General features: G+C 39.5%; 5 protein-coding genes and 2 long non-coding RNA genes across 13 annotated transcripts; 6 read left to right on the forward strand and 1 right to left on the reverse strand.

Annotated features, from left to right (window-relative positions):
• The first annotated feature begins 33,572 nt into the window (after positions 1-33,572).
• Positions 33,573-314,888, forward strand: RTN1 (reticulon 1). 3 transcript variants are annotated; one of them, XM_033187862.1, is made up of 9 exons: positions 33,573-34,571; positions 159,712-160,485; positions 178,520-179,269; positions 303,086-303,293; positions 305,098-305,236; positions 306,708-306,777; positions 307,359-307,405; positions 307,494-307,552; positions 314,086-314,885. In XM_033187862.1, the coding sequence occupies exons 1-9, from the start codon at positions 34,331-34,333 to the stop codon at positions 314,126-314,128; spliced, it is 2,331 nt and encodes a 776-aa protein (XP_033043753.1). In that variant the 5' UTR covers positions 33,573-34,330; the 3' UTR covers positions 314,129-314,885. The 3 variants fall into 3 exon arrangements, with proteins under 3 accessions (XP_033043753.1, XP_033043754.1, XP_033043755.1); XM_033187863.1 differs by lacking the exons at positions 33,573-34,571; positions 159,712-160,485; positions 178,520-179,269 and adding an exon at positions 279,018-279,386 and having other exon boundaries at positions 314,086-314,888; XM_033187864.1 differs by lacking the exons at positions 33,573-34,571; positions 159,712-160,485; positions 178,520-179,269 and adding an exon at positions 300,588-300,703.
• LOC117069545 lies at positions 78,478-85,958 on the forward strand. Its single transcript, XR_004431587.1, has 3 exons — positions 78,478-78,489; positions 79,107-79,108; positions 85,850-85,958. It is a non-coding gene; the product is annotated as an uncharacterized LOC117069545 (long non-coding RNA).
• Positions 314,889-337,382: 22,494 nt separating the features above from the next.
• CCDC175 (coiled-coil domain containing 175) lies at positions 337,383-398,319 on the forward strand. The gene is made up of 20 exons (XM_033187865.1): positions 337,383-337,576; positions 339,170-339,255; positions 341,425-341,536; positions 345,923-346,058; positions 349,370-349,598; positions 350,888-351,010; positions 353,501-353,610; positions 357,430-357,511; positions 365,761-365,897; positions 367,658-367,768; positions 369,922-369,993; positions 371,826-371,961; positions 372,512-372,643; positions 376,813-376,951; positions 381,434-381,513; positions 383,181-383,333; positions 386,844-386,946; positions 390,858-390,901; positions 392,174-392,336; positions 397,608-398,319. Exons 1-20 carry the CDS (start codon positions 337,420-337,422, stop codon positions 397,652-397,654), a joined length of 2,352 nt encoding a protein of 783 aa, XP_033043756.1. The 5' UTR covers positions 337,383-337,419; the 3' UTR covers positions 397,655-398,319.
• On the reverse strand, positions 397,564-421,018 carry JKAMP (JNK1/MAPK8 associated membrane protein). 4 transcript variants are annotated; one of them, XM_033187871.1, is made up of 7 exons: positions 420,868-421,018; positions 418,537-418,660; positions 417,517-417,671; positions 409,501-409,707; positions 405,428-405,609; positions 401,659-401,735; positions 397,564-399,094 (listed from the first exon to the last, which is right to left on the reverse strand). In XM_033187871.1, the coding sequence occupies exons 3-7, from the start codon at positions 417,576-417,578 to the stop codon at positions 398,876-398,878; spliced, it is 747 nt and encodes a 248-aa protein (XP_033043762.1). In that variant the 5' UTR covers positions 417,579-417,671; positions 418,537-418,660; positions 420,868-421,018; the 3' UTR covers positions 397,564-398,875. The 4 variants fall into 4 exon arrangements, with proteins under 4 accessions (XP_033043762.1, XP_033043761.1, XP_033043760.1 ...); XM_033187870.1 differs by having other exon boundaries at positions 397,578-399,094; positions 418,537-418,610; XM_033187869.1 differs by having other exon boundaries at positions 397,578-399,094; positions 418,537-418,628.
• On the forward strand, positions 420,897-433,137 carry L3HYPDH (trans-L-3-hydroxyproline dehydratase). 2 transcript variants are annotated; one of them, XM_033187866.1, is made up of 5 exons: positions 420,897-421,653; positions 426,143-426,312; positions 429,598-429,720; positions 429,810-429,947; positions 432,670-433,137. In XM_033187866.1, the coding sequence occupies exons 1-5, from the start codon at positions 421,146-421,148 to the stop codon at positions 432,793-432,795; spliced, it is 1,065 nt and encodes a 354-aa protein (XP_033043757.1). In that variant the 5' UTR covers positions 420,897-421,145; the 3' UTR covers positions 432,796-433,137. The 2 variants fall into 2 exon arrangements, with proteins under 2 accessions (XP_033043757.1, XP_033043758.1); XM_033187867.1 differs by lacking the exon at positions 420,897-421,653 and adding an exon at positions 421,803-425,501.
• Positions 433,138-437,797: 4,660 nt separating this feature from the next.
• GPR135 (G protein-coupled receptor 135) lies at positions 437,798-450,443 on the forward strand. Its single transcript, XM_033187873.1, has 6 exons — positions 437,798-442,281; positions 444,939-445,140; positions 445,519-445,562; positions 447,119-447,267; positions 449,927-450,007; positions 450,371-450,443. Exon 1 carries the CDS (start codon positions 440,543-440,545, stop codon positions 442,040-442,042), a length of 1,500 nt encoding a protein of 499 aa, XP_033043764.1. The 5' UTR covers positions 437,798-440,542; the 3' UTR covers positions 442,043-442,281; positions 444,939-445,140; positions 445,519-445,562; positions 447,119-447,267; positions 449,927-450,007; positions 450,371-450,443.
• An 11,334-nt stretch (positions 450,444-461,777) lies between these two features.
• LOC117071164 lies at positions 461,778-467,119 on the forward strand. The gene is made up of 3 exons (XR_004432172.1): positions 461,778-461,858; positions 463,821-463,982; positions 467,078-467,119. It is a non-coding gene; the product is annotated as an uncharacterized LOC117071164 (long non-coding RNA).
• The last annotated feature ends 59,020 nt before the right edge of the window (positions 467,120-526,139 follow it).

Raw genomic sequence — 526,139 nt, forward strand, 5'->3', positions numbered from 1 at the left:
TGCACCAAAATCTCACAAATCACCACTAAAGAACTTATTCATGTAACAAAAAAACAAAAACAAAAACAAAAAAAACTCTGTAATAGGAATGTGCCAGAGCAGCAAGTTTTCAAGTCACAGGAGAGTAGGTCAGAGGAGAAATTGGAGGCCGGATCACATAGGTACTTATAGGCTGTCATATGGCTCTTATATGGATATTATCTTTTACTCTGAGGGCAACTGGGAGTTACTGGAAGATTTTTGAGAAGAGGAATGACTTTATCTGAGTTGACTTTCAAATGATTGCTCTGACTTGTGTGTAAAGGACAGTTAGAAGCAGGGCAATAGCAGAAGAAGAGTTATGAGTAGAGTGGTCATATAACGTCATTTAAGTGGGACATCTTTTAAAAGAAAGGAAAGCATTGGGTGGACACAGTGGCTCAAGCCTGTAGTCCCAGGACTTTGGGAGGCCGAGGCAGGCAGATCACCTGAGGTCAGGAGTTCGAGAGCAGCCTGGCTAACGTGGTGAAACCCTGTTTCTACTAAAAATACAAAAAATTAGGTGGGCGTGGTGGTACGCACCTATAATCCCTGCTACTCGGGAGGCTGAGGCAGGAGAATCAATTGAACCCGGGAGGCGAAGGTCGCAGTGAACCAAGATCATGCTATTGCAACAAGAGTGAAACTCTGTCTCAAAAAAAAAAAAAAAAGAAAAGAAAAGAAAAGTAAGGAAGAAAGGAAAGCACTAATCCAGGACAAAAAGCAAAAACATGGACTTGACAGGGCAACCAAGATATGTGGTCATCCTAGGTCATGAGGCTATTGTAATACTTGAGTTCTTGGTAGCTTGGATGAAGATGGTAACAGCAGAGGAGGTGAGAGGTGTTTGGATTCTACATCTATTTTGAAGATGCTGTCAGCAGGTTTTATGAGGCTTTTGTTGGGAGGTGTGAAAGAAAGAGGATTCTAAGGCTTTGGTCAGAGCAATTGGAAAAAGGAGTTGGCATTTTCCAAAATGGGAAAGCTGTAAAGGGAACAGGGTTTAGTAGGTGGGATGACAGTAGAGCTTGCTCTCAGATATGTTAGGTTTGAGATTCTATTTGGAATGCAAATGGAGATGTTAAGTAGGAAGTTGAACATACTAGTCTGGAGTTCATGGGTGAGTTCCAGGCTGGAAATATAAATTTGGGTCCATTAATATAAAGATTAATGAAACTGGATGAAATTGCCAAAAGAATGAGTGTGGGTAGAAAATAGAAGAAGTTGAAGACTGAATTTTGGGGAACTTGAATATTTAAAGGTCAGAGAGATGATAAGGAACCAGTGAAGACTGAGTCCTAGCCAGAAAGGTGAGATAAAATCCAGGAAAGTGTGGTGTTCTAGAAGCCAAATGAAGAAAATTGAGTGATAATAGGTCAAGGAAGATGAGAACTAAGAATTGAGGTCACTGGTGCTGCTGAAAAGAACAGTTTCTATAGAGGGGATTCAAGAAGAATGGAAGAAGATGAATTGGAGACCATGGGTATTAAAGGCAGCTCTTTCAGGGAGATTTGCTGTAAAGGAGAAAGAGAAATGGGGCAGATGCTAGAGAGGAGTAGGGTCATGGGGGTATTTTTTAATACAGAAGAATAAGAAGATGCTTTTATGCTAATGGTAGTGATCCAATAGGGAACAAAAATTATTCAGTATAGAGGGAGAGTTTTTGGAGCAATGTCCTTGAGAAATTGACAGAAGATGGGTGTGCACAGGACACAGGGTTAGCTTTATCTCAGAGCTTGGACAGGAAAGAGGACAGTCAATGGGCACAGAAGCAGATAGGTAGATATATGTGGTGGTGGTGGTGGTGGTGGTGGTGGTGTGTAGAAGCCCTCTTCTTGTGGCCTCAGTTTTCTCAGTGAAGTAGAAAGCAAGGTCATCTGAGAGTGAGAATGTTAAAGAAGGTGGAGGTTTGATGACAGAAGAAAAAGTGTAATTTAATGGCCCAGGAAAATGGGAGAATTAATGGACTAGGTCAACAGAATATGATTGCCTGGCTGCATTACTCTCTAGTGAGTTTAACGATCAGGAATGTAAGGTGAGACCAGTCAGTATGGTTATGATTTTTCTCCACCCACCTTTAACTGTGTGTATGATTAGTACAGAGGACTGGGAGAGTTAGATTTAACCAAGGATGGGATTTAACCAAATGTATGCAGCAAAGTATAAAAGGGGCAGAAGTGTTGAGGATGTAACCATGTGGAGGTCAATATGGCCTTGCAATTTAAGCTAGGAAGGAATGTGACTTCATGAGGAAAGTAAGAGAGTAACCTGGGTTGATCAGTGGATGATACATAACCAGTGAAGACAGTGTTTTGGTCTGTTTAGTGTTGCTGTAAAATAATACCTGAGGCTGGGTAATTTATAAATAAAAGAAGTTTATTTGGCTCATGGTTCTGCAGGCTGTCTGAGAAGCATGGTGCCTGCATCTACTTCTGGTGAGGGCCTCAGGCTGCTCATGGTGTAAGGCACAGTGGAGCTGGCATGTGTAGAGACCAAGTGGTGAGAGAGAAGCAAGAAGGAGCATGGAGGTTCTAGGCTCTTTTTTAACAATCAGTTCTCATGGGAACTAATAGAGGACTCGCTCACCTTCCCCCTCAGGGAAGGCATTAATCTATTCATGAAAGGTCTACCCCGTGACCCAAACACTTCACATTAGGCCCCACCTCCAACACTGGGGATCAAATTTTAACATGAGATTTGGAGGAGACAGACTATAGCAGGCACACAAGAAAACCCAAATTCTGAGCATTTCATAGGTCAAAGGCCTAATTACCTGTCTTACTTCCTCATCTCCCACATCCCACTTTGCAGAAATTCCTTCATTCACAGCAAACTTATAATTTTCAGAGCATTCCAAGGCTTTTCACCACACTACTCTTTCGTATCCACTAGTCCCTAGGCCTCAATGCTTTTCTTTTTCCCTTTCCCACCAGCTTATCTCTATATCTCCTTTTCAACTATCTCCTCTGTTTCAAAACTTTCTCTCAATAGACCCCTGCAGGGTGAGCCTTTTTCCCTTCCCAACTTGTCCACTCAGATCTTGACTCATGCTTCCATAGAGCCCATAGGGTCAGTCTCTTGAACCAGGCTGTGAGCTCTTTAGTGAGTCAGGGCCATATGTTATTCATACTTGCATTTCTGTGGCATTAGCAAAATAGAAACCTAAAAATAATGGCTTAATGAATAAGTGAGTGAATGGATACTATCAGGGTGCATTATCACCAGCTCAGTTTAGACCAATATTTTGCAAACCTATCTGATTATTTAATCACTTGCAACTTGTAGAAATTTAAGTTTCTAAGAATATAACCCAGAGAATATCATTAAGTAGATTTAGACAGAGGTTTATAAACTTATGTTTTAAAAAGTTCCTAGATGCGTTTAGTAATCAGTCCTATTTGCAATACCCTGGTTAATTATCAACCTTTAACTAGAAGCTGATTCAATGAGGAAGAAATTAGCCTCTTTATCCTTTAACTTGACTTAGAAAAATTCAAGTATCCTTGATGAAAATGTTCATTTTCCCACTGTTCTTTTTTCCCCCAAAGCTGGTAAATGACTTTACAGTAAGATATCCTAATTGACAATGTGTAACTTCTAGGAGTGCTCTTGTGGTACAATTTCCAGCTGTGTGACAAATTTGTGAAAGAGGGGTGTGTGTGTGTGTGTGTGTGTGAGAGAGAGAGAGAGAGAGAGAATTTATTAGTCTAGATTTTTTGAAGTTAAATGAAGAAAACCTAATTCAAAAAAGTTTAAGAAATTTTTAAAAAACCCATTGGCTTTCATAAGCAACAGGTTAATTTCAAGGAGTAGGATTGGCTTTGGATAAAACTGTAGATCCAGGATTTATTCAAGTGAAATATTAGGACTCAGAAGGTTTCCATCATTCTGATTTATTTTTTGGCTTTATTTTTGGAAAGGAACATCTCCAGGTAGTTCCAGGATTACATTCTGCCTTTCTTTAAACCCTAAAGGAAAGAGGATGCCCTTTTCCCAGTAGTTCTAGGATTCAGGCTGGTTGATCTAATGTGGATCAGATACTCAACAGAATGCTCTGATTGACCTGGGCTGAGGGGTGGGGTCAGTCCCATCAGAATCCCATGTACTGTAAGAGGAAGAGGGTGAATTTCATGAAGGAGAACTAAGGTGTTCTCACCACAAATGTGGAGTGCTAGGAAGGCAAAAACAGCAGATGTCCACTGTAGCCAGCCTTACTTAAACCACAATATGTAGGGAGGGTGTTACCCTACAGACCCCTAAACCAGTAGTACTGCTTTGACTTTGTACCATGGAGATTTATCCTCATTCTTTTTCTATCTGTAGCATTTTACTATAAAATATTTGAGAAATTAATAGAGCCAATGTGAGACTTCATTGGCCCACGTTTCTTGACTTGGAGAAGCTAATCTACTATAAGACTAAAAATACTGGGGATTTTCTTCTGTTTTCATCTGTTTGTGCCCCAGATGAGTAGTGGGAGGGAGCAATTTTGCCTAAGTGAATCTCCTGCACAAACCCAAACTTTCTCTCCTGTGGGCTGTTGCAAGTTCTAGTGGGAGTAAAGAATGTTAGTGAGCCCTTTTCTCTACAGATTTACAGTCATATTTTCCCAATGACTTTTTCAGTAATAAAGCTGATTTTAAAAAATCTCCATTTATCTGCCTCATGTCTTATTCCCAGTTGGTTTCAAGCTTGGAAGGAAAAAAGCAGGGGTCGGGGGGCTATTATTTGCTTTCTAAAGCCTGACTCTGTACTTGAGTTAACTGTATTTTTATATAATCCAAATATTGAAACTTGAAATGCATATTGACATTCAAAAAACCAGAATATTCCATTAGTCAAAATAATGAATTCCTTTTTCATTTGGAAAAAGTAAAAGTTTGCAATACTTTACTGCATACCCATTTCTTAGATGTATACAAAAATGTATCTGTAGAAATTAGAGCCAGCCTACATAGAAACACTTGCTTTACAAACCATGGCTCATTTGTATATCTGTGCACTTGACAAGAAGTCTTGGGAAAGAGATGCATCACTGTTACTAAACATAGAGAGCTTTGAAACAATTATTAGTGTGGCTAGCCCCATTTTGCTAGCCATACCAGAATGATCATTACATGAGCCAACATGGCCAAATCCTGCCATTGAGAAATAGAATTTAATTGTGCGAATACAAGATGAACTTAGCCAAGCAGACTACTAAATTCCAAATAACTTTAGATAACCTTCTTAAATCAGACCCATGACATCAAAAATAAGAACGCCATTAATGCCCTTGAAAATAATAGTAAATACAATAAAAGCTTATTTTATATATGTATAATAGAATATATCATATGTATTTGCATTTGTATATATGTATTTATATATACATATAAGAATTTTACTTAATATAGTAGATTTTGTATTAATTATCATAGTTTTAAAATTGTGTTTTGGGGACATTGTACACTAATTTAATTTTTATCTTAAAACAATTACACTTAAAATCATCCAAGATACACTTTCTTTGGAAGATATATTAACAATCTTCTATTCTCATTTTAAAAATACCTGCTGTCAGGACATTCACCCCATACCTAACCTAAATCTGGAATGCTATAGTGTTTGCCTTCTTTGTTCTTTTTGATCTTCAGTGAAGACAGCTACTGACTTGATATCTATATTAAAAAGTTTATATTCTAGATCAATGTTGTTCCATAGAAATAATTCTAGATGTTTTATTAGCCACATTAAAAGTAAAGATATATGAGGTTAGTTTTAACAAATATTTTAACCCAACAAAAGACAATATTATTTCAACATGTAATAAATATTAACAATTACTAATGAGCTATTTTAGTCTTTTTTTCATACTAAGCCTTCAAAATACAGTGTGTATTTTATACTTATAACACACCTAAATTCAGTCTAGCCACATTTGAAGTGCTAAAGACACATGTGGCTACCATATTCAAGTATGCAGTTCTAGGTAATTGTTTTTAATTTTTTCATTTAGAATTTAAATTAATATTTGGTTTTAATTTGGTGACAGAAAACCAGAAATAATCATGACTTTATAGAGATAGAAGTTTATTTATACCTTATACAAAGTTGGGAGGTAGTAGTCTGGGTTAGCAAGGTGTCAGGAACCCAGACTTAAAAAAAAAAATCTTGTTGCTTTGCTACGTGTGGCCTCTATTAGGAAGGTCACCTTATGGTTCAGCTCAAGTCATCACATCTGCATTTCAGCCAGCCAGCAAAGAGGGGTAAAGGAAAGGAGGAAATTTCATATATAAGCGTGTTCCATGAGCCAGAACTTAGTCACAAATCCACAGATAGCTGCAAGAGAGGCTGGAAATTTTAATGTTAATTTAAGGCAGCCCTATTTTCATTTTTAAAATGGGGGTTTTATTACTACAGAAGAAATGGAAATGGATAATGAGGGGGAAACTAGTAGTCCTCATTTCAGTAGGGTCTTTGAAAACTTGATCGATTTTTGAGGAGGTTGCCTTATATGTACCTGTCACTGTTTGAAGGTGAAATGAGACATCTCTAGGGTTATACCCACTTTAGAATTAACCCATGAATGTGTTAATTTGTGGGGAATCTGCTGATATTTAACATTTCCACAAGCTAGAGAATCCATGTGACCTTAGAACTATGATAATGAGGATGACTGGAGCTATGCTTGTGTAATATTCGAGGGATTTCTGCCACACAAGAAAGGTCCCCTCAATCTTGGTTTATAACCAGATCCTCTGACATGACATTTTTGTCTTCAGACATGCAAACATTTAAATGTTTACTTTAAAAATATGTGTTTCCATGTGTCCAAGAATGTTATCCTGTTGAATTGAGAGGTTTTCTAAATGTGGAGCTATCTTCTGGTGAAACAACTGGCTAAGTGGAGGGTAGACTCCATTTTCTTTCTTTCTTTTTCTTCTTCTTCTTCTTCTTTTTTTTTTTTTTGATGGATTGCTTTGTTTAACCATTTTGTTAGGTATCTTTTTTTCCTTTCTAAATATCTTCAAATGCCCAGAAGACAAAGGCCTGTATTTTATTACTTTCGTGTTTTCCAGACACAACTTTAGTAGAGCATTGGAATAAATAGATACTGAATATCTCTAATTAAATGTACTACTATGTTAAAGCTATGAAATCTAAGGCAAATATCCAAGGGTTACTATTAAAGATGGTACAAAAAACTCAAAGCTATACTCTTCCTGCTTTTCTTCAAAGCCAGTTTTTCTACACTCTCAAGATATATCTGTTAGGTTTTGAAGGGAAGGGGATGGTTAAAGAAAGCGAGAGAGAGTTGGAAGCTCTTTGATAATGCAGATATTTTTTCCAGCACAAGACCTGCAGAAGTGGGGGAAGCCAGTTTTTCTGTCTCCCAAGATACATCTGTTATGTTCTGAAGGAAAAGCAAGGGTTAAAGAAGGACAAAGAAAGAGTTGTTAGCTCTTCAGCAATACAATGTTATTTCCAGCACAAGACCTGTGGAGGTGGGGGACCCACTTCATGCCAGAGCTCACTGCTGCTTCCAGCCTGGGGTAGTTTATAGGTCTAGGGGAGGGGAACAGCGGTCTGGGTGGTATGGCTTTCTGCCCAGCAGGATATTGATAAGATGTTCTTATGATCAGGTGGTTTGGCCCTTTTTCTGGTGGGATGTGATGGGAAGTTCTTTGGACCTTTGCTCAGCGGGATATGATAGGGACGTTCCTTCAGTTGGGCCTTTGCCTGGCAGAGTAGGATAAGGATGTTCTTGTGTCTTGTGGTCATTTGGTCATGGCCCAAACCCCTGTGGAATGTTTCACTCTGACCAAGACTGCGAAATGGCAAGGGACTTACAAAATGGTGCAGTTCGGACTAACACTATCCTAACAGTTGAAATAAAAGTCCTCTCATTCTCCCTCCCTCTATCAATCTTCTTAATTTCTGGTCCAACAAAAATCATCACTGTCCTCAGAAAATTACTTAAATTGTGTGAAGACTTAAAGACTGGTGATAAGCAAATGAGTTTCCAGCTCAGGTTTTATGGCATCTCAGAGTGACTTCGATAAACTAAACAGGTGTAGTAAAATTTTCAAAATGAATTCTTTCTATTTGGTTTTAATTTAGTAAATGAACACATTAGTAGACCGTGGGCTTTTTGGTTTGTTTGAGAAAGGGAAGGCAGAGAAACCAACGAGGAAAAGTAAAATGGCATACAATTAAATCAATGGGAAAGATTCACTCTGTCATTCTGAGCCTCACCGTTATCTTCTCCGCTAGACTGGGCAGCTCCCAGTTGCAGGGCCCCTCTCTCAGTTTTCTCCGGGCCTCAGGTCTCAGGAGTGCTCCTTCCATGTAGTAGTTACTCAACAAGTGTGAGTTGTGAAATGACAGAACAGTTATGACTCTTATTCAGTATAGAGACCCTAGGAAATAGCCCCTGAAATGATGCCAATTTCCTTTTACTAATCAAAGCTGGTTGAGTTACAAAAGATACTTGAGCAAAAATGATTTTAAAGAAATCACTGTCGCCCTTCCCACACGAAACTCTTTCTCACAAGTTTAATCATGGTTACAATTGTCATTTAGAACTATTTCAGCAGCCCCTTGATGGAGTTCAAAGGTAAAGTAAACTTTAGAAGACTTTAGGCTTTTCTAAAGTTGCAGATCAGAGAATGGAGAGGAGAAAATAAACAAGATGATTGCACATGAGATCTTTGTGTTCTTCAGTTGTAGATGGTTCTCATTCCCCCAGGTGCACTTTATATCTTTAATTCCTCACTTATCATTTTTACTTATTCCTAATTCAACTGAATTGCTTATTTAATTCATCTGCAATCCTTGTTTTGAATGCCTCAGTTCTTCAGATTGTCATTTAGAATTTTCCGACTGGATGTTCCATTTAATGAAATAAAAGTTTATTTCTTCAAGACTTCCTAAACAGTCTTTATTTTGCTCACTAATTTTATTCCTGTTGGTGTTTCTACCTCTAATTTAAATGAGTTGCTAAGCATTAATAGTTTTGTTAGAGCCGCTAATACAGGGAGTCAAGTGTGAGCTACAATGTATCTTGATGAATAGCCATGAGTGACTGACAGGTGTTTCTCATCACAAGTTATTGGGTTTTTTGGTGATAATAATATCGAAGCATATTTAATGGTAGCTTTTAATTTAGAGTTTCACCACAAAGATCTTTTGATTAGAAACAGCTATTCGTAAACTTTCTGGTTTCCTTCGTACTCTTAAAAATTACTGAGGACCCCAAGAAGTTTTTATTTATGTGAGTTACAACAATTGATGTTAATCATATTAAAAATTAAAATTCAGAAATTTAAAACATTTATTAATTTTGAAATAATAATAGACTTATTACATGTTAACACAAAAACATGTTTTTATAAAGATACTCATATCTTATGAAACAAAACTGTAGTGAGGAACATGACATGGTTTTACATTTTTTTAAAAAAAAAACAATGTCTGACTTAAGGGAAATCATTTAGGATTCGCATACTGCTTTCGCAGTCAATCTGTTACAAAATCTCAGATCATGTAGCTTCTGGAAACCTCCACTATGCAGTTGTGAGCAATGAGAGTGAAAAAGCAAATAACATCAATATTATTGGAAAAGAGCTCACAAACCCTGAAAGTCACTAGCCACACACTGAGAACTACTTGTTTAGAACAATATTTGGCTCATGAGGGGAAATTGTATAATATTCATAATTGAGAGTGAATCAGTGTAGAATTATAGGGCTAGAAGCTGTCCTATTAGTTATTGGAACATAGTTTAAAAAACATATCTTAAAATAATTTACTGTTTAAATTGTAGTAGAAACTAGTTTAAAAATTCTAAAAAACATCACATATTTGACATTATTGAGTGGCAAAAATACAAGGATATATATACATTGAGCAGCACTTTAAAAAATAACAGTCTTTAGAAGTTACCATTTGTGTCCTTGCTACTTAAACTAGTTACTACCTGATCAAGTCATCATGGTACAGTCGAAAGAGCTCAAAAGTGTGAGTTCTAACTTCCAATTTGACTGGCTTTATGAATTTGGGCAAATTACTTCACTCCTCTAAGTTTCAGTGTCCTCATTTGTGAAATGGGTGTAAAAGTACCTACATTGCAGAATTGTAAGGTAGGGGAATGGGGGAGCCGTAAGTGTAAGGATTAAGCTCCCACCTCAATATTTAGCACAGATTTTGATGGACACCAATATTGAATTCCACCTAGAAACAGGTGGGGGCAGTGGTGAACTGCGTGAGTAGGGAGGCACTGACAAATCTTAGCTGCAAATAGCTGCAAAGACCCTAGTGAAAGAGTATCAGGCCCCTGGACGTGGTGGCTCATGCCCCTAATTCCATCACTTTGGAAGGCTGAAGCAGGAGGATCCCTGAAGTCCAGGAGTTCAAGATCAGCCTGGGCAACATAGTGAGACTCTGCCTCTGCAAAAAAAAAAAAAAAAAAAAAAGATTAACTGACATTGTGGCACGCACCTGTGGTTTCAGCTACTAGGTAGGCTAAGATGGGAGGATTGCTTGAGCCTGGAAGGTCAAGGCTGTAGTGAGCTGTGATGTACCACCACACCCTAGCCTGGATGACAGAGCAAGACCCTGTCTCAAATAAAATTACAATAAAATATCAGGCCAAATCCAAGCTTGATGCAGCAGTGGCATCAGAAGACCAGACAGATCAGAGTAACTATGAGGTAAAAAGATACAGAAGCCAGAAACCAGGGTGAGCACAGGAACCAAAGCCAAAGAGCAAGCTATCATGTCACAGAGGAGAGAGTCAGATCAAGGCCAGGAACCAGGAGTAGGTTAGGTCCAGGAGGGGGTACAAAGAATCCTGAGAGAGAAACCTCGGGCCCTGGGTGAACTTGATGAGGAGTGAAGCACTAGGAAATGGTAGCCTTGTCTAGTCACATAGGCCTAGGCTGATCCAAAGGACAATCAAGAAAGGGGCAGGTTGGGCCTCTTCCCACACTTCTACCCAGGCATCAGATAGATCTGGCCTGGGTGAAGTGAATACTCCCCCTGCTTCAGCCCCTCTCACCTCTTCATCTTGTAACAGAAGTGCTCTTTCCTGTGGAGAACTCATTCCAGACGAAAAAAGTAAGGCTGACTTCACCTAGGGTGACCAGACTTCCTGGTTTGCTTGGAACTGAGAGGTTTTCCTGGGACCTAGGACTTTCAGTTTTAAAACTGGATGAATCCCAGGCAAATGGGATGAGCTTGTCACCCTGCCTTGTACTATAACTGCCCCTACCCTAAATGAGTGCACATATGCCCCAAGTTGGGCTGATGGAGAGGCTCCCCAGGACATTTGTCTCAGAGCTGTCAGCAAAGATGGTTCTATTACTTCTGGGTGGACTAAGTCGGTGGGATAGATGTTATCCATCAAGTGTCATTTCATTGACTACAGGAAGAATGTCTGTCTGAGAGATGAATATAAATCCCTATCTCTGATGAGCATCTCAATCCTGCTGAACCTGAAGCAAGGACTGTCCAGGAAACTTTCAGCGACATGAGCTTATGAATTCTTTCTTCTGAAGTTTGGATTTGGTTTCTGGCCTGGCTTAATATAGTGGGTACTTTGAATAGAAGGCAGATATAAACCATGGTGTATACTTACAGGCATTTAGCTACCAGAAGACTCCCTCACTTCATGAGACATTATAGTTCACTGGGTTAAAAGCTATAATACAGGACTGCCTAAATGACAAACTCCTCTGCCTTGATCAATACCACACAATTGTCTATCTTATAGTGTTTTGATATGTGTGTCAATATGGCCTTCTTTTTCTGTGTTAGCTTGTTCTTTGAATTCTTCTGTTCCTTGAATTCAGTGCCTTCTTTCTGCCCTAAACTGTCCTTAGTGTCTCTTCATTCCTCTGTCTCACCTCTTCTAACACCATACCTTGCTCTAAATACCCAATCACATTTCCTCCAGCTGCTTGCTGGTATTAAATACTCCCAGCTCTGCCAGTCTTTCTGAGTTCCTAGCTACAAAGAGTTCTTTCTGCCCTATCTAACTATATATGGCAGCAGGAGGGACTTAGAACCAATGAGTGGATATTTGGCTTAGTCTTTGGGTTGGATGTTGCTCTCAGTTGCAAAAGCCTGTTGTTGTCATTATTGGAAACATGGTCCTCTTCCAAATAATGCTTTCAGGATTTGTGTTGCTTTAATGTTCAAGAACTTTCCATCACATATGACATAACTGACTGGGTAATTGAGTAGGGGTAGGGGATAGAGTGTGGAGAATTTGCAGAATGAATTTGTGAAAATGTTGAGTCAGAGCTGAGTTAGGAAGGATGCTGCCACAGCTATAGTTTTCAAATTTTACTGCATATAAAAATAACTTGAGGTGCTTATTTAAATTGCATGTTCCTGAGCCCATCTCCAGTGAATCTGATTCAGTAGCTCTGGAGTTGAGCCCAGGAGTAATCATGTTAAACAAGAACTTCAAGTGAATCTGATGTAATTTGGTCCCCAGATCATACTTTGAGAGACATTCCTCCACCCTGTGTTTAGGAACTATGCTTGGGGGAGGAAAGACCCTGAAAGTCAGGATGTGTTAGAATAAATGCAGGATAGATCATCTTTGAGTTTTGTTTTGTTTTGTTTTAATGCCTTTTGAGTGTTTTGGAATGCTGGGCTTGCTTTCCTTAAGCAGTTTGGTAAACTTGGAAGTCAGGATAGGGAAATATGGTGGAAACTATATATATGTTCCATGTCTATCCCATAATATTCCACACACCCCAAAAGTGTTAAGGACTGTTGGAACTCAGTGGCCTGCCCAATCACACATATCATGGAATGTCTTGAGCGGGGGTTATTCTGGATAATTGACCTTTACAGTCTTATATTTTAAATTATTCAACTCAGCAAAGAGCCAGCATTGCTAGCAGTAATTTCGGGTTATAAGGGAGAGCGGGTCAGGTGCCTGAAGTTGTGAGGCGATCATCTGGAATATGATGCATACTTCAAATCAATATGTATCAAAAGATCCATATCCTTAGTTGGAGCACTGTCATAGATTGATTGGAAGGAAGTCTCAGGGTGCCTGGATCTCTTATTCTGGGATGGATGGAAACATCCCATCAGAAATGCAGCTCTTAGCACCAGGATGATAGTGTCTATGGTACTACTAGTGTACTGGAAGTGTTGGTAATTCTCACATATCTCAGGAAGGCTTTGCTTGGCTGCTGGCTTCTGGGTAGAGTCTAGGAATCCCACAGGCCTTACTAGGTGAGCAAAATACTAGCTCTGGGACAGACTAAAATTTCTGAGACCTATAGGAAAATTGTGGGATATATGATACATTCGGTGTGACAGTCTTTTGCTGAAACTAAATATTTATCATAAGTGGTTTATTCTCAAGGTTGGTTACCAATGGTTTCAACACCAGTGGAGCAACAAAGGCTGCTGCTGTGTTTGATTCCTAAGGATATATACACATAGAGTGCAATGGGCATGGAGCATCAAGGAATATTTTTAATATGATAACATTGGGAGAAACATTGAGTAAAAATATATATGATCATTGGTTATCAGCCTAGGTTTATAGTTCTTGAGGCTGCTGAGGTTGGTAAAATCTGTTAGGGGAACTGTAGGGCGATAGATACAGGTGCTAGTGGCTCAAGGATGAGACAGACTTTGCTAAGGACCTCAAAATTGACCAAAGCTGATTTTTTTCTGCTCCCTCTCTCCACTTGGGGCTTGTAAATGGCATAGTGACTGGCTGTCCAAATGTAAAGAGGAAGAGAAAACTGGAGTCTGGCCAGCCTAAGCATATCAATTTAAGTTGGTCCCTAAGGAGACCATCAACTCCAAGAATAATTATGTAGACACCTAAGCTGGCATTTAATGGGTGTTGAATCAGCTTCAAACAATGGGTGTTGAATCAGCTTCAATCAGTAGGCACAGTGATCTGGATAGAATCTTAATTATCGCCACTTAGGTGGCCCAAATGGACTGACTGTTCAGAACTTCCCGAAACTCATTATCTAGGTGGCTTTCTTCCATTCCAAACTTAGTGCACTACATTAAATAAGCAATCTAGGCCAAGACTAAGATATGGCTCTACTATCACCACTGAAGCTTTCAGACCCAGCCATCGCCCCGGGCATCCTTCAAAATCAACCCCAGTTTAGTTGTGGAGGATTCTCCATAGCAGTCAAGCAGGAGACTGTATTTATTATCACTGGAGTTTTAAAATTCTGTATCTCTCTTTCACAGTGGTTTTTGAGGAAGCCCAAACTTCAAGCCACCTGAGGTGAAGTGATTTGAAATGTAGGCCAAAGATTTTAGCTAAAGCTACAGTCATGCCAAGAGGTTGGACAAAGTCTTTTGTTTCTTTCAAATATCTTTGGAAGGATGAAGGGGAATATTATAAGAGGATCAAGAGAAGAATGCGATAGACCTCAGTTTTCAAAATACTTGAGTGCTGTGACCTTCATCCTGCATGACCTTGGGCTGGGGGCTGTTTTCCTCTGTGCATATTGGTGTTAATGAGTAGAGATGGCATGGACTGACAGTCTGAGAGGTTAATCTCAGAGCCTGCAGGTGCCACAGCTGCACAAGGGTCTCTATCCTGCGTGTAATGGCCATAGGGAGCAGAAAGCTCAGGAGTGGAGAGTTAGTGACTCAGACTTATCGGGGAAGCAGGGGAGAATACTTGCAGGTGAAAAGAGGTTGATGAGGCAAGGCCAAGTCATCAGGGTTGAAGCCGTATCTAAGGAAGAAACCAGGAAAGATGGATAAGGAGCCAAAGTCTAAGCCACACCGTCTCCAGAAGGTCAAAGGACCCAGAATATCACAAGACCTAGAGGTGCCTGCTGGAAACCCTGGGCTGATATCCCAGGGCTCATAAGGAGGAGCAGTGTCCCTTGGAGGAGTTAGGCTAAGGGTTCTGTGATCCTGCTTAGTCTAAAGGATCCCCATTGTGTCTTGTTCTTATGAAATTCTTCATACTTCATTCATTTATTCAGTCATCATATATTAAGTATCTACTATATGCCAGTTACCTCTATAAATATGCATGCAAATTAGTGAGATAAAAGGACATCTGAGAACTCAATGATACCCTGTTTAACACAACATACAGGAAGAAGTTCATTTGTACAAGACCAGAATAACTCTTAATCAACATGTATCAGTCTTCACAATGCTCTTTCACAATAGTGCTCCTGGCAGCATGCCCAGCAGGTCTGCCCAGCACTGCTTTTTCTTGGCATTTTGTAGCCAAGCTGCACATCATTGCCTTTGGCTGTGTATCCATTGATTTTATGCAGTTTCTTCAGCCTGCAATTACTTCAATTTTTTTTTGTTGTTCATGTCAGAGTAGCTACTTAAAATCTTGCAACCGTTTGTGCTTTATGTGTGTTCTGCTCAGGTGCTGTAAGATAATTTAGTTCTCAGGAGCCCAGCTTGCTGCAAATATATAAAGATGCCTTTCGTTAATGGTGTTTGAAATACTGGCATTGTCAAACAGGCTTGATCGTCAAATATTTAATACTGGATCAAAATCATCTTGAAGAGACACTAAAAACTTTATTTTTAGAAAAATTTAGAACTGTTAATTGAGAGTGCTGTGTCAGGCATTGTGCTGAATACTTTACATAATAATAATATATAGTATTTATTAAACCCTATATATCAGACACTACATTAAGTGCTTTCCATTATTTCACTCAACCTTCACCACAGTCCTGTGAAGCACATGCTACTATTCTGATCTTGCAGATGAGAAAACTGAGGTATAGAGAGTAGTTTACCTAAGGTCTCACAGCTAGACAGTGGTAGAGCTAGTATTAAAACCCAAGCAGTTTGTTTGCAGAGCTCATGCTCATAACCCTATGTTATGGTTTATTTATGCTACGGCTCATTTTATGTGACCTTCACAACAGTACTGTAAGGTCTACATTGTGACTACTCTTTAACCAGCTATATTATTATTATAGATTTTATCAGAAACTGAGGCTTTGGGGAGTAATTTACCTAAATTGAGTAGGTTGAATAGTCTCAGTCTGAACCCAGGAAGCTGGTTGTCACAATTCTCTTCTGCTAAACTGTTCTCTAGCAAGTGGTGCAACAGGTTTTCAAATCTTGCCTGACTTCAGAATTGCTAGCCAATCCAATACTAGTCCATCTGGAAAGTCAATCTCACATGGTTTTCTTTGTCAGTTTGTTTTGGTTAATGATTTTTACTAAGATCTAGAAGTAGTGGGATTGCTACTGTGGCCATTTAAACATTAGACTCCACTGGTGTCACTGAGAACTTTTAGAAATAGAATATCTTAAAATGCTTTGTGTATGTTCAAGTTGATTATTCATTTCATTATTATTTTCTTCTATAGAGAACACATTAGAATGCTTTGGATAAAGAGCATTCAGAAAGCTCTTTAATCATATTGGAATTCTCCATTTGAAGATTTAGAATCTAAAAGATCTGAGTAAGAATGTACTGTAAAGTTATAATGGAGGTCAATTGGAAAAAGCAGTACAAATTACACACATGCAACCTTTCTTCTTCTCCTGAAACCCTATCCTTGCCGGCTTCATGCTTTGCAGATGACTCTACCTTTTGAAAATCATAAGCCATAGGACACAAACCTCCCTCATCTCCAGCTTGAACTTTTTCTCAGTCTTCATCTGTCTTGTGTTTTTTTTCCATCTATGGAAAAGAATTAAATTTTCTACATCCAAAATTTAATCCTTACCCTCAAATGCTTGTACCAGGTGTGAGGTCCCACAGTGAGACTAGATGGGGTAGGGCATTTTCCTAGCTAAGATGGGAGCTGCCAAATTTCAAAGGGTTACTGTGAGGTGTGGACCAAGAGGGAGATCAAAGTCATCACTGGAGACAAGAATCAAGCATCTATTGCACAGAGAGCTTTCAAAGCTACGGGGAAGGAGTCAGAATCTAGGATCTAAGAAAGGCAGAAACATATCAGAATGTGTTCATTCACATGAAATGGCTTAGGATCTAGGCAAGGACAAAGGGAATGAGTTGGTACCTGCTTCTTTTTGGTGGTGGGTATGTGAGATGAGGAAAATCATGTGCTTGTTCCATTCTTATCCACTGGCTTCATCGATTATCTCCTCTCTTTCTTGAATCTACAGTTTTTCCCTTTCCATTGTATTCTCACCCTCACTGCTTTAGGCTATACACTTTCCTCTCCCTTTCCAAAAACCCACTTTACCCCTTTAGATCTTCAAGCAGGTGTCATCTTTTCCCCACTCCACACTCCCCAACCCCTAAAGGCTACAGTCAATGATTTTGATCAATCATGATACTCATGAGGCTCTTTGTGGCATTAAACATTATTGAACATGCCCACTTTTAAAACTCCTCCCCTCGTTGTGCCTTCCTCCTGCTTCTTTGGGTGTCTTTTCTTTCTTCTTTTTCTTTGGGTTTTTAAATATGTATTTTTATAAGGATATGTTATTGGTCTGCTTCTCAGCTCTATCTGTACTGTCTTTTCTCTGGCAGACTCATCTAATTTTATGATTTGGATTCTTCTCTCTACCCAGGTGACTCCTAAATCTGAATTACCAGCTTTGACAGCTTTGACATTGATCTCCCTTTTCTCCCTTTCACATTTCTAGTGGCCAGCTAGCTACTTGCACCTAAGCATCTCATCTGCATTAAGTTCTACATGGATAAGCATACACTCATTATTTTTCTACAACCATTTTCTCTTCATGTTTTTTATTCATGTTAATAATATTTATGAACTCCTAGTCTTCTAAATTCTAGACCTTTGGGTCAAGATTTACTCTTCCTGAATTCAGTTGGGTACAAAGTTCTGTTGATGGAAATATTCCTAATATTTATCTCTCCTTTTGATTACTATTTCTTCTTTCCCAATGAACTTCATCAAAAATAACTTCAAGTAGCCTGCTAGCTGACCTCCTTACCATTAGTTTTCTTTTCCTCCAATCCATTTTAATTAATTGATTCTATCAATTTCCAAATAATATCTGTTACATCTCTCATTTAAACTCTTCTCCACAAACAAGTCAAACACCCTAATCTAGCATCCTAGGTTCTTCACATTTGACCCAACAGATTTTTCTATTTTTATTTCCCACTTTGCATACCCTTTGCTGTAGAAAAAAATAGACTGACTTACTCTTCTCTGTAAATGCCCCAGAATTTCTCTCTCCCATGCCTTTGCTGTTCCTTTAGACCAGAGTGAGCTCTATTCATCAACTCCTTATGTACAAATCCTACATCATTCAAAACCTAATCTAATACGTCTCATCCCATGAAGGTTTTCTTGATGTCTTTAGGTGGCAGTAATCTCTATAGTTTCTGACCTGCCATTACACTTTTTCTCTGAGTTTTTCCTAATTCTTATAACTTTCTAATTTGCATTTCAATTATTTACAGACACATTTTATCTCCATGGTTTCACTGTAAACATCTTGAAAAATGGTTCAGACTCTGATTCATTTTTGTATTCCCAAAGTGTCTTGTGTAAATATTTGAACAAAGTTGATAAGACTCACCAAATATTACACAAACTTACTTAATTCCCCAGCATTCCTTGCTGTTCAATTCAGGGCACGTGATTAGTCTTGGTGAGTAGTTTATAAAAGTTAGTGTAACACTTCCAGTTTGAGGTATTTTGGAACAGAGGAGAATTATCCACTCTTTCATCCCTCTTCCCCTTCTACAACACTGTGTGTTCCAGATGGCCTGTCTACAAGTTGGTGGAGTTTCTACAAGCCTGAGTCCCTGATTGCCCCTGTGGATCAGAGCTCCCCCTGAACTTTACTAGATGTGAGTCTAAGTGAAAAATTCCATTATGTTAAGCCACCAAAATCTCAGTGTTAATATGTTACTGTAGCATAGGCTATCCTAAGCTGACTAACAGAGGAGATATCCAATAAATTTATGAATATGATAAAATGGCAATTGTGTTGCTGGAACTGTTCAAAAAACTCGATCTACAGTTGTTAGGAAGTTACAGTTTCATAGCTGAACATCCCAAAAGAACAATATCATCAGATTATAAGTAGTCTACCATTTGATTACAAATCTTACAAACCTGTTGCCTTAAAAAATTTATTTGGTAATCTATTACGCATGTAGTTTCATGTTTTGTTTTCAAGTAGTGGAATTTAAATTTAGGCACTAGAGCTGCATTTCTCATTAAAAGGTATAAATGGGGTTTTCTTGACGTAGTCAAATGCATAATCTTTATTGTCATTGGCTTACTGACAGACAGCAGTGTTCCTTTCATGAATTGATTCTTGATGTGTAAGATGACCTTACAGGTATAATTTATAAGCAAAATGTATTCATATTTAAAGAATGCTGGCTGATTGAGACATCTTTAGTGTAATTTATTTTTTCTTCAGGAATTCAAGAAAGAAGGAAAAGTTTAAATAAACTTATTCACAACCTAGAGATAACTTCTGTTACCCTATTACAGTCTTCAAGGATTATTGAGCATGTTTACAGTTTGTCAAAATGTATTCAGCCCTGAGGAAGTTGAAACATTTTCCTCTGGCTCTCAAGGGCTTATGATTGCAGTTTCCCAGACTGTTTTCCTTGCAGAGTGTGAAGTGCTTTGGATGTAGCCTTCTCCCCTTACCAAAATCTAAACACAGCTTAGTACAGCTGCCTGATAATTTACTATGAGATATTAATACTATGAATGCTGAGTTACCTTTCCTGAGCAGCCTGCCATTTATAACAGTACCAATCTACCAAATCTATAAAGTCAAAATGTTAATTTCCATGACAAATGACAGGCTAGAGTAGGGGCAACATTTGGCACAGAGATCCTTCTAAAGTCCCCAACATTAAGTTGCACAGGAAGCCATGACTGTTTAAAAACAATATGATTCCAGAGGGTCATCTAGATGTTCCTGCAGATCAGTTGTTTCCATACATAGCTGGCCTAGCACTTTCGAAACAGAAAGCTAGCCTCTGGACTGAGGTTCTAATATGCTGTGCCCATTTCAAGGAGACAAAGTTCAAGGTTCTCTTTCCTTTTTATTTCTTCAAATTAAATGAAACAGACCCAAAGTGTTTCTGCTTATTACTGACTATGCTATGTCTCCTGGACTATCTTCATGCTAAAGACTTTTGTTTGGAACTTTTTGCTACCATCAGGACTTTCACAGAGGCTGTTTTCCCACTTGTGATAGGCTTATCCTGATTTATCACTGTCTTATACCTGTAACCAGATAGGGCCACTGTGGGACAGATGACCAACTATTCAGTACAACTCATAAGGGCATACAAGCACAGAGTTTGAGTGGTCCTATCTGCTCTGTGATACCAGTGGCCAAATTATAATATATTCCATATGTATTATGGTACATATGGAATTATAAATACATCTTGACTCTGCCCTTTTATATCAGTATTTACCCCAGCTTTCATTGGCACTCTAAACTTAAGCTTCAACCAAGTATTGTTTCAGGTCCCCATTTACAGTCCAGTCTCTAAATGTGGATGGAAAGGCAGCTTTATGGATAAAGGGATCCAAGAAAGAGGAGAAAGAAAACAATTACACTTTATACTGGCCTAACCCCAAAGAAGCTTTGGGACCTAGGAGTTTCTATCATATTTGTTAGGCCCAAATATGAGGGAGGCCATGTCACTTGACAAAGACTATGAACTCTTAGACGATGGTATGGCATTGTCCCCTGGAGAGGCTGGAGCCGTATAAATAAGGTCAGAGCCCTTTACATTGGAATTAACCCCATAAAGTATGAGATTCTAACCACCAGTCTGAGGTTTCAACTACTGCAGTTTAAAGTTAGATGAAAACTGTTTTTTTCTCCCATGTTAACTCAGAACTGCCCAGGATTCTGCCTGCCACACAGGACATCGGTATCGTTTCTATCCCTGGTCTTGATGCTGGTGTTTTGCTTTAAATTCTGCATACTTTGGATATGGCCTGTGATCACAAATCTTGACTATCTTTGTAGTTTATTGTGAGCTTTGCTAAGGTAGGCTCTTGTTAATGGCATACTGCATAAAAACTGAAAAAGTGATTACAATAGTTCAAGATTTTTAAATTGGGGATCATCAGACATAGCCAGAAGACTTAGACTTTAGTAACAGGTATATTAAGCATGTGACTTTGGAGAAGTCTCTGAATTTTTCTGATAAGAATCTAGCTTTTCTTATCCCTGAGCAATAAAATATGAAAAATATTTGCAACATAAATGTCAATATTCAATACAAAGAACCTTTAAAAATATAAGAGGAAAATAATACTTGATTGGGACAGTAAGCATACAACACAAAAGGCAACTCACAAAGTAAGAAAGACAAATTACCCACATGATATACATGAATTAATTAAAAATAGATCAAAGGCCTAAATGTAGACCTAAAACTACAAAACTCTTAGAAGAAAACGTTGGTGTAAATCCTAAACGTTGGTGAGATTAGGCAATTTTTTAAAGATATGACACCAAGCCTATAAGCAACAAAAGAGAAAATAGGTAAGTGAGACTTCATAAAAAATTAAACACTCTTGTGCTCCAAAGGACACCATCAAGAAAATGAAAAGACAGTCCACAGAATGAGAAAGAAATTGCAAATCATGTATCTGCTAAGGAATTTATATCCAGAATATATATTTAAAAAACCTTTTATAACTCAATAATACAAAGACAAGTCAATTTAAAAATAGGCAAAGTACCTTTGGAGAATAGACATTTCTCCAGAGAAAATATACAAATGGCGAAAAAGAACATGAAAAGATACTCAAATCATTAGTAGTCAGGGAAATGCAAATCAAAACCACAATAGATAGTACTTCACACCCACTAAGTTATCTTTAAAAAGACAGGAAATAACAAGTGTTGGCAAGGAGGTGGAATAATTAGAACCTTCATACACTAACAGTGGGATTTTTAAATGGTACAATTGATTTGGAAAACAGTCTGGAAGTTCCTCCAATGGTTAAACACGAGGTCTCCATAAAACACAGCAATTCTTATCCTAGATTTATGCCCAAGAGAAAACATGCCCACAAAAAACTCATGTATACATAGCAGCCTTGTTTGTAATATCCAAAAAGTGGAAAAACCTAAATGTCCATCAATTCATGAGTGAATAAACAAATTATGGTGTAATCATACAATGGAGTATTATTCATCAATAAAAAGAAAGGGAACACTGATATATGTTACAACATGGATGAACCTTGAAAACATCGTGATAAGTGAAAAAATAAATTGTCTGATCCCATTTATGTGAAATGTCCACAGTAGGCACATCTATGGAGACAAAGAGTAGATTAGTGATTGCCTAGGACTGGACTTGGGGTTGTAGGTTGGAGAATGACTCCTAATGGGTATGAGTTTCTTTTTGGAGTGATGAAAATGTTTTAAAATTAATGGTGGTGATGATTGTATAACTCTAAGAATATACTAAAAATCATTAAATTTAAAGTATAAGCTTTAAATTATATAATATATAAGTTCTCTCAATAATACTGTTATTAAAAATACACATTAACAAGAAACTCATGAAAAAGCTTCCAATTCATTGGTCATTAAATAAATAAAAATTAAAATTAGCATGAGACACCATATGTCTCATCAAATTATGAATGAAAAGTGCATGTGTTAAATGCAATATATATGTGTATATACTCTGTAAACTGCAAAGGAGTATTTATAAGCAATTTACTTCTATCATATCTATTTTGGTTCTGCTTCTCAAGCTCAGAATATCTTAGACATTTTTATTGTGAGCCCAAAGCATGGATAATTCAAATTACAGATTTCCTAATTAATGTTTTTTTTTTGCCCAAAGAAATAAAAAATATTTACAGTTTTACAGAAATGTACAAATAAGTAAAGAAAGAGGAAACTGGGTTCAATGAAAAGTGGCCAGCTTTCTTCTTCCCACCCCCTACTGGAGGACATTAGAAGCATCTATGCTTTATCCCCTCAGATGGCAGATTAAATAACAGCAGCCACTCTCCATACACAGAAGGAGCCTGGTGTGTTCCAAATGTGTTGTGTGGCATTTATGAGTGCTGCAGTGATGTCCTGGAGAAAACACAGCTGTCTCATGCACCAGCCTGTAGCCTCTATAAATTAGTGTCAATCTAAATATTCTATCCTTGCATTGGGAAATGGAGAACTCTTTTCTGTATCAAATTCAAGAGCTTCCACACACTTTAGAAAGTGAAAACTACGTTACAAAATGATTTGGATGCTACATAGACAAATTAAGCCCTAAACGAACTCCACATAGATTGATTTCAGAGAAATGTGAGGCACCAGAATGAGTTTCATCTTAAGTCAAACATCTATCTTGCTAAGTCATGGGAGTGATTCCACCATTGCATTCTCTCTCAAAAGGTTCCAAAGTAGGCCCTTAGCTTGGATGCTGATAAACTTAAATATAAGCCAGAGAAGGAAAATATTTGGCATGTGTTGTTGCTTGACTCCTTCACTTACCTGAATGTAGCTATAACTTATCATTCTAGACACATCTATGGAATCTGAATATGGCCCAAGATTCTTTCTTAACACAGCTCTCTCAGCATTCATTACTAATTAGTCAATGAACCCTGTTTGCCTTTCCTGTTATAGGTTATTCAAAGTTGAAATGTATGTGTATATATTTTCGACCCAACTACTTAAAATAACTTTAAAAGTATATTTGTCTTTATATAAGGTTTACCTTTTGGAATATAGGAATTGTAAGTAGAAACAGTCCAGTGGTTACTCAATATAGGGTAACATTCCTCATCTAATTTGCTTTAAGTGCCTGAAGTGGTTACCATTGACTCTTTGGTCTGTAACAAATGTAAATACCCAAGTAGAACTTTTAGCATTATAAGCCATTTCCTAGAAATGATTTGGCATGTGCTATTATCATCTTAATTAATAATATGCTTTACATATGTCAACCCATTTAGTACTCTCCTAAAGCCCCTGCAGAATATACTGTTAAAATCTCCAGGGAGAGGCTGGGGGCGGTGGCTCATGCCTGTAATCCTAGCACTTTGGGGGCCCGAGGCAGGTGGATCACTTGAAGTCAGGAGTTCGAGACCAGCCTGGCCAACATGGTGAAATCCCACCTCTACCAAAAATACAAAAATTAGCCAGGTGTGGTGGCACATGCTTATAATCCCAGCTGCTCAGGAGGCTGAGGTAGGAGAATCGTCTGAACCTGGGAGGCGGAGGTTGCAGTGCAATTCTGCCACTGCACTCTAGCCTTGGCAACAGAGCGAGACTCCATCTCAAAATAAACAAACAAACAAACAAATAAATAAATAAATAAATAAAATCTCCAGGGAGAAAAGGCAGAGCAAGATGGCTGCATAGAAGCCTCCAGCGATTGTTGCACCTCCCACAAGAACACCACGTTGAACAACTATCCACATAAAAAAGCAACTTTATAAGAACCAAAAATCAGATGAGTGACCACAGTACCTGCCTTTAACATGATATTAGGGAAAGAGGCTCTGAAGAGGGCAGGAATGACAGTCTCGAATTGCCTACACCAACTCTCCCCAATTCCCTTGGAGTGGCCACATGGTGTAGAGAGAGAATCTTTGCATTTAGGAGAGACAGCACAGTGATTGTGGAACTTTGCATTGGAACTCACTGCTGCCCTGTCACAGCAGAAAGCAACATGAGGCAGAATTTAGCCAGGGCCCATGGAGGAAGTATTTAGGCCAGCCCTAGCCAGAGACGAATCGTCCATCCCAGTGCTCAGAACCTGAGGTCTAGGAAGCCGTGCCGCCATGCACTAAAGAACTCTGGGACCCTGAATAAATTTGAAAGGCAGCCTAGGCCACAAGGACTTGTAGTTCCTGGGCAAGTCCTAGTGCTGTGCAGGGCTCAGATGCATGTGACCCAGTGAGACACAAGCCGGGGTGGCCAAGGGATGGCTTACATCACCCTTTCTCCAATCCTAGGCAGCATGGTTTGCAGCTCTAGGAGAGACTCCTTGCCTCTGCTTGAAGAGAAAATGGAGAGTAAAGAGGACTTTGTCTTGCAACTTGGATACCAGCTCAGCAACAGTAGAATAAGGTATCAGGTAGAGTCCTGAGGCCCCAGTTCCAGGTCCTAACTCCTGGACAACATTTCTAGACACACCTTGGGCCAGAAGGGAACTCACTACCTTGAAGGGAAGAACCCAATCCTGGCAGGATTTATCATTTGCTGACTAAAAAGCCTTTGGTCCTGAATAGTCATCAGTGGTATCCAGGTAGTAGTCACTATGGGCCTTGGGTGAAACTCAGAGCTATGCTGGCTTCAGGTGTGATCCAGCATATTCCAAGCTGCTGTGGCCATAGGGAGAGACTGCTTCTGCATGAGGAAAGAAGAGGGAAGAGTAAAGGGGATTTTGTCTTGCAGCTTTGGTACCAACTTGGGTACCAGCTTGACCACGATGGGGTAGAGCACCAAATATCTCCTGGGGTTCCTGCCTCTAGGCCTTGTTTTCTGTATGGTACTTTGGGACATACCCTAAGCCACAGGAGCACCCACTTCCCTGAAGGGATAGACTCAGTACTGGCAGCATTCACCTCAGACTGAACGAAGAGCCCTTGGGCCTTCAGTGAACACAGGTGGTAGCCAGGCAGTACTTGCCATGGGCCACTGGTGGTGATGGCCATGGAGATAGTCTCCTCTGCTTGAGGAAAGGGTAAGGAAGAGTGGAAAGGGCTTTTTCTTGCAGCTTGGGAGCCACCTTACGTGCAGCAAAATAGAGCACTGGATAGATTCCTAAGGATCCCAACTCCAGGCCGTGGCTCCCAGATGACATCTCTGGACCTTCCCAGGACTTGGGGAACTCACTGCCCTGAAGGAAAGGACACAAGCGTGGCTGGATTTGCCACCTGCTGATTGTAGAACCGTTGGTCCTTGAGTGAACCAACGTTGGTGGTAGCCAAGTGGTGGTCACTGCAGGCCTTAGGCAAGAGACAGTGTTGTGCTGACTTCAAGTCTGATCCAGTACAATCCCAGTGGTGATGACCACAAGGTGCTTGTATCACCCCTCTCCCAGCTCCAGGCATCTCATCACAGAGAGAGAGACTCTGTAAAGTAAGGGAAGACAATAAGAGTATCTCCTTGGTAATCCAGGGACTTCTCTCAGATCTTACCCAATTCAGCAAGGCAGTATATCTATGAGTCTGCAAGAGCCATAGCATTACTGGGTTTGGGGTGCCTCCTAATGCAGATATGGCTGCAGTGACCAAAGACTTAGATTACAATGCCTAAGTCCCTCTGAATACCTGGAAAGTCTTCCCAAGAAGGATGGGTACAAACAAGCCCAGACTGTGAATATAAATATTTAACTCTTCAGTTTCAAAACAACATACATCCACAAGCATCAGGACAATCCATGAGCTCATGAGATGAACTAAATAAGTCACCAGTGACCAAGCGTGGAGAGACAGAGATGTGCGGCCTTTCAGAGAATTTAGAATAGCTGTTTTGAGGAAACTCAACAAAATTCAAAGTAACACAGAGAAAGAATTCAGAATTCTTTTTTTTTTTTTTTTTTTTTGAGACAGAGTCTCGCTCTGTCGTCTGGGCTGGAGTGCAGTGACCGGATCTCAGCTCACTGCAAGCTCTGCCTCCCAGGTTTACACCATTCTCCTGCCTCAGCCTCCCAAGTAGCTGGGACTACAGGTGCCCGCCACCTCGCCCGGCTAGTTTTTTGTATTTTTTAGTAGAGACGGGGTTTCACCGTGTTAGCCAGGATGGTCTCGATCTCCTGACCTCGTGATCCCCCCGTCTCGGCCTCCCAAAGTGCTGGGATTACAGGATTGAGCCACCGCGCCCGGCCAAGAATTCAGAATTCTATCAGACAAGTTTAACAAAGTCATTGAAACAAACTTTAAAAAGTAGAAATTCTGGAGCAGAAAACATAATTGACATACTGAAGAGTACATCAGAGTCTCTCAACAACAGAACTGTTCAAGTAGAAGAAACAATTAGTGAGTTTGAAGATGGGCTGTTTGAAAATACACAGTCAGAGAAGACAAAAGGAGAAATAATAAAAAGAATGAAATATGCCTACAAGATCTAGAAAATAGCCTCAAAAGGACAAACCTAAGAGTTATTGGCCTTAAGGAGGAGATAGAGAGAGAGATAGGGGTAGAAAATTTATTCAAAGAGATAATAACAGAGAACTTCCCAAATTTAGAGAAAGATATCAATATTCAAGTACAAGAAGATTATAGAACACCAAGCAGATTTGACCCAAATAAGACTGCCTCAAGACATTTACTAACCAAACTCCCAAAGGTCAAGGATATAGGATTGTAAGAGCAGCAAGAGAAAAAAAAAAATAACATGCAAAAGAGTTTCAATACATCTGGCATTAGACTTCTCAGTGAAAATCTTACAGGCTAGGAGAGAGTGGCAAGACGTATTTAAAGTGCTGAAGGTAAAACAGCTTTTATCCTAGAATAGTATATCCAGCAAAAATATCCTTCAGACATAAAGGAGAAATACAAATGTTCCCGGAAAAAACAAAAGCTGAAGTATTTAATCAACACCAGACCTGTCCTAGAAGAAATGCTAAAGGGAGTTCTTTAATTTGAAAAAAGTCATCTGAAGGTACAATACTCACTGGTAGTAGTAAGTACACAGAAAAACACAGAATATTGTAACCCTATAATTGTGGTGTATAAACTACTCATATCTTGAGTACAGATACTAAAAGATAAACCAATAAAAAAAATTACAATAATTTTTCAAGACCTAGTCAGTACAATAAGATATAAATAGAAACAACAAAAAGTTAAAAAGCAGGGGATGAAGTTAAAGTATAGTTTCTGTTAGTTTTCTCCTTGCTTGTTTGTTTACACAATCAGTGTTAGATTTTCATTGGTTAAAAATAATGGGTTATAAGATAGTATTCACAAGCTTCATAGTAACCTCAAATCTAAAAACACATGACACACACAAACAAAAGCAAGAATTTAAGGCATACTACCTGAGAAAGCTACCTTCACTAAATAGAAGACAGGAAGAAAGGAAAGAAGGAAGAAAAGACCACAAAACAAGCAGAAAACAAATAAAATGCAGGAGTAAGTTCTTACTTATCACTAATAACACTGAATGTAAATGAACTAAACTTTCCAACCAAAACCACTTCAATACAGTGGTTGAATGGATTAAAAACCAATACCCAATAATCTGTTGCCTACAAGAAACACTTCACCTATAAAGAACTACATAGACTGAAAATGAAGGGACAGAAAGGTATCTTATGTGAATGGAAACAAACAAACAAAAAAGCAGAAGCTATATTTATACCAGATAAAATAGATTTAAACACAATAACTATAAAAAGAGACAAAGAAGATCATTATATAATGATAAAGGAGTTAATTTGGCAAGGGGATATAACAATTATAAATATATTTGCACCCAGCACTGCACTCAAATATATATAGCAAATATTAATTGAGCTAAAGAGAGAGACAAACTGCAATACAAGAATAGCTCTAGATATGAACACCCCACTTTCAGCATTGGACAGAACATATAGATAGATAATCACAAAAGAAATACCAGACTTTATCTGCACTATAGACCTAATAGATATTTACAGAATATTTAACAAATGGCTGTAAAATATACATTCCTCTCCTTAGCATATAGATCATTCTCAAGAATAGACCACACATTAAGCCACAAAACAAGTCTCTAAAATTTCAAAAAAATTGAAATCATGTCAATGATTTCTTCTAATTTCTTTATTGAAATTCAGAAGGAAAAAAATGTCTTAGACTACATGAAAATGGAAACACAATATACCAAAACCTATGGAATACACTGAAAGCAGTATTAAGAGGAAAGTTTATGCAATAAGCCGTGCATCAAAAAACTAGGAAAACTTCAAATGAGCAACATAATAATGCGTCTTAAAGAATTAGAAAACCAAGAGCATATCAAACCCAAAGTTAGTAGAAGAAATAACAAATATCAGAGCAGAAATAAGTGAAATGGAAACAAACAAAAATAAATGAAATGAAAAGTTGAGTTTTTTTGCAAAGATAAATTGACAAAGCTTTAGGCAGACTAATAAAAAAGAGAGAAGACCAAATAAATCAGAGATGCAAAAGGAAACATTATAACTGATACCTCAGAAATGCAAAGGAACATTAGAGACTACTATGAGCAACTATATGCCAATTAATTAGAAAATCTAAAAGAAATGGATAAATTCATAGACATATACAACCTACCAAGACTGAACCATAAAGAAATCTAAACATAAATAAGCTAATAACAAGTAACGAGATCAAAGTTGTAATAAAAGTCTCCAAGCAAGAAAAGCCTGATGCATTCATTGCTGAATTTTACCAAACATTTAAAGAAGAACTAATACTAAACCTCATACTTTTACAAAAAATAGAAGAGGAGGGAATACTTCCGAACTCATTCTGCCTGGCTAGTATTACCTTGATATCCGAACCAAACAAAGACATATCAAATTAAGAAAACTACAGGCCAATATCCCTGATGAACATTGATGTAAAAATCATAAACAAAATACTAGCAAACTGAATTCAACAACATGTTAAAAAGATCATTAATTGTGACCAAGTGGGATTTATCTCACAGATGCAAGAATGGTTCAACATATGCAAATCAATCAATGCAGCACATTATATCAACAGAATGAAGGGCAAATATCATATGATCATTTCAGTTGATACTGACAAAGCATTTGGTAAAATTCAACAATTCAACATCCCTTTGTGGTAAAAACCCTCAAGAAACTGGATATTGAAGGAACATACCTCAACACAATAAAAGCCATATATGACAGACCCAAAGCTAATATCATACTGAATTGGGTGAAAACTGAGAGCCTTTTCCCCAAGATCTGAAACATTACAATGATGCCCACTTTCACCACTGTTATTCAACATAGTGCTGGAAGTCTTTGCTGGAGCAATCAGATAAGAGAAAGAAATAAAGGGCATCCAAACTGGAACAGAAGAAGTCAAATCATCCCTGTTTTGCAGATGATATGATCTTATATTTGAAAAAATGTAAATTCTCCACCAGAAAACTCTTAGAATTGATAAACAAATTCAGTAAAGTTGCAGGATACAATATCAACATACAAAATCAGTAGCATTTCCTTTTTTTTTTTTTGAGATGGAGTCTCACTCTGTCCCCCAGGCTGGAGTGCTGTGGCGCAACCTCGACTCACTGAAAGCTCTGCCTCCCAGGTTCACGCCATTCTCCTGCCTCAGCCTCCTGAGTAGCTGGGACTACAGGCGCCCACCACCACGCCCGGCTAATTTTTTGTATTCTTAGTAGAGACGGGGTTTCACCGTGTTAGCTAGGGTGGTCTCGATATGACCTTGTGAGCTGCCCGCCTCAGCCTCCCAAAGTGCTGGGATTACAGGCGTGAGCCACTGCCACTTGTCCATTTTTGCTTTGGTTGCCTGTGCTTATGGATTATTAATCCAGAAATCTTTGCCCAGACCAATATCCTGGAGAGTTTCCCCAGTGCTTCAATGGTTTCCTGTTTTTGTTTGTTTGTTGGGTATATACCCCAAAGAAAGCAAAAGTATATTGAAGAGCTATCTGCACTCCAGTGTTTATCACAGCACTATATTAGTCACACTAGTCAAGATTTGCAAGCAACCCATGTGTTCATCAAGAGACAAATGGATAAAGAAAATGTGATACATATACACAATGGACTTATTATTCATATGTGGACAAATGGGATCACATCAAGTTAAAAATCTTCTGCACAGCAAAAGAAACAACAAAGTGAAGAGACAACACACAGAATAAAAGAAAAAAATTGCACATTATCTATGTGACAAGGGATTAATAACCATAATATATAAGGAGCTCAAATAACTCTATAAGAAAAAATATAAAAATGGGCAAAATATCTAAATAGACATTACTCAAAAGAAGACATACAAATAAATACCAAACAGACATATGAAAAGGTGCTCAATATCATTGAAAAGGTGCTCAATATCATTTTTATGATCTCATTCATAAAAAAGAATGAGATCTTATCATTTGCACAACATGGATGGAACTGGAGGACATTTGTTAAGTGATATAAGCCAGGCACAGAAAGACAAACTTCTTATGTTCTCACTTATTTGTGGTAAATTAAAATTAAAACCATTGAATTCATGGAGATAGAGAGTAGAAGGATGTTTCTCAGAGGCCAGGCAGTATAGTGCTGGGAGGTTGGTGGGGGCCTGAGGGGCACGGAGGTGAGACAGTTAATGGTAGATATAAAAATATAGTTAGATACGAGTGAATAAGATCTAGTATTCATTAATACAACAGGGTGCCTACAGTCAACAATAATTTATTTTATATTTCAAAACAACAAAAAGATTATAATTGGATTGTTTGTAACACAAAGAAAGGTTAAATGTTTGAGGTGATGGATACCCCATTTACCATGATGTGATTATTATCCATTGTATGCCTGTATTAAAATATCTCATATACCCCGTAAATATATACACCTACTATGTACCCACCCACAGAAACTAAAAAATAATCTCCAGGTTACAGCTGGGATGTAGATATGTTAAGTAACTTTAATAGTGAGGCTGGAAAGAATTTCATCTTGGTTAAAGTTTGTTACTTGCGGCGCTCTTCCTGCGTGTCCCCACACCCTGTTTCCCCATGATACATGGTTTGGACTAAGTTAAGAAGCTAGTGCTAAATAAATGCTCCTCATTCCTTCTTTTCAAATGATGAACAAAACTTCTTTTCCTGAAAACAAAAGCTGAAGACAAAACCTGACAGTTCTTTTGTCTCAACTCTTCTTACTCAAAAGCATTTTAGAGTAATTCATAACTTAGAGCAACGTGTAAGCCCCAGAATCCCATTGCCGACTATGTGTTTTGCCCATAAATCTTCAAATTAGTCAGGCTTTGTCAGTTCAGAGGGGTGCAAGTCATTTCAAGTCATAGCATAAACCTGAAAATTTCTTCCCCCAAATAGATAATTTGTATACATCCAAAGGTGGAGTCTAATAAGGAAAGTTAGTAATGAAAATTGCTAACACTGAAGTCTTGTGTCATCTCTTTTCAGCAGTGTAAAATAGAATACTTTATGAAAATGGAGCTGTCAATAATGGTCAATTTCCTTTAACAACTACACTCTAAATAGATTTAATTGGCTATTTCCTTCACATGTTCTCAATGAGAGTATTGAGCAGTATGAAAGAAATATGACAAATAATTAGAATCATATCCCCAAACTTCCTATCTATTTAATCATAAGGAAAAAAGAGGCTTGCTTAAGCCTCCTAGTTTTTTAATGATGACTTTCATTTATGTTTCTCAGAGAAACAAAAGAATATACTTCCTATTATTTTGTATGTAACTCCTTTGCATAGCAATTCTCAAATATTAGTATTCATCAATAACCACTTTAAGATTATATCATTAGAATTGTCTATCTTCTTGTCTTGTTATTAGTAATAAAACCATGATAAATTCCCATCTAGTATTTCTAAAGCTTTAGGGAATACTAAGTAATAGATTTGAAAAAAGCTTACAAGTGCCCTCTAATTACAAGACAGGATTAAACTCCACGGAAAGACAGCAGTGGAATAAGCTTTTCAACTTAACGGTTTCTTAAATACGCTCTTGTTTTCCCATGGAAGGATATTTAAAAATCATTATGATTCATGGTAACCAATTATTTCATTGTTTTTGGATGAGATTATTTTTATAGCTTTATTGAGGTATAACTGACAACACATTAAATTGTTCATATTTACAGTAAACAGTAAGTTTTGACATATGTATGCACCTGTGAAGCTGTAACCACAATCTAGATAGTGAACATTTCCATCATGAGAGATAATTTTGAGTATGTCAAAAATGTAAAATTTTGGTGACCATCAGATTTCCAGGGACATCTGGCTTTAGGAGATTTTTTTAAACAATATTTATTGTTTAGTGAATGATTTTTCTCTAATTTATTGTCATCTTTTGAACGTTAGTGCACTAGCAGAACAAAAGATTAGGCAGACTCTGGGCTTTTTCATTTTAGCATTATTAAGGAGCGCCTGAATGGTCCTGAAGTTGGCCTTTGAATATACCCATGGACAGGTATGAAATCCTCAAGATAAGCATGGTGGCCTAGAGTCCCACAGTCTCACAGTGTGCTGTACCATCTGCGCCCTCCTTTTCTAGAGAAGAAACAGTGGATAAACCTATTCCTTCACCGTGTGTGTTGTGGTGAATCTTAGTTTTTAAAGACACATTATTTTATTATTATGTAAACAACTGGGGAACCAATAAAACACAAGACATTTGAAAAGATGGGTCTTCATATGGGCATAATACATGATAAGGCAAGTCACTTTCCTCCTCTGAGTTTGGGTTTATTTGCTGTCTTCCATTTTATCGCAGTGAACTGTAAAGAAAAAGATGCAAGCTCATGGAATGTCCAACTTCTGAAATACAACAGACTGACTGCACAGACAGCGTATGATTAGGATGGCCTTGGCTCAGTGTTTCTGAAAGGAAATGTACAGCTTTTGTCCTGCCTATTGATATCCTGTTTGGACTCAGGGCTGGTCAGGGTGAGATGTGTTAAGCTTTTTTTGGAGGCTGTCCTGATAACTCATTTCTTTACTCCACTACTTTCAGGCCCATTCTGGAAACGCAGGATTTAACCTCGGGGTTGCAGCTTCCCTGGTCTCCATCTGCCATCAGAACCCATCTCCACCCCTTCCCCGCTCAGACCTGTGTCCCCTCCACAACTCATACTGCTCACTCTCAGAACTGTGGCCCTGAGTTCTCTAGTTTTCCCTCTTTGCCTCGGGACCCAGGACACCAGTCGGGGCTTAACTTTCTGAGTTGGGAAGGCGACGCTGCTGGTGGCTGCTTCTACCTGCTGGTTCTTCCTTTTTATTCCTCCCCAAACGAGAGGAAGATTCGAGGGGATCTGGCACATCCCCTAAGCGGGGCCTGCCATTTGCAGGTTGGGGGCTGACGTGCCCAGGAGGACCCGGACCAAGCAGGCCATTTTCACCTGCGTAATAACAGGCTTGGGAGTAGCGAAGCAGCGGCGGCAGCAGCGACTGGAGTAGGAGGAGGAGCGCAAGCAGCGGCCGCGGCGGGGCCGGAGGAAGAGGAGGGGGGAGAAGGAGGAGCTGAAGCGGGAAGAACGGCAGGCAGCGGCTCGGCGGAGTTGCAGCAGAGGCGGCGGTGGCGCTGAGACACCGCAGCTTCCCCGAGCGCCGAGTCCCTCCGGGGACAGCAGCAGGGAGCGCCCGCGCAGCCACCGAGCCTCGGCCTAACCAAGCCGCCGTCGCCGCGCCGGGGGACCGCCAGCCATGGCCGCGCCGCCGGATCCGCAGGACCAGCTGCTACCGCTGGCCGGCCCCGGGTCCCAGTGGCTCAGGGACCCGGGGGAGGGGGAGGACGAAGCGGTGACGCTGAAAGGGGCCACGCTAGCGCCGCAGGCTGGGGAGCCCAGCCCGGGGTTGGGCGCCAGGGCCCGGGAAGCGGCGCCGCGGGAACCCGACTCGGGCCCCGCCCGGCAGTCGCCCGTTGCCATGGAAACTGCATCCACAGGTAAGGCGGGCGCCGCTGTCCCTCAAATGGCGTTGGGGACCCGGGCCCCCTATTCAGTCCCCTTCTGCGCGGCTCTCCTGGGCACCTGCCTCGCGCTTTCTGCCTTGAGCGCCAACCCCACCCCCGCGTCGCCACGGGCGACTGGGAATATTCGCGGGCTGGTAGAAAACAACAATTTTATTTTTCCCAAAGGCTCAGAAGAAGTCAAGCTGCTTTTGATCCTTTTATTTCATTATCATGATTATTTCCGGTTTAAAAATTGTTCTCATCGACAAACCGCAGCATTCTGACTGCTGGCGAGTCTGGGTACAAGTTTCTCCCTCCTGCCAGGGGGCTCCGAGCTGTAGGGCCCGTTTGACAGGTTGTGGGGATTTTGGGGGGCGTGTTTGCGCGCGGTGTGCGCGCCGGCTACAGGAGATGCTGGCAACCCAGCGGCAGGCAGGCCCGCGGCCCCTGGACCCGGCTCTGTCCAGGGCAGAGATGTGGCTGTAACTGCCCCTTACCCTTGCCCTCCACGAATCGCCCCCATACCCTACTCCCCCCACCTCCCTTCACCTTTCCCCCCGCAGAAAACAAATCCCAGGAGTTTGTCCCTAATTCGGAAGGCACAGCTTTGCTAGGGTGCTGTGGCTGCCCCCGCCCAAAACCTGTATTTCGTCGCTGCCCGGATGGCCCCACCTTGCAGGGAGCATTGAAACTTGGAAGTCCGAAATGCGGCGGACTTGGCTGTGGGTTGTAGGGCTTGGGTGGTGGTGAGTGGAAGTAGCACAGTTTACCAGCAGTCTGACCCGCCCGCCCCGCCCCGCCCCCCACCCCCAAGGAAATTGCCCAGGGTTTGGCCTTTCTTCGCCTGACGCCCTATTCGAAGTTTGAGCGCGCCAGTGTCCAACGGGAGCCCAGGCCCCTGGCGCATCCTGGTAAAAGGATCCAGGAAGCGCGCTTTGAGGCTGCCGGCCTGGTTAACGCTGTTTCCGGGGAGAGGAAAGGGAATGCTGTGTGGTGCTCTTTCCTGAGAAAGCTTTGCTATGGTGGAGTGGGAGTTGTGTAGTTTTGGCAATGTAGAGCTAGAAGGCCTGGGGTGGTGGGTGCTCCCAGAAGAGGGGAAGGGGAGTGTGACTGGTGTGTGTGCTCTTGGTGGTTGATTTAAAGAAACCCCTTTTCGTAAGCTTCTCTTAAGGGTATGTGGAATGCCTAAGGTAATCGTAATTAACTGCCCTGGTACAGAAGATCTGAGCTGGGGAAAAGAGGTTTGGAGAATGCCTTGAATAAAATTTGTCAATATCCTGAAGGGAAGAGAAAAAGTGGAGACCCTATATAAGAAAAAAGAAAAAGAAAGAAAGAAAAGTACTCAAAAGCCCCAACGCCAAACGCCAGTGGTTGTATATTAATTATTATATCCCTGGGGGTGGGGGAGGATTTAAGTCTAAGAATGGCTGCGCAGTCTCTCCTTCAACTTCTGCATCCAAATGGAAACAAAACTCTTTATAATTACAAAAGAAGATGGCAAATGATAAAAGACAAAGGAAGGTAGTTTTTGTCTTTACCATTCTTTGCTGAGGCTAGACTGCTCGTAGTTCAGAATCTTTATCCACTGTAATCAAAGTTAATTGTTTCTTTATGAAACATTACCCACCTCCTATTAATGCCACCAAGATTATGTGAACTAGAAAAGGGAAGCTAAGTGCCCCATGTTCACTAACATATCCACAAAAGTTATTATATAGGAAATGCTTAGAATATATATTGGTGGGGTACAGTGTGATGTTTTGATATATGTCTGCATTGTCAAATGATTAGCTAATTAACAAATCCATCATCTCATGTACTTATTTTTTGTGGTAAAATCATTTAAAATTTACTCTTTTAGCAATTTCAAAATGTACAGTGCATTGTTACAGAAAGGTGGCTGTAACAACAATGCATTTGGCATTTTTAGTATTATTATTGTAGAAATACCTTGCTTTATTGAATGTGTTTGGGGTTTTCTATCCTAGGCAACAAATATAGTAATAAAATCAAACATGATACTACGTTTGGATAGGAGAAGAATGAAGAAAGATGGAAGGAACACATTTTGCATATTTATATAGACAATTTTTAGTTTATGATTGTGGCGTGAAGGAATTTCTGATATAGTTGTTGATTGGTTAATGTCTTAAATCTCTATGTTTCTTATTAAGTAGACTGGATGTGCTGCTATAAGAGACTCAAATGCCAGAAATGATATATAAATAAGTAGCTAGATCTTAAAATTCCAGAGAAATCTTGTCCAGCTTCCTGGTCTGTTATTTTGGCAGTTTTATTGCTATAAGCAAAGTTAGCAGGTCAGCCCTCAATTGTATCAGAGACGCCTATTAAGCACACTACTTTACACTGTGTTTCTTAATTTACTTTTTTTTTGGCTTATACACAGAAATTTATTTTCTCACAGTACTAGAAGCTGAGAAATCTAAGATCAAGGTAGAAATGGTGTGTAGTGAAGGTCTGCTTCCTGGTCCATACACAGCTGTCTTTTCACTGTGTCCTCACATGGCAGAAGAATGCTTTTTTTTTTTTTTTTTTTTTTTTTTAAAGAGTGGTGCTTTTTGGGACTCAGCTCAAACTAAGAAGTAACTTAGACTTTGAGTGTGATGCACTGTAAACAGAGTTTGTTTCTTTTTCAGATGGAAATTTAAGACAGATATTGATGTTTTAAAAACTGTTTTTCTGTAAAACATCACCAATCATGCCATCTGGACAGATATTCTGTTATTTATTTTTATACATTGATGGTAATTAAAATTCTTCCAGGAACATTTGCAAAAATATTTCTCAGCAGTGTCCTGGAATGAATATATGTTTAAACATCATTAAAACTGCACCATAAAACTCCATCCGTCCTCTATTTTCAGGTATTCTCATTGCTTCTGTCCCTTTTGTGGCATGGAAATAGTCTCAACAAAATAACACTGTTTTCTAAAATTACAACTTCATTTCTAAATTGATAATGGACATGTGAAATTATGTCTGTTGACAAGGGAACATTAATACACCGTGGTAGCTACAACAAGTTAGTGTTGTTAATCATACAAGTACCATCATCTAATAACTTTATACAAAGAATGTTAAGAGCAACTGTTTTGTTTTTTCATGATCAGTTATTTTATTCCTGGAAACTATTCAAAAGGAGCATACAATAACAAAAGGAGAAAAGAATGGTCCTTTGTTTAAAGAAAGACTTTTAAACAGAACATTTGAACAAAATGAAATAGAAGTTAACTCATTGTCTGCTTTGGAAATTAACTCATTGACTGCTTAATATATGGAAAGCAAAATCAAGAACATGATGGAGAATGGTCAGGAAAAATCAGTCCAATATGATTTGCTGCAGTGATATCAATTTATAGATAATTTGACTTAAATTTCAAGATAATTAAAAAAGCATTTTCCAATTTACTTTCCCATGGACCATATTGTTTATATGTCTGCATTTTTCAAATGCTAAATGTGATGCTGTATTGGAAAAACTATTCTCAGTCTATCATGATTTAAATAACTTTCAGAAAGTTTCATATACCCTGTGTTTATTCTATTTAATATAACAAATCTAAAAAACTATAACACGTTACCAGTCATCTTCTAAATTCCATTTGGAGGCTAGATTAACTGTCTTCACTTTTGGATGTGTTTGACAGATGTGTGGACATTTTTTATTTGGAGTCATTTCCAGGTAATCCCCTTCAGAAGGTATAAATTTCAATCTTCTTTCTTTTGAGAAAGTTACAGTTCTATTGAAATGGTAAGGAACATTACACTTCGCTATTACTATTTTAAAGAAACATATAAGATGAATAAAAGAGTTTGGAAAACGAATGCAATTTATTTCTCTGGATACAGTCAATATCTCTGGATACAGTCAGTTCTCTGGATACAGGCATATCCTCTGGATACAGTCAATAACATTTCTGTAAGTAAGTACAATATATATTCTTTAATATAGGGAATTCAAATTAGGTTAAATTAAAATTTAGAGATGCTTACATACTTTAAAAATACATTGATAAATATTATAAAGGCTTTCAGCTTAACTTTCCCTTCATGAACTTACTGTTCCAACAAAACCACCCTGCTCATTGCCTTGCTCATAGGCTCTCCTCTCTCCATCTCTTTTTTACTTCCGATTCTGAGGGTTGAGCGAAGCATTGTTGGTTATCTTGCCCATTTTATTGTCTATCCCTGGGAGCATGGATTACAGGGATTACAGAAAGCTTTTATTATCTTTTGTAAAGTGAGAAACCATTGCGGTTCAATTCAACTTAGTAGACATATTAAATGCCTCCTTTGTGTAAGGATCTGTGCTAAACACAGGTTGGTCATGGCTTCCTAAAACATGTGCACCTTTCTGATTCACAGTATTTACTTTAGCCAAATAGTTCCTTTCGTGTTATTTTTCATTTTCTTCATTCCTAAGTTATTGCTGGAAGCTTGACTAGAAGGGAATTATAATAATCTAACCCCATGGGCACAAGGGTATGAGTTAGTGTTCTGAGATCAACACAGGATAAGTAAATATGAGCACAGCTTGCTTAGACTGTGAAAGACAAAATCTGTCTTTTTGTCTAGCTGTGAAAAAGAAAATCTTTCTCTCCCTTTAATTCTATCATCTATCTCATTCTCTGCATCTTCAAAGAAATAACTGGCTAAATGTTACATCAAGATCTTTGGATTAGTTAGTTGTGATTTTATTCAACAATTAGATTATTTCAGTGGTGACTAAGGGAGTTTTGAAAATGATGCTGGAAAATTTAGAGAGCAGTGAAAATAAAAGACATTTCAAGAGACTAATATATCTATATAGGAATGCTGTGCACTAAAGTCATTATAAAGAACATGGTCCAAAAATGAAAGACAACCAGTTTTGTTTGGTTAAATAACATTTGAGGGCAAGGAAAACGGTGAGAAGAGTGTGAGCCAGAGAGGCCCACTGTTTGTGGAAGATGCTGTAGTATTAGGATATGAGAAAAGGGAGGGAAGAGCTTCTCAATTCTTATTTGAGCTCCCTAATTTAAAATGGACAGTGATTGTTAAGTTGGAAAATTGAAACATACAGAAAGAGATACCTGGATTCCAGGATAAGTAAACAGAAGATAAAATATTGTGTTACTACTTTGATGAGATCAGTCCTTCACATCCAACTACTTTACATCTCATGGAATTGAATGAGTGTGCTGAGCAGCTTTAAATTCATTCCCAGTATCTTTGGAGAATAAGACTAAGGCTAGAAAAGCTGAATTTGATACGTGATTTTCCAAAAGGGGAAAATGGTGGATTCTTAAAACTTATAAACCAGTATGTTTGACACTGATTGCTGGTAGAATCTAAGAATGTGTTATTATGCTAAATATTCATAGACCGTTAGAAAAGAATGAATATGTTGTTCAGAAATTCCCTCTGGTTCACTAAAACATAATGCCTGTACAACATTATTTCCCTCTTTTTCAGATTTTGAATTACCAACATGCATGTAGCACTTCCTGTTTCTAGGAACTTACAAAATGCTCAACTTACATAAAGATATAGAAAGCATGCTCTTTAATTTATAAACTGCACAAAATTTCAAAGGATGGCTGATATGCTACAGGGCAGCATTGCTATGAAAAAGAATCTTGATTTTAATGTTTATTCAAAAGCAACAAGATAAATCTGCTTATTAAAATTATTTTTGCCCCAATTTAAAAATGGGGGGGGTAGAAAATACATACACATGGTATTAAAATCTAGAAGCTACAAAAGGGTAAGCAGAGAAAAGGAAGTCTTCACACCTTACCTTTCAACAGTCCATTGCTCCTCTCCAGAGGTAACCATTGTAATTAGTTTCAGCAAGAGAGCATTACTTATGATTATACTACTATTTATTGAACTCTTGCTGTATGTCAGGCATTGTCTAAGCACTGAGGATTATAGTACAGAAAAGGACAGATAAAAGCCTTTCATCCATAAAGTATACTTTTTTTCTTGGTGGGGGCAAGGAGAGAGTAAGGAAGGGCAACAGAGACCAGAACATCTATATCAAGGGATGATAAGTATTATGAAAAAGGTCAAAACAGAGTAATGGGAATGAGAGGGTTAGTCAGAGAAGACCTCTTTGATAAGATATCTTTAAAGCAGAGACTTGAAGAAAGTGACAGAACAGTCATGCAGATGTCTGATAGAAGAACATTTTGGGCAGAGGGAATATCTGTTGCAAAGGTCCTGGGTGGGAGTGTGCCTAGCACATTCAAGGAACCACAGGAAGAGCCATGAGGTGCAGTAAGCAAGGGGAGAATGATAGAGGATGAGCCAAGGGTCAGAGGTAGAGTGGAATGGATAGATTAGGTCCTGTAGGCCCTTGTAACAGCTTTGAATATTACTCTGAGTGTGATGAGAGCCACAGGAATGGGAGAGGTGTTAAATAGAGAAGGAACATATTTAGAGTTCAGTTTTAAGTTTAATGACTCACTCTAGTCACTGTATTGAGAATCTAACATGGGGGTGGTGGTGGTTGGTGTGGAGCAAGAATGACCTACTAGTAGGCCATTGCAGTAATCTGAGAAAGAAATCATGGTGGCTTGCACCAGAGTAACAGCATTGGAAGAGGTGAAAAGTGGTTGGATTTTAGATATATTCTGAATGTATATAATGTGTTAGAAAGAACACAAGAGACGTGCCATGATTTTTGGCCTGAGTAAACGTAAGAATGGACTTGTTATTAGCTGGGGTTGGGAAGACTTTAGGAAGAGCAAGTTTTAGGGAAAAACCAGGAGTTCGGTTTTACAAATGTTAATTTTTGAATGTCTGTTTGATGTCCAAGTGGAGATGTCAAGTAAGCAGTGTAGAGTGGGGCTGGGGAGTGATCCAACCTGCATATATACATTGGGAGTTGTTGGTATAGAGATGAGATCACCAAGGGAGTGAGTGTTGACAGTGATGAGGTCAAGGAGTCCTGGGTCACTCAAATATTCAGAGGTCTTTCAAAGAAAACTAAGTAAAAGTGGGCAATGAAGTAGGAAAACTGAAAGAGACTTCAGAAGAAAAGATCGTTGGAGAGTCCAGAAGAAAAGTGAAAATAGGAGTGAAACAGTCACCTGTGTGATTACTGACATCACAATGAACCATGACAGATCCTGGGAGTTACAGTAAACCAGACGCTAATGGATATCTTTGGGAAGGGACGTAATGGCCTAGGATTCTGCCTAGGGGCTTTTAGAGGGAAACAGTGGCCTGTAACATTATAGATGTAAAATCTTGACTATAAGTTCTGAAATTTCTATTTAATTCAGGAGGAGATGCAACTTAAAATAGTTCATGGTGGGGGTTGGGAATTTTGAGGATTGTAATTAGCTAAATATGAGCTAGTGGTATGGTGAAATTACTAAAATATCTTACGTAATTTCAGGTAGTATTAATAGAAAGTCTCAGGTGCACATTATACGAAGTAATAGCTCCCCTATATTCTGTTCTAGGCAGGCCAAATTTGGAGTCTCATTCTAAAGGGTAGGTGCCACGCTTTGAGAGACATTGACGAGCTATAATACAGTGAGAGCAGAGTAATTGGGAGGCTTTTGGAAAACATGACATTTGAGAGATAGTTAAAGAAATTAAGAATTTTTATCCAAAAGGAAAGAATGGAGATCTGAATGTTAAATACTAGAAGAACTTTCACAAAACAAAGGAAGAAGACTTGACCCGGCTGATTTCACAGAGCAAAATTAGGACTAGTGATTTGGAGAACTAGATTTCTTCTGAATGAAAGAAAATGTTCTTTTTTTTTTTTTTTTTTTTTGAGACGGAGTCTCACTCTGTCGCCCAGGCTGGAGTGCAGTGGCCGGATCTCAGCTCACTGCAAGCCCCGCCTCCCGGGTTTACGCCATTCTCTCGCCTCAGCCTCCCGAGTAGCTGGGACTACAGTCGCCCGCCATCTCGCCCGGCTAATTTTTTGTATTTTTTTAGTAGAGACGGGGTTTCACAGTGTTAGCCAGGGTGGTCTCGATCTCCTGACCTCGTGATCCGCCCGTCTCGGCCTCCCAAAGTGCTGGGATTACAGGCTTGAGCCACCACGCCCGGCCGAAAATGTTCTAAGAATTAGAACTTATCAGAAAAGAGAGATTCTCTCCCAGTTAATGATATTCAAGCAAAAGCCAAGTTGCTGTTTTAATGGGGGAAATGCAGAAAAAAAGTCATTGCTTACACTACGATGTTTATATCTTCCTAAAAGACAATAGTGCCCCTAACTTGACATTGTTATTGTTACATTATTACTTGTATTAGTCCATTTTCACACTGCTGATAAAGAGATACCCGAGACTGGGCAATTTACAAAGAAAAAGGTTCAGTGGACTTACAGTTCCATATGGTTGGAGAGGCCTCACCATCATGGCAGAAGGCAAGGAGGAGCAAGTCATGTCTTACATGGATGACAGTAGGCAAAGAGAGAGATTGGGCAGGGAAAATCCACCTTATAATACCATCAGATCTTGTGAGACTTATTCACTATCATGAGAACAGCACGGGAAAGACCTGCGCCATGATTCAATTACATCCCGCCAGGTTCCTCCCACAGGAGGATTCACAGATGAATTCCCAGGTTCATCTTGAACATGGGAATTCAAGATGAGATTTGGGTGCGGACACAGCCAAGCCATATCATTCTGCACCTGGCCCTTCCCAAATCTCATGTCCTTACATTTCAAAACCAATCATGCCTTCCTAACAGTCCCTCAAAGTCTTAACTCCTTTCAGTATTAACTCAAAATTTTATAGTCCAATGTCTCATCTGAGACAAGGCAAGTCTCTTCTGCCTATAAGCCTGTAAAATCAAAAACAACTTAGTTACTTCCTAGATACAATGGGATTACAGGCATTGGGTAAATATAGCCATTTTAAATGGGAGAAATTGGCCAAAACAAAGGGGCTACAGTCCCCATGCATGTCTGAAATCCAGCAGGGCAGTCAAATCTTAAAGCTTCAAAATGATCTCCTTTGACTCCGTGTCTCACTGATGCAGGAAGTGGGTTCCCATGGTCTTGGGCATCCAGGTCACACTGGTGCAGGAGGTGGGTTCCCATGGTCTTGGGAAGCTCTGCCCCTGTGGCTTTTCAAGGTACAGCCTCCCTCCTGGCTCCTTTCATAGTTTGGCATTGAGTGCCTGTGGCTTTTCCAGGCACATGGTGCAAGCTGTCAGTGGATCTGCTATTCTGGGGTCTGGAGGACAGTGGCCCTCTTCTCACAGTTCTACTATGTGGTACCCCAGTAGGGAGCCTGTGTGGGGCTCTGACCCTACATTTCTCTTTTGCACTTCCCTAGTAGAGGTTCTCCCTGAGAGCCCCACCCCTGCAGCAAACTTCTGCCTGGACATCTGGGTACTTGCATACATCCTCTGAAATCTAGGCAGAGGTTCCCAAACCTCAGTTCTTGATTTCTGTGAACTTGAAGGCTCAGTACCACATGGAAGCTGCCAAGGCTTGGGGCTTGCACCCTCTGAAGCCACAGCTTCAGCTTGTTGGCCCCTTTCAGCCATGGCTGGAGTGGCTAAGAAGCAGGGCACCAAGTCCCTAGGCTGCACACAGCATGGGACCCTGGACTCACCTGGGAAATCATTTTCTCCTAGGCCTTGGGGCCTGTGATGGGAGGGGCTGCTGTGAAGACCTCTGACATGCCCTGGAGACATTTTCCCCATTGTCTTGGGGATTTGCATTTGGCTCCTCGTTACTTATGCAAATCTCTGCTTTTTTGGAGTTTTCTATCGCATTGTTAGGCTGCAAATTTTCTGAACTTTTGTGCTCTATTTCCCTTATAAAACTGATTGCTTTTCATAGTACCCTGGTCACATCTTGAATGCTTTGCTGCTTAGAAATTTATTCTGCTAGATACCCTAAATCATCTCTCTCAAGTTCAAAGTTCCACAAATCTCTAGGGCAAGGGCAAAATGTTGCCAGTCTCTTTGCTAAAGCATAACAAGAGTTACCTTTGCTTCAGTTCCCAACAAGTTCCTCATTTCCATCTGAGACCACCTCATTCTGGACCTTATTGTCCATATTGCTATCAGGCTTTGGTCAAAGCCGTTTAACAAGTCTCCAAGAAGTTCCAAACTTTCCCACATTTTTCTTTCTTCTTCTGAGTCCTCCAAACTGTTCCATCCTCTGCCTGTTACCCACTTTCAAAGTTGCTTCCACATTTTCCAGTATCTTTTCAGCAGCACCCCACTCTATTGGTATCAGTTTACTCTATTAGTCAGTTTTCACACTGCTGATAAAGACATACCTGAAACTGGGCAATTTACAAAAGAAAGAGGTTTAATGGACTTACAGTTCCACATGGCTGGAGAGGCCTCATGATCATGGTGGAAGGCAAGGAGGAGCAAGTCATGTCTTACATGGATAGCAGTAGGCAAAGAGAGAGATTGGGCAGGGAAACTCCCCTTTATAATGCCATCAGATCTCATGAGACTTATTCGCTATCACAAGAACAGCACGGGAAAGACTTGCCCCATGATTCAGTTACCTCCCACTGGGTCCCTCCCACAACACATGGGAATTCAAGATGAGATTTGGGTGGGGACACAGCCAAGCCATATCATTGTTTTAAAATTATTACATATTTCTCAAAAATGAACCACATACTACTGAAACTGGAAACTGTGTCCATCACAAAAACCATAGTTACCCCAAATTGACTACTTAAAATGTGCTTTTCACAGAATTGTGACCTTTTAAAAATCCTCCTCTAGTTCTCCATTGTCAAGAAAACTCCATAATGTGACATATTTGCTTCTTAAGAACTACATAATTTTATCCAGTTTTGGATTATTAACATAAATATAAAATATGCTATCTGCAAGTATCTCTTTTATTCTTTTTGCTGAACTATCTTCTTCATTTTTTACTGAATCTAGTTTCATAAATATTCAACATATTCTAAAATGTTTTGGAAATTCATTAAATAATTTTGTAATGCTAAAAGCATCATAGGATCCTTTCCTTCTTTTTCTGCCTATCTATATATTTATGGCAGATTATTCATTGGAAAACCATGTTTCCTGGGTTGCTTAGTGAATTAAATTTTTAGCTGGAAGAATTTTCCATTCTAATTTCCACATCCAATCCCCAAATGCCTTTTCTAATTCATCTATTGCATAAGACTTTTTGTAAAATCAGTTATAGACCAAATTCTTGCTTTCTGAATTTCGAAAATTTATTGAATGTCACATTCTCCAAAATTCCTAGAATTTTGTTTTATGCATAGCAAATCTTTGGCTTTCTTTTTGTTTTTTGTTTTTTTGTTTTTTTAAACTACTCTTGAACAACAGAAAATTATGTGTATTTGAATGATTCCTGATCTAGTTGATAAGCAAAGGAATAGAAAACAATGTCATGTCTGCCTTTGGCATGAATTTTTCAACTCACTCTGAAAAAATCAGGGCTTCTCAAAATATGGTCTGTAAACTACCTGCTCCAATATCATGTGGGGTGACCACAGACCTCATCCTAGGGAAACAAGCCTACCAGGTGCATATTAAAGCTGTAAGAAACACTGATTTATTGGCTTTCCTGCTCATGCTTGGCATTTTATAGGAGATGTGGGGAATAGAGGAGCATGAGCCATGTCCCCTTTGCCCGTTTCCTCCTGGGCTTATTACCATCCAGTTGGGAGATATGGCAGACTCCCACAAAGCAAAGATGAATAACTCAGGTCAGCATGCAGCTTGTTGCTTGGATGGATGATAGAAACTATATGTGTGATAGGAATTTCGTGACTGTATGGGTTCCAATGTACCTGGTCTCTTGAAGGATGGATAGAATTGGAAGGGGGCAGAAGTGAGCAGAAAGGCAGTCTGAGTATGGGGATGATGACAAGGAAGTGAGCAATGATGAGCCCAGTTTCATAGCTCATCCAGATGAGGAGAAGGAAGATTCTGGGGGGCTTGAGGGCTGCACGGAACTAGTCTCCTTTTCTATGGATTCTGGGATCTTTGCAGGCTTATATGTAAGGGAAGTAATATCACAGAGCTATGTTAAGGAAGATTAGTCTGACAGTAGAACAGAAGATGAATTCAATGAGGATAATCCTAAAACCTGCGAGTTTTGCTGGAAGAAAGCCAACCCAGTAACATCAATTTCAGGGCCTTGAATAAGTAGCCATGGGAATAAAGTGGGAGGTACATGGGAAGAAAGATGAGAGGCTTCACAGGAACAGTCAACAGGACTTTGTGACTAACAGACATGATCTGGGGATGAGGGGAGGAATAAAACAAAAATGACTACAGTTTTGTGCCCTATGGCTGGGAGAATGTTATGCTATAGAGGGTGGGAGGGGGAACTGGCTAGAGGAGTGAGGATAATGAATTCACTTTTAGTCATATGAGGCTTGAAATGATGACAAGCCATTTGAATGGAAATTTCTACTTGGCAACTGTAGATAAAGAAATGGATTTTGTAGGTAAAAACAGGATTGTTGATATGGATTTAGAAAATTAGAAGAGAAGCCATAGTGATTATGTAGTATGGAAAGGACAGAGGGCCAGAGACAGAGGAAATGCTCCTTGCCCCTCATTTTAAAAAGCTTAAAGCTTTAGCTTTAAGCTCCCTGAGCCTCAGATTCTATAGTAGGTATATATGGTATTAGGTCCTGTGGAGTGCCTGGCAATCATATGGTAACTACAAGTACTCCTGTTATTATAGTATCACAAAAGCCAAGATGACATGGTACAGAATGAGCCCTGACTGAGAAATCAGATTTATCTAGCCTTGACTTTGGTACCTAATATCATGTCAATGTGGGCAAGTCATATGACTGCTTTATGTATCAGTTTCTTCATATATGACATGAACACAATACTGTTCTGGCTATCTTACAGGGTTATATGAAGATAAAATGAGATAACGTAAGAAGATGTATGGAAATGGCAAATAACTCTGTATCTGTAAGGTACGATTGATAGGAAGCCTGGTCAGCAGTGTCAGATGCTGAAGAGAATGAAGATTGAGAAAGAACCTCAGCCTTAGATGTTTTACTATAAAATACTTGCTGTGCCCAGCTGGACCTCAGCCAAATAGCAATGGGGAAGAACAGTAGAGCCAGGAAGGATGGGGGTGGAGATAAGTCAGTTTTGGTAATCCACATGGGAAGACATTTTGGAGGAGGGCAGTAGGAGTGGTGATCTGCTGCATTTCCCATGTCTTGATGAGTGATCTGTGAGTACAGGGCTGAGGTGTGCCCATGGGGACCAGCTGGAATGAGGGAGGACAGCAGATGGAATCTATTCTGATTCTCCTGTTCAGTGGAAGGGCAATAAGCCTAGGAAGCTGTCCCAGGTATGTGTGGGAGTTGGTCTGGAAGAGGCTGCTTCTCTTACTAGAGAAGGCAACACAGTGAAAGCTAGCTCCTGCTACCCCCAAGTACAGGGCTAAATCAACTGGCCCTGTGGGCTTGTGAGAATCTGCAGGCTAGTCTTATAACTCAGTAGATTAATGTCTTACATAAAAGCATGATTGCTCTAGAAAGATGGGGTCTGTATCCCTTCTGCTAAATACAGCTAAAAATCCTGGACATTTCATGTGAAATAAATAGAAAGGGTCTCTGAAAGGTGAATGAAGAGAAGAAGGCAGACTTACTAGAGACCATGGGACCTGTGGAAGGACACAGCAGAAAGTTCTCGGGGTTTTCTGTTTTCATCCTATATCTCAGGCTGGATACTGGAGAAGCCAGCAACAGAAAATGCCAGTGGGCACAGACAAAACACACACACACACAAAAGCCTGCTGTTTCTAGCCAGAGGACCAGAAAAGGGCAACCTAGCAGGATAGAAAACTTTTAGACAATAATCACTCTATCTAGCCAAACACCATGAAATAAACTGAGGTCCCACCTCCATGCCCACCGCAGAAGCTAAGGAGGGAGATTCACCTGCCAGCTAATGTGGTGTTAGAGGAAGCCTAGAGGAGAGTCAGGAGTTTCACCACTGCTCAATGAGACTGAGTGGAAAACGTGATCTTCTATTTAAGTCGGATACATAGTCTCAAGATATAATACCAAAAATGTCCAGGTTTTAATGGAAAATTACAAGAACCAGTAGGATATGAACTTGAATGACAAAAGACAATTGACACCAAATTAACACAGATGGTAGAATTATCTGAGAAGGATTTTAATGTAGCCATCACAAAAATTATTCAACAATTACAAACACACTTGAAATAAATAATAAAATAGAGAGTCCCCAGCAGAGAAATAGAAAGTCCCAGCAAAGAAATAGAAAGTCTCACCAAAGAAGTAAAAGCTATGAAGAACTAAATTGAAATTTTAGAACTAAGAAATGCAGTAATCGAGATAATTTTAATGAAAGCCTCAGTAGATGGGCTCAACAGCAGAGTGAAGAGGAAAGAAGAAAGTGTTAGTGAATTTGAAGAGAAACAATAGAAATGACCAATCTCAACACCAGAAAGAAAACAGAGAGAAAATAAAAGGGGATAAATAATAAAATCCCTGTTCTCTGCAGCACAGGAATGTTTATAGGACGTGTTCCCCTTTTCAAATGTTCATTGAGTATTCATATTAATAGGGTGCAGTGAAAACAGACTGACAGGTGTATTGCCTCATGTTTGCTAAATGCATAAAATCTAAGCTATATTGGTCTAGATGTGGGCTTCAGGGAAAATAACCATATAGTGCTACTTTTAGTTGTTGAGATGTTTTCCACATTTACAGTACTTACTGATTTCTGATCTGTACTTATATGCACACATAAGCTAAGTTACTTATGAAACGAGCATTTCTATAGGACTTACAATGTGTTCTGGGCTCTTTACATTTAATCCTATCCTTAATCTCAGTGAAGTCGGTATGGTTATTTACCCCATTTTACAAGGAAGCAAACTGAGATAGAGAGAGATTGAGTGATCTGCCTATGATCATATAACTAGTAAGTGACAGCACCCAGATTTGATGAACCTTGGCAGTCTGGATCTAGGGTTCATGCAGCATCTTTTTTTTTTTTTTGAGACAGAGTCTTGCTCTGTCACCCAGGCTGGAGTGCAGTGGCACAATCTTGGCTCATTGCAACCTCCACATACTGGGTTCAAGCGATTCTCATGCCTCAGCCTCCCGAGTAGCTGGGATTACAGGCAGGTGCCACCAAACCCAGCTATTTTTTGTATTTTTTGTAGAGATGGAGTTTCACCATGTTGCCTAGGATGGTCTTGATCTCCTGACCTTGTGATCTGCCCACCTTGACTTCCCGAAGTGCTAGGATTACAGGTGTGAGACACTGCGCCCAGCCGCAGCATCTATTTTATGATCTGTGCAGTAAAAGTTGCATATTAAATAAGGAATTAGCTTGCATGAAAATCTATCTGAACTACGGTGAGCATAAACCTGTATGGGAAAGATGGTGGTTAAAACTTGGGTTGACAGAACTTGAGAATCCTTAAGAACCTCAGCCAAAAGCAACAATTAATTGCATTTGAAAAGTAGAAGTTTTGCTGGGTGCTGTGGCTCACGCCTGTAATCCCAGCACTTTGGGAGGCCGAGGTGTGCGGATCACCTGAGGTCAGGAGTTCAAGACCAGCCAGTGTAGCGAAGCCTCATCTCTACTGAAAATACAAAAATTAGCCAGAGGTGGTAATTCATGCCTGTAGTCTGAAGCAGGAGAATGGCTTGAACCCAGGAGGTGAAGATTGCAGTGAGCCGAGATTGTGCCACTGCACTCCAGCCTGAGCAACAGAGCGAGACTCTGTCTCAAAAAAAAAAAAAGTAAAAGTTTAATAGGGATAATTGCAAAACCCTGCAATAGCATCCCCAAACTAACTGCATGGATAGACCGGGAGGGCCATGCATGGTGGAACTGCAACATAAATAGAGAGAAAACAGGGATTTTTAGTTAATTTTAAGTTCACTTTAAGTCAGTAGAGTGACGCAGCTGTCCCTGACATGATAACTGTTAGTCTCGTTAACTCTAGATGCCCAGAACAAGTAGGAGAGAGCTGCGAATACTTGTTTCAACCCTCAAGATGGGAGGGTTGGAACATGTGCAGGTCTGGGCAGAGTTCTGGGTGCACTGAATGATGGGGTAGAAGTCATGGTAGAAACCTTGACTATGGTTGAAAGAGCTGAGGATTTACAGACTGCTTGAAAGAAGATAGGATGGGTTATGACAGCTGTCTAAAAATACATGAAGGGTTGTCAAGTGGCATAGGGTCTGGGCATATTTATGTGACTCTGGCAGATGGAGCTGTGGTCAGTCAGAAGTTACAGGGAAAGAGTTAGAGCCCAGTATTCATCAAAGCTATGAAAATAGCCTAGACTCCCTCATATAGTAGTGAGCTTTTTGTTACTGGAGATGTGTAGCAGAGTTGGGTCGATCATGTCTGTGACAGAGGGGTTATAATAGAGAACATACATTAGATTAGTAATTTAAAAAATATTTTCATGATCACAGACCCCCACTGGAAAATCTGTACAAACACCCACAAATTCTGGAATTTTTCAGAGGCTTTTTATGGATAGGGCAATGAAATAACTTTCTAAATCTTAGAAATTAATGATTCCAGATACTCTCATAGAGATCACTGTTTACACAGGGGCAATAGTTTTATCGTTCAATAAAATCTCAATCATCCATTTTTTTATTCAACAAGTATTTATTGAGCATTTACTATATATATGTCCACAGACACAAAATGTGCAGTTGGATAGATGACACAAATACATAATAAGAATATATAGATAAATTCAGTAAAATAACAATATGGTCAGACTATGAGGAATAGCAGTCTAAATCAGGCAAAAGGTCTGCATTCCATAAATTTTGATGTATTAATTTCAAGAATATACTCTAGCAGAATTTGTGGCTCTCAGAGGATTACTATGGAGAACTGAGAGAGAGAGAGGATTTGGAGATTCCATATTGGATTCCAGTCATGGCTCTACAAGTAAACAGTAGCTAATCTCAGCCTCTGAGAAGGGCTTAATGATGGGTCTATGTGAATATTCATTGCCCAGGTAAGTGATGCATCATCATTTGTATATTCACTGAGTCTGTGTACACTTCAGTCACTGCCAAAGTTTTTGGAGCCAAATGTTGTTTTAAGTAGATTAGACAACAGTCTTTTAAACAGTCTTTTACCATTATTATTAGGAAATGTTTGGGGTGGGACTAGGAGAAGATGTTAATTCTCCCTCTAAAAACATCAGCCATCTAATGCCACCCTAAATAAATATGTATTCTTTAATGTGGACAATCATTTTTTCTCAATTTTATGTAAAGTATGCATATGATATTTTAAAAAATCTGCTCTACTTTTATTTATGTATGAACATACCATCAAAGTAAAATCAGAGTGCTTCTCATGCAAATGCAGCTTCAAAATAAGTCAACTGACTTCTCTAACTAGATTGTAGCCCCTATGTGCCATTATATGTAGAAAATTTGGAGTTGCCACTACTTACTATACTATCAATTTGTTTAGCAAACCTTTTATTATAGATAGTACAAGAGTAAATTGCAACCCATTATGTTTGAATTACCAGAACTGAACTTCTATGAGTTTCCTTTAAATTGAATCCATGGTGTTAGAGAACTGTTCCTGTTTTACCAAAAGTCTGGAAAGAGCAAATGCCTAATATGCTTTCTAGAAATTGTACAATATTTTAAAACTGAGCAGTTTCTGTTTACAGTTTGGATGTTTGCATATCAATTCTCAGAAATAAGAATTGGTTTATTCTTTTTTTTTTTCTGAGACAGAGTCTTGCTCTGTTGCCAGGCTGGAGTGCAGTGGCGTGATCTTGGCTCACTGCAATCTCTGCCTCCCAAGTTCAAGCGATTCCCTTGCCTCAGCATCCTGAATAGCTGGGACTACAGGCGCGTGCCACCACACCCAGCGAATTTTTGTATTTAGTAGAGGCGGGGCTTCACCGTGTTGGCCAGGATAGTCTCAATCTCTTGACCTTGTGATCCGCCCGCCTCGGCCTCCCAAAGTGCTGGGATTACAGGCATGAGCCACCGCACCCGGCCAAATTGGTTTATTCTTATAAATAACATTAAGGAACAACAACAACAAAATACCATATTTTAAAGAAGTACAGAAGTAATGTACTTTCTAGAGAAATAAGCCCCAGACAACCCCTGTTTTGAAAGTAAATGCGCTGTCAAGGCTCTTTGTGTTGCTTTTATTTTTTAAGTATACTAATCTGCTGTGTGCCTATTTAACCCCTGTGTGGTATAGTAACTCCCGGGAACATGGGTTTCTAAGCGGAGTCTTTAACAATCTGTTAAAATGACCTTCTCTGCCATTCTACCAGACAGGAGACATCAAAGTCAACCTTTAAGTGTATTATTTAGCACATAATGATTATGCTTCCTAACAGTAATGATTGTGTTTCCACTGTGATCATTTCTGTAACAATGTCACACAACGTTTATTGAAAGATATTGAATGATATGCTCCATGTATTATCACATCAAAATGAATCTTTTGAAGCATTATTTTCTGTTTAGAAAAGGGAAAGTTGGTACATAGGTTGATCACAACAGCCTAGAGTTTTTTGTTTTTATTTTTTCTATGAATGACCCTGCACTGCAGGGGGAAAACAATCAGTAGACAACTGTGTATAATAAAACTGAAAATTCAGTCAACTTTCTTAGTGAAATAGAAATGCCCAACTCCACAGCCTTGTTTTAAAATTGTAAAAACAGTGATAAAAGAAACTTTTGCAAGAGAAAAAAACCTACCCATGATCCCACCCGCTTTGCACATTCTCAGTGCCCATGTGATGGTTTGAGGATTCAGTGGGCTTCTTTGAAGTGCTTGGAACAGTGTTTGAGACATAGTAAGGACTATATAAATATTTGCTATTTTTATTGTTATGCTCTATCAGTTGTTGTTTATTTCCATAATAACCACTAACCTCTTTCAAGTGATTGGAACACTGACATCATTTATTGAGTGATCCCCATTTTATATTTGTAGATTCTGAGAGAGGGCAAAGCCACATCTCTGACTCCCAAGTCTCATGCTGTCTTTATTATACTCCCTGGCTTTCTGTCTTCGAAATGTATATGGTCCCCAATTTAAAATAGCTTAAGATTTCTAACTTTACAATGGTGCAAAAGCAATATACATCCAGTAGAAACTGTACTTCATGTACCCATGCAACCATTCTGTCTTTCACTTTCAGCACAGTACTTAATAAATTACATGAGGTCTTCCACACTTTATTATAAAATAGGCTTTGTGTTAGATTATTTTTCCCAACTGCAGACTAATGTAAATGTTCTGAGCATGTTTAAGATAGATGAGGCTAAGCTATAATGTTTGAGATACATTGTGTTTCCAACATATGATATTTTTAATTTTAATTTATCACTGGTTTATGAGGATGTAACCCCATTATAAGTTGAGGAGTGCCTGTATAACATAAGAAAAAATAGAACTGTCCTACAAGACAACAAAGCCAGGACATGGAATTCAGCTTTACTTTGCAAAGAGGGAAGAAAGTAATGAGTGTCAGCTGAAGAGACAGGAGAAGAGACACCAGAAGCGGAAGTGAGGGTGAAGAGAGGAGCAATGGGGCTGGGAAGAGGTGGCAGTGAAAGGAGAGGCTTGGCCCCTGGAATGGACACAAATAGACAAAAGGGAAGAGGAAGTGGAGGAATTCAGAAAAGAGGAAAAGAGAGTTAACAAAGAGCGAAGTTCACAGAGAGGGGGAAGCCCTTTGAGGAAGCAAAAGAAAAAAAAGGAATGGATTTGTAAAGAAGAGGAAAAGAGAAGTAGATAAGAAGACTTTCCTAAATTCTAGAACCTAGAGTAAGTGAGAGTGGGAGTTCTTGGCTTTACTTCCCTTAGAAATTGTAATTCATGTGTTTATGATTACTTAGATCCTTAAACCAGGAGAAACTTCTGTAAGTGGGGTGACTCCAGCAGGCCCCTGGGGCTCAGGGGTAGGAGCCATTCTTGGGGTTCTGTACAGGGCCACACAAAGCTTTCTCACCCCCAGCTGAATGAAATCAAGCAGTGGGCTGAGTCGGGCCTGTGGGCTGAAATGTTCCTTCCTCCGTCTGGGGATTTTCCAAAAGACTCACATTAACTTCATGTAAATGGAGAAGAATTTAGCTGAGGGTTTTCCCTCAGATATAAGGGTGTATTTATATACTTTTTCTCTTCTGCATGACTAGCCTGGAGATTTGCAAATGCAGTGTTTGGAAAGCAATATCAGGGAGTTAATTGGTTTTCCTTTTACCATGCACAAATATTAAAATGTACTCTATACTTTGGGGAAAAGAGAGTAGTTAAGGAAAAGAGAGGAAATAGATAAAAGTGAAAGAAGTTGACATGTATTTAGCACCTAGTGCTAGGCAGGCAGGCACTGTGATAAATACTTTATATACCTTATTAGATTAGGTTTATGATCTAATGGCCTATTGAATATATAGCAGAGTATTGAACTATGATTTGGTTAATCTAAGTAGGGGTGACAACTAATTTGTATAATTCTATTGTTTCCAACCAAGGCCATAAACTACATATAGAAAAGGAGTCTTCCAGCAAGGACCTGCTAAGTTGATCGGGGGATGAGATATTGGGGTTCAAGTTATAGCTGGTAACAAATGTGCATTTTCAGGAAAGTAAACCACATATTCTTCCTGGGGGGTGGGGACTATTGAAATAGATAGCTAAGGATTTGGAGTCCTTCCTATCCTTTCGTCAGTGATGATTTGTGTACATGGACTTCGTACTGTATCAAGTGAATTAATGTTTGATTTCCTTGTCTAGGCAGAAATTCCCTTGAGGTAGAGGTTATGTCTCCAATAGTCTCTGTAATTCCTTGCAGACAGCCAAGCATATAAGTACCAGAGTTTTATAATTTGGTGGTGTATTTTTTTCTTTGGTTACACAAAATAGCCTTAATACCATATTGGGATCATAGCACATTTTCAAAAGCTTTCAAAGTTCACAGAATCAATGACTATTCAAAGCCTTTAGAAGCAGGATTTGGATCTTTTATGTATGACTCATATGGCCAATCTTAAATCAATTACAGTGTAAATTCTTGCTCCTATTTATATGAGTTATAAGAATAATCAGCAAAAACCTTCATATGTTATATCACTTTGAATTTCTTTAAAAACTCTAGCATGCTAACTTAAAAAATAAAACAATTCTTGACAGTTATGATTAAAACTATGATGATAAATGAATTCTGTTAACATTTTAAAAATTAATTGGATGAATGTCCTTGATACAGCATTCAATTATCTTGAGAATTTATATAGTAAAATGCAGTAGTTTGTACTGAGATTAGTTTGACACAATTGCCATTAACAACTCCTCCTTCTTAGCACCTAGCAGTGCACCTGGATACTCAGTCCTCAAAAAGGCGATGCTGCATTCAGGTGGCGACCATTACGAGTTAGATCCTAATTTTCTGTTGATAAAAGGCATAATAATGGTGAATTGATGTTTCATTAGTTTGTGGAAAGGAAGACTTTATGGCCTCTTCAACTCTAGGCCTTCAAAATCTGAGGCGTTACTCAGATGAAAGATGAAAGTGGTTGCTAAGATGAAGGAGGCTCTAATGAAGTGGGGCTTAGAAGCAGGTTTGGGCCTGGTGAGAAAAATTATTTCAGGTCTCCAGCAGAGTGGCCTGGCTAAAAGTCTTCACGTGGGATTTGTAAACAAATTTGGGCCCTGGGCCCACTTCCTGACTGCTGGGCTGGGCAATCTGTGCCAGCTTCCTCTGCAGTCTCTTCATGTGCAGGAAAGGCTGTGGGTTCAGGTGTTAGAGCTATTCCAAAAAGCATGTAGCATGAAGCAGGACGTTCTCCATCACTGGAAGGGTCCAAGCAGAGACTCCATGACTACTTACTGGGGAGGTTTAGAAGGAGGCATATTTTTTTAAGTGGGAAGTCAGTCGAACTTGATCACTTCAAATGTTCTTTATATTCCTTTTGTCAGGATTCCATGATTTTATGATAGAAAGTAGGTAATTGTTTTGCACTAAGTCCTGTGAATGACTATAAAATGACGCACATTTTAAATATTGGGGTTTTACACCTTTAGCTAAAACTTGTATGAGCCCCCATGAGCAAACCAAAACAGCAACAATGTAAATTAACAAGTAATTTTAACACTTAAAAGGATTTTCCGTTTGTTATATTTATGGACATGCTCAGATAAAACATCTGATTAGTCAAATGGAAACATTGGTTAATCATTATGTACTTTAAAATACTCTTGGTAGATAAAAATATTGTATAATGTAGTGCTTATAGAGAACAATGCTGAAGAGATGGGGACTATTTTTCATTGTTATACACTTACCTGCCAGATATTATTATGCTATATTTGTGTGGATATAAAGGTTTAAGAAATTATTTCCTCAAGAAAGCTATAGTCTAATGAAGGAGATAAAGAAACAATGATATTTTATGTGAAGAAATATGATAGAAGTATGTACATGATCTACATCAAGCATCTAAGCAGAAGGGAAAGTCAGAAAAAGCTTTTTACTGGAAAAGGTTCTGGAAATGAGTTTTAAAGCATGAAAAATTAGCAAGATGAAGCATGAAGGCTATTCAGAGAGGACAGCACCACTTAAAACTGTTATTTCTCCCTTTTTGACTTCTTCAATGAGGAATTTTGTTTTTCCTCTCAGACACTCGGTTTCTGGAATGGTGAGGAAGGGGTACAGAGCTCTTCATTTGCATTTATCTTTAAGCCTCCAGGTTATTCCTAGTTCTCAAGCAAAATCAGTGTCATCAAAGTGACTGCTTCTCTGAGAGTGCATATGGCTGTCAGAGTTGGACAGACTGTGCATCTCAAACAGGTGTGCAGACACCTGGCTACACACCAAAGGGCACTTGGAGCCAGACTACACAAAGTCCCTTTTCTCCAGTAGTAAGCTATTCAAAACACTGTTTTATTACAAATAAATGTATGCATCAAGGAGTAGAAGCACACGTAGTTTTAAAATGTGAAGCTTTAAATAAACTCCCTGTGTCATGGGTGTAGGCTACATCCAAAGGCCCTTGGGATATACACTTACTCTTCTTTTCCATTATGCTTACTTGATAACCATTGAGAAACACTAAACAGAAAAGTGTTTTCTTTCAAAGTCCCTGGGTAGGGACTCTGAGGTGAATACTGAGACTGCAGGAACAAAGTGATAGATGAGTGTGGATGTGTGTGGTACACACGTGTGTGTACACACATGTGCATACACCAACTCTGATCCATGGGCTGTGGCTGCACAGATATGGGTGCTCGGATGAGAAGAGTGCTGTGGAAAGAATGCCTGGCTTAATGAGTGATGTCTGCTATAGGTGAGCAATGAGGAGGGACACAAGCAGCAGATGGACCAGGATTTATCATCTCAGTTCATTCTGTTTCTTCTTCCACAAAAAAGCACCACTGGGGTAAGGAAGAAGTCACAGCTCAGCTCTGGTACTGGTTCTTTTCTTGCATCATCCTCATTCTGTAACACTGTTGACCTTATCTTCAATTCCTACCTGATTGACATCCTGTAGTGACCCACCTACTCCTGGCTGACTGCTTATAGACATCAGGGTTGTTATTACTGTTTTTCTGTAATTGTTCCAAGCTCAGATTTTTAAATACAGAGACTTCATCAACTGTACGTTTAGAGTTCAAGCTTCTGCTGTTCCTCATCTACTATAGTGCAGATATGTATGATGCTGGAATTTAGGATATTTTTTTTTTCTCCTCTAGCATGTTCTATGTAGAATTGTCCATGGCAGCTGCCTGGCCTTTGAACGATGTCATATGCTGGAAAATTGTGGTGGGGGTTTGGGGGAGTCTTCTAGGGAAAGTGTTCAGTGGGTCCAAAGGAATAGACTTGTAAAGCTGGCATAATCAGGTATCGACAAGTACTAGTTCTATATGTGACTAGATCTTCCTGGGGAAGGGGTAGCTGAGAATGGAATGGCAGACAGGCCATAGTAGGAACTTTAGATTTTATTCTCTGTTAACAATAGAGAGTAATTTGGTATTTTTGGTGATATAAAAGGCCTCTCAGGTTTATGTTTATAAAGCACTCTAGCAATGTGAAAGGTTGTAGTAGAGTACGGTGAGGCATGGCAGGTTAAAGAGACTTCCACAGTTAGACACAGTGAGGCCGAAACTGTGGCAGTGGAGAGCAAGAGGGATTGGGAAATACAGTGGTTAGAACTTGGAGTGAAGAAGACTTAAGAATTATTTAAGTTTCCGGCTCAGACATGTGGGTGGATAGTGATGTTGTTAAGTGAGATGCGGATACAGGAAGAGAAAATCAATGTAAAAACACTTTCAAAGATAATAGCACTCCATTGCAAGTGTAATGTATTAATATTAAAATCATATTCACTGAACTTACATTTTAGTTTAATGGTTATAAAGAGTATTGATTAAACAGATACAGAGAAACCATTAGGAATCACAAAGCTAATGCTTTTGGAACACTGTACAAAAGATGCAAACTATGAACCCTTTAGATTTTAAATTTTTGATTGCTGCAGGAAATCTACAATGTCAAGTTCATTTATAAAGCAATTAAATTTTACTTTGATTATAGGTTTTACTTTATTAGCACTGTATGATGTGGAGAAACATTAACTAGTTCTACTGATTGGCTATAAGTTGATTGCACAGTTGCATTCTTATAATTTCATTATTTGTAATCCGTAAATATAGAGTGAAATTTTAAAGTCTTAACTAGAGCAGAAAATAAAGTTTGCCAAGAGCTAGTAAGATGTATTAGAAAGACCCCAATCATCGGTTAACTCATTTAATAATTTATTAAATAAAACAATGGAAGATTTATCTCTATGTTTTCCCTAAGTGGTTATCTTTTTTAAAAAATATTTTTAATTGTGGCAAAATGCACATAACGTAATATGTGCCATCTTAATCATTTTTTCAGTGTATAGTTTGTGGTGTTAACAACACACCTGCTATTGTGCAACTGTGGTGACCATCCATCTCTAGAACTCACTCTGTAACTATTAAACATTAACCCTGCATCTCTCCCTACCTTCCTGCGCCTGGCAACCAAACCACCATTCTACTTAAGGTCTTCATAAATTTGACTACTCTAGGACAACTCATTATTTAAGCAAAAGGGAATAATATAGGTTCTCTAGAACCTCTTGGTGGTTCTGTGTTGGCTTACATGTAGCTAACTATATTGTCAGAGTAACCTTTTAAAGGTTTTAAAACAGCAGAGTGCATTGGCAAGCGAGCTTTCAAGACAGCAAGAAAAAATTAGCCGAATTCATCCTTTTATCAGAAGCCCACTCCCCACTAACTAGCCCACACCTGTAATAAGGACATTCATTCGTTCATAAGGGCAATCACCTCTTTAAGGTTCCACTTCTTAATATAGTCACAATGACAGTTAAATTTCAACATGAGTTTGGGAGCGTACATTCAAACCATAGCACATTTATCCCCCTTCTATACCTGAGGCTGTGTTTATAAGGCCTGTGCCTCCAAGAAAAACCTTTTCTTGTTATTTTGCCAGAAAGGACTCACTCCTCCATTGCTAAACCAGCCTGTATTCTTGCAAAGAGGCAAGGAGCAAGGGAATCCCAAGAGAATGCCGAGATTCTCACAGCAGCCTTTCTCATGGAGCAAATTAAGGACGAATACAAATCATTTTGGGATTTTGACCTAAATCTTAACCCATTTATTTTCTTAATATAAATCTCTTTTTTCCGCTAGTGCCTTTAAAATGTTTATTAAAAAACACTATGCTACAATTGTTGCTTGCTAAATTGAAGGCTTCGAAAACAAATGACATTAGTGACAAAACTCCCAATGGCTGTATCATTTATGAACATTTTCTGAAGTTCATCAAGACATTTATAGGACACAGGCTTTATCAGTTCTATGTTTCTTCCAGTGTCTTACTTTAGATAAATTGTGCTCACATTTCTCCCACTCTTTCACAAATGCGCTTTTCAAATCACGTGTGCGTTCCTTTTTCAACTTTTTTTAGCTTGTCTTTCCAAGTGTGTGCAGTTACACGAGCTTAGCAGATGTTAATAACAGGTATATAAGTTGAATAACAGTAATAGCTATAATGTATTAAATATCATTTACCTGTCAGACTGATTCTGTGATTTAACTTAATTATACCATTTAATCTTTTTAAAAATACTGAGATGTAATTCACACCCAGAAAAGGAAACAAATCTCACTTGTACAGTTTGGTGGATATACACCTTGTAACCACCCAGATCAGGGCAGATCAAAAAAGAACATTTCTATCAGTAGGGAGCCTGGGAGCCTCATTCATACCGCTCCTCCTAGTCAATCTCCTATTCCCAGAGACAACCATTATTCTGGCTTCTGTCACCACAGAGTGGCTCTGCGTGTCTTTGGACAGCATAGAGAGTGAATAATTTTGTGTTTCTCTTCTTTTGCTCAATATAATGCTTTGCTAAACATTATTGTGTGTATTGAGAGTTTAAAAAATTACTGTGCAATATTCTACAATATAAATATATCACAATTTGTTTATCCATTCACTTGTCAATGGAAATTTGGGACTTTTTTTAAAGCTATTGTGAATACAACTGCTACGAACATTCTTGAACGTATTTTGTGAACCTGTGGAAACATTTCTCTTGAGTATGTACCTAGGAGTATAGCTTGAAGGCTATAGGGTAGGCTAATGTTTAGTTTTATTAGAAGCTCCTAAACAGTTTTCCAAAGTGCCTATACCATTTTGCATTCTTATTTATAGTATATGAAAGTTTTAGTTGTTTTCCATCCTCACCAGTACTGATCAGACTCTAATTTCAGACATTCTAGTGGATGTGCAGTGGAATCTCAATCCTCCCCACCAATGAGGTGTTCCAAGATGTAATTTACATTTAATAAAATGCACTCATTTTAAGTATATAGTTTGATGTGTTTGCAAAAGTGTTTAAAACCACGTAACTATTAATACCACCCCAAGCCATTTTTAGGTATAAATGTTCTATAAGTGCCAATTAGGTTAAGTTAATAGATAGTAGTTTTCATAGTTTCTCTATCAACCATTTGCAACTGGGCTCCTCAGATAATTAAGCCCCAGTGCCCTAAGACGTGCATTGTATGGATCTAGAATGGTGCTAGCTATGTCCATCTTTAGGGAAAATTGAAAAAAAAAGTCATTCAAATTATTTTCCAAGTGCTTAAATTTCTCCCACAAATCCAGTTCTCGAAGGCTGTTCTAGATTCTTGCTTTTTGTCTATTTATTTTGTCTATTATTGAGAGAGGGATTTCTAAATATCTAATTATGATTGTGCATTTTTCTATTTATTCCATTAGTTTTCTTAGGTTTCCTTCATAGAATTCAAGTTTTGTTATTAGATGCATACACATTTATGAATGTTCTTCCTGGTAAATTGACTCTTGCATGATTATAAAATTATGCTAACACTCCTTATTGTGACGTATACCTGCTCTACTTGCTGTCTTTTTTCTTTTCTTTTTTTAAATATTTTTCAAGATGGAGTCCTGCTCTCTCAACCAGGCTGGAGTGCAGTGGCCTGATCTCAGCTCACTGCAACCTCCACCTCCTGGGTTCAAGCGATTTTCTTGCCTCAGCTTCCTGAGTAGCTGGGACTACAGGCGCGCACCACCACGCCCAGCTAATTTTTGTATTTTTAGTAAAGATGGGGTTTCGCCATGTTGTTGGCCAGCTGGTCTCGAACTCCTGACCTCAGGTGATCCACCCGCCTCGGCCTCCCAAAGTGCTGGGATTGTAGACATAAGCCACTGCCCCGGCCTTGCTTTCTTATGCTTATTGTTTGCAGGTATATTTTTGTCTACTCTTTAACTTTCTATCTAAATCAATATTTATAAAGCATATCTCCTATCAACAGTCTTCTAGAGTCTGCTGGGTGTTTCTTTTTTTTCTTTTTTTTTTCTGATGGGGTCTTGCTCTGTTTCCCAGGCTGGAGTGCAGTGGCACAATCTTGGCTCACTGCAACCTCTGCCTCCTGGATTGAAGCGATTCTCCTGCCTCAGCCTCCTGAGTAGCTGGGATTACAGGCTTAGGCCACCATGCCTGGCTAATTTTTGTATTTTTGTATTTATTTTAGCAGAGACAGGGTTTCACCATGTTGGCCACGCTGGTCTCAAACTCTTGACCTCAAGTGATCTGCCCACCTCAGCCTCTCAAAGTTCTAGGATTATAGGTGTAAGCCACGGCGCCTGGTCGAGTCTTGCAGTTTTATCCAGTCTGACAATTTCTTCCTTTTAATTGGAGTGTTTAAACATTTATATTTGGGTAATTATAGATATGACTGGGCTTAAATTACCATTTTTCATTCTTATTTGTCTCCTCTAGGTTTTATTCCTTTGTTACTTGCATCTTCTGTCTTTTCAGCTAAAAAAAGAATTTTTTACTTTCCATTTTACTTCATCTATTGTCTTTTTAGCGGTCCTTAACCTATCAAATTCTATTCAGAGCTGATATTCAGCACTTTTCACTATTTAGTCTTCACTTCTGCTTATTAGGTATATATTATTATCCAGACTTTTTAAATGGATGCAAAAATGGATATCCAAAGAGGGTGAGCTGCTGAAAGTCACGTATGGAAAGGGATGAAGCAAAGATGCCACTTGAAGAATGCTAATTACTTAAATGACCCTGATGACACTTAATTCGGTGGTTCTCTCTATATGGTCATTGCTTGTGCAAATTACTTTTGTGAATGGCATGAAAAAGTATTTGTGCTAAGGACTTGGTGAAATTTCTGTGTAAGTTATCATCAAAAGCTCCTAATAAAAGAATTTGGCATCTCAGAGCCTACCAGTTTGGCTGCTTTCTCATGAAAAATTTCTTTAATTATGAGAAAATATTATTGCTAAGTTTCCCCAAAAGGACACATCCATGAAAGATGAATTACAGTGGGAAAATGTTGAATGTTTTGAGCAAGAGAGATGGGAGAATATTTTAGTTTTGGAATTATTATACAAGTGAAAGTCTGAAGTGATATAAGATATAGGGTAACAAACATTTCTTGATCATGTAGTATACACTAAGTGCTTTTCAGATACATTGCATTTACTCCTACGACAACCGTATGTGGTAGATGCTTCTTCATCTCTAACTTGTAGATGAGGAGATTAAGGCACAGAGAATATGAGATTGTGCTGAGGATCACACAACTGAAAAAAGCTAGTCACTTGAAAGCATGTGCTCTTAACCATTATGCAAATTGACGGTGGAGAGGACAGGGTGGCTTTCCATTTACAGCTCCTCTGGACTGTATTTTATGTAAGCCTCACAACAACTTTCTGAATGGATAAATGTGATTCTTGTTTTTATGGATGGGAAAAAAGAGACAGTGGCCATGAACTTACGAACATCCAACTTCGCTATCAATAAAAGTCTGCTGAGTCCAGGTCTCCTCCAGTGACCAGGATAGACCCATCCTAAAATGAAATAGAATCAGAAGTAGAAGAACTGCATTGAATAAAGGGAAAAGCATATGCTGGGCTCCGAAGGCCAAAAGTGGAAGAATATGAAAGTGAGTCTGGAAATCTGTCTGGAAAAGTTTGGGACAAGGGAAAAAAAGGAAAAGGTGGAGAGAAAAGTTAATTATGAAACACTAAGAATTGAGGTAATCTTAGAACAGAGAGGACAGGTTAATTTTATGAGACAGAAAATAAGCAATTTAAATGATTTTTTGTCTGCATGTGTAATACTAAAAACATATTTTTAATTACTCTTTATATGAATGATAATTCTACCAAGGAAATTCATTGTCTAAAATGAATTAGGTATATTAGAGAGAGAGAAAAAACACCTGAGTTGTCTCAATGGGTCAATTTGAGTTGGTTAAATTTTAGCCCAAATTTATGGAAAAGATTTCCTGCATCAGAATTGGAATGGTTAAAGGTTTTGAGTCACTTTTGATTTATTTCAACTGATTTTTTCATATATAGATTAATACTGCGCAAAACCAGAATAAATTTTGCTAATGGGCAAAACTTTTGCTTTTTTGAACTTTTGCTTTTCTCAAACTAAAACAAGTAGATTAGAGGGTGCCAAAGGATAATAGTCAAACAGTTAACCTGAGATCCTCAGGAGAGTAGGATCTGGATCAAAGGAGGGAGATTATCAATTCTTAATATCCCTTTGGGTTGTTTGACAGGTTGCAATAGGCATGCATGACTTTGAAATAACAATGATTATACAGTAGTAATAATAAATGAAAGTCATTATGTATTGTATGAGCTGAAGCTAAAGACAGGCTAATGAATGTTTTAAACGTTTTTAAAGGAAGATAGGGTTCCTGTAATTAAAAGTTACTATTTTTTTTTAAAATTATACTTTAAGTTCTAGGGTACATGTGCACAACGTGCAGATTTGTTACATATATATACATGTACCATATTGATGTGCTGCACCCATTAACTCATCATTTACATTAGGTATATCTCCTAATGCTATCCCTCTCCCTTGCCCCCTCCCCACAATAGGACCCGTTGTGTGATGCTCCCTTTCCTATGTCCAAGTGATCTCATTTGTTCAGTTCCCACCTATGAGAACATGCAGTATTTGGTTTTCTGTTCTTGTGGTAGTTTGCTGAGAATGATGGTTTCCAGCTGCATCCATGTCCCTACAAAGGACACAAACTCATCCTTTTTTATGGCTGCATAGTATTCCATGGGTTATATGTGCCACATTTCCTTAATCCAGTCTGTCACTGATGGACATTTGGATTGATTCCAAGTCTTTGCTATTGTGAATAGTGTCGCAGTAAACATATGTGTGCTTGTGTCTTTATAGCAGCATGATTTATAATCCTTTGGGTATATACCCAGTAATGGGATGGCTGGGTCAAATGGTATTTCTAGTTCTAGACCCTTGAGGAATCACCACACTGTTTTCCACAATGGTTGAACTAGTTTACAGTCCCACCAATAGTGTAAAACTGTTCCTATTTCTCTACATCCTCTCCAGCACCTGTTGTTTCCTGATTTTTTAATGATCACCATTCTAACTGGTGTGAGATGGTATCTCATTGTGGTTTTGATTTGCATTTCTCTGATGGTGAGTGATGATGAGCATTTTTTCATGTGTCTGTTGGCTGTATGAATGTCTTCTTTTAAGAAGTGTCTGTTCATATCCTTTGCCCACTTTTTTATGGGGTTGTTTTTTTCTTGTAAAATTGATTGAGTTCTTTATAGGCTCTGGATATTAGCCCTTTGTCAGATGAATAGATTGCAAAAATTTTCTCCCATTCTGTAGGTTGCCTGTTCACTCTGATGGTAGTTTCTTTTGCTGTGCAGAAGCTCTTTAGTTTAATTAGATCCCATTTGTCAATTTTGGCTTCTGTTGCCATTGCTTTTGGTGTTTTAGACATGAAGTCCTTGCCCATGCCTATGTCCTGAATGGTATTACCTAGGTTTTCTTATAGGGTTTTTATGGTATTAGGTCTAACATTTAAGTCTCTAATCCATCTTGAATTAATTTTCGTATAAGGAGTAAGGAAAGGATCCAGTTTCAGCTTTCTCCTTATGGCTAGCCAATTTTCCCAGCACCATTTATTAAATAGGGAATCCTTTCCCCATTTCTTGTTTTTGTCAGGTTTGTCAAAGATCAGATGGCTGTAGATGTGTGGTATTATTTCCGAGTACTCTGTTTTGTTCCATTGGTCTATATGTGTGTTTTGGTACCAGTACCATGCTGTTTTGGTTACTGTAGCCTTGTAGTATAGTTTGAAGTCAGGTAGCGTGATGCCTCCAGCTTTGTTCTTTTGACTTAGGATTGTCTTGGCAATGCAGGCTCTTTTTTGGTTCCATATGAACTTTAAAGCAGTTTTTTCCAATTCTGTGAAGAAACTCATTGGTAGCTTGATGGGGATGGCATTGAATCTATAAATTACCTTGGGCAGTATGGCCATTTTATAGTAAAACAGAACTTTGATTTCTAGTTTAAACTGAGTTACATCTGCGTATATTTGTTAGGAACATGAAAAAATAGTAGAAAGCAAAAAAAAAAAAATCTAAAGATTATTCAAATGAATTCACTTGGTTATCTAACTCTATTGATCATTTGTAGCCTTTCTTTTTGATTCATAATGAAGAATTTCAACTTGAGAAATCTGCAAGATTTTGCTAGTAAAATAGTTTTGGGACAGCGTCTCTTTATTTTGGTCTGATGCTGTTTCCTTATGAAACTTTGTAATATATACTATACTGGACAGTCAGCAGAAAGGGCAAAATAAATTAAACTGGATCATTCTGGAGGGAAATTGAAACATTTAAAACAAGCAGAGACAAATTCATAGGACATTTTGTAGGACAGAAATGCAACTATATTTCAATGATCTTAACCTTCTCAATTATGTGGTGCCTTTAATGACCAAAATATTACATATGGTTTTTTGTGCCCTCTCAATTTTCACATGGTATTAACTCTTACGGTTGTGTTGCCTACAGTTATGTACCCTGGAGAACTTCAGTGGATGAAGTAAATTGATATTTTGGTATATATCCTTTATATCTTAATATACAGACATATATACATGTGTGCCAAAAACATTTGGGATCATCTTCTACATACTGTGTAGTGGCTTAATTTGTCTTCAGTTTTCTGGGTATTTTCAACATCTTCTGACATCATTAAGTATTTTTCATCTTCATGGTTTTAAAGTCTGCCTAATATTCCATCCTATAGATGTACTACAATAATCAAGTTTCATATTACTGAGCCTTCAGATTTTTCCCATTGGAAAAAAATTATAATACCCCCTGATATGGAACATTCCTATACGTGGTTGTTTGTGCACTTTTCTAGTTATTTCCTGTGAATTCCTGGAAGTTCTGGGTCAAAAGATGTGAATGTTCTTCAGGCTTTTGATGCAAATTGTCAATCCTTTCAGAAAGGTTGAACTGACCTTTGCAGCAGCATAGATGCAGCTGAAGGCCATTATCCTAAACCTAAGAATTAATGCAGGAACAGAAAACCAAATACTGCGTGTTCCCCCTTCTAAGTGGGAGCTAACCATTGGGTACACATGGACATAAAGAAAGGAACAATCGACACTGAGTCCTACTAGAGGGGAGAGAGAGGAATAGGGCCAAAGGCTGAAAAACTACCTATTGGGTACTTATGCTCACTACCCTGAGTGATGGGATCATATGTACCCCAAACCTCAGTGTCACCCATGTAACAAACCTGCACATGTACCCCCTGAATCTAAAATAAAAATAGGCATTATTTTAAAAAGACCCCAAACCCCCCAAATCAAGGCAAGACCCTCCACCAGCAAAAAGATTATGACTTGCTGAAGACTCATGTTCATTAGCATTTTTTCAACAATAAAGTGTTTTTAATTAAGGTTAAAAAAAGGGTTTACGTATTCCCAGCAGTATGATATGAGATTGCCTGTTCTAAAAAAAATGGATATTATTATTAAAGTAATTTTTATCAATTTGATGATCAAAAACATATTATTTATTTGATTACATATGATGTCAGCTTTTTTAATGTTTACTGCCATTTGCATTTACTTATGAATTCTTAGTTCAGATCACTTACTTGGATTTCTACTGGAGTGTTTCTCTTGATAAAAGTTCTTTACATTTTAAGGATATTAACTTTTCTGTTATTTATATTTATATATATTTATCAGTTTGTTATTGGATTTTTTAATGGTGTTGACATATTAGAAATATTGTATGTGGGTGTGTGTTCAAATCTATTATTGATTTCCTTTCTGTTTCTTCCTTTAGTTTTATGTTTAAAAATCTCAGTTTGAGGTTAAACAACTCACATTTTTTCTATTTCTCTTAAATATTTTATTTTTTTACATTTTATCATTTAATCAATTTTGAATTTGTTTAATGAATGTAGAAACCCAGGTTTTTTTCAAAGTAACCAATCATCAACACCATTTACTGATTATTTATTATCATGTAATTTGAATTACTATCTTTACAATCTACTTAATATTTGCTTTCGTTTAAGTCTGTTTCTCTTTTTCTCTCTTTTTTTTTTTTTTTTTTGAGATGGAATCTCACTCTGTCACCCAGGCTGGAGTGCAGTGGCGCGATCTCTCCTCACTGCAAGCTCCGCCTCCCAGGTTCACGCCATTCTCCTGCCTCAGCCTCCGGAGTAGCTGGGACTACAGGTGCCCGCCACCACGCCGGGCTAATTTTTGTATTTTTAGTAGACACAGGGGTTCACCGTGTAAGCCAGGATGGTCTCGATCTCCTGACCTTGTGATCCGCCCATCTCGGCCTCCCAAAGTGCTGGGATTACAGGCATGAGCCACCGCGCCCGGCCCATTTAGGTCAGTTTCCACACTACTTACTCTGTTACACTGATCTGTTTAGTACTATACTCATATACTATTTTAATTACTGTAGCTTGATGATATGTTTTATTACGAGGTAGTCTTATTTCTCCTTTTTTTTTTTTTTAATATATATATACCTGACCATACTTACCACTTATTCTTCTGTGGGGCAAAGTATTTTTCTTAGGCTACAAGTAAAAAATGTCAGCAAAGCATTTTATTAAAATTTCAGGGGCATGATATGCTCTCAGTATATTCATAAAACATGCTTTTTATGCTTTTCAGAAGAGTTTGACAGCTTTTATCACATAGGTTCTATAATTTCTCCCTCTTTACTCCCTTCCTTTTCAGCTAGAATCTTTGGATTGGTTTGTCTAGGCACCCCTGTGATGTGTCACCCCGCTCAGCATTGGCTTTCTTCCTCCTTGACCCATCTTTGCCTATTGAAGTGTGGCTTCAGGACCCTGTTTCCCGCCTTCTCTCTCACTACTCCCCAACACACCCTTTGCCCTGTCAGTCTGATTCCTTGCTGGTCCTCAAAAATGCATTTTTGCTTTCCTGCTGCCACCATTTTGTTTATACGATTTTAAAAATCTGGGATGTCCCTCCTCCTGTTTTCGATATTTTTTCTAATAGCAACAGATTTTAGCCTATCCATAGATGCAAGCAAGAAAGCCAAAAATTCTGAAAACCATGACTTACAAAGAAGTTATAAGAACTGGAAAAATTAGTTGTGTGATGTGGGGAGTTCCTTAATCTCTCCTCATCTCTGTAATGGGGACAATGGGACCAACCTCATGGGATTGTCAGAATGGTTCAGTGGGATGATGCGTGTAAAGCCTTTGGCAGCATGCCTGGCACATGTGAAGGCCGAAAATGTTAACTGCGATGGTAGCAGAATAATGGCTCCCAAAGGTGTCCACGTCTAATCCCTGGAACCTGTGAATATGTTACCTTATCTGGCAAAGGGACTTTGCAGATGGCTTAAGTTTAGGATTCTGAGTTGAAAAGATTAGCCTCAATTATCCAGGTGGGCCCAGTGCAATCACAAGGGTCCTTCTAAGAGTGAGGAAGGAGAGTCTGAGTGAGAGGAGATGTGATGACGGAAGCGGAATTGAAGTGATCGGAAGGAAGAATAGAGCCAAGAACCTGGAAAAAGGCAAGAAAGCAGTTCTCCCCTAGAACCTCCAGAAGGAATGCAACCCTGCCGATACCTTGATTTCAGCCCAGTGAGACCCATGTCAGACTTTGGACCTACACAGTTGTAACATAATAAATTTGTGTTGTTTTAAACCCCTACATTTGTGGTAATTTGTTATAGCAGCAATAGAAAAATAATGCACCTGTTATCATTAATTTTATCACCATGATCATAATTATTATGAAACCTAGAAAAGAGAAGCCTTAGGACATAATCACAGCCTTAACATAATTAATTAAATTTCTGGTTGGTTCAGGAGATAGAACCAAAATCAATGGTTAGAAGTTACATGGTGCTTGAAATGCTCTCTCTCTCTTTCTCTCTCTATATAATAGGTATATAGAAATACATACATAGAGGATATATATTAATAGAATATATATCTGATAGTAGAATAAAATAGCAAATCACCAGTATATTAGAGGAATCATGCAATGATGACCTCTTATTAGATAAACTGTGCATGTATCCTGTAAAGGGTCAGACTAGATTTTGGTCTTTGGTTTGCTGAACCATCCCCCAGAACCTACCTCTAATGGCTCCCCTCTCATTGTTATACCATCATGATCTCTTGGACTGTCTCTCTCTGCTTTATCCTCATTATTCTTAATTGTTCCACTTCTATGGTATTCATCACATATGTCCTTGGGTTAAATATTAAGATTCCAAGACTCTTGAGCATCAGGGCAGTAGTACTTTGCACACTTAGTAACTTACCCATGGCTTGGCATAGTTTCTTGAACTCACCAAGCATATGTTGAAAAAAATTCATCACAGTTCAAGTGTGTAAAATACTGAAATTGCTATTCATTTTCTTTTGAGTTGATTCACAGGATCAGAGAACTTTTCTGCAATTGTTTAAATGTTGGTTCAGAATTTTATTGATGACATCATGAAATGTAGGGTAGGCGGATAGTACCTATGGAAAGGAGTGTCCCTTTCTCCACCTCCCCTTGTGCTTAAAAACAATTGCTTGCTTCCTATTACCGTATGCTTTCCATTTATCTTTTATGTGATTTGAAGTCAGTGTGTTCTCCTGTAAACCTGAATTCTATTTTTTTTTTTTTTTTTTGAGACAGAGTCTTGCTCTGTCACCCGGGCTGGAGTGCAGTGGCCAGATCTCAGCTCACTGCAAGCTCCGCCTCCCGGGTTTACACCATTCTCCTGCCTCAGCCTCTCGAGTAGCTGGGACTACAGGCGCCCGCCACCTCGCCTGGCTAGTTTTTTTGTATTTTTAGTAGAGACGGGGTTTCACCGTGTTAGCTAGGATGGTCTCTATCTCCTGACCTCGTGATCCGCTCGTCTTGGCCTCCCAAAGTGCTGGGATTACAGGCTTGAGCCACCGCGCCTGGCCCCTGAATTCTATTTTTAGGCAGTACCACTCTTAGACCATTTCAAAAAGGGACCCTAATTTGAGTCCTGCTTTTAAGAGGGTTGTGCATATCACACTGAGAGATAAACACCTCTAAAAAAATTTTCCCATCTTGTAAAAATTATTTTTTTTCAAGTTCAGGAACCAGGTGAGCAAATGACCAGGACCACCTGAGCCTGCAGGCATAGACAAGGATGTAGATGTGAGAGTGGAGGAGTCCACCGAGAGGAAGAAGAAAGTTTCAGCCTCTGTCTTAGACACCAGCAGGTGCCTAGGCAGACAGAGCTCCCCAGATAACTGCACTCCGGTCCTCTGCTCTGCCCATGCAGTGTAGTTTTAGGAGGCCATCTGGAAATCCTGTGTCTGGAAAGTGAGGCCTCAAGGAGACCCAGCTTCCATCCTGTCCCAGTATTTTCATGTCCTTCTTCAGGCTTGTGAATGGCAGGGCTGCCCCAGGAATGGGGGTTCTTAGCCTCAGGCTTGTAGGGCCTTGGAGGAAGTGTGCAGCTTGGGGTACAGCTTGATTGATCTCTTCAATATATTAGATATTTGCTCTGGGCCTCTATTTGTGCTCTTGCCCTGGGCCCTGCAAATGCTACAGGAGGGCCTGCTCCAGACTCTGTCAGTTTCTAACTTTTTTTTACTGGCCTTAAGTAAGTAATTTTATGTATAAAATGCAGATACTATTTTTATTATATTTTGTCCAGTTTGATCACTATTGAATCCTAGTGCCTACAACAGTGCCTGGAACAGAGAAGGCGCTGAACAAAGTTTTGCTGAATAAATGAATGAAATTATTATTATCTTTTAAAAAAGTTTTATTGAAGTAAAATCAACATAAAAGAAACTATACATATTTAAAGGGTACAATAAATTTGACATGTGTACAGACCTGTGAAGCCATTAGCACAATCAAGAAATGAACACATCCATCACTCACAAGTTTCACTGGGCCTGCCCTCTCCCTGCCCCTTTTTGGTCACTTCTCATTAGTTTCCTTGATTTTTATATAAATGGAATCATACCACATATGCTGTTTTTTTTTTTAATCTAGCTTCTTTCACCCCACATAATTATTTTGATATTCATTCATGTTGTTGGGTGTATCAGCATTTCATCCCTTTTTGTTGCTGAGGAGTACTACATTGTATGGCTACATCACAGTGTGTTTACTCATTCACCTGGTGATAGTCATTGGGGTTGTTTCCAATTTGGGATATTACAAATGAAGCTGTTAACATTATGTACCAGTGTTTGTATTAACATCTGCTTTCAATTTTCTTGGATTAATACTTGGGAGTAGAATGGCTGGATCATAAAGAAGGTACACATTTAACCTTCCAAGAAACTGCCAAACTGTTTTCTAAAGTGACTGTACTATTTTACATTCCCACCAGTATACAGGAGTTCAATTTCTTCACATCCTTACCAAGATTTGCTATTGTCTTTCCTTTTGATTTTGACCATTCTAATAGGCATGTAGTGGCATTTCACTGTGGTTTTAACTTGACTTTCTCTAATGAATCATGATTTTGAATTTTTTCTTTGCTACTTGCTTTTTCTGTGCTACAAATGCCATGTATCTTCTTTGCTAGCCATATATCTTCTTTCATGAGATATCTGTTCAAAACTGTTGCCCATTTCACTATTAGATTTTTCTGTGCCACTTGCTTTTTCTGTGCTACAAATGCCATATATCTTTTTTGCTAGCCGTATGTCTTCTTGGGTATCTGTTCAAAACTGTTGCGCATTTTACTATCAGATTTTTTCTTATTATTGTGTTTTAATAGTGCTTCATGTATTTTGCACACAAGTCCTTTATCAGGTATATGATGTGCAAATATTTCTCCCCAGTCTGTGGCTTGTCTTTTCATTCCCTTAACAGTCTGTTTTAAAGAGAACAAGGTTTAATTTTTGAACAAGTCCAATTTATCAATTCATTCTTTTATGGAATGTGCTTTTGGTGTTGTGTCTAAGAAATCTTTGCCTAACCAAAGATGACAAAGGTTTTTTCCTGTGTTTTCTTCTAGAAATTTTGTAGTTTCAGATTTTATACGTAGGCCTATGTTTTAAGTTAATTTTTGTATATGATGTGAGATATGGATGTAAGTTCATCTTTTTTCCTTTTTGCATTTGGATATTCATTTTTTTCCAGCGTCATATTTTGGAAGACTATCCTTTCTCCAATGAATTGCCTTTATTGAAAATCAGTTGTCCATTTATGTGGGAGTCCAGTTATGGACTCTCTATTCTGTTCCATTGATCGATCTATCTTTAGGCAAACACCATATGCTCTTGATAACTCTAGCTCTATAAGTTTTGAAATTAGGTAGTAATAGCCCTCCAACTTGGTTTTTCTTAAGGAAATGATTTTTAAATCAAGGGAGAACTGTGAATTATTGGTTGTTTAAAAGAATCTTGCAATGTTTCAGAGATAGCTTTTGCTTTGGGGAGTAATATGACTGCGTGACCTTTCTTATTGTTTGTGCACTGAATAAATGGAAATTGCCATATCGTTTACTAGAGCCTGCATATTCTCTAAAATTAGTGTACACAAAGAAGGAAACAATAGACACTAGGGCCTACTGGAGGGTGGAGGGCGGGAGGAGGGTGAAGATTGAAAAACAACCTATTGGGTACTATGCCCATTACCTGGGGGACAAAATTATATGTACACCAAACTCCCAAGACACACAATTTATCCATGTAACAAACCTGCATATGTGCCCCCTAAATATAAAATAAAATTTGGAAAGAAAAATTTTTTTCAAATAAAATTGGTGTGTAAATCATGTCACTATTTCACAATTATTTAATATTTTCCTATAATTGAGTTTTATATATTACTGCATTGAACATTTGTCAATCACCATGAGACAGTCAAAATTTATTTTTTGTTTTTCATTATTTCTGTCCCTCTTAGACTTACATCTCCCATAGGAATTCATTTGGATATAAATGTCCCATTTTCAGACATATATATCTGAGTTATGAACTGTTTCTCTAGTCTTGTAAGTTCTGCTTCTTGGAAAATATTTATTCAGGCTTCAGTTTAGCAGTTAACCCAGATATATCTTATCATTACTTTTTCTCCTGAGGCCCCATTGTCGTATTCCCTTCCAGACATGCTGGTGTACCTCAATTATAAAGATGCTTCCTGATGTGTAATCATTTTAGAGTGCTTTCTTGATTTGCTCTGTATAGTTCTTTTCTTAACACCCTATACTCTAAGGGAAGGAGGAGAAAAGGAAATGGATTCAATGACCATTTATGGCCTCTGGGAAGTCATAAATAAATAAGGCACAATCTTCATGCTGGAAGAGCACATGGACTCCATAAGGAGGAAACAGTAATTATAATACAGGGCACTGAGGGATGATGGGGTGTTTGCAACATGCTGGAGCAGTGAGGAGAGGAGGGAGTTTCCATGACCAACAACAAGATCATAAATCTCTGGAACCTGTCTAAGGCAGAGGTCATTGTAGAGCCTTCACAGAATAAGGATGCATTAAGGGTTTGGTAAAGAGTAATACACCATAGCGTCTCTGTTTATGTTAGCACAAGAGGTCAATGTAAATGGGAAAAGCATCGCCTGCCCCCAGTGTGAATGAGGAGAGCAAGCCTTGGCAGAACTGTGCTCTTTTGCCCAGCATAGTGGTGAGGCACCTCCACAGTGCATTCTGGGGAACGTCCTCAAGACATTTCCTCCAAGCTTTAGAAAGGTGTTGGCTTTCCTACAGATGATGAGGAAAAGTATATAAACAAATGTATTGTCCTCTGGAACATCAGGCCTCTGGCCTGGTCTAAGGGAGAAGAGCTGACAGGTACAAGTGGAAGCCCCTTCTGAGGAGTATTCCCTGGCATCCCTGAACCCTTGAATAGGTAGGTGGGAGCCACATGGGCTTGGACCCTGGATCCTGCACCACAGCCATATTCTAGGACTGTTCTTTTCTTGACACACCCTACACTCTAAGGGAAGGAGGAGAAAAGGAAATGGATTCAATGACCATTTATGGCCTCTGGGAAGTCATAAATAAATAAGGCACAATCTTCATGCTGGAAGAGCACATGGGCTCCATAAGGAGGAAACAGTAATTATAATACAGGGCACTGAGGGATGATAGGGGTGTTTGCAACATGCTGGAGCAGTGAGGAGAGGAGGGAGTTTCCATGACCAACAACAAGATCGTAAATCTCCGGAACCTGTCTAAGGCAGAGGTCATTGTAGAGCCTTCACAGAATAAGGAGTAATAGAAATAATGAAAAAAAAAAAAAGATGTAGGGAACTTTATTTTTTCTTAAAATCTTGGAGCTCATGCAACCAAATTGTTCTTCAATATGGAAGAGAAGGTTGGTTATTTGTTTATCATACTCTATCTCATTACCACAGGTACAAGGATCTGAAGACAATGTGTACTTCCTTACACTGGGCCTTCATTTTTTTGGTCTATATATTTCATTTTGGTAGTATAACCTCTCAGGGACTACATATCCAAACTTAGAGTTGGGGGAGGTGTTTAATGACCCTTTTAAGATCCTTGTAACCCTAAATTCAGATTATAATTTGTTCCATCGCTGCTCCTGTGGAGCTTGGCATGTATTGTGACTCTCCAAAGCCCATGGTCTTCAGTCTAAGTCAGTTTTACCAGAGTGTGGAGAGATTATCAGTGTGATGCTAGAGACATGTTGCCTCACACTGCCTTGACTAGGAGGGCCGTCTTCTGTGCCACAGAGAGTGAGGGGGAAACAAGGCAGTGTCGGCTGGTAAGTTCGTGAGTGTTCTCCAGAGAGACAGAACCAATACATATATGGATTATATGTATATACACACACACACACATATATATATATATAGATCCTGCCCTACTGTCAAGTTCTGGGACTGCCAAGAGAGCAACAGATAGAATGAAAAAGAGATGTAGGACACTTTCTTTTTTCTTAAAGTCTTTTCTTGAAATTCATTTTATACATATACACACATACATATGGAGAGAGAGAGAGAAAGATTGATTTGTTGTAAGAAATTAGCTCACACACAGTTATGGAGGCTGACAAGTCCTGAGATCTGCAGGATGAGTCGGCAAAACCTGAAGACCTGGAAGATCTGATGATGTAGTTCCAGTCTGAAGGTTGGCCAGCTTGAGTCCCCAAGAGAGCCAGTGTTTCAGTTTGTGTCCACAAGCATGAAAAGTCAGTGTCTCAGGTTGAAGGCAGTTAGGCAGAAGAAATCCTTTCTTACTTGAGGGAGGGTCAGACTCTTTGTTCTGTTCAGGCCTTCAACTGATTGGATGAGGCCCACCACATTAGGGAGGGGGATCTGCTTTACTCAGTCTACTGATTTAAATGTTAATCACATCCAAAAACATCTTCATAGAAACATCAAGAATAAGTCTGAGCAGGTATCTGGGCACCCCCTGGCCCAGTCAAGTTGACACATAAAATTCACCACCACAGATGGGTTGAGGAGGTATGTCCTTCTTTCAAGTGTAGATGAAGAGTATTGGATTTTTCTAATGTCCAGAAGCTAGCAAAGTAATAATTTAAAATTTGTTCTTTTGACTCATAACTGATACCTTTAACTTTTATCTTTAAACTCATACTCATTGGGAAACTGATCTAAAACATACTTACATCTTTTCATGAACTGGTCCAGGACCCAGAGCTGAGAATTTGGAGCATTGCTTCTCTGTCTTCCTCTTAGATTAATAATAGTAATGCCAACAATGATAATGTAGATAATAATTATTTAGCCTTTGTCACATGCTAGGCACTGTTCTCAAGGCTTTACATATGTTAATTCATTTACTCCTTAAAACCACCCTATGAACTAGATCCATTACCATCCTTATTTTGCAGATCAGAAAATTAAGGCACAGAGATGATAAGTACGTACTGAAGGTCATATTGCTAATTAGGGACAGAGCTGTTACTCAAGCACAAATGATCTGGCTCTTAATTTGAAAAGGCCTCAGAGATGACCTGAGATAATCTCCTGATTTTAAAGATGAAGAAAAGGAGGCTTGGAGAAGGTAAACTATTTGCTCAGAGTCACACAACCTGTAGGAGGCACCTCTCTAGTAGGCATCCTGGTTCTTTCCCATGATGCTGCCCTGACTACAGTCACCTTATTTTTGGGCTCCTTGGTCCTCATTCATCACTTTCCCTATTGCTACCCAGATAGAGACTTCCGTAAGCTTCCTTGACTTTAGGAAGGATGCTAACATTGCAGACTTTGTGAGTGAGAGCATTGGTTTCATTGTGGCTTGCTGTTTGATAGTCTTCTTACAGAATGCACTTGAAGAATCAGCACAAAACATCTTTAATGTTGGCACTGAAGATCTTTGGCCACTTTAAAATTCATATTCATATCCGATGTAGTTGGGATCACTTTCCAACCAGCATTATCCACAATGATTCATATTCTGTGTAATGCCTTCAGGAAGGAATTGTAACAGCAGGGTGCTGTTGGTGGGCAGAGGGCTAAACAATGGAGAGAAGGCCGCATAGTTATTCCACAGTTAACCAGTTTGGGTGACTGTGTTCTAGATTAAATGCATTTCAGAGTTTACCTTGTTGTTATAAGAAAGTCACACAAGACTAAACACATGCCCCCCAAAAATACATGCTATTTTTAAAAATAAAAAACTCTCAAACCCCAATGACTCAGCATACAGTTTGTGTCTTTGGGTACAATATTCATTAATGCTATTTGAGAAATATTTTTGGTTTTTCTCTGGGTACATTCCTGTCCCCTGGAAGTTAGGTATGGCCATATGATTTGGTGTGGCTAATGAAACAGGAGTGGAAATGTTGTGTGCCTCTTCAGGGTAAAAGTTTTAAGAATGAGTGTGTGCGTCACCACATTTCCTTCCTCTTGCTTTGCGGAAGTGCAGGAGTGGGGCCTCCCTCTGCCTGCTCCCTGTGTGAGGACTGGGGAGAGCAGAGTCCCCAAGCCAACCTGCCTGGACAGGGAGCATGAGCAGGAAATGAAAGGTTGTTTGGTCCCCTGCCCTCCACCTATGTCTAGCTGTCTTCCATCTATCTATTTATATTTTTAAGTATAGATTTACAGGAAGTTGCAAAAATAATAGAGAAAAATCCCATATAGCATTCTTCAGTACTTCCCCCATGGGTGTAACTTACATAACTATAAAATATTTAAGTCACTGAGATTTTGGGGTCACCTCAGCATTAGCTGTTCTATTTTGACTAATAGAGGTGTTTTTTTAAATGCATACCTTAATTACAGGAGCATGAAACTCTTCAAACCCCCATCACATTTTGATTGCCCCCGCTTTTGTGCAATAGCATGTTTTTCCCTGTTGTAGTTACTCACATGTATTTTTATTGCTCATCTGCCAGATCACAAGCTCCCTAAGAGAGTACATCTTATTCATCTTTAAATCCCTCCCAAAACATTGTTGTAGAAGGTACTTTAAAATGTTAATGAATGAATGATGTATTGCTGTGTAGTTGCTAGCCTTTTAGGTATAAAGGATGGGAAATAAGCAGCTCATCTGGAGACTTAGAGGGGTTAAGTGTCCTAAAGTCCATCATTTTTCAGCTGCTTCGGTATTGAGCAGTGGGATCATCCAAGGATATGGTGGAAGTCTGGGAGGTTGAATAATAATAATAATATTTGGCAGAAGTATGGCAGGCAGAGAGAGATTCCGTTAGGCATAGAATTAATTCTACCTTGCATTTACAGGCCACATTCCTTCCTTATTTGCCAAACTATAGACTTTCATTGCCTTCGAAAATTTATCTACGAGTATATGTATCTTTTGAGTTAAGATTTTCATTCTGAAATCATGTTACTTCCCTCTCCCCCACTATGAGATTTTTGTAGCCATCTACCTTTGGGAGAAAAATCATATCCCAGTTGAAGTTGAAGTCAGCAGTGCATGTTCCCCTGTGGCCAGGTGTTTTATGATGGGGACACTTTCGTAAGGACTTCTGAAAAACTGGAAAACAATTGGACCACTGACATCTGGTTTTAGGGCTGCCCATTTTTCTTGTGCTGCTGGGATATAAATAGAAGTCTGCAACCTTCCCTCTGGGCCCCATAATACCAGCTCATCCCCACCGATCTCTTCTTTCAGATCTCTGTCCAGTCTTCCCTCTGTACTCTAGCCGGCGTTCTCCACAATCCTCTTAAGGTGGGCTTTGTCCAACCCAGAAATGAGCACAGCACTCTAGAGGCTGAACATTGTAAATCCCTGGCTTCTGTTCAGGATTTACACTGGTCTCAGGCTCTCTCTTCCTCTCTCCATTCTAATGATGTATGGTTAACCTAGTACTTCAATATTGAGAGAATAATTAGATCATGGAGTAGTTGTGGTCATATTTGTTTAATTTTTTTTTTTTTTTTGAGACAGAGTCTCGCTCTGTCGCCCAGACTGGAGTGCAGTGGCGCGATCTCCACTCACTGCAAGCTCCACCTCCCGAGTTGACACCATTCTCCTGCCTTAGCCTCCTGAGTAGCTGGGACTACAGGTGCCCGCCACCACGCCTGGCTAATTTTTGTATTTTTAGTAGAGACGGGGTTTCACCATGTTAGCCAGGATGGTCTTGATTTCCTGACCTCGTGATCCGCCCGTCTCGGCCTCCCAAAGTGCTGGGATTACAGGCGTGAGCCACCGCACCCGGCCATATTTGTTTAATTCTTTGGCTTTCCTTTGAGAATAAAAACTGAGGACAAATATTTGAAGGTCTTCAGAAGATGATTTCAAAGATACAGAGAGGGAATGTCAGTGTCAGAAGAAATGATTCTGAATTATCATTCAAGATGTAAGATTGCACTTGCTAAGCCACATTCCAATATAAGGTGAATAAAAGTAAACAAGCCTCACCTGAACTCATTTCCTGGGAGATAGATAGGGTAGTAACTTATTTTGGTCTTATATCATAGCTCATAAAACACAGAGGCATTCTGCTTATCTTCTTGTATGGGAGAACTTAAATTAGATACCACAGATGAGTAGAAACAAACTGTACCTAGGGTGCAGCTTCTGGGAGTATATCTTACAGAAATATTTGAAATCAAAAGACGTGCCCTGAATGCAGATATATCCAGAGTGAAAATAGGAGAGTCTGATTACAAAGCATAGATAAGAATATCATCTGGTGTCAGGCAGGGCTATTGTAAGTCACCTGGGTTGGCTGCCCTGAGCCTTTTGTTGAAAGCAAGATAGAAACTGGCTTGAGGAGGCCAAGCGAATTATTTGTGAAGGATAGTTAATGACCGAGGATTTCTCCTGGGACAGGGCTGCCTGATTTATTATCAGTTACAGCTTAATAGTCCTTGGAGCTGATGCAAAGAGTTAGGGACTCTATTGTTTTCTAAATAATGTTTCCATGACTAGTTGCTAGGATTGGGTAGGAGCAGAGTGTGGGCTGAGGAGTGACTGGGTGGGCAAAATACAATGATGTGCCCACGTTGTTATGGCAGCCAACAGGAGGGCAAACCCAGTGAGAAAATGAACCCAAGTGACGCAAAGAAAGAAACTGCAGTAAGAACCACATACGGCCAGGCGCGGTGGCTCATGCCTGTAATTCCAGCACTTTGGGAGGCTGAGGCAGGTGGATCACGAGGTCAGGAGATCGAGACCATCTTGGCTAACACAGTGAAACCCCGTCTCTACTAAAAATACAAAAAATTAGCTGGGCGTGGTGGTGGGCACCTGCAGTCCCAGCTACTCAGGAGGCTGAGGCAGGGGAATGGCGTGGACCTGGGAGGTGGAGCTTGCAGTGAGTGGAGATCATGCCACTGCACTCCAGCCTGGGCGACAGAGCGAGACTCCATCACACACACACACACACACACACACACACACAACAACAACAACAACAAAACACACATATATACATATCCTTGTTGGCTATAGATAGATTTGGTGTCCTCAAACTGTCACCTATGCTTCTTGTCATCCAGCTACTAGCCCAAATGCCGCCTGCGGGGCTACCCATTCTAAATACTCTGCTCCCACCCTCTATCTCTCTCTAATAGTCAAGTCTATTTTATTTCATTTTTTTGTACTCATCACTGCTGATATTATATTTTAGTTATTTTTTATTGTCTTCCCTACACTAGGATGTGATAACCATGAAATCAGGGCTCTGTCCTTTTTCCATGATATCCTAGAGACTGGTATAGAGCCTGGCACAGAGTTGGTACTCAATAAACATTTGCTAGATGAAAAACTGTGTGCTGCCTGGGAAGAAACACTATTTTCTTCTTATTTAAAGTTTGAATTTCTGGCTAAAAACATTTGTTTAGCAAAAGTGCGCCTCTGTGAAGCAATGAGATTATCCTTGCGATCTTTGTGTTTCTCATAGCTTGTTCACAGGAGCCATTAGTCAATGCAAAGTCAGGGGGAGGAATTCTGGGGCTTCCAATGAGCTTCTGTAAGTGATGGTCACATAACCAGACTGGGACTGGAAATATGGCAGTCTGAATATGGAGGTGACATAGACATAGCTCACTGGAATCCAGGACAACAATCAGTAACAGGTATGAAGTGCTTACAGTGTGCCAGCTGTTCTGCTGAGCGTTTTATATACAGTGTCATTTCACCTCCACAACTACATGATGAGATAAATTCTATCACTTAACCCATTTTATTGATGAGGAAACAGGCACAGAGAGTTTAACTTACCAAAGGTTATCTAGCTGTTTAGTGGTAGAGCTGGTCTTCAGATGCACTTCATAGGATCATGCTGAAAAGTACTGAGATCATTAGTCTGAAGTGTTTAGTTTGTGCTCAGTATAGTTTGTGCTCAGCAACTGTGTCCTCTCTCTCTCTCTTTCTTTTTTCTTGTTGGTGCTTTTCTAAACTCCTGATATTGTGGTTTCTTGCTTTCCCATGGACTGCTCTTTTTGATTGGGTGTTAAGGAAATATAAGTATTCTATGATATGTTTAATAGTGCAAAACATGCAAGTGCAAATAGAAAAGTCAATACTAATGAATGAAGTATCTGAACTAGGGTACTGGGAATGGGTACCACAAACTGTTAGGTCCCTACTCATACCATTCCTGGAGTGAGTGGCCTGTGATGAGGTTACAGGCTCCTGGTGTGAGTTCAGTCACTAAGTAACTTTGAGAGCTTGGGTAATGCTATTTAGTTTCTGTGGCATCCCCAAGGTCTATGTTTTATTTTCTCTAAAATGGAGGGTAAAATGGGGGCACTGAGGAAGGTAAACTCTAAAATTCTGTGTAACTCGAAGAACACACAGTAACACTATTCCTTGGCCACTGTGCTGTGTGTGGACTCCGTGGTTTGATGCAGCACTAGGCTGGCCTTCCAGCAGGGGTGCTTCTGGAAGAAGGCCCTGCTGCGGCCAGCTGCATGCAAGTCCAGAAGGCCGGGACACAGCCGCCTTCCTCTCATGCTGCTGGCTACACCACAGGCAGCTTCCCCTCAGGCTGATAAAACTTTGACAAAACAGAAAACACATTGTAACTATTTTTAAAACTATTTTATGGCAACTTGCCCTGAATCAGAGCATTTTCCTGGATACCTCAGGCTGCAGGAAAGGGCTGGGAGAAGCAGAGCAGTCATTGCCTAAACTGTATTAGGGCTGGTAAGCAAAGGCTATAGGCCAGGTAACCCAGAGGTCAGATACAAGATGGTGAGCTAAGGTTCTCAGACGGGTGTGGGGAAGCAGTTTTTCTCCCCAGGGGAAATTTATCAATGCCTAGAGACATCTTTAACAGACATGACTCAGGGGTGCTATTGGCACCTAGTGGGTAGAGGCTAGGGATGTTAGTAAAGATTCTGCAATGCAAAGGACAGCTCTCTAGAACAAGTTAATTTCACGTGTACACTATAGTATTATTAACTGGAGTCACTATGCTTTACATTAGGTTTCCAAAACATTTATCTTATAACTGAAAGTTTTTACCCTTTGACCAGCATCTCTCCATTTCCTCCCTCCCCCAGCCCCTGGCAACCACCATTCTACTCTGTTTCTACGAGTTCAGCTTTTTAAGATTCCACGTATAAGTGAAGTCATGCAGTATTTGTCTTTCTCTGCCTTTTTTCACTTAGCATAATGCTCTCCAGGTTCATCCAATGAGAATATTAACTCTAATGACAACTTGAAATTGGAGATCTAGATTTTTTAGTTGGCAAATAAGACATTAAAACGGGCCGGGCGCGGTGGCTCAAGCCTGTAATCCCAGCACTTTGGGAGGCCGAGACGGGCGGATCACGAGGTCAGGAGATCGAGACCATCCTGGCTAACACGGTGAAACCCCGTCTCTACTAAAAATAGCTGGGCGAGGTGGCGGGCACCTGTAGTCCCAGCTACTCGGGAGGCTGAGGCAGGAGAATGGCGTAAACCCGGGAGGCGGAGCTTGCAGTGAGCTGAGATCCGGCCACTGCACTCTAGTCCGGGCGACAGAGCGAGACTCCGCCTCAAAAAAAAAAAAAAAAGACATTAAAACGTAAAATGCATTGTAGTAGCTTTTTAAACTAGATGTCAACCCTTTTTGTGGCTGCAGTACCTAAAACTATTTGGGAAAAAAACCCAGTGACCCCTTGAATAAAAGTGAAGGACTCCAGCATGGGAGCTGTCACCACATTTTTCTTCAGGTGTCGCTTGGCCAAAGGGAAGCAAGGGGAGTATTTTCCTGTAAAACAGATGTCTAGAGTCACATGAATACAAACATTTGCAGGGTAAACACTGTATAACATCTTACTTTTCTGGAGATTACTTTTTGGGCACTTTTAGGAAATGATTGTGAATCAAAGAGTGAACTCTCCACCCTCTACACATTTTAACCACCAAAATCATTGTCACAGAATTCAGAAAATAAAGCTACAGTATTAGCAGAGGCCCATAGGCCCTCTTTCACAAGTATTTATTTTATAAAGCCATCCATACAGTAAGAAAAAGCAAAATTAAGGTAATAAAGAACGTGGTAGAATGAGAGAAAATATTTTCAATCATTTCATCAAGTTTATGTTTATTGTAATACATAAAACATAATAGGAGTACTTACAAATCTGAAAGAACACTAAATTGAAAGTGGATAAGTAGACATTATAGTTATCATCTATTGAATCTTTACTACATCCAGGTATTGGGTTCAGCATTTTAAGAACATTATTTCATTGATTCTTAAATAACACTGCAGAGGTGGGTATGTTTGACATATGAGGACACTTAAGCTTAGAGAAGGTAAATAATTGGTTCAAAATGACATACAAGAAAGAAAACCCAGTAAATTGGCATTTGAAAACTATTTAATAACAAAATGAACAAAATCTCTGAGAAATATTGGATTATGTAAAGATAGCCTGCAACTCATTGGTCTTCCTAAAAGAGATGGAGAGAGAGCAAGCAACTTGAGAAACATTGTTGAGGATATTGTCCACCAAAATTTCCCGAATCTTTCCCTTACCCTTGGCCATAAAGCAATTTTCAACAAGTTAAAAAAAAAAAGAAAATATACCAAACATACTCTTGGACCACAGCACAATAAAAATAGAAATCAATACCAAGAAGATCACTCAGAGTCATACAATTACATCAAAATTAAACAACCTGCTCCTGAATGACTTTCAGGTAAAGAATGAAATTAAGGCAAAAATAAAAAAAGTTATTTGAAACTAATGAAAACAAAGGTACAAACTTACCAGAGTCTCTGGGATATAGCTAAAGCAATGTTAAGAGGAAAGTTTATAGCACCAAATGCCTACATCAATAAGTTGGAAAAATCTCAAAATTCACAAGCTAACATCACACCTAAAGGAACTAGAACAACATGGGCAAACCAACCCCAAAGCTTACAGAAGAAAAGAAATAACCAAAGTCAGAGTGAGAGGTGACAACATGCTAGCAGCGCTCGCTCTGGATGCCTCCTTGACCTTGGCGTCCACTCTGGCTGGGGGCTCCAGGAGCCTTTCAGCCCACTGCTGCACTGTGGGAGCCCCTCTCTGGGCTGACAGAGGCTGGAGCTGGCTCCCTCTGCTTGCAGGGAGGTGTGGAGAGAGAGGCGCGGATGGGAACCTGGGCTGTGCACAGCGCTTGTGTGAGCTCCAGCTGGGGCAGTGAGGGGTTTAGCACCTGGGCCAGCAGCTGCGGAGGGTGTGCCAGTCCCCCAGCACTGCCGGCCTGCCCGCACCATGCTCGAATTCTCACTGGGCCTCAGCCGCCTGCCTGTGGGGCAGGGCTTACAACCTGCAGCCCACCATGGCCGAGCCACCTGGCCCCGTGGGCTTCCATGCGGCCCTAGCCTCCCTGCGGCCTAGCCTCCCTGATGGGTGCTGCCCCCTGCTCCCCAGCGACCAGTCCCATTGACTGCCCAAGGGCTGAGGAGTGCGGACAGGGCACTGGCCCAGTCATGGGATCCACTAGGCGAAGCAAGCTGAGCTCCTGAGTCTGGTGGGGACTTGGAGAACTTTTATGTCTAGCTAAAGGATTGTAAATGCACCAATCATCACTGTGTGTCTACCTCAAGTTTTGTAAACGGACCAATCAGCTCTCTGTAAAACGGACCAATTAGCGCTCTGTAAAATGGGCCAATCAGCTCTCTGTAACATGGACCAATTAGCTCTCTGTAAAATGGGCCAATCAGCTCTCTGTAACATGGGCCAATCAACTCCCTGTAAAATGGGCCAATCAGCAGGATGTGGGTAGGGTCAGATTAGGGAATAAAAGCAGGCTGCCGGGGCCAACAGCTGCAACCTGCTGTGGTCCCCTTACACACTGTGGAGGGTTTGTTCTTTCAGTCTTTGCAATAAATCTTGCTGCTGCTCGCTCTTTGGGTCCAAGCCGCCTTTTTGAGCTGTAACACTCACTGCGAAGGTCTGCAGCTTCACTCCTGAAGCCAGCGAGACCACAAGCCCACCAGAAGGAAGAAACTCCAGACACATCTGAGTATCTGAAGGAACACACTCTGGACACACCATCTTTAAGAACTGTAACATTCACCACGAGGGTCCGCAGCTTCATACTTGAAGTCAGTGAGACCAAGAACCCACCAATTTCAGACACAAAAGTAGAACTGAATGAAATTGATATGTGAAAATCGATGTAAAAGAACAACGAAACTGCCTGTTTGTTCTTTGAAATATTAAACAAGATTGATAGACTGCTAGCTAGATTAATAAAGAACAAAAGAGAGAAGATCCAAATAAACACATCAGAAATGACGAAAGTAACATTACTACCAACCCCACAGAAATACAGGAAACCCTCAGAGACTACTACAAACACGTCTGTGTACACAAACTAGAAAACCTAGAAGAAATGGGTAAATTCCTGGAAACATACAATCTCCCAAGACTGAACCAGGAAGAAATTGAAATCCTGAACAGACCATTAACGAGTTTCAAAATTGAATCAACAATAAAAAACCTACCAACCAGAAAAAGCTCCAGGCCAGATGGATTCACAGCCAAATTCTACCAGATAAACAAAGAAGAGTTGGTACCAAGCCTCTTGAGATTATTCCAAGAAACTGAGGAGGAGGAACTCCTCTCTCACTCACTCTATGAGGCCAACATTATTTTGACATGAAAACCTGGCAGAGACACAATGAATAAAGAAAAATTCAGGCCAATATCCTTGTTGAACATAGACGCAAAAATCCTCAACAAAATACTAGCAAATTAAACCCGGGAGCAGATCAAAAAGCGAATCCACTATGATGAAGTAGGCTTTACTCCTGGGATGCAAGGCTGGTTCAACATATGCAAATCAGTAAATGTGATTTCTCACATAAACAGAACTAAAAACTACACAATCATCTCGATAGATACAAAAAGAGGCTTTCAATAAAATTCAACATTCCTTCATGTTAAAAACCCTCAACAAACTGGGCATCGAAAGAACATACCTCGAGATAGTAAGAGCCATCTATGACAAACCTACAGTCAACATCATACTGAACAGGCAAAAGCTGGAAGCATTCCCCTTGGGAACCAGAATGAGACAAGGATGCCCACTGTCTTCATTCCTTTTCAACATACTATTGGAAGTCCTACCTAGAGCAGTCAGGCAAGTGAAAGACATAAAGTACATCCAAATAGGAAGAGAGGAAGTGAAACTGTCTTTGCAGATTATATGATTCTATACTTAGAAAACCCTATAATGTGTATCCAAAGGCTCCAAGAGCTGATAAACAACTTTAGTAAAGTTTCAGGATACAAACTAGAAACAATGTACAAAAATCAGGAGCATTTCTGTAGACCAACAGCATCCAAGCTGAGAGCCAAATCAAGAATGAAATCCCATTCACAATATCCACAAAAGGAATAAAATACCTAGGAATACAGCACCAGGGAGGTAAAATATCTTTACAATGAGAACTGCAAAACACTGTTCGAAGAAATCAGAGATGACATAAGCAAATGGAAAAACATTTCGTGATCATGCATAGAAAGAATCAGTGTGGTTAAAATGACTACACTGCCCAGAGCAATTTACAGATAGATTCAGTGCTATTCCTATCAAACTACCAATGTAATTTTTCACAGAATTAGAAAAAAAAACTGTTCTGAAATTAATATAGAACCAAAAGGAGCCCAAATAGCCAAAGCAATCTTAAAGAAAGAACAAAGCCAGAGGCATCACACTACCCAACTTCAATCTCTGCTACAAGACTACAGTAAAGAAAACAGCATAGTACTGGTACAAAAGCAGACACAGACCAATGGAACATATTAGAGAACTCTAAAATAAAGCTACATCCCTACAACCATCTGATCTTCGACAAAGTTGACAATAGCATATGATAAGGTTTGACTGTGTCCCCACTCAAAGCTCATCTTGAATTATAGTTCCCACTATCGCCATATGTCATGTGAGGGACCCCATGGGAGGTAATTGCTAATACAACATGCAATGGGGAAAGTACTCTATTCAATAAATGGTGCTGGGATAACTGGTTGACTGTATGCCGAAGATTGAAACTGCACTGACCCCTTCTTTTCGCTATATGCAAAAATCAACTCAAAGTGAATTAAAGACTTAAGTGTAAGACCGAAAACTATAAAAACCTAGAAGAAAACCAAGAAAATACCCTTCTGGGCATATGTCTTCACCAAGATTTCATGACAACGTCTCCAAAAGCAATTGCAACAAAAACAGAAATAGATAAGTGGGACCTAATTAAAGTAAAAAGCTTCTGCACAGCAAAAGAAACTATCAATAAATGGATGACCTACAGAATGAGAGAAAGTATTCACAAGCTATGCATCTGAAAAGGTCTAATATCCAGAATCTCTAAGGAGCATAAACAAATCAACAAGCAAAAAAAACAACCCCGTTAAAAGGTAGGCAAAGGACATGAATAGACACTTCTCAAAAGAAAACATACATGTGGCCAACAGGCATATGAAAAATTTAACATTACCAATCATCAGAGAAATACAAATCAAAACCACAATGAGATGCCATCTCACACTAGTCAGAATGACTATTATTAAAGAGTCAAAAAATAACAGATGTTGGTGAGGATGCAGATAAAAGGAAATGCTTATACCCTGCTAGTGGGTTGTAAATTAGCTCAACCACTGTGGAAAGGAGTGTGGAGAATTCTCAGATAACTTAAAACAGAGCTACCATTTGATCCAGCAATCCTATTACTGGGTATATACTCAAAGAAATATAAATCCTTCTACCATAAAGACACACACACTCATATGTTCATTGTAGTACTATTCACAATAACAAAGACATGGAATCAATCTAGATTGAATAAAACATCAATTTTAATATTTATTCAATTGAATAAAAATATATTTATTAAATAATAATTAAACATTTTGAATTAATATTGAAATAAATATTTATTAAGCTTCTGACTCTGTCTCAGGCACTGTGTGAGTACTGGAGATACAGAGTTGAATAGGATTCCATTCTTGTTTCCTAGGGGTCCCCTGGGGATTGGAGATGCAGGTGGTTCACCTTGTTACCATGTGGTCAGCTTTCTAGTGGTAGAGAAATGGACAAAGTGCTAGTGGAGATGGGTGAGAGTGGACAGAGGCCTCCAGAAAAATGGTTATGCCCACCAATGGTGGACTGGATAAAGAAAATAAGGTACACACACACCATGGAATACTGTGCAGCCATAAAAAAGAACAAAATCATGTCCTTTGCAGCAACATGGATGCAGCTTGAGGCTATTATCCTAAGTGAATTAACACAGAAAGCCAAATACTGCATGTTCTTACTTATAAACAGGAGCTAAACATTGAATACACATGAACACAAAGATGGGAACAACAGACACTGGGGCCTACTTGAGTGGGGAATGTGGGAGGAGGGTAAGGGTTGAAAAACTACCTATCAAGTACTATGTCCACTACCTGGATGACAAAAACACTTATACACCAAACCCCAGTGACACACAATTTACTCATATAACAAACTTGCACATGTACCCCGAACCTAAAATAGAAGTTGAAAAAAAAAAGAAAACGATTTGATCTCACAATAAGGAAACAAGTGTTAAGCACTGGTTTATATCTACTTAACTAGCAAAAATAGAGAAGACAACACAGTGTGCTGCCAGCAAAGCTATGGACAAATGGGTGCACTTCGACATTATGCATGGCAGGACACTAGGCTGGCACAGTGGTCCAAGAGTCATGGAAATGTTTATACTATTCATCCAGCAGACTTGCTCTTCAAAATCTTTCTTAAAAAAGAATCAAAGGGAAATGATATGTAGATAGATGGATGCTTTAGTATATCAACAATTTCCCATTAATAAGGAAGTAGTGGAGGACATTGAAGCATGTTTATTAAGAGGGCTACATGACAGTCTTTACAAAGAAGAATAATGAAGACTGTCTTCTTCAGGACACCCCCTTTGTCAGGATCATGGACTGCAGGGCTTTTTTGACAGACATTAGCAGAGACAATAGGGCAGCTTGATGACTTTTGAAGAAGCTGATTCAGGTTGGTCTTGTTTTGTGTCTTTTTTAAAAAATGCAGTTTTCTCCCTATCAAACATCATCTTGGTCAGATCCTCCTGTAGATAGTTTCATGGCATCCTTTATTTTTTCTTCATAGCACTTACCACAGTTTGCAATTACATTTTCATTTTCCTTACTACTAGTTAATGTTATTTCCCCCACTAGACTATAAGAGGTCCTGTGAGAACTGGGACCATCACTCTCATAATCCCAGTGTTTGGCTTGGTGCCAGTCACACATAGGCTCTTAGTAACAATTTCCTGAATAAGTCGGGGAGATAAAAGGTGCATTAAATATTTTTCAAGATGCCCTCTCTTATTCTCTTGTAGGTTCACCAGGCACTATTTGTCATGCCTAGATTTACCCTTAAGATGTGCATAAAACAACCCTTATTGGTACTGTGTTTTATTTTATTTAATTAATAATTAATTGATTTTGAGACAGGGTCTCTTTCTGTCACCCAGGCTGGAGTACAGTGACGCGATCTTGGCTCACTGCAACCTCTCTGCCTCTCAGGCTCAGGTGGTCCTCCCGCCTCAGCCTTCCGAGTAGCTGGGACCACAGGAACGTGCCACCACATCCAGCTAATATTGTATTTTTTGTAGAGGTGGGATTTTGCCACGTTGCCCAGGCTGACCTTGAACTTGTGGACTCAAGCGATTCATCAGCCTTGGCCTCCTAAAGTGCTGGGATTACAGGCATGAGCCACTGTGCCTGGCTAGTTCTGGGTATTTTATAACTTGATCCTCCCCACTTCTCATCCCCGACCGCCATCTTAATTTTATCTTGGATGTTGATCACAGCCTGATTTCCTGGTTTGAATCCTCCATCTCAAAACTCATTTCTACATGCGATAAGTATTTATTAAGCCTCTTACTCTGTCTCAGGTGCTGTGTGAGTGCTGGAGATACAGAGCTAAATAGGATTCCATTATTGTTTCCTAGGAGCTCTCTGGGAATTGGAGAAGGCAGGCAATTAGCCTTGTTACCATGTGATTAACTCTAGTGGTAGAGAAATGAACAAAGTACTAGTGGAGATGGGTGAGAGTGGACAGAGGCTTCCAGGGAAATTGTTGTTTTGCTCTTTACTAAAGGTCTGTATCAGCATTCATTAATCACCTGAGTAACTAGTGTGTGTGTGTGTGTGTGCATGTGTGTGTGTTTGCATACCTTAGTCTCTAAAAGTATGCATGTAGCAGTAAAGATAATCATAAACAGGAAATAAGGATCCTAAACTCAAGTGTTAGGGAGAGAGAAATTGTGCTTCTGTGTATTTGGTGATGTTGAATAAACTATGTGGTGCAGGGATTAATCAAGGAAGGCTGCATGAAGGCACTTCATATCTTGGTTGAAGAGCAGGTGGTATAAGTGATTGGCGTTTGTGATTGGCTAGCAGGAATAATACCCTGAGCAAAGGCATGAAGAGTGGGACTAGTGAACTGCATAGGAAACAGCAGATTCATTGGGCAACTGGGGACAGTTGCAGATATACAAGGACCCAGTGAGACCTTCAAGGGATGGGAATCAGTAATATGGGAAGGAAAAATGGACTCTAGGAAGGGAGGTCAGGTATTGAAAAGGCTGACCACAGGATCCGAGTTGGGAAGGGAGGAGTGCGAAATCAGTTCTCCAATAGGACAGGAGAAGGCCTGAAGGTTGGAGAACTGGGATGAGCCGGGCACCTTTGTGTTCCTGTGAGGTCACAGAGAAGAAGTGCCTTCTGCAGAAGTACCTGGCTCAATGGAAATGGGTCATTAGGCAATGAGCTTTTGGTGAGACTAAGAGAGTAGGAGTTGAGGAGGTGAGGACAGCATAAATTACCACCTAAGAATCTTGTGAAGAGAATGCAATAGAGAGATCATGGCAACTGTAGGGATATTTAGGATTCAGGAGGAGATTTTTAAAGTCTGGGAGAGATTTAAGCATGAGAGGGAAAGGGAATGAGCAGTGAAGTGACAGCTCCAAGGAAGTGACAAAAGGAGGGCTCCTGTGCACAGGGACACTTGCACTGTGTGCTGTGGGCCCTCAAATGCTCTGCTTCACTTCTTCCAGAGCTATCACCTTCCAAGTAGAAAACCCAAGAGGGAAAATTCTATTTTTGTTTCAAGTTGTAGAATGGAGCTTTACACAGTGCAGGAGGGCATTATTAGGATGGTCATCAATGCCTATGATAGTAACTCAAAGAAAAAGCTTTCTGAAATGGAATCATTTTTCAGAGTAAATAGGAGCTGTCTTTTTCCAAGTGATTGCATCTCAGCTGTAATATATTACATGCCCTGTTTGGAGTAAATGAATAATGCACAAGACTGTGAGTCTTGAGCAATATAAAATAGCTTGAACACACTGTTGTGAACAATATATAATCTTGGCTTTAAGTTTTACTACTATTTCTGCTGTTTTAACAAAGTGGCTGATTCTAACTACTGCAGAGCAAAAAGCCCAAAAATATTATATATGAGAAAATCACACTGAACATAAATCAGGGTAACTTTTCCTTATAAGGATAAAATTATCCCAGAGAGAATTTGGCTGTCCTTCTCAGCTGTGAACATTTATACATTCTGTGTACATTTCCTTGTTTGGGTTGCTTGTAGTAGCCTAAAATCATGAAGGTTGATTTACATGAGTGAATGAATGAGATCATTTGAAGATTAACTTTCAGCATTTCTAATCAGAGTTTTCTCAAAGAATATGTTGAAGTTGGCACCAGTCTGTTTTGTTGAAGCCATAGATGACCAGATATACTATTGTTTGCAAAAATGAGTTAATGGATTGAAAAATGTGAGAGTGATAGAACTTGGAAGAATGTCATGTAGCTTTCCCTTTTCATAGTCTGCCTTTCCAGGGAAGCTGCCAACTTGATCTCTTCAGAGCCTGTGCTTTCAGATGCAGAGTAGACTCCACTATACAACTGCCCCGACTCCAGTCTAGGAAATGGTTGACATCAGCCCTCACTGCCAATATGCAACCGCTGGCTATCAATTGAGCTTTTTGCTCACTTTACTACAGTGACTCTTGTGGATGCCCAACTTTCAGCGTCTGCCTTGATATAAATCTAGTAAGAGCCTTCCTGCTCTTGACCACCCTGGATCTTATTCCCCAGGTGCCTAGCCCTGGGGTATTTGTTCTGCTAATGTGTGTTCTGCCTTCTTTCCCCCACTTTTCCCTCTTCTGCCAGCCTGGAATGTGGACATGATGTCTGAGGGTACAGCAACCATTTTGTGTGCATGAGGGCAAATCTATAAGTCAAATAAGGCTTTGTGGAAAGGCAGGACTCTGGGCTTCACAGGAGTCCCAGCCTGGGACTGCCTACTCCTAGGCATCTTTCTCATGAGAAAATTTAACTCTCTAAGGTATTTCTGATAACATGCAGTTGAATACAGTTCCAACTGTTTTATCTCCTCATCAATTCCAGCAGTGGTTTCTGAAACTTTTTTGCTAATGACGTCTATCAGTAAAAAAATTGAACACATCGTATTTATATACATTCATTTGTATTTTATTTATTTATAAACTATCCACATGTTCTAATAGTATCTTGGAAATAGAGGAAAAAAGTAATAAAAGTAAAACACATTAAAACTAATTTTGTATTTTATTCTATTTATTACTGATATGGAGTCTTTTTTTACTCTCAGTACTGAGAAAAATAGAGCAATGTGAATGTGATTCACTGTACTTTCAATTTATTTTTCAAATCACATTCTTTTTTTTCAGAATTACACTTTGTGATAGAATAATCTGAAAGTCTGTTTCTTAGGTTAGTTCAGCTATATGCTTGGTTTTATTGGCAGTCAAATTTTAAAAAGCAGTCTTACAAAGATACACATATTCAAATGGAATAAGTAAATGATTGGTTGAACTTATTAAGTCTACATAGTCGTTTTTCAATCCCATCCATCAATAATACAAAAGTATTTTTTAATTGAATTTGGCCAGTAAACTTTATTTCCCCTGATGACTTTCCCCACAAACTAATTGGGAGTGATGCTTTTAATACATTTAACAATTGGCTTCAAAACTCACAGAAACTTCTCATGTGGAAGATTTTTAGATGGATTAGAAAATCCAGTTTCCAATTTAATGTGTGCAGATATGAGAGTTTTTATATATGAAACACATCAGCAAAAAATTATCTAATAATGAAATCATTTCCAACTGTTCATTTTCAAAATGTTCCTTCCACAACTCAAGCTTCTTTTAGAAAGCCCTTACTTTGTCCCTGTTGGTTAAAATGCCACCTTTACAATGAAGGGAGAGAGTGTGCCTATGTTTATTTTTATTTAAATATCTACTCAGTAGCTTATTACAGAGGCATTTGTTTTTATTCTAGGAGAGGTCAGCACATTTAGGTTACTTGTTTTTTTTGGTAAAAGAAAAATAGGTAGTAACTCAACTTAAAGTCCAGCAGTTCTTTTATTTACTTTGCATTGAGATAATCAGCAAACCTTGATAAAATACAGAAGATTTTCTTGGCCACTCTCCATCTCATTGCAAACTATTGAAAGATTGTGCTATATTTCAATGTGTTGTTTTTGTACTTTTAAGTGCAATAAGTTCTGCTATGAAGCTTGTTTAAGAATGTGTGTTCATTCCAATGCATTTGATATATTAGGGAATAGTTTTAGCATAACACAAGTTTTGTGTTTGCTTATGCACACTTTCATATGTGAGAAACACTAAGTGAAACTAGGTGAATGGAGAAAATAGCTGAATTGACCAACATGGGAATACACAAGACACATGTGCACACCTATCACATACCCATCAAATGTCTACCAGCTACTTCAATTTACCATGTTATGTTTGCGTGTGTTATGAACCATGCTTGTTCACATCTGGTGAACTTTTCGTACAATTTCAGATAACCCTCCTTCACCATTACACAATAACCTACAAGCTGCAACACTTGTAATACTTATTTTCACAAGCCTTCAGACCTTTTTCAAGGTACAGTGCCAAGTTTATTATATATTTATGTATTTCTCAACCATTTAACACATGTAAAGCTCCTTCTGTTTTTATGAAATTTCTACCTTTTTTAAAAAAAAATCCATCACTTATGAAGTTTTTGAATGTTATACCTTTTACCCCCATTTTCCCCTAAAATGCCCTGTGGTTTTAATTGTAATTTTGCATAGGGTGGTGTGGCGATTTTTAGGAACGCATATGTTATTTTATAGCAGAACTGACTGCACATTGAGGACCTCCAGCAGCTGTTTGTGCAATCCTGGCTCTTGGCTTTAACTTCTTTGTAGCAATGGTTTGCTTCTGAAGATTCAGTGAATGGGTTTCACAGTGAGGTGCTATCACACCTCAGTATGAATAGCACAGTGAGGTGCTTATTCAGTGAATGCTATTTCACAGTGAGGGAAGGCACTAACCTTCCCTCCTTTCCTCCTCCTTCCTAACTAAAGAAGTATTTACATTGGTTCTGATTTAATTAGTCTGGAAAGGAATTAGTCTGGCTATGAGCATTTTTTCAATGTACCCAGTTAATGCTTACGTGTGCAGTTAGGATTGAGAACCACTGCTTCAGTTGTTCACATAATGTAGCTCTTTGGATATTTTATCACTAAAACAGATACTAGCAAATACCATAGGTGGAGACATGTTGAAACTCCAGTGTTTTCTCTTAACTGTCTAGCAAACCTCCCACATTGTATAATTTATACTAATATGAGTCTTTCCAAATATGCGGTGATATTTTAAAATGCATCTTCCAACAATATTTGTTGCATCAAGGCATATAGAACTTTAAGCAGCCCTGAAAAAACTGTAATGTTTGATTCCCTGTTAGATGTCCAGTTTTTAAATGCCTTGCCAGTTGTGATGACCTGACACCATTATTAGCTGATATTTCAAGAATCAATATGTACTTACAATGCAGTACACACTTATCAGCAGGAGATATAGATCTATATTTCAGTTAACAAGAAAACTAATTTCTGTGGTCAGATCTGATTAAATTGTCATTGATTTTAGCTTGTAATGTGGCTGATGAAATGATCAGACTAGAAGTGTCAGTTCATTTTGGGGTCACTTGCTTGTGTTTGCCTCATTAGGGCTATCATCAACCTATGGTTTCTTTGCTGGTAATCTTTTTAAGCCATTTGCCCATTTGTGACAGTTGGACTAATACAACTTGGTGATACAGTCTGCAAATATTCCTACTGTGTATCCATAGACTGCAGTTCTACAGTATGCTAAAAGTTCACCAATGATTGAGGAGGTTCACCCTTCCCCTGGGAATCCCTGAGCATCAAAAATACAGATCAAGTGAGGGAGTCTGTGCCAATCCATATATTTGATATTAACAATTTTTTTTCAATAAGACACATATATAGAAGTTCCAGTATATTTCTTCCTGCACCACAATGGATTGTTTTGTTTGCTTCTCTTTGGAGAAAACTGGGCTGCAGCTACAATCCAGGGTCCTTTAATAAAGGGTCTCTAGGGTCTGGCCTCTACCTACTGCTCCAACTCTGTTTGGGGTCAATCCTAGGTTCACACTTGATGCTTCAGCGTCAGGGACTTGTTTAGTTCTCTACACACAACATGTTGTCTTGCTGCCATGGCTGTACTTGACCTTGTCCTCTTCACCTCGCTGATGCCTATGAATACTGAAGATTCTGTTCAGATATCATCAATTCCTGGAAGCTTTCCTTGAGTGTTCCTCCCCACCGATTTCACAATATTCCCATACACATTAAGCATCTTTTTATCACTCCAGGTACCACATTGTTTTATAATTTTTTATCACTTTTAATCTCCTAAAAGACCATGAACTCCTTGATGTGGAGAAGTGAATGCCCAAAACTGGGAAGGGTCTTAGATTTTACCCTGCCTGCAAGCTAACAATTAGCCTACCGTAGTTTCATGGGTGCTAGTAGAAGATGCAAGACTCCTGAATCAGAAACAGAGAACTTTATTACTTCTACAGTAGGCATATATACTTCATGTTTGCATCAGTTTCTCTTAACCCCAAATACTATGCAGGCAATAGAGCAGCCCACATGGACGCTGCACACACAGCGGGTTTGTGTCAAAGCCAAGGAACCCTGAGCTTAAGAAAACCTCCCATCTTCTCAGAGGGTGCTAGTGAACCTGACCAACCTTTGCTTCAGAAAGAAACATTATCATATCCAGATTGGGAAACAAAGCTGCCTCTTGCCTGGGAAGAAGAGACTTTCTCTACTTTCCAAGATGGTTTGCTATACAAACATTCTTGAAAAGATAGTCCAGATCAAAGCAGTCAACAGCTTTTCATAAGGTATATGGGAATTGCAAGAGACCCAGGGAAAATAATCTCCCACCATGAGTCTTTTCTTTCTCTTGCATCTAGCACAGGGCTAGGAACGTAGTGGGTAGTCTAAATATTTGTTGAGAGATGATTGAATATAGCTGGGAATTATTTTAAAACTTTGAGAGGAAATTTAAAAGTGCTTATTTCAGAAGTTTTCCCTTCAAAATCCTTGAACAGAGACCAAATTTTTTTAATATAAAAAAGCACAAAAATCAGCTTGAAACACTCTTATTACCTCACTAAGGCATCTGGGGGTTCTGTTGTGTCTTTGGCATTCATGAAGTCCTCAGTCTTTGTTCAACTGCTTTGCACTTGTGGGCCCAAGGTAGGAGACTTTCACATGGAAAGTCCTGTGACTAGACTTCCAAAATCCTTTGGGACTCTGTTATTTCCTGTGCAATGGATACATTAAAGCTAAATACTGAATGTTGATGCTTACAACAAGGAAAGACAGTTAGCGGATTAATTAGCCTTCTATTTACCTTTATATTTCACCGAGCCATTAATTTGTATAATTATGGCCTTTTGCCTTGTCTCAGTGATATTAGTGTAAGAAAGTATTTGCTGAGCCTGAGTCCCTGGTGTGAAATGTTGGGAAATTCCAACATACTTAGAGAGAGGAAGCACACTTTTATTTTTATGAGTGTCAATCTAAAAACAAAATGACACTAGAGAGAATTATCTCTAAATATATTGAGTTTATAAAGAAATAATAATCATAATCTAGGATGCATGGAATGGCAAGCCACCAGTGTGATCAGTGAGGGAAGATTAAGGGGAGCTTTTATTAGCAAAAAGAGATTTACATAGGATATACAAGTCTTAGAAACAGACTTCATTGGTTCCAGAGGTTCAAAGCTAGAGTTGTTATTAGTTCATTGGTGGAGATATTGTTACGGGATAAGTTTTCTTCTCAGAGCATTTTATCTGACTTATGACAGTCTTAAAGACTGTCTAGTGATAAGCCTTATGAAAGCAAAAGATGAGTGAAGGATGCAAAAGTGTTGTTAGAAAGTCCTTGGAAACAGTTTGTGTTAGTCCATTCTCAAATTGCTATAAAGAAATACCTAAGACTGGGTAATTAATAAATAAAAGAGGTTTAATTCACTCATGGTTTTATAGACTATATAGGAAGCATGATGCTGGTATCTGCTTGGCTTCTGGGGAGCCCTCAGGAAACCTGCAATCATGAAGGAAGACAAAGGGGAAGCAAGGCCTCTCACGTGGTGGGAGTAGGAGCAAGAGAGAGAGTAGGGGGAGGTTCCACACACTTTTAAATGACCGGGTCGCATGAGAACTCATTCACTATCATGAGGACAGTATCATGAAGATGCTGCTAAACTATTTGTGAGAAATCCACCCTCATGATCTAATCACCTCCCCCCAGGCCCCACCACCAACATTAAGGATTACAATTTGACATGAGACTTGGGTGGGAACACAGATCCAAACCATGTCACAGTTCTTACTGCAGTCTTGTAAACGTGAGCCTCCTCTTCTTCAGGGTTCCTAGCCCTGTTTTGTTTGGGTCTGACAAAAGTGAGTTCATCTTGGTATCTGCAACTTTCACAAAAGTAATAACCAATTAATAATGTGCTTGTCAGCATAAATAATCAAAAGGGTCAGAATCCAGTTTAAAGAGAGCTTATTCAAGTGCAAAAGGTTTGAGGATGAGCCCACTGGGAAGCACAGATTCCAAAGAATGGAAATCAGCGTTCTGAAGTGTAGAAGTTTGAGATTATTTATATAGATAAAGTTAAGAGAATCTTAATAGAATTTCAACATCTTTCTATGTAAGACTTAATGCATGGTTACAACAATCTGATTAGTCAAGGTGGTCTTTTTCTTTAGGAAAGGTATATTTCACATACCACACTGAAGATGTAACAGTTACGGGGTTTGGGGCATTCTCTGGTCTGAGTTAAGTACAGAACAATAAAGTAAGCAGTTAATCTATAACAAAGATCCATGACTGAAAGGGAGAAGACCTGGTCTCTGGTCTCTTTTAGTCATTTACAGAATAAGAACAATGAGGAAGAGAGTTAATTTATAATCTAAGAAGCACAACTGCAAACATCCTGTATGACTCCCTTGGCTTAATAAATTTAGAGGGTCCTGAATTTTTATCTTTTACATGCTTGATGTATATTTTATACTTTAGAGTATATTGAAACAACAGGACCCACAGGGTTTAAACGAAAACAATTTTATTTTTATCCTCAGCGCTTTCTCATCCACTTTGTGGAACTATTTCTTCCTTCTTTGTGGATGCATGCTGGAATAAATTCCATAACTTGTCTGGTCATTCTTGGAAAATGTCCTCTGGCTACCTCAAGTGGCAAAAACACTTACATTTTATGGTTAAAATGTTACATCCCTTGTAAACTCTATCCTAGTTTCATCTAAAGTTAAAGCTTTTCCTTACCACGACTCAGGGTTACTCCCTGTGGGAGACCTCAGTGGAAAAGAGGAGCCAGTCATCTTTTATGTTAACTGCCATGACCTAGAAGCAGCCTGTGACCTTCTAGAGTTGAGGTGGTGGTGGGGAGAGGAAAGTTCAGAAAGATTTCCCTTGAATGGCACTGGTGTGAAAGGCTGTAGACTTCCTCTGAGTGAGGCAGATGTTTGAATCTTTTATGGGGCATTATGGATTCTTTGTGGATTACACCCATTCCTAAAGAGCTTTCCTCTGCAGTTCCTTTGCATCTCTAGTGGATTTTCATATTCTGCCTCATTTTGCTGAAGTATTCTAGCAGTTCTAGACTGACCTATAGAATTGCGTCTAATTTGACCCTGGGTCAACTTTCCTTTGGCTATAGTAGGTAGAATGCATGTACTTTCCAAATTCAGCTCTTCACTCTGTAGCCACATGCCACCTCACTGTCACCACCCACAGTGCTTCCTAGAAAGCCCTCTAATTTGCCTTGAAAGTCATACTGACACCTTCCTTCATTGAAAAATACCTCTCAATTTCTTTCATTCTCTCAGCCTCTCCAACTTTAACACTTTTATCACATTGAATGAGTTAGGGGTAAAGAGTTACAAAATTGGTTTTCCCATTTCCTTTGGAATATGGAAGTGCTAGTCTACTCTTTTGTCCTCAACCTTTTGGGGCCTCAGCCAAATCTGAGATTTAAAATTCCATTAAAAAAATGTTGCTTTACTATTTGCAATAGCAAAGACAAGGTACCAACCTAATGGCCCATTGTGGTAGACTGGATAAAGAAAATGTGGTACATGTACACCATGGAATACTATGCAGCCATAAATAAAGAATGAGATCCTGTCCTTTACAGGAACATGGATGGAGCTGGAGGCTGTTATCCTTAGAAAACTGATGCAGGAACAGAAAACCAAATACTACATGTTCTCACTTATAAGTAAGAACTAAATGATGAGAACACATGGACACATGGAGGGGAACAACAGACACTGGGGCTTACCTGAAGGTGGAGGGTGGGAGGAGAGAGAGATCAGGAAAAATAACTAATGGGTACTAGGTTTAATACCTGCATGATGAAATAATCTTTATGATAAACCCTCATGACACAAGTTTACCTATATAACAAACCTGCATATGTACTCCAGACCTTAAAATATAAGTTAAAAAAATGTAGCTTTGAAAGGTAAAATATGAAAATATATTCTAATTTATGTTTATTTTTTTCTGCTGAATTATAGTCAGACTGTTAAAAATAAAATAAAATAAACCAATGATATTTCTGCACATCAAAATTGAGAAGATGTATGACAATGAGAAGCAAAAGAAATATAATTTAATGGGATTTTATTCACAATTGTATTAAGTCAAACATAATAATAATAATAATAATCATAATAATAATAGTTTTTTGGGTTTTTTTTGAGAAAAAGCCTCACCCTGTTGCCAGGCTGGAGTGCAGTGGCGCAATTTCGGCTCATAACCTCCGCCTCCAAGGATCAAGTGATTCTCCTGCCTCAGCCTCCCAAATAGCTGGGACTACAGGTGTACACCACCATGCCCAGCTCATTTTTGTATTTTTAGTAGAGGCAGGGTTTCACCATTTGGCCAGGATGATCTCTGTCTCTTGACCTCATGATCCACCCACCTCAGCCTCCCAAAGTGTGGGGATTACAGGCATGAGCCACTGCACCCAGCCATATGATTATTTATGTTTGCAATTCATATCATTCATAAGAGACATCCTTTGGTCCCAATTTTGTGAAAGTCATTCAAATAGGATTGAATTCAGTAAACAAAAGGAAAGGCAGTCTTTCTTTACCTTTGGTTTGTGCTCTTCCCTTTTTGGAACTTCATTAATGTAATTTGGGAAAAACCTAATAATGTAAAATTTATAATATTTTCTTTAATTGTAAAAATCAGAGGTTATCTGGGAAATCTAGCTGATGGATAATAAAGACTTTCATGAAAGAAACTTTTTTGACAATATTTTTAGGTCAAACTTCTGTGGAACAATCAAGGTTTATGACACTATACAAGCCTTTCAGGAAAGGATTTGTTTTATGTGTGTAATTATTAATTTGAGCATCAGAGATTTTAGTTTTAAGCTGTTACATGCTCCTAATGTTTAATTCTTTGATACAAATAAGGGCCTTGGAGGGGGGCAAATGGGCTGCCATGTCAGTGGTTCAGTCCCAATCGGAATATTCAGGGGCAGAGACCTGGCCAGACATAGCTAGGTTCTCAGGTGCTCCAGACTGGCCACAGCTCTCTCTTCCCTTGTTAAGCCTGTGAACCTGAATTCTGTGTCAGAAACTGTTTTGAAATTCAATGGTAGAGCAGTGAAGAAGGAAAGGTCCCTATTATGGAGTTCACATTCTAGTGGGGATGGAAGAGTATAATAAACAATGTCAGATTGTGAAAAGTATCAAAACAACCAGAATAAGGAGATAGAAACTAGGATTTGGGGATGCGATTTTAGATGGAGTGATCAAAGAAGGCCTCCCTGGAAGGAACTTTTGAATAGAGACCTGAATGAAGGAAAGCATTGAGCCACACCAATACTTTGGTGAAGAGTATTCCAGGTAGCTGGAAGAAATGCAGAGTCCTCAACACAGGAATGTGTTTGGTGTGTTTGAATATCACCCCATGTGAATCATTCCTTTGCCTTCTCTTTGTGAAGACATTACTTAAGATCTGTGACCTGCTTGGGGAAGAGGGTAGGTCACTGTGAAAGTCACCATCTGCAAAATTCTCACTTTAACTTAAATACCATATCATCTTTCAGTTCAACATTAAGCACTAAACTAAACAGGCTAATTCATGCCAAAATACTAGTCACTTGACCAATTCACCTTTCCTCATGATCAGGACCACTAAAGCATTTTGTATTCCCTTGGAATACAAAATTCACTTCCCATGCAGTTTTGCCGGAGGCTGGCTTTCTAGTTTTTCATTGCTTTTTGTAGTAATTCTGATGACCATCACCCATAGCAACCATTTATCAACATACTTTGTGAACCCAGGATATGAACAATCTTTCATGTCCTCAGTGACTTCTTCGGACTCTAGGATTCACCAAATGGGTGAGTATTCTATAATTCTATTTAAAATAAATTATGAAACAAGTTTTAAAAATATATTTTAAAAATACTGTTAGATACAAATATGAATATAGATTTACAATCACTGTGGCATTAAGGGTTTCTATCAGTAATTTTGCAGTGAAGGCACCAGGAGAACACTTCCTCAGGTGACCAAGGTTAACATCACCAGCGATGTCATGTCAGTGTCACCATATGGTGAGAATGGCACTGTCCTCTATGGTGTTCATCCCTCATATGTATATCCCCAGTCTAATAATGAGGAAGGAAACACAATACAAATCCTAACTGAGGGACATTCTACAATATACCTGACCAGTACTTCTCAAAACTGTTAAGCTTATAAAAAACAAGGACAGTTGGAGAAACTGTCATAGCCAAGAGAAGCCTAAGGAGACATGACAATTAAATGTAATGGGGTGTCCTGGATGGGATCCTGGAAGACAGAAAGAACATTAGGTAAAAACTGAGGAAATATGAATAAAGTATAGACTTTAGTTCATAATAATATATCACTACTGATCTATTAATTATAACAAACAGACCATGTAAGATGTTAACAAGAGAGGAAACTGATGTACAGCATGTGGGAATGCTTTATACAATTTCCACAACTTTTCTGTAAACCAAACCTGTTCTAAAATTAAAAGTTTAAACATAAATAAATAAATAAAACCCTAAATCACATTTAGACAATTAAGTATAGGATACTGTGGCCTCAGGTTTCTGAATCTTCAAGTTGAGAGGCCTAAACCACCCACCTGCATACTGCCTCATTTGCTATTTGCTGCTGTTTTTCCTCGGGTCACAGGTAGAGCAGCTCAGGAAAGGAAAGTGCTGTTTAGAATGAAAAGTACAGTGTAATGTATCCAGGCAGAAGGAGCCGGATGACAGATAGAAGTGGGTCACATTAATACTTTTACCTCTTGGCTTCTCCGAGGCAGTAAATGATGCTGATTTCCCAGGTAAGAAAATTCTGGGGGAATCTAACACCCTTATGAATTATATGGGAGACAAGAACCTGCAAAGAAGGTTGTATTTAACTTGAATAATTCAGGCCAGAGTAGATTTGGGTGGCCTGAATTATCTGGATAGTTGCCCTAATTCTTTGCTTTGACTGTGGAGACTTGGCTTTTGAGGGAAGTAGGTCATTCATTCCCCGAGATACTAGTTCCCCTCCTGAAGGATGAAAACTTACTTAAACGTGTGGAAACTTTTCACATCTGGATTGAATTCTTAGCTTGTAAAGGCATTTGTTCAATTGTGACCTCCGTGAGAGTCAGAGCAAGTCATAAGCAGCTTGGTGTTGTGTACGGAACCAACTCTCCCTGTCTAATCACAGCTCCAGGGACTCTGATTACAGGTGTACTCTTTCTAGCTGTGTTTAGTCAAATAAGAATAGGAGGCATCTTGTCTGTTTGATTTCATTTAGATAGAGAGCTGTTTTCTGCATGGCCTGTGTGCTTATCCCAGTGCAAATGGCAAATGACTTTTTAAAATCAGTTTCACCAAGAGGATGATGGATTGTTGTGTGGGCTTTTTTTTTTCCAGTGAAAGCTGAGAAAATTAAATGTTACCTGTAAATTCTCTGTTTCTCTTCTTTGTATAAGTCATCTCTTCTAGGAGGTATTTACATTTTATTGTTACCTTTAGACAGGCAAAAGACTGGTACCTGGCCTGGCTCTGGCTTGGTAAGATTGTGACGTCATTCTGATTAAAGAAAAGTATTTGTTTACAATTAAAATTAGTTGCCATTTTAGCAAGTGAGATTTTGGTTTAGGCCATAGTCAGAGATCGGGAAGACAAAACCTGTGACACTTACTCAGTGGTAAAATTCCTGAGCAATCCCAGAAGCTTCCTTTGCTGTGGCTGCTTGAATATTGCAAATGGTAACTAAAGAAAATCTTAAGTGCTAAATATATAAATTCTAAATATATTATTAAATTCCAAATGTTATTTCATGTAAAATCACATCAAAATATTAATTGTGAATAATGCGTATTAATGGCCAAAATTTGGATTAAAGGTTGTTTTCTAATAGTCATTCAAGTTAATGGAAATTCAGATACTCTGACAGCTCAGATCAGATACACTATAAATGAAAATCACATCCCCCCAGTGTTTAATGACACAAAGAAAGTCATATCACTCTGTTGTAGCCTAGTGTCATGTATTTTTCTGGTACAGTATAGATTAGGATTCAGGAAGTCTTTGGCTTAACCTGAAATTCTGCGTGTCAGGCAAGCTCCAGGTGATGCTATTGCTGCTGGACCACAGATCACAGTTTGAATAGCAGTGTTCCAGCCCCTTCCTCTGAAAAAGTCACAGCTCTTTTTATCTAGGTTTTAATTACATTTTTATGACTTGGTTTTTACTAATAAGTAAATAGAGCCAAAGAGAAAAATTAGCTCATTTTATACAGATTTTATTTAACATTAGTAACTCTCCCAGTTGCTTCAAAACCTTCAGGTGTACACAGTGTTCACAATTTCCTCCATCACGTTAACTGGAACACAACTGAGATGAGATATTTCCATACTGAAATACACTTGGGGAGTAATTCACAAGGTGGAAAGACATATTAATGTGTCTGAGAAGTGTGTTGAATTCTGTTTGACCCCAAACGTATTTGACTGGGATACTTTTTTCCTGTGTTACCCATGAACACAGGTTTTTACGTGGAACAGTATAGGAAGAACTGAAAATGGTGGAATTTTCTCTAAATATAGAAGACTTTAGCTTATCATAGTCCATCTTCTAATAACATATCTCTCGTGTATACTGTTATAATCTTATAAGAGTATACTTACATTCCTCCCTCATATCTTTGGTGCTTTTGTTAAGAATACAGTCTTGCTATTGTTCCTTCAGCCAGTTATCTGTAGTTGCATATATCTGAAATTTCGTAATTTATCTTCTTCCTGAAGAACTATCTATAACTTTTCTCTCATCACCTAGCTGCTGATAATGATTCTCCTTGCTATGGTTTGTCTGAAGTGATGGCTTTATTATGCCATTATTTTTGAGATATGTTTTTGCTGAGTATAGAATTTTGTATTGACAGTTAACTATTTTTTCTTTCAATATGCTAAATATGCTATTCTGTTGTCTTCTGGCTTGCATAATTTCTGTTAAGAAGGCTGCTGTAGTTCTTTCCTCCCCTGTCTGTAATAATTCTTTTTCCTTGTCTTGAAGATTTTGTCTATATCTTTAGTTCTCAGCAGACTGACTATGGTGTATCTAGATATGTTGGTTTAAAAAAACTTATTGTACCTGCTTGGAGTCTCCTAGGGTTCTTGAATCTGTGATTTTTTGTCTTGATTAATTTTGGAAAGTTCTCAGCCATTATCATTTAAAATATTTTTCTGCCTTATTTTTGCTCTCCCTTATATTTCTGAGATTCTAATTACATGTATGTTGCCTGTTTGATGTTGTCCCAGAGAGCTTGGATGCTGTGTTTTGTTTTCTCCTCCCCCATTCTTTTTCCATATGTGTTCAGCTTGGACAATTTCTAGTTATTTATCTTTTCACTGATTCTTTCCTCAGTTGTGTCCAGTAAGCTGATGAGCTTTTTGAAGGACTTTTTTTTTTTTTACTTTTTTTATTTCTAGCATTTACATTAGAATATTTAAAAAAATTTTCACCCCTCTGGTGAAATTTCTTTTTTTTGTTAATCTTTTATATTTTCTACTAGATCTTTTATTATATTAATCATAGTTATTTTAATCTCTCTGTATGATATTTCTGACATCTGTGTCATCTCTGAGTCTGATTCTACTGATTACTTTATCTCTTGACAATGTTCTATGTTTAAAGAATTATTTTAAGATGTATTTTTGGCCGGGCACGGTGGCTCACGCCTGTAATCCCAGCACTTTGGGAGGCTGAGGCAGGCGGATCACAAGGTCAGGAGATTGAGACCATCCTGGCGAACACGGTGAAACCCCATCTCCACTAAAAATATAAAAAATTAGCCGGGCATGGTGGCGGGTGCCTGTAGTCCCAGCTACTCAGGAGGCTGAGGCAGGAGCATGGTGTGAACCTGGGAGGCAGAGCTTGCAGTGAGTTGAGATCGTGCCACTGCACTCCAGCCTGGGTGACAGAGTGAGACTGTGACTCAAAACAAAAACAAAAACAACAACAACAAAAAAGATGTATTTTTGTGTTTCCTTTTAGTTTTGAATAAATGCCAAACATCAAAAAATAATAGAGAAAGAGGCAAATAGCATTTATGCCCAGAAATGAGCATACCCTAATCTTATGTAAGGCTGTTAGTGTGGGGGTTTGAGTCAGTGTCTGGTTGAACTAGGCTGGGGTTTTGTTTCTAAAGTTGCCTTCATTGCCTCACAGGCTTCAAATTCCTCTCACAATGGGTTACTGTTACCTTCTGCCTCTGTGGTCATATAATGCCAAAAGGCTTATCTCAGTTTTCCTGCCTCACTCTCAGCTTCCAGCAGGCTCTGTATATCTGTGCCATGGAGGGGTTCTCTTTCCTTGCCCATCTTTCACCAGTAAATTAATTTTGCTTATTAGTTTGTACAAGGCTTCTGGGGGTGGAGATAGGAATTCTCCCCATCTAGCTTTAGTTTTAGGTGAGTTCTGTGTGTCTAGATCTTAAAGGGAGGTCTTTTTCAGTGTTCCAGCCCCTCTACCCCTTTGTCTATCAAACTCTGCCTCGTGTCGCTGGAAGCTCTTGAAAAGTATGGAATCCTCTCTCTCAGCCAACCCCAGCCCAGTGACTTACAACTTTTTTTCCTAGAAGAGAAGAGTCTGTGAAAGTGGGTGGTATTTTTTTTTTTTTTTTGAGATAGAGTCTTGCTCCTCGCCCAGGCTGGAGTGCAGTGGTGCGATCTCGGCTCACTGCAAGTTCCACCTCCCAGGTTCACGGCATTCTTCTGTCTCAGCCTCCCGAGTAGCTGGGACTACAGGCACCCGCCACCACGCCCGGCTAATTTTTTGTATTTTTAGCAGAGACGGGGTTTCACCGTGTTAGCCAGGATGGTCTCGATCTCCTGACCTCGTGATCCGCCCGCCTCAGCCTCCCAAAGTGCTGGGATTACAGGCGTGAGCCACTGCGCCTGGCCAGTGGGTGGTATTTTATGTTTGCCTCAACTGGCAGCTGGTCACAATCTGAATGCCTGTGCCACCAAGGGACACTCTCTGCTCTCCTGCCCTTTTCCAAATATTTCTTGTGAGCACCCAGTGGGAGTCCATGGAGAAGAATGTGAACTCCCCATGTGTCTGGGGTACCCAGTTATTCTAAAATTATGCATTAGCCCACATTTAAATTTGATTTATTCTATTACGGTGGCTTTCTCTTCCATGCTCTATCAAAGGTGAAAGAGTTCATGTGTCCCGTCTCTCCAGGGAGGACTTTGACTTTGAAATTCAGTTATCTTGGTTGCCTTATTATCTCAATTCTCTGATGGCCCTAAGAAAATTGACGATTTTGTAGATTATCCACATTTGTCTCAATGTTAAAAGGAGAGTGATGTTCTCCGGAAGCTTTCTACTTCTTAAGAAGCAGAATTCCCTGCTACATGGTTATGATGATGAGTGGAATTTGATGAGTATGGCTTGCCTGTTTGTTCTCACTCTATAAGGTATTTTGTTTTTATTCAGACTAAGTGTACTATCCCTTGGCCTCTTTTCTGAATGTCCTTTTAAATAATTTTAAATCCTTTTCTTTCATTTCAAATCATGAGGTAATACCCTAACTTGCATGAAGCAAATCACATGTTTAAAATAGTACTACACTTGTTTGTGCAACCAAGTCATAATTTACTTGACCTAATTGGAGAGAAATGAATTAATATATTATTAGAAAAATTCAGACACAATTGCTTGAAAAATCTGGCAATAGTTTTTCAAGAGACCTTAGCAAATCACTCACTGTTACGGGGGTGCTAAGAATCCTATATCATTTTAATTGTTTGAGTCACTTTTTAAGTCACCAATATTTGAAATAAATTTTTATCTGTAAATTTATTAACTTCAACACTGTGGTAAACAGAATAATGTCTCCCCACCCCCATCCCTGCTGTCACCAAATGACATCCATATCCTAATCCCTGAAACCTGTGAATATGTTACATTGTATGGCAAAAGAGATTTTGCAGAAGTGGTTAAGCTAAGAATATTAAAATGTTGAGATTATCCAGGTGGGCCCAGTGTAATCACAAGAGTCCTTAGATGAGGGAGGCAGGAAGATCAGAGTCAGGGAAGAGGATGTGACCAGGGAAGCAGAGATCCTAATCAGAAAGAGAGAGAGAGAGATTGGGAGATGTTATGATGCTGACTTTGAAGATGGAGAATGCGGCACAAGCCAAGGAATGTAGGCAGCTACCTTTTCTCTTAGAGCCTCCTAAAGAACCCACGCTGCTAACCCCTTGATTTTAGGACTTTCGAATTCCATAACTGTAAGGTAATAAATTGGTGTTGTTTAAGCCACTAAATTTGTGATAATTTGTTACTGTTACAGTAGCAATAGGAAATTAATATGCAAGTTGATATAACTTGTATTAAGTTACAAACTGATGTAATTTGCCCAAATTCATGCAGTTAGTCAGTGGTGAGCTACATTTGAACTCTGAGGCATATACCTCCAAATCTTAGAATAATACTGTACTTGTTTGTGTAGCCGAGTGATAATTCACTTGACCTCGTTGGAGATAAGTGAATTAACACATTTTTAGAAAAATTCAAACACATCAATTGCTTGAAAAACATAGTACAGTCTATCTCTGGAATAAGGAGTGTTATATCCATTTGCCTAGGATAAGAGGACGCTAAGAATCATGACTCTGCTCTTTCTGTGAAAATGGATAACTTTTTTATGAATCTATATCCGCTAAAATCACAAAACAAAATCCATTAAGCCCCTCAAGTGATATTATGAAGAACCAATGTCAGTATTGCTAACTAAACTTGTATTTGACTAAAAGGCTTTTAAAATGTTGACATCACTGGATCAACACTTCTTATGCTATGAAGACAAGTTGGATTTTAGCCTTTCAAACACTATAAACACTGTTCCTCGGTAGTGTTAACAAGGATGACACTAGCCAAAAATAATGAAACCAGCAGAATTTTATCTTTAATATGACTCTGGTACCTCTACTTCTTCATAAGGAATGAGTAAATATAATGCTTTAAACCAAAGAAGTAATTCTAATAATGGGACTTTCAGAACCTGAGTCCGGTCACAAGGGCAGATATTTAGTAGCATTCAGATGTTTTGGTACATCGCCAATGTCCTGCCATGTAGGTAGCCACCTCTTTGACTATGCTGAGAAGCATCCCTGGAGTGTTCTTTTTACTAAATAGTAGGTTCTGGTTTCTGATTGCTCAATGGACTTTTGAATAACTAAAGAGAAAGCTCTCTTTATAGCTTTACAGAATAGAAGACTGCTAGATATTGCAGTGCCTTTTCTGAATCAGAATCCACTGGTTCCACACTTTGACTCTTTTCAAAGCTGATTTTTAAATGGCATAGGTTGCATTTACAATACATGTAACCCACTGGAATAGGGGAAACCAAGATCGCTGTTGGACAAGGGAATTTTTCCCATGTTATTATCCCATACTCTCCGTGCTTACAGAAGTTGCTCAAAAATGGTGTACAGTGGTGATGATGAAGATTTGTTTTGCATTTAGCAATAGTTTGTTATGTAGAATAAGAAGCTCAAACTGCTTCATACAAAATAAATAATAAATCTTCCAAAGGAATCATCTGTGGAACCAAAGAGCTTATATTAATTCCAACAATGATGGAAGGAAAAGTTCTGAAAATTCAAGTGATCCATTTGGAATTTGAATACGTTATTAATAGATTATAATAATTTTCATTGAGTTCATATATAACCTTAACATCTTTCATTGATTAACTCAACACACTTTTATTGAACCCCTGCTTTGCGTGAGGCACTATTTTAGGCACTGTGGATATGAAGATAGACAGGATAAAATCACTGCCTTCAGGGACCCACAGTCTAGTTGGTGAAAGAGATCAGTAAATTAACAGGTGGAAATAACATGATGAACGCAACCAGAGAATAATTTCTTTGGAGAAAATTGGAAGGAGTACCTCTACTGTTCACAGAGGTTGGGGTAAACTGTCTTCACAATAGAGGTGAAATCTGAGTTGAATTTTGAAGAATGAGTTCATTAGACCAGGAGGAGATGAATAATTCCAGAGTGAGGTAGGAGTTTATGCAAAGCTACGAAGATGCGAGACAGCATAGAATGTTCATGCAACTACAAATATTGATGTAAAAGGGTATAGAGTGTTACAGTAAAGTGTAAGTAAATAAGAGCCAATATATTATTAAAGTCCTATATTCTTGCAAAGAAGTAGGGGTATTTTCCTGCAGGCAGTGGAGTCACTGAAGGTTTTAAATAACAACAAAAAATGATATGAACAGTGCTATATTGATTCATAGCTTATAACACAAGACTAAATGCAGTCATGCATTAAGTATGGGGCTATGTTCTGAGAAACTGGTCATTAGGCAATTTTGTCATCATGTGAACATCATAGAGTATACTTACCCAAACCTAGATGGTGTAGTTCGCTACATACCTAGGCTATATGACATAGCCTATTGCTCCTAGGCCACAAACCTGTATAGCATGTTACTATATTGAATACTGTAGGCAGTCATAAAATACTGATACATATTTGTGTATCTAAATATGGAAATGGTATAGTTAAAAACATGGTATTATAATCTTATGGGACCACTGCTGTATATTTGGTTCATAGTTGACCAAAACGTCTTTATGGGACATGTGATTATGTATCGTCGGGGCAGAGACTTTATCTCATTCTTTTTTATCTGCCCTAGTACCTCTCATGGTACTTAGGACATAGTTGGTGATAAATGCGTAATTTTTGGATACTGTAGATTATTCCAATGATCATATTTAATATAAAGCCCAATTCTGGCCATTTCCTCATCCCCAAAACATATTACTTTCCTGAGGAGAGGTTTTACTGGGGCATCGAGATGAGAAAATGTCTAAAATTCATCTTCTGTGACATTAATCAGCAACAATTACATGTATATACATCTAAATCTGTCAGTCTAGATGCCAATGTGCTACATATGTACCAAATATCAATGTCAAGGTTTGCCCCTTTTAATGAACATCTTAATGAGATGTTTGTTTTAAAACTCTACAGGTGAGTGCAACTTCCTTGGTACTGGGAACTTGTTCACAATAAATATGTAGATGAACACTAGCAGATAATACAGATAGATATTTTGATTTTTAATTTTTAATTTTTACTTTTATAAATAGAGATGGGATCTCACTATGTTGCCCAGGCTGGTCTCAAACTCCTGGGCTCAAGTGATCCTCCTGCCTTGGCCTCCTGCAGTGTTAGGATTATAGGCGTGAGCCACTGCACCCGGCCCAGATAGACTTTATGTATTAAAAAAGTTCAGAATTCTGGCTAGTGTTGCCATTGCCCACATTAGTATTTAACATTAATCTAGTTATTTTGAAATTGTTAAAAAACCAAAGTATCTCTTCATTAGCTGGTCTTAGAGAATGATTGCTCATACTTGTTATGCTACTATTTTTTTTTTTAATCTTTAATGTCATCAAGTGAAAACAGTTTGGACAAATTCCAGTTTTGTCCTATCAAAGATTAAAATGAGTCACAGAATATTGAAATTAGCCAGAGTTTGAACTTCAGCTGGTATGCACACAAACATACACACAATATGGAATTATTTTCATGTAGAACTCAGCAGATGGGATTCTGCTAAATTGGGGTGGATATTAAATAGGTTTAGAAGAACACATGGAAATGACTTGGTAGATCATGGAAGATAGATTATTGCACCCAAATCAAACAATCTGTGTAAAGCTCAAGGTACATAAGCTGCTAGGTTTCCTCCAGTATCTATTCTTTCCTTCTCCTGTAGTGGAAAAACATTTTTGCTAGACATTTGGATACCTAGATAAAAGCAACATATCTCAGACTCCCATTTAGCTAAATATGGCCATATAACCATCCTCTGGTCAATAGAATATGACTACAAGTGATGTATGCTACTTCTGAATTGTTCCCTTAAAAGAAAAGGGTATGTCCTTTCCTTTCTGTTTTTCCTTTCTTTCATCCTTTAACCAAGAACAAGGGTTTGGTGATGAACCACCTTCAACCATACAGATGACAACACATCCTGGGTGTGACAGGGCAACAAGATGGAAAGAACTTTGCTCTCAACACCATGGAGCAGACATGGATCTTTATTACAGTAACTAAAACTTTATTCTAATATAGTTGGGAAGCAGGAGGAAGATGTTTCAGTCAAGTGCTTTGTGTTGCACCTAACAGAAACTCAATTCAGAATGTTCAAAACAAAAAAGACATCTATTGGCTGATGAAACTGAAAATTCTAGACGTAGACAGGCTTTGGAGGTGATTTGATCTAGTGGCTTACAGTATTTTCAAGTTTGTGATGCTTTTTGTCTATAATTCCTTCCATCTGCCTTCCTCTGTAAGTTAACAATATACTTGGGTTATACGTGTTTCTGTTAACACCCAAGGGGACAGAAAACTTCTTGTTCTTCAACCAGTGAGTAAAGAGGGTTTAATTTCAGTTGGAACAATTTTAAGTCATATGTCTATACCTGAATTAATCATTATGGCCAAGATAATACCATAAACTTACTGACTTATCTTTGGGCTATTAGTAATTTTGGTAAAGGAGATGGTACCATTCTGATCAACTTAAGCCTGTCAGCATCGCTGGGACTAGAAGAAGGGTCAGTCTAACTCAAGATTCATGGCTGATACTCAGTGGGAAAGGAGTGTAATGGGTGCTGGGAGGCATCTAGACAATGTTCACTACTGAAGATGAGATCTAAGGAAAGAGCATGGGACCTTATGTGTTACAGGAGTGTAGTACATGCACTGTTGCATGGGGGCAATGTGCTTAGGGTTGGATGGAGCTACTACTGACAGTGTTTGAAAGTCAGGGTCGGAATTTTGTATATATGAGTTGGGGATTTGGGCTGAGGCTTTGCTGAATATGATTTTTGATAGTAGGACAATAGCGAGTGTATATTAGTATAACAGCTCTTAAAAGAGTCTAAAGGAGTAAAGAAATAGGAATGTGTATCTGGTTAGCTTTTTGTTCTCATCACTGTGTGTGTGTGCATGTATGTGTGTGTGTGTGTGTGTGTGTGGTATGTGTGTGTGTGTGCCTGTAATTGACAAGGTAATAGAATTTTTATGCATTCTATGATAAAAGACCCTGGCATAGGGAATGAAACACACACATGCACATACTTTCACACAGTACTTAGTTTTTTACTAGATTTCTAAGATTACAAATTGGATATTTTTGTTGCCATTGCTCTTGTTTTGATTCTACTTTGGAATGGAGTCTGATGCTTCTGTACTTAAGAAAAGAGGTTGCATATAGAATTCATCCCCACCTTTTATTCTAAGGACAGCTAAAAGTAAAGGTGGAGACCATAGTCACATGTCCTGAGTCACCTGCCTGTGGATAGAACTCTGCTTCTGTCCCTCAGCAGGATGAATATCACTGGGTAATCAGTTTCTAGAAAAAAGTGTTAGTTTTGTCTAGAACAAAGTAAAATGCTACATATTGAGTTCAAAATGTGTACTGGATGTTAATTAGTAAAGGCAGCTATGTGAATGCCAGGTCTCTGTTTCTCTGTAGAATATGATGTATGTTCTTCAGATTTTGCTAGTTTCAGTAATTTGTTCATAAGGCTGTTATGGTTTGACCTTGGGACCCAAGCGTATTAATTGCTCAAAACAATGTTTTTAGAGCCTTTAAAAAATATCAGGCTAAGTTTGTCACATGATTTCAGGGAAGTTTTCATTGCTGTATTACCTTGCTATTGGCACATGAAGTAATACAGATCATTTCAACTCAGCGTGACACAATGAAATAGAAGCTTTTCTGTTCATTCTGAGGGGCACACACACAAAATTGCTTTTTAATAATTCCCTTCACTAAGAAAAATATTTACTAGAACTCCTAGGAAATCTGGAAAGAATTATTGACTATTTTTTGTTTCCTACTAGTATTTTCTGAAGCATCCTGTTTTACAATGTGCTTTTGAGGTTGTCGAGGTGATAATATTTACCATTAAGTGTGACTGGGTTAAAGTACGTAGACCTTGGCATTTCTAATGAAATTGGAATGACAGTCAATACCAAAAGCATGAAATGGACGATTTTGACTCCTTTTTCACAATTGAGCCATTGAGAGTATTGTTGATGTTGGTCCTCCTGTAAATCACTGATGATACTAAGGCAGATGTTATCTTGGCATTTTTTTAAATAAACAATTAAAGCATACCCAGTTGAATGTGGCCAATTTTCTATTTGGCTTTCCCATTTACTTACACAAGCATGCACACACATCCATGCATGTTAGTCGACTTGTTACGTCAGAACGTGTGTGTGTGTGTGTGAAGTCTTTTCTCTTTTCTCTCAGATTGAATTGATACTCTGATGTTTTCACTATTGAAGAGAAAAACTTACTTAGAGCTGCTTCTGGGAGGACAGTCCTTAACTGAAATCCACTTCCAGGATAAGATGATGAAGTGAAGCCAAATCACAAAATTTCCCTCTCCCAAAACCCAACGACATGCTCAAAGACAGAATAAATTTAAAACCCTTTAAAAAGTATGCTGGCAGCCATCAAATAATGGCAGCAGTACAGCCCCGTGCTATGTAGCAGCCAGAGAAAGAAGTATAAGACTCCAGGAACCTCCATGACTCCTAATTCCAATCCCTTATTTTCTGCTCCCCTGAGGTAGGGGAGGGGGCAGGAGAATTGTGAGTAGACAAAATCCTAAGAAGTCTCCCATTCCTCCTCAATTTAGAGAGAAGCAATCTGTTGCGTATCAGGCAGCCCTGGGGAAAGATTTGGAAAGCTCCCCCTATGCCCTCAGTGTCTAATCAGAGGACAAAAAAACATCCAGGCTAACCTTTATAAAACTGACCAGGTGGAAAGAAAGCTGAGAGGGAATAAGGTGTGACTATAATTACCCAGAGCAAATTATGCTCAGCACTAATTGGTGATTTAGCTGAGTGGAGGACAAAGTAAATGATGGAGGTTAAGAGCCTACAGGAAGAGGTACATGGAGGGTTCGGTTGTTAGTCCATAGTAGGATGTTAATGTGGCAGAATGCACATCTTTAGCCTCTGTTTGTGAGGAGGAGAGTAGGATCCACTGCTGGCTAGAGGAAGGTGAAACAGAGGGAATAGGCACCTTAGTCTTTCTGAATGAAGTTTCCTTGGCTTTACCCCAAATTGGGATAATGAGACTAACACCCCTTGTCATAAGGGGAATGAGACAATGTGCATCCAGGTGTAGCACAGAAAGGAGAGCAGCGTGCAGGTCTCTGCCACCCATAGCTGCCTATAGTGCCAGCTATACTTGCCCCTGGAGGGAACCTGAAATTCTCAACTCTCAGACTGAACATACAAGAAGATGAAGAGGTGTCAGATAATATGGAGGAGAGCTGGGGAACAATTATATTGTCTTGACAGAACTGTTCAGGTTAACCATGAGCAAGGAAAAGAAAACATGGCAACTAGGATAAAGAGTAAAGGCGCAAGAAGGAAAACAAAAGAGAGGAGAACAGAATACTAAGGAGAGATGAATTTATTTTGGAAGAAAATGACCTATGGAAATGGAAGTATCTTACCTCAATGATTGCTTTTTGCTATAAAGAAATTTAAAATAACATGAAAAAAAGGAAAATAAAGACAAAATGATAATGCTATCGAATGAGATAAAAAAGGGAAATGCCAGAGCTAAAGATATGAATTGAGGGCCAAAATGATATTGTTACCAAAGTGATAGATAATTAGAAATAGATAGGAGAAGATAGGCATGAAGAAAACCTGAAATGACTTAGAAGAAAGGCTTCAGATAACCAGTGAACATAAAAGATACTGAGTTAAACATAAGAAGGTAATAGGTACGAAACTCAAAGATGATACAGCCAAAGAAAAATCAGTATATCTGGGATAGGAAATAGAACAAATGAAAAAGAAAAAATATTAAAAAGAAATTACTGGAAGGGGAACATCACACACCGGGGCCTATTATGGGGAGGGGGGAGGGGGGAGGGATGGCATTGGGAGTTATACCTGATGTAAATGACGTGTTGATGGGTGCTGATGAGTTGACGAGTTAATGGGTGCAGCACACCAACATGGCACAAGTATACATATGTAACAAACCTGCATGTTGTGCACATGTATCCTAGAACTTAAAGTATAATAAAAATTAAAAAATTAAAAAAAAGAAATTACAAAAAAATCTTGAAGTAACTGATTTTACACATCAAAAGAGTGAAGTTCGTGCTAGGAAAATTTGATACAGAAACTTCAATGCCAAGACATATATTCTCTGGTTAAGCTTTGAAGCCAGAGAATGAATTCTTCAGGCATCTTTCACACACAAAGCCAAATCCCCTAGAAGAGGAAAAATCAGGCTTCTATCAGAATTTTCTAAGGCAGCAATCAGAGCCAAAAGACAATAAGACAAAGTGGAGAAAAATCATGAATAAAAAGTGGCACAAGAATTTCATATTATTATTCGTTTTCAATTTAAACATAAAAAAAGGAACACAAACCTCTGTTGCTACCATTCAGAAATGACTACTACTATCAACGTGTTGCCACATTTCCCACTACTTTTTTCCTAGGGGTGTGTGTGAGTGTTTGTGTGTGTGTGTGCCATACATAATGAATGAGTAGATTGTTACCACTTAAAAAGTTACAAAATTACAGATTATTTAAAAATCTCCCAAGTTGCACAACTAGACTCTAAGTTTAGTTTGTATATAATTCCATTTTCATTTTTATACTTTCATATGAAATTACCTATAAATCCATGTAAAATTTTGTGTATTTTTAATGTATTGTGCTGTATGCATAATTTTGCAACTTTCTTTATTTCCTGACAAAATTTTTTTTTTTTTTTTTTATTATACTTTAAGTTCTAGGGTACATGTGCATGACGTTTATATCATGTATAACTCCCCAATGCAATCCCTCCCTCCTCCCCCCTCCCCATGATAGGCCCCAGTGTGTGATGTTCCCCTTCCCGAGTCCAAGTGATCTCATTGTTCAGTTCCCACCTATGAGTGAGAACATGCGGTGTTTGGTTTTCTCTTCTTGTGATAGTTTGCTAAGAATGATGGTTTCCAGCTGCATCCATGTCCCTACAAAGGATGCAAACTCATCCTTTTTTATGGCTGCATAGTATTCCATGGTGTATATGTGCCACATTTTCTTAATCCAGTCTGTCACAGATGGACATTTGGGTTGATTCCAAGTCTTTGCTATTGTGAATAGTGCCGCAATAAACATACGTGTGCATGTGTCTTTGTAGTAGAGTAATTTATAATCCTTTGGGTATATACCCAGTAGTGGGATGGCTGGGTCATATGGTACATCTAGTTCTAGATCCTTGAGGAATCGCCATACTGTTTTCCATAATGGTTGAACTAGTTTACAATCCCACCAACAGTGTAAAAGTGTTCCTATTTCTCCACATCTCTCCAACACCTGTTGTTTCCTGACTTCTTAATGATTGCCATTCTAACTGGTGTGAGATGGTATCTCATTGTAGTTTTGATTTGCATTTCTCTGATGGCGAGTGATGATGAGCATTTTTTCATGTGTCTGTTGGCTGTATGGATGTCTTCTTTTGAGAAATGTCTGTTCATATCCTTTCCCCACTTTTTGATGGGGTTGTTTGTTTTTTTCTTGTATATTTGTTTGAGTTCTTTGTAGATTCTGGATATTAGCCCTTTTCCTGACAAAATTTTTAGATTTGTCTTTCTTGATACCTATCAATGTTCTTTATTCTTTTTAACACATATTTTATTACATTATGTGTAGATATTTAGATTGTTTCTAGTTTTGTTAGTTTGACAAATAAAACTGCAATGTACATCCTAGGTGTCTCCTCGTGCACAAATATAAATGTTCCTCTAAGGTAAACATTAGATGTAGAAGTTATGAGTTGCAGGATTTATAAATTTTCTTGGTCCCAAGCATGTTGTTATACCCAGCCAAATTGTTGATGTCTAAAGAGGACAGAATATTTTCAAACGTGCAAAATTTTGAAGCATATAGTTCCTAGAAAAGCATCCATTTCAATGAGGCTTTCAAGCTCATTTGCATGAAAGTTTACAGATTATTCATTATAATTAATTTTGTTTTCCCTTGTCAATTATTTTAAAGGATAAAAACACCTAATCGTTTTAATAGATGCCAAAGAGGCACTTGATAGAATTCAGTCTTTTAAAAAAGGAAATAGTAACTTTTACCAGAATAGGAATGGATGATGGACTAATGTTAAAAAATAAACATATATCATACAACATTAAATGTTCTCCCATTAGAATCATGAACAAATGCCATCTATTTTTATTACTTAGCATTTTCCTGTTGGCAAATGTACTTAGACCAAAGAAAGAAAGAAAGAAAGGAGGATGTAAAATACTGTATATCAAGAAAACTTGAGAGAATCAAACTAAAAAAAAATCAAAATGTTGAAAGAACATGGTAAGATGAATGGTTACATAATTAAGTTTAAAGAAATAAATAATGGAAAATATGAAGGAAGAGCATACTTTTAATGATAATCAAATGATTAAAATATGTAGGGAAAAATTAACAATATTACATAATATACAAAAGGTTTTTGAAAAATTAAAAATCTGCCAAATGACATAAAAGTAGACTTACATCAATTTGTGCCTTATTCTTGAATAGGAAAATTATAAAATAAAGATGTTAATTTTTCCTAAATTGACCTCTAAATAAATAGAAATCAATGCATCCTTATTGGAACTTGACAAGTTCATCTGGAAAAATAAACCCATATAAATTGCCAGAGGATTACAGGGAGAGTAGAATGATAGCCTATCAAGGCATGAAAATAAATTAGGAAGCTATAGTAACCCAGACGGCTTAGAGCTGAGAAAGAAATAGATCAATTGAAAGAATAAACATTCTTGTGAATGCAAATTCATGTAAACATTGGGTATTTAAAAATGAAGCATTTAAAATTAGTATTAAAAACAATCTGATAAATTACCAATGTATTTAACTGACTGACAGAAAGAACAAATCCCTTCAAAATTGAGAACTAAACAAAAAATATGAACAGGAACTTCATAGAAAAATAAATACAAATGCCAAACTAACATGAAAAACAAATATTATGATTATCTCATTCGTAATCAAAGGAATGCCAAAACAATGAGATGCTGCTTTTTGCATATCTGATGGCAACATTTTCAGTGTTTGCTGATTCTCAGTGTTGGCCAAGGTAAACGGAAGCAGGAACTCTCATGCTGTTGGTAGGAGTGCAAATCAGTGCATTCTTTTTCTAAAAGAAAATTTGGCAGGAATTCTCAAAAGAAAAAAAAAACCCAACATACCATTCAGTTCAGCAGCCCCATTGCTAGAAATTTGCCCTCTTGATAAACTTGCAAAATACATCAATTTATGTCTACAAGGACATTTATTACAGCATTGTTACAAAATTCCAGGAAAAAAGTTAAATGTCCACTGACGCAGTCCAGTTAAAAAATCAAAATACATTCATACAATGAAATACCTGTGAATCATTACAGAGAATGAGACAGATCAATAATTGCACATGTGAAGAGCTCAAAGATGTATTTATTGGGGAAAAGGGTAAGAAAGATCCCATCTAGTGCAATCCTTTATCAATAAAGTGTAAGAGGTTTAAACACAGGTATAGGGAAAGAAAAAGGTATAGAAATCGATTTAGGCTAATGTATGCATAAAATAATTCACTGAAGGATACACAAGAATGAACAATGGGTAGTCAGAAGGGAGGGGAACCATTTTCCTTTCCATCTTATGCCTTTTGTCCTGTTTGAATTTTTAACTTTGTGCATGTAGAAGTGTTACACAAATCACCCAGTCTACATGAGACCCCAGACAAAACAGCCCTGCCACCAGCCTCTTCCCCACCTCCCGGCATTGTAATTTGGGCCACTTTTGACACAAGGTCCCCACCATTTTCTCCCTATGAGGTGAATACAATTTTACCACATTCATGGCCATTTCTTTAGTTCTGACTTCACACTGGCAAGTAAAAGCTGCATAGAAGGAAGACAGAGATCCAGGCCTGCACTTCTGCTGCTAATACTAGCATCACTGACATCTAGTAAATGCCCACCAAGTGCTGACGAAGAGGGAGGAGAGAACGTTGTGTGAAGCACTTCATGTCTGTGGTCTCTGTTATTCCTCACACGTACATATGAGACTGGTACTATTTTCACAGCCATTTGACAAGAGAGTAGACTGAAGATTATAGAGATGTGGTTGCTTGCACAGGACTCTACATCTAGTAAGAAGCAGGTCAAGGATTCAAGCCCTAGTGAGCCCCCGCCGCAGCAGGAGAGCTTTTGACAGCTGTTACACCACCACCGTAGCTCCCCTAGTGGGGCTCAGCTCCACAGTGAGTCACAGAGAGCTTCCTGGGCCAGTGCAAATCATCATTTATAACATTATTTTCTTGATGGGGCGATGTGTTTCAGGTTCAAAACAGTGACTCAAAATAGACTTTGGGAAATGAAGCTCCTGTTTTATAAGCTGAAGACCATCTGAACTTAATATTTATTTCTCTTCAGTAATACCTGTATAGCAGAAGTTCCTTAAGTACTTTTCTGTCCCTTGATTGCTTTTCTCAAATAATTTCTGATTGCTCAATTTTATAATCATTAGGACTACTTTTGGTACTTCAAAGGTGTATTTTTGGTATTACTCATTCTGTTCGGCCACTAAGTTCTGACACGGTGACTCTTACAGCTAAACACAGTCCCAGGCAAGCCAATATTTTTTTCTCTCACAATGGTATGTTGCTCAGACAGCAAAGGTGAAATCATTGGCCAGAAGTTTATGCCAATGATGACATAATTATTAGCCTGCATATTCATCAGATTCTTTGAACAGAAATTAATGGTAACTTTTCCATAGGTTATACATTTTTGCCTCTGTCTTTTTCCTTCTTCCTCATCCTCCCTCTTTATCCTATACTTTTACTCTCTCTCAAAACTCTTTCTGCCCTTTTTCAAAATGAAAAATCTGAAAAGGGTCTTGCCGAGACCAGTTGTAATCTTCTCCATTACTAATAGCAATAATAATACTAACACTTATTGGGTGTCCATGAGCCATGCATTGTTGCAGGTACTTTACATTCAGTATCATCTATTTCTTCACATAAAAGAAAGGTAGAGGAGCTCAGGCCTGCACTTCTGCTGCTACTGGTATTTCTAGTGGTCACTGCCACTTACAAAGTGCTGTGTAGTGGTTCCAGTCACTCCATTTCACAGGTGAATTAAGGCTCTAAAAGTTGTCCCCAAAGTCACATAATAGTAAACAGTGTCACTTGAATTCAAACCTAGGCCTATCTGACTGCAAAACCTCTGCTGTTTCCATGGACTTCTGTTTGCAACCGGACCATCTTGTTGGTTTGGTAATGTCTGGCAAGGTGCTTTTCCCTTTTTCTACTCTATGCTGCCTGTGGTCCTCACTGGGACATTGACTTCTATGAGCTGTCAATGGGCTCTTCTACCTCTAAGTGGCTTCTTTCTATACCCTCCTGTTTTCTGATTAGAGGAGAGAAATTAGGTGCCTTGGGGCCAAAATGAGAAAGCACAGAGAAGACTTGGAAAGAAGAAGGAACTGCTTTTATGGATGGCTTCATTGTCTTGTGACTGTTGGGGTTTCAGCCTTTAAAGCCTTGCTGAGATTAACTCTCTCTCAAGAGAGAACAGTGAGGACTCTAATCCTGGAGTCAGAGTCAAATAATAACATGATATTAATCTTCATGGGTGAATGGAAGGGTGGAAAGGGCAGGGGTGTGGAGTGAGGCAAGCTCATTCACCCAGCCTCTGGGGGAATATAATTCCAGCTCCATTGCTTAAGAACCACATGACTTTAAGCAAGTTGTTTTACCTTTTTCAGTGGCAGTTTTAAAAATCTGTTTAATGCAGATAACAATAGTTATGGCATAGAGGGTGTGGTCGATACTAAATAATAAAGTATGATTTCTTCAAGCAAAAATATTTGCCATTTGATATGCAAGCCAGATTAATTCTGGGAGATATGTTAATTTGCTTAAATAAGTTTCCAAACAGATGGGAAAGAAACAAATGTATTTAGGTAGAGACAAAGTACCAGATGACAAAATTTACCTTGGCATTCAGATCTGGGAAGTTTTATTTTTGTTGTAATTTTTCTTATGGGTTTTAGTAATGTATTTACATTATTAGGCACTCAAATTAACTCATATAATGCAAAATATCACTTTTCTAAGAGGAGAAAAATAAAAATAAATGACACAGGAAGAAGTCAGATGAAACAGCTTGAGCACTGATGAGTTTCATGAATTAGATTAGCATAAATGATTGGAAGACACGTTATTTTGTGAATGAAAAAGGTGTCCAAGGTAATACCTGCAGCATTAGGAGTAGTTAAAACCCAGCCTTTTGGAACACAAGCCGGGATATTTACAGTTGTAAGACAGAGACCTCTCTCCATTTGAAGCAACTACTGTGGGATGTATCCAGTGAGGTAAGCTCTGTATCATCTCTACATTGTTGCAGGATCTATGAAAAGAAGTTAAATTGGAAATAAAATGTGACAAACAGATCAATTTAGATAGATACAAAGCTATCAAGAAGCTCAGGAAGCCTTTATGTTATTAAAAGGTATCAATTCAAAAAGTGAAACTACATAGCTTGACAAATTCAAAAAGTTGACCTGCTTCCACTCCGATTTTTCATCCTGTCTTCCCTATAATAGATGCCCTGGTAATTACAGAAGCAAAAGTATCATTAATTACATACTCCTCAGCTACCAAGAGTTATTATACTTAACTGCAACAGAAAATATGAATTTGCACATGGCAAATAGTTTTCTTTTACAAAAATATTCAAATAAAGAGAGAATAACATATTTCACAAAGTGAATTTTCAGTCTGAAAAAGAAATACTGCTGAATTTCCCTCCCAAAAGGCTATACTAAAACATATTCCCAAAGTATTTGTCAACAGTATTAAAGTAATATTTTCCCCACAGTACCCAAACCCAAAAGACAAACAGCAAAAATCTGTAGATTTGACCACAAACTAAAACTTTTGTGCAGCCATAGATACAGTTATTAAAGCTGAAAAAAGTGATAGGAAGATTTTTAAAACATAAAGACAAGATTAACAATAAAAATACATAATGAGTTCCAAGACAGTAATATAAAAAAAGACAAATGACTTAATAGAAACTTTGCAAAGGATATGAAGAGTAAATCTGCAAAGGAAGAAATGACAAACAGCCAATAAGTATTTGTGAGGATCCACACCCCTGTCTGGAAACCAGAAGTATGTGCATTTAAACCACTAGTTCCTTTTTTTTTGCCCCCAGATTGGAAAATTATAAGGTTATAAAGTTCCATTACCAATTTTTTTGTTTAGACTACACTTCTAACTCCTAGAAGTCTATCGTGCATTTTGCTAGCTGTTGAGAAAAACATCCCTTCATTGTTTTTGTTTTACCTTGTGTTATCCTCAAAGAAAGGAACCCTTGGTGTCTGGTACCCCTGTGCTATTCAGGTATCACTGGTCCCACTCCCTTCTCCCTTATTCTAGGGAAAAGCAGAAGGCATGCTCTCAGTATTTCCATTGCATCTTTGATTTCTGAGTCCAGAGGCTGCTCCATCACTGCTCTCAACAAGAAATACTAACATCCAGAGCACTTTGTGAACATAATCTCTTTGCTGAAAATCAGAGGGCCTGTGGTGGAGGAATCAAATCCTATGTCACACAACTTTGGCCACCTTACCTACTCTGTCTTCCACGTTTCCACTTTCCCAGCTATTTTGTCCTCCACCCCTTCCAAAATTCAGCACCTAGCCTCTTGAGGAATGTAATCTAAACGCCACTCCAACTGCTTCTCTTATAGGGTATAACCCTACCAGGACACCTTTCTTGCTTCCCTCTCTACTCCCCACCCCACCCAAAATTTTGGTGCTTGTATTTTTTTCCATTTTATTGCACATACAATGGAAACTGGGAGATATTTGTGATGAACTGACCAAAAACCCATATATAGGCATATAGGGGTGTATCTCAACATAGGGATCAAAATATAGATTTGATTAGAAACTTAGCCACTAACTGAGTGTTCTTGGACAGCTTTCTTAACCTTTTTTCTGTCTTGCTTTCTTTGTCTGTAAAATCAGATTGATCGAACTTTCCTTCTGAGGTGGTTGTGGGGAGTAAGTGGGATGATATCTGCAAAATGTGCTAAGTGTTTATTAGCACAGTGTAGGGAGTCAACGTAGTCAGGGCCCCTGCAGCCTCCTCAGAATGGTCACTCAACATAGACTGCATAGTAGACTTTAGTCATCTTGAATGCCCTCCGGCAGAACTTTAAATAATCATTCTCAAAAAAAAAGAGAGAGAGAGAAACTGCACCAACACATAACTGCTGCTATTCAGTAACATTGTATAGCAGCTACCTGAAAAATATGTTGGTGAAGTACATTACTTTTCTTGCAGCAATAGGGCAGCTATAAATCAGGTCCTAGATTATAAAAACAAAACATTATAGCCTCTTAGAAAATCATTATGAAGCATTATTCTACCCTATCCATTTAGTTACATTTTGGCTCTTTATTGGCTCTTAATAATTAATTAGGTAAGACATGTGGGATAAAAAGCTGACTTAACTTCTTTCCATTCTTGTAGCTGTGTGCAGTGAAGTTTTATTGGTGCTTTAAAATGTTTCTGGCATTGTCAACCCAGGGGAAAAGTGCACTATCTAAATTGGCAGAAAGTTATTTAAACTTTTCAGCTTTAATTCTTACTCCCAGGTACTTTTCATTGTAAAAGAAAAGTTCGAAACCAAGGATTAAAACATGAATCTGTTTTCTCCTCCAACAGATTTTGTTAGATAGTGTTGCTGGTTGACTATCTTTCAGTAACAATGCCTTCATGACCCACTTTACTGTGAGTCTGTGTACTCTTCTATCATATGTCTTAATCTGTTTGGGCTTCTGTAGCAAAATACCATAAACTAGATAGCTTATAAACAGCAGAAATGTATTTCTTGCAGATCCAGAGGCTGGAAAGGTCAAGATCAAGGCAGATTTGGTGTCTGGTGAGGACCCATTTCCTGATTCATAGATGGTGCCTTCTCACTGCATCTTCACATTGTAGAAGGGACTAGCTAGCTCTCAGTGGTCTCTTTAAAAGGGCACTAATCCCATTCATGAAGCTGCCTTTATCATGATCTCATCACCTTCCAAAGGCCCTACCTCCTAATACCATCTGCTTGGGAATTAGGATTTCAACATATGAACGTTGGGGGACACACAGCCATACAGATCATAGGATCATATCTTCATGAAATGTTTATCTTTTGTTCCAGAAATATTTCAAAAGCTGTCTGTAATATATTTTTGAAGTAATTCTTGTCTAACTTATTCACTTTAATTTTTTGCAATTTTGTAATTTTAATCAAATCAAATACGCAGGAAATTCAATATACAAGAAAAGTAAATTTTAAGTTGTAGTTACTTTTGGGTTTCTTATCATTTGTAAACATCTCAATGGCAAATAATAATGGGAATATGGGGAAAAGGGTACATGGAAACTATTCTTGATTACTTGGAAGGAAAAAGTATTGGCCAGAATGGAATATTTTATGGCCATTAAAATGACAAGTGGTGTGAACCATGTCAGAACACAGGGCTGGGTTTTGGAGTAACATTGAGTAGAAATAGCAGACACTGAAAATTATATCCTAATTAGAACGAGGCACACCATATTTTAAGTTTATGTTCCACTTACTGTTCCGTTCCAATTGTTGTTGCTGAATAGATTCATGTTCATATATGCATATTCAGCAACAACAATTGGAACAGAACGGTAAGTGGAGCATAAACAGTCAATGACTGACACTTTGGAGATTTTTGTTTCTCTAACAGTATTAAATTCTACAATAAAGTTATTTTAAAACAAAGAAAATGGCCCAAGAGGTGTTGTTCTGTTTTTTTCGTTCAGTGAACAAGCAGAAGGGAGCTGACTGAGTGATGGGGAGCATGGGCCCTGGCATCAGGGAGACCTGGATTTGGATCCTAGGCCCACTTTTGGTGCAGACACTTCCATTTCCTTATCTGCAAAATAGGGGTAAGACGCCAGTTCCACATGGTTGTTGGGGTACTAAACAAGATGGTGGAAGTAAAAGGACTCTTTATGATTATGATATAATTATTACCTGTTATTACATACTGATAAACATGCCTTCCATGCAGGTGCCATGTTCTGGAGTGGTATCCAGTGATAGTACTGTAGGGAGAGGGGTGATGGAATCAGAATTTGGGGGGCTTCCTCTCCTTCCAAGACAGGCGTCTCCACTTCTAAGATCATATCCATTGCTGTTACAAGGTGCACATGCAGTGAGTAAATATTTGTGGAACTAATGATATTGGGATACCTTCCTATATTTACCTTGCTCTCTATGATACAATTGGATTCACTACTACCAAAATGAACTTACGTTGTGGCAATCCACAGCCTTCTCAGTCCTTTATTTGTGAGAAGCAATGAGAAGAAACAAAAAGAAATGAAGTTGCCTTAAATAGGAAAAAAAAAAAGAAAAACAAAACAAAACAAAAAAATGGTCTGTGATGTCTTAGATTTGCCCTAGACCTTGTCTCTTGCTTTCTGTAGCTTCTTAATTCACTTAAAATGATTATGCTCCATATTTTTTCTTGAGTTTGATAACCACCAGCTTTGATTTCCTCTGGTATGGTTGGCACCATTAGGTAATGCTTTCTTCTGTTAAATGGTTTTCTTTCCCCTAGCATCCTCTCAATTTCATGACAATTGGATATAAATCCAAGATTATATTAAGTTTTGCTAATATTTGACATATATCCTCATTTACTAATTTGAATTTCTTTGTTTTTATGGCTGTTCGCATGCTAGGAAGGTTAGGTTTCAGTATAAACATTGTATTTCCTAAGAACCCTCCATAAACCTCAGGATGGAATTCAGTACCTCCTCTCTACCCTTTGTGGCACCCAAAATACCTCTTTTACAGCACAAATCACAGTGACCTCTAACTGTCCACCGGTTCAGCTTCCCACTAGCCTGGGAGTTTCCTTAGGATAGGACCTAAATTTCACCCTTTATCCTCGGCACTTACTCAGTGCCTGGCACAGTGGTAAATGAGGGATCAAGGCCAGAATGTGCAGGAAATACCAATTAGTGTAGAATGATCTATGATTTTTCTTTCAAGTCCTGGTAGAACTTCAGTGTAGCAAGGGAAACTTGATGATTCTGGGCTTAAGTTCCTGCCCTGCTATTGACTAGTGACGTAATCCTTGCTAAATCATTTAATACCTGTGCCTTAATGTTCTCCTCTGAGACTGCAGGGTGAAAGTGGGGGGAGTAAGACAAGCCATGAGGTTATGAGCAATAATTTCAAAACTAAGCAACATATAGACAATTTAAATGTGTATGCAGAGCTGGGCCAGGACCAGGGAAGCAGTAAGTTCTCTAAAAGAGGGTCAGGCAAATTCTCAGAATCACTCAGCAGCCTGGTGAAAGTGTTCCAAAATGCCATGAAAATGCCCAGAAAATGAATATAATGTACCAGGAGGGAGAGTATGATTTTCCTCACATGCTAGGAATCATTTTCCATTGTCTACTGCTTGGAATAAGAATGTTGGGACTCTTGTCCCCTTTGCTGGCTCCTGCTTCTCGGTCTACACCTGAAATGGAGATTTAGTTCATTGGAATTCTGCCTTCCCCCTCTGCAGGATCTCCCTGTGACCTGTGCGTGGTCATGGTCCACCTGCCAACATCACACTGAGGTTTCTCACATTCATTTCTGTAGCCCAGTGAATGTTTAAAGTATGTTTCCCAGGCAGTTTAAGGGATCTTAAATATTAATAGAATTTATTTTCTACCTCCCCAAACCTTTTTCTCCCCTTCACATGACAGAAAGTTATACTACCATCCACCCAGTGGGCCTTGCCCTAAACTCTGGGATTACCCCAGACTCCTGCCTCACTCTTAGCTTTCACACTCCCTCTGTATCAAATCCTATTGGTTTCTTTTTCTTGAACAACTCCTGTATCTACTCCTCTCCATCCCCACTGCAACGGCCCTTATTAACTGCTTCCCTGGTCCTGGTCCTTATTACTGCTCTCCTGGACTACTGCTATGTCCTCTCCTATTCTGATCTTCCAGTTTCCGAACTCCCCTGCCCCTCATCTGTCTACCACACTTCCAGAGTGACTTTTCTGAAATCAGGTCAGATCTCCCTTGATTAAAGTCCTTCGGTGACTCCCCATTGCTATAGCATAATATCTGAAGTTCTTATATTGCATATGAGGTCCTCCCCAACCTGACCCTGTTCTCCCTCTCCGGCCTCATAATCTGTGTTCCTGCACCTACAGTCTGTTTGCTTGGTCTCAGGGGCCTCACTCTCATGTTCTTCCATCCCTTTGCTCCTAGGGTTTCTTCCACCCTAATTCCCTTATTACTGGTCTATTTGGTAAGCACTTGCTTATATTTTAAGATTTATTGCCTTTCAGTACAACTGCCCACCCTCTTCTCCATATGCCTGCTGTATGATGCACAAATATCCTAACTTGTGTAATATTTTACCTGACTTATTTGTTTACAAAATTCCCTCACTCAAATAGACTAGGAGGCTCTGAAAGAACTAGGACTTATTGTATTCCAGTGTCTGGCACAGAACAAAGCATGCAGTGAGCACTCAATAAATATTGGACAAATGCATGACTAGGTATAGTCTCAAGCTCTATCACTTACTGTGACTTGGACAAATCATTTAGCCCACAAAATAGTGCTTCTTTATCTTTAGAAAGCAGAGTTTAAAATATCTGTAGCACAGGACTTTGTGGGAATTAACGAAAGCCATTCATTAATTCAACACATAGCTTACAATATGCCATGATGAGAAAAAGCATATGTGGTTCCTGCTGTCATGAAGCATACGATATAGTTAGAGAGAAATTAAAACAATCACAAAAATAAATATAAAATTACAACTGTGATTGCTTCAAAGCAAAGCCATGTGACGCCAAGAGAATCCATGATAGAGGCATTGACCTGGTCAAAGAAGTCAAGAAGCCTTCCTTCAGGAGATGATGAGTGAGCAAAGATCTGGAGGATGAGAAGGAACTACTGGGGAAGGGGAAGGGGAAGGAAAGCATTTTTTAGGCAGGGACAGCACATGCAAAAGCTCTTTAGAAAACGGCACATCCAGGGAACTTAAAGCAGGACAGTGTGCCTTGGATGCAGGGAACAAGAGTGAATGTGGTACAAAAAGAAGCGAGAGAGACACATAGAGGCTGCATCATGCCACCCTGGATTGGCACAGGAGAGACACAAAGTAAATATTAGGGTGTTTGTGTGTGGGGGGGGTTGGTCTTTTTGTTGTTGTTGTTTGTTTGTTTTGTCTTGACTTGCCTCTGTTTTTGATTTCTGAAGACTTAGAAAGAAAATGGAGGGAAAAAGGTGATTATATTTTGCTGGAAATACAATGTCAATCTCATGAAACACCCACACTTTCCCCAAGAAAGGAGGAACATCCCTTTGGTCCTAAGGAACTCCTGAAGAAAGGGGAAAAAAGGGCTGGGATTCAGGGCCCAGCATTAAAACTTCCTTTAGCTGAACTGAAGAAGCCATCATAAACTTCCAGTTTACTCTAGAAAGAGATTGTTTGGAAGGAGTGCCACCAAGTCAATGTCCAAAGGGAAGAAGGGACCATCAGTAGGTACCAGTCATGATAGAAAGGCGTTTAGACAGGAAAGCCACAAGCTCTGCACACACTTAAAAGGATACATTGCTAAAATGGTATGTGTGTAGCCTTGTTGCATCTTTAGTGAATATAATGTGGTCTATTTCCAATTGATGAGTAACTATTATTGGGAGAAGAGAAAGTGTTGAGGGGTACAAAGTCTGTGGGTGAAGAAGAAAGACAATCAAACACAAAAGCAAGCAGACTCCCAGGGATTTTAGAATATGCTTCGAAACCAAGAGAAGATGATGAATCATCATGCCTATGATGATGGTGTGAACCATTTGCTCTTCTCCAGTAACACAGTATCAGACCAAAGACAGTGCAAGGTAGAGAGTCTCATACTCTTCTGCAGTATGGCCAGAATTTTATTACTGAGATTTCCATGCCTGAAGGACCATGTCTGCTCATGCTGACATGTTCAGTCTTCCCAGGTAAGAGACATGTCACTCGTGATGAACGCTTGCCTGTTGTAGCCTTTCAGTGATGGCAGGTGGATTATTTTTAGTTTAAGCGCTGTAACTCAATAAATAATTTAGAATATCTATGGGAGTTTCAGAGTACCAGTTAATCTCACTCATGTCCCTCTGAGTTCTGAGCCAATCCAGTCAGATTGAAGCCTACATTGTTGCTTTGTTTCTGGTAAACTGAGTTGGAAAGCACAGCCCGGACTTGTGGTAAAATAGGTTTTTTACGCCTCCTCCTGAAATAAATTTTTCATCTGGTCCCCAGCAGAGCCTCCTACTGGATGAAGGAAAGGAGTGACGTGAAGCTCCAAAGGAGCATCAGAGAGGGTAAGAGGCAGGCCACAGGGAAGACCCCACACAGCACAGGAAGGCTCAGCCTCTTCTGGTTGAGAACAAATGAGATGTAGAGAAGGGCTAAAAATCTCTCACCACTTTCAAGATGAACAGAGTTCCTATTTTTGACTCTCTTAGCCCATTTCGTGTTGCTATATTAGAATGCCACAGGTTGGGTAACCTATAAAGAGAAAAGTTTATTTTCCATAGTTGTAGAGGCTGGGAAGTCCAAGTATGAGGCTTACACCTGGTGAAGGCTTTGCTGCATCATGGCATGGTGGAAGGCAGAAGGACAAGAGAGCATGAGAGAGCAAGAGAGCAAAATAGGGCCAAAGTTGTTCTTACAGCAAGCCCACTATCACAATAACGAACCCACTTCCACTATAACATTAATCCGTTCATGAAGGCACAGCCCTCATGACCTAATCCACCTCTTACTAGGCCCCACCTCCCAACAGTGTTGCATTGGGACTTCAGTTTCCAGCACATGAACTTTGGGGGACACATTCAAGGTCCATAGCAATGGACCTTGTCAGGAAGAAGAAGAGAAAAGACAATGGCTCAGCAACATCGTAATGTTGGCACAAGGTATTTATTCTCAAAGATACAATAGGCTTTTGACTACAGAGCAAAAAGTGATAGAAAATGACTAGGAAAGTGCTAGAAATGCCCTAAACTTGATCATAATATGACATTAATTGAATCATATTTATTTCATTTTTAAATTATAAGGTATTATTTATACTGATTGATCTCTGCTACCCTTAATTTAAAACTTCTTATTCCTGGTTGTGAGAGGAACAGTTCAGACTTCAAATGGCTTCTCTTCTTTATTTCAGTTAATAGAGACAACTTTCTGCTGTATGAAAGAGTGATCTTTTTAACAAATCAGATGACCAGTCCACAATTGTTATTGCTTCTCTGCAGAATGTATTAAAATGTACATGGAATAGAAGATGTACTTATAAAATACAGAGTACAGAGTGTTTTATTTTTGGTCTGGAGATGTATCATCTTGTTTTTCAGTTCAATTTCTGTTACTGTGTGATCGTACTCTCACTATGCGTCAATTTTCTCTTCTGTTAAATGGGAATAATTAATAGTACCTGACTCATGGGGTCGTTATAAGAATTGAGTGAGCTGATACTTGTAGAGGATTTAGACAGTATATGACACATGGTAAGCAGTTTATAAGTATTAACTATCACCACCATTATGCAATGAAGAAAGCTTCCGGGAAAGATGCATCATGTTCAGAATACTGGGGCAGGATTTGTCTAAGCTACAGTAATTCTAGCTGCTATAAAAAAAGGTCAAAAATGTATAATTCCTCAAATAGAATACAGGCTTATTTCTTACTCTCACATAAAGTCTAGAATTTGTGTTCCTAATTAGCAGGCAGCTGGCCTCAAAAGGTGATTCAGGGACCCAGGGCCCTTTCATATTTGGGTTCTAATACTGTCTGTAATATGAGATTTTCAAGGTTTTATGGGACAGTGACATTCAGCCAGTAGACAGAAGATGAGAAGTGTCTGAGATACTGCCCTCTTAACTCAGTCTTGACGTGGCACTCATCACCTTTACAAGAGCAGTTCTCATGGCCCCACCTAAGAAGAGAGCTGGGAAATGTACTCCCTGGCTGGACAACTACATCCCGACTGTACCATATAATATGGCAGAGTGGCATGAATAGGTGGCTAGGTAGCCATCTCTGCCACAGATGTGAAGGAAGCTTCTGTCTGTTATTGCGACAGTTTTCCCCTGAAATGTTAATCCAGTCAAGCATTGTAGAAGTGGTTACTTGGATGTTTTTGCCTCTTCACTTAATGAGAAAAAGACAGTACTTTAATCATCAAGAAATTGTTCAGGAGAGTGACTTCTGATCATGTGGTCTCCTTGGGGAGATATTTATGAGCTGGCTGTTGGCTGATTTTACCATACCACTCCTCAGTATCAACTGTAGTCATGGTGACTTATTGTGACTAGATTTATCCACATTGGTAATGGCTTATTTAGAAAGGAACATTAAGAATACACATATAAATATGAGGTTCCAAATGAAAATTACTTATATTTCATTGGCTTCATGTGCTTTTATTTAAGGCTTTTAGGGAGGAGAAAGCAAATAAAAGAATGGACTACTTTGAACTGATTTTGATCAGTGTGGAGTGAAATTGCCAAGTAGCTTTCAGTCATATTTTTGGCCTGCATTATTTGCCTAATTACTTCAGCTCTCAATTTTGCCCATGTTGACACAGCTAGAACAGCAGGCAACACAACTGAAACTGTGGAGGTTGAAAGAAACCAACCCTTCAGAGCCAAATTATAATAATCTATACAGTGTTGTATAGATTATAAATCATCTTTACACTTTAATTCAGAGTCGAGTCCACATTCTTATAAGTGGAATGCAGAATGTTTTAGGGGAAAAATTCAGCATGTTAAACAATCAGTTTAGTAAGAGACTTACATTCTTTGTCATAGAAAAATAAAGAGCTGTGCCATCATTAACTCAGCAGTTGCATTATGTTTTAATTCTGCTACTTAAAGCATCTCTTTCATGTAAGTGGAACTGTCAGTTCGCTATAGACACTCTTTACCATAATGTGGATACTTGCCCAAATTTGTAAATCTGGCATTCTGTTTCACAAACGTAGATGCAGCTTTATCCTAATTTTTCAGTAATGGATAAATAATGAACTCTATTCACATGAAAGACAGAAAAGAAGGCATATATGAATGAAATGTCCAGATAATCTAAAATCTTCATTTTAGTCACTATGTTTTCCTTTCTGAAAGGGTCAAAAATGAAGAAGATAGGTTGAATATTTATTTCTTTTTCTGTCTCGTGTCTTTTTCTTTAATCTTCTCTTGTTTAAGATAATTAATGAGATGGTAAAAACCAGGGTGGAAGAAAGACAGTAAGCTTTTAAAAAGCCAAAATAAATCAGCTCTTGAATAATTGAAAAGAGGCAGTGTACCACATACACTTTTAACGTCATGCTCTTGCCCCCATTAAATCTCAGATATAGGGTTATGAGTTGGTAACTCAGGCGGGGAAACTGTCTTTAGGAGATTCTTAACTTGATGGAAAGACTGCATCTGATTCTCAATTATGGAAAATTGAGGTTTCAGAAGATCCTTAAAGGCTTAATGGAAATTAGAATATTTGTCGTCTGTAAATCAATATTGCTGTGGTTAAAAATAAGTTCTTTTTTGTGCTGATTTATTTATCAGAAACTAACTTTTTAAAGGCATCAGAAGATATATAATAGATATATAATACTTCTTCATTTATTCTTGGAACCACAACAGTGAATTACATGACATAGTACTATCTTCAGTTTTTTCCTTATTAGACTTAATAAGATAGTATTTTCACTATAATGAAAAATAAATGATAAGAATTTTTTTTCTAATGTAACTAACTGGGAATGGTGATACCTTATAACTGATGAGTTCGAATAGCTTTTGAAAATGACTCATAGATTTAGATTTTACTGTCTTTGGGGTTCTTTGATAAGAAGCTACTTCAAATAAAATGTTTAATGAAGTACTTTAAGATAAGGAATTATATCCTTAATTAACAAGTTTGCCGTTGTATTAATTTATAGCAAACCATCTGAATTAATTGCTCTGTAGTTTTATGTAGCTTTATTCATTAGAGACAGAATGCAGCATAAGCTGGGCATAATTTGAACCTCATCTAAGAGAATGCAAAGAATAATGGACAGAAGGATTGCATTATAAGGCTGGGCCATTTACTGGACTTCATTCACAGGGATTAGAGACATAGCCACAGGATTTTATAAGTATTACATCATTTAATTTTTTCTAAGCTCTAAATTTCCCACCTCTAAAATGGCCAAAAAAAAAAAAAAAAAAACCCAGTCCTTTTTTGAGTAGTCATGATTTTATTAATGGGTTGCCTAAGATATTTGAGAATCTTAGATGCTAAACAATGAAGGACAAAGACTCTGAGCCTCATTCATCTTGGGGGTGAGTGTTTTCTACAGCCCAGGCTCTCCCTAAAGCAGAAAAGCAGTACCCTAAAAGATGTGCATCATAGTTTTATGATTTAGCATCATTTTAGCTAAGGAATCAGCCAGGAGCAATGATTTCCTTTTACTGTATTTCCATTGTTTTTTGTTTGTTTTTTTGTTTTTTTGTTTTTTTTTTAATATTGGGGAGAAAGAGGAAGGAATTGGGCTGTCACATAACTTAATCTGGAAAGATATAAACTGTTGTTTATATCTTTTGCTTCCTTCTTTTGCTTCCTCTGTAGCACTCAAATTACCTAATAGCATGCTGAGAACACTAAAGGCAATTAAATGTACTTGCACATGCATTGAACAATGGAATTGGAATATAATTAGAACATTTGCAAAGAAAAGTGACTAAGAAGTAGAAAAAATCTATGGGAGATAACATAATACATTCAAATTTAAAATCATTTCAGGATCTTTCTAAAAGATGTTTAAACAACAGGTTGATTAATATCCTTTTGTTTTTTAAAAGCCAATTGCATTATATAAAAACAAACGGATGTTTAAAATATTGTGTAGACAGAACACCAATTGATTAACTAAAAATTTTATTTTTCAGTCAGTAGCATGTATTCTCAGTCTCCAGATATAAAAAGTTATTTCAGTGCTATGGTCTTCAAATGTTCTATTTGTTCAGCTTTTATTAACTTTTTTAGTGTACATATTATCAGAAGTAATTACAAAAGACACGCAATAAATAATGAATAGTATAGTGGAGTCTAAAATAAAATGGTTATTTGACAATTTAAATGCAGACATTTCTTCTTACTATGTATCTGATTGTCTAATAACTTTTAAAAGCACAATGAAAAATGGCATGAATCCATACATGAGTAATTCTTCTGGGAATGCTGTCTCATATCCACAGGAAACATAATTGGGATGACATAAAAGTCTTCTATTTACTGATAAGGATAATTGAACATGAAGCACTTCTGTGAGATTTTCACCATATGGGAGGAGTTACTCCATTCCACAGCTTATTTGAAATTTATGGTGGATACATTCTCGGTGAAAGAATATCTTTATGACTTCCAGCAGCCATTTGGCATTTATTATGAAGTATTTTCATGGCTGAAGATTCAGTTTTCTGTTGCTAATATGCCTCACACATTGCCATGTGTATGTGGGATGTGGGAGTTTAATAAATACTATTTGATGATAAGACTTAATTTAGGCATGGCATTTTATGAAAACTTGTGATTCATATGCCTCTGTGGTGCTCACAGATGCACTTGAGTTTTGGTTTTGTAAAAGTTAAGAAGCCAAGTTGACACCTTAAAAAGCAACGCCTGCACTTCTTGCACACATTTCAGACTGATGGGTTTACCAGCAACTCTGCTTATTCTTAGCCAACCCATTGGGTTAGAAGTATGCTGATTACCCCTGTTGAGGCCTGAGTTTTCATTTGATTCCATGGCCACAGGTAGCTTCTTGGTCTGATCCAACTGTTTTGCAAATATGAGACCAAAATGTCCACTGGGAGTGAAAATATGAATACATCACAAATCCATCATGGCTACAGAGAGATTATACAGATCATGTTCAAAACACAGATCATGTTGATGAGGGATGACTTTGATATAGAAAGGAAACTCATGCCATTACAGAATTTTTTTTTTTTTTTTTGAGACAGAGTCTCACTCTGTCACCAAGACTGGAGTGCAGTGGTGCCATCTCGCTCATTGCAACCTCCGCCTCTTGGGTTCAAGCAATTCTCTGCCTCAGCTTCCTGAATAGCTGGGATTGCAGATGCCAGCTGCCATGCCTAGCTAATTTTTTTTGTATTTTTAGTAGAGATGGGGTTTCACCATCTTGACCAGGTTGGTATTGAACTCCTGACCTCATGATCCACCCGCCTCGGCCTCCCAAAGTGCTGGGATTACAGGCATGAGCCACTGCGCCCAGCCAACAGAATTCTTAAATAAATTATTTAAGGTTAGTAAAGCCTTCAGGGAAATAAGCCTGGTTTGAAAATCTAAATCTTCATTTTCATTTTTGAATACCTGTAATTAATTTGATCAATATCAATTCTAATGAATTTCTGGGTTTTGAAAATAAACAATGCAAAAATACATATACACATAAATACATATATAAAGCTTTACCATAACATTAAGGTTCTTAATGATAAATTCTGGGAAAGAACCACAGAAATGAGTAGAGTTCTGAGAATACTGAACTTGCCTTACTGCAAATCTGATGCATTTCCGAAGTCCAGACTTCTAAACAAAAATGAAATCATGCATTAGTCTTTGAAATCCTAAGTTCTGTGTTCTTTTTTTTTTTTTTTTTTTGAGACAGAGTTTCATTCTTGTTCCCCAGACTGGGGTGCAATGGCACAATCTCGGCTCACTGCAACCTCCACCTCCCAGGTTCTAGCGATTCTCCTGCTTCAGCCTCCTGAGTAGCTGGGATTACAGGCGTGCGCCACTATGCCCAGCTAATTTTTGTATTTTTAGTAGTTATGGGGTTTCGCCATGTTGACCAGGCTGGTCTCGAACTCCTGGCCTCAGGTCATCTGCCCACCTCGGCCTCCCAAAGTGCTGAGATTACAGGCATGAGCCACCACGCCTGGCCCCCAAAGTTCTATGTTCTTTTTGGCTTTGGGTTTATTTATTTTATTATGTTCCCGTATGTATTGTCAACTCTACCTGACATTTTTCTTAAGAGTCAGACTTCCTATGGCTTTGCTCATTCCATGTTCCCTGCCTGGGAAAGGTAGGGTTCCTTATCTCCTTTTGCCATTCTATCCACCCATAAAACACTAGTTCCTCTGGGAAATTCTTCCTTGTCCCACAAGTAAGAAAAGACACTCTCTCCCTTGTATTCTCACAGCACTTTCTCCTTCCTGTATCTTCCGTTCATTGTCTTTCATCACAGCTGTAGACAATGTACTGTAAACTCCTGGAGGGCAGCAGACTGCCTTACTCACCTTGCAATCAAGGTGAACTGATGTTATCAGGAATTGGGTAGACTGTTGTGTGATAAAGGCAAAGAGAAATACCCTTTTATCTTAATTCGATTTCAGTTTACTCTTAATGCAAAACAAAGTCTACATGGCAGGTCTTATAAGACTGTATTTTAGTTTTCTGTACTTTCTCAGATTCTTCTGCTATGGGTCTGGTTTTATAAGGGGCAGCGTTTGCTCCTTCAGGGTTTCCAACATGGTTCTCAGGATTTATTCTGGAATTCTAGAGGCAAAACAACTCATTGCTGGGGAAAGTATCCATGAAAAATTTATGTCATTTATAATGAGGCTTAGTGATAAATATTTTTATATTCATATTGTGTAGCTAGTACTTTAAGCCTCAGAAATGCTTGCTATGCATTGATACTTTATTCCAGTGCCAAACCAAAAAGCATCTTTCTCAATGTGCATATGCTAATAGTATTTTGAAAAACACCCTAACATAAATTGCGGTGCAGAATGACATGACCTCATGTAAAAGACTTTCTGACTATCATACTTTTCATTTAACATTTACTAGATGCCCTAGAGAGAACTTTCATTGTTTTTAGTAATGAACACTTTTTAAAAAATCAAGCAGTATTACATAATGATTAAGAGCAACTGCTTTAGAATTCAATGACTTAGTCTTGAATTCTTCTTCAGCTACTTATAGGGTGACTAACTCATCCTAGTTTGTCCAGGACACTCCCAGTTTAAGCACTGAAGGTCCCACATCCTACAGAATCCTTTGGTCCTGGGCAACCTGAGGTGATTGGTCACCTTAGAAAGGTAATACCTTGCTCAAGTCACTGACTTTTCCCTAATTCTCAACTTCCTCAACTACAAAATGGGAATAATATTGCCTGTCTCATAGGGTTGTTTTAAAGCTTAAATGAGTTAATTCATGTACAGCTGTTATCAGAGTGCTTAGCATATAGAAATGTTAAATAAATGTAGCTATTGTCATCCTTATTATTAGCCAGTAGAATTTTTTCTAACAGCAAGATACATGGAGTTAAATGAAAGGAAAAGAACAGAGCCATATTAGTATGTTAGTGGAAAGATTCTAATAAGGTTATCCCAGGGCTAAGCCTCCCCTCTTTCCATCCCTGAGTCATTAGTAAAGTAGAAACTGGAGTCGGGAGTGAAGGTGCAGAGGATGTTTAGCCTTCTACACACAATCCAGAGCTCTGTGGTAGCAACGACCAGATCAAGAGCCAGAATGCATTCAGCGTTCTAGGGGCAGAGTCACACCCCAATTACCTCCAGTTGCCTGACCCAAACAAGGGCAAGAAAGAGTATCTAAATCCTGATTTCAGTCACTGGATCATTACCACATCCTTAGAAGAGCTGTCTTAAAAGGTAACAAACTCCTGTCTTTGTGTTGCCAAAGAAAAGTCTATAACCAGATGATGTCATTTATAGGGAATTTATTTTAAACATTTGTCAAGTTGTTCTTTGTAAATGTGGTCACTCAATAAAATGTATTGAACTCTTATTATAAGTGCTGGGTACCATGCTAGGAATACAGAGATAACAGGACCATTCTTTCCCTCGAGTATCTCGCAATCTCAATCATATCAATTAGTAAATAAGTGGAAATTCTAAAGTAGACATTTGGTAATACCATAAGAATTATGAAGACAAGTCGAACCTAATAACAATATAACAAACTTGATAGTTTTCAGTGTTGTTATTTAACTTCATCCATCTAATATATCAGTAGTCACTGACAGATAGTGTGACTATAATGCAAGGTAAACCACTGTTCAGTAAGATTGTCACTGGCTGGTTAACTGAAATATATAGCTTTTCACATAAAGGCAACAGCTGTGGCAGATTCAGAGCGATCAGATACTATGCTAGGGCTTTTATGCAAGTGTATAATATTTGCAGTCTGGCCCATAGCAAGGGTAAGAAGAACAAAACAATGAAAACATAGGAAGGGAGAAAGAACTAAAGGAAGGCACCATAGGGAAATTTTAAATGTTGCATATTCTCTCTTTTTATCCTTTAGGTCTCAGTTTAAATGTCACCTCCTTAGAGAGGCCTGAGCATCTTATCTAAAGTAACCCCCTCCACTGATAACTTTTTATTCTTTCTGCTGTCTACTTGTTTCCTTCAAATCACTTGTAATTCTCAGTCATTTTATTTGCGTGCTATATTGGTTAGGCTAAGCTGTCATAACAAAGAAGTACAAAAATAGAATGGCTCAAGCAAGTAAATGTGTCTCTCTGATTTATCAGTCCAGAGGTAGGTGAGTGATCACGTAAGTGTCTGTACCAGGCGATCATTCAGGGCTCCATATTCCTTCTACTTAACACCCCTTTGGGTATTGCCTTCATCTGCATTGTCAGAACTGGTTCAACAAGACCATGTTCACAGTTTAGCCCATGGGGAGGGTAAAGAAAGAGTGAAGGGCAACCAGTTTCTTCTTTAAGCATGTGATCCAGAAGCAACATATATTGCTTTGATTCAAAACACAGTCACATGTTCACACCTAGGAGGAAGTTGGGAAGCATGGTCTTCAGCTGGCTGGCCATGTGCTAAAATTCCTTGGCAGGAAACGTGGCAAGGGTAGGGAGAGGACTTACTAAAGGGAAGAAAGGCAGGAGAGACACTGGGGGACAATTTAGCAGGCTCTGCTATGCCTGCATAATTATGTTTTTGGTTTTTTTGTTGTTGTTGTTGCTGTTGTTTGGTTCTGTCCTCCATGGGACTGGAGACTATTTGTCTGTTTCATTCCTTGTTAAATCCCCAGAACCTAGAGTAAGTACCTACCACATAGTAGATGTTCAGTGCCTACTGATATACTGGGATGAATGGAGTTAAATAACTAAACACTAAAACTATCAAGTTTGTTTTATCGTTATTATATTCGTCTTGTCTTCACAATTCTCATAATGTTACCAAATATCCACTTTGGGATTTCCACTTATTTACTTATTGGCATGACTGAGACTTTAAGCACCTAGCATGGTGACTGACACATAGCAGGTGTTCAACACTCTTTCCTTCCATTTCTTCTAGTCTGGAAGAAAAGATCCATATACAGGATATAAAAATATGATAAGAAATAATATTGAAACTGTTATCTTGCCATTCAAGAAAGAAATCTGAAGCATTGTCACTTAAAAATACTCTTAAACCTTATCATGGGGTCATCTGATAAACAACAACCAGCATCTAGGAGACAACTGGATAGCTCTGTTTGAACCTCTAGTTTCTTACCCAAATGTAAGAGCAGCTACCTTACCAGCTTACAGTTAAGTAGAAGATAATATGTTGAACAATACATATGAGTTTGGGGCAGAAATAATAAAAACAAAGGTAAAATGGAAAGTATTCCTTGACTCTGGCCTGTTTCTACATACTTAGGACAGGAAAATTTGATTCTCTGTTTTCTGTCCAGCTGATCTTTTCAATAAGCATTTATTTTGAAAACTACTTTGTGTTGAGGTACAGATTAAATTCTAGGTAATTGTTAATGAATTTTTTTTTTTTTTTTGACGGAGTCTCACTCTGTCACCCAGGCTGGAGTGCATTGGCATGATCTCTGCTCACTGCATCCTCCACCTCCCAGGTTCAAGCAATACTCCTGCCTCAGCCTCCTAAGTAGTTGGGACTATAGGTGTGTACCACTAATCCCAGCGAATTTTTGTATTTTTAGTAGAGATGGGATTTCACCATATTGACCAGACTGATCTTGAACTCCTGACCTCGGGTGATCCACCCTCCTAGGCCTCCCAAAGAGCTGGGATTACAGGCATGAGCCACCATGCCCAGCTGAGTTTTTTTTTTTTTAAAGCATCAAATACAACTGACTTTTGTTTGTGGCCCAATCTGTTCATTCAGTCCTTAACTAGTACAAAGCACAATCTTTAGGAGTCATGATTAGAGGATGCCAAACACCAGATGTTGGATATAAAGTCTTACAGATTATTTTTAGGAGTTTAAAAAAAAAAAAAAAAACCATGAGCATTTAATACCTATACTGAATTATTGACATAGTAATTGGTTGCTGGTTCCTTTCCAGAACACATTTGGTTTTGGCTTCTGTTTACATTTTATAAAATCTCACAGAACAAAGAAATGCAGTATCTTTTGCAAGCTCTTATTTATTTATGGTTTTACCTAGACCATTTAAACTCACATACTAGCTTGTTTATGATGTCTATTTTGCCTTCAAATATGACAGATTCATGTCAGACTACTCAAAAAGGATGACTGTAAGCTAGTACCCAAAATTTAGATGGAATATATAGAAATTCAAATAACTATCTGAATTTGTTTGACTGAAAATCAGAGCATCAACACTTCTGTCCTTGGAAATCCATGACCTATTCTTTAGCCTGTATAAATTCTCCACATCCTTCAAGATGGAGAGGTCTCTTAAATCTCTTCAGGTCTGTGAAACTTCCCTAACCAGGCACTTCTGCAGTAAAAGGACTTTTGTTTGAACTCATCTTTTCTAGTCTCTTTAAAGGTGACCCTGTTGGGGAGCCTAGAGCTCCAGGCTATACTTAAAGGCACTATTTTTTCATAGTATCTACTTGAAGCTCTTTTTATCTTAGTCTTTGCATTATTGAATCCTACTCCTTCTTTGTTTTTTTTTCTCCTAGTTCTCCCAGTTTAACACAAAGAACAGCATTTTACAAGGCAACTTTAAAATACTGCAAAGTAAAAAATGAAGTAAAAAGACATTTTAAAATACTTTACATCTCTGGACTTCAATGATCTTATCGAAAAATCACGTACTCAAAAGATATTCATTGCAGCAGTGTTTAGAATAGCAAAAGAATTGCTGACAACATAAAGAGGAATGCTTAAATGAATTGTAGAACATTCATGTCATGGAATACTGACTTTTAGAAATATAAGGTAGATCTTTGTCTACTGAAATGTAAGTATGGCCCTGGTACAGTGTAGGAGGTAGAAAGCAAATGTTGAAGATAATTATCCCATTCATATAAAAGATAATAAAATGTCTAAAACTCTCCAAATAATATCTGTTGTGGTTTCTGAGGAATAGGGATAGAAATAGGGAATTTTTCTCTTAAACTTATATACTTCTATTTTTTAAAAAATGTTGTAGTGATTATTTGTAATGTTTAAAACTTTACAAATGCATTTGGTGTAACCCCCAAACCTAAATGCTATCATTTTGGAAAGTCTTTATTGGACTACTTGTTCCCAGTCACTTCTATGCTCTGAAACAGTCACTGGATCCTTGTTTCCCACAACTTTCTAATATCCTCACAGTGACTTCATAACCCTCACCACTCCCTCTGGCCTGAGTTACTATGGCTCCTTCAGCTCTCATATTTGTGTAGGAATTCCTTCCCACTCATTACTTCACCTTTGGTTTTGCTATTAGTTCTGCCCCTAAAATGGCTTCCTCCATTTCCCTCTGCCTGTCAAAAATCATATGTATTTTCAAGGCCCCAGTGCAAGTCTCACTTTTCTCACACGAGCAAATCAAATTCCTAAAAACAATGTATTTTTTTTTTTATCATCACCTAGGTAGGTTGCACCAGGAGAATTAGTATTTTAACCATTCCTTAGAATGTACAGTTGATTAAAATTTTGTGTTAATGTCACAAATTGTGCATATTTTAAGTTTATTGCTTATAATATATTGCCCTTTTTCTTCCTGGAGATGAAAGAAAAGAGAGAAGAAAATAAATCTTGATGTAGTTTCCTGACTGAGCATTCAGAGTCACTTGGATCAATATTCCCAAACTCTGGCTCATCAACAGCTGAATTATTGTCTTGCTTTAAACACAGAGTTTACCTCGGCTTATAGATCAGATAGCTCAGAGGAGCAAAATGAATGCTGCTATTGATAAAGGACATTAATCTTTATTGTCACTTTCCTTGATTAGTATAGCTACCTCTGGGGCACGTCTTCTGTACACTCAGTATAATAACTTTTATGCTATATTCTGATTTTGAGTACACGGGGAGAGAGAGAGAGTTAAAGTCAAAGGGTTTGCCTTTGAGTCTACCAAGTGGTATGTCCTGAATTTCAGGTTTATGCTATTTGTCCCAAGATGTTATTCACATTTTCTATTTTTATAAATTACATTCCAATATGAGATTATGTTTGTAATGAGGAATGCTCAAAATACAAAGTAAATTTCAAATATCTCATGACCAGCAGAACATGTGAGTTAGATTAAAGAAGGCAAGGCATACTCTGTTTAAAGGCAAAATAGTGGCTAATGATAATTACATTTCAAAATAAAAACATTGTCCTTTGCACAAGTACCTCAAAAAGGTATTAAGCCCATGAGTTTTTGAACTCAGAAAAATATGTTTTACACACACACTTTCTTGACACAATCCCTTAACAAATTTTATAAGAAATGAATATTGACCAGCTATTGAATTAACTTGAGCAGAGATTCTTTCTACTTTACTGCTTCATTAGTTGTGATGTGACAGCAAATTCAGATCCATCTAGTTTAGCTTGAGAAGGCTGCCACAAACCATCCAGTCTCCTTTAATCATCACAACAATTCCAAGAATAGTGCGGATAGCATCAGCTTTGGAGTCATATTGCCCTAAATCTGAGTTCTGCTTCTGCCACTTCTGGCTGTCTTCCTAATAACAAGTTCGTTAACCTCTCTAAGCTTCAGTTTCTTCATCAGTAGTGTGAGTGTGGTTAAACAAAAGGTCTTATAGACTGTTAAAGCATGAAATGAGATCATGTATTTAATGCTCTCATTTAGCACATAGTGAGCATATATTTTAAATGTTAGTTGTTGCTATCCTCCTTTTGCAAGTGGGGACATTGGGCCTTCCTATAAGTTTAATGACTTATTAAAAGTCAACCCCAGACCAGTAATTTGATGGGGATGTCCAACTCCAGAACTCTGATGCCTGACTTTTCTACAATAGAATGCTGTAACCATGAAGCATACCACACCACACACCGTGCTATGCCCTGCTGCATCATCCCATGCTCCTTGTCACGTCATGCCACAGCACAGCACACACACCCTACTGCATACCATGTCATGCCACACCACGGCATGCCACACCACACCACATACCACATACCACATCACACCACATTGTCTGCCATGTCATGTTCCTGACAGCATTACCCCTTTAGTAATCATCCTCATTTGCTTGCTCTATGTGCTTCCCAAAGGATACCACTTTCCATGATATTGCTTTAGATCCCAGAGACCCATGTTCAATTCCCAACACTGGCACAAAATCCAAGGCTTTCAGCAGAGGATGCAGGCCTCTGGCACAAGTCTGTGACCACCAAAGGAAGAGGAAGGGCACCTTTCTTTTTTACCAAGACATGGCATGGGCTGGCTGTACCCCTACAAGGGATGGTCCTGTGCTGTGTGACCCTGGATTTCCCTTATTAAAACACATTCTATTGAGAAACCCTAACTCTGGCTTTAGCTTGATCTCTGGATTATTCCAGACTGTGGTAAATTCCCTTTGTAGGGTCTTCTTCAGTCTGTTTTCAGTGATAGATGTATTAGTCTGTTCTCATGCTGCTAATAAAGATATACCTGAGACTTGGTAATTTATAAAGGAAAGAGATTTAATTGACTCACAGTTACACATGGCTGGAGAGGCCTCACAATCACAGCAGAAGGCGAGTGAGGAGCAAAGTCACATCTTACATGGTGACAGGCAAGAGAAGGACTGAGCAAAATGGGGAAAGCCCCTTATAAAACCATCAGATCTCATGAGACTGATTCACTACCACGAGAACAGTATGGGGGAAACCGCCCCCATGATTTAGTTATCTCCACCTGGCCCTGCCCTTGACACATAAGGATTGTTATAATTCAAGGTGAGATTTGGGTGGGGACACAGCCAAACCGTATTAGGGTCTAAGACAATTAGCATGAAAATTCTTTGCTTCTGATTTTAATGTCTTTCAGATTTATGAGATACACCCAGTGCAGTGGCTAAAAGTGCATTTCAAAATGATGCAGTTGTTTAAAAAAACTGACAACTTATGTACTGGCATGTTTTAGTTGGCCACAAATGCAACATAGCTAATAGTGTGGGCAGAGGCTATAAAAATCTGTGAATAAAAATAGGAAATTTAAGTCAAGGGACTCAACACTAGGAGAGGAAATAGTCTTACTGCCCCTCTGTATCATTATTGTCCCTCTGAATCATTCTGTATCATTAGGTCCAGGTCATATTTTAGAGGGACCAGGATGAACTACCATGTATTCTCTGGTTGGAACTAGCACGATGAGTCTGGAAACATATTCACTGATTTGTTCCATAACTACTTACCAAACAAAAATCTAGATGTCAGGGGTGTGCTTAGCACCAGGGAAAAGTGAAGCACATGGTTCAGCTCATGTTCCTTATGAGCTCACAGTGCAGGGAAAACAAAACATGTGAAGAAGAGGATGAAGAAGGTTCTAACCTGAACGTTGAGAACCTAAGACAGGCCATAGCTGTCTTCAAATGTTTGAAACTCTGTCATGTGGAAGAAGGAAGCTGGGCTGGAGGTTCCCATCATAATTTGTGCAACACTCGTACTATCATCCTATATTGTTTTCTTTTTCTTTGTTTTTAAATGAAATTAAAGTTTTAAAGGGTAATACATTGATTTGGTTGAAAAAGGAAAATAATTTTTAAAAAGAAGTGTACACAGAAAATCTCCCTTCCACTTCTGGTCTCCTATCCCACCTCCATGGTGAATAATTGGTTTCTTGTGTATTCTCTCAAGTGTTTTCTTTGTGCAGATATGAACAAATACAAACATATATTCTTATTCCTCTTTTTCTTACATGAGAGTTAGTATTCTATATATCTGCATCTAGATATCTATAACTATAAATCTATATACACATATCCTGCAACTCACTTTTTCACTTAATATTTATCTGGAAATCTTCAATACATGGAGATTGTCTTCACTCTTGTACAGCTACACAGTGTTCTATGTATGGAAATACATTGTTTAGCTAGGCTTTGTTGATGGATATTTGATTCCAATTTTTTTTCAACTAACACTACAACATATGACCTTTTATGTATTCATTTTGTACATGGGCAAGTGTGTCTATGGACTAATTCCTGTAAGAAGGTTGCTGGTTCCAAGAGCAAATACATTTGTAATCTGGATAGGAATTCCCAAATTGCTTCCCATTGGGGTTATGGTGTATTGTTCTCCTCCCAGCCTCCTCCTGTTGCCCTCCAACCTCACTAAAGAGTGTATTGCCAAACTTCTTTGAATTTTTTCCAAACTGATAAGGAAGAAATGTCATTTCAGGGATTTTTCAATTTGCATTTTTATGTTCCAGGGTCATACATCTTTTTCCCTGCAAAGTGTTTGTTTATATCCTCTATTTTTTTTTTAATGGAGCAGTAGTCTTTTTATTCCTGATTTCTAGGAACTCTTTATATATTAGGGGAATTTCCCCTTATGTGCTATATTGCTTTTTAATTATTTGTTGAGGTATCTGTTTTCACTAATAGATGAAGACAAAACCGGGACTAAAGCCTGGAAGCAACAGTGAGATATTTTGGGGTTCAATTTTAAAAATAATAATGAGTCCTTAATAAGTGTCATGTATGACTTTCAGTGCTTTGATTCTACTATCTCATTTAGTCTCCACCATAATTCTTTGAAATGGCTATTATTATAAACAGATGAGACAGAAGCACAAAGATATTGGGTAATCTGTCCAGGGTCACACAGCTAGTAAATGGGGGAGTTAGTATTCAAAGCCATGCATTTGAACCCAGGACCCAGGCTGGTAATTACAACATTTACTAAGTGTGCAGAGCAAGCAATAAGATCACATTAATGGAAATGTTTAAAATAAGGTTGGGAGATGGATACTTCTGAGTCTTGTGGATAAGATCCTAAGATTGGGAAGGCCTTGCATTAGATGACCTGAAGAAGCTCTTCCAATCCTTCTTTGTTTTTTTCTGACAATGCCATGCCTGACCAAAAAGACGAATCAGGATATATGATGTAACATATGGGACCTGTCTGCTCCCAATATGATCCATCAGCAGATACTGCAACCCACCCAGCATCACTTCTGCTGCATCCAAGGGCACCTGAGCTTCCATTTACAAACAATGATTTTGTAATAGACTTTGGGGGCACACTAGGTTACTAAGCCTGTGTACATATGAGAATGTCCTTCATTTTGGTGCTTTGCACATAGTAAGCATTCAGAAATTTTTTTCATTGAATTAACACATGATTGATGGTAAAGCTTATTCCAAAGGCTCTTGAATGTGACTCAATCAGATGGCAACATGGAGGTAATAATCCAATCAGTAATTGCTTTGCACAGACTGTGCAAAGATATGAAGATATATATGAAATGTTTCTTAACAAGTATATAGAAAAAGACAAATCACAACAAAGGCAGGAAAGCCAATGAGTCCCAGATGAATGGTCATGACCCTTGGTGTGGAGACGAAGAAAACACTGAGGAGTGAGGTAACAGGAAAAAACTTCCTAGCGGAGGCGGGACTTCACCAGAGATGTTATTTGGATTTGGAAAGAGCGATTTGGAAAGAGCGAAGGAGCCTTTCAATTGGGGAGAAGGGCTTGAGCAGAGGCACTGAAGTAGAAAATCTTACGTTATGTTTGTGGGCTTAAGCAGTTGTGTTTTTTGTGCAGTCTCAGAAATAAAACCCTAAAGGCAGGCTGGGACCCTGCTGAAGCGGATCCTGAATTCTAAGCCAAGGGATGGGCAAAGATGGTCACAGAAGGCTTTGAAATAGAGAAGTGACGTGGTAATAGTGCTGCTTTGGGGAGATGAATATGTCAGCCATGTGCAGAGTAGTGCAGGGTGAAAAGAGGTGAGGCTGGAAGCTGGAGAACACTTAGGAAACAATCACAGTACTCCTGAGAGAAGGTGATAAGTGTCTCTCTAGGGAGGTAGCCATGGAATGGAAAGAGAGCTATGAAAATAATTATGGGTGATTCCAAATATATGACATTTTGGACTAGGCAAAATTGTGGAGACAGTAAAAGGATTGGTGGTTGCTGGGGTTAGGAAGGAGGAAAGGATGAATAGGCAGAACACAGGAATTTGGTGGAAGTGAAAATATTCTATATAATACTGTTATGGTATATGTATGTCACTATACTTTTGTTCAAACCCAGAATGTACACCACCAAGAGTAAACTTTAATGTAAACTACAGACTTTGGGTGATGACATGTTGTTGTAGATTCATCAGTTGTAACAAATATACCATGTGTCTTGGTCAGTTAGGGCTGCTGTAACAAAACACCATAAACTAGGTGGCTTATAAGCAGCAAACATTTATTTCTTACAGTTTTGGAGTCTAGAAAGTCTAAGATCAAGGCACTGGTAGATTCAGTGTCAGGTGAGGGCCCACTTTCTGGTTCATAGATGGCATCTCCTCTCTGCATCCTCAAGTAGTGGAAGAGACAAAGGCGCTCCCTTGGGTCTCTTTTATAAGGGCACTAATCCCACTTATGAGGGCTCTGTATTAGTCCGTTTTCACACTGCTAATAAAGGCATACCCAAGACCGGATAATTTATAAAGGAAAGAGGTTTAATTGACTCACAGTTCCAAATGGCTGGGAAGGCCTCACAATCATGGCAGAAGACAAAGGAAGAGCAAAAGGATGTCTTACATGGTGGCAGGCAACAGAGAGAGAATGAGGACCAAGTGAAAGGGGTTTCCCCTTATAAAACCATCAGCTCTCATGAAACGTATTCACTACCATGAGAACAGTATGGGGGAAACTGCCCACACATTTCAATTATCTCCTACCACATCCCTCCCAAACATGCGGGAATCATGGGAGCTACAATTCAAGATGAGATTTGGGTGGGGACACAGCCAAACCATATAATCTTCTCACTTCCCAAAGGTCCCATCTCCTAATACTATCATCTTTGGGGTTAGGATATTAACACAGGAATTTTAGGGCAACACAGACATTCAGACCACAGTAGCATGTGTGGAGGCAGGGGCATATGGGAAATCTCTGTACCTTCCTTGCAATTTTGCTGTGAAATTAAATCTGCTCAAAAAATAGTAAGAATAAAGTATTTTTTTTGAAAAAGAAAGGACTGGGTGCAGTGGCTCATGCCTGTAGTCCCAGGTACCTGGGAAACTGAGGCGGGAGAACTGTTTGAACCCGGGAGGTCAAGGCTGCTGGAATTCTGATGGTACCACGGCACTCCAGCCTGGGCAACAGAGACGAAAAAAAAAAAAAATTATGGGGACTGGCTAGATAATGCTATGTGGGGGGAGGGAGCAAAAGAGCTATTGAAGTGCAAACGAATTTATAATACACATTTTTTGCTATTATCCATGTTCTACATAGCATTGAGGGAATCTGACCAAGAACAATTATTTTTCTCTTTAGAAATCAGAGAGCAAAATTCTCTCAGCAAATGATAAGTAGAAAGATGTTTGGGGCTAGCCCCTGTTTTTGTTCCAACGGTCATTATTAACGTAGAGCCCTCTCTGATTGCAAACATTAGGAGAGAATACATTCAAATTTAAATTAGTTAGGTGAATTGGAAGGTAGTGGTGGTGGTTGCATAACTACTAGTATACAAACACTACTGAATTGTACACTTTAAAAGAGTGAAATTTATGGTATATGAATTACATATCAATAAACCTATTCTTCAAAACAGCAAAGGAATGTCTATATAGGATTTTAGGCATCTTTTCTTAAGATCTAAGTAAATTATAAATAAGTATTTACCTCCACCATTTCCCTAAAAAAGATTCTTTCTCAAATAAGGCCACAGAATCACATTTCCATCTTTAAACAGCAGACAAAAACAAATAAACAAAATCCAAAACATGATTCCAAGCTTATCAGAACTTTCACCATCATTTCATCTCAGTGCTCTGCAGCTTTATGCTTTCCAAGGTACTACTGAGGACTCTGAAAAAGATTTAGACCCTAGTCTGTCTGCTAAAGCAATTATTTTTCCTTTAAGAGAATTTTTTGCTAAAGTGAAAACATCCTAGGCAATGCAAATCTTGGCCCTTCATAGAGAAGAGAACAACTTGCTGAATCATTTTTATTAAATATTAATTTTGCAAAGCCAAAAGTGAAGGTTACTATTCTGGCAGACAAGCTTTAAATAAGGCAGTGAGTTGAGGAAAGAGTAGTTACTCATATTCTTAAACCCCCAAACATGTTCATCAGCTTTGGCTTAGTCTTTTGCTGGAGAATGCAGGCTCTTTTTATTTTTAACTCTCTTAACTAACCGTACAGATAAAACTGATTGAAAATGGGTGTACCTGGATTTCTCGGTACCCATTTGTCATGTTAAATCACAGTCCACTTAATTTGAGAAGGAGAATGTTTTCTAGGTGACATAGAGCTTCCTAGAGTCTCTCTGGCATATTCATCCCTCATGGAGGACTCTGTTGTCAAATGTATCACAGCCTCCAGACTGTGGGCCTGCTGAAAAGATGAGTGGGAGTGTTCAGGGAAAAAGCCTCCCAGCCTAACCTCTGTGCAGGCTGCTGCTATCCATCACATGGGCAGCTCAGGGCAGGGGATTCTGGGAAAGGTGAATGCAGATTTACTTTCTGTCATTGATTCTGGCTTTTAATTCTTGAATTTTAATATGCACCTCTCTCCACACTGTCATTACAGCTTTTTATTATGCCCACACTTTAAAAAAAATATTTCTTAATTTAATAGGACTAATGTACCCTATACCTGTTAATACTGGCTCTATTCAAACAATAATTGGCATTTTTGTTTCTCTAATTCCAGGGAGAAGGGTAAACCAGATGTTTGTCTAATGGAGCATTTCTATCTCTGTTCTCAGAAAACCTTTTTGTATAATTTGTTATTTATTTTACTTTCTGGCATTTTCTGTCTCCATTTCAGTGCAGTAAGAGGAGCTTTATAGAGTTGTGGAAGTACAACCTTAAGCCATAAGCTCCTTATCTCAACCCTAGCAAGTCAGAATAGGCTCTATCCACAGGAAGAAGGCTCATCTGTAGGCACTTAACCCTCTCATTCCTTTTCTGTCTGTAGTTTTGGTAAATTTCAGCTTTTTGTGCTCAAGTCAGTCATCATCACGGTCATGATAGGATCTATGTCCATTGAAAGTACTTAATGAACCGCCCCTGCTCGTGGAGCTGTGAAGACAGCATGGCCTTGGACTCTGGGGACTTAGCATCTAAGGCAGACCCCGGAGAGCATGGGTGTGGACTGGATACATGAAACTCCTTCTGGCCCAATCTACCATGAGAGGTATTAGAGATAAAGGAAGAAACTAACGAACAGATGGTAATATGTTGGAGATGAGTAGAGTTCTCCCTGAAAAATAGAGATAGTAAGAAAATCAACAGCTCTCATTTATTGAATGTGTACGATGTATCAGGCAAAGATCTAAGGGCATTATCTCATTTAGTCCTCCTAGCAGCCCAATAAGGTGGGAATTATTATTGTCTTATCTTAAAGATGAATAAACCAAGGCTCTAAGAGGCTAACTTGCCCAACGTCTCACAACTGCCAGTTAGTGGTAGAACCAGAATACAAACTGCCTAAGCTATGGATCACCAATTGAATGAACTCCATTCTGTGAGGATGAGTCAGTGTTAAGAACTATTAATAGAATTTTAGGATTAAAGCTTTTCCTTGAGAAAAGTAGAATCATCTTCAGCAAGTCATTGTTGTCATCCTATCCCTTAGTGTTGCCAGAGAATTTTTAAAATAAAACACCTACCCTTTATGAGATTACTGAATTTGTCTGCCTCGTGATGAGTGTTTCTGACCTCTACATCGGTAGATTAAAAAGCTTCACTTTTATCAACACATATTGGGATTTAATGGCAATAGTTTCAGCTTCTTTTCATCCTTCTCCTACTTAGCTTTTGACTAGAAATAGTGGCCTATGAATCCTTCAGTTTTTATTATAAGTACTTTTTTGAAGTTAATGTAAATTGAAATTTTGAAAATCAATGCCATTTTAAATGCATCCAGGTAACTGAATTAGCTGTGTCCTCCCAGAACAGCCACCTCCCAAGAGGGCATCTGTAGGTTAACACAGCGACTATCAAGGTACAGTGGCCTCTGTGTGAATTAGACCTCTAGATGGTCCAGGAAACAGCTGCAGATAAATATCTGAGGAAATCAGATATTCCACAGAATCCTTGGTTATGTGGCCATTTCTAGTCTAGACAAGGCACTTTTATTTAGTGGATTTGTATTTAACAATATGGCAATGTGGGTTCCTACCTGGGGCAAATGGCTTGTGCTCTCTCAGTTCCCACATCTGCCAGCTCTGCAGGAAGTGCTGACAAGAATTAATTGGCTTTCCTGGGCCCTCAGGCTCAGTTCTGCTTCTCAGTTCCAACAATCCCCACAGGACTCTGCTCCAACATAATTTACTGTCTAGGAGGAGTTTCTGTTTACAAGAGTTCTAACTGATAGGCACCATATCACGTGTATATATTTTTAAATTCAGTAAGTTAGAACCTTGAGAATTTTTCAGGGTATTTAGCTCAAATTTTTAAAATGGGACATAACTACATTCAAAGTATTTGAACTATTCTTTGTTTTTATGATGATTCTAATACGATCCCATCTAAAAAGTGTGAAAACAGTTTTAAAAATAAAATGTGTCATTTACGCAAATAACTTTGCTCCTCTTCTCTTCCTCTAGCTGGCAGTATTTTTAGAGCGTGGTAAAGGGGTCCTTCCAATTTCTTACTGGGTTTTCTGAGCAAGACAGAGCTGGTAGGGTAGGAATGGGACTTCTTCCCAGTTGTTGATTCTATTTATAGTCTCTCTAATAATATTTATTTATAGAATAATATAGATGTCATTTAGATTCTGTTCCCTCAATTATTACTGTACATCTTAGAAGCCCCTGTTCTTGGAGGCATCACCTTGGGGGAAATTATATTGATTCTGTTACACAGGAAAGCAGTAAGTCAAAAGGAAGTTGTGTCACACTACAGTGGTAGCCAATTAGTATAAAAATCATGGAAAGTTGGAAGGGAATTCTGCAGTCGTCTCATCCAACTTTCTACCAAGTACTGGTTTCTGCCTAGACAAGCACTGGGTCTGTCTCTGCCTGTGTCTACCATGATCAGAATACTCTTGTTCTGAGAATACTGTTGCTCCATTTCGTTGTTGGATAACTCACATTTTAGACTCTTTTTTGCACGATGGATTTAAAATGTCCTCTTTGTAATTTGCGTTAATTAGTTGTAGCTTGTTCTCAGTAGCTGCACAGAATAAGCCCACTCATTAATGGATTGATTGAACAGTCTGTTTATTTATATTCATTTTGAATTGGATGCTTACTATGTGCAATATAGTGTGCCAGACATAAGCATCAAACTTCAGGAGCTGACAGTTTGGAAGAAGGTAATATGGACATATATAAACTGTATGTGATATGTGCTATATGAGCAGTATACATTCAGTGCTATGAGAATGAAGAGGGAGAACAATAGGATGGGATCAGGTCCTGCAGGCATTGGTCAGTGCTGTGATCTGAACGTTTGTGCACCCCCGCCCCCCGCAAAAATTCATGTTAAAATCCTAACCCCCAAGGCAATGATATTTGGAGGTTGGGCCTTTGGGAGGTGATTAAGCCACAAGGGCAGAGCTCTCATGAATGGGATTAGTGACCTTATAAAAGTGGCCCCAGAGAGAATCCCTCACCCTTTCTACCATGTGAAGTTACAGCAAAAAGAGGGCATGTAGGGCCCTCACCAGACACTAAATCCACTGGCACCTTGATCTTGAACCTCCCAGCCTCCAGAATAAATTTCTGTTGTCTATATTCTACATAGTTTATGGTCTTTTTGTTGCAACCGCCTAAATGGACTAAGACAGTCAGCATATTCATCATGGAGATAGTGACATTTAAAGATCCTTATGCTTAATGGCTTGAGATTGAAGGGCGGAGGTTTGGATGTGGAGGTTGGAAGGATCCAGTGTTGAAGAAGTGCTGGGTAGTTTCTATTAGTGGAGATTAGAATTTGAATTGGAGAGTGGAAGACAGGGCTAGAAAAGCTGATCAAGTGAATGTGAGACTGCGAAGGGCTTTGTATGCCTGGAGTGGAGGGTGAGAGGAATGATGGCAACAGGGCTGTGACCAGGTGGAATTCACATCATCTCAAATGCCAGGCTGCAGAGTTTAAGAATTATCCAGCAAGGCAGTGCAGAGCCCAGGGACTGGGCACTGAGCAAGCGACAGTTGTGTTTAGTGAGATAACTCCAGTGGGAGGAGACAGTGGTCTAGAGGGATATGCAACAGGCCAAGTAGAGGTAATCAGAGCCAGGAGCCCTGTGGTGGCCTCTGCAGTGGGGGAATTGAGTGAGATTTGCATGATAATGACTGAGACACAGCCTTGGAAACCAAATAAACCACCTATTATGTCTTCTCCAGGTTCCCTTTCTCACTCCCCACCTCTCCAGACTCTTCATTTATATGGACAAACCCCTCCTCTCCTCACTTTCTGGTGAATAATAACTTATTAACACTTGCAAATGGTTCCAAATAACTGGTAGAGAATCCTAGGATCCAAATATCTGTAGTGAAATATCTATCTCAGGTTCATTTCCCTGCCTCCAGTGAGGTCTCCATATAAGCTGAGCCCATATAATGAAAGAAGCTTTAATAATTGTTCAGGATAAATGTGTGTGTGCACCCATGGATTTAAATTTAATAGTTTTTTTCTTTGGTGTTCTATCTATCCTTAGGCAATAAGGACAATCTTTACTATTATTCCTTTTGTTACTGAGATTTTTTGGTCTAACTTGAAAAGAGGGGCTGCCATATGCAAAAAAAAAAAAAAAAAAAAAAAAAAGGTGTAATGAGAAGCCTAGCTGAGATGTATAGATTTGAACTGATCTGATGCTCACAAAATTAAGTCACTTGCTAAATGAAGTATCATTAGCAATTTGGGGGAATCTTCTAACCTGTCTTCTCACACAATACTGATATTTGTGCTTAATTCTAAACTTCAAAATTACTTTCCTTGGCCAGGTGAGGTGACTCATGCCAGTAATCCCAGCACTCTGGGAAGAGGCCAAGGCAGGAGGATCACTTGAGCCCAGGAGTTCAAGATAGGCCTTGGCAACACAGTGAAACCACATCTCTAAGAAAAATTGAAAACAAAATTAGCCAGTCATGCTGGTGCATGCCTGTAGTCCCAGTTACTTGGGAGGGTGAAGTAGATGGATCTTTTGAGCCCTGTAGGTTGAGGCTGCAGTAAGCCAAGATCATGCCACACTACACTCCATCCTGGGTGACAGAGCAAGACTCTTTCTCAAAAAAACCCACAACATATATATATATATATGTATATATATATATGGCCCAGCGTGGTGGCTCATGCCTGTAATCCTAGCACTGGGGAGACCATGGTGGGAGGATCACCTGAGGTCGGGAGTTCGGGACCATCTGGCCAACATGGCAAAACCCTGTCTCTACCAAAAATACAAAAATTGGCTGGGTGTAGTGGCACATGCCTGTGATCCCAGCTACTAGGGAGGCTGAGGCAAGAGAATTGCTTGAACCTGGAAGGCAGAGGTTGCTGTGAGCCAAGATCGCTCCACTGCACTCCAGCCTGGGCAACAGAGTGAGACTCTGTCCTCTGCTCCCCAAAAAAATCACTTTCCCTTATTTTGCAAATATGTGTTGAGTACCTACTATTCATCAGGCCCTGTTTTAGGTGCCTATATTGGTGAACAAAATAGTCAGAAATTCCTGACCTTATGGAGCTTACCATGCTGTGTGTGTGAGTTTCCCTAGCAAAAGGAGACAATCAATGCATAATAGATATGTTAATTGTACAGTATTTAAGAAGGAGATAAGCAATATGGGAACAAGAAAAATCAGAGAAGGGTAGAGGAGAATAGGATTACCAGGAGTAGGGAGGAGAAGGCAAGTTGCAATTTGAGATGGAGGGTTAGGGTCATTTTTCTTAAAACGGTGACATTTGAGCAAAGATTTGGGGGTGAGATAATTAGGGATATAGGTATCTGGGAGAAGAGAGTTCCAAGAAAAGGAAACAGGTAGTGCAGAGTGCTGAGGCAGGAAAGTGCTAGAACGGTGAAGAGGCTTTGTGCTTTTCCACTGCCCATAGAGAAACAATAGCTTGTGCAACCAAAAAGAAAGCTAGGAAAAGACAAAAGTTAAGTTTGTTTGTAATAAGGCTGAGTAAACATTACCTGGAAGAAAAAAAAAAAAGAAGACCTCACAGACTGACTTAACTGGGGCAAAGGGCATTAGGGGAGGTTTCTTGGCTTTCAGATTACTTGGGTGTGAATCCTGGTTCTGCCACTTACTGCCTGTGAGATCTTAGGTGAGTTATTTAAACCCTTTGTTTCTCAGTTTCCTCATCTGTAAAATGAGCCTAACAATATTGCCAGCCTTCTAGGATTGTTTTGATTATGAAATGAGTCGATATTAATGAAAAGTTTAGAACGATGCCTGACACATAGCAAGTACTGGCACGTTAGCTATTGACTTGTTACTGCCACTGTTTTGATTACTTTTATATGTGTTGTTGCTCTAACGTATTCTTCAGGTGTGTCTTACGAGCTTTGATATTGTACATGCTGTGTGTGTGTGTATATGTGTGTGTGTAAAGTGTTTGTATGTAGATGTAGAGAGTGTGGGACTTAATTTATACAATTGTAAAAATTAGGTTAAAAATCCCACTGCTTAGCATATAGTGAGGCCTCAATAAATGTTGGTTTTCATCCCTTCTGGTAGAATTTTACAGCAAAGTAAAACAGTGGAGGGTTTTCCTTTTATGCTCACTGTGTGTTTTTTTTTGTTTGTTTTTGTTTTTGAGATGTGGTTTTGTTCTTGTTGCTCAGGCTGGAGTGCAGTGGTGTGATCTCGGCTCACCGCAACCTCCTCCTCCCGGGTTCAAGCGATTCTCCTGCCTCAGCCTCCTGAGTAGCTGGGATTACAGGCATGCGCCAACACACCCAGCTAATTTTCTATTTTTAGTAGAGACAGGGTTTCTCCATGTTGTCAGGCTGGTCTGCGAACTCTCGACCTTAGGAGATACGCCTGCCTTTGCCTATGAAAGTGCTGGGATTACAGGCATGAGCCACCGCACCTGGCCCGTGCCCACTATTAATGAATATTTTGGCTGGCGTATTAGTAGAATTAGAGCCAGGTGAAAATATTGTATAGACTCAAACTTGGAAACCTGTTTTATCCTTAGCACCACCCGTGGAATGAAGGAATTCCCGGTGGGTCACTTTGAATATCACTGGATGGCAATGAATGGGCAGTAGGGCAGTAAAAGAGGAGGGAAACAAAACAAGGAGGAAAACTGAAGAAATAAACAGGGAAGCACACCATTAGGTGTTAGCTATCCTATTGTTGCAGTTACGATCCTGAGGTAGCCTAATTTCCACCTCTACTTAAAGAGCTGTTAATACTTTAGATACAAAGAGGGTTTCTTTTTAATAATACTAAGATCAAGTCACTGTGTGTTGAGGTGGTAGATGTTGAAAATAAGTTTCCTAGTCTTATAGGATCTGTCCCCAACTTCTGTGGTCCTGGCAGTTTATGTGAGCCTCTGGGGTCTGTTACTAGAAAAATACCAGAAATGTGGACTCTCAGGGAGATGAGGAAATTTAACATGCTGGTGCTCTGAGGGAGCGCTGAGGGAACTCTGAGGGCTTGAGGAGAAGGGATGTTGTGTCTCCACCAGGCGGGGGTAGGTGGGTGGGTGGGTTAGACAGGGAGAGAGAGCTGACGCCAAGCACCCACTCACTGTCTGCTGCTGCTTTGATTCATAGGTGTGGCAGGTGTTTCCAGTGCCATGGACCACACCTTCTCAACAATATCAAAAGATGGAGAAGGATCATGTTACACATCTCTGATTTCTGACATCTGCTATCCACCTCAGGAGGATTCTACATATTTCACTGGAATTCTTCAGAAGGAAAATGGCCATGTCACCATTTCAGAGAGCCCTGAGGAGTTGGGTACACCCGGCCCCTCCTTAGCTGATGTGCCTGGGTTAGAGTCCCGTGGCTTATTTAGTTCTGATTCTGGAATAGAGATGACTCCTGCAGAGTCCACTGAAGTGAACAAGATCTTAGCAGACCCTCTGGACCAGATGAAAGCAGAGGCCTATAAATACATTGACATAACCAGACCCGAGGAGGTGAAGCACCAAGAACAACATCACCCCGAGTTGGAAGATAAAGACTTGGACTTTAAGAATAAGGACACTGACATCTCAGCGAAACCTGAAGGGGTCCGTGAACCTGACAAACCAGCTCCTGTGGAGGGAAAAATCATCAAGGACCATTTATTTGAAGAATCCACATTTGCTCCGTACATAGATGATCTCTCTGAAGAACAGCGCAGGGCTCCTCAGATCACCACCCCTGTCAAAATCACACTGACGGAAATAGAACCTTCTGTTGAAACCACTCCCCAAGAGAAGACCCCTGAGAAGCAAGATATATGTCTAAAGCCAAGTCCTGACACAGTCCCCACTGTCACTGTCTCGGAGCCTGAAGATGACAGCCCAGGATCTATCACCCCTCCATCTTCTGGAACAGGTAAAGGCCCTGTTATTGCTTGATTTAGGAAAACCTAGCATATGGAAATCTCAATCCCTAAAACAAATATTAAGGAATGACAATTTTCATTCAATATACTTTACTATCTGGGCCCCTTAAATTTCATTTGGTTTAACTAGTTTAATTCATATTCAACGTTTTCAATTTGTTGCTGATTGTACAAAGGTTGCAGTCTGGGATTTCTCCTAAAGTCCTATCAGGTTTTCTTTGTAAAATATTTTGTTCTTTCTTTGAGGGGAGATGTTAGGATGACATATGGGAAACATTAAAATCCTCATGCAGCCCTGCTGTCCAGAGCAGAGAATGCAGTACTGCCTGCTTCTCAGTTAGCCTTCCGCTAGGATCTGGATTGTCTTAGTCTATTTTGTGTTGCTTATAACAGAATACCTAATACAGGGTAATGTATAAGAAACAAAATTTATTTCTTAACAGTTCTGGAGGCTGGGAAGTCCAAGGTCAAAGGAGCGCTTCTGGTAAAAGCTGTCTGGCTTGCTAGTGGGGACTCTCTGAAGGGTCCCAAGTGGGTGCAGGGTGTAACATGGTGAGGGGGCTGAGCATGCTAACATGTTGTGCTCAGGTCTCTCTTCTTCTTATAAAGCTACAAGTCATATTTTCATGATAATCCATTAATCCATTAACTCTTTAATCCATTACTCCATGAGTGGGTTAATCCATTCATGAAGGCAGAACCTTCATAGCTCAGTAGTTCATAGTCCATAGCCTCTCAAAGGCTCCACCTCTCCATACTGCCACATTGGGTATTAAGTTTAAAGATGAGTTTTGGAAGGGACATTCAAACTATAGCACAGGTCTCTTGGAGACATTATGAGGAGAGCACACTGGCTGTTCTCTCTAGACTTCCTGAAGCACCTCGGCCGGGGCATTTAACACTCCTGCCCCTAGCTCTAAGTCTGTACACTTAAAGGGAAGGAAAAAGTGGACTTCTGGATCTTTTAGGGGTGGCACAGGCAAGAAGAGGAAACCTGAACAAAGCAAACTCCTCCCTTCCCCTTTCAGTCTCAACACTGTCATTTTGTATCTCTAGTTTATTGAAGTTCTGCATATAATTTTATTTTTGAAACAAAAAGATGTACTTCATTAAACTTTTTAAAGTTTAGACTTCATTAGGCCATGGTCTTTTTCAATTTGAACATTCTCCTACTGTGACTCAAGGCAGGATATTAAACAGCACTCATGCATATTCTCTCAAACACAAAGCGGACCTCTTATATCCCTGGCTAAAGGCCAGAGAGGTGGCAGGAAACTCCTCACCCCACCCTGTGCCACCCTCTTCTCTCCAGCCTTTGAATCTCCACCTCTCTTGAATGCCCATGAGGCATCAGATGAAGAGGACAGTGACAGGTCCTCAGACCTTCCCCTGACCCTGGTGACCGGCATTCTACCATATCCCAAAGAGCTTTGGTATGCATCTCAGGTGAAAGAGCTTCTAGTAAACTCTGAAAATGGAGCCAAAGCCTGTAGAGGAGGAGCGATTGCTCTAAACCCTGATGGTATAGTACAAATTCAAGTGTTGGAATAGAACAGAATTAATGAAAGTTCCTCCTATCTTCTTTCCCTATAGATTTTAGCATTAATTCCTTCTCCCCAAAGTTACTTCAGACTCATTCAACCATAAAGCTCCAAGTGTCTTAACGATTCACTGCGCCAAGTCCCTGATTTTGAAATTCACTCAGCAATCACTTTCTACTTACTTTCTTTTGGTTGGGTACTCTGTGAGGCATGGGTGATGGGGAATTAACGAAAAATAAAAAACAAAGAAAAACCAGTCCCTGCCTCCAGGGGGCCAGATGACCAAGCAAACAGTCCCAGTCCAGTGTGCTTGGTGTTCTGAGAAAGGGAAATGTATGGTGCTGAGGAGCCCTGGAGTCCAGCAGCTCCCCCAGGTGAACTGGGACCACAGGTGACTCTCAGAGGGATAGGAGGAAACAAACAGGTGAAGGGAAGGGAAAGGTGCCCTTCCAGTGTGAGGAGCTGCATGGACATGGAGTTGTGAGGGCCCAGTGAACTTCACTTAAGATGTAAATTGAGATTTGGGTAGTAATGACAAATCAGAAAACCAAGGCTCCAGGTGGGTTAGATACGACTTGCCCCTGCCTAAAACACGAGGTCAGAACATAGCCGAGTTTCCAAGCTTCCTTGTATTCTTTCTGGCAATGCGTAGTAAAACTCTTCTAGTATTTCCTGCCATAAAGATACTTGATGTTCTGAAGATGTAAGTTATAGAGTCAGCTATGTTTTACAGAGCTCCAGGGTTGTCCAGTAGTCAGTCCAGAAGAACTTCAGCCAGTCCTCAGGAATAGTGAAATGCCCTAGCACATATAGGTCTAGTTACACAGCACACGCTTCATGTAAAAATTACAGTTTGCAAAGACTTGACAAAGGATCCATTAATTTTTAGGGAATTTCCATTTTTAAGTAGCCATGGCCCAATGGGGTTCTGGAGAAGGTTCAGGAGAAAACAAAGGCAGATCTGGCTCACATGACATTGGAGTTCTATGATGTTGGGTTGCCCACTTGACAGTGTGGGGTTAGGACAATGATTGTCTCTGCAGCTGCAATCAAGTAAACATTCCAAGCAAGGCTTATTCAGGAAAGAGAGAACGGCCCATTACACATTCTCTCCTGTGTTCAGCTCCTCTCTATATATACATCCCACATAAAAATACCAGAGTCATATGACAACAGGTAAGAATGAAATTAACAGAAAGAATCAGCTTCTCACTGAAGCCTTTCTCTCTGCCCTTTTTATCCTGTGAGGTTTCTGACCCCCTTCCCATCTTCTTGTGACCCCTGGCACCACGTGACACTGTGCCCATAGACATTAGAGGATATGGGCTTTATTACATCTGTTGAGTCTTGGGTCACTCAGCCATTTCCCGTGGCAACAGATAAAATAAAAATTGAGAATTACACATAATTGTACATAGAAACTGAGGGAAAAGAAAGCATGTTAAGCAAAAAGTAGTTCTGTTTATCATTGTTTAAATATATTCCTTAAATAAGGAAATTATCAAATCTGGAGAATAACTGAAGAGAAATTCTAATTTAGGTTAGTTTTAGCCACAGATGCTAATGTTTAAGCAAGGTGTCTAATATATTTATATTTTTCCCAATTCCAATGGATTATTCCGTTTTGTAACGTTCTCCAACATACTTACCTATTTTCACTAAATAATATACACTGAGGTGGAGAGACGAGAATTCTTACAGCTGAAATACTGGAAGTCTCTTTTAAGCCAAGATCAGTCACGAAAAAAGTGAAGCAATTTAGGAAAACGTAATAAATGCCCTGATGCAACATACATTGACCAGGAGCACCATGTTGTTTCTGACACAAACACCAAGAGGCGTATTATGATGGTCCTGGGTGTTATGTGAGCTATTAGCCTCAAAAAGGACAATAATCAGGAAGTCATCCTTAAAACACCCCAGTTTCCCTCAAGAAGAAATGAGCAATTAAAAGTAAATCAATTTAAATTTGAAAATTACCATTGCTATTTCCTTGCATTGATGGGATCTGTGATTCTCCTACCCATTTTTAAAATTCATTCTTTTGTTCAAAAAATATTTAGAGTGACTTCTATACATCAGACATGCACTGGCCACTGAGACATTGTAGTAAATAAGATGTACAAGGTCCCTGCCCTTGTAGAGCTTACCTGCTAGTCAGAGGAAACAGGCAATAAAAAACAAACCCATAAATAAATAGTGTAATTTCACAGTGTGAGCACTATGAAGATTGATAGAGGGTTGGGTGTGAGGGGGCCAAGGACTGCCCCTCTAAGGAGATGACACGTGAACTGAAATCTGAATGAGGAGAAGGAGCCTACAGTTCAGAGAGGGGCTAGGAGGTACCTCAGGTATGGGGGAATAGCAAATGCCCAGGCCCTGAGTCTCTATTATATGAGAACTGAAAGGGGGCCAATGACACAGGGGAGGAAGACGGAAGTGGGGCAGAGAACACCCTGGACAGGTAGGCAGGGCCGAAATCGTGGGGAAGGAGTTTGGATTTTGTTCCAAATGCAATTGGAAGCCATTGGAAGGTTTTAAGCTGAGAAGTGACATCATTTATTCATTCATCTATTTATTTAAAAAGTATGTGTTGACCATTTACTCCACGTCAGGCATTGTTCCATTACTGCCAGGACTCACGAGTGAGGGGTGCCTCACAAGAAAATCCTGGCTGCATGGGGCTTACCATCTAGTTGAGAAGACATACACACAAATAACCAAATATATAATATAATATCAGTTAGTTATCATGGTTATGAAGAAAAATATAGCAAGGCAAAGTGTAAGGGAGTGGTGGCGGTGGCGGTGAGGAGAGGCTTCTTCGAGGTAACAGCTTGAGCAGACACTGAATGGAGTAAGGGAGCAAGTCATGTAGCTATCTGAGGAAGAGAGGCCAGGCTGAGGGGCCTCCCAGTGCAAAGGCCCTGAGCTAGGAACATCTTGTCTGTTCCAGGAGCAGCTGGAAGGCCAGCATGGCTGGAGTAGGGGGGAGGAAGGGAAGTGTGGCAGGATCAGACTTGGGTTTTCAATCGATCCTTCTGGATGCTACATGGAGAATGAGTCAGGAACAAAAGGAGTCCTAATACCAGCATCATTCACAGTTGGACACTGGTGTTTGCAACTTGCTAAAATAGCCCATATTCACCTTTCCTTTTATCCCTCTCAATTATATCATTATAATTATCATCACCAGCAAACACATCACCCTGGGGTGCCTTTCTTACCTTCTCAATTTTCCTATTTTAGCTGATGATTTTAGGTGACTGTTTCTAGCTTTGCAGTGTCAGTCTTGATACATAGTAACCAGTATCTTAGACGGCCTTTGAAACTGTTGAAATTTTAAACAAAGATATGGAAACTTCTGTTTTGTTCTAAAATTTTCCCTGATTACTCCTATCATTTTGTTAAAAGTTGTAGTTTCCCTTAAGAACATAGGGCAGTATCCATAGGAGCTATGAGTCCCTTCTGACTTATGGTAAAGGTGGATTATTTTTAAGATAGCACCTTCACTTGCTCAAGATGGAACTCCTCAGACCCTTTTCTCCTCCACCCTGCAGCTGCCTGGAATCATCCTTACTCTTGAGTAAATAAAGCAAGACCCTGGGCCTTCTTTTTCTGAATGCACTAACATAGTAGTTTTCAACTGGAGGTAGAATTGCCAGATAAAACACAAATAGGTATGCCCTATACTAAAATAATTTCATTGTTTAGCTGACAGTCAAATTTAACTGAGTGTCCTGTATTTTTATTTCCTAAATCTGCAGCCCTAACTGGAGGTGACTGTTAGAATCACACATGGAATTACATCCAGACCTACTTCCTCTAAGGCAGAATTTCTGAGGGCAGTTTTGAGCTACACACTTGAATAAGAGCCCCTGTTGTAAAAATTTGAGCTGTCTCTCACATGAGTGCTATTTATTGAGTACCACCTGTGTGCCAGGCACTGTGCTGGGTGCAAGGATATGATAATGAGCAAACACAACTTGGCTGTACTTTACTCCCAGGGCACTTTCAGTCTGAGGTCAGGGAGAGTGGGGAAGGGTGAAAGGGCAAAGGTTAATGAAATCATCACACAAACATACAAGGCTGCCTAGGGGCTCCCAGTTGTGCAGAATGAGTGGGCACTAGCCTGTCTCCAGAACAACGCAGCATCAGGCCAGCTGGCACAAGGGTGGGCTGCTCTGCCATGTGGCCTCCAGGAATATTGTGCAAGCAGAAATTTCCTCAGTCCTAGCAGTTTAGGTGGTTAGACAGAGGCCTCTGCATGTGAAACCGGAAAGATGTGTGCCTCAGAAAGGGAAGAACCATCCAAGATAAGAATTTTCTTCCCTGTCCCTTCAAACAAGCTCATTGTTCCCCTGTTCATTTTATTCACTCAGGCTCACCATTTCTGTGTAGCTTTTGAAACCCCTCTTTTTCTCATTCACCACATGTATCAGACCCCAAGTCAATGATTTCTCTCTTTTCTCTTCTCTTTTTCTCCTCTTTCTATCCTATGGCCACCACAACTCATACCTCCAGTTGTCATAATTCAACAATTGCACTATCCTGTTAATGGGTTATCCTCCTTCTACTTCCCTCTTTTTTTTTTTTTTTGAGACAGAGTCTTGCTCTGTTGCCCAGGCTGGAGTGCAGTGGCATGATCTCGGCTCACTACAACCTTAGCCTCCCGGGTTCAAGCGATTCTCATGCCTCAGCCTCCTGAGTAGCTGGGATTACAGGTCTCCGCCACTACGCCTGGCTAATTTTTGTATTTTTAGTAGAGACGGGGTTTTGCCATGTTGGCCAGGCTGGTCTCCCCCAAACTCCTGACCTCAGGTAATCCACCCGCCTCAGCCTCCCAGAGTGCTGGGATTACAGGCGTGAACCACTGTACCTGGCCTTCCCTCCCTTTTAAGCTCCTCGTAACCCTTCCAGGGTCCACTAATGCCTACCTGATAAAAGACTGACTTTTTTTTTCTTTTAAGCTCAGAGGTACATGTGCAGGATGTGCAGGTTTGTCATATAGGTAAACACATGCCATGGTGTTTTGCTGCACAGATCATTCCATCACCTAGGAATTAAGCCCGGCACCCATTAACTATTCTTTCTGATGCTCTCCTTCCTCCCCCTTCACCCTCCGACAGGCTCCAGTGTGTGTTGCTCCCCCTGAATGTGTCCATGTGTTCTTATCATTCAGCTACCACTTATAAGTGAGAACATGTGGTATTTGGTTTTCTGTTCCTGCATTAGTTTGGTAAGGATAATGGCCTCCAGCTGCATCCATGTCCCTGCAAAGAACATGATCCTGTTCCTTTTTATGGTTGCATAGTACTCTATGGTGTATGTACCACATTTTCTTTATCCAGTCTATCACTGATGAGCATTTGGGTTGGTTCCATGTCTTTACTATTGCAAATAGTGCCGCAATAAACATACATGTGCCTGTATCTTTATAATAGGATGATTCCTATTCCTTTGGGCATATACTCAGTTATGGGATTTATGGATCAAATTGTATTTCTGCCTCTAGGTCTTTGAGGAATTGCCACACTGTTTTCCACAATGGTTGAACTAATTTACACTCCCACTAACAGTGTAGAAGCATTCCTTTTTCTCCACAACCTCGCCAGCATTTGTTGTTTTTTGACTTTTTGGTAATAGCCATTCTGACTTGTATAAGATGGTACCTCATTGTAGTTTTGATTTACATTTATCTAATTATAAGTGCTGTTGAACTTTTATTCATGTTTGTTGTCTGCTTGTATATCTTCTTTTGAGAAGTGTCTGTTCATGTCCTTTGCCCAATTTTTAATGAGGTTTTTTTTTTTCTTGTAAATTGCTTGAGTTCCTTGTAGATGCTGGATATTAAACCTTTGTCAGATGCATAGATTGCAAATATTTTCTCCCATTCTGTTCTGTTCACTCTGATGATAGTTTCTTTTGCTGTGCAGAAGCTTTTAGTTTAATTAGATCCCATTTGTCAATTTGAGCTTTTGTTGCAATTGCTGTTGGTGTCTTTGTAATGAAATCTTTGCCCATGCCTATGTCCTGAATGGTATTGCCTAGATTTTCTTCTAGGATTTTTATAGTTTTGGGTTTTACATTTAACTTTTTAATTCATCTTGAGTTGATTTTTGTACATGTGTAAGGAAAGGGTCCAGTTTCAATTTTCTGTATATTGCTAGCCAGTTATCACAGCACCATTTATTAAATAGGGAATTCTTTCCCCATTGCTTGTTTTTGTAAAGTTAGTCAAAGATCAGATGGTTGTAGGTATGTGGTCTTATTACTGGGTTCTCTATTCTGGTCCATTGGTCTATGTGCCTGTTCTTGTACCAGTACCATGCTGTTTTGGTTACTGTAGCCTTGTAGTGTAGTTTGAAGTCAAGTAACATAAAGCCTCCAGCTTTGTTATTTGTCTTAGGATTGTCTTGGCTATTCTGGCTCTCTTTTGTTTCCAAATGAATTTTAAAATAGTTTTTTCTAATTCTGTGAGGAATGTCAATGGTAGTTTACTGGGAATAGTGTTGAATCTGTAAGTTGTTTTGAGGATTTGGCCATTTTCATGATATTGATTCTTCATATCCATGAGCATGAAATATTTTTCCATTTCTTTGTGTCATCTCTGATTTCTTTAAGCAGTTGTTTGTAGTTCTCCTTGAAGAGGTCCTTCACATCCATTGTTAGCTGTATTCCTAGGCATTTTATTCTTTTTGTGGCAATTGTGAGTGGGAGTTCATTCATGATTTGGCTCTCTGCTTAACTGTTGTTGGTGTATAGGAATGCTAGCAATTTTCGCACATTGATTTCATATCCTGAGACTTTGCTGAAGTTGCTTATCAGCTTAAGAAGCTAATGGACTGAGAAAATGGGGTTTTCTAGATATAGAATCATGTCATCTGCAAACAAAAATAGTTGGACTTCCTCGCTTCCTATTTGAAAACAATTTATTTCTTTCTCTTGCCTGATTGCCCTGGCCAGAACTTCCAATACTGTGTTGAATAGGAGTGGTGAGGGAGGGCATCCTTGTCTTGTGCTGCTTTTTAGTAGGAATGCTTCTAGCTTTTGCCTATTTAGTATGATATTGGCAGTGGGTTTGTCATATATGGCTCTTATTATTTTGAGGTATGTACCTTCAATACCTAGTTTATTTAGAGTTTTTAATATGAAGGAATGTTGAATTTTATTGAAGGCCTTTTCTGCATCTATTGAGATAATCATGTGGTTTTGTCTTTAGATCTGCTTATATGATTAATCACATGTTTTGATTTGCATATGTTGAACCAAAGTTGCATCCCAGGAATGAAACCTACTTGATGGTGGTGGTTAAGCTTTTTGATGTGCTGCTGGATTCAGTTTGCCAGTATTTTATCGAGGATTGTTTCATCAGTGTTCATCAACAATATTGGCCTGAAGTTTTATTTTTTTGTTGTATCTTTTTCAGGTTTTGGTATCAGGATGATGCTGGCCTCATAGAATGAGTTAGGGAGGAGTCCCTCCTTTTCAATTTCTCTGGAATAGTTTCAATAGAAATGATACCAGCTCTTCTTTGTACCTCTGGTAGAATTCAGCTGTAAATATCCCTGGTCCTGGGCTTTTGTTTGGTTGGTAGGCTATTTACTGTTGTCTCAATTTCAGAACTTGTTACTGGTCTATTTAGGGATTCAATTTCTTCCTGGTTCCGTCTTTGCAGGGTGTATGTCTCCAGGAATTTATCCATTTCTTCTAGATTTTCTAGTTTATGTGCATAGAGGTGTTTAGAATATTCTCTGATCATTGTTTGTATTTCTGTGGGGTCAATGGTGATATCTCCCTTATCATTTCAGATTGTGTTTATTTGATTCTTCTCTCGTTTCTTCTGCATTAGTCTAGCTAATGGTTGATTTAAAAAGAAATTAAAGAAAAACAGCTCCTAGATTTGTTTATTTTTAAAGGGTTGTTCATGTTTCTGCCTCCTTCAGTTCATCTTTGTTCTTGTCTTCTGCTAACTTTGGGGTTTGTTTGCTCTTGGTTCTCTGGTTATTTTAGTTGTGATGTTAGGTTGTTAACTTGAAATCTTTCTAGTTTTTTAATGTGGGCATTTAATGCTATAAATTTCCCTCTTAACACTGCTTTAGCTGCATCCCAGAGATTTTGATATGTTGTCTCTTTGCTCTCCTTAATTTCAAAGAACCGCTTGACTTCTGCCTTAATTTTATTATTTACCCAAGAGATTCAGGAGCATGCTGTTCAGTTTCCATGTAGTTGTGTGGTTTTGAGTGAATTTCTTAATCTTGAGTTGTAATTTGATTGTGCTGTGGTCTGAGAGACTGTTTGTTATTATTTCATGTCTAATATTGTCATTGGGGTGTTAAAGCCTCTCACTGTTATTGTGTGAGAGTCTAAATCACTTTGAAGGTCTCTAAGAACTTGTTTTATGAATCTGGGTGCCCACATGTTGTGTGCATATGTATTTAGGATAGTTAGCTCTTCTTGTTGAATTGAACCCTTTACCATTATGTAATGTCCTTCTTTATCTTTTTTGGTATTTGTTGGTTTAAAGTCTGTTTTGTCAGAAACTAGGAGTGCAACCCCTGCTTTATTCTATTTTCCATTTGCTTGGTAAATTTTCCTGCATCCTTTTATTTTGAGCCTATATGTGTCTTTGCATGTGAGATGGGTCTCCTGAAGACAGCATACCGATGGGTCTTGGTTCTTTATCCAGCTTGCCACTTTGTGTCTTTTAATTGGGGCATTTAGCCCATTTACATTTAAGGTTAGTACTGTTATGTGTGGGTCTGATTCTGTCATCACGATGCTAGCTGGTTATTTTTCAGACTTGTTTATGTGCTTGCTTCATAGTGTCACTGGTCTGTATATTTCAATGTGTTTTTGTAGGGGCTGGTAATGGTTTTTCCTTTCCATATTCAGTGTTTCCTTCAGGAACTCTGGCAAGGCAGACCTGGTGATAACTAATTCCCTCAGCATTCGCTGAAGGAAATAAGATCCATTTCAGACAGGAAATGGATCTTGTTTCGCCTTTGCTTATGAAGCTTACTTTGGCTGGATATGAAATTCTGGGTTGGAAATTCTTTTCTTTAGGAGTGTTGAATATTGGCCCCCAATCTCTTCTAGCTTATAGTGTTTCTGCTGAGAGGTCCACTGTTAGTCTGATGGGCTTCCCTTTATAGGTGTCCTGGCCTTTCTCTGTGGCTGCCCTTAACATTTTTTCTTTCATTTTGACCCTGGAAATTTTGATGATTATGTGTCTTGGGGATGATCTTTTCATTGATTATCTTGCTGGGGTCCTCTGCATTTCCTGAATTTGAGTGTTGGCCTGTCTTACTAGGTTGGGGAAATTCTCCTGGATAATATTCTGAAGTGTGTTTTCCAGCTTGGTTCTATTCTCCCCATCTCTTTCAGGTACCCCCATTAGCTGTAGATTCAGTCTCTTTACATAATTCTATATTTCTCAGAGGTTTTTTTCATTCCTTTTCTTTCTTTTGTCTCTATTCTTGTCTGCCTGTCTTATTTCAGAAAGATACTCTTCAAGGTCTGAGATTCTTTTCTCTGCTTGGTCTATTTTGCTATTAATACTTGTGATTGCATTGTGAATTCCTTGTAGTATGTTTTTCAGCTCTAGCTGGTTGGTTCTGTTCCTGTATAAACTGGCTATTTTGGCTGTCAGCTCCTGTTTTGTTTTATCATGATTATTTACTTCTTTGTCAATGGTTACCACATGTTCCTTTAGTTTAGCAAAGTTTTTTTATTACCCACCATCTGAAGCCTAATTCTGTCGTTTCAGCTGTCCCAGCCTCAGCCCAGTTCTGAGCTCTTGCTGGGAAAGTTTGCAGTCATTTGAAGGAGAAGGGGCACTCTAGCTTTTTGAGTTTTCAGGGGTTTTGCATTGATTCTTTCTTATTTTTGTGGGCTTAACTACCTTCAGTCTTTGAGGTTGCTGACTTTCAGATGGGGTTTTTATGGGTTTGTTATTGTTTTTGTTGTTGTTTTATGTTTGTTCTTCTTTTAATAATTTGTCCACTCCGTTGTAGGGCTGCTGCGGTTTTTTTGGGGTCCACTCCAGACCGTAGTTGTCTTGGTTTTTCCCATACCTGGAGGTATAAGCAGTGAAAGTTGGGAAACAGCAAAGATGGCAGCCTGCCTCTTCCTCTGGAAGCTCCATCCCAGGGGAGTACTGACCTGTTGTCAGCCTGAATGTGCCTGTAGGTGGTGGCTGGAGACCCTGGTTGGGAGGTCTCACCCAGTCAGGAGGATGGGGATCAAGGGCACACTTAAAGAAGCAGTCTGGCTACCTTTTGGTAGGGCAGCTGTGCTGTATCCCTTCAGCCCCAATTGGTTTGGGCTTTCCAAGCCCCACAGGCTGGACCAGCTGAGAAGCCTGAATGGCCAAAGTGGCAGCCTGTCCTGTCCCTCAGGCACTTCACCCAGGGAGAACATGAACAGGGGTGCACAGAGATGCCAGCTGGGAGGACCCACCCTGCAAGGAAGAGTGGATTGTGTCCCACTTAAAGAAGCAGTCTGGCCATGCCTCAACAAAATAGCTATGTCATGGTGAGGAACTGCCTCTGCCCCTGTCAGCTTGGACTCTCCAAAGTCCACAGGCTAGAATGCCAGCCCAGAGGGAGCCCCTCCCCTCCTCTGAGCACTCCATCCCAGGGAGAGATCAGAGCTCTGTCCCTAATATGTGCCAACAGATGTGGCTGGAGGGTCCAGCTGGGAGGTCCCGCCTAGTGCAGAGGAATGGATGGCAGCTCTGCTTAAAGGAGCAGTCTGGCCAGCACAGTGGCTCATGCCTGTAATCCCAGCATTTGGGAGGCCAAGGTGGGCGGATCACTTGAGGTCAGGAGTTCCAAGATGAGTGTGGCCAACATGATGAAACCCTGTCTGTACTAAAAATACAAAAATTAGCCAGGTGTGGTAGGGCACCCCTGTAATCCCAGCTACTCTGGAGTCTGAAACAGGAGAATTGAACCTGGGAGGCGGAAGTTGCAGTGAGCAGGGATCGCACCACTGCACTCCAGCCTGGGCAGCAGAGCGAGACTCTGTCTCAAAAGAAAGAAAGAAAAAAAAAATCTGTCTGACCACAATCTGGCAAAGCCCCTATGTTGTGCTGTTGGGGGGACCCTTCCTTCACTGGACCATTTGGACTCTCCAAAGCCCACAGGCTGGAATGGCTGAGTTGACCAAACTGCAGAGATGGTGCCCCCCACTCCCACTGGGGCTCCATCCAGTCTCAGGCAGGCTCTACCCTGTTGCTGGTGGCTGACTGGAATTCCAAGCCAGTGGGCCTTATCTTGTGACGTACCATAGAAGTGGGGCCCACAAAATGGCACTGCTTAGCTCCCTGGATTCTGCCCTTTTCCTAGGGGTATGTGTGGACCTCCCACCTTGTGTAAGTAGCAGGCACATTTGTTGGGGGATCCTGGGGCTGGAGTATGCAAAGCTCCTGGATCTCTGTGCATGCCTGAGCAGCTGCTCTGCTAAGACTCCACATAGGTCTGTGTGTCGGATCCAAGGCCCTGGTGGCATGGACTCATAAGGGGATCTCCTGATCTGAGAGTTGCAAAGATCCATGGAAGAAGCGTGGTTTTCCGGGATTACACAGTCACTCACTGCTTCCCTTGGCTGGGAGGCAGGGGGGTTCCCTTGGCTTTGTGTTGCTCCTGGGTGGACTGTCACCCCGCCCTGCTTTTCTTTATTCTCCATGTGTTGTTTCCCTAATCAATCCCAGTGGGAGAACCTGGATATTTTAGTTGAAGGTACCGTATTCATTTGCCCCTTTCGTTCCTCTCCATAAGTGCCAGGGACTGCAGCTGATTCTATTCGGCCGTCTTGACCCCTCCATTTGCCTATTTCTTCAGGATTGACTTTTAAACTAGTTTTCAGGGCCTTCCATGACCAGGGGCCTGCTTCCATTTTCAGTTTCATCAACCCTGCATCATTCCCAACAATACTCCAGTTAAACATTTGACTTTGTCCTTCTTTGAGCAGATCCCTTCCTTTTTCACCTCCATATCTTTGCTTTTGGAGTTCACTCTTGGACAATGCCTGCCTTTCAAGGTTCTATTTGTGCTCCAAGATCGATTCCAGTGCAGCTTCCTCAATGACCTCCTCTAAGTTCCTCTAGAACGTTGTACAGCACAATTGCACCTAGCCCATTCTGTTTTGTTTTCTTCTTATTCTCTGGGAGAGGCAGGGAATACTGTGAGTCATAAACATAGTAATGGTAATTGGGACCTAGTGATGGTGGAAATGGGTAAAATCACCTTGAGATGGACTGGAGTAAGAAGAGAGCCTAGGGAAGAACTCTGGGGGAGACCAACATTTCATATCTGGAAAGAGATGAGATCCAGGAGAGCTAGGAGGAAAATCTGAAGAAAGTAGAGTTGCAGACAACAAAGGAGGAGTGGGTAGTATGTCAAATACTGTTGAGAAGTCAAATAAGATGAGAACTCAAAAGTGATTGGGAAGTTGCCAGTGAACTGAGACAAGTGGTAAGGGTACAATCCAGAGTGAAATAATGTATTCACTAGAATTCAGGTAAATCCCAAAATCTTGGTGGCTTAACATAATAAAAGCATTACTTTTCCCTCGTAATACAGACCAATGTTAGTTCTCCTGTAAGTTTAAATTGAAGGCCAAGCTTCCTTCTGTTTTTTTTTAAACAGCTTTATTGAGATATAATCCATATACTATACAATTCATTTAAAGTATACATTTCCATGGTTTTTAGTATATTCACAGAGTTGTGATCCATCACTGCAATAAATTTTAGAGCATTTTATTACCCCCAAAAGAAACCCTGCACCCCCTTTTCTCACCCTCCAAATCTCCTTACTCCCTACAACTACTAATCTACTTTATTTCTCTATAAATTTACTTATTCTGGACATTTCATATGAATGCAATCACATAATATGTGGTCCTTTGTGACTGACTTATTTCACTGTTTTCAATATTTAGCCTTGTTGTAACACATATCAGTACTTCATTCCTTTTTATGTCTAAATAATATTCCATTGTATGGATATATTACATTTTTATTTATCCATTTATCAGTTGATGGATGTTAGATTGTTTCTACCTTTTCTGGCCATTATGAATAATGCTGTTATGAACATTCATACACAAGTTTTTTGTGTGGACATATACTTTCATTTCTCTTGGGTAGATATCTAGGAGTGGAATTACTGGGTCATATGATAACTGTATGTTTAAATGTTTAAGGAGCTGCTAGGCTTTTGTCCAAAGCAGTTACAACATTTTTCATTCCCACCAGCAGTGCGTAAAGGTTCCAATTTCTCTAAATCTTTGCCAGAACTTGTTTTTATCTGACTTTTTGATTATAGCCATCCTAGTGGGTATGAAGTGGTATCTCACAGTAGTTTTGGTTTGCATTTTTTTGGTGAATAATGATGTTGGGCATATTTTCATGTGCATTTTGGCCATTTGTAAATTGCCTTTGGAAAACTATCTATTGAAGTTCTTTGCCCATTTTTAATTGGCTTGCCTTTTATGATTGAGTCATAATAGTTTTTTGTATATTCTATATATGAGTCCCTTATCAGATATATGATTTGCAAATATTTTCTCCTGTTCTATTGATTGTGCTTTCACTTTCTTTATGGTATTCTCTGAAGCACAAAAGCACAGTATATTAATTTTTCTTTTGTTGCTTCTGTTTTTGGTGTCATATCTGTGAAATGATTGTCTAATCCAAGGTCATGAAGATTTACTTCTATGTATTCTTCTAGAGTTTTATGATTTTAGCTCTTATATTTAGGCTACTGACCCATTTGAAGGAAATTTTAAAATGTGACATGAGGTAGGGGCTTAATTTCATTATTTTGCTTGTGGTTATCCAGTTCACTTTTCCTCTCCTTCTCATGTTCCAAAATATAATTTGCCACATCTCAGACTGCATCCCCCTTTTAAAAAGATGTAGCATGATATAGTGTAAAACACATGAAATAGACAGGCATTCAAATTCAGGTCAAATACTTTCTAACCATCTAGTTATATCATCTAGGGTCCTAGCAGGAAAAAAGTGACACACTCAAAGGTTGTGACTGAAGAGAGTTTAAAGAAGGGGCTAATTACAGATGTGTAAAGATGGCCAAGAAAACCAACAAATGATGCCAAAGCCTTAACATTAGGGAGGTGTTACTACCCCTAGACCTAAAGACCAAGAGTAAGGAACAGCATTCTTGAAGCCTGCTAAGAGCTGGAACTTCAGAAGCAGCAGGGGGTATAAATAGCTCAACATCTCCTTCATCCCAGCCCTCAGGCTTCCTATTGGCTAAAAACAACCAGGAACCAGAGGGACAGAAATCCTGGGTAAGCCTTCTATATAGGTCAGCCTCTCAGAGCACAGGAGAGGGCAGAGAAAGGAATGGATCCAAGCAGGCAAAGAGAGAAAACCACTACAGTGACCTTGGACAAGTAGCTTAATCTATTGTCCCTAGACCCTAAGTTCCATATGTAAAATGCCTGGCACCCAGCAGAAGATGCTGCTGCTACTGGCAGTGCTCTGGAGGTACAGAACATTTCCTAATGTGCACCACTCCTTATCTTCTTTCTCAGTGCTCTAGACAACCATTCAGAAGTAAACTGGTGAAGCTTTTACACTTTTCCGCTGTCTGAAATTGTATCAAACAACTATGTGTACAGCTTATTAAGGAACTAACTCCTGTAAAAATAGAGTTGGGGATCATAAAATAAATTTTTAAAAACAAGAATCATATGAGAGATAATGAAGTAGTTGTTGTTTTAAGTTACTAAAAAAGGGGGGGAAACCCATAGATCATATCCTTCCTCTGCTTAAAGCCCTCCAATATCTTCTAATCTCACTGAGAATAAAAGCCCTATGAGATCCTACATGATCTGCCCGCCACTCCCCATGTCACTGATCTCCTATTTCTTAACTCCTTCACTTTGCCCAGACACAATGGCCTGCTTATGATACCTGGGAATCAGGGCAGCTCCCACCTCTGAGCCTTTGCACTGTATGTTTCCTCTGCATGGCGTGCTTTTCCTCTGGATATCTTCATGAGTCACTCTCTCACCTGCTTCAAGTGCTAAATGTAGGTTACTTTCTCAATGAGGCCTATACGGACTCCCCTGTTTAAAATTGCAAACTCATCTCCACCCTGACCCAGAACTTGTGTTTCCCTTACCCTACTCTACTTTTTTCCATAACACTTAACATCTTCTAACATACTATATACTTTACTTATTTACTATATATATTGTTTGTATATTGTGTTTCCTCCACTAGAGTATAAGCAGAAACTTTGTTACCGGTTTCATTCACTAATATATCCCAAGTGTGTAGAAAATGGCCTAACACATATTAGGTTCTCAATAAATAACAGATGAATGAATATGGATAAAGAATAAAATCAATTCGATTCATAAAGAATTAGGAAAATCTAAAATGTTTTATCCATTGGTGTTCTCCCACAGTCCTAAAGCCACAGATCCCTCAAAGCTTTGGATAAATGCAACTAGTTATTGCTAACAAAAGGACCAGATCTCACTAAGATATTCTGGATAAAGCCCTTCTGTATGGCAAGGGAAAACGAAGCTCTTGAACACTGTTGTCATGGTGATCCCAGGTCGTCTCATCTACGGGAGAGAAAGCTCAGCAAGATTGTCAGTGTAGCCTTTAGGCCATCTGGATAAACATCAGGCAGAAGGCAGGCATTCATCCAGGGGTCCAGGAGTGACTCTCAGGTTTTGTTCTTCTCGAGAGGAAGTGAAGAGAGAAGAAAGGGAAAGAATACAGTGGGCTGCCACTGTGGGAAGCCTTGCAGGATAGTCCATTATGGTAATCTGCACAGCCTGCTTGGTGGAATTGGCAGAAGTGATCTCTTACATTGCTTCACTTAGTGGCAAAAAAAAAAAAAAAAAAAAAAGATACTGATTCTTATAGGAATATAAAGCTCAGAAGTCAAGTTGTATCCAAGGCTCAAAATTACCTGTCTTTGTCTTGCTAAAGGAGAGGATGTAAACAGCAATGGACAGGGAATAATAGGTGATTTTCAGATTTGTTGATATTGGTGGGCCCAATTAGAGAGCTGTATACATCAGATTATCTGATAAAATCTGTGAAATTGAAAAAGTTCCCTGAGAGAATGAATCAGAAATTAAAACGATGACTTGTATAATCTTCTCTGCATTGAAACAGGAAAACCAACTGAGATTCTGTTGCTAAGATATTGCTGGGTCATTTTTTAAAATAGCTAGCTGAAGATAGATAGGTCTGTAAAACACTGATTAATTGGGCCATAACAGTAATTAGCCTTTTAGTTCAGGTGGCCTGTCTTTCCAGCATAGCCCTGGAAACAGATTATTTTTGTGTTAATGAGATATGTGTTTCTCAAGCAATGACAAAACATCTCCCTTAATGGAATTTTGTTTTATCCCTCCTCTCTCTGTCCATCTGTCTGTCCGTGTGTGTACCTCCCTGGCTCTCCTTCGCTCTGTGGGACGACAGAACCATCTGCTGCAGAATCCCAGGGGAAAGGCAGCATCTCCGAGGATGAGCTGATCATCGCCATCAAAGAAGCAAAGGGATTATCATATGAAACCGCCGAGAGCCCACGGCCGGTGGGCCAGCTGGCCGACAGGCCCGAGGTCAAGGCCAGGTCTGGACCGCCAACCATCCCCAGCCCCCTGGACCACGAGGCTAGCAGCGCAGAGTCGGGGGATTCAGAGATCGAGCTGGTGTCCGAGGACCCCATGGCCGCGGAGGACGCGCTGCCCTCGGGATACGTGAGCTTTGGCCACGTGGGCGGCCCACCGCCCTCGCCCGCCTCGCCATCCATCCAGTACAGCATCCTGAGGGAGGAGCGCGAGGCCGAGCTGGACAGCGAGCTCATCATCGAGTCGTGCGATGCCTCCTCGGCCTCGGAGGAGAGCCCCAAGCGGGAGCAGGACTCACCCCCGATGAAGGCCGGCGCCCTGGACGCCATCCGGGAGGAGACAGGAGTCCGGGCCGAGGAGCGCGCGCCCAGCCGGCGGGGCCTGGCCGAGCCGGGTTCTTTCCTCGACTACCCCTCAGCTGAGCCCCAGCCTGTCCCCGAGCTGCCCCCTGGAGACGGAGTCCTGGAGCCCGAGACGCCCATGTTGCCACGGAAGCCTGAGGAAGATGCAAGTTCCAACCAAAGTCCTGTGGCCACAAAGGGCCCTGGGCCTCTAGGTCCTGGCACCCTGCCCCCACTGCTGTTTCTCAATAGGCAAAAAGGTAAAGGATCCGACTGCAGCAGGGATGCTTGGTTAGTGTCCTCCCTCTGGGTGCTCTGAGCATTCAGCAGGGGTGGTTCTGGCTCAGCCCCGGAGTCATCCCCATGCTAATCAAACAATTGACCAGAGAACAGTTCCAAGGGGGATGGGAGGAGATGAGAGAATTCAGATTTGCAGCTGGGACAGAAGTCAGTGGCAGAACCACGTGCTCAGGGCGACTCAGGACTGGCTGAACCAAGCCTCCCTAATAATGAGCGGTTTTGTGTTCACTCCATGATCTCCTGAATGGAGTGCATGTGCCTGTCTTTCCATTCCAGGACTGGGTTTCCTTCCCCAGGAAAGCGATGCTTTTCTTGTTATTGTCCAGGCTCCGCTCCAGTCCCCCTGCTCAGTCTCTGTAGGTGCTGGAGCCCACCACTAGCATATTCTATTTTGCCAGTCAGGCCTGTTTCTTAAGTGTGCAAAGTGGAGCTCAGCTCCATCCTTTCTCTTACCCAAGGGCAAGGGATTTGGACCTTGATAAGGTTTTTGTGTCCCAGTGAGTCAGGCAAGACAGAGACCACAGTTGGGTCCAGAGTTTTCTCTTGTCCCTAAGCAAGACCGAAGGTGATACATTCATTTTTAAAGTCTCTTTTACTTAGAATGAATTTAATGTGGTCATTATGTTCTCCCTATGAAAAATTTTGAGGTGAGTCTTCAAATGCAAGAAAAAATGGAAGTCATTATTTGTTTTCCAGAGACTATATGTGTACAAGAGATTCTTCCCCAAAAATCGTTCACCACACCTGATGGCAGTTGTCTTATGGAATTCAAGAAAGGCAATAGAGTCACATGACTAAGTGAGGTCCTGCTCATTCTATTTTTGTTAATGGGTGAAGTTAGAGAACTTCTACCCAGTTCCTGGGGAGAGAACACTCAGGTAGGACTTTAAAACAAACCCTAACAACTGTATTCAAGGTCCCCTCCCACCCATCTCTTCTACTTTTCAGCTGAGCTGGGGCTCAGCTGAGGGGTAGTGCTTCCTTTAGAAGGGCTTTATGTGCCTTTGCCTTTTGGAGATAAGTGATTTCAAGGGTACACCCTCTTTCCTGTGCCTCTGCTAACTTCAATGATGTTAGCAGCAGTTAAAGTGCTTCATATAAAAATAGAGGACAAAATCTTTCTCGTTATTTTAAATTGGAAGCTAGCTGCTAAATTCTTTAAAATTAACACATTGGAATAGAATGGAGGAACCTAGAGGACTGAAATAAAAAGATACATGGTTGCTGTGGCTCAGACACGTGGCATGGTGTGGGGGCTGATATAATTGACTCTTGATTTCCCAAATAACTCTTCTTAAAGAGCTGAAAGCGTATTTTGTGTGTGTGATAGGTAGGGAAGATATTTGAAGACAGATATAACAGTGCGAATGTGTTTGTTGGGTCAATATTAAAACCATTTTGGATTTTTTTTGCTACTCTCCTGATGTGGTAGGAAAAGACCCTGCAACTTGCAGGGAACCACAGGAAACAGTATTAACATGAACAACCTTCAGCCCCTTGGGGCCCCAAAACAGTCAAGCTTGAGTCATGCTGAGCATGTGTTCATGTCACTGTACTGTAACAGGCATGTGTCTCCATTTTATCCCCTAACTAATGTTCCTGAGATAGTCCCCATGTACACAGTGCTGTTCAAATATGTTTATTCTCAAAAGTAAATAAATCTGAGAGCTAAAGAGAAAAGGGAACTTTGCATGCCTATTGAGAGACAAGGACAACAGCTGGCACGGACTGACCAGACGCCTGATGAAGAGCTGAGGAGATGGAAAACTGCAGCTGTGAATGCAAAGGCTTCAGAGTATCTTTTGTGGCCAATTTGGTGTCATTTGAATCTCTGTACAAGTTGCCCCATATGGCCTGGACCCTGTGCTGCCAAATTTAGAAGGTAGAGAGGAGGGAGTGGCAGTCTTTTCAAAAGATGAAGGCGTGCTAGGGTGAATAATCTCCACTCTCTTCTGCACTGTGGGGTCCTTTGAAGTCTAGTCTCCCACTGAAACTCACTGCTCCACTGCACTATCTATGAAGAGTCTAAAAGGCCATTCTGAGGCAGCCAAGAACTGGAGGTCCTGGGCAGGTGATTCAACAATGCCAGCAGGCAATTTGAGCTCTGAGGTTCTTTTTGGTCTCACTTGCTCTGTCTCAGCAGGTGAGAAAGGATCAGTGCTGCCCAGCCTCCCCCAGGCTGGATTTTTTTTTTTTTTTTGACAGAGTTTTGTTTTTATTGCCCAGGCTGGAGTGCAATGGCGTGATCGTGGCTCACTGAACCTGACCTTAGGTGATCCACCTGTCTTGGCCTCCCAAAGTGCTGGGATTACAGGTGTGAGCCACTGCGCCCAGCCCCAGGCTATTCTTAATCACTGTTGGTGGACAGCAGGTTTGTGCTCATGCCAAGCTTGATTCCCGGCAGCAGTGAGGTCAGATCAGCTTCTGTGGTTTCCTGCTCTTATCCACTGAAGCTTCTGGCGGTATGCACGCATCTAAGTTTATGCACTCACAAGTATCTAGGGGATGAGCCATCCTGCTGATGCTGGACAGAGTTTCAGAAGAGCCTAGAAATATTTAGAATAATATTTAGGATAAGGTTTGACAAATATTTGATAGCATCATTGCATGTACCAAGGAGGAGCACCAGGGTAACTAGTGCACGGGCTCTAACAAGGCCTGCTTTTGGAGCTTTCTCACCTTTCAGAGACCTCTGCAGTTACTGCACTGGAGACAAAATGCAGTTCTTTCTTCATGCTTCAGTTTTCATCCTTGTACACCCCTGAGCTCTTGCTGCCCTGTATCGCTGCTCCCCTACACCTTCTAGGATGACCTGTTATAAACATTAGATTCTAAAGCAGGTAGATATGTTTTACTTTCTACAAGGTTGGCCGTAACTGTTAGGAATGTCCAAGTAAAAACCCAATTTAAAAATTCTCATAAAAGTGCTAATACCCAGTGTGATTAATCAGGATAGGTATGTGATATTTACCAAACCTAGTTGATTGTAGAATATTTTTTATTAGAGTGTGCCATTGGGTTCATATTCCAGGGGAACACCCTTTGGGAAATCATGGTATCTTTGCCCTTGAGCTTGTTTCCTGCATTCTGATTACTTATCATGCAACTCAAAAGTGTGTGACTTGGACCAGCCAAGTTGATATCATGTGGGAGGTTGTTAGAATTGGGGAATCTCAGGCTCCTTCCAAGACCTACTGAATCAAGATCCCCTGTGCATAAGTGCGTATGTGATTCTTACATCCTTTAAAACTTGGGAAGCAGGGTTTTTATGTTTTGTTTTGTTTTTGTTTTTGTTTTTGAGATGGAGTCCCGCTCTGTTGCCCAGGCTGGAGTATAGTGGCATATCTCGGCTCACTGCAAGCTCCGCCTCCCTGGTTCATGCCATTCTCCTGCCTCAGGCTCCAGAGTAGCTGGGACTACAGGCGCCCGCCACTACGCCTGGCTAATTTTTTGTATTTTTTTTTTTTAGTAGAGACGTGGTTTCACCATGTTAGCCAGGATGGTCTCGATCTCCTGACCTCATGATCCACCCACCTCGGCCTCTCAAAGTGCTGGGATTACAGGCGTGAGCCACCGCACCCAGCCAGGGAGGCAGGGTTTTAGATGATGGCAGTCTGCTTTCATATTCCTACCTGAAACCAACTCTCTTCTTGCCAAACAAATGGCCTCTTTTCAGTCTCATCTTTCTTGTTCTCTCTTGTAATCTAATATCATACTGATGATCAGTCCTTAAAACGTTAATAATAAAGTAATGTGTATTTGTTGTAATAAATTCAAACTGTACGAAATGGCACAAAATTCAAAGTTAAAGAGTCTGGGCATGGTGGCCCACACCTGTAGCCCCAGCACTTTGGGAGGCCAAGGCAGGTGAATCCCTTGAGCCCAGGAGTTCAAGACCAGACTGGGCAACATGATGAAACTCCATCTCTACAAAAAATACAAAAATTAGTTGGGTGTGGTGGTGCAGGCTGGTAGTCCTGGCTCCTCAGGTGGCTGATATGGGAGGATCACTTGAGCCTAGGAGGTCGGGCCTGCAGTGAGCTATGATCATACCACTGCACTCCAGTCTATGCAACAAAGAAAGACAAAGTTAAAAGTTCCCTACTCAACCCTCCCATCCCTAATTCTCAGGCATCACTACAGGCCTTTGTATTTTTTTTTTAAATTGTTCTTGTTCTTTTCAGAGAATTTCTTTAAGTATTCAGGCATGTATAGTTTTTCACTGAAAAAGTAACATTATATTGAACATACTGTTTTGTAACTTATTTCATTTAACAGTAAAGTTAGGGACAGTATCAGCTCACGTGGAAATTGTTCACTCCTTCTCAGAACTTTTTTTTCCCCTTATCGTACTGATGTTTCCCTTTTTTGGTTCTCCTCTTGCTCTCTGACCTCTTTTCTAATCTCTTTTGCTACCTCCCTTCCAGTTCCTCTGTGTTGTCCCTGAGTTCTGTCCTTGTCTTTCTTCCTCCCGCATATCCTTGCTGTCAAGGCTGCTGTCACCCATGCGGGTTTTCAGGCACTGCCTTATGTGTGACACTTCTCAAATCTCTTGCTTTGAAGAAGTCCTCTTTTCTAAACTCCAGGCCAATTTCCCTCACTGTGTATTGGACATCCCATAGACCTCCCAAATTCAGTATGTCCATGTTAATTTGTCAAAATTTGCTCTTTTCCTTCCTCTGTTCCCTTCATGAGCAAATGAAGTGATGAACACTCAACCTCCAGGACTAACCCTCTTACAGTTCTAAGTTCTCATACCTTTTGAATACTGTTAAGAATTTATCCCATAGAAATGCTATAGCAGGTGGGCAAAAATATGTAAATTATACACCTGTGTAAATAGAGTCAGAAAGATACATGTGAATATCTTTCCTATAGCATTTTTCATAGTAATAAGAAAGTTGGAAAAAACACTCTACCAACGAGGAGTTGAGTAAAATAAATTTTCATTCATCCATCCATCAGAGAGCAACAAAATAATTTAAAAGAACTAAGTCTGGATCCAAGTAAAAACTCATTAGCCTGAGGCAAAGTTAAAGTTACTCAGTGCTGACCTGACTATACATACTTCAGTAGAAGTCTTGCAGTAGTGTTTGGTTATAAAATTATCACCCAAATGATCCAGAATGTTCTTACTATTTGAAAAACTATTGTCAAAATAAAAATACAAAAATGTAAAAATTCTCTTTTTGGAACCCTAAAGTATGCAACCAGTGACCCAGGTTGAGAAATATTTCTTTAAGCTGGCATGGACTTAAGTGTTGCTTGGGGACCAGGTACCTCAGAACCTTTTGGAGTGCTTGTTCAGAATTCAGATTCTCACTCTACCCCCACCTCAAAACTACGGAATGAGAATTGGCTGGGGCATAAATCTGCACTTTTAATAATGATACTGAAGCTTGAAAATTTCTATTGTAAACAGATGAGCTAAGCAACCCAGACCTTCTAAGAAAACATGTTGGTGAGCATGCCTTAGACATATCATGCTTTTAAATTAAAGATACTGAGGGGGACTCAGCTGTTTCTATCTCTTTCTGTTAGAGAGGTACCTGTCCATGCCCTGGAGGCAGGCCTCTGCAGCCTCCCCACCCATGGCCTCCTCTGTGTATAGCAGTTACAGCAGCTTGAGCCTGGAGGGCTCAGCCCGTTGTGGCAGGGAAAAGCCTGTCTTTTCCTTGGAGGGGTGATTCGTGGGATGGCTACCAGATGGAGGTCTTCTCAAACAGAATAGATTTTCATCTATCTAGCATTTATGATGTTTGTTATTACTTTTCATTATTATACTAGATATTACTTCTGTCCTGAAATATTTGGGAGGGAACCAAAATAAGTGTGACCCATTTACTTTCTTCTCATAATTCTTAAAAAAAAAAAAAAAAGTCATTATACCCTTGTCCTGTATGTATTCACTGTCATGACACTGTATTAGTATACCAGGCTGTAAAGATTCTTGGAAAGTCTCTTTCTCTCATGGTACAGATATTAGATTCCACTTTAGCTCTGTGCCCCTCCACTGAAGCTGCTGTTCTTTGTCAGCTTTCAACAAGATGGACCAGTAACTGCTGGATAAAGTGTGACTCCTGTGTTGGTGTATGCTGTGCCATGGAAATACTTCAATGGAGACATCGATTTTCCACCTTCGACTATTTTTTTTTTTTAGACAGGGTCTCACTCTGTCACTCAGGCTGGAGTGCAGTGGCACGATCTCAGCTCACTGCAACCTCTGCTCCCAGGGTCAAGCAATTCTCCTGCTTCAGCCTACTGAGTAGGTGAGACTACAGGCATGCACCACCATGCCTGACTAATTTTTGTATTTTTTTTGGTAGAGACAGGATTTTGCTGTGTTGGCCAGGCTGGTCTTGGACTCCTGGCCTCAAGTGATCTGCCCACCTCGGCCTCCCAAAATGTTGGAATTACAGGCGTGAGCCACTGAACCAGCCCACCTTAGACTATTGAAAGCCACTAAGCTACTTTTGTGAGACTTTGCCCAGTGATAGAAGGAGCTGCCAGCAGCCAGCTGAATTCATGGCTTTTCCTTCTGAAGCTGTCACAGAATTAGCTCTGTTCCAATTGCATATTGATCTGGGTTTTTTTTTTTTAATGGTGGCTTCACTGAGTGGCTGGGTTTCCTTCTCAGCTTTGGATAGATGTTGCTGCCAATCTTGGTGGCCCCAGCACTTATTATTTCTAGGGACAGGTATTCTTGCTACTTCAATTCCAAGGTGTGTATAAAGATCTAAAATGGTTATTGTACCTTTGTAATACTTTTAATACCAAATCTTTGGGACACAATAAACCCTTCTAGTAAATTTGGTTTGGGCATGCAGTAGGGCATTGATCAGCTCCTAAAATGGAATCAAGTCAACCTTAAACTTGCCTGTAGAGAGAGAACTCCCAGGCAGCAAACATTTTTATGCCTCCAAGAGATAATGCTCCTATTTATTAATAGATGGCGATCCTAATTCTCTATGCAGGCTCTTTTCTTCTCTGTTCCTCACATAGATCAACCTCACTTAAAATAATGGAGTTTGGAGGACATAATTCAGAAACTTCTAATTCTCAGAGGCAACATGAGGTCAAGAAGATTCTCTACTCTCAAATGCTAACCCTACTTCCCTCTAAAGTCTGGGTGGGACCCTCATAGACATAGTTTCTGCACATCTAGATTCTATCTTTGTGACCCCACAAAACACTCCTGTAATACAAAAATATAATACACAAATTTCACTCAAGGTTATGCCAGTCCCACCAAAGCAATACTTTACCTATTCATACATCCATCTTTCCTTTGATTCAACCAATATGGAATAGGATGTGACTGACACTAGAAATGTAGTGGTTACGAAAGCAGACTTGAATCTACCCATCATGGGGCTTACATTCTGGTGGAGGAGAGAGTAGACATTAAGAAGAAAATCAACAGAGTGATGTGTAAGAGAGTACCTGGTGGTGGGTGGCACTTAGGAAGGTCAGAGAAGGCCTCTGAGAAGGAGGAAACAGAGAAGTCAGCTATGGCAAGAGCTGATTAAAGTAAGTTCCAGACAATAGAAAATGCAAAGACCAGAGACAGGAAAGTTCTGGTGATATTCTATAAATGGAAAACAAGTTGATGTTGCTAGAATGTGGTAGGCAAGGGGAAGAATAGCAAGAAATGGAGGCGGAAGATTGGCAATGCCCTTCCATGCACACACCATGGTGCTAAGCTTGGTCTTTCCTAAGCATACTAAGAAGCCTCAGAAAGGTTTTTAAACTAGAAAGTGACATGACCTCCTTTGCAGTTTTTAGAGGTCACACTGGCTGCTCTAGGGAGAAAGAGCTGAAGGAGGACAAGCAAGCATGGAAGCAGGAAGACAAATTAGGAAGCTCTTGCAAGCATGAGATGGCAATGGCTTGGAGAGGTGGTAGCATTGGAGATGGAGGGAATGGATGGATTTGAGATATGTTTTGGAGATGGACTTAATAGGACCTACTGATGCTTTGGATTGGTGCTAGGGGTGACTTTATCCCCAATACCCCTCAAATTATATTTCAGTTTTTATCAACAATGATTACAAAGAGATGCAAAAATATTTACAATGGGGAAAAATACCCCAAACTCTGATGCTGCTTCATTAGTCATTGAACTCATTTTTTTGTGTGTCTGCTTTTCGAAAAACATCCATTTGAATTATGATAGCACTGAAATGATCTCCCTATTTGAGCACTATATCTAGAGTATTTCCCTGGCCAAGCAATGGGTTTAATGTATTTAGGTGATGGTGATGTTCGGGTGGCTGAAACTGGAGCTGGAATGGTCCAATATGGTACCTGTGGAGGTTAAATAAGACCCCTAGAGAGAGAGGTAGGGATTATGGTCAAGCAAGTTCGTTATTTAGAGTTAGATGCTTGCCTAGGGCCAAGAAATCACAAAAACTTCAGAAAGTCTAAAGAACATCCCAAATATGAATCAAAATTATACTAACAGGCAAGGAAAAGTCAGCAGCCTGTCAGAGAGCAGAGGCTAAAGTTAGAACGAAGGCAACTTTAAAGTAGATACTCAAACTGGGGCTTCAAGTTGGGGCAAGCACACTACTCAGTCTGGTTACTTCAGCTCAAGACTGCATTTGGCCGTGGTCTCTCTTGGTGATTGACTCAGAGATTCCTAAGTTGCCCCATCTCTGTAATGGCGCTCCTGGGTTCTAAGTGACCTAGGTTGAAATGGTGGTCCTCTTGGCCAGGCAAAGCATTGATCCAGGACTTTTCTCTTTCCTTGTGGAAGTGGGTGTGAGTGGCAGGAAGAGCAGATTAGGGGCTCAGTGGAACTGTTCCGTTTTTCTAGATAGTGTTTCTCAAAGGGTAGTTGGTAGACCATTTATAACAGAAGCGGTTTGTTTAAATACAGAATTCCTGGGCCCACCCCAGGATTTCCTAGGGAGGGGCAAATGCATCTGTTTCATTAAGTAGCTCCCCAGTTAATTGTAGGCAGAGAACTTAAGAATCATTACTCTAGGGACTATGCCAGGGCTGATCTTTCAATGTCCTCAGAGTAATCTTTGGCAGGTTTTTCCTCCAGTGACTTAACTTTTTCCAAGGCCAGTTGGATTTTCTGTTTAGGCTTAGATGTTAGTTAAAATGGTTCTTGTGGGTAAATAGAATTTAGAGTGAAATGTATACTGTTTACACTTCTAGACCTCCACCTCCTTATGGGAGAGTGAAGGGGAGATCATGTAAACACAGCCTGGTCTTGCCAGCTCACTCCAGGGGATGCCACCTAACATCTCTCCACCCCACAATGCCACTAGAACAAAGGCCCCAACAGTATATGGTGGGGACACAGAGGAGCTAACCATTCGTTGTTTCAGTCGTTTGGGGTCTCCCGGGTCAGAGGAGTCCTCTGGGTGATCTCTGTTCATAGCCTGGAAAATTTGTAGCAGGAGAGGGAGAGGAGTGGGGTTGAGTTGTAGTCTTCCATGCACAAATCAGGAGCAACCAGCATGACTTTATTAAATAAGATCAAACATTTCACTACCACTAATAGTAATCCAGTTCAAAGTTGCATATTCTGTTAAATATAACATTCTGGCTTAACTCTTCCCTTCTGGCAGACACTTCATTTTCTTAAAACTCTTTACTGAGCACTGAAATCTTGAGAGATTTATCTGCCTACAAAGCACTTGCAAAAGCAGAGTATGTGTCCCAAAACCTAATTCTTTCACTTCTGAATTCATTCTTCTCTACCTCTCCTTAACATCTCTAGAAGCTCAGTTTGATTCTACTTCTGAAAATGCGGAGAAAGTCAAGTAAAGCAGAAAGTTGCTTTTGTATTGATTGTCCCCACTCACTGTTAATGTCTATTGCCATCCAGTGGTTGCCATGAAAATATTCAACCTCTACTTCTTTTTTGTTTGTTTGTTTGTTTGTCTGTTGAGACGGAGTCTTGCTCTGTTACCCGGGCTGGCGTGTAGTGGCGTGATCTCGGCTCACTGCAAGCTCCGCCTCCCGGGTTCACGCCATTCTTCTGCTTCAGCCTCCCTAGTAGCTGGGACTACAGGCGTCCACCACCATGCCCGGCTAATTTTTTTTTTTTTTTTTAATTTTTTTAGTAGAGACGGGGTTTCACCGTGTTAGCCAGGATGGTCTCCTGACCTGGTGATCCACCCGCCTCAGCCTCCCAAAGTGCTGGGATTACATGTCAACCTCTACTTCTTAACCACTTCTCACACCACCACAATTTGAAATTTACAATAAGATTTCTTGGTTTATGATGTAAGAAGATGTGTCTTTAAATGAATTTACAATGTTCACATGGCTGTACTGTTTCTGTGATGACTGATTATTTAAATTACCCTCCGAATTTTCCTTGAAACAAGCACAAAGACAGAGTTCCAAAAAATATTTCCAAATGGGTAACTTAGTTTTCAGCAGAATTAATTGTAAGGCTACACCATTTGACCTCTACCAAAACAAAAAATATAATACCATGTATGTATGAACTATGTAGAATTTATGAACTGTGGTTCCCTACTAATTGGAGTTTTGAGTCAGCATCTTCATTTCAAATTGAAGTCAAGGGTTGAGGTACAGTTGGTTGTTCTAGGTTATTTCTCAGGGGTAGAAGAACCAGGATTTGAAATAAGAGCTACTCATTTTCAGCCAGTGTCTTTTTCCAACTAAATTGATTTCCAGGTACTTGGCCTCCTTATAAGCAAAGCTAAATGTTCTCTATAGTAAGTTTCTTTAGAATTTTGAGATTTAAGATTTAATATCAAAAATGTATGTAGATATAAAGAGTTTTATAATGCTATATAACATAGGCAGCTAGTTCAAGTGTTAGCATGGTCTGTAAGCTGGAAATTCACTCCAATCATTTGGAAAGCATTTAATTATTTTCTTTAGCTTAACCAATTTATACTTGAATCTTTTTTACATACAAACATGGTTTTCTTAAATGTTGAAAATAAAGAAAATCATAAATAAATGATTCTAGAAAGTTTGGATATAAGTGAAATAGTCTAATTGTCAACTTATTCCTTTTATTTTCTTCCTCCTCTCTTTGTTGAGGTCCACATTTTTTTTTTTTTTTTTTTTTTTGAGATGGAGTCTCACCATGTTGCCCAGGCCAGAGTGCAGTAGCATAATGTTGGCTCAGTGCAACCTCTGCCTTCCAGGTTCAAGCAATTCTCTTGCCTCAGCCTCCCAAGTAGCTGGGATTACAGGTGCCTGGCTAATTTTTGTATTATTAGTAGAGATGGGGTTTTACCATTTTGGCCAGGCTGGTCTTGAACTCCTGACCTCAAGTGATCCACCCGCCTCTGCCTCCTAAAGTGCTGGGATTACAGGTGTGAGCCACCACACCAGGCCTAAGGTCCAGATTTTTAATGCCCTTTCTTAGTCCTCTGAAAACAGAGTCCTGAAATTTAGAGAAGATTTTATATATTTCACCAAGACGTGCTATAGTTCCAAAGCCAAACATCTTGACTTTTAATGATTTATAAGTCCTCTTACGATTTACATTTTAGTTCTTATGGAGACATCATTTCCTCAGGGCCCACTACTCTGGCCAAAAACATAAAGGGACTTGTTGATGAGGAAAGTTTCAGAGCCAAACCTAGAGCCTGAGGGCAAAGTTCTCTGAGAAAGATACTTTTGGGGTTCCAGCCTTACTGTTCCTCTGTCAAATTGGAACTGAATTGCCTCTGGGATGAGACATAAGGTCATTCACCTGAAGTATTAAGTTTTGTCTCTCCCGCTATATATATTTGCCCCTGTAGTTTTTATCAGTGGTCCCCAACCCTTTTGGCACCAGGGACCAGTTTCATGGAAGACAGTTTTTCCACGGGAAGGTGGGAGAGTGGGATGGTTTCAGGATGAAACTGTTCCACCTCAAATCATCAGGCATTAGAGTCTCATAAGGAGCACACAACCTGGATCCCTTGCTTGTGCAGTTTACAATAGGGTTCACACTCCTCTGAGAATCTAATCTCCTAATGCCACTGCTGATTGCATAGGAGGTGGAGCTGAGGCAGAAATGCTCACTCACCCTCTGCTCCCCTCCTGCTGTGCGGCCCAGTACCTAACAGACCATGGATCAGTACCGGTCCGTGGCCAGGGGTTTGGGGACCTGCTGGTTTATATGATACCCATGTTGTAATGGGTAGAGGTGGGTAACTTTCCATCAAATTGATACTTGCTGCTCTGTAGTGTCCTTCTTGGGAAGTGGCTCTCAGTCAGGGACTGTATTTCCCAGCCTCCTTGCAGCCAGGTGAAGCTCTAATTCTTATCAATAGAATGTGAGTGGAGGGGATATGGGTCACATCTGGGAAGACGGCTGAGATGCAGTTGTGCCTTTTCCTCCTTCAAGGCTCTAGACCAAGGGGATGGCAAAGGAGAAGGAACCTGGGCTCCTAAATGACTACCTGGTGGAAAGCTACCTGCTAGTGAACACTCACACTCATCTTTTAAATTAGCAGCAACAACAAAAAATTCCTTCCATGTTAAGCCACTGAAATTTGGGGGTTATTTATTACTGTGGCCAGCATTATTCTAATGGGATAACCCATGATGTAATATAAAATTCAGAAAGAAGATCTATAGTTAGAATGTATGTTGTGGCACATGTCCCATAACTTTATTCGTCTTTTTTGTTTGTTTGTTTGTTTGTTTAGACAGAGTCTCACTCTGTCGCCTAGGCTGGAGTGCAATGGCGCAATCTCGGCTAACGGCAACTTCCACCTCCTGGGTTCAAACGATTCTCCTGCCTCAGCCTCCCAAGTATCTGGGATTACAGGCACCCACCACCATGCCTGGCCAATTTTTAAATTTTTAGTTGGGGCAGCGTTTCACTATGTTGGCCAGGCTGGCCTCAAACTCCTGACCTCGTGATCTGCCTGCCTTGGCTTCCCAAAGTGCTGGGATTACAGGTGTGACCCACCACACCTGGCCTATTAGTCTAATTTTTATAAGCATAATTTTATAAGTCTTGCTTCTTCTCTGTACCTTTCCCCTTTATACTGTCCTTTGCTGGTATTGTCCTTTGCTCAACTGCTAGAATTACTGGTATGGTAATTCTGGGCAAATTTTAAAAAGACAGTTCTGTCTTGAAGATGTTTTATTGCTTCTTCCTGAAATGTTGTCATAAAAACTATACAAATCTTTTATAACCACAAGGTGAGTAGCTGGCACCCTCTAAAAGCCAGGAGACACCTAGGAAAACTGAAGTCCCTCTCTAGGGCTAGCCTAGCAAACTCGGGAAATCGCTGATTCTCTCTGAATTGGGCGAAGGAGTGAGCTGCCTGAGGGTAAGACATGCCTGCGACTTTATGCAGTGTTTTCCTTAGTCCAAGTCCCCATTCTCGGCAGTAAGTGCTCTGAAGCTTGTCTAATCTGGTCTAAACCAGAATGCCAAGTTATGAGTTACACTGGAAATATATGAGGGGAACTTCATCCCAGTGGGGAGCTCAGCTCATTATTGCCTGGGGCAAAAACAGTAGATTGTTTTCATCGGAAATTTCCATCATGCTTTGGCATCCTGTGAAGCCGTTCTGTTTTCAAAGGACTGGGAATCCTCAACTAGAATCAGAGCAGCTGCTCCCAACCCCATGCCTGCGGTCCTTTCCCCCACCAGTGGCCCCTTGTCTAGATTCCCTGCCTCAAGAAACTGTATCCTTTTGATTGCATGTCCCCTTTTCACGGCGTTAAAAAATCATGCGCCAATTGGATCTGGGTCTTACCTTCTCCACTTACTACTAGCTATGTGACTCTGGGCAAGTTAACCTGTCTGCATTTCAGTTTTTTTGTCTGTTCAAAGGGGATAATAGTACCTACATCACAGGATTCTTGGGATGATTATTTGAGATAATTTAGGTAAAGTGCTTATCCTCTAATATTGTTGCTATTTAAATATTTATTTTAATAATAATTATACAATGAGATGGGGCTTTGGGAGAATCTAATACAGTTACTCTTTTTTTTTTTTTTTTGAGATGCACTCTTGTCACCCAGGCTGGAGTGCAGTGGGGGCAATTTCAGCTGACTACAACCTCCACCACCCGGGTTCAAGCAATTCTCCTGCCTCAGCCTCCCAAGTAGCTGGGATTACAGGCATGCCCCACCACACCCAACTAATTTTGTATTTTTAGTAGAGACAGGGTTTCGCCTTATTGCCCAGGCTGGTCTCAAACTGCTGACCTCAGGTGATCAGCCTACCTTGGCCTCCCAAAGTGCTGGGATTATAGGCGTGAGCCACCACGCCTGGCCCAGTTATTCATTTAATGCAGGAATACTTTCTGCAACATACTGTTTCATAACATTTCAGTTAGTAAGTTTGCAGGTTTTCTTCCTATTTCACAGTTTGATTGACTGCTTTCCAACAATTGATCGGAAGTTGAATTGATCTCACTAATAAGCTCTTTCCAAAGTATATTGTGGGACAGGTTGCCTCTGGGGAGGTTTCCTAAAGCCAGCTGACCCAATTTGTCATTTTCTGTTGACTGTAGTTTTCAATAAATATATGCTTAGTTCCTCACCCATAATATCTCAAAATATAATATGTGGATATAACATCTGTAGATCAGTATTTTCTACTGTGCCTCAGCTGATTTAGAATGTCCAGCCAGGGTTGGACACCACTTAGCCCTATCTGTTGTATATAGATTTTTGTTATCATCTTTAGGCCTGTGTATTTTGGGGCTCCCTCCACAATCCCCCCTTAGCCTCAGGTGTGTGCCTTACTCTTTTGACTCTGTTAGGCCATACTATAGTAATAAACCTCAAATTTTCAATGTCTTAGCTCAACAAACATTTATTTCTAGCTTTCAACTATTGCTATTTGGTGGAGGCTTTCCTTTATTCAGCTACAAAGGGATCCAAGCTCCCTTTCTTCTGTGCCAGCTGAATCTCAACATATGGCTTCTCAGGTTGCTATGCCAGAGGAAGAAAGAGCTGATACCAGCTCTTAAAAACCTCCCCTGGAAATGACAAATGTCACTTTTGCCTATAGCTCATTGACCAGAATTTGTCACATGACTCTATGCATCTTGATGCATGGAGCACACTGGAAATTCGATGAGGTCCTTATTACGGACCTCTTGCACAGTGATCTCTTGTCTTGATCTTCATAGCACTTATCATCACCCAGTACATGATGTGTGCCTTCCTTTATTTGTTTATTGCCTATCTCTCCCAAGTAGACTTTAAGCTTTTTGAGATCATAGCCTTTTGTTCACTGCTATATCTCTAGTGCTTACAGTGATGCCTAGTGAGTAGTGGGAACTTAATAAACATTTAATAAATAAGTGAATGGCAACTCCATACATGAAGGTGAAGCCACTGAAGTCTGTTGTGGGATTTTATTGTATGTCAATGTGCTTTATAGCTTGTGTTCTTTTTCAAAAGCACATTTAAATGTTATTGAGTTCAATGAGAAGTTAAAGAATAATAGGCTAATTAAGAAGGGAACATTATATGTGGATCTCCTACTATTACTCATGAAAAGCATTTCTCTCTCAGTTGTTCATTCCTGGAGTGATCAGCCCAGGAGAGGGCAAATGTAGTCAGCAGAGAAGGATGCTTTCTGAGGTTCAGCTGACATAGTCAATAAAAGACTTGAGTTGGCAAAGCAGAAGGTGACATCACTGTGGGCCTGTGTTCAGCCTTTTCTTTACTGAGCTGAGCCTATCGAATTTGCACAAGACCAGTCTGTCGAAACTTTATAACCCCCATAAAATGGAAAACCTTCTGCAACAAATGCTTCTTCTCATTTTGAATACTGCAGAACCCAATTAAAAACAAGGTTTGTTATTAAGGCCAGTATAGAGACAAACAGTATTATGTTGTGATTAAGGCATGAGATCTAGAATAAGAAAGATTCGGGTTTGAACCTGAGTCCAATACTTACCTCCCTGAAACTTCCCAAGCCTCATCTGTAAAATGTGGCTAATAATTCCTACTTGCTAGAATTGTAATCAAATTTAAATTGAATAATACTTTTAAGGTGGTTAGGTTGGTAGAAGAAATGGTAAATTGTAAATGACAGCAATTATTTTCACATGTTTTAATTGGATTGTTTTTCTGTACTAGATATGGCAATATCCCCAGGTTATAGTCAGTGATGGGGTTTACTCAGGGAGATGAGAGAATGTGAGGCCACACAGGTGGGCTGTCTTTTGTGGATCAGCGCTGACCTGGAGCTTCCAAAGCTGGCTTTCTGGTGGGCCTGTAGCGCATGGCCATGGCAGGCCTGCTTTGCCCCTGAGCTCAGCTGGCAGCCCAACTCCTTTGGTGCACTCAGCATCTTTGTTCCCCAGCCTGGGCTGCTTTTTCACCATCCAGTGTGGAGCTCACCTGTCACAGCCCACCTCAGGGACATTATTCCCCCCATGCTCAACATTTAGCTCAAGCCTCCAATTTTGGTCCTTTCAGTTGTGGCCAGGCTAGCAGGATTGATTCACAGAAAGAACCATTAGGGGAACTTCTCTTTAAAAGCGACTGAATTTTTGTCAAGCTTGGAGTGCTGCAGACTCCTCTCTATTTTTAAAGTGAAACTTTACATGCAAAGAAAGTTCAGCCCTGGCTGGGCACAGTGGCTCATGCCTGTAATCTCAACACTTTGGGAGACCCAGCCGGGAGTTTGAGACCAGCCTTGGCAACATGACAAACCCCATCTTTACCAAAAAATGATAATAATAATAATAATAATAATAATACAAAAATTAGCTAGTTATGGTGGTGCACTTCTGTAGTCCCAAAATCTCAGAAGGCTGAGGTGGCAGGATCACTTGAGCCTGGGAGGGTAAAGCTTCATGATCTGAGAAAAGAAAGAAAGAAAGAAAGAGAGAGAGAGAGAGAAAGAGAGAGAGGAAGGAAGGAAGGAAGGAAGGAAGGAAGGAAGGAGAGGGAAGGAGAGAGGGAGGGAGGAGAGAGAGAGAAAGAAAAAGAAAGAGGAAGGAAGGAAGGAAGGAGGAAGGAAGGAAGGAAGGAAGGAGAGGGAAGGAGAGAGGGAGGGAGGAGAGAGAGAGAAAGAAAAAGAAAGAGGAAGGAAGGAAGGAAGGAAGGAAGGAGAGAGGAGGGAGGGAGGAAAGAAAAAGAAAGAGAAAGAGAGAGAAACAGAAAGGAGGAAGGGAGGGAGAGAAGGAAGGGAGGGAGGAAGGAAGGAAGGAAGGAAGGAAGGAAGGAAGGAAGGAAGGAAGGAAGGAAAATAAAAGAAAAAAGGAAGTGTTCAGCCCTATGGCTATTTTTTATGGGAAGCTACCTTTGAACAATGAGAAACTTTAGGAATATTTGAAGTAGTATTTGTGGGTGAGGTTCAGTTACATTCTTCCCATGATAAACATGGAATCGCCTCTTTAGAGTAGATAGACAAATCTCTTAGGGTTTCATCTGTTTCTTACATAAAATGCTTCAGATGACTGCCATTTCTCTCAAAAAGCTCTGTTGTTTTTGTTATATGCTTTCAGTTATCTGAACTGGGAAGTAAGCTTTGGTGTACTTCTAATTCAGGGCAGTTTTTTGTCTGCGTGGACCCCCATAGGCAGGCGGACTGGCACCACGAGGCAGGGGGCAAGATTCTCCTTATAGGGAAGTTTCTTGTAACAACTTGTTTGTTTGGTGCATTGTGCTTCATCTTTTTTATCCACTATTTACATGCTTTCTAAACTAGTTGTGCATCCGCTTGCTCCAGAAATCCATACAATGTATTTCACAAGTACTAAGAAATGCCATCTATAAAGTAGAATATATTTTAATTATCCTTTAAAGAAGACAAGATAAGGTTGTCCCTTCAAATACCTAACTCTTATCTATGATTTGAAATGAGTATTCATAGCTCCATTTTTGAGACATTTTAAATAGATTATTATGCACAGATGCATACACTGAGCAAACAAAAGAGTATTATGAGCTTGCATATATAGATAAAATTTAATAATTATTATCATTTTGTCATATTTGTTTTGTCTACTTTTGGGACAAGCATTTTAAAATTAAGTCACAGTCACTAAGACGTTTCACCCCTACATGCTTCAGTGTACATCTCTAAAAATAGGACATTTTCTTACATAACTATAGGTTCATTATTACATCTAACAAAACAAATACTTAACATCATCTAATGCCTAGTTCATATGCAGATTCTCCCAAGAATCCTCCAAATGTTTTTTCTTCCCCTTCAGTTGGTTAGTTTTAATTAGCCAATGAGCAAAATTCTCTTAAACTTCTATTTTCCACTACATTAACTATAATAAGAATATGGAGCAGTAGAAAGTTCTCTCAGTCTGTATGTTATGTGATGATCAGATGGATTTTCTTTTTTCCCAATATTTTCTTATGAAATTCCTCAAACATATAGAATAGTTGATAGAATTCTTCAGCGCATCCCTGTTTCCATGGTTCTATTTTTAATTTTCTTCCTGACTTCTTAGTAACTGGGACTTGATAGTCTCTACCCCTCAGATTCAGTGAGAAAGTAAATAAGCATTCTGTGGCTCCTTTTTAGGTGGAAGCCTTAAATAATATTTGCAAAGCAGATGGATGTCATTTCTTTGCATGCCTTACAAATCTTGGGAGTGTCTTCTCAACTTCTCAACTGGGTAGCTCATGCTAGTCTATAAATATTATTCAGCCTGACTTTCAGTTGACAATACTTTACTGGGGCATCCCCAGAGAGCCAGGTGCTAACCCGTTGCCAGTGGAATCACCATGTGAGTTAAGAGAGAAAATGATGAGCCACCCTGTCTAATACTGAAGCAATTGGAACAAGCCGTGTGTTTACACCTTATGCAATGTCAGCTGTATTTCAACATTATCTGAAAATATCATGCAAAGGTATTTGGAAAGGAGAAAAACAAATCTGGTTTTTAAAAGTGTCTGTCTGAGGGTTGCTGCCGTTGCTATGGAAATCAGAGAAGCAGATTTTCACGCTTTACCACACCGAGCTTGTTTTTGAACAGATTCCTGAGACTGTGGGCTTCCCCCCACCTCCTATTCTGAGTGGTTTTGTTAGATATAACCTTGCTTGAATAATATTAACATATTCCTGTGGGAAAGCACATTAGGTGCTAATGCTTGGAGTTGTTTTTAGCAGAATGATTTAACAATACCAGATTCATTTTTCATCTGTATGTTTTTAAATAGACTGGCTCCTATAATCAGCGTTAACATACAGCTCAGCTTGGAGCATAAGGAAATGTTAGTTTAATATTTTAGTGCCATCTGCTGTAAGTTTCATGGCATTCTACTCCATCTGGCTTACTTGCAGCAATTCCCTATTTTTTTTTTTTAGTTTTAGTAGAACACAGCGATCTCTTTTCAAATCTTTCATACTGATTGGGTCCTGTTTCTTCCTACTGAAAACTAGACAAGGCTGTTGTCAGAATGTTTCCTTGGCTCTAGGTGTTCATCTCCTGAAGACTTCTGTTTCTGTGTGTGTGTGTGTGTGTGTGTGTGTAAGAGAGACAGACAGACGGAAAGAGAAGGAGAGAGAATTATCAAGCAGTTAACTCCTTCCTAGACCTTTCTTCCTCATTTCAAATGATGCTGACTCTTGGTAAGTGAACATTTGTAAATTCAGCAACATTACTATATCAACAACTATTGAGAACCCATTGCATGCCAGACTGTTTTGTAGGCACTAGGGGAGAGAGTGGAGAAGAAAGCAGACTCCCTACTCTCATGGAGCTTAATTAGTAGAAGAGACTAACAGTATACAAAAAAAAAAAAACACATCACATAGTATCAGGCAGTGGTAAGTGCTGTGAATTCCAAAATAAAGCAGGCTAAAGAAAGCTATTTTAAATACAATCGTCAAAGAAGGCCTGACAGAATTAGAATATTGGAATGGACATGTTAAGGTTGCTACAAGGACAACAAATGTGCCCGCTAACCCTGTGCCTCGAGGCTCTTGTTAAAGATAGACTCTTGTCGTTAGCTAATTAATTATATTTCAACATTAACCATGAACATTATATGGATGAAAAACAAATCTGTTCTTTAAAAGCCATCAGAGTTTCTGTTGTTGCTTTGGAACTAGATGGACCTTGGGCTTAACTCAGCTTGTTCTTCAGTTCTCAGGTCTTCAGAACTCAGCAGTTCTTCAGTTCAGCACATGGTTAGAACACCTATATGTGTCTGATTCTTAGTTGAGTTCCTTGGAGAGTAACAAACTTTTCTCCAGGAGTTGCTTTTAATGGTATATGCTTTACCAACCCTCAACCCATCAAGGGGATTGAATAATACATATAGAATATTTAAAGAATAACACCAGATACTATTGATTGACTTCAACTACAAATCCTGTCAATCCTAAGTGCTATTGGATTTCAGAGGAGGGAGAAGTGTTAAGATGTCCAGCGCCCTTCTCTTTACCTATCCTCTTTAAAGGTCAGTTTGAGCAGAACGTTGAGCATCACGGAGATTACTAATATTCCTTTCATTAGAAACAAAGAGATTCTGAAGTCAGGTAATTAGAATCAGGAACAACCCATGTGAACTCTTCTGTGTTTATATGTCTGTGTTTGCTCACACATGTGCACACACTCACATGTGCACATGCTCCATACATTCATTCAAGAATCAAATCTTAGCCAACTACTGCATGTTAGTTACTGGTCTATGGCTGGAGAAGTGTAGGGAGAACGTTCCCCTCTAAAGATCCTAGTCATTAAGTCTGTTGAAATAAACTGACAACAGACAGATTAACAGGAGAAAAGGCATTACAAGTGTTCATGGGAGCCATGCAAAATATGAAACTTTAAAAAGGGTCAGATGCCTGATGCTTAAATATTCTTTTCCTAGGGGAGAGGTAAAGTGGGAGATGTAGGCTATTTTAGAGGAAGATTACATGGTTTTTAGGGGATTTTAGTGGCCCCAAAGAAGAGACAGTAGCCTGGGACACAGTTCTTCTGGCCTCTGGAAGAGGTGATGACAAGTTATGGGAAGGTGAGGGGCAGAATGACACTGCAAACAAAGTTTGTCTTATTATGCAGGTAAAGAAGAATAGTTGAGATAATAGGTGAAATGTCTGTCAGGTGTGGTGTCGTGAGCATGGAGACTTCCTCTCCTGCAATATGAGTTAACCTTCTCTGCCCAATGTGGATTCAACAGAGGAAGGCCACAACAATTGCATATTCCTTCTGGATGAACTTCCCTTAGTCAGGTAAGAGAATTTCAGAGACAGCCCCTTTCTGTGCCTTGAAAGGAAAATCTGGAGGTGAGGGGTGAGGCAGGAGAAGGTCAGAGAGAGACTTTGGCTCTGAGGCCTTTCAGTCTCCTTTGTTCAAAGCACTCAGCATGCCAAAGTGCCATATTTTGGGGTATCATTTTCTGAGCACCAACAGAAGCTAATATGAGTAAGACACAGTGCTTGCCTGCAAGGCATTTGTAGGGACATACAAACAAACAAACAGATAGGTGTAATAAGGTATTATAAGGGCAATGAAAGCAAGCAATGCTTAGCCCAGCGTTGTCTGTGTTAATGATTTATGTTGTGATGTTTGAGATGTATGACTCTTTTAATTTTTCTATGCCTGTTTTCTCATATCTTCAAAAAATCTGGGACAGGGAGAAGCATTAGCAAAATAATGACTCTTAGCCTTCTTACTTTAGGGACAAAAGTTGGGTTGTCCTAAAGTAATGACAATATTTGTTTTGGCTTACTGGGACGTGAGGCACATAAAAAGAATCATTGCTTTAATAGCTTGAGTACCATTATCAGATGCTGTAGTGATAGCTAGTACACCGGTGGGAGAGAAGCTAGTCGTAAGTGCATTTCCTCCCTGTTTTCCTGTTTACACAGTGTATTTGGAGTTACTGGATAACTTTAGAGACTCATTAGTCCTCTGTACAATTAAACGTAAATGCTCATCTTAGTAGAGGTTGATCAAAAGGTAGCTGCAAAGTTGGGGTAGGGAGTAGAGGGACAGGCAACTATATGAACTCCTAAGTATGCATAGACTTCCGTGGGCTTGTTCCTGGGAGCCTGTGGCAGCCTGCATGGAAGCAAAAGTAAAATTGAGTTTGGGAATAGGGGGAGGTTGTTGAATGTCTTATTTCACCTCCACTCTCAAAAGTGCTTTCGATAAGGTGCTTCTAGGCACAAAGGAAAGATTTAAATCCGTCATATTTCCCTTATGATATATAAAATTTTTATCCAGTTGAGCACCACTTTTCAGAGCCAGGAAAATATTTTTGAGCTAACTAAAAGCTGTAAAAGCTGCTTTTTGCTTAGTGTTTGTAATGATGATCCAGCTCTCTGATTACCCTCTTCTCCTTTCCCCCAACCCAGTATGTTCAGTTGGCATCAAAATGATGTCTATGGTCTGTGGCACCGCCTTTGGGAGAGGTGGGTTTTCCTCCTGATCACAGTGTACGGGAATCAGCTGCAGCAGCAAGTCCAATTCCAGGACCAGCACTGGCTCCCCCTAGATGCTTTCACTGCCATTTTCATACCCTTCTCTCCTCTCTGCTCTCTCAGTGACTGGCAATTTGATTGTTTCTCCAATTTCCTTTTACTTCTGTCTGCACAGCACAATGCAGAAAATGAGAACTCAGCCATCACTTTATTCTGATGTAGGGGCACCCTGTCAATGGAAACGTGGACTAGTGTGTAGGTTCTAGTGACTCTGGGCCTTTGAAGTGCCAAAAGCTCGCTATTTTTGGTGCCAGCAGGTTTTCAGAGCTCTGAGAATTTCTGTTTCCCCTTCCCCTGATGGCAGAACATATTGTATCTACTGCTCTTTCACTCCATCCTCACAAAGACATAAGGAGAAGTTTGCCAAGGGGGAACATCGTTCAATATTGAATGGGATTTCTGAGCAATGTTGCATAATCTTCTTAGTCAATTTTTGAACCTAGCAGAGCTTTGACTACTCATGGCAGGGGGTGGGGGGTTGTTCTTGAAGGGACTAGAATTAAAATTCTTATGCTTGGACTGCGAGTCCCTGGAGGGCAAATTGTGCAAATATTTGCAGGAGCATTTTGCTAGGCCAAGATCGTAACTTTCATCAGACTCTCAGTGGGATCTGTGACTCCAAAAATAGGTTTAAGGTTAAAAGGGGAAGAGAAAACACTGGACTTGATAATTTCAAGAGCTCCATACTGCTGAAAAACCTGAATCTGTGATTTCCTGCAATATTATCATCCTTCCCTCGGAAGGAAGAAAAATACAATATAATTACCTTTGTTTTTCAGGAGCTTCCAACTGTGGAATCACATTGCTGATGAGTAGGCCTCAGCCTGGAACGCTCCTGTTCACTGCCTAGTATCTGACTGAGCAGTGTGCCATTTTAAATAATGGTCATATGAGCATTGGCTAACAACCAAAATTTCAGTTACATCATTCCATATAGATAGATAGATAGCTGGCTTACTTATATAACAAATATTTGTTGTTACATCTTATATATCAGGCACTGTTTGAGGCACTTGAGATACTGCAGTGAACAAAACAAAGATTGTGCTCTTACAGAACTTACATTCTTGTTAGGGGAGAAAGACAAGAACAATAAACATAATGTGTTAGTCCGTTTTTGCATTGCTACAAAGAAATACCTGAAGCTGGGTAATTTATAAAGAAAAGAGATTTTATTGACTCATGGTTCTGCAGGCTTTACAGGAAGCATAGTGCTGGCATCTCATTCTGGTGAGGCCTCAGGAAGCTTCCAATCAGAAGATGAAGGACAGCAGGCATGTCAAATGGCAAGAGTGGGAGCAAGAGAGTGAGGTGGGAGGTGCCACACTCTTTTAAACAACCAGATCTCATGTGAACTCAGAGTGAGAACTCATTGATCACTAAGGGGATGGTGCTAAACCATTCATGAGGGTTTCCCCCATGATCCAATCACCTCCCACCCTGGGCTTCACCTCCAACATTGGGAATCACATTTCAACATGAAATTTGGAGGTGACAAATATCCAAACGATATCACGTAATATATATGCAAATTATATAGTATGTGAGAAAGTGATAAGACTCTGGGGAGGAAAAGAAAAAGTAGAAAGAGTTAGAGGCATCGAGAATGTGATAGAGGGAGGGGCAGGTCACAATATTATATCAGGTGGTCAAGGGAGAAAGAACTCATTGAAGAAGGTGAGAGTGGAGCAAAGATTTAAGGAAGGCAAATAATTTAGGTAAGCAGCTATGGGGTGGAAGAGCAGCCTAGGAGGAAGAAACAGCTGCAGTAAAGGCCCTAAAGTGAGAGTTATCTGATGTGTTCGCAGAACCGCAAGGAGGCCAGGGTGGCTGGAAGGGAGAGTCACGGAAAGGAGGTCAGCAAAGCAAGAAGATGCAGACCACAGGCCTCATGACTCTCACTGGAGTGCGATGGGGCCCCCATGGGGTGAAAGCGGAGGAGTGAGCTGCTCTGATGTGAGCGCTCACTCTGGTTGCCATATAGTGGTAGACTGGAGGGACCAGGGCAGAAGTAAGAAGACCCATCAGAGGCTCTTCAGGAACATGAGTGGGAGATGGTGGTGGAACAGGGTTGTAGTAGTGGCAGTAGTGAAAAATGGTCAGGTTTTGGAAACATTTGGAAGGTAGAACTGACAAGATTTCCTGATCAACTGGATGTGGGGCCAGAGAAGAAACAGGGATGACTCCACAGTTTTTGGTTTCAGCAGCCCTAGAAAATGGATGGGTAAAGCCTTGCAACTGAATGAAATCACAAGGGGAATGGGTGCAGTAGTAAAGAGAACCAAGGGCTGGCAATGATAAAACTTTATATATCAAAATATATTAAAATATACTTTAAAAGTTGTAGCCAAATAAGCAATCATAAAATGAGTAGCTTATGAAAACATTTATCTTCAGTTATTTAGGACAGATGTGTAAATCATAAGTAAGTTTTGGAGAGGACGCAACCTTGACATATTGTACAGTGTATTCACAGGGAGTCCTGCTGGCACAGACTTTCCAGTGCAGGGCAGCACTCTGGGAAGGCAATTAAAGGCCCTGATTTAATTATTGATTAATCAATGCTTTATCAAAAAACATTTTTGTTACTATAACCTCCATTGTTAATTATTTTCTAAAATATGTTAATATTCTTGTCTAAGCAAAACTGTTAAAAAATTGTATGGTTGGTGACAAGATTTACAGGAGCCTCAGGATCTCAATTCTGAATATAATTTTTTTAATAAAAGGAGAATTTTGTTTTACCTGAAAGCCATCTTAGAGAACATTTACTCCAATTCAGTAATTTTACAGTTAGGGTAAGTGAGGCACAGATAACTATGTAAGAATCTGAAACAGGAGTCAGCAAACTATATCCAATTTGTGTTTGTTCATTTGTTTTTCTACAACTTTATTGAGATATAGTTCACATACCAGAAAATTCACCCTTTTAAAGTGTACAATTCAATACCTTCACAGAGTTGTGCAACCATCACTATTATCTAGCTTCAAAAAATTTCATCACCCCAAAAAGAAACCCCATGCCCCTCAATGTTCATTCCCCCTTCCCTCTTTCCCACAGCCCCTGGCAACCACAAATCTACTTTCTATTTCCATAGATTTGCCTATTACAGACACAGTTTACATTTCCTGTTAATGGAATCATAAAATGTGTGGCCTTTTGTGTCTGGCTTCTTTCACTTAGCATAATGTAATATAATATCTTCAGGGTTCATCCATGTTGTAGCATGTATCAGTACTTCCTTCCTTTTTATGGAAAAATAATATTCCATTGTATGGATATACCACATTTTATTTATCCACTCATCATTTGGTGGACATTTGAGTTGTTTCCATTGCCAGCTATTAGGAATAATGCTGCTATGACCATTCATGTACAGGTTTTTATGAGGACACATACTCTCAGTTATCTTGGGTATATAGCTAAGAATGAACTTGCTGGATAATAAGATAACTCTACTTGAGAAGCTACCAAATCGTTTCCAAAGTGGCTGCACCATTTTACAATCTCAGTAGCAATATGTGAGAATTCCAATTTCTCCACATCCTCACACTTTTTAATTTTAGCCATTCTGGTGGTTTTGATTTGCATTTTAATGATGACTAATGGTGTTGAGCATCTTTTTATGTGCTCATCAGTCATTGGTCTTCTTTGCAGAAATGTTTATTCAAATGATTTGTCCATTTTTGCATTGGGTGTATTTTCTTTTTACTGTTGAACTATAGAGTTCTTTCTATGTTCTATGTACATCCTCCTTATCATCCTCCTTATCAGATACATGATTTCCAAATATTTTACCTTGTTCTGTGGATTGTGTTTTCACTTTCTTGATGGTGTCCTTTGATAAATAAAAGTTTTTAATTTTTATGAAGTTACACTTATCTATTTTTATTTTGCTGCTTCTATTTTGGTGTCACATCAAAGAAACCAGTATGACCTAATCCAGGTTAACCAAGATTCATTTATTTGTTTTCATCTAAGAGTTTTAAAGTTTTAGCTCTTACATTTAGGTCTTTGATTCATTTTGAGTTAATTTTTGTGTGTGGTATGAATAGAAGCCCAACTTTTACGTATAGATAGCCAGTTGTCTCAGTACTGTTTGTTTAAAAGGCTGTTCTTTTCCAAATATATTGTCTTGTCACCCTGGTCAAAAATTAATTGGCCATAAATGTAAGGGTCTGTTTCTAGACAGTTAGTTTTGTTATATTGATTTATTGTCTAGACTTATGCTAGTATTATATTATCTTGACTACTGTAGCTTTGTAGTAAGTGGAATCTGGAAGTGCAAGTCCTCCAATTTGGTCTTCTTTCTCAATATTGTTTTGACTATTCTGGGTCTCTTTTATTTCCATATGAATTTTAGAATTAGCTTGTCAGTTTCTGAAAGACACTTAGCTTGTACCTTGTACCTTGATAGGAACTGCATTGAATCTGTAGTTTGAGGAGTACTGCCATCTTAAATATCGCCTTCCAATTCATGAACATAAGAAATCTTTTCATTTATTTAGGCCCTATTTAATTTACTTCAATAACATGTTGTAGTTGTCATTGTACAAGTCTTGCATTTTTAAAATAAATTTATTCCTGATTATTTTATTCTTTTTGATGCTGTCATGCCACCGCCTGTTTTTTAAAATAAAATTTTATCAGGATGCAGCCATATTCATTTTCTCACATATTTTCTTTGACTTGTTTTGTGCTACAAGGGTAGAGCTGAGTACTGCAAATGAGACCATATGGCCAACAGAGCTGAAAAATGTTTACTGTTTGGCCCTTGACAGAAAGAGTTTGCTGATCTCTAGTCTAGAACATAATTTGTTGGCAGGAAAGGCTGATTCTTTTCTTTTTCTTCCTTAGAGATGCTGTGTGGTAAGATAGAAGAAGAATCAGTGTTAATATATTTGATGTTGAGAGACATAAATAAGATTGGATGGCATGAGTTTTGGAGTAAGTGAGACCTAGGTTCAAACTCTGGACCATCGCTTTCTATTTGATCTCTCTGAAATTCTGTTTCTCCTCCTTGAAATTTTAGTTCCTTTTCTTATGAGGGAAGAAAGTGACTTGTTATGGTCATATGTAACAGCCAATGGCAGAACTGGCCTCAAACTTCTCCTTTTTGTCCATTGTCATTTCCATTGCTTGAAAGTTAAATCTGTGGCCAAGAGCTACAGTCTAAATATTGCTCATTCCCCATCCTCCACACTAAATCCTTAACATCAGCTTGTTAGATGTGTCTTTATGGTACCATTTGTTTATACCATTTGGGCTTTTTTTCCATAAAAATTTAAGTGCAGGCCGGGCACGGTGGCTCACGCCTGTAATCTCAGCACTTTGGGAGGCTGAGGCGGGCAGATCATGAGGTCAGGAGATTGAGACCATCTTGGCTAACACGGTGAAACCCCGTCTCTACTAAAAGAATACAAAAAAAAAAAAAAACTAGCCGGGCGTGGTGGCGAGCACCTGTAGTCCCAGCTACTTGGGAGGCTGAGGCAGGAGAATGGCGTGAACCTGGGAGGTGGAGGTTGCAGTGAGCCGAGATTGCACCACTGCACTCCAGCCTGGGTGACAGAGCGAGACTCTCTCTCAAAAAAAAAAAAAAAAAAAAAAAATTTAAGTGCAGAAAATATGTTACTCAATATTAGATGGAACAAGTTTTGTTTTGTTTCTTTTCCTCTTATGAAAAAGGTAAGTGATTTCATTTCTAGTAAAGGTATTCTAGTTTGACTCATAAATTTGCAGGACACATTCTTTTCTTTATAACTTTTACTTTTATTTTATTTTATTTTTTGTTTTTTTATTTCCATAGGTTGTTGGGAAACAGGGAGTGTTTGACTATGTAAGCACTTTAGTGGTGATTTGTGAAATTTTGGTGCACCCATCACTCAAGCAATATACCCTGCACTCAAAGGATAAAAGACGCATTCGTATTAACCATGATGACATAGAAAAGTGCAGCAGTTTCAGCCACCAAAATTATATTTCCAGCAACATCTATTTTGTTGATATAGTTGACAACAAGCTTCCAGCTGGAACAGATTCAAATGGGTTTCCTCTTGCTCAATATTTGAATCTACTCCAGAAAATGATGGCTAGACTAAAAGGAATCAAAATATGACTCAGCAACTCCAGTTGTATAGGTAAAATGCAGACTGCCAATTACAACTAAAAGTTCAGAAATGCTTTAGAAGTGTAACCTTGTAGTGAAATTATCTGGCACTTAAACCTTAAGTTTAGTGCTTACAACAAGATAGAGGTGTTTTTCAGGCATATTTTTAGCTTGATTCTTAATGCCTTAGGTATTAGCCTATTTTTGCGCTGCCAATAAAGACATACCTGAGACTGGGCAGTTTACAAAAGACAAAGGTTTACTTGGACTTACAATTCCATGTGGCTGGGGAAGCCTTACAATTGTGGCGGAATGCAAGGAAGAGCAAGTCATGTCTTACGTGGATGGCAGCAGGCAAAGAGAGAGCACTTGTGCAGGGGAACTCCTCTTTTTAAAACCATCAGATCTCATGAGACTTATTCACTAGCATGAGCACAGGAAATACTTGCCCCCATGATTCAATTACTTCTCACCAGGTCCCTCCCACCGGGTCCCTCCCACAACATGTGGAAATTCAAGATGAGATTTGGGTGGGGACACAGCCAAACCATATCACCTTATTTTTTAAATTAGCTACTGTAATCTATTGAAAAATGGCAGGCCACTATGACTATTCATTCCTTCCAATTGAACATAATATTAGAAAAGATCAAGTGCTGATAATGATGTTACCTATTTGTAGAAATCAAGGAATCACCATTTATTTTTAACCTAACTGAACAAAAGGCTCAGAGTCAAAACATTTCTGGGTTGGAGGGAACAAGTGTTTAAAAAATCTTATGAACATTCTCAGTACAGAGAATTCACCACCTTCCAAACTGACTTTTCATCCTTGGAAAGTTCTGACTGTAAGAAATTTATCTCATATTGATGTTACTTATCCACTAATCCTGTTGTATCATGCAGGGCCATAACATAAAAAGATCACTGTCATATTAACCTTGAGTCTTCGTTTTTCCAGACACTACATTACCATTGCTGTTTATCATCACGGAGTGTTTTTAAGTCCATTTATCCTCTTTTTTTAGACCATCTACCTCCTCCAACCCACTTTTCTAAATGTGGTGCCCCTAAACAGTCCATCTTTTTGAGAAGTATGTGAGTTGGATAGTGTGGTTTACAGCAAGAGCATGACTTCCCTCACTGTGCGCACCCCATTTCTACTGATTCAACCTGAAGACACATCATGTGTTTGTCAGCCACATCACACTGTTGACTTGTGTTAAGCTTACATCATCTAATACCCATAAGTCCTTACTTATTAATGTGCTAGGAATAAGCTATATATTTTTCTATTTCATAATATTATGGTTGGCACTTTGGGTGGAGGTAGTAGGCCTTGTATTTTGTCTCCATTGAATTTCATATTGTTAGGCTAACCCTATTTTTCTTGAAAGATTTGGGAAGATTCTATCGCTCAATGCTTTTGCTATCCCTGTTGCATTATCTTTAGGTATGATTACTCTCTTCCTACATATCAGTGATGAAAGATTTGAGAATTCAAATCCTTTATTGGGCCACTGAAGCTTCTCTCCAGATTTAAATTCAATTCTGCAAGCATATATTCAGCATTTACATTATAGTGGACTGTACTTAATTGAGTGATGAACAAGATATGGTGGTAGTCTCAAGCACATCGTTACTCTATAGTGGGAGAAAGACATCCAGAAATAACCATGTATAAAATATTAAGTATAATAACAAAGGTGTGAACAAGGTACACAAAGGAGAGGCCAGTAATTATCTGGGAGAAGTTAATGATGCATACCAAAATGAGGGATATCTAAGCCAAGTTTTGAAAGAGAAGGAGATGTTTGTGAGAAGTACAAGAAAAGAGTCTGATTGTCATTTATTAATCAGCATTTATTCATAGGAAAATGAAATGTTATCTTCCTACTAGTTCTTCCCTGAAGAGACAAATGGACCAAAGAAAATGAGACTCTACAAGGATGAATAACATAAGCCAATTAAAACTAAACTCAGGAGTATGTAGTGGCTACTTGACAATGCCACAGCAATCACATTATTTCAGAATGGGTGACTACATTTAAAGTATTTTCTAGATGTTGTGATTCTTGTTTTTTTTTTTTTTTTTTTGTTTTTCCCATGAGAGCAGCTAGGAAGCTCTTACTAATATTTCGTAAATTTAGAGTTTAGGGACCAAGAATAGGAAATTTTGAAAAATTGTTTCCTATCCTGTTTACCTGAATCTCTGCTTTGTAAGAGACTCCTCCATCTTGGAAGCATAACTCCTGTCCAGGTTAGATCCATCAACAGCTAGGTTACAGCAGCTTCCAACTTCTTCAACCAGTATTTGGGACCTGGGAGTCATAGTGGACTCCACACCTTGGTAGAAATTTAGAAGTATGTTGCTGACAACAATGGATTTGTCCCCCAGCCTGCCAGCCCTGCCCTTGGATCCATTCATGCAGCTGTAGTAAATAGCATTTTCCATGTAGTATCTTTGCAAGGACAATCAATTCAGCAACAGACTTTCTCCTTTGAAAAATGAAAAAAAAAAAAAAAAAGTAATTAAAAGCCTCTATCTTCTCTCAACAAAGACCTAGAATATAAAAGTACTTCTTCATTTATTGGGTTACGCTACTGACCTTTTAAGTGGTGTCTTAGTGCTGAGGATGATGAGTGACTTGGGCAGTAAACAATCTGAAGGCACCAAGGTATTCTGCTGTGGGCCAAGTCATTCATTTAGTTGAGAGTATTCCTTCCATTTAGCAATGAGCCTGCAGCTTTTAAAAGCAAAGTCATTTGACCTGCTGCCTCAGCATAAAGGTACATGACCTTGTCTGCTGCCAGGCAGGTAAATGCAAGTATTAAATTGCCATTGACAATAGAGAAGTTTAAGACTTAGCTGACTGTTGGAAACTTAGCCGAATAGTTGCTCCAACTTCAACAAAGTCACCTGCTAAATCTGTCTGTATATCCAGGGAAGTCACGAATAAAATGAGGACCCTAAAAACACAAAATTTTTGAAACTACTTATTTTATATATATGTAAAACTACATGCATATAAAAAATACTTGGGGCCAAATCAACATGTCATTTGAATATTTTTCTATAGACTTTATACAGACTTTACAGTATATAAAGTGCTAGAATCTTTCTGATATATATGTATATGTGTGTGTATCATATATGTATGTATATATAAATATAATATCAATATATAGCAAAATCATGCTGATATAATCAAAGGTAGATTTAGGGATTAATAAAGTCAGATAATATTTATTGGAAAAATAAAGAATTATCCTTAATTGATATGGCTAAAAGAGATGGTAATGTTTTGTCACCTATTAAGTCAGTGAATTCTTTGACTTTTCCTAGTTTGTAACAAATAAATCCCAGATCTCAGGGGCTACAATGAGAAATATTTTTTCTTCTGCACAATACATCAGGGTTTGGTTCTGCTGAAGTCTGTTGGGCTCTGCTTAGCCTGGCTTAGCTCCATGCGTGTTTTCATTTTGGAACCCAGGCTAAAGGAGCAGCCCCTGTCTAGGACATGCTGTACTAGGATGGCACAAAAAGGCCCTAGCTAAGCCACACAGTCACATTTAGGCTTCTGTCAAATGTGGTAAATGAACATCATGTTCCCTCACATCCCATTAGCCAAAGCCTGTGCCACAGCCAAGCCCAAAGCCAGTGGATGAGTAAGCAGGATGAAGGTTGTATAGTTGTTTGTTCACATCCTCATCTTCCTTTCCATCACTCTCTTATCATTAGGGAGTGGTAAAGAGAATGTTCTTCCAAATGGAAAGCTCTGGGGTTACAGTCTGAGCTTGACTTTCCCTCCTGCCCACCACCTCACTACCTACCGCCCTCACCCCATCACTCAACCATGGCACCAAGTGCTGTTGCCTCTCTGGGAACCTCTCTCCACCCTAAAGGAGGATAGAATACTCTGGTGCTACCCTGAGAAGCTGGTATTGATGTTTTTCTGTCTCCAGTGACCTACTTCAAGGAAATACAGGGAAAAGAAAACTAAGAAGCCCCATGCCATCTGTCCTTGTCTGTGGCTGCCCAATTTTCCTACACAGGGCTGCTGTTTGCTGTCCACACTGGAACCCAACCACTCTCTCGAATGGTTTCTATATGAGTTTCTGAGATCTGTCAGCCTCCTTTTTCTTTCTGTGGCCTCTCTAGGGTTGGGTTTGGGGAGGGAACAAGTAGCTGGTCTAAACGACTTGTCAAACTACTTTGTCAAGCTACTTTGAGTTGTATAACCAGTTATTTGCGCATCCTAAGGATAAATTGATCTGTAATGTTGGAAACTTAGCAACAAATTTTGAATGACACAGAAGGTAAATAGAAATTTTCTTTTTCAACCTGAGCTTTGAGGCTCTAAGACACCATATAGCACTCTTCTCAGTTTTGTAATTGATATGATTTAATGTTTTTGTACCATGCAAATTTTCAGATTATTTCCAGAAGCCTACAATTCATGTTTCTTGAAAACAATATTTAATTATGCTTTGTCACATAAAATATATTGTGATAAATCTCTCTCAAAAAAGTGCCATGTATGTGTAAGTACATACACAGACTTACGTATGTGATTTCTTCCTTCCATCTTAGAGTGTTTGTCAATTATTTATGCCCATTGGGAGCAGTTTTCCCCCTCTTCCCACGTGCCTCGAACTATGACTCTCTTTACTTCCAGATGGGTAATCTGATGCTTTTAATTATTACACTAGCATTACTTTCACTAAGAGTTTATCATGAATCAATATTTTATTGAAGTTAAAAAAAATCCTGATTTAGAAAACAAAGTAGTGAATGTCCAACTGAGGAGTAAGAGCTGAGTGATGAAATACCTGGCTAAAGAAGGAAAAGGCAATGAAGACCCTTTGCTGAAAGGTGGTATTTAGAATTAAAGTAAGATTTCAGAACCCAAATGGACCGTTTTTTAAGATACATCTCCTTTAAACCAAATTGAGGTGTGGACAAAGGCGAAAGGAACAAAAAAACTCAGCCTGATTCTGAGCAGGTTCTGAGTCCAGCAGAAAGCTCAATTCAGATGTGCTGCCGTGGAGCAGGTTCACTTCCTTTTTTAGCTAAACACATTCATCTGCTGTGGCATAGACCAGCCAGGGATTCTTGTATTGGGTACATTTTTTCTGTTGTAACATTGTCTCAAAGCATTATAAGGCAAAACTCAGCCACAAGGAGAAAACTTTGGAAAGCAGCATTCGGCCGGGCGCAGTGGCTCAAGCCTGTAATCCCAGCACTTTGGGAGGCCGAGGCGGGTGGATCACGAGGTCAGGAGATCGAGACCCTCCTGGCTAACACGGTGAAACCCCGTCTCTACTAAAAATACAAAAAACTAGCCGGGCGCAGTGGCGGGCGCCTGTAGTCCCAGCTACTCGGAGGCTGAGGCGGGAGAATGGCGGGAACTCGGGAGGCGGAGCTTGCAGTGAGCCGAGATCGCGCCACTGCACTCCAGCCTGGGCGACACAGCGAGACTCCGCTCTCAAAAAAAAAAAAAAAAAAAAAAAAAGGAAAGCAGCATTCATATTGAATTGGACTTGGAGTCCGGATTTATAGCATACCTTGTACAAAAAAGTAAAAACCAGGAAGGAACAAAATAATGGCATTCACAGTGACCTGGATGGAATTGGAGACCATTATTCTAAGTGAAATAACTCAGGAATGGAAAACCAAACATCGTATATTCTCACTCATAAGTGGGAGCTAAGCTATGAGGATGCAAAGGCATAAGAATGATACAGTGGACTTTGGGGTCTGATAGGACGGTGAGGGTGGGAAGGGGGTGAGGGATAAAAGACTACAAATTGGGTATAGTGTATACTGCTCGGGTGATGGATGCACCAAAATCTCAGAAACTACCACTAAAGATCTTATTCATGTAGCCAAACACCACCTGTTCCCCCAAAACCTATGGAAATAAAAAAACACAAATAAAAAAGTAAAAACCAGGAGGCTTATTAAATTAAATGAACATAGAAATGTCTGCTAATATTATAGCAAATGCTGCAAAAGATAAATTGTGCAAAAAGTGATCTTTGCTTTTAACCAATACTGTCTTGTCAGTTTGGGCGGCTATAACAAAATACCATAGACTGGGTGGCTTACAAACAACTGAAATTTATTTCTCACAGCTCTGGAGGCTCAAAGTCCAAGATCAAGAGCAGAGGGAGAAAGCCAGCTCTCATGTGTCTTTTATAAGGGGACTAAGCCCATTCATGTGGCCTCCATTTTCATGACTTAATATATCCCAAAGGCCCCACCTCTTAATATCATCACGATGGGGTTAAGATTTTCACTTAAAAATTGGGAGAGGGGAGTGGTGGCAAATATTCAGCTGGTAGCAAATACATAGTTATTAAAGGTGGTGGCTCGTTACTTCTTCATATAGGGCTAATCAGCTATCCCAGCACCTCTTAATGAATAGGGAGTCCTTTTTCCATTGCTTATTTTTGCCTTTTTAGTAGAATAATTTATTTTCTATTTAAGATATATCAACCTTGTTGAATATCAGATGACTGTAGGTGTGCAGCTTTATTTCAGGGTTCTCTATTCTGTTCCATTGTTCCATATGTCTATTTTTGTGTCAGTACCATGCTGTTTTGGTTACTATAGCCTTATAGTGTAGTTTGAAGTTGGGCAATGTGATGCCTCCAGCTTTATTCTTTTTGCTTAGGATTGCATTGGCTCTTCAGGCTCTTTTTGGTTCCATATGAATTTTAGAATCATTTTTTCTGGATCTTTGAAAACTGTCATTGGTAGCTTGATAGGAATACTATTGAATCTGTAGACTGCTTTGGGCAGTATGGTCATTTTGGTGATATTGATTCTTCCAATCCATGAGCATGGAATACTTTTCCATTTTTTAATGTCATCTATAATTTCTTTCAGCAGTGTTTTGTAGTTCTCTTTGTGGAGATCTTCCACCTTTTTGGTTAGATGTGTTCCTAGGTATTTTTATTTTTTGCAGCAATTCTTGATTTGGCTCTCAGCTTGAATGTTATTGGCATATAGAAATGATACTGATTTTTGTACATGGAATTTGTATCCTGAAACTTTACTGAAGTCATTTATCAGTTCCAGAAGTCTTTTGGCAGAGTCTTTAGGGTTTTCTAGGTATAGAATCATATTGTCTACAGAGATAGTTTAACTCCCTTTTTCCTATTTGGATGTCTTTTATTTCTTTCTTTTGCCTGTTTGCTCTGGTTAGCACTTCCAGTACTATGTTGGAGTGGTGAGAATGGGCATCCTTTTCTTGTTCCAGTTCTCAAGTGTAATGCTTCCAGCTTTTGCCTGTTCAATATGATGTTGGCTGTGTGTTTGTCATAGATGGCCCTTATTATTTTGAGGTATGTACTTTTGATGCCTCTAGTTTTTTGAGGGTTTTTAACCATAAAGCAATGTTGGATTTTATCCAAAGCTTTTTCTGTGTCTATTGAGATGATTAGATGGTTTTTCTTTTTAATTCTGTTTATGTAGTGAATCGTATTTATTAATTCACATATGTTAAATTAACCTTGTGTCCCAGGAATAAAATGATTTTGGGAATTAATTTTTGATGACCTGCTGGGTTTGGTTTGCTGTTATTTTGCTGAGGATTTTTGCATCTGTGTTCATCAGTAATATTTGGTCTGTAGTTTTCTGTTTTCATTGTGTCTTTGCCAAGTTTTGATATCAGGGTGATGGTGCCCCCGTAGAATGAGTTAGGGAGGAGTCCTTTCTCCTTGATGTTTTGGAATAGTTTCAGTAGAATTGGTACCAGCTCTTGTTCGTATGTCTGGTAGGATGTGGGTGTGAATCAGTCTGGTCCGGGGCTTTGGTTGGTACATTTTTTTATTACTAAATTCAACTTCAGAACTTGATATTGGTGTATTCAGGGTTTCAGTTTCTTCCTGATGCAGTCTTGGGAGATTGTGTGTTTTCAGAAATTTTTCCATTTCCTCTAGATGTTCTTGTTTGTGTGCATAGAGGTGTTCATAATACTCTCTGAGGATTTGTTATATTTCTGTGGGATCAGTTGTAATGTAAACTTTGTTGCTTCTGATTGTGCTTATTTGGATTTTCTCTCTCTCTCTTTGTTAATCTAGCTAGTGGTCTATCAATTTTGTTTATCTTTTCAAGAATCCAACTTTTGGGTTTGTTAGGTTTGCATGGATTTTTGGGTCTCAGTTTTGTTCAGTTCTGCTCTGATTTTAGTTATTTCTTTTCTTCTTCTAGCTTTTGGGTTAGTTTGTTCTTGCTTTTCTGGTTCCTGTAGGTGGGATATTAGATAGTTAAGTTGATATCTCTCTTTTTGAGGTAGGCATTTAACACCATAAACTTTATTCTTAGTGCTCCTTTTGCTCCATTCCACAGATTTTGGTATACTGCGTCTCTGTTTTCATTTATTTCAAAAAAAATTGTTATTTATATCTTAATTTTGTTGTTTACCCAGAAATCACTCGGGAGAAAGTTGTTTAATTTCCATGCAGTTATATGGTTTTGAGAGATCTTCTTGATATTTATTTTTATTTTTGCTGTACTGTGGTCCAGAAATATGGGTGGTATGATTTAGATTTTTTGAATGTATTGAGACTTGCTTTATGGCCAAACATGTGGTTAGTCTTGAAGTATGCTTCTTGTCCAGCTGAGAACAATATATGTCCTGTGGTTGGTGGTTGGACTATTCTGTAGATGTCTATTAGGCTTAGTGGGTCAAATGTTGAATTTAAGCCCAGAATTTCTTTGTTAGTTTTCTGCCTCTATTATCTAATACTGTCAGTAGGGGTTTGAAGTCCCTTACTATTATTTATGTGGCTATCTAAGTCTTTTGTAGGTCTGGAAGTACTTATTTTATGAATCTGGGTGCTCCAATGTTGGGTGCATATGTATTTAGGATAGTTAAGTCTTCTAGTAGTTGAATTGAGCCCTTTATAATTATGTAATGCCATTTTCGTCCTTGTTTATTCTTATATGATATAAGGATAGTGACCCCCCCACTTCAACTCTTTGTTTTATACTTACATGATAGATCTTTCTTTGACCCTTTCCTTTGATCCTATCTATGTCATTATGTGTGAGATGCGTCTCTTGAAGACAGCAGACTGATGTACTTTTTAAAATATTCAACTAGCCACTCTGTGCCTTTTAAGTGGGGTGTTTAGGCCATTTACATTCTAGGTTAAGGCTGGGTGTGGTGGGTCATGCCTGTAATCCTAGCACTTTGGGAGGCCAAGGCAGGAGTATAACTTGAGGTCAAGAGTTCAACACCATCCTGTTCAATATAACAAGATCCCATCTTTACCAAAAAAAAAAAAAAAGTAAATTATATTCAAGATTAATATTGATATGTGAGGTTTTGATCCTATCGTGAAGTTGTTAGCTGGTTGCTTTGTAGTTTCTATTGTGTGGTTGCTTTATTGGGTCTGTGGGCTATGTACTTAAGTTTATTTTGTGGTAACAGGTATTATTCTTTTGCTTTTATGTTTAGAACTCTCTCAAAGAGAAAAAGAATTATTTCTCCTTCACTTATGAAGCTTAGTTTGGTGGGATATGAAGTTCTTGGTTGGAATTTCTTTTCTCTAAGAATGCTAAAAATAGGCTCCCAATCTTTCCTGGTTTGTAAGGTTTCTGCTGAAAAGTCTGCTGTAAGGTGATGGGGTTCTCTTTGTACATGTTCTGACCCTTTTTTCTAGCTGGCTTTAAGATTTTTTCTTTAGTGTTGATCTTTGACAGTCTGGTGACTATATGTCTTCGTGGTGTTTATTTTGCGTAGTATCTCACAGGTGTTGTCTGGATTTCTCGTATCTAGATATCTACCTCTCTAGCAAGATGGAGGAAATTTTCCTGAATTATTCCCCTAAATATGTTTTCTAGACTGTTGACTTTCTCTCTGTCTCTCCAGGAATGCCATTAATTCATAGGTTTGGTAACTTTACCTAATCCCATATTTCTAAAGGACTTTGTTCACTTTTTTAAATTCCTTTTTTTTAATTTATTTTTGTCTGACTGTGTTAGCTAAAAATACTGGTCTTCACTCACTGAAATTCTTTCTTCTGCTTGGTCTGGTCTATTGATGAAGCTTTCAATTGTATTTTGAAATTTCTTAAATGAGTTTTTCAATTCTAGAAGTTTTGGGGTTTTATTTCATGATGTTTATCTCTTCCTAACTTTCCTGGATTGCTTAGGAAGTTTCATTGTGTTGATTTTCAACCTTGTCCTGGATCTTTTTGAGCTTCCTTGCAACCATGCTTTTAATTCTTTACCTGTCATTTCTGAGTTTCCATTTTTGTTAAGGACCATAGCTGGAGAGCTAGTGTGATCTTTTGGTGGTGTAACTGCATTCACACTTTTCATAGTGCTGGAATTCTTGCATTTGTTCCTTCTTATCTGGAAATGCTGGTGTTTCTAATTTTTGTCATTATTATTGTGTGGTGGGGATTTTTTCTTTTTCTGTCTTTCCCTATAATATTATTGTTGTTTTCTTACTTTCTCTTTCCCTTCCCCCCTCCCTAGGGGATGTGATTTTAGAGAAGGTTGGGTAGTGTCTTTTGGCTTTGCTTCTATCGCCCTATGCACTTCTGTTGACAGGTCTTATATTAGGCTGTGTAGTTCAACCTACAAGCCAGTAGATGGTGCTTATGGGTAGGAGCTCTCTGTGGCCAATGTGGCTGGGTATATCCTTGTTTACTGGGATAAGTTCTCTGTTGCCTCAAGCAATGGGCTAGTTTATGGTGTGCACACTGGTCTGAGCTCCCTGCTCAGCCCCAGAAGGGTTGGGAAGGTGGCAAATGGGTGGGGCTGGACCAGGCAGGCTTCTTTACAGGCCCTCTGACGGCATGCACGAGCACGGGTGCCAAAGGAGAACCCAGTGGGCAGCCACCAAGCAGCCAGAGGTGTGCCTAGTTTGGGAGCTGGGAAACCTCCTCTGCCTCAAGTTCTCTGCATGGTGATGGGGAGTGGCTGAAACTCCTAATCCAGAAGAGTGAGTGTTCCAGATGGCTGGAGAGCTGCCTGAAAATGGACTGTAGAGGACCCTACTGCACCAGAATCTCTGCACAAAGAGGGTGGGGTGGCTCTAGCTGCTAATTCAGGAGGACAGGTACTTTGAATGCCTGGAGATCTGGCTGGGCATGGAGTAGAGAGGGCCCCTGTGCACCAGGATCTCTGCCTAGAATAGTGGGGCAGCTCAGGCTTCTGTTCTACATGAGCAGGTGCTCGAGATTCCTGAATATCTGCTTGCATGTAGAGCACAAAGGGTTCCCCTTTACCAATATTTCTGCACAGGAATGGTGGGGTGGTTCAGGCTGCCAATCTAGGCAAACAGGTTATCTGAATGCCTGGAGGTCTACCTGGGCATGAAACAGAGAAGGCCCCCCTTCACCAAGATCTCTGCACATGAGTGGTAGGGTGACTCAGCCTGCTGACCAAGCAAGCAGGTGCTCCAAATGACTGGAGATTTGCCTGGGCATGAAGTGAGGAGGGACCCCCTGCACCAGGATCTCTGTATAGGAATGATACGGTGGGTCAGGATGCTAATCCAGGTAAGTAGGTGCTCTGAATGCCTGGAGATCTGCTTGGATGTGAAGTGGAAGGAACCTCTTTGCACCTGCATCTGCACTTTTGCACAGGAAAGGTAGGGCAGCTTAGGCTGCTGAACTAGGTGAGCAGATGCTCCAAATGCCTGGAGATCTACCTGGGCATAAAATGGAGAGAGCCCTGCTGTACCAGGATCTCTGCACAGGAAGGATGGGCTGACTCAAGCCACTAGTCTTTGGGAGCAGGTGCTCTGAATGCCTGGAGATCTGCCTACATGTAGAGCAGAGAGGGCGCCCCCATACCATGATCTATGCACAGGAAGGATAGGCTGGCTCCGACTACTGATCCAGGCAAGGGGGTGCTCTGAATTCCTGGAGATCTGCCTAGGCATGGAGTGGAGAGGGTCCTTCTGACCATGATCTATATCCATGAAGGGTGGGGTGGCTCAGACTGCTGGCACAGGCAAGCATATGCTCCAAACGCTTGGATTTCTGCCTGGGGATGGAGCAGAGAGGGCCCTGGCACCATGATCTCATGGGAGCAGCCTGAGACACCCAGCAATGACACATGCAGACTGGTTCCAAGTTGCCAAGCTAGCCCTGGCTACAGGTCTCATCACCCAGGAGATGCAGCTCTAGCGGCTGTCCTCCCACCCCGGGCCTGTAATAGGAGAAAGCACAATTCCAGCACCTACTGCTGAGGCACTTTCCATAGCTCTGGCTGCAGAGGCCACTACCCAACTCCAGAGCAGGCACTCCAGTCTCTGACCTAAGACTGTTATAAAATGCCTAAGTGGCCATGCTGCCAGGTCACTAAAGAATGGCTGCCTTTTAATGTGCCTGGATTAAAAATGGTGTCCTGTTCTTGGTTCCAGGCCTGGGAAAATGTCTGCAGCTTTTCTCGGTGTCTTTCCCTCACAGCATTTCCAAGCCTTTCCCCAAGTTATCTCCAGGGCTTGGAGAAACATAATGCTCTTCCTTCACCTGGGTTGCTCAGATCCCAAGTGGAAAGGTGAGTCACAGAGGAGGCTCTCTGCTCCTCTCATGTGCTGGGGCTTCACTCACGTTTATCAGACAGACACTGTCACGAGGGCTGTTTGCCTACGTTTTCCTCCTAGAGATCTGGGGTGTCCCTCATAAATCTGGTGGATTCTCATTTACTTTGTGAATTAAAGTTTATCTTTATGCACTATTTTAATGCACTATCTTGCTATTTCCAACTGGCTGAGACAGGCTTTAGCATTCACCATCTTGGAAAACAATTAATCCTTATACATTTTGAGTATTAACTCCTTATCAGAGGTATAGTTTGCAGATATTTTCTCCCACTCTGTAGGTAGTCACTTCATTCCGTCGACTGTTTCCTTTGCTATGCAGAAGTTTTATAAATTTGGTATCATTTCATTTTTCTGTTTTTCCTTGTGTTGCCTATCCTTTTGAGGTCATATCCAAAAAAATCATTGCCCAGGCCAGTGTCACAGAGCTTTCTCCCTAAATTTTCTTCTAGTAGTTTCATAGTTTCAAGTGTTATGTTTAAGTCTTTAATGTATTTTGACTGGATGTTTGTATATGGTGAGAGGTAACAATTTAATTTCACTTTTCTGCATGTGGCAATCCAGTTTTCCCAACACCATTTATTGAAGAGACCATTCATTCCCTACTGTGTGTTCCTGCCACCTTTGTCAAAAATTGGTTGGCCATAAATGCATGGATTTATCTCTGGGCTTTCTATTCTGTTTCTATTCTACTCTGGGTTTATCTGTCTGTTTTTATGCCAGTACCATCCAGTTTTGGTTCCTATAGCTTAATAGTAGTACATTTTGAAGTTAGATAGTGTGATGCCTCCAGCTTTGTTATTTTTGCTCAGGATTGCTTTAGCTATTTGGTCGCATACAGATTTTTGGATTGTTTTTTCTATTTCTTTGAAGAATGTCATTGGGATTTTGACAGGGATTGTGTTGAATCTGTAGACTGCTTTGGGTAGGATGGACATTTTAACAATATTAAATCTTCTAATTCATGAATATGAGATCTCTTTCCATTTATTTGTGTCTTTTTCAATTTCTTTCATCAATGTTTTACAGTTTTTAGTGTAGAGATATACATTTAACCTCCTTGGTTAAATTTATTCCTAATATGGTTTTGTAGTTATTGTACAGGGGAATATTTTCTCGATTTATTTTTCAGATAATTCACTGTTAGTACGTAGAAATGCTACTCATTTTTGTATGTGACTTTGTATCCTGCAACTTTACTAAATTCATTTATTAGATCTAACAGTTTTTTAGATCTGAAGACTTTCCTATATACAAGTTAATGTTGTCTTCAAAGAGGGACAGCTTAGCTTCTTCCTTTCAGATTTGGATGCCTTTTATTTCTTCCTCTTTTCCTAATTGGTCTGGCTCAAACTTCTAGTACTATGTTGAACAGAAGTGGCAAGAGTGGTCATCTTTGTCTTGTTCCAGGTCTCAGAAGAAAAGCTCTCAACTTTTCCCATTTGATATTATGTTAGCTGTGAGTTTGTCATATTGTGTTGAGGTACATTCCTAATTGTTGAGAGTTTTATCATGAAAGGATATTAAGTTTTATTAAATGCTTTTTCTGCATCTATTAAAATTATCATAGGGGTTTTGTCCTTCATTCTGTTAATGTGATGTATTACATTTATTGATTTGCATATGTTGAACCATTCTTGCATCCCTGGGATGAATCCCACTTGATCATGGGATAAAGTTATTTTTTAAAGCTTCCATAGTGAGGAGAATAAAGAATGAAGAACAAGGAATGACGGGATGAGAATTAGGCAGATATTATATTTCTTGTCAGCAGCAATGTGCATGAGAAGACAGTACACAATGATTTCAGATTTCTGTGGAGAAACTATTTTGAACTTAGACTTCTATACCCACCCAAATTGTTATTCGTATAAGCAAAATCAAGATATTTTCTGACACTTAGACTTTGAAAGTTTATTGCTCAAGTACCCCATATAAAAAAATCTCAAGGAGGTAATCCTAACAAAAGTAAATTCAGGGAAGAGAATGGAATACAATATAAAACATAAGAAAGTGTAGTAGCTGAATATGACCTATAAAGCATAAAGAAAAGTGAAATTAGTAGAGAATTTATTGAATCTTAATGCTTACAGCTTTTTTCTGTTGAGTGGTAGGGGATTTAGTGATATGAGATCACAGTTTCCTTTTATTTGAGTCTAAACATGCTTCTTATTTTTATAGAAAATAATATCTAAGTCATGATAATACAATAATTCTATATATTGCCATAAATTTGAGAACCATCCTGTGGATAAAGTAGAGAAGTCCTAATTATAATTTTTGAAAAATATGTAAATTGTATAAATCTTGGCACTAAAACTAATGTGAAAAATCAGTAACTGGAAAGGATATAAATGATAGTGAAAATGCACTAAAGGTTTTTAATTTTATATAACAGGAACTACTTCAAATTACTAAATCTAGAAATAGTTACAAAACACATCATTTAACTAAATCATAGTAAGCACCATAAGTAAAAAAATTAAAAAGCAAGAAAAGTGAGGTGAAGGGAGGGAGAATTTAACTTTTAAAAAGCCTTATTCTAATTAAAATTAACAAAGTCTTTCTCTTTTTGTGATTACAACATTGCAAACAGAAAGTACACTGTATATACTTTGCTTGGTCATTAGAAAACTTTAAATGCAGAAGCCTTCTGAGCCTGTGAAAGTCAATCACTGAAATTACTACTTTTAAGACACTAACTCAAAGGGCAATCCTTGGTAATAAGAATCAGACAAAGACTCTCAAAACACCAGAGTACTCTTCATAGTGAAGGGAGCTGGCTTTGGCAAGAACTAAAAAACAAAGAAAACAAATTAGATGGATCATCAGTTTTCTTTCATGGCAGACAAAAGCCCAAAACTCTTATCTGACCAATAAGGTCAACTACCTGGAACCAAAGATATTAAGGAAATAAGAGAGTAATTCTAAAGCAAGAGAAAGAAGCCCTTCAAGGGACCTACTGTGGAGACAGAATACTAAATACACTAGGATCTAACCTTTCAGGAAATACAAATGAGTAAACAGATTTGTAACTTGGCTCACCTGCTTTGAAAAACAAAGGAAGTTTTCAGAAGTTGTGGTAAAAAGCCATCATTTGTGACATTTAATTCTACAGTGAATGGATCTTAGGCAAGTATTCCAAAGTGTTTTGAGACTGGCCAGAGACAACTTCAAACTAAGGTTTTTGTTTGTTTGTTTCAGTTTTCTAAAAGAAAGTTAAATAAAAACCAAAAGAAACCCTAGTATTAAATGCCTACTGAATTGACGTATAAAGATGTGTATTAAATCCACATCATTTCAAATCTGCAAAATGTATTTTCCATGTCAGTTATATTAGAAATGCGTATTTCAGTTACCCTATCCCAGGATGATTTGGAAATATTTACATCAGAAAATAAGTCATTGTGTTAATACACAAAAATTAATACTATCTTCATACAACTTTAAATGGATTAATGTATTTTTTTAGCTATATAAAAGCAAAGAGTTGATGCCAGTTAGTGATTTCCAATAGAAAGAGAACATGAGGTTGAGTTTGGAATAAGCTTCAGTATAGGACCAAAATAATGCCTTAATAAGGAGAAATGGGATTGGCAGATTCATACATCAACCACAGTGAATGTCAGCAAATATCTTGTGTCAGTTGACTTTTAAATATTAACCAAGAACCAAAATGTCACTCCCCTAGATACAAGTCAAATTGCTTCTCCTTTCTCTTGCCTGCACTCTTAAATGCTGAATAACCTCATAAGTAAGATTTCTGTTAAGCAAATTAGTGCATGCAGATTAGGAACCACAGTTTCTGGAGTGGAGTTCAGTGGAACTAAGTATATTCCCTATAATCAGTCACTTTAATCATAGAATTATGAGGAAACTCATAAATTGTCGAATCATATCCTCAAAGCATTTTTAAGCAATGCTTAACCATGTGCTCTATAAGTATACATTTGAGTTTGTTCCCTAGAAACATAGAATTGTTACTGTTTTGTGAAGTGTCAAACATTACTCATTGGCAATTATGAGTTACTTTTATACTTGTTAAGTTTTATTGTTCTGTTAGTGTAACCAGAAACACTTCTGTTTGTTTCCATTGGTTCAGTACATATTTATTAAGCATCTACTCTTGCCAGAAGCTGGAGGACACAAAGATGACCATGAGTTAGTTCCTGCCCTCTAGCAATTCAAAGGAGACATAGGTGTAAACTTCAATGGCAGGAAAGGCAAATGGAATCCTTCTGTGGGGGCAGAAGTAGTCTATCTATGCAGCAGCCAGCACAATGCATGGTATAATATTGGATGTGTAATAAATCTTCTTTGAATTAATAAAATAATCATGAGAAGATGTACCAGAAATAGTAATGCCATAAGGAAAGGAAGACAAATGGAGTTGAACCTTGAGCTAAGTCTTGAAATATGGAGCAGGTGAGAGAATTTCAGTTGAAGAAAAGAAGTAAAGTCCCCAAAGGCTGAAATAGCATGTGGGTTCAGGGAATTAGGATAGTTCCATTTTTCTGGAAAGTATGTCAGTGGCAAAGCTGTGGGAGATGAAGATGGGTAGATGGGAAGGAACCATATTAAGAGGCACATGCTGGATCTTCTAGCTTCTTAAAGGGTAGTACCATGATCAGATTTATGTTTAGAAAGATTTCTCCATGAGAAGGACAGATTAGTAACCAAAAGGGTAGTTAGAAGATCATTTAAAAATCTAGTGAGCAGTGATGAGGCTCTAAACTTGATTTCAGATTTCAGCTGTAGCAGCTGAGAGGATGAATTTGGGAGAGATTTGGAAAGTAGAAATCAAGGTCTGAGGGTAAGGGAAGGGAACAGTGAAACAGAAACAGGAATCTGGAATGATCCTTGTATTCTGATTTGATTAGCTGGGTGAAAAAGAAGGCTACTTAGTGGAACACCATCTCAGAAGGTGATACAGGGAAAATGAGTTCATAAATGCCTAGGAGACATTCAGGAAGATTTATTTAGCAGGTAGTGACCTGAACCTGGAACTCAAGAGTTAGGTCTAGGCTGGAGGTTCAGAGCTGCTGGTACTCATGTCTGGTGGTAACTATGAGCATGAGTGAGAGAGCCCAGCAGAGCATACAGAGTATTAGTGATGCAGATTCATTATTTCCCAGTGTCTACTGCAGTGTATGATTTGGGGGTGGAATTGATATGACACTCATCATTGATAATCATTATTGGAGCTAGAAAAAAGGGTTGAAAAAAATAGTATGGAGAACATTTTGGCATTTTCAAATTAACATTTTTTAAGATTCAGAATTATTTTCTATTGAGAGACAGTTACTCATAGAATAAAACATATCAATCAAGAACCAAGTAAATTAAAAGCAAAGTAACTGACTTATTTTTGTTAGAGAAAATATATGTTCATATGTCTAAATTAAGAATTGTTGGTAGCAAATAATGCTTGGTAAGATTTTGATGGATTTGTACATGTGGAATTCTAAGATGTATTTAATAAATATGGAAATAATAAAATAGATTTGTAGTTTTATGAACACTTAGATGAAAAGAGAAGTAGAGAAAAAGAAAATGGGAAATAGTGATAGACACATACTATTAATATAGAAACTTATAAAAGACAAAATAACTGTAATCCATAATTCAACCACTACTGTCAAAATTTCAACATATATTCTATTATTATGTCCATACATATTTGTGTATACTTGTTATGTTGGCTATATAAATTCATATACTACTTTTTTTAACTTGATATGATAAACATTTTCCCTATTTATTAAAAACTCTTCATAAATATGGTTTTTCATGACAGCATAAAGATGCCTATCACCTTTCAGTTACTTATTTACACATTCTCTATTGTTCAACATTTAGATTTTAGCTTTAAAAAACTTTAAATACCACTCCATTGAGTATCTTTGTGCATAAGGCTTTGTGTCCATTTCAAATTATTTTCTAGAGATAGATTTCTGGAAATAGAATTACCATACTAAAACATATGAACATTTTAAGGCTCCTTTTGCCAAATTGTGTTTTAGAAAGATGATACCAATTTATACTTCCATCAGCTTTATGTGGCAATGCCTGGACACACTAAGTAATAAAGCATGCTATAAAGTCTTGTATTGGGGTTCATTGGGAAATTAGTAATTGGCACTAACCTTGTATTTTATTCAGTGAATTCACTGATTAGCTCAAATTAGTAAAGATAGCCTTATTGTAAACAATCATAGCTATCTCCTTTTTTATTTAACTTTTATGCAAAATAACTTTAAAATGAAATTCAAAGCACATTTCCCTACATTTTGCATGGCTTCACTTGGAAATGCTTATCCAGAAGGAAAGAAATGCTTCTCTAACTGGTATGGAGGGAAAGAGGGATTGCTGTTTCCTTTTTAGTACAATTAAGCAACAATTGTCTATTTTGGAGGAGTTTTATCACTTCTTTCAAAAATAAAGTATCCCATTTTTTCCCCAGAGCAAAGCTCTTAGAAGGCAATAGCTAAGAGCTATGTTACTAACATGATTGTTCTAGGAGGAGCACTGCTCAGCTCCCATGGCAACAGGTACCATGGAAATAGACACACTTTGTCAGAGGTATTGTAAATGCTATTGGGTATGAGGGCAGCAGTTCCAGTGAAATTTCATTGTTGCTATGTTGTAGAGGTTGCACAACATACCAAGCCTTATTTAGATTCTGTTCATAAGTCTGACCTAGATTTTTTTAAAGAAGTTCTATTGTTTTAATAAGAAAAACAAACCCCAACCCCCAACCTATTAGACCTAAGATAAAATGAGAACAATTTGCAAGGTTCACTGTCATCTTAAGCACGTCTGTATGGAAGCTCCGGAAAATTATATGATATTCCAGAGAACTGTGAACTTTGAAGTGTCTGTGGCAATAAGTGATAAGTTGAGTGTGAATAACTTAAATCCAGAAGTCATCCCCAGACTTCATTTGAGCTAAACAGTTCAACTTCTTCTCATAGATCAGATCACTGTTAATTTTTGCAGTGACAATGATTAACAGTGAAATTATTAAGTGATTACTAATATTAACATCTGTTTTGTACTCTGCTGTTTTACTGCTCAACCCTTTTTAATAACCATTAAAAGGTACCTATGACTAGTACTATAAGCAGATTCATCCCACAGTTGGGGAAATTAAGGCATAGAGAAGAAATGAAGACCTCATGGTCTTAGCTGGAGAGAGGTAGAGTCTGGATTGAGAAAAGTTAGAGCCCCACTCTCTGGCCTTATTTTACAAACATTGATACAATGGCAAAGATGAAACCTAAGTCAAAGGGTGTATGGGTTATCATTGATGGCTCTGTTTGTTTAACAGATAACTCAATTTAGCAGAGAGGGCTGTATTATTCTTTCATTTCAGAGCACCTGTGCAACTTCTGATGCTTAAGAGGGAAATTGAGAATACTTCTCTAATTCATACCCAAGCCACCCTAACAATTACACATGATAATACTCGATACAAAATGTCAAGTTAGGGATTATCTTGGCCTTTTTTTACTAGATTCCTACCTGTTCCCAGTCTTTTCCAGACACTGTCATCCCTCACAATCCAATCTCTCACTCTGCAAACCCCAGGAGCCAAGAGGATTCGGATGCTATCCCTTGCTTTTTCAAATCACAGTTGAACTCAAGAACCCAACACAGTTAGATACTAAGACCTTGCACCTGTATCTGTGGTCCTTAAACTTATATGTACATAAGAATTACCTGGATAACCTGTTAAAAATGTACATTCCCAGCTTCACATTCTGACTAAGTAAGCCTAGGGTGAGGCCCAGGAAGCTGCATTTTTAACCAGCTCCCTCAGTACTTCTGAAGCAGGTGGTCTGTGGTCACGCTTTGAGAAACCTAAAGAGCAGCATGTCAGTCTGTTAAAGTCTCTTCCACACCAGTGAGCCTAAGGACAATGGGGACAGTGGAGGTTGAGGAGGGGGCAGTAGTGAGAGGGGAGGCCCATGCCTCTGTGCCTAGGAACCCAGCAAGGAACCTTCAGCTCTTGAGGTCCCAACATGGGCTGTGGCCCACGCTGGACCTTTGTACAGGGGAAAAAGCAACCAGCTTTCAGAATTCACAAAGGATGAGGCACAAGGTAGAGAAACAGGGATGCCGCAATCTGCAATCTGAGTGCACTGGCCCCTGAGTCAGTAAGAGTTGTCCGTAGATACCTAAATGTTCAAATCAATTTTCTTCTCTCAGACAGTGGAATCCAGACGTGTGTTAAAAAGAGACCACTTCCAGCCTGTAGGAAAAATGAAAAGTTTTGTAGCTTGTTGATGGCTTCTTGCTTGCTGTTAGGAAGGCCAGGCCGGAGAAGCTAAAATAATTGAGCTAGGCCATTTTAGCATTAGCATTCAACCCTTAAATAAAACTCTGGAGAAAAGACCCCTTTTCACATTCCCCACGCACCCCTACCACCACTGCCCAAGCTTTGGCAGCCTTCCAAATCCTCCAGACCCCAGAACAGGGCTTGTCCTTGGGCTTGTTTTCCAGGGTTTACATGACGCCCTTGTTCCCTTCTTGGCAATTCAAGTGAAACTCCCCATCTCAGGCCACAGCGTGGTAGTCATTGTTGTAAATAGCTTTGACTATTTATTTTTCTAAAATGCCTAGAATAGCATTCAGATTTCAAGATCCTGGGAGTGGGAAAAGAATGTTATTTTTGTAGGAAAGACTATTTTAGGGGACTGTTCTAACATTAAGAGACAGAAATGGGCCATATGGTTTGCTAGGAAATTTCCTTGCAAAGCTAAAATCCACATTACTGCCTTTCATGAGTGGGGTAGTTAGTCACTTTCTCACTTTATTTTAAATGAGATCATGACTTCTGAGTTATTGACACCTTTGGAAGCTAGAAGGATGGGTAAGTGCCAAGTGCTTTGAATCTACTCAAAAGAAAGCCAACGTGCAATGATTTTCCATTTACCTGTAGAAGGCAGGTGCATATCATCTTTGAAAAAATAATTACACCTGCTCTTGCATCTCCCGCCTAAGGACCTGAATTTTTGTTTATTTGTTTAGTGATCAAAAATCTCCAATAGTAATATTAATCTTTTTGTTTGTTTTGTTTCCTTTTCCATCATGCTCTATCCATTTACTGCAGTGTTTGACTCCTTGAGCTCCATTTCAAATCATAAATCTCTCCTCATGGCTCCTTAAAAAAGTGGATCTTTCTTGTGTCCCTACTTACTGTTTTTATTACCAGATTATAACCATGATTGTCTCATTGACCACAGCAATGGGGTACCAGCATCCCTGGAAAAAGATGTCTTGAATATCCTACAGTGAATATCGAATGGAGACAGTCTCTGCCTGTTCAAGGCTGAAAATCTGAGAAAAATCAAACTCGTGTTGTTTTTTAAATTCAGAGATCTGACCACTGTGAATGTATTGCATCAACATAAGTCAAATATTGGTACCTATGAGTATAGAAGGATTCAAATACTGGGGTTCTGGAGGAAGAGGGTCAGAAAGCATCAAGAGGAAGAGCAAGACTTGCCGACAACACTGAGGTGGAAGCCAGCTCCCCTCACTTGGAAAGTGTGGGCTGGTGCACCCGACAGGAATGGAGCAGAGCGCACACAGAGATTTGGGGTGAGCTCTGCTTTCATAAGTAGGGTGCACGGACTATGATCGATCTGTTCCCATCATCTGAACTTATAATGCCTTCCCAGAAAACCTCTTTGGGCTACCATCATACCTCTTAGAGAACAAGCATATCTAAGCCTCATCACTTTTCAATGCTGTGGTTATTTCTCATGTTTCCTGGATTTAAGAAGTAGTGGTTTACTATTTCTTCAGTGTTTAAGAATGACCTTAGGATATGAACAGACATTTCTCAAAAGAAGACATTCGTACAGCCAACAGACACATGAAAAAATGCTGATCATCACTGGCCATCAGAGAAATGCAAATCAAAACCACAATGAGATACCATCTCACACCAGTTAGAATGGCAATCATTAAAAAGTCAGGCAACAACAGGTGCTGGAGAGGATGTGGAGAAATAGGAACACTTTTACACTGTTGGTGGGATTGTAAACTAGTTCAACCATTATGGAAAACAGTATGGCGATTCCTCAAGGATCTAGAACTAGATGTACCATATGACCCAGCCATCCCACTACTGGGTATATACCCAAGGGATTATAAATCATGCTGCTATAAGGACACATGCACATGTATGTTTATTGCGGCACTATTCACAATAGCAAAGACTTGGAATCAACCCAAATGTCCATCTGTGACAGACTGGATTAAGAAAATGTGGCACATATACACCATGGAATATTATGCAGCCATAAAAAAGGATGAGTTTGCATCCTTTGTAGGGACATGGATGCAGCTGGAAACCATCATTCTTAGCAAACTATCACAAGAAGAGAAAACCAAACACCGCATGTTCTCACTCATAGGTGGGAACTGAACAATGAGATCACTTGGACTCGGGAAGGGGAACATCACACATCGGGGCCTATCATGGGGAGGGGGGAGGGGGGAGGGATTGCATTGGGAGTTATACCTGATATAAATGACGAATTGATGGGTGCTGACGAGTTGATGGGTGCAGCACACCAACATGGCACAAGTATACATATGTAACAAACCTGCACGTTATGCACATGTACCCTAGAACTTAAAGTATAATAAAATAAATAAATAAATAAATAATAAAAAGAATGACCTTAGAAACCTGTTAAAGTGCACATGCTCGGGCTTCATCCCCAGCAATTCTGATTTGATTAATTGGGGATGGATCCAGAAATTTTTATTTTTAGTGAGTATACCGAATGATTTTAAAGAAGATAGTTGGTCAGCAGAGCTACTCTTTGCTTCTTTTTACTTCCATCTTTCATGCTGTCCTGCCTCCTCTTTGATCAATACATACTATGCTTGTGCATGTGCCCTTTGCCCTCAAAAGTCTTTTCCAGTCATCGATTAGGTAGAACCCTCAGCTTGGGTTTCTTACGTAATCTCATTAATGCTTCTTTGCTTCAAATTTTGACTTACCTTTCAGGCCATATAACTACTGATACTTAATTGAACCTGTTCTCTAATTGCCACCACTGCAGTTACAAATGATGATGATGATATTTTCAAGGTTATTTATATATCACAGAAAAGAACAGTAGCACTTGCTATATACTTAGAGCTTTCTGAGGATCAGCTATACACAGAAGACACTGACTCATTAATTTTTACAGCTTCTGTGCAAAAACTAGCTAAAATTGCTTTCCACTTCCAGTTGAAGACAATTAGTCATAAGTGTACATTCCAGCATTAATTTTTTTCCTATTAACTTTGATGCATAAGGTTTGCTTATTTATCTAATGGACATTTCTGGACTGTCTGCCATATGTCAGTCACTGCGCTAGGTACTAATGATACAATGAAGAGCCTGCCCTCATGAAGCATCCAGGCTAGTTGCAGAGCAAACAAGAAAACAAAGAGAATAATGAAAGTATACACAGTGGTACCTAACACAGCATTAAATGGGGAGTGGGGTTTATCAGAGAGTTGTCTTGGAGGACTGAAAGTTGAGTAGGACGAAAGGTTTGAATGGAGGCTGAATATGTTGACCTCAGATCATGCCCTTAATAGCTGTTTGCATTTAAAACAGAATTCCAGCCATCGTAAGAATTTATTTTCTTGTGTTTTGTATCTTAAATACAAAATTCAAATGAAAATGGGTAATACAAATAACCTGGCTGGGATCCCTGGGTGTTGGAATTGGATCCCCCTGAGTTTCAACCCAAGCTCCACCACTTACACATGGTGTGACTTTAGACAAATTACTTAACCTCTCCAAATCTTAGGCTCCTCATCTGTGAAGTAGAAATGCTAATTTAATAATAATAATATATTATTACTAAATTATTAAAATATTTTATTATTAAATTATTATAAAATATATTATAAATAATAATATATTATTAAAGTATTATTTATTTTTACAATTTAATTGTGAGAGTTAAATGAAAGAACATACTGAACTAGATAATTTGGTATCTAGAACATAATAAGTGCTCAATAAATTATAGTGCCCCCCCCAAGTCCTATAGGTCTCAAATAATTAATTTTTCTACTTTAGTCTCCTGACCTCCAAATTAGCATTCCAGCTTCCTACTGAGCACTCTGACTTCTGTCTTTATATTCCCTGGCCTAAAAGACTCTCCACATGCAGTCCAGTTTCCCCTTTCTCTTTCCTGCCTTCACCCCCATATGCACACACAGTTTGTGTGACTTAGTTTATTCATCTGCCAAGACTTAGCTTAGACACTATTTATTCCAGGAAACCTTCCCTGACCCTCTTTACTATATCTTGGCTAGCCACCACTCCTCTGTGCACCATAACTCACTGAGCTTCCTCCATGATAATGTGATAATGTGTGTGTGTGTATTCATCTGCATACCCCACTGGGCTGTATTGTCTTCATGTGTGACTTGCTTGCCCTTTTATCTCCAGCACCTAGAGGAGACAGGTGCTGGCTCCAATATATATTTTCAACAAGTATTTCTGAATAAATTGAGATATCAATTTCACCTAATTTTAGATGAGGAGTGTACCTGATACATATACACTAGCCTCATTATAATTTTTATAGATAACGCTGTCTTTTAATCTGTGCCACTTGCAATTTTTAGATACTTATTAACTTCTCTTTGCTACTTCTTCCTTTGCCATTTGCATCTTTCAATTCAGAATTATACAATGTCCAGGTTTTTTCTTTTTACAGTATAAAGCTCTGAACTCCCGATGAATCTTTCAATATGTTGAATAACATACACACACATACGGGCACACATATACAGCCTTTATGTTTGGTTTCTTTCTTTGAATGCCATTTGTTAAATAGTTCCTTTGGTAGTAATCCCTCTGGCTTTAGGTAAAGCCAGTTCAGAACATTTTTAGAGACTGGCAATTTGTAGCTCTCTTTAAAATATTTTTTCATCTCTCCAACTCTGTGCTTCTTTTTTTTTTTTTTTTTTTTTGAGACGAAGTCTCGCTCTGTCGCCCGGGCTGGAGTGCAGTGGCCAGATCTCAGCTCACTGCAAGCTCCGCCTCCCAGGTTTACGCCATTCTCCTGCCTCAGCCTCCTGAATAGCTGGGACTACAGGCGCCCGCCACCTCGCCCGGCTAGTTTTTTTGTATTTTTTAGTAGAGACGGGGTTTCACCGTGTTAGCCAGGATGGTCTCGATCTCCTGACCTCGTGATCCGCCCGTCACGGCCTCCCAAAGTGCTGGGATTACAGGCTTGAGCCACCGTGCCCGGCCCTCTGTGCTTCTTAATCTGTACTAGAAACCAAACATTTGAAAGAAACTAATATCACCTGCATTGTGGCTGCTTCTTTGCCTTTCTGCTTCCCGCCTTTTACTGTAGTTTATTCATCTTTATTTCTCCAGCATCTAGCCCATGCCTGGAGCACTAGGCACACCATCACCGCTTCTTAAATTAAAATTTGGAAAACTACCTAGTGCAAATATGTTTCCCACTGCTAGTAGATGACCCATATTGGTAGCTATCTGGCCTAGTTAGCTGACATGGCCAATAAGGCTGCCATAGAGGTGTAACTTTGTCTTTAAAGTATTTATTCATTTCTGTTTTTCTTGTGGACTTCCAATACTTGTAGAAAACAGGGACACTGAAAATGGAAACAGTTGGGGGAAGATTGAAGGGATATGGGTATGGTTATAAAAGGATAACACAAGAAATTTTTGTGGCATTGCAACTGCTCAATATCTTTATTGTGGTGATAAAATTGTAAATAATTTAATAGACACACAAATACTCACACATGAATACAAGTAAAACTAGGGATATATGAATAAGATTGGGGAATTGAATCAATGTCCATATCCTAGTTATAACATTGTATTACAATTTTGCAAAACGTTACTGATAGCAACAAGAGACAGACAAATTCCTAGACAGACAGGGACAGTCCTCAGTGAAACCTGACCTTCAAGTGAAGGACAGTTTAAAGCCTAAAAACCAAGCTGCCAGTTCTCAATAGAGTCCACGACTGGAGTGAGGCCCTGTATGCCCATCTTACCCTCCTCTCTCTCTATTGGTTCCTTCTGGATGATGCCTTTTAACCAGTCAAATGGTGCTTTTTCCAAAGACCACATATGGACCAATTGGCATGCACTCTTCCATTCTGAGTCCATAAAAACCCTAGACTCAGCCCCATAGGGAGCTACCTGCCTTTGGGCCCCCGCTCACTGCCGAAGGGTCCCCTCTTGCAGTTGAGAGCTTTCCTTCTGTTGCTGAATAAAACTCTTTGCCTTACTCACTCTCTGGTATGTGAAGACATTATTCCTCTTGGTTGTGGGACAAGAACCTGGAACTCACCAAGCTGTGGGCAGCAGGAACAAGAGAGCTGTAACACACCCGCATTCACCAAGCTGTAGGCACAAAAAAGCAAAGCCATTGGGTACCACTCCCTCCCACTTGCTGAGCAACAAGAGAGAAAAAGCTTCTGGGCACCACTCCCTCCCACTCATGGAACTACAAAAGCCACAGCATTTCTTGGGGTCTCAGACCATGGCACTCCCCAAGCAAGAGCTATAACACAGCAGCTACAGAGATTTCCAGCTGGTGAAGTGGCACCAAAGTGATCCTGTAACATTACCATTGGAAGAAAGTGCACAGAATATACAAGGGATCTCTTAGCATTATACAAATATTTCAATAAAAGTTTTCATTTAAAAAATAAAAGTTAAAAAAGAGAGAAACAGGAAACCAACGTCATAAAGAAAAGGGGATAAATTATTTGACTTTGAGCTTCCTAGTTAAACAAAGAAGTCAAGGCAAAAAAGAAATGTCTTGTGTTCATTCATTCAGCAAATCATTCATTCAACAAATAATGAATACAATAAATAACCATCATCTAATAAAACATACAATCTGCTTGAGAAAGACAACACCTATCTTGATATTAATTTTGAAATTTGCCATATGATGTGTTCTTTATTTGGATTATTATGAAACTCAAAGCACCATAGTAAAAGGATAATAATTATCCTTGGAATATGAGTGTTTTAAAGTAACATCTTTTGAGATCCTGCACTGGCTTTGTTCAAGCTGGGGTAACGTCATAGTGCTTTACTTGCTATTATGGAGTGGCTTTTTATGTTGAGGTGCACTGTCTAATTTCACTCTCTGCTGAATGGACACCAGCAGCTATTTACTGAACACCATAATTGCTGGCTATTTACATATGTGTGGTGAGCAGTATCTCCTTTTTCCTGGTGACAAACCTGAGCTCAGAGAGGTCAGATGGCATCTAAAGTAGTAAGGCTAATAAGTGTCAAAGCCAGGGCACTCTTCCCTGCCTGTTGCTGTAGCTTAACCAGATTAGATTCACATCCCAGCGCCAAGAGAGAAGGCAAGGCTGATTTTAGAGACTTTCCACATTTGCGCTTCCAACTAATCGTGTTCCAGTCACTGTGGCATGGCCGGGCGTGGTGGCTCACGCCTGTAATCCCAGCACTTTGGGAGGTTGAGGCGGGTGGATCACAAGGTCAGGAGCTCAAGACCATCCTAGCTAACATGGTGAAACCCTGTCTCTACTGAAAATACAAAAAATTAGCCGGGTGTGGTGGCGGGCGCCTGCAGTCCCAGCTACTCAGGAGGCTGAGGCAGGAGAATGGTGTGAACCCGGGAGGCGGAGCTTGCAGTGAGCCGAGATCGCGCCACTGCACTCCAGCCTGGGTGACAGAGTGAGACTCTGTCTCAAAAAAAAAAAAAAAAAAAAAAAAAAATCACAGTGGTATTAGGTTGTATAGTGTCCATTTCAGGAAAGAGAAAGGCAGGAACTAAATGTCAGACATATATCAGGCTTTCTTGTTTTTATTTTGTGGGAAGTAGCCAAACACTAAGCAAAACAAAACAAAACATTAAACATACAGTATCATCTCTCTGCATTGAATTCTGGGCTGAGGTCCAGCTCTGTAGAGTGGACACATGGGGGAAGCTTAGAGCTGTTCCCCCCTAAGCATTGGCCTTTTCAGGTTCAAAAGCTTTAAATCCTTTGTGTGCCCTGGCCCCAGCTTCCCTGGTGCAGACAGTGGGTGGTTGTTAGAAAGTGTCAGTAGGTGGTAAGGTGTCCTGGTGCTCTGAAGCCAGGCAAACCTGGGTCTGAAACCTGACTCTGCCATTGAGGAGCTTCGGGAGGGTAGTCAAATTACCTACTGTGAACCTCAGTTTATCCCTGGTAAGGTTGAGTATTAGCAGCCCTTCCTCGTAAGTCTGTTGTGAGGATGAAATAAAATAATCCATGTGAAACACTTAGTTCGGTGTCTATCACTTGATATATGTTAATAAATATGTGCAATTGTTGGTATCACTCATTCTTTTTAGTGTGGAATATTTTCTTTGGTCTTTGGTTTGTGTATGGGTTACAAGTAAGTTTCACTCTATGTTATCTGACAGTTGCAAAAGAAGGAATGAGGAGAACTTCTTCAAGAACTCCTGATGGTGGGTCTATAACTAACAGGGGTTTAAAATAAGAAGAAAGAATCCTTCTCCACAAATACGGTAAAGCTATAATTTTTTTTAAATGTTCAAACAGAGGAGAGGTTGACTCAACATTTTCTCTTTTTTTCCGCAAGTATGACTTTTTGGTATGTGTCTTTACAAGACAAACTCTCTTTAAAAACCTTATGTAACAACCCTCTCTCCTCCCCATGTACACTTCCATATGTACCCACACACAGATTGGGCCAGTATATGCTTCTGTAGAGTCTACCACTTAAAACCAACAGGACGGAGTGATGGATGCTCATAGTGGCATCAGTGAGGGCACTGCTATTAACTACATGTGGTAGCTTAGATTCAAAAGTCCTGAAAGGAATGTTATGCATGCACACCTTTCCAATTTACTCATATTTTAATGGGAATTGCTTTAAAAGACTTGGTTAATAACCATGTTGATGTTATAGAAGCATTCCAAGGATACCTTCTGAAATGGCTCAAAATATAAATGCAAAAATACACTAGCCATCATGACACCTGGATGTCATTTACCTTCTTTGGGCATAATGAGTGACTACATTAACACTAATTTAGCCTGTTCTAGCACATTTTTCATCTTCAAGCAAATGAACAGACTGAAAGACTGCTGTATGCTATGGAGGTACTGACACACATAGTTGAAGGAGATTGGTTAAAACGTGCTGAATTGGTCAAACTTCTTTTCACTTCAAGTTTAACATCAGTTGTGAGTTTTTCTGAATGCATTTAGGTCCATGCTGCTATCTTCAAGACTTTTTAAAACCATCTTCACCTAAACTTAGATTACATTAAAGGAAAAATAAGAATATATTTGGAGCAGAGTTCTAACTTCATTTTATACCACAAGAGTAAATCTATGCTCAGAACACAGAAGCTGAATCAAGAAGTGACCCTAACTGTATTGTTGAGATCAACAGACTTATACAGCAGACTCTTCTGTCTACATATCCAGTTAACCAATGTCAAAAGCATTCCTGAAGTGTCAGTGGACAAAAACAGAGTCATTAACCAGAAATACCATTTGACCCAGCAATCCCATTACTGGGTATATACCCAAAGGAATATAAATCATTCTACTAGAAAGACACATGCACACGTATATTTATTGCAGCACTATTTACAGTAGCAAACACATGGAACCAAACCACATGACCATTAATGATAGACTGGATAAAGAAAATGGGGTACATATACACCATGGAATACTATGCATCCATAAAAAGGAATGAGATCATGTCCTTTGCAGGGACAAGGATGAAGCTAGAAGCCATTATCCTCAGCAAACACACAGAAACAGAAAACCAAACACCACATGTTGTCACTCAAGTGGGAGTTGAACAATGAGAACACGTGGACACAGGGAGGGGAACAACACACACTGGGGTCTGTTGAGGAGTGGGGGGCAAGGGGAGGGAACCTAGGTGACAGTTCGATAGGTGCAACAAACCAGCATGGCACCCATATACCTATGAACCAAACATGCACGTTCTGCACATGTATCCTGGAACTTTAAAGTAAACAAACAAAAACAGAGTCATTAAAGCATCTATTCAGACTCATCTCACATGAGTTTTTTCTGGGGGACTTGCTGTAGCCATTATTATGGAAGAAAGAATACCTTTCTGGTCCTTGAAACTTCCAGACTCACTGTAACACAGATGACATCCTATACATCAAAACAAAACAAAACAAAACAAAACAAAACAAAAACAGTTAAATGATTGTTAAAGGTGGAGAGACATTCATATTCTAGGAAACATATTGATTCAATATTAGTGTTCTTGTTCTGTTCCTTTTGAGCTCCTATGGGTATGTGCTACATAATTTTAGAGTGGTTTGTCCTAGAGTGTGTCCCCCACAATAATACACTATTCTTGTCCTTTGTCTGCTTATTGTTTCTCTAACACAAAATCTCTCCTCTGAAATTTCAAAGTTTAAATCGTGACACTCTGATTTTGTGGATTCAGGTTGCATCTTGCTGAGAAATTTCAGTGGTGCTTCAGCAGCTTCCTGGGCTTTCAGATTATTATTTTGTTAATTTCCTTCTAGATAAGTTAGGAGTGGTTTGCAAAATTGCATTTGTTTGCAAAAATTTACTACTGGTCTATAAATGTTTAATGAGATCGTTATTTTAAATCTAATTCTTGGTCCTTGCTTATTAATGCACATTCTGCAAAGGAAACTTTGAGTGGGGGACTTTACACCATCTCACTACACTATTGCACTAGGCACTATTGCAAAATTCTTAGTATTTCCCTTCTATGATGATTTATTGAGAATGTTTCTATTATGTTGAAGTACTGGGCAAATTTTTGCAGTAGCAACCCATTCGTTTAGTTATTCTATTTGTCATTACACTCTTTCAAAGTGATCAATGATGACCTTCAAATAAAATGTTGGAAAATGTCTAACTCATTCATGGTGAGAGAAATAAGCAAAAAAATGGAGACAGAAGGTTTTGTTGCTCTGGAACAAGGAGTCTGCATATGAAGGGACCAGGGAAAAGGTACAACAGTGCTACGAAACCTCAGTCAGCGAGTTTAACAGTAGGAATGCTTTTGGCTACAAGTGACAGAAAATCTGTTCATCATCAGTGTGAACCTTAAGGTTATTCACTATTTACTTAAAAAGAAGTTTAGACCGTATGTTGAACCAGCCTTGCATCCCGGGGATGAAGCCAACTTGATCGTGGTGGATAAGCTTTTTGATGTGCTGCAGGATTCGGTTTGCCAGTATTTTATTGAGGATTTTTGCATCAGTATTCATCAAGGATATTGACCTGAAATTTTCTTTTTTTGTTGTGTCTCTGCTTTGGTATCAGGATGATGTTGGCCTCATAAAATGAGTTAGGGAGGATTCCCTGTTTTCCTATTGATTGGAATACTTTCAGAAGGAATGCTACCAGCTCCCCTTTATACCTGTGGTAGACTTCAGCTGTGAATCCGTCTGGTCCTGGACTTTTTTTGGTTGGTAGGCTATTAATTATTGCCTCAATTTCAGAGCCTGTTATTGATCTATTCAGGGATTCAACTTCTTCCTGGTTTAGTCTTGGGAGGGTGTATGTGTCCAGGAATTTATCAATTTCTTTCAGATTTTCTAGTTTACTTCCATAGAGGTGTTTATAATATTCTCTGATGGTAGTTTGTATTTCTGTGGGGTCGGTGGTGGTACCCCCTTTATCATTTTTTATTGTGTCTATTTGATTTTTCTCTCTTTTCTTCTTTATTAGTCTTGCTAGTGGTGTATCAATTTTGCTGATCTTTTCAAAAAACCAGCTCCTGGATTCATTGATTTTTTGAAGGGTTTTTTGTGTCTCTATCTGCTTCAGTTCTGCTCTGATCTTAGTTATTTCTTGCCTTCTGCTAGCTTTTGAATGTGTTTGCTCTTGCTTCTCTAGTTGTTTTAATTGTGATGTTAGGGTGTCAATTTTAGATCTTTCCAGCTTTCTCTTGTGGGCATTTAGTGCTATAAATTTCTCTCTACACACTGCTTTAAATTGTCCCAGAGATTCTGGTATGTTGTGTCTTTGTTCTCATTGGTTTCAAAAAACATCTTTATTTCTGCCTTCATTTCGTTATGTATCCAATAGTCATTCAGGCGCAGGTTGTTCGGTTTCCATGTAGTTGAGCGGTTTTGAGTGAGTTGCTTAATCCTGAGTTCTAGTTTGATTGCACTGTGGTCTGAGATACAGTTTGTTATAATTTCTGTTCTTTTACATTTGCTGAGGAGTACTTTACTTCCAACTATGTGGTCAATTTTGGAATAAGTGCTATGTGGTGCTGAGAAGAATGTATATTCTGTTGATTTTGGGTGGAGAGTTCTGTAGAGGTCTATTAGGTACGCTTGGTGCAGAGCTGAGTTCAATTCCTGGATATCCTTGTTAACTTTCTGTCTCGTTGATCTGTCTAATGTTGACAGTAGAGTGTTAAACTCTCCCATTATTACTGTGTAGGAGTCTAAGTCTATTTGTGGGTCTCTAAGGACTTGCTTTATGAATCTGCGTGCTCCTGTATTCAGTGTGCAAATCAATAAATGTAATCCATCACATAAACAGAACCAAAGATAAAAACCACATGATTATCTCAATAGATGCAGAAAAGGCCTTTGATATAATTCAACACCACTTCATGCTAAAAACTCTCAGTAAACTAGGTTTTGATGGAATGTATCTCAAAATAATAAGAGCTATTTATGACAGACCCACAGCCAATATCATACTGAATGGGGAAAAGCTGGAAGCACTCCCTTTGAAAACTGGCACAAGACAAGGATGCCCTCTCTCACCACTCCTATTCAACATAGTGTTGGAAGTTCTGGCCAGGCAGTCAGGCAAGAGAAGGAAATAAAGGGTATTCAATTAGGAAAAGAGGAAGTCAAATTGTCCCTGTTTGCAGATGACATGATTGTATATTTAGAAGACCCCATCTTCTCAGCCCAAAATCTCCTTAAGCTGATAAGCAACTTCAGCAAAATCTCAGGATACAAAATCAATGTGCATAAATCACAAGCATTTCTATACACCAATAACAGACAATCAGGGAGCCAAATCATGAGTGAACTCCCATTCACAATTGTTTCAAATAGAATAAAATACCTAGGAATCCAACTTACAAGGGATGTGAAGGACCTTGTCAAGGTGAACTACAAACCACTGCTCAGTGAAATCAAAGAGGACACAAACAAATGGAAGAACATTCCATGCTCATGGATAGGAAGAATCAATATCATGAAAATGGCCATACTTCCCAAGGTAATTTACAGATTCAATGCCATCCCCTTCAAGCTACCAATGACTTTCTTCACATAATTGGAAAAAACTACTTTAAAATTCATATGGAACCAAAAAAGAGAACACATTGCCAAGACAATCCTAAGCCAAAAGAACAAAGCTGGGGGCATCACGCTACCTGACTTCAAACTATACTACAAGGCTACAGTAACCAAAACAGCATGGCACTGGTACCAAAACAGAAATATAGACCAATAGAACAGAACAGACCCCTCAGAAATAATACCACACATCTACAAACATCTGATATTTGACAAACCTGACAAAAACGAGAAATGGGGAAAAGATTCCCTATTTAATAAATGGTGCTGGGAAAACTGGCTAGCCATATGTAGAAAGCTGAATCTGGATCCCTTCCTTACACTTTATACAAAAATTAATTCAAGATGGATTAGAGACTTAAATGTTAGACCTAAAACCATAAAAACGCTGGAAGAAAACCTAGGCAATACCATTCAGGACATAGGCATGGGCAAGGACTTCATGACTAAAACACCAAAAGCAATGGCAACAAAAGGTAAATTGACAAATGGGATCCAATTAAACTAAAGAGCTTCTGCACAGCAAAAGAAACTACCATCAGAGTGAACAGGCAACCTACAGAATGGGAGAAAATATTTATAATCTACCCATCTGACAAAGGGTTAATATCCAGAATCTACAAAGAAAATGTCAAACAGCCCCATCAAAAAGTGGGCAAAAGATATGAACAGACACTTCTCAAAAGAAGACGTTTATGCAGCCAGCATGCATGACAAAAATGCTCATCATCACTGGCCATCAGAGATATGCCAATCAAAACCCCAATGAGATACCATCTCACACCAGTTAGAATGATGACCATTAAAAAGTCAAGAAACAACAGGTGCTGGAGAGGATGTGGAGAAATAGGAACACTTTTACACTGTTGGTGGGACTGTAAACTAGTTGAACCATTGTGGAAGACAGTGTGGCGATTCCTCAAGGATCTAGAACTAGAAATACCATATGACCCAGCCATCCCATTACTGGGTATATACCCAAAGGATTATAAATCATGCTGCTATAAAGACACATGAACACATCTGTTTATTGCGGCACTATTCACAATAGCAAAGACTTGGAACCAATGCAAATGTCCAGCAATGATAGACTGGATTAAGAAAATGTGGCACATATACACCATGGAATACTATGCAGCCATAAAAAAGGATGAGTTCATGTCCTTTGTAGGGACATGGATGAAGCTAGAAACCATCATTCTGAGCATACTATCGCAAGGACAGAAAACCAAACCCTGCATGTTCTCACTGATAGGTGGGAATTGAATAATGAGAACATCTGGACAGAGGGTGGGGAACATCACACACTGGGGCCTGTCGTGGGTTTGGGGGAGGGGGAAGGGATAGCATTTGGAGATATACCTAATGTAAATGATGAGTTAATGGGTGCAGCACAGCAACACGGCACATGTGTACATATGTAACAAACCTGCATGTTGTGCACATGTACCCTAGAACTTAAAGTATAAAAAATAAATAAATAAATAAAAATAAAAACCCTAAAAAAGAGAAAAGAAAATTTGTTACATGTAGCAGAAGAAAATAAACATTAAACAAATTTTTAAAAAGTAGTTTCGAGCAAGGAGATCTCAGAAACGTCAGTGACTTGACAGAGCTTAGTGCCAGGGCACTAGACTTACAGAGTTATCCTCATCATCATCTCCTCATGATCACAAGATGGCTGCAACAGTTCTAAGCATCATGTCCTCATAGAAAGCTTGGGGGCAGCCAGAGTGATTTAAGGTGCTTTTCATCAGGAAAAAAAAATTTCCCAGAAGCCCTCCCACATATTTTCTTTTGTTTATTATTGCCTAAAACCTAGCTTCATTGCCACCCCTACCTGTACAGACTTTTGGAAAAGCAACTACATATACATATATATGTTCTACAGTGGGGAAGACGCCATGAGAGAAGAGAGTTTGGAATGACTACCACAGTGTGCCAACTACATTTTAGGGTATTCATTACATGCATTTTGCCTCCTTAAAAATATGTATCATTTACTTTTATTTCTATTCTCATTCCAAATAAATATAACTATTCATAGCACAAAAAGAGAAAGAATTGTTCATCATAACAAGCTAGGACTTCCAATACAATGCTAAATAAGAGTAGTCATTCTTGCTTGGTTTCTGATCTTAGAGGCAAACATTCAGGAAAGCACTTTATCTTTTACCATTGAGAATAAAGGTCAGCTGTGGTGGCTCACACCTGTAATCCCAGCACTTTGGGAGATCGAGGAGGGAGGATCCCTTGAGCCCAGGAGTGCAAGATCAGCCTTGACAACATAGTGAGACCAGTCTCTACAAAAAAAAAAATTAAAAATCAGTCCGGCATGGTGGTGTGCACCTGTAGTCCCAGCTACTCAGGAGGCTAAAGTGGGAGTATCACTTGAGCCCAGGAGGTTATGGCTACAATGAGTTGTGATCACACCCCTGCACTCCAGCCTCGGTGACAGAGAAAAACTCTGTCTCAAAAACAAAATACAGAAAGATATCAGCTGTAGAATTTTCTATATGTTCTTTATCGTGTTAAGGGAGTTACCCACTATTCCTAGTATTCTGAAAGATTTTATCATGAATGACTGCTGGATTTTGTCAAATTATTTTTCCTCATCAATTGGTATGCTCATATGATTTTTCTCCTTTAGCTTACTGACACAGTAAATTACACTGATTGATTTTTGAGTGCTGAACTAGCCTTGCATACCTGGAATAATTAAGTAATTTTCCTTTATGAAAGCCTATGTGTACCGGTTTAAAAACCAAGCTATACACTGGGTGAAATATTTGTAAAGAGTCTATCTGACAAAGGATTTGTATCTACAATATATAAAGAATTTTCTTTTTTTATTTTTATTTTTTATTTTTATTTTTTTAACTTTTTTCTTTTTTTAATTATTATTATACTTTAAGTTCTAGGGTACATGTGCACAACATGCAGGTTTGTTACATATGTATACCTGTGCCATGTTGGTGTGCTGCAGCCAGCAACTCGTCAGCACCCATCAACTCGTCATTTACATCAGGTATAACTCCCAATGCCATCCCTCCCCCCTGCCCCTCCCCATGATAGGCCCTGGTGTGTGATGTTCCCCTTCCCGAGTCCAAGTGATCTCATTGTTCAATTCCCACCTATCAGTGAAAACATGTGGTGTTTGGTTTTCCGTTCTTGCGATAGTTTGCTAAGAATGATGGTTTCCAGCTGCATCCATGTCCCTACAAAGGACACAAATTCATCCTTTTTTATGGCTGCATAGTATTCCATGGTGTATATGTGCCACATTTTCTTAATCCAGTCTGTCACTGATGGACATTTGGGTTGATTCCAAGTCTTTGCTATTGTGAATAGTGCCGCAATAAACATATGTGTGCATGTGTCTTTATAGCAGCATGATTTATAATCCTTTGGGTATATACCCAGTAATGGGATGGCTGGGTCATATGGTATTTCTAGTTCTAGATCCTTGAGGAATCGCCATGCTGTTTTCCATAATGGTTGAACCAGTTTACAATCCCACCAACAGTGTAAAAGTGTTCCTATTTCTCCACATCCTCTCCAGCACCTGTTGTTTCCTGACTTTTTAATGATAAAGAATTTTCAAAACCTAACAGTAAAAAACAAAAACAATTCAATTAGAAAATAGGCAAGAGACATGAGCAGACATTTCACCAAAGAGGATATATAGATGTTAAGTAAGCATGAGAAATAACAACAAAGAAAATGTAAAGTAAAACCACAAGGAGACTAACAACATTAACAGAATGGCTAAAGTCATAAGCAGTGGCAACACTAAATGCTGGCAAGAATGTGGAGACACTGGATCACTCATCCATTGCTGGTGGGAATATAAAGTTGTACAGCCACTTTGCAAAAAACTTGGATTGTTTCTATAATGAAACATACAATTATCATATGACTCAGCAATTGCACTCTTTGGCATTTATCCCAGGGAAATAAGAACTTATGCTTGCACCAAAAAAAAAAAAAAAAACCCATACACAGATGTTCAGAGCAGTTATATTTATAATAGTCAGAAGCTTTCTTCAGCAGGTGAATGATGAAACAATACATAGTACATCCATAATATGGAATGTTACTGAGAAAAAAATAAATAAAAAGTAACAAACTGTTGATACATGCAGGCCTCTCAAGATGTCAAAACATCATATGTTACAGAAAATACAAAACATAGTTAATATACATGGGCATAGGTTTAAATAGTGTGTGTTACTGATTTCTTAACTGAGTTATATTTCTCAAGACTGCATTAAATGAAAAATAATGTTAGTCACCTCAGATGAATTTAATTGTACCATAGTGTGGTTGTTTTGTGACTTTTTAAAATTACACTTTAAGCAATGGGATACATATGCAGAACGTGCAGGTTTGTTACATAGGTATACATGTGCCATGGTGGTTTGCTGCACCCATCAACCTATCATCTACATTAGGTATTTCTTCTAATGCTATCGCTCCCCTTTCCCCCTACCACCTGACAGGCCCCAGTATGTGATGCTCCCCTCCCTGTGTCCATGTGTTCTCATCGCCTAACTCCCAATTATCAGTGAGAAGATGTGGTGTTTGGTTTTCTGTTCCTGTGTTAGTTTGCTGAGAATGATGGTTTCCAGCTTCATCCATGTCCCTGCAAAGGACATGAACTCATCCTTTTCTATGGCTGCATAGTATTCCATGGTGTATATGTGCCACATTTTCTTTATCCAGTCTGTCATTGATGGGTTTTTGGGTTGGTTCCAAGTCTTTGCTATTGTGAATAGTGCTGCAGTAAACATACGTGTGCATGTGTCTTTATAGTAGAATGATCTATAAATCTTTGGATATATACTCAGTAATGAGATTGCTGGGTCAAATGATGTTTCTGGTTTTAGATCCTTGAGGAATCGCCACACTGTCTTCCACAATGGTTGAACCAATTTACACTGCCATCAACAGTGTGAAAGCATTCCTATTTCTCCACATCCTCCCCAGCATCTGTTGTTTCCTGACATTTTAATGATCACCATTCTAACTGGCATAAGATGGTATCTCATTGGGGTTTTTATTTGCATTTACTTAATGACCAGGGATGATGACCTTTTTTTCATATGTTTGTTGGCTGCATAAATGTCTTCTTTTGAGAAGTGTCTGTTCATATCCTTTACCCACTTTTTGATGGGGTTGTTTTTTCTTGTAAATTTGTTTAAGTTTCTTGTAGATTCTGGATATTAGCCTTTTATGAGATGGATAGATGGCAAAAATTTTCTCCCATTCTGTAGGTTGCCTGTTCACGCTGGTGCTAGTTTCTTTTGCTGTACAGAAGCTCTTCAGTTTAATTAGATCCCATTTGTCAATTTTGGCTTTTGTTGCCATTGCTTTTCGTGCTTTAGTCATGAAGTCTTTGCCCATGCTTATGTCCTGAATGGTATTGCTAGGTTTTCTTCTAGAGTTTTTATGGTTTACTTCTTCCGTTTAAGTCTTTGCCTATGCCTGTGTCCTAGGTTTTCTTCTAGGGTCTTCATGGTTTTAGGTCTTACATTTTAAGTCTTTAATCCATCTCAAGTTAACTTTTGTATAAGGTGTAAGGAAGGGGTCTAGTTTCAGTTTTCTGCATATGGCCAGCCAGTTTTCCCAACACAATTTATTAAATAGGGAATCCTTTCCCCATTGCTTGTTTTTGTCAGGTTTGTTAAAGATCAGATGGTTGCAGATGTGTGGCATTATTCCTGAGGCCTCTGTTCTGTTCTGTTAGTCTATGTATCTGTTTTTTGTACCAGTACCATGCTGTTTTGGTTACTGTAGCCTTGTAGTATAGTTTGAAGTCAGGTAGTGTGATGCCTCCAGCTTTGTTCTTTTTACTTAGGATTGTCTTGGCTATATGGGCTCTTTTTTGTTCTATTTGAAATTTAAAATAGTTTTTTCTAATTCTATCAAGAAAGTCAATGGTAGCTTGATGGGGATAGCATTGAATCCATAAATTACTTTGGGCAGTATGGCCATATTCCTGATATTGATTCTTCCTATCCATGAGCATGGAATGTTTTTCCATTTGTTTGTGTCCTCTCTTATTTCATTGAGCAGTGGTTTGTCGTTCTTGAAGAGGTCCTTCACATCACTTGTAATTTGTATTCTTAGGTATTTTATTCTCTTTATAGCAATTGTGAATAGGAGTTCACTCATGATTTGGCTGTTTGTCTATTATCGGTGTATAAGAATGCTTGTGATTTTTGCACATTGATTTTTTTTTATCCTGAAATTTTACTGAAGTTGCCTATCAGCTTAAGGCAATTTTGGGCTGAGATGATGGGGTTTTCTAAATATACAATCATGTCATCTGCAAACAGAGACAATTTGACTTCCTCTTTTCCTAATTGAACACCCTTTATTTCCTTCTCTTGCCTGACTGCCCTGGCCAGAACTTCCAACACTATGTTGAATAATAGTGGTGAGAGAGGGCATCCTTGTCTTGTGCCGGTTTTCAAAGGGAATGCTTCCAGCTTTTCCCCATTCAGTATGATATTGGCTGTGGGTCTGTCATAAATAGCTCTTATTATTTTGAGATATGTTCCATCAAAACCTGGTTTACTGAGGTTTTAGCATGAAGTGGTGTTGAATTATATCGAAGGCCTTTTCTGCTTCTATTGAGATAACCATGTGGTTTTTGTCACTGGTTCTGTTTGTGTGATGGATTACGTTTATTGATTTGCATATGTTGAACCAGCCTTGCATCCCAGGGATGAAGCTGACTTGATCATGGTGGATAAGATTTTTGATGTGCTGCTGGATTTGGTTTGCCAGTATTTTATTGAGGATTTTTGCATTGATGTTCATCAGGGATATTGACCTGAAATTTTATTTTTTTGTTGTGTCTCTGCCAGGTTTTGGTATCAGGATGATGCTAGCCTCATGAAATGAGTTAGGGAGGAGTCCCTCTTTTTCTGTTGTTTGGAATAGTTTCAGAAGGAATGCTACCAGCTCCTCTTTGTACACTCCGGTAGAATTTGACTGTGAATCCGTATGGTCCTGGGCTTTTTTTTTTTTTTTGGTTAGTAGGATATTAATTACTGCCTCAATTTCAGAACTTGATATTGGTCTATTCAGGGACTCGACTTCTTTCTGGTTTAGTCTTGGGAGGGTGTATGTGTCTGGGAATTTATCCATTTCTTCTACATTTTCTAGTTTATTTGTGTAGAGGTGTTTATAGTATTCTCTGACAGTAGTTTTTATTTCTGTGGGATCAGTGGTGATCTCTTTATCATTTTTTGTGTCTATTTTATTTTTTATCTCTTTTCTTCTTTATTTTTCTGGCTAGCAGTCTATCTATTTTGTTATTCTTTAAAAAAAAAAAAAACAGCTCCTGGATTCACTGATTTTTTGAAGGGTTTTTCATGTCCCTATCTCCTTCAGTTGTGCTCTGATCTTAGTTAATTCTTGTCTTCTGCTAGCTCTTGAGTTTGTTTGCTCTTGCTTCTCTAGTTCTTTTCATTTCGATGTTAGGGTATCAATTTTAGGTCTTTCCTGGTTTCTTTTGTGCGAATTTAGTGCTATAAATTTCCCTCTAAACATTGCTTTACCTGTGTCCCAGAGATTCTGGTACATTGTGTCTTTGTTCTCATTGGTTTCAAATAATTTATTTATTTCTGCCTTAATTTCATTATTTACCCAGTAGTCATTCAGGAGCAGGTTGTTCAGTTTCCATGTAGTTGTGCAGTTTTGAGTGAGTTTCTTAATCCTGAGTTCTAATTTATTGCACTGTGGTCTGAGAGACTGTTATGGTTTCCGTTTTTTGCATTTGCATTTGCATTACTTCCAATTATGTGGTCAATGTTAGAATAAGTGTGATGTGGTACAAAGAATGTATATTCTGTTGATTCGGGGTGGAGAGTTCTGTAGATATCTATTAGGTCTGCTTGGTCCAGAACTAAGTGCAAGTCCTGAATATCCTTGTTAATTTTCTGTCTCATTGATCTGTTTCATATTGACAGTGGGGTGTTAAAGTCTCCCACAATTATTGTATGGGAGTCTAAATCTCTTTGTAGGTTTCTAAGAACTTGTTTTATGAATCCAGGTGCTCTTGTATTGGGTGCATATATATTTGGATAGTTAGCTCTTCTTGTTGCATTGATCCCTTTACCATTATGTAATGCCCTTCTTTGTCTTTTTTGATTTTTGTTGGTTTAAAGTCTGTTTTATCAGAGACTAGGATTACAACCCTTGCTTTCTTTTTTTTCCCCATTTGCTTGTAAATATTCCTCCATCCCTTTATTTTGAGCCTATATGTGTCTTTCCATGTGAGATAGGTCTCCTGTATACAGCACACCAATGGATCTTGACTCTTTATCCAATTTGCCAGTCTATGTCTTTTAATTGGGGCATTTAGCTCATTTACATTTAACGTTAATATTGTTATATGTGAATTTGATCCTGTCATTATGATGCTAGCTGGTTATTTTGCCCATTAGTTGATGCAGTTTTTTCATAGTGTCAGTGGTCTTTACAATTTGGTATGTTTTTGCAGTGGCCAGGGCCGGTTTTTCCTTTCCACATTTAGTTCTTCCTTCAGGAGCTCTTCTTGTAAGGCAGGCCTGGTGGTGACAAAATGTGTCAGCATTTGCTTGCCTGTAAAGGATTTTATTTCTCCTTCACTTATGAAGCTTAGTTTGGCTAAATAAGAAATTCCAGTTTGAAAATTCTTTTCTTTGTGAATGTTGAGTATTGGCCCCCACTCTCTTCTGGTTTGTAGGGTTTCTGCAGAGAGATCTGCTGTTAGTCTGATGGGCTTCCCTTTGTGAGTAACCCGACTTTTCTCTCTGGCTGCCCTTAACATTTTTTCCTTCATTTCAACCTTGGTGAACCTGAAAAATCATGTGTCTTGGGGTTGCTCTTCTCAAGAAGTATCTTTGTGGTGTTCTCTGTATTTCCTGAATTTGAATGTTGGCCTGTCTTGCGAGATTGGGGAAGTTTTCCTGGATAATATCCTGAAGAGTGTTTTCCAACTTGGTTCCATTCTCCCCATCACTTTCAGGTACACCAACCAAATGTAGGTTTGGTGTTTTCACATAGTCCCATATTTCTTGGAGGCTTTGTTTGTTCCTTTTCATTCTTTTTTTTTTTTTCTCTCTAATCTTGTCTTCACACTTTATTTCATTAAGTTGATCTTTAATCTTTCATATCCTTTCTTCTGCTTGATCAATTTGGCTACTGATACTTGTGCATGCTTCACAAAATTCTCTTGTGTTTTTCAGCTCAATCAGGTCATTTATGTTCTTCTCTAAATTGGTTATTCTAGTTAGCATTTCATCTAATCTTTTTTCAACGTTCTTGGCTTCCTTGCATTTGGTTAGAACATGCTCCTTTAGCTCAGAGGATTTTGTTATTACCTACTTTCTGAAGCCTGCTTCTGTCAATTTGTCAAACTCATTGTCCATCCAGTTTTGTTCTCTTGCTAGCGAAGAGTTGTGATCCTTTGGAGGAGAAGAGGCATTCTGGTTTTTGGAATTTTCAGCCATTTTGTGCTGGTTTTTCTTCATCTTCATGGATTTATCCACCTTTGGTCTTTGATTGTGGTGACTTTCGGATGGGGTTTTTGTGTGGACGTCCTTTTTGTTGATGTTGATTCTATTCCTTTCTGTTTGTTAGTTTTCCTTCTAACAGGCCCCTCTGCTGCAGGTCTGCTGGAATTTGCTGGAGGTCCACTGCATACCCTGTTTGCCTGGGTATCACCAATGGAGGCTGCAGAGCAGCAATGATTGCTGCCTGTTCCTTCCTCTGGAAGCTTCGTCCCAGAGGGGCACCCACCAGATGCCAACGGGAGCTCTCCTGTGTGAGGTGTCTGTCAACCCCTGCTGGAGGTGTCTTCCAGTCAGGAGGCACGGGGGTCAGGGACCCACGTGAGGAGGCAGTCTGTCTCTTAGCAGAGCTCGAGTGCTGTCCTGGGAGATCTACTACTCTCTTCAGAGCCAGCAGGCAGGAACATTTAAGTCTGCTGAAGCTGCGCCCACAGCCACCCCTTCCCCCAGGTGCTCTGTCCCAGGGAGCTGGGAGTTTTATCTATAAGCCCCTGACTGGGGCTGCTGCCTTTCTTTCAGAGATGCCATGCCCAGAGAGGAGGAATCTACAGAGGCAGTCTGGCTACAGAGGCAGTCTGGCTACAGCGGCTTTGCTGAGCTGCGGTGGGCTCTGCCCAGTTTGAACTTCCTGCAGCTTTGCTTTGTTTACACTGTGAGGGAAAAAACCACCTACTCAAGCCTCAGTAATGGCCGACACCCCTCCCCCAACCAAGCTCGAGCGTCCAGGTCAACTTCAGACTGCTGTGCTGGCAATGAGAATTTCAAGCCAATAAATCTTAGATTGCTGGCTCTGTGGGGGTCAGATCTGCTGAACTAGGCCACTTGGCTCCTTGGCTTCAGCCCCCTTTCCAAGGCAGTGAATGGTTCTGTCTGGCTGGTATCCCATGTGCCACTGGGGTATGAAAAAAAAACTCCTGCAGCTAGCTCGGTGTCTGTCCAAACAGACGCCCAGTTTTGTGCTTGAAACCTACAGCCCTGGTGGTATAGGCACCTGAGTGAATCTCCTGGTCTGTGGGTTGCAAAGACCATGGGAAAAGTGTAGTATCTGGGCCAGAATGCACCATTCCTCATGGCACAGTCCTTCACAGCTTCCCTTGGCTGGGGGAGGGAGTTCCCTGACCCCTTGCACTTCCAGGGGCAATGACCCACCCTGCTTCTGCTCTCCCTCCTTGGGCTGCACCCACTGTCTAATCAGTCCCAGTGAGATGAGCCAGGTACCTCAGTTGGAAATGCAGAAATCACCCACCCTCTGTGTTGATCTCACTGGGAGTTGCAGACCAGAGCTGTTCCTATTAGGCCATCTTGCAAGCCATACACTTTTCTTTTTTTTTTTTTTTTTTTTCTTTTTGAGACAGAGTCTCACTCTTTCACTCAGGCTGGAGTGCAGTAGAGCAGTCTCGGTTCACTGCAACCTCAGCCTCCTGGGTTCAACAATTCTCCTGCCTCAGCCTCCCAAGTAGCTGTGATTATAGGTCTGTGCCACCACGCCAAGTGAATTTTTGTGTTTTTAGTAGAGATAGGGTTTCACCATGTAGGCCAGGCTGGTCTCTAACTCCTGACCTCAGGTGATTTGCCTGTCTTGGCTTCTTAACGTGCTGGGATTTCAGGTGTGAGCCACCATGCCTGGCCTGTTTTGTGACTTTTTGTGCACTGTTTGATATTCACAACCTTTCCTCTTTCCAGCTATTTGTGCATTAGGTATTATATCTTTTGTTTTTGTTTTTTATTTTGCTATAAGGATGAAATGTTTCATATATGCTTGAAAAAAATAAAAGTGGGGATCATGCTAATTCCTATGAGTCATCCACTGAGTGATAGGTGGTAACACAAGAAAGAAAATCTAGAGCTGCTGTAGAAGGCAGAGATGTGCGCCGAGCAGAAGTCTGAGGAACTGAATTCCTAGTAAGATTAAGATATTTTAAGTCTGCTAGAATTTGCAGACTTTAAAAAGTCTGCAAATACAATCATGCCTGTGTTTGGTGGAAATGTGAAGACTGCAGAAACCAATTAAAGTTACGTACTTGGGCAGCCCAGCAGGGAACATTCTGAGAGATGTATAGGACAGGAGGACCAGGAAAGGGACAGCAATAAATTCAGGTTGCCAAGGAATTCCAGAGAGGAATCGTGGCCCGAGCTAAGGAGTTGTGCTGTGATCAGAAGCAGAGACAGAGGACAGGCTGGCCTAGAGGGTGGGCTAAGAAGCAATCCAAGTGACCATGTAAAGCTGCCAATTCTAGACTCTCGATTCTGTTCCATTAATCTGTATGGATATGTGCCCCTGACAAGAGTCCCTGGCCAAGCTGGCCAAACTTGCAAGTGAAGCTTGACTCCGGCTCACTCTGTTCACCAAGCCTTGTGTTGTGATGCAGCACTGCAGCCATCTGGAGGAGGAATCTTACTCCAATTTTTTTTCTTCCATATTTACTTTTAATTAACATATAATTTATATACCATAAAACATACCCTTTTAAAAGTTCAGAGTTTTTAGCATATTCACAAAGTTGTGCAGTTATGTAATTTCAAAATGTTCATTACCCCCAAAAGAAACCCTGTACCCATTAGTAGTCATTTCTCATTCCCCCCACCTCCCAGCTCCTAGTCTGCTTTCCATCTTTATAAACTTGCCTTGTCTGGCAAGTTATCTCATATAAGTGGAATCATACAACATGCGACCTGTATATCCAGCTTCTTTCCCTTAGCATAATGTTTTCAAGGTTCATTCATGTTACAGCATCAGTATTTCCAGTTTTTTTATGGCTGAAAAATATTGCATTGTATGGACATACTCCATTTTTTGTCCATTCATTAACTGATGGATATTTTAATTGTTTTCAATTTGTGACTGTCAGGAACAATGCTTCTGTGAATGTTCATATCCAAGTATTTGTGTGGGTCTTGAAGATTATGCCTTTGTTTTCTTTGAAGAATTTTCTAGTTTTATATCTTACATTTGGTCTTTGACCTATTTTGAGTTCATTTTTGTGTATGGTGTAATGCAGAGGTCCAAATTTGTTCTTGTTCATATCCACTTGTCCCAGGACTGTTGTTGAAAATTCACTGTTGAAAATACAGAAAATTCTTTCCCCCATTGAATGGTCTTGGCACCCTCGTTAAAAATCAGTTAACCATATATGTCATGGTTTAATTCTAGACTCTTGATTCTGTCCCGTTGATCTATATGTCTGGCCTTATGCCAGTATCACCACCCTGTCTTGATCATTGTAACATGGTAGTAAATTTTGAAACCAAGGAGTATGAGGCCTACAACTTTGTTCTTTTTCAAGATTATTGTGTTTATTCTGAGTCCCTTGCATCTCTACATGAATTTTAGGATCCAGTTGTCAATTTCTGAAAACAACACAAAACAAACAATAAACTAAATGACATTTTGACAGGGATTGTTTGAATCTACGGATTTATTTCAGGAATACTGCCATGTTAACAATGTGAAATCTTTCAATCTATGAACAAAAAAAAAAGTTTCATTTAATTAGGTATTCTCTAATTTATTTCTACAGTAAGTTGTCATTGTCAGGGTATGACTTTTGCACATCTTTTGTTAAATTTATTCCTCAGTATTTTATTCCTTCTTATGCTATTGAAAGTGGAATTGTTTTCTTAATTTCATTTTTTATTGTTCACTGCTACTGTGTAGATATCCAGTTGAGTTTTGTATATTAACTTTGCATTCTGCAAACTGCTGGACCTATGACCTCTAAATTGTTTTGTGTGGATTCCTTAGAATTTTCTATGTACAAGATCATTTTGTGTGCAGGTAGAGATTGTTTTACTTCTTCATTTTCAATGTCAATGGCTTTCATTTCTTTTTCTTGTTTCATTGCCCTAGCTAGATCTCCACAGTACTGAACAGAAGTTGTGAGACTAGGCAATCTTTGTCTTGTTCCAGATATTAGGAGAAAATCTTCCAGTCTTTCACCATTAAATATCATAATTGCCATGAGTGTTTTTGGAGATTACCTTTATGAAGTTACAGAAGTTTTCTTCTGTTCTTAGTGTTTAATAGTATTGTTGTTGTTGCTTTTAACATGAAAAGGTGTTAGATTTCTCATTTTTTTTTTCTGCATTGAGATAATTGTATGGTTTTTGTCCTTTATTTTATTAATATATTACATTAGTTGTTTTACCCTGGAACAAATCCCACCTAATCATGATATATCCTTTTTATATGCTGCTGGCTTCAGTTTGTTAGATTTTTTGTTGAATATTTTTGCATATATATTCATAAGAGCTATTGCTCTGTAGTTGTGGTTTTTTTTTTGTTTGTTTGTTTGTTTTTCATAATGCCTTTTTCTGATTTTGGCATCAGGAAATAGTGACCTTACAGAGTGAGACAGGATATTTTCTCTCCTCCTTTTTTTTTTTTTTCTCACAGAGATGGAGTCTTGCTCTGTCGCCCAGGTTGGAGTACAGTGGTGTGATCTTGGATCACTGCCATCCTCCCCTCCCCGGGTTCAAGCAGTTCTCTTGCCTCAGCCTCATGTGTAGCTGGGGCTACAGGTGCGAGCCACCATGTCCAGCTAATTTTTTTGTATTTTTAGTAGAGTCAGGGTTTCACAACGTTGGCCAGGCTGTTCTTAAACTCCCGACCCCAGGTCATCCGCCCGCCTCGGCCTCCCAAAGTGCTGGGATTACAGGCATGAGCCACTGTGCCCAGCCCCTCCTCCTCCTCTTCTTTTTGGAAGAATTTGTGAAGTACTGCTCTTAATTCTTTTTAAACATTTGGCAGAATTCACTAGTGAAACCATCTGGACCTGAGTTTTTCTTAGTGGGAAGAATCACTTGAAACTGGGAGGCGGAGGTTGCAGTGAGCTGAGATTATACCACTGCAGTGAGCCTATATTGTGCCACTACACTCCAGCCTGGGCAACTGTGTGAGACTCTGTCTCTAAATAAATAAACAAATAAATAAAATGTTGTTCAATTCGTCTTTCCTTGTTATAACAATATCCTGTTTAGTTCTATCCATTGTTGAATGTGGGATATTGAAGTTTTCAGATATTATTGTTGAATTATGTATTTATCCCTTTAATTCTGTCCATTTTTGTTTTTATTTTGGGATCCTATTTTTATGGGAGTATATATATTAGGGGGATATATATATATATAATTTTTGTCTTCTTAATAGATTGCTACTTATATATGTTATAAATTCAATAATATAGTGTTATGACTGTTGCTTTATATAGTTTTATTTTATTGCTTATATTTTATATTTATTGCTTTATATGTATTTTTACATATAGAATAGTCTCATTCTTAAATAAATAAAAAACAGAAACTAAGTATTATGCAGTCTATTACATACACCAAAATATTTACTATTTCTGGAATTCTTTGTTTCTTTCTATGAATTTTAGCAGCTCTCTGGGGGAAATTTCCTTTCTACTTGAAAGTTTTTCTTTAGAATTTTTTCTAAAGTGAGTCTGCTAGCAATGAATTATCTTTGTTTATCTGGGGATGTCTTTATTTCACCTTCCGTTTTAGATAATTTTCTGGATATAAAATTATTGGTTGACAGCATTTGTCTCAGCATGCAGAATGTCATGGAACTTCTTTCTGGTCTCCATTGTTTCTAATGAGAAATCAGTTGGTATTAGTATTAATAACCTCCTGCATGCAATGAGTCATTTTTACTTTCTCCTTTCCAAATTTCTGTCTTTTATTTCAAGTGTTTGATAAAGGTGTGTCTAGGTGAGGGTCTCTTTGTATTTAAACTACATGGTTTGTTGTGTTCTTATATCTGTTGACTAATCCATTTTAAAATAAAATTTGGAACATTTTCCAGGATTATGTCTTAAATTTTTTTTTCTGTTTCTTTCTTTTTCCGCTTTCTGGAACTCCTATTATACCTACATTGATACACTTGATATTGTACCACAAGTCTCTGTACTTTGTGCATTTTTCTTTAAGCTTTTTTCTCTCTCAGGTCTTCAGATTAGATTGTTTTTATTTATCTATCTTTGTTTAATAATTCCATTTTTTAACTTTTATTTTAGATTTGGGGATACATGTGCAGGTTTGCTATATAGGTAAGCTTATCTTACAGATTATTTCATGACCCACGTACTAAGCCTAGTACCCAATAGTTAGTTTTTCTAATCCTCTCCCTCCTCCCACTCTCAAGTAGGCCCCAGTGTCTGTTGTTGCCCTCTTTGCTTCCATGTGTTCTCATCATTTAGCTCCAATTTAAAAGGAAGAACATATGGTATTTGGTTTTCTGTTCCTGCCTCAGTTTGCTAAGAATAATGGCCTCCAACTCCATTCATTATCCTGCAAAAGACATGATCTTGTTCATTTTTATGGATACATAGTATTGGATGGTGTATGTTACCACATTGTCTTTATCCAGTCTGCCATTAATGGGCATTTAAGGTTGGTTCCATGTCTTTCTAATTGTGAATAGTGCTGCCGTGAACACAGTGTGCATATCTCATTATGGTAGAATGATTTATATTCCTTTGGGTATATACCTAGTAATGAGATTGCTGGGTCAAGTGGTAGTTGTTTTTAGCTCTTTGAGGAATCACTACACTGCCTTCCACAATGATTAAACTAATTTACACTTCCACCAACAGTGTATAAATGTTCCCTTTTCTCTGCAGCCTCACCAGCATCTGTTATTTTTTTTGAACTTTTTAATAATAGTCATTCTGACTGATGTGACTTGGTATCTCCTTGTGGTTTTGATTTGTGTTTCTCTAATGATCAGTGATGTTGAGCTTTATTTCATATGCTTGTTGACTGTATGTATGTCTTCTTTTGAGAAGTGTCTGTTCATGTCCTTTGCCTACTTTTCAATAGGGTTGTTTTGTAAATTTGTTTAAGTTCCTTATAAATGCTGGATATTAGACCTTTGATGCATAGTTTGCGAAATTTTTCTCCCATTCTGTAGGTTGTCAGTTTACTCTACTGATAGTTTATTTAGCTGTGCAGAAACAAATTTCATTTAAATTAAATTAGATCCCATTTGTCAATTTGTCGTGATTGCTTTTGGTGACTTCATCATGAAATCTTTACCCATGCCTATGTCGGGGTTTTTTTGTTTTTTGTTTGTTTGTTTTGAGATGGAGTCTGTCTTTATCACCCAGGCTGGAGTGCAGTGGTGCGACCTCGGCTCACTGAAACCTCCATGTCCCGGGCTCAAGCAATTCTCCTGCCTCGACTTCCCAAATAGCTGGGATTACAGGTGCCTGCTACCATGCTCAGCTAATTTTTGTATTTTTAGTAGAGACAGGGTTTCACCATGTTAACCAGGCTGGTCTCGAACTCCTGACCTCAGGTGATCCACCCAACTCTATCCCAAAGTGCTGGGATTACGGACCCCATGCCTATATCTCAAGTAGTATTGCCTAGGTTGTCTTCCAGGGTTTTTATAGTTTTGGGTATTACATTTAAGTCTTTAATTCACCTTGAGTTGATTTTTGTATATGGTGTAAGCAGGGGGTCCAGTTTCAGTCTTCTGCACATGGCTAGCCAGTTATTCCAGCACTATTTATTGAATAGGGCATCCTTTCCCCATTGCTTGTTTTTGTCAAGTTTGTCAAAGATCAGATGGTTGTAGGTGTGTGGCCTTATTTCTGAGCTCTCTATTCTGTTCCATTGGCTCTATGTGTCTGTTTTTGTACCAGGACTATGCTGTTTTCATTATTATAGCCCCATAGTATGGTTTGAAGTTGAGTAATGTGACACCTCCAGCTTTGTCCTTTTTGCTTGTGATTGCGTTAGCTTTTCAAGTTCTCTTTTGGTTCCATGTGAATTATTAGTTTAAAATAGTTTTTTTCTAGTTCTGTGGAAAATGTCATTGGTAGTTTGATAGAGATAGCTTTGAATCTATAAGTTTCTTTGGGCAGTATGGCCATTTTAATGATACTGATTCTTCCTATTCATGATCATGGAATGTTTTTCTATTTGTGTTATCTCTGACTTCTTTGAGCAGTGTTTTGTAATTTTCATTGTAGAGATCTTACAATCCCTGGTTAGCTGTACTCCTAGGTGTTTTATTCTTTTTGTGGCAACTGTGAATGGGATTGCTTTCCTGATTTGGCTCTCAGCTTGGCTGTTATTGGTGTACAGGAATTCTAGTGATTTTTGTACATTGATTTTCTATCCTGAGATTTTGCTGAAATTGTTTATCAGCTTAAAGAGCTTTTGGGCTGAGATGATGGGATTTTCTAGATAAAGAATCATGTCATTTGCAAACAAAAATAGTTTAACATCCTCTCTTCCTATTTTAATGTCTTTTCTTTTTTTTAAATTTTACTTTAGGTTCTGGGATACATGTGCTGAATGTGCAGGTTTGTTACATAGGTATACATGTGCCATGGTGGTTTACTCCACTCTCAACCTGTCATCTAGGTTTTAAGCCCTGCGTGCATTAGGTATTTGTCCTAATGTTCTCCCTCCTCTTTCCCCGCACACCCAACAGGCCCTGGTGTGTGATGTTCCCCTCCCTGTGTCCATGTGTTCTAGTTGTTCAACTCCCACTTATGAGAACATGCAGTGTTTGGTTTTCTGTTTCTGTGTTAGTTTGCTGCAGATGATGGTTTCCAGCTTCACCTATGTCCCTGCAAAGGGCATGACCTCATTCTTTTTTATGGCTGCATAGTATTCCATGGTGTATACGTGCCACATTTTCTTTATCCAGTCTATCATTGATGACATTTGGGTTGGTTCCAAGTCTTTGCTATTGTAAATAATGCTGCAGTAAACATACATGTGCATGTGTCTTTATGGTAGAATGATTTATAATCCTTTGGGTGTCTACCCAGTAATGGGATTGCTGGGTCTAATGGTATTTCTGGTTGTAGATCCTTGAGGAATTGCCACACTGTCTTCCACAATGATTGAACTAATTTACACTCCCACCAACAATGTAAAAGCATTCCTATTTCTCTGCATCCTCGCCAGCATCTGTTGTTTACAGACTTTTTAATAATCACCATTCTCACCAGCATGAGATGGTATCTCATTATGGTTTTGAGTTGCATTTCTCTAATGACCAGTGATGATGAGCTTTTTTTCATATGTTTGTTAGCCACATAAATGTCTTCTTTTGCAAAGTGTCCGGTCATACCCTTTGCCCACTTTTTGATGTTTTTTTTTTTTTCTTGTAAATTTGTTCTAAGTTCCTTGTAGATTGTGTATATTAGACCTTTGTTAGATGGATAGATTCCAAAAATTTTCTCCCATTCTGTAGGTTGCCTGTTCATGCTGATGATAGTTTATTTTGCTGTGAAGAAGCTCTTCAGTTGAATTAGATCCCATTTGTCAATTTTGGCTTTTGTTGCCATTGCTTTTGGTGTTTTAGTTATGAAGTATTTGCCCAAGCCAATGTCCTGAATGATATTGCCTAGGTTTTCTTCTAGGGCTTTTATGGTTTTAGGTCTTACTTTTAACTCTTTAATCCATCTTGAGTTAACTTTTATATAAGGTGTAAGGAAGGTGTCTAGTTTCAGTTTTCTGCATATGGCTAGCCAGTTTTCCCAACACCATTTATTAAATAGGGAATCCCTTCTCCATTGCTTGTTTTTGTCAGGTTTGTCAAAGATCAGATGGTTGTAGATGTGTGGCAATATTTCTGAGGCCTCTGTTCTGTTCCATTGGTCTATATATCTGTTTTGGTACCAGTACCATGCTGTTTTGGTTACTGTAGTCTTGTTGTAAGCAAAAAGAACAAAGCTGGTGGCATCACACTATCTGGATGCCCTTTATTTCTTTCTCTTGCCTGAGTGCTCAGGCCAGGACATCCAATACTGTGTTGAATAGGGGTGGTCAGACAGGGCATCCTTGTCTTATGCCAGTTTTCAAGGGGAATGCTTCCTGGTTTTGTCCATTCTGTATGATGTTGGCTGTGGTTTAGTCATAGATGGCTCTTATTATTTTGAGGTATGTTCCTTCAATACAAAGTTTAACATAAAAGTTTGTTTGAGAGTTTTTAACATAAAAGAATGTTAAATTTTATCAAAAGGCTTTTCTGCAGCTCTTGAGCTAATAATGTGATTTTTGTCTTTAGTTCTGTTTATTTGATGAATCACATTCATTGATTTGCATATGTTGAACCAACCTTGCATCCCAGGGATAAAGCCTACTTGATCATGGTGGATTAACTTTTTGATGTGCTGCTGGATTCAGTTTCCAAGTATTTTGTCCAGGATTTCTGCCTCAACGTTCATCAAGGATATGGGGCTGAAGTTTTCTTTGTTGTGTCTCTGCCAGGTTTTGGTATCAGGATGATGCTGGCCTCATAGAATTAGTTGGGGAGGAGTCCCTTCTCATTTTGTTGGAATAGTTTCAGTAGGAATGGTACCAGCTCTTCTTTCTTTCTTTTAGTGGCAGAATGCAGCTGTGAATCCATCTGGTCCTGGACTTTTTGGTTGATAGACTATTTATTACTGATTCAATTTCAAAACTCATTATTGGTCTGGTCAGGGAATCAATTTCTTCCTGGTTCAGTCTTGAGAAGGTATATGTGTCCAGGAATTTATCTCTTCCAGGTTTTCTAATTTGTGTGCATGTGTGCATAGAGGTGTTCATAGTAGTCTATGATAGTTATTTATATTTCTGTGGGGTTCGTGGTAACATCCCATTTGTCATTTCTGATTGTGTTTATTTCGATTTTCTATCTTTTCTTCTTTGTTAGTCTAGCTAGTGCCCCATCTTATTAATGTTTTTCAGAACACCAACTCTTAGATTTGTTGATCTTTTCATGGCTTCTAATGTCTTGATCTCCTTCAATTTCACCCTGATTTTGGTTATTTCTTATCTAATGCTAACTCTAGAGTTGGTTTGCTCTTGCTTCTCTAGTTCTTTTAGTTGTGCTGTTAGGTTATAAATTTGAGATCTTTCTAACTTTTGATATTAAGTTGAAATTTAGTGCTATAAATTTCCCTCTTAACACTGCCTTAGCTGTGTCCCAGAGATTCTGGTATGTTGTATCTTTGTTCTTATTAGTTTCAAAGAATTTCTTGATTTCTTCCTTAATTTCATTATTTATCCAAAAGTCATTCAGGAGCAGGTTGTTTAATTCCCATGTAATTGCATGTTTTGAGTTTTTTGTAATTTGATTTCTACTTTTATTTCACTGCTATCCAAGAGTGAGTAGTGAGTTTGGTATGATTTCAGTTCTTTTACATTTGCTGAAAATTGTTATATAACCAGTTGTGTGGTTGGCTTTACAATATGTGCCATGTGGTGCTGAGAAGAATGTATAGTCTGTTGTTTTGGGGTGGAGAGTCCTGTAGAGGTCTATCAGATCCATTTGGTCCAGTGTTGAATTTAGGTCCTAAATATCTTTGTTAATTTTCTGCCTTGATCATCTGTCTAGTTCTGTCAATGAGTGTTGGAAGTCTCCCACTATTATTGTGTGGGAGTCTAAGTCTCTTTGCAGGTCTCTTGAGAACTTGCTTTGTGAATCTGGGTGTCCCTGTTTTGGGGGCATATATATTTAGGAGAGTTTTCTTGTTGAATTGAACCCTTTACCATTATGTAATAGTCTTGTCTTTTTTGATTTTTGTTTGTTTAAAGTCTGTTTGTCTGAAATTGGGATTGCAACCCCTGCTTTTTTCTGTTTTCCATTTGCTTGGTAGATTTTCCTCCATCCCTTTATTTTGAGCATATGGGTGTCACTGCATGTGAGATGGGGCTCTTGAAGACAGCATACCATTGGGCCTTGATTCTTTATCCAGCTTGCCACTACATGCCTTTTAAATGGGGCACAGAGTGACAAGCTAGATAAAGAAGCAAGACCCATTCAAGATTATCATTGATATGTGTGGATTTGATTTTGTCATTGCATTGTTATCTGGTTTTTATGCCAGCTTGTTTGTGTGGTTGCTTTATAGTGTCACTGGCCTCTGTACTTAAGTGTTTTTTGTTTTTTTTTTTTAATTGGCTGGTAATGGTCTTTCCTCTCCATATTTAGTGCTTGTAAGGCAGGTCTGGTGGTAATGATCTCCCTCAGCATTTGCTTATCTGAAAAGGATCGTATTTCTTCTTCACTGAGGAAGCTTAGTTTGGCTGGATATGAAATTCTTGGTTGAGGCTGGGCGCGGTGGCTCAAGCCCGTAATCCCAGCACTTTGGGAGGCCGAGACGGGCGGATCACGAGGTCAGGAGATCGAGACCATCCTGGCTAACATGGTGAAACCCCGTCTCTACTAAAAATACAAAAAACTAGCCGGGCAACGTGGCGGGCGCCTGTAGTCCCAGCTACTCGGGAGGCTGAGGCAGGAGAATGGCGTGAACCCGGGAGGCGGAGCTTGCAGTGAGCTGAGATCCGGCCACTGCACTCCAGCCTGGGCGGCAGAGCGAGACTCCGTCTCAAAAAAAAAAAAAAAAAGAAATTCTTGGTTGAAGATTTTCTTCATTAAGAATGTTGAATATAGGCCCCCAATCTCTTCAGGCTTGTAGGGTTTCTGCTGAGAGGTTTCTGCTGAGAGGTGTGCTGTTAGCCTGATGGGGTTCCCTTTCTTTCTAGCTGCTTTTAACATTCTTTTATTTTGACCCTGGAAAGTCTGATTGTATATCTTGGTGATGATATTCTTATGGAGAATCTTGCAGAGGTTCTCTGTATTTCCTGAATTTGACTGTTGGCCTCTAGAGTGAGGTTGGGGAAGTTTTCACAGAAGATATCCTGAAATATGTTTTCCAAGTTGTTTGCTTTCCCCCTATCCCTTTCAGGGATGCCAGTGATTTATAGTTTTGGCCTCTTTATATAATCCCATATTTTTATTTGTTTTAGAGGTTTTATTTGTTCCTTTTCATCATTTTTTCTTTATCTGTATATGACTATCTTGTTTCAGAGAGCCAGTCTTCAAGTTCTGAGATTTCTTCCTCAGTTTGGTCTATTTTGCTGTTAATTCTTGCGATTGCATTGTGAAAATCTTGCAGTTTGTTTTTTAGCTCTATCAGATCAGTTCAGTTCTTTTATACTCAGTATTTCATCTGTCAGCTTCTGTATCATTTTATTTTGATTCTTAGTTTTCTTGGATTGGATTTTGCCATTCTCCTGAACCTCAGTGATCTTTGTTCCTATCAGTATTCTGAATTTTCTTTCTGTTATTCCAACCAACTCGCCCTGGTTAAGAACCCTTGTTGGAGAACTAGTGTAGTCATTTGGAGGATATAAGACACTCTGGCCATCTGACTTGTCAGAGTTCTTGTGTTGGTTCTTTCTCATCTCTGCATTTAGGTGTTCTCTTAACTGTTGGGCTGCCTCTGATTGAAGCCATCAGGCAGGATCAGAGTGGTTGTGCTGGAGTCCTGGGCCTGGTGACTCTGCCCAGTGAAGAGAAGTGAGGACCAGGACCTGTGTGGAGAACAGTATGGACACTTTTCCATTAGGTGGATGCTCTGTGCTGGGGGTTCATAACAGTGTCTGGTCCCCATGGACTCTCCGGAGCCTGGAGACAACAAGGGTGAGGGCTGTGAGACAGCAAAGATGGCAACCCAACCCTCCGACTGGGAGCTCTGTCCCAGAGAGCTGAAGAACTGCTACTGGCTCAATAGCTCCAGTGGGGAAAGGCTGAAGACCCAGGCTGAGAGAACCTGCCCAGTGAGGAGATATGGGAACAGGGACTCATGTAACAAACAGTCTGGCCACTTTTCCACTGGGCTGCTACAATATGCAGAAGGTCTGCTCCAGTTTCTAATCACCTCAGATTTTCCAGCACCTGAAAGTATCAACAATCAAGACTGCAAAACAGCAAAGATGGCAGCATGCTCCTCCCTCTGGGAGCTCCATCCCAGGGAGGTATGGATCTGTTGCCAGCGTGAACACACTGGTGAGGGTAGTTGTAGACCTTGGTCAGGAGATTCTGCCCAGTGAAGAGGAACAGGGTCCAGGACCCATAGAAAAGGCAATCTAGTTGCAGCTTCATAGAGCTGCTTTGCTGTGCTGGGGAACTGCCCCAAGTCCCTAGTTGCTTTGGACTTTCTAGAGCCCTGTGGCAGGAATAGCTAAGGCTGTGAAACAGCAAAGATGGTGGCCTGTTCCTCCCCCTGGGAGCTCCATTCCAGAGAGGCTTGGAAACACTGCCAGCTGGAAAACACTGGCAAAGGTGGCTAGTGACCCCAGTCAGGATGTCCCACCCAGTGAGGAGAAGCAAGGAGAACCCATGGAAAGAGAAGTCGTCTGGCCACTTTTCTGTAGGGTGGCTGTACTGAAGGCAACAACAGCCAAGACTGGTTTTTAATAGTGTGTTCCTTTTGTTTTATAGTTATAACAACAATCATATTGTCATACTTCTTTCTGAGTCAGTTTTGGTAAGTTATATTGGTAATAAAACATCTGTTTTGTCTAAATTTTCAATTTTATTGTCATAACTATATAATATCTTGTGATTTAAAATATATTATGTGTAACTGTGTTCTTCTTTTCATCCTTAGTGTTTATTTCTGCCTTTTTTTCAGTCAGTAATGTCAAAGTTTGCCTATTTATTGCATTTTCAAGAACAAGCAGTTGGTTTAATTGATATTCTTCTTGTTGTGTTGTATTGTTACTTTTATTACTAGACTATTTTTAGAGTAGTTTTAGCTCCACATAAAAATTGAACATAAAATACAGAGACTTTCCATATACTTTCTGCCCCATACATGTATAGCCTTCCCGATTGTTAACATCCCACACCAGAGTGGTACATTTCTTATCATTGATAAGCCTACATTGATACATCCTTGTTACCCATAGTCCAAAGTTTACGTTATGGCTCACTCTTGGTGTTGCACATTCTGGGGGTTTGGACAAATTTATAATGACATATATCCACCATTATCATATTGTACAAAGTAGTTTCCCTGCCTTAAAATTATCTGTGCTGCACCTATTCATTCTTCTCTCCCCCAACCCCGATCTTACTGTCTCCCTAGTTTTGCCTTTTTCAGAATGCCATATAGCTGGAATCATATAGTATACAGACTTTTCAGGTTGGCTTCTTTCACTTAGTAAAATATGCATTTAAGTATTCTTCATGCCTTTTCATGGCTTGGTAGCTCATCCCTTTTTAACTCTTACATTCCATTGCCTGAATGTACTACAGTTTGTCCATTTTGGGCAATTATTTTAAAAGCTGCTATAAACATGTCTGTGCAGGTTTTTGTGTGTACATAATTGTTCCACTCCTTTGGGTAAATATCAAGAAGAAGAATTGCTGGATCATATGGTAGGAGTATGTGTAGTTTGGTAAGAAATTTGCAAACTGTCTTCCAAAGTGGCCAAACCATTTTGCATTCTCATCAGTAGATGCTCCACATCTTTGCCCAGCATTTGGTGTTGTCAGTGTTCTGGATTTTGGCCAGTCTATCTGGTGTGTAGTGGTATGTCATTGTTGTTTTAAATTGTATTTTCCTCTAACATAGAGGTGACACAACTTTTCATACATTTATTTGCTATCCATATATCTTCTTTGATGAGGTGTTTATTAAGGTTTTGGGCCATTTTTAGTCAGAATTTTCATTTTCTTATTACTATTGGGTTGTAAGAGGTTTTTGTATATTTTTTATAAGTCTTTTATACAATATATGTTTTGCAATTATTTTCTCCCCGTCTGTGGTTTGTCTTTTCATTCTCTTGACAGTGTCTTTGACAGAGCAGAAATTTTTAATTGTAATGAAGTAAGCTTATCAGTTCTTTCTTTCACAGATCGTGCTTTGGCATTGTATTTAAAAAGTCATCACTAAACCCAAGGTAATGTAGATTGTCTCCTATGTTATCTTTTAGAAGTTCATAGCTCTGCATTTTACGTTTAGGTCTGTGAACAGTTTTGAGGTTGTTTTTGTGAAGACTGTAAGGCCTGTGTCCGAATTGAGTTTTTGTTTTGTTTTGTTGTTTGTTTTTGTTTTGTTGCTTTTGGTTTTGTTTTGTTTTGTTTTTTGCATGTGGATGTCCAATTGTTCCAGTACCATTTGCTGAGAATACTGTCTTTGCTTCATTGTATTGCCTTTGCTCCTTTGTCAAAGATCAGTTGACTAAATGTCTGTGTTTATTTCTGGATTATCTATTCTCTTCCATTGGTCTATTTGTCTGTTTTTTCACCAATACCATACTGTCTTGAAGTCAAGTAGTGTCATCTTTCAACTTCATTCTCCTTCAGTATTGTTTTAGCTATCCTGAGTCTTTTGGTTTTCCACATAAACTGTAGAATTAGTTTGTGGATATTCATGAAGTAACGTCCTGGAATTTGGATTGAGATTGCATTAAATCAGTAGATCAAACTGGGAAGAATTCATATCTTCACAGTATTGTCTTCCTGTCCATGAACATGGGATAGCTGTCTGTTTATCTCATTCTTCTTTGATTCCTTTCATGAGAGTCTTGTAGTTTTTCTTACATAGATTCAAATATCTTTTGTTCAATTTGTACATGAATATTTTCTGTTTTGGTGCTAATGTAAATGGTATTCTGTTTTAAATTTCAAATGTCATTTGTTCATTGCTGGTATATAGGAAAGCAATTAACTTTTAATTATTAACCTTGTATCCTGCTATATTATTATAATTGCATTAGTTCCAGGAGATTTTTTGTCAATTCTTTAGTATTTTCTATATTGGCAATCATGTCATCTTTAGACAAAGATAGCTTATTTTTTCCTTCCCAATCTGAATACCTGTATTTTCTTTTCTTGTCTTGTAGCATTAGCCAAGACTTCCATTACAATGGGGAAAGGTAGCAGTGAAAGAGGACATTCTTGCCTTATTCTTGATCTTAGTGGAAAATCGTCTAGTTTGTCACTACTCTGTATGATGTTAGCTGTAGATTTTTTGTAGATATTCATTATCAAGTTGTGGAAGTTCCCTTCTATTCCTAAGATACTTTTTTTTTTTTTCATGAATGGGTGTTAGATTTATCCAAATACTTTTTTCTATATCTATATTATATGATCATGTCATTTTATCTTTTAGTCTATTGATACCATGGATTACATTGATTGATATTCAAATTTTGAAGCAGCCTTTCATGCCTGGGATAAATCCCATTTGGTTGTGGCATATTATTCTTTTTATGGATTGTTGATTTTGATTTCTTAATTTGTTATGATTTTTGCATCATGTTGATGAGAAATAATGGCCTGTAGTTTTCTTTTCTTATAATGTTTTCATTTGATTTAGTATTAGGTTAATTTTGGCTTCATAGAAAGAGTTAGGAAGTATTACATCTACTCTATCTTTGGAAATAAAATGTAGAGAATTAGTATAATTTCTTCCTTAAGTATTTCATAGAATTCACCAGTAAACCTATCTGGGTCTAGTGCTTTCTGTTTGGGAAACTTATTATTGACTCAATTTCTTTAATACAGATAGGCCTATTCAGATTGCGTATTTATTCTTGTGTGAGTTTTGTCAGACTGTGTCTTTCAATGAATTGATCCATTTCATCTAGGTTATCAAATTTGTGAGTATAGAATTGTTCACAGTATTCCTTTATTATCTTTTTAATGTACATGTGATCTGTTTTGATGTCCCCTCTACATTTATGATACTAGTAATTTGTGTTCCCTCTCTCACTCTCCTTTTCTTTTTTTCTTTTTTTTTTTTTGAGATGAGGTCTCACCCTGTTACCCAGGCTGGAGTGCAGTGTCATGATCATAGCTCATTGCAGCCTTGAACTCTTGGGTTCCAGAAATCCCTCCGCCTCACCCTCCCAAATAGCTAGGACTACAGGTGCACACCACCATGCCTGGATCATTTTTTATTTTTTGTAGAGACAGAGTCTCTCTAAATTACCCAGGCTGGTCTCAAACTTCTGGCCTCAAGCAATCTTCCCACTTTGGCCTCCCAAACTGCTGGGATTACAGGAATGATCCACCATCCCTGGCCTTGTGTTCTCTCTTTTTTCTTAGACTGCCCAGAGGCTTATTGGCCTAAAACAATCACATTTCAAATGATATCTATAAGATCACTGAAACCACAGGTGGGCCTACCCTAACTAAAACTGCAACCCGCCATAACTCAGTTTAATTTCTGATGGAAACTTGTCAATTCCTCAGTTGCTCCTTACTAGTGGAAGGAGGAACTTTTCTGAAGGAAAATAGCATCAACTGTCAGTCTTTGTGATTCTTTTATACACAATGCCCATCATGCTATAAGATACTATTAGACATATAAGAGGCAAAAACATGAGACCAACAATCAAGCAAAAAATGAGATGATAGAAGCAGACACATAGATGATTCAGATATTGGATACAGCAGATAAAGACTTCAAAATAACTATTATAAATATGTGAAAGAAAATTGATTAAAAAGATGAAGAATTTCAACAGACATGGAAACTATTTTAAAAAGTAAAATTACTAGAACTGAAAGGTAAAATTTCTGAAATTATGACTTAATTGACTATGTTTAATAAGACTTTGAACACAGAAGACAGAATTAGTAAACTCAAAGATAGCTCAGTATCAAATATCCAAAGTGGCAGATAAAGAGAATAAAAATATAAAAAGAAAAGAGTATAAAAAACTTGTGAAACATTTTCAGAAGGTTTAACATATGAAAAATTGCTTTCCTAGAAGAGGAGAAAAGAAAATGGGTCTCAAGGAATATTTGAAGAAATATATGAGACATTATATATGAAATAAAAACCAAAACCGACATAAGAAGAAATTAAAAATTAGAATAATCCTAATATCTATTAAAGAAATCTATAATTACAAACTGTTTTACAAAGAAAAGTCCCAGCCCCGATGGGCTCGGTGGTGAATTCTTCCAAATATTCCAATATGAAATAATACCATCTTACATAAACTTTCAGAAAATACAGGATGGAGTAACATTTTCTAACTTGCTTTGTGAGGCCAGTATAAACCTAATACAAAAATCTAAGCTATCACAAGATGTACAAGCATATTGCAAGAAAAGAATATTGGAGGACAGTATGTCTTCAATATGGATACAAAAATTCTACACAAAATATTAGCACATTGAATCCAAATTGAATACTGATGTATTAAAAGGATGTCACATAGGAGCCATGTGAGGTTATTCTAGAAATGCAAGGTTTAACATTCAAAATTTGATGCATGTAATTTTTATATTAAGAAAATAAAAAATTCCATGTGGTCATCTCAAGAGCTTTAGAAAAAGTATTTGATAGAATTCAATATCTGTTCATAATAAAAACTCTCAGAAAACTGGAAAACAAAGGACACTTTATTAAACTGATAAAGGAGAGCTAAAAACTCACAGCCAACATCATACTTGGTAGTAAAAATTTTGAGCACAGTTTTCCCTTCCCTTACTTCAGGAGTAAGACAAAGAATAATCTGTTATCACTTCTACTCATCATTGTACTGGAGGTCATAGCCAGTGCAGTAAGACAAGGTAAAAGAGATAAAAGTACAAAGATTGGAGGGGAAAAAATAAACCAATTTTTATTCACAGAAGATATGATTACAAGCATACCTCATTTTATTATACTTTGCAGATACTGCTTTTTTTTTTTTTAACAAATTGAAGGTTTGCAGCAACCCTGCATTGAGCAAGTCTATTAGCACCATCTTTTCAACAGCAGCTGGTTACTTCATGTCTCTGTAACATTTTGGTGATTTTCACACTATTTTAAACTTTTTTCTAGTTATGACAGCTGTTACAGTGATCTGCGATCAGTGATCTTGATGTTACTGTTGTAATTATTTTGGGGTGCCACAAACCGCACCTATAGAAGACGGCTAACTTAATCAATAAATGTTGTGTGTGTCTGACTGCTCAACCAACTGGCCATCCTCTAGTCTCTCTCCCTCTGCTCAGGTCTCTTTATTCCCTGAGACACTACAGTATTTCAGTTAGACCAATGAATAACCCCACAGTGGCTTCTGAGTGTTCAAGTGAAAGGAAGAGTCATACATCTCTCACTTTAAATCAAAAGCTAGAAATGATTAATCTTAGTAAACAAAGCATGTTGAAAGCTAAGATAGGCCAAAAGCAAGGCCAAACAGTTATCCAAGTTGTAAATGCAAAGGAAGGATTCTTGAAGGAAATGAAAAGTGCTATTTCAGTGAACACATGATTGATAAGAAAGCAAAACAGCCTCATTGCTGATATGGAGAAAGTTTCAGCTGTCTGGTAAGAAAACCAAACCCACCCTAACGTTCCCTTAAGCCAAAGCCTAATCCAGACCAAGGCCCTCACTCTTTAATTTTACGAAGGCTGAGCGAGGTGAGGAAGCTGCAGGAGAAAAGTTGGAAGCAGCAGAAGTTGGTACATGACAGTTATGGAAAGAAGCCCTCTCCATGACATAAAAAAATGCCAGGTGAAGCAGCAAGTGCTAATGGAGAAGCTGCAGCAAGTTATTCCAAAGATCATTGATGAAGGTGGACTGCATTGCAGCTGGTGACTTTAAGTTGAAGACAATGCTAATTTACTATTCAGAACATCCTAGGGCCCTTAAGAATTATGCGAAATCTACTCTGCCTATGCTCAATAAATTTAACAACAAAGCCTGGATAACAGAACATCTGCTTACAGCATAGTTTACTGAATATTTTAAGCTAACTGTTGAGAACTGCTGTTCAGGAAAAAAAATATATATTCCTTTCAAAATATTACTGCTCATTGACCATGAACCTGGTCCCCTAGGAGCTCTAATAGAAATGTGCAAGGAAATGAATGTTTTCTTGCCTGCTAACACAACATCCATTCTGCAGCCCATGGATCACACAGTAATTTTGACCTTCGAGTCATATTTAAAAATACATTTTGTGGCTGGGCACAGTGGCTAAGGCCTGTAATCCTAGCATTTTGGGAGGCTGAAGGGGGTGGATCACCTGAAGTCAGGAGTTTGAGGCCAGCCTGGCCAACATGGTGAAACTCCGTCTCTACTAAAAATACCAAAATTAGCTGGGCATAGTGGCAGGTGCTTATAGTCCCAGCTACTTGGGAGGCTGAGGCAGGAGAATCACTTGAACCCAGGAGGCGGAGGCTGCAGTGAGCTGAGATCGCGCTACTGCACTCCAGCCTAAGTGACAAGAGTGAAACTCCATCTCGGTGAAAAAAAAAAAACCATTTTGAAAGTCTATAGCTGCCATATTAAATGCTCTGGAAAGGATTCACCATTCTAAATGTCATTAAGAACATTCGTGATTCATGGGAGAAGGTCATCCTCCATAACAAGAGTTTGGAAAATGTTGATTGCAATCTTTATGGATGACTTTGAGAGGTCCAAGACTTCAGTGGAGGAAGTAACTGCAGATGTGAAAATAACAAAAGAACCAGAATTAGAAGTAGAGCCCAAAGATATGACTAAATTGGTACAATATCAGGATCAAACTTGAATGGATGAGGAGTTGCTTCTTATGGGTGACCAAAGAAAGTGGTTTCTTGAGATGGAATTTACTCCTGGTGAAGATGCTGTGAACACTGTTGAAATGACAGCAAAAGATTTAGAATACTACAAACTTAGTTGAGAGAGCAGTGGCAGAGTTTGAGAGGATTGATTCCAATTTTAAAAGAACTTTTACTGTGGGTAAAGTGCTCTCAAACAACATTGTGTGCTGCAGAAAAATCTTTAATGAAAGGAAGAGTCAATCAATGTGGCAAACTTCACTGCTGTCTTACTTTCAAAAATTGCTACAACCACTCCAACCTTCAATAGCCATGACCCTGGTCAGCAGCCACCAACATCGAGGCAAGACTCTCCACCAGCAAAAAGATTATTATGAATTACTGAAGGCTCAGAAGATTATTAGCAGTTTTATCAATAAAATATTTTTAAATCAAGGCATGTGAATTTTTTGTAATCATAATGCTATTGCACAATTAGTAGACTACAGTATAGTGTAAACATAACCTTTATGTGCACTTGGAAACCCCCAAAATCATGTGACTCGCTTTACTGCAATATTCACTTCATTGTAGTGGTCTCAGACAGAACCCACAGTATCTCTAAGGTATGCCCGTATGTGCATAGAAATTTTTAAAGAACCTTCAAACAGAGTTAATAAGTAAATTTAGCAAGGTCACTATATAATACTGTATTAACCTAGTGTGTTAGGCTGTTCTTTTGTTACTAAAAAGAAATACCTGAGACTGGGTAATTTATAAAGAAAAAAGGTTTTATTGGCTCATGAATCTGCAGGCTGTACAAGTATGGCACCAGTATCTGCTCAGTGTCTGGTGAGGGCCTCGGGAAGCTTACAATCATGGCAGAAGGTGAAGTGGGAGCAGGCACATCACATGGCAAGAGTGGAGCAAGGGAGCAGAGGGCAAGAGGGGTGGTCCCAGACTTTTAAACAACCGCACCTCATATGAACTGAGTGAAAACTCACTTATCACCAAGGGGATAATGCTAAACCATTCATGAGGGATCCACCTTTATGATCCAATCACCTCCCACTAGGCCCCACCTCCAACTTTGAGAATCACATTTTAACATGAGATTTGGAGGGGAAAAATATCCAAACCACATCACCTGGTATAGCATTTTTCATTTCCACTTTAAACTTTCCTATTTCAACTATGTACTCAGATTTTCTTTTGTAGGCATCCTATGGCTAGATTTTTTTCATTCAATCTGACAGTTTCCATCTTTCCAGCTGGTACAAGTTAGATATATTTAAATGTATTTCCAATAATATAAGTCCTCAATGTCATAGGTTCTTGGAAACTATAACTTGAAGTGAAAAGATGTATAGCAAGTTCTTCAATAATGTCATTTCATGCAAAGTAGGTTCATTATTAACACTGGCGAGAAAAAAAATCGTTCTGTTATATGTCTTTTTCCTTAAAGTTGCAGTTTCCAAGAACCTGTCAATGATGTTAAGTGAGGACTTATGACACTTCATTTTGTGCTTTCCATTTACCAGTTCTTTGTATTTTCCTCTTATTTTCCCCTTTCCTAATTTCTATTGTTTGATTGAATTTGTTAATTTTCTAGTTTATGCAGTTTATTTATTTAGAAGTTATATGTTCTAATTATTTTCTTTTCAGGTGACAAATACTTAATACACAAATCTAAGTTGCCAAAGTCTACAGTTGGTATTTCTATTTTCTTTCTAAACAATGAAAGGACTGTAGAATGCTTTTACTCTTCCCACTCTTTTCCACCTTATGTTCTGTTTTTGTCTCCCGTTTTAGTTTTACCTTTCTTTTATAAATCCTCAAGCTAGCCATTAACAATTTTTAAGTCCAGCATTTTTTTCATGCAACTCATTTCTAAGGTTCAGTTTTCTTCTTCCTAAAGTGTCACCTTTGGTAGATTTTTCTTCAGGGTCTGCAATTAGTAAATTCTCTCATTGATTACATATTTGAAAAGGTCTGTTAGTCTTGCTGGGTATAGAATTCAAGATGATGATTACATTCCTTTGCTACTTTGAAGATGTTATTTTCTCAAACTATTATATTCTGGTTCTATTAAAGACTGCTGTTGGTCTAACAGTTTCTCTGAGGTAATCTGCCTTTGATTTATGCTTGCTTTTAAGATTTTCTCCTTGTCTTTGATGCCTTACATGTTCACTATAATGTGGGTCAGGGTATTGATTTATTATTTGTCTTGCTAAGGGCTGATTGACTGTCATAACCCTAGAACTTATCAATTCTGGAAAACTGCAAATTTGGATAAATTATTCAAGTTCCCATGTTAGTCCACTTCTCAAAACCCTTCAGTGTCTCCCTCATTTACTGCCAGTATTACTACTCAGGCCTGGCATGATCTGGACCCTGCACATTTCTGTAATTAAGTTTCCCATTAATTCCATTTCTGTCTGCCAGGAAATCCCCATGACTCAAACTGATGATGCTATTTCTTGTTAATAACTCAGCTTTCAACTTTACCTACCCTCTAAAGCCTTTCCTGAAACCTGTTCTTCTCCCTAGCCACTCTCTGTTTTGTGTACCCACTCTTTCCTGCTCATAGGCCTGTTAGTTGATTGCATTTATCTATTTATGTGTAAAATTTTCCCCCTCTAGACTCAAGTTCCCAGTGGGCAGCTCCCTTTGTATTTATGGAGACAGGTCCTTAGTATGGGGTCTGTAAATATTTGTAGATCAAATGAATAAATGAATCAAAAAACGAGGGTAAACACTAACTCATAGGGATCTTGTAACAACTAAATATATAGCACATGAAGAAGCACCTGGCAAATAACATGTGCTAATCTATTGTTTGAATCTCCATATTCATGCATTATTCTGCTACAGTGGGTTATGTACCAAACTGGTTGCCTTTTTAAATTTCCTTATTCCATATGGCATAGAGTTCTCAGTGTTCTTTGATCATAATGAAGTATATTTTTGGTTCTGTGCCTTTTATTCCAATTGCTATATTTCTCAGAACAAGAAAAAATGAAGATGCTTATATAGTTTACCAGTTATTACATTCTGTCATGAAAACGCAGTACATCTGTGAATGTTCTTCTTCCATATATCTTAATGGCATCTCCTGCTCCTTTGGGTGTCTGCTCCAGGCCTTTGCTGACGCTCCTTATAAAATAGCAAATTTCCACCTCACCTCCACTCTGTCCTCTTTTATGTGCTTTATTTTTCCCATATACTTGTCCATAAATGAATATTACATATTTACCTTTTTGGTTATTATTTGCCCACACATACACACCAGCATATAAAGTAGGAACTTTGCTTTATGCCTAGAACAGTGTCCAGTACACAGCAGGTACTCAATAAATATTTGTTGAATAAATGTATCAATGCAGATGCCACTGATTCCCATCAGTAAAATTCTAGTGCTAGAGGAGACAGACACAATAAAACCCCTCTGGGAATGCTAGCCTTCAATATTCATCTTGACCTGGGATAAGATTACAAAACTTGACTATTTTGCTTTTCCTGAGAACAGACTGCCTAATGCATGATTTCATCCTGAAAAATAAATAAATCACTTCCTCTCCTGGCAAGCACCTTAACCAAGCTCTAAGCTGGCTGCAGATAAATCCCGTCTGTTCTCTACTGGTTTAAAGATAGTGGCAGTTCCTGCCTGCTTTTAGCAAGCTTTATTTTGCTTTCTGTTTTCTTTCACCACTTAAGGAAAATTTACATATCTTTTCTACCCATTTTATCATTTTGATCTTGGCAAGAGCTTTCAATTAATACTGTGTGAACAGTTGTGCAAAGAAAGCACCCATTTACAATGATTATGGGAAATAAATTCTTATTATTTCACAATGACAAACACCTAAAGCTTCCAGTTATTGGTATTATAATTTTGAGAGGTCCAGAGATGACAAATGACTTGCTGAAGGCCATGTAGCTAACTTTTACAATACAGGTGATTCCTAGTTTTCCATGAATAAGTTCATTTATGTTTCTCTTAGCACTTACACATTAACCTAAAGCCTGCCAATTCTTACTTCACTAGTGTGAATCCGTCTGTGAAATAGCCATCTTACTTCCTCAACCTTCAACTATCAAACTGTTAGAGTGGGTTTTTTGTGTGCCATCCAACATCTCTCTCCACACTTAGCGTGAATGAAAATAATGTGGTCTTTCAGCTAAGCTGACATTCCAAGGACAGGGTCTCACTGTGTCACCCAGGCTGGAGTGCAGTGGTGTGATCACAACTCACTGTAGCCTCAACCTCCCTGGGTTCAGTTGATCCTCCCACTTCAGCCTCCCGAGTAGCTATGATTACAGGTGCATGCCACCATGCCTGGATAATTTTTTTTTTGTATTTTTTTTTTAGAGACGAGGTTTCACCATGTTGCCCGGGCTGGTCTTGAGCTCCTGGGCTCAAGCAATCCACTCACCTCGGCCTCCCAAAATGCCAGGATTACAGGAGTGAACCACTGCGCCTGGCCCCAAGGTCAACTTTATGGTCAATGAAAATGCCTAGCCCAGGAAGTCTGACCTAATGTATCCCCCACTTTTTAAAGAGTTTGCTTCTCCCTGTTCCTTATTGGGAACATTGTGTATTCGCCATACACACTATACAGACTGTCAGATTGGCAGTACACACTGTTTCCCGTAATGTGGTGGACACAATACTCATCACTAAAGGTACCTGCTGGCACCTTCTGGACTTACAGTGGATAACTGGGGCTATCATTGGACTGGCAGTGCCTCCTAGTGGCCACAGCTCTAAAGATCTCCCTCCAACTGAAAAGCAGCCAGGGCAGCAAGAGCCCACCAGGCAACCCCTACCCTACCCTCTCCTTTCTTCTCAGTCTTGTCCCCATATCATACAGTGAGAATTCGGTGCTGATCAGGCTGTCATCATATATACCAGTCTTTTCAGTATTTGACAGAATTCCCAAAAATGACGTGGCAATGAAAAAAATTGGGAGGAGGGAGGAAAGGTAGGGAATATAAATAGAAAAAAAAATCACGAAAATATTCTTAGAGTAGGTCATTGTTAAAAGTGCTTTGTAATAATGTGGTCATTGTTGTTCCTTCCCATCAACCCTGTGGGAGCTCTGACACCCCGTTAAGCTTCATTCGGTTTCTCCACAAGCTTGTATCCTGAAAAGAATACACATGATCCCAAAGATCGTATTCTAAAGTGTATATGCTTCATTAAAATGAAAGATGATAAATCATGTCTACAAGCATAACCTTGAGATTACTGTCCTTAGGCCCTTGCTGGTGTGGGGTATGCAAATGTAGATTTTGGTCTGGGAAAGAACACCTTTGGGAACTGTAGAGGAATCGGGAAGGCTCCACTTCTCTATGAAAAAGACCCTGTAATGGATAAGGCCGTGCCACAACAAGATGAAGTGAAAAGTTTGTTCCTGCTCCCTCGGAACTCTTCCTTGTGTATGCTCCCTTGATCTCTAAGGCATCCTCTGTCCTCATGCAGTGTCTTGTCTCCTCTAGGTACCTCTTCCAACACTACCTTCTTTTCCAGACAATGCCTACATTCCAGTCCTTTCTCTGTCCTATTTCTACCTTTTCTTCATCAAAATACATTTATCCCATCCATTCTCTCAGGGTCTTGATGTATGTTCCGATAAAGTAGTTTATGGTAAGATTTAAAAAGTAGGTCACCACCTATTGTTCTGTTCCTTCCTTAGACATTTGCATTTTAACTGGGGACTCCTGACATCCTTGACTACCTGGGCTTGGAAACCAAAGCCTTATCTCCCAAATACACACCACCCACCTCCATTGCCCCCCAGTGGTCAATCCCAAAGATGACACCGTTGAGATAATGCGCTTTGCTTCCCTGAGTTCTGTCTGAACGTCCCCACAACTGATACCCTTAGATTGTCACTGCATTAACCAATGACTCCACGTACCAGAGTCCAAGGGCTTTGGTCTGGGGTCTACAGGCACCGCATTCTGACATGGATTCCCTCAACCCACCAACAGAGAGGGGTAACCCAAGAAATACACAAGCCCTCTGGGACAGAGCAGTAGGATTTCTCTCCAATGATTGTTTCTTGCCAACAAAGGTTTTGGATATCTGTGGAGTAGTCCAAAAGAAGGAGAGAATCTGGCAATTCTTCCTAAGATTCTAGACAATTAAAATTCATTGGGTCCAGATTTTGAAGAGTTAGGGAAGGGAGAAGTGAAAGGTAAACGGTGGCGACAATTGGGAAACATTATGCTGCAAGCCTGACATTTATGATGCCGTTGACTTGGCCTTGTCCAGCAGGTTTCTTGGGTTTCTCAGAAATTTCTAGAATATGCACCTCGCATATTCTGGGAGTCAAGAACTCCCAGGAACAGCCCAAGTCCCCTTCCTCTCACCCCCACCCTCAGCCTTTTTTCCCCTCCTCCCAAACCTCCCACCCCCTGTCCGCGTCAGCGCCTTCCCGGCCAGAACCGCTTTACCCGTCTCCAGGGTAGCACCCTTGGGCAGCCCAGCCAACGCTGTCGCGTCGAGCGGCGCCCGCATCCCCATGCGCGCAGGCGGCTCCGGAGCCGCGCCGCGCTGATTCGCTGCCGGCCGCGCAGACTGCGGCGGCAGCGACGCTCCCGCCCCTCTCCGCGCGCCGCCTGGTGCAGCCTCAGTCTCTCCGCATCCGCGCGGCCACGGCGAGCCCAGCCGCAGCAGTCGGGCACCAGTGCTTGAGTGCACGCTCGGCGCCCGCGAGGAGAGACACGGCGAGCCGCCAAAGCCCGCACGATGCAGGCCACTGCGGATTCCACCAAGATGGACTGTGTGTGGAGCAACTGGAAAAGTCAGGGTATTCTCTTTATTTCAGTAGTGCATGCCTGAGGCGCACGGGAAACCCGGGACCCGGACTCATCCATTGTGCATCATTTCACCTGTGGGACCGGTGCATGCTTTATACCCCGGAGCTTTCTGTTGGGGGGGTAGTAAACCTGTTATTTCAATAATCAAAATGGATGGTGCTTGGTTGTTGTTTTTTTCTTTTCTTTTTTCTTTAACCCCACCCCCACCCCTTTGTTTTCTTATTGTAATGCTGGTATTTTAAATAATGCATCAGTCGCCTCCTCTGGGAGTTCTTTTGGGATCTGTGGATCATTCAGTACTTGTTTAATGTTTTCTCATCGCCGGAGTTAAAGTGCTTTCTTATTGTTTCATGCATCCCAGTGTATTTATTTCTGCCCTAAGGTTGAAATCTCCTGGCAGAACCATTAACTGAGAGGGCTGGAGTGCATCCTTTTAAGAGGGACACACCCATTTCAGGGTTATTATTTGTGATCACACAAAGGAGAGTAGAGATGCAGACTAGCTTTCGAAATCCTGAAAATATGATGGCGTAGCCACATATTTGAATGGTTCACTTTGAAATATTTGGGGTTTTTTTCTGTCATTGGAGTAACCTGTGACTACTGTTTATTAATAATAGGTATCTGTGAAATAAATGGAGGGAAAGAACGAAACAGTGCCGTGGCCCTTGGTATAACAGATTTATTTTGGAATAGTCCATATTAGCACTGGGTGTGGCTACCCTCCAGCCTCGTTTGGATTGCTTTTCAGCCATTTTTATTCAGCCTCACACTTCACACATCCATCTCTCCTTTGTTACATTAAAATTCACCTTGCTCAGTTACAGAGTATGAGGAGAAAGATAATTTGCAAGAATGAATTGTGTGTAGTAACTTGGGTGTTTGTCGGAGGTAGTGTGTCTTTTCATATTTAACAAAGATGGTTCTGAAGAAGGCGCGTTTAATTTAACCTGCAGGGTTTTGCAGCATCCCTCAGGAGACCAAGAATACTCTGGAGCAGCAGCTGATTTTGTAAAAATCTGGCATCTTCCGCTTGTAATTTTATATCACAGGAAGGATAGGACGTCCTTTCATCTTTAATGCCTCTGTGGGGTTTTGCTTCGGTATATATTTTAAGAAAAAGTAAACATAAATCTCAGAATTAAAAGCCTACTTACCTTGCCTCTTGTTTGTTGGATTGGGTGGCAATGACATAAAATCCAGTCGTCTACTTCAAATTATATGAGTGCTAGAAATACAGTTGTCAAAAGTAAATCGATGGAGCTGATAAATTTAAAAGCCAATAAATAAGAAATGTATGGCAATTGAGGCTCAATGTTTTGAAGAATGATGACAATTACGTGGAAGAGCATATGTTCAATATAGAAGGCAGCTGTGAAAATATTTTGTAACATTTTATTCTTATTCTGTGTTTAGACCCATCCAGTTTATTTGATATACACACCTTACAAACAACTATAGCTTGATATAATATCTAATTTAGTTGGGCATAAACACTGGTTTTTAGACTAAGATTATGAGTTTCTAGTATTTTTAACAAAAGTAGATATTCAAAGATGGCAGGTTTTCTGTTCTATTTGTGTAAGATATTCACAAAATCTTCTGAATTAAATATCTTAATCTATTTCAGCACAATCTTACGGGTTTTGACTTGGTTGCCTCAGTTTATGTCTCCGAGGTTTTAAAAAATCACATGGACTTTTATCATTAGAAATTAACACAAAATGTCATAGTTTCACCATTGAAGACAAAATAATTTTTCATTTCTGATGTAGGGCTACTTGTGAAGATTAATTGAAGATCACTGAGAATCTTTTATACTCAGCGACCTTTAGTAGTCTTCGGTACCACTGATTTCATTTTGTCAGATGTAACAAATCCATTATCTTGAAAATTGACTAATAAGTAACTGGATGGGAGGACTTATGAGCACAAAAGAGAAATTGTAAGAAGTGAATTACTCCTTTTTTTTCTCCTCACTGTGAGAACTTTTTTTTTTTTTTTTTTTTGAGATGGAGTCTCGCGCTGTCACCCAGGCTGGAGTGCTGTGGCCGGATCTCAGCTCACTGCAAGCTCCGCCTCCCGGGTTCACGCCATTCTCCTGCCTCAGCCTCCCGAGTAGCTGGGACTACAGGCGCCCCCACCTCGCCCGGCTAGTTTTTTGTAGTTTTTAGTAGAGACGGGGTTTCACCGTGTTAGTCAGGATGGTCTCGATCTCCTGACCTCGTGATCCGCCCATCTCGGCCTCCCAAAGTGCTAGGATTACAGGCTTGAGCCACCGCGCCCGGCCACGAGAACTTTTAACCTTAACAGAATCTACATTGAGGTTTTGTTGTTGTTGTTGTTGTTTAGCATTTTTAGTGTATCCTCTTTCCTTTAGTTCCCTTATTATCAAAAACAGTTGTTCTTAACCCTGTCTGCCTGTTAGAATCACCTGGGAAGCTTTAAAAACCACAAAGGATGCCTGGGTCCCACCCCTTGCGATTCTGATTCAATTGAGCTGAGTATCCGTATTTTTTAAAAAGATCCTTAGGTAAGTTTAATATGTAACCACGGTTGAAGTCACTGGAATATTATTATTATTTTGTAGAGACGTTGTCTCGCTATGTTGCCCAGGCTGGTACCAAACTCCTGGCCTCAGGCAATCCTCCTGCCTCAGCCTCCCAAAGTGTTGGGATTACAGGCTTGAGTCACCATGCCCGGCCTGGTGTATAATAATTCTTAGTGAGCCAAACCCATAGACCAGCAGAGGTCCAGGATACCCCCCAAAAAAAAAAAAAAAAAATGTGTGTGATCTAGAAGCAGCTGTGAATGCAGTGGAAAAAAGTCAGTGCAGCATTGTTGATGTCCTCCAGAAGGATTAGGAGGGACAAGTTTTACTTGGAAAGGAAGTGAGCGAGCTTTCGGTTTTCTTCGTATTATTAAATACTACATGGAGAAATTGCAGCAGATTGAATATTTCGTGAAGACTCCACTGAAACTAATTATGGTGTTCCATAAACACTGTAGTGCACATGCAAGAGGAACCATATCAACATACATAATTTCAGCTACAGAAAAGAATGTTTAAAGAAAGGGAGGCTAAAGTCCTCCTTATATATACCAAACCACACCAATTCTGCTTCCAATTTTAAAAAGTTATACTACCACCAAGTATTGGTTAATAATCAAAGCACATTCTACTCAGTGAAAACAAAATGAGAATTAAATGACAACCTAATAAAACACCTATATAGATAATAATCTTACAGATCAGTACCATCCTACTATTTGCAGGACTCTTTTACTGAGTGGTTTGTTTGAATTACTGCATTTAGTCCCCACAAAACCTGTGCGGTGTAAGTTTTATTATTGTCCTCATTTGGAGAGGATGCCGGAGGCTTTGGTAAGGGCACACAGATAGTAATGCCAGAGGCTGGCTGCAAGCCTGCGCTGTCTCCAGAGACCCTCACTTCCCACTGCTCCACCTTCTGCCTCTGAGGTTGATGGCTTTTTCCTCAATGATTTTTCTAAAGGTTTAAATTATCTATGTAATGGTGATTCTATGGGCTTAATAACCCCTTCACATGTACAAGTCTTCATTTTGCACATGTATTCTCATTTGAGCTTTTCAGTTTACTCTTGGACATTATGAGGCTCAGAAGTTAACTGACTTGCCCAAGGCTTTTTGGTAGCAAATTGTGTAGTAAAAGGTGATTGTCTTGGCTTCAAATCCATAACTCCTCCCATCTCAGCACTCACTGCCTATCTTACTAATGCTAAGTTAGAGAAAATGAACTCTCAGCTACCTCATCTGAGATATTTTCACAGACATTCTAATCTTTACAAATACAGCAAAATTTAGCAGCAAGGCCGTGATCTTGACCAATTTATACCATGGTTGTCACTGTCATCACCACCATCATCAATTCATCATTCTAAATTCTCTGTAAATATTAGCTATGTGCCAGTTGCTATCCTAAGCTCTTGTTACATACCTGCTTTAATTAAGCCTCCGTGAGACTTTTTTTGTTACTCTCATGTTATAAGTAACTAAGAGATTTAAGAATGAGAGGGGCAGCAGTTTGCCCCAGGATGTAACTGGGTTCTGAACACAGTACATTCTGATCATGAAGCCTATACTTTTAACACTTCTACTATACTACCCAAATCCAAATGATGTTGTACTAGGGGAACAAAATTTGATAAGAACCATGCATTCACAGGATTCTGTTTGTTCTCTAAAGATCATTTTTTCTCCCCAGACCTCACTGTACGCAACAAATTCACCTGATATGATGATTAGTCTTATATGGGGGATTGATACATGTGTGCCTGGGACTAAAGGTCACCTCCCACTTTACTCTGTGCGGCAGCATTTTGTAGTTACAGATTGCCAGAATGTAAGTTATTGATGAAAGATGAAACAGTTTCCAGAGAGCATAACCTAAAGGCAATCATTTTTTTACAAAATATTTTGAAACTTTTATGCTGGTCTACAGTGCTCGTGGAAACACTTCAGGATAATCTGTTCTGAAAGGAGCTAGTCTGAAACGTTAAAGAGCTAAGCATTCCAGAACACACAGAGGAAATAATCTGTTTTAGCTACAGTAAATGAAAAAAAAATGCATGCCTTTGGGAATAGTATTTGGGAAAGACATTTTACACATACACATGAAGGCAGACTAATATCACCTTTTATCAAAATCAGCATTTTTAGACCCATTATTATTGAAATATTGTACAAATATTACAATGTAAATATTAACATTTGCAAACTGCCTGGCTCTGAAGATTCTTATGGGATCCAATGGGAAAACTGCCTTAGCTGGGGAGATGGGGATTTTTTTTCCCCCTTAATGAAACCAAACTCTTATTATGCAGATAATATCCCAAAAGTAGGTAATCAATCACTCCATTGAAAAATAAAGTTCTTTTTCAAGATGTATTAACATTTTCAAGAGAAACTTTTTAAGGAAAGATTTCGAGCTCTGGGAGGGGAATAATGGCTTTTTTTTTTCTAAAAATGAGGAAGGCACATTACAAACATTTTCATTTGTACAAAGAGAGGTTCAAATAAAGCCACTAATTACCCAAAATCCTACCACCCAGAGTTAATCATTGTTAAGATTTGCTGAATATTATCTAGATATTGCATAAAAATGAAACTAAAGGGCTAGGTAGGCAACAAAAACAGTGTTTATAAAATAAGATTGAATATATTATAAAAAGTATTTAGAATAATTTAACAGAAGAAGTGGACATGAAATTGAAAGAATTGTGAAACTTAAGATACATCTTTCTTTATTATATGAGCTTTTCCTTCCTGGAAATTGAGAAAAAGACTATGATAAACATCAAAAGGTTTGAATCATTTTTAGTTACATGTTGCAGTTTTAGACCTACAGATGGACGCTCTGCAGTGTCCAACATTTTTTTTAAAGATGCATTATGGGTTAGAAAAGTTGACAAAAATGCTGATCTAAATTTACATCTTCAACTCTATTTTAATTTTTCTCAGATTTCTGTGAATACTTCTTTCATTAAAAAACGATAATCCTACTATTCCACGATAAAAATATTATGATTACTATATATCAATAGGGATTATGGATGAAATCTTCCATTATAGTTACCACCTTCCTTCTTCATCATTTTTAAAAAGTCTCTCTTTCCCTCCTTCTCTCCCTCCCTTATATTTGAAATCATAATCTGTATACAATTATTTCTCATCTTTAGACCAGTTAATATGTTCTGGAACAGAATGTGAAGAAATTGATATATTTTAAATTACCTTATAATAGAATTAAATTCTAAAATCCACTGAATCCAACAAAACCAGATCTATTATGAGTTAGGCCTTGAGTGGTTAGCTTTCAGAATACCACTTTTTAAAATAATTAAATGTTTGTCACAGGCAAATTCCCATCCTCCTCTTAAGTTGTGTGCATGTTTGCACCCATGTATTGTTGATACACTGTCACCTTTCTAGTTCTTTTGAAAGTACAGTCCGGGCACAGCTGGCTCACGCCTGTAATCCCAGCACTTTGGGAGGCCGAGGTAGGTGGACCATCTGAGGTCAGGAGTTCAAGACCAGTGTGGGCAACATGGTGAAACTTCATCTCTACTAAAAATACAAAAGTTAGTCAGGCATGGTGACACACGCCTGTAGTCCTAGCTACTCGGGAGGCTGAGGCAGGAGAATTGCTTGCACCCAGGGGCCAGAGGTTGCAGTGAGCTGAGATCACGCCATTGCATTCCAGCCTGGGCAACAGAGCAAGACTCCTTCTCAAAAAAAAAAAAAAAAAAAGACACACAGCCATTCAAAGAAATATGGCTGCCTTATAATTAAGCTCATAATTTGAAAGCTAGGAATTTGACAATGATTCTTTAAAAGCCATCTTCTGCCTAGGTGACAGTTAATAATTCTAACTACTTTAAAATCTTGATAATTAAAATTATATTCCAAACTTACAGCATATATTTCAAATTAGAAGATTGTTAGGAGTTTTAAAACTTAAAAGTATAGTGTTCTATTTTTCCAAAATATGTTTGAGCTGTGTCTTTAAGTTCAAGCTGAGCAAAGTTATTTTATTGCTTCATGAAATAAAATTCTAAATTCTTCCTTATTTTATATGTTGCCAAAGGAAAAAGCATAATTTCAGCATTACTCTTGAGCTCTTTGATAAAGCTGGTGTTAACGTTGAACAAATGAAACTCAAAACTACAAGTTTTAATTTTTAGAATGTATCGCAGTTGTACCCATTTTACAAAGAAAATGCTTTAAATGTAGTCATATTTTATCTCCTTTCTTCAGAAATAGTTCACCAAACTGCAGATTGGCAAATTTCAAATTTGGTAATAATTGGCATCAAGAAGAACATGATATTTTATTGAATGGAACAGAGGTACAATGAGAAATCAATCCTTTTGTCTTTTTGGTTGAAGAAATATTTTTGCTGTTATCATCTTGGCCCAAATTTTAAATGTATTCATTTTTTTAAAAAGGAACCAACAGCTGTCTTATCTCGTGGTCCTTTTCTATTCCACTACAATGATGGGTTTTAAGAAGGGGTGACACGATCTTAAGATTTTGTGGCTAATTATGGTTGATGACCAACAGACCAAATGAACAATTTGTATTTTGAGGAGTTCAAAAAGCTTAAAGAAAGAAAAAGTCATGAAGATAGTCATTCTTGAGTATCTCAAAATTCTTTCTTCATGCCTCAACTATCACATTCCCAAAGCCTGTCTTTTCCTCCCTGTGACCATCTCTTCCTTTGATCCCGGTTATCCTGTGAAAATCCCTCCAAGTGAGCCTTGGCTTTGCAAGGGATCTAGGAGGAGGAGCTTGCCCAACTGTCTGAAATACTCAGGCCCTGCTGTTTCACTTCCTGGGCAGGCCCATCCCACCATGGTCACCAAGGGTTTACACATCATTATGTTAACCTGACAGCTTGGAAAGAGTGGGAATGTTCTAGTCCTAGTGGTTAGACCTAACAAACAGGAATCATATTCATTTCTAACCAAGGAAAATGTTACGCCCTCCATAAGGATAAAGTAGTTTTTGCCTTCAGTCCAGCCCGAGGAGTAGCCATTCAGGAATAGTGTAATTCCTTTTGTCTCTCATGGAAGAAAAGCAGCAGAGATTGCTGTTGGCTGTGGCTTTGACACTCAAATCCTTCATTTTCCTTTGTTCCACCAAAGCTCATTTAAAGTGGTGGATTAAATGCTATGCTCTTTTACTATCTATAGCGAGCAGCACCAGGCTTAATGTGTCTTTCCTTTCAAAACATCCACAGAATTATATAAGAGTCTAGAAATCGTGTTGGCATTTTTCTCTTGACAGTCACATAGGTTGTAGTTAGGAGGTGTGAGGGAAGGGTCTGGAAAATGAAATCATAGGTGTCTTACTAGCAAAAGTCCCTGCCAGCAGTTTTCCCTCTGGCCTCAGGGCTCCTAGATTACCATGTGAACCTTCAACTGATGTGGGATCTTATCTTGGTAAATGAAACTCATGAGTAGAAGATGTCATCTTTGAAGGTCTCTATGTTAAAGTATTTTATTACATCTACTTCTGTTTTCTTTCTCCAGTTTAATGTCAAACGAGGGAAGATTAAAGTAGGAAAAATTACTTCTATTTTTTCTTGTTAACATTTTGTGGTGATATTTTGTTTCCTTCATGAAGATCAGTCAGAAAAAAACTGACTCTTAATCACTGCTTTGGATCCTGGGTTGGAAACAACTTGAGGTTTGTGTAGCCTTCTTACTCTGTCCACAAAGTAGTCAATTATTGTAATTAAATCATTGGAAGCTTGCTAAAAAATAAATTTCAACAGCATGTCATTTTTCAACAGTCCTTTTGTTGAAATGCTGATATTATTAATGAACAGGAACCTCTCACATTTTCTCACTTGGCATTTATTTATTTATTTATTTATTTATTTATTTAGAGATGGACTGTTGCTCTGTCGCCCAGGCTAGAGTGCAGTGGCTTAATCTCGGCCCACCACAACCTCTACCACCCGGGTTCAAGTGATTCTCCTGCCTCAGCCTCCCAAGTAGCTGGGATCACAGGCATGTGCCACCATGCCCAGCTGATATATATATATTTAGTAGAGGCAGGGTTTCACCATGTTGGCCAGGCTGGTCTCAAACTCTTGACCTCAGGTGATCCGCCCACCTCAGCCTCCCAGTGTGCTGGGGTTACAGGCGTGAGCCACTGGGCCTGGCCTCACTTGACCTTTGAAAAAGTAACATTAACTTGTCACATAGCAAGTGGTGTAGTGCTGCCTGAAATATTTTCTGGACCAAAATGGAAAAAAATTACACAGTTAAGAATATGGTACCATAATGCAGATAATTATGCATAATTTATTACAATTTTATGTTATCCACTTATATCACATTTTTTACCTTATAAATAAAATATAAATAGCGGCACTACTTGTCTTTTCAGTTCATACATTTTTAATAAACTTTCTGAATAGTGTAGCCACTATTGGGTCATTTGAATGCATTTAAAATATTTTTACTAAAACAAAAATTTGGACTATGGCAAAGGAGTTTCTAGAAACTTGACATAGGATTTAATTTCCACTTAGCTGTTAATTCAAACCTTGGATCACTTCTGTTATTCTTCTTTTGTTATTGATTGGATTCTAGAAATAAAGGGAGCACTGGTTTCAACATTTGATGTTAGAATTCTTCAAATCTGCCACTTCACTTTTGGTCAAATTTATTCTAAGACAGTCCCAGGCAGGCTGTAGTGTGTGTGCTCATAGCTGTGGTTTGAGGACCATGGTGATCACCAAGCCCAGTTCATTTATCAGATTGACAGGACATACTGATCTCTCATTTCAAAGGCAATGTGTTTCTCCTCAGTTTTTAGCAACGTAGCTTTAATTTTTACAACTGGCAAAGCAATATAGTAATATGCCTGTCCTAGTAAGTATTCTTAGTTAATGTATACTCAGATGTTGAAACTCTTGCCTGGCTTTTCTGCATTAGGAGGATATTAAAAGAGAAAAGCTGATCGTACTTTGTTATACCAGAAGACCACCGGAGGTAATTCATTCCAGTAACAGAGTTATATTTTTCTTACTTGGGTTCTAAGGAAACTTTATTCAAATACCTACTTTTCTGGATTGGGTACTATAAAGCTTCCTACACAAGTTGATATCACTCTAAGCAAAATCAAAATGTGAAAAATTGGCATTTACACAGCAGATTTGGAATGCAGAAATTCTCTACTCTGATCCCATCACCTCCTACCCTTCCCGCTGAATCATCAGAACTTCAGGCCATTTCCTGGCACTCTGACCACACATGGCCATTGCCACTCTCCCAGTCTATCAGTCACCAGCCATCTAGACTGTCCGTCATTTCCAGCCTGAACCCTAGGGTTGTTCATTTCATTTCTGTCCTGCTGGACCTTAGAGTCCTCTGATCATGCTCCTTGTGCCTCTTCACAGCCCTGGACCAGCCCCACCACCCATTGATCAGAACATTCAGGACCTAATTCTATTGAATGGATCCCCAAGAAACCCTTGACTTTAACCAAGCCCTCTTCACTTTTTGGCAGTCCATTTATTCATTCCTTTTTGAAGCCTTATTGTATTTTTCTAAACCAGCACTATTTAATAGGAATATAAGCCACAAATATAAATATTCTAATAGCCACATTAAAAAGAAGAAACAGGTAAAATTCATTTTGATTATATATTGTATTAATAGATCAAAAGTATTAGCCTTTCAACATGTCAATACAAAAAGCATTAATGAGATATTTTACATCCTTTTTTGTACTAAGTCTAAGATCCAGTATGTAGTTGACACTACAGAACATCTCATTTGAGACTAGCCCCGTTTCACACACCCAGTAGCCTTATGTGACTCATTGCTACTGTACTGGACAATGCAGGCCTTGACTTTTCGTACCCTCTTCAAGTCCCACCATTAATCTACTTAGTAGTTTCAGGAACCTCATGACTCATTTTCCAGGGAAAATTCAAGTTAATTTCCCTCGCTATATTATTTTACCACTTGAGGTTATTTCCATTCCACCTCAACACGTATCTGTGGCCACACCTATAACTTCCCAAAATGTCCTTCCATCTTTACCTCTTTTCTTCCTTCTTTGAAAACAACTGTGATTAATCCCATTTTTTCCTTCCTTCGTGGAGACCTTGCTTCAGCAAATCTCTTTTCCAAAATCTTCACCCCTCCCTTCCCACTAACATTCCTGGGTTTTGCTCAGCCTAAAGGTTTACTTGTTGCTACTCCTCCCCAAACTATCATCTTCTTTTTTACTTTGAACTTCCCCCCACCCAGCCCCTTACAATAAGGCTTCCATCCCCACTACTCCTAACACTGCCCCTTGCAAGGTTATGAATGACCTTCCTTTAAGTCTCCAAATCCAGTGGTCCTTTCTACATTTCCATTTCCTTGTTATGTCTACAGCATTCCACACTGTAGCTTACTTACCCCTTTCTCCTGGGTAATGGCCTTCTCCTTAGCTGCCATAACCTATACTATTGTGGGGTCCTTTCTAACAGGTGGACCTCTCTTTTCTATGGACCCACTTATTCCTTTGGTTTCATCCTAGACTGCATCCCTTAGCCTTCACTCCATTGGAGATTTCTTCCACTCTCATGGCTGCAGTCATCATATCCATGTAGAATACACCCAAAAGTAAATATTCAGCCTCCTGTACTAAATTTTAGCCCTGCATTTCCAGTGGCCTACTGTACATATTCATCTAAATATCATTGGATATATGATATTAAGGACCATGTTAACTCAGAGCTACTGTGACGGAGCCTAAAGAGCGAGTCATTTAACTTCTAAGCTTTTAAAACAATTAGTAGTGTGTGCAGTTGTCAGTCTCATTTCATCTCTGATCTCATCTCTGCCCCAGGCTGTGTTAGAATGCCCTGCTTAGATGTCATCATGTCAAAATCCGGAGATTTAAAGACAAGTGTCAGTTTTTCCCCAAACCAGTTCACCCTCAGATTTCCTGTTTTTGGCAGTGATACTAATTACTCAATCACCCAGCTTTAAAATGTTGTTTTCACGCTTAATTAACTCTTCCTCGTTTCTCCCACAGTTAGTCACCATTCTTGTCAACTAATCCTTTGTAATATTTCCTTTTATCCACCCCATCTCCTTAACAAATTGTCTGCCACACTCACATACCATCCCACATCCTCTTTCTACGTCGATTCTAGTACTATCTCTTCCGCAAATTCAACTTTTGCCACCTACAACAGTACAAGATGTGTTGGCATTGAGACAACATTTGTTAAAAGATTGTTCAATCTTCTCAGCTAGACCTAAAGTTCCTTAAAAGCAGGATCCAAATTTTATGATTTCTTCATTCCTGTGCTTACTTAGATAATAGGTGATCAATAACTTTTTAATACTGAAATGACTTTTTACCCAAAGAAATTTCTCTTTAAATATCTAGTTCTAAAAGCAGTTTTAAATATAGTCAGATTTCCCTAAACTAATTTTACATAACTTTTGGGGACATTTAACATGTAATGTGAGAGAGGCAACTATTTTGTTTTGGAAAAAGCATCAGATTTAGGGTTTGATCCTGATTCTCCTATTAACTAGCCAAGATACAAGAGTAACCACCCAAGGGGTTCACCTTGCCTGCTGCCTAGACGAGCTGATTCATCAAGACGGGAACTGCAATAGAGAAAGAGTAATTCAAATTAGTCTCTCCGAGCATTCAGGGAGCAGAGTTTTTAAGGATAACTTTGTGGATTGGGGAAAGTCAGTGAGCCGGAAGTGCTGATTGCTCAGGGATGAAATCATAGGGATTCAAAGCTGTCTTCTTGTGCTCAGTCAGTTCCTGGGTAGGGGCCATAAGATCAGATGAGCCAGTTTATTGATCTAGGTGGTGCCAGCTGATCCATCAAGTGCAGGGTCTACAAAATATCTCAAGCACTGATCTTAGGAGCAGTTTAGGGAGGGCCAGAATCTTGTAGCCTCCAGCTGCATGACTCCTAAACCATAATTTCTCATCTTATGGCTAATGTCAGTCTTACAAAAGCAATCTAGTTCCCAGGCAAGAAGGAGGTCTGCTTTGGGAAAGGGCTGTTACCATCTTGGTTTAAACTATAAACTAAGTTTCTTCCAGAGTTAGTTCAGCCTACACCCAGGAATGAACAAAGACAGCCTGGAGTTTAGAAGCAAGATGGAGTTAGTTAAGTTAGATCTCTTTCGCTGTCTCAGTCATAATTTTGCAAAGGTGGTTTCAGTCCTTCCCTTTGGGTTTTATAACACTTTAATCTTAAGGAGTAGGCTGTGAAGATGGGAAAAGGCCGTTGACTGCTCTGGCATTTTCCTGCTGACAGGGGATGAGTAGGAATGGCAGTGAACCCCAAGGTGAGAAGAGTAGAACTGCTTTGCAACTATCTGAGTGTATTCACATAGGCCTGGCTGGGATTTCAAGGCTTGAGTGGCAAAAACAGTACTCTTATTTATAGTTTTACTACAGTGTTTAAGTGAACAGCCTCGTATAAGGTAATAATGAGTTCTAAGATAAGGAGTACAATTCCCAGTTTTAAAAGCAAAGGTTTGAAAGCGTTAGTTTGGGGACTTCTAACCCACAAAGAATTTAGAATTTAGTTTAAACTGCAGGAAAAAAACTCAAGAACAGCTAACAACAGTGTATTATAGTTTTTCTTTTGAAGTATAATTTTTCTCTCTCGTCACCATTTTTGTTAAAAACAAATTATGAGAGAAATGATTTGTTTATAAAATAAATTTTACTCTTACTGTACTTGGCCTGATTATTTGCATAAAGTACAGCAAGAGTAATTATTTTTCATGTAGGCTTTTTTGATTGGCTTTGATAGAACTCTCTTCCATGAAGAACTTTCGATAGTACTTTTTAAAAGCCGAGCCCAGCAGTAGGTTTGTACCCTTTAATACCTATGAGGTGGGAAAAATTCCTCTTATCTTGAAGTCCCAAGATAACTTGGGGTTCCTGAGCCTGTTATAAAATGACATTCTTTACTTACCACAGGTCAGGAACCTTGTACAGGGACTCTGTGGACAAGGTATGAGACCAGATTCCCCAACGGGCTTTAATTGGCTTTTTAAGTCAACTTTGATTCTTTAAAGGAATCATGCCATTCCAATTAAAGCCTTGGTAAAATAACCAGTTTCTCCATTTGTGTTCTGTTAGAAAAGAAAACAGATTCTTATTACACTTATGCAATTACTATACTTCCATAAATTGATAATATTCACAAATAGTTTCCAAATTTTGGAGAAATTAGGTAGAGAGGAACAAATGTGCTCCAAATTTTGTTTATAGGAGTATATTATATTCACTTGTTAAAAGTTGCAAATAGCTCAAAAGAAATAGGTTCTCTTGACTCTGAAAACAAAAGGTTTAGCAATGTTTAACACAGTAACTTTCCATGAGAGCCCTAAAAGTTTGTTATTTTCCTCTCTTTCAATAGCACAATTTTTAAAGTTATTTGAGACTACACTTAAGAGTCATATATCTGATTATAAACTGCCTTTTGAAAAGGATCAAAGCAAGACAAAATGTCTGTGGATGACAAAAGTCTATAGCCACTATTAAAGCTACAATTAACTAGGTATTTTGGTTACTTCTGTGGCATACAACAATTTTACATAACAATTATAATTATTAATAATGTACACTAAATTATATCAACATTATAGAAGTTTCCCATAATTTTGGAACACATACTAATAACATTTATATAAATAAAGTCCAAAGTAAACCAAGCACCACTTACTCTTCTATTTGAAACATTTTCCTCTATTTTAATGTCACAATCTCCAGCATTATTAATTAGAATCCTGCATTTAAGAGCACCTGTTAAATTTGATAGCTGATTATAAAACAATTTTTACCAAAACGAGACAATTGTCTGTGGATGATAAAAATATTTTAAGGCAGCCACAGTTAAAGACACAATTGACAAGAAAATTTGTTACCTCTGAGGCACATAGTCTGTTAACATAATAATCAGGATGATTACTGATAACATATACTAAGTTATATTAGAATTATAGGGGTTTTACATAATTTCAGAGCATATACCAATAACACATTTTCACAAATATAGACCAAAGAAAGCCAAACGCCATTTCATATTTGACAATGCTTTCTGTGTGATTTTTGTACTAAATAAGCCAACTGTTGTTTTTGGACTTTAGAGGACCTAACATCTAAAATATTAGGTAAAAAAAAGAGACATAATTTATAATTTGATGTTGGAAAGTTTGTTAAATATCAAAAGTTTAAAACGCTGGTTATCACAAATTAGAATCCCAGGTTACCATAAGTAATTCATTTGGCCAAAATGATAACTCCAAAAAATTCTTTAAAAAAGAAAAACCTTCACTCTGATAGAGGAGACTTAGCTTTCCAAACAACATGCAATGAAGATAGCATGAGGCCAACTAAATCCATCTCTTCTCTTCTTTCCTCCTTTTATTCCCTGCCATTTACCCAAAGGAGAAAACAAGACCCTTTTATTATCTTTTAACATTACATAAAAATCGTCTTTAAAAGAGAGAAAAACATATTTCATGTTTGCATTAGTGTACCATTAATGTTAAAGCTAGTGTTTTTAGATAAAATTTTGTATCTTTATTCAGTTTTAATTAGTTTGACCATAGGATAAGATTTTCACAAACCTTTTAGAACCCTTTACAATTTTCCATTAAACAGCAGATCAATTTTCTAAGAAAGCCCTATTATTTAGACACATGGGCCCAGATTCAGGCCCCACATCAGTATGATTTTGATGTTTTTTGTTGTTGTTGTTTTGTTTGTTTTGAGATGGAGTTTCACTCTTGTTGCCCAGGCTGGAGTGCAATGGTGCGCTCTCTGCTCACCACAACCTCCGCCTCCCGGGTTCAAGTGATTCTCCTGCCTCAGCCTCCCGAGTAGCTGGGATCACAGACATGCGCTACCACACTTGACTAATTTTGCATTTTTAGTAGAGACAGGGTTTCTCCACGTTGGTCAGGCTCGTCTCAAACTCCTGACCTCAGGTGATCTGCCAGCCTCGTCCTCCCAAAGTGCTGGGATTACAGGTATGAGCCGTCATGCCCAGCTGATTTTAATGTTTGAATCTAAGGAAAAAGCTAAATAATTTCTTTTAAATATGAGCCAACTTATTTATATCCACAGAATTTTTACAAGATTAACCCTTTACAAACTCTTTCACTTTGCTTAAGCCTTCAGTTTTATTCTGTTACTCTTTTAGGTTCAAACAATTTTTAATACCCTCTGAACTAGACAAAATTACATTCCCTTCAACAAAAGCTATATTCCTATGCCTTCGTACAGTCTTTTACCAAAAACACATTCCCTACATACCTTGTATGTACAACTGTTTCTTCAGTGGTCTCAACTTCATATTACAGTGTTAACTCTTAGCAACTTTTATTTTTAGTGAAAAACCTGATAAGAGATTTTAATTATGTTCTAAGGGTGGAGCCTAGGACATCAGACAGAAACGAAGATAAGATCGGACTCCTTTTAGCGTAGCTAAAGGATATGGCTTTCCGTATGTCCCCAGGCCTTATCTATAATCTCCTCCAAAGTACGTAAATCAAACAATTTTCAAAAGTCAAAGAAACAGCTTGACCTTAAAGCATTTAGCAAATTTGATATTTGACCTTAATTTAGACCAAATGTCTACATTTTCAAGACATTTTATTTTACCAATAATCTTTAAAACTGTCTTTATTCCCAAAAGATTCCTAGTCACGTGAACAAAACGGCATTAAAGTTTCTATTTTTCTGACAAAATATTTGATTTAAGCACTTATGTTTCTAAGCCAATTAGAGCTTTTTTATATATAAACATGCAACACATATAAATACACAGACAGGAGATTCAGCACGTGTGAAATTTTTCATTTGCCAGTTTCTTAATTGGATAACTGGCTTCAGGGTGGAGCCCTTGGAGGAGCAGGGCCAGGAAAACATGAATTTCTAGGGCCAAATAAGCAGCATATAAGCAGCTGAAGGCAAAGACAGATCCCCCAAATTAAGGGTGCCATTTTATACTGGATCCTGGATCCCCCAAAGGAGGAAAATACTCAGGAGAAGACAGCGCAATGCTTCTGCCCTGCATTTTATTTGCAAGGCAAGGCAAAGTCAATCAGCCCATTTTGTAATCAGCCCATCTCTCCTGGGAGTCTTATCTCCCAGTGGGGGGTGTGGGGACCTTTGCTTATCTTCCAAGTTGCCAAGAGCATGCTTCTCTGATCCAAGTGTGCAAAGCATTAAGTATCCCTCCATAACTACTATTAGCCATCCCTTATATTTCCTACCTAATTATCATAATATGAAGTGATTTCTGATACCCCCAAAACTCAAAACCATCAGATAACACGATTCAAAACAGAGCAGAGCCTTTAATTTTGAGAGGGATTTATGTGCTTTTAATTCCTGGGGTTTTATGAGGGAAACAGAGGCTTTTCTTTCCAAAACAGGATCTGTGGTGCCTCCTCTGTTTTTCCCTATGAGTCCCAGGCTACCATCAGTTATCTCAGGGCCTCTCGTGTGTGCATTAAGAGGGGCAAGACAAAAAAAAATGGAGAAAAATAACACAGTCAACTGAGAAGAAAAAACCTTTTTGGAGAAAAACAAGTTCCGAGAAGAGAAAAACATAAAGGCTTTTTAAATATATCTATAGGCTGGGCGCGGTGGCTCACACCTGTAATCCCAGCACTTTGGGAGGCCGAGGAGGTGGATCACAAGATCAGGAGTTCAAGATCAGTCTGGCCAACATGGTGAAACCCCATCTCTACTACAAATACAAAAAATTATGCAGGCGTGGTTGTGCGCGCCTATAGTCCTAGCTACTTGGGAGGCTGGGGCACGAGAATCACTTGAACCCAGGAGACAGAAGTTGCAGTGAGCTGAGATCACGCCACTGCACTCCAACCTGAGTGACAGAACGAGACTCCATGTCAAAAAATGATAAATAAATCAATCAATCTATAGCTTGTTTATCCACTTTTAATTAAACTGACTTTGAACCATAGTGCTCTTGAAAAAAGAAAGCCTTTCAAATCTCTTATTACCTGACGTTAGCTACACCAAGTAGCCAATATTTTTACCTTCTGAACTTTACAAAAGGTAACCTCCTAGGTGCTTCAAAGACGTGGTAAACGGCCGGGCGCGGTGGCTCAAGCCTGTAATCCCAGCACTTTGGGAGGCCGAGACGGGCGGATCACGAGGTCAGGAGATCGAGACCATCCTGGCTAATACGGTGAAACCCTGTCTCTACTTAAAAATACAAAAAACTAGCCGGGCGACGAGGCGGGCGCCTGTAGTCCCAGCTACTCGGGAGGCTGAGGCAGGAGAATGGCATAAACCCGGAGGCGGAGCTTGCAGTGAGCTGAGATCCGGCCACTGCACTCCAGCCTGGGTGGCAGAGCAAGACTCCGTCTCAAAAAAAAAAAAAAAAAAGACGTGATAAACAGTTTATTGTTTTACAAGATTTAGAATTTCCGCAAGGTAGTTCAAAGAAAGGAAAATTGAAGAGAGGAAATTAGAAGCTATGAATGGGGGGAGGGGAAACTCAATAAATGGCAAAATTACACAAATAAACCAGAAAGGAATTATTCCAGAAGCCAACAATTGAACCCAGGCCACCATCAAAAGATAAAGCCGTAGCTACTGAGCTATACAGCATTGAGCAACTTCTATTGCTTTTCCCAGAAGGAGCCTAGAGAAGCCAATTTCAAGCTTGGAAAGCTTTTAGCTGCCCAAGAAAAATTTTTAGGACTAACTATGACATGAACCCCAAAATTCCTGTCCTCTGGATGGTGGAAACCAAAAGAAAGTATCCCCACGTGGTCACAAGGTTAAGCTCTTAAGGACACAAAACAAGACAGAGAAATTTTATACAGTATTGGTTTCAGGGACCTGTAGCAAAGTTTGTTAACTGGCCAGCCTGCCAAGCTGGCTTGAAACCAGGCTTATAGGGGTTGTAAACCCACATTCTATATCCTGCGATATCCTTCTCTCCATTACAGAATACAGAAAGGCAAATTTTTAGCACAAAGTGCACAACATTTGCTACAGCCTAAGACTAGTTTCACAAATCCTTTTTTCTTTTTTTTTTTTGAGACAGAGTCTCACTCTGTCGCCCGGGCTGGAGTGCAGTGTCCGGATCTCAGCTCACTGCAAGCTCCGCCTCCTGGGTTTACGCCGTTCTCCTGCCTCAGCCTCCCGAGTAGCTGGGACTACAGGCGCCCGCCACCTCGCCTGGCTAGTTGTATTTTTTAGTAGAGACGGGGTTTCACCATGTTAGCCAGGATGGTCTAGATCTTCTGACCTCGTGATCCGCCCGTCTCAGCCTCCCAAAGTGCTGGGATTACAGGCTTGAGCCACCGCGCCTGGCCACAAATCCTTTTTTCTATTAATCAAACCCTTGCAGAGAAGACCAATAGTTTACTGTTTTACCCAGATAGAGAAAGAGAGAGAGAGAGAGAGAGAGACCGGAAACTTGGCTGGTAAGAATTTCTTACTCTTTTTGCTGGCATACCAGGTTTCTGGGTCCCCTTTCTCTGCAGCTTCCAGAAGAATGGAGTAGCTTCTGATGACCCTGCTCACTTGTGCTATAACAGTGGGGTTCCAGCCACTTTGCAAGAGAAAATCACCCTTTACTGTTTTATGGAACCACAGGCAAGATTCTTAATTTGCAAGATGCTGCCCAGTAGGCTGCATGAGGAACCAAATTAACATTTTCCATCCTGGCAAAATACACATAACAAAACAGACATTAGTCACCTCTTCAGTACCCAGTATCAGCCTGGAAAAGCTCAAACTTTTTCCCTTTGGTCCCTGTTGTCTTTAATTCACTCCAGGTAAGGACAGATGACTTCCAAATGGTAATTCACAATGGGGTCTCTGGGCAAGGCAAAAAGCAGATAGTCACCCCAAGAAGCCTGTTGGGGCTCATTCTTTAGGGCTCATGGAATGTGACCAAATAAGGACGGTTCTCTGAGTTAGTCCTGCTGGATTTCCATCAGCAACCCCCTCTGAGATCCCTTCCACATATACAAACACACACAAAGAGGAGATGGACAGAAGGCCTTCCAAATTAGATCCCTAACCAAGAACTCCAAGAGTATCCCTTCCAAACTATCCTCCTATTCTCTATCTGAGAAACTTTCTCGAAATCTTCCTGATTGAGGAAAAGTCTCCCAAACCAGAACTCTTCATACTACTTAGAAAGAACCAACTGAGACCCCCGCCTCCAGGAGCCAAACAGACTCCCTGCAATGAGGCTACAGACACAGACACCCCATTGTGGAGCTAGAAACAGACACTCCACAATGGGGCTACAGACACCCACCATAGAACTACATTACCAGTCAGGAGAAGAAAGGAGGCATTGGCAGCGCCTAGGATACTCACCAATCTGGACACCCTGCAGTGGGGCTACAGACAGACACCCCACCATGGGACTTAAGTCATGCTGTGATAAGGCAACAGTTAAAGGACATCTCCACAGGACTATTTCTCCATTGCAATTAAACCCATGCACATTGGGTCAGCAGTGCCACACCAGTTGAAAGAATACCAGAGTCAGCCCCCAGTCCAAGAGAACTAGGAGGCCACTTGGGCTGGCTTCTGGATCCATCACTGGCGGGGGGCCACTGAACCATAGGCAGGTAGCCACAAGAGCAATCCTGGATGAGCCCCCAAATTTGTAATTGCCCAAGGGGTTCACCTTGCCCGCTGTCTAGACAGAGCTAATTCATCAAGACAGGGGAATTGCAATAGAGAAAGAGTACTTCACACAGAGTCAGCTGTGTGGGAGAACCGAGTTTTATTATTACTCAAATCAATCTATCTGAGCATTCAGGGAGCCGAGTTTTTAAGGATAACTTTGCGGGTGAGGGAAAGCCAGTGAGCCAGCAGTGCTGATTGGTCAGAGATGAAATCATAGGGAGTGAAAGCTGTCTTCTTGTGCTCAGTCACTTCCTGGGTGGGGGCCACAAGATCAGATGAGCCAGTTTATTGATCTGAGTGGGACCAGCTTATCCATCGAGTGCAGGGTCTGCAAAATATCTCAAGCACTGATCTTAGGAGCAGTTTAGGGAGGTCCAGAATCTTGTAGCCTCCTGCTGCATGACTCCTAAACCATAATTTCTCATCTTATGGCTAATGTTAATCCTAAAAGGCAATCTAGTTCCCAGATAAGAAGGAGGTGTGCTTTGGGAAAGGGATGTTACCATCTTTGTTTAAACTATAAACTAAATTTCTCCTAAAGTTAGTTGAGCCTATGCCTCGGAATGAACAAGAACAGCTTGGAGGTTAGAAGCAAGGTAGAGTTAGTTAAATTAGATCTCATTCACTGTCTCAGTCATAATTTTGCAAACGTGGTTTTACAAGTTTCTAAAGGTTTAGTTTCCTCACCTGTTACATACCTATATAATGGAGTTTATTTTGAGGTTTCAGTGAGATAACATATGAAAGGGCTTTGAACATTTCTGAATCAATCAATGTAAATAGATAATCTTGTTACAAAGTATCCAGAATCAACAGCCTATTGTTTCGAGATAACAGTCCTTTTGTTAACCTCCTTCTTAGAAACCTCCTGCAATCTTAGCAAGTAATTGAAAAACATGCTAAGAGATGACTACACCAAACTCCTGTTACTTAGCTAATGCTTTCTGCCCACAGTTTCTTCAAGGAAAGTCCATGAAGTGCCTGGCATTCACAGACTTCTTGAGCAGGTGGCCTCGTGGTTGGAGATTTAGGAGGCTTCCCTAGAGGGCATGCCATTTCTACCAGGTATAAAACAATTCATTCAGAGGGGATTCACTTGAAAATAGCAAATTTTATCTTCTCTTTGTCTGAAAACTCCTTTCAGGCTTTTCTGAGCCCCTTCACATCTCACAAGTGGGTAAGCATCTTCCTTCACACTAAGGAGTGCCCCCTTCAGCACACTAAGGAGTGCCCCCTTCATGCTGTCTTATAATGTATTTGTTTCCAAATGTGTATGGGCATCATAAAACAGATTACCATTTATTTCTTACCCATTTGTGTGAGTGTGTGTTTGTTTTGTATAATTCACTTATTTTTATATCCCCACCACCCAGCACAAAGCCTGGCACTTAGTTCCTGCTCAATAGATGAAAACAGATGTGTAAGAGGTAACATTTCAGTTAGTGGTGGATGCTTTAGTTTCTTTTTAATTCCCCTTTACCCCTCCCCTGCACAAAGAGAGTAAATACCTGGAGGCCCTGGACCCTCAAAGACCTTCAGCCCTGCTGCCTAGGCTTTAGACCTTTAGCCTAGGCTTACCCCAATTTATTTTCCCCAATCCATTCAACCCAGGAGCCGCTGGGCTTCTGTGGAGAGCCCCTGTTCTCCCACTCTGCCCTCTACTCTCAGAGTTCCAGGGTTTATTGCAGATCATGTCTTCCAAAAGATCCCTCTTCCCCACCTGAAAAAGATTATAGCTTTTGGTGCTTCATTCTAAACAAACTCTTCTAAAAGAAAAATCATTTGGTGAACTCATTCATATTTTGTTGTTAAGGACAAGCAAATCTTTAGTGCATTATTGTATTCTAGCATCTTTGCATTAAAAAAAAAAAACAGATGGTAACAATTACTTTCAGGATGGAAAATGGTTAGGCCAAAGGAATGAATTTCTAATGGTCAGACAGTGTCACTGGGGTTGGGATAGGGAGAAGAGAGAGGCTTTAGAGCACAGTCCCTTTTTTATTTTTTATTTTTGCCTCTGGAAACCTGTTTGTAGGACCAGTCCTACTCAGAAGAGAAAAAAATATGTTTCATCCCCAAAACATGCTTGTGAGCCTCTTCTCTGTTTCCTAAATGGCAGAACTGTTATAGAGGAAAGGGAACAAATTTTGCCCAACAAAGGTCTGCCTACTGGAGTCTTTCTGAGTTAATGTCCCTGATGGACCAGATAGTGGTGGTGGGTGGGGAGTTTGTGGGGAGTGAATTCTCTCTCCAGCTTCAGATTACTGGGAGTATCCTCAGCCTGTTATGAAAGAGACTCTTTTAGACCTGATTTATTCTCCAGCCAGCCTGAGGTAAGTCTGTGGCCAAAGAGAGGGTTAGTACTTTACTCTGCAAAAATTCCTTATGTAACCTCTATTGCCTTGCATTGTCATGAGGGTGTGTGACTTTTTCGATATTGTTCTTTCAAGGTAATTACACAACCATGTAAGATGGGAGTAGCTCCCTGCTCTCTTCAACCTAGTCACTTCTGTCTTCCTGTGAGCAAATGACTGGAGTCTAATTCTGTACACCAGGTGTCTGCAGGTACACTGCAGGTGAAGCTGGCAGTACAAAGCACTGCCACTTACATTTGGTTGTGAGATGGGAATTTTGCATCTTATTTCTCTTCCTTAAAATTGATTGGCATAACATTCTATAAAAAACATTTGTCACATGCCCAGTTGGAGAATAAATTCGCATAGTTAAATAAGGGTTTAATGCTTTTTTTTATATCCTGGGACTGGCATATTTAAAGTATTTCCATTTTGCATGACATTTGAATCACTATAACTACCTTTTTGCATGTAATTTTTTGTTTCTAAGTTGAAAGAGGATAATAACTGAATGATGGATGCAATGTAGATTTTAAAGCTTGCATTTCAGATTTTTAAATCACAGAAAGTAAGCAACAAACCATGTTGAACAAAATGGTTTAATCCACATGTCAGCTCCAGGGTCTCTTTTTTTTTCTGTTTTTTTTTTTTGTTTTTTTTTTTTGTTTTTTTGTTTTTTTGAGATAGAGTCTCACCCTGTCACCCAGGCTGGAGTTCAGTGGAGTGAAGTGGTACTTCCAGACTCTATATTTTCAAGTTTGTTTCAAAGTCACATAATTCAGGCCATTGTGTGGATGTGGATGGTGTAGCCCACGGAGCTACACCCGTCACGATATGGTCAATGGAGATTCAATAGTCTTTTCTTGTATGTGAATTTGTGAATTATCCTCAAGGGTGGAAAAGGTTCTTCCAAACCAAAGTAGAATGACAGTAAGTGCCCTTGGTATAGCCATGTGTCTGCTCACTTGTGTTTAGGAATCCAGATGCCAGGTAAGAACCCATAGCAACCACAGCTTGGTGGAGTGAGCCACAGTGGTTCATGTGGTGGCACTGTGGGAGCTCAGTCGGGTGTGTTTTGTGTCTCCTTCTGCAGCTATTGACCTGCTGTACTGGCGGGACATCAAGCAGACAGGCATCGTGTTTGGGAGTTTCCTGCTGCTGCTCTTCTCCCTGACCCAGTTCAGTGTGGTGAGCGTCGTGGCCTACCTGGCCCTGGCCGCACTCTCAGCCACCATCAGTTTCCGCATCTACAAATCTGTTTTGCAAGCTGTGCAGAAAACCGACGAGGGCCACCCTTTCAAGTGAGTGCCTCGGCTGAGGAACCCTCACCTCCTGACCACGGGCTTTTCCCCTCACCTCTATTTCAGCTCACAGATGCACTTGAGTCATGTTTCTCTGAGACCCAAAAGACCTCTTAGAGTCTCCCCTAACACCCTGTCTTTGAATATCTAACATTTCTGGTGAATTTCTGAAACAAACTCGATTATTCTTATTCCAATACTTATTGCTTTGTTGAGTTTTTATATGTACTTACTACTAACAGTAATCATAATCCAACAATTACTTAATCCTCTCAGCAATATGAGAAAGGCACAGCAGGCATTTTCATCCCTATTTACAGGTGGGAACACTGAGGTTCTGAGAAGTGATGTGACATGCTCAAGGCTAGGTGGCCAGTAAATAGCACGAAACCAGAACTAGGGTATTTGGGTCTTTATTTCCATGCTCTCTCTAGAAGTTTAACACCAAAGGGCCAACCTTCTGGCGGGGGTGCAGGGTTCATGAACAGTCTTCTCATGTATCCTCCTCTACATTTTTATACTGGGGAACCTGATTTGAATGCACATTGAAGAGGAGGAAATACAAAAATAAAAGGGCAATCTACTAACTAAGAGGATATAGGACATGTGGCAGAGGGAGGTGTTAGCACTGCCAGCTGCTACAACAAAATACCATAGACAGAGTGCCTGATAAACAACAGAAATCTATTTCTCACAGTTCTGGAGGCTGGGAAATCCAAGATCAAGATGCCAGCAGGGTAGGGTTCTGTTGAGGGCCCTCACCTGGGTTGCAGATTGCCAGGTCCTCACTGTGTCCTCACTTTTACTGTGGGACGGAGTGAACAAGCTCCCTTGGGCCTCTTTTCTAAGGGCACTAATCCCATTTATGAGGGCTGTGTGCTCATGATCTAATCACCTCCCCAAGGCCCCACCTGTTAACACTGTCACACTGGGGGTTAAGATTTCAACATGAATTTGGGGAAGACGTATTCAGTCCGTGACTCTCCTGAAAACTCAAGGCAAATACAGCTTTACTCTTTTTAATCTCAATTCACAGAGGTAAGTAAGCACTTAAAGCACTCCGGAAATATCCTCCAGGTAGATAACAGGTGCTGTCTTAAAGCAGAGGCAAGGCAGGAAAGGAGAGAGGAAGGATGGACATCTGTAGAGGAGCTGGCCAAGCAGAGGAGGCTTAAGCTGGGATGATTTTTATATATTTGTATTTTACATGTCTTTCCCACTCAAGAGTTAAATTTAACCATTTGAACTAATGAAAAATGTCATTACTAAAAACACCACTCAGTAGAATCCATGAGTATTTTAATACGGCCCAGGTCACTTGAGTTTTCAGTGCTCTTTCTATAAACCTAGAAGTAAATCCCAGAATTTAAACATGAATTCTTAGAGTTCTGATGAGGAACAGTTGGCAGCTAGGATTTGGGGCTATCTCAACTACTTAAAAAAAGATAATTCATCTCCATGAAGTCATGTATGCAGAATTCAGCAAAAGAGCTGATTTGACACTGATTTTCTTTCTCTGGTCCCAGCTGGTTTCTCTGAATTTTCAGCCCACCCATGCTGTGTCTTAGGTAGCCAGAAACAGTCACAACGCTCCACTGAGAACCATACTTTCTGTGTTCCCAGTGCACTGGAAGCAGGTGTGTATGGTGCCCTGTGGCCCTCACTGGCTGGCATAACCCCCCAGAGATGACAGCCGCCCTCACCCTCAGAGTGAGAGTAGGAACGCTTAGCTGTTACTAGGGTTTGGCAGCCTGTCTCATGATTCCCTCTGATGGAATTCTCTGTGGGGATGGTTTGTTGACAGGGCCTACTTGGAGCTTGAGATCACCCTTTCTCAGGAGCAGATTCAGAAGTACACGGACTGCCTGCAGTTCTACGTGAACAGCACACTTAAGGAACTGAGGAGGCTCTTCCTTGTCCAGGACCTGGTGGATTCCTTAAAAGTATAGTTGCTTAAACTGTTCACTTTACAGTCTTGACTGTTATTTTCCCTAAAGGTGTAATATTATAAACTGCTACATCAAGAAGAATAAAAAGCAAGTGCTAATTATATTCTAGAGTCAGAAGACCTCCAGTTGTATGGCACCATGAACCAGTCTAATCCCTTCATTGCACCAGTGATGAAAATGTGGCTCAGACGTTTGTCCAGGGTTGCCCAGTGAGTCACTGGCAGAGATGGAATCAAACCCAGGTCACATAGCTTCTAGCCCTATAGTCTTTAAAACACACCAGATTCTCTCCTTAAACCATTTTTAGTTCCTCCGACAATTTCCCAAAATGAATATTGAGATAAAAAATCTAGATAGGGAATGCGAAAACCATATATACTTTTGCATTGAAAGAAACTCTAGATTCTACTAATATTAATAGTAAGACCTCTGAGTGTGCTTACATAGTTACAGCTGTGAGGCTGAGCCATCTGAAGGGTAGAGGTATGCCCAGCCCCTCACTTGATGAGGATCGGGGGCACCTGGGGCTCTCACTGAATTTGCTGGGTTCCTTTGAACAAGTTGCTTTGGCCTCCTGGTGACTTACGTGTAGAATCAAAGTTAGTCAATCATGATTCGGCACGGCCATAAGCAGAGCTGGGGAAGCCTAGGCAAGGTAGTTGTGAAGTTTCTGTGCTCCCACAGCACTTCATACACACCCCGCAGGGGCTTGTACCGGGAGCTGTCTGGTAACTGTTCAAAGAAGGGCAGAAGGAAAAGTGAAAAATGTGGTCTTGACCCTCAAAATGCCTTACTGGAATAATGACTTGGCCATATAACGACTGAAGAGAGATACCAGGGCAATTATAATTACTTACCTTAGTGCTTTTAAGGCCATGGTTGTATTTGTAATGTAAAAATTGTGGGCCAGAACAGGGGTCAGCAAACCTTGTCCATAAAGAGACAGATGGTAGATATTTTAGGCTTTGCAAGCCACGCCATCTGTGGCACCTTTTCAACTTTGCTATTGTAGCACAAAAGCAGAAAAAGACCGTATAAAAAGGAAGGGCTTGACTGTGTGCCCATAGACTTCTGAACACTGAAAATTTGATTCAATATCATTTCATATATTAGAAAATATTACTCTTGTTTTGATTTTATTTGAACATTTAAAAATGTAGAACCCTTTATTAACTTGTGGGCCTATGCAAAAACAAGTCAAGGGCCACAGCTTGCTGACCCCTGGCCTAGATTATTTCCTTGAGTCCCTCAAACCTTATAACAAAGTGATCCAAAGGGTCCCAAGATAACTAAGGACTGGATCCCCTTTCATTGATTCTGTGATGAGCTTTCAACGCCTTTCATTGACTATTGAAATCATGATGTACTCTGACTCAAATTCAAATTCTAAGTAAAAGTCAATGATATGAGACTCTTACTTGTCAGGAAGGGTTTTAGGAGCGCTAATAATGCTTTCTTTCTTCAGTTTGCAGTCCTGATGTGGCTCCTGACCTACGTTGGCGCTCTCTTCAATGGCCTGACTCTGCTGCTCATGGGTAAGAGCAGATGAGAGTGTATACGCCTTCCTTCACACCCTCTGTGAAAACGCTGCTTCCTAGGCTCTAAGCTTTTTGTTTGTTTAAAGAGATTCCTAGGAACAAATGCCAGAGATCCCTGCATGCAGAGCACTTCTCTTACCATCATAGTTCAATTAAAGAGTGTAATATATATTATACACTAATAATGAATTCCTAAGTCTAAAGGGTTTTTTTTTCTTCAAACATAACTGGCTTCTTTTTGGCTTATAATATATATATATATTTGGATCTGTTTACAGTGGCAACTATGGATAGAGATTCATTTTCATCTTGGGAGGGGAGAGTTTATCCTAATTCTAGGAATAATTACAAAATACCTGTACAGGGCTCAGCGTCATTTTATTTTCCCTATGAACTGCCCTGTCATCTTTTATCTAGAATTCTGGATATGCTTTTCAAAATAGGAGATAAAAAATAAAATAAAATGCTGGATATTCCAAATAATTCTATAATATCATATAACCATATTAAAATGTGTCTATAAGTATATTCTTATTGATAACTCAGAATTTTAATACTATATTTGTTTTTCATCCCAGCTGTGGTTTCAATGTTTACTCTACCTGTAGTGTATGTTAAGCACCAGGTAAGTTCTACGTGATGTCAAACAGTGACATTAAATTTTGACCTCATCATCTTTGGATGTGCTCATTATTTTCTTTTTCTTTGTGTAGGCACAGATTGACCAATATCTGGGACTTGTGAGGACTCACATAAATGCTGTTGTGGCAAAGTAAGTCACATAGTGCAATGCATAAAAAGAGAGACTCTCTTACACAGGCCTTTGAGTGGATTAGGGTAGGGGTAATGAGAAGATAGTAAAATGATAGATTGATATATGATCATTCACTTACTGGAGTCATATATTCATTCTCTTCTCAATTGTATTATTTTAGAAAATAAGCATAAGATTTTTAACTCTCAATTAAATAAAACCCAGTGGTTTATTTCAGGTTTCATAGTAAGTTTGAATGAATGAATGATATTAACCTCTAAGGACTGGCCCATGTACAAGAACAAGATGCACTGGAGGAAAGAAGGAAACTTGATTCAAAAAAGTTAAATTAACAGTTTAATTCAAATAAAAACAATTAAGTTAACATTTTTAATCTTTTAAACAATAGCCCTAATTTTTAAAATCATTAAAATTACTTTTAAAACTTTGAATTATTTTTAAAACTTTAAAATACATAAAATGTTTGCCAACTAAGTACATCACAGCATTTTAACTCAACAACTGTGTGTATGTGTTTAATACCATTGCTTTTTAAACCTGAGTCTTAAGCCTTACTTTATGGCTCCCTTATATATTAGGAGATAGAGATTTCAGTTTTACATCTCCACAGCTAACGTGGTCATTAAACTTAGGAGTTTTCCCTAATTCTTACATACTATTTTTAGGTATATAGTCATCTAAAGTGATAGCTCTTATATTGAATTATTATTCAATATTTTATTTTACTAATAAGCTAGCCTAATCTTTAGCTACAAATATATGTCAACAAGGGACTAGACTTTTTCACAAAAACTCTATCTAATTATCTGATAATAACGTGGCTGGACCTAGGTGAGGGTCAGATTTAGAGAGAGGCATTTTAGGTAGTTAAAGATGTGTAATAACAAAATAAGAAAGGCTAATCACATTTAAGTTCCTCTGCTATTAGATTATATGTGATGTGCTTCAGTTCTCTCTGAAGTTTATAGACTTGTTTTTTACTGTGTGTTATTTGCATTTTTCCTCTTAAAGTCATTAGGAACTCACAGGATTCTACGTTGAATTTGGATCTTTGAGAGATCTGCGACACATTTCAAAATGCCTGAACTTATGAGCCTGGACCCAGGTGTAACCAATACCTAATGAAAATCAACACATTAAGCATAAAATAATCATTTTATGTTGTATTAAGAAAGGGTAGCATAGCACAGTATGAGACTTGGTGGTATCCAAACCTGAGGAGCCTGTTTAAAAATATGAATTCTAAGACTCCACACAGACCTATAGAATTAAAATTTCTAGGATTGGTAACCTGGAATGTATATTTTAATGAACTCTCCAGGTGACTTTTTGACAGCTAGAACTGTGTTCATAAACTATAGCAAAGAACACCAGAATAGGAGTTTGGAAACTGGAAGACAGAAGTTCTAGACCTAAGTTGTCTAATACTTAGTTTGGGGATCACAAATCACACCTATTACTTTTTCATTTGGTTTGTTGGTTGAGTCCAAAAAGAGGAGTACCTGTTATGTTCTGGACACTTCATATGACAGGTACAGAGGGTATAAAGATAAGTGAAATGATCTCAGCCCTAAAAGAGCTCTTAGCCCAGTGGTGCAGACAAAATTATACAGAAATAACTATAATAAAGTATAATAAGTACAATAAGTACAGTAGAGCTATATGAAATACTAAAGTTGGAGAGATGAGGAAACTATTGTTCCTTCCTGGACGGGAGAGTGGTAAACCATTAAGATAAGATGGCATTCGACCTGGGCCTTGAAGGATGGGTAAACAATCATTACGTGGATGATAAGGGGAAAGACGTTGCAAGAGGAAGAGGTAATAAAGCAAAGACAGAGAAGCATGAAAATGTAAGTCATGTTCAAGAAGCAACAGTCAACCAGTATGTCTAGAGCTTAAATGAGTCAAAAGATAAACTGGAAAGAATGTAGGAAGAGAGGCTGAGGCCAGGTGGTGAATGCTCTGTGGAGTTGTGACTCCAACCCAGCAGGAAATGGCCAGCCCTTGATGTTTTTAAGCAGGGGATTGATGTCATCAGTTTTTTAAAGATCACTATGGCAGTCTAGTGAGAAAAGAATTGGAGAGGGGAGAGACTAGAGATGTAGCCATCAGCTAGGAGGTTATCATAATTCAAACAAAAGTGACAAGGGCATGGCCTGGTTAAAATGGAAGAAAAAGAGAGATGGCAGAGAACATAAAGTATATACAATGAACTTGTTAAGTTACAATTGGAAATCAATGCTGTGAAAAGGAATGGAAAGGAAATGTTAGCTATGACTAATACGGCTTCTGTAATTGAGCTTCAGGCAGAGTTGGCTCTTCCTGGTAGCTAGGACAAAAACAGAAACTAGGCAAGTTACATGGTTCTTCCTCTCTATCAGAAAGGAGGAAATAACAATTCTTCAAAATAACCTGTTTTGCCTGGCACTACATTTTGAAATTTATTGGTGGGTTCTTCACTCTAAGGCCTCTTCAAACTCTGAAATTCTAGTTCTACCTTAGAATAATTCCAGTGAAAGAACTTACACCATTTTAGTGGAACAGTTAAGAACATGATTGTTAGAATCAGATAGACTGAGTCCATTTCTGGCATTTTTAGCTGTATGAGCTCATCATAAATGTTATTTGACTCTCTGAGCCTATTTCCTTATCTGTAAATTGGAATTGTTAATACCTCACAGGGTTCTTGGTGATCAAATGAGGTAATGTCTGTAACGTATTCTTACTTGGATGTTGGAAACCCTCATTGTCATCATCATCATCCTGTTACTGCTTAGAGATCAGTTCATGGGGCTTGGAGGTAGAGGACAGTCCCAGACTGGGCCAGTAGACCCCAGGACCACCCTCTCCTCCATACTGAGTGACCCTGTCTAGGTCATTTTACCTTTGTTTGTCTCAGTTTTCCAGCTTAAAATGGGGGTTAATAATACATAATAACACTTCTTAGAGTTTTGAAAATGAGGAAAAATGCCTCAAATTTCAAAAGGCAAAATAAACACTGTAGAGGAAATTAAAGCTTTGAGTAAGTGAGACCATAATAAGAAATCTGCTTTAAGTGAATACAATTCTCTATGTCTAGGTGAGTTATATTTTAGATGACAAAATAGCTTGTAATTTTACCTAGAAGCTCTCAGTGACCTTTGATAAATCTCACGGAATAAAAGACATCTTGAAAACTAAAATTGGAAAGGAGTTGTCACGATCTGCAAATGAGAAGAAAGATTCTAGATGTTGTATTTGATAAATTGAAGGCCTGATTTCAAGCAAAAATGCAGAATGAATTAGTAAAACTGTAGATATTCAGAATATATCATTGTATATTCACTAAACCCTGAGATGAGATAGACTTCCCTAGCCAGTGAGTATTCTGATTTTAGTGGGGATGGTCAACAAGTCTCCTTGGTGTCCTTGTGGAAAAACATGGAGATATATGATCCAGATGACAGCACAGGTGGTAGAATTCTAGAAGGTTGAAATAGTAGACCCTAAAAATGTTCATTAATCCATCAAATATGTGTCTGGGGCAAGGTATGTGACACACGGCTCTGCCTTTGATCCCATTATTTTCAACCCCATTACTTCTCATGACTATGTGAAGACAAATCAATTATCTTTGTCAAAGTTCCAGATGATGTACAGTTTGAAGCGAAAGCAAATTCAGAAGATGGCAAGCTCAAGATTCAAAATGAATCAAGGGATCTTGAGTAAACAAGAATGCTGAATTGAAATCAATAAAATGAAATTAATAAGGAAAGTGAAGTCCTACATTTAGGTTTCTAAAAAGTCAACTTTACAGCTATAGAATGCGGGGAGGGATAGATGAGAGAGGGTAACCATAAGTGTGTATGTAAAAAATACCTCAGGAAGCCGGGCGCGGTGGCTCAAGCCTGTCATCCCAGCACTTTGGGAGGCCGAGACGGGCGGATCACGAGGTCAGGAGATCGAGACCATCCTGGCGAACACGGTGAAACCCCGTCACTACTAAAAAAATACAAAAAAAACTACTGGGCGAGGTGGCGGGCGCCTGTAGTCCCAGCTACTCGGAGGCTGAGGCAGGAGAATGGCGTAAATCTGGGAGGCGGAGCTTGCAGTGAGCCGAGATCGTGCCACTGCACTCCAGCCTGGGCGACAGAGAAAGACTCTGTCTCAAAAAAAAAAAAAAAATACCTCAGGGGTTTTTAATTGCTTGATTGGTCACAGCCAAATGTGAGTCAATGATGTGCTGAAAGCATCTTTAAAAAATCAATGCAAGTTGAGTTGTTATTAGTAGGAGTACAAAGTCTAAATCAACAGAGGCAACAGTCATGTTCCACATTAGCCATCCCATATCTGTATTCAGTTTCAGGGTTGGACATTTTAACAGATACATTAATACATTGGAGTAATGCCCCAAAGATGACCAGGGTATTAGAAATGTGATAGTTAATGGGCAGTGAAGAGTAAACTTTGCTGGGGATGATTACCCTGAAAAAGAGATGACTTTAAAAGGACACCATAGCCATTCTCAAATACTTGGAGGTCTAACATGGTAAAAAGAGTAGGATTTCTCTTTTTCTCTCAAGAGCAGTGAATGGAAATTTTAGAAGTTCTGAGATTTGATTGAAATATGGGGGAAAGAGTAATAATTAGAGTTGCCATCTGCCCCATGAAGGAGTGAGTACTCTGGCATTCATTCAAGTATTCAAATAGAAGTTAGATGGCCACGACGGCCACGGTGTCCTCTCCTGGCTTCTCCTTCTCTTGTCCACCTCCCTTCTGGTCCTGTGACCCCAAAGGTTATCTCATGTCTAGGGCTCCAAACTTGTGTCTCCAGCCCAGACCTCTTCAACTAAGTACCAGATCTGTCTGCTTATTTATGTAAGGTTTCTCTAAAGTGTCTCATAGACCTTTCAGATTCACTTAGCCACACATCTTGCAGTCTTACCCCAAAACTTGTATTTCCTTCGGTCATCACCATCTTGGTAAATGGCATTTTCACCTGGTTCCTCAGGCCAAAAACCAAAGAATCTTCCTTGATTACTCTTCCTCTAATCCTAGCCTGTGCATTCAGTTCATGAACAGATCAAGTGGGTCCTGCAGCCTCATCTCTAAACTAACCCTGAGACTGTTCCCCTCTCTTCACTTCCATGTCTAGCATACAATCCAGGCATTGCCTTCTAGTACTTGGACTGCTGTGGGTTTCTCTCCCTCTATTCATTGCTTCTACTCCCATTTCCCCTTTTTTTTCACACGGCCACCATCATGATATTCTTACATTAATCAGATCACGTCACTCCCCTGCCTAAATTCATCAGTGGCTTCCCATCACACAGGTTAGAATCTAAACTCCTTACCACATCCCACAAACTCCAACATCCACCATCTGGTCCCTGCCTGCCTTTCAGACCTCCCTTATCCATACCCCAAGCACACGAGCTTCTCGATTCCTTGCTGCCAGCTTGTCCTCTCTGTAATGCCTCTGCACTCGTTACTCCCTCTACCTGAAACACTTCACATCCAGATCTTGGCCTGATGGCCCCTTCCTGTCCTCTGAGGATCAGTTTCTCAGATGAATGGATTTAAACGAGGTACTGCCCACCTTACCACTGTGCCCCTTGCTGCCTGCCATACCACCTTGTTTTTCTTTATAGCAGTTATCACCATCTGAACTTCTCTTGTCTTCTAGTTTATTTCTGTCTCCTCAATTCCTACAGGAATGAAAACTCCACGAGAGTAAGCATCTTTTCCCTTTTGTTGACCACTGAATTCCAGTACATGGAAGGGTACCTCGTGGCACAGAGGGAGGTCTCAATCAAAATCTGCACGATGAGCTCTGCACAATGAGCTCATAACTCTTCAAATTAATAAAACACTTCCAGTGTAAACCTGTCCTAAAATCATGCTGCTACATTATGAGCATCACAGAATTTCAGGACCCTGGAGATAGCTAGTCTATGCCGACATTTTAATGATGAGTATTTAGGACCAGGAAAGTCCCTTAGCTTGCCAGATGCCACATAGCTAATTAATAGAATAGCTGAGACTAGGACCCAGGTTTTTAAATTCCCGTTGTGGGTAGTTAGACTACTCTGAGGGTGAACATAGGCTTCTTTTCCTATGTCTGACATAGGAACAGATTACATCCCTAGTTACATAACCATTCCTAGTTATGCTCATCTTCCTGGCATGGTCAGTAATAGCACTTTCTCTCTCTTTCTGAAGTGTCCCAGATGGGGGATAAATAATCACCCTAACTATATCATAGCTTCTGTAATCCTGAAATAAGTCAATATGTTCATCCACCTAAAAAAATAAACTATGTGGCTTTCTTCCAATTCTCTTTTTTGTTGTTGTTATTTTCATTATCCAGTTTTTACTTCTTTCTTACTGCTTTATACAAGAGTATTTACAGATGTGCATACATAAAGACTATAATATCTTCTGGAATACTAAGCTCTTTGGTCACTTAGCTAATTAAAGCAACAACACATAAAATGATTTCATTAATAACACTTGTGATTTACTACCTTTTGATATTGTCTTTTTAGGATTCAGGCTAAAATCCCAGGCGCCAAGAGGCACGCTGAGTAAACTGATTTCCCACCGGGGACTGGACACAAACAGGAATGTCTGGAGTGGTAACAGCTCTCTTCTTACTCGTTACTGCAAATTGATTGTTCCCCTCCTTCCCCCAGTACCATAATCTTAGAGACAAACCTTAAAACAGCTGTTTTTAGGCTGTTCCTTGTACTCTTAGGATATTTGAGTCACTTGTGTCAACCACTAAAGTATAGAGAAAAGTGTATTAGATGTGGTTTTTAATTTTGTGTTGCTAAAAAAAGTGCATGATGGTGAGAGCCCAAGTTATCTTTCCCTCTTCGGTGTTCTTCTCTTCTCTGCAATGCTTCTGTAGCTTCTAACGTTCCCTGTGGCTAGGCCTTTCCTGCCGAGTGCTCTGATGCAATAGTGGAAATCGCTTATATGTCCTTGGGTTGCTGGTTGGATTAATCTTTAATAACAATATATAGAATTGTAGACTGATGTTTTAGCATTTTTCCAACACACACAACGTAAAAATAAAAACAGTCGACCGTACTTATGGTAATCAGTTTTGTATAACTTAAAATAATTAAATAAATGAATAAACCCAAAACAAACATGCCGTAGTTTTGTTGTATGGGATTGGTGGGCTGATTTACATGTATGGTTACTCAAAAGTACCAGCATGTTAACTTTATTACAATTTGTATTACTTTCTCTGTAGTTCCTAATGGATTCAGTTACGGACTCTGGATATTTGCACTTATGTACTTGATACTGAATGCATAAATAAATGTTACTAAATGTAGAACGTTCTCCCTCTCTTCTCATGCATGGTCCCACCAGAAAACGCAAAAGCTCGAAGTGATGAAGTCACTCAATGACATTCTGGAAGGGCTGAGAGCAAGTGCTCACCTTATTTCTCTCCAGCACTGTGGAGTCAAACCCCAACCTGGCTTATGGTTTTTCTGGGTCATTAATAGAAAACTGAAAAGTGGTAAACTGTCAATCACTCTTCACATTGTACTCTGTGGGGTGGATTTAGATATTTAAGATAGTTTTTAAAAACTTGAAAGTGATATAAATCCTTACATAAACTGTACAGCATTATGCAACAAAACACTGGCAAAAACAACTGTAATTGCCATGAACTCACCCTTTTAGTAATTACTTATTAAGCACTGACTGTGTGCCAAGCACTAAGAATAGGGCTGTGAATAAGAGAGATGATAATTCCTGCTCTTACCACGTAAAGTCTTCTAATAATTGCTCACTCCTTTTTGTACCAGTCCAATTGCATATTTTGTTTCACTGCTACAATCAAACATCAAAGACAAAGAGGTAGAAGTGAATGAAAGGAGTAGCAGTTGGAGAAAAAAAGGAATGATTGCTTATAAAAAGCTACCTTTTACTAGTTTTACACATGGGTTCAGTGAATATTTGTGGAGTTATCCTTCTATGCAAATTTGTGGAGTCATCCTTCTATGGTGTGAAGGTTACAGTGATCACTTGGCACTGTGCCAGCAGCCAGAAACTCTCGTCAGTGTGCTGGGGGAGAGGGTGGGTGGCTATCCGGAAATGCTAACTAAGCAAAGGGTAGCATAAAACAAGAGCCACTGGCCAGGCACGGTGGCTCACGCCTGTAATCCCAGCACTTTGGGAGGCTGAGGCAGGTGGATCACGAGGTCAGGAGTTCAAGACCAGCCTGATCAACGTGGTGAAACCGCATCTCTACTAAAAATACAAAAATTAGCCGGGTGTGGTGGCACCTGCCTGTAATCCCAGCTACTTAGAAGGCTAAGGCAGGAGAATTGCTTGAAACTGTGAGGCAGAGGTTGCAGTGAGCTGAGATCACACCACTGCACTCCAGCCTGGGCAGCAGAGTAAGCCTTTGTCTCCAAAAAAAACGAGCTATGATGCAGGGTTTGAGCAACAGAAGGTTCTCAGGGGCGGTGAATTTGGTTTTTGCCAGATGAAGAAGGTCCAACCCGGATAAAGAAAGAACATGAGCTAAAGTGCCAAGATGTGGAGTGTGAGGCATATGCAGAGAACGGTGAGTTAAACAAGCTTAGATGGGTTGTAAAGTTCTTGGGGTGGGAGTGATGGTGCCAGATAAGGCTGAAAAGGTAGGTTGAGATCACAATGGGAAGAAACTTGGATGCCTGTGCCAAGGAGTTTGGGCTTTATTCTCTACATCTCAGAGAGTCACATAGACACAATAAAGGTGCAAGATACTGAAGGCTAGATGAATAGAGTGATAATTGTAACCTACCTCCACCTGGGTGCCAAAAGACCCAGATCTTTACTAGAACAGCCACAGAAAGAATTGAAAGATGTTCACCTGTCCCTGATCCTTGATGTTAACCCAGCATACCTGCCAAGCACCCACCATGGATAGGTGCAGCTAACAGATGGTGTGGAGGGAGATTGGACTGGAGCTGGTAACCAACTAGCTGTGGGGCTTCAAGATGAAAACTGGCCTTGAGAGTGAGTGCCTCCTTGAATTTTGCACCCAAGGAAGCTCAGTTGCCTCACCCTAGCCCAGCACTAAGACTCGCTGATCAGCAGGGTGCAATGCCATTTTCCAGGACAGAGCCCAGAAGAGATGATTTGGGGAAGGAAGATAGTAAGCTGAGTTTGGTGCCTGATTTTTTTTAATGGTTACTAGATTTAGAAGAGAGTTTTCTTTTTTCTTTATGTTTTTCAGCCTCCAACCTTTTAGACAAAGTTTCTTCTACATGGCTATATTGTATATAATTAATCTTCAATATCTGTATCTGCAGCATTGTCCCCATACTATAGACCCAGAATTCCTTTCACAGGAAGCTGCTCATTAGGTAGGTCTAATTAGGAACTCTCTTTGCTGGCAGTGGTGGAGAAGATTCCTAAGGAAATTCCAGGCTTACAAAATGATAGGTATGGATGTAGATTTTTCACAAATGGAACATGGGGCACATTATACTCTGTTTCTACAGGGAGCATCAGCCCAGGTGATATTCAAGATGATGGAAGTAATGTGAACAGATGAGAAGAGGACCAAGAGCAGAGCCCCTGGAAAACCCAGAATGAGTGAGGTGATTCTGAAAGCTGTGAACAGTAGAAAATTCTTACAGCCCATATATGAATGAATGAAGGCAGTAGGAGCAGGTGAAGAAGCTGCAGTATTCTAATGGATAAAGCACGACAGTTTCTATGTCCTCTGCTCTTTCCCCACCCATGTTAGTTTCCTAGGGTTGCTCTACCAAAGTACCAAAATCTGGGTTTTTTGGTTTTTTTTGTTTTTGTTTTTGTTTTTTAAACTCTCAGGCTGGAGTGAAGTGGTGCAATCTCAGCTCACTGCAACCTCCATCTCCCGGATTCAAGTGATTCTCCTGCCTCAGCCTCCCAAGTAGCTGGGATTACAGGTGCATGCAACCACACTCAACTAATTTTTATATTTTTAGTAGAGATAGGGTTTCACCATGTTGGCCAGGCTGGTCTCAAACTCCTGACCTCAAGTGATCCACCATCTCAGCCTCCTCCCAAAGTGCTAGGATTATCAGGCATGAACCATCATGCCCAGCCTCAAAATCTGGGTTTCTTAAAACAATAGAAATTTATTCTGTCACTGTTCTGGAGGCTAGAAGTCCAAAATCAAGATGTTGGCAGGGCCATGCTCTCTTTGTCGGCTCTGAGGGAGAACCCTTCCTTGCCTCTTCTAATGTCTGCATTTGTCAGCCATCCTTGGTGCTCCCGACTTGCAGATGGGTACTCCAGTGACTGGGCGCCTCCTCCCTGTGTATCTTCATATCGTCTTCCCTCTGTGTCCAAATTTCCCCTTTGAATAAGGACACCAGTTGTAATGGAATAGGGCCCACCCTAAAGACCTTGTTTTAACTTAATTATCTCTATAAAGACCCTGTTTCCAGTAAGGTCACATTCTGAGGTACAGGGGTTTGGGGCTTCAACATATCTGGTTTAGGGGTGGTGCACAGTTCCACCCCGCCACCACCTGAGGGCTCGTATGGGCCCTTACCCTACTATAAAGACTTCCTCCTGGTGTAGATCCCAGACCTATCTCTGCATTTTGTTTCTCCCTGTAGGGAATCACTGCTGAGTAGTCCCACAGCTTTCTACCTCACCCAAATGCATGTGGGGTGTGGTTGATTGCTGGGCCTTGCTTCACAGATGTGAGGTTCCAGCAATCACCACATTGTCCTTGAATAGGGCTACGCCAAGCATCAGAAGGTTAGCACTCTTCTGTGTGCAGAGATGCACGTTGGGCAGACAGAGGAGCCACCACTGGAGCTCACGCCAAATGCGGTCGTGGACCCTCTACTGATCCAGGCAGAAGGGCCACCTGCCTTCAGACGCTGACCCGCTTCCCTAGTGCTTGATATTGGCACCCTCCTCAAGCTCCTCAATCGGAGTTTTATTGTATGATTTTATTTTTGTGGTTTATGATTTTAATTTCTCCTTAATTCAATACATTTATTAAATTCAATGTTACAAAATCAGTCTGGCTGACCACACTTTCTTTGATAAGTAAATTGAAATGCATTAATTTGCATTCTAGGCCATTATTGTCTTTGAAAGCAATTCTGCTAGAATCAGCTGTCTCTGGTTTCTTGTGGCAGACTGCCACAATTACTACTTGAGATGGTCACTACGACAGTTACTGTTACTACTTGAGACCATCATTATAAGACTGAAGGAAGGGGGACGAACGTAGAAATAATAACAAAAAAACAAAAGAAACGGTTTTAAAGGAAGTTCCCAGGGGAAGAAGAGGGCTCCCGGCTTCTAGTGAGCAAGAGCAGCAACCCTGAGCTTCTACAGCTCTTTGTATTTATTGAGTAGAAAGAGCAGGGAGGAGGAGCTAACAATTGGTCAGCTGCTTGACTGATCACAGGTTCATATTATTGCTAACAAACAGGCTTCAGATTTGGCTAATCATAAGAAACACTTGTGCCTGGGTCATGACTGCCCTCAGCATTCCTTCTGGGAGGCAGATGCAGTTTGTCAATTTGCCAACATTCTGCATTTATGAGAATGAGTAAACAGTTTGCTGTTTACTCATATAGCCTCCAGTGGTATACTGAGTTGATCACAACCCTCACTCTTTTGGCCTGCAACAGTTTCTCCCTAAAATGATAAAATGATCCTTCAGAATTAACACTTCATCTTGGCCTGCTTTCTTTAAACATACAACTGCTCTGGATTTTGCTTTGTATGTTTGTGTTTTTATAAAACAAGAGAAGTCATCACTAAATTATGACAGAAGTCTAATTCTTAAGTGACTAGTGGCAGCCTATGTCAAAATAATACTCATAAAAATTAAACAGTTCATATGAAGGGTGACTTTTTTCAACTTTTATTTCTAGCCATCTCTGACAGAAATGAGGTAGCCAATATAACAGAAGAGACTTTAACTTTTTAAAAAAAAATTAAAACATTTTAAGTAACTAGCATTTTATAACATAACTGTCACATTGAATTATATCTTCCCCAAAGTGATTTTTAATGATGCATTTGACATGTTAGAATCAAGATATTTGACTGCTTTTAAATATGTAATATTAAAACTAAATTTAACTTGTTTTTTAATAAAATATGGCTTTAGCATCTCCCAGCCAGTTTTTAAATACTTAATAAGCTCAATGGAGGAAATGCTTAAGTTTGGCTTATAAATCAATGTAATGGTAAAATGTACTTTGTCAAAATTCAAGTAGTGAATAGATAATTCTCTTTTTTGTCAGTGTTAAACCTTTATTCTCTTGACTTATAAATCCAGGGCCAGTCAATAAAAAGGGTGTGTGTGTCGTGGAGACAGAGAGGAGTGAATAAGGAAGGGCATACAAAATGGGGTACACAGATTTGCCTTCAGCTTTTGGAGCGGTGCTTCATCCTTGCAGCAAAACATTCCTCAGGAATACCTGGCCAGTCCCCACCCACAGTGCCTCTCCAAAGCTCTACACTTCCCTACGACGTGTTCCTGGAATCCTTTCTCACGTCCCTGTGGTTCAAGAGGCACATGCAACCACGTGGAAGCCCACTGCGCTTCAAGCTCCCACTTCTCCCCTGTCAGGGAAGCTCCCCACTGGGAGTAGAGTGTGAATGTATACCCCTTCAGTGGAGATGGTTCAGAAGCCAGCTTTGCAAACCAAGAATATCTTTAATCACATATTTCATCTTAGAAGTTAATGTGAACTTGTCTGGCATTGCATAAGATATTTGCATTTACCTTAATTTAAAAATTCTTCCCCATACTACTTCTTCATTAAGTTGATTCAAGGAGAATATACCATGTTTTTCTTTTTACACCAAATAGCCCTAGTTTGAGATAAATGGTCTTCAGTACTCAAGATGCCATGAAGGCAGTTTTGGCTGGGAGATGAAATAGGTTTTGACCCTTGAAAGGGGGCTGCACCATGACAGCCGACTTGGGAAGACCATGTTGCATCTTAGCCAAGCTTTGCTTTCATCCTCTCAGAAACTCTGTGGTGTCCATCCTCCAGAAAGGGAGGTGAAGCCTTTACTTCCAATTAGCTAGCAACAATAAAGGAAGGATTTTATTATCAAATCTTTATAACATCATCAGGGATATTCCCAAAGGTGTACGGACAATGATTTTTATAATAGCAAATATTGAAAACAATCCTAATATGCCAAATATCAAGCAATTGAATAAGTAAATTATAGACCTTTTTTTTTTTTTTTTTGAGGCGGAGTCTCGCTCTGTCGCCCGGACTGGAGTGCAGTGGCCGGATCTCAGCTCACTGCAAGCTCCGCCTCCCGGGTTTACGCCGTTCTCCTGCCTCAGCCTCCCGAGTAGCTGGGACTACAGGCGCCCGCCACCTCGCCCGGCTAGTTTTTGTATTTTTAGTAGAGACGGGGTTTCACCGTGTTAGCCAGGATGGTCTCGATCTCCTGATCTCGTGATCCGCCCGTCTCGGCCTCCCAAAGTGCTGGGATTACAGGCTTGAGCCACCGCGCCCGGCCATTATAGACCTTCTAATGAAAGATCAGATAGCCACTTAAATCATCTTGGGGAATAATATTCTGGCATGGAAAATTGTTCACGATATAGCACCGAGTGAAGAAGGTAAGCTACAAAAATAATATGAAATGCGCAAGGAAACAATTAGTAAAATGAAGTCAACATAGAAAATATGAGGGCATACAACAAATATTGAATGTAATTATCTTTCCTCAGGGAGGACTTTGAAAGATCGTCCTTTCTCTTTGTGTGTGTGCTTTTTAAGGTTTTTAGATTGTTTACATTTTATCTGTGGTGTCTTCTTCTCATTTTTTTAAATTGAAATATTGTTCTAAACCCCATACCTATCAAAACCAAAGCTATGAAAATGAGTGAAAAATCACCCCCCAGTAAATACTATTCTCTCATTTGATCCTGTTTCTTGTTCAAATCAAAATTTAGATTTTTCTTACCTGCATCTCTGGTTCACACCTGCAACCATGCCTTTCTCTTTTCTGCTAATAGGTAAACTAACTGGTGGGTGTCGAAAGGGGATGGAATTTATATGTTTCAAAGCAAAGCTTATTCTCTTAACATTGTTGATTTGCTTTATATGACTAATAATAGTTCTAATTTCTTTCTACTTTATTTATTTATTTATTCATTTATTTATTTTTGTATTTTGAGACGGAGTCTCACTCTGCCCCCCAGGCTGGAGTGCAGTGGCACGATCTTGGCTCACTGCAACCTCTGCCTCCCAGGTTCAAGCAGTTCTCTGCCTCAGCCTCCTGAGTAGCTGGGATTACAGTCATCCGCCACCACTCCTGGCTAATTTTTTGTATTTTTAGTAGAGATGGGGTTTCACCATCTTGGCCAGGCTGGTCTTGAACTCCTGACCTCATGATCCACCGGCCTTGGCCTCCCAAAGTTCTGGCAGGTGTGAGCCACTGCACCCAGCTGCCATTGTTATTTTTAAATTAAGTTTATTTTATTTTTTTCAATAACAAAAGTAATATATATTAATTACAGAAAATTTAAATGATGCAGATTCTCCTATTCAAAGAAAACCACCATTGGCATTGTGGAATAAAGGCTTTTTTTTCTAGCAAAAAATTATTTAAAATTATTTAAAAATAATTGAATTCATATAGTCTATATAATTTTTGAATTCTGCCTTTAAATTTAAAATAACAAATATATTTCGTATACATTTTTCTATGGTATCTTTCTTACTCAAATAATGTTGTATTAGATTTCTCAAACACACTGGATGTTTTTAAGGTATCAAAACTTTTAAATATAGGGGAAACATTCTAAGAATAAGTTCTCTTTTTTCTTACATTGTGAAATTTGCTGCCAGTTCTTGAATTACAATCTGCTAATTGCCCTTCATGTTTCTATTTGACCAGTCCTCTTATTTATAACCAAAATTTAAGAAAACAATAAAAATACTAATATTTGTGCTATGGGTATATCTCAAGTCTTTCATTTTACTTAGTAATATTACATTTTAATTTAGCATGGTATTTGAAAGACTTTTAAAGCCCAAAACTTCTCTCAGATCAAACATGACAGGTATCTTATTGCTTCTAACCATAAAAGGCACTGTGCTAAGTGTTTACGTTTATTATTTCATTTCATCTTCAAATTAGGCCTATAGAAAGAGATATCTCATTTTACATATAAATGAGCTTCTAGTTCAAATCTTGCCTAAGATCAGTCTCAAAGACAGAGGTTTGGATTTGAGAATGTTATTCAATCACATTTTATCTCTAAGTTACAAGTCAATTGAGAAACATGCCAAGGAGCCGGTTGAATGAAGATCAGATGACCAGTTCTGCTACTGATAAAGTTGCTTAACTATGGCCAGAGTGAGGCTTCCTATGATTTCTGTCCCCTCAGCACCGAGTGGGGATGTGCACCTCACCCCTGCACTGGATGGAGCTCACAATACAAGGAAGCAGAGCAGCACTGAGTCTGGAGACAGGCCAGGCTGACAGGGAGGGAGGGGATGAGGCCAGGCCTTCTCGATTCCCTCTCCATATCACGCTTCTTCCTTTGAGACGAATGAAGAAAGGGTAGAGGAAAGATACAAGTTTTGCCGCCATTTGTTTTCCTCTTGAGGATGGATTGGAAGTACCTGTGCCCCATAGACAGAGACAATAGATTTCAATTCAGGTCTTTTTATACCAAAAGTCAATGGACTTTACTTACAACAGCCAACAATGATGACAAGACCTATTTATTCATTAAAAACATGCCATCTCTGAGGACTTCTATTAGGCAACACTTTAAAAAATATAGTTTGGATAATATACTTTCCTTAAAAAGAAACAAAACTAAATTTTTTCTATTAATGTTTGTGAATGCAATCCATCCATCAGAGCCTAGCAGGTAACAGCACACTCAAAAGAGTAAATGAATGGAGTTTAATGAAAAAGTAAGGCAGAGTTTAGGAAAATGAACCAGAGATGATGCGGTGCGTGTGGTCTAGCAAGAGTGGGAACCTCTACCACCCTTACACCTGAAGGACAAAAGGAGGGAATGCTTGCTTAAACCAGAGAAAGTAGCAAGGGCTTCCTGACAGGAGCTGAGGTTCAGAGGAAGGCTACAGACAGCCCTCTATGAAGATTATAGGTAGAAAGCCCAGGCAGTAAACAACCTTTTCACGCTTCTTACAGCTGTCTCACACACAGGCTCTATATCCAAAAAGTTACTTTGAAAGTTAAAAATTAAATACTACCCCTCAGTTTGGTGGGGTGTCTTCTCCCCTCCATCAGGGCGTACCCTTGTCAGAAACTTCTATGTTGTCTGTATTTTCTTTCTGATACTACTCACATATTGAGGGTTCAGTACAAATATAGCACCTCAGCATGCAAATTCTTATAAGGACAAGTTGCTCAACAATGACTATTGTTGCACTTTGGGAGGCCGAGGCAGGTGGATCACAAGGTCAGGAGATCCAGACCATCGTGGGTAACACGGTGAAACCCCGTCTACACTAAAAAATAAAAATTTTTTAAAAAATTAGCCAGGCATGGTGCCGGGCGCCTGTAGTCCCAACTACTTGGGAGGCTGAGGCAGGAGAATGGCGTGAACCCGGGAGGCGGAGCTTGCAGTGAGCCGAGATCACGCCACTGCACTCCAGCCTGGGCGACAGAGCGAGACGCCGTCTCAATAAATAAATAAATATGCAGGGGGAGATGTGCTCCTATTTTTTGAATTTCCAGAATAGACCAATAGCAGGCTCTGAAATTGAGGCAACAATTAATAGCCTACCCACCAAAAAAAGTCCAGGACCAGATGGATTCACAGCTGAATTCTACCAGAGGTACAAAGAGGAGCTGGTACAATTCCTTCTGAAACTATTCCAATCAATAGAAAAAGAGGGAATCCTCCCTAACTCATTTTATGAGGCCAACATCATCCTGATACCAAAGCCTGGCAGAGACACAACAAAAAAAGAGAATTTTAGACCAATATCACTGATGAACATTGATGCAAAAATCCTCAATAAAATACTGGCAAACCGGATTCAGCAGCACATCAAAAAGCTTATCCACCATGATCAAGTGGGCTTCATCCCTGGGATGCAAGGCTGGTTCAACATTCGCAAATCAATAAACGTAATCCAGCATATAAACAGAACCAAAGACAAGAACCACATGATTATCTCAATAGATGCAGAAAAGGCTTTTGACAAAATTCAACAGCCCTTCATGCTAAAAACGCTCAATAAATTCAGTATTGATGGAACGTACCTCAAAATAATAAGAGCTATTTATGACAAACCCACAGCTAATATCATACTGAATGGGCAAAAACTGGAAAAATTCCCTTTGAAAACTGGCACAAGACAGGTGTGCCCTCTCTCACCACTCCTATTCAACATAGTGTTGGAAGTTCTGGCTAGGGCAATCAGGCAAGAGAAAGAAATCAAGGGTATTCAGTTAGGAAAAGAAGTTAAATTGTCCCTGTTTGCAGATGACATGATTGTATATTTAGAAAACCCCATCATCTCAGCCCAAAATCTCCTTAAGCTGATAAGCAACTTCAGCAAAGTCTCAGGATACAAAATCAATGTGCAAAAATCACAAGCATTCTTATACACCAGTAACAGACAAGCAGAGAGCCAAATCAGGAATCAACTTCCATTCACAATTGCTTCAAAGAGAATAAAATACCTAGGAATCCAACTTACAAGGGATGTCAAGGACCTCTTCAAGGAGAACTACAAACCACTGCTCAGTGAAATAAAAGAGGACACAAACAAATGGAAGAACATACCATGCTCATGGATAGGAAGAATCAATATCGTGAAAATGGCCATACTGCCCAAGGTTATTTATAGATTCAATGCCATCCCCATCAAGCTACCAATGAGTTTCTTCACAGAATTGGAAAAAACTGCTTTAAAGTTCATATGGAACCAAAAAAGAGCCCGCATTGCCAAGACAATCCTAAGTCAAAAGGACAAAGCTGGAGGCATCACGCTACCTGACTTCAAACTATACTACAAGGCTACGGTAACCAAAACAGCATGGTACTGGTACCAAAACACACATATAGACCAATGGAACAGAACAGAGTCCTCAGAAATAATACCACACATCTACAGCCATCTGATCTTTGACAAACCTGACAAAAACAAGAAATGGGGAAAGGATTCCCTATTTAATAAATGGTGCTGGGAAAATTGGCTAGCCATAAGGAGAAAGCTGAAACTGGATCCTTTCCTTACTCCTTATATGAAAATTAATTCAAGATGGATTAGAGACTTAAATGTTAGACCTAATACCATAAAAACCCTAGAAGAAAATCTAGGTAGTACCATTCAGGACATAGGCATGGGCAAGGACTTCATGTCTAAAACACCAAAAGCAACGGCAGCAAAAGCCAAAATTGACAAATGGGATCTAATTAAACTAAAGAGCTTCTGCACAGCAAAAGAAACTACCATCAGAGTGAACAGGCAACCTACAGAATGAGAGAAAATTTTTGCAATCTACTCATCTGACAAAGGCTAATATCCAGAATCTACAAAGAACTCAAACAAATATACAAGAAAAAAACAACAACCCCATCAAAAAGTGGGCAAAGGATATGAACAGACATTTCTCAAAAGAAGACATTCATACAGCCAACAGACACATGAAAAAATGCTCATCATCACTGGCCATCAGAGAAATGCAAATCAAAACCACAATGAGATACCATCTCACACCAGTTAGAATGGCAATCATTAAAAAATCAGGAAACAACAGGTGTTGGATAGGATGTGGAGAAATAGGAACACTTTTACACTGTTGGTGGGATTGTAAACTAGTTCAACCATTATGGAAAACAGTATGGCGATTCCTCAAGGATCTAGAACTAGATGTACCATATGACCCAGCCATCCCACTACTGGGTATATACCCAAAGGATTATAAATTATTCTACTACAAAGACACATGCACACGTATGTTTATTGCGGCACTATTCACAATAGCAAAGACTTGGAATCAACCCAAATGTCCATCTGTGACAGACTGGATTAAGAAAATGTGGCACATATAAACCATGGAATACTATGCAGCCATCAAAAAGGATGAGTTTGTGTCCTTTGTAGGCACATGGATGCAGCTGGAAACCATCATTCTTAGCAAACTATCACAAGAAGAGAAAACCAAACACCGCATGTTCTCACTCATAGGTGGGAACTGAACAATGAGATCACTTGGACTCGGGAAGGGGAACATCACACACTGGGGCCTATCATGGGGAGGGGAGAGGGGGAGGGATTGCATTGGGGAGTTATACATGATATAAATGATGAATTGATGGGTGCTGACGAGTTGATGGGTGCAGCACACCAACATGGCACAAGTATACATATGTAACAAACCTGCACGTTATGCACATGTACCCTAGAACTTAAAGTATAATAAAATAAATAAATAAATAAATAAATAGGCAGTATTGTTATTTTTTCATGGGGCATTCATAAGAATATCCAGAAACTCCCTAGTACTCATTCCATTCAATAAATATGTTTGAATTATTCCTAACTTTAAAATTTTAAGCTCTTAAATTTTTCTCAAAGATAACTTACCACACCATAATCTCTCAGTGTCAAATTGATCCTGTCTACCTTTTTGCTCAATAGAATATATAGTTCATGGTTTTTTTTTTTCTTTCTTTTCTCCCCCTAAGTAGGAAAGAACATTCAAATGCTTGCTACCACAAAATATATTACCAATAGAATAAGTGGAGTTTTCTTTAGGGACCTTTATATCATGGTAGTTTATCTGTATGAGCCCATCTGTGCCCCCAGTTTATGATAGAATTGTAACCTCCATTAGGAAGAATAGTGCTAAGCCAAGGGCATCCTCTTCTGGCTGTTACAGAATTTCTTACTAGATAAAATACACTTACTTTTTTTCCCCTTTTTACAAAACTTTACTTTGATTTTTATTTTGCTCTTTAATTCTTTATTTGGGTTTTATATTACATATATCTAGCCAATTGACTAATTATATAGTTCAGCTACTTGATATATTAGTCAATAAGGTTATTTTGAGGATATTAGTCTAAAATTTCCTAGGAATCTATAGCATCATTGAGCCAGTGACTGTGCCAGGCTCTTTACAAACATTATTTTTAACCTTCAGAAGTTCAAAATTCTATTGGTACTTTTATTTTTATGTTCCAAGTGCGGAAACAAAATCTCAACATAACTGGCACAAGTTTCCAGCCAGTGAATGAGCCCTGATTGTCTGTTTTTGAAGCTGGGCTCTTTCCAGCTTCAAAAACAGCCATACTGCCTTTCTAGTGTTTCCTGGCCCCTTTCCCTACAATCCCTAGCTCAGGAACAACACTTTCTCAGCGCGACTATTTGGTTGCAGGTAATAGAAACCCACTAAAGTATATTAACCATAAATGGGCATTTACCGGAAGAACACAACAGAGTCCAAAGGCTTAACTGCAGGGGATGCAGTGTTTTTCTCAACACACAATTTTGCTGCTTTGACCTTTGTGGTTAAAGACGGAAGTGCTCAAATCCAGGCATTACCTAACAATTCTGCCATGAATAGAGGCAGAAAAGAAAGCACACAAATCTTAAGGAGCTTTATATAATGACTTAATTTTATATACACATTCATCCTGAGCCAGAATACACATCTACATTGCAACAGGAAAAGAAGCTGTAACAGTTGGAGTCATGGTGACAATTCATTCTGTACTTCCGGAAGTTCCTTTATCCAGCAGAGCTGAGAATCAGGAGTTCTCATTAACTAAAATCACAGTTAACTAAGATTTACCCCTTTAAAAATAGTAATTAGGCAATAATTCTGGTGCCATAAAATTTACTTAGAAGCAACCTTTATGTACAATTTAATCTGATGATTCAAAATGTCCTTCAGCATCTTATAATGGTAATGATCAGGAAGACCATTGTGAATGTCAGTTCTTGCCATACTGGCCTGGATACAAAAGTGCTGTGAAAGACCCTGTGGAAGTTGCTTTTTTCCCTAGTATTTTTTTCTTTCTAATACCAGGCCTGAACTGCAGAAGATATTGAGCCCTATACTTTTTAAAATTCTGAACACATGAATCTTTTCTATTATCTTTTCAACAATATTGTAAATATCTATTATGTGCAAATGACTGTACAAGGTGCTGCAAGAGATGCAGATTTATCATGTGGCTTATTTTGCTCCAAGCATTGTTTTAAACATTTTAACTACATTCATTGATTTAATTCTCATGATTATCCTACAATGAAGGCCCAGTTTTACAGACAAGAAAATTGAGGCATAAAGTTTATAAAGATGTTAAGTAAGAAGACTATTACACAGAAAACCATAAATCCACTCAGCCAGTGATAACTATCACCTATGAAAAGTTTGAACAAAGTGCTTTGAAAACTTGGAGATTATTGGGATAAAGGAAAAAAAGGATGGATGTTAGCTGTTGAGATGGGTTGACAATAGCAGTGTGATTTCAATAGGCAGAGAAACAATCTGCAGTGCAGACTCTGAGTTTGAACAGGCTGAAATTTCACATGCTTGCAACATAGCCAAGTGAGAATGTTTAGTCTTCAGGATTAACACTTAGGGGAGAAGATGGGCAGGAGATGCAACTCGAGAGTTATTTGTGAAGATTTACTTCTATGCGAGAGGAGAGTTTAGAGAGTATAAAGAGACCAGGATGGAGCGCAAGGAGAATGCCCTGTTTTAGGAAACAGAAGAAAGAAAACCAGGGAGCCAGTGAAGGATGTGAAGAAGGAATAACCAGAATGAGAAAAGTAGAATGGCATGGTGTCTTGGGAGCCAATAAGGAGTGAGTTTCTAAAGAAGGGTTGAGGGAGCTGCGCAAGGTGTCAGATTCTGCAGGAAAGAAGATGGAGTTGAATGAGGCTTGAGCAAAGGCAATTAGAAGATGAGGAGGAGGTATTTTAGAACGCAGAGTAAAAGGATGCATTACAGCCAAGATGTAGACCACATTGCTAAGAATTTTGGCAACGAAGGGAAGCAGGGGGATTCCATGGCAGGGGGGTTTCTGAGAGGCCTAGGTTTAGTAAGAGAATACTGGGCAGAAGGTCCGAGGAACACTTGGAAGACCTAGGTGAGCAGGAGCTCATTGAGGAAGGTCCCTGAGGAGATGGGAGGTAATGGGAGTGACAGCTGCAATTATTTATGTGTATTTTTGCTTTCCCTAAAGAGCTCCAGAAATTCTTACCTGCATCCATATATGGAGGTCATTCAGTGACATTTTGTAAATTAATAAAAAAGAAAAAAGAAAAAAAGACAGATTTTTAAATCAAACGGAGAGTTTACCTACTCCAAAGATCTTACACTTTTTAAAAATAAGAACTAAGTTAAAATAAGAAAAAATAAGGAAAATAAGAATATTGCTCCTTAAAGATCACAGTATTGGAATTGTCTGTGAAAATGCTAAATGAGCATTTAAAAAAATAATCATTGCTACCAGGATGGCACCGGAAACGTAATTTAAGATAATAATGATAAAATGAAATAAGGTACTTTTGCTAAATATGGCATTGGTTGTTTCAGGCCTAATTTAGTTTCTAATTACTCCGCAAATTCTCACTTGAAAAAAGAATCATAATGCCTGTAAATTGATATCCTATCCTACCATAAAATGTTACCTTAGGCAGAAACAAACTGATTTGTTACCAAGCAACTGCCAGCAGGGAGCAGCCCGATCTGTTCCTCAGTACCGTATTCACTGCAGTATTGTCTGAAGCGCAAAATCCACCTCCACAGTTTGGAATTCAGGCCTTTCACAGTGAAGTCACTACCCAAGTTTCTGGTTGGGCTTCTGCTTTTCCTCTCCAAGCACCTCACGTTCATTGGCCACACCTCCACGGCTCTGCTAACATCCTGTAGAATGCGGAGTGCCCTCCTCACCCCAGGCCCAACTCCCTGCCTCGGTTGTAGGGCCACAGGACAGCTCTGGCAGAGCAGGCAGTGCTCCAGACCTGGAGTCGGAAGTCCTTCCAGGCCACTGTTCAACTCTACGGCTGGGGGGTTAGCCCCAAGGTTATTGAATCGCTCATCTAAGTGTGATTTTCAAAAAATAGGATACTGATAATAATCACCCCAGAGAGTTGTGATAAAGTCATGGAAGCAAGTACATTTTGTAAAACTGTAAAATGCCTTGCAGTTGTGGACAGTAGTTATGGTACCGCACTTCTTATACGGAATTACACCTGGTTCTCAAGTGTGCTCCCAAATCCTCCCTTTTCCCACCTTCAAGGCCGTCTTCTTGGGAACAGGATACAAATCTCATCCACGCGTTTAGTCAAATGACTGATTAGACTATTTGATATGTATGAAAGCCCCACACAGGCCGACTGGATTAAGTGAGAAAGTGAACCTCTAGGGAAAACAGCACTGCCCAAGCTCTTAGTCCCTGGAATGGGGAGGGCTCTAGAAAGGAGGATCCTGTGAGGAGAAGCAGCTGGCAGCTCCGGATTTCTACTTCCTCTTTTTTTTTTTTTTTTTCTTTTTTGAGACAGCGTTTTGGTCTTGTTGCCCAGGCTAGAGTGCCATGGCACGATCTCCACCTCCCAGGTTCGAGCCATTCTCCTGCCTCAGCCTCCCAAGTAGCTGGGGTTACAGGCGCACGCCACCATGCCCAGTTAATTTTTGAATTTTTAGTAGAGACGGGGTTCACCATGTTGGCCAGGCAGGCCTCCTCCTCTTTCTCGCCTCTCTCTTCCTCAGCGGAGCCTCCCCTAGCGCCACCTATAGGTCTGTTTTGTATAATACATGCTCAGGACCCAGCACACAGTAGGCACACAACTAACACGCCATCCAGTGACAACAGCATTGAAATAAAACCAATTTCCCACCTCTGTGACAGTGACTGTTGATTTAATTACAGAAATTTTCACTAAGGATTGAACGACCAAGAAACTTAAGGAAGCCTAGGGATGGCAGAAAGGAGAATCGCATTTCTATTTCAGAAGAAATGCTTTTTATTTTCCATTAGTAGAAGGAAAAGATGAAAAATACTTAGCCTGTGCTCTGTGGTAAGCACATCTTTATTCTGCTTAATCTTCATAATCCCAACGTGTAAAAATCCCATTGTACAGATGAAGAATGGAGAATTGAGTTTAAGCCAGTCTAAAACCTCTAGCAAATAATGCAACCAATATATGTCCCAAACCTGTTTAGTCCCAAGAAATTCCTGGAGATAGATAAAAACAAAGAAAGAAAATGGAAAAGGGATCCCTCTTAGTCATTTGTGACAAACACTGATATGGTCTGTTCTTCCTCAGACATGCCCTGCTTTCCTTGTTTGGCATAACTCCATCAGAGGCACCAATCCATCTGTTTGCTTCTCTAACAATCTGGCACTACCTGGGGAACATAATCTTCCTGCCATTTTACCACAAAAATACCCATATGCTGGAGTCACTGTAGCTGAGAATTATAGCCTGACCACAGGACAGACACTTTAGAAGCTGTGAGAATCCCAAGGGATAGGAAATCTTTGTTAAATATATAAACCTTTTTCAGACCATCGAGGAGGAAAGCCTTAAACTTGAAGGCTTAAACTGGGGAAATCTTACCATTACACAATGCAAGAGGACCAAGCCTTTGCAGCCCCAAGGAAGGATTCACCCAGCCAGCTAGGTGAGTCACCTAACATCACAAAGGACTGATGCTGGGGTTCATAAATAACAATTTGGAGAACATATGTATAGCTGACATCCTGTGGAAAAACCTCCAGCTCTTCTCAACCCTCTTCTCTCCTGCTGCCTCCCCAGAGAGGCTAGTAATCCAGATTCTCACTGTCCTAACCTTTGGTTTTTTTTTTTTTTTTTTTTGAGATGGAGTCTAGCTCTGTTGCCCAGGCTGGAGTGCAATGGCGTGATCTCGGCTCACTGCAAGCTCCGCCTCCTGGGTTCACACCATTCTCCTGCCTCAGCCTCCTGTGTAGCTGGGACTACAGGCGCCTGTCACCATGCCCAACTAATTTTTTGTACTTTTAGTAGAGATGGGGTTTCACCGTGTTAGCCAGGAGGATCTCGATCCCTTGACCTTGTGATCCACCCGCCTTGGCCCCCAAAGTGCCGGGATTACAGGCGTGAGCCACCGCCCCCAGCCTCTAACCTGTTTTTCATGGGTGGCCTTGGGATCTAGCTGTAGCTGTTGAGACATAAATGGAAGTATATGGGACTCTGAGCAGATTTTCTTCCTTGAGGAAAAGGAAGAAGGGCTTCTACATGTGGCTCCTTTCCACTTCCGCCTGCCTTTGCACAAGGGTGGGATGTCTGGGGCTGCAGCAGCCATCTGTGACCATAAGACAACAAGCTTGATGATGAAATGACAACATGCACAAAGCACTGAAACACGCAACCACTTTCTAAATGTGAGATATTTGACCCGACTAACAAGAATGGAACCTTGCCTTGATCTAACACAGGGTCTAGGCCCGAGGAGTTTAGACTTTGCCTAGAGATACTAGATTTATGCAAAGATGCTCTAAGAGCAATGTTATCATCAAATACGATATAGACCTCACATACAGAGACTGCAAACCTGCCTGAACACATGAGCATATTCATTCCTGTGCAAGTTAGGGGCCAAACTCCAAGGAACAGTTGGGGTTCTTTCCCTGGCTCTGACAGCAGCAAGGGGTAAACAGAAACAAACTTGCTTTATGATAACTAAAAATCGATGTCAGCACCGGACTGGAGGATTCTCAATGTCATACTGGCTGTTCAGCAAAAGTTCTCTTTAAAATACTGACTGAAAGATAAATGTATCTGTTTGTGTTACCAAAGTAAAAATACATGAGAAAAGGACATGCATTCTGGCCAAGTGAACACCATCTGTAAGTAGTGAAGGCTGAGAAACCTTTTTTTATATGTCAATTATTTTTAAAGTTTCCTATGGCTGCTGTTACAAATTACCACAAATTTAGTGGCTTAAAACAGTACAAATATATTGTTTTAAGTAAAGCAAATTTAAAAGTAAAACAATACTTAAATGTATGGTTTTACCATTTTGGAGGTCAGAAGTTCGAAATGAGTCTTTCCTAGTGAAAATCAAGATGTCAGCCAGGCTGCATTCTTTCTGGAGGCTCTAAGGGAGAATCTGTTTCCTTGCCTTTTCTAGTTTCCAGAGACCACCTGCATTGCTTGGCTCATGGTCCCCTTCCTCCATCTTAAAACTAGTGGCATAGCATCTCCAAATCTTTCTCTGACTTTGATATTGACTCTCTTGCCTCTGTCTTTCAGTTATAAGAACTCTTGTGGCCAGGTGCAGTGACTCACGCCTGTAATCCCAGCATTTTGGGAGGCCGAGGCAGGCAGATCACCTAAGGTCAGGAGTTCAAGACCAGCCTGGGAAACCCCATCTTTACTAAAAATACAAAAATTAGCTGGGCGTGGTGGTGGGTGCCTGTAATCCCAGGTACTCAGGAGGCTGAGGCAGGAGAATCACTTGAACCCAGGAGGTGGAGGTTGCAATGAGCTGAGATTGCACCACCACACTCCAGCCTGGGTGACAAGAGTGAGGCTCCGTCTCAAAGAAAAAAAAAAAAACTCTTATGATTACATTGGACCCACCTGTACAATCTAGGCTACCTTCCCCATCTCAGAGTTTACTTATTAACAATCTTACTTCCCTCTACAACTTTAATTACCCCTTACAAGGTAACCTAATGTATTCACAAGTCTCAGGAATTAGGATGTGGACATTTTGGGGAGGCATTATTTTACCTACCACACCTATAATTTCAGTAACCAGGAATAACCACAGTTAATATTTTAGTAAAAAATTCTTCTCAGACCGTTTTCTATGCATGTGCATATAGAGATACACCTATATACATCTCTACAGATATATAGATTTGTAAAAATTAGATATTAATTGACTACTGTACATTTCTTTTCAACTTGCTTTTCCCACTTTATACATACGTATGTGTATGTACATGTAAATTTCTACCCATTATTCTTAATAGGTACCCTATTATTACTTTATCATTAGTGTTTTTTAAGTATCTACTATGTGCTCACTTAATTTAACCCTTTGAACAATCCTATGAACTGAGAACTCCTATCGCCGTCACCACCCCTTTAGAGCTGGGACACTGGCAGCATGAGCTGGGAGGCTGTCTCAGGAGATACTCAATCCGGTCAGTAGTGGAATGCATTTAAATCCACCAGAACCCAAGCTCTTAACCACATGGTGGATTGCCTCCTAGATTGTTCCACTGCATGAATGTCCCATAAATTACTTAACAACAGTGTCCTACTGTAGATCATTTGGGCTATTTTTCACTATTTAAAACAGGACTGCAATAAATGAGTTCACACCTATGTCCATGGACAAACCTGTGGTTATTTCTTTAAGAACAGTTCTTAGAATTACTGTATGCCAAGGCTCCTTATACAAATTTCCAAATTGTCCTTCAGATAGTATGCATATTCCCAGTATTGATATTTTGAAGTATTATTCTTTTTAATCTTAATATTATGAGGAAATGAGAGTATTATTTTTCTTTGAATGCTATTGAGGATAAATGTTCTTTCAATACGTTTCTTGGAATTTTTTCCTTTTGTTAAGTGCTGATTCATGTTGTTTGCCTAGTTTTCTATTTCAGAATTAATAAAGTTTCTTTTGAAAAATTGTAGTTGAATTTTGCACAGGGCATCCCACATAAAAGGAACCATGAGACAAGGTAGAAGCTGATCGTTTTTCACAAAACATTTAATTTGTAAAAATTAAATATTAATTGAATACATTTCTTTTTGAACTTGCTTTTCCCACTTTATACATATGTATGTGTATGTACATGTAACTTTCTTACAAAGTTCAGGGAAAAAGAAACTATTAGAGACATGAAGGGAAATAGAGAAATGTAAAAATTCAGAAAATCTGTAACAAATCCAGTAAGTGGGGAGGACACAAAATGCCCCCTTAAGATTAGCCTTTATTCATAGATAATGGAGGGCAATGTGATCCAAATGAGGTGATGAGTAGGAAGAGTCTTCTGGTGACAGCATAAGGATTGCCTTGAAGTAGTCCAGTCTAGATATTTCCAGAAGAGAGAAGTATATCACAAGGAATTTGTTACAAGGGCTATAGAAGCCAAAGGGTAAGAAGATAAAGAAGACCCCAGATATCAGAGCCGCCATAATACCTGTGCTGTACACACACAAGCTCACATTTACTGCCGAGCAGCTGGAGACTGCTGGAGTCACCGGCTCCTACTCCTGCCACCTCTAGAGCCACCAAAACTGGTGGGACCTACAGTCGACTGTAGCCTGAAACTACCACTTCTGGAGGCAGAAATGGCAGGATTTCTTGGCCTTCTAATCTCCCACCAGTGTTTCCCATTAGTGGAACTTACCAAGAAAACAGCTGGCAAGGACATCCAAGAAATTTCATATCCAGTCTTCTTGCTCCTGCCACACAGAGGAGGGCCCAGAAGGGCAGGAGCAGATTTGAATACTAATAGACCAAATCCAGCAAAAAAGGAGGATGTTGTCCAGGGCGGTGTCCGACGCCAAAATATGGCTCTCCCTGGATGAAGGAGGCCTGGATTCTAGAACTAGTTCTGCTACTGATATGCTGTGACCCCTCCAAGGCAGTGTTGCACAGTGGTTCAGGATGTAGCTCAGTGCCCTCATTTGCAAAGCAGGCAATAATACCTAGCTCAAAAGATTACTCGTGAGGGTTAAATGGGGTACTGCAAAGTATGTAAAACAGTGCATGGAACAAAATAAGTATTTAACAAGTGATAGCTATTGTCATTGTTACTATCATTCTAATTTCAGTTTTGCCATCTGTAGAGAAAAGGAGGGTTGAATCACCTTTGCTTCTCTCTAACCCACCAGAGGAAAAGTAACTAACAGATTCAAACTGAGCCTCATGCTAAGCTGAATTTTGGAGGTGCATAGAAAAATGAATAATATCCTCCTGTCCCTGTCATCACAGAGCTCACAGTTGGATGGGAAGACAGAAAAAAATCGCTATGATTCAAGGCAAAATGAGCTCAGTGATATACTAAATACAAGGAAAGTTCTAAAGGAGTAAAAAAGAAGGTTTTGTAGCATAGTAGAAAGATTCATACAGACTTCACATTTTATTTTTTTATTTATTTTATTTTATATTTTGAGATGGAGTTTAGCTCTTTTTGCCCAGGCTGGAGTGCAATGGCGCCATCTCGGTTCACTACAACTTTTCCTCCTGGTTCAAGCGATTCTCCTGCCTCAGCCTCCTGAGTAGATGGGACTACAGGCACGCACCACCACGCCAGGCTAATTTTTGTATTTTTAGTAGAGACGGGGTTTCACCATGTTGATCAGGCTGGTCTTGAATTCCTGACCACAGGTGATCCCACTTTGGCCTCGCAAAGTGCTGGGATTACACGTGTGAGCCGCCTCGCCCGGCCCAGACGTCAATTTAAATCCAATATTATCCTCTTGTGGTCTTGAGCAGTTCATTTAGTCGCCCGCGCCTCAGTTTACTTGTCTGTAAAAGTGGAGGTATTAAAAGTGCCTGCTCACAAAGTTCTTGTGAAGATTAAGTGAGCTACTGTATATAAAGGTTATCCGACAGTACCCGGCACAACGATGCGCTCAGAAGTGATCATTATTATGATTGCAGTGCTCCACAAAAAAGACACAGGCCTGAACTAACGAAATGGAAATTGAAAGGGGGAAAAGTTAGCTAAAGAGAGAGTCATTCTTCCCAGACTGCTTAATTATTGTGAATAAAATTAGAGAACCAGGGAAGTACCTACTAGAGGTGCGGGCCACGAGGGGGCGCCCCAGGACCTCGGCGTCCTCGTTGCCCGTGGCAACCGGCAATCCTTGGGTCTGGCTTAGGAGGAACTCAGCTAGAACGGCAAAATGGCCCTGAGCCCCTGGACCCCAGGGCTGGGCGCTGGCGAGAAGCTGGTGCAGGCGGCCGCCGTCTCCACCGGCCCCTCCCTGGAGTTATGCACTTTCCCCTCCACCCTGGGCTCCTCCGTCGCGGTCGAGGCGCTGGAGCAGCTGTTTGTTGTGGGTGAGACGCCCCTCGGGCGCTGGAAGGGACGTCTCCTCAGAGGTGGCGCTTAGGAGGCGCTCAGCGGGAATCCTGAGCGGGGGACTCTCCTCCCGGAACCAGGGCATCACTGGCCAGGGCAGAGCCTTCTCCCCGCTCCTTGGAGGCTGGGGAGAGAGAGCTGGCGGGTGGGACCAAGTGCCCAGCTCTCCTGCTCTAGCGCAGCTGGGGTGACTTCGCTCAACCCTCAATAGTGGTTGGTGACAAATCCGGGACTCCCAAGCCACTGCCCTATGCCTGCGACCTGAGTACACACCTGCATTTAGATTATGCCTTCTATTTCAGTTCTCTTCCTGCCTTTCCAAGTTAACATCCTCCCACATTTTGCCATGGCAAACTGGAGAATTTAACAAGCAAATAGGAAAGGGAGTGTTTAAGAGGCTCCTGTTGTGTTAAGCAAGAAAAATTAGATGTAAAAGGTTGTTTAGGAGATTCTAATAGAAAATTACCTTGGATGGGGCCAGGTTAAAATCTTTTTCAGTTAGAAAGCTGAACCTGTAATCAAGTCACTTAAACTTAAGGTAAGACAATCCAAGAAAGGGTGCTTCTTGGTCAGTGCAAAAACCGTTTAGGCCAAACAACAAAACATTTCAGTGCTTCACTAGAATCATCCCATTTCTTCAAGATAATCGTATTGATTTATGTTACAATGTTACTATTAATTTGGGATAGTTTTTATTTTCCTCCTTAAATGCACTAAGTTAATTTCACAATTCTTGGCAAATATGCTTGGGTGAATGTTATCGTGAAGAATGTTGGCCGGGCGCGGGGGCTCACGCCTGTAATCCCAGCACTTTGGAAGGCCGAGGCAGGTGGATACCTGAGGTCAGGAGTTTGAGACCAGCCTGGCCAACATGGTGAAACCCTGTCTCTACTAAAAATACAAAAAATTAGCTGGGCGTGGTGACGCACGTCTGTAATCCCAGCTACTCAGGAGGCTGAGGCAGGAGAATCCGTTGAACCCAGGAGGCGGAGGTTGCAGTGAGCCGAGATCGCGCCACTGCACTCCAGTCTGGGCGACCGAGCGAGGCTCCGTCTCAAAAAAAATAAAAAATAAAATAAAATAAAAGAATGTTAACCACTGAGGAGATCTAAAGTTATTAAGACCTAAATTATTCACATGTATCTGAGGTCATTGTCAATGACAGAGCTAGAACCTTGAACTCTCTTCATACTTGATCTCTAGATCAGCATGCCATTGCAACCCTAGTACTTATGTACAAATACATTTTTCTGTTAATAATATCTAGACACTCAGAACATATTTCACAGGGAAAAAAAAATCATTACACCTTCTTGCCCTGAGTAGGAGTTATAAAATATCAATATGTAAATCTCCAGCACATTTGTCCTCAAGGAGCATAAAATATATACCTAAATTATAACATTATGGAATAAGAAATAAGTACAAAAGAGATTAGTGTAATGTACAATAAAAATTCGGAGATTGAAGATGTAACTCCCAACCAAGTAAGTATTTGAGCTAGATCATAAAAGGTTAAGTAGAATTTGGATAGATAAATAAGAGATCTTTTTTTCTAATTTTTTTTTCAGAACGATCACTGCAAAGTGACTATTTTAAATGTAATGAAGAAGCTAAGATCTTTCTTAAGGACATTGCTGTAGCTGTTAAGAAATTGGTATTGTATTATCTATAAGAACCATTTCTTCAATCTTCCACATATTTCTTCATCAAACTTTCATTTAGCACCAATTCTGTTCAAAGTATTAAGTAGATGACTAGAGAATATAGTTATCTTGAACTTACACATATTTTTCTCTCAATTTTGTAAGTATTTGCGTAATTATTGATCAACTGCGGATTGTTACTGGATTTTCCATGGAGAAAACTAAATTATGGGCTTATGACTGTGGATGAGGGCAAGCTCATTTAGAGAAAGCAATGTGGGTGGTAATAGGGTTCAGTTAAGAGGTGAACCACATAGGCAAATGCTTGGGACACCAATATACAAGCATTCCTTAAAACAAACACACACACAATCTCTGGAATAAATTGCAAGCATGGTGCTAATTAACTCAGTTCTCTATAAGCAATTCCTTGCATAATTGGTCAAAGATTATTTGACATATGTTTCACTGAAGTAGACTGTACTGTTAGTGAAAACAAAGAGAAACTCTTTCAGTTACACTTATCTGGCCCCTATCAAAGATATGTTGAAGAAATATTTAAAGAATTTCCTTCTGAGGTGTCACAGACATCTCTTTTCGGCCAGGGATGATATTGACAATGCTTCCTTGGCACAGTCAGAATGGCGAAGGCTCTCCATTTTATTTAAAAATATTGAATAAGAATCTACTACATATCAAATTGCTAAAAATGTAGAAATATGGCTGTAAATGAGTTTGAATACACAGACTGCTGATAAAACTCTTATTACTTTGTATTTCATATTATACACACACACACATACACACATATATATATAGCTATACTACATAATCATAATTTACAATCCTACTTAATTGAGTAGATACATGTAAACACTTAGGGATCATGTGTGTTGTGCAGCACTGTGGTGCTGTGGAAACATTTTTCCCTGCTTGGTTCTTTCTTTCAGTTATGTCTTTCACTAGGATTTTAAGGGGCCAAAATATTTATTGTGGTTAAAGTATCTAGTCTGTATTCATTTAATATCTGGGCTGTGAAATCTCTTAAAAAACAGAGATCAGGCTGGGTGTGGTGGCTCATGCCTGTAATCCCAGCACTCCGGGAGGCTGAGACTGGTGGATCACTTGAGGTCAGGAGTTCGAGACTAGCCTGGCCAAGACATGGCGAAACTCCATCTCTACTAAAAATACAAAAATTAGCCTGGCATGGTGGCAGGAGCCAGTAATTCTAGCTACTTGGGGAGGCTGGTAGGAGAAATTGCTTGAACCCAGGAAGCAGAGGTTGCAGTGAGCTGAGATTGCCCTACTGCACTCCAGCCTGGTCAACAGAGCGAGATTCCATTTCAAAAAAAAAAAAACAGAGATCAATCCTTTTATTTTTAAAAGTAATAAATGTTCATTATTATAAAAGTAATACATGTTGACTCTGAAAAATTTAGAAAAAAATAGATAAGCAAAAGGACCACATTAAAATAATCACAATTAATGCTGATGAATATACTTTCTACTTTCAGGGTATAGGTGATGACTACACTGAATTTCATTTTTTACAGAAAAGTGATCATGCTATATATGTAATTATATAGTCTACTTTTTATAATTCATAAAATATAATGGCAGGTTCTCAGATCATAAAATAGCTATAGCTATTATGACAGTTTATTTAAAAGATGATTTATCTATTTTTTCCCACCAACTGATTTCTCAGCAGTGTTTCCTTTCTTAAAGTAGCCTCACCTAAAAGTAATAATAACAGCTTTACCTATTTGTTTGGGTTTGTAGGTGTGTATGAGAAAACCATTGTTCTCTTTATACCTAAGCATATTTTCATAGGCAATTTCCATATTTTAATAAGTAGCTTTCTTTCTCAATATTACCATTTTTGTTAGCGTCTTTCCTTTTAAATGGATTGAAATTGCATATAAGAAACAGATACTCATAAAGAAAAGATAATTTCTCAGTAGAATAAAATCAATAGAAAGTAAGAGATAAATTAACAGACACCTTAAATAGTGACTGTAGATCCTTTTCCCAGTGTCTGTTCCAAATAAAAATAATGGTGGAAGATATTTAATGCAATTATATTTTGACCCCTGAAAACATTTATAGGGCATTGTTTAGGAAATCGATCTTACTATTTTAGTGTCTTAACTTTTTTAAAATGTAATTTAAATTTTCAGGAAGAAATGAGAAAAGCCACAATCGATCTGTTGGAGATTGAAAGCATGGAACTCAACAAACTATACTATCTATTGGAAACTCTTCCCAGTAGCATTAAGAGGGAATTGAAAGGTACTTTTGAGGTTATCAACTCTAGAAATTTAGTTGATCTTATAATAGAATGAAATACTTTCAACAAGATAAGTTTCATAGTTATTGCTCATGTAAGTTATAGCTAGAAAGCATACATGACACAAACACAGTAAATGCCATAATAATTTTCTCTTATATTTTAAGTGGAAATAGTATATATAATACTTGAATTTATATAATTTTGTTTCTAAATAGACTATAGATAAATGGATCAGCCCATTCCAAATTGGTATTTATCCAATTAAATTAGGCAACTTGGCTGGCCTAAACCATCATTCTACTTTCTGTCTCTGAGTTTTGGCTACTCTGGCTACCTCATATAAGTAGTATCATACAGTATTTGTCCTCACGACTGGCTTCCTTCACGAAGCATAATATCTTCAAGGTTCATTCATACTGTTGTATGTGTCAGAACTGCCTTTCTTTTTAAGGCTGAATAATATCTCATTGTTTGTATCTATCACATTTCCTTATCCATTTCATCTGCAAATTGTCACTTGGGTTGCTCCCATCTTTTAGCTGTTGTGAATAACGCTGTTATGAACATAGGTATCCAAATACAAGTCGAGCACCACTTACCCAAAACAGTTGTGACTAGGTATGTTTCCAATTTCTGATTTTTTTTTTTGAATTTGGAATATTTGCATTATACTTTCCAGTTGAACATCCCTAATCCATAAATCTGAAATGCTTCATTGAGCATTTCCTTTGATCATAATGTAGGTCCTCAATAGGTTTGGGGTTTTGGAGCATTTCCAAAATTATGCTCAAAAGAAATGTTCTTTGGAGCATTTCAGTTTTCAGATTTTTGGATTAGGGATACTTCACCCGTATCCAAGTCCCTGCTTTCATTTTTTTTTGTTTGTTTGTATATTTATGCATAAGCAGAATTGCTAGATTGTATGGTAATTGCACATTCTTTTTTTTTTTTTTTTTTTTTTTACTGGAGTCAGATCTTACAGAGTCGTATATTCAATATTTTGAAGATCTGCCTTGCTGTTTTCAACAGTGGCTGCCCCATTTTGTGTTTACACCAACAATGCACAAGGGTTCCAGTATCTCTACATCCTTGCCAGTACTTGTTATTTTCCAGATTTTTGTGTTTGTGATTTTTCTGATCACTCTCCAAGTGGCTGTGAAGTGTTATCTTATTGTGATTTGATTTGCATTTCCCCCGTGATTAGAGATGTTGAGCTTCTTTTTGTCTGCTCATTGGCCGTTGGTACATCTTCTTGGGAGAAATGTCTATTCAGGTCCTTTATCCATCTTTTAATCAGGTTCGATTTCGTTGTTGAGTTGTAGGAGTTCTTTATGTACTCTGAATGTTAACCACTGATTAGATACATGATTTACAAATTTTTTTCCCATTCCATGGGTTGCCTTTTCACTCTGTTGAGAGTGATCTTTGAAGCACAAAAGTTTTAAATTTTGATGCAGTCAAGAAATCATTGCCAAATTCAATGCCATGAAGCTTTTCTCTATGTTTTATTCTAAGAGTGTTACAGTTTAAGCTCTTATGTTTAGGTCTTCAATTCTTTTTTTTTTTTTTTTTTTTTTGAGGTAAATTTTGTATTTGGGGTAAGGGTCAAACTTTATTTCTCCAGATGCCAGGTATATTGACTGAGGCTCACAGTTGAGTTCTTCTCCAGGAATTACCTTCAACAAAAGAGAGAAGGGACTGAGTGCGGTACCTTACGCCTGTAATCCCAGCACTTTGGGAGGCTGAGGCGGGTGGATCACAAGGTCAGGGGTTTGAGACCAGCCTGGCCAACATAGTGAAACCCCATCTGTACTAAAAGTACAAAAAACAATTAGCCAGGAGTGGTGGCGCATGCCTGTAGTCCCAGCTACTCAGGAGACTGAGGCAGGAGAATCGCTTGAACCCGGGAGGCAGAGGTTGCAGTGAGCCGAGATCACACCACTGTACTCCAGCTTGGGTGACAGGGCGAGACTTCGTCTCAAAACAAAAACAAACAAACAAACAAAAACAGAAGAGAGAAGCTTCACTCCAAGTTATATTCTCTCCCTAGTGCCTGCCACCTCCACTCATGATTGTTCACTATGAGGGTACAAAGGCCTGGCTCCTTGCCTCAGTGTAGAACAACTCCACAGCATGATCATAGCTCCAAAGCTCATCACAGTTTAACCTCCTCCTCTGCCCAGCCTTTTATTTCCTCCAAAGAGATGTTTCTCAGAGCACTACCCAATAAATGCTCTACACACACATTTTATAATCTGTTTCCCAGAGAGCCCAACTTAAAAACAGTGGTCTTAATAAGTAAAAAAATAAAAGGTAGATTTTCCAGTTAGCCATTTATTGCCTCTACTTTGTGATAAGGAAGCTGGACCCTGTAAATTTTCCCCTTTACCAGCTGGCACAATGTTCAGCTTTGTCCACAGAGGGCATAGGAGGGATATGGAGGAGGAAGGGGTTCTCTTCCTGGTTCCAGTGTGCTCAACTTGGCTGACTCTTACGGTGAGTGCAGCTTCTCCAGGCCATGGTCCTGCAGCATCCAGCAGTCCACAATGCCCAGCAGCTCCCCCCAGTACCCCTTGGGTAGCTTCAACTACCAATGAGGCACCTCTTCATGAAGAGCTTCTCTGGCACCCCCTTGGGTAGTTTTGCAGTGAGTTCTGAAGTATGGCACCTCTCTGTGGGCAGGGACCGCTAACACCCCCAGAGAGCAGATTTCCAGCAAGTTCTATCAGCCCAGCATTTCACGAACTTCTTTGCCATCTAATGAGACACAGCCTCCCTAATGAGGCCTAGCTCCCAGGTCTCAAGGTGCTGTCTCCTCGAGCACTGTATCTCAGCTCTAGGGATGCTGGCCATTCCTTATGTCTGCTATTTCTGAATGCTTTCAAGTTCTCTTCACTTCTTACCACCCATTCCCTAATCCTCTAATTACTCTAATCCTCTGTTGTAGTTAATAATTTATTCTATTAAACTTTCCCTTTTCAATTTACTGTGAGATTTCTATCTCCTAATTGGACCCTGACTGATAGAGTGGGTTTAAAACAATATGCTTGGTGTTAATCTAGTTTGACAGGGAAAATACAACAAACTATATGTGCAGGAAAAGAAAATCAGATTTAGAAGAATCTGCACCAAAGGTAGAATTAAGAGTGTTTTTTGTTGTTGTTGTTTGCTGTTCTTTAGTTTTTAGATTGGGTTGCTTTTATAATCAGAAAAACATATTTTAGAAGGGGGAAAATACCATAATAGCTTATAAGGTCCTTGATACATGCTAAATGCTTAATCATGTAAATTTAGTTAGTTGGTCTTATGTCATAAGTCCTTGCTACTCAAAGTGTGGTCTTTGGTTCAGTAGCATAAGCAACATGTAAGAGCTTGTGAGGAAATACAGAATCTCTGGGCCCACCCTAGACCCGCTGTATCAGAAGCTGCATTTTAACAAGATCTCCAAATGATGTATGTGCATATTTGAGAACAAAGTTTGAGAAGGCCTGCTGCAACAAGCAATTTAATTAGTAGCCTAGAAAAAAAATTCCCTAGCTCTGTCAGGAGAGCTACCAGCTAGTTTCTAGGGAGTCTGTTGTGTAGAAATGAGTAGTTAGTCCAGCACCTTCCTAAACAGCAGTGTTCAAAAATTCATGCATATTGACCATCTGTCATACACTGAGCTAATCCTTTGAAGTCATATGTGATTACACTGACTTATTATTTATGGATGAATAATTGTTTCTTTAATACATTGGATTCTCCCAAAAAGCAGAACCTGAGGCATTGGCTTTTGCATTATTATTTTATTAGGGAGTAGAATCCAAAGAGAAGGATGGGATAAGGAGACCAAAACAGAGGACAAGGGAGAGCCAATATGGGGTGGATTATGATGTTGGCTGCTGCTAACTGAAACTAATTAATTATGAGAAGAAGCCCCCAAGACCCAGTGTTACTTCTTCTCAGGACCATCTATCAGTGTGAGAGAGGGAGAAATATTTATGCACCGGCTCCTGTCTATCATTGGTCTTATGCTTGCCCTACCTCTTGTACTTCTGGGTTATACATGCATGGGTGTGGGTGCATAAAGAAGTCCCACGTAGAAATTGCAGAAGTCCTAGGCAGGTGGTGAGAAGTGCATGGAATGGGCAGGTCAGGCACTATCAGACTACACCTGTCTGAAGTTGATCTAAGCCCACAGAAAGCTGGTTACCATAACAGCAGCAGAAATAAGAGAAATAATTAGTAGGTAACATTGAGAGGGACCAAGGGAATAAGAGGTACTTGATTCTCAAAAACATTATTAAAAGAATATTTCAAAGAAAGACTTTTTTCATGAAAGTCAGTATCTACAATTGTGCTCTTCCTCAAATAATGTAGTAACATTTCCACTTACTTTGAAGAATGTGTCAGAGACGCTCGCAGATTAAATCTTTTTGAGATAAATACAATAAAAATGAGAATTACAAGGACAGAAAATGAAATAGAGCTTCTGAAGAAGAAAATAACTGACCTGAAAGAATATAATGAAGCTCTGGGGTAGGTATTCTTATATTCAATATTTGAGGGAGTAGGTGTCTATAGCTAGAGTGGGAAAATTGTCGGGAGGGGTTTACTGTCTGATCTGAACTGGGGCAGGGCAAGTTGAGAGGTGAAGATGGGTCGTAGGAGATGACCCAGGCTGATGGGGTAGGGAAGGTGATGGCCACAGAGGGCGGAGGAGGAGAGCAGAAAATCTTCAACCACAGCAGCCAGGAGGCCTGTAATATTTCAGAGGCAATCTAGCTTCTCAGCAGCAACTACTGTTTGTAAACCACACACTACCTCTACTGCTACCTCCAAAGGTAGACACCTAGTGGGTTTAATTTCCATTTTCATAGAATTAAGTTTACAAACCCCCACCACCAAAGTAAGAAATCTTGCAGGGATTATATTATAAATCTAATGTCAAAACAGACCTATTGTATCTAGTTCCGTTCATTGAAGATATTTAGTCATATTTGTAACCCACTGGAGGACTGAGGATGAGGCTGGTTCCCAGGACAGGGTTCCAGATTTTATCTGTAATTAAATGAGATAATATATGAAACTGCCTGTAGCTCAAGATCTGATACCCCTTAGTGAGCCTCATTTTCTCCATCTGTGAAATGGGGGTCACAACTCTTTGCTAGCTCATGAAAGGAAGAGATATATTCTCAAAGATAGAACCCCTTGAAGAATTACTCACCCCGTGAGAAAATTTGATAAATTTTAATAAATATCATAAATATCAGCATGTTGATTTCCAGAGTGAGCAATGTTCACAAAGAGCCCTTATTATAGGGGAAAAAAAGTCTTCTTGGGAAGCCAAAATTATCAGAGGGTGCCCCAGATATCAAAGCATCAGTAATCAGGTAGAGACCTCGGGGCCCAGGGACATGGATTCCGAACCAGGCTCTCAGTACACCTCTGCTGGGAGATGCTCCACAAAAGAGAAAGTTCATGATTACGTAAGTTTGAGAAATACCACATTCTCTAATCCTGTTGGGGATTCACAATACAGATTTGTGCATGGTGCATGCTAGCCACCATGGCCAGAGCCTGCTACATAAACTAGACTATTCCTAAACTAGTCCTATTCCTGAACAGGAAACCACAATTGCTAAACTAATAGCAAGAAAAATAAAACCCAAGCTAGGTATTTATATCAACCAGTTAGCAGCGTCACATTCCTATAGACCCGTGATTCTCAAACTTGAGCTTGCATCAGAATCACCTGGAGGGCTTGTTAAAACACAAATTACGGGGACTTGCTTCCAAAATTGCTGATTTAATAGATCTGGGAGGAGTGTGGTGGGGATAAGTATTTGCATTCCTGACAAGTTCTCAGGCGATGCTGCTGCTGCTGGTCCTGACCACATTGGGAGAACCACTGCTCTAGACAAATCTTTACGGAAAGGCAATAACAAACAGAAGGTGGTGGCAGGTGTGTTGGCATCATCAAGCTACAATCATTTGTTGCATCATTTTTTTCAAAGAAAAATGCATATCAAAGGGTTCACAAGCTCTGACGGGTGGTGGATATGTCTCCTGTCCTGGGCAAATTTCAAAAACTAGATACAGACAGAGCAGCTCTTTGAATGTGTTTTCCTGAGGTTCCACACTGTGTGAGTGTTCTTTTCTTCTCAGCCCATCACAACACACCTAGTGAGGTTTTTTTTATTTCACTTATTTTGCTTTGTTTCCCCAAGGCTCCACAGTCCTCAGGTTGACTCATTCTTAAAAGGCTTCCTCTGCTGCATCCACAAAGCACCCATTATCTGACCACCTACTGAGTCTCTCACCAAGACTTCTTTTTATTGTATTGCTTTTGTGGAGTTTGACATCTAGAAGTAAACTTCCCAGCAGCCTGCTTTTATTTTCCTGAGCCTTCAAACACAATTCCTCTGAAACTCACTAGCCTTGAGGACTAGCAAAAGGGAAAGGGTCTTTACATTGCAGGAGCTTTTAAAAATGAAAATAGAGAAATGGCACCGATTGTCCCTTTTGTAAACCTTTTGTTGTTAGCCGCCGGGTAGACAAAATCTTAAGGTCTTCCTCACAGGATCTTAAGGTCTTTCTCAGATGGACACCGCCCAGCAATGGATGTGTGAGGTTAATGACTCCTAATGAGCTCAGAGTTGGCTACAGATGGGAGAAGGTAAGAGGGCTCAAATGAGGTTTCAGGCATCCTCCAAAACGTAAAGATAGACTCTTTTCTTTCCCTAGTTTCTATCCAGAGGAAGGTGAGCTTTCTGTTGGCTCCTGCCTGCAGGGTTGTAGCATCCAGGGTAGCTGGAGATGTGATGAGATTTCTCTTTCTTTAGCTTAACAGCGTATCTCAGGATAATGAGCTAGACATGATGACAATACATATCAAAATACTCATCTGGTCAGATCCCATTTACCTGCTCAAAACTACTTTTGAGTCATTGTATACTTGAACCCAAAATGCCCTGTGGTTACTACCTGGCATGTGGGGACGGGTGGTGTGAGGCAAGGCCACGTGACATTCAAAAGTGGTAAAAGTTGCAAGGCTGATGCTTGTTTTGTGTTCCCTTCTGTCCTCATCTCAATTTTTTTTTTTTTTTTTTTTTTGAGACGGAGTCTTGCTCTGTCGCCCAGGCTGGAGTGCAGTGGCGCAATCTCCGCTCACTGCAAGCTCCGCCTCCCGGGTTCACGCCATTCTCCTGCCTCAGCCTCCCGAGTAGCTGGGACTACAGGCGCCCGCCACCGCACCCGGCTAATTTTTGTATTTTTAGTAGAGACGGGGTTTCACCATGTTAGTCAGGATGGTCTCGATCTCCTGACCTCGTGATCCGCCCGTCTCGGCCTCCCAAAGTGCTGGGATTACAGGCATGAGCCACCGCGCCCGGCCAATTTTTTTTTTTTTTTTTATTTCAGACAGAGTCTCAATCTGTCACTCAGGCTAGAGTGCAGTGGCATGATCTTGGCTCACTGCAACCTCTGCCTCCCAGGTTCAAGCAATTCTCCTGCCTCAGCCTCCCGAGCAGCTGGGATTACAGGTGCAAGCCACCATCCCCGGCTAATTTTTGTCTTTTTAGTAGAGACAGTGTTTCCCATGTTGGCCAGGCTGGAATCTAACTCCTGACCTCTCAGGTGATTTGCCCGCCTTGGCCTCCCAAAGTGCTAGGATTACAGGCATGAGCCACTGCGCCTGGCTTTCAACCAAGTTTCGACAATCATAAACACAGTCATAAAATAAGTATTCCTTACACTTTTCCTCTTGCTGAGGGCTCATCTCACCACACAGACTTTATTCCTTTCTTAGGAGCTGTACTTCTTACTCTGTAGCAATTCTTTTCTCCCAGGGAGAAGCAGGAAGAGCTAGCAAGGAAGCATGCAAGGTTTGTCCTGTCTCTCAACCAAATTATGGAGAAAAAAGCCACCACCACTGTTTACGTAAATGAGACTTATACCCAAATAAACTTGAAGAGAGAAGACCTAGCATTGCAAAAAAAATGTATTCAAGAGGCAGAGGAGCTAATGGAAAAAGAAAGGGCAGAATATCTGGTAAGAAAACAAGAGCTGACTGCACAGGTAAGTGGCATGATTTGTTCTTTAAAATACAATAATGTATAGAATCTGGAGCAGGAAACAGGAAATAATTTATTTGTCCTCAAGGCTGGCAAGCAGCCTCGGTGGTGTCTTCTGTGAACACCCTGGGAAAACGGGATGAGCGGGAGACTCAAGGACACTTCCGCTCTTGGGGAAGACATTTGATTGGTAGCAGCATCTCAGTTCATGGGGAAGAATTTAAGTGACAGAATTTGTAACACTGGGGTGTCCCCTTTGCTTATATGCAGCCATATAGGGACGAGGAATAGGCTACCATCTTATCCAGTTGCCTTTGATAACCCTGAGACTGTGTCTGTATGGACAGGACTAGGGTGTTCCGATAGGGCACCAGCCCAGCCCTGCTGCTCCTGATAAATGAATGAGAGAGAGCAGAGGCCTGCAGTGGGGCCAGGCAGAACTGAGGGCCTTAAAGAGAAAACAATATTTAGAGACCAGCAAATTTGTGAGGGTGGGGAGGGGATAACTACTGCATCTTTTTCTGCCACTGCGGGAGCTGAACTGCCTGCTGTGTCATGTTAATTAAAATTCAACATCAGATCTGTAATGATTTTTTCTTCCTTGTTCTGCTCTGGTTGACTCGGGAGAGGTGGTTTTGATAAGAGGGTGACATCGTTCATTAGGGTCTAACAAGTGGTGGTGTGATAAAATGGTAAGAAGTTTTCCAGGATTACAAGCTGCTCTGTCTTTAATTATTTTGTTTACTCTGTGTTTAGCTGGTTTTATTTCCCATTAAATAACGTGAATTTAGATTCCCAGATAATTTCTTCAATCCTTCCATTGACTCTTCTTATCTGCTTAATACATTGTAAATCTGGTCACCACTGCTGTGGTGATTTACTATGAAATCACTACTGTGACAATTACGTTTATAATTAGTTATTAACAATCATTGTTATTATTGCTCTTATACATTTACTATTTCAATATTCAGTCATTACAGTTTGGCCCTTGCGGCTCATGCTTTTTCCTGTGATACTGCAAAATAAGGAAACCCTTGTTTTTTGGTTTACTTTTTACTTATTACTATACTTGAATTGAATATGTTATACTGTTATACTTAAATTAAATATGAATAAGGAAACCCTTGTTTTTTGGTTTACTTTTTACTTATTACTATACTTGAATTGAATATGTTATACTGTTATACTTAAATTAAATATGAATTAGGTTGACACTGTTTTTAAAAGATTTTCTAAACTTTGTTGTGCTTATAGGCTTTCTAAATTGGTTTCTTATGCTTGTCACTATAGATTAATGAATTTAAAGATATCTGTGAAATAAAGAGAGTGGAGACTTATAAAAAGAAGAAAGAATTGGATAAATTACAAACTAAAATGTCAAAAATAAAAGAAACAGTTACTGTCTCCGCAGCGGTAAGAAACAATAATGTATTTTTAAGCCTTATCTAGGCACCTCAATAAAAAAGGAGTTGATTGTAATGCATCTTCATGTCATGCTGAGAGGATGTTTTCTCCACTTGAACATTTTCTGACACTTTCTTTAAAACGTTATCGTGCAATTGTGGTTTCCCCTTCAGGACTATCATGGGAAGAAGGAAATGTGGAATGCCTTAGATACAAACTGCATTTGATGGGCCAAAATACTGCAAAAATATTGATTTAAAAAAACGTACAGAACTAACCAAATGTATTGATATATATAACATTTCCATGAGATTGCTTCATTTGGTATAACAAAATGAATAACCATGAGCTGAGTCCTTAATTCTGAATGTGGAATACTAGAACCGAGTTTAGGCTCTGTATTGAGTACAGCAACATTAATATGTAAAGGAGACCATTTGTCTATTTAAATTAGAAAATACATCAGAGCTCTGCACTTCTGTTAAAAACATTGTGATAACATTTACTGAAAGGCAACACTGTGAGAAGTATTTTGTGAGGATTATCTTTATTTGAAAGATAAGAAAACATAAGTTTATGGCGGTGACTATAATTGAAGTGGTTAATGTAAATACTACTTGTATGTTATTGAAAACAAAAATGCCTGTTAACTTCTTATCACAATTAATTGAACTGATGAGACTTTAGTATATTTTTTCTATGTGTCTTGAAAAATCACAAGCAAAACTATACTGGTACAACAGTAAAACTGAATATTTTATATGGGGTGGTTCTGCTCATTTTAATTACAATATATCTATTATGATAGCCAATTACAAAGCATTAGTAAAATGAAAATTTTCTCTCAAATATGTATATTTAAAAACGTCATTATCTGTTTTTAAATTTCAACATAGTAAGGAAGCACTAGGCCTACAGGAGAATAGAAAGGCTATATAAAACACATTTTATCTGCATGCCCAAGCTCATATTTCCAGTTTTGGCCTCATAAACCATAAATCAAGCACACCACCAACTAACTTGGGAAAATGAAATATGTGTTCCTTAGCCTGTACTCCGAAGATCTCTAAGCCCAAATTATTTTGAAGGCAGCAGGAGTAAATTTGCCTCCGGGTCCTTCCCCACTCCCCACAATCCAGCCTGCCCACTCTCCTACCCCTCCATCGGTAGATAACAGTTATGGAAACACAGACTTGAGTATCACACAGAGCTGGGTTCAAATCATAGTTCTACAAATGTGAAGTTTCCTCATCTATAAAATGAAGTATTAATATTGCCTACTGCAGAGCGTTTTTGTGGAGATTAAATGAGGTCATGCCGATTAAGTGTTTTATATTTGGTAGTCTGTTGTCATTGTTGTTGGCTGAGGTTAGAAAACAGGATTTTGGCTATAGACTGAGACCACAAGGAATTTCAGATTAACTCTTACATGGGACGTCTCTGCAGCCAGGTAACGTTGATATGATGTTGGCAGAAAAAAATAATAGCATGGGATCCTGAAGGCGGCCTACCTGTCCAGGCAAGGAGGACTGAGGACTAAAGATAACAGATGTCAGGCCTATCAGGCCTTCAGCATGTATCCCTAATTCTGATGATTGATTAGAGGCCTCTCAACATTTGGCTCATTCTGATGGTAGTTCTACGACTCCAGTTAGCTCTGGAACTAGCTATGGGTACTCTAGAGAAAGAAACCGTTTTGAGTAGTTTTTACCCACCTCTCACACCTGGCGTGGTTGAGAGTGCCTCTATTCTCCCCACAGGTATATCTCTGATCCCACATTGCTGTCCAGGGTTAGATGGCATTAAATATTATGTCCATGGTAATTCTGCGTTGGAGAGAAGAGGCATTTGTTTGATCAGCCTTGTCTAAGCTCCATTGTCCCTCCCAAGCTGGAATGCAAACCCAAGGCTGAATAAGTTAGACTTTCCTTTTCTTGACCCCAAAATTACATTGCAAAAATGTCTGTTTCATTATGAATTTTCTCCATCAATTTTCCCTTTTTTTAAATCATAACATTTTTCCCACAGTAGCCAACTATTCCATTTCCTAAATTTAGATTAAATATTAAGAAATAAAAATTCTTTTCAGCACGAACATAGCTATCAAGGGAGACAAAAAACCCAATTTGTTTTGACTTTTAAAAATAATACTCATTTTGGTATCCTGGGATGATAAATGAAGATGATTGTGACAATATGGATTTGTTTAATTTTTTTAAGTGTTAGATGAAGTTAATTCTTGTCTCAAAAGTTTGTAAAAATAGTTTTCACATTCTCACTGCTGTATTTAGCCATCTTCCCCTCTAAATTTTGGGTTTTTCTGATGATTTCAGAATGATTTGTGTCCAAGTTTATTTTATAGAGAAACAATTATAATGATTGATTTTTTTCCTTGAAGGACACTCCCAATGTAAAAGTTGAATATTAAGTGGAATTGAACTGCTGTTATGAATCACTTGGTGATGATTGGATGCCATATTTTTATTTAATTTTTAATAGGTTCTTAGTGATCACAATTTAGAGATAGCACGACTACACGAATCTATAAGGTATTGGGAACAACAGGTCAATGAGCTAAAGAAAGCCCTTGCAATTCTGGAGGCTAAACTGTAAGTGTAATGCTTTATTTTTACCGAAGTGTTTTGAGACATGTTAATATGATATTATAATATAGTTAATATGCTATGTTTTCATTTTTTAAAACATGTCTTTAATTTGACATGAAAATTATATTCTCTCAGTTTACTAAAATATGTGTGGAAGCTTTGTAGAGTCATCTTTTCATTGTGAAATTAACTGATGATCAAGAGAAAAAATTAAAGATGCTGTCAGCGTGGGGAAAGGAAAGGACTCTTTGGAATGTATGTATTATTCTCATTTCAGTTCCGGACTCACTATAAACAAAAATGCCCATGGGGGATGGCATTAGTGGGATGTATCATAGGCTACAACCCATCTAGCCATGCTGTTAGAGTTGTTCTTACTCAAAGGAGACTTGCCAAACTTCCTGAGAAAATAAAGGGAAGCCTCAGGGCAAAAACTGCTACACATGGGACTAGAACCAGAAACAGAAGGAGGTCTTCCATCCATCCAAAGCCTCAGTCTGTGCTTCATTTTGTGAAAGTGTTTTATTCCTCTCTTTATCCGTATACGGTATTCTCTTCGTGGTCAGCACATGGCAATGTCTGCCTGTGCCAAATCCTCTGAATTGACCTGGCACAGGTCCAACAATCTTTAAAGACTGGTCAATACACTCTCTCCCCCGAAAATCCCCAGATTTCATATCAGAATGTGTTTGGCTCACCTTTGATTCCTGATCCAATCATCTCTGCAGAAGAAGATGGAGTCTTATAACATTTCTTCCGGGGACTACTCCAGTGGTTCACTGACAGTTTAAGAAACAAATTGTGGACTGAGAAGATTCCCAAAAGACTAGTAACCTCACATGCAGAATCTTGTTATAACTTGGCTATTTCTATATACATTTGAATATATTGTAATTAAATTATAATAAGTCTTTCAAAACACAATTTGCAGAGTACAATGCTGATCTACCATCATCAGTTTGTAAAGTAGGCAATAATCTTTATCTTCAGTATCAGATTAAAAAATAAGAAAGCTCAATTAATACCACAACTAAAACTAAAAAAACTCTTTATTTTGTGATTCAATAGTATTAGTTTACATATATTTTGAAGAAAAACTAGATGAAAAAGTCATAAGGGAAGATATGGGTACCTCAAATTATTTCTAGCTGTTATTAATAAAAAACTCACTACATTGATGAAATTTTATTTATAAGCAGTCTTCATGTTAGCTAACATGTATGAGGATTCATTGATCTTCCATTTATAGTGATTTATCATTATCTATAATCCCAGCTTTTTAAGAGTTTGGATTCATGTAGAATCTCACCAAAGAAAAGTGCTTTATATTAATGTAGTGATCGAGGATACAAGTTATCCTCCTTTTTATTCAAAAACTTTACTCTTTCTTCTCTATTACCTGAAAAATTAAAAGAAAGTTCCTTTTATTCTATTTTCTTCCTTAGCTGATTTCCTCTGTCTGTGAAGATAGGGGGAGGCAACCTAGTTCCCGCTTGGTGGATTTGAAGAATCAGTGCTGTTTTATAAGATTTCTATAAGAAATTATACAAGAAACTAAAATAATTTGCACGACACATTTTCCTATCAATACTTAACCCTTCATTTTCCTTCATGAAATCTTTAACTTGCAAGCTGGTTAATAGCACTGTTACCTATTTTGAATTCAAAATACTGAGGAAAACAAAATCACTCAACCACGAGTTTAAATTCCATGTATGTTTGGACAAATAAGAGTAACTCAAATGCTCCATAAATCCACAGGAGGCACTGTGGTTTGATCCTTGTTCTTTCTTATCCTTGATATCCAGTGTGATTACACAGATAAAGGTGAATCCAACGCCTACCTTTCTTTTTTTTTTTTTTTTTTTTTTTGAGACAGAGTCTTGCTCTTTCGCCCGGGCTGGAGTGCAGTGGCCAGATCTCAGCTCACTGCAAGCTCCGCCTCCCGGGTTTTACGCCATTCTCCTGCCTCAGCCTCCGGAGTAGCTGGGACTACAGGCGCCCGCCACCTCGCCCGGCTAGTTTTTTGTATTTTTAGTAGAGACGGGGTTTCACCGTGTTAGCCAGGATGGTCTCGATCTCCTGACCTCGTGATCCGCCCGTCTCGGCCTCCCAAAGTGCTGGGATTACAGGCTTGAGCCACCGCGCCCGGCCAACGCCTACCTTTCTAAATCGCTATGGTGTTTCTTTGGCATTCAACTGGTTTTCAGCATATGAGAAATGTGAAAGTTAACTGTTGTATATAAATGACATCCAATTTGTGGCCTAGAGTATATCCTTGCCATTAAAGTATATGAGAGTATGAAGACTATAGATGCTTTTTTGGACTAACATGGTTTCAGAATTGCCACGGTTACCAATGACTTCCATCCCGTTAAACTTTAGTGGTCTAGTCAATTCCTGAAAGTTCTCAAATTCATAATAGAATTTGACAGTTTATCACTTCCATCTTCTTGAAGTACTTCTTTCACTTAGCTTCCTAAATATCATGTTTTCACTGATCACACTGGTTGCTGCTTTTTAGGATCCTTTAATTGTTCCAATTCTTTTTTACGACTCTAAATTTCAAGTTCTCAGTCCTTCACTATTCTCTGCTCATACCCTTCCTATGTGATTTTATTCAGTCTCATGGCTTTAAATACTTTCTTTACCTCAATGACTTGAGCTCTAAATGCAGATACTATATACCTTACTTGACCTCTCCACTTGGAAGATGTCTATTATACATCTCAAACATAACATGTCCTGAACAGACTCTTGAATTCTCACCTTCCTGAAACAGCTCTTCCCACAGTCTTCCATTATCACTTAATGTGGCACTGCCATTTACCTAGTTAGTCCAGCCAAAAGCCCAGAGGCCATCTGCCATTTCTGCTCTCCTCATTACCCAACCCCGACTCAACTCTTACTCCAGCCAAATCCAGAGTCACGCCCTATTGCCTTCATCTTCAAAATACATGCTGAATATGTCTATTTCTTACCACTACCACCACTGTAGCTTTATCCTGAACAGCCATGATCTCTTCTGGACCACCACCAGAGCCTTCTACATGATCTTCCTCCACAGTTGTCTTTCTCCACAAAGTAACCAGAATCATCCCTACAAGATGTCCATAGGTTCATGTTGCTCTTCCGCTTAAATAATCTATTCCTGTTCCTTTCAGAATAAAATCTGAACTTCTAGCCTGACCTTAACACACCACATGATCTGGTTCCAGTCTATGTCTCCAGCCTCACCATCCTTCTTCCTCAAACACACCAAGCTTTTGCCTGCCTCTGTCTTGTCACCTGATGTTTCTTCCACCTGAAAAGCTCTTCCTTCAGATCTTCATGTGGCTGGCTCCATCTTAACATTCAGATCTTTCACAGGTCATCCCAAAAAGGTCTTCCTTGACCACCTGTCTAGAGCTGCATTCTTCCTCTCGGGATCCTTTTATGGTTTAACTTATTTTGTGTTCTTAGGAGCACTTAATAGTATCTGAGATATATTACTTATTTTTTGATAACTTGCTTATCTCCTGATCTCTCCATGGAATGTAGTTTTCATGAGGGTAGCGACCTTGCATATGCTGTATCCCTAGTACCTGAAACATATCTGGCAGCGTATGTGTTCAATAATTGCTTCTTAAGTGAAAGAATAAATAAATGAAATATTAATTCATCAGTTCAAAGGAGTACACATTTTTGCTTATTTTGATAAATATATGCATAAATATGTTATATGGGGAGATGGAGACTGGGACTTTTTGATTTCATAAGTAAATATGACTTTTCTGGAAAGTATGTTCTTATATGAATCTGTTTGGCTTCCTTTGTTCATAGGTGTTTTTTCGCAGATAACAAAGAAAAACTGGATGATACATCTAATGATGAAAAAAATGAATTCCTGAACAAGATAAAACAGGTAAGAAGGCAGAAGTAATGACTTTTAGATTATAATTACATTTCATTTTTAGTTAATATTTAAAATATGTGTGAGAAAGATAGAAGTTTTCAAAAGGATATTTTTCATTGACCAATAATATGGTCGTTTGTAGTAATGTTAAACATTTTATCTCTTCCTAAAGTACTTTAAATATATGAAAGAGCAAAGGTTGGCCACCTACAGAGGAACTGTTTTTTGGTAACTTTTCATGTGAGTACAGGTACGTTAGGAATATCCATGATTAATGGATTAATGGATATTTTTCATGTGAATTATTTAGAAAGTTAGAATCTTCTTGCTGTTGTGTGCTGCACCTGTGAAGTGCAGCAACCTGCTCTACACTTAAGAATATTCTAAATATTATATATCATATCGTGATGGTTAATACTGAGTGTCAACTTGACTAGATCAAAGGATGCAAAGTGTTGATCCTGGGTGTGTCTATGAGGGTGCTGCCAAAGGAGATTAACATTTGAGTCAGTGGGCTGGGAAAAGCAGGCCCACCCTTAATTTGGGTGGGCACCATCTTAATCAGTTCGTGCGGCCAGGATATAAAGCAGGCAGAAAAACGTGGAAAGACTAGACCAGCTTAGCTTCCCAGCCTACATCTTTCTTCCATGCTGGACGCTTCTTGCTCTCGAACATCAGATTCCAGGTTCTTCAGCTTTGGTACTTGGACTGGCTTCCTGGCTCCTCAGCTTGCAGATGGCCTATTGTGGGACCTTGTGATTGTGTGAGTTAATACTCCCTAATAAACTCTCCTTTATATATACATCTATCCTATCAGTTCTGTCCCTCTAGAGAACCCTAATACACATATTATAATATAATATTCTAAATACTTATTTAGAAGTATTTGAGTCAGATTTAGCCCCCAGGAGAATTCACTAGACATTTTTCAAACTTAGGTTTAAAAAAAATCATATCATAAGTAGATAATCATGTGGGTAAACCAAAATTTAGCCTCAAAATATTCAGTGAATCATTCATTATGATAGTGAAAAATTGGAGGTGAGGGTGAATAATACAATTAAAATTCAACAAAAAGGCCTTGATTAAGTAAGTATCAGTATTGCTCATAATATGTTATTGAGTGACAAATACTATATTATAAAACAGTAAGCTGGGCATGGTGGCTCACGCCTGTAATCCCAGCACTTTGGGAGGCCTAGGTGAGTGGATCACCTGGGATTAGGAGTTCGAGATCAGCCTGACCAATATGGTGAAACCCCATTTCTACAAAAGTACAAAAATTAGCTGGGTGTGGTTGTGGGCACCTGTAGTCCCAGCTACTCAGGAGGCTGAGACAGGAAAATTGCTTGAACATGGGGGGCAGAGGCTGCAGTGAGTTGAGATTGCACCACTGCACTCCAGCCTGGGCAACAGAGAAACAACAGCATGTATGATATGATCCCGTTTAATTACTTATATATACAAATACACATATACACTACACATAACTGAAATTCTTCTTGTCCCTTGTATTGAAGGAGATATATCCTTAGTATCTCTTCCCCATACCTCATATGTCCAAACTTAATTTCCTTTCTTTTCTTTTATTCCTTTTTTTTTAGAAACATAGTCTCACTCTATCACCCAGGCTAGAGTGCAGTGGCGTGATCTCAGCTCACTGCAACTTCTGCCTCCTGGGTTCAAGCAATTCTCCTGCCTCAGCCTCCCAAGTGGCTGGGATTACAGGCTTGTGCCATGATACCTGGCTAATTTTTGTATTTTTAATAGAGACAAGGTTTCATCTTGTTGGTCAGGCTAGTCTCGAACTCCTGACCTGAAACAATCCACCCACCAGGCTGGAGTGCAGTGGCACAGTCACAACTCACTACAGCCTCAACCTCCGAGGCGTAGGTGATCCTTCTGCTGCAACCTGCTGAATAACTGAGAACACAGGCACTCACCACCATGCCCAGCTAATTTTTAAATTATTTGCAGAGACAAGGTCTCTTTATGTTGCCCAGGCTGGTCTCAAACTTCTCAGTTCAAGCAGTCCTCCTACCTTGGTCTTCCAGAATGCTGGGCATTACAGGCGTGAGCCACCACCCTTGGCCACACATACTTAATTTTAATCGTTCAGGACTTAGGTCAGGTACACTCTGTCTACATCCGCTATCTTTGTTTTGCCCAAGTCAACCAGGATATAAAATTTACATTTTTCACTAGTTTCTAAAACAAATTTAATTACACTAAGCATTTCATGATCTATTGCAAGCTCTGTTGGAAATTTTAGTAGTCATGGGGAGAAATCCTGTTGCAGAGCACAAAGCCATCTTGTTCACCACCTTTTCTTTCTCTCACAGTTCCTCATCTATCTTCTTGCTGTAGGATACCACCCCACATACAAATTCTTCTGCCTCTTTTACAAAGCCTCTGCACCCATGCCCTGAGGCTCATCAGGGATATCAAAGGCAGCTCCCTCCCAGAAGAATGATTTGTACCAATTAAATGCTTTCCATTTTTGCTTTTGTGAGCTATCACCATTAGAGATGGCTTCCCCTCCGGGCTACTGTGATTCTTTTAGTTGCAAGGATACCTAACAACAGACAGAAACCAGACAAGGTTGGTTTATTGGCTGGTTGGTTGGTTTCAAATTTGTCCTTCATTTTCTGAGCAAAATATTATTTTTCTTCCCATTTATTTCCTACTGCAGAAGCTATTAGATAACTTTCTGACAATAACTCCACATTGTCTAGCCCACATGATTTTCTGAACAGTCTAGGACCCCTAAACTGGCATGGCTTACTTGGTCAAAGAGTTTCCCATTAATCCTTAGCCCTTAGCCAAATTCCATGGTTGTGAGTGAGTGATCACTTCAAAGAGTGCAGGGCTCTGGCCTATTTATTATTTTCACTAGGTAGAAACTATGGGCTCTTAGTGACATCCAATCATAATTCTCATGAGTTATTGGAGGAACATTCAAAGATTGACATTAAACTAAGATTTAACCTTTTTTTCCCAGCCTCTCCACTCCCCCACTGGCCCCTGGCAACCACCATTCTACTCTCTACTTCTGAGTTCAGCTTTTTTTAGATTCTGTGTAAAATTGGGATCATGTAATATTTGTTTTTCTGTACCTGAATTATTTCACTTAACATGATCATGATGTCCTCCAGGTTCATCCATGTTGTCACAAATGACAAGAATTTCTTCTTTTTTAAAGCTGAATATGTTCAATTGTGGATGTGTATACCACATTTTTTTTTAATCCATTCATCTGCTGATGAACACTTAGGTTGATTCTACATCTTAGCCACTCTGAATAGTGCTGCAATGAACATAGAAGTACAGATATCTCTTTACATACTGATTTCATTTCCTTGGGATATATACCAAGCAGCGGCATTGTTGGATTTAACTTCTGTTATTATAAAATATTACACATTACAGAACAATACATAAACCACAAATATACAATATTTATGTACATATTTTTGATGAATATAATTTATTAATTTAATTTAATTTAATTTTATTTTATTTATTTTTTTTTTGAGACAGAGTCTCGCTCTTGTCACCCAGGCTGGAGTGCAGTGGCCGGATCTCAGCTCACTGCGAGCTCCGCCTCCCGGGTTCACGCCATTCTCCTGCCTCAGCCTCCCGAGTAGCTGGGACTACAGGCGCCTGCCACCTCGCCCGGCTAGTTTTTTGTATTTTTAGTAGAGACGGGGTTTCACCGTGTTAGCCAGGATGGTCTCGAACTCCTGACCTCGCGATCCACCCGTCTCGGCCTCCCAAAGTATAATTTATTAATTTTAATGAAGCCAAGTTTATCAATCTTTTTCTTTTTAGTTAATGTTCTCTATATCCTATGCCATGAGAATATTCTCTTCTGTTACCATTGAGAAGCTTTGTTGTTTGACCTTTCCCATTTAATACTATGAACCATCTGGAATTTACGTGTGTGTGCTTTGAGATAGTGGTCAAGATTCGTATTTTTCCATAAGGTTGTCCAGTTAACCAGCACCATTTACTGAAAATACAATCCTTTCCTTCACTCCACTGTGGTCATACTATTGTCATAAATCAAGTGTAGACCATAAATATATATGTGGATTGTTGACTCTATTCATTTGAACTATTCATCTCTCCTCACACTAAAAGAATATTGTCTTAATTAGTACTTTTAAATAAGTTTTTATGGCTAGTGGTATAAATCCTTTACCTTTGTTCTTCCAAATTGTTCCAGCTATTCTTGACCTTTTTAATTTTGTCATGTTCTTCCAAAAAACCTGTCTGGATTTTGATTGGGATTGCATTAAATCTGTAAATCAGTTTGAAAAGGGTTTCACATTTTCACAGTATTGAGGCTTCCAATCCATTAACATGGCATATGTCTTTTGTTTTAGATCTTCTTTGTTCCCTTTGCCATAGCTGTTCAGTTTCACTATGATGTGTCCAAATTTTCTTTTCATTTTTCCTCCTTGGGACTTATTTGACTTCTTAAATCTGAGAATTTCTATTTTTCATATGTCCTGCAAATTTTTCAGCCATTATGTGCTCACCTGTTTCTTTTGTCCTGTTCTCCCTGTATTGCCCAGGCTGGTCTCTAACTCGTGGGCTCAAGTGATCCTCCCACCTCTGCCTCTCAAAGTGCTAGGATTACAGGCACGAGCCACCATGCCAGGGCTACAGAAGATTTTCATTGCTTTTTCTTACAGTGTTGATTTTACTCAAATGTTTAGAAACTATACATATTTATTCATCTTTTAATTGTGCTTTTTTTTTTTTTTTTTCCGAGACAGTATCTTGCTCTATCACTCAGGCTGGAGTACAGTGGCACTATCATGGCTCACTGCAGCCTTGGACCTCCCAGTCTCAAGCAATCCTCCCACCTCAGCCTCCCAAAGTGGTAGAATTACAGGTGTGAGCCACTGGAGCCAGCCTTAATTGTGCATTCTTCCTGTCTCTTCTGTTTACTGAGCCTGCATGTAGTAATTTTGTGGGAGATGCTGGGTGCAATGGTGTGCCTGTGATCCCAGCTACTAAGGAGGCCAAGGTCGGGGGATCATTTGAGCTTAGAAGTTTAAGACCAACCTGAGTGACATAGTGAGATGCTATCTCCAAATAGAAAAAGAAAAAGGAAAAAAAAAAAAGAATTTTGTGGCAAGAGTGGAATGTGTTGATTGGTCTTATACATGGCAGGGAGTGGGAGGGATGTATGTCAGAAAGAGGACCTGTCTTGTCTTAGGTATGGCAATTCTATACCCAATTCTAGACTCCTGGGAATAGTTGCTGCCTGTGGTACTCACCGGTTTGGTTTGGAGGAAATCTCCACTACAGTTGGCTGATTAGTATAAGCGTCAGAAGTAAGGGGATAGTTGAAGCAAATACTCCAGATACAGTTGCTCAATTGGCCACCCCAGGGAATGGCCCAGGGCCTTCTTTTCTTTGTATCCATTATCTCTGACTTTAGGGTGGAGTTCTTTCTGAACCCTTCTACTTTTGCAACAGCCTTTTGGTGCAAGACTTTTTAATGCTAGTGTCAATCTTTTTCTGAGACTCCAGTTGTATGTATGTGATTATTTGTATTAATATATGTATCCTCTACATATCATACCCACTCTAATGTATTTTCTACTTTTTGTCTCCCATTCCTGTATTCTAAGCAGAGTGGTCTTATTTGAATTCTTAATTTTAGTTATTGTATTTTTATTTGATTTTATTTATTTATTTTTTTTGAGATGGAGTCTCGCTCTGTTGCCCAGGCTGGAGTGTGATGGCGCCATCTCAGCTCACTGCAACCTCCACCTCCTGGGTTCAACCAATTCTTCTGCCTCAGCCTCTGGAGTAGCTGGAACTATAGACATGTGCCACCATGCCTGGCTAATTTTTGTATTTTTAGTAGAGATGGGATTTCGCCATGTTGACCAGGCTGATCTCAAAGTCCTGACCTCAGGTGATCCACCTGCCTCAGCCTCCCAAAGTGCTGAGATTACAGGCATGAGCCACCACGCCCAGCTGGTATTGTATTTTTCAACTGGTAATTGTTTGGTACCTTTCAAATCTGCCGTATCACTCATTACCATTTCTAATTCCCTGTCATCATTTTCAAGCATGTCTGATATTTCTTTAATCATAATAAGCATAGTAGTTTTATAGTTCAGTGTCTGATAATTTCAATGTCTTATGTCTTTATGGGTCTGTAGTCTGTTTCCGTAGTGTGTTGTTTCTGCCAGTGTTTGTCCATGCTCTTATTTCCTTCTGTTCCTGGTGGAAAATTGTATACTGGACATTGTACTTGAACAAAAAATGTTTGTGCTATGGTTTGGCTCTGTGTCCCCACCCAAATCTCATCTTGAATTGTACTCCTGTAATTCCCACATGTTGTGGGAGGGACCCGGTGGGAGATAATTTGAATCATGGGGGCAGTTTCCGCCATGCTGTTCTTCTGGTAGTGAATAAGTCTCATGAGATCTGATGGTTTTATCAGGGGTTTCTGCTTTTGCATATTCCTCATTTTCTCTTGCCACCACCATGTAAAAAGTGCCTTTTGCCTCCTGCCATGATTCTGAGGCCTTCCCAGCCATGTGGAACTGTAAGTTCAATTAAATCTCTTTTTCTTCCCAGTTGCGGGTATGTCTTTATCAGCAGTGTGAAAATGGACTAATGCAGTTTGTAAAAACGGTTTGAGGATTAAAATAATGGTGTGTTTCCCAGGAACAGTTTACATTCACTTCTGTCAGATGGGTAGGGTGTTACAAGTTCCCAGCTACCTTAATCCGTGCTAAGCATCCCTGGTGATCAAAGTCAAGTTGGACTTGTTAACTTTCAGTTTACCTTTATCCGGAGGGTGAAGCTCTTTGGAATCCCAGACTAAAATAGTGGAAGGTTTATGTAGGCTCAACACCTGGATGAGCATTACATGTTGGCTTTTGTTCCACGCAAAAAAACCCAAAACTTGGTTTTCAAGTGGTTTCTTCTATGTTAGTAAATGTCTTCAGGGCAAGAGGAACTTTAAGTGCTAACCTTACCACGCTGGATTCTTGCGTTCTCCTAGAATTAGGCCTAGTATTTCCCTATTATCCTTTATTTATTTTTTATATTTTTAGATTCAAGTACGTGTGCAGGTTTGTTACAATGGTATATTGCATAATGCTGAGATTTGGGCTGCTAATGATCCCGTCACCCAAGTTGTGAACATCATACCCAATAGGTAGTTTTTCAACCCTTCCCCACTTCTCTCTTCACCTTTTTGGAGTCCCAAGTGTCTATTGTTCCCATCCTTGTGTCCGTGTGTATCTAATGTTTAGCTCCTACTTATAAATGAGAACATGCAGTATTTCATTTTCTGTTTCTGCATTAATCCACTTAGGATAATGGCCTCTAGGTGCACCCATGTTGCTGGAAAGGATATGATTTCATTCTTTTTTATGGCTGCATAATGTTCCATGGTGTATAATTACATTTTCTTTATCCAATCCGCTGTTCATTGGCAACTGGGTTGATTCCATGTCTTTGCTATTCTGAATAGTGCTGCAATAAACATGAGTGCAGGTATCCTTTTGGTAGAATAATTTATTTTCCTTTGGGTATATAGTCAGTAATGAGATTGCTGGGTTGAATAATAATTCTATTTTTGTTTTTTGAATAATTTTTTATTGTCTTGTGAGTTCTTCAACACTTCTACAAATATTTTTTCATGTAGCTATTTTAGTTGTCCTCAGATCGAAGGTTGTTTTGAACTATTCAGCCCATTGTTTCTGCTAAATTTGACTTTCTTACCTCGTTTGAAGCAATCTAATAAGCAAAATTTCTGATCTCGTGTAGAACACTGGTGGGTACTATGTTTTGTCCTCAAATAGAAATATTTCACAAGAAGCAAGCATAATATCAACTCAAAGATGTTTTGAGGAAGAGCTGAGGATGTTACATTTTCTTTTTACATTTTCTATAGTTTATATTCTGGAAAAAGGACATACAAACATTGCGGAGTAGGCACAGTTTATTCATCCCATTTTGCATTTCAATATGGATTATTACTGTATGGTTTTGCAGCAGGGTTTACTATATTTCTGTACTTAAAAGCAAATTTATAGTAGAGGTCCCAAAGTATACAACTGCACGTTTGCTATAGAATTAAATCACTCAGCATTTATGGCATATTCACGGTGGGCTAAGCAATATACCAGGTGCTCTCTGAGTTGCCACCTGATGCAGATGGCCTCAGAGGAGCAGTGAAGCCAGTTCTCTCATTCTCCTCCTTTGTTTTTCTCTAGCTGGTTGAAACACTGCATGCTGCTCGTATGGAATGTAAAGACCTACGAGAGAAAATGAAAACTCTTGCCAGACAATATAAGATTGTTTTAAGTGAGGAAGAAAAAGCTTTTTTGCAAAAACGAAAGATCTATGATGAGTATGTCTTTACCCACACATGTGATTCAACATGCCATCGTTATGGGGTGCTTTTCTTACTATCAAAGTGGTGGCTCTACACTTAAACTTATTCTAGTTTTAAAATCTATTGACAAAAATGAAAACGTTTGCTATCATTACTGGTTTCTGTCTCAGCAGCTCAGGCTGCCATAACAAAATACCATAGACTGGCTGGCTTAAGCAACAGAAATTGATTTTCTCACAGTTCTGGAGACTGGAAGTCTGAGTGAGGGCCCTTTTCTAACTTACAGCCACCCAGCTGCTTTCTCTCTGTGTCTTCACAGGGTAGAGAGAGAACACGCTGTCTGTCTGGTGTCTTTCTTTTATAAGGTCCCACCCTCATGTCCTCATCCAAACCTAATCACTTCCCCAAAGGCCCCATCTTTATAATATGCTCAAACATTATCACGACACTAACCCCCCACAATGTTCCTTTCTGCCATTCTAAAGCACTTTAAATTTTAATTTTTTCTGATGAAAAAAGTAATGCCTGTACTTGATTTTTAAATTCAAATATATGAATGTATAACTTAGAGAGTAAAAATGACCCAACTCTCTCTATTTCTTTATCATGTTGTGGGTTAGAGTTTCAACACATAAATTCTGGAGGTGGGGGAGGCACAATTCAGTCCACAGCAGTTTGGAAGATGAGTGACTTAGATCAAATACTTTCTGTTACAGGCAGCTTCCTTCCTATCAATATCTGGGCATTTGAACAAGACTATAAACTTCTCTGAGCCTCATTATTTTCTCCTGCAAGTTGAGACAAAAAAATAACTACTTGAAACCCCATCTCTACTAAAAATACAAAAAATTAGCTGGCACGGTGGCACGTACTTATAATCCCAGCTACTCTGGAAGCCGAGGCAGGAGAATTGCTTGAACCCAGGAGGTGGAAGTTACAGTGAGCTGAGATCACACCATTGAGATCACACCATTGAGATCACACCATTGCACTCTGGCCTGGGCGACAAGAGCCAGACTCTGTCTCAAAACAAAACAACAACAACAACAACAACAACAACAAACCTTATCAGTCCACACACTGAGAGGAGCGTTTTACCTCTTATTAAATTCATTCATCCATTGAGCTAGGCATTGCAATTCTCATTTTATAGCTGGTGAAACTGAAGCTTATTCACAGGTGAAGCTAATTGTTAGCTGTTATTAAGATCACACTCTGATTAATAGGTAGAGCCAATATGCAAAATTAGTCTGACTGACTCCTTCACCTTCCACAGAAGAACATGACAGAACTGATAAGCACGTTAGGAGAGACACACCCACTCAGAGAGATGGAGCACTACACAACTGTTCTTGTTTTGTGGTTACTATTGTGGTGAATGTTCTTTCAGTGGCTTGGGAATTTTCATAAATTTTATAAAAATCCTATGTGTAGGCCGGGCGCAGTGGCTCACGCCTATAATCCAGCACTTTGGGAGGCCAGCATGGACTGATTGCATAAGACCAGGAGTTTGAGACCAGCCTGGGCAACACAGGGAAACCCCATCTCCACAAAAGTACAAAAATTAGCTGGGAAAAAATTTGAAAAAAAGAAAATCCTATGCATAAATTTAGATCTAGCTACTACCAGCAAAAAGACTTTGTTTCTATTTTTTAATAATTTATTTAGCAAATAGCTTATGATCTGAACTTTCAAAACTATTTTTGAAATTCTTATTTGTGTTTGCATGTTTGATTATGTCAGCCTTCAACAAATAACTCTGTTTTTCATGATAGAAATCAGAAACAGCTGACATTTATTACTCAGAAAGAATACTTTCTGTCACAAAAGAGAGTAGACATCAAAAATATGGAAGAAGGACTCATCACACTCCAGGAACTTCAACAGTATGTTTGTTGCCTTTGAAATTTTTTATCTTTACTATCTCTGCATTTATTTTTTAATAAATGATAGCAATAAATCTATGTTGATTTCTAACATACTACAGAAATGGAAGTTTATAACTAGCTCTCTCTGTTTCACAGTCTAGAAGTCATTCTCATGGACTTTTTCATTGAAAGGATAGACAGGTTCTGAATTCTATGGGAGCTCCTGGGCCCCAGGAATGGACCAGTTGGGGTGGAGTGGCAAGAATGTGCCTGAATGTTGTCACAACACTGAGTCCCATTGATGTTCATTTCTGCATTCTAAGGCATTTTAATTTTAATCTTTTTCTGATTAAAAAATAATACCTATATATGATTTTAAAATTCAAATGTAAAATGCATAACTTAGAGAGTAAAAGTTACCCTAATCTCTCCATCTCTCCACAGGCATAATCACTGTTAACAGTTTACTATATATGCTTTCAAATATGTATTTATATGTATGTATCCAAAAATTGGATTATACTCTACTATAACTGAATTTGTTCCACTTAAAATTATAGCTAGGAGGATGATAAAACAAATTAGGTAAAACGGTAACGGTTGGAGAAGTTGGTGAAGGATATATGGGAATTCTTTGTACTATTTTTTATGCTTACCTGTTGAGTTTGAAACTATTTCAAAACAAAGAGAATATATATATATACACACACACACACACAAATATCTTTTCTCTAACTGCATAGTATTCTATAGTATAATACACATTATACTATATTGTATTTAACCAGCACTCTATTGATGGAGATTTACTTTTGTCTGTTGCCTATATTACAAATATTTGAAGTTAACATATCTCTCTCTACCTGTATGACTTTTTTTAAAATTTGTAATAAAGTCCTAAAAGTTGAAGTGCTGGATCAAAGGAGGATGCATATTTTTCACTTTTATAATGATTGTCAAAATGACCTATGTAAATATTCTACGATTGTACACATTAAGACTGAGCGTAAGGCAGCTTATAGTTCAGTTGGGCAGAGAAGCAAGACTAACACATTTGAAATAATTAATGAACCACATATGATGGTGAAAAATAAACCATGTATGACAGTGAATTATAAAAAACAGTCAGGCATGAAAGTGAAATCAAGGAGTCCTTCGTTATACAGGATTTAAAATTTGAACTAGACCTTTAAAAGCAAGTCAGATTTTTCTGTGCTCATCGTATGGGGAAATAATATCACCACACAAAGGGAGACACATGATTTAAATCCAGGACAATGAAGAAGCTAGCTTATAGAAGTAAGATAGGTGGTGATGAAAATTCAAGCACGTACCAACAGAAATCCAAACAGAGAAAGAAACATGAGAACAGGTATGTTTCTAGTTTGTTTAAGAGTGTTTCCTATGCTAAGTTTTATTTATGAATATTTCTTTCAAAAGATATAAAGCAGCATTTTACTTATGTGGCTTTCAATTCATTTCTGTCCAAGAAGCACTTCATAGGGAAAAGGCAGGGCAGGGGATAAAAATAAAGGCTTCTGTCACCTATGTTGGAATCTTCACATTTCCATCCATCCTACCGCAAGAAAATCTTCTATCCTTAGTTACTACTTTTCCCCAGCTCAAGAAACTATATTGGCTTTCTGAATTATATATTGTATCAAATCAGAGCTCAATCTAGGGTCTGGAGTTCCTCAACAATGTGTCAACCTTACTTCCTCTTGTGTCATAGGATTATTCTCTCCTTCATGTCCTCTGTATACAGCAAGCCTACCTTATGTCATAACAGAGGCCTAACTTGTTGTTCCTTCCCTCTCTGTATTTGCAAACGATGACACCCTTTCCTTGGTAAGATTGCACCTCCATTCTGACAATCCACATTCCTCCCTCTGAGAAACATTAACCTCTAGTAACACTTTGTCAATTGCCTCCCTAGAAATCTCTTCTCTATCCTTGGCTATTCACCACGACTGTTGCCAAATCAGTTTGCACTAACACAGAATTGTAATTGTCTGTCAATCTGCCACTGAAATGTTTAGTTGTTTCACAAGGCTTATTTTGTCTCCCTATTAGACTATAGCCTTACTGAGCATACAAATTATACATAAAGAGTCTATTGTATATTCTAACAGTTCCCACAAATGCAAAATCCAATATGTTTTTCTTTTTAGAGCAACAAAAACAGTGTATCAGCAACAAATCAAAATCCTGAGTGCTAACCTGGAAAGAGAAAGTCAGAGATGGTAAAAAAAAAAAAAAAAAAGGTTTATTTGTGTTTTGTGTTATTAGCAGTATATATTATCTTAATGAACAGTGCAAAATACTTGTTGTTACTAGAACCCAAGGGAATGATTTTCCTAAATTATGTGTAAATTATTTCAGATCTAGATGTATTGGTTAATTTGCTTTTTTTTTTTTTTTGGCATTGAACAGAACCAAAGTTTTCCATTTCAATCAAGTGCAGACACCAAAGAGTAAAATTGCTAATATTTGTGCAATGCCTTTTGCTCATCCAGGCCTCTTTGTGAACCAGTAGGGGAGGTGACAGGTGTGATAAGAGAGGAAGGTGGCATGAAGGCTACCGGCTCTCCAGATGGCCTGCTTTGGTTGCTGTCCTTATTAGCTCTGTGACCAAGGCTAAGTTATTTAATAACTTATCTTTGCTCCCATCCCTATAAAGTGGAGAAGGATAACAGTACCTACCTTATAAAGTAGCTGTGAATGTAAATGAGATGATACATGTAAAATACTGTATTTAGATCAATGCAGCTAAAAAGCTTTTGCTTATACTTAGTTGTATTATATTATCATTGTTGTTGTTATTGCTAGTATTGTTATTATTTTTTTGAGAGAGAATCTTGCTCTGTCGCCCAAGATGTAGTGCCGTGGTGCCATCTTGGCAAACTGCAACCTCTTCCTTCCAGGTTCAAATGATTCTTATGCCTTGGCCACCAGATTAGCTGGGACTACAGGCATGCACTACCATGCCCAGCTAATTTTTTTTTTTTGAGATGGAGTCTCACTCTGAGGCCCAGGCTGGAGTGCAGTGGAGCGATCTTGGCTCACCACAACCTCCGCTTCCCAGATTCAAGTGATTCTCCTGAGTAGCTGGGATTACAGACACGTGTCATCGTGCCCGGCTAATTCTTGTGTTTTTAGTAGAGACGGGGTTTCACTATGTTGGCCAGGCTGGTCTGAAACTCTTGGCCTCAAGTGATCTGCCCACCTCGGCCTCCCAAAGTTCTGGGATTACAGGCATGAGTCACCGTGCCCGGCTAATGTTATTATTGAATGTGCACTTAAAGACTCTAATTGCATTTTTTTTTTTTTTTTTGAAATGGAGTTTCGCTCTTGTTGCCCAGGCTGGAGTGCAATGGCACGATCTCAGCTCACGGCAACCCCCGCCTCCCTGTTGCAAGTGGTTCTCCTGCCTCAGCCTCCCAAGTAACTAGGATTACAGGCCTGTGCCACCACATCTGCCTAATTTTTTTGTATTTTTAGTAGAGACAGGGTTTCTCCATGTTGGGCAGGCTGGTCTTGAACTCCTGACCTCAGGTGATCTGCCCTCCTCGGCCTCCCAAAGTGCTGGGATTAACAGGTGTGAGCCACCACGCCTGGCCCTAATTGCACATTTTTACCATTCTTCAAATATGTAGCTTTTTAATGTTGTGGTGGAGAAAAATTTGAGAACCCAGAAGTCTGAAATCTATTAGTAGCACATCCAGTAATTTAGATAATTCTATTACTATTTCTGCCTGGGCCTCGTTTTCCACTTTGCCCCAAGCCTTCCTCATTTCTATCCTTTACCAGAAGGAGGCAAGCTGCCAAGTGTGGTTTGTTCACTGTTCTATTGGACGTGCAGATGTAACTTCTTACTCTGAAGCAACTTGCAGAGACAGAATTGAGGAAGTTAATGTTTTATCTTACTTTTTCATGCAATGTGTGTAGTCTGCAACACTAATAGTGAAAACAATTTTGTGTAGTCATGGTATGACTTGTTTGCTTTGAATTTCTTCATCTTTTTAGTAAACTGCTATGTCAAGTTAATGGCAATTCTTTTTGTTCTAATCTGTAGTGTTATAACTCAGTGGAAAATAGCTTGCTTGAGAAAAAAGCATGCACGTTGGACAGCCAAGATAACAGCTGAAATACAAGCTATTACAGAAAAAATTCAGAATGCAGAAGCTAGACGAATTGAATTACTTAACGAGGTAAGGGAACCGAAGGAACTTAGAATTAGTCCCCTACATTTCATATCAGCAATTCTCCTTCAATATTTAATTAAATCCTATCTTATTAAAAAGTATTTTCCTTTCTGCTGATTTCATGTTTAGAGTGAGTTATTTAATTTTCTTAGGAAATGTATTCATTTGCTGTATATTAACTAGAGAGAATTAGTAAATACAGTAGAATATGCTTTTGAAGCATGTAACCAGAAACTTACTTGAGGTTAGTCTTTAGGGGAATTACCTCTAAAAATATGAGCCCATGTATCACTTTTTTTAAGCTTTTATATTTACCCTGTGCTCACCCACTGTCCTCTACCCTCCCCACTCCTCATGTCATATTTATAAAAATATCATTTGGTGAAGAACTTAATTTCTGGAGGAAAAAATATTACTCTCAGTGGTTGCTGAGAAATTATATGAACTGAAATCAGAAGCAGGTCTCATGCAAAGAGATATTAATTTCCTGGCTATTTGAAAATGTAAGGCTGATCACTACAAGAGAAATGACAAATTTTCATTTTTCTCTAATTAGACCAGTTTCAGAGAAAAGGAGATCAATGACTTTGTGGCACAGATTGAAAAACTTACAAAAGAATTAAAAGAAGAAGAGAAAGCATTTATTAACAAAGAAAAAATGTTAATCAAAGAGTTAAGCAAGTATGAGGTAAATTTTATTTTGCATCTAAGAATACTTTTGGATGACTACAGGAGGGGGAGGGGGAATACTATTTCATGCCATTCTAATCAGTTAAATGTAAAATAAATATTCTAGTATGAAAAAGGTTACAATTTCATTTTGGATCTTCTTTTCCTGAAGAGGAAGAAGAGCAATAAGAAATATTTTTTCAGCAAAATAATAATAATAATAATAATAATAATAATCACACTTCAAATTATGTAGAACTGTTGGCAATGGCCTTGGAGACAGGTGGAGTTGTGAGGAATCCATTTGGAGCTGGCTTGAAAATAGCTGGGGCAAGGGAGATTAGTAAAGTCAATCTCAGATGTGCTCCTTAAAAAGAGGGTATCATGCTGCCTTGGGAACTGCCAAAAGCTAACCTGAGATAGAACAGGGCATGGATGCTGGGGGAGGTGGAAGTACCCAGAAGTGCCAGGTCCACAGAAACACAATTAAAAAATGCACCTTTTCAAGGCGATGATATTACCCCGGAGGCAGCCATTAGCAGAGCAGCTGAGAATAGGGATGGTGGTAGAAGCCTTCCTGAGCTTAATTAGGTTTGAAAAGGAAGAAGAGGTCTTGGCTACACCAAAGAGGGGCTTTGTTTGAATTAAATAGTCTCATACCGCAGGACGAAAATAGTGAGTTCGAAAATTTCCTAGTTTAGAGTCTTACCTGATCCAAGTTGTCTTCCCCGACTCCATCCCATCCTGCCACATCCTGCGGAAACCCTCTGCAGATGACTGGCCCAAGGACAGCCAATTCTTTCTATTAATAATATTAGTAACCAAAAGAAAGCAGTCACATTTTTCATACAAAAATACTAGGAGAAAAACAACTGAAAAGGTGAATAAAACTTTCCAACAAATGAAGAACATTCAGAAAAAATGGTGGCATGGAACAAATAAAAACTATGATCAGGCCAGGTGCAGTGGCTCATGCCGGTAATCCCAGCACTTTGGGAGGCTGAGGTGGGTGGATCACGATGTCAGGAGTTCAAGACCAGCCTGGCCAAGATAGTGAAACCCCATCTCTACTAAAAATACAAAAAAATTAGCCAGGCATGGTGGCACGTGCCTGTAATCCCAGCTACTAGGGAGGCTGAGGCAGAGAATTACTTGAACCCAGCAGACATAGATTGCAGTGAGCCGAGATCGCGCCACTGCACTCCAGCCTGGGCGACAGAGTGAGACTCCGCCTCAAAAACAAGCAAACAAAAAACTATGATCAAACATTCTTCTATGAATTTTAAAAAACAATTTAATAGCAGTACAAAGGAAAATTATTAGTATGGAAATGTAGGAACTTAGGGAAGAGATGTCAGAAGGTGATGGCCAGAAAATAGGAAGAGGTGAAACAGAAACCCTGCAACTCGGAGAATAAACAAAGGAAAGAAAGCATGACACAAATGACTGCAATGTTAGAAGAAAAGGGGTAAGAGGGGAGAGGAGGCGGAGTGGAAAGCATTAGTCTAGGTGCCTGGCATTCTTCTAAATGCTGCAAAACAGGCAAAAACTCTGCCTTTATGGAGCTTACTATCTAACACGGGAAAATGAAAATAAATGAGAGAAACAAGTAGAACAAGTAGTGTATTGGATGGTTATAAATGCCATAGAGAAAAATCAAGCAGGAAAATGGGACAGGGAGAGTGTACGTGATATGGTGTGTGTGCTGTTGTAAATAGGGGTAGTTAGAGAAGGGTCCAGCCCTGAATATGAGGAAGGGTGCCCTGAAGATGTCTGCAGGAGATGGCTCCAGGCAGAGGGCATGCTAGGCAGGAAGAGCCTGAGGCAGGACCCTCCTATCTAAGGAATCACAAGGGGGTGGGGTTACTGAATAACAGCTGGGAGTGCCAGGGGTGGTGGGAGTCATCTTCAGGAAGCAGATGCTGAGATGGAATTAGGACTGATAAAGTATATTAGGGAGAAGTATCTGTGACAAGATTGGGCAGGGAAAGCTGTCAGGCCTGAGCTGCGTGCAGGCAATGGGAATGAATTAATGCATGTACATACAAACTTATATTTACAGGCTATTCTTTTTTAAAAAACATAATATGGATAATACAGGATTGAATTTCGTTTTTTTTTTTTTTGAGACTGGGTCTCACTCTGTTGCCCAGGCTGGAGTGCAGTGGTGCGATCTCGGCTCACTGCAACCTCCACCGCCTTCTCCTGCCTCAGCCTCCTGAGTAGCTGGGACTACAGGTGCATGCCACCACAACCGGCTAATTTTTTTTGGATTTTTGGTAGAGACAGGGTTTCACCATGTTAGCCAGGATAGTCTCCATCTCCTGACCTCATGATCTCCCCACCTCAGCCTCCCAAAGTGCTGGGATTACGGGCGTGAGCCACCGCGCCTGGCTGGATTGAGTTTCTTAACTCAACCTGCTTAAATGTTGAAGTCTGGAGAAATGTACTCCTGCTTCTGCATTATGATATTTTTGAATTATGGTATTTTTCTATGCATTTTAGCTTCTTTGTATTTATTCATAAGGATGCTAATGGCAATTTGGGAGGAGACACATCAGCCAGCATATCTGTGTATTAGTTAAGGTGCAAGGAAACTACTCTATCAAAGATATACTAAAACACAGTGAGCATAAGCAAGATGTGAAAAGGGTTAACAACCCTCTTTCCTTTTTTTATTGGAAAACTGGCCCTGGGTTAACTTCCTGGCTCCTTCCCCTAATAGCCTAATGAAGGTAGAATATCAGCTGTATTATGAAGCAACATTGCTTGTATAACAATGACTCCTGATTTGTATGCTGCATCTTGACTGGAAAAATAACCCATGGGAAACTGTGGCATTGGGTTTCCCTGGGTTTGGTGGCTCTCTTAAGTGGGTATAACCTTTGAAACCTGGAAGGTATGTCCAGGAGATACTAGTTCCTGTATGAACATGGGGTTTCTAAGCCAGAGAGGCTATAACCCCACCTGTGTGAGTCTCTCTCTCTCTCTCTCTCTCTCTCTTGCATCTAAATGATCACTTTAGATGAAGCCACTGGTCTGCTGTCTTTGTGCAGACACCTCCCAGTGGGGAAGCATGCCTGGCACTGCCCTGCTAAAATTTAGCATTTCTTTCCAATTATGTGTGCATATAACTTAGACAAAAATGAAAATTAAAACAAAGTTTTTAAGAGTAAACTGGGTCAAGTGTAACCTAATCAAATTTTGTGAGTCTGAACATCTAGTCGAGAAGATGCTCTAAGGGGTCATTATAGCAAGAGAGATGTCTGTTTCTCTTTCCCAATCCAGGCCATAAGGAAGGGGTCCAGGGCTGGCAGGGTGGCTCTGCCATTCTCAGCATGAGCCTAACATCTGTGTGTCAAGGAGTAGCTTCCATTCTCATTCTCCTCTGTCCAGGGGAGGGAGGAAAGGACCAGGGGAGCACACAGCTGTTCCTGTTGCAGGAGCAGAGCCCAGAAGTGGCACAAATGACTTCCATTCACAAACTCCTTGGTCACACCACCCACAAGGGAAGCCCGGAAACCACACTCTAGCCAGAAGCCATGTGCTCAGCTGAAACTCAGGAGCCCTAATATTGAAGGAGAAGAGAACAAATATTAAACATCAGCTGGCGGTCTCTGCCTTACTCACCATTTAAAATCCATCCTGATTTGCTAAGAAAGGTCCAACTATTATTCCATTTGAAAGTAAACAAAATTTGAGTTTCAATAAGTAGGCAGGCATCTTCATGTTTTGCTTTGGGCACTTTTTACCCATTTATTTTAATATTATATCCAATTACTTCTATCCTCTTCCCATTTCTCACATCCAACATTTCTTGGAAGTGTATTCTGTTTATCTGCCTCTTTTTGGTAAAATATTACCGAAGGAAATTTTCTCAGATATGTTTTTGGGCTGTATACATGGTAGTGTTCATAGAGAGATAGCAGAAGAGGTTTAAAGCAGAAGGGATCTTTAGAGAACCAATTGAATCTAATCTCCTTACTTTGTGGATTGTCAGAGTGTCAGTGAGTCAGGGAGCAAATATTTATTAAAAGATTAGTATATGCCATATATCTTTCTATGTACCTCAGGATAGGAGACCAAGACAGACGAAAATCTTTCCCTCCAAAAACTTATATTCTACTTTAAATTGTTGTGTGAATTATCCAAAATTATATTTCTCAGTTGGCTTTATTTTCTTTAAAGGAAATATTTGTTAAGGAAACACAAATTAACAAAGAAAAGCAAGAAGAACTAGTTGAGTGTCTTCCGCAACTTCAGGTGGCAGAACAAGAGTATAAAGCGAAAAAAAGAAAGTTACAAGAGCTCAGTAATACTATTACAGGTACATATGAAGCATTTAGTAATTAAACTCAATCCCAGGTAAGAATTTCACTGTCATCTTCTCACACAAGGCAGGTCATCAGTTGCAAGCCAATGGTGAAGCTCACCGAACTTTCCCCATCACCTTTAGCTCTCTGCTCTCTAGTTTTTGCTTCCCCTACTAATTTCTCCTCCACACTACAATCTTACTGTTGCTATTGTCAAAATTTTCCTTTTCTCTTTTAAAAACTATTTAAGACTTAGTCCTTTACTATATTATTTTCTTTCTCTCTATAGTTGGGAAAGGTAGAACTAACTCATTTGTTTGCTACCATGTGGAAATATTTTTCTATTTCTTACCATGAATTTGCAAATTATATCTCTTTTCCTGCTATGATTTAACCATTTATTGAGTAAGCACTCCTCAGATTTTTTTCCACTAACTTCCTCCTAAGGCACAGATAGGTAAGAGCTTGTCTCAGATCTGGGTTAGTAGAGGATGTGAAATATGTCCGAAAGTATGCATATTTTTAATTATATTACATAGTATAATCATGTATGTTTAATATAAAAATAATTATTTTTTCCACAAAAGATTGGATGTAATCATTCAACCCTGTGCCCAAGTTCCGAAGTTTGTATATCCAGAATCTTTTTTTTTTTAAAAAAAAAAAAACAAAACCAAAAACACACAGGGTCTCACTATGTTGCCCAGGCTAATCTCAAACTCCTGGGCTTAGGAGAGCCTTCTGCTTTGGCCTCCCAAAGTGCTGTGCCTGGCCCAGAATCATCTTTTTGGGTTTTGAGTCTTGTATTGCATTTGGAGAATAGAGGGTCATTATCTAAGGAATCTGCCCAGGTCTTTAAGTGGGAACAACTTCCAGAATTTGTATCTTCTAGATGATGAAAGAAGAGACGTGGGGATCAGAAGGCCAGGACCAAAAGTTACAGAAAGGACTAGAATGGGAACAAAAATTGTCTGCTGGTTAGCAAAGATGAATATGGGGATAGGAATTAAAATCACCTGTGTCAAAATGGGACATTCATATGGAACTCCAATATGTTCAAATGTAGAATAAAAAAAATTCAAAAGTGAATAGTGATTATTGCCAAGGAGGGTGGATTTTTAAAATGTCAGAATGTTATAATAATAATACATGGGTAGCTGACCTGGTTCCCATTCCTCAGATGATTTTCTACTTTCTTGTCAGGTTTTCATTTAGTCAACTTAAGTAGGTTTTCTTGGCCTCTTACCACTTTTACCCAGACTTACAATACATAGGTCTCTTACTTTCTTTTTTTTTTTTTGAGATGGAGTCTTGCTCTGTTGCCCAGGCTGGAGTACAATGGTGCAATCTCGGCTCACTGCAACCTCCATCTCCTGTGTTCAAGCAATTCTCCTGCCTCAGCCTCCTGAGTAGCTGGGATTACAGGTGTGCGCCACCATGCCCGGCCAATTTTTGTATTTTCAGTAGAGATGGGGTTTCACCGTGTTGGTCAAGATGGTCTTGAACTCCTGGCCTCATGATCTGTCCACCTTGGCCTCCCAAAGTGCTGGGATTATAGATGTGAGCCACCGCACCCGGCCTATTCCCAGTTTTCTACCCTCCCAGCCATTCTTCCTATCTCTTCGTGTACTAGGTAGAGGATATAAGAAACACTAGGAGCATAAAAGTAAGTAATACATTGCATGTACTAAATCTCTTAATGTAAACAAAGGGGAGAAAATGCTGAAGAAAGTAGATAAAAGAGGGGAAGACAGGAGAAAAGAAGTAAAGGGAACATAAGAGCAGGAAGGTTGGCTTGCCAGCAGTTACACTTACAGAGAATGGCATGCATGGGCTCCATACACAGAAAGCTTTTAGTTAAATCTGATGGATAAAGCATATACATATATCTTTGTTCCCTCATAAAACTCCCAAATATGTATATAAAGGGTTTTGTTTTCTTTTTTAAAAAGGATGCAAATCCATAAGTACCAAAACACTGGCAGAGATAAGACATTTGCTATCTGCTGATTTATTATCTATTTATTACCTGATAATAAAGATCAACAAATTTTGGGAAGACGTAATTGGATAGAGGTAGAAAGAGAAATATAAATACCAAGAGCCTGCCAAAAACAGCACCATGTAGGCAAAAAGTTCTTTTCCCCGAAGCTGTAAAGTCACAGGAAGTGGCGTCCCCTGAAACTTGACAGCTGAGATGAGTCACAGGGATAAAGGTTGGTTGAAAAGTCTTTATAAAGAGCAATTAGAGCTCCAGGTCAAACCCCCTCCTTGTGCAGTTAGCTGAGTGACTCCTCCTCCTCAATGCTGGCAAAGAAACAGGACCAGAAGTCTTCAGACTGCAAGGCATCAGATATGGTTGAGAGCAGAAGACAGGTACTGTACCAAGATCCCCGCTGAGATCTCCTCTGAGCTCAGCTTGATGAATGCTGCCAGCCAATGGTGTTGTGAACTCTTCCATAATCCCTTACCCCAACCTGAGGAAGGAGACTAATGTATTCTTCCTCTAAGGAAACTGAGCAGTTCAGAGAAAAGCCCCACAATGGCACCAACATTCGATGGTCCCCTCACATGGCTGGTTCCTTCCTGATCACTGTACATTGAAGCTCACCCAGGACTATTAAATGGGATCAGACAAAGATCTGAAGCACCTAGTGTGAAAGAGAAACTGAAATGGACAGAACAAGAGAACTTGGTGGAAACAGAGAAAATGCAAAGCGCATAAGCATACTTTTAAAGAGTATATTCTTAGATAAATAAATATATTGCATTTATGAAAAAAGAAAATGATGCTTGAAAGATTAGAGAACAGAAAGAGCTCTCAGAAATTAAAAGTATAAATAACAAATGTCAAAATTCAATAGGAAAATTATAAGAAAAGTTAAGAAAATCTCTAAAAATAGAGCAACAACAACAAAAGGAGAGGAGGAAAAGGAGAGAAAGGTAAGCAAATTTAAAAACTATTCTGAGATGCCAAATATCTACCTAACAAGAAGACCAGAAAAAAATCAGTAAATAATCCTTACCTTATTATAATGATCTAAACAGTTACAATTTATTTAAATGAAAACCATAACTTTATTGGAAGGTTAGGGATGAAATGTAGAGGTGTGGGTGTGGTTGTGGGATGTGGGAATGGGAGTAAGCATGCTAAATTATCCTCTACTATATATGACAAAGTAAATAGAAACTGCCTGACTGATAAATCAAGATATAGCCATATATTCATGTTTTTAAAGAATTAATAAAATTATCAAAGAAATAATACAAAAATATTTCTTATAACTAGAGAATATAGATTTCCATTTTTAAATGTCCAAGCAAATCCTCAAACAATATTTAAAAGAAAAGACTAAGCCATATCACTGTGGAATTTCAGAAGGAAAAATAGAAAGAGAGGATCCTAAAAGCTCCTAGAGAGAAAAATGAGATCTCACACAAACTGTTAGAAATCAGAATCATTTCAAACTTCTTAACAGCAACATTATAGAAGTTATAAGACAATGCCTTCAAAATTTGAGAGAAAATAATTTCCAACATTAGATACCCAGCTAAACTATCAATCAAGAATACAGAATAGAAACATATTGAGATATACAAGATCTCAAAACATTTATCCCATTTACTCTTTTTCCTGAAGCTGTATAGAATTTGCTTCAACAAACAAAAGGAATGAATCAAGAAAAAGAGTATAAGAAATTTAGGAAACAGGAGGTCCAACATAAGAATAATGCAGAGGGTTCTGGTTGAATAAAACCTTTAAAAAAAGAAAAAGAAAAATGCAAAAGGAAGTCCCAAGAAGTCAGCTGCAAATCTAGCACAAAGAAAGAAAAGATTCCAGAAGGCGTATCTCAGAGGGAGGTTCTGAGGGAGAGGGAAGAAATGAAACTGATAGATACGTTAATGTGTTTGACTATATGGGAAATAAAATTTGAAAGGTTGTACAGTTCTGTGGTAGATTTTGGTATGAATTAATTATATGTACATGAAATACTGAGCAATGTTTTAATAAAGCAATCTTTAACTCCAAGAAAAAACAAAAAATTATACTAAAAGGAAAATATAATTGTATTATACCATTTGGCTCATTGGGGATAATCCTTATTGCCATAACGATCTAAATAGTTATAATGTATTTAAACAAAAACTGTAACTGCATAGGAAGGTTAGGGAGGAAATATAGAGGTTGTAGGTGTAGGAGAGGGATGTGGGAATGGGACTAAGTAAATAGAAAATGCCTGAAAATGATAGATAAAAATAGGCATATATGCCTATTTTTAATGAAAATTGAACTAAATGGAAGAAGCAACAACTAAAAAGAGTGCAAAATGTTTGATTCTGAGGAGTCATACAGGACTAAACATTGCAATGTGGAGCGCCTGACAGCTGGGTTTTGTTATAAACCTTGTGAGAGAATTTGACTTTTACAGCTAGGTACTTCTTTGATTAATATTTTTAAACTAAATTTTTGAGGTTTTTTTTCTTTGTTTTAATAGCACAAAGACAGGAGGAGGATTTACTGAACAATCACATTTTTCTGTTTACAAGGGATTTTTCAAGATACATTAGCAACACGGTAAAGGATCAATACATTCATTTATTTTTTTAAATTAAAATAGTGGTATATACAGATGGTAATATTTAACTGGCATTGAAGTTTTCATGAAATCACATTTGTTAAACGTACCCGTTCAATCTCAATGTTTAAAAATCTTTGTTACAACACATGCATACATATATATATATGCATATATATACACATACACCTATACACATATACTTATGTACATATGTGTATATATATACTTATGGGTATATGTATACAGAGAAAGAGAGAGAGAGACTAGAACTGACTAACATGTAATTGTGGAACAGTCACTGAGTGGACCTTGGTTTTCTTATGTAGAAGTTAGAAACTTGATTCTGCTTTTTAAGGGTGAGTGAAACAAAGGTTGTGGTGGGGGAGTGGATGAACTAGTAGCAGGTAAAGAGATGTTTAGTGCCTTTTAAAAATTTATAATCAATAGTTGGTGATAAGCATGTGCATGTGGAGTTGGTTAATTAAAATGGAAACATTCTTTGAGATGCATTGATACCAAAATGTAACTTTTTTTTTTTTTAAGACAGAGTCTCACTCTGTTGTCTAGGATGGAGTGCAGTGGCAGGATCTTGACTCACTGCAACCTCTGCCTCCTGGGTTCAAGTGACTTCCGGCTCATTTTTGTCTTTTTCAGTAGAGACGGGGTTTCACCATGTTGGCCAGGCTGGTCTCGAACTCCTGACCTCAAGTGATCCACCTGCCTTGGCCTCCCAAAATGCCAGGATTACAGTCGTGAGCTACTGTGCCTGGCCTCAAAATGTAACTTTTAATATGTCATAAAATATGAAGGAATATATAGGAAAATATGAAGGAGAAAATTACAAGGGTAGTATATATACAGTTCTATTTTCTTAATAAGATGCTGCTGGTGATGATTATACAATGAATAAATATAATGCAATTTATAATAGTATAATAACAGAGAACTGAATAGAGAATTCAATAGAGAAAACATTAGAGAATTCTGAAAATTTCATAAAGTAATCTTCTTCTTTCTTTGAGAAACATTAAGTCCTCCTTTAAAAGCCTCAATAAATTTCCCCTTCTCTATTTTTGCCGAACGATTGTTTATATATCAAAGTACAGTCATCCCTGGATATCTATGTGGGATTGGTTCCAAGACCAACATGACTATCAAAATCCACAGATGCTCAAGTCCCTTGTATAACGTGGTATAATATTTGCATATAACCTACCCACATTCTCCAATATACTTTAAATTATTTCTAGATTACTGATAATGCCTAATAAAATGTAAATGCTATGTAAGTAGTCATACTGTATTGTTTTTTATTTGTATTATTTGTTGATGTTTTTCTTTTTATTTTTGTGAATATATTCCATTCATGTTTAGTTATATCCATAAATGCAGAACCCACAGATACAGAGGGCTGACTGTATATTTTATTTTGTGAAGTTGTCTCAATGTCTGGGGTTCTTATCTTGAAGTCCACAGACCCCCTTCCTAGAGTTCATGAATAAATGTGGGGTTGATAGGTTTTTCTAAGGAAAAATATCTATTCTCTGCTGGATGCTTCAGGAATTAATTTAGAATCTGGCTCCAAATGTGACCTAGGCAGTATAATACCCTCATGCCCTACTCTTTGAACTCAGAGATAATTTGGGGTTTTCTGTTTGAGCAGGAGGATATAAAACAAGAATTAAAACAATTACGAGATCAAGAAAGCAAAAAAGCCAAAGATCATTTTGAAACTCTAAAGAACGTAGAAAATGGATTCTATATAAATGACCAAAAAGCAGATCTTCTGCTCCTGGAAAATAAAAAATTAAAAGAAGTAAGTTTAAGAGCACCACGCTTTGCATGATGGCTTTGATTAATTGACTAGACTTGTAATAGTTATGAGAGAAAAGAAGAGAATAGCTCTTGATAAATTTTTAATGGCGCATAAAGTACACACAGAAAAGTACCCAGATTGCAAGTGTGCAGCTCCATGAACACACTTGTGTAACCAGCGGCCAGATCAAGTAACAAAGCATTATCCGTATCCAGATATCCTCTATGCCCCTTCTAGTCACTAACCAGCCCCACTAAGGGTACCACCATGCTAACACCACAGACTAGTTTTCCCTGGTTTGGAACATTATAGGTATAAAACAATATAGTGTAGGTTCTTATGCTCAACATTATGTTTGTGAGGTTCAGCCTTATTGTTGAGTGTAGTTTGTTATTCTTAGTTCTGTATAGTATTCCATTATATGACTACTACTACAGTGCATTTGTACACTCAACTATTGATGACTATTCAGAGAGTTTCTAATGTTTGGCTATTACAAATAGTATTGCTGTGAACATTCTAGTTCATGTTTTTTGGTGAACATGCATACATATTTCTGTTGAGTGTACATCTTAAGTGGAATTGTGGAGCCATAGGGATGCATATCTCCCACTTTAGTATATACCACCAGTCTCCCAAAGGAGTTACACCAATTGCCACTCCCACCAGCAATGCATGAGAGCACCAGTTGCTCCATACTGTCACAAAACTGTCTTTTTCAATTTAACCATTCTGATGGGTGTACAGTGGTGCCCCACTAATTTGTGTTTTCCTGATCACTGTTGAAGTACCTATTCTATGTAACTGGCCGCTTGGATATCCTTTTTTTGTGAAGTGACTGTTCAAGACTTTTGTCCATTTTTTAAAAAGTAGGTTGTCTATTTCACACTGATTATAGCTCTTTTTATAGCAGAGGAATTTGTTCATCCAATCCCTACAATTGAAGTCTTATTTATACTTAAAATTTATTTGTTTTAACATTTTAAAATGTTATATTTAATAATTAGATATTTATAAGACACTGATTTTTAATGCCTGGAACTGTTGCATTCAAAGCATATTTTTAAAGTGCATAGAGTCCAACATTTTATATACTGTGACAAAACAATAATAACAAAACTTGACATAATATTCTCTAGTTTGAAAGACATGGATTAGAGTCTGTCATTCACCAGTGACACTGTGTGACTTTGGGCAGATCATTGAACTTGTAAGCTTCATTTTGGCCTCTTAAAATGGGAATAGCTGCTACTCACAGGTTCAATGTGACTTCTTTATAAACTGAAAATGCAAAAGAAATACAATTTCTAAAATCATTTTTTCCAGCCACCCATAATGACCTCATGGTCAAGATCTGTTATCAATGTACCCCAAGTGTTTTGCACAATACCTGTAATGTTAGAGGGATTCAGTCTCATTTGATGTTTAAGACTGTAACCTTAAAAAGTGGATAATACATTATGTCCCTTTTATAGATGTGTAAATTGAAGCTGTATTTTTTTTTAGAAGTTTTAATAGCTAGAAAAAAATCAGTGACTAGTCCAATGGCATGAAGAAAATCCCTACACCTCACTGGGTAATTTTTTTCATCTGTTAAATGGCAATAGTTATCCCACCACTCTCATGGGTTTTTTTATAAACTAAAATGGCATAATAGGTACTAATGTACTATGAAAAGGTAATTTTGCAGCCGGGCATGGTGACTCACGCCTGTAATCCCAGCACTTTGGGAGGCCAAGGCGGGCGGATCACGAGGTCAGGAGATCGAGACCATCCTGGCTAACACGGTGAAACCCCGTCTCTACTAAAAATACAAAAAAGTCCCAGCTACTCAGGAGGCTGAGGCAGGAGAATGGCGTGAACCCGGGAGGCGGAGCTTGCAGTGAGCCGAGATCGTGCCACTGCACTCCAGCCTGGAGGACAAAGAGAGACTCCATTTAAAAAAAAAAAAAGGTAATTTTGCTAAAGAGCCTAGATACGTACCATCAAACTGATTTGTTCCACTAGACTGTCTTCCTATCAAGATATAGATTATTTCTTAAAAGAAATGGAATTGTATTGCTATTTTGGCAATGGGTGAGCAGATAGATGTGTTGATGAAAGACTGATTACGAAGGTCCTGTTTTTTCAAATTCAGTTTCCATCTGCTAGTCGCCAAATGACCCTGTGCTGTTTTCTTATTCACCCACCACTCAGTTTTGCTGGTTGCATCTCTTTACTCTGAACATGCACTGAGTCCCAAGCACTGGGCAAGACACAGTGAATACAGAGATAAGTAAGATGCTGCCCCAGCCCTTTGGAAGCTCATGGTCTAGCTGAAGAGATGCACACACAGACAAATCATTACAATTCAGTATATTAAGTGCAACAATCTGAACAAGACACATACAGTGACCCAGAGCAAGGACACCTTGCCACACCAGGTGAGGAGCTCAAAGGAGAACTCTCACTGGGTATCACTGCCTCATTAACGTAGAGGCAGGATTTACACCTGGGAGTTGGATGATTCTCTTCAGGGACAGTGTGTTGAGTGAGAAGATCAGGGCCTGTGAACAGAGAAAAACAACTTTGAAGGAGGGAGCTGTGGAGAGGAGATGAAAAGACAGACTGAAAGAAAACAGAGAGTTTGGGAGAAGCACGAGAGTCCAGCTGAACTAGGCAAGTCTGCAGACCCGTGTTCAAAGAGGGGCAAGAATGAGGCCTTGCAGTTGGCCTAAGGTGGCTTTTACTTTTGTTTACTATAATACCAGAAAACAAGCTATGAAAAGACTGACACAACATCAAAGATACACGAGTAGACCCTATAATACATGCTTAGAAGCAGTCTATGTAACAGTCCCTTGTCTACCTCATCTATAGCACTGAACACAATTTCTAAGATTTTTATAGATGGTTTATAGTATTTGTTTCTTTCTTGAAACCGGACAGTTTTATGTCCCAAAGCCCCATTTTCAGAGTTCCTGGGACTTTAGAGTTTCTGGGCATTGGGTGATCAGGACAGAAATCCATGACTTGAATACTCAAAGTCACCTGTCACTACTGCCACCACTGGCACCCAACCCAGTGAACGTCTGACTTGAGTAAGTAATTCCATGCAGTCTCCTAACTCAATTAATCATCTCTCTGAGGTCTTACACTGAACTCCAGTCTGGCAGCATTACTACTTTGTGACATCTACCGCACACACATTTTGCATAAGGAACATTTTTGTTGTGGACATAATGCATTCAGACAGAACACCCTCTAATTTCTTTTTGTGGAAAATTATACTCAGAATGCCATGTTTATTTAAGTGCTGAAGCGAAATGCTTCATAGGAAGCAGAATTCTTTATCCCCTTTCCCAGGATGGAATCCTGACCAAGGTATGTTTTATTCTCCACTGTTACCCCTGTACCTAGAATGGTGGGCGGCACAGAGGAGGAATTTATACATGTTTGCTGAATGACTACATGATAATTTATCTATGGTAGCTAAACTGCTAAAAGCAATCACATGCTTTTCATTTTCAGTACATTTTATACTTGAAGAATAACATAGAGAAATACAGAAAAGGACAAGAAGCCCTCATGCACACCTCAAATGACTTGTCTTGGCAACTAATAGCTCAGGAGGGTAAGTAATGTGTGGGTGCTTGTATTAGTCAGGGTTCCTTAGCGGAACAGAACTAATAGGATATATGTATATATGAAAGGGAGCTTATTAAGGAGAATTGACTCATGCGATCACAAGGTAAAGTCCCATGATAGGTCATCTGCAAGTTGAGGAGCAAGGAATCCAGTGGATCAGTCCAAGTCCCAAAGTCTGACAAGTAGGGAAGCTGACAGTGCAGCCTTCAGGCTGTGGCCAATGGTCCAAGAGCTCCTGACAAATCACTGGTGTAAGTCCAAGAGTTCAAAAGCTGAAGAACTTGGAGTCCAATGTTCGAGGGCAGGAAGCATCTAGCACAGGAGAAAGAGGAAGCGTGGAAGACTCAGCCAGTCTAGCCGTGCTGGCAGCTGATTAGATGGTTCCCACCCAGATTGAGAGTGGGTTTGCCTCTCCAAGTTCACTGACTCAAATGTGAATCTCTTTTGGTAACACCCTCATAGACATACCCAGGAACAGTACTTTGCATTCTTCAATCCAATCAAGTTGACAATATTAACCATTACAGTGCTCTTTACACATAAAGTTTTTACTTCATTTAAATCCATTTTATTGATTTGCATACAAAAAATGCACCGATTTTTAGATTAGTGAATTTTGACAAATGTACATGTCATTGTAACCACTACCTCACAAGCAAGCTATAGAGCATTTTCATGACTGCAACATTTTCTCTGTATCCCTTTGCTGTTGATCACCTACCCCATCTCTAGTTCCTGGAAACCATTGATCTGCTTTCTGTCGTTAATTATGAGATACAAATGAAATGACAGAGTATGCACACTTTTATACCTGGCTTCTTTCACTCAGCAAATTGTTTTAAGGTTCATCCAAGTTGTTGCATGTCTCATTAGTTTATCCTTTTTATAGCTGTACGGTAGAATCCCATTGTACAGATATACCATATTTTGTTTATTCATTCACCAGTTGAAACACATTTAGATTATTTCCAATTTGGGATAATTATGAATGAAGCTATTGTGAGCATTTGTTTACAAGTGTTTTTATGGCCATGGTTTCATTTCTCTTGGGTAAATATCTATAATGGAATTGCTGAGTTATATAGCAATTAGTATATGATTAACTTGATAAGAAATATATATGGTTAGTGTATGATTAACTTTATAAGAAACTGCCAGATAAATTTGCCAGAGTGGTTGTTAAGTGTCTCATCCCACTAACAATAGAGAAGAGTTCCCATTGCTCTACATTCTCGTCAACACTTAAAATGGTCAAAACGCTTTAAATTGTTAATATTTTGGTCATTTTAATAGGTATGTAATGGCATTTCATTGTGATTGTAACTTGTACTTCTCTAATGACTAAAGTTGAGTATACTTTTTCATGTGTTTCTTGGCCATTTGAATATTATCTTTTGTGACAAACATTGCAAACATAGTAGCTGAAGACAAATTATTTACTTTGCTCACAAATTGGCAATTTGATCAGAGCTTGTTAAAGACAACTAAATGTCTGCCCTGCATGGCATCAGCCAGGGCAACTCGAAGGTTGAGGTAATTCAGCAGCTGGGAACTGAAATCATCTGAAGACTTACTCATTCCTGTGTCTGAAGTTGATGTTGGCTCTCAGCTGGATCTCGAGGGAGACCATTGGCCAGAACACCTCCTCATGGCCACTCCACGTAGCTGTTTGGCCTGCTGGGTTCCAAAAGCATCCCAAGAGAACAAAGTGGAAGTTCATGGCGTCTTATGACCTAGCCTCAGTCAGTGTTACTTTCATAATAAGCTAATGGTTGAGGCAGTCACTCAGGTGCAAGGGGAGGGCTCATAGCCACCACCTCTCAATGGAAGAAGTGTCAGCATCATGTCAGGGAAAAAAAACTTGTGGAATGGAATATATTGTGGGGCTATCTTTGGTAAATACAATCTGTCACATGTCTGTCCAAATCTTTTACTCCTTGCTTTGTATTGTTTTCTTATTATCGAGTTAAAATCTTTATATTTTCTGGAAATGAGTCCTTTTTCAGTCTGAAGTTTGGCTTTTCATTTTCTTCACGGTGTCTCAGAAAGAGTAGACATTTTTCATTCGAATGAAGCCCATCTATCTATTTTGTCTTTTAAGGTTAATACTTTTTGTTTCCTGCCTAAAACATTTCTGCCTACCCCAAGCTCTTGAAGATTTTCTTGTATATATTTTTTAGTTTTAGTGTTTATATCTAGATCTCTAATCCATTTCAAGTGAGCTTTTTCATATGATGTGAAGCAAGGCTTGAATTTCATTGTTTTCTCTTGTGCTCATCCAGTTGTTCCAGTACTATTTTTGAAAAGACTATGCTTTTGCCATTGTATTACCCCAGCAACTTTTCAAAAATCAATTTTATGGGTTTGTTCCTTTGTACTAAATGCCTAACCTTATACCAATACCACACTGTCTTTTTTTGTTTTTTGAGACAGAGTCTCGCTCTGTCACCCAGGCTGGAGGGCAGTGGCACGATCTGGGCTCACTGCAAGCTCCGCCTCCCAGTTTCACGCCATTCTCCTGCCTCAGCCTCCCGAGTGGCTGGGACTACAGGCGCCCGCCACCTCACCCGGCTAGTTTTTTGTAATTTTTTTTTAGTAGAGACGGGGTTTCACCATGTTAGCCAGGATGGTCTAGATCTCCTGACCTCGTGATCCGCCCGTCTCAGCCTCCCAAAGTGCTGGGATTACAGGCTTGAGCCACCGCGCCCAGCCCACACTGTCTTAGTTACTATAGTTTCATATGCAGTCTGGACATCAGGTAATAGAATTCTGCACCTGTATGCTTCTCTTTTAAAATTATGTTCACTATTTTAAATTATTTGATTTCCATATACATTTTAGAATCACCTAATTAATCTACACACACACACACACACACACACACACCTGCTGGGATCTTAATTGGGTTTGTGCTGAATCTATAAGTCAATGTTGGAAGAAAAGACATTCTAATAAAATTGTATTTTCTAATCCCAGTATATAGTATATATCTCCATTTATTTAGGTCTTTATCTCAAAAAAATTGTGCAACTATAGTGCAGTATCAGGTATCCCAGTACTACCCTTAGGCTTAATGATTAGCTAAAATGATTCACAGGACTCAAAAATTGTTATACTCACAGTTATTGTAATTACAGTGGGAGATACAGAGTAAAATCAGCAAAGGAAAAAGGCACAGAGGGCAAAGTATGGAGGAAACCTGGTGCAACCTTCTCAGGGATGCACTTAATTTCCCCAACAACAATGTGTGACTCCACATACAAAGTGTTGCCAACCAGGGAGGCTCACCCAGGCTTGGGTGTCCAAGCTACTTATGGGGTGGGGGGATGGTCAGTCATGTGGGCATAGAGTGCCTTCATGACTGGCCTCAGCTGCTCAGACAGCCACTGAGATGCTCAGCTAGTATTACTCCTTTATGCTCTTCGTGTGGTAAGTTGCACTGATTGAGTTTGACTTTTAAACCAAGCTCCCATTCTAAGCATAAAGCCCACTTATTCAAAAGCTTTTATTGTTCTTGTCTATTGCTAGATTCAATTTGCTAATCTTTTTGTGTCTGTATTAAGACCACCCCGTTGTGCTAGTGCCGTGGTCTGGAAAGTGTCCCCCAGTGGAAAGCTGGGTGATTGCAGGACCCACCTCCTTTGTTTCTCTTCTTCCAGGTGTCACAGTCCTGGGGGGCCCATTCAACATCTGAAAACATTTCATTCATATATTTTGCTTCTTTCTTCTATTTGTTTGCAGTGGGAGGGCAAGTCCAATTCAGTTATTCTGTCATTTTGGAAGTAGATATTTTTAGATAAAAATAATTTTTGAAAAACCAAAAATGAATAACATGACTTTTATTAAAATGTTCAAATTGTGTCAGTAACCATTGTATTTTTTAAATCTTTATTTTAGCACAATATAAGGATTTGTGGGCTGAATTTCAGACCACAGTTAAGGTGAGTTTTGCATGTGTGTGTTGCCTCCATATAAATATCATATTTCCAAAAACGTTTACCTACCTAATAAGTGTGTGTGCTTTTATGTCTGTGTGCACCTGCATGCACACACATCAGGGTGGAAATTCACACTAACTCTGTTACTCCCTTGCAGTCCTAGATGCTACTGTGACCACTACCTCCTAAAATGTGTCCTTTTATACTAAACGTCACTATGAAATCTTAATTCTTTGGGAAACTATCTTCCCACTCTACCACTCAGTTAAGTTGGGAAAGACTTTTTTTTTTTTTTGCATGCCCCAAATGAACACATTTTGTTTCAGGACAAAGTTGTCAGTTCTGGACTCCTTACCTCTTCATGTTTTACCAGTGCAGCATCTGTACCCTCCCCACTTCAGAGTCAGATAGGCTGGGGTCAAAATCCTGGCTCTGCCACTTTTGAAGTATTTAAAGTTTCTGGATAACTAAATCCTCGTTTAAGTATTAAAACACTGGGGCCGGGCGCGGTGGCTCAAGCCTGTAATCCCAGCACTTTGGGAGGCCGAGACGGGCGGATCACGAGGTCAGGAGATCGAGACCATCCTGGCTAACACGGTGAAACCCCCGTCTCTACTAAAAAATACAAAAAGCTAGCCGGGCGACATGGTGGGCGCCTGTAGTCCCAGCTACTCGGGAGGCTGAGGCAGGAGAATGGCGTAAACCCGGGAGGCGGAGCTTGCAGTGAGCTGCGATCCGGCCACTGCACTCCAGCCTGGGCGACAGAGCGAGACTCCGTCTCAAAAAAAAAAAAAAAAAAGTATTAAAACACTGGATTAAGAAAGTGTTAAAGTGTCTTTTTCACATGGAGCTGCGGAGGCCCAGAGAGTTTACGTAACTTGCCCAAGACCAAACAGTTCATGAACGTATGGGAATTTACAACCCAGATCCTGCCTTATTCCAAAGCTCCTTCTGTTAGGCTGAATCTCCTCTGCAGCTCTGTGCTTCTCTGAGGGTGAAACTAGCTTTTTATGCTACCACCACCATGGTTACCATTATCCACTTAGAAATTTGAGTTCAGTGAGCATTCCATTATTCTTCTCACTTGATAATCCATTTTTCCAAGATTATTTACAGAACTTTGTGAATTGGCTGTGTACACATGCACTTATTTTTATGACTGATACCAATTTTGCATATATAATATTTTTATTTTGGACATGATCCTCTTAGAATGTGTATTTATTTATGTTGTTGCAATTTATATTGACACACCCTAAAATGCCATTTCTTTAGATCTTGGTGGACAATGGTGACGAGACCTTGCATGACATGAAAAATCTAACAGACAAGCTGTGTGAAAGAGATGAAAAAATGCAGCGTGTCAGTACATGGCTACAAGGGAGTCTTGAAGGGCTGCGTTCGCTTGTGAAACAGGAATCACCAATGGACCTTCTTAGTAAGCAACAGCTTAGAGCTTTGGTAACATGGGACTTCCTGCTATTTTACTATATAGCTGGTAACATCAAAAGAAGAAAAAAACACGGCAACTAAGTGACTTAGTTATCCCCAATTATGCCACAAACATTCAATTGAACATTGATACTTACTTGTGGGTTGAATACACTTGTAGTGTCAGCCAATTCTGCCTTTCACCTAAGAGAATTTTCTGGATAACTAAATCTTCTTTATAATTTTTTTAAAAAGTTTATTTTAAACATTTTCCAGAGAGGGCTTTTTAAACTCTTTTACACATTTTTTGGTCTTCTTAAGCAGAAGTTGAATATAATTTTACATTTTCTTCCTGAGCTGAGTTTAGCATTAAAAATAGCAACTGTTATCTTCTCCAAAAAATCTAGCGATGGCTTCAGGGGCTTCTGAGATGTTAATACATCATGTCTAACATGCTTGCCTCATGAGTAAGCAGGCCAGTCTCTTCAGAGGCATATCAGCTTCATCCTCAATCCCCACAATAATGTCATGTTAGACACAGTCACAAAACTCTCTCCACATTAGGGCAGTGGTGAGAATTGAAGGTGAGTCCTTGCACAGGTACAGCCCAGAGGTCCCAGTGGCAGAATCATCTGGGAAGATGGGATGTGGGGGTAGAGGGAGCTTGGGAGAAGGAAAGAGAACAGAGTTTAGAAAAGACATGGAGTAATGAAAAAAGAACACTGTCATCTGGCAAGTGTACAAATCTATTTGTGGTTATTAAGGCTTAATTTTAAAGAGCATAATTACTAGTTAAGCAATTTTGAAGGTAGGATGTAGGAAGTAAAATGGGATAAAAGTAAAAAGAGGTGGATGCAGTGACTCATGGTTATAATCCCAGCACTTTGGAAGGCTGAGGCAGGAGATCGCTTGAGACCAGGTGTTCGAGACCAGCCTGGGCAACATAATGAGACCCTGTCTCTACAAAAATAATTTTAAAGTTAGCTGGGTATGGTAGCGCCTCTGCCTCAGCTACTAGGAAGGTTGAGATGGGAGAATTTCTTGAGCCTGGGAGGTCGAGGCTGCAGTTAGCCGTGATTGTGCCACTGCACTCCAGCTTGGATGACAGAGTGAGACCGTCTTAAAATAAATGTAAAAGGAGGGATAGTGATAAGATTAAAAACATTCCAGTATTTGGTAAAATCTGTGTTCTGGGGCATTGCTTGACAGAAGTAACATTTCAGTGGCCAATGAAGATCTTTGTGGGTAAACACTTTTAGCTGCAAAGCCGTTTCGATAGTTCTGCCTGGTGATCATGATGAGCCTGGTGATACTTATGATGTATGAATGCATAAAGGATCCCTTGTGGGCCTTGCTTCTATTTGTATTTCCTTTGCTAGGCCAGGCCTTTCCTTCCAACTATAGATCAAGCAGAATTTTGAGAGCTAAATCATCTCTTAAGTGTCAAGTGCACTGTTTTCACATGAATGAATCTTCGCCATTTTTATCTGAAACCTGCTGGAATCTTTGTGTTGCAACAAATTTAAATAGACCTTTGAGAAAGTTTCGCTGAATTACTAACATCATATGCCCTTTTTCATATATTTTGAGGACTGTCTGATGGATAATCTATGACAAGTAGAGACTAGCAGTGTGGAAATAAGTAAAGACCACCCAAATAAGAATAAGCATAAGCAGAGGCTGTTTATGCAGAGCTTGTTATAGCAATGGAGCCAGCCACTGTCTTAGTTCGTTTGGGCTACTACAACATTCTGTACACTGGGTAGCTTATAAACAACACAAATTTATTTCTCACAGTTCTGGAGGCTGGGAAGTCCAAGATCAAGGCACTGGCAGGTTTGGCTTCTGCTGAGGGCCCACTTTCTGGTTCATAGAATGGTGCTTCCTCACTGTGTCCTCAAATCATTTAAAGGTTAAGGCAGCTCTTTGGGGCCTCTTTGATAAGGGCACAAATCCCAAGACCTAATCACCTCCCAAAGGCCACACCTTCTAATACACACTGGAGATTAGGAACATAGGAATTCTGAAGGAGACACAAACTCTCAGATGATAGCAGCCACGATTACTGGCTTTTTTTTTTTTTTTTTTTTTTTTGAGACAGGGCCTCTCACTCTGTTGCCCAGGCTGGATTGCAGCCTCTGCCTCCCAGGCCCAAGCAATCCTCTCACCTCAGCCTCCCAAGTAGCAGGGACTACAGGCACATGCCACTGTGCCTGGCTACTGTGTGTGTGTGTTTCTGTGTATTTTGGAGACGAGGTTATGCCATGTTGCCCAGGCTGGTCTTGACCTCCTGAGCTCAACCAATCCTCCTGCCTCAGCCTCCTAAAGTGCTGGGATTATAGGTGTGTGCCGTGGACCTATTGGACTAAATGAAGGGAGACGAACGCGGGAATAAAAGACAAGAGAGTATATTTGGAAGAAGGGGTCAGGGAGCACCTTGCCGCTAGTGGACAAGGACCCTGAGCTTTACACAGCCCTCTGTATTTACTAGGCAAAAGAGATAGTGAGGTGGGGGGAGGGTGGGGGGTGGTTGTCTGCCAGCAGCTTTATTCACAGCAGGCTTGCAAGACTGCATTCTTAGAACAATAGGCGCTAGATTTCTCAATAGGTAACTTCAAGGAACCCTGTAACAGGGAGTGAGGCCCTCAGCAAACCTTTTGGTGGCAGGGCTGTGTGAGTTTGCCCACATCCTGCATTCATGATAAACAGTTTGCTGTTTGATCATATAGCCTCCAGTGGAAGGCTGAGTTGGTCACATCCCACGGGCCTTCGGCTCCCTACAGGTGTGAGCCACGGTATCAGCTAAGCTCCGCTTCTTACATGTTATTTAACCTCCACTCCTCAGTCTCCCCAGTTGTAAAATATCACTGATAACTAACAGGAGCTATAAAACACCAGACCCATATTAGGCACTCATCAGATCCCTGAAACCTACCACCCTCCTGGGGAGGTTAACAGTTAAGTTTGGCTCCTTGAATTCCTTGGCCATCTCTGAGCCACCTGTAATCTCCCAGCTTTTGAATGTTCCCTGTTGAGTTGGTTCTGCCACAGGACTTCTAGAGAAGCCCTTATCTCAATTCAGCACCCCTCTACTGTCCTCTTCTGGCCATGATAGTCAATGAAGCCCTGCAGGTCCTGCCCTCTCCAGGATCACTGCACTAGCTTCATTAACATTGGGCACTTTGGAGCCTGGCACTGGAGCAGATGTTACAGTGACAAAGTTGAATAAACCCCAGGCCCTGAATCTTAAAGTGCATACCCTGTGAGAAACAGACAACTGAAGAGCTGGATACAAGAATACATTGGATTCCTTCTAGAAAGTGGCTATAGGAGGGTAAAGGAGAAGCACAGACATAAGCTGGTCAAGCACTGCAAGTAGTAAGGCTGAGTGGAGATCTGCTGAGGGAACCAACCAGCATGAGCAGCAAGAGTGTGGAATAGGCTTGTCAGAATGTTAAAGGCCAGATGTCATCCTGAAAACGAATCACTAAAAACTTACTTTTTGCTTTAATTTTATTTCTTGTAAATCAAAGATAAATAATTCTTAATGTATATGTAAGCTAAACAGTAACTTAGTACAGTTATTTTTTAAAGTATTAAAAAGAATTTTTTGTCTTAAAATTACAAAAGTCCTTGAGTATTACATCACGTTAGGTTACATAAATAATTTGTGTATTAACCAAATATCTTGATACATGGACTACAGAAGACATTTTTAGGATGAGGTACTTTAAAAGAAACATAAAAAAAATCAATTTATATAACTGTCAAAGTTATCTCGTTATTGTGATGAGGGGCTTGATACAATCATCTACATTTTAATTCTAGAAAAGAACCTCTTTATAATTAAAGCAGAATCAAAATTTCAGAGAGAAGAAAATCATTTGCCTAGTACTTGTCTCTTGGAAAAATTAAGATCTGAAATAGGAGTTTAGATCAGTGGTTCTCAAACATTAAAATCACCTGGAGGTTTTAAAAAAATCCCTGTGCTCGGCCGGGCGTGGTGGCTCATGCCTGTAATCCCAGTACTTTGGGAGACTAAGGTGAACAGATCACTGAGGTCAGGAGTTCAGGAGTTTGAAGCCAGCCTGACCAATATGGTGAAACCCCATCTCTACTAAAAATACAAAAATCAGCTGGGTGTCATGGTGGGCACCTATACTCCCAGTTGCTTGGGAGGCTGAGGCATGAGAATCACTTGAACCCAGGAGGTGGAGGTTGCAGTGAGCCGAGATTGCATTACCGCATTTCCGACCTGGGCAACAGAGTCAGACCCTGTCTCAAAAAAAAAAAAAAAAAAAAAAAATTCCCCGTGCTCAAACAGCACCACAAACCAATTCAACATGAATCCCTGGGCGTGAGGCCCAGGCATTATTTTTTAAAATCTCTCCAGGTGGCTTCAATGTGCAGTAGTCTCACAAACCAATGGTTTTAGACAAATATATAACAAAGTAGTTATTAAATTTATCAACTGACCCAAATTAATCAAGAAAACACAGATTTAGTATCCCTGGTCTGAAAATCCAAAATCCAAAATGCTCCAAAACCCAAAGCTTTTTCAGCACCAACATGACACTCAAAGAGAATACTCTTTGGAGAATTTAAGATTTCAGATTTTAGGATTACGGATACTGAACAGTAAGTATAATGCAAACACTCCAAAATCTGAAAGTACCTGAAATTCAAAACACTTCTGGTCTCAAGCATTTTTGGATATAAGATATTCCACTTGTATTTTGACTTTTAAATGACCTCTTTAGGACTGGTTAGCAAAATTACCATACACTGTAGTGATGAGGATTGTGGTGTGCTACAAGGGCCTAAGTCAAAACTTAACAAAGCTGAGCTAAGACAAGGGTCAATTTTAAAATTTCTATGACCACGTTTTAACAAATTACTTAGTAACATTAGCAACTACAGTGGCTATGAGTTGTTCTAGTCTTATTCTTACCAAAGCAAATTAAAAATGCAGATATATATTAAGTATTCTGGAAACGATTTGCCTGGGAGGCCTTGTAATTATAATTTCTTCTTTTGCATATATACTTTTCTGCTAGAACAGGACATATGAAAAAAAAGATTGTAAAAATGGCTCCAAGTAGACCAGAATATCTAGTCCTAGTAATCAGACACATGACACCCTCCCCACTCTAGCCCGATTATACAATTACCCAGTTGAAGATTCTTTGGGCAACTCAGAATTTTAAGAACACTAATAAGCCCCCAAACATATGTGCAATACAAATAGAATTTTTACATTTATTTTTTATTCCTACAGAAAAGAAGAAACACATTCGTACCAAGAGTTCATTTCCCAGTGGTTAAATGTACTAAGAAAAACACATTGACAAAGAATAACGAACAAAATAACTCAAGGATACAACTGCTGTGAATTCAAAAGACAAACACAACTACAGGAAAAGTGAGTGCACTTGCTTTCACATTTTGCAGCTGTTAATAGAAGTCTTAAAACATTTAAAATTTAACTAACTCACACGACCTCCACCAAGTAGCAGAATAAATAAATAAAATTCTGAACAATAAAAACAGATAAACATGGTCAGGTTGTTAGGTTAAGAGCTAAAAATTTCATTTTGCTTCCATGGTTGCGACCATAAGTCTCAAGGCCTTCAAAGCATAAACATCACAGAAAACCTATCACAAACCACAAACCAACCACAGGAAAACCCTTTTTATACTGTGTATCTTCTGTATTTCATAAATCTAATAAGCCATCAGTTGTAAGATGCATCCTAATTCAGAGATGTCACAATGTGAAATAAAAAGTATCTCTGGATCAATAAAATATGCTATGTATACATACCCGAGATATGAGAGGAAACTATTTACCACTTTGAATTACTTCCATACTATTGTGCCAAACAACAATTAAGTGTCAAAACATTGAAATTTTATGTAGTTAAGCTTTTTATTATTGTTTTCTTTACAGGAACAATAATCCAAACAAGTCTTGAACCAGTCTATAAACAGAAAACATGTTATATAAATTATTATCTATTTTTGCAATACATCAAAATACTGTATTGGTAAAAATAAATAGATAACAAAAAACGATATACATCATTTCCATGTTTGCTCTCAGACCCCACAAGTATGTTTGTCTTTACAATTCATTATAGGTGAAAAACAAACTGAAACACAACAGGTATGCACAATTATGCCACTGTTAAGGAGTGCAGATTACATGTGTTGAAGTTTTTCTTCATAAAATGGAACACATTGCTAGGTACACAGAAACATGATTTTGCTCTGAAGAACAGCTGAACTGTTGAGAGAAGGAAGGGCTTCCTAGTGGGCTTCCAGTGTAGCAGATAATATTACCCTGTATAACAGAGTATTATGGGGTTTTGCATTTTCCAAGTCTGTAAGTCTAACCATAAGCAAATCAAAAACAAACCGAAACATTAAGATATACTGACAATCTTATTCCCATATATGACAGAACAGTTCTCATACAATGTTAAGACTGATTTACTTTTTTATTAGGAGCACTTCTTAGGTTTTTGGCATTTCACATGTCTACACTCAGTGTCCATTGGCTCCTTCTGAGAGTATCCGTGAAGGTTCGGTAAATTTTGCAGTGAACAAGTAAAAAAGGGCTGGTGTAGGTACCAAAGCCAAAAGGGGCAAATCTTGCTCAAGTTTATCCACTCTGGAAATGGAGATTATTCCATAGGCATGAAGTAACCAGTGGCTGAAGAGAACAATAAGTCTTTTCTTTCTGACCAGAAGATCATAGCAGTTCTATATAATTTTGTAAAAGAAAGAAAACAGAAATACAGATTATCAGGCTAAATCAGCTGGATAATTTATTTTAAGGTAAAATGTATTATTTATAATCTCAGAATCATAAAATATTTGAGCTAAAAAAGACTTTAGAAATCACTCAGTCTAGCCACTCCACTTTATAGATGAGGAAAGTGAGGCTCCTAAGGTCATATAAGCACTCAGTAGCGGCACCCAGACGAGAGCCACGTCATCATGTCTCTGAAGTCCTAGTCTATGCCATCATTCACTCCTGGAAACACTATAGTTTCTTCAGAAAGAAAGATATAAACTAGAAGGGAAACTCCACTTTATATGCTTTCTTCCTGGCCTGATCCACGGTCGTTATGGATCTACAGGTGAGAAACAGGAGGTACAGAAACCCAACCTCCTTAACTTCTAACATTCCTGGAGCCTGCTGCATGAATAGTAAGGGAGCAGAAATGACACATGAACACTCTGATTTTCTTTTAATCCTTAATACAGCTGTATAGTATGTAGAAACTAGAAGAATGAAATTAATACAAAAATAATACCTACATGTGCTAATACACACATTAAAACATAAATTGCAACAGGTTAGTTACCAACTTTCTCTTATCATTAAACAGCTCATCAACTCAACCAGTACTAAGCTGTCTTTTCCTGCTTTAGGTCCCCATTTCTGATTCATGCTAATTGAAGTATGTGAACATTTTATATAGGAGATTCACAGGGGCAGAGAAACAAATAAGTTCAAGCTAATTTAACAGTGTATGCCTAATTCTTAACTATGGATAAGATGAAAAAATTCAAGGCCGGGTCTGGTGGCTCACCCCTGTAATCCCAGCACTTTGGAAGGCCAAGGTGGGTGGATCATGAGGTCAGGAGTTTGAGACCAGCTTGATCAACATGGTGAAACCCCGTCTCTACTAAACACACAAAAATTAGCCAGGTGTGGTGGCGTGCGCCTGTAATCCCAGGTACTCAGAAGCTGAGGCAGGAGAACTGCTTGAACCTGAGAGGCGGAGGTTGCAGTGAGCTGAGATTGCACTACTGCGTTCGAGCCTGAGCAATAGAGTGATACTCCGCCAAAAAAAAAAAAAAAAAAAAAAATCAAAAACCTAATTTTATTCAAATATCCAAATATCCAACTATTTCCTCCTTCAAATCTTTCCCTAGAGTTGATAAAAGTGCCAAAACTAATTTGCCTATCTTCTTTAATTAATTATATTTCAATGCTGGTTAAAGATTACAAAGGAAAAATGAGGATCATCTACAGATGAAAACAACTGAATAATCACTATAAAAATATTCTGTCTAGTTCTTCCACTATTATCCTACCTAAAAGTCACTATGATTCCTACATGTTTTCCCTCACTCACTGTCTCACTAAGGTAATAGAAAAAGTGGCATCAACAGTAACCACTCCAAAATAGTTTACAACTTATTTTCTCTCAGTTGAGTTTTCTTTTATGTTATGAATTATGACAAAGCACATATCAACTGTCATGGGTAGTTTGAGACAGTTCAAAGGCCCTAGATTAGCAAGTATAGGATGGAAGAGTACTAAGACACTTCGGATTGGCCTCAGAATAAAGTTCTTAAATCAGAGCCATTAACGTATTTAAAAGCAATAATTTAAATGTAATATATTAACAGTAGAGAGCCACATAATTATTTTAGAAACAAAATGTCAGATTGCATATGAACAAATAATGTACAAGAATGCCCATTTTGATTCAAAGTTTAATGAATACATTTTTCCCTAGATATAGAGTCAAATACACTAATACTTCTCATTTGTTGTTCATGTTTTTGACCAATAGCTTATATTGAAAATATAAACTTTATGACGATGTTCTATTCTACTCAGTGACTATAAATGTGTCAAAAGATACTTTTTTGGCCAAAAATATTCTGAAAATAAAGACATATATAGTTTTTAAAAAGGAGTTCTTTATAATAGTGGCCTTACACTAAAATATTAAAAAGTTAGAGGTACAAAATGGATACCATGAAAAAGGAACAGTATCAGAATAATGTGTCTATTAATGTTAGCTCCAAATCCCCCAAACATTATGGGATAAAAGTAAACATCCATAATCAAGAAAATAAAATTTGTGATAAAACATAGAAGGATATGGAACACACAATAAACAGTCTTATTGAAGACTGTTTATGTTGCCATTGTAAAATAAAGTTTAAAATTAGTTCTAAATATAAAACATTTTTATGGTTTTTCTCAAAATAGTGTTAGTAAGTTTCAACATTTCAATACTTGTATGTTTGTTACATGGGTAAATTGTGTGAAACGACTTTTCTCCTTCATGCTGGATAGCTGAGCCTGACTACTTCACTATTTCACTAATTTCCCAGGGAAATATATAGTCTGGTACACAACTTTTCATAAAGTTAACAAGCCAAAAGCTACCAAGTGGCATCAATCAACCAGATTACTAAAACAATCAGTTGGACTATATCTTATCATATGGACTATTCTGATATTTACTTGTCAAATTTATCAAAAAAAGTCTTTAACAAAGGAAAAAAAGACTTCCTACCTCTATTTCAGAAGCAGACATGTATACAGCCAGAGTAACCAAAGATAACACTAATATAATGTATGGGAAGGCGTAATCTGAAAGAGAAGCATTGGTATTATGTTGGAAATTAAACAAATTTTCTCAATAAACCATCAAATAAATTCAAATAGTAATTCTTAGAGTCAAATCCTTTCTCAACCAGTTCTGTGAGACTTACAACCTAAGGTTCTGAGGCAGGGGCCAGCAAGCTTTTTCTGGAAAGGGCAAGATAGTAAATGATTTTAGCCCTGCATGTCTCTGTCTCGATTACCCCGCTCTGCAATTGTAGCAGGAAAGCAGCCGTAGACAATACATACATGAATGGGCATGGATGTGTTCCAATAAAAACTTTATGGACAGTAAAATATAAATTTCATACATTTTTCACATCAAGAAATATAAGTCTTTTGATTTTTTAACCATAAAAAATGTAAAAACTATCCTTGGGCCAGCTTTGAAGAACCCTCCCTTAAGGCATCCAGTGGATGTAAATAATTAACTTCCCTCCTCTGCATTCTAGAATAGTACCAGTTATGTACTAAACTTAGGAGAATTCAAAAAATGGTCAAATAATTTTCTGTGTTTTGTGGTCCAGGTGGGGAACCTCAGTTGAGAAGGGTTATCTATAAGAGTAACTCAGCTTTAATTAATCTTTAGAAAAGGTCATTTATCAATAAACTTTAAAGGATAAAGAGATCATTCAGTATTCTTAATATCAAAATTCCAGCAATCTCTACTTTACATACAGTACAGTAATACTTTAAGCAAATTTTTTCCTCTAAAACACCACTTTTCTCTTAAAATGTTTCAAATTTACAACACACTAAAATAAATGGACAAATTGAGAAAAATCTTTGAATCATTTTTCATACAATTATTTGTAAACGACTTCAGTTTATGAAACTACTAATCATTCTACATTGCAGTAGAACCCATTTGGAACAATTTCAAATGTTAACTCAGGATTTGGCAGCCAGAAACTTAATTATCTATACAGGCCTGATTCCAACTTACTAAAGAACTAAATGACTTATTTGACATTCATAACCTTTTATTTCATAGACAGTGATTAGGTCCTCAATCAACCTTTCAAAAAATAAAAAATGAAAAACAAAACTCTATTTAACTAATACATAGCTAAACAATATTGCTAATGATATAAATTTAAGACCTGGTAGTAAAAAGCCATATACAGTAAAAAGGAATAAAGAGGAAGTTTCTGACTAAGCCCAGATTTGTGGGGAGTAGAGGGAGGTGCCAGGCTAGAGATAGGATTTGGGTGGTTCTTAAATTCCAGTGCATAAAAAAATTTGAGATTTTGTGCAACCAGGTCTGGAGTAGGGTCTAGGGATATGCATTTTGGTTCCCCTGGTGCTTCAGATACAGATCACATTTAGAAGCTAGCTTCCATAATACTTCCAAGCAGGTAAAAGTTTGTCACTGACATATTCCTAATCATGCCCTAGACCCCTAGTCCTTCACTATCTTAAGCTATCAGAAGCTTCCTGGTGCTCTGCTTTGCTCAGACTTGCTATATCCCTACAAACCAAAAATTATCATCTTTTTCAACATCATAAAATTATGAGTTGGTGGTGCAAATGAATAGTACCTCCTTGAGTCCCCCTATGAATGTGTTTTGAGTGGAAGCTTGTTAAAATGATAAAAACATTCACTGTGGGAAAAGTTATTTTTCAATACAGGCAGCTACAATATAGAAAGCAATGCTGTCTGGCATCTCTTTGGGTTAGCTTTCCAAACGTTTTCCTGCTTTTCACAGTGTTTCCCTTTTTTCCATTTCATAGCCAAGAGGCTATACACAATAGCACCACCTGCAGTCTAGAACCTACAGATTTGAGGTCGGCCAATTCTTAACTCTTCCAGCCTAGCAGAAACAACTACCTATCATCTTTTGGCTATTCCACGAATACTGAAACTGAATTCATTTTTCGTCACCAACCTATTTGCTTCTTCTAATATTCACATTTATCCATCCACTGGTTACTAAGTCAAAAAGCTACTTTATAAAATTCTTGTCCCATTCCTTCAACCCCTCTATTTGTTACCTAGCTTAGTTAATGCTATCTTTGAAGCTGCTCCTCATTCCCAGTGTTTTGCTACCATAGGTAGAGAATTCCACATGTATCAGGTTATCTTTCTACAGTGCAAATGTAATCATGTCACTCTTCTGCCGAAATCCTTTTAAGAACAGGTCCCGATTCCCTACGGCAAGAATGGCAACCTCAAATGACACAGAGGCTAGCCAGGAAGGTATAGGGAATGGGCCAAATCTAACAGGGAGAGAGGAGCTAGAGGGAACTACAGATTTTCGAATCCTGTGCAGGCCAAATGAAACAGTTCATCTGTAAACCAGAATATGGGGGATAACAGAATTTCTGGTTCCCTTGGTCTTACCCTCAAGCCCCACCATCCCCTTGAACCAAATTACATTCCTAAACTATATTACCAAATTACATTACCAAGCTCCATATAAAGGATGATGTCTAACATCCTTGGAACATTCAATGTCACATATTCAAAAGAACCACACGACGTTTTCTCAGCCACTGGGCTTGCCTGCTTTATCTCCTGGTTGTATGTGAGGTTTTTAACAGTGAATTTTCCTTATTCTTTTGAGTCACAGTTTGGTCTAAATGATTACTAAACAAATGAATTAATGGTTACATTAAAATAAAAGATATTGAGGACTTTTTACTATAAAAGGTTTTCATAAATGAACTTAGAAACCTAAGACCTTACTTAATAATAAACAGTATACGTTATCAAAAGTAATTTTCATAAATTCCTAAATAAAAACCAGTTTCTATTTCTTTTTTTTTTTTTTTTTTTTTTTTGAGGCGGTGTCTCGCTCTGTCGCCCGGACTGGAGTGCAGTGGCCGGATCTCAGCTCACTGCAAGCTCCGCCTCCCGGGTTCACGCCATTCTCCTGCCTCAGCCTCCCGAGCAGCTGGGACTACAGGCGCCCGCCACCTCGCCCAGCTAGTTTTTTGTATTTTTAGTAGAGACGGGGTTTCACCGTGTTAACCCGTCTCGGCCTCCCAAAGTGCTGGGATTACAGGCTTGAGCCACCGCGCCCGGCCGGTTTCTATTTCTTATGATATACTTAGATTTTAAAAATCTTCTAATTTGGTCATAAGCTTCAAATGCAAAGTATTCTCTAAACAGAAATCAGTTTTGATTAGCTGTCACTGATTTCTGGAGAATTTTTATTCCATTCCAAGAAATCCATGACTTTTCTTTACAATACTGATCATACGTTTTAGCAAAAACATACACTAAGGTTTATTTTCAAGGATTAAACAAATTAGCTGGGCGCAGTGGCTCATGCCTATAATCCCAGCACTTTGGGAGGCCAAGGTGGGCGGATCATGAGATCAGGAGATTGAGACCATCCTGACCAACATGGTGAAACCCCATCTCTACTAAAAAAAATACAAACATTAGCTGGGCGTGGTGGCACATGCCTGTAGTCCCAGCTACTCAGGGGGCCAAGGCAGGAGAATCAATTGAACCTGGGAGGCAGAGGTTGCAGTGAACCGAGATCACGCCACTGAACTCCAGCCTGCTGACAGAGTGAGATTCCATCTCAACAACAACAAAAAAAAAAAAAAAAAGAAAGGATTAAGCAAACTATTTTAAGGAAAAAGTTCCAAAGTTAAATCTAGAGGAAATATTACTGCATACAATAATAAATATATTTCATTGATTTGACTGTACCCATCAAACTTACATAAAAGGCCTCCACCAACGGCCTGAAGCACAGTTAAAATTGGGAAGAAGTAAAGTGCAGCATAAATACTTTTAAATCGATCAGACTTCCCTAACCCACATGCAATCTTCTTCACCAGAAGAGGTCGGAGCAGCATCATTAATACCAAGCAGAATGCATAATAGATAAATACAATGGTGTATCTGTAAAATAAAATAGAAAATTTGTAACATCAAAAATGTTTTAAAAATGTTTTTATCCTTGATCATTTTTAAATGAAAGAGCCTAAAAAAGGTTTAAAAAGCATATTTACTCTATCCATTGGATATTCAGATTGGCGGAAGGCTGGCCAAACAGGCTCTCATACACTGCTAGCAAAGGTACAATGGTTGCTTTCTTAGGCAGTCTGGAAATATGTATCAAAAATCCTAAAACTGTTTATCCCTTTTGATTCAGCAATTTTACCTGTAGAAATTTATCCAAGGGAGACAACCAAGGATACATAAAAAAACCTACTGTACAAGGATTTTTATTGAATCACTTATAATAAAGTCCTGAAGAAAATAAATATTCAATTATAGGAAACTGGTTATATTTTATAGTATATTCATGCTGCAATATTATGCAGACATAAAAATCTAGTTATGAAATAAATGTTAACAAAATTAACTGTGCCTAATATATTAAGTGCCAACAGCTTACAAAATAGCATGTCATAGTATAGCCTTAATATTCTTTAAAATGTATGCATACACATGCAGAAATAAAACTGGAAAGATAAAATTTTTAGCAGAATCATCTCATGGAATAGAATTACAGATTATTTTATTTTGTGTGTGCTTATATTCTATGTTTTTGAAATGTCCCATTTTTAATGTAACTTTTATAATCAGAAAAAAAAAGCTGTAGAAAGAGCTCTGTGTCACCAGACTTCTAGTACTTTATTCTGAATAACGGGACTTTTATCCACATAGTTCTATCTTAATTTTCCTGAGTATTTTCAAATCAATTTTACTATCTTGCTACTCAAACCCTCTCCCTATACAGGGGAGTGTCCTACGAAGTCAGCAGTCATTTCAGATCACGGACCACATGCTTTCTACCCACACAGCAAAATGATACCATAATCCTGTGTTTCTGTGATGCTTTTAGGTTCAGTCCAGTATGGTAATACATTAGTATATGTTTGATCTCTTGGGTGATACTTTGTCTTGTTATACCACCCCCAACCAACATCAAAAGAAAACAAAATCTATCCATTCCTGCAACTTGTAGTTCCTTAAGAGCTCTAAAAAAGATGATTTTAATCAAGAGGAAACCATCATGTGTTATCTCTTCTTTTTTTTTTTTTTTGAGACGGAGTCTCGCTCTGTAGCCCAGGCTGGAGTGCAGTGGCCGGATCGCAGCTCACTGCAAGCTCCGCCTGCCGGGTTTACGCCATTCTCCTGCCTCAGCCTCCCGAGTAGCTGGGACTACAGGCGCCCGCCACCTCGCCTGGCTAGTTTTTTGTATTTTTTTAGTAGAGACGGGGTTTCACCATGTTAGCCAGGATGGTCTCGATCTCCTGACCTCGTGATCCGCCCGTCTCGGCCTCCCAAAGTGCTGGGATTACAGGCTTGAGCCACCGCACCCGGCCATGTGTTATCTCTTCTAATGAATTAGTTTCCTCTTGTTTGCTACCTCCCATCAACAGCAGAACAAAACAAAATCTGTCCATTCCCACAACGTATAATTCCTTAAGAGCTCCAAAAAGATTATCACTTTAATCAGGAGGAAACCATCCTGTTTCTCCAAATGAACTAGGAAACCAGTTTGTGGAAGTGATTACATTTCCCACTCCTGCCTTCCACCAGAGGACCTCATCCCATTCCACTCTTCCCCTCTTTCAATCCATGCCACCTACATGTGGGGATAGTTTCAATTTGACAAACTAAAGCTAATTATTGCTCTAACAGTAATAACTGCCATTTTGCATAACTCATTCTTAAAGTTTTAGTAACATAAAAGTTATTTTTTGCAGTAAGTTATAATGATAGAAGCTTACATGTTTTTTCATGCCTCATCTAATCTGTTTCCCCTTAAAACTATAATTATCAGTAAAGTACTGTGGTATTTTTCAATTTGTAAGAAACTAGGGTATATATACATTGGGAAAAACAGCCTTCATTTGTCAATGCACTAGTGTTCCAAAGGTTTCTGGTAATTGTGTGCTATTACTTTTTGTTGACTTGCAAAAAAAAAAAAAAATTACTATGACTCGTGGTAGCCCTACAACCTTCAGAAATGCTTAGCCCAGTCTGACCAAACATTTATATTTAGAATGGTTAGGTAAATAAATAATATGCCTAAATCCAATGCTATAAGACAGTATATTATCTCATAATTTTAAAAATCACTGTTTTGTATAATTAATAAAACAAGGCAGGCAAGCTGTTCTACAATGACTGTTGGTAAAGGTGCTGAGGAAGAAAAGCAAACAAACAATCTTGATTCAGGGATAGTGAATAGATGGAAAATGTCCTAATCAATGAAGCTGTGTGATGATTATGATTGACAGAGTGCTGCCACAAGATTCTTAGCCTACACTCAATTCAGCAGAAAAAGTGCTATAATAAATTAGAAGTGACTATTACAGGTGCAGATGAGGCTTGGTAGTACCTGTTTGCCATTTCTCTTCCAATCTTGTATTTTCTTACCCTCCTAATATAGGCTTTACAAATATTAGTATAAGTAACATAAATGAGACTGTCGGTAAATAAGTCTGATTTTGTTTTAAATAAGATATAAGGTAATCTTATATTAAATAAGATTACCTTATATCTTATTTAAATATAATATTCATTTCACTTATTAAGTTTTCCAAATAGGACTATGTTAAGTTATGCAAGGCCTCAGGAGAGTTATATGACAAGAGGGTAATTAATGCTTAGAGCTAAGCTCTACGAATCAATGAATCAACTAAAAGGACATTATCAGTCTTTTATATAGTATTTTATATAAAAATTATAGCTATATATGTATATATATGTGTGTGCATGTATATTACATATGTGTATATATGTGTGTGTGTGTGAAAAAATATATATATATAAAATAATTTGTCATACCTAAAAACTGGCAGTGAGAGGCCCCAGTGGCTCACGCATGTAATCCCATCACTTTGGGAGGCCAAGGTGGGTAGATCACTTAAGGCCAGGAGTTCAAGACTAGCCTGGCCAACATGGCAAAACCCCATCTCTCTACTAAAAATACAAAAATTAGCCAGGCATAGTGGCACATGCCTGTAATCCCAGCTGGGGAGGCTGAGGCACAACAATCACTTGAACCCAGAAGGCAGAGATTGCAGTGAGCTGAGATCTTGTGCCACTACACTCCAGCCTGGGCAACAGAGCAAGACTCTGTCTCAAAAACAAACAAAAAACTGGCAGGCAGAAAAGAAGATTTTCATTTTTCTATATCTGGTTGTTTTGTACCTATATGCATGTCTATGTTTTTGATGTTTTATTATTAAGAAGTTGCTCAAAAAGGACTAATTTTCCCAAGCATATTATGTACTGAAAGCCCACTACAATTATAAGAATATAAATACCAGACTTCTATTTTCCCTTTTCCCCAAAAAATATCATAATGAATTTGATTCATTTTCTAGTTCTAGAATTTACAAAAATTCATAAAAATTCTGCAACCTGAATAGTCTGGCATAATTGCATACAGAATTTTATGAATTTAATATTTTTAAAACAAAACATTCTAATAGAAATTATACTTATTTGGGGAGAAAAAAAGAAAAAACACTAACCCAAACTCTCTAATAATGCCATTTACTATAAAGTGCCTCCTATATCTAAGTTATATGGTATCTGAGAATGTGTGGATTAATTTAACCCTCACAACACCTTATAAGGTATCATTATTCCCATTTTACCAATGAGAAAACTGAAGTTATAAGAGGCTGTTTACATGTTCAAGGTAATATAGCAGCTGGCAGACCCAGAACTCAAACCCACACCTGTTTTTGTCTCCAAAGGCCATAAAATCTATAATAATTATCAGAGATTAAAAAAAAATGATCTTAAGTTGAAATAAACACTTACAGTGGGTAGACGGCTTCATGAGTACAGTGCACTGTGGTAACGTAATCTGGACTTGGGTTGTAAAGCATCGTGTACCAGTCAGAAAGCATCAATACTCGGCATGAATGAATATAAAGAACACCAACTGGATCACTCACAAGTAAGGTGATAATAGCTGCCATGCTGCATTCAAATAATGCAGTGATGTGTTGGAAAAGTGCACTGGAACTAGAGAAGGAAAAGAGGCATGATTACTAGAAAAACTGCAATATTTAAAAGGCTTAAATAAAACATGTACATGTGTCAAGATACCGATTTCTAAATATATAAGAAAAGTCAAACAAAAACTACTCAAGAGTATAACCTTTTGTTCTCAAAAGGGATAAATAACACTGTAGCAGTATTATCTAAATGTGTAACAGAAAAGCAGAAATTAGATCTACCTTGTATCTTTAGTATCTTGCCAAACTGCTGCTAAAAATTTCTTAGTTATCTGTGTATCATTTAATCTTAATATGCACATAAAAGATGGTAGGTAACATGTTTGTTATAAAGTATAGTAATTATAATATTATAAGCTCATCTCCTACCCAATAACTAGAACACTGTCAACAATTTATGACTACTTTTTTGTTCCTCCCCATCCATTTCTCTGTCTCTCCCTTAGAGGCAACCATGTACCAAACTGCTTTTATCATTTTTTTCTAGAAAGTTTTTATCCCAATTGTATTTATGCTTCACAACTATTCTGGTTAGTTTTGCTTATTTTTGAATGCTATAAAATGATATCACACTAATGGAAGTCTTCTGAGATTTTTTTCCACTCAAAATTACATTTCCAACTTTCATCCATGCTATTGCTTACAGCTGAGGTTCAGTCATTTTTGCTACTGTATTAGGATTCCACTGTATGACAATACTGTGATTTGTTTCTCCATTCTGCAGTTAGTTAAATATGTTGCAAATGTGTTCCTCTCAGTCTGTGGGCTCAATTTTCACTTTCTTTGTGAAGCCTTTTTATAAACATGTTCTACATTTTAATAGACTGGGCTTTTTTTTTTTTTTTTCTACTTAGCAGTTTAAATGTTTTAAAAAGTCCTTCCACACCCTGAGATAGTGTGTGTGTATCTCACACACACACTATTTTCTTCTAAAAATTTTACATTTCACATTTATCTTTAATTTCACATTTTCACATTTATCTTTAATTCATCTAGAAGAGATTTCTGTGTCTAAGGTAACGTAGGATCTAACTTTACTTTTTCCCATTTATGCCAATTGTCCCAGCAGCAGCATTTTACTGAACAGGTACTTCTTCCCAACCCTACCCTCCCAACTAATTTGCCATGACACTTCTGTCATATAAAGTTTCATATATAACTGTCTGTGTTTTGGCTCTCTATTCTGTTTCTTGAGTCCATTTATCTATTCCTGAGCCAGAAGAATAATACGATCATAATTCTGGATGTTACATAACATTTTTTCTACTTCTTTGGTGGTCTTGGCTATTCCTGGCCCTTTGCTCTTCCATATAAATTTGAAAATTGGCTTGTCAAGTGCTCAGATAAATCCCATGTAGCTTAGCTATCTTGGTCTGAGCTATGTCACAATACTTTACTGTACATGGAATATAAGAAATCGTTTCATATATTTATCTTATACTCAACCTTTTTATTAAATGGTCTTGTTATTTCTAATATCTAGCCTATAGGTGATTTTGAGTTTTCTACTTGAACATTTTCCATTATGTGGAATAATTTCCATTATTCCATTGCATAGCAAACTACCTCAAAACCTGGTGGCTTGAAACAAGAACCACTGATCATTTCTCACTATTTTGTGATGTGACTGGGCTCAACTGGGCAGTTCGTTCTGCTCCACATGACATCAGCTTGGAAAGCACTCGTCTAGAGGCTTGACCATGCTGCAGCATTTAAAAGGACTAACTCACATGGCTGCAGTAAGTGCTGGCTGTTGGCTGGAAGGACAACCAAGGCTGTTAACAGGTATGCCTTGGTTCTCTTCCACATGGCTTCTCTTTTGTTTTCAATATTATGCAGTTTAATTATGATGCATGTAGGTGTGAATTTCTATTTATTCTGCTTGGGATGTGTTTTGCTTCTGGGATCTGTGAATCTGTTTCTCATTATTTTTGTAAAATCTGAAGCCAGTATCTCTTTTTTGTTGTTGTTGTTATAATACTTTAAGTTCTAGGGTACATGTGCACAACATGCAAGTTTGTTACCTATGTATACATGTGCCATGCCAGTATCTCTTAAAATACCAGCTCTCCTTGGCCAGGCGCACTGGCTCACGCCTGTAATCCCAGCACTTTGGGAGGCTGAGGTGGGAGGATCATGAGGTCAGGAGATAAGAGACCATCCTAGCTAACACGGTGAAACCCCGTCTCTACTAAAAATGCAGAAAATTAGCCAGGCGTGGTGGCAGGCACCCGTAGTCCCAGCTACTGGGGAGGCTAAGGCAGAAGAATGGCATGAACCCGGGAGGTGGAGCTTGCAGTGAGCCGAGATCACACCACTGCGCTCCAGGTTGGGTGACAGAGTGAGACTCCATCACAAAAAAAAAAAAGAAAAGAAAAAGAGGTTAGGACAGTGGAAATCTGAATTTCTAGCCTCTCTGGGGAGGCAGCAGGAGAGAAGACGGTTCAGAAGAGCTGGAGGTTTTTCCATAGGATGTCAGCCAGGAAAAAAAAAATACCAGCTTTCCTTCATAGTCTCTATTTTTCCAGAGACCCTAATTAGATACTATGGGCAAAAACTTAACAAAACATTTATGCTGTGCATGAGAATCTGGCCTTCAGTTAACTCTCTAGCTCTTTTCCTCTGGAAACCTGATAAGGATAGAATGTCAACTATATTGCTAGGCAACACCACTTATGATACAAATGATCCTGACTGGTAAATTACATCTGGACTGGGGAGAACCATAAATGAACTATACATGCCTGATAGGGATACCATGGTTTGGCTTTTTTGAATTCAGTGACTCTTGTAATTGGCATGTCACTTGCAGGACCCCAGAAGTTCATGGAATTGTTATGAGAGAGACTGGCTCCTGTGAAGTGTAAGACTTTAAGCCTGCACAACTCCCACATCCACCCAACATGGATCTCACCTTCTTGCACCTGATTTTCCATCTCCTTCTTTCTCAGTGCTATATGCCATTATTTATATGCATTCTTTTCTAGTTCACTAATTCTATCTTCAACTGTTTAATCTGCTGACTACCTTTTTTTTTTTTTTTTGGCAAGTATAAATTTTTTTCTAAAAGTTTAAAATTTAAAGTAAAAATTCATTTCTAAAAGTTTCCTTTTCTTCCCCCAATACATCTGTTTATTCCAAATAATCTTATTATTATGGATAGCTTGTGACTACATCCTTACTTTCTTTATAGGTAGCAGTTACATATCCCATAGGTGAAAGTCCATTATCTGTGTCCTTTGAGAGCATAAATATATTGTTTGTTGCATCTACCAATAAGTCCTAGTGCTATTTTATTTAGTAACCACAGACTATGAGGTCATTACTAGATCTTAATGAGCAAGAGTCTTATAAGGTTAAATTGAGAATGGGGAAGCTTTCCAGAAAAGAAGCTCTGCTACTTTTGCCAGCAGCTATGGCCACTACTACCTTGGGCTTCAGGCCCTTGAGGGTCTAGTCTTGGCAGAGGCTGCCCAAGATTCAGTATCCAGATAACACTGCTGCTACCAGCAATTGACCTTAGACAACTCTCTCATCCCAACTGCCTGCCTTGTCACTCTGGCCTAACTCAGGGGAGGTTGGTTTGTGTTTTGAAAGAGAAGAGTTCCTGGAGACCTCTCCATCTCCAGCTGGGACCAGCAATGTCTCACATAGTTTATCTACCCCAGACTTTAGTTATTTCATGCAGGTAGGTCACTTGGAGCTCCTAATTAACTCACATTGTTGGAAGCAAAACTCCTGTGCCATTTTACAAAGATAAAAACACTGAAAACATAAATAAACACACATTCACATTATGTAATTTGACATTTTGCTTCCTTATAGAATTAATATTTTTAGAGGCAAAATCCCAACTTCATTATTTCTTGCCATTACTTTGATAACGTTCTTACTGGTCTTCTTGTCATGTTCTCTTTTTTTTTTTTTTTTGAGGCGGAGTCTCGCTCTGTCGCCCAGACTGGAGTGCAGTGGCCAGATCTCAGCTCACTGCAAGCTCCGCCTCCCGGGTTTCCGCCATTCTCCTGCCTCAGCCTCCCGAGTAGCTGGGACTACAGGCGCCCGCCACCTCGCCCGGCTAGTTTTTGTATTTTTAGTAGAGACGGGGTTTCACCGTATTAGCCAGGATGGTCTCGATCTCCTGACCTCGTGATCCGCCCGTCTCGGCCTCCCAAAGTGCTGGGATTACAGGCTTGAGCCACCGCGCCCGGCCATGTTCTCTTTTAATCTATCTGCAGCCAGACACATAATCTTTACAAAATGAAATACAATTTTAAAACTCCTCTCATTAAACTAATTTTGAGTCTTTTTGTCTTTCTGGAAAAATACTCCTTGCCAGCATCGTCTTCTATATTTCCTGGCCATGCTAAATGGCTTTAAATTCACTTGTGTCTCCACACATCGGGGCATGCATCACTCTCCACCTCAAAACACATTTTACCTATCTGCCAAACCATGTATCCTTCCAGATCAGCTCAGGGGTTATCCCCAGTTTTTAGGAACATTTGTTAAGACACCTCCAGCCCCAATCTATCCAGACTGTAAGTGCAAAGTTTCAGGAAATTGTTAAGAGATGGCCCTTGTGTTCTTTGTTACCAATTTCCTAGGCAAAGCATAGTTGTACAACTCCCTCTTTTTAAACCCACCTCGTTTCCTGTCTGAGCATTAGTCACTCCTTGCCTTCCCTCAAACCAACCTCTAGTCTCTGCTTCAAGTCTCTCCCTCAAAACACAGCTGATATCTAAATTCAAACGCATTTGGTGAAGACATACTATGCCCTTTAGCTCTTCTCTACTTTGGGGCTGAGAACTTCCTGCCAATTGACTGGGCAATTTTTCTGTTTCAGCTTTATCACATCTCCGTTCTCACCCCATCTCTCATCATTCTATTAATATAACAGAAATTAAAAGCTGGATGAAAGATGCTGTTTTAAAAGTATTTTTATAAATTATTCTGAACAATTATAAATGCTTTCCCAATGTAAAAAACCACCCTGGATTTATTAGGTAGGCCCCAGAAAACTGCTGATTCTATTTCCATCTGGACCATCCTTTCCATTTCCATTCCAACTACCACAGTCTATTTCTTTGACAACAGTCTTCTATTAAATATCTCACCTCTAATCTACCCTCCACAGAAATTTTCTTCCTAAAATATACATCAAATGATGCCACTTCCATACACCAGATCTTCACCAATAAATGATTCACTCAAATACAGAGTGTTTTTTTGGATGCTCATTCCCTCCGTATCTCATGTTGAAATGTAATCCTCAACGAGGTGGGGCCTAGTGGGAAGTATTTGGGTCACGAGAGTGGAAGCCTCATGAATGACTTGGAGCTGTGCTCACAGTAATGAGTGAGTTCTCACTCTAGGAGTTCATGTGAGATTTGGTTGTTTAAAAGATCCATGGTGGCTCACACCTGTAATCCCAGCACTTTGGGAGGCTGAGGCAGGAGGACTGCTTGCACCCAGGAGATCGAGACCAGCCTGGGCGACATAGAGAGACCCTGTCTCTACAAAATACAAAAAATTAGCAGGGTATGGTGGTACACGCCTGTAGTCCCAGCTACTTGGATGGCTGAGTTGGGACGATCACTTGAGCCTAGGAAGTCAAGGTTGCAGTAAGCAGTGATCACACCACTGCAATATAGCCTAGGTGTCAAACCAAGACCTTGTCTCAAAAAATAAAAATAAATAAATAAAACATAAAAAAATAAAAATGAAAGGGGTACCTCCTCCCTCTCTCACCATGTGGTTCCCCTTTGCCTCCTGCCTCCTCTCACACTGGTACCCCTCTGCCTTCTGCCATGATTATAAGCTTCCTCAAGCCATCACCAGAAGCAGATGCCAGCACTATGCTTCATGTACAGCCTGCAGAACCATGAGCCAATTAAACCTCTTTTCTTTATAAATTACCCAGTCTCAGGTATTCCTTTACGGCAACGCAAATGGACTAACAGAAAACTGAAACTGAAGGGTAGGGCAATGCTATAAAGATACCTGAAAATATAGAAGCAGCTTTGGAGCCGGGTACCAGGCAGAGGCTGAAAGAGTTTGGAGGTCTCAGAAGAAGATGGGAAGACGAGGGAAAGTTTGGAACCTCTTACAGCCTTAAGTGGTTGTGACCAAAATGCTGACAAATATAGACAGTGAAGGCCAGGCTGATGAGGTATCACATGGAAATAAGGAAGTTATCAAGAACTGTAGTAAAGGTCATCCATATCATGCCCTAGCAAAGAACTTTGCTGCATTGTGTCCAAGTCCTATGCATCTGTGGAAGTTGGAACTTAAGAGTGATGACTTAGGGTATCTGGTGGAAGAAATCGTTAAGCAACAAAGCATTCAAGATGTGCTGTGGCTGCTTCTAACAGCCTATGATCAGATAGATGTGGGAGCAAAGGAATGACTTAAAAATTGGGACTTATACTTAAAGGGAAAGCAGAGTCTAAAAGTTTGGAAAATTTGCAGCCTGGTCATGTGGTAGAGAAGAAAAGAGCATTTTCAGGAGAGGAATTCAACCAGGCTGTACAGCAACAACTTGCTAGAGAGGTTAGCATGGCTAAAAGAGAGCCAAGTGCTAATAGCCCAGACAATGAGAAAAAGGCCTTGAAGGCATTTCAGAAGTCTTTCAGACTGCCTGTCCCACCACAGGCCCAGAGGCCTAGAAGGAAAGCATAGAAAGTAAGCTGTCTTCCTTATTTTTCTCTTTTAATAGCACTCTGTTTTGTTGTTGTTGTTGTTTTGTTTTAAGCACTCAACTTTCTGAGTGACTTTTAAACTGAAATCAGAAGGAAAAGAAGGTAGCTAGGTAACAAGTTGCAGTCAGATGAAGAAGAGAGTATTTCAGACAGCGGAAAGAGTTTGGAGGAAGGGAAAGAACCTAAAATAGGAAAGATCCTGAACAGCTGGAAGAACTAAAAGAAAATCAGATGGCTGAAATGTACTAACGCAGAATTTGACTTCCCATTCCCAGCAGATTAAAGTTCACATGCTTATCAAGAACCTTCATATTCTGGCCCCAACCTATCTTTCCTACTCCCTTTTATATTACTTTTCTTCATCTGCAACCCACTCTTGACTACCCCAGATTACTTCCATTCCTACCTACCACAGATCACATATTTCATACCTCTATGCCATTATTCATGCTGTTTCCTCTGCCTAAAATGTTCCTTTTTTGAAATCTTTCAGATCCCATCAGGCATAATTTATCTCTTCATTCTTTGTAACTCCAGAGTACTTTGTTTATAACTCTTCCACTACATTTCTAAGACTGATTTATAATTATGTACACACTTGTTTTCTCCACAAGATTATGACTATAAGCCATGTCAGTTATTTTTATATCTCCTTTCCTGATCTTTCAAACATAAAATGCAGTACTTAGTAAATGTGTGCTGATTTAATATGTTAATATGAGTTTCTGCATTAGGTTACAGCTATATCGTTTTTAACTATATCATACTAGATTACTAGTATTAAATTAAATTACAAAGAATGTGTTCCATAACAATAAATAGCTTGTCATCATAACCAATTTTGTGTAGAAAACCAATAAGGATTATAGTTGAGAAGGAAAAAAGTATTCCTTCAAGATCATTGAGAGTAAAACGGACTAAGGACAGTTCCCTTAAAAATTACTAAGTCATGCCCTATTGTTAAGTTTTCTTGTCACAGTTAAGAATAATCTGGAGATAAAGGAAAAACATGTTTACCACTTTTAAAACAGAAGAGGCAGAATTACTTAATAAGGTCTTCTGAGTGATAATTATTCCAACATTAGTCCAGCCAGATACAGTCACAGAAATGTGCTAACCTCTTTTTCCCCGAGTACCACTCAATGAAGAACCAATGTAAAACCAGAGGAAGCATTGCCATAAATCCAAGATAGAGCCAATCATAAAGTTCAGGAGATTCTGTGCAAGGCTGACAATATTTCTGTGCATTCGTTCTCTGTCCTCTTGGGCATACCTACAATATATAAAACCAGTATTTTGTGTACAGATATTATTTTAGAATATTAACACCCCCCCAAATCATTCTATAAGACATCCCATTTCAGTTTAAATATTTAAGTTTACATATGCAGCTTTTAGAACTAAAAAAGACATAAGTAAAATAAAAAGAAATCTATATTGTATGTGCTATATTTGTACAATGCTCTTAAAAGATTCCTTTTACTAAGTTACTAAAGTAGTTGACTAACATTCAATGAAAAAACCTAGTTACTAACATTATATAAGAATAATTGCAGATAAATATTCTGGATTAATGATGTTCAACTTACTGTACAAGACACGGTACTAAATCATAAATTAGAAATTATTAAATTATTAAATGTTTTAAAAAATAATAGACATAAAAATGCCAACATAAACAATGACTACATTAATGTCTCCATATTCTTTTATATTTCTTTATTTTATTTTATTTTTTGAGATGGAGTCTCCCTCTGTTGCCCACGCTGGAATGCAGTGGTGTGATCTTGGCTCACTGCAACCTCCACCTCCTGGGTTCAAGCAATTCTCAAGTCTCAGTCTCCCCAGCAGCTGGGACTACAGGCGCACACCACTATGCCCAGCTAATTTTTTTCTATTTTTAGCAGAGACGGGGTTTCACCATATTGGTCAGGCTGGTCTCGAACTCCTGACCTCAAGTAATCCACTCGCCTCGGCTTCCCAAAGTGCTGGGATTACAGGTATGAGCCACTGTGCCTGGCCCTCCATATTATTTTATAAATTAGTGAGTATAATAAGAAAAAATATTCTACATGTGAAAATATTTCAAAAGCAAACAGATTTTACAAAATGAAATAAGACACAAACATAAGACTTACCCCACATTCTCCATATATTTCAGTTGAGCCATTTTTAAATAATAGGGTCTTCCCACAATAAAGTCCAAGGCATGCTGGTTGGATATCGACAGCTTTTTAAAAACAAATGCCAGTATAGTAACATCTTTTGTGATTATAAAAAAAAATGCAATAATAGCTGAAGCACTTGGCAGAAATAACAGTTTCAAAATTTTAAATAACACATATTAGACAAAAGTCTTCAAGCATTTTTAAATTTAAGTTTCTCTTTTTACACTGTGACACTGCAGACAGTTATCCTGGAACCTTGCTGTTAATACTGTGCCTTATGATTGAGGTCCTCAACCAGCAGAGCAGGATCTATCCCCAGGACTCAAGGCCTAACCCGGTATGATCAGAGGATACTTTTGAGTTTCACTGACTATAAAGTTCAAATATACACATATTTTAAAATTAGAGCACCAGTAGAGGGTCACCACCTTCTATTTTGCCCAGTCAGGACATTAAGCACCCACGTGTAGACATACAATTGTCATCTATGTTCATAACAGAACACATTTTCACATGGGAAAAGCAGAGAACATAATTTGAGAACAAAGGTACGTAAATTACCTTTATAAAAAGCTTCCTACATTGTCTTAGCTTTTATTATTTTTGTGGAGGATAAGTGAAAATTTCATCAAGGCTGTCACTGGGCAAATATTTAGGAACCACTGCTTTAAAATTAATCCCCTGATCTAAAGGCTTAGGGGAAAAGGTGCTATTCCTTACTTAAAAAAACCCAACAACTAAGAACCTAATACGTTGTCTTTGACCTTATTCACAAGAAGAAATTATGGAAGGAGTTTTCTTCATCAGTGACATCTGATTCCCTTCATTCCTTCATTGATTCATCCAATAAACATACACTGAGCTTGATTCCACTGGTTAGGGGCCACTAAAAGTCCAAGGAGAAACAGAGTTCCTGCCAAAACCCTACAATCTAATGAGGATTAAAACAAACAAACAGGCTGGATGAGGTGGCTCACGCCTGTAATCCCAGCACTTTGGGAGGCCGAGGTGGGCAGATCACGAGGTCAGGAGTTCGAGACCAGCCTGGCCAAAAGGGTGAAACCCCGTCTCTACTAAAAATACAAAAATTAGCCAGGCGTGGTGGCGCGCCTGTAGTCCCAGCTACTCCGGAGGCTGAGGCAGGAGAATCGCTTGAACCCAGGAGGTGGAGGTTGCAGTGAGCCAAGATCGCGCCACTGCACTCCAGCCTGGGCTACAGAACGAGACTCCTTTTCAAAACAAACAAACAAACAAACTGTGGTCTACATGTGAATTAATTTGAAAAAGTATGCATCTTTGATTATTCTTGAACAATCATTTCCCAAATTATTCACGGATTCACAATCTAGACTGCCTGGTCTACAGTGCCCTCTCTCCTTTCATGTTCAAGTAGATTTTTTATTTCCTTCTCCTTATGCTGCTGAGAGAAAAAGAGAAGCAGCATTGATTAAAATTCCTCAAGTTTAATATTTTCGCTTTTAACAAATTTCGGACTTAGCTTTTTAAACCCATTGGCCTCTTTAATGGGCGCTTTTTTTTTTGTAATCAATTGTAATCACAATGTTCTAAATTAATACATGAAAATGAATTATGTTTCAGGTTTCTCAAGAATGCAGAAGTTAAGGAATTGGAAACTTCTGTATGGGTTTTACATCTAGTAGATGCTTAATAAATACATGCGAATATCAATAATCTAAAGTTTCTCAAAATCCAAGGCCTGAAAACCAGCGTGATAAACTGAACTGAAATAAACAGCCTATCACCTACTAAACAAAACCCAGGCTCCAAGTGACTGTGTAATTTCCCTTTTCATTTCCTTTAGTGAACGATAGCTAAAGTTTTAAGATTCTATTTTTTTGCAGCGGTCTTGCTCCTTTGTGACGGGCCCTATAAATCTACGTTTGAGGTTGAAGCAGGAGACAAATTATGCAGCAACTTGCTTCTGCTTTACTGTTTTTTCTGCACTATCACCCGCGTTTTCAATTCTGAAGTCAACCCTCATGCAAGTGTTCCCTTCACATTAAACTAAGGGACTGAAGGGACATTTCCGACCAAACAACAAAGACCTGGCCTTTCCGCCGCAGACAGCGCGCCTCCCCTGGCAGCCCGTCGGCGACAGAGACCACCCCAACCCGGCAAGAGTGCGGGGCCCGGCCCGAGGGCGGGCGGGGTCAAGGGGCGAGCCTGCGCCTCCAGCCGAAGGCCGCCTACAGAGAGCCGAGCCCGAGGCCAGCCGTGTAGGAAAGCAACCAGGACTACCAGAAACAACCAGGACTTCCCGGGATCTTGGCGACCACTCACCCATGGGCCGCCTGAAGGTTTTTTTCCAGAAGCACTAGACCAGCGGATCTGGCAGCTGCACCAAACATCCGGGCCACAGCGAGCTCGGCGGCTCCGCCTCCCAGTAACCTGGGCTACCGCTCCGAAGTTCCTCCCCCACTTCCGGGTTTAGGCTCCGATGTCCCGCCCCCCGAGGGGTGGCTGCTTCGCGTCCCGGCCTCCTCGCGAGGAGTCAGTGGGTAGGGGTCGGGCTTGAAGCCATCGCTGCAGGACGGTTCTTGTGTTCCCGGACGCAGACCATGGAGAGCGCGCTGGCGGTGCCCCGGCTGCCCCCGCATGATCCGGGGACGCCGGTGCTGTCGGTGGTGGACATGCACACGGGCGGCGAGCCCCTGCGCATCGTGCTGGCTGGGTGTCCGGAGGTGTCCGGGCCCACCCTGCTGGCCAAGCGGCGCTACATGCGCCAGCACCTTGACCACGTGCGGCGACGGCTTATGTTCGAGCCCCGAGGGCACCGGGACATGTACGGGGCTGTCCTAGTGCCGAGCGAGCTGCCGGACGCGCACCTGGGCGTCCTGTTCCTGCACAACGAGGGCTACAGCTCCATGTGCGGCCACGCAGTGCTGGCGCTGGGCCGCTTCGCCTTGGACTTCGGGCTCGTGCCGGCGCCCGCTGCGGGCACCTGCGAGGCCCGCGTCAACATCCACTGCCCATGCGGGCTGGTGACCGCCTTCGTGGCGTGCGAGGACGGCCGCAGCCACGGCCCGGTGCGCTTCCATAGCGTCCCGGCCTTCGTGCTGGCAACAGGTAACGGGCGGGACGTTTCCAGCCCAGGGCGGAGCTGCAACCGGGACGCAACTAACAACATTAACGGTGTCTCTAGGCTGGAACTCTCGCAACTAACCCATCCCGCGTGCCCTTGCAATTAATAAAAAGGTAAATCACTGCGAACGTGTGTCAGCAGTCTTGCGTATTTGCTTGGTGCGTGCAATTTCTGTTTTCCCTGACTCCCATCCGCCTGTGGTTTTGAGAGACCCTTGAGGAGTGAGGAATTCCGTGTTACCCTGACTCAGCGCCTCCTTCTGCACTGGTGAGGCATTGCTAGAGATTTCACCGGTGGGTAAAGCAAAGTACGGTCAGGGTCAAGGAAAGAGCGAAGAACAGCCAGTGTACCAGGGTTCCAGGCTGGCTCAGAATATGCTTGGTAGACACAGAATCACAGTAAGTTACTAAATCTGGTCTCCTTTCCTCACCTCCCTCACTTCTTTGAGGAAGAATTAAATGAGAAGGAATGAACAAAGCAGTTTATAAATCATTAAGATACGAATGTTGCTTTTCTTTAAGAACAGGAACACACATTGCCTGGTTTCAAATCCTGATAACCCCCTAAAGCTGTGCAACTTGAGGCAAATTACTTAATTTCTCTGTGCCTGTTTCTTCTCTTACCTCATAGAGTTTTTTGTTAGGATTAGATGAGAGTATGCAAGATACTGTATTCCTGGAGATAGATTGCAAGGTATATATGATTGCTAAAGTTCCGTAGGCCTATTGTGTCATTAAAAGGTTTTGCTGGATTCCCTAGTACAGATCCTTGTACAGCTTATGTAAAGCAGGGCCTCTGTATAACCATAACCCTTACACGAGGGAGATCCCTCATGGGGATGACCTGGCAAGCTGGCATCTGGTTTCTCATCTGAATACTACCTCCCGGGGGCCGCAGTCTATCAGTAAGAATGCTTTAGTCGTTGTGACTGGAAGTGAGCCAGGAGCCAGTTTACCAGGAATAGAGTTATCCTTCTCTTAAAAATCTTCAAGCCACGCAAATCATCTGTTAGAAAGTTGGACCTTGATTCCCCCTGAAGAACTAGGTTTCAGATTAGCCTGATTATGAATGATAAGTAATAAAACAGGCACTTTTAGAGCAACCTCAGGCAGCTGAAACCCACAAGTTAACGAAGAATGCCTCTGGAGAAATTGATGCCATTTTCCCAGAGAATGGTGTCACTTCCAGATTGGGAGGCCACTTGAGGGAGACAGAATTTATGTTTACGATTCCATTTTTAAAACCTCAACAGTTTAACTAGCGTCGTTACCAGAATTCCCCCCAGGCAACTACAGCAGCAGATTAGAAACACTCTAGACTTCTGTGGGAAATGGCAGCTGGCAGCAAGAACACGAACTACATCACATTTCTGGGTCAGTTAGGGCAGGGTCAGTCAACCACTTGACCTCAGTAGTTCCTCTCAGTAGTTCCTGAGAGCATCACTGTGTGACAGTACAATAACTAATGGTAACTGAGTTAAGAAAATGAAATGCTATATTCTCTACTTTGAAAAATGCATACAAGGCAGACATAGAGTTCAAGGTCACTGCCCCACCTCTCGCCATCTCAGTGACCTTGTGCTAGAGTTCATACCTCAGTATCACAGTCTGTAAAATGAGGATGACAGTAGTACCCACCTCGGAGGGTTGCTGAGTTCTTCTCCACCCCACTGGGCTAAAATGCAAACTCTTTTTTGTTCACAGTATTCTAGGTGTCTAGAAGAGTAATTAGTCAATGAATATTTGTTGAATGAGTAACTAAATAAGTGAAATTTGGAGAAGAATATGCTGATTGACAAATGTAAACATCTGGTCCTCTTGAGAAACCTATTCCCACTGGAAATTAAAGTTTTGGCCTTCGAGTCCCTAATCTGTGCCAGGAACTCCCCACACATGGAATTTTCAAAAAACTCTTTTAGGAGAAATAGCAGGTACAGTTTGCACAAGACACCAAAGCCATACTAAATGGCAGAACTAGGGTTGGAACCCTGGTCTATCATATGGCTTGCCTCTCATCCTTAAAATTTTTTGTAGTTTAAGGAGATATGTTTCAATTTCTGGAATACTGCTTAGTGTATCACACCTCATTCACAGATACAGCGTATTTTAAAATCTATCTTGTCCAACTAAACTCCAAGAAGGGAAAAGCCTATGTTTTATTCTTCCTTGTACTTCTTATATCTTCTACAGTAATCGGCACATAGTAGGTGCTCACTAAATCTTGAGCAAAGTAAATCAAATTGAAATTTCAGTGATATGCTTGTATAGAAGAAAAGAAAAACCCTTAGATTTTGGATTGCGTTCTGGATAGAGGTTGTGTATTTTAGTAGAAAGGGTTTGGGCTTTGGAGTCACCTGGTCCTGGGTTTGACCCCAAGCTCTGCCACTTATTTGGTGGGTAAGTCAGGGAATAATGTGAGGATAGTAAGTAAAACAGTACCTACCTCTCAGGGCTGTAGTAATTAAGGCGCTAATGTAATGAATTAAGGGGCTAGTATATGTAAAGACCTGCCACATAGGAAGTACTCATGGGTGAAATAAATATCTTAATTTTTAATGTTAGTAATTTAGTGATTAAAAAATGAAAGAGTCACCGATAATTGATGGACAAGGGTAACTTTAAAGGAAATTTGGTCCGTTTTAAAGAAAAGGAAACCAAAACTCAGTGAGGTGTAGCACTCTACCCAACTGCCCACCCCAAGAAAACCAGACCCAAGATTCTAGAAAGGGTGGGCCAGGGAAATGATTGTAGGCTCAGGGATGACTTCTCCTGAACCAGCTTCCCAACTCCATCCTGGCCTCCGGACTGGTGGCCAATGCCGCATTCGGGTGTTACAATCAAGAGAAGAGGGCAGGTAGACTGAGCCCCAGGACCATCACCTGGGTCTCCTGGTAAGTGGTGATCTTCACCCTCACCTTAGCTCTCCACCTTCCAGCAGTCTCTCATTTCTATTAACTTCCCCATTCTCTTTTTATTAAACTTGCTTTTCTTGTTGCACGAGCATCAAGATAAAGACATTTTTTATTCAGTTTTGTTGTTACAATCCACAGCCTGTTTTACTCTTTCGATGATAAACTTGATCTATTTTAACACATCATGGGTTAAAAGGGCTTCTGTGGACTAATGTGGACTGACAGCATACTGATAGCCTTCTGTGGACTGATAGCATGCTGGTATCTTTGTATGACTTAGCATGAAAACTCAAGAACACAAGACATTTTCTTTCCCAAAACTTAATTTCTGAAATTGAAACCCTGCTCTGTCCTTTTGGTTCACTTAGCCTCATCACTCCATGTGTTGTCCCCTTTCCTGATAGGTGTGAGCAAAGGTTTCTTAAAAGGGCTGTGGCCTTGGAGAGGATGGCACTTCAGTCCTCAGCTTACACAGTTAATCAGCGAAGTGGAGCAGCAGCATTGGCTGTCCCACCTCACCTGGTCCATGCCCTCTGCACCACCTCCCCGTCCTCTGTTTCTTCACGTCCTGCTCCTATGTTGCCCTGTGGAAGTTAACACAAGTCCTCTGTGCACTAAGGACCTTCAGCCTCCACTCTTCTCAAGGCAGAAAAAATGTATCTCTAGGAGAAATATTTCTACCTTCAGGACACTCCTTTGCCAACAGATGTCTTTCCCTTAGAGCTTAGGCTTCCGTAAAATAAAAACGTGAAAGACAAACTTTCTCCCCTGCCATAGGCTTCCCTGAAAGACGGTGATCACCAAGCCAGCTTAAATTAGGGAAGAGGAAAAAAGGAAAATTTGAGAAGAGGGGAAATAAACATCACCCAGCCCCCTGTCTTTGGAAATACAGATTGAAGATTTCAAACTACTGACCTTCAGGTGAAACTTTGGGGATATTCAGACTTAAAATGCTCAAATAAAAACCCTGGTGCAAAATGATGCTGTAGCGGTCAATGATTCTACAATGTCATTTTTCTGTGTGTTTGCCTGCAGGATACCTTAATTAGATAAAAATATGTAGATAAGTATATATACTTTATGTAGAAAAATCTTTTAAAATTTTTGTTTTGACATTACAGCTGAAGAAAACTGATTTGTAAATAGGATCCAAGATCCTTACTATTTTAAACCATCTCTCATAGTATAAGTGGGGAATAGACATTTTCCTTCTTAGTGTTCACAGGGATGCCCTTGGGTTTCCCTGTCGCAGTCTCAGCGGTGTTTCCTAGAAAAGATCCTCAGAGAAGTTAATGAATATGTCTGTATGAGTTAGGGAAAGCATGACATTCAGTTTGTAACTTCTGCAATCATCAAGTTAAAATAGAAAATAGAATGATGCATCTAGCTATTATTCACTTGATGCTTACTAATTTTAAAAAATTGATTTTTACTTCATTATTTTTATGATAGGAAAAGAACATCCCTCTTGAAAAATAAACATATTAAAAATCCTTTGAATTTTGTTGCTAAAATACTTATTAAAAAAACACATCTTATTTCCAAACACATCTTTTTTTTAGATCTTATGGTGGATGTTCCCGGACATGGAAAGGTGGTGGTGGACATTGCATATGGCGGTGCATTTTATGCATTTGTTAGCGCTGAAAAGTTAGGACTAGATATTTGTTCTGCAAAGACCAGGGACCTTGTGGATGCAGCGAGTGCAGTGACAGAGGCAGTGAAAGCTCAGGTCAGTATTACTCTGCTTTCTTTATTTTTTTTTTTTTTTGAGACGGAGTCTCGCTCTGTCGCCCAGGCTGGAGTGCAGTGGCCGGATCTCAGCTCGCTGCAAGCTCCGCCTCCCGGGTTTACGCCATTCTCCTGCCTTAGCCTCCCCAGTAGCTGGGACTACAGGCGCCCGCCATCTCACCCGGCTAGTTTTTTTTTTTTTTTCGTATTTTTAGTAGAGACGGGGTTTCACCGTGTTAGCCAGTATGGCCTCGATCTCCTGACCTCCTGATCCGCCCGTCTCGGCCTCCCAAAGTGCTGGGATTACAGGCTTGAGCCACCGCGCCCGGCCTACTCTGCTTTCATAACCAATGCCCTTCTCTGTGGCATGGAGGAAATACACATTATTAGGTCTATAAAGAAAATTAAATGATGTTTAAATTATTAGTAGTACTAAGAATAGGGTACTTATTAAAATCTTAGCCTCTAGAGCAAGCTTGTCCAACCCATGGCCTGCGAGCCACATGTAACCCAGAATGGCTTTGAGTGTGGCCCAACACAAATTTCGTAAACCTTCTTAAAACATTATGAGTTTTTGCAATTTTGTGTGGCTCATCAGCTCCCATTAGTGTTAGTGTATCTTATGTGTAGCCCAAGACAATTCTTCTCTTCCAGTGTGGCCCAGGGAAACCAAGAGATTGGACACCCCTGCTCTAGAGCAAAACTATCTATGAATTCTAGCTTTACCACTTGTAACGTATATAACCTTGGACAAGTTACATAACCTCCATATGCCTCAGTTTTCCTGTCTGCAACATGGAAATTAAAAAATACCTGCTTTGTAGGGTTGTGAGAATGAAATAAGTCAATAAATGTAAAGGACTTAGAGTAGTGTCTGGCCAATAGTAAATGTTCAGTAAATGATAATATTATTTTTTTGGGACAGGGTCTTGCTCTGTCACTCAGGCTGTAATGCAGTGGTGTGATCAGAGCTTACTGTAACCTCAAATTCCCAGGCTCAAAATAATGCTTCTGCCTCAGCCTCCAGAGTAGCTGGGACCACAGGCATGCCCCATCACACCCAGCTAAATCTGTGTGTGAGTGTGAGTGTGTGCGTGTGTGTGTTTATATAGAGACAGGATCTCACTATGTTGCCCAGGCTGGCCTCAAACTCCTGTCGTCAAGTGATCCTCCCAACTCGGCCTCCCAAAGTGCTGGGATTACAGGTGTGAGCCACCACACCCAGCAATTACTAAATTTAATAATACATACATACTAATATAGTCTATAGTTCCTTAAATGTGTAGAAATGTATTTATAGAATTATACAAATTTTAAATGCATGTGTGTGGTCATTCTGTAAAACTTGAAAATAATAAATGTAAAATATAGTATACAAAATGGATTTAAACCTTTTTTTATTTCATAGAGAACATTAATTCCTATTTTTTTTTCCTATATTGCTAAGAAGTTACTCAAATAACTACTTAAATAACTGTAGTTTTTACTTGGGAAAGCTATTTTGATAAAATCAGTTTAGATAATAAATAATTCTAGAATATTCTTTCACTTCTAGCACAAGTGAAGCACATTTTATCTTGAAATTTGGACCTATAAATAAAGCACATGTACAGTATTTGAATGTTTAGTATGTGAGAATTTAGTATGTGAGAATTTATTAGTAGTAAAAAGTAACTTGTGTAAGATAGTGTCTAATGTACTAATAATTATTATGTTCTGAAGCTTTATTTTAAACTAATTTATAACTTAAATAACAAAATGAGCATATATACTGTATCAGTATTCTAAATTATTTTTCTGGTACTGCCAGTACCAATATGTGTAATTATATTATGATAGTAACTTTTGAAGCTCTGAATGTACATCAATTTTCTGTTCCATTAAGCAGGACAGCTAATAGTTTGAGTTAACAATTTGGCACAAAATAATTTCTCCTAATTTTTAATGAATTGAACAGAAAAAGTCATGGATATCTTAATAAAAGGTATAATTTTGTCCTTCTCATTTGAGTTTGAACTCAACAAGGTGGCAAGGGGTGGACTTTGAGGGAGGAAGGATTCTAAGAAAAATGAGGACAAGTTCTATTATTGATGTATCAGACAGTACAATTAATTACTCTGTGAACTGTTGACCATTCACACTGCTGAAGCAGATTTAGGAAAAGGTCATGGGGATGGAGAGTTAAAGTTAATATAAATTCATCTTCATTCATTCACCCTTTTAACAAACATTTACCAAAAACATACTGTATGGATGTTAGTTAGACACTATGCTAGATCCGAAAGAACAAACTCCATCTTCGAGGAGCTAGCTCCAGTGGGGGAAGCGAGCATTGTGTTGGAATGTGCTATAGTGGAGGTGGGGCATATAGCTTTAAGAGGATAGAGAACAAAGATTCAATCTGCAGGAGACTTTAACGTGGTTTCAGATGGACTCTTTGGATGTTAAGAATCCAAAGCTGTTCCATTGCTTTAAATGACATGTAACTGGAAGTAGAAAGTACTAATTGTAAGGATATACAAGGGAAGTAAGATTATAGCAATCTCAGTCATACTACAAGTGTTTGCAGAAATCCAGGAAAAGTTAAAGAACTAGACTTCCAAGAACAAGTAGCTTTGCACATTTGGACCTGAATCTACCATTGAGTGACTTAGTTACCCTGCCAGTGCCTGCTTCTTTGTGTGCATATCTACTTCTTTTTGATGAATCAACTGACTTCATCGGCTACAATAAATCTATTTTTCATCCAATTGTTTCTCTTACCTAATAGCTTCTGCATTCTTAAAGAATGTTATGTCCTCTCACAGCCCTTGTCTCCATCATTGGTATTAACTTCAGCTCTAGATACTCAGAGCCTGATTTTCCCACATTATCCTCCTTAAGCTTCTGAGAATAAGACTATGATTGCCTTAGCTCATCCTGTTGGAGAAGCCATCACCAGCCTGTGGATTGACCATCCTGGGGTCAGTGCTGCAAAGACTATGTGTATTTGGGGTGGGAGGGGTGTATAAAATAGGACTGCTTTTTTAGCAAAGGCTATATGCAGGACAGCTTCCTTAGAAGGGACTCAAAGTATGATAATAATTATAACTTCCAATAAAGTTGTTTCTTCATCTAGACAACATAATTTCTAGCAATTAGTATACGTTGCCCAAAACAGTATTTTAAAAATGATAAGGATTAAAAAGTTACGTCTAAGAATGACCCATCTGCATTATTTATAAAGATAAATTTGAATCAAAATATTTATTTTGTATGTGGTTGATTTTTTTTTTGTTATTTGCAGTTTAAAATTAATCATCCTGATAGTGAAGACCTTGCCTTTTTATATGGAACCATATTAACGGATGGAAAAGATGCTTATACCAAGGAACCAACCACCAACATTTGTGTTTTTGCAGATGAACAGGTATTAAAACTGGAATGTTTAGGGACAAAAGCCAGGTAATATGGAACTAAAACATTATGAACATTCTATCTTCATTTATTCTGAAACAGGTTGATAGAAGTCCCACTGGCTCAGGAGTGACAGCCCGAATTGCCTTACAGATTCACAAAGGGCTTCTGGAACTGAACCAGGCCAGAGCCTTCAAAAGCAGTGCCACTGGCTCAGTATTCACAGGGAAAGCTGTGAGGGTAAGTGACACCCTTAGCTTCTTATTTATAAATGTGTCACTTATGAGACCGAAGAGGCCTGAGTTGGGTGTTTGATAAATTTCTTCAGTCAGCTCTCAGAAGAGAATTAAAGCAGGCCTGTAAAAACTTCTTTTCAACTAGAACATTGGTTCTCCAGTGTGGTCTTGGGACCCCAGGGGACCCCTAAGGTCCTTTCCATGGGTTCAGAAGGTCAAAACTATGTTTACAATAATGGCATTATTTGCTTTTCACTCTCATTCTCTCAAGAGTGTACAGTGGAGTTCTTCAGAGGCTATGTGATGTATGATAACCCAACCAATTGAATGCAGAAGCTAGATATGAGAACCTAGTTGTCTTCTGTTAAGCCAGACATGAAAGAGGTTTGCAGAAATATCAAACATTGCCAGTTTTCTCATAATTTTTTTTTGTTTTGGCAAACATAGTTATTTTCACAAAAATGTAGGTTTGTTATTTTTAAAATGAAGTAATGAACAGATATATCTAATTCCTAATATAGTAAATATTGATAGATAAAACTTATATAAAGAAAAACTCTTTGGGGTCCTCAAATCTTAAGGTATAAAAAGGTCCTGAGACCAAAAGGTTTGAGAACCACTAAATTAGGGTTTGGGTTTTTGTTGTTTGTTTTTTGTTTTATTTTATAATAGTGTTTTATTTGATATAATAGGATGTGAAAGCCCTGAAAAGTTGTGGAACATCAAATTTTTGTAATGGAATAAAATTTTAAATGTGCTAACAGCTAAGTGATGAATCTCAGTAGTAAATGAAATCTACTACAGAATGATTGATCTACATTCAGTAAATTATTCTACCCATGAAGAGTCCTTTAACATAGCAAACAATCTATCCTAATATAGCTGTTTTTAAGATTTGGTGTTTCTCAATATTAGAGTTTCCTTAAGGATCTCTACATCATACAGCGATCTTAGACATGTGAAACCATTTATGCTGTATGCAAAAATTTGGAACACATTGTCTTCAGAATCTGAAATGGAACATAAAAATAATAACATACATTTATACTTCACTGTGCATCAGTTTTCCAGCTAAACACTTGATACATGCCATCTCATTTAATCCTCACAAGAATCCTACAAGGTCAGTACTGTACTGTTGTTATCCTTTTTAATAGATGATAAAATGGAGAATTGGAGAAATTAGGTAATTTGCCAGAGGTTAGTTAGTGAGTAGCAGATCCAGGTCATGAACGTGGGTCTCTCTGAACAGACCAAAGCATTACATTATATTGCTGTCAGAGCAAAAGGTCAATGAGGCTTTATATTATAGGAACTGTTATGAGAAGAATCTGGGACTGCAATGTCCCCCTAAATAGAGAGGGAGCCAAGAGACCAAAGAATGACTCCGACAAGTCCAGGTCGGCAAGTCGATGCATTTATTAGAACTTCCATACAAGGCACTCCTGGGAAGCAGCTGAACAACTATGGAGACCCATCCTGCCTCCTGATTCTCAGCTGCTTTTAAGCTAATTTTCTGGCTCTTTGCCTACTGTGTATGTGTGATAGGACTGTTTTCCTTGGTATGTTCCCAGATATTCTCTGGGATATTTGGGTTCTCAGAGATACCCGCTCCTTGGCTGGGCACCATGTCCTTGGCTTACCCCCCCAGCCTTCAGGGTTCAAGCAGTGGACATACATCCTTACGTAAACTGGTGAAGGACCTGTCACACTCCAGCAACTTTATAAAAAGATAAAGTATTATACCCCAACAATATTTGACATTTTACCTTTAGCTTCAGTTATTCTTCTTTTAAAAAGTAGAACATAAAAAAGATATGCTGAAGTTAATGTTTCCAGTTATTTGTTTTACAGTTATTGGTCATGCTTGCCAGAACGTCTTCACTTGCATCATGCTCTCTCCCTGTCTGTGTGGGCCTGTCCAGGCTCCCTGATGGTACCTTCTCAGTTTCTTCACCTGCCCTAGCTTCTTTTCCCTGTCCTTCCATTTAGATGTTCCCATCACTTCATCCCCAGCTTCCTTCTCATCTCATCTACAGTTTGATGCTGCTGGGCAATTTCATCCACTTCCTAGGCTTTAGTTTTCAACCATCTACTGATGATGACTCCCAAACCTTTATCCCTGCCCTGCCTACCTACCCTGTATGTCTTCCTGAATATAATGCACTTAATCCCGACTGTTCATTATACTCATCTCTAAATCACTGTCCCAGAGGTGTCTCAAACTCACCTTGTTAAAAAGTTCTTCCCTCCTTTCTCAAATGTGCTCTTCCTTTCTCTCCCCATTATGGTTAATGCCATCACTAGCATCATTTCCAGGTGGGAAACTATGGTTATAATTAACTTATTGCTAGTCCTCAGTTCCCACATGCATTGGTCAAGAGGCCTATCAGTTCTACCTCTAAACTGTCTCTATGTTAGTGTATATTCTACTTCTCCATCTTCACTGAAAACTCCCGTAGTGACTATGGAATCATTCAGTGAATTGAGGTTATCTTTTAACATGTTTCTGGGTCTTTTGTCTCTCTCTTCTCCAGTTTGATCCTCACTTTACAGCTACAGTTATCTAAAACACAAGTCTGACCATATCATTCTCCTTAAAAACCTTCCCTTGCCCATAGGATTTCCTTGCCATTCCTTCACATGATAAAAGTCAAGAGTACAATTTTCAAGCCAGATACAATATGAGTGCAATATTTTGATAGTATACTCCATCTTTTTTTCAGGAAGCGAAATGTGGTGATTTTAAAGCTGTTATAGTGGAAGTATCAGGACAAGCCCATTACACAGGTACAGCAAGCTTTATAGTAGAAGATGACGACCCACTGAGGGATGGATTTCTTTTCAAGTGACTTCTTCCATGATTTTAAGGGCTTTCTTTTTAAAGTAATCATTATCCATAATGAATGTTTTCTCTAAATTATGTGAAAACCAATAATCAAATTATACATATAAACTATCTTTCTTTCTAAAATACTACCCTGTGACTAAATATAAAGTCATTATACTTCATATTTGCAACTGTATTTTGGTATAAATATCACTTATGTCTAGCATACAAAATGCCAGAAATTCAGTCTTTTTCTAGTGATTAACATATCAGGTAAAATTAAAACAGTAGCTACTTTTTAAATATTGCTCTATAGTAATTACTATTAATATCATATTTTGTTTTAAAGACTCTTTGAATAATATGTGGAATTTAACAATGAACTTTACAAGCTCATTATTTTTGTCTTCCATTTATTTTGAGTAGAATAATGTCCTCTCTATAAGCAGCATGTAAAGGAGATGGATTATAATAAAGTACTCAACACTTAGCACAATAGCCTGGGAAGGATGGGGTTGGAGTCAGCTTCTTTGTTATAGCTGCTGCTAGGGTGTTCTCTGTGGCGCAAAGCCCAGCGTCTACACCCACAGGTAATGAAGTATCAGAGACTGATGCTAAGAAGACCAACTAGTAATCAGACTTTTGCTGTATCTTTAGGGCTTTTATAAAAGGGGTTGCTTATTACATTATTAAAATACAGATATACAGTAGAAATTAAGCAGTGAATCCTTACAATGGAATGAGTCTCATACTCTATCAGCTGCATGCTAGGTAGATTTAAAACATGAAATAAATGTTTACGATTGGTATTCCTTCTAGTTAATACTTATCTATGAGCCTGTTAAAAATAGCTGAAGCATTAAAATATTCTAAGATGCGATGCTCTCCGAGAATTCAGTAGACTCTTTTGTGAGATAGGTAATAGTATTTTATTTCGGAGCATCCAGAAACTGAAGTAATTAATTCATTTAACTGGCTTTATCACCCAGAGAGTCTGTATAGGCCTTATTATTAGGTCTGTGATTTAATTCCCTGACCAAAAGGAAAGCTATCATGTTAATGTTTTTTATTTCTCTATTACACAAAAACAGTGAGGATGTTTTTCACTCATTCTCCACAGAATTCTGTAGTAAATAAATCACTTACCTAAAAAAAATGACATTATCACTAACTCAGTATGACCAAATAATTTTTGCAGATCAGATTTGCTATACTTAAAAAAAAAAAAAAAAAAAAAAGGAACCATTATTTTCCCTCCAAATCTCACAAGTCACATGAATTTGAAGGAAAATTGCTTAAAAATTACATTTTGTAGCATTTTATAATCTATCAGGTACATACTGAAGTACATTCAGAAATGCGTATTATGATTACATGGCCATCAAGGTAGGGGGTAGTTTTACTCACTGACCTTGTTTAGAATTGTCGGCACTTGGTGATATTAAAAAGACTTTTAGTTGGTTTTAGTATTGTTCTAAAATTCTCTAAAGATGGCACACCCCTTTATCAACTGCACCAGGGAAAACTACTACTCCTGCCCTACCCATGGTATGCCACTGTTTTTATCCCATTTATACATTTAAGGGAGATGCAAGTCAAACATGTTAAACAACTCTCCTAAGGTCATTTAGAGGCTGCAAATCTAGGAGTTCCGACTCCAAGTCTAGTATTTTCCTATAACACTTCCTCCAATTCTAAGATAGGATGGCCATAACTTGGTCTAGGACATAGTACTTTAATAAGAATGTTATATTTCTTGAACACTAAACAATAGCTATTACCTAAGTCTTCCTAAATTTCAATCCAAACCAGAGCTGAACCCTTGCAATAGTGTTCATTCCTGCTGTACTTCACCCTGGTTCCCTTGAAGTAAAAAACATTAGGGAAATCAACTCCTCCTCCTCTGACCTCTACCTGTCTAGTCAGTCTCAAAGCCCTGTTGATTCTGCCTTCTTAATACTGCTCACATCTATCCCTTCCCATCTCAGTGAGGGTCTTGCCTCATCAATTAACCTCTTTCAGGTGTCTCCAATCTCCTGCCCTCCCCCACCCTCCACTTGTTCCTTCCCCTAAGTATTTAAATGTGCTGATTGTAAACAAAATGAAACAAACATCCGTGTCCCTCCTTCCCTCTGTAGATGGCTGTCACTGCTAACTCCTTCCCTTGGTATTTAAGCTTCTAGATTCCTTACTGTCTCCTCAATGGGTACATTTTCTTACCTTCCATTTTGCTATTCAACTATTGCAATCTGGCTTCTACTTCATTACTCATTAGAAACATTACCTAATTGCCAGGTCTAATGGTTTATGCAATCCATGGTGGCCCGCATTGCTTGCTCCCTGCAGGCAGGTGTGGTCCATTTTAGAACAGGCAACTCTAGTCCCTTGGTGCTGAGCTCACCCACAGAACCACTCAGTTAGGCTTATGAGGTTGGTACCCAGTCCCCTTATGCCCACCAAAGTGTTGCAATTGTATGGGCCCAGGCCCATCTCCTCTTCATCATGAACTCACAATGCGCTTTGCTCCAAGTCCTCCAGACTCAGTAAGAGTTAGGTCACCCTTCTCTTCAATCCTGAAAGCCACAAATTCCATACCCCTCTTTAGGACACTTTTCTTCATACTTCAATGTGCATGTGCATCACCTGGGAATCTTAGATTCTCATTCATCAGACAAAGGGTGGGGCATTTCTAACAAGCTCTCAGGCGATGCTAATGTTGCTGGTTGGAATACTGTGAGTAGCCAACTTTTGGACGAGCCTATCTTAATTACCTGTTTGGGTAATCCTGGCTGGCAACTTCTCCTCTAAGCTGTAAAACAGATGAAAAGCCTGCTAGCTCTCCACCTGGAGGTAAAGGATAGCGTTGACCAGAAGATCACAAATATGTTCCTCATAAGAGGCTGGGAAAATTGCCTTACCTTCTTTTCTGAAAATCAAAACCATAAAACAGCTGATTTATCAATAGACCAATGTGCCTCATTAACTATATCATTCACCTGCCTAGCTTTGCTTTCTTCATCTGCTTCTTAACTTTTAGTACTCCCTAGCATTCCATCCATGGTGCTTTTTTTTCTTCCCTGACTACTCTGTCCTTAAATTGTCACACTCATTCCCATGGTTTTCCCTCTTGTAGAGTGAACCACATCCACATCCCTAATTTCTGAGGTCTAAGACCATACTGTAGATTCAGTACTTAGAGGACAACCAAGATCATTTCCCCCTAGATTGTGGCCCTTTTCCCATATTCCCAAACTTGATTAATGGCACCGCCATCCACCAAGCTAGGGACTTGGGATTGACCCTTGGCTCCTATTCACAATCTTTGTCCTCTTTGTTAATGCTCCTGAGGTGGATAGCTGTGGATTTCTCTGGCCATCATGCCTTTTCCCCTTCTTTTACCCTTTTTCCTTTTTTTTTTTTTTTTGAGATGGAGTCTCACTTTGTCGCCAGGGTGGGAGTGCAGTGGCGCAATCTCGGCTCACTGCAACCTCCGCTTCCCGGGTTCAAGCGATTCTCCTGCCTCAGCCTCCTGAGCAGCTGGGATTACAGGTGCCTGCCACTACGTCCAGCTAATGCTTTTGTATTTTTAGTAGAGACATGGTTTTACCATGTTGCCCAGCTGGTCTTGAACTCCTGGCCTTGTGATTTGCCCACCTTGGCCTCCCAAAGTGCTGGGATTACAGGTGTGAGCCACCACGCCTGGCCTCCACTTCTTTTATCAACAACATTCTCCTTTTTCTTTAGGAAACTACCTGCATGTAGTCTTGCTAGGACTGCCAGGAAATTGGTACACCAGTCAGACTTTCTCCCCCAGACCTGAGATCTTGAGAAATGACATAAGGTCTGAAAACTGAAGCTGATCTATTCCAGTGGTGGCCTAAAGAGATCACTCCCATCAGTTTCTGCTCTCCCTACCCACAGGACTGCTCTGACTTTTCTTCTTGGAGCTGCTGTTAGACTGTCCTTTTGTAAATGGAACTTCCTCCGTCCTTCCAGTAAATTCCTATATTGCTTATGTGAACCAGTGTCCTCACTGTGTTACTTACACCCAGAGAATCCTAATCCATATACTACCTGCCCTAATCTATACATAACCTCTCCTTCTTCACTGCAAAGGTCCGCTTCAGACTCTCATTTTTCACTTGGACTATTACAATGCCTCTCCTTAAGTGGTCTCCCAAATTCCAGATTCTCCTCTTACAGTTACTCAAAAAATATTTTTTTGTATGTTGGCATTTGTATAGCAGTTTGTTAGAGTGCTAAGTGCTGGGGATCTCATAAAATAAATAGGCAAGGTTTAGGTCCTCGTATAGTATACAGTGGGAAGGCAGGTAATACTTAGATAATCACACAAAACCTTACAGACCATGGTTATGTACTACAATGGAAAATACAGAGTGCTGTGAAACTAACAGGGGAACTTGGCCCAATACATGGGGAGAGGAGGGTATCAGTCAAGGGAGGCTTCCTCCATGGACCAACTTTAATGCGAAGATGGGGATGCTAGGGAAGGAAAGAGGAAGATGGAGCTTTCCAGGCAGAGGGGATAGCAAGTGCAAACGCCCTAAGATGGTAGGTTTAAGGAAGTCATAAAAGCCGAGTGTGGCAGGAACACAGCAAAAAAGAAGGAAAGTGGTACCGAATGAGACTACAGAGGAAGCAGGGGTCAAATCATGCAGTGCCTCACAGGAAATATTAAGGATTGGGGTCCTTATTCTAAAATAAATGGGGAAAGCCAATAGGATTTTTTTTTTAAGAGACATGGTCTCACTATGTTGTCCAGGCTGGCCTCTAACTGCTGGGCTCAAACGATCCTCCCTTCTCAGCTTCCTAAGTACCTGGGACTACAGGCACACGCCACTACACTGGCCTGATTGGAGGAGTTTAAATAAGTAAGTGGCATGAAGAATTTTTTTTTAAGAGCATTATGCCTATCTGCCTACAATGTAGGGACTGGATGTGGGAAGACCAGTTAGGACAACAGTGACAACAGTAGTCCAAAGAGAGGATGAGAGCCAAGATTCAGGATGGAGGAGGTGAATGGATGCAAAGATAGTCTGCAACTAAAATCCGTAGGTCTTGGTTGATGAATTGGATGTGGACTGGTGGTAAGGAGGAGGGATTTATCAAGGAAAACTCTTAAGTTTTTGGCTTAAAAGCTAGAAGGATGGTTCTACCATATTCTGAGATACAGAGTATTAAGGACCAAGTTTTTCAGGGGAAGTAGGAAGAGGATCATGCACCCATTTGATGCACCACTGGCACATGAAGGAGAGATGCCAAGTAGCATGGCATGTAGGTTGGGGCCACAGACATAATTTGAATAATGAATATATAGATAATCTTTCAAGTCCTGGATGTGAGTGAGATGGGGCTGAGGGGGGAGTCCAGAGGAGCTGAGAACAGGGCTTTGATGAACTCCAGCATGTAAAGGCAAGTGGAAGAGGATGAAATGGACGAGGAGAGGACACTGAGAAAGACGAGGAAGGAAGGAACCAGGAGAGTGCAGTCCTTCTGGTCCTTCTGAACCATCCACTTGCTCACAGTCCTCCCTTGTGCTATTAGCCCCTCCTCCCCTGATGAAGTTTAGTCTCCAGAGCATGGCCTACAAGGCCCATCATAAGGTGGCCCCAATACACTTTGATCATTTATTTCCTTCTTCACTCCCCATCTCCAATATCCTAGAATTCACACACTGCTCATTTTAACACTAACCTCAAGACTTTGCACATGCATCAAATGTTCTTCCCCTTTCTTCTTTTTCTAAAAAGTCTAATGTCACCTCTTGTACAAAGTCTTCGTCAAGAAGAGTTAGTTACCTCCAAATAATTTCACTCACATATTTTTAAGACAATATTTAGGACACTGTAATATACTGTGTTGGCCTGTGACTTAAGCTTATTTGGGCTGGGTTTCCTATCTTATTTGTTGTTTCCTAAAACTAAGCACAATCTTAGAAGATTGTGTTTGCTAAATAAATTAATGTATGATAATTATATTTTTGCCTTGATTGACAAAATTAAGATGAAATCAGTCTAGATTAAGCTGGGGTTGACAGAACCCAAGAGGACATTTGGCAATATCTGAAGACATTTTTAGTTGTCACAGCTGGGAGAGGTGCTACTGGAATCTCGTAGGTAGGGGCTAGGGATGCTGCTGAACATCCTACAGTGTATAGATGGCCCCTGCAATAAAGAATTATCTGGCCCAAAAAGTCCATGACGCTGAGGCTGAGAAACTGAGTTTTGGTTTGCCACCTTAAATGTTCTTCTATTTATACTGTAAATTTCCTGTAGGATATTTTTTCTGAATGAAATAAGCACTCCAAATACTAATACCATTGATTCTAAGACCTACACATGTACTAGTCATTCTTTAGAGCAGTGTTTCTCAAATTTGTGCATCAGAATCACTGGGAGGGCTTGTTAAAACATAGGTGCCTGGGCCCCACCACAGGAGTTTCAATAGATCAGGGGTATCCTATGCACTGTAGGCCTCATAATTTGTATGTCTCAAGGTTTCCAGGGGATGTTGATGCTGCTGGTCCAACGTCCATACTCTGAACCACTGCTTTAGAGAAGAGCCCAGGGTTAGTTAACCTAAGGGTTTATCACACTTTTCCCCATTAGGGGCTGTGCCCAGAAACTTGAGATGCAACTTCCCTGGGTAGCCCTGCCTTTCTTTTCCCTGTATCTCCCAGCCAGATACCTGGAGCTGCATCTGTGATGATTGCCAGGCTGGCAGCATCTTAGACTCAAAACACACCCCATTCCTGAGAACAGATGAAGGCTGCTAGCAGGACAAAGCACCAATCCCTTTCCCCCCATTTATCAGCCAGTAGGGGCCTAAGGTCCAGGCCCATGGAAATGAAGTAACATCTAAAGAAGATGCATATCCTAGCTCCTCAGAGCACCTGTATCAGAATCACGTAGGGGGTTTAGAGTCATGGGCCCGTCCTCAATAATTCTGTCAGCCAGGGAATCTGCGTTTTATGAAGCTCTTGACATCAGTGGTTCTCAAAGTGTGGTCCTGGAACCAGCATCATCATCACCATCGGTGAGCCCGTTAGAGATACAAATTCTTGGGCACTTCCCCAGACGTATCCAAAACGCTGGGGTTGAGACCTCGTCACTTGTATTTTAACACTCCCTCTATGTGAATTTTCTGTTAGCTCAAGTTTGAGAATTATTGGTTTAAATTAGTCGACTTCTCAAGTTGAAGATGTCTGGATGTAGACTTCTAGATTTTTCTTTCACTTCACGTTCTAGATTCCTTTCCCACCTGTATATACCAAAAGCACCCACAGGAAGCAAAGCACCCCCCGCCCCGCTCCCTAAAAGGCCTGCCTGTAGAACATTTGTACCCTACAAAAGAGAGCAAGAGTGAACTTTCGCTGAATGTGGTCATTTGTTTGCATGCCACTCACGCTTTATCTGGCCGGACAGTAGTCCCTGAGCAGGTAGATCTGGCACTCTCGTAAACCCGAAGCCTCCGGCCAGTAACCTCCGGAGGCGCAGTATCATGGGCCGGCTTTGCAGCTGGTACTGGATTGGCGTCCCGCCCCGCGCTCCTGCGTAAACACGCGGTTCCCTCGGCAACGTTCGGAACACACGTCAAAGGCTCCGCCGGGTCCCCAGAGACCGCCACCCCTCCGGCCGAGCCCAGCACCCCGCAGCGGCCGCTAGCCCCCGGCCCTGAGCCACCCCTCCGACCTAGCGGCCGCCGCCCCCGCTGCGGGATGAGCAGATCCGCGGCCGCCACTGGGCCCCATGGAGGAGCCGCCGCCGCCGCCGGCCCGCCCACCAGCGAGCATGGCCTTACTGGGCAGCCCGCACCCCGGCGCCCCCTCCGCGGCCGGCCCGCCTGGCGGGACTTCCTCCGCGGCCACGGCAGCCGTGGTCTCCATCAGCACCGTGGCGACCGCGGTGGCCGCGGCGCTGGGGAACCTGAGCGACGCAAGCGGTGGCGGCACAGCTGCCGCTCCCGGTGGCGGCGGCCTTGGCGGGTCCGGGGCAGCGCAGGAGGCGGGGGCGGCGGTGAGGCAGCTCCTGAGCCCGGAGGCGGCGCCGCTGCTATCGCACGGAGCTGCGGTGGCGGCCCAGGCGCTCGTCCTCCTGCTCATCTTCCTGCTGTCTAGTCTGGGCAACTGCGCGGTGATGGGGGTGATCGTGAAGCACCGGCAGCTCCGCACCGTCACCAACGCCTTCATCCTGTCGCTGTCCCTATCGGATCTGCTCACTGCGCTGCTCTGCCTGCCCGCCGCCTTCCTGGACCTCTTCACGCCGCCCGGGGGCTCGGCACCTGCCGCCGCCGCGGGGCCCTGGCGCGGCTTCTGCGCTGCCAGCCGCTTCTTCAGCTCCTGCTTTGGCATCGTGTCCACGCTCAGCGTGGCGCTCATCTCGTTGGACCGCTACTGCGCCATCGTGCGGCCGCCGCGGGAGAAGATCGGCCGCCACCGCGCGCTGCAGCTGCTGGCGGGCGCCTGGCTGGCGGCCCTGGGCTTCTCCTTGCCCTGGGAGCTGCTTGGGGCGCCCCGGGAACTCGCGGCGGCGCAGAGCTTCCACAGCTGCCTCTACCGGACCTCCCCGGATCCCGCGCAGCTGGGCGCGGCCTTCAGCGTGGGGCTGGTGGTGGCCTGCTACCTGCTGCCCTTCCTGCTCATGTGCTTCTGCCACTACCACATCTGCAAGACGGTGCGCCTGTCGGACGTGCGCGTGCGGCCTGTGAACACCTACGCGCGCGTGCTGCGCTTCTTCAGTGAGGTGCGCACGGCCACCACCGTGCTCATCATGATCGTCTTCGTCATCTGCTGCTGGGGGCCCTACTGCTTCCTGGTGCTGCTGGCCGTCGCCCGGCAGGCCCAGACGGTGCAGGCCCCCTCGCTCCTCAACGTGGTGGCAGTCTGGCTGACCTGGGCCAATGGGGCCATCAACCCTGTCATCTACGCCATCCGCAATCCCAACATTTCGATGCTCCTAGGGCGCAACCGCGAGGAGGGCTACCGGACTAGGAATGTGGACACTTTCCTGCCTAGCCAGGCCCCGGGTCTGCAAGCCAGAAGCCGCAATCGCCTTCGAAACCGCTATGCCAACCGGCTGGGGTCCTGCAGCAGGATGTCCTCTTCCAACCCGGCCAGCGGAGTGGGAGGGGACATGGCCATGTGGGCCCGCAAAAATCCAGTTGTACTTTTCTGCCGAGAGGGTCCACCAGAGCCTGTGACGGCAGAGACCAAACAGCCTAAATCCGAAACTGGGGATACCAGCCTCTAAGACGGTTGGGATGGCCAGCTTATGAAGGCAAATTTCCACTCGCATTATTTAATGATGGAAGATTCTGGGGGAGAGTCGTGGATTTCATAAAGCCAAACATTTAAAGCTGGAGGCGGGGGAGGCTTACCACTTTCCGCAAACAACATAAAAGACAATGTCCCTTCTTCAAAAGTGCCAAAAGGAATGTAAAATGCAAAAATTAAAACAATCTTAAACCACATAACCAAGCATTGTGAACTGTAAGTGCCAAAAATGACAAAAATAACATTCACTATAACTGAAAAGCTCATATTACAGGACCACACTGTGAAACAAACAAAACATTGAATGCAGCTAGTATTGTTCAACTACCTAGAATTTCAGGAATGAATGGAGACCCTCAGAGCTGCTTGAAAGCCCCTCTAAATCGCTAGCATCCAACAAAACTTTAGCTTCTAGAGCTTGCACCTCTGACATGCTTTGGGTGCTTAGATTGCAAGTGGAAAAGTCTTATCCTTACACACATTGGTGCACTTCCTCACCCCACCCCCAATAACCTTTGTGGAAAATTGTTAATTCATTTAACTCATTTAAAATCATTTTAGGATTTTGAAAAGGTGGTTATTATTAGATAAAATTCAACCATCTGAAGGACAAATAGAAGTATGAACATAAATGTGTTTTTAAATGTTTTCCAAGATTATATGTAAAAATTAACATTCCTTCTACTAGCATCATATCCCCAAAATGATCTTCCTTGGAAAACTTTGAAGCTTTATCCTTACTCTAACCTGCTACTTTTATTTCCGATAAATTTTGGGATGCTGCTCAGAATGCTTTCACATTAAAAAAAAAATTTTCATTGTAGAAAATCTTTGTCTTTTGAGGTAAATTTGATTTTTGGATATAGCCAAAAATATAATTTGAAGTCAAGCTGATTGAATAAGGTGAGTCATGCCACTTTATTTAAATTATTATTATTTTTTTAAATGAGACCTCTATAAAGCCACAAGGTTGGGTTTCCTATGTGGCTTTTAGCTAACTGAAAACGATTCCAAAGAGAAATTCTATAACTATTTTGAGAAGCAGCCTCTTGAAAAGTCTATACTTGGAATTAGCATAGACTTTTCCGAGAAGATCTTACTCTTCTACATTTAGAAATTTGGTGTATTTTGTGTTTTTTTTTTTTTTTTTTTGAGGCGGAGTCTCGCTCTGTCGCCCAGACTGGAGTGCAGTGGCCGGATCTCAGCTCACTGCAAGCTCCGCCTCCCAGGTTCACGCCATTCTCCTGCCTCAGCCTCCCGAGTAGCTGGGACTACAGGCGCCCGCCACTTCGCCCGGCTAGTTTTTGTATTTTTAGTAGAGATGGGGTTTCACCGTGTTAGCCAGGATGGTCTCGATCTCCTGACCTCGTGATCCGCCCGTCTCGGCCTCCCAAAGTGCTGGGATTACAGGCTTGAGCCACCGCGCCCGGCCATTTTGTGTTTTTTAAAAGAGCTGATGGTTGCTTTATAGCTATGACTTGTCAAAGATAATGTAGTATTAAAGGGAGAATAGGTGTGGGACTATATGTAACAGGGTATTAAAACACAGGCATAAAGTTGGAGAAGAACTTCAAGCAAACTGAAAATGTCTTTAGAAATATGTAAATCAAAGATGCTTTTTAAATATCTATCTTAGCAAAAAAGATGGTTTTGCAATAATTCAAAAACGTAATTCAGGATTTGTGTAGGTGAACTTTCTAATTTTAAATACAACTATACACAGGATCATTTACTCTGAATTTTAAAAAATGTTATTTTTCCCTCTTTCTTTCCCTCCATCCTACCCCTCTTTTCTTCAATATTTCATAGCCTTAATTGAACAAGTTATTTACAGTAGATGTGAAAAGACATTAGCTGTTGTATGAAGATTTCAATGTGAAATAGCCAGCATTTTCTTCCTGTAAAGTATTTAAATATGTTTTTAAGTATTTCTTTGTTTGACAGGTGGGTGCATGTCATTATTTTGTAATCAAAGGTGGAAATATATGATTCATGTCAGAGCTAAAGATGTTTTAATTTTTTCTGCTTCTCAGTGTATCATCACAAATCAGACGTTTGTAAATTGTGTACTACACTCGATGTAGTACAAAGTAGATGAGATAATCTCTCCCCTCTAGCCCTTATTTTATAAAGCATATACAGACTTCATGCAGCTGTACTAACAAAAACAGGTATCTGTAGTATTTGACTGTTAAAGGCAAAAAATTGTGTATTTTTTGACACCGAGTCACTTTTGGGATTTAGAGAGAAATGATAAAGTCTTCCAATTTAAAAGATATCATAGAATAGGAAGTACAGTTGTGAATAAAGGGCAGAGAGTTAGAGATCTTAAGAGTAAGGAGGTGAATGTGTTGCAAAATAGTGTGTTGCCTGGGAAGAAGAATTGAAGGAAGGCATTGAAAAATAAACGTGATATAGAAAAAACCTACCTGGTGAGTGAAGGAAAAATCTGAGAGGTTGGAAGTGACAAGGTGATGGCAGGAAGAACTTTAAGGAAGAAAAGGAATTCCAGCCCTACCTCTTCAGTGGCAGGAAGTTTTAGGAAAAGCATGGCTTGTGAAAGAGACCGTTCTGTTAGTGGCTCTGAGAGTCATGGTAGGCAAGAATTAGAGGGGAAAAAGAGAAAGTTGTTCATAAATTACTGAACAATTTACAATGCTCTAAATTGTTTGTTTTTAATCCAAGGCTATCCAACTATTTAGTGGTAGAATTAGGATTTGAACTGCAGTCAGTTTGGCCTCAGAACCCCATGTTTTTTCTCTCTATTCCCACAGAATTCTACAGGTAAGGAAATCAAGAATAATCAGTTATGGTACTGTCATCATTATCATCATGATCATCAACTACCATTTTTGTTTCCTACTTTATATAAGGGCAACTTCCTGGGAGCTAAGGCTACTAAAAGGTAGAAGTCACGGTACTCATCTGCAGAGGGCTTACAGCCTCAGCAAGGACCTTGTGGCTTTGTAACAACAATCAGCCATAACAAGTTTACTTGTGGAGAAGAAAAGGTGTAGCATTTTCAGAAGAGGCTATCAGAGAAAAGAGATGAACTTGGAAGCAAGAGATATGCAGGTATAAGTCGGCCACCCATTTGACCCAGTGTAAATACTTAGACAATCAATACCTCAAAAGGTGAAGAAAGAATGATTCTCAAAATAATCTAAGACTTCGACCTTTCCGTGTGCTTACTATGAGTATGCAATTATAGTGACTTCGTGGGAAAAGGAGAAAGAAAAGCTATGAAATACTGGAATGGATTAAATATTGAGTACTATGTAAAGGCCAGAATGTAATCCTTCATGTCTCATTCTGCTTCCCGTTTGGGTATTTCATTTGGGCGGAAATAATGCAGCAACAGGTAATACTCTGTATAGTAGGTGTATTAGCTTATTTAATCCTTAGAGCAATCTTATGAAGGCATACTATATTATCACTCTCCCCACTTTACAGATGAGAAAACCAAGGCACAGAGATGTTATGTGATCACACAGCTAGTAAGTACTAAACATGAGATTTGCACCTGGCAGATTGGTGCCAGAAGTCATCTCTAAACTGCTATACTGTACTGCCTCTGTCTTTTGAAAAAGACAATGAGAAACCTGGGACAGTGCCAAGGAAGATAAAGACAACTATCAAAGGGATAGGAAAACAGCATAACATTTAAAAGAAAAGATTTTGTTTTTGATTTGGAAAACAACTATATATGTGTGTTTTTAAAAAAATACATATGAAGAGTTTCTGAGCAGTTATTTTCTGGAAAAATTCCACTCAAGATGACCCCAGTCATCCAACTTCCCCATTCCTGCTCCAGCACATCTGAACACCATTGGAGAAAAATTACAGAATCAGATCAATTAGTACCCCCTGCACTTAGAATCCATAGCCTTGCCTGCCCCTTCCACCCTGCTGGCAATCTCAGCATTTTCACGTGTCAGCTCACTCCTTCTGCCCCCTTTTGTGACCCTTCAAACTGTCTCCACTCAAACATTTAACCAACCCTAACCTCTTGGAATGTGACTTTTGTTGCTACTTCTCCAAGAAAATGGAAGCCATCAGATACACATTTCTTCATATTTTAGCCACCAAACCTAACTAAACTAGATTTGTACTAGTTCTCAGCTAAGTTTTCCAGTTACAATGAAGCTGGTCTCTTCTCCAGCCTCGGGAATCTCATGCTATCTATTGTTTCTGTTCCCTGGTATCCTTAGACTTCCGACTGAACCATATCCCTGCCATGAGCACTTAAGCATGCCCTAATCTCTCACTTGAGAAGAAAAATTCCCATTCTTCCCTCCTTTTCTCTCCCTCAGTTCCTTTCCGTCAGCTAACTCATCGAAAGAATTGCCTGTACTTTTACAATTGATCTAAATTCTAGTCTACACTTTTAGTGGTATAAGAAAGTAAGTAATTATTTTTCTGCAACTTGGCATCTTACTCTGCCAGATGGCAAAACTTAAGATGACAGCATCTAGGTTCTAGGGGCTTATTAGTGCCAATGCACTGGTGAACCTAAGTCCTCAACTGTCATCCATTCACCCTGGCATCTGCCAAGGCATCCATCAGTCTGTCTCTGGCCTTATATCCATGGCTTGCTGAGTAATTATTTCCCACTTAAGTCCAAGAGGACCCAGCTCAAATGACCACTTTAGAGCCCCTTTCTAACACAAAAAAATCATGACTCCACCTCAGAACCATAGAGGGCTGTGACCACACCCGTTAGGAGGTCACAGGCTGCTTTTTAAAAATTTTTCAAATATTTTTGATTTTTGATATATTTTGATATTGTTGGGTCAATAAATCAAAATTATACATAAAACATGCATTGGAAGTTCCACTTCTGGAATGGCAGTGAAGAGCTCTGTGGATCTCAATTAAACAAGTGTAACTGGTGAATATTATTTTCAAGACAATCATTTTAAATCTTTTTAAATTGTCCTAATGCATATAGAAAATGGAGAAACATTAATTGAGAAAATCTACTAAAACTCAGTAAGAATAGTGAGTCTGTGGCATTTGGATTATAACCCACTCACTCTCTCCCTGTTCCCAGCTCAGTATGACAGAGACTCCATTCCAGGTGGAAAAAAGCACAGGGCTCCTTCTTCTCTGAGATCCCAGGACTATCTTATTCTCCTCAGAGGGACAGGTTACAAGAACTTCACATCTCTCAGGCTACATGTTGCAGAGGTTAAATTCCAGGTGAGTGCAGCCAAGAAGTTGGGGATTGTCTTCTTCTACCTACCTCCCACTCATAGAGCAAATGCTTTACTAGGGTGTGGCATGCTGGGAATACTGGAGCCATGATTATTCTCAAAGAAGCTCATTTGTAGGACTGAGACTTCATGCTTGAACAGGCAAGCTGAGAAGACCAGAGGTTATGACCCCCCACCCAATGCCCTACTTCTGGAGCAACCATTCCAAGAAAAGCAGGCCACCATCCCTGCCCCCACAGTTCAGAGCCATGACTCAGAGAGTTTGTATAGGAGTAGAGACAGGCCTTTAGACAGCCCTGAAGCTGTCTCCAAGGGAACTAATTTTATTTAAAACAAAGTGTGAAGAAGAAGTTCAAGTCTGTGGGCATTCTCAAAAACAGTGGAGTTTTGGTGGTAAACAATTAAGAGGAGGCTAGAAACTTCATGAGAGATAGAAGCTAAACCATAGGCAGCTAGTTTACCAGAGAGAACTCAGAAAAGAGACAGCTAAAAAGAGCTCTCTTGAGGTCTAAACTAACCTCAAAACCTACCGCTGCAATTGGATCAGACCGTGAAGCAATTTATGCCCTAGAGCATTGTCAAAAACAATAAGGCAATTAGCAAATAATTGGTGACTCCTAACATCTAGAAGTGATCAGGAAAAGAGACAAACAGAGCCCTACTAAAGCCACTGTTCTCTAAGGGTGACTGTAGGCATACCCAAGGCTGTGTTCTCTGAGGAACAACACCAGAGGCTTCACACCACTGAGCAAAAAGACTACCCCAAAATAGCCCAGTAACTAAACAAATAAATAAACAAACAGACAACAGTAATAAGCCCCACAGAAGGAGGAGTAGAAACCTGTATCTGGAGCTGCTACAGAGTTGCTCCATGAAGGTTTTTCTTAGCTGTCTTTTTCCCTGGTTCTCTCTATTGAAAGTATCCAGTTTGCAGCCACAAGAACTATAAATATATGAGACATGCACAGAAATAGGAAAATATGAACCATACCCAGGAAAAAAAAGCAGGCAACAGAAGAAACTGTCCATAAGAGGGATCAGATAGCAAATTTAACAAACTCTTTAAAGTAGGCATTATGAATGTGTTCAAAGAATTTTTTTTAACTATGCTTAAAGAAGTAAAAGAAAGCATGTTGAAAATGTCTCATCAATAGAGATTAGTAAAGAAGATAGAATTTATAAAAAAAGAAATGTGGAAATCCTTGAGTTGAAAATTACAATAACTAAAATTAAAACTTAACTGCAGGGACTAAACAGTAAATTTGAACTGGCAGAAGAAAGAATTAGCAAACTTGAATATAGTTCAATAGAGATTATGTAAGCTGAACAACAGAGAGAAAAAATGCAGAAAAAATGAATACAGTCTCAAAAACCTTTGGGAGACCATTAAGTACATTAACATATGTGTAATGTGACTACCAAAAAAAAAAGAAGAGAGAGAAAAAAGAGCAGAAAAAGTATTCGAAGAAATAATGGTTGAAAACTTCCCAAATTTGAGTCTTAAAAGAATTAATCCACACACATCCAAGAAACTCAAGAAAGTCCCAAGTAAGACAAACACAAAGAGACACACACAGATAGCAAATAGTAAAATAGTAAAAATGCTGAGAGACAAAGACAAAGGAAAAACCTTGAAAGCAGCAAGAGAAAAACAACCTGTCACACACAAGGGATCCCAATAAGATTAACAACTGACTTATCAGAAACAGTGGAGGCCAGAAGGTAGAGGGATAACATATTCAAAGTGCTAAAAGAAAAAACTGTCAACCAAGAATCCTATATTTAGCTAAACTATCTTTCAACAAATATACATTAAAAGTTTCTTGCTTACATCTGCCCTATTCACCTTGTCCTCACCTTTCTCAGGCAACCACTTTTTATTAATTTTTTGTTTCTTTATGTAAAAGTAAGGAAAGACATATTAATTTTCTCCCTCTTATACACAAAAGTTAGCATACTATATGCACATTGATTTTTTTCATTTAACAATATATCCTGGAAATTGTTCCCTATGATATAGTCAAAGTTATTATTTTTCTAAATAGCTTCATGGTATTCCACTGCATGGATATATCAAAATATCCAAATATTTGGTAATATCAAAATGTAGCCACCTTCTTTTGATCGACGATAGTATGAAATTAGAGATAATTTTATACTATTGGAAAATGATGCTGCAGTGAAGCAACTTACACATAAAACATTTTGTATGTGTGCAGGTATTTCTATATGGTAGAATCTCATAGGTAGGAGTGGTGGTTCAAAGGCTAAATACATTTATAATTTAATACAAATTGCCACATTACCTTCTCTATAAGTTGTACCATTTTTCACTTCCACCATCAAGTTGTGAGTGTGATTGTTTCCCTGCAGTTTTGCCAATAGAGTGATTTTAGACTATTTACATTGTGGGTTACAACCAATGGTAAGTCATGAATTTAGTGTAATGGGTTATAACCAACATTTAAAACAAGCTGAAGTGGTGTAGGACAGAATAAAACATATCAGATTTCACCACACATAGTTTGATAGTTGTAAAATTCTTTGGTACTCCTCCCTTCAAATGATATAAACTAATTTTTTTCCCCTTAAGTGTGAGCTGTATTTAGTGACTCATTACTCTTTTTTTTTTTTCAACTCATTAGGGGTTGTCTCAACAAGCCAAAGGAAGAGCAGCCCAAGAATACCATCAGAGATACAGCTTTCCAGGCCTCCATCCTGGACTTGTAGGTTTTGTATTAACATACATTTGCTAGATGACTTGCACCTCCAGGTCTCCACTCTCCATTCCAAGAAAGAGAAAAGGGAGAATAAGGGCTTTTCCCAAAAAGTTTTGCCTTTCTAATGAGGAAGACATGACCTTCCCAGAGATGTCTGATTACATCGTATTGCCAGAACTATATCACATGGCTATCCTCAAGTGTTAGGGAGATTGAAAAATTGAAACTTTTTAGCAGAGTGCATTTTCTTCCCCCTAAATAGTGTTATGGTGATCATTTTGATGAATAGAATGTGGCAGAAGTGAAGATGTCTTAAATATTAGGGCAAAAAACGGTATTGACTGTGGATTTCTTGTTGCTCTTTCTCAGTTCAATTATTCTGGGGAAACTCAACTGCCATGTTGTGAGGACACTCCAGCAGCCCTATGGAGGAGCCCACATGGTGAGGAACTGAGGCCTCTTGCCAACACCCATATGAGTGAGCCATCTTGGAAGTAGCTCCAGCTGACATCTTAATTACAACCCCCTAAGAGACCTGTATGAGAACTAACCAGCTAATCTGCTCCAAGTTTCTGACTTACAGAAGCTTTGAGAGAATACTTGTTTTAAGCTGCTAAATTTGGGGCTAGCTTGTTACACAATAATAATAACTAATACACATAGTAGAAATAAGTATGGGTTCATAAAACATTTCAGTTATATATGAGTGTGTGCTAGGTCTCAGTGTAAAATGAACCCCTTCTTATAGGTTGCAGTAAAAAACAAAATGGAAAATTCTGCACAAAACAAACCAAGCAACAGTTTTCTACTCTGAGGTCTTGCTGCTGCCTTCCTGAGGTCTACATGGGAATCAAGACACAGGTCCTCTTTGCTTTCAGGTGCCCCAAACTTATTAGTGGCTCATGCAGCCTTCATTGCCCCATCGTTCTATAGCCAGGCCAGTCACCAAGGGTGGGCAGGAATACACAGGGCACAAGGACACTTCTCAAAGCTCTATCTACATCTAAATTCTCCTTAATTTTTTTTTTTTTTTTTTTTTTTTTGAGACAGAGTCTCACTCTGTCACCAGGCCAGAGTGCAGTGGTGCGATCTTGGCTCATTGCAATCTCTGCCTCCAGGGTTCAAGTGATTCCCCTGCCTCAGCCTCCCAAGTAGCTGGGACTACAGGCATGCTCCACCAGTCCCGGCTATTTTTTGTATTTTAGTAGAGATGGGATTTCACCATGTTGGCCAGGATGATGTGAATCTCCTGACCACGTGATCTGCCTGCCTCGGCCTCCCTAAGTGCTGGGATTACAGGCGTGAACCACCGCACCCGGCCTCTCCTTGATTTTCTAAGCTCCTCTCATCCAACCTGAAAACATCTTTATCTAGTCTTTAGGATAGTCATCCTGGCTTTTACAGCTTTGTGTGTTCTCTTGAACTTACTATCTTGATTAAAAACCTTCCTATTTAAAGCAGGACCAAAACTTTAACAAACCAAAGACCTCTCTGTTTTTGGCACAGCCTCCTTTAGTTCAGAAAATCCTAAAGGTAAGGGAAGTACTGTGTGTATAAGGAAATACAGTGGAAAAAGCCTTCAAATAATATTTGAAAACGTTATTCACATATTGTCTTTATTTCAACTCACATTCCTTTCTCATTCCACTTTTATCTGACTCCTACACTCATTGCTTCACAGAATTAGCTACAGAATAGGTCACAAATTACCTAAATCCAATGAATACTTCTCAGCCACCTTACTTGACCTTGCCAAACATAAACCAAGTGTATTAGTCAGGGTTCCCACAATAGGCTATCTGCAGTCTGAGGAGCAAGGAGAGCCAGTCCAAGTTCCAAAAATGAAGAATTTGGAGTCCAATGTTCAAGGGCAGGAAGCATCCAGCATAGGAGAAAGATGCAGGGTGGGAGGCTAGGCCAGTCTGTCTTTTCACATTTTTCAGCTGATTTGATTGTGCCCACCCAGATTAGGGGTGTGTCTCCCTTTCCCAGCCCACTGACTCAAACGTTAATCTCCTTTGGCAACACCCTCACAGGCACACCCAGGATCAATACTTTGCATCCTTCAATCCAATCAAGTTGACACTCAGTATTATTAACCATCACAAGTCACTCCTTGTCAACCATCACTCCTTGTATTAACCATCACTCCTTGTCAACTTGAACCCATACACATATCCTGAGATCATACATAATCTTCAAATAAAGATAATAATAAGGTCATAATTACACCTAACATAATATAATTATCCTTTGTACAACTGGAAATGCACCAATCCCCAACCCAAATGCTATTTCATAAAGTTTACAATACTTAAATGCTGATGTGGAGTCAGTAAATCTTATGTCACATCATGAAGGAGAAAGGAAATAAAATGAAGATATTTTCTTAGTACAAATGTATACATACACACAAACATGTTTTTAACAAAAGAAGGAGGAAATATTCATGACAGTTACAGTCCCTGTTTCTGCAGCTGGTCATGTGGTTGTAGCTGGTATTGATGACTACCTTCTTCTACTACCCATTCTGTATTCCCTTTGCCTTCAGCAAGCACTTCAGCAGGTCATGTTTTTTTCCTGTGGAGTGACCCAAACCTTCATTCCTGAAGGGTCTGGTCCATTTGTTGTCCTGCCTGGATTGGGCTGTGGTAGTTTCCCATTGACCTTAATCACAGAGCATGGTAATACTGAGAGAAATTCTAATGGAGCTCCTGTATTACATGCATACTCTTCTTTACCTCCATTGTGGAGTAGTAGACTGAGTTCGTCTTGATAATCCGGGTCAATAACCCCAGCCAACACTGTAACTCGCTTCTTAGCCTGTTGACTTCAAGGTAGGAGGAGTCCAAAGTGTCTAGGTGGCAATCTTAACTTCCAGTTTAATGGAATCATTGTTGTGTCTCCTGGTGGCAATGTTCCTTCTTCTGGAACTAAGACCTATAGGCCAGCAGAATGTAATGTCATGGGAAAGCTAGTGGATCACTAGGGGGTGATGGTGAGTGGTGCCACTTCCACTTCCACCCCTTGATTCCTGAATCTGTGAATCCTGGCTATGAGACAAACAGTACCATATACTAGACGCCGATTCAGAGCATGTGTGACCTTCTGGAGAACTTTGCCCCAGCCCTGCGAAGTGTTGTCACCTAGTTGGCATTGTAATTGGGACTTCAAAAGGTCATTCTACTGTTCTATCAATCCAGCTACTTCAGAATGATGGGCAACATGGTTAAGACCAATGAATTCTATAAGCATGAGCCCACTGCCACACTTCTTTAGCCATAAAGGGAGTGCCTTGGTCAGAGACAAAGCTGTGTGGAATATCATGATGGTGGATAAGGCATTTCGTAAGTCCACGGATGGTAGTCTTGGCAGAAGCATCATGTGCAGGATAGGCAAAAACCTCTATCGGGAGTAAGTGTCTGTTCCAGTGAAGACAAACCTCTGCCCTTTGCATGATGGAAGAGGTCCAATGTAATCAATCTGCCATCAGGTAGTTGGCTGATCACCCCGAGGAATGGTGCCATATCGCCGGCTCAGCATGGGTCTCTGCTGCCGACAAATTGGGCACTCAGCAGTGGCCGTAGCCAGGTCAGCCTTGGTGAGTGGAAATCCATGTTGCTGAGCCCATGCATAACCTCCATCCCTGCCACGATGGCCACTTTGTTCATGAGACTATTGGGTGATGACGGGGTGGCTGGGGAAAGAGGCTGAATGGTGTCCACAGAACAGGTCATCCTATCCATTTGATTATTAAAATCCTCCTCTTCTGAGGTCACCCACTGGGGAGCACTCATATGGGATACAAATATTTTAACGGTTTTACACCACTCAGAGAGGTTCATCCACATACCTCTCCCCCAGATTTTTTTGTTGCCAATTTTCCAATCATGCTTCTTCCAAGTCCCTGGCCATCCAGCCAAACCATTGGTTACAGCCCATGAATCAGTATATAATCGCACATCTGGCCATGTCTCCTTCCATGCAAAGTGCATAACCAGGTACACTGCTCGAATTTCTGCCCACTGGGAAGAGTTCCCTTCACTGTTGTCCTTCGGATGTCCTAGAAAGGGACTCTAGGTGCTGCAGCTGTCCACTTTTGGGTGGTGCCTGCATATCGTGCAGAGCCATCTGTGAACCCTAGTCTTCTCTTTCTCTGTGAACTGGTCATAGGGAACTCCCCATAAGGCCATCGGTGCAGGCTTGGGGAGAGAAGGCAGGGTGGCAGGAATGGGGACCATGGGCATTTGAGCCATTTCCTCATGTAAATTACTTGTGCCTTCAGGACCTGCTTGAGCCAGATCATGTATATACCACTTCATTTGATGATGGAATGCTGCTGTGCACTTTATGGCTAGATGGGTCAGAAAGCACCCAATTCATGATAGGCAGTTCAGGTCACATGGTGACTTGATGACCCATAGTCAAACGTTCAGTTTCCACCAAAGCCCAGTAACAGGCCAAGAGCTGTCTCTCAAAAGCAGAGTAGTTATCTGCAGAAGATGGCAGGGCCTTGCTCCAAAATCCTAGAGGCCTCTGTTGTGATTCATCTATGCAGGCCTGCCAAAGGCTCCAAACAGCATCCCTGTCTGCTACTGACACTTCAAGCACCATTGGATTTGCTGGGTCAAATAGGCCAAGTGGCAGAGCAGCTTGCACAGCAGAGAGGACATGTTGCAGAGTCTTCTCCTGTTCTGGACACCACTCAAAACCAGCAGCCTTTCAGGTCACTTGACAAATGGGCTAGAATAACACACCCAAATTAGGAATATGTTGCTTCCAAAATCCAAATAGATGGCTGGATGCTGTGGCTCATGCCTGTAATCTTAGCACTTTGGGAGGCTGAGGTGGGCAGATCACGGGTGGGCATCCTGGCCAAGATGGTGAAACCCCGTCTCTACTAAAAAACGTATACAAAAATTAGCTGGGTGTGGTGGTGCATTCCTGCAGTCCAAGCTACTCGGGAGGCTGAGGCAGGAGAATCGCTTGAACCTGGGGGGCAGAGGTTGCAGTGAGCTGAGATCACGCCACTGCATTCTAGCCTGGTTACAGAGTGAGACTCCATCTAAATAAATAAATAAATAAATAAATCCAAATAGGCTCATTAGGTGTTGTGGCTCTTTCTTGGTTTTAGGAGGGGCAAAACACAGCAACTTATCCTTCACCTTGGAAGGAATATCTTGACAGGCCCCCACACCACTGGACCCTTAGAAATTTTACTGAAGTAGAAGATCCCTGAATTTTAGTTGGCTTATTTCCCATCCTCTGGCACACAAATGTCTCACCAATAAGTCCAGTGTGTTTGCTACTTCTTGTTCACTGGATCCAATCAGCATAATGTCATTAATGTAATGGACCAGTGTGATATCTTACAGAAGCAAAAAGCAATCAGGGTCTTTCCAAATAGGATTATGACTCAAAGCCACAAAGTTGATATACCCCTGAGATAAAATAGTAAAGGTATATTGCTGCCCTTGCCTGCTGAAGGCAAATTGCTTCTAGTGGGCCTTATGGACAGGAATGGAGAAAAAGGCATTTGCCAAGTCTGTGGCTGCATACCAGGTACCAGGAGATGTGTTAATTTACTCAAGCAATGAAACCACATCTGGTACAGCAGCTGCAATTGGAATTACCACTTGGTTAAGCTTACAATAATCCACTACCATTCCCCAAGATCCATCTGTGTTCTGCACAGAACAAACAGGAGAGTTGAACAGGGATGTTATAGGAATTACCACCCCTGAGTCTTTCAAGTCCTTGATCGGGGCACTGACCTGTGCAATCCCTCCAGGGGTGTGATATTGTTTTTGATTTACTATTTTTCTAGGTAGAGGCAGCTCTAATGGCTTCCATTTGGCCTTTCCTACCATAATAGCCGTCACCCTACCAGTCAGGGAGCCAATGTTGGGGTTCTGCCAGCTGCTAAGTATGTCTATTGCAAGTATACATTCTGGCACCAGGGAAATGACCACAGGATGAGTCAGGGGACCCCCTGAACTCACTGTAAGTCAGACCTGAGCTAAAACTCCATTAATTACCTGACCTCATAAGCCTCTAATTTAACTGGAGGACAGCAATGACGTTTTGGGTCCCCTGGAATCAACGTCAGCTCAGAGTCAGTGTCCAATAGTCCCCAAAATGTCTGATCATTTCCCTTTCCCCAGTGCACAGTCACCCTGGTAAAAGGCCGGAGGTCTCCTTGGGGAAGGATGGGAGAAAGATTCATGGCATAAATTGTTGGTAATGTAGTGGGGTCCTTCCTTAAGGGGACCTGTCCTCCCTTCATTCAAGTGGTTCTGGGTCTGTAAACTATCTCAAGTTTGGAAATTGATTGAGGGGCTCTGATTATCTGTTTTTATTATTCAAATTAGTTTTTTGTCCATTCGGCCTAGAAGTTTTCTGCTTATATAAATTAAGTAAGATGCAATAGGCTTCCTATTAATTTCACTTCTAGGAACACAGTGATTAATTAGCCAATGCCAGAGCTCTATACAAGTCAGACTATTCTGATTGCTGCTTTGCCTCTGCTGTCCATTATGGTAGCTATGCCTACCTTGCCTTTGATGGTTGAGTGCCACAACTTGGACCCTGCCACCTTGGGATCCAATTATTCCCATTGAATTTAAATTTTATAGTTGAGTGACTGCAGTTCCCACTGTTAGATCTGACATACAGAGAAGAGCAATTACAGGGCTCTTCAAAGATGCAGGTGCTGCCCTCACAAATCTATTTTGCAAGGCATTGGTCAAGGGTATATATTTTGGACCTTCCCAGCTGGGATGAGTAGGTCTAAAGTGACTAATCCACTCTACCATCCCAATCCCCCTGAGCCTTTGGATCCCTTCCTCTACATTAAACCAAGGGAGATTAGGCATTTCCAACTTGCTCACAGTGGGCCATCTTTTAATCCATATTTCAGCTAACCAAACAAATAAGCTATTAGAACCTTTTTTAACTCCCTGAGCTGCAACTTTCAATGCAGACTTCCTACTTAGTGGGTCCAAATCAATAAATTCAGCCAAATCCAACTCTATGTTCCTTCCACCATTATCCCACACCCTTAATATCCATTTCCATGCCTGTTCTCTAGATTTTTGTTTATATAAATTAGAAAACTCAAGTGGTTCTTTTTGACTGTAGCATACCTCCTCATAGGTCACACTCTCAACCTTACCTCTAGGGGCCCACCAGGACTTTAGTCTAGTTATAGGTCTAGAAGCAAACAGGGGTGTTAGGGGTGGCTCCTGAGGAGAATCAACATTATCTTGCCTGACAACTGCCTCAGGGGAGGCCATTACTGTTGCTGGATCAGTGCAACAGTGGATCCTGAGGCAGCACAGAGTTTATCTCCTCAGACAAAGGTGGAAAGGCTGATGGCAGCATGGGTCGAGGAGTGCATGTTGCCGTGCTGCTACTGGGGATGTTTCTTCTGGCAAGAAAGATTCATCAGAGTTTACAAACTCAGTGTCCCCAGCTTCATCAGGGTCTTCCCACATGTCCCCATTCCGAGTTGCAGGGTTTCATTCTTTTCCAGTCAATGCCCTCACTTTAACAGTAGACACCTGGAGAGGCTGTGCAGGCACCTTTTGTTGTGAGTCAGTCATTTGCATGATAAGAGCTTGTGTCTGTTTTTCCACAATTTCAGTTCTTTCTCTACAGGTGACAAGACTCTCATTCAGGGCAATCTTAGCAGATTTAAGGCTTATTGTCTGCTTCTGAAGCCAGGAGATAGAATCCCTGAATTCATCATTTTCTTTCATCACTTTGTGCACTAAACTTAGAAGCAACCAACCAGCTTCATTATGTTCCTTAGTTCTCCACATATGGTCAAGGTATTATGTAAGGTGTTATGTATAGAGTCACTAAACCCCTGGCCTCTCATGAAAGATGAATCAGGAGTGTCAAATATATTTATTTGGTATAACTCTCTAAACAGTTCATGCCAAATACTATCAGTGTTCTCCATACTATTAGAAGTAGAGTCCTTAGCATTTTTTGTCTAATCATGTTATGTAGCCAACTCTAGAAACCCCAAAACCAATGAAAAAACTCCATCCTTAATATTCTGTTTCTCTAGAACCACTCCTTGTGCCAAAATGTGTGTCAGTCAGGGTTCTTTGGAGGGACAGAACTCTCCAAAGATATATATATGTATTTAAATATATTTAAATTTAGTAGTTGAGTGACTGCAGTTCCCACTGTTAGATCTGACATACAGAGAAGAGCAACTACAGGGCTCTGTTTATTAAGTATCAGCTTAATTACTTTTTAAAGTATTAACTCACACAGTTACAAGGTTCCACAATAGGCCACCTGCAGGCTAAGGAGCAAGGAGAGCCAGTTCAAGTTCCAAAAATGAAGAACTTGGAGTCCAGTGTTCAAGGGAAGGAAGCATCCAGCACAGGAGAAAGATGTAGGCTGGGAGGCTAAGCCAGTCTCTGTTTTCACATTTTTCTCCCTGCTTAGATTCTAGCAGTGCTGGCAGCCAATTCAATTGTGCCCACTCAGATTAGGGGTGTGTCTGCCTTTCCTAGCCCACTGACTCAAATGTTAATCTCCTTTGGCAACACCTTCACAGACACACACAGGTTCAATACTTTGCATCCTTCAATCCAATCAAGTTGACACTTAGTATTAACCATCACATCATGGTTGGCCCCACTTCCCTTTTGGAAATGTTCTTGTTCTGATGTTCATGTTTTTACTCTTTTCTGGTTTTCCACTAACCACTCTGATCATTCCTTCCTAACCTCTTTTACTACTTTCTCTGCTTCCCCATCTCACATTTTAAAAATTACTTTACAAATAGGTAATATGTGCACATGATATGAATTTGAAAAGGTACAAAAGGGTACAGAGTGAAAAATAAATGTTTCCCTTTTCCTTCCTACCCTTGATACCTAAAACCTGCCAATCATCAAGTCCCTTTTCCCCAATCTGTTCCTCTTCAACCCCAGAGTCATTACCTAGGCCAGGCTCTTATCACAAATTTCAATGGAATTGATGACCTAGTTCTGGATTCTCCATGAGAAACCTAATTTAACATCCATCACAAAATATTTTGGAGCTCCCCGTTGGCCTTCCGCATGTACTCAAGAAAATGTCTATTCCTATGGTCTCTGTGTTACTCTGCCAGACACCGTTGTTAATCCAAGTAGCTCTGCCAAGAATAGTAGCTAAGAAGGAAGTAGAGATTGTGCTTAGCAGACAACATTCTTCAAACATGGTATCTTTTCAACTTTTTTTAGTAGACTTTATTTTACAGAGCATCTTTAGGTTCACAGCAAAACTGAGTTAAAGTACAGAGATTTCCCATTTATTTTCTGCCCCAACACATGCAAAACCTCACCTATTACCAATATCCCCCACCAGAGAGGTACCTTTGTTATAATCAATAAGACTACAATGACACATTGTTATCATCCAAAGTCCATAGTTTACATTAGGGTTCATTCACTCTTGGTGTTGTACATTCTATGGGGTTTGACAAATGTCATAACATGTATCTATAGTTATAGCAATATGTAGAAGAGTTTTATTGCCATAAAACTCCTCTGTACTCCATCCATTCATCCCTTCCTTCTCCCAGTCTTCTGAAACCACTACTACTGTTACTGTCTCCATGGTTTGCCTTTTCCAGAATGTCATATAGTTGGAATCATACTGTAGGAAGCCTTTTCAGATTGGCTTCTTTCACTTACTAATATGCATTTTAGGTTTCTCCATATCTTCTCATGGCTAAATAGCTCATTTCCTTTTAGTGCTAATATTCCATTGTCTGGATGTACCATAGCTTATTTATCTGCTTATTTACTGATGGCATCTTGGTTGCTTCCAATATTTTGCAATTATTAATAAAGCTGCTATAAAGATCTGTGTGCACATTTTTGTGAACATAAGTTTTCAACTAATTTGGGTAAATATCAAGGAGTATGATTCTTGAATTGTACATTAAAAATATGTTTAGGTTTGTAAGAAACTGCCAAATGGTCTTCCAACGTGGAGGTACCATGTTGCATTCCTGCTAGCAATGAATGGGAGTTTCTGTTGCTCCATATCTTTGCCAGCATTTGGTGTTATTAGTGTATTAGATTTTGGCCATTTCTTGAGTACATGCGGAAGGCCAACGGGGAGCTCCAAAATATTTTGTGATGGATGTTAAATTAGGTTTCTCATGGAGAATCCAGAACTAGGTCATCAATTCCATTGAAATTTGTGATAAGAGCCTGGCCTAGGTAATGACTCTGGGGTTGAAGAGGAACAGATTGGGGAAAAGGGACTTGATGATTGGCAGGTTTTAGGTATCAAGGGTAGGAAGGAAAAGGGAAACATTTATTTTTCACTCTGTACCCTTTTGTACCTTTTCAAATTCATATCATGTGCACATATTACCTATTTGTAAAGTAATTTTTAAAATGTGAGATGGGGAAGCAGAGAAAGTAGTAAAAGAGGTTAGGAAGGAATGATCAGAGTGGTTAGTGGAAAACCAGAAAAGAGTAAAAACATGAACATCAGAACAAGAACATTTCCAAAAGGGAAGTGGGGCCAACCATGATGTGATGGTTAATACTAAGTGTCAACTTGATTGGATTGAAGGATGCAAAGTATTGAACCTGTGTGTGTCTGTGAAGGTGTTGCCAAAGGAGATTAACATTTGAGTCAGTGGGCTAGGAAAGGCAGACACACCCCTAATCTGAGTGGGCACAATTGAATTGGCTGCCAGCACTGCTAGAATCTAAGCAGGGAGAAAAATGTGAAAACAGAGACTGGCTTAGCCTCCCAGCCTACATCTTTCTCCTGTGCTGGATGCTTCCTTCCCTTGAACACTGGACTCCAAGTTCTTCATTTTTGGAACTTGAACTGGCTCTCCTTGCTCCTTAGCCTGCAGGTGGCCTATTGTGGAACCTTGTAACTGTGTGAGTTATATCTCTATGTTATTTTAATTTGAAATTTCCTAATGACATGTAATGTTGAGCATCTTTTCATATGCTTATTTTCTATTTGCATATATTCTTTGACGAAGTGTCTATTCAGATCGTTTGTCCATTTTAAAATCAGGTTGTTCATTTTCTCGTTGGGTTTTCAGTAATTTTGTATTTTAGATAACAGTTCTTTATCAGATATGTCTTATGCAAATATTTTTTTCCCAGTCTGTGGCTGGTTTTCTCTTCTCTTTTCAACATTTTCAAAAAGAAAATACATAAATATGACGGTTGGTAAGATTGTGATGAAAAAGCATACAGTAGCTCTTATCAGTAGGAATATTACTCCTCCCTAAAGAGCATTTCAGAAATTTGGGGAAGCATTTTTTGTCTCACAACATCACTAGCATTTAGCAAATGGTGTCTGAGAATTCTGGATGTCCTATAAAGTGTGAGAGAATACTGGCCAATGCAGATTTTTTCACATCCCATACAGCTTTCAAATGTCCCACCAGACACTGAAATAGCTGACAAATTTATGAATCATTATGTAATTCCATAACTTTAGTTCATTCTGCATAGAAAAAAGTGTTTTAAACATAGTTTTAATATACACAAAAAGTTTCTAGAAATGCAACTGTATTTATAAATTGCAATTTTTATCTATTTTGTTTAGATTTTTATTAAATAATATTCACCCATTTGGAAAGCACTATCATAATTTACTACACCGCTTAAGCTAATGGACTGTGAAAAAACACTTTTGTATCAGCCTACATTTGTAGCTATTATAATCGCTGTGATTCTACATTTAAATGTAAGCATCTAACTACTTCATTTTGTTTGTTCTGCAATAAAAAGAGCCTACAGATCATACAGCAACATAAATTAATGCTGCAGGCATTTTGCAAAGAGAAAAACCTGGATACAAAAGAGTACGTACTGTATAATTCAATTTATATGACGTTCCAGAACAGACAAAATAAGTATATGGTGAAAACAAATACAATTTCTAGTTCTTTGCTGCTAGTTCCCATATGTCATCCACTATATCTGTGTTTTCCTTTAAGCCCTAAATACATTTATAATAGGTACCTTTAGAGTCTTTGTCTTCTATTTCAAACATCTTGGTTATATAAAGTTGGGCTTTTATTTACCACTTCCCTCTCTTTGATTATGGGTCATATTTTCTTTTTTTCCCTTTTTTTCCATGTCTAGTTATCTTTGATTGCATGCATAATATTATAGATGACACATTGCAAAGAATCTGGATTTTATGCCTTGTTTTAAAGGGCATTTATTTAAATTGCTGGAAGGTCCTCCAAATCCTTTCAGGCTTGGTGTCATTCTGTGTTAGAGTCAGTCTCTTTTGGTTTTGTCCCTTGTCCTAGCATGTGGCTCTTATTTTAAAACTTGGCTTTTATTTTCAAGGTATTTGTTGTCTTAAACGAATGCCTGAGGTGCTCAGTGAAATCTCTGCACTCTGGAGGGACTATAACATGTACAACATCATCTAGTCCAGTGTAATTTTAGGTATCTCTGTTCACCACTCACTCCTACAGTAGCCACTTTCTCCTAGTTCTCATGGTGATTTGTTCTGCACATGTGCAACCCACCTCTACACCCAAGATTTATGGAGAGCCTCATTGCAGAAATCTGTCTGCCTCCATCACATCACTCCTTTCTCTCTTGCGCACAAATTCCAGTCACTTCAACTGTCTTGAACTCTGATCTCTGTCTTCTCAGTTTGGGAAGACCACCATTTTCTACTGGAACTCTACCTCCCAGGGTCAAAGTCTGAAAAATAGTCCTAGGTAGAAGGATGAAATAATTTACATAATGCATATGACTATGAAGCACTTAGCATGATGTCTGCACAGAGTAAATGGCCAATAAATGTTGATTTTTATTATGAAATCCATATTTGATACAAATTTTATTAAAGAAAAAAGTCTTATAAAATGGTATAGAGTAACCTTATTTTTGAAAACAAACATATTGAAATAAATTAAGAAGGATATCTACCAAATAATGTTACTATCAAGTAAGAATATCTTTACCAAACAATATAATTATAGATGCTCTTCAATTGTTAATAATTTACTCCATTATATTTTTTATAATAGGCATTACTTTTTAAAATGAAAGAATTTATTTTAAAATAAATTACTAGGCCGGACACGGTGGCTCAAGCCTGTAATCCCAGCACTTTGGGAGGCCGAGGAGGGTGGATCACAAGGTCAGGAGATCGAGACCATCCTGGCTAACACGGTGAAACCCCATCTCTACTAAAAAATACAAAAAAAAACTAGCCGGGTGAGGTGGCGGGCGCCTGTAGTCCCAGCTACTCAGGAGGCTGAGGCAGGAGAATGGCATAAACCCAGGAGGCGGAGTTTGCAGTGAGCTGAGATCCGGCCACTGTACTCCAGCCTGGGCGACAGAGCGAGACTCCATCTCAAAAAAAGAAAAAAGAAAAAAGAAAATAAATAAATAAATTACTAAAGAGCATTTTGAGGTGTCTGCGTTGAAGAAGAAGAAAGGTGTAAGTCTCTCTACTTAGCCTTGGAGGGAGTGAAATAATTTACCTATCTTCTATACACACTGGGACCTCGGCGTTTTCAGTCCTGTTGGCTGGAGGTACTGCCATTTCTGCCTTTGTAGCCTCTGAGGGAGGCCTGAGTTACTGGCTTGGTTCCCTGACAATATACCAGACTGTAGTAACCCTTCTGAGTTGTGTATTTAACTAGTTAAAAATAATCCTGGAGAAAATTCAGTTAAGTTATAAACCAGTCTTATCTTTTTATTTTTAATCATGCTGTTATATGATCCTTCTCTCTTGGATTGAGATCATTTTTACATTTAACACTCAGTTCTTTCCTCTCCACATATGAGAGAAGGAGTAGAGGATAGCCACACCATCACTACTCCCTTGGTCCTGACACCTGGATCTCCCTGTATCATTGGCTAAGAAAGCACAAGCCATCAGATTCAGACATAAAAGTTGAGCTGCCTCAGCTGGATTGCTGCCATCTCTCTCCCCAACCTTGGGACTTTCTTGAGTAAGTCTATCTTTCTTACAGGAATGTGCTCTCTGGTCAAAAGTAGAGAATAACTACATGAGATTAAAACAAAACATGCATCTACCTGATTCAATATGTTCAAGGGCCCCACTACATGGGGCAATTTAATTGTTGTTTTTTTTTGTTTTTGTTTTTGTTTGGTTTTTTTTGAGACAGTGTCTTGCTCTCACCCAAACTGGAGTGAGGTGCAGGATCATAGGTCACTGTAACCTCTAACCCTGGGGCTCAAGCAATCTTCCCACCTCAGCCTCCCAAGTAGCTAGGACTACAGGCATGCAACATCATGCCCAGCTACATTGGACAGTTTAAAAGTAAAAGCAATTGTCAGTCTCTCTCTAGAGAACATAATCGATTTGACTGAAAAAAATTAATACTGGTTTATCTTTAGCTACCAGGACTACAGACAAACCAAAAAAAAAGGCAGCACATATTTCCTTACTTCCTGGTAGTCATTAAGTTCCTGCTGGCTTCTGGATGTCAGGGGTCCAGAGACAAGTACATATTTTCTTGATAGCACTGCTACAGTACATCTATTTCCATTGTGAAGGGAGAAAATTCAAACAGCAGTTCACCTGCGATTTGAAAGCCTGAAATACTGCTGATTCCCCACAAGGAGGCTCCATTATCAAGTACAACAATTTTCAAAGCGGGAATGCCTCAACCATTTTGAAAAGCAACACATCATAGCTCATTAAACTTTCATAATCTTTAAATGCTTTAACATTCTTATTGATAACAGTTTGGCTCTAACTATCACATAAAAAATTAATCTATCATTTTAGTGCTATGCGAAGCCAAGACAAATGTATCATATATTAAATACATAATTTAATTAATCTGAGTATTTAAACAAGACGGAGTTTTTTTCTCAGTGGAAGGAAGGGAGGATGATTGGTAATCATACTAAAAACAAATGTTCTTATGCTTCAGTTATTACATGTGATCAAAGAGTTGTCACATAGGTTCAACTTTGGCTTTCTAAGTCAGACAAACAAACAAAAGCTTTACCTTGACTAAAATTCTTTATCTTTATAAGGCAAAACATATTGACTGTTAGCTCATTGCCTAATCGATAACACATATGTCATGGCATTATTTTAATATCATTCTTTAACAATAAAACAGTTAATATTTCCTATTAGATGGTATAACATCTTAAAATATTGGTAATAACAGTTCCAAATGGTTATAAATGTATTTGCAGTATTTGAACAGGAAATAGAGACTAAATATATATATAAAGAATTTGCTACAATTTAGATTTCTTTCAATGTATAATGTTGAAACTAGCTTTTCCTTTTGCCTCTTTAATTCTCTGAAAAAGAACTTAGAATGACCTTTAGTGTATAAGTGTTCAATTAACTTTTCATTTAAATTATTTATTTTATATGATGGATGGAATGCATCAGGGCAACTGAGCAATTAGGCAAATTTCTTACATTTGGAAAGTAGAGTTGGGCTTATGATTTTAAAGTTTCTAAGACTTTATTCTTTAGAGAGTAGGATTTTGGATATATCTAGCATTTATTGATTGCCTCTATCAAGCCCTTTGCTTGTATTATTTCATATCAATGGGCCAGATATTACTATTCCCCATTCCATAGATGAAGAAGCTGAGACTCAAGGAAAAATAACTTGTTCAAGATCATATAGTCAGCTAAACAACAGTAGGACTGGGATTAGAACCCACAGCAGGGATGGATGGGAAGAGAGGCAGACAAGGGTGGAAGTTTGGGGATCTCAGAGTGTGGAGGAGGCAGGATGAAATCAAACAAGGGTAGAATCTTATCTGGGAGTTCACAAAAGTAGTAATTTATATCCCTTAGCGTGCCTCCTTTATCCTTATCAGGACCTCTGCAGCTGGATGAATCTCTATTTTTCTAGTCAGTTTAAATCTTAAGCATCAATATTATATTTGAAACATAAGAGTGAAATTGCCTTTCTGTGACATCTTTTTAACTGATTACTGGGCGCTTAGGCAACCAGCTCCTGGATGTCTATTTACTCTTAATAAAGATCAGGATTGCACCTAGCTAGCCTCACTAATAGAGTAGACCTTGTGGCCATCTTTCATAGCAGCCTGAGGCAAGCTGTCCCGAATTCACTGGAACTTGCTGATTTCCCCTGTGCACCCGAAAGAACCTGGTTCTCTTAGTGATGTCCAGTCAGCCTGAATAACTCTACTGTTTCTCCTCTGCCAGGACACCACCTACCCTGTCGACGGTGGTGAAAATCTGCACCCTCTTATTTACCTTCATATCTGGGGAGCCTCTCCTATCCTTCTCACAAGGATAAAAGGAGATTGCATTAAAACTCACTTTGATTACTCTTAGCTTACATACAGACCCACCTCTTTAGAGGAAAGGGGAGTTTCTCCCAGTTCTGTCTTTGGAAATGGGAGGCTAGTCTTGAAGTCTTAGACTAATACAGATAGATCATTCATCACAAAGACTGTCTCTGGAAACCGAAAAAGGTAAGATTCTCTTAGAAACTGTGGGGTGGGTGTGGTGGTACATGCTCATAATCCCAGCACTTCGGGAGGCCAAGGTGAGCAGATGGCTTGGACCCAGGAGTTCAAGACCAGCCTGGGCAACGTGGTGAAACGCCATCTCTACGAAATACAAAAAAAATTTAGTTGGGCATGGTGGTGCATGCCTGTAGTCCTAGCTACTGAGGAGGTGGAGATGGGAGGATTGCTTGAGCCCAGGGAGGTTGACACTGCAGTGAGCCAAGATCATACCACTGCACTCCAGCCTGGGTGATAGAGTGAGATCCTGCCTCAAAAAAATAAGTAAATAAGTAAAATATAAATGAAAAGAAAGAAAGAAACTGCACAATAAGACAAGGGCAGGGTGGAGAGTTTGTCTTAATTACACAAGACATCCATACAAAATGACAACACCCCTTTAAAACATACAAAGTCACGTAACTTCAGAATTTCAAGATTTGGTTAAAAAAAAGAGAAAAGAAAGGATGGAAAATGTGATACTGTATACATTTTCTGCTCTTTTTTTGCTACTGAACATTCTCTAATGAATGTCTCCTAAACATCTTTCTGTGACCTACTTTGAAAGGAGAAGAGAAGGGAGGGAAGAACAGAGAGGAGACTAAAGAGAGATAAGAAGAGGGAAGGAAGAAGAAGGGGTTAAGGAGGGAGTGAAGAAGCTAAAGAAAATTTACAAAAGAAAGGAAGAAGGAGAGAGTTGTCTGCAATTATGGTGTATCAGGTGAGCAATGAACACTTTGTGCATTTATTCGTTTGACACACAGTTACTGAGCATCTATTATGTGTCAGGCTCTCAGATCCCAGCAGAAAGTGGTGAAACAGATAGCTGTCTTATGCAGCACATAGACTGGGCGAGTCACAAAATTTGTAAAATAAAGTAAATTAGGTTGCAAATACACTCTTAGTTCACTTTATTTTTACATTATTCGTCTCATCCTCCATAACAATGCCTCTCATTATTCTACTCATAAACCCAGTAAATATAAATGAGCCACTCTAGACTATCAAAATATACCATTGTCTCAAAAAATGTTTTTCAATGTAAGTATATTTGTACTTTCGCTTTCTTAATTGGAGCAATGTTTTTGTATTACTGCGTGTCTACACATTTTTTAAAGAGCTGATAAGATGTTTGTTCATTTCCATATAGTCAATCGGCCTATTTGCAAAATTTTCCTGAAAAATAGGTAGTGGAAAAAAGTCAGAGTCAAGAGTGGATTTTATTCTAAGTCAATAATTGGGGTAAATGCAAACAAAAATAATCAGAAATTACACAAAGAATATTGGATTTAACATGAGATGGATAACCTGACAGCCTCTTCTAAAACAAATAAAATACTCTTGTGTATCAAAGTGCTTAAGTCCATAACAGAGGTGAACTTGAGGTCAATGCTGTCAAATAATTTTTAAATAGTTTCCAGATTTTTTTTTTTTTTTACCTTTGGTGCTGAAAAGGTTAATCAACTTTATATACTTACAACATACCTTCAATTTATCAAACTGCAGGTATAATAGTCAAAATATTTAACAACCAATATGGTATGAACACAGATGCTGCTTCTATATCTTAAAATGTATTTTTCAGCATCCTGGCTGAATAAACATACTCTCTAATTATGGGGAAAGTGGTGTGTCATTAGCATGGAATGAAGTTCCCCTCCTGGTCTGTTAAAAATTAAGCTATTCCTTTCACTAATTTTGTCCTCAAATAGTATAGCTGACATGGAAAAAGGGGACAGGACATTCTTCCTGAACATATTCTCTGCTTTGGAGAACTTCTCAACCTTTCTAAAATATTGTGTTGGTATTCCGGTTATTGACATGATGTGGAAAAGATGTAGAGGATACAGTTTGAAAGAAATGTCAGTTTATTTAGTACACATTGAAACATCAATAGTCATGCTGTGAGACACAGAGCAAGAGGTTGAAACGTGGACTGTTAAGTGCTGGCTTCCACAGATGTGAGAACCTAGATATACTTTGGGACTGCATTTCAAACAACCACAGGTTCTGGGGGAGGCAGGACTGCTGTTCTACAATGGGGAAGGAGAGAATAGGTTTGCTCCGTGTGATATACTGGGGCATCTCTTAGTGTTCTCCTGTTTAAAGTTGACAGTGAAGGAACAGTGCAGCACATTGGCCCTTAAGGAGGGCATAGTGAGCAGGGCTTCGATGGCACAGTAATGAGGGTCTGGGTCACCCCATAGGCAAGTCACCCAGACTAATGGAGGTGCCATCGAAAAGTAATGAGAATTCAAAATGGGTAGTAGAGAAGAAAGATGTTGAATATTAGTTGCAACTCTTCAATCAGGTGCAGCAGTGGGGATTATACTTCATCCCACCAACTTTCCTTTTGTGAATTTCACTTGAAAAGAGACCAGCCGAAAGGAAGCTATTCCCAGGTGGTGTGAATGATTTATAGAAAGCAAATGGGTCTGAGCAGTTCAAAGGATGGACTGAATGGATAATGTGGTGTCTTGCTCAGATACCTGCTTCGGGACCAAGGCATTCATTTCCCCAGCTGTCGGAATTATTACCTGTTGATGGCTCAGAGCAAATCCCTCCCCAAGAATTGCCCACAAGTGAAAGGAATTTCTTCGCCCAACATTATGCCCACTCCCCTGGTGCAGCCCACATCCAACGACTGGTCACTGTGGAGCTATACAAATCAGGCCCCCTTGCCTTAATTTGGAACAACCCTGAAAGGCCAGCGTAGCTTCCAAGCTCCTGTAGGATTAGCTGAGATTTTTTTTGCAATTACGTCACAATTCGACTCTCTTTTTGCTCAATCCTTGTTCCTTTATGTCTCACAATTTTTATCTTGAGACCATTGCACAATAAACTTCCCATACACAAATCTGTTTCTCTTTTTCCTGGGAAATACGACATGAGAGTATCATATTAAGTATTTAAAAAATATGTAGGAAATGTATGTTTGTGACATATTTTATCAAAAAATGCTAGAAATATGCTATGCTTGAGTTTATTTTAACTAATTAACAAACCTCAGTAAAGGAAATGTAAAGATGTCACAACAGAAGAATATTTGGCAATCAGCTGTAAATCACTGGACAGGCATTTAAAGCATGCTATTTGGATGGCTATGCTTCATTTTTAAGTAATTCATATGTGTTCAGCCAAATCAAATAAACTGCTTTAGTTCTTTTCATAACATTTGAGGTTAATAAAATAAGTAAAAGTGTTGATGAGCTTTCACTTTTCCATGTTTTTAATTTATGAAACATTTTTAAACTAAGCTTTGTAGTCATGAAACATGCTTTTACACTTAAGGTTTATTGATTTTCTACCTCATGCTTTCAATAGTTCGACTTACTTTGTCTAATATGACAAGTTCAGAATTCATTAAACATTATTTTGTTGAAATTTTATTTCTCTAAATGGGAGGTTCTACATTAAATGTCTTTAAAAGTTCATTTCACAACTATATTGATGCTAACGAGGCCTGAGAGATAGTAAGTGATAAAGCAAAACTGTAGAAGCTGTTCAAGCATGTTTGTTTGTTTGTTTGTTTGTTTTGAGACGGAGTCTTGCTCTGCCGCCCAGGCTGGAGTGCAGTGGCCGGCTCTCAGCTCACTGCAAGCTCCGCCTCCCAGGTTGACGCCATTCTCCTGTCTCAGCCTCCCGAGTAGCTGGGACTACAGGCGCCCGCCTCGTCGCCCGGCTGGTTTTTTGTATTTTTTTTTTTTTTTTTTTTTTTTTTTTTTTTTTTTTTTTTTTTTTTGAGACGGAGTCTCGCTCTGTCGCCCAGGCTGGAGTGCAGTGGCCGGATCTCAGCTCACTGCAAGCTCCGCCTCCGGGTTTACGCCATTCTCTCGCCTCAGCCTCCCGAGTAGCTGGGACTACAGGCGCCCGCCATCTCGCCCGGCTAATTTTGTATTTTTTTTTTTTTTTAGTAGAGACGGGGTTTCACCGTGTTAGCCAGGATGGTCTCGATCTCCTGACCTCGTGATCCGCCCGTCTCGGCCTCCCAAGTGCTGGGATTACAGGCTTGAGCCACCGCGCCGGCCGGTTTTTTGTATTTTTTAGTAGAGACGGGGTTTCACCGTATTAGCCAGGATGGTCTCGATCTCCTGACCTCGTGATCCGCCCGTCTCGGCCTCCCAAAGTGCTGGGATTACAGGCTTGAGCCACCGCGCCCGGCCTGCATGTTTGTTTTTTATAACAACTCAGAGATTATTATTCACAAACCATACAATTTATCCTTTAAAGCATACAATTCAGTGGTTTTTAGTATATTCACAGACTTGTGCAACTCTCACCACTATCTAACTTCCTAATCTAAAAAGAAATCCCATACCCACTAGTTATTCCTCTGCATTTCCCTCTCCTTCCGGTCTCTGGCAAACACTACTCTCTATCTCTATAGATTGGTATATTCCGGATATTTGATATAAATTAAGCATAAAGTATGTGGTCTTTGGCATCTGACTTCGTTCTCTTAGCATGATGTTTTTGAGGTCCATTCATGCTGTGGCTCATATCATTATTTCTTTCCTTTTATTCCTGAATAATATTCTGTTTTTCAGATAAAAACACATTTTGTTTACTCATTCATTAGGTAATGGACATTTGAGTCATGTCCACTTTTTAGGTATTGTGAACAGTGCTGCTATGAACATTGTGTATGAGTGTTGTGTGGACATTTGTTTTCATTTCTTCTGAGTATATACCTAGGATTGAAATTGCTGGGTCATATGGTATCACTCTGTTGACCATTTTGAGGAACTGCCAAATCATTTTCCAAGGCAGCTGCACCATTTTACATTTCCACATGCAATGTATAAGGATTCCAGCTTCTTCACACCTTTGCCAATACTTCTTATGGCTATAGCTTTGTTTTGTTTTTAGTATTAGTCACCCTGATGGGCATGAAGTGATATCTTATTGTGTGGTTTTGACTAGCATTTCCCTAATAATAATGATGTTGAACATCTTTTTATGTGCTTGTTAGCCATTTCTATTTAATATGTCTTCTTTGGAGAAATGTCTATATAAGCATTTTCCCCATTTCTAAATTGGGTTATTTGTTATTTTATTGTTGACTTGTAGGTGTTCTTTATATACTCTGGATACCAGCTCCTGTCATATATCAAGATTGCAAATATTTTCTCCCATATTGTGGGTTGTCTTCTCACTTTCTTGATAAAATCTTTGATGTCCCCAAGTTTTTTATTTCTATGAAGTCCAATTTATCTTTTCTGTTTGTTTTATTACTTGTGCTTTTATTGGCATACCAAAATAGGCTTATCCTAAGTTCTCAAAGATTCACATCTGTGTTTTCTTGTAAGAGTTTGTTTTTTTTGGCTCTTTTATTTAGGTCTATTTTGAGTTGATTTTTATAGACAGTGTGAGGTAGGAGTCTAATTTTATTCTTTTGCACGTAGATATCTAATTGTCACTGTACCATTTATTGAAAAGATTATTCTTTCCCCCATTGAATTATCTGGGGACACTTACTGAAAATCAATTGATTATAAATATAAGGGTTTATTTCTGGATTCTCAATTCCATTCCAGGATATGGGTTTATCCTTCTGTCAGTTTCACACTGTCTTGTTTACAATTGCATTGTAATAGTAAGCTTTGAAATTGTGAAGTGTGAGCCTTCCAGTTTTGTTATTCTTTTTCAAGATTGTCTCTGGGCCTCTTACATTTCCATGTGGATTTTAGAATCAGCTTGTCAATTTTTGCAAGAAAGCCAGTTGGGAATTTGATAGGAATTTCATTAAATCTGTAGTTTAATTTATAGAATATTGCCATCTTAATGATGTTAAATCTTCCAGTCAGTGAACACAGCTGTCTTTCCATTTGTTTAGGTGTTCATTCATGGCATTCAACATTTTCTTTGTAGTTTTCAGAGTACAAGTCTTGCACTTTCTTTTTGTTAAATTTGTTCCTAAGTGTTTTATTCATTGTGCTGCTATCATAAATGGAATTCTTTTCTTAATTTCACTTTGGATTTTTCATCATTAATGTATAGAAATACAACTGTTTTTAATATTAGTTTTTAGCCTGCAAACTTGCTGAACTTGTTAATTAGTTTTGGTAGCAGATTTCTTATTCAAATACAATATCATGTCATCTGCAAATAAAAATAGTTTTACTTTTTTTCTTTCTGACCTAGATGCCTTTTATTTGGCTATAATTGTGGTTTTTGCCAATAAAAAGTAATGGTGAAAACCACAATTACTTTTGCACCAGCCTAATACTTTATTTTTCTTACGTAAGTTCCCTGGCTTTAACCTTCAGGTTGAATACAAGTGGTGAGAGCAGACATCTTGTCTTTTTCCTGTTCTTAGGGGGAAAGTATTGCCTTTCCCAGGTAAATATTAGCTCTGGGTTTTTAGTACATGCCTTTCATCTGATTGTGGAAGTTCTCTTCTATTCCTGTTAATAGTTTGCTGAATGATTTTTGTCATGAGAAGGCTTTGGATGTTGTCAAATGCTTTTTATGCATCTGCTGAGGTGGTCATGTGGTTTTTGCCCTGGAGTCTTCTTATAATACAGTTGATTGATTTTTGGATGTTAATCCAACCTTGCATTCCTAGGATAACTGGTATATAATGGTGATAATGGTATATAATCCATTATGGTTGAATTGTCTATTTCTCCCTTCCATTCTGTCAGTTTCTCCTTTATGCATTTTCAGTTTCTGTTAGTTCCATATTTGTTTATAATTGTTACATCTTCCTTTGGATTGAGCCTTTTATCATTGTTCAGCATTTTTGAATGTCTGAGAAATGAATCAAGTGATAATACAGCAGATAACCTACAGAATTCTGCATCTGCTGAGCCAAATTTTCTGGTAATTTTGTTGAAATTGCATTCGGAGCAACAGATGGGAGTGCAAGAAAGAAGCATGTCTCCAAAAGGAGATTGATCATTATACTAGTTAGGAAGTTTTCAGCTGTAAGAAATGGAAACCCCAACTCAAACTAGCTTAAACAATAAAGATGACTTATCAGTACACCCAACTGCAGAGTCAAATTGCTTTTGCAACCAGAGTTCCTCATTTGAACCACAGAACATAAAAGTAATTTGAGTGACTGTTTTCTCAGTTCTCCCAAGGGTAGGACATACTTAGTACCATTCCAGTTGCATAGGACAGAAACTACTTTATTGCATGCAATGTATATCTTAGGGCTTCATTCTTTTGTCTTTCTTCTATTGAACTTGGATTGAGAAATGCTGGTCCCATAGTAGCGCAAGCTTCAGATTTATTTTGATCAAGAACCCTGTTTCAATGTGAGTGTGGTGTTTTTGTTTAGTTATGTTTTGTTTAAATTCTGGTCTCTCTCATGTGTAGAGTTTAACTTCAAACTGGTTTTCCTCTGGATTAATAGGTGGGTGCAATAGCAGCCAGGGGAAGGAGATAGCTTTTCCCCTCAAAGCCATGGAAAAAAATGCCCTGCTCTGATGGTCAGCATTAAGTCATGTGTCCATCCCTAATCAATCTTTGTGGCAAATTGAGTTCAAAGCAACCCGGGGGCACCCCTGGAGTTGGGAGTGAAGTCAACCCCACCCAATGCAACCTATATAAAAGGAGAGATTGAAACTGATGTTGGGGAGATACTACAATGTCTTCTACATTTATCTCCATATATAAGGCCTAAAATTTTAGGAGTTAGTTTCATGTTTGTGACAAATGCTGGTAGCTGCCTTAGTGGCATTCTATTTCAATGGTAATAAGAAAGTAAACAACTCATGTTATGAAGAAATAGGATAATTCCTAGTGTAGTAACCCCAATGAAGTTAATTATCTTAATTATCTTAATAATCAGAAGATAGAATAGCAGATTTATCTACTGCCATTTGTGTTTCACATGTCTGTGTGAAGAGACCACCAAACAGGCTTTGTGTGAGCAACATGGCTGTTTATTTCACCTGCGTGCGGGCGGGCTGAGTCCGAAAACAGAGTCAGCAAAGGGTGGTGGATTATCATTAGTTCTTATAGGTTTTGGGATAGGCAGTGGAGTTAAGAGCAATGTTTTGGGGGCAGGGAGTGGATCTCACAAAGTACATTCTCAAGAGTGGGGAGAATTATAAGGAACCTTCTTAAGGGTGGGGGAGATTACAAAGTACATTGATCAGTTAGGGTGGGGCAGAAACAAATCACAATGGTGGAATGTCATCACTTAAGGCTATTTTCACTTCTGTGGATCTTCAGTTGCTTCAGACCATGTGGATGTATATGTGCAGGTCACTGAGGATATGACGGCTTAGCTTGGGCTCAGAGGCCTGACAATTTGGTGTGAAGCCCTTTGTACCACCAACGCTGCCTCTGTTGTATCTTTACAGAGTCTAGTGACAATAGATCCCTTTCTGCCACAGTTACCATGTGACAGCTAAGTCATTGGCAGGCAGGGGAGTCCTTTTGGATTCTGGTTGTTTTTAGTTTAGTGCAAATTGTTTTTAGTTTAGTACAGATGAATTTTATCCCAGGGTGATGAACAAATATGGAGATGCTTTTGGAACTGCTATATATAATCTTCAAAACTGTTGGGGGTAGTTGATGTTAGGAAAATGGAGACACCTACTCATCCAGATTTTCAAAAGGTCAAATCCTGTAAGATGATATCATGTGCTAGAAAAATTCAAGAGCTCATTTTAAACAGATGGTGGAGGAACATTAGAAAATAAGTTATCGCTAGGAGTCAAAAAAAGTAGTTCAGTAGTTCTAAGACAGGCCAAATTATCCTCATCATTGATTTGTTACATCTGGGGAATGCCATACCTATAATGTACCATGACTAGCTTGGTTGAAAGTCTTCCAGCACAGCCTTCTGAAGAGGATGAAGAAATGCTGGCTTTTTATTGAATTGTGAGGTGGAGTCACAGCTGGCTGAACCAACACAATACCCTAAATATCTATGTAGCAGGATATCTCTTTTAGAGTATCACAGCATTTAATCCTTACATTTTTTTCTATAAAATTTTTTATGATTACTTGGAAAAAGATACAAAAGAACATAGTTTGGTGTAATTATTTCAATGAAGCTAATGAGAGCTCATGCCACACAGATGAATACAGAGCATTACCTTCATAACTGTTATAACCTGTTGTGGCAGATGACGTCTGGAGTATTTGTCCTGGTCTGAACAATATATTAAAAAACTCGTTTAGGAAAATTTGCAGCAGAGGAGATTAGTATGGCTAGATCTGCCTGGAAAATGACCTATGAAGGAAAGTTAAGAAAAAAATGTATGTTTAACTTGGGGAAAAAAAATTTTTGGAAGCAGGGCCTGTGATATAGTTTGGATATTTGTCGCTGTCCAAATCTCAGGTTGAATTGTAATCTCCAATGCTGGAAGCGGGCCTGGTGGGAGGTGTTCGGATCATGGGGGCAGATTCCTCATGACTTGGTGCTGTCTTCACCATCGTGAGTTTGATCTGATGATTTAAAAGTGTGTGGCACCTCCCCCAACCCTTGCTCCTGTTCTCTCCCCATGATGTGCCTGCTCCTGCTTTGCCTTCCATCGTGATTGGAAACTTCCTGAGGTTTCCCCAGAAACAGATGCCGCTATGCTTCCAGTTGACAGCTTGCAAAGCCGTGAGCCAATAAATCTCATTTCTTATAAATTACCGAGTCTCGGGTATTTCTTTACAGCAATGCAAGAATGGTCTGATATAACCTGATACTATCTACAAGTCCTTAAAAGAGGACAGGATTGGGCCAGGCGTGGTGGTTCACGCCCATAATCCCAACACTTTGGGAGGCCGAGGTGGGTGGATCACCTGAGGTTGGGAGTTCACCACCAGCCTGACCAATATGGTGAAACCCCGTCTCTACTAAAAAATACAAAATTAGCCAGACATGGTGGTGTATGTCTGTAATCCCAGCTACTCGGGTGACTGAGGCAGGAGAGTCGCTTGAACCTGGGAGGCAGAGGTTTCAGTGAGTGGTGATGGGACCATTGCACTCACTCCAGGCTGGGGCAACAAGAGCGAAACTCCATCTTAAAAAAGAAAAAAAGAGAGGTTTTTTTTTAAATTTATAGATAAATGATGAGTTGATGTCAGAGAGAGACAGTTTTATTCTATATAAATTAACTGTCTAATGAATAGGTTGAACAGGGAGGGTGTAGGTTCCCATTCTCTAGGGATATTCAAGTAGATACTATAGAAGGATTCTGTAGGGCTGAGTTAGATGACCTCAGAGAGATACTCTGATGTTCTGTGGTTTGTAAACATGTGTGGCACATTTTAAAAGCATATTGTAATTATTTTATTTTATTTTATTTTTTTGAGACGCAGTCTCACTCTGTCGCCCAGGCTGGAGTGCCGTGGCCGGATCTCAGCTCACTGCAAGCTCCGCCTCCCGGGTTTAGGCCGTTCTCCTGCCTCAGCCTCCCAAGTAGCTGGGACTACAGGCGCCCGCCACCTTGCCCGGCTAGTTTTTTTTTTTTTTTTGTATTTTTTAGTAGAGATGGGGTTTCACCGTGTTAGCCAGGATGGTCTGGACCTCCTGACCTCGTGATCCGCCCGTCTTGGCCTCCCAAAGTGCTGGGATTACAGGCTTGAGCCACCGCGCCAGCCCTGTAATTATATTTTAAACCATACATATGTAATCTCGGCAAGAACATTGTTTCGTCTCGAGTCATTCACATGTTAATAGGCACTCTCTGAAACACAGTCCTATGCCAGTTGGAGCCTGTGGGATGTGGACAAGAGAAGGTTCCAAAGCTCTTATATTAGGTGAATACCAATTCTATCTGGATTTGTCCTTCTAGAAGCCGTCAGGAAACCATGTTGCTGACTCCTGAGGATTATACATCTTTTCTTTTCTTTTTCTTTTTCTTTTTTTTGAGATGGAGTCTCCCTCTTTGCCCAGGCTGGAGTGCAGTGGCAGGATCTCGGCTCACTGTGAGCTCCACCTCCCAGGTTCACGCCATTTTCTTGCCTCAGCCTCCTGAGTAGCTGGGACTACAGGCGTCCGCCACCACGTCTGGCTAATTTTTTGTATTTTTAGAAGAGACGGGATTTCACCATTTTAGCCAGGATGGACTTGATCTCCTGACCTCGTGATCCACCCGCCTTGGCCTCCCAAAGTGCTGGTATTACAGGCTTGAGCCACCCCATACCCGGCCATACATCTTTTCTAAATGCTCCCAAACCACTGTTTAACAACATATTAAAGACTTTCTAGGGCATGAGAGATACCATGTTCTGGAATTTGCCTTTTTGAAAATCAGTATCTTCACTGTTCTCACAAGTCTACTATAAATGAAGGGAGTAATTTAATTCCTATTATATGTATGTGCAGGTATATGTACATATATGTATACTTCTATATGTGTATATATGTATAGATATGTATATATTTTATATATAGCAATAATTACCTATTAATGAATGAATGGTGAAGATTTAAATGTAAAGGGAATGATGCCAGAGGTTATGAAAAAAAAAAAGCTGTCTTCAATATGTGAAATAGAGAAAGAATAGAGAAATGCATGCCAAGCTCTAAATAGTTTTTTTTTTATTGTTATTATACTTTTAAGTTCTAGGGTACATGTGCACAATGTGCAGGTTTGTTACATATGTATACATGTGCCATGTTGGTGTGCTGCCCCAATTAACTCATCATTTACATTAGGTATATTTCCTAATGCTATCCCTCCCCCCACCCTCCCCACAATAGGACCCAGTGTGTGATGTTCCCCTTCCTGTGTCCAAGTGATCTCATTGTTCAATTCCCACCTATGAGTGAGAACATGTGGTATTTGGTTTTCTGTTCTTGCGATAGTTTGCTGAGAATGATGGTTTCCAGCTGCATCCGTGTGCCTACAAAGGACGCAAACTCATCCTTTTTTATGGCTGCATAGTATTCCATGGTATATATGTGCCACATTTTCTTAATCCAATCTGTCACTGATGGATATTTGGGTTGATTCCAAGTCTTTGCTATTGTGAATAGTGCTGCAATAAACATACGTGTGCATGTGTCTTTATAGCAGCATGACTTATAATCCTTTGGGTATATCCCCAGTAATGGGATGGCTGGGTCATATGGTATTTCTAGTTCTAGATCCTTGAGGAATTGCCACACTGTTTTCCACAATGGTTGAACTAGTTTACAGTCCCACCAACAGTGTAAAAGTGTTCCTATTTCTCCACATCCTCTCCAGCACCTGTTGTTTCCTGATTTTTTTTTTTTTTTTTTTTTTTTTTTTTTGAGACGGAGTCTCGCTGTGTCACCCAGGCTGGAGTGCAGTGGCCAGATCTCAGCTCACTGCAAGCTCCGCCTCCTGGGTTTACGCCATTCTCCTGCCTCAGCCTCCCGAGTAGCTGGGACTATAGGCGCCCGCCACCACGCCTGGCTAGTTTTTTGTATTTTTTAGTAGAGACGGGGTTTCACCGTGTTAGCCAGGATGGTCTCGATCTCCTGACCTCGTGATCCGCCCGTCTCGGCCTCCCAAAGTGCTGGGATTACAGGCTTGAGCCACCGCGCCTGGCTTTTTATTTTATTTTATTTTATTTTTATTTTTTATTTTTGTTTCCTGATTTTTTAATGATTACCAATCTAACTGGTGTGAGATGGTATCTCATTGTGGTTTTGATTTGCATTTCTCTGATGGTGAGTGATGATGAGCATTTTTTCATGTGTCTGTTGACTGTATGAATGTCTTCTTTTGAGAAGTGTCTGTTCATATCCTTTGCCCACTTTTTGATGGGGTTGTTTATTTTTTTCTTGTAAATTTGATAGAGTTCTTTGTAGGTTCTGGATATTAGTCCTTTGTCAGATGAGTAGATTGCAAAAATTTTCTCTCATTCTGTAGGTTGCCTGTTCACTCTGATGGTAGTTTCTTTTGCTGTGCAGAAGCTCTTTAGTTTAATTAGATCCCATTTGTCAATTTTGGCTGTTGTTGCCATTGCTTTTGGTGTTTTAGACATGAAGTCCTTGCCCATGCCTATGTCCTGAATGGTATTACCTACGTTTTCTTCTAGGGTTTTTATGGTATTAGGTCTAACATTTAAGTCTCTAATCCATCTTGAATTAATTTTCATATAAGGAGTAAGGAAAGGATCCAGTTTCAGCTTCTACTTATGGCTAGCCAATTTTCCCAGCACCATTTATTAAATAGGGAATCCTTTCCCCATTTCTTGTTTTTGTCAGGTTTGTCAAAGATCAGATGGCTGTAGATGTGTGGTATTATTTCTGAGTACTCTGTTCTGTTCCATTGCTCTATATGTGTGTTTTGGTACCAGTACCATGCTGTTTTAGTTACTGTAGCCTTGTAGTATAGTTTGAAGTCAGGTAGCATGATGACTCCAGCTTTGTTCTTTTTGCTTAGGATTGTCTTGGCAATGTGGGCTCTTTCTTGGTTCCATATGAGTTTTTTCCAATTCTGTGAAGAAAGTCATTGGTAGCTTGATGGGGATGGCATTGAATCTATAAATTACCTTGGGCAATATGGCCATTTTCACAATATTGATTCTTCCTACCCATGAGCATGGTATGTTCTTCCATTTGTTTGTGTCCTCTTTTATTTCACTGAGCGGTGGTTTGTAGTTCTCCTTGAAGAGGTCCTTTACATCCCTTGCAAGTTGGATTCCTGGGTATTTTATTCTCTTTTAAGCTATTGTGAATGGGAGTTCATTCATGGTTGGGCTCTCTGTTTGTCTGTTACTGGTGTATAAGAATGCTTGTGATTTTTGCACATTGATTTTGTATCCTGAGACTTTGCTGAAGTTGCTTAACAGCTTAAGGAGACTTTGGGCTGAGACAGTGGGGTTTTCTAAATATACAATCATGTCATCTGCAAACAGGGACAATTTGACTTCTTTTCCTAACTGAATACCCTTTATTTCTTTCTCTTGCCTGATTGCCCTAGCCAGAACTTCCAACACTATGTTGAATAGGAGTGATGAGACAGGGCATCCCTGTCTTGTGCCAGTTTTCAAAGGGAATGCTTCCAGTTTTTGCCCATTCAGTATGATATTGGCTGTGGGTTTGTCATAAATAGCTCTTATTATTTTGAGATACATTCCATCAATACTGAATTTATTGAGAGTTTTTAGCATGAAGGGCTGTTGAATTTTGTCAAAGGCCTTTTCTGCATCTATTGAGATAATCATGTGGTTTTTGTCTTTGGTTCTGTTTATATGCTGGATTACATTTATTGATTTGCATATGTTGAACCAGCATTGCATCCCAGGGATGAAGCCCACTTGATCATGGTGGATAAGCTTTTTGATGTGCTGCTGGATTCGGTTTGCCAGTATTTTATTGAGGATTTTTGCATCAATGTTCATCAAGGATATTGGTCTAAAATTCTCTTTTTTTGTTGTATCTTTGTCAGGCTTTGGTATCAGGATGATATTGGCCTCGTAAAATCAGTTAGGGAGGATTCCCTCTTTTTCTATTGATTGGAATAGTTTCAGAAGGAATGGTACCAACTCCTCCTTGTACCTCTGATAGAATTCGGCTGTGAATCCGTCTGGTCCTGGACTTTTCTTGGTTGGTAGGCTATTAATTATTGCCTCAATTTCAGAGCCTGCTATTGGTCTATTCAGGGATTCAACTTCTTCCTGGTTTAGTCTTGGGAGAGTGTAAGTGTCCAAGAATTTACCCATTTCTTCTAGGTTTTCTAGTTTATTTGTGTAGAGGGTTTATAGTATTCTCTGATGGTAGATTGTTTTTCTGTGGGGTTGGTGGTGATATCCCCTTTATCATTTTTTATTGCCTCTATTTGATTCTTCTCTCTTTTCTCCTTTATTAGTCTTGCTAGTAGTCTATCAATTTTGTTGATCTTCTCAAAAAACCAGTTCCTGGATTCATTGATTTTTGGAGGGTGTTTTGTGTCTCTATCTCTTTCAGTTCTGCTCTGATCTTAGCTATTTCTTGCCTTCTGCTAGCTTTTGAATGTGTTTACTCTTGCTTCTGTAGTTCTTTTAATTGTAATGTTAGGGTGTCAATTTTAGATCTTTCCTGCTTTCTCTTGTGGGCATTTAGTGCTATAAATTTCCCTCTACACATTGCTTTAAATGCGTCCCAGAGATTCTGGTATGTAGTATCTTTGGTCTCATTGGTTTCAAAGAACATCTTTATTTCTGCCTTCATTTTGTTATGTACCCAGTAGTCATTCACAAGCAGGTTGTTCAGTCTCCATGTAGTTGAGTGATTTTGATTGAGTTTCTTAGTCCTGAGTTCTAGTTTGATTGCACTGTGGTCTGAGAGACAGTTTGTTATAGTTTCTGTTCTTTTACATTTGCTGAGGAGTGCTTTACTTCCAACTATGTGGTCAATTTTGGAATAAGTGCAATGTGTTGCTGAGAAGAATGTATATTCTGTTGATTTGGGGTGGAGAGTTCTGTAGATGTCTATTAGGTCTGCTTTGTGCAGAGTTGAGTTCAATTCCTGGATATCCTTGTTAACTTTCTGTCTTGTTGATCTGTCTAATGTTGACAGTGGGTTGTTAAAATTTCCCATTATTATTGTGTGGGAGTCTAAGTCTCTTTGTAAGTCTCTAAGGACTTGCTTTATCAATCTGGGTGCTCCTGTATTGGGTGCATATATATTTAGGATAGTTAGCTCTTCCTGATGAATTGATCTCTTTACCACTATGTAATGGCCTTCTTTGTCTCTTTTGATCTTTGATGGTTTAAAGTCTGTTTTATCAGAGACTAGGATTGCAACCCCTGCTTTTTTTGTTTTCCGTTTGCTTGGTAGATCTTCCTCCATCCCTTTATTTTGAGCCTATGTATGTCTCTGTATGTGAGATGGGTCTCCTGAATACAGCAAACTGATGGGTCTTGACTCTTTATCCAATTTGCCAGTCTGTGTCTTTTAATGTACCATTTAGTCCATTTACATTTAAGGTTAATATTGTTATGTGTGAACTCGATCCTGTCATTATGATATTAGCTAGTTATTTTGCTCGCTAGTTGATGCAGTTTCTTCCTAGCATTGATGGACTTTACATTTTGACATGCTTTTGCAATGGCTGGTACCTGTTTTTCCTTTCCATGTTTAGTGCTTCCTTCAGGATCTCTTGTAGGGCAGGCCTGGTGGTGACAAAATCTCTAAGCATTTGCTTGTCTGTAAAGGATTTTATTTCTCCTTCACTTATGGAACTTAGTTTGGCTGGATATGAAATTCTGGGTTGAAAATTCTTTTCTTTAAGAATGTTGAATATTAGCCCCCACTCTTTTCTGACTTGGAGAGTTTCTTCCGAGAGGTCTGCTGTTAGTCTGATGGGCTTCCCTTTGTGTGTAACCTGACTTTTCTCTCTGGCTGCCCTTAACATTTTTTCCTTCTTTTCAACTTTGGTGAATCTGACAATTATGTGTCTTGGAGCTGCTCTTCTTGAGGAGTATCTTTGTGGCGTTCTCTGTATTTCCTGAATTTGAATGTTGGCCTGCCTTACTAGGTTGGGGAAGTTCTCCTGGATGATATCCTGCAGAGTGTTTTCCAACTTGGTTCCATTTTCCTCATCACTTTCAGGCACACCAATCAAACGTAGATTTGGTCTTTTCACATAATCCCATATTTCTTGGAGGCTTTGTTCATTTCTTTTTACTCTTTTTTCTCTACACTTCTCTTCTCACTTCATTTCATTCATTTGATCTTCAATTGCTGATACTCTTTCTTCCAGTTGATCGAATCGGTTACTGAAGTTTGTGCATTTGTCACATAGTTCTCATGTTATGGTTTTCATCTCTATCAGTTCTTTTAAGGTCTTCTCTGCATTGATTATTCTAGTTATCCATCCATCCATTCTTTTTTCAAGGTTTTTAGTGTCTTTGCGCTGGTTGCATAGTTCCTCCTTTAGCTCTGAGAAGTTTGATTGACTGAAGCCTTCTTGTCTCAACTCGTCAAAGTCATTCTCCATACAGCTTTGTTGCATTGCTGGTGATGAGCTGTGTTCCTTTGGAGGGGGAGATGCATTCTGATTTTTTGAATTTCCAGCTTTTCTGCACTGCTTTTTCTCCATCTTTGTGGTTTTATCTGCCTTTGGTCTTTGATGGTGGTGACGTACTGATGGGGTTTTGGTGTGGGTGTCTTTTCTGTTTGTTAGTTTTCCTTCTAACAATCAGGACCCTCAGCTGTAGGTCTGTTGGAGTTTGCTTGAGGTCCACTCCAGACCCTGTTTGCCTGGGTATCAGCAGCGGAGCCTGCAGAAAATAGAATATTGTTGAACAGTGAGTGTTGCCATCTGATTCTTGCTCTGGAAGCTTCGTCTCAGGGATGTAGCCCACCGTGTGAGGTGTGAGGTGTCAGTCTGCACCTAATTGGGGATGTCTCCCAGTTAGGCTACTCAGAGGTTAGGGACCCACTTGAGCAGGCGGTCTGTCCATTCTCAGATCTCAGCCTCTGTGCTGGGAGATCCACTGCTCTCTTCAAAGCTGTCAGACAGGGGCATTTACCTCTGCCAAGGTTTCTGCTGCTTTTTGTTTAGCTATGCCCTGTCCCCAGAGGAGGAATTTACAGAGGCAGGCTGGTCTTCTTGAGCTGCTGTGAGCTCCACCCAATTTGAGCTTCCCGGTGGCTTTGTTTACCTACTTAAGCCTCAGCAATGGCGGGTGCCCCTCCCCCAGCCTCACTGCTGCCTTGCAGTCAGATATCAGACTGCTGTGCTAGCAATAAGGGAGGCTCCGTGGACATGGGGCCCTCTGGGCCAGGTGTGGGATATAATCTCCTGGTGTGCCGTTTGCTAAGACCCTTGGTAAAGCGCAGTATTAGGGTGGGAGTTACCCGATTTTCCAGGTGTTGTGTGTCTCAGTTTCCCTTGGCTAGGAAAGGAATTCCCTTCCCCCTTGCGCTTCCCAGGTGAGGCGATGCCTCACCCTGCTTCAGCTCTTGCTGGTCAGGCTGCACCCGCAGACTAGCGCCAACTGTCCAACATGCCCCAGTGAGATGAACCCGGTACCTCAGTTGAAAATGCAGAAATCACCCATCTTCTGTGTTGGTCATGCTGGGAGCTGGAGGCTAGAACTGTTCCTATTTGACCATCTTCTTTTTTTTTCTAAGATGAAGTCTTTACCACCAGGCTAGAGTGCAGTGGCGTGATCTTCACTCTAAATAATTTATTGTAATTTACTTGACCCTTGGTTTTCTAAAACTGAAATAAAGAGATAATATTGGGCTTAACTCTTAGTGAGACTGTGACAAACGATAGATATGCTTAATAATTTTTTTTAATTTCATTTTTTTTTTTTGTTGGCGCGGGACAGAGTCGAGACTGTCACCTAGCCCGGAGTGCAGTAGTGTGATCTCGGCTTACTGCAGCCTCTGCCTCCCATGTTCAAAGGATCTTCCTGCCTCAACCTCTTGAGTAGCTACAGGCCACTGTCCCTGGCTAATTTTCCTATTTTTATTAGCGATGGGGTCAGGTTGCTCTTGAACTCCTGGCTTCAAGTGATCTGCCCATGTTGGCCTCCCAAAGTGCTGGGATTACAGGTGTGAGTCACTGCGCCTGACCTAAAAACAATTTCTAATATGAGCTTTTTTACTGGCAGAGTACAAAAAAGTTAATTATTAAAGATTATACAATGTCTTGCTATGGGAGTTGACTGATTTTTTTGTTTTTGTTTTTGTTTTGTTTGGTAAGCTTTCAAGTGCACAGTCTACATAGAGTTTATAAGAAGTAAATCTTGCTTTCAAATTAGTATTTCAATAAAATTAAACACAAGAAAGAGTGAGCTATTGCTTCATCATATTTTCCCCTCTTTATTTTCTTCTACTTCAATTAATTTCTTGTTGCTATTGTAACAAATTACCACAAACTTAGTGATTTAAGAAAACACATTTATTCTTCTTTTAAACTTTGGAGGTCAGAAATCAGAAATGAATCTTATAGGGCTAAAATCAAGGTGTCAGCAGGGCTGATTCTTTCTGAAGGCTTCAGAGGGAATATTCCTTGCCTCTCCCAGCTTCCAGTGGCTGCCAGTTTCCTTGGCTATGGCCATATCATTCCAATTTCTGCTTTCCTTAACAAATTGTCTTCTCTCTCTGAACTCCCTCCTCCGTTTTGTAAGGACTCTTGCAATTACATCAGGCCCACCTGCATAATACAGGCTAATCTCTCATCTCAAGATTCTTAACTTAGTCACATCTGCAAAGTTCCTTTTACCATGCAAGATGACATATTCACATGTTCTGAGGATTAGGACAAGGACCTCTTTGGAGGACTACCACTCAGCCTACCACAATATAGAACACATATTTTTAGAATAACATATCCTAAATCACTTTTTGAAGTGAGGTAGGTACATGCCATGATCCAACCAACCAATCATCTCTCATTGAAACAAAACAAAACAAAAAACAGTAGGTTCATTTCCAGCACTGAATACTTCATTGATTCATGATATTAACTCAAGTAAGTGCTTTTTATGGATTAGAAGGAGGGAAGCTGAACTTCATCTGGAACCTGACTTTTGTCTGAAGGACACACTGCCTTATCTAGAGTGATGCATGAATCAGTCTGGGCAGGGTGAAACAAGTGACATCCAAGTTACAGCTGAACACAGGATTTGGAGAGATCATCTTTTTATAATTAAAATATTATTATAGATTTTTTATTCTGAAAAAGTTTTTGATTCCCAAGCAGTTGTAAGAAACAATACAGAGATCCCAAGTACTTTTATTTTATTTTATTTATTTATTTATTTTGAGACAGAGTCTTGCTCTGTCACCCAGCCTGGAGTGTAGTGGTGCGATCTTGGCTCACTGCAAGCTCCACCTCCCAGGTTCACGCCATTCTCCTGCCTCAGCCCCCCGAGTAGCTGGGACTACAGGCACCCGCCACCACGCCTGGCTAATTTTTTTTATTTTTAGTAGAGATGGAGTTTCACCGTGTTAGCCAGGATGCTGTCAATCTCCTGACCTCGTGATCCGCCTGCCTCAGCCTCCCAAAGTGCTGGGATTACAGGTGTGAGCCACTGCGCCTGGCTGATCCCATGTGCTTTTAACCCAGTTTTCCCAATAGCAACGTCTTGCAAAACTGTGGTACACTATTACATCCAGAATATTGATGTAGATACAGACAAAATACAGGTCATTTCATCACCCACACAGTCCTCATGCCCTTTAAAGCCATTTCCACTTCCCTCCCACGTTCTTAACCCCTAGAAAACGTGAATCTTATGTCCATTTCTATAATTTTGTCATTTTAAGAATGTTATATAAATGGAATCATACAGTACGCAACATTTTGGTATCAGCTTTATTCACATAATCCTCTGGAGATTCACCCAGGTTTGATGTGTTAATAATTGGCTTCTTCAGAGAGCCAAATCAGGAATGAACTTCCATTCACAATTGCTTCAAAGAGAATAAAATACCTAGGAATCCAGCTTACAAGGGATGTAAAGGACCTCTTCAAGGAGAACTACAAACCACTGCTCAGTGAAATCAAAGAGGACACAAACAAATGGAAGAACATACCATGCTCATGGATAGGAAGAATCGATATCGTGAAAATGGCCATACTGCCCAAGGTGATTTATAGATTCAATGCCATCCCCATCAAGCTACCAATGACTTTCTTCACAGAATTGGAAAAAACTGCTTTAAAGTTCATATGGAACCAAAAAAGAGCCCGCATTGCCAAGACAATCCTAAGTCAAAAGGACAAAGCTGGAGGCGTCACGCTACCTGACTTCAAACTATACTACAAGGCTACAGTAACCAAAACAGCATGGTACTGGTACCACAACAGAGATATAGACCAATGGAACACAACAGAGTCCTCAGAAATAATACCACACATCTACAGCCATCTGATCTTTGAGAAACCTGAGAGAAACAAGAAATGGGGAAAGGATTCCCTATTTAATAAATGGTGCTGGGAAAATTGGCTAGCCATAAGTAGAAAGCTGAAACTGGATCCTTTCCTTACCCCTTATACGAAAATTAATTCAAGATGGATTAGAGACTTAAATGTTAGACCTAATACCATAAAAACCCTAGAAGAAAATCTAGGTAGTACCATTCAGGACATAGGCATGGGCAAGGACTTCATGTCTAAAACACCAAAAGCAACGGCAGCAAAAGCAAAAATTGACACATGGGATCTAATTAAACTAAAAAGCTTTTGCACAGCTAAAGAAACTACCATCAGAGTGAACAGGCAACCTACAGAATGGGAAAAAATTTTTGCAACCTACTCATCTGACAAAGGGCTAATATCCAGAATCTACAAAGAACTCAAACAAATATACAAGAAAAAAACAAACAACCCCATCAAAAAGTGGGCAAAGGATATGAACAGACATTTCTCAAAAGAAGACATCCATACAGCCAACAGACACATGAAAAAATGCTCATCATCACTCGCCATCAGAGAAATGCAAATCAAAACCACAATGAGATACCATCTCACACCAGTTAGAATGGCAATCATTAAGAAGTCAGGAAACAACAGGTGTTGGAGAGGATGTGGAGAAATAGGAACACTTTTACACTGTTGGTGGGATTGTAAACTAGTTCAACCATTATGGAAAACAGTATGGCGATTCCTCAAGGATCTAGAACTAGATGTACCATATGACCCAGCCATCCCACTACTGGGTATATACCCAAAGGATTATAAATTACTCTACTACAAAGACACATGCACACGTATGTTTATTGCGGCACTATTCACAATAGCAAAGACTTGGAATCAACCCAAATGTCCATCTGTGACAGACTGGATTAAGAAAATGTGGCACATATACACCATGGAATACTATGCAGCCATATAAAAGGATGAGTTTGCATCCTTTGTAGGGACATGGATGCAGCTGGAAACCATCATTCTTAGCAAACTATCACAAGAAGAGAAAACCAAACACCGCATGTTCTCACTCATAGGTGGGAACTGAACAATGAGATCACTTGGACTCGGGAAGGGGAACATCACACACTGGGGCCTATCATGGGGAGGGGGGAGGAGGGAGGGATTGCATTGGGGAGTTATACATGATATAAACGTCATGCACATGTACCCTAGAACTTAAAGTATAATAAAAAAAAAAAAAAAATTGGCTTCTTTGTATTGCTGAGTAGTATTCTATCATATAGATGTACCACAGTTTAGCTTATTTATCTGTAGAAAGACGTTTAGGTTGTTTTCATTTGGGGGTTATTACAAATAGAGCTCATATGAACACTAGTGTACAGGTTTTTGTGTGAACATAAGTTGTCACTTCTCTGGGATTAATGCCCAGGAGTGCAATTGTTTGGTTGCATAATTATGTGTTTAGGTTTTTTAGAAACTGCCAAACTGTTTTCCAGAGTGGCTATACCATTTTACATTCCCACCAGTAGTGCATGAGTGACATGGTTTATCCCTATCTTTGCCAGTATTTGTATTATCACCCTTTTTTATTTTAGGTATTCTCATAGGTATGCAGTGATACCTCATTGTCGTTTTCATTTGAATTTCCCTAGTGGCTAATGATGGTGAACATCTTTGTGTGTGCTCATTTTTTTATGTAAACTGCTGTCTCCGGAGCACCTTTGGTGTCACTATGAGGTGGACATGACAGCCAAGAGGGCTTGACTCAAGGCCTGTAATCTCTGCTTCCACCAAAGCTGCTCCGTTTATACCCATTTGACATATTGGGCTTCTGAGCAATTTCATTTAAACAGAGTGTTCTTTGTTTTGTTTTGTTTTTCGGGTTTTTTTTTTAAGATATGAAGTCAATGTACTTCATCTAGTTTGTAGGAAATGACTTGGCTTCCCAAAATCCTAGATGAAAACTATATTCAGAAGTAGAAATAAATACACTCAAATATATTTATATAAAACATGTTCAAAAACCAACTATTTAAGCTTATATGTTTTTCTTACTTTATTTCTTTATAGTAAATAACTACAAGCTGACTCTAATTTTAAAAAATGAAAATTGTATCTCTCACCAATTTTAAAATGGCTCAAACATCTCTCATTAATAGTTTGTGATAGCTTCCTTTCATGCAGGACCAGCACACTGATTATCCTTCTACATGTCAGGCAGGGGGAGCTGCACTGTGGAAGAATCAAAAGTAGACACAACTTGGTTATAAGACTTTAGTTATAAAAGTAATATACTTGTGACATGTAACAATGATGATGAACACGTGCAAAATACTTGCATACAGTCTGGTTTTATGATTCTATAGATTCAGTGTTAGAACATAAACCATTTCCAGGGAACATGAGTCACCCTGCAGTCGTGTATGCCTTTGAAGGCAACTTCCCCTGGAGACATTAGTATTTTGGCTCCCTCCCACTCCCACGCCCATGCTCAGGCCCTCTTGCTTTTTTTCCTTAAGGAGAGGTATGTTTTGAGCAAGGCTAAAAAACTTGTCATACTCTTTAAAAAGCTATTCCTACTATATTTTTCTTAGTCATTGTCGCAGCCCAGCAGTAGGAGTGTCAGAGTCTCAGTGCTCTCAGAGGGGGACACAGGAAGACATCATATAGCTCAACTGTTGCTAACTTACCAGTAACTCATTCTGCCTCAGTGAGGCCATCTGAGGTGACAGTCTGCTGTGGGATCAAAGCCAGAGAACCAAAAGCCAGAGGTCAGTCCATCCTAGCTCCCAGGGAACAACCTGACCTCCCCAGCTGCTTCACGGGCCAACCAGGGCTCCCGACTGCCCGTCCACGTGCATGTAAGTGACTCTCTGGAGGAACACAGACTGGCCACAGTGGAACATTTTTCTCCCATGTTATCATCCATCCTGATTCTTCAGCTGGGAACTCTGTGAAAACTCAAGGATAGGTCTGGTGAAAACAAAATTAAAACAAAATACAAGCCTGTACCTTCATTCTGTCCATGTGCCTTCCCTGGGCATTGCTCTCCCCACAGCTATATTTAAGGGTTTCATACATGGTGGTCAGAAGCTCTCTGGAGAAGTTCCCAGCTATTGGCTTGTACATGGTTTTCCTTTTCTCTGTGTGTGGTAGAAGAAATCAGTGGGGGGTAATCTCTTTTGGAATCATATGTTTTATGTTCCCATTGGACTTTGGGTTCAAAAGCATAAATAAATGTTTAGAAGGAGTGTTTGCCTCAAGGTAGGACTGAGGCTGCTGGCTGAGTGTACCCTGGGGAAGAGTTTGGGCTGCCTGACCTCACGCTTCATTGGATTTCCCTCTCTAGGCACAGCCAGAACCACAGCAAAACTGGAAGGGAGAAACAGGGTGCCGGCCAATTTCATCTTTCCCATGAAAAAGTTAATGACATTCCCACTAAATGCACTTTAACACCAGTCAGAAGATATTAGGGCTGGCAAAGCATTTGCTCTTTTTCCTAAAGAGAGTGGAAGACCCTAGTACCTAAAAAAAATGCAAGACTTGAGCCCATTCCCAAATAATTATAGACTCAAGTCAATGATAGTATCCATCTGGTCCTGGCCCTTCTAAAATAAATGTGGCTGAGGGTTTTAGCAGAAGAGTAGTGCTGTTCTAAAGCAGTACACTATCAGTTTGTGCCCTGGTTTTAATAATCTACATGTACCAGTAGCCAGATAATTATGTGAGACACTTTGAAAAGAATGATTAAAACCTGGAATTGGGCTTTTGCATGTATCTCATTTAATCTTCATAACCACCTATCAGAAGGTATTCTTATAAGCCCTGGTTTACATATGCAGGGATTGAGGGTGGCATGGCTAAATAACTTTCCCAAGGTCACACAGACAGCAAGATGAAGTGCTGGAAATTGAACACAGAGTCTGGCGTCAGAACTCTCACTCCTAACCACTCAGGAATAGCCCCAAGAAGCCCAACATGAAGGGGTGTGGGGGCTCAAGGGAGACACCCTGACAGACTGGATGTGGGCATGAGGGCTGAGACAGAGAAAATTCTCCTAGGATTTAAAACTTGTGTTCAATCTTGAAGGGTGGAAAAAAGTTAGAAAGGGGAAGAAGGGTTGAAAGTGAGAAATAGGAAGATCAACCCAGAAAAGGCAATGGGATGTACAAATATGCAGAGGCCATGAAGAGCATGGCAAGGCTGAAGAAAGCTAGGCAGTGTGGTATGCTCAGATGATTGAATGTGGGTTGAAATGAGGAAAGGGAGTGGGGACAGAAGTAGAGGCTAGAATTAAGGTTGGACAACTTTCTTCTAATTTATTTATTTATTATTATACTTTAAGTTTTAGGGTACATGTGCACAACGTGCAGGTTTGTTATATATGTATACATGTGCCATGTTGGTGGGCTGCACCCGTTAACTTGTCATTTACATTAGGTATATCTCCTAATGTTATGCCTCCCCCTCTTGCCCACCCCTCGACAGGCCCCGGTGTGTGATGCTCCCCACCCTGTGTCCAAGTGTTCTCATTGTTCAATTCCCACCTGTGAGTGAGAGCATGCGGTGTTTGGTTTACTGTCTTTGCGATAGTTTGCTCAGAATGATGATTTCTAGCTTCATCCATGTTCCTACAAAGGACATAAACTCATCCTTTTTTATGGCTGCTTAGTATTCCATGGTGTATATGTGCCACATTTTCTTCATCCAGTCTATCATTGATGGACATTTGGGTTGGTTCGAAGTCTTTGCTATTGTGAATAGTGCTGCAATAAACATATGTGTGCATGTGCCTTTACGGCAGCATGATTTATAATCTTTTGGGAATATACCCAGTAATGGGATGCTGGGTCAAATGGTATTTCTAGTTCTAGATCCTTGAGGAATCACCACACTATCTTCCACAATAATTCAACTAGTTTACAGTCCCACCAACAGTGTAAAAGTGTTCCTATTTCTCCACATCCTCTCCAGCACCTGTTGTTTCCTGACTTTTTAATGATCGTCATTCTAACTGGTGTGAGATGGTGTCTCATTGTGGTTTTGATTTACATTTCTCTGATGGCCAGTGATAATAAGCATTTTTTTGTGTGTCTGTTGGCTGCATAAATGTCTTCTTTTGAGAAGTGTCTGTTCATATCCTTTGCCCACTTTTTGATGGAGTTTTTTTTTCTTGTAAATTTGTTTAAGTTCTTTGTAGATTCTGGATGTTAGCCCTCTGTCAGATGGGTAGATTGTAAAAATTTTCTCCTATTCTGTAGGTTGCCTGTTCACTCTGATGGTAGTTTCTTTTGCTGTGCAGAAGCTCTTTAGTTTAGTTAGATCCCATTTATCAATTTTGGCTTTTGTTGCCATTGCTTTTGGTGTTTTAGTCATGAAGTCCTTGCCCATGCCTATGTCCCGAATGGTATTGCCTAGGTTTTCTTCTAGGGTTTTTATGGTATTAGGTCTAACATTTAAGTCTCTAATCCATCTTGAATTGATTTTTGTATAAGGTGTAAGGAAGGGATCCAGTTTCAGCTTTCTACATATGGCTAGCCAGTTTTCCTAGCACCGTTTATTAAATAGGGAATCCTCTCCTCATTTCTTGTTTTTGTCAGGTTTGTCAAAGATCAGATGATTGTAGATGAGTGGTATTATTTCTGAGGGCTCTGTTCTGTTCCATTGGTCTATATCTCTGTTGTGGTACCAGTACCATGCTGTTTTGGTTACTGTAGCCTTGTAGTATAGTTTGAAGTCAGGTAGCGTGATGCCTCCAGCTTTGTTCTTTTTGCTTAGGATTGTCTTGGCAATGCGGGCTCTTTTTTGGTTCCATATGAACTTTAAAGTAGTTTTTTTTTTTCCAATTCTGTGAAGAATGTCATTGGTAGCTTAATGGGGATGGCACTGAATCTATAAATTACTTTGGGCAGTATGGCCATTTTCACAATATTGATTCTTCCTATCCATGAGCATGAAATGTTCTTCAATTTGTGTCCTCTTTTATTTCGTTGAGCAGTGGTTTGTAGTTCTCCTTGAACAAGTCCTTCACATCCCTTGTAAGTTGGATTCCTAGGTATTTTATTCTCTTTGAAGCAATTATGAATGGGAGTTCACTCATGATTTGGCTCTCTGTTTGTCTGTTATTGGTGTATAGGAATGCTTGTGATTTTTGCACATTGATTTTGTATCCTGAGACTTTGCTGAAGTTGCTTAACAGCTTAAGGAGATTTTGAGCTGAGACGATGGGATTTTCTAATATACAATCATGTCATCTGCAAACAGGGACAATTTGACTTCCTCCTTTCCTAATTGAATACACTTTATTTCTTTCTCTTGCCTGATGGACCTGGCCAGAACATCCAACCCTATGTTGAATAGGAGTGATGAGACAGGGCATCCCTGTCTTGTGCCAGTTTTCGAAGGGAATGCTTCCAGTTTTTGCCCATTCAGTATGATATTGGCTGTGGGTTTGTCATAAATAGCTCTTATTATTTTGAGATATGTCCCATCAGTACCTAGTTTATTGAGCATTTTTAGCACGAAGGGCTGTTGAATTTTGTCAAAGGCCTTTTCTGCATCTATTGAGATAATAATGTGGTTTTTTTGTTGGTTCTATTTATATGATGGATTATGTTTATTGATTTGCATATGTTGAACCAGCCTTGCATCCGAGGGATGAAGCCAACTTGATCATGGTGGATAAGCTTTTTGATGTGCTGCTGGATTCGGTTTGCCAGTATTTTATTGAGGATTTTCACATTGATGTTAATCAGGGATACTATCTTTTCTTGTTGTGTCTCTGCCAGGCTTTGGTATCAGGATGATGCTGACCTCGTAAAATGAGTAAGAAGGATTCCCTCTTTTTCTGTTGTTAGAAATAGTTTCAGAAGGAATGGTACCAGCTCCTCTTTGTACCTCTGGTAGAATTCGACTGGGAATCTGTCTGGTCTTGGACTTTTCTTGGTTGGTAGGCTATTCATTATTGCCTCAATTTCAGAACCTGTTATTCATCTATTCAGGGATTCAACTTCTTCCTGGTTTAGTCTTAGGAGGATGTATGTTTCCATGAATTTATCCATTTCTTCTAGATTCTCTAGTTTATTTGCATAGAGATGTTTATAGTATTCTCTGATGGTAGTTTGTATTTCTGTGGGATTGGTGGTGGTATCCCCTTTATTATTTTTTATTGCATCTGTTTGAGTCTTCTCTCTTTTCTTCTTTATTAATCTTGCTAGCAGTCTATCAATTTTGTTGATCTTTCAAAAAAACTAGCTCCTGGATTCATTGATTTTTTGAAGGGTTTTTTTTTTGTCTCTATCTCGTTCAATTCTGCTCTGACCTTAGTTATTTCTTGCCTTCTACTAGCTTTTTAATGTGTTTCCTCTTGCTTTTGTAGTTGTGATGTTAGGGTGTCAATTTTAGATCTTTCCTGCTTTCTGTTGTGGGCATTTAGTGCTATAAATTTCCCTGAACACACTGCTTTAAATGTGTCCCAAAGATTCTGGTATGTTGTATCTTTGTTCTTATTGCTTTCAAAGAACACCTTTATTCTGTCTTCATTTCATTATTTACCCAGTAGTCACTCAGGAGAAGGTTGTTCAGTTTCCATGTAGCTGAGTACTTTTGAGTGAGTTTCTCAGTTGAGTTCTAGTTTGATTGCAGTGTGATCTGAGAGACAGTTTGTTATAATTTCTGTTCTTTTACATTAGCTGAGAAGTGCTTTACTTGCAACTATGTGGTCAATTTTGGAGTAAGTGTGATGTGGTGCTGAGAAGAATGTATATTCTGTTGATTTGGAGTGGAGAGTTCTGTAGATGTCTATTAGGTCCACTTGGTGCAGAGCTGAGTTCAATTCCTGGATATCCTTGTTAACTTTCTGTCTTGTTGATCTGTCTAATATTGACAGTGGGGTGTTAAAGTCTCCCATTATTATTGTGTGGGAGTCTAAGTCTCTTTGTAGGTCTCTAAGGACTTGCTTTATGAATCTGGGTGCTCCTGTATTGGGTGCATATATATTTAGGATAGTTAGCTCTTCCTGATGAATTGATCTCTTTACCATTATGTAATGGCCTTCTTTGTCTCTTTTGATCTTTGATGGTTTAAAGTCTGTTTTATCAGAGACTAGGATTGCAACCCCTGCTTTTTTTTTTTGTTTCCCATTTGCTTGGTAGATCTTCCTCCATCCCTTTATTTTGAGCCTATGTGTGTCTCTGCATGTGAGATGGGTCTCCTGAATACAGCACACTGATGGGTCTTGACTCTTTATCCAATTTACCAGTCCGTGTCTTTTTATTGGAATATTTAGCCCATTTACATTTAAGGTTAATATTGTTATGTGTGAATTTGATCCTCTCATTATGATATTAGCTGATTATTTTGCTCATTAATTGATGCAGTTTCTTCCTAGCATTGTTGGTCTTTACAATTTGACCTATTTTTGCAGTGGCTGGTACCGGTTGTTCCTTTCCATGTTTAGTGCTTCCTTCAGGAGCTCTTTAAGGCAGGCCTGGTGGTGACAAAATCTCTTAGCATTTTTTTGTCTGTAAAGGATTTTATTGCTCCTTCACTTATGAAGCTTAGTTTGGTTGGATATGAAACTCTGGGTTGAAAATTCTTTTCTTTAAGAATGTTGAATATTGGCCCCCACTCTCTTATGGCTTGGAGAGTTTCTGCTGAGAGATCTACTGTTAGTCTGATGGGCTTCCCTTTGTGGCTAACCTGACCTTTCTCTCTGGCTGTCCTTAACATTTTTTGCTTCATTTCAACTTTGGTTAACCTGACAATTATGTGTTTTGGAGTTGCTCTTCTCGAGGAGTATCTATGTGGTCTTCTCTGTATTTCCTGAACTTGAATGTTGACCTGCCTCGCTAGGTTGGGGCAGTTCTCCTGGATAATATCCTGAAGAGTGTTTTCTAACTTGGTTTCATTCTCCCCATCACTTTCAGGTACACCAATCAGACATAGATTTGGTCTTTTCACATAGTCCCATATTTCTTGGAGGCTTTGTTTCTTTTTACTCTTTTTTCTCTAAACTTCTCTTCTTGCTCCGTTTCATTCATTTGATCTTCCATCACTGATACCCTTTCTTCCATTTGATCAAATCGGCTACTGAAGCTTGTGCATGCGTCGTGTAGTTCTCATGCCGTGGTTTTCAGCTCCATTAGGTCATTTAAGGACTTCTCTACACTGTTTATTTTAGTTAACCATTCGTTTAATCTGTTTTCAAGGTTTTTAGCTTCTTTGCAATGGGTTCGAACATCCTCCTTTAGTTCAGAGCAATTTGTTATTATCGATCATCTGAAGCCTTCTTCTCTCAACTCGTCAAAGTCATTCTCCATCCAGCTTTGTTCCGTTGCTGGCAAGGAGCTGCATTCCTTTGGAGGAGAAGAGGCACTCTGCTTTTTAGAATTTTCAGTTTTTCTTCTCTGGTTTCTCCCCATCTTTGTGGTTTTATCTACCTTTGGTCTTTGATGTTGGTGATGTGCAGATGGGGTTTTGGTGTGGATGTCTTTTCTGTTTGTTAGTTTTCCTTCTAACAGTCAGGACCCTCAGCTGCAGGTCTGATGGAGTTTGCTGGAGGTCCACTCCAGACCCTGTTTGCCTGGGTATCACCAGTGGAGGCTGCAGAACAGCAAATATTGCAGAATGGCAGATGTTGCTGCCTGATCCTTCCTCTGGAAGCTTCGTCTCAGAGGGGCACCCAGATGTATGAGGTGTCAGTCGGCCCCTACTGGGAGGTGTCTCCCAGTTAGGCTACTCAGAGGTCAGGGACCCACTTGAGGAGGCAGTCTGTCTGTTCTCAGATCTCAGACTCCATGCTGGGAGAACCATTACTCTCTTCAAAGCTGTCAGACAGGGACGTTTAAGTCTGCAGAAGTTTCTGCTGCCTTTTGTTCAGCTATGCCCTGCTCCCAGAGGTGGAGTCTACAGAGGCAGGCAGGCCTTTTTGAGCTGTGGTGGGCTCCACGCAGTTCGAGCTTCCTGGCCGCTTTGTTTACCTACTCAAGCCTCTGCAATGGCACACACCCCTCCCCCAGCCTCAATGCTGCCTTGTAGTTCAATCTCAGACTGCTGTGTTAGCAGTGAGCGAGGCTCAGTGGACGTGGGACCCTCTGAGCCAGGCGCGGGATATAATCTTCTGGTGTGCCGTTTGCTAACGCTGTTGGAAAAGCACAATATTAGGGTGGGAGTGTCCCGAATTTCCAGGTACCATCTGTCAGGGCTTCCCTTTGCTAGGAAAGGGAATTCCCTGACCCCTTGCACTTCCCAGGTGAGATGATGCCCCACCCTGCTCCGTGGGCTGCACCCACTGTCTGACAAGACCCAGTGAGATGAACCTGGTACCTCAGTTGGAAATGCAGAAACCACCCCTCTTCTACGTCACTCACACTGGGAGCTTCAGACTGGAGCTGTTCCTATTCGGCCATCTTGGAACCTCTCTGGTAGTGCCAAGGCTGGACAACTTTCTAAGTCATACCAAAGAGAAAGGAATTTTGAAGACTAAGAGAAGCCAGTAAAGGATTTTAGGCAGAAAGCAGGGTCATAAGATTTGCATTTAAGAAAGATCATTCTGCATGTATAGGAGATCACTGTCGGGAAATTAGAGCCTAGGACATGGCAACAGAGTAAAATGTGAGACAGCAAGACCAGTTAGTAGACAATATTTTAATCTGGTAGGAAATGACAAGGGTAGAGACTAAGAGAGTAGCAATGGGACTGAAGAGGAGGGAACTGACTTGAGAGATATTAAGGGAAGTGAAAGGGCTCTAATGATTGATTCAATGTGAATGCAAAGGGCCAGAGGTGTACTGATGAATTAACATTTATGCATTTCATATAGACATAATGGTGGTACTCATTCATATGGAGAGAGCAGGGTGAAAGAAGAGGACAGGCTGGGAAGGAGAAAGGTAGTGAGACCAATTTAGAACATATTGAGTCTGAAGTAACCATAGGGCATGCAAAGAAATATTCCAACAGGGGATTGGTTTAAAAAACCTGGGGTTCAAGAGAGAAACTTGGGCTAGAGAAACAGGTTGTTGAATCCTCCAATGTATGTATATATGTATATATGTATGTATGTATTTATTTTTGAGACAGAGTCTTGCTCTGTTGCCCAGGCTGGAGTGAAATGGCATGATCTCGGTTCAATGCAACATCCACCTCCTGGGTTCAAGTGATTCTCCTGCCTTAGCCTCCTGAGTAGCTGGGATTATACATCCAGCTAATATTTGTATTTTTTGTAGAGATGGGGTTTCACCATGTTGGCCAGGCTGGTCTCAAACTCCTGACCTCGGCCTCCCAAAGTGCTGGGATTAAAGGCATGAGCCACCATGCCTGGCCCCTTCCAGTGGTATTTGAGGCTATGGAGTTGTACCCATTTTTATCTTTTCCTCCAAATGTACTCTCCATACATGCTTTCTGATGCTGGAGCTGGGACTCTGCAAACCACATTTCTGCTTGACCATTTGGCTTTTTCTTAGGCTCTGCCAATAGAAGGAAGCTGCACGGCTGGAGGGAAGATGGGATGTGATTCTCCCCATAACCTCACTGCTTCCCTCCAGCAGTTGCAGATCATTCTAATAACAGCTGTTGGGGCCAGTGTATAGTTTTTCTAACACTTGCAAAACCAGCTTCCTCTTACCCCTGCTTAGAGACACTAGCAGTGACGAACTACGTCCCCTCTTCCAATATCTGGGTCCCACCCTAGGCAGTCTGTTTTCTACATTCTAGTTTTAGTAATGCCAGCTTCTTCCTTTGTCCTTTCAGCCCCAGAGGTGGAGTTCCTTCCTGCAGATGCTACTTTTGCCATATCTTAGAGTTTTCTTTTCACTCTTTGGGTTACTTAGTTAACAAGTTTATACCTAGTTAACAATTCTTCGTATTAATTTATCTCAGTTAATGTAACTGGTGTGGTTCCATCTCCTGACTAAACCCTGACTGTTACAGGGTAATATGGAGATATCAAAGAAAAGTATAGAGAATAATAAAAGACGAGAGCTTTGAAAACAACTGGGACCACCTACATTTAAGGACCGTCAGCCCAAGATGTGGACCAGAGAGGTGGCAGGAAATCCAGGAGAGTCTGTGTCTGCTAAGGGAAAGAATCAATCAAGGAGAAACAGAACATTCATGCCAGAGAGATAATAGTTAATGGAACAAGATTCCTGAGGGAGGTGGAAGGAGTAGCCTTGTCCCCTGGAATGAAAGGAAAGGAAAAAAGGAATGAAGGTGGGTGAGGAGTAGATTAGCTTGTGAGTGGGGAGGTTGTCGGTCGAGGATAGGGATGGAGGGAGGTGGTTGGGTCTGAGGGAGGGGGAGACTTTGAAGAGGATGGAAGAGAAGGCTGCCAAGGGCATCCCCTGGGACAGCTCTAGGGCAAGGGGAGGGGAGAAGTCCAAGAACATGAACTTGAAGTGGCTCCAATCCATGTGACTGTGTGTTTTTTTTCTTTGTTTGTTTGTTTGTTTGATTAGGACATAGCGGTCCTTTGTGGGATGTTGAAAAGTCAGACAATGGGATTAATCTAGGGAAGGAATCTGCTCCAAAGAGACCCAGGTCTCAGCAGGAAAGGGATGAACATGGGGGACCCTGGGCCTAGGTTGTCTAAAACATGAAGTGATGGGGGGTGATAGAAAAGAAAAACCTCACACAACTCTATGTGTGTTCATGAGAGTTTGTGTAGAGGTCAACTCTCTTCTTTAACGCCATAAAAGGACAAGTTTACAAATGTACTCTGGCTAGAGGGACAAATATTCCCCACAGAGACTGGACAGTAGTTTTAATCTTCTCAATAAAACCATTGTAGTTCATCCTTTTACTTCATCAAATTACTTTTGTCAAATGGCTTATAAATCAGTATATTTTAATTTCTTTTTATTCTAGGTAAGGAATCTCATTGGAGAGGCAGCATGATAAAAGAGCTCAGAAAACTTTAGTGCTCCTCAAATCTGAAGAATCAAGGATATTGCTGTAATGATGTAGGTCTTCTCTGAATGCTGTTTTACTACTTCAAATTTTCTTAGGGCTGAGATCAAGTCTGATAAGCACCTTAACTTAGGCAAATAATCATGGTAATAAAAGATTATGCCACAGTGCCCAGGCTTCCAAACTTTTCCAACTATTTTTTTGTAAATACATTTGTACAGCCGTAGTTTTCCCCTAGGACAGACCATAATTTTAAAAACTTGTATTCACTGCAGTCCTATAAATTACTGTTTGTTTCCCCTTAATGTTGGAAAGTAGTGATTTATTTTAGCAAAATTGCAGACCTCACTAAGGCATGCTTTATGTGTATGTACTTCCCGAGGGCAAGGAGACCTGTTCAGCATATTGTTTGGGGAAAGCATGAAAACTATTAAATTAATGTACATGTACATTCTTAGTTTACTCTGACTTATCATATATTTTGCACAAAATGGCGGTTTTATTTGCATTATCCATGAATAACTAAAATACACAATTTTAAATAATTTCTATCTTTCTAGAATAGAGTTTATTATTGCTAAGCACTTTCAAATTTATTTTTTTCATGTTTGTAATTTTGATTATGAAATAATATTCTGTAATAATATACATAGAGCTGGGCATAGTGGCTCATGATTGTAATTCTAACAACTCAGGAGGCTGAGGCAGGAGGATCTCTTGAGCCCAGGAGTTCGAGGATGCAGTGAGTCATGATCAAGCCACTGCATTCCAGCCAGGGCAACAGAGTAAGACCCCATTTCTAAAAAAAACAAAGTTATATCAAAGTACTTAAAAAGTACTAATAACGATGTACCTGCTCACTGACATGAAATTGATTTTAAACCTTCTCTTGTCACAGATTCATCTAAGAAGAGTATAGGAAAAATAGTCGCACTGAAATAGGAGTTGATTTCTTTAATTCAATCATAGAGGCATTTGAAAATAAAATACATCCAGAAAAATATATGGAATGATGAATTTAGTATAAATGGTGAAGTGCTAAATGGTTTAAGAAAAAAATAAAAGATCCAATGCCATGAAGTGCAGTTTCCCCACTAGCTGTAGTCTGAGGATCGATGCTTGGGAACTGTCATGGTAAACATTTGCAAGAATTGTCACAAATCTGACAGAAAGAAGTTATTTAGTTGAAAAGACACAGGAATTTGGCAAATCAAGATTCAACTTCTAGCCCAGCCACTTGCTAGCATTTGACCTCAGTTAACTTTTCTTAGTCCTTGTCTGAAAATTGGAGATAAAGTAACGAAGTCTTACAGCCCTTGTGGGAAACCGCTGGGATTACAAATGTCGGGTACTGGCACCTGGAAAGCTTGGTGCCAGCGCCTGACACTTGTAACCTCCTTCCCTTACGGTCCCTGACTTCTGGGCCTCAGGTTCTGACCTCCCAAATAACCATCTAGGGAGATAGCAGAAAAATCTGGCTAGCACTTAGGGGCCAGTGCTACTAACCATCCTTTGACTGGTTACAAACTTTAAAATGTGGAACTTGAAAAGACCTGATGCAAAGTGTGTGATGGGAGAAAAGGAATTTATTCCCGAAGTTGTTTCTATCAAAGAAAAGGACAGTAGATGGCACCATTGATTCCCATACCAATGCCTTGCCATCGAAGCCCCCAGGGATCATTACTTAATTTGGATAAATGGCTGAACGTACAGACTCAAAAAGCAGTTGACATAATCAAGAACATTGGAATGACCAGCAAGTTATTTGAAGCATTCAAGAGCAAATGTTCTTGTCAAAAAAGCTTGTCTTCATGACTCCTTTGCCATCACATCCTACCCAAGGGACTAGCAGTGTGATTAATCCATGTGACTGTTTATGAGAACTATCAAAAAATCACAGTGGTACTGTTGGTTCAGGAAAGGGCTCCCTGTGGCCTTCTCCACAGCAGTTGTTCATTCCTCTGCTTCTCATCAGCTTGAGTCTCTGCAGTACTTGACAGTTTATGAAGAGCTTTCCTCTTAGTAACCTCTTTAGACACGCAGGACTGGTCTCATGCACGTCTCAGTTCCTGTTTCTCTTCCTCTTTACAGCAGTCTCAATGCTCTTGTGAGGATCTGTGTCACCCACCCCTCGCTTCCACCAATAGTTCTTGGTGGGTGACTCCAGAGTTTCTAGCCAGGACCCTTCTTCCATGCTCTATTGTCCTTTCTGTCCACGAGACACCTTCACAGGTACCCCAAACTCACAGGTACCCCAAACTCTTCAGAACCAAAGTATTATCTCATTATCTTTCCTCTTAGCTCATTCTTCCTGGCTAATGACATTATTATTCTCCCAGCTATGCAGGCTCAAAAGTTTGCCTTCTCTTTTGCCTCCAAAATGTAAGCAGTCGCTATATGCTGCATTGCCCACCTTTATAAAGCCTTTTGAAGTGACTCCTCATTTTAATTTCTATGCTTCCTGCCTTATCTCAGGTCCTCATTACCTTTCCCTAGGACTAATCCCAAGGCCTTCTGAAGACTCATACAATTTTATCCCATTCTATATGCTCCTGCCCAGTGGAACTCTAATGAGGTCGCTTTCTTACTCTAAAATCTCTGTAATTCCTTCCTGTTTATGGTGGAATTTCCAACTTCTCATCCCACATCAAGGTTCTCTGCAATATAGGTCCCACCTACTTTCTACTCTCTTACATCTACCTAGAATTCCAACCAATTACCTGGAACCTAACTTTTATTGAGCATTTATTATGTCTTAGACACTGTAATGAACATTTAAAGTATATTTTTGTTTAGTCCTCACAGCACATGACGGCATTATTTTGCCCATTTTTAAAATGAGGAAACAGTTACTTGGTGAATTCAAGTAAATTACAGGTAAGAATTCAGGTAAGTATTATGGCTAGTAAGCGGTATCGAGGGAAGTGAAATCTGAACTACCCGTAATAGACCCTTTGCTTTGCTTATCTGCCTTTATTCATGTTATTTTCTTTCAGTTTCCAATGTTCTCTCCACATATATTTACATATCAAAATCTTACTCATCTGCCAACAAACATGTCAAATGCCACTTTTTCCTTGAGGTCTCTCTTCACGTCTCCAGCTGATGGCGCTTTGTCCTTCATCTGAGCGGCCATGCACAAATGCGTGCCTGGCATTAGTGATTGGTGAGCTCGTCCAGTCTCATCCTCATCACTGGGCTGTGGGCTTTGTAAGGAAAGTAACCATGTTTGAGTGATATTTTTACCCCCTGCACTAATCAAATCCTAGATGCTCAGCATTGAAATAAATTGTCTCTTAAACAGATGAGGTGCAACATTAAGGTCAAAATAATGGCAAACACTCTCTATACTGCAGTCTGTATTCCCTGAAAACCATGGCATTGTATATAGCAATTAAACAATTAATATAACACAAAACAGGTGAGAGTGTCTTGCTAAAGATTGACTTTTGACATCAAATACCTTGTCTGTGTGGTTTGTACATCTGCATAACATAGAGGCTTCCTTAGATAATTAATGGACTCAGTTGCTGACTGATTTTTCTTCTGTAAGTGATAGGTTGTTACCCAGTTTTTGTTTTGAGCAAAATAATTATGTAGTAATGTTGTAATGTTGTCTGCAAAATGGACTCTTCTCTAAGTCCATACATTTTCCTGTGTTCATCAGTTGTAAAATCTGGAGGTATCCTTGTTCAACATTGAAAAACAGTCGACATGATATGACCCAGCAGGTCTATACCATATGGAACATATGAGAACACATGTCCACACAAAAATGTGTGCAGCATTATTCATACCAATCAAAAAGTGGAAACAACCTAAATGTCCATTAACTGACAATGGATAAACAAAAGTGGGGTATTATTCAGTAATAAAAAGGAATGAAATGTTAATACATACTGCAGCATTGGTACACTGTGAAAACATTGTGCTAAGGGAAAGAAGAAAGTCACAAAAAATGGCAGAATATATGATTTCATTTACATGAAGTGTCCAGAATAGACAAATGCATAGACACAGAAGTAGATTGGTGGTTGTCTAGGGCTGGAGGGAAGGGGAATGGGAAAATCGAGGAGTGACTGCTAATGGGTATTCTTTTTGGAGTGATGCAAATGTTCTAAAATTGATTGTGGTGATGGTTGCACAGTTTTGTGAATATACTAAAAGCCAATGAATTGTACATTTTAAATGAGTAAATTAGATGGGATGTGAACTATATCTTAATAAAGTTGCTATTTTTCAAAAGCAATTGAAATGATATCCAGGATTACTATGAGATGAGGAGCTATGCTAGTCAGCAGTGACCTAAGATGCTAACAATTCTGCTTGAAAGAAGAAAGTCAGCATTTGAGCAGGCACCCATCAAACCATCTCCTTCTCAAAACAGATACTAAGGAAGCAGAAGACCTGGGAAGAAAAAGGTATTTTGTTTTTTGCTCAGTTCCCTGGGACATTTTACTTTTATCAAAGATTATACTTTGGTTTAGATCAGTCAGGAAATACTTTTTTTTCAACATCTTTTTTACTCTCCTATATCTTAAAAAGGCAAAAATGACTATTTTATTGTTTGGACAATGGGCAACTTTTATTTTTAGCTTTTGTGTTAAATTTGAAAGGCACTTAGCCCAAATGAGCACTTTTCTCAGCTAGATACTTTTTTTTTTTTCAACACAAACAGTTTAAAACTTATCTAAGAGTGCTTAACAACTGGGCTGTACACTGAGATTATAAAACAAGCAGCTGTGGTGTTAATGACTATTATGCACCCTGGCCAGCTGGGACTTGACAGAACATTGAAGCACAGAAACCCTATAAGTGAATAATATAGGAAACAGTCTATAAATAGGAAGAACATCAGTTATTCGCCAAAACACACAGATTCTGGTGTGACCACACAGGAGTAGGAACACTATCAAGATTTCTGACAAGCTGACTGAACCTTGGACACGAAGACAGCAGTGGAAATGTTATTTTCTTCTGAGCAGATGTTAGGGACTAGCTTAAACCTCATCTCTTCCTTTGGTTACTTTCCAGCTCATGAGAGGGGAAAGCAGGGCCTGGAAATCCTGGCTGCTCATGAGTGGGTGAGGAGAACTTTGATTCTTGAGCTGGGTTTCCTGGGTTCTCTTAAAACCCAACACATTGGGAGGCCGAGGTGGGTAGATCACCTGAGGTCAGGAGTTCGAGACCAGACTGATCAGCATGGAGAAACCCCATCTCTACTAAAAATACAAAAATTAGCGGGGCGTGGTGGCGCATGCCTATAATCCCAGCTAGGCTGAGGCAGGAGAATCGCTTGAACCTGGGAGGTGGAGGTTGCGGTGAGCCAAGATCGTGCCATTGCACTCCAGCCTGGGTAACAAGAGTGAAACTCCGTCTCAAAAAAAAAAAAAAAAGAAAAGAAAAGAAAAGAAAAAAAAGCCAACACATAGGAATGGGGTTGACACAGTTCTGGTTGCGAGACCATCCACTTACTTCAGAGATGCTGAAAGAGTCTAGGGAACCTGGAGAGCCATCCTGGCCGATGTTCTCCCAGCAGGGAAGTTTCATCCTGCCCTGCCATCTGCTTCTTAGGATGGTGCCCAAGGCCGCTTGAGTTTCTCCCCCACTGAAGTTCTCATCATTTCCGAGCATACTTCGTTTGATACTTCCGTCTTTTGGCACATATTATTCCTTTTAGTTGGAATTTTCCTCTTCTTCGTCTGGTAACCTCCAACTCATCCTTTTAAACTTACCTTTTCTGTGAAGCCTCGCAGTTCCCTTAGGCAAAATTAGCCATCTCTACCTATATATTCCTAAAGCAATCTCCATCATAGCCCAGAAATTATGCATGAGTCTCCCTCCCCAGATGATGAATGTCTCAGACACAAAGATTACATCTTATTTGTGAAAATCTCTATTGCTTAGCATATCTGACAAAGAGTAAGTTAATAAATGTTTGTAAATTCTACTAGATTGAGATCCCGATAAGCAGCCTAAGAATACAAAGGTGAGTAAACCAGCTGCCTGGCCTAGAAGGAACAGTAAGAGAGAGAGAGAGAGAGAGAGAGAGAGAGAGTGTGTGTGTGTGTGTGTGTGTGTGTGTGTGTGAGAGAGAGAGAGAGATTAAGTAAGATAGTATTAAATTGAGTAGCCAGAGACAGAAGACTGACTCTCTTTAATGAGAGTAATTCTAGGCACTCAGAGAAGGGAGATTGTTTCCAATCATACGATAGTGGATGTATTAGTTTGCTAGGATTGTAATAACTAAGTACCTTAGAATGGGTGGCTTAAACAGCAGAAATTCATTTTCTCACAGTTCTGGAGGCTACATGCAAATTCAAGTCCTGTCTGTTGGCAGGGCTGGTTTCATTCTGAGGCCTCTCTCCTAGGTTTGTACATGGAAGTCTTCTCTCTGTTCCACACGGTCATACCTTGGTCTCTGTGTGTCTGTGTCCTAATCTCTTCTTCTTCTTAGGATGTCAATCATACCGGATTAGGACCCACCCCAGTCACCTCATTTAATCTCAAGCATCTCTTTAAAGGACCTATTGCCACAAAACACAGTCATGTTCTGGGGTACTGAAGGTGAGGACTGTAACATAAATTTTGGAGGAGGCTTCAATTCAGCCGGTAACACTGGATAACTACTTTGCCTGAAGTTAAGGCCTGCCTCGTGGATCAACTCTGCACACTCGTACCTTCCTTGGACTTGATCTTGAAATCTAAGCAATGTTGACAGGGCCCCTGTAAGCACACGATTCGATGTAATTGGAACTGGCAAATGCGGAGCCGGATGTTAACACAGACTCCAGCTCTTCTCAGTGCTGCATTTGACGGAGAGACCTAGCCTGGGGGGCCTTTACCAGAATGTCAAAAGGTAGGTACACAGTCCCTGACTTTACAAGCTGCAGTCTATGTGGGCTGCTTTTGTACCACAAATGAATATGCCTTGGAACGTTCTATGCCAGCATTTGCTATCACTGCTCTCTGTTCAGTGGCACACAGCACCAAACCATAAGCCTGGAAAGAGACAGAGAGAGAGAGAAAGAGAGAGAGAGAGAGAGAGAGAGAGAGAGAGAAAGAGAGAGAGAGGACCCGCTATAGTCTCTGCCCCATCCTTACAAAACTAGAGTCATGCTCAGCTAAAGGATTCCATCCCCAGCGCTGGACTGAAAGCTAGGCTGATGGCAGCAGCACATCATTCAAGGAGTTCTGCCTCCAAGTGCAGATGTTCATTTCCAAATGGAAAAAAAGAATCATCATACTGTTCTGAAACTATTCAGAGTAGATTCCTCATGGAAAGAGCAACTGGAGTAATTTCCTGAAATAAAATAAATTTAGGTTTATAAGGCTGACACTCTGGAGGTGTTCTTCCCCTCCCTTAGTTTACTATTTCTCTAAGTGAGGTACTAGGCCACCTATGTGGGACTCACATGGGGTTATTAATCAAAATGTAAATTTCTGTTCTGCCCTACCTTGTGCCGACTGAGTCAGAATCTCTAGGTGGACCTAGGAATCTTAACTTCTATTCTTGTCTCAGGTAATTCTTGTGCATACTAACATGTGTGAGCCACTGATTTAGTAACTACTGGAAGTGTAGGAGGGTCACCACCAGGTGAGTAGTTCTACCTGATCCACCAGACTTCCCATGGATGTGGCTCGCTAAGACTCTGAGAGACTCAGCCACGAGGCCAATGCCTGGTAGGCAGGTGCCGCCGACTCAGCTCCTGATTCACTCCAGAGATCTGCCCACAGCTCCATTTTCTCTCTCCTCCCTGGGTTCTTTGAAGTCATACCTTGGATGATCCCTCATTTTAAAAAAAAAGAAGTGCCTAAAAGTTGTTTAATTCTGATATTACTCAACATTGATGATGGTGTGGTTAGTAGAAGGGAACTCTCACACCCAACTGCTGGGAGTATAAACTGGGATGATACTTTCCAGAAGGCATTTTGGTAATCTATAGTGAGAAACTATGAATTCTATTTCTAGAAGTGAACCACAAGGGAAAAACAAAAGATTCGATTGAAGATTTACATTCAGAATATTCATCAGAGTCTCATTTATAATGGCGAGACATGTTCAACAGACATGCAACTGGTCAAATTCAAAAAATTAAGATATTAGGAAGTCATCTAGGTTGTCACAAATTACCTAGCAGGTGGAAAAATACAGTTTATTAAGCTTTAAAAAGGTTAAAAGTCTATATATAATAATTTTAATTTTTAAAAAAATTATTTCTTTCTGAAGAGAAATGTACCTAGTCATTAAAAATGACCGTTACCAGTCACGGGTTTCCACAGAGGAAAGGGGAAGAACCAGGAGGATGTCACGACCCAAATCTTCAGTAAAATCACATTAATTTGTTGCTCAGCCAGCTGGAATGAATAGGAATTTGGATTTGGGGTGGAGGTCAAAGTATGCTATTAGAAACTAAAATTCTTGGGACAGTGGCTCTCAAACCTCAATGTGTAGAAGAATCACCTGGGGGAATGGGTTAAAATGTAGATTTCTTGTCCCCGCTTCTAGAAATTTATATTTATGAGATTGGGCTTAGTAGTCTTCGTTTTAATAAGTTCCTGGATACCACCGACTCAGCTGCAGGTGGCCTGAAGGTAGTAGTTCCTGAGGGAAGCACAGTCAGAGAGAGAATCCCAGGGGAGACCAAGGGAAACAAAGGGCTCTAGGAAGCTGGGGTGAGGGGCAAAGACAGGGGTGTCAAATTTCAAAATCTTTCTTTTCTCTATACCTTTATTAGGACTGAACAGTACCGTCTGAAAGCCTTTTGTAGGCTAAATTTGAAGACATGGCTATTAATTTGAACATGAATTCCAATGGAAATTATACTTCAAGTTTTAAATAACTATCTTGTAAACTTTTGAAATGCAGTGTGTTCCTATCTGCTATGTCCACTGAGCTGTAAGACTCCGAGCTGGAACGTGGGCAACCACTCCAGCCCTGACGTAACTGACTGTATTTGAGAATCCTTCAATTTTCAGATGACATTAGCTCATGTATTAAAATAAAATAGAAAGAGAAACCTGGTTTTGAGAAGAGAGGACAGGGGTCTGCTGTTAAATAGTGGATTACATTGCATCTCAAGCCCAAAAGTTCACATATCAGTTTGAGCCTCTACTTCTTTTCATAAAGACATTTGGATTCTACTTCTTTTCATAAAGACATTTGGATTCTTGCCTTTTGAAAGAGGGATAGTGGCCGGGCGCGGTGGCTGAAGCCTGTAATCCCAGCACTTTGGGAGGCCGAGACGGGCGGATCACGAGGTCAGGAGATCGAGACCATCCTGGCTAATACGGTGAAACCCCGTCTCTACTAAAAAAATACAAAAAACTAGCCGGGCACGTTGGCGGCCGCCTGTAGTCCCAGCTACTTGGGAGGCTGAGGCAGGAGAATGGCGGGAACCCGGGAGGCGGAGCTTGCAGTGAGCTGAGATCCGGCCACTGCACTCCAGCCTGGGCGACAGAGCGAGACTCCGTCTCAAAAAAAAAAAAAAAAAAATAAGAAAGAGGGATAGTATGAGAAGTAGGGAATTTATCCATTGTGCTCAGCCTCTGTAGATTTAGTTTTGAATTTGGAATGGTCTCTTCAAATTTTATAAACTTCAAATTCAACAAACCTAAAGAATAAGTTGTTGAACAAACCTCTCTTGACAGGCATGGAATAGAAAATAATAAAATTTGCTAACGTTAAATATGGACAAGCAAATGTGCCATTGTACATTTACAACTTTGTGACAATAATAAGTTATCTAAGCCACGCACAGTGTCTCATGCCTGTAATCCCAGCACTTTGGGAGGCCGAGGTGAGTGGATCACGAGGTCAGGATTTTGAGGCTAGCCTGGCCTACATGGCAAAACCCCGTCTCTACTAAAAATACAAAAATTAGCCAGGTGTGGTGGTGGGTGCCTGTAATCCCAGCTATTCAGGAGGCTGAGGCAGGAGAATCGCTTTAACCCGGGAGGCAGAGAGGTTGCAGTGAGCCGAGATCATGCCATTGCACTCCAGCCTGGGCGACAAGAGCAACAATCCGTCTCAAAAATAAATAAATAAATAAGTTATGTAAAGGAAAGTTCAGATGTGATTTGGAAGCAAGTTTGAAAACGTTGTCAATAGAAGGTGAGTTGAGATGGCAATTATTTCCCAGTTTGTCTCTTGATTGGGTACAAATTGTTGGACAATTAAAGGGACTCCTTAGGTGCCATTTTCTCATTCTAGGCATTTTAGTTAATTTTCAAAATAAATTAGTATAAAAAACAAAATTAAAGGATCTAAGAGTTGGGCTGGATGATCACAATTTGAGCTACTGAAGACTGAGGGTGCTTGAATTAGGTTAGTGACATTTCAAGTTTTTCTTTAATAACAAAACCCTTGGTTCAAACAGATCACTTTTGCTTAAGCAGAAATGGGGGCCCAGTGCCTTGCTTATCTGGCCCATCTGCCCTATGAAGACCCCAGATTAGTCATTTGCATCAGTCAGGACCTTCACTTGCAAACAATGGAATCTGACTTCGGCCAGTTTTCAAAATTGCTAGGAAAGCTGAAGAATTAAGCTTCAGAAAGGGAACCAGAATCAGAGAAGCTCCTGGGTTCAGAGAGACAGGAACTAAAAGGGCAATCTCTTCAGGAATTGTCATCAGGACCAGACTTAGTGTTCCTTAGTGCTGATTGCCTTGCTTGGGTCACATGTCTATCCCGTGGTCTGGGGGTGTGGGACGTTTTGATTGCTCATCTGATCAGGCAGGGGATGCTTAGCAGAAAAGGGGGATGTTAGGAGAATAAAAAAACAAATGACTGCTATGGTGCCTTTGAGGTCCCCTCCAAGCCCAGGATTCTATGGCTGTTCCATACTTCTACTGTTCCGTCATTAAAGAATTCCCATTTGAGAACCAAAGTGATGCCTTGGCTCCAGAGAACTCGCTGCAGGCTCTGTTCTCATTTCAAGGTTTAAACTTGTAAAATAGCAGCATCAACACAGAAGACAAAAAAAAATTAAGGAGATAATAGTTTCTTTTGTGGTTCTTTTTTTTTATTCAGTATTTGTTAAGAGCCCAGAGTTTCAGTTAGATCACAATTAAGTCATGTATGATGTTGATTAAATATCTTAATTTTCCTGAGCTTCTGTTTCCTCATCTGTAAAATCTGACCAAAAATACTTCATTGGTGGTTTTATTGGGTTGTTGTGTGGGAAATGCTTGTTTCAGTGCCTGGCCTTAATAAGTGGCAGTTATTACTATTTTTCTGTAAGGGAATTCCCACCCAAATGTTAGTCATGGACATTTATATGGTCATATTTTAATGAGTTCATTTTCATTAATTCACTGAAGCTTGGAGGCATGGGAACAGGTATATATTCTTGGATTCTCAACAACCAAGCCCAGGAGACTAACAAAATGAATGGTGAAAATTCAATGAAGCTACAGATTTGTGCTCCGTGAACCCAAAGACATATCACAGGGATGTGTCCAGGATTGTAATTGGTATATATATTTGACAGCAACTGGGGCAACATTATAGAAGGTGCATTACAAAGCTCACTCTGAAAATTTACCCTAGCTTTTTCTGAAAAGGTTTCCTCCCTGGTGACTTCCATATAATGGCATGAATACTATATTTCTGTAGAATTTTGATTACATCCTGTCTATCCTCTGTCCTTTGGCAAACTGGAGCGGTTGCTATGACTCCCTGGTACATCATTGTGATGACTAAAGTAAAAATGAGTTTCAGGGAAAAATGTGTACTGGGAATTGTGAAACCACATGCTTCTACAAGCAACACACTAAAGGAGGATTTTAAAACAAAGAGTGACTGAAGTCTGGGGAGAGAATTTTACTCACTTAGCTCATCACAAGCACTTTATTAAGAATGGGAAATGGGAAAAAGAGCTGTTTCTAATGCAGATTTACAAATCCTCCTGGTGTTACCAGAATTATATCTGAGAGGGGGAGATTCCTGCCCCTTTGTCAACAGAGCATCCTTCCTGTGGAGATAGTGAGTAGGAAAGTCTATCCTTCCCTACCAGAAACAAATGCTGGTATTCAGAAATTGAGCCAATCCTTCAGAAGTCTTCCATCTCATTATTTCTTAAACCAATGAACCAAAAGTATTTATTGACCACCTACCTACGTTTTTATTCATCACCATGCTGCCTGCCTGTGCTCTGAGAAGAGAAGAGTGATTCCAACACTTATGGATTGTATATTCTACATGGGGAGACAAGATGTAAACACATAAAATATTAAGGCCAAGTAGAAATCCATTTGAAATGAAAATTCATTCCTGTGGCTCCCAGGTCCGTTAGAGCAGGATAACTGGCAAAAATCCGTTGCTCAGCTGGAAGAGTTTTCAATCAGCAGGCTTTTCTGTACCTAATGGAACAGAATCCAAATTTGTCAACAGACCACGTTTGAAGGAACAGGCAATTTGTTGAAGTCATTTCGGATGCAGGAAATCCTGTGTTTACTACCTAGGAAATACTACATAAAAATTTGGATTTTTTTTGCCTTGTAATGCTGTTTTGAATTGAAATTTGGCAACAGAGCCACTGCTGATAGGAACATGGCTCAGGAAATGACAACACAGTGATAGAAGATCATACACAATAGACCTTGCTTCTTTGTTTTCGCTCTGGTTCTCAAAGATAGTTGATAGACTTGAATCCATCAGGGAGTCCAGACACTCCCATGTTCATTCTAAGACCACGTCTCTAGCACTAATGCTTCTGAGAGGCATTGCTGTCTCCCTGAAAATGTCTCAAGGACATAAAGAAATGTCTTGGGGTTGCTGGCAAGATGGCCGAACAGGGTCTTGCTCATTGTAAAGCCTTTGGCTTTTACTCTGAAGTAAATGGGGGACTATTGATTGATGAAATGGGAATCTTTGATTGCTATATTAGCATATGATAAAGATAAATCCTCTAAGACCAGTGACTTTCACTCTCTTTCTCTCTCTCTCTTTCCCTACCCCTTTCCCTCTTGCAACCTGATTGCCACCTCTAAACCTTATTAAATAGATGTGATTAAGCCATCTCTGCTTGGGTTTGAGTCAGAGTCCATGAGATGCTAGAATGGTCAAAACTATGTATACTGGGAGTTTTTGGTATAATAAACATAATCCAATCTGGTTACTAAATTTGTTTTAAAGTTTACATTTGATACGAAAAGTTTCCTGCAAATATCTAGGTCTTGGTTTCTTTTTACTAATTTTACCTGTAACAGAAATGTTTTATTTTATTTACAAACTTAGGTCTTTGACTCACTAATAGGAGGAATAATGGCCTTCTAAAGATAACCATGCCCTAATCCCCGGGACCTGTGAATGTTATTTTATATGGCAAAAGGGGCTTTGCAGATGCCGTTAAGTTTATGACCTTGAGATGAGGAGATTTTTGTATAACAGATTATTTGAATGGATTTGCTCTGATGAGATGAGTCCTTAAAAGTGGAGAACTTTTTTTTTTTTTTTTTTTTGAGACGGAGTCTTGCTCTGCCACCCAGGCTGGAGTGCAGTGGCCGGATCTCAGCTCACTGCAAGCTCCGCCTCCCGGGTTTACGCCATTCTCCTGCCTCAGCCTCCCAAGTAGCTGGGACTACAGACGCCCGCCTCGTCGCCCGGCTAGTTTTTTGTATTTTTAAGTAGAGACAGGGTTTCACCGTATTAGCCAGGATGGTCTCAATCTCCTGACCTCGTGATCCGCCCGTCTCGGCCTCCCAAAGTGCTGGGATTACAGGCGTGAGCCACCGCGCCCGGCCTAAAAGTGGAGAACTTTTTACATGTAATCAGAGAGAGAGATGACCATGGAAGAAGGGTCAGAGAGATGCAATGTGAGAAGGGCTCATGGCTCACATTGTGATTTATACTTCCTTTAAGCTGCTTAGTTATACTCTACCACTTCCAAAGCAGAATTTGATTCCATTATTTGGATTCTTAAACTCGTCACAAATTTTCTTCTTTTTACCAGCAGCTTTTATTTTTAGTTATCTTTCATCCAGATCCATTTTTATTCATCTGATTACTTTACATTTCATCTAATTTTATAGAGATCATGTTTACTTGAATTTCAGAAAGAATGCAACATAGAAGCCTTCTAAAATTTACATCTATTTCCTATGGCAGATCCTCTTCAAGAGATGGGCTTTCCTTTTGCATCCTAGTTATAATACTCCCACTAGTTTGTGGTACACAGAATATTTTTCTAGGTCCCAGTACTACATTATGAGAATAGTATACCACAATCAAGGGAAATTTATAACAGGAATACAAAGATGGTTCACTGTTAGGAAATGTATTAACATAATTTACTGCATTAATAGGTTATGGAGAACAATCACATGTCTATTTTCATATATAGTAAAAAAGACTTTGACAAAAAATTTATACCTATCCTTAACAAGAACTCTTGGAAAATAGGAATAAATGGTTATTTCTTTAATATAATAATATGCATATTTCAACCCAAAATCTTATATGATAGGGTAATACTGAAAGCATTCACTAAGGCCAGGAACAAGGCAAGGATCCCACCCATCTCCACTACTATTTAACATTGTTAAATAGTGATTAGACTAGGAAAAATTAGAGGCAAAAGAATAGGAAAAAAATTAAAATGATTTGTACCATGTTGAGTAGCTGGGTTAAAAAAATTGTATTTGCAGATGATACAATCATATACCTGGAAAACTCTAGAACTGGGGTCAGCAGACTATGACCTGCAGCCCAAATCTGGCCTACTTCTTGCTTTTATAAGTAAAGTTATATTGGAACACAGTCATACCCAATCACTTATATATTGACTATGACTGCTTTTGTGCATAAATGACAGAGTGAATAATTGTGACAGAGACTCCGTAGCACTCAAAGCAAAATATGTTCTATCTAGTCTATTATATAAAAAGTTTGTCAATCCCTGCCTAGAAGAGAAATGACAAAATTAATTCAGATAATAACAAAACCCAGCAAGATATCAGGATATAAAACTAACGTTCAAAAATCAAGCTCTCATATATTCAAATAATGACCAGGTAGGAGATATAATGAATGAGACAACTTTTATAATAGCAACAAAAATGATAACACACATAGGAATAAAGTTGACAAAGAATTTTCAAAACCTCTATGAAGAAAACTATATAAGACTTGTGAAAGACAGAAAAGAAGAACTGAACAATTGAAAAGATGTCTCTTATTCTTGGTTAGGATGTCTCACCATTATTTAGTCATAAGTTAACTTATAAATCTAATGAGGTCTCAATACAAATGCTAGTAAGCTTTTTAATATAGCTAGACAAGTTGATTCTAAGGTCTATATGGAAAAGTAAACACATAAGGATAACTAGGAATACACTTAAGAGAGGCAGTCACCAGATATTACAACATATTACAAAATGTCTTTAAGTACAACAGTATGATACTGGAGCATAAACAGATCAATGGAATAGAACAGAAAATCCAGAAATAGATACAACTGTATATAAAAATCTAATATATGATAAAAGTGGTCTCTCAAATCACTGGAACAAAAGTTGTATTTTTAGTAAACAGTCTTAGTTTGTTGTATATTTTTCTGAAAAATATAACATTAGGCACATCCCACAGGCCTTACTCAAGAATAAACTCCAGCCTGGGCACGGTGGCTCATGCCTGTAATCCCAGCACTTTGGGAGGTCGAGGCGGGTGGATCACTTGAAGTCAGGAGTTCAAGACCCGCCTGGCCAACAAGGTGAAACCCTGTTTCTACTAAAAACAAAACAAAACAAAAAACTAGCTTGGCATGGTGGAAGGCGTCTGTGATCCCAGTTACTAGGGAGGCTGAGGCAAGAGAATTGCTTTAATCCAGGAGGCAGAGGTTGCAGTAAGCAGAGATAGTGCCACTGCACTCCAGCCTGGATGACAGAGCAAGACTTCATCTCAATAAATAAATAAATAAACTCCAAATGAATTATATATATACATTTGAAAAATAGAGCCATATAATAACTAGAAGAAAACCTGGGTGAATTCCTCTTTAACCTCAGTATAAGAAACGGCTTTCTAAGTACAGCAAAAGAGATCGGTAAACTCTTTTTGAGGTGACAAAAAAAAAAAAAAAAATTGACAAACCTGACTACACAAAATCACCAAACTTTTAATATGGAAAAAACAACCTAAACAAAGTCAAAGGCAAATGAAAAACTGAGAAAAAAGTCTTCACTATATATATTAAAGTAAAAAGATCTAATATATTATTTATAAAGAACTCTTAAAAATTGAAAAAAATTACCAAAACTCCCATAGAAAAGTAGAAAACAGGTACGAAGAGACACTTTTTAAATTAAGAGATGTTAAAAATGGTCCTTAAACATAAAAAGATACTTAATTTGCTTACTAAAAAAATAATTGCAAATTAAAACTTCATTGAGATATGTCTTATCCATCAAATTGACAAAAATTCACAAGCTTAGCAAGGCTATGAGGAAATCTTATACCTTGATATCAACACTATCAACACTTACACATTGATGGTGGGAATGCAAAATTGTACAATGGTACCTATGAGGAGAACGTAGCAATATTTAGCAAGAGGACATGTGTGCACATCTACTTTTTGACCTAGTGATCCCACCTCTAGAAATTTATACTGGAAACACACCTCCACCTATAATAAATAGATATGCACGAGGTTGCTCATTGCGAAGTTGTATGTAATTGGAAAATATTGAGGAATGATTGAATAGACTACGAAAATACTATGAAGTACTATGCAACCTTAAAGAAGAATGAGGATGAAGATCTTTATGACTGAATGTGGGCTGATTTCCAGCAGATATTATAAAATATAAAAACTCACTGCAAAAGAATATATGTAATATGCTACCTTTTGTGCAAAAGCAAAGGAAAGCTAAGAAAACATATATATTCATTTATATTAATATAAACATATACATATATACATACATGTATTCATCGTTACACAAGAAACAGAGGAAGAAAAAAACCAGAAAATACTGAGGTTGGATACTTACAAGGCAGGATGGTAGAGTGGGGATGGAGATAATGGAGAGGAAGAAAGACAAGAAAGAATGACAGTTCTTTGAGTATACCTTTTCATACAGTTTTGACTTTGAAAGTACAATCATGTGCTGCATAATGACATTTCAATCAATGCATATACAATGGTGGTCTCATAAGTTTATAATGAAGCTGAAAAACTGCTATTACCTAGTAATGTTATAGCTGTTGTAACATAGTAGTGCAGTTACTTTATTTTTTATAAATATAATCTAGGCTAGATATACAGTGTTTGTAAACTCTACAGTAGTGTACAGTAGTGTCTTAGGCCTTCACATTCACTCACCACTTACTCACTGGCTTGCCCAGAGCAATTTCCTGTTCTGCAAGCTCAATTCATGGTCTCACTCTGTTTCCCAGGCTGGTCTGGAACCCTCGGCCTCAAGCAATTTTCCTGCCTCAGCCCCACAAAGCACTGGGATTATAGATATGAGCCACTGTGCTGCCCCCAATTATCTTGTATAGCATATTTTTTACTGTACCTTTTCTATGTTTAGATACACAAATACTTACCATTGTGTTACAGTTGCTGACAATACTCAATATGGTAACATGCTGTACAGGTTTGTAGCCTAGGAACAATAGATTGTGCCATATAGCCTAGGTGTATGGTAGATTACATCACCTAGGTGTGTGTAAGTGTATGCTATGGTGTTTGCGCAATAGGGAAATCACTTAAAGACCCATTTCTCAGAATATATCTCTGTCATTAAGGCATGCATGACTGTATGTTACTAGCCTACATATTTAAAAAAATCAAATCAATCAATAAGAATGGGAGGAGGTGGAACAATATGGCCAAATAGAAGCCTCCACCAATTGTCCTCCCCACAGGGACACCAAATTGAACGACTATCCACACAGAAAAGTATCTTCATAAGAACCAAAACCAAACAACAACAACAACAAAAAGAACCAAAACCCAGGTGAGCAATCATGGTACCTGATTCTAATTTCATATCACTGAAAGAGGCACTGAAAAGGGTAGGAAAGACAGCCGTGAATTGCTAATGCCATCTCTCCCCCATCCCTTGGCAGCATTTGCATGGTGCAGAGAGAGAATCTGTGCACCAGGGGAGAAAGAGTGCAGTGGTTGTGGGACATTATATTTCAACTTAGTGCTGCGCTGTCTCAGCAGAAAGCAACACAAGGTAGAACTCAGCTGGCACCCATGGAGGAAGCATTTAGACCACCGCTAGCCAGAGGGGAATCTCCCATCCCAGTGGTCGGAACCTGAGTTCCAGCAAGCCTCACCACTGTGGGCTAAAGTGCTCTGGGATCCTAAATAAACTTGAAAGGCAATGTAGGCCACAAGGACTGCAATTCCTGGTTAAGTGTTGGTGCTGTGCTGGGCCTGGAGCCAGTGGACTTGGAGGGCACATGAACTAGTAAGACAACAGAGGAGGCACCAAGATGGTGCTTGCTCCACCCCTTCCCCAACTGCAGGCATTGTAGCTCACAGCTCCGAGGGAGACTCCTTCCTTCTGCTCGAGGAGAAGAGAGGGAAGAGTAAAAAGGACGTTGTCATGCAACTTGGGTATCACCTCAGCCACAGTAGGATAGAGCACTAGATAGAGTCCTGAGGCCCCCATTCCAGGCCCTAGCTGCCAGGTGACATTTCTAGACACACTTGGGCTGAAAGGGAACCTGCTACCTTAAAGGAAAGGACCCAGGCCTAGCAGGATTATCTGCTTACTAAGGAGCCCTTGGGCTCTGAATAACCAGCACTGGTACCCAGGTGGTACTTGCTGTGGACCTTGGGCAAGATTCAGAGAGGTACTGGCTTCAGGTGTGACACTGTACATTCCCAGCTATGATGACTTTGAGGCGGGACTCCTTCTGTGAAGAAAAGGAGAGGTAAGAGTAAAGGAGAATTTGTCTTGCAGCATAGGTACCAGCTGGGCCACAGTTGGACAGAGTACCAAGTGGGCTCTTGGGGTACCCAATTCCAGGCCTTAGCTCCTGGACAGCAATTCTAGACCTGCCCTGGGCAAAAGGGAAGCTCACTGTCCTGAAGGGAGAGTCCTTGGCCTTGTAGCATTTATCACAAGCTGGCTAAAGAGCTCTTGGACCTTGAATGAACATTGGTGGTAGCTAGGCAGTACTTGCCATGGGCCTGGAATAGTACTGGCCACAGGGAGAGACTCCTCTGCTTATGAAAGAAGAGTAAGGACTTCCTCTTGTGTCTTGGGTGCCAACTCAGCCATAGTAGAATAGAGCACCAGATAGATTCCCAAGTTTCCCAACTTCAGACTCTGGCTCTGGGATGGCATCTCTGGATCCACCTGGGAGCAGGGGAAACTGTTTACACAAAAAGGAAGGACACAAGCCTGGCTGTCTTCATCACCTGCCGATTGTAGAGCCTTAGGGCCTTGAATGAACATAGGTGATGACCAGGTAGTGGTTACTATAAGCCTTGGGTGATATATGGTGGCTGCAGGTCTGACTCAGCATAGTCCCAGTGGTGGTGGGCCACAGAGGTGCTTGTGTCGTTCCTCCCCCAGTTCCAGGCAGCTCAGTGCGCGTGCACACACACACACACACACACACAGAGAGAGAGAGAGAGAGAGACTCCATTTGTTGTTTGGGAGAATGGAAGGAAAGAGAGCAAGAGTCTCTGCCTGGTAATCCAGAGAATTCTTCCAGACCTTATCCAAGACCATCAAGGTGGTGCCTCTACAAATCTATAAGAGCCACAGCATTACTGGGCTTGGGGTGCCCCCTGAGGCATATATGGATACAGTGCCCCCTGAGGGGCACTTATATTACACTTAGACTTAGATCACAACACTCACTTCCCTTTGAATAATTGGAAAGCCTTTCCAAGAAGGACAGGAATAAAAAAGCCCAGACTGTGAAGAGTACAAAAAATGCCTAACTCTCCAATGTCCAGGCACTGATGAACATGCACAGCCATCAAGACCATCCAGGAAAACATGACCTCACTTAACAAACTAAATAAGGCACCAGTGACCAATCCTGAAGAGACAGAGAAGTATAACCTTTCAGACAGAGAATTCAAAGGGACTGTTTTAAGGAAGCTCAATGAAATTTATCATAACACAGGGAAGGAGTTCAGAATCCTATCAGAAAAGTTTAACATTGAAAATAATTTAAAAGAATAAGGCAGAAATTCTAAAATTGAAAAATGCAATTGACATCCTGAAGAATGTATAAGTGTCTCTTAACAGCAGAATTGATCAAATAGAAGAAAGAATTACTGAGCTTGAAGATAGGCTATTTGAAAATATGCAGTCAGATGAGACAAAAGAAAAAATAAAAAAGAATGAAGCACTCCTACAAGGTATAGAACGTAGCCTCAAATGGGCAAACCGAAGAGTTATTGGAGAGAGAGATAGGGGTGGAAAGTTTATTCAAAGGGATAATAACAGAGAATTTCTCAAACCTAGAGACAAATATCAATATTCAAGCAAAGACGGTTATAGAACACCAAGCAGAATTAACCCGAATAAGACTACCTCAAGACACTTAATAATCAAACTCCCAAAAAGCCAGCAATAAAGAAAGAATCCTATAAGCAGAAAGATAAAAGAAACACATAACATATAATGGAGCTCCAATATGTTTGGCAGCAGACTGTTCAGTAGAAACCTTATAGGCCAAGATAGGATAGTAGCATGACCTATTTAAAGTGCTGGAAAAGAACCCTTTAGTCCTAGAATAGTATATCCAGCAAAAATATCCTTCAAACATAAAGGAGAATAAAGACTTTCCCAGACATACAAAAGACTTGTCCTACAAAAATGCTAAATGGAGTTCTGCAATCTGAAAGAAAAGGACATTGATGAGTAATAAGAAAGCATCTGAAGGTACAAAACTCACTGGTTATTAGTATATACCAGTATACAGAATATTATAACACTGTAATTGTGGTGGGCAAATTACCCTTATCTTGAGTAGAAGGACTAAAAGATGAACGAATAAAAAATAATAATTACAACAACTTTTCAAGACATAGGCATGCAAATAGAAACAACACAAAGTTAAAAAGCAGGGGTACAAAGTTAAAGTGTAGAGTTTTTATTAGTTTTCTCTTTGCTTGTTTATTTCTTTATGCAATCAGTATTACATTGTCATCAGTTTAAAATAATAGGTTATATTATTTGCAAGCCTCATGGTGCTCTCAAATAAAAAAAATACAATAGATACACAAAAAATAAAAAGCAAAAAATTAACACACACCATCAGAGATAATCACCTTCACTAAAAGGAAGGTAAGAAGAGAGGAAAGTAGAAAGAGAAGACCGCAAAACAACCAGAAAACAAATAACAAAAAGGAAGGAGCAAGTCGTTACTCATCAATAATAACATTGAAGGTAAATGGACTAAATTCTCCAATAAAAAGACAGAGTGACTGAATGAAAAGAAAGAAACAAAACAAAACAAGACCCAACAATTTGTTGACTACAAGAAGCACACTTTGCCTATACAGGCACACATAGACTGAAAATGGAGGAAGGGAAAAAGATATTCCATGCAAATAGAACCAGCAGAAGTAGCTATACTTATATCAGACAAAATAGATTTTAAGACAAAAACTATAAAAAGAGACAAAGAAAGTTATAATCACAACGAGGTCAAATCAGCAAGAGGATATAACAATTGTAAATATATATATACACCCAACACTGAAGCACCCAGATATATAAAGCAAATATTAGTAGAATTAAAGGGAGAGAGAGAGAGACCCCAATACAATAATAGCTGGAGGCTGGGTATGGTGGCTCATGCCTGTAATCCCAGCATTTTGGGATGCCAAGGTGGGTGGATCACTTGAGGCCAGAAGTTTGAGACCAGCTTGGCCAACATGGCAAAACCTGGGTCTACTAAAAATGCAAAAATTAGCCAAGCATAGTGGTGCGCATCTGTAGTCCCAGCTACTGAGGAGGCTGAGGTATAAGAATGGCCGGGCGCGGTGGCTCAAGCCTGTAATCCCAGCACTTTGGGAGGCCGAGACGGGCGGATCACGAGGTCAGGAGATCGAGACCATCCTGGCTAACATGGTGAAACCCCGTCTCTACTAAAAATACAAAAAACTAGCCGGGCGAGGTGGCGGGCGCCTGTAGTCCCAGCTACTCAGGAGGCTGAGGCAGGAGAATGGCGTGAACCCGGGAGGCGGAGCTTGCAGTGAGCCGAGATTGCGCCACTGCACTCCAGCCTGGGCGACAGAGCGAGACTCCGCCTCAAAAAAAAAAAAAAAAAAAAGAATGCTTGAACCCGGGAGGCAGAAGTTGCAGTGAGTTGAGATTACGCTACTGCACTCCAGCCTGGGCAACAGAGCAAGACTTCATCTCAAAATAATAATAATAATAATGATAGCTGGAGAGTTCAACTCCTCACTTTCATCATTGGACAGATCATCCATACAGAAAATCAGCAAAGAATCACTGAATTTAATCTGCACTGTAGATCAAATGAACCTAATAGATATTTACAGAACATTTCATTTAATGGCTCTAGAATACACATTCCTCTCCTCAAAGCATGGATCATTCTGAAGGACAGACAATATGTTAGGCCACAAAACACATCTTACAGTTTTTTAATTTAAATTATATCAAATGTCTTATCTGACCACAATGGAATAAAACTAGAAATCAGTAACAGGAGGAACTTTGGAAACTATGCAAACACATGGAAATTAAACAATATGTTCCCAAATGACCAGTGGGTTAATGAAGAAATTAAGAAGGAAATTTAAAAATTTCTTGAAACAAATGATAATAGAAACAACACACCAAAACCAATGGGATGCAGTGAAAGCAGTACTAAGAGGAAAGCTTTTAGTAATAAGCACCTACATCCAAAAAGTAGAAAAACTTCAAATAAACAACCTAACAGTGCATCTTAAAGAACTAGAAAAGCAAGAGGAAACCAAACTCAATCTTAGTAGAAGAAAAGACATAATAAAATCTAGAACAGAAATAAATAAAATTGAAGTGAAGAATACAAAAGGTCAATGAGACCAAAAAAAATGGTGTTTTGAAAAGATAAACAAAATTCACAAATCTTTTGTGAGACTAAGAAAAAGAGAGAAGACCCAAATAAGTAAAATCAGAGATGACAAAGGAGACATTAAAGCTGATGCTGCAGAAATTCAAAGGACCATTGAGTTTAGAGGCTACTATGAGCAACTATATGCCAATAAATTGGAAAACGTAGAAGAAATGGGTAAGTTTCTAGACACATGCAACTTATCAAGATGAAGAAATACAAAACATAAACAGACCAATAACAAGTAAGGAGATTAAAGTCATAATAAAAAGTCTCCCAGAAAGGCAAAGTCCAGGACCTGATGCTTCACTGCTGAATTTTACCAAACATTTAAAGAATAATTAATACCAATTCTAGTCAAACTATTCTGAAAAATAGAGGAGGTGAGATATTCCCAAACTTAGTATTACCTTGACACCAAAACCAAAGACACATGAAAGAGAGAAAGAAAGAAAAGATAGAAAGAAGGAAGGAAGGAAGGAAGGAAGGAAGGAAAGAAGGAAAGAGGAAAGAAGGAAAGAAGGAAAGAAGGAAAGAAAGAAAGAAAGAAAGAAAGAAAGAAGAGGCCGGGCGCGGTGGCTCAAGCTGTAATCCCAGCACTTGGGAGGCCGAGACGGGCGGATCACGAGGTCAGGAGATCGAGACCATCCTGGCTAATACGTGAAACCCCGTTTCTACTAAAAATACAAAAAAACTAGCCGGGCGACGAGGCGGGCGCCTGTAGTCCCAGCTACGGGGAGGCTGAGACAGGAGATGGCGTGAACCGAGGCGGAGCTTGCAGTGAGCTGAGAGCGGCCACTGCACTCCAGCCTGGGCGGCAGAGCAAGACTCCGTCTCAAAAAAAAAAAAAAAAAAAAAAAAAAAAAAAAAAAAAAAAAAAAAAAAAAAAAAAAAGAAAGAAAGAAAGAAAGAAAGAAGAAAGAAAAAGCAAGCAAGCACAAGAGAGAGAGAGAAAAGGAAGGAAGGAAGGAAGAAAGAAAGGAAGGAAGGAAGGAAGGAAAGAAAGAAGACAGGAAGGAAAAAGGACCAGACATGATGGCTCACGCCTGTAATCCCACACTTTGGGAGGCTGAGGCAGGTGGATCACCTGAGGTCAGGAGTTCGAGACCAGCCTGGCTAACATGGTGAAATGCTGTCTCTACTAAAAATACAAAAATTAGCTGGGCATGGTGGTGCACACCTATAATGCTAGTTACTTGGGAGAATCGCTTAAAATCGGGAATTGGTCGTGCCACTGGTCTAGCCTGGGTTACAGAGTGAGATTCCGTCTCAAACAAACAAAACCATATGATCATTTCCACTGATGCTGAAAAAGAATTTGAAAAAATTCAACATCCCTTCGTTGTAAAAGCCCTCAGAAAAGTGGGTACAGAAAGAATATACCTCAACATAATAAAAGCCATATGACAGACCCACAGATAGTGTCATATAGAACAGGGAAACATTGAAACCCTTTTCTCTAAGATCTGGAACACGACAAGAATGTCTACTTTAACCATTGTTATTCAGCATAGTATTGGAAGTTCTAGCTAGAGCAATCCAATGACAACAAAAAAGAAATAAAGGGCATCCAAATTGGAAAGGAAGAAGTCAAATCATCCTTTTTGCAGGTAATATGACCTTGTATTTGGAAAAACCTAAAGATACAATCAAAAGACTATTAGAACTGATAGACCCAGTAAAGTTGCAAGATATAAATCAACATACAAAATCACTAGTGTTTACATATGCTAACAGCAAACAATCTGAAAAGATATCAAGAAAATAATCCCATTTACAATAGCTACAAATACAATTAACCAAATAAATTAAAGATGTCTACAGTGAAAACTGTAAAACATTGATGAAGAAATTGAAGAGTGTGCACACACACACAAAAGGAAAGATATTCCATGTTCATGAATTGGAAGAATCATATTGTTAAAATGTCCAAACTACCCTAAGTAATCTACAGACTAAATGCAATCCCTTTCAAAATATCAATGGCATTCCTCACAGAAATGGAAAAAATAATCCTAAAATTTATATGGAACCACAGAAGACCCAGAATAGCCAAAGCTATCTTGAATAAAAAGAACAAAACTAGAGGAATCACTTTCCCTGACTTCAAATTATACTACAGAGCTCAGGTAACCAAAACAGCATGGTACTGACATAAACGCAGACATGTAAAAACAGACAGAACAGAATAGAGACTCCAGAAACAAATACATACATCTATATTGAACACATTTTCGTCAAAGATGCCAAGACCATATATTAGGGAAAGGACCATCTCGTCAATCAGCAGTGCTGGGAAAACTGGATATTCATATGCAGAAGAATAAAACTAGACTCTTGTCTCTTGTCATATACACAAATCAAATCAAAATTTATTAAATACTTAAATCTAAGACCTCAAACTATGAAACTACTAAAACAAAACATTGGGAAAACTTTCCAGCACATTGGTCTGAGCAAAGATTTCTTGAGTAATACCCCACAAGCACAGGCAAGCAAAGCAAAAATGGACAAATAGGATCAATCACGTCAAGTTAAAAAGCTTCTTCCCAGCAAAGGAAATAATCAACAAAATGAAGTAACAACCCACAGAATGGGAGAAAATATTTGCAAACTATCCATCTGACAAGGGATTTATAAACAAAATATATAAGAAGCTCAAACAACTCCATAGGGAAAAATCAAATAATCTGATTAAAACATGGGCAAAAGATCTGAGTAGACATTTCTCAAAAGAAGGCATACAAATGGCAAACAGGTATATGGAAAAGTGCTGAACATCATTGATCATAAGAAAAATGCAAATCAAAACTGCAAAGAGATATCATCTCGCCCCAGTTAAAATGGCTTACATCCAAAAGACATGTAATAATGAATGCTGGTGAGAATTTGGAGAGAAGGGAACCCTCATATAC

The sequence above is a fragment of the Trachypithecus francoisi genome, unplaced genomic scaffold, assembly GCF_009764315.1.
Source record: "Trachypithecus francoisi isolate TF-2019V2 unplaced genomic scaffold, Tfra_2.0 Lachesis_group3, whole genome shotgun sequence".
Classification (NCBI taxonomy): Eukaryota; Metazoa; Chordata; class Mammalia; order Primates; family Cercopithecidae; genus Trachypithecus; species Trachypithecus francoisi.

What these genes read in the sequence shown, in the direction of transcription:
- RTN1 (XM_033187862.1), top strand. Translation starts at nt 34,331, where the DNA reads ATGGCCGCGCCGCCGGATCCGCAGGACCAGCTGCTACCGCTGGCCGGC. An exon ending in CATGGAAACTGCATCCACAG is followed by an intron (nt 34,572 to 159,711) that starts GTAAGGCGGGCG and finishes TTTGATTCATAG; the next exon opens with GTGTGGCAGGTGTTTCCAGT. An exon ending in GACGAGGGCCACCCTTTCAA is followed by an intron (nt 303,294 to 305,097) that starts GTGAGTGCCTCG and finishes GTTTGTTGACAG; the next exon opens with GGCCTACTTGGAGCTTGAGA.
- CCDC175 (XM_033187865.1), top strand. Translation starts at nt 337,420, where the DNA reads ATGGCCCTGAGCCCCTGGACCCCAGGGCTGGGCGCTGGCGAGAAGCTG. An exon ending in CAGTTACTGTCTCCGCAGCG is followed by an intron (nt 351,011 to 353,500) that starts GTAAGAAACAAT and finishes AATTTTTAATAG; the next exon opens with GTTCTTAGTGATCACAATTT. An exon ending in ACACTCCAGGAACTTCAACA is followed by an intron (nt 367,769 to 369,921) that starts GTATGTTTGTTG and finishes TTTTCTTTTTAG; the next exon opens with AGCAACAAAAACAGTGTATC.
- JKAMP (XM_033187869.1), bottom strand. An exon ending in AAATATATGGAGAATGTGGG is followed by an intron (nt 417,672 to 418,536) that starts GTAAGTCTTATG and finishes TATATATTGTAG; the next exon opens with GTATGCCCAAGAGGACAGAG. An exon ending in CGTTGGTGGAGGCCTTTTAT is followed by an intron (nt 401,736 to 405,427) that starts GTAAGTTTGATG and finishes CTTCTCTTTCAG; the next exon opens with ATTACGCCTTCCCATACATT.
- L3HYPDH (XM_033187866.1), top strand. Translation starts at nt 421,146, where the DNA reads ATGGAGAGCGCGCTGGCGGTGCCCCGGCTGCCCCCGCATGATCCGGGG. An exon ending in CAGAGGCAGTGAAAGCTCAG is followed by an intron (nt 426,313 to 429,597) that starts GTCAGTATTACT and finishes TGTTATTTGCAG; the next exon opens with TTTAAAATTAATCATCCTGA. An exon ending in TCACAGGGAAAGCTGTGAGG is followed by an intron (nt 429,948 to 432,669) that starts GTAAGTGACACC and finishes TCTTTTTTTCAG; the next exon opens with GAAGCGAAATGTGGTGATTT.
- GPR135 (XM_033187873.1), top strand. Translation starts at nt 440,543, where the DNA reads ATGGAGGAGCCGCCGCCGCCGCCGGCCCGCCCACCAGCGAGCATGGCC.